The sequence below is a fragment of the Corvus cornix genome, chromosome 1 (assembly GCF_000738735.6).
Source record: "Corvus cornix cornix isolate S_Up_H32 chromosome 1, ASM73873v5, whole genome shotgun sequence".
Lineage (NCBI taxonomy): Eukaryota > Metazoa > Chordata > Aves > Passeriformes > Corvidae > Corvus > Corvus cornix.
Genome location: NC_046332.1, coordinates 48,831,611 through 49,408,326, shown reverse-complemented (window position 1 = coordinate 49,408,326; position 576,716 = coordinate 48,831,611). Strand labels below are relative to the sequence as shown.

The 576,716-nt window shown below is 38.7% G+C and overlaps 6 protein-coding genes and 1 long non-coding RNA gene across 29 annotated transcripts; 4 read left to right on the top strand and 3 right to left on the bottom strand.

Annotated features, from left to right (window-relative positions):
* Positions 1-84,746: 84,746 nt before the first annotated feature.
* Positions 84,747-186,572, bottom strand: PDS5B (PDS5 cohesin associated factor B). 4 transcript variants are annotated; one of them, XM_039566301.1, is made up of 35 exons: positions 186,409-186,572; positions 165,829-165,954; positions 162,215-162,418; positions 157,649-157,735; positions 157,450-157,547; positions 156,224-156,350; positions 149,421-149,501; positions 147,436-147,576; positions 139,704-139,819; positions 137,901-137,995; positions 135,458-135,603; positions 134,424-134,575; positions 132,608-132,721; positions 130,999-131,080; positions 127,248-127,296; positions 125,682-125,821; positions 125,491-125,606; positions 124,433-124,538; positions 122,620-122,780; positions 121,873-121,996; positions 120,947-121,105; positions 120,096-120,164; positions 115,649-115,785; positions 111,104-111,227; positions 105,353-105,557; positions 101,132-101,246; positions 100,644-100,776; positions 99,711-99,830; positions 99,296-99,358; positions 96,900-97,045; positions 94,857-94,956; positions 92,215-92,657; positions 92,022-92,123; positions 89,051-89,192; positions 84,747-88,218 (listed from the first exon to the last, which is right to left on the bottom strand). In XM_039566301.1, the coding sequence occupies exons 2-35, from the start codon at positions 165,934-165,936 to the stop codon at positions 88,183-88,185; spliced, it is 4,341 nt and encodes a 1,446-aa protein (XP_039422235.1). In that variant the 5' UTR covers positions 165,937-165,954; positions 186,409-186,572; the 3' UTR covers positions 84,747-88,182. The 4 variants fall into 4 exon arrangements, with proteins under 4 accessions (XP_039422235.1, XP_039422226.1, XP_039422240.1 ...); XM_039566292.1 differs by having other exon boundaries at positions 94,851-94,956; positions 186,409-186,503; XM_039566306.1 differs by lacking the exon at positions 92,022-92,123 and having other exon boundaries at positions 94,851-94,956; positions 186,409-186,503.
* Positions 186,573-197,400: 10,828 nt separating this feature from the next.
* On the top strand, positions 197,401-239,138 carry N4BP2L2 (NEDD4 binding protein 2 like 2). Of its 8 annotated transcripts, none has more exons than XM_010400310.4 (12): positions 197,401-197,482; positions 198,720-198,804; positions 199,980-201,418; positions 208,968-209,092; positions 209,489-209,577; positions 209,927-210,003; positions 213,162-213,305; positions 226,496-228,264; positions 230,682-230,767; positions 231,283-231,328; positions 232,829-233,021; positions 237,635-239,138. In XM_010400310.4, the coding sequence occupies exons 2-11, from the start codon at positions 198,802-198,804 to the stop codon at positions 232,987-232,989; spliced, it is 3,939 nt and encodes a 1,312-aa protein (XP_010398612.3). In that variant the 5' UTR covers positions 197,401-197,482; positions 198,720-198,801; the 3' UTR covers positions 232,990-233,021; positions 237,635-239,138. The 8 variants fall into 8 exon arrangements, with proteins under 8 accessions (XP_010398612.3, XP_019141917.3, XP_010398611.3 ...); XM_010400309.4 differs by lacking the exon at positions 197,401-197,482 and adding an exon at positions 197,489-197,655; XM_010400311.4 differs by lacking the exon at positions 197,401-197,482 and adding an exon at positions 197,489-197,655 and having other exon boundaries at positions 198,720-198,808.
* A 722-nt stretch (positions 239,139-239,860) lies between these two features.
* Positions 239,861-252,027, top strand: N4BP2L1 (NEDD4 binding protein 2 like 1). Its single transcript, XM_039566219.1, is given in 6 exon segments — positions 239,861-240,413; positions 247,314-247,438; positions 248,216-248,304; positions 248,792-248,868; positions 250,529-250,630; positions 250,632-252,027. Coding segments are annotated over 6 exon segments (801 nt in total). The 5' UTR covers positions 239,861-240,129; the 3' UTR covers positions 250,756-252,027.
* Positions 251,980-287,614, bottom strand: BRCA2 (BRCA2 DNA repair associated). Of its 4 annotated transcripts, none has more exons than XM_039566182.1 (27): positions 287,427-287,614; positions 286,440-286,543; positions 285,537-285,788; positions 283,462-283,564; positions 282,626-282,678; positions 282,480-282,520; positions 282,270-282,381; positions 280,640-280,695; positions 279,580-279,694; positions 275,663-276,826; positions 270,073-274,845; positions 268,773-268,865; positions 267,337-267,406; positions 266,520-266,938; positions 265,348-265,538; positions 264,587-264,774; positions 264,095-264,265; positions 263,432-263,783; positions 262,579-262,734; positions 260,332-260,476; positions 257,410-257,531; positions 256,136-256,337; positions 255,728-255,894; positions 255,505-255,640; positions 254,601-254,857; positions 254,003-254,146; positions 251,980-252,718 (listed from the first exon to the last, which is right to left on the bottom strand). In XM_039566182.1, exons 2-27 carry the CDS (start codon positions 286,516-286,518, stop codon positions 252,173-252,175), a joined length of 10,107 nt encoding a protein of 3,368 aa, XP_039422116.1. In that variant the 5' UTR covers positions 286,519-286,543; positions 287,427-287,614; the 3' UTR covers positions 251,980-252,172. The 4 variants fall into 4 exon arrangements, with proteins under 4 accessions (XP_039422116.1, XP_039422124.1, XP_039422142.1 ...); XM_039566190.1 differs by having other exon boundaries at positions 264,095-264,196; XM_039566208.1 differs by lacking the exon at positions 275,663-276,826 and having other exon boundaries at positions 287,427-287,609.
* Positions 255,820-262,230, top strand: LOC120411435. The gene is made up of 2 exons (XR_005603737.1): positions 255,820-255,913; positions 256,290-262,230. It is a non-coding gene; the product is annotated as an uncharacterized LOC120411435 (long non-coding RNA).
* Positions 287,615-289,548: 1,934 nt separating the features above from the next.
* Positions 289,549-291,616, top strand: ZAR1L (zygote arrest 1 like). The gene is made up of 4 exons (XM_039566172.1): positions 289,549-290,162; positions 290,585-290,677; positions 290,825-290,899; positions 291,295-291,616. The coding sequence occupies exons 1-4, from the start codon at positions 289,554-289,556 to the stop codon at positions 291,436-291,438; spliced, it is 921 nt and encodes a 306-aa protein (XP_039422106.1). The 5' UTR covers positions 289,549-289,553; the 3' UTR covers positions 291,439-291,616.
* A 652-nt stretch (positions 291,617-292,268) lies between these two features.
* Positions 292,269-491,152, bottom strand: FRY (FRY microtubule binding protein). Of its 10 annotated transcripts, none has more exons than XM_010400303.4 (63): positions 490,976-491,152; positions 424,266-424,465; positions 408,368-408,421; positions 400,008-400,147; positions 398,011-398,101; positions 397,550-397,629; positions 397,354-397,434; positions 395,640-395,808; positions 393,178-393,270; positions 392,986-393,084; positions 390,406-390,507; positions 386,419-386,522; positions 385,846-385,954; positions 384,833-384,919; positions 382,916-383,087; positions 381,751-381,883; positions 377,467-377,574; positions 373,042-373,297; positions 371,743-371,925; positions 370,781-370,867; positions 368,992-369,251; positions 368,471-368,660; positions 367,571-367,695; positions 367,319-367,376; positions 364,653-364,744; positions 364,279-364,451; positions 363,042-363,202; positions 362,120-362,230; positions 360,631-360,785; positions 358,655-358,754; positions 358,174-358,345; positions 356,165-356,421; positions 355,643-355,789; positions 352,110-352,278; positions 351,264-351,354; positions 348,702-348,784; positions 345,397-345,547; positions 344,735-344,838; positions 342,307-342,492; positions 340,221-340,419; positions 339,504-339,628; positions 338,484-338,671; positions 337,442-337,536; positions 335,139-335,740; positions 333,406-333,503; positions 333,143-333,313; positions 327,857-327,997; positions 326,925-327,104; positions 326,070-326,231; positions 325,146-325,220; positions 323,925-324,095; positions 321,811-321,819; positions 318,033-318,233; positions 317,370-317,531; positions 313,774-313,937; positions 312,709-312,898; positions 307,612-307,761; positions 306,016-306,114; positions 305,476-305,559; positions 299,582-299,599; positions 295,870-295,980; positions 294,265-294,458; positions 292,269-293,706 (listed from the first exon to the last, which is right to left on the bottom strand). In XM_010400303.4, the coding sequence occupies exons 2-63, from the start codon at positions 424,383-424,385 to the stop codon at positions 293,448-293,450; spliced, it is 8,901 nt and encodes a 2,966-aa protein (XP_010398605.3). In that variant the 5' UTR covers positions 424,386-424,465; positions 490,976-491,152; the 3' UTR covers positions 292,269-293,447. The 10 variants fall into 10 exon arrangements, with proteins under 10 accessions (XP_010398605.3, XP_039422093.1, XP_039422100.1 ...); XM_039566159.1 differs by lacking the exon at positions 490,976-491,152 and adding an exon at positions 471,292-471,381; XM_039566166.1 differs by lacking the exon at positions 490,976-491,152 and adding an exon at positions 471,292-471,380 and having other exon boundaries at positions 339,507-339,628.
* Positions 491,153-576,716: the final 85,564 nt, after the last annotated feature.

Sequence of the window (576,716 nt, the reverse complement as noted above, 5' to 3'; positions counted from 1 at the left end):
CACAAACACAAAAAAAACCCACCACCACCACCACCAAAACCCACTTTTTACCTTTTTGTCATAGTAGTGTTCAATGAACCCTAGACAGACACTAAAACAGATCTGAAAAATATTGAGCTTATAAGTGATTATCTCAGAGACTTGCAAATACGTGAGGCAGGATCCTTACTGCCCTGTGGAGCTCAGCTCCAGAAGGAGGGAACAGGTAAAGTACTTCATTCTCACAGCAGCCTGTCTTATTTATACACTAAAGTTTTGCTGTGGAGTTTTAAGACGTACCTTTGAGGCATCCACATGTTCCTAGGGATTTTAGGAAACTGGATGCAGTAATAAATTTTCTGTTCCTTTAACTCCTTCCAAGTCAACAGAATTAAACCAGCAGAAGTTGCTGCCTACAGTTTTTGAGGTCAGTGAGATCCCAGTGTGCTGGTCTCTTACATGACACAGAGCACAGAATACCTTGCCTGCAGAAGAAATTCTTTTTGTGCTGAACAAGCTACATCTGTCAGCCTGAGAATTCCTGTGCATTTCGGAAGGGCATGTACTCCTGATTACAATTCCCAGGCAGTTTTGAATTTGCCATTTTCCTACGTGAATTATTCTCCTGATTTATTAATCATTGTGATTGTTAACATGTTTCATTTTACTGCCAATCTTAATTTTAACAGTTTTAATAAATGCAGACTCAGCATCTCAGAAACAGGGTTGGAAGGGACCAGTAATGATTCAGAGTTAAAGTAACAAGCAGTTACAGCATAGGCTTACATACACAGACTTTGTAGTTGGAGAATGTAACAACTTATACTTACAGAAAGGAAATCATAGCATTCACCTGTTTATTATGTAGAGTTCTTATGAGGGCTCTGTGGAAAGTGAATTTACCTCACTAGGAAAAAGGAAGCCTGTGGTGGTTTAACTAAACCTGGTTTGTGGAGCAGGGAAAAAAAAAAAGAAAAGCTGCTCAAAACTTCTATGTCCGTCACAGAGCCAATTGCTGAAGGCTCTGACGATGGGCAGGTTACTAGCCCAATTAGACAAGTTGGTAATGCCTCTGTGATGGCATATTTAAGAAAGGAAAAAGTATGAGAAGCTCTCTTTCTTCTCCCGAGGGTGGGTTAGGCGGCCGCCGGGACCCATCCTGGCAGGGGCCATGGAGCCCATCCCGCCAGGGAGCCGCGTGGCCTGAACCCTCCCAAGGCCAGGGCTGCACAGCCAGGCCCCTCCTGAGGCCAGAGCCGCCTGTGCGGTGCCGGCAGGGACCACACAGCCAGCAGCGAGAGACATGGCAAGCAATTCCCCCATGCAGAGCCCAGACAAGGTCAACCTCTCAACTGCAACTTACAGACACCTGTAAGGAACTTTCTTCCAAGTCAGAGGAAAGGAAAACTGAGGACAGGTGAGGAGAACCAACATGGCGGCACCAAGGTCAGTGAGAAAAAGAAGAGGGAGGAGGTGCTCCAAGCGCTGGAGCTGAGATTCTCCTGCAAGCCGTGGTGAGGACTATAATACAACAGTTTCCCTATAATTAATGAGGTGCATGGAGGGGTGCAGAGATCCACATGCAGCCTGTGAAGAAGAGTACTCATGCTGGAGCATGTGGATGCTGAAAAGCTGTAAACTGGTGAGGAACTTGAACAGAGAGATGACTCTTGCTTTTAGAGATAGAGAGCCTTCGCTTCCAAACTAGAACAAACTAGAACAGCTCATGCTTAAAAGAATAAACCCCAGAACTAAAATGACCCACACTAGGCAGTTGTGGGAGGACTGCTTGACCCGTGAGGGGGGATTTCACATGGCAGCAGGTTTGGGCGAGCTGTTGCTTGTGAAAGTTAAAACCACGCTAGAAAAGTTCACAGAGAACTATCTTCCATGGGAAGGATCCCACAGCACAGCAGAAGAAACTCTTTTCCTTAAACATAGTGAGGAAAGACTTGGAAGAAGTGAAATACTGAGCAAAAACCCCCTGTTTTGTTTCCTTGCATGGTGGAAAGAGGGAGGGACTGGAGAAGAAAGATGTTCTGAAGGTTTGCTTTGGTTCTCATTACCCTTTTTACTTTTAATTCTGTTAATAATAAATCTCCTTTATACTGTTTAAGTTTTGAACCTGTTTTGCCTTAAAGTGGGGGTTTTTTGTAATCCTTATCTCAACTCATGAAGTTTTAATTTCCCCTCCTTTGCTTAGCTATAGCAGAGGAAAATGAGTGAAGTTTTTCGTGGATGCCTGGTGCTTAGCCAGCGTCAAACCATGACAAAGCCGTAAAAAGTATGTGATGAAAAAGTGGGTTTGCAGCAAATAATTCATAAAATAATGGCTGCTGTTGTAAAGTGGAGAAATTGCAGGTCTTGACACAGGATTGTTGCTTATTATATTAAAATGAACATATTTACTTGATAGAGAAATAATGTGCTATTATCATAAAAGATGGATGTTTTTATATCTAACCATCAGTATTATTTCAACACCTCAGTAAAAAATCTAACATTTTTGTATTTCTCAAATTTTGTGTAAGACATGTTCAATATCCTGGCAGCAACTTCTACAATTTCCTCCTGCTTCTGTAGAAGTGTCATTTTAAATGGGACTTCTAATTAGGTCAAACATGTTAAAAAAAATCTGGAAAGGCTGAAACCCTGCCTAAATGAGGACAACTCTTCTTTGATGTGGTAATTAAATTTTAGTAGAACTATAGCAATAATTCAGAAGCCTGAAGGGCAGAGACAGAAAATGTTTGAATGGCCAAATGTTTTACTAACATACTGAGTAGAAAGGAAAGAGAGGAGAGAATTTAGTGGTAGAAAAAAAAAAAGAAAGAAGGTGAAAGACAAGAAATGAAGAGAGAACAAAATACTGCGAAGGAAAAGGAAAACAATATAAAGGAGGGAGACACAAGGAGAAAAAACAGAGGCATGAGAAAAGAAAAAAAAAGAGAAGAGATGAGATCTGGATGGCAAAATGGAAAGTAAAATGAGGTGGAAGGATATGACAAGAAAAAAAATTAAAAATTAAGTTTATTTTTAAAAGTGTGTGTGTCAGCCATAGCAGCATCTGGAAGGTGAGGAAATTCAAAGCAACAATAGCAGAGTTGACAATTATCTGTTAGAGCAAGGCTCTCAGTACCTCCTGTAGGAAAACTAATAAAATGTCCAGATAACCATCTGCGTATGCTCACAGCTTGACTGCAGGAACTTTTGCCATCCCTTACAATAATACAGTCTAACAGCATCTGCTTGAGGTAGGCATCATTTCTTGTCATTTCTCCACTGAACAGCCAGTGATATGGGAACACAGTGGATTTTTGCCATTCCCATACCACCATGCAATATGTTTTGTTGTTGCCAAGATCAGAACTCTGATCCAATAACTCCCAGGCTTCCAGCTCATGTTCATACTCTGTAAAAAATCACTTGGAATCATCACAGGACAATAATAGCGGGCAATCTTATCAGCAAAACCATCTAACATAGACAATTTAAAGATTTCTCTCTATGGCACCAGCTACAGCAACCATCTAAGGATAGTGCTGTGTGAAAAATACGTAAAAAATTAGCAGTATCAAAAGCTTAAAAAGATTGCCAGGCAACCATGAACCGGTTTGCATCATTCAGAGATTGGTTCATGCAAAGGCATTTTATTCTGACTCCGTTGATTACAGCCTTTCTCCATCACCCATACACGTTAGGAACCGAAAGTGGGGTTACCACCTGCCTGCTCCATTAGTAGCAAGACAATTCCCGCTTTTCATTCTTTGTTTTGCATACTCTGTGCTGTGCCCGAGAGGTGGAAAAGAGAAGATTCAACAGTGAAGCCTAATTGACATTTCTTTGTGATTTAAGCTGGAAAAACTCTTGCCCAGAAAGCAAAGAAGTACTCAGTATCCCTGGAATGAGGATATTAGAGAACTAAACCTTTTAAACTAGGCTCTGTGTACATCCTTCTTCCATATCATGATTAGCTATTCTGAAAGAGGACTGACATGAGAAAAGTAGAACATCTCTCCATAACAGAATTACAACATTAGTTGAAATAGCTTCCTGTTATTATTTTTGTTGCCATTTTGTTACCATTTTTGTGATTCTTTTGGATTTCACTCAGTCTCATCATGGTAAATGCTTTTGAAAATTGGCCTGTAAGTTCTGATAAACTTTAATTTCCTACAGGAGCAACCATGTTGTTGGTATGGTGAGACTTTCAACTTGTGCCTTCAGAAGCTTAAGAGTACTGGGAAAAGCAACAGTGATCAGCATGGACAAGAAGACAAACCACATCTGGACAGTATCTAGATCCCTCTCTTGGGAGCATAAGATTCACAAGCAATTTGTTCTAAAAGAGCTGGTGAGCAACCATCAAGAACAGAAAAAATATTTCGAGGCTCCCAGGTAAATTTGACATCCAGGGCAAACAGTTATTAAATTTAAGACCTTAGTTCTAATCTGGTACTTTGATGTTTGAGAAGAAACAATAAAATTTATAATGTCTTAGTTTTCTCTTCTTCCACCTTGCCCAGCACGAGGTAGAAATTAGCCCATTGCACATCCATCACTATCTTACTGGAAACTAGGAAAATGTAGCATTGAAAAAATTCCCAAGGCTGAGAGGGTGTCTTATTTTTGCATACAAATGTTACATAACTGAAATTAAAATGATTACATATTGAAGGGAAAAGAAGCTTTCAGAATCACACTAGGGATATGACATCATTTGGACAGTCTCAAGCCTCAAAACACAGTTCCATCAAGACCCTTCACCTGTGCAGGCAGCTTCAAAGCTGGTGATCTCACAGGTTTTGCCTATAAACAGTGAGCTCTGGACATTTTCAGGGGTTAAGATGAGATGCACTGAGCTGCTGATGATTTTTTTTTTTTAATTTAGAGGGTCGTTGTGCAGAAATTTTTAAAAATTGGCAACATAAGGCGGGCCAAAGGGGCTGCCAACAGAAGTATTCCACATACATGCCTCTCTACGTGGACCAGGGAGATCATTTCACTAATATGCACTAAGGTAAGATAGTTGAAGTTGAAAGGTTTAAAAATTGGGCTTCTGTAGTATATTCATATTGTTCTTACATGGTTTTCTTCAAATACTTGAGAGTTTTAATATTTTTCAGTACCATATGTATATATATCTATCTATCTGTATACATATAGATATATCTTTCTTCACTGACTGAAGAATACTTTTTCATCTGTTGTACTTGAAAAGAAATACGCTTCCTAAGAGGAAGGAACAAGAATCACCATGGTAGTAAATTCACTGGAAGAAATTCAGTATACAATTAGTAAATCAATACTAATGATGTTAAAAATGTAGAAGAACATTGTTCACAGTCACATTTTACCTTCTAGTGGAACAATATTTGCTACATCAAAATAAAAGAAAGCAAAGGGAAAATTTATGTAACAAGTAACACATGATAATTATTAACTATTGCATTACTGATTACAAGAAAAAAAGACAGAACCTTAGGGAATACATTAATTTTCACTTTTAGTTCATGCAGAAAACAATCAAATGCACTTGCATATTTTGTAGAAGAAAAGAGCACCCACAAAACACTGATTCAAAAATATTTGTTCCTCAAAGTATTGTATGAACTCATTGAGGACCCCAGTCCTACATCCACCCAAATCAGTGCAATGCTGCAATGATGGCAGTGGGAATAGACTGTCCATATATGGCATCATGCATTCTACAACACAGATATTGCTCTCAGCAAGGGACTTTCTAAGTGGTCTTGAAGTGCACAGCCTCCAAAGCAAACCAGACAGTCCTTTAGTCGTGGCTTGGACTATCCTGAAGGATCCCGCTGTACATCCCTACACACCACATATGAATTTTAATATTTGGGGCATGTCCAAGAGGCCACTGCGAGCACTCTGGTTTTTTAGAAAAAATTTTGAGGTAGTCTGAAGTGTATTTACCCAAGTTAACAATTAATGGGATGACAGTGTTCAGAGTCCCAGTAATCACTGAAGCTAAACGCACTTTGTACACACTTTGTGTACAGGTCTTGGACTTGTTTTCTCAGTCTTGTCCTGGTTCACTGACTACAATGCAAAAGGAACTTTATAGATATCTGGCCTTCAAGTCACTTTTTGATAAGTCTGCTGGGTACTTTTTCAAGATATTACTTTGAAAAAATCACAGAAAATGATAAGTTATCTTCAAAATGTTGAACTTCAGTTGATCCTCAGGAAATTAAGCCATTACTCTATGGCACATTGCTGCAAAGAGTAATGTACCTCTATCGTTTTCATTTTGTGCTTTGCAGTATTTGTTATTATTTGGTATTTCTTATTCTTCTTAAGCACAGAAGCTTTTTAAAGCTCACAGACTTTAATAGCATTTTCTTATTAGATAAAACCTGTGAATTGTGATAGGAGTTTTATAAGAGCAGCTAAACAAAATGGTTCTAACAAATAGATTCAGGGTTTCCCAGATCATCACATCTAAAACTGGAAAAATGAAGTCTCAAAAACAGTAGAAAGAGAAATATTGTTCTTTAATATCATATAGTTTTAAATTAATAGAAAATGTCAGGCATACTTCATCCCCACAAATTAAACGACCATATTTATTTTAAAATAAATGCATCAACTGTTATTATATATGTGTTCTATTATTCTTATGGTCTTCAATAAATCTGAATCTCCCTTTTATGATTTTGTTCTAGATATTCATGAGCTACATATTTAAGAGAATTAACTGCTTTGTATTATCCTCTGCTTCTCTATGGATTGTTGTGGAAAAATACAACCAAACAACAAACACAATCACTGACCTCTGACGCCTCACAAGTGAAGGATTTCAAGGAGCTGCTAAAAACTTGAGAAAAGCTTTTCACATTTCTTCACTGTGAAAATACAGTTATAGGAAGGTTAAAATGCTGGTTCGCATTTACACTACAAGATAAAAACAGAACTGAAAAGAAAGCAAAGCATAGTCTTGTCCCCTAAGTGTAACCCTTCTCGTCTTCACTGCTCTTGATAACATCTGATACCTCTACGTAACTGGAATTATATTGGCATATTTACCATAATTATGAGCTACCAGCTTCTTTAGATCAGAGCTTTGACATTTATTCTGGGCACTGCCTTCTCACAAGATCTGTCCAGCTCATTTTCGGTTTCAGAGAAAACCATCCTTTTGACGCACTAGCAATTTTACCCATTTTGCAGTGGGATGTCATTTGTGATCTGCAGTGGGCAGTTGAGCTCCATTCATTTTTAAAAATGGAAATAATGAGTTGGTAATAACTGGGCTAAAAGCTGCTGCAATAGATACGGTATTAGTCAGAGAAGGCACGAGGCACAGAAGTCAGGCAAGCAGCCCAGGACAGAGGTGTTGAGGGAGTACAGGTTCTATTCCCACATCTGCCCCTAGAAAACTCTGTCCCTTGACTTCTCTGCATTTCAATTTCTATGAAAGAGAAACAGGAGATTACAAAAAGATAATTTGTAACATGCTCCAAGTTCTATTGATTAAAAGTGTCCTGTGAGAGCTGAGTATTACGAATACCCATACCTGCACGAAACAAAAAGGATTAAATCAGATTTGTCTCTGGGGTCACACAGCACCAGCCCCTGAACTTTATTGAAGATGTCTGTCATGCTTAAATCCTACCATTTTATAGAATACTGAGAGACATCCAATGCAAAAAGAAAGAGGGGAAAGGACTTCCTCCAAGTTTTTACCACTGTAAAAAAATACGTTTCCTTCAGCTTAGCCAAAAATGTCCCTTGCTGAAGCTGGTAAGTGGAGCCCTTTGTCCTTTCCTCATGCTTCTTTCTGGAGCTTTCCAGTTTTTCCGATCTGCTAAAAATACTGCCAAGAGGATTCAGCCTTCTCATATGAGCCTCAGTAATGCCACATGCAAAACAACAAACACCTCCTCTTTCTTCCATTCCCATCCACTGTTCATTAACAGCTTTAGCCTTCTACATTGCAGCGTTGCTCCTTATCAGATCTTTGATGATTCCCACAATGTTTTCACAGCTCCTATTTGTAGCTACAAAGCCTTGAATTCCCTAGAAGAAAACAGGTTTTAGAGTGATCCTTTCCTGCAGTCACCAAGTACCTCACATTTCTAAAAGTGGCTGACCTGCTTTCATTATAAATCATCTAAATTTTATTTGTGGTTTACTTCCAGAGTGCTTAAAAATTGTTGGCTTGATGCATGGCTGCTATTGACTCCCGGGGAACTTCATTAGAAAAAACAGCATTTGATGGCTGACAACTGCTCTTTCTGTTATCTTTTCAGGTATTATAAAATATTCCCCTACAGTACATGCACTAGACAGAAAAACATCATTGGGACATCTACAGCATGGCTTTAGCTTTACTTACATTTGGAGGTTCAGACCTCTGTGTGACATCAGAAGTCCCATTGTGAAAATATTTTCTCATCCGGATTTCATGGTGGAGATGATTTCAGTTATGTCTAGTAGGGAGCTGATGTCTACAGTTTGCTCTTCTCCTCAGAAATGGAGGAAGAAAATGGGAGAAATCTGCTTTAAAGCAGCCTTTGAAAAAATTCTTTGGGCTGCCAAGATGAGGACCTACATTCCAGATGAATGAGGACATCTGATCCTGGTGATGACTTTTCAGAGCAGATCAGTCTCTGTTTGGGTTTTCAACAGTGTTTGAACCCAGCAGGTCCTGCTGGGAACCCTGTTGAAACTTTCAGAGATCAGCCCTTAAAATTTTAGTCCATATAGGATCCAAACTTTTTATGAGCTTAGATAAAATAAAATAAGACCAAAGCCATAGAGAAGTGAGGTTTTATTTATTAAAAAAGAAGAGTTTTCGTATTTCCATGTCCAGATGTATTGTTGATTTCTCCTGAAAAACCCAGTCCAAACATGTATAGCTTTTCTGAGACTTGTTTTTATGGTAAATCTCCCAACAGCTACATGTTGTCTCTCTCTTCTTACTGCCTTTCTCTCCACAGGGGAGAAAAACTAGATCTCTAGTCTTCTCAGAATTTCTCAGTTCTGAAACTTTCAGAAACATGGGATCTTTGATATACTGCAGGCAGGCATACTGAAAGAAAGTTGCTACAATTTCATAAGCCTCACTTCTTCAATAAAATCCAAGAATTAAGAATAAAGCAAAACTGGAAAATATTTGAGAATGAAGACACTGTGAGGATTATCTTAAAAAATTTGTCCTCGTTGCTCTGCTTAGCTTTCTCTCCCCATATTTCGTGCTTATAAAAAGAAGGTTCTTTGGGGCAAGAATATATCTGCTTTCATGCTTTACCAAGCTCAGTGGGGAGGAAAATCTGACAGCTGAGTACTTTTTATAATAATTAATTACTTGTATCATCCACTGCTGAAGATTGTATGTCCCAGTGCACTAGCCCTCAGCAATACGTATGAAAATCTTGGAGGTCTTAGCCCACAGCTAAAGAATTGAAATTCTCAGGAGATATATTTTCAATTAAAGGTTTTTATGTTAATACTTCAGATACTTCAACAATAATTTGCTGAGGCATGCAGGGTATCTCAGTTATAAAGAAAAGAGAGAGAAATATTTAATGCGCCCATTTTGATCTTCTAGTTTCCCCAAATTTATTTTCTTTGTATTTTCTAGAAAATTTAACTGGAGAACAAATCAACAATAAGTCAGCAGCTGCTGTAAAGTTTCCTTAGTTACAAGAACAATCATGTAAAGCAAAATAATTCCACTCTGCACTGTTATGCAGGGCAGTACAAACAACTCAGCCAACTAACAGCAAGCTTTTCTTTCCCTAAATAGTCTGTGGCATGTTTCAGTGCATCTCCATGAAAGAACAATTATTGCCAATAATTGGTAAATATTTGCAGTGCAGCAATGTCTCTCTAACCCAGATGAGACTCTAAGCCCTTTATGAGAGTCCCTGTACACACAAATTGCAAAGATGGTCCCAGCTCGGAAGGCTTTCAAATTACATCAGTAAAACAGACAAACACCAGGAGAAGAGCAGTACCATTTTGTCCTATTTTGCACGTGGATTACTAAAGCCTATGAAATCCAAAGAAATGTGTAGAACCATAGAACAACTTGGGTTGGAAGGGACCTTAAAGATCGTCTAGTTCCAACCTCCTTGCCATGGGCAGGGACAGCTTCCAGGCTGCTTAAAGCCCTATCCAGCCTGGCCTTGAACATTTCCAGGAATGGGGCATCCATAATTTCTCTGGGCAACTTGTTCCTGTATCTTATCACCCTCTGAGAAAGAGATTTCTTCCTGATATTTAATCTAAACGTACTCTCTTTCGGTTTAAACCATTACCCCTTACCCTATCACTACATGCCCTCATGCAAAGTCCTTCTTCAGCTTTTCTGTAGGTTCCTTTTGGTTCTGGAAGGCTAAATTAACTACCAATGGTAAATTACACAGGCAGTTATCTGTGTTTTTACATGAAGACCCTGCTAAAAGAGAAGGAAACTCAACCATGCCACATGGAGTGCACTGCCATTGATGTGAGCATGTCCTTTCTCAGCAATTTTGGAAATTTACGTTTTGTTTGTGGAGCTGTAGAGAACAGTTTGAGGTTGACCACAGACTTTACCATGGTGTAGCATGAAGTGTTTAGAGGACTTTATAAAGAACACAGGAACCTCCTTACCTTCCCAGACCCACTTTAGACCAAAGAGGAGACTATTAGGCTGTGCATGCTGAAACTGAGCACCTTTTTACCCAGCAGAGAGGAAAAAAAGCCTTGCTAACTTTTTATATTTCCACAGTATTTCAGTTTTATTTTAAATTTAGGGCTGAAATCAGTAATGCCAAGGACATAAATGCCAAGGCTCTTCCCTGTGCATGCTGCTGAACTTTATCTGAAAGGAGATGGGCATGAAATCCTCCAGAGCACACAACTGCACTGAGATTTACGGCCACACTTGGAGCTAAATTCTGAGAAAACACTTACACATTTGAAGTGTTCTCTAACCTCAACCAAATCTTAAGAGAGTTGTCATAAATAAGCTGAATATGAAGGTAGGCACGGAAAATCACTGAGTATCTGCCCTTCCTGCACTGTTCAAAAACCTAACATAACACAATGTCCCTTTCTTTAAGAGAAATGTCTGAATGCTTGCTGTGGAGGGCATAGTCTGACAACCAATATTGCATTGCTTATAAAGCAAACAGCATGCAGAAATCTTGGGACTTTTTATTACTTTTTATCTGTTTTTTAATAGAAAATATATAATGACTTCTACTTGAGAAGAAATGCAAAAATATCATATTTTACATTAAGTACTTACTTTTAGATTACTAATGAAAGTATACTTTGGAGGTTTTCAGATTCATTTACATACTTCTAAAATCATACATGCATTTGCAATAAAAAATTGAATAAATGTTAAAAATCTGGAATACACAATAGGCTTTTTCTCTAGAAATGAAACAGCCTATGTGTGGAATGGCCATAGACATCAGCTAGGTCCAGAACAGATTGGCTCTATCTGAAATTGAGGCCATGGAAGAGAAGAACTGTGAACTCCCAATTCCTGCTTCCACTCTGCAGCAGTGGGAATTCACAGCTCTCAGTACAGCACAGCAAGTAGTTTCTGACCACGGGTGGGAGATGCAAACTGCTTAAGAGACTTCCTCAGCTACTTTCCCCTTCCCCTTTTCATACCAAGTTTGTATCCTTTCAGAACCAGAAGACTAAATATTCATATAATAAGCATTCAAATGTGACAGAGAGCAAATCATTCACAGTGACAAAGGCACACAGTTGGGAGAAGAATATACCTCGCTCCTTTAGTCAAACCTTTCAGACCTATCAAAGGAGGGCTCCTGTGTCCAATATTGGGGGAATCAATTACTGCGAGACCTTGACAGTTACCTTGAAACATGAGCTATTCTTGCATGACTAAACTGCCGTCTCCTGTTCTATGTTTGAATGATTCAGGTTTTCCACTGGTTCGCATAAAACATGATTTTAGCTCTAGTCCCCATTTATTTTCCTTGGGTTGAGGGTGCAGACACAGTGATGAGCCATTTGCTGTACCAATACTAGCAAGTACCAAGTGTGCATCAAAGAGGGTGTCCATGGAGGTTTTCCAGCGCTTTTAGCTTACAGATCTCCTATTACTCCAACTCTGGAGCTTAACTAGGCAGTATTTGTCAGCTATTTTGTGGCACAAATAAATAGTGCCTCTGGTGAAACCAAAGCAAGATTTAAATTCAGCCCTCCAGAGATACGTGCTTTTCCCAGTAACACTTCACCCACCATTCCTTGTCATGGACCCCTTTCAAATTTCTGTATTTTAACCTGATTCATGTTTCTTTCCTTTATGTATTTTCTTTTATTCCATTATAGTGGTCTATGGGATGCAGTCTGAGTTCCAAGCAAGTACAGCTGAGCTTGGAAAGGCTGTCAAATAATTGGCTTTGTTGTGATAGACTGAACTGTTTAGCAATAATGACTCAAAGGGCTCCCTTATTTGTGAAGAGCCAGGGTGCTTTGTTGAAACGGAGGCAGTGAGCTTCTGATCTGATAAAGCAGAGGGTGGATGATGGGCTAGGAGTGAGATAGGAGGCAGATCCTGTGGTGCCTCTTCTCGTGCTGATTTCCCCTCCCTTGCAAAAACCACTGGGTTGTGGAGTTCCCTCTCCTCTCCCTAGGGAAGTACCAGGACACTGGGGTGTGGCCTGAGGTGATTCATCTCTGCTGATGAACCACAATGGGTCATAACGAGCTGGTGTGATGGGCAGCTGTGTTGCATTAAAAGATATCAAGGACATGATCCACAACATTATATCATCCAGTGTGAAGCTCCCTGCTCTGGGTGAGGTACCTGGGCATTCCCACCTGAATCTGAGTGAATATAAACTCAGTGGATGTTGTGTTCCTTGGATTTTCCCAGGGATTTTTCTCTACCACCTTTCCAGTCTTCCCTGCCTGGCAGATCTGGTCTGTGACTACCACTTTGACCAAGACTGCGCAGCAACCAAGTCTTGTCGTGGTGATTACCACACATGTGGCTGTGGAATGTTGTCTATGTGCACACAAGACATGGTAAGTCATCCCTCCTGAGTGGTTGTATTAAAAAGTCTTTTTACAGTTGTGCGTGGATTAAAAAAACTACCTGCTGCTCTAAGAAGAATATATTTTTGAATTTGTATAATTTTATCTAGCCCTAATTGTAACTTTGCAAATTGTTATCCGCTACAACGAACATCCTTGCTCTAACAGACCTCTGAATTCTTGGATGGTTCAGTTAATTGCTTCTGTCTCATCCAACTTATCTCCATTACCTATTAGATCTTCTTAGAAATTAAATGAAAATGTATTTCCTAGCAATTGTAACAGTAAGGTGATACATATGAGAGGCAATTTATCCTTCCACAAAGATCCGAGCACAGGACAGAAAGCTTAGGGACTCTTTTGATTGGCTTGCTCCTCCAGGATAAAGAATAACATCCACAAGCAAAAGCTGTGACTTTAAAGGTGTGAAAAGGGGTTTGAACTCACAAAAATACACGAAGAAAGTTGGATTAAAATAGATACCCTTTCCTCAAAATTCCTATGTGCCATTCACAGTGATATATTTCACAGAAACCCTTTTGCAATTCAGCAATCCCAGCGGGAGCTTCTTTCACACATGGACAAGAAGTGTCCATTGGCAGCTTGGTGGTTGACCAACACCTCTAGTTCATTAATAGGTGACAGCTAAAACAGCTTCAACATTTCAACCACTATTACTTATCAAGTAAAGGTCTCTACTGATCTGTCCAATTTCTTCCTCCTCCCTCCAAGTTTGAAATTGTTTGGACACAAGAAAATTTTTGCGCCAGGGTGAATTTAAGCACCAGTCTGTCCTGAAGCACAGGCAGAGGTATTCATGCAGTTCTTTCTGCTGCTGAAAAAAAACAGACAATCTTTCTTTTCTGCTGTTACTTCTTAAAAGTTTTTCAATGCTCTTCAGTACAAAGCCCAGGAGAAGTGATAAAACTCCACTGGCTGATTCTTTTTATATACGCTAGAAACTTGTGCCCCTAGCCAGAAAGCTGCTTGCAGGAGAAACATTTTTTTAAAACTTACAAAGACAGTCCAAAAAGAAGAAAAACCCCTTGTGTAAACCTATGCTGGAGAGTCTTCTAGAAACAACTTCTCCAGTCAAGTCCAAGAAGGAGCTTGGCAGAGTGCTTCTCCTTCATGACAGCTGTTGTGGCATCCAGCTGGCTCAGGTCATCAAAGTGTTGGTCCCTCTTGGAAGATGGATGGTGGTCAGCAATATTCAGTGTGTAAGACCCAGCAAATGTAAACGTGCTTGCAATCAATTTTAATTACACTGGTAATTACATATTACTACATATTACATCAAATATGCAAATGATTCCAAGAAATCAGGTGTGGTTCCAACACCATAACTACATCTGTTCCAGCAAATTAAACATTCATGGGACTTTTCCCTGGCCCTGGAGCAGGCTACAGCCACTTTACCACTCCCTTGGCCTCCACGATGACAGGGTGTCAGGCAGCCTGCTGAAAATCACCCCCCGCCCACACTAAATCTAGACCTGGCTAAAACAGTGCAAGTCAGGCCTGGTCAAAATGGTAATGACTGTGCCCAGCAGGATGGGTAATTACAGGTGCTGGAGCCTGTGGCCTGACACTGATTCAATATTATCAGTGTAGACAGCAAGCCTCAGGAACCAGAATAGCACCAAGAAGTTTCTTCTCACTTCCCAAGTGCGGTGTTGGTGAGTTGTGACCTGGCAGCATTCTCCGTCAGTCGGACATCTACAGAACTGTATTATAGCTGACATGGCTGCTTCTGCATTTCTGTTCCTTTTCTGGAGCAAACCCTACTTTTTTAAGATGGCTATGTACTCTCAATCTCATCCAATCCAATCACGTCCAGTCCAGTCTAGTCCAATGTCATCCAGTCCAATTCAACCCTTTCTGAGCTATTGTAAGTAAAAAAGAGCAAAGTTTGGATTCTCTGCCCTCTCTCCCTGAGATGTATATTCTGAACTCTGGAGATGGATGTAGAAACGAATGCATGATGGAATAACTTAGAGCTTCCTACCACATAAAAAAATTGCATCAGTTTAAACTACATAAATTACAGGAGTTTATACTTCCTTGAAGACTCTTGAAATCAGTAGGCTAAATTGAGAAGGACTTTGGCAAACAGAGCCCAATGAGCCTGTCTAAGGAGTCTAAACATGAGTGTTAAAACATGGGTCTTAAAATCAGTCAGGATTTCTCTTTTCATCATTTGACAAGCAGAGAAGGTGGATAAAGCAAGAAGGAGAGTGTAAGATAAGGTGAGCACTGTTGCACTAGATTTCCACTCTGATCCATGGGAAGAGACAGGTACCCTCAGATTTATACCACTTTGTATAGCATGGCTTCTGTACCCAATGCATTTATTTTGGTTTTTATTTTCAGAGGGGTACAGTGCAGTTAACATGAATTTGCAAGACAGGAGACACAACAAGTAATTGTGTATTGATAGTGTTTTTTCAGGGAGGGGATGCATAAAAAGGGGTGCCTCCCCACAAGCAGCTCTTCGCCCATGCTGCACTGAACAAGTCAAATCCTAATGAACAACAAAAAATGTTGTTCCGGGGTAGAGGGAGGAGCAGGAAGCAGTGACTGCCCTAGGACCATGTGGAAAGTACTGCCCCACTGTGCTGTTTGACGAATTCACAACACTGCTCCCTGCAAGATGACATCAGCCCTCTTGCAATTATTAACCTTTTCAGCCCAGGGTCAGTGAGGCTGCAGGACAGGTTTGCCATCCATCGGGGCTGATGGCGCTCCTTGCCTGGTTCTGCTGCGCTCTCCACTTCCACCCAAGTTATGCTCAGCGCAGCTGCCACCATCCCTCACCTTCACAGCTTGCAGCAGATACGGGAGGTGAGGGGGATGTGACAAAGGTATAGCAGGCTCACTTTACCTGGATCAGCTTCACGCAGTAGCAAACATGAGCATGCAAGATGAGCAGTGTAGACCACAGCATTGAAATCATATTGGCAGCACTAATTCAAATAGATTGCCTATCTCCCACACAGACGGCATCATTTGAGGGCAATGCCAATGCTTGCCCATTTGAAAGAAATGTGTAATTGCCCTAGTTTCAAGTGAATTCTTTTAGAACAGGGGATTCTACTTCTCAGCAGGCAGGGGCTGCCTGATTTGTTACTCATTTAGGTGACATTTATATTCCAATAATTCTCAAAAAGCCTGACCAGAACCAAGACTGAAACTGTGCAAGCAAAGGCTGGGAGGGTGCTGTCAGAGACTGAAATATTATAGTTTATGACTTAAACATTTTCTTGAAGGACTTCTAAAACTGTATTACAAAAGCTGCAGAGAAGACTACCACACCCTGAATGCGGCCCTGACTGAGGCCTTACACCTGAGTTGTTATCTTCACTGATGGAGGATGGGCAGTCACTGCACCTCTGACCAGAGGCATTTCCCAGATACCCAAAGCCTCTCCTCCCCCCACCCTCCACTGTGCAGAGGAGCCCAGCTGAGGGGTCCTCACCGGAGTGGGGGGAAGCTTATCCACAGCAGAAGGGGTGACATGGCCCATCACAGGGACCGCTCTCAAAGGGGTCCCCAGACCCTGCACCAGAGCACCAGAGATGATGCAACAGACCCTCAGTGTTGCAAGGGACAGTGTGTCAAGCTGACCCCTGCAAGGGGGGACACGTGGGCATTCCCACTTGGCCCACAGCGTATATTAATCCACGGGATTCTGCACTCTTTGGTATGTGGTATGGTGGCATGGCGTGGCGTGTGGCAGCGTGGCCATGGCAGCAATGGGGGACCCTCACCACCAGAAGACCAGATGGAGGGGAGCAACGAGACGTCATTGGGACCCTCAGACGGGCGATATGCTTCCAGCTAACCCGTCACCTCTCCCTGTATCCCCACCCTCCCCGTGCACCCTTCTTTCCTTCTTTCCTTCTTTCCTTCTTTCCTTCTTTCCTTCTTTCCTTCTTTCCTTCTTTCCTTCTTTCCTTCTTTCCTTCTTTCCTTCTTTCCTTCTTTCCTTCTTTCCTTCTTTCCTTCTTTCCTTCTTTCTTTTCTCTTTCTTTCTCTTTGCCTCTCTACTATTAAATAAAATACATAAATTTTTTGGCATCAACATCTAACCTCGTTTGGTTTTAACCTCGTTTCTGGGAATATTTTGAACCTTCTAAGTTCCTTCCAGTTTATGCATAGAGACTTAGCTTGCTTTGCTTTTCTGGGTTTAAACCAGATCGTAACAGGTGCCAGCTTAGTTAATGGTTACTCCTGCCCTTCAAAATTTTTTTTTTTTTTTTTTTTTTTTTTTTTAGCTGGATGGCAGCAATTCTATGCTTAGCAACATCCCTATTCTGTGCATAGTTCATCACCATGCCACCTGGAATTAATATTTACCTTATTCTTAGCCTCAGTTAAGATGAGCAAGTATCTTCTGGCCAAGTGACCCAAGAGGGTCCCAAACATGAAACATTCACTTTTGTTTCTCAACTTTTTCCTGAAACATAGGACATGAAGCCAAGGGGGGCTCTGTGAAATCCACAAGCTAGGAAAGGGGGGTGAGTGTGCCCGTGCTGGTCTCTGTCCACCACAGAAAACCAGCACTTCTGTTTTCCTGATGCTCAGGATGGCACAGAGGAAGGCAGAGGAAGATAGCTGGAGATTTCTGAGCAAGTTAGAGCTATATTAGCTTTCCTACCAAATAATCCACATTTTCAAAAGGCTTCAAGCCAATTGATAGCTCTACACTGAAGTCACTGTCAGAGACTGAAATGGTTAATGGCTTAATAGTTGTTAAGATCACCAAAAATCTTTTATCCACTGTAGCAAACTGCAAAGAAACTGCTGCTCATCTACTGAAGCCCACCCCTTCCTGAATATGCCTCCTAATTTGGATGGCAAAAGAATCTTGAGATAAGGTGGTACTATTGTCCAAATATTCCAGGTCAAAGGAGAGGAATGTATCCACAAGTGTAAGAGGCTGAACTGCTGACATTTGACCACCTGCAGTATCCCCCCAGGTGCTGTAAGAGATTGGTGTTAATGGACCAGTATGGGAGTTTCACGGACTCTTTCCTTCCACCATTCGATGGATACAGTCTGCGACCACTGAGACCAGAAGAGGAGCAACAGGATGTCATTGGAATCTAGAGAGTGGTGATACCTTTTTCCTACTTGATATGTTTCTTTGTCATTCTTTCTCTCCCATGCCACCCTTTCCTCTCTCTCTTTCTCTCCCCCTCATTTACTGTTAAATAAAATCTGTTCTATTCACTTGGGCATATGGTGTCATTTGCACCTTAATTCAGACAGAGGTACCTCTCTAATAATTTTAATAATTGGATCATAATGGTCACTCCTGTGAGTCACAAGACATTTCTGCAGGAGGACACCTGAAAGGCTGGGTGGCACCTGAGTCAGCCATGCACTCCAAAAAGTACATGGCCTGTTTCTTGTATGAAGAGGGCAAATGCTCACATGAGAAAAATGTCTTCCAAATTTTGAGAAGGGGTGGCTTGGAAGAAGGACTAAGTGGATCACAGGAGTAACATATAATGTGGATGTCACCATGGGAATCTTCTGTAGATCTTCTAGCCAGGACAATGATGCCAGTGAATTATTCTTTGAGGAACCAAGGGACACTTCCAAGTCAACTGCCCTTGTCCTAACGGGGGACTTCAACTTGGCAGAAATTAACTGGGAGCACCACACAGCTGGTACAGCACAGGCCAGAAGATTCCTAAAATACCTGGATGACAACTTTGTGGAACAGGTCCTAAGGGACCCAACTGAGAAAGATGCCCTCCTTTATCTGCTTGTCAACAGAGTAGATCTCATGAGTGGAGATGGGTGGCCATTTTGGCCACAGTGACCACAAAGTGATAGAGTTTAAAATCCCTGTTGACAGGAGGAAAAGTGCAAGCAAAACCTAAACTCTGGAACTGAAGAGAGTGGAATCCAGGCTGCTCAGGGAATTAGTAAGTAAAATCCCCATGGAAAATATTTTTGCAGGTGCTGAGGTCCCTCAGTGCTGGTCACTTTCAAAACATCATCTCCTAAGGACAGAGGAGCGGCAATTCCCAGATGTCAGAAGTCAAGCAGGCAAGGCAGTAGGCTGGCTTGGCTGAAGAGAATTCTTCCCTTGGAAATAAGGCAAAAAAGGAAGGTGTGTGCCCTGTGGAAGCAAGGTCAGGTTTCATGGGAAGAATACGGAGATACTGCTTGCCACTGTAGGGAGAAAATTCTTACAGCCAAAGCTCAACAGGAGTTGAAGCTGGCCAGAAACATGGGGGACAATAATTTTTTCATATGTATTAATGGCAGTAAGCAGTGTAAAAATAACATCATCCCACTACAGGATGAGGGTGGTCACCTCACAAACAGGGACAGGGACAAGGTCAGAGGTGTTTAACACTTTCTTTATGTCCATCTTCATCACGGCTGACAGACCAAGGGGATCTCAGTGCTCTGAACTGCAGGACCATGACTGCAACAATGTTCAAGTCCCAGTGGACCCCGAAAATATGCAGGATCTGCTGCTCCAGCTGGATCCCTACAAATCTATGCGGCCTGATGGGATTCATCCAAGAGCCCTCAAAGAGCTGGTTGATGTCATTGCAAAACCTCTGTCGATGATTTTTGAGTGGTCTTGGGATCCCGGATAGGTCGCAGCTGACTGGAAGCTGGCAAACGTCCTGATTTTCAAGAAGGGCAAGAAGTAGTACCCCAGAAACTACAGGCCTGTCAGTCTCACTTCAGTGCCTGGCAAAGTTATGGAGAAGATTATTCTGGGAGGTATTGAAAAACACCTGAAAGACAAAGCAGTCATCGGTCACAGCCAGCACGGCTTCATGGGAGGAAAGTCCTGCTTTCCTTTTATGCAAACCTGATTTCCTTTTATGACAAGATAACCCATCTAATTAGTCAAGGGAAGCCAGTTGATGTAATCTTTTTGGATTTCAGTAAAGCTTTCAATACTCTTTCTCTCATAGTAACCTTCTGGACAAAATGCCCAGCATTCATCTGGATAAACACATCATGGGATGAGTGAGCAACTGGCTCATGGGTCAGGCACAAAGGGTGACAGTGAATGGGGTGACAGCAGACTGGGAACCTGTCACTAACGGGGTTCTGCAGGGCTCCATCTGAGGCCCAGTACTCTTCTAGATCTTCATAAATTACTTCGACACAGGACTCGAAGAGATACTAAGCAAGTTCGTAGACGATACAAAACTGGGAGGAACTGTTGACTCCTTTGAAGACAGAAAGGCCCTGCAAAGAGACCTTGACAAATCAGAGAACTGGGCAATCACCAATCATATGAAGCTTGAAAAAGGGAAAGTGACGGATTCAGTACCTCAGTAACCCTGGAAGTATGGATAGACTGGGGAATGAGATGCTGGAGAGCAGTGCTGTGGAAAGGGACCTGGGGGTGCTGGTTGATGGCAAGCTGAACATGAGTCAGCAGTGCCCTGGCAGCCAGGAGGGTCAGGCATGTCCTGGGGGACATCAGGCACAGCATCGCCAGCCGGGCAAGGGAGGGGATTTTCCTGCTCTGCTCTGCACTGCAGCAGCCTCACCTCAAGTGCTGGGGGCAGTTTTGGGCACCAAGATATTATAAAGACATTAAACTATTGGAGAGCGTCCAAAGGAGGGCCACAATGATGGTGAAGGAACTTGAGGGGAAGCCGTATGAGTGGCTGAGGTCACTTGTCTGTTTGTCCTGGAGAAGAGGAGACTGAGAGGAGACCTCACTGCAGTTACAACTTCCTCATGAGGGGGAGAGGAGGGGCAGGCACTGATCTCGTCCCTGTGGTGACAGGACCCAAGGGAATGGCCTGAAGTTGTGTCAGGGGAGGTTTAGGTTGGATATTAGAAAAAGGTTCTTCACCCAGAGGGTGGCTGGGCACTGGAACAGTGCCCCAGGGAAGCGATCACAGCTTCCCAGCCTGACAGAGCTCAAAGAAGCATTTGAACAATGCTCTCAGGCACGTGGTGTGACTCTTGGGGATGGTCCTGTGCAGGGCCAGGAGTTGGACTTGATGATTCTTGTGGGTCACTCCCAACTCAGCTCATTCTGTGCTTCCGTGATTCTGTTTAGCTACTTGCATCTTCCGGTTCACTAGTTCCTTTTCAGTCTATACCATATGAAACCATAGTTATTTCTACCTAATAAACCATGACCCAAGCTAAAAATACCTTTGTAATTTGATAAGTGAATTGACACAGTGAATGACTGTAACTTCCTAGTACAAGTGATGAGACCTAGAAGGGCACAAAACCTAACATGGTAAAAAACACAGTATTTTTATTTTCACTTAGCTGTAATTCACATTTGGAGAAACTGAGCTCATTGCCTTCTGGGATATCTGAGATGAGAAAAATTATGACAAGCTGAAGAGACTAAATAATAACCATAAAACCAGTGAAAATAAAAGCATTAAATAGATTTTTACAGTTAATTATTAGTGGTCAGAGCAAAAAATACTTGCACTTCTAAGAAACCAGTAAACACATGAAAAAGAATTCATAATGTTGTCAGATCACATTTAGTTGCTTAGTGACAATGTGATATGACCTGATGGATCACTAAGCAACATACTGCCATTCGTCAAAATAAATGTCCCCCATTTTCATGAATGTGTATCTTCCTCATACACAACTGTAAATGTGCATACATAAATGTGACACAAACATTTTTGTATCTCAGGAAAAACAGGAGCTCTTTTTATTTTTTTTCCTGTTTTAAATGAGAAGGACAAATAATATTGACGTCAAGGTTGGTATCAAGGTCTACTGTGTAAAACCGTGCTCATGAATCAGTACAAAGGCGTTAATGGCTACAGGGACAGCAAAAATATAGCAAGCTGACATTTAAGAGAGAATTGTCTTTGTAATTAAACTGCTGATGTGCAAACCTACAACAGAAAAAGTGATCACAGTAATAAGCCCTAAACAAAGACTGAGACTCAGAACAAACACGTCAATACCTACAGGCAGGGAGTACATGAGAAGTGATTGTCACTGCCAGTAATCAGCGCCTGAAAATGCTGTAGTTGTCAAAGGGGCTCTGCTTTTGGTGGCTGGGATTGCTTATCTGTCTGTTCAGAGCTCTCCTGTGTAACAACTTTCCACACTCCAGATGTAGGCAGCAGTCCAGCTGAACAGACTTTAAGAAAGATAAATTAGTACAAATGTCAGCTAAAATAGCTGAATACCAAAGAAGGAGTCTCAACTGTGTTTGTAAGAGGGTTTGAGTTTGGCCCAAAGTCTCTCTGTGTCTGAGGAGATTGGACAGAATATCTGCATTGCTGGAAAGTACCTGCTGTGTAGAGCAATCTGTGCCCAAAGGGCATGGAGTTATTTATCCTACTTGCTTGAATCATGCCATTAATGATGATATATGAATTCAAGGTCAAAGTAGCCCACTGCTACCAGACCGTTTTTTTTACTCCTTTGTTAAAAACCCTCTTCTTTACCAGTGTGGAAGACGAGCTCTTTTAAAATATCATCTTCGTGATTTTATGCATTTTAACTTTCACTATGTCTAAACCTCTCCATAACTTTTAACATCAGTCCTCTAAAGACAGGCACAAAACACAACACAAAAAATAACACAAAAAACACACAAAAAATAACAGGGGCCTTAGACCCTGTATTTAAAAGCAGAAGCACAGTTACGAGACCTCCCTCCCCCATCCTGCAAATGTGAACAGTTGACTTCACAGCAGCATGGGTAAAACCAGCTGTACTCACTCTGATCAGCCCTTGCCAGAGCTGTCCCTTTTGCCATCTCCTTTGCTGTTTGGCAAGGTACATCTCTAAGACCTCTTTAGGATAAGCTGGAACCACAAACACAAAAATCTGCAGTTCTTGCCACGAAGGAGCTCTGCACAGAAGAGCCTAAAGCCCACATTTAACAAGCACAATGTTGTTATATACGGACCACACTTTGTGCTGCACCTTAGAATGCAGTCCAAAAAGCAATCAAGTATCCCCTCAGCCATCCCTAGAGCTGAATGTGCCATGTCATTCCTCATGGGAGGCAAAGAGGCTGAGCAGGAAATGCCACGTAGTTGACATGAAAATAAGAGTTTTAAACTGAAGTGTCCTTCACTGCAGTCTCTCCAGCTAATTTAGATCAGGTTGGTGTGAATGACAGAGGAAACCTACTATTATTTTTTCTCCTGACAGTACAAGGGTTCTAAAAATTACATGCCTCTAATCCCTCATTAGCTGGTGTTTTAAATTCCCAGGCTGTGTAGCTTGTGCTCAAGGAGAAAGTGACAAGAGAAGAGTTATAATCCCTGTGGCAAGAGCTGTCACCAAATACCTGCTGGGTGATAAATCCACTAGGTTTTTCAGCTAGCTTTTTCTTCGTGCTTAAACTCCAGGGATGCACTCAAAATACAGAAAAATAAATGAAAACGACACACAATCTAAAATTCATGGCATGTGGCATGACCTGTTTATACCAGATGATATGTGATGAGTTCAATCTTTTAAAGACCCTTCACATCATAGACTAGAAAAAGCACAGATTTACAAGTTATATATATTCCTAAATTGTTTTTCTATAATTTTCTCAGAAAATGTAGCTTGCAGCACTGTAGCTGGCTTGGAAACTGACCTTTCCCCATAATAGCCACTAAGACAAAGCTCTCTATGAAGATTTCCAACACGTTAAAATGAAACTAATAAACCAGGCATCATATTGAATAAGACTCTCAAATTATTTGACTTCAACATTCAACAGAACCAACCTGAGCTAACAATAGGCAGGCCAATTGCAAATGATTGCATTTTGCAAATGAACAAGCACAGATAAAAAGCAAAGATAACATCATTGAAAACATTTTAGCTGATAATCACTCTGTGGTTTGCTGTATTTTGTATTGTACTGCATTTGTCACACATTTAGTAAAAGCCATGGTGCCATAAGCAACATGACACTTGCCCAGTGTGCACATTGTCAGCGTGCAAACACAATGTGGTATAATCCCAGGATGACACTAGAAGAAACACTTGCTAGGCATCGAATCAAAATCCTCTCAAATCAGGGAAAAATTGGTAAGGAGCTTGTGTGGTTTTCAGGTGTAAGCACAGAAGAGCTGAGGTTGGAAGGAACCTCTGGAGGTCATCCAATCCACCCACCTTGCTCAAGCAGAGCCACCTAGAGCCAGTTGCCCAGGATCAAATGTGAACAGTAGGCATGCTTCAGTGGAGAATTCAAAACACTGCATTCCCAAACACACATTTATCTACCATACAGATGCAGGTCAGGTAGTGATGGGGTCAGCTTCTCAGGCTGTGATATCATCTGCCTTTGACCTTGTTTGAGCAACCAGCCCTTGGTGGAGCAGGGAAAGTTAATCCCCTGTGTGGGCTGATGTTCTCCCTCGTTGCTTTACATGACAAGAAAGATATCAGATATCAGTGATTTCTTTTTCTTGATGAAATGATTTTATCATCAGGCACTGAACAGTGCAAGTTTTGCATGGACTACTATCCCACCTGCATATCCCCCAACCTTGTTACTGCCAGCTTGGGTTGGAAACCCCAAACTCAGGGATTTTCAAGGTCGAAGAGGATTTTTCAGCCACTGTGCAAGATCTGGATAACAAATAGATTCAAGCCTTTACACTTCACATGCTACAATTTGAAATATCTTACAGTTATGATAGATGAAGCTTTGCTAACTGATGCATCATCCCTGTAGAAATCAATGGCAACACCTAATAGTTATAGAGTACCTTGTGTCACATAGTCTTTAAGCTCTCTAAAAGGCAAAACACAAAAACATAATAACATTAGAAGTGTTCAGGAGCCCTATTTTGGAGAGTTTTTCTGTCCTCAAATTAGTCAATTATCCCCCAGAAAAAATATTTTATTTTTATATAGCTTTATGGACTATTACAAATAAATATTTTCATTTCTGCTGTTTCACAGGGTCTCACACCTCCCAGTAGCATGAGGAAACAACATAGACAGAGCTTGAAATCTGTTGCTACTGACTGCTGTTGATGCCTTGAGGTGGCCACCTAAAAACAGAGGCTAGACAAAAATAAGAGAATAAAACTAGGTATTTATTTGAAGGGCCTTCAAAGGTACACCCTGGGCAGTCAAAAGGCTACAGCCAAGATGGACCCTGGGTCATGAGTTCTTCACCCTTTTATAAGTTTGGTCCATTTGCATATCAGGGTTAATTCTCTAATTATAACTTCAATTAATTATGTAATTACCCCAAGTTTGTCCCTCCTTTTCAAAGGCTTTTAGTTTACACATTTTGGGGCCTGAGACAATCTAGGTGTCCTTGGAGAGCAAACCTAGAGAGGGTTTGTTATGTCTAACCAGCATGAGACAACAGTAGTTAACAGGCCACACGAAACTTCAGAGTTACACATTAGGCAGTACAGGATTTGAAAAATATAAAAGTTAAAACCTAAGGCATCACTGTCAATAGGGCAGGTACAACCCTCTGACAAAAAGAAAACCAAGTTTCATGGCATCTCTCCTTGCAGCTTCTAGGTTCCTGAAGAATTCGTCACAAAAGGAAAAAAAGAGTCTTTAGTGAATTGTGTTGTGTGGAAGGCTTACTGTTGTTATGGTCAGTGAATAGCAAGTGCTTTAGCAAGGAGAAATGTATACTGTCAGTGAGACAGTGGCTGAGAATTTCCCAGCAGGATTACTCCAGCACAACAATACTACAGATGGTAGGAAAATTTCAATATAGGAAAGGCTCTGAGGGAGATACATACACATATATGTAAAATACATTCTATCCTTATGTTACTATTGCATTATTAGATTATTCTATATACATTAGCACAGTTCATGAGCAATTACATTGAAATCAGAATGTTCATGAAGTAGAGTGTTACTGAGTAATTTCCATTCCTAAGTACAGAATGCAAACCAGGGAAATGCACTGAATATATCAACAAGAGCAGTGAGCTACACTAACCAACTTGGTTTTACCAAATAAACATCAAAGAAGCAAATATAATGTTGTTCATGAAGCAGTTTCCTCTCCTTGTCTGAACATGTGTCTTTCCTTTGCTTGAATACTAGCCTCTGGAGTCCACAGAAATACTTTGGTGGTTGTTCCACTGAATAGATCACCTTTTTTAAGAGGAAAGAGAACTAACAGATACATTGATATCAAGTCTACAATCACAGATTTGAATGAAAGCTGCAGTTTCCCGCAGCTGATAGTTTATTGCATTAATTTTGATTACACAACCAGAAACAGAGCCTTCTTCACAGGTCACTGGAAAATGAGGTTCTTCACAAGCTTTTTTCACTCCACTAAGTAAAATGACCACCAGAAAGATGGCCTAGGATTCATCTGCACCACGACTATGTCTGAGACAGTCACCCCGTGCTCTGTTTGAAGTCAGTTCTGAGGGACAGGCACTTTTAGAGTATAATTCAGTGGATGTGATTTATGTGCCTGCCTTAGGATGATACTCATTTTCTCCTGCTGTCTGGAGGATGCACACTTCCATCTTTTGACTGTAAAGTAAGTGGCTAAGGTCTATTGCAAGACTGTTTGGTTAGTAAATACTGTGGTGACTAGCAATGGTTGACAGCATAGCTTGCAGTTTGTGAAGTTACCCTGTGGCATACTGCAGATTCCCAAAGGACCTTAGCACTATCCAAAATCCTCACAGCTGGGCAGGACCAAAGTAGTCAGCTCCTCTCCCAGTGGGAAAGGGAAGTGTCTCCCATACACCCAAAGCAGAAAGGTTAAACAGGACACTCTTCCTCAGTAACATCAGAGCAGAGGACAAAGGTCAGATCTTTTTGACAAAAAATGTGCCTCTCTAGAAGCAAATGCAAGTTGCTTTACCCAGTCAGGAATGATCATCAGCAAACAGAAACTGTGAAACCATTAATTCCCCCACAGTCACCGTGCTGGAGTGATCTTAGGCATAGTGCAGAGCAAGAGCTGGACTTGACTCAGCAATGTCTTTTCTGTAGTGAAAAAGACATCATCGTGCTCAATTATAAAAACAGAACTGTAGCTTGAAGATGCAGAAGGTCATGGGCACTGCAGTTCAGGAGGAGGTGAACAGACAGAGCACTAGGAATGATCAGAGATCTATAAATCATGTCATATGAAGAAAAACTGAATGCAGTGGGATTTCTTAGCCTAAAGAGAAATATAATAAAGCTTTCAAGTATGTAAAAGGGTGCTGCAAAGTGAAAAAGAACAATCTTTCATCCATATCTGCATTGGGCTGGACAAATTAAAATAAATGGATTTAATTTCCAGGATAGAAAATCCATGGAACAGCTGAGGGAAAACTATGTAGCAGTAAGAATGGTACAAGAGTAAAATATATGGAAGACTCTAACACCAGAGATTTTCATGAGTATGTCAGACCCAGACATGGCACCAGCATAGGAGAAGGTCGGAAGAAATAACCATCTCCCTCACAGATCCTTTACAGGCTTCCCCAGGGCTCGGATCCTGTGGTCCCTATCACAGACAATCAGCATTAAGTAACACTCTCCTCCTGGGCTTTTGTTAGATGGCAGCATAGAAAGGAACAACTTTTCTGAGGAACAGAGATTGCTGTGGGATGCTCACGATATAACAAAAAACTTAGTACATGCCCCTTGAGACAGCACTATCAGCATCACACTGTATCCCTCTTCCCAGGACTCTTCAGATTGTGCACTGAGCTGCTCCCCCTACAGAGGTTACCTCAGGTTGCTACTTATTTTGCTATTGGTGAGGCTTTCTTTTCAGCTTTTGACTATAGAAGGATTCAGACAAGTAATCTCCAAAGATACAAGGTATGTAGCAACAGATCCCACAGTTCTGAAAAAATCCGTTCAGCAATAGCTTGGATTACAAAAAAAAAAAAAAAAAGCCCCACAAAAAGTTGCATAAAAATAAACACAGTACAAACAGATGGAAAAACACCTCTCTACAGTGTTATTTGACACCTCTCCCTTAAAGCATGAAAGTGCCTTTGAAGTTCAACATTAACTGCATATATTATCACATAGTAAAGGAATGAATAAATAAATGTTTGGACTTAAAAAAAAACCATGCTGGGGATGCATCTCTAGCTGAAAATGTTGTTAGACAGCAACTTCATATCTTCAACCTCCCCACAGCCAGACCTGCAGCTCAAGGCAGAGAAAATCTTGAGAGTCATCTCCCTCACTAACCTGAGAACTTGTCCTCGGCCATTGCAAACAACCTCGTCAACTGTAAGGACTCCTGGTAGGGAAAAATGTGCTGGAAAAGCACATGGAAGTTTTTTGACTGTTTTGTTAACTCATACTATCACCTGGAACTAAACAGAAACTAGTTAAGTGCACCATGAATAACCATGTCTTTATGGGCCATAAATCACAGTCCAAAAGACAATTCTCTGTCTTGAACACAAGGCTGATGCTGTAGCCAGTCTTCCCCAGCTCCATTTCCTATTCCAGCATGTCTGGACCAATAGCTTTGCTAGATGGACGATTTCTCCTTCATTTGTTTGGCCCTTTCCTCACCATTAGAAATGTAAAAATGCAAGCTATCTGTTCTTGGTAAGAGAAAATAAACATGTAATTCCAAGTTGCTGTTGCTTTGCATAGAAAAGAGGATGAAGGCATCTTAGCTGAAGACAGTAGCATCTCTCTAGTTCAGGATGAAGGATTTTACCAATCTTCCATATTTTAAGGTATGTAAAATTTTGACAATCTCTCTCAAAAAAAAAATAAACCTAAACTCTGATTCTTCTGAGCTAGGTACCAGGAAGAGCGAGGAGGTAACTTTGGGTGTGATTTTCATTTGATTTGTCCTTAAAATCAAATCCTTCCTTGATGTAATCAGTTAAACCATGCACTACACTTTTATTCAATACTCTCTTGACATTGGTGTCAATGATTGTAGAAGGTGTAAAGGAGTAGGAGACCTGCTTTAAGCTGTAATGTTTGACGCTAGCCTGTTTCCCCAGACTGGGGTAAAATTAACTAATGTACTGTTCTTTGGCCAAAAAAAATTGCCAGAAACAGGCTTAGGAGGCCCCTACCCCTTCCCACCTCTGTGCTGCAACTCACTTTCCTCAACGGTGGCATGGTGTCTGTGGGACCACACGGTAAACTGGAACCATGAAAACACAGGGGTTAGGAAAAAGTCTGCCTGACAGAAAGGAAAAAGTCTGCCTGGCAGAAAGCTGTTCCTATTTTTAGTCCAGAGCATTTCCACTGTGGGTTTGATGCATGCCCACAGGCCCCTACAGCAGTACAATGGAGCACCTGGCCAGTCCTTCCTGCAGGTACCAACCACTCTGACCCAACCCCATCACAGCCCCAGGCACCTGTCCACTCTCCTATGTCATCTTGGCCAGATTCTGAAACAAAGGAGGAAAGCCAAAATTATGTGGAATTAACTAATCTGTAATTTCTAACAAAGCCTGAAGCCAACTCAGTGAATTATTCAGCATCTCCTACATCAGTAATTTACCATAAGAATAAAAAACTAGAAGCCTAAGCAGCAGAGCTGTGTTGGCTGCAGTGCAAGGGTCGTGGCCGTCCTGGGTCTCAGGAAGTGCTGAAGGGTATCCTCACAAGGGGTTTGAGCTGATGAAACCTGAGGAGCAATCACAGAGACAGGGATGGTTTGGGGCACTGTCCTGATCTTCCTCTCCTGATGCCAACATGAGAGCAGAAGCACAAGAGCACTTTCGAGGACAGCCTTAAGCAGCGCCAGGCTGCCAGTACAAGGCAGGCAAAGAGGCGATGTGCTGCAGCCAGGCAATGTTATACTCCTCATCTTGTCCCTCCTTCCCTTTGGTCTGGGTTGCAACCCTGTCTGTGAGGGCACAAAGGCACCCACTACAGCTGACTGCTTGTGGAACAGAGGAGGAGGAAAGCCCTTGCTCCAGTGCAAGCACCTTGCCCCTTCCCAATGCAACCATCTCACCAAGCTGCAGAGAGGAGCATGTGTTTTCTGACTTTCAGACTCCAAATGGCATCATCCACAAGCATTTCACACTTAGAAGGAATTTTCTCCTGGGTTCTAATTCACAATTTATTTAAAATAAATATATTTTCTCCCCAGAAATCGGGACCGTTTCTCAATCTGTACAATTTAAAGGCTTGCATCATAACAACTGAGGCCTTTCAGGATAATTGATGAAAAGACCTGAAAGCTCCCATCATTTCCCATCCCATACCATATCCATCCTGGAGCCTGCAGATCAGGCCCCACTTCCCTCAAGCACTGTCAGTCTCTTTTTTCACTGCATTATATTCAGTCAATCTCATCTTGCCAAACTTGTGTCCCCTGCAGTGTGGCAACATAGACCATGAAAGCACTTCTACATCCCTGAGAATTAAGATAACCTGAAGCAGTGATCTCCACACAAGAATCAAGAAAATAAAAAACCACACCAAAGACCAGACATCAGGCTGAATTAGAACTTTTTCACTCATCAGTATGACGGCTGTTCCTCTGCTGGCTCTGCAAGGCAGGGCTGTTCACCTCTGGGTTGCCTGACCACTGTAGCACAGCACACAGCAGGGGATGTATTTTTACTATTTCAAAACCAGAGCCACTGAGTTACGAAAGTGAGACAAGAAAATCATTTAATAGCCTGCCTGATTTTGATGGTGAATGCAAATGCTTAACCATTTGTGTCCTGGGGTGCATCAGGACATTGCCAGACCTCTGAGGGAGGTGATCGTCCCGCTCTGCTCTGCACTGGTTCAACACATCACCAGAAATATTCTAGACTTTCACATCACTTTGTGCAGAGCTACAGGGCCTCTTCTGGTTTTGTGGGTTTATGGCGTGGGATGCCAGTAGATGATGATTATGGCTAATTCTTGCAAGGTGCTTCAGGTCTTAAATTCCAAAGGAATTCAGGTGGTACTGAACGGCTTCTGCTGCTGGCAGGATGCAGCTTTTAATGTAAGGCTTGTCAGTAATCCTGAAGATAAATAAAGGCTAAATGAAATTTAAAAGTGCTGAAAAACATTGTTTAACTGGTGTCTGTAATACAGCCTAATAAAATATCCAGTACCCCTTCTCTTGGAAATATTACGCAAGTTATATATATGCATCATACAATGTATGTAATTCATATTGAATATTTCTATGTTTGTCTGTTTATGTACATACATCTGAAAAGCCCAAAAGATAGAAAAAATGGTCTGCTTCATAATCATAGGACATGTCAATGTCCTAAAAATTGCAACAACTGTACCTAAACAAAACACAAACCTCAGTAGAACAAGTTCCAGCAAACCCAGCATCTTTGTAAGAAAATTACTGCCTTCAAAACTGAATTAAATCCATGAGAAAAATAAACTGCATCCTCTAAACAACATCACAGCTATCTCTGACAAGATGCATAGTGCCACACAAGTCGTGGAAGACAAAATCTAAAAATCATTCCAAACTTAGTAAGAGAGATTAAGAATACCTAAATTTAAAAAAAAGACATCCAACAACTGCGGACTCTCCATCGGCCACCTACAAATTGGCTGCATCTACTGCCAAGAGAGAATACAATTTTTCCTTGAAAATCTTTTTTGACGCATGCTGTTTCCATCTTAGTTTTGTTATTAATGAAATATTATATTTTGTTCTTTGAAAAAAAAAAAAGCAGAGTGTCTTGAACTCTCCACAGGTGCTTCAGCAAGATTCTTCTTGTGCCACAACACAAAAGACTAGAATAGGTGGCCAAGAATTTACAATAATTTGAAGACTTGTAGGTTTTAGACAAAGAATTCCTGGTACTATCATGATCTAATGGCAAGATGATTTCGAAGTCCTCTCTGTTTCTGTGACTAAGGGGATTCCTAACTACACAGATTTGCAGTTTCCACTGCCAGTGGAAGAGACATTTCTGAGTGGAAAGAATACCATACTTGCAATGTGCTGTTTTCTGGTATTTTCCTCATGAGTCATCTGGTACTAGATCACGGCATGGATTTGCACTACGCTGACCTTGGTTCCTGTCCAGCCTCTCAGCTCTTGGGCTCTGGCAGCTCTTTGTTCCCCTCCTAGCCCTGTGTAACTGCTGCTTTCAGTTATATTGTGTGAGAAAGTGTGTTTCTGAAAAATTAGCCAGATCTGCATGCTCAATCTGTTGTAATGTCAGCAGCCCCTCCAGTAAGGTGAGGAAATTATCTGAATGTAACAGCTAGTGATGCCTCAAGATCAAGTGCTATAAAACATATCTTTCTAGAAATATATTACTTTCAAGTGCAGAACATTCAGGCACACCTTAATAGTTTTCTGTTATATGAAGTGCATGGTGCTGAGACTAGGATTCTTTTTCTCCCTGATTGATGCTTTCTCATATGTCTTGTAAGGTCTTGTGCTGCTGCCAGCCATGAAAGCAGTGACTGGCAAAACTGCACAGGCTGTTTAGCTTCATTTCCTTTTGTTGCTGAGGCACAGTTTGATGTGTATTTGTTTTGTGGGGTGCTTCGGGTTTGCTAGTAAAGCTGGTGGAGTCGGCATTCTCTGTCTCAGTTTGCTTCTTACCTTTTTGCCTTTCAGTTTTTAATACCATGCTAAGCTGATTTACTGTAAAGACATGAACAAACAGGCATGTACATGCTGATAAAGAACAGACATTTATCCTACGCTAATAGCTATTCCTCAGATGTTGTGTCCACGTGCATGCAAGACCAGAATGTTTTGAAGAAGAGCATCTCCTGATGCCCACACCTGAAACACTGGTTGCATACCTAGAGGTCAGGTTGATGGAAGGCTGATTAAACATGCATCCTTTTTTCTTGGCCAAAGCCACTTTTCAACTTAAACCTCCTCATGAGGGCATCTTCTACGACACTGTGATTTTCTGAACCATTTGGATGGAGTTTTTACCTGCCACTAAACTGCAAAAGTGTTGGCTGTATAGACATCTTCAATAGATTAATATATATTAATCAAACTTTGTGTCACAGATAGTAGTGTATTAGCTACTTAATGCACTGATAAGTAGTTTGTGTTTCATTCACTTTCAGAAAAGCATGAACTATGGTACACAACATCTCTCTTCATCTCTGGGATGTGCTTTCTCTATTGACCTAGGTTGAGTCTGCCTAGATATCTCAGTTAAGTCTTTTAAGTTAGAAAAAATGAAACTGGGGTTTTATCTGTCTAGACAGTATATAAGGTTACCCTGCCCTCAGATCTAGCTCCCTTCAGCTCTTTTTACCGAAGAGGTACTCACTAAAAAGATACTGTCTGTGGAGAAACAGTACAGAAATCACAAAGCAAAGGGTACTGTTGGGATGAAGGCTGTTTAAAACTGTGCTTAACATCTATTTTAGCATATTGTTTATTTCAGTATCTCTTCTTAAATCAGTTAATAAAAGCATTTATGCATACAGATGAAATTGTGTGATTGAAAGATTGGCCTTAGAAACAACATGTAGCAGATTTCTGCAATCTATGAACTTCTGTTTACACAAGAAAACGAATTATTCTGCTGTTGAATTTAGGGATGAAAGTCTGTAGAAGTGTCACAATCTTGGTAAGCTTATTGATACCGAGATAGCTATTCTTCAAAGATCTAACACTGCATCTTTTCCTACCACAAGTCTGGTGACACAGGCTCTTATATTCCCCTCAACCCCAACACAACGTATAAACCTCTTCCTCTGCCTTCCTACAGAATCAGCTTTTTTCTTTTTTTTTTTTCTTACTGTGGTTTTTTTTTGTTGGATTCCCCCCCCCCCAAAAAAAAAAAAAAAATCACTGAATCATCCCACAGGTGTTTGGCTTCCTAGTAATTCACCACAGTAAATTATTCTTCACTTAACAGATTAAGTCATAAATCTGGAGGTATATGGGAATTGTTGTTTCTCATTTTAAGGGTGTGTCTTCAACATTTGGAATATAGTGTGAAATAAATTCAAATGGTATTTAGCTACTTAATTCTCTTCATCCTTACCTCTGTATAATAACTTTACATTTTATATAACTTTAGGGTTTTTTTAAATGTCAACCAGGAAGTCTTTGCATAAATTATTATCTTTCACAATTTGAAAACCAATTTCAGATCCCTTCAATGACTGTGTAGAGGTGACATGCCTCAACATTTCTATGTATTCATGTTAACAAAATAAGATAGAACTCCTAGTAATTCTAAAACTCCTTTGGTACATAAGGAAAACAGCAATTAAAAATTTTGATGCTCATTGCAAAGGGTTGGACTAGATGACCATTAAAGGTCCCTTCCAACTCAGGACAGTCTGCTCTGTGATTCTATGATTCTATGATTCTATGATGCAAAGCTCTCAAGGTGAAATGATGAGTTGCTCACAAGATGTTTTCATGATGAGAGAAAAGCAATTGGGTGAAAGTATATATTAATTCTCTTTCTGCAGCTTCATTGTTGTCTTTAAAATAGACACACAATGGATGATTTCTCTTTCAACTATTTAATAACAAGCTATGAAAAGCATTTTGACGTTAAATTGTTGTAGGAATCATTGACCACAAAAGGAAGCACTCATTTTTCAGTGAACCCTTTAATTGCTTTCTGGGTTGAAAAAAAAACCTAATCTATTTTGCCAGTAACTCCAGTTCACACTGTATTATTTTAACAGTGGATGAATCTAAAACAGTACTTTTTAATTTTCTGTCATGACCGAGTGATAGCTATTTGAAGACCTACAGATATCCAGAGATATCTGCTGTTCTACAATGCAGTTCTCTTGCTTCTGCACCAGTCATGATGTTATCTCTAGCAGCAAAATATAAATACAAATCCAAATATATATTTCAAGAGTTCCTTTCTTAAAAGTAAAATTATTTTTGTAACCTGCATTTATAGAATCATAGAATGGTTTGGGTTGGAAGGGAGCTTCAGCATCATCTAGTTTCAATCTTGCTGCCATTGACAGGGAACCTCATTAAACCAGTTTAGTCAGAGCCCCATCCAACCTGGACTTGAACACCTCCAGGGATGAAGGGTCCACAACCTCTCTGGGCAACCTGTTCCAGTGCCCCACCATCCTCACAGTAAAGAATTTCTTCCTTATATCTAATCTACACCTACCCTCCTTTGGCTCAAGGCCATTTCCCCTTGTCCTATCACTATATGCCCTTGTGAAAAGTCCCACTCCAGCCTTTTGGAAGGCTTCTATAAGGTGTCCCTGAAGCCTTCTTTCTCCATTTTGAACAGCCGAGACACTCTCAGTCTATCTTCATAGGAGAGGCGCTTCAGTCATCTGAGCAATGCAGTGCCCCCTCCTCTGGACTCATTCCAATAGGTCAATGCCTTCTTTTGTTGGGGGACACAAACATGGATGCAGCACCCCAGGAGAGGTCTCACAAGAGCAGAGTAGAAGGGGAGAATCACTTCCCTCAATCTGCTGGCCACACTGCTTTTGATGGAGCCCAGCAAACGGCTGGCTTTCTGGGCTGCAAGCCCACACTGACAGCCCATGTCCAGGTTATCATTCACAAACACCTCCAAGTCTTTCTCCCCAGGGCTAACCTTGATCTGTTCTCCACCCAGCCTGTACTTGTACTTGGGATTGCCCTGACCCAGGTGCAGGACCTTGGGCATTTGGCTCTGTTGAAATTCATGAGGTTTGCACAAGCCCATCTCTGGTCTTCTCCTACAACGAGCAGTTCTTCATTCTCATGATCCCTGCTATCACCTTCTGCGACTTGGATGCTGTGTCTGGAACACTCACTGGAGAGGTAATAAAGTCATGAGTAACTCAACCTTTTCCATGTCCTGGGTAACTAGGTCTCCCATATCCTTTCTGAGAGGACCCACAGTTTCAATAGTCTTTCTTTTATTGCTGGTGTACATTACCCTTATCCTCATTCAGATTTACTTCTGCCAGTGCTCCAGCTTTGCTAACCAGATCCCTGGCTGTTTAGACAATTTCTCTGTATTCCTGCCAGGCTACCTTTCCTTGCTTTCACATTCTGTACACTACCTCTTTTTAGGGATGCATTGTGCTTAAGCCTGGAGAAAACAATCCTTGAAAGCCATCCAGCTGTCTTGGGCCCCTCTTTCCTCCATGGGCTCTATCCCATGGCACTGTACCAAGGAGATCCTTGAAGAGACCAAAGTCTTCTCTCATGAACTCCAGGGCAGTGTTTACAAGCTGTTTTTTATCTGACAGTCCCCCTCTTTAATGGTTAATGCAAAATCATATAATCTATATCATAAATTGCAAAGCACGTTTTTCGATGCAAGGGGGTATCTTTCCTTATTGATAGGATTTAATCACAGACCACAGTCACAGACCACGCAAGAATAAAATTCAAAGAATCAAACATACAAGAACAATATTTGGACACAAAGTTAGATGATGATCACTTTGACGGCTCTATCCTGCTGCATGTTGAGTGAACAAGCCCCAAGTGTTATGTCCCACACTGCTATTGTCTACTCCTTGGTGATATATGTGAAGGACCTTCTTCAGCTAACAAAAGTTAGACTACTCAGATAGTACTCTTTCTGTAATTGTATCTGTAATTCTTTCAAATAGGTTTTAGCTCTCCTGTAAATTCATCTCAATGTATTTTGTGTAGAACATATATCCATATACAGTCAGAGAAATTTCGGATGCATTCTTTGTGTATGTCTCACATAAATCACAGTGTTTGAGATCAAGTATGTACAACTTTATTTTAAACAGGATTGCTGGCAAGATAAACAGCCTTCAGCAACCATTACTCCGACTCCCTCCAGAGAAACTGCTTGCGCTACTTTTCTTGACCATTCCCAAATCTTCATCTTTTTCTGACCAGGCTATTCAATCTTCACACTGCAGACTTCCAGCAAAGTCACAGGGACTCCTTAAGTTCAGCTTATTTATGAGTTTCTTCCCCCCAGAAGTCCCCAGAACTGCAACTCAGTCCTGGCCAGTATGGTAAGCTCCAAGGGAAAACTGCTGTCAGTGCGTTTCTACCACAGGGCTCAGAAGATTTTCCCCTGCAATTACTTTAATGCTGAGAGTGCTTCTCCTGGCAGTACAAACCATCTCATGACAGTTCATTATTCTTCTTTTTCGAAGTTGCTAAATTTGCATGAATATCTCCACAGGGGACTGGTGAGGGGTCTACCTGGGAACAATCAGGCACATCCAGAAAAAGGTAATACATTATTTTACTTAAAAACACCTTTTCTGTACTTCTAATCCATCTTGCAATAAAATATATAATGCTCATGTGCAGCAAGTATTCACTGGCTACAAAAAAACCACTCCTATAAGTACTTTTGTTCTGAGTGCAATATCATTTTAGCTATTCATGATCTATATAACATGAATATATGTTTAACAGTCAAACCAGAAACACAAAACCATGTTTATGACTCTTCTTACTACTGTGAAATTTAATGAAGTCTAAGGACAGCTTATGGGGAAAAAAAATTTTGAGATTTTTCACTTGTGTTTCTTATGACCATGGGTCTCTCTAGCCTGAAAACAAGACTTAATCAGTGTATTATCAGGGCTGTGAAAAGGTTGAGTTGAGTCAACCTGCCTTTTACTTATGCAAAAGATGAAGTGATGACTCATAAAAAAAGAGAGAGGTAATCACCCTCAGGGACACTTGAAAAAATAAGGAACAGGTTTAAACTAAAGAATATGTAGTCATCCAACAACTCTGCACATGTTCTACACAGCTCTTACTAAACATCAGATGGGGGAAAGCAGCAGTCCAGCTGACGTTAAGAGAGTGATTCACAAAGAGTAGTTCTTCCTTGGGGAAGTTGGTCTCAGGATCACAGCCACATGCCAGTGAGGAGAGATGCTGTGTTATGGAACTGTTCACAGACCCAACATTAGTCTTCTGTTTCAGGACAGCAGTGTCTCTAAGGTAAATTTTTTCCTTGTCCACTTTGTCCACTTTGTCTGAGTGGAGCATATGTTTTGGGAAATGAGTACATGTGCCTCATATTTGAAACGGGAGCCATCCTTTCCTGGAGTACTTGGATTTTTAATTTATTTCCTTGCTATTAATTTTTACTGATGAGTTGAATAGCTCTAGTTTATATTTTACCATAGATACACAGCAGTCAAAACAGATAGAACAATGAAGACAAAGTGACCTTACTGTGTTTTCTGGAAAAGGAGAGTCCTCATGAGGTTTTGAAGGAATTTATTTTCTCTGCTTCTGTCATGATTTAGCCACAGTCTGGACCTTTACACAGGACCATACTGGATCTGTATCTTAAGCTACTTAGCAGTAAAGGCTCAGAGACTTGATTGCTAAGTGCTACTCTTGAAAGAAGTCCTCAATACCTGTGGACAAGAGGTGTCCCCATTCCAACTAAATAGCATAAAACATAGGCTCAGGGCTTCGGCTGGTACAAAAAACTATTATATTTTTTTTTATGGTTTTATCCAAGCTTAAAAAACACTGCAATGAGCACAGAAGATAAGATCTACCCAAGAGTACTGAGGGAGCTGCCAGAAGAGCTCAGTGAGACACTTTCCATCATTTACCAGCAGTCCTGGTTTACCAGGGAGGTCCCACTAGACTGGAGGTTAGCCTAGGTGACACCCCTCTACAAGTAGGATCAGAATGACAGTTTGGGGGACTACAGGCTTATCAACCTGACTGTGGTGCTGAGGAAAGTCATGGAGCAGATAACCTTGAGTGCCATCATGCAACATGTACAGGACAACCAGAGGGTCAGGTGCAGCCAGCCTGAGTTTGTGAAAGTCAGATCCTGCTTGACCAACTTAATCTCATTCTGTGACAGGTTGACCCACTTAGCGGATGAGGGAAAGGCTGTGGACGTTCCCTGCCTGGACTTTAGTAAAGCTTTTGACACCATTTCCCACAGTGTTCTCACGGAGCACAAGTCTGATGAAGAGCAACTGAGGGAGCTGGGGTTGTTTAGCTCAAGAGAGACCTTATCACTCTCTACAGCTTTCTGAAAGGAGGTTGTAATGAGGTGGGGGTCAGCCTCTTCTCCCTGGTAACAAGGGACTAGACAAGAGAAAATGGCCTGAGGTTGCACCGGGGCAGGTTTAGATTGGATAGTGGAAAAAATTTCTTCACCAAAAGGATGTTCATGCATTGGAGGCAGGCTGTCTAGGGAAGTGGCACAGTCAGCGTCCCTGGAGGTATTAAAAATATGTGTAGATGTGGCACTGAGGCACGTGGTTTAGTGGTGGACTTGGCAGTGCTGGGCTAATGCTTAGACTTGATAATCTTAAAGGTCTTTTCTATGATTCATAGAATTCTATGATTCTATGAAAACAGCCATAATAATTAGTTTCAAAGGGAATTGCAAATAGCAGTGACCTTTCCTGCATTCAGAGCGCTGTCTTCATGCACAGATCTAACAGGAGAAACAGAGCAAATTCAAGTGCCTAAGTCTGAACAAAATCCCAGCAGGATTTGGCACAGCCCTGCACAGCTGCCAGCTGGAGATGCCCCGCTGCTGGGAGTAGGGAGGCAGATACTGTGATGGGACCATGGGAAGTGTCTGCAGGACACAGCAACCACAGGAACATGTGGCAGCTTCAGGAGCTCATCCTGAGCCAAAGTTATCCCAACATTTATAATATCAAATACCTGTAACCTTAGCTGGGGAAAAGGATTTAAAAACTCCTCATTTAAGTACAGGGAAGAAATTATAGTAATGCAGATGGGCTGTAAAAATCTCAGAAGCATAGTAAATTGGTATTAACTATCATAATGAGTTAAGAAATGTACAAAAGTATCCAGATGTTGAGTGAGCACTGCACTTTGTCACAATTTATTACACTTGTTTAAAAATTCAAAGCCAAAATGAAATTACATGAATCAAATAGGAAAAACCCTCATCCCTTAAGCAGGACACGTATCGCAGTAAAAGTGCTGGTGTAATTGGGGGAGACTGGAAACTGCCTGAAAAATAAAACAGTGTAACTTTTACAGGAAGATTTGTGTAAACCACTGCACAGATTTTCTCATATCTAATAAGTGCTGAGAGGAACTCAAAGAGGCAAAAATCTACCTACATCTAAGTATCCACTTAATACATTTTTGTACTGTAAATGGGGGCTGCCTTTTTCCCTGGCAGCAATGTCATGGCAGAGATTTCACAACTGATTTTTCACACGCTGGTAGACTACACAATGCCTTGGCATGCATACAAGCTCTTCCAGGGAAAGTGTGGAGCTATCCCAACATCTGCTGTGATTGCAAGGATGAGCCTTTCTCATCTCTACACACCTGTTATAGTTAGGGGAGAGTGAGAAAGAAAATTTGCTGAAGAATTCTTTTCCTTTAACAAAGTCAATCTGCTTTTTTTCACATTAAAGTGATTTTTTTTTAATATACACACACCCACAAGCCAGCTGCTAGGAGACAAGCTAAGAGACAGGAAGGAATGTGCTTCACACAGGCATAGAGCAGCTGTGGTTCTGCTAGTTGTGAAAGGAGAAATGCACAACTGGGTCATTTTTACTGAAGTGCAAGCCTGCAAGTTTCCCACTTAAAACAGACAGCAATCAAAATGTGGCCCTTAAGGTTTCAGATGTCCTGAAGCCCACACAAGGTAAATGAAAAGGAAATCCTTCCATTTTGATTGTCAGATTTTACACCTCAAACCTCACCAACATGCCTTAATTAAAATAACTCTTTCTGAGTCACACAGAAAGAGCAATTCTGGTGAAACTGTGAATATACCAAATAGAGAGGGCCTGCACTGCCACTTACATGCACTGGCAGGCACTGAAAGCAAGTCAATTGGAGCATTTCTTTTTGCCCCTTCATTCTCTGTAGAATGCCATGGAGCTTCTAAACTGGGAAGACGTCACTTCCTCCAGCAGTGGTCCTGCCCTTAGAGCATGGTAGTAGCATGGCTTGTCCCAAAAATGTTTTGGATACTGGAGTTATCAGGGGTATTCAATCAGTTCTTAAATAAAAAAAAAAAAAGATGAAGAAGGGAGAGTGACTGTCAGTCTAACCAACAACAGGGATATTCATAGTGATATCACCCCATCTCTCATCCTGGGAGAGTCTGTGTGACCTTTACCACAGTGTCTGAGGACACTTCTTACAGGACATCTTCATCTCATGGAGACCTGTTCAACAATCATGCAAGCAAAAGGACAATAGAGTTTGATTTTAGGAGTAAATGGCCAGCATTACACAGAAAGCTTGATGCAACACCCACATTGAATTAAGATGGCATCTTCTCTTCTGCACCAGCTGCAAACACAGCGTGAGCAGGACTGACAGCTGAGAGGCAGGGACTCAAAGAATTGAAGAGCACTTTCAACCACCTAAATACCCTGCTGTGATAACTATCAGGATCATGTTTATCTACAGCTACCTTACAGAAAAAAATGGAAGCTTTTGACATGCTGCTTGAGACAACCTGGCAGGGAGGATGAGAGGGAGAGAAGGGATGGGGACCTGTGTGTGACAGACCTGAGGAACACAGGCCACCCACACTGCCTGATTCCAAGAACTTCTACCACTGTCAACCTCCAGTGCAGCTCAGTATTAGGTCTGTTTGAAAATCCAAACCAACCAGCCATGGCTGGCTCCTTGTCTATGCATGACTTATGTCATGTATGTTAGAGGTAGCCTCTCTCTTAGCTGGCAAAATAAAATTTACTTACCAGTAAGGGTTTGACTGTATTGTCCTTAAAGTACCATCAAAGCAGATGGGTTAGAAATGCAAAATACAAAGTCTGAAGCACTGTGAATTGGGCATGCAGAGCAAAGAGCACTGAAGGGGAGTTGAAGACTCTGGTTGAACCTGCAGTTGACCTGTGGCCATGGAAGAAATCTTCCTCTTTGAGACAACTGGATCTTGAGCACCACTGCCACAACCTAGTAGCTGGGTTCAAGGAAACTGAGTTTGACAGGGAGACATTTCCCCTCTCATGTGGCTCTAATCCTGGTGCTGGTGGTCCTTTTGGACAGGGGAAGTTTAGAGGCCAAAAGGAACTTTAGACTATGTCACCCAGCAGTCCATGTTGGCGACTCATACTATCTGTTGCACACCCTTGTCCATTTCTATTACCCACTGGGGTGATGTTATGAAGCCACTTTATTCCTCAACCATCCGCTCAATGCCCAAGGACGCTGTGCCTTTAGGATGGACCCGGGGGTGGGGCCGGAGCCACGGACCCGAGGGGGCATTGAACGGTTCAGCCCAAGGGCTCCAGGGTCTGGGCAGGGCTCGGGAGGGAGTGAGCCAGGAGCACTGTGCTGTTTTCTGGGTTTCTTCTGTGGTCCAGCTAGCTGGGAAAAGGTTCTGTTGGGTTTTTTTTCTTGCTCTTTTTTCCCTTTCCTTCCCCTTGCCTCACTGACTCCCTTCCCTCCTCGCCGGTCCGGGCAGCCTGCGGGGATGGCGCCGGTGGGCCCGCGGGGTGGCCCCAGCTGGTCCGAGCCCAGGTGTCTGTTCCCTCTCTGGGAATTTGTTGTATTTTGAGGGTTTTTTTAAATCCTGTTCTACCCTGTTTTGTTTGTGTGTTAATAAACAGTTTGGATTCTTTTTCCCACTTTCACTTCTTGTGACCCATTTGTCTCATTGACGGAGGAAAAGGGGAGGCCCTTTTCCCTTTGGAGGAGACACTCATTCCAGAGTGTTTTCTCCCAAAGTTTTGTCTCCAAAACCAAGACACTCACCTGGGGCAATCGGGTATATTCATCACCCCAAGACTGTACACAAACCTTTCAGGCTTCATCGAAACTGGTGTATCAGGGCACATATCCCTTAAAGCTCTCATTCCGTCCTGCCCGCTGAACCCTTGTCCTCTTTTCTGAAGAACTCCTCACCTTCTGAGCCACCCTCTGATGCCAAAGAAGACTGCACAAGCTCTTCTGTTTTGTTTTTAACAAATTAAGTAGTCATTGACATGGGTTGATATAAGTGGTGTCCTTGCAGAGCAGAGTAGAAGTAACTTCACTCAGTTGCCACAGCACCCCTCCTAGTCCGGATGTAGGATCTCCAGAGTTTCTTCCTATTTTTATGAAACCTGGAAACAGTAAGTTCTTCTCCACCTTTCCTCCCATTCTCACTCCTACACAACAGTGTTTAATCTCCCTCCTTCACATCACAATCAAGCTCACTGCATGCTGCCTGTCTGACATAAGTCTGATAAAGTGTTACCAAATCAGTCAGGGAGCTGGAGCTCAGCGCATGCAAGGAGAGGCTGAGAGCTGGGTTTGTTCAGCCTTAAGAGGCTCAACAGAGGACACAGCCTGAATCATCTCAGGGACAGATGGCATTGGGACAGGAAGCAATGAAAATCCCAATTAAACAGGAGAAAAATTCCTTCTCTGTAGAAATGCAAAACTTGATTGGAGAAGGCCCAGTATCACCTGATTCTGTTGGATTTACATTGAGTGAAGGCTGAACTAGATGACCCACTTCTGATTTAAACTATTCTGTGATTTTGTGATTTCATTTACCACTTCAAAAATTGTACATTGCCAGACTCCATTGGGAAAGTGCCTAATTAAGAGCAGCAGCAGAACAGGCAATGGGAGATGTAGATGCATTGTAATTGCACTTGCATTTCTGTCAGCACTGGAGCATATTCTATACTAAATAGGATAAAACAGCAATATAAACTCCAATTTTTGAGGTTGTGAGGAATCATGAGCCATATGAATGGATTTTATTCATCATTGTGCTTCTTGATGTTTTACACTGTGGGGAAAGAATGAGCCTTTATTAAAGACCAAAGAAAACTCGTCCCTGTCCTGTAACAGTTATGTCCATGTTAAGACATTTTCTGTCTATAATACTACAGTTTGCATTCTCTAGGGCTGTGCTTAAGGTTCGCCACAACATTACTGGTGGTTTTTAGAGTTTCAGGTTATTAAGACAGTAACAATTTTGTAAGTCATACTTTGAAATGCACTGCATTGCTTGTAATTTGGTTATTACTTTTCTATGGCTCATAATAAGTTTAGAAATGGGATTGGTAAAATTTTTTTTATGGTTAAAAAAGCCTTCAGGAGTTATATTGATAGTAAAAGAAACTCAATAATATGAATATTAATCTTAAAAAGCTTTCTATGATTTGTTGATATAAAAAGCCTCTCAAAGGTTTTACTGAAAAAAATCCACCACAGTGAGATTTTAATGAACATAGCATGAAAAGGCTCTGAACATAACAAACTGGCATTGATTTTCTGCATTAATAACCTCAGTTATCTGAATGCAGGATGTCCACTTTCAAGAAAGCTGTACAGTGCCAAATACACATGGAAGATATTTTTTAATATGACACAAGGCAGATCTCAGCAAGACTGGGATCCAGAAGAGAAGCAGGCAGTGGTAGAGCAGGTATTGTCAGCCTAATGGGGAACAAGGGCATGAAAAAGGCACCTGTACTGGGTCAGAAAGCAGAGAGGGTCTCCAGAGAGGCATTCACTCCTACCTTCTCAGGGTGACATCTGATTCTGGAAATAGGCAGCTGCCATTTGTGCATCTTTGGATGCAGTAATCATCATTTGCAACAGATACAAAAATATGCACAGTCACTTTGTGCTACAGAACACTGTTGGCAGAAGTCAGCTTGCGGAGACTGTGGCACAAGCCCTGGGTGCTTTGGTACAGCTGCCTGGGCTCCAGCCCTGCCTCCATGGGCAAAGCACCACGGCTGCTGCTGGAGACCTTCAGGAGGAGCTGCAAATTCTGCTGTTGTTGGTGACTTGTGTACAACCACATACATCTAAGACAAAATAAGAATATAGGTTGGCCACCAACACCTATTTATGTCCATCGTTGCATGGGGTGGTGGTAGGAAAACAGTCAGAGAGACGCACTTCCTATTTTTAACCCATCCATTGAATTTTTTGTGCATGGTGCACTGCTTATTTCATTTATGAATCACAGCCTGCCCTGGAGACTGTTTATTTACCTGTTTGATTTTTAGGAGAGGGAACCAAGTGAAAATGGCACTGAACAGGCTGTATACTGAAAGAGAGAGAGAGAACTTAAGGAGAAGATCTTAATCTTGCAGTGAACATTTTTAAAAAGGAGAAAATAATGTATATTAGCAGGAATAAATTCCACTTATTTCCTCATAATTTCATTAGGAACTGGTATTTATACAGGATAAATGCCTTGGGTAGAACCCTATAATGCTTCCTTTAATTTGCTTTCATTACATTTCTATTGCTCTGGGTTTGTCATCAACAAACACAGAGTGCTCAGAAAGCAAGACAACTCAAAATAATGATTTAGCAGCAACTAATTTGTATACATACAAATAGAATCATTCCATCAGCTTTAAGTTATGAAAAAGAGGTTAGTTAAAAGCTTAGTGAATAGCTAATGCTACATGAGTAAGAAAAGCAGAAAATTTTCTTACATCTAACTTTGTCCCAAACATTCCATCAAACAAAGGCATTTTCTTAATGATTAAAAAGCAAAATTAATGATCCATGTTATTGAGGCAATATAAGCTTCTCAACAGAGACTGTTAATAGCTTTCCTGAGTCGCTCGACCCATAGCCTCTCACAGCACTTGCCAAACACCAACTGCCACAGGTCCCCTGCCACAAATCCATCACACCCTCTTAGAAAAGAACCGCTGCCTCCCGCAGTCCTGAACACAATCCTGCTAATAATGTGGAATGCCGAGATGGCGGCTGGGTATGCAGGAAGCCTGAAGGGCAGTTTTGGGAGACCTGGGCTGCCCTGCTCCCCAGGCAGAGTCCAGCAGGACAAGGGACTGGCACAGGCACACAGCAGACAGCCCCTGGGAAAGCAGCTGCTGCCCCAGTCCTCGATGCAACAGGCTCCTTCCCACAGCTGCCGGTAAGACACGGCACGGCGTGTAGGGTGTTTGTGAGAGGCAGTGCTGCGCAGGGGAAAAAGCAAGAGCACTGGCTCTGCCGAGAGCTAATCCTTCACTTTTCTTTCACCAGCCTTTTATTGCCCCCTAAATATGGTTAATTTTGTGAAACCCTTTGAGGCCCTTTGGAAAAAGAGGCTCTATGAGAACGAGATATTCAGCAATTTCAATCCTATTTAGAATGGAACAAGTCAAGCCCCCCTTCCAGATTCCTCACGTCATGGTGTGCCTTGAATACTGATGTGCAGCCTCTCATGCTGGTTTGCTCAAAGGCTTGAATAAGTGAACAGCTACCGAACAAGGAGGTGCTTTACTCATGAGAGCGAATATGGGGACAAAGTATCATCCTCATGACAGCAGGAATGTGGCGGCCTTTTAATCTCACTGGCTTTCCCTGAGGTGCTGTTGCCTTCTTTTACCTGCAGGCACTTGGCACAGTGAGGAAAAAGCATCACACGGAAGAAAAACACTTGGAATGATATTGCATCTATTCTTCTTACTGAGCTACGACGACTATATGATCTAGTTGTCCCTGCTAATTTCAGGGGGTTTGGACTAGATGACCTTTAAAGGTCCCTTCCAACCCCAACTATTCCATGGTTCTATTTATACAGATTATGACCTTTTCCTAGCACTGTTGACTATAGTAAAACAGATGGTGCACAGTTTCATTCTGATGCAGCACTTTGACCCATCTTTTTGGCATGCCAGAAAATGGGACCAAAGTGTGATTCAGAATTCACTAAAAGTTTGAGCTGTTGCCACCCTCAGAAAACAAAAGAAAGAGTATTTGCATAAGGATGCATCTTCCAGTTCCCTGTAAGTACAGTCAACAAGAGACACTTTTGAAACCACATTTTTTGAAAATATTTTTTTCTCTCCTTTAACAAATTCTTATGCACAAGTTGATAATTGGACTGTAAGTGACTTCCAGGATAAGCAAAAAATATAATGTGAGAAGCAGCTGAGAAGATGATCCTCTCATTGTATACCACTGTGTTTCTGCTGAAATCCTATGACTTCTTATGCACTTTAACATTTATTACATATTTTATTTCTGAGTTCCCCATTACACGTGGCATTCCAAGATCTCCTTGTACAATATAAATAGATTAAATGGCAAAAGATTTCTGAGAAAAAGAAATATAATTCAATAATTGTTAAAAAAATGCTGTAATTTTAAGCTATAAAGATAGACATGGATAAATATTCACAAGTGTTAGGAGAGAGAGCTAAAAGCGGAAACAAAATGTTTGCTTAAATTTTCCAGCACTAGCACTTCCATTCTCTCCACAATACTCAAAAGACAGAGGAGGTTCCTAGTAAGACAGTATTGAAGCAACACACCCCTAGCCTGCCATGGTCAAAATAAAATCAGATAAAACCGTATCTCATTGTCCTAATTACTGGAATGGAATTACTAAGTTCTGAGTGCAGTCCAGAGACTGGTGAAGTGTCCTGCCTACAAATTGTAATTTTGTTAAAAACACTATGTTCTTTGGATACATCTGCTGGATAAACTCTCCGTTTTGGGTGACGCAGGAAAACCTGCTTCTGTTTTGCTTTCCCAGCTGAATAAAATGTGAAGACAGGCATAAACAGCCTTTGAAGCACACATCGCCTTAAACTCAAAAAAGTGGTGTTACCACTACTTAAGAAATTAATTTTACATTTTCAAACAGAGATGTATTGCTGCCTCTGTATGGAAGCATTAAATGAAAAATTTATTTTAGAATCAGCTCTATAACACCACTAACACTTTCAAGGCGTGTTGCAAATGTAATTATCTGCAATAGCAAGACTATTTAAGTAATGTAACTGCATAATTAGGGTCTCTTCTGGCTCATCATTACAAGAGGCTAAATAAGATTAAAACATGACTTGATTTTTATCTACTTTTTCTACTTTGTCACCTGAAATTTCTTGGTAACTATTAATAGGACAGATAATAAAAAGGTTTTGTTCCCCTCTTCAGTAAGAGCCATTGCTAATTTCCATTACAAGTTGTTTTCCTCAGGCTTTGGAAAAAAGAATTGCAATGATAATAAGAAATTTATTTCTGTGAACAGCAAAACCTTGACTTTATGGCTGACAATAAACAAGTAAATATTTTCCTTTAGAAAGGAAAAATTGAAACATGTCAAAATAACATTTTAGAGTGGAACCTGACCATTACCACTGATGAAGAGTGGAGACTTATTACATAACAGAACAGTAGCAAATTCTCCAGACCTGGGAAAAACACTGAAGTTGTTCACAGGCACTTGTGTACATAGTGAATGAATAAAAGATGTCTTGGCATTAAATAGGAATCCAAAACCAGAAAATTAAGGCAAGCACCTTGAAAGCAAGTCATTAATGGCTGATGTCTGAGATAATGCACCTGAGATCAGGCACCTGAGATCACAGGGAAGAAAAGTAGATCTTCTGTTAAAGCATTGTTCAGCACGAAGACTATGACATAGTTGCCATCACAAAAATGGGGTGGCATGACTCGTACAACTGGAGAGCTGCAATGGATGGGTAGATCTATAATCAGACCTGTCTTTTCCTCCACACATCCAAGGCACAGGGAACCCTCTCTGTTCTGTGTTTCTCATCATTTGAGTTTAATGACACAGACATGTCCACTGCCAATGCTCCCATGCCCAGCCTCTCCTGGCCACACAGGCCAGAGCATGCATGGAGATTACAAGCAATAATGGAAGATGAGACAGCCAAAAGTACAGCTGGGAGCAATTACATCCTACATGATTTAAAGGTAGTTCACTGGTTTGGCCTTTCTTAATATTTTAAGAAAGAGGTGGCACCATTTCTCATGTCACTTTCTGATGGGTATGACCTATTCTCTGGTGGGTGGTGTGTGGCAAAATAAAGAGGAAAAGCCCAGGTGATGTGCAGCCAGCACAGGAACACTGAGATACAATGCCACACAAGAGGATATGCAATATTCAGAGCAGTAATCAAGGCTGTGGATGAGCTGTATCGAGGTCCCCTGGAGAACCATTGTTTGCTCTATAGACCTCAGAACCCATTATGCCAGGCAACAGGAGACAGATATCTTTATTGCTAGAATTGCAGTGTAGAAAAATATCATTAATAAGAGTAGGAGTTTTACCTGCTCGTCTCTCCCTACCGCCTTTCTGTGACTCCTCCATGTCTATTGAAGTTGCACCTTGAAAGGCTACACACAAAAAACTGGAGACATGACCTTACTTTTGCTGGTGGCTTCACCACTAACTTTTTTCTTACTCTCAGCCTATATACTGCTTGTATGTGAGGATCTATAGTGACATCTGGTCTTAATACAGGGCTTTCCACCTCTAAAATTCCTGCTGGTGTTGCTAACTCTGTTTTCAAACAGGGAGACTGAAACCTATCTGTGTCCCAGTTATCTGCTTCATTCCTTTCTTGGAGGTTCCCATCCTGCTGCATAGTTCAGCTGCTGCAGGGTGAACAGCATATATTCCAGATCCACAGCTGCCTGGACACCACCGGAGTTTTTAAAACAGTTCCTGGTATATGTAATTTCATTTTACAGACTGGCAGTTTAAATCACTGCCAATTGTCTCACTACCTGTGAACTACAGCTGTTGAGCAGCTGCTAGACAAGTAGGAACAGGGAAAATCAGAAGGGACAGGATGGGCTGCCAGGGACAGAATCCGCTACAGACATCTCTGCTTAGGATCCCTGTGGGCTACCTGTCAAGCAGGAGTCATGAGGAGCATTGGTCAACAGAGAGCAGCAAATGCTTCACTCAGGTGGAGATTGCCAGGCACCCCACATCTAGTCACATCAGTGCCTGTGGTGGCCCAGACCTGGCCATCAGTCATCCCAGCAGGGCTGTAAGATTGAAAGACTTCCAGTGAGAGCAAAAACAGAGACACTGCCTCTTGTAACAAGCACTGGTTCAAAAGCAGGCCAACATGGTCAGCTCAGCTTTCAGTTTGAGAATTTGCAGTAGCAGTAAGGGGACAGTGACTGTGCTTTAATTATAAGAAAAGCCCAGTAAGCTGTTCTCTATTTAAATATATCCTCCTACACCATGAACAGCTTTGCTTTAACAGAAAGCACATTAGATCCTCAATGGAAACACAGCAGAGCTTGGACTGTGGGAATACAGCTGCTAAGCAACCTTACCAACATCCTGTCTATTCTTGCACTGTAGCTGTGAATAATTACTCCTCCATGTAACCCTCTCCCTTCTGTCACTGCTTTTCCACAGCTGTATACTCTTGTAACTGCAAATGGGTCCAAACCAAACTCCCAGAACTAAAATTATTCTCAGATTTAAGGAAATCTGGCAGGAAATCCTAACAGGTGTCTGCCCTCTCTTGCTACAATTGGATGAAATGGAGCCCCAAATATAAACAATCAAAACTTTCAAGGCTGTGTTTCTGTTTTAGATTCTGTGGTTCAAGCCAGTCTATACTCATTTTCTTACTCTGATCTCTACCGACATAAAAAGCAACCCATAAACTAAACAATTTTACCAGATTTTAAAAAACACTTTCAAATTATTGATGGAAATTACGACATTTACTGCATTCACTAACTACTCTGTCCACTCTTCCTGGATGTTGAGTAGGAGCAGCAGATTTTATTTCACAACTGAATGAAAAAAAAACCAGCCAACACAGTGTTTGGGGTAAAAGAATGAACCACTGCCTTCTTGGCACATCTCCATGTTAACAAAAGAAAGTGAGCATTGCCCAACTTTACCTCTGGGAGGCTGCCCAGAGATTTACTTCCAAAGGATCCTGGTCTATTTAAACTTCCCAGATTAGGGACTGCACAAATTTTAAAAAACAAGATTTAATAGAAAGACTAAAGAGGGCTGACTGTGCTTCAGAAATACTCAGAAAGCTCTTTGCTTTGGAGAGTAAATTTTCAGCACTACAATATTAGGACATAGTAAAGTTACATCCCTGAGAATGCAAAATTTAATCTGTCACTGGGATATTGCATCTCTAATTAATATATCACCATACTATTGGATTATATAACTAATAGTTATTAGTAATATATTAATAATATTAAATTTAAAAGATTGAAATAATCTAATGTTGGAGGAGTTAATATTTATAAAAATAAGTGTCTGAAACTGAATCTCATGTGGCATTACAAGGTAGTTGGGAGATACATTTACTCTGCAGAGTTTTACTCATGAGAAATATTATTCCAGATCTTAGAAATTACAATCTCAAGACAATGATTTTCCATCTTTTCTAAATATGTGGGACTGAAAATTTTCCATGGGGACTGAGGGTTCCAGTACCGTGCAGTTTAGCCTAGTGATAACAACTTTGATTTTCGTCCACACCTGTCACAGAGCCATTAGACAGCATTAGCAGAATCCAGCAGTCTAAGCACAGATTGAAAACCCCTTTTTCTGAGTTGTAAACATCAAAGTAGGCATATCTCTTGCCTAGGCAGCAAGGAAACTGACTTTGGGAAAGAAAACAGTCTTGAGGCTGAAGAGCAGGAACTTTTTGGGAATGAGACACTCTGCTTTCTGACTGCTGGCAGGCCATTTAACTCCTCTCTTATTATGTGTCTGTCCAAAGTCAGCAAGGGGCCTAACTGCCAAAGCCATCAGCCATCAGTGCAGGAGGAGATTTACAAAAGAAAGGAAAAACACTTGTACTTGGATAGGGCCATGATATTTTACCTTCACCAAAACTTCTTGTCTGTATTTCTTTCTCTTTCTCCCCCACTAGAAATGTGGAATATCTCATACATAAAAGAATCACAACCAGACTCCCATGGGCTCACACACCCAGAGTAAGGAGGAGTAAAAGCACTGCACACACCAGAAAGAAATCACTGCATTTTCTCCCTCACAACTTCCATACGTGTCCGTGATCCATCAGAGAATATGCACTTATTAAAGATCACTAGCACCAGCTATATTGAATTTATTTTAAACATTGAATGTTAATCTCAAGAATGCCTCAGTGTGTTCAAGAGCTGAGAACCAGCTTACATAGAATCACAGACATGTTTAGGATTGGAGAAGGCCTCTAAGATCAAGTCCAACCATTAACCCTATGAATAATTTTTATATTAAAACAATAAACCCATCCTTTTTCCCCCTAAGAAGCTAAAAAACTCTATAACTACTCTAGCTTTGGTCTTAGAGCAAATTTTTATGGTTTTAACTCTCGCAGCATAAGACACATGAATAATATGTTTGTATTACATGTTCTGCTTTCAATGCAGTTTACAAAAATCAATTCATACACGCACTACTGCTGCAAGACAGGAAACTACCTGTTTCATCCCATCACTGACATCCAAAAAATCAGTACTAGCCAGGTGTTACCTCATCTATGTGCATCCGGGAGCGTTGTGTTAGTCTAATGAAACTGATTTTAATAGTCTATTTAAGTGTCTCTAATTTCTCTATGTCAGAAAGGCATGTACCTCTCTCTGTCTATATGTACATGGCCATCTGGTAATGAGGGAATGAAAGGCATTTTCTTCCTGAACAATGCCCTCCACACGCAGTCCTGGGTGAAGTATGAAGTTTCAGAGAATTCACTAAGAGTTATTTGGTAACTATTAAAGCTGAGAAATACAAAGGGCTTGAAATGAATGAAAACACAACTGTTTACCCTGAACAGAACACTCAGCTTCTGGGGAGGCAAATGCTCCATCCTAACCACATCTGCTGGGAGCATGGCAGCTTTACGTTCTGTGGGGCTGAGTCACTCTTCTCTCCTCTCTCTCAAACTTCTTCCTAGCTACTTGCACACAGGCCGTGGGGAAGCCCCCAGACATTCTGGTTGCCTGTACATGCAATGTTGAGGTCCACTTGGTCAGATTGTGAGGGCATTGTTCCAGCAGTCTTGATAGATATTTTCCTTGGCATCTGTGCAGTAAGGTTTTGGCAGTAATTAACAGAGCTGCTTTGCAATTTCGTATTGTTTTGTTATGACCTTCATTTGCAATAATCTTAACATTCAATAAAAAAGAATGTTAATGAAAACATGCTTATGAGGGATTTACATAGCAAGAAATATAAAAATGCCATGTAGTTTTTAAAAAATTACTAAATACTTTTCTCATGACTACCCTAATTAGAATATTTATTCTAAATTATTCATACTGACCTGAGCAAATCTATCTCTTACATTTAAGCTGCACTACTAAATGTAATAGCAACATTACTAACACAGTGCTTGAAATTGCATACCTCATATAACACAGTGGCAATACTCTTCTCTGCTGTTCTGCTGTGTTCACGTAGCACATGAAATTTGGGGGCCTTTGTAGTAGAAGTGTTAGGGGTTTTGGTCCCTTCCTCTTTTTCCATTCCCTTTATAGGCAATTCCCTGGCCAGAAAGAAGGCACAAAGAAAATCAGCTGTAAGGACAAGAGTCAATGGCAGAGCAACCCTGTCCTTTCTAGGGACAAGGTTCATCCTGCAGGATATTGATTGAGCCACTTTGTTGTGTACTACAGAAATGTTCTGTAGCTTAATGTACCCTGGAGGGGATGGGTATTTAGGGAATGGTTTTAGGGTTCTTGTTAAATCTATTACCTGGCAATCCACAGTTGTGGAGGACAAAAGTTCTGAAGATTCATGGGAACATTCCAGCTGCATGCTGTGTAAATGTAAACTTCACTTCTCAGCCTTTACTAGCTATCACCCCATTAGCAAAACTGTCCATTTAGATCACATTTGTGTTGAGCCTTTTAAACATCTGCCTTCATGATGTTCAAGATTTGGTATGATCCATGTTCAAACACTGACTGTTATCTCTCATCTGTGTTAACTCACTTTGGGTTTTATGATCAAAGGTTAGACCACATGGTGAGGTGGTAGGGAGAACAACTGGAGGTGTAGACACTCTTATTTGAAAAGACTGAGTGGTGTAGGATGTTTATCTTAGGAAAGGATAAACCAGACATGATAAACAGATATGACCCAGTCAAGCATCTGCAGTGCTTCCTTTAGTGAAGTTCAGCAGTCCCAGCTGGTGTATTAGGGAAACTTATTAGAGCCTTTTCTAGTCTTTCTGGCTGGATGGCCAGATAATTTAGTTATAACGGTACTTGTAAAACTAAACTCAATGCAAGTAGTGGTTATTTAAACTCTTTTATTCCCTCCCAGGAGTGCCAAGCAAAGGGAAGAAAATTTAAGGACAGAAACTCAAAGCAGCTCTTCTCAAGGCAGGCACACTTTAGAAATACATACCTAAAAACATCTTTAACACAGTGCGAGAGAGTAAGAGGCATGGCAAGGCCGAACAGACTGAGAGGATGTTTGTTACCACTGTCTACTCTGCAAGCGTATTCAAAGTCCCTTGAGACATAAAAAGTTCATGCATTCTCCTAACCCTGCACTACAGAGCAACAAAAAGGTCACTGGTTCTGGCACCTTTCAGTGGAAATTCAAAACACTGCAATTTTCCTGTTTACATTACAAAGTTAATCATAAAATTGATACAGACTGAATGCTAACAGAATGGTTTGCTATGTTTTATACATACCATGCATTTCAATCAAATGATCACCTGCCTATACATTTTTTGCTACTTCCAGTGCCTTGATTTATATCCCTAGAAACTGTCTGCCTGCCCCAAAACAGAATAACACCAAAAACCTCCAAAAATTTCTGATTATTTGAATATTGCTTACAGTATTTTTGCTTTCATTAGGTTTGCTAATGTGAACAACTGAAGTAAACCAATTACTCCAAAAGGCTTTGTTGCCTTGTTGCACAGATTTTGAGAGTAGTAAAGACAGAGGATGGAAGCAAGAGTTCAGAGTGCTCCAAATCAGGGGATACAATGCTGAAATGCCTGACATCGCTCATGCCACAGGGTCTTTATCCAGTTGTGCATTTCAGCTTCGTACAGGCAGGTGCACCTTCAGCTGTCCCACTTACTTATAACACTTCAACAAAACTGTCTCATGCTATCACATTCTCCCAGGACAGATATCCACACTCACAGACTATGGAATATCTTCTGGAGGTCTATTTACAACAGGTAATGTAGCATGACTTAGGGATTTTGTCAGGGGAACATAGTGTCTCTGGACTCATGATGCTCAGGAGGGCTGGCATTAATCTTGTTGACAAATCTGAAATGAAGCGCAAACCTCTCAGAGGAGGTGTCAGGGGAAGTCATGGGCTATCAGTGAAACCGTGCAGGATATAGGCCTTGCTCCAAGATCACCACCCCAAAAGTGAAATGCCAGTTTTACAGCCAGTAAGCTGGTGAGCAGTATTTCATTACATGGCATTCTGCAGAGAAAGTTAGCAAGTAATACACAAATATAAAGAGGGTTTTTCTCTCAGACTTTGACTTAAATGTGTCTATGACAGTGAGTGAAACTCTGTTTTCTGACTGACCTGAAATTTAACATCAGACTTAACTCTGATCTGCTCTGCCAGATGTGTCAGGATAACATATGGCTCTGCACTGTGCAGGCTAACCCAAGTGAAAACAGGGGGAGGACTAAAACATCATAAAGCTGTGGTCCTATAGCAAATACTTCTTTAAGCCATTTACTGGGGTTTAGGCAGTATGTAACTCTGTCACAGAGTTAACTATTAAAAAGATGACAGTTTTAGGCACTGCCCTGAAATACAAGACTATAAAATGCAAAACAGGTGAACTTGCCATCTGGAATGGTGAGAGCTGAATACACAGGTACTTGCTACATTTAAAACGAGAGCCCAATCCACAGGAGGAATTACAATGAGAACAAAGCGGACAAATGCTCTTTTGATCGCTACCTTGAATTTCCTAGCTCCATGTGCCCATGTTTGCCTACTCTCAGGTAAGTGCTGGGTGTGCATTGTGACGGTTAAAAGGCCAGTGCTATTTTTAGCTGTGTACACATTGCAAGGCAGTAGAAATGTAGGGCAATTCACACCAGCACAGCACAGGCAATACTTGCCTGAGAGCATGCAGCCCTCTAAGTGCAGCTTGAACAGAGAGGGCCACAGTCCCAGTCAAGGGCTGGTTTATAATATCTCCATATCAAAATCTAGTGCCAATATATATGCCCTCCAACACGAGCAGCCAAGTGGAATGGATGTTTTTGTCTGGGGCTCTGTTTAAACAGGCAAAGGGGTGAAATAGGGCTGCTGCATGATCCTCACAAGCAGCTTCCCCGCCTTTCTGACCTGAAAAATTTAGTTCTGACCAATCTATTTTAAATTCTGTGTTGTCACTGGATCCAGGTTCATGAAGAATGCAGAGGGACACTCAGAAGGCAGATCAACATCCACTTCAGCCTCCTCACCTACAGATCAGCAGCCAGGGTTCAAGGACACAGGCTCACCAGGGCCAACTGAACTGGGCCCTGGGCCAGCTCTAGAACATTTATAGGCAACAGGCTAACTAGAGGCATTCAATTTTTTGATTGTCCATAACAGAGAGTCTTTGTACACCTTTCCATCCCATAAAGACATTATTGGGCACTGCTGTCATCTCCTGAGACCTGTGTCCTTACAATAAGTTCTTCCTGTATTTAGGCACAGAGGTTGTTCCGAGGTGCAGTGGAGATGTCATTCTACATGGAATGGCACGTAGGAGAGTCAGCAGTAATTTTTCTGGTGGTTTTGGGCAATGAAGCAGCTTTTGCTTCTGGGAGGAGAGAGGAAACACAGATGTGACCACAAGCTGGTCCTTGGAGGTGCCAGATAAGTTTGACGTCAGTGCAGAAGATGGCCTAGAAGGCAGGTAAGCATGATAGCACCAGGAGAGGGAGCTGAGCCCTGAAAAGACAAGACAACATTGAATAAACCATCCATGCACACTTCCTGCACCTCAACAGGCGAAGGAAGAATTGTTGTTTGGGGTAGAGCTAAAAACAGTAAGATGCAGCCAACAAAACAAAAACATCATTAAGGCTGAACGTTAGGAGACACCTGAAATGATGAGTAAGTGACACACTTAAAATGAAAACACAAAAACAAAAACAAAAAAATCTGTGCCTGACCTGCCATTTTACCATACTACAAATTCTGATTTAGCTGCAGAAATATATGTTTGAGTAAAGTGGAATGGAGTTCCCACAGAGTTATTAACAGAAAGACTCAGGGTGAGAGGTGATGGCTTAGCTACCTCTCAGTAACTGCAGATTATTTAATGTCTGTAAAGTGCTTTAAAGATGAAAATCACTGAGTGCTTAGAAAATTAGAACAAAAAAAAAAATTCCCCAACAGTGGCATCTATTAAATTATAAAATAACCTCTCCAGGGAAGCCTCGGAAGTATTGTCACTAAATAAATTTAAAACTGAACAGCTTGAAATGTGTTTACTATAGGAAAGAGACCTGCATTTGCCCCAAGGAAAAAAGATGAAATGTCCTAAGTCTTCAATAGTCTTTTATCTCCATTTTTTTATCGCTCTTCCCTGATGCACAGGGGAGAGAGATGATTATTTAAACTCTTTTTTCCCCCTCTGGAGCTGTCTGGTGAAATATGCTGACAGGTACTATCCATCGACTGTGTATTTCAGGTAATTCACAAGGCAGGCAAGCACAGGGGCCCATATTCCTTGACAAAAAGCAAGCGCATGCTGGAGGAGGAGGCAGCTTCTCTTTGAGATCAAGACAAGCCTACAGCCTTTGCCATTTTCAAGGCAGACCAGAAAAAATGTTACCCAGACACATATCTAGACAGATGCACACAGCAAGCAGCAACAGTTTAGTCAATCCTAGACTGTCATGGCATGCTCAGAACAAAAGGAAGAGGCAGCCTTCTCTTTTCCTTATGGTCCTATTGCATCTGATCTGTACAAAAAGAGAAGCTCTCTTCCTATCACTGACAAGAACCAAGACTGAGATTGTTTAAATTGCCAGTGGCAGAAGGAGGGGCAGGGGCAGGAGAAAAGGAAATGGGAATTTAAAGAGCAAAGTCAGCTGGTGGAAGAAGGGATTCGGACAATGCCACAGAAACAAGAAGCTCAGTTGTTTTGGCTCTGATTTCCCATTAGCTCAAAGCTACATCCCTGTCTAGGATGGTTATGTATTGCAGTCCCCATGCTGTGGGCACCTCACCTCACAATTATATCTGCCCTAAAATCTATGGAGTGGGCCAGAGGCTCCAATGAGGTTTATTACAGTCTCCAGGTAAGGGCTGCCTCGAGTGCCCTGTGAGCCCTGAGAGGCACTGCCAAGTCTGGAGCAGGATTCTGAGTCACAGAGCAGCTGCCATTATGGTGAGCACCGATTACACTGGAGTAAGTCCCTTCGATTGTGTGACAGAGGCTGAAGTGTGGGCAGCCCTTTGAGGAGATTCAACTCCAGTCCACCAACAGAACTGTTCTGCAGCTCAGCAAGAACGAGAGGTGACACGGTGGCAGGCACTGTCTGAGGGAGGGAGCTGTGATCCAACATAGAAGATGCCATCAAGGACAGCAGGGAAGATAAAATGCACATTTTTTCTTAACTGGTACACAGCTTCAACACTCCTATTAAATTACATTTTCTGTCATTATTTGACCATCTGTAGGTTTTTGTAGCAAATGGGAAATACAGCAAAAAAGACAGAAATAATTTAATGTTCTTGCAAAGATAAGTGGAGCATACAGAAGTTTTTTCAAGAGTACACACACGGATCCTCAGAATGATTATGTTACTAGTAAGTTGTCATCTCTGCTTAGCAGTAAAGGGCTCATATTTTTTCCTCTGCATTCAGCAAGACATCAGATGTTGTACAGGTATTCTTCAAACATGAAGATATTTGCGGCCCACATAAACCTTCAAGGCAGCAGGGAGAGAAAAAAATATAAATTGAAACTCTTCAAATGATGTCCTCATTTCCAGCTACATTCTGTAGGCCAGTTGGCAGCACATGGGAGTCAGGTAAGAGTTTATAAACTCCATTTCCAGAGACAATCAGACAAGTAGTTCAGAGGCAGGCCGGAATGAAAGACACTGGTCACTTCATGCAAGATACTTTGATACAATCTGCCACTACAGAGTCCTTAATGAAATTTTGCTATGCAGTACCAGCAGTAGCTAATGAGGATGGCTGGCCAGTGTCTCGCCATGTTTTTTAATCTTCACGGGCTTTTAAGGTAACTTACCCAATCCTGGAATTTGCAAACAAGTCATATGCTGTTGGTAAATCCAAATCTCCCATCACGGCTTGTCCTACTTTCTGGGCCAAAGTCCCAGTACTGCAGTACAAAGTTCCAAGCCAAGTATCATAACTCAGGGAAGAAATTTGAGCTGCAGCTCAAAACCCAAGATGCTTACAAGGGGAATATTTGATGTGGAAAAAAAATCTCACATTACAAGATCTTTACAAGTTTGACATCAGAAATCAATCCAGAACTCTACTTCTCAGGGTACTCAGGTACTCAAAATGCTTATTTCACAGTGTAACTGTGCAGGATACAGGTTTATCTTAATGAAAATTACTTGATAGCCAATAGCTGCACTATGAGAATTAGAACCAAAGTTTCATTTGGAGATCTCTTTATATTGAGTGAAATTTGTCATTAAAATTCATCAAGTGAAAATTTCACTATCAGCAAATTTGACTGATGTACTTGAAGATTTTTCAGGAAATATATTTAAACTGAACTAGAAAATTGGGATTTATTCCAATAAAACCACCAGATTGTTGTAAACTACATACAAAAATTTTTTTAATTAGAGGCTTGTTTTGTGATAAGGTATGTTAATATTCATACTTGCTCAGGGAAAATAAAGTCACAGTACGTGTGCCAAACCTCATTAAAAAGGCACATGATTCAAGTCATATTCTAAAAATAACAATAAATCTTGTTTTATTGCAAGTTTCGTGTAGCATACCCATGTTACAAGGCAAACCAAAATACAACATACTATATTTTGTATACAGCCTCATGAAATAACTGAATGAAATATTTACTGTATGCAATGGATAAAATCAATAACAAACAACTTCTCAGCTTTTTTCTTAATAACCAGTGATCCATTCACCTTCCTTTCCTTCAAAAACATAAGGTGTAAATAAATTTCCCCAAATCTTATTGATGCACTGATAGCAAACATGCTGAGTAAAAGATTCATGTTTGACTGAAACAGCTAAATCATAGGGATGCCTTTTCAGAATTTTATTACATTGTTTCACCTCCTAAAGATCAAATAAGCAATTCATCTTCTTGTAAATAAATGACTAAGGAAAACATGTAGGATTGACTTTAGGGAACTCCTGAGCTATTTCACCCCCACAGCTTTTTGCTTAGAATTCTCAATGTGTGATGACAATCTTTTTAGGAAGGCATTTGGATGCACTTCGTTCAAAAGTCCTGGTATGGCCAAAAAGACACAATTTATGAGCAAAGCTGTTACTGTCACTGAATCTTTAACTTGCAATCACTCAACTTCTTTAGCTTGCAATCACTCAATATTAATCTTGATCTAATTATCACAGAAAATAAAAAGGAGAATGCTATTAAGTCTCAAAAATTATAAAGGTGAAACTGGAACACACATCTCATAGTCCCTATGCCTTCTCCACTTTACACTCACCTTTCCACTGCCCACCTTGGTTCTAAGGTGGCTGGCATCACACCACATATAAGATTTTATATACACTGGATCCTTTCTCTTTGTTACTCCTAAGAGCAGTTTCACCCAGTTGTCAGGCCTGCCTTTATTTAGCCTTTAGTCATTGACCACTGATGTGTTGTTTATAGCTCTGGGGGCTCAAGTATCATCCCATGCCCTCTACTGACATCTCCAATCTATACTCCTCTGCAGTGCATCCAGTGGCTTTCTTTTTGAGACCTGTGCCATGATACCATGTTTATAGTCCTCTACGCCACATCATTTTGCTAGGGCCCTGTGTCCTTCATTCCACATAAAACAACCACTTGTTACTCTCAGCTAAATTAAAATTAAAATTATGGTTGAATCACACAAAGCTAAGCAAAAGCAGAACAAATTGTCTAACAGTCACCTGGTCATTAGGAAATTGCTGTTCCAGCTAAACAAGCTAAAGCAAAGCCCTGGACAGGCCAAGACAAGCCCAGATAAAGCCATTAGTCCTGAGGCCTTACAGAGATCCTGCAGACCCTCTGGGCTATTCCAAACAACAGCAATGTGTGTTACCATGAGTACAGTAAATACTGAGCTACAGGACTACACAAAGTTTGGGTGCATGGGGGCCTACAAATGTAGTCCATCCTTGAAAAGCTCTATCACATAGTCACGGTGCCTCACAGCCAGAGAAGGGAACTTGGGTCAACCAGCCTCCTCTTCTGTCTCACTGTGGTCACTTCTGTCTCACTTGGAAGTAATTGATTTCTCCTAACCAATAGCTGTATCTATCCTGACCCAGCTAACTGGAGACTCTACTGTTTCCTTCCTACCTTGATGAAAGTCAGCCTGCTTAAAAGAAGGAAAGGCTTATACGATTTCTTTTGCTGGTTACTGGCTTTTCCATGAAATTTAGCCCAGGTAAGAGCATACAGGGAAATGTTTCTTCCTCTGCCCAGAGGAGCAAGACCTGGCTTAATACTGAGCCATAAATGGGACCATAGACCTAGGGGCCGGTTTAATTGGGTTCTATTCCCAGTTCTTTAGCAGTTCCTTGCATGACCTACCAGGAAGTCACAGGTAATCTGTGACAAGAGCTGATCCTTCTCCTGCTGAATGGAGGCAGTATTGTCCCTTAAGCTGTTATGCCAAAGCAGTTCAACAGCTATAGATAAAATATGACATTTAAATGCATGCTACTATTTTGATATCCACAAAACTCACCTCCAAGCCAATTTTGTCATTTCTGACACAGACCCTTTTAACATGCACTGAAACACTGCATCAGGCCTGAATGCCAGATCCCAGTGAACAGTCACCTGAAGCAAGTACTGCATGTACGGCTGCAAGAAAGAAGATGCCCTACCTTCCTTGATCCCATTTTCAACTGCAACACAATCATACTCCGGAATGAGCATTGGGATGCTGTGCTTTTCATCAGCATTCTTCTGTGAGAAGCCTAGAAGAAAAAAAAAAAAGGAAGGAGGGAAAAAAATCATAATACTTCATGCTGTAGCTCCTTTATTTTTCTTCCCTCAGTCCTGACCTTGCCAGCTTCAAGTCAGCTTCAAAACAGCTCCTGCTGTGTAGCTCCCTGTGACACTCTTACAGCAACTCCTGTGCCTCAGAAACACGTGCTGTTTGTGCTCACTTCACTTATTCTTCATTTTAGACCCGACTGAATAGAATTTGGAAGCCAACAAAAATTCAGCTTTAACTGAAGGTTCAAGGTCACAAACATGTCCAATTTAATGAACTTCCAGGGAGGATTTCCTTAAATCCTTGGCTGCCCTTATCCTGACTGATCCCAGCTCCCAATCACACGATCATTTCTATTTTGCCCTAAAATAAAAACGCAGAGATGCCTATATTCACAATTACTCCTCACTGATCCCTGTGGTACAATTTGTCAAAAGATGGTTAGGTTATCTACCCACTGTTACTTGAAAAGGAACTTCTCATTAGGCCTGCAAGTGCAAGTGGAGTTTTGGAGTTACCACAGGGAACAAAATACAATTTAAAAAAAAATCACAAATTTTTGTTTAATATGGTTAGACTCCCTGCCAGGCTAGTGGAGAGTTATGAAAATTGCTATAAGCACTGAGATAATACCCCATCCTGTTTTCTGCAATGTACCCTGGTGTTTTATGCTACTTCTGATGTGTGTCCTCCTTTAGGTCTGCAGGCAATATTAAATGTTCATGAACTTTCATAAATTATAAAACTCACAGCAACTGCACATTAATTATTTTATATCTCAGATTTACACTGATCTTTGCAAAAGGTAGTACACCTTTAGCAATTTTTTACTATACCATTTAGGAGAGGTTATGTCAATAGGTGATTGTTTCTATTAGTGATTATTCTAGAAGTAGAAATTACTGAGGAGTGTAGTTGTTACATGAGTGGTTTGCACTATAGCTGTAGGCTAAGTCAGAGTTTTCTTAATGAAATTATTATCTAAATACCCTGATGCTATTAATCTTCTCTTACTTCAGAATAACTCTTCAACTTATCTTCTCTTTTTAGGTATTTGTCATCTCCAAATGCTCAAGTTAACCAGTTTAACCTATGTGCTCCCCAAAGGGTCTGTCATCTCAGCACAGAGACACTGAAAGCACAAAAAGCCCAAACTACGACTTTCATTCATGTTGCTCAAAACCAAACAAGTCCCGAGGGCTGCTCTCAAATGGAAACAGTGCCACATGATTCAGACACTCTCATGTGTTTTTCTTTACTAGAGTTTATATAGCATTTCTTTTTCCAGAGCACTTCTACTCCTTTGCTTATGACAGTTAATGAAACCAGGCCTGCACAGGGAGAGGGCATTTAATGTTATAGCACACAGATTACTCAGCCCACGTAACCATGTACTCTATTGCCTGTTCAGCACTGCACATTTCTAGCACTCTCTCCAGTTTATTTCTAAGTACTCCTATTCAAAGGTCTTCTATAATTAGGGCAAATACAATCAATTCATACAGCACCATTGTTTTCCCATGTTTCAAAGGAGTTGTTCAGGGCGGTTACATACTCTGAATTGATTGAGCATAGGGATTACTTTATCTCCAGGGGAGATGACGATCAGCATTTCCCACCCAGTTCCTGAGCTGTCTTTACTAATTTATCTTAATAACATCTTTGTGTTTTGACTCAGAAGGAAAGAGATCAAAGCAGAGAACACTGCAGGCATACTCTCAGGATTAAAATTGGCCAGAGGCAATCAGCAGAACAAGTAAACAGCTCTTCAGCAGTCTGAAGGAAAGCCTCATCTAACATGAACGTTTTTGTGCCCCTCCAAGCTCTTGCCAGTTAGCCCAGTTGGCTTGGAAGGTCACATCTGCTGCTCACGTTATTTCTTGTCATCATCCTATCCCTACTGCCCTTTTTCACCCTTGAACTACATTAATGAGTAACGTTACATCAGCTCTTGTGGTTCCTTAACAAGACAGCACAGAACTGTATTCCTTAAGGAAATGGGCTGATCTTACAATTATACCATGCTTCACTTTAAATCCCTGAGCCCTGGCATGCTGAGGAGGACTCACGTGTCTGAGGTGTAGGGCTCAGTCTCCTCAGGATACAATTTGGGGCTTTAAAGGGTCAGTGTATTTCAGTGTTTCAACACTATCCCATTTCACTTTGGCAGCAATAGCACACAGGAGGTGGAGGAGCCTACGTTCTATCTGATACTTGATACGTCTCACTTGGTACCTTGCCACTCTGACAGTCCTTCCTCTATGTTCTCACCTCTCAGAGAAATGAAATTGCTTTGCTGTAAGTTGGCTCCACATCACATCTTAAACAGAACAACCTAATCAGAAGGAAAATGAGAGAGATTGCACTCCTTGTCTTTCTGCATGGAAGCCTAAAACATAACTCCTACCTTATATTCTAGATTTTTATACTGAGAAGATAAAATTGATGCAAAGACACACTCCAGAGTGTTCATTTTAGTTTCCATAGGAGCTTGATTTTTAAAGTGGACTTTGTTCCTAGTGAGTTCGGGAGCCACTGCAATCTAGTTTAAAAGTGATTTTACTTTTTTTTTCTTTTTAATCAATGAGCATTAGACCTACCCTGTGCTCTCATCTTGCTCAAAGCCAGAGGTTGACAGAAGCAGCTCAAATTTAATTGAGAATCAATGCATACAAATACAAGGTCATGTGTCTGGGAACAACAGAGACACACTTGCTGTGGAACAAGGAGTCAGATCCTGCTAAGCAGCACCTCTGAAAAGGCCATAGGGAGTGACAGCAGAGCAGTGCCAGAGCAGCACCCTGGCATCATCAGCACCACTGCTATAACAAAAGGAACACTGCTGCTACCTCTCTAAGAGCACACTGAACACAAAGGGCTATGCCCTCGGTATTTGGTGGTGATGAGGCTGTTGCTGACACACTTGAGCCCAGACCTTGGCTTTGAAGTATTGGAGATGTCGAAAGGTATTTGTAGTTTGTGAGTGCTGTCAGGTTTGTAAGTCCTCTCATCTCTCCTCTCTTGCCCAAGCTCTGTGCATGCTGTGGGTGTCTTCCCGGCTAACAGTCAACCTGTGATGCAGCCCTGTACGGGGGAACAGAAGACTCCAGACATCTCTTAAAAGATGACATTGGGCAGGTGCAGGTGTTCTTCTGCTAAATGTTTGTCTGAAAGGCAGAGAGCAATTTGACCGGTCCCTTCACAGCTGCTGCTAAGAAAAGAAAAAGGAGGAAAGCCAGCCCTAGCCCAAAAGAAGTGGGCAATCCTGTCTCCACAGGACTCCCTGACGAGTCTGCACCCCAGAGCTCTGCTGTGACACATACCTGGACAGAGATAAGCTAAGCTTAACCTGGGAAGCTTTAATGATAAACTTATCTTCCTCCTGGGTCACAGCCTTACCAGAGACTAGAATTTGAGGAGTCCTTCATGAAAAGCCTGTCACAGCACTGGAAGGCAGCTCACAGAGCACAGGTGATGGGGTGAGGAATGCAGCCCCATGGCATGTACAGGCCTGGGGTCAGCTCCATTCCAACACTACCTGCCATCATGGGTGAGCCCAGCACTGCATCTAATGCTTCCTTCACAAAAAAAAAGGGGTGGGAAGATATTTTCATTTTTCTTTTACGTAGTGCTGCTCTGGAAAAGCTAACTTCTGATCCTACAGATTTTATTCCTCACTCACTTCCATCTTTCTTAAGTTCATTGATAAAAAGAAGCCAGAAAGGTAGAAAACTAATATAAAATATTGCCTTCTCAAGACTGCTTCTGACAGCTAAGGAAGTGACCAACGTCTGGCCATTGCTTTTTAACCAGCTAAACATCTAGCCATTGTTGAGGTTTATTTTTAACCAGTTAAAAGGCCTGTCAGATTCATCATGATACGCAGGGTTCTGCCATTCATGTCAAATCAAACAGCCACTGGGCTCTTTGGAGCTACCACCAGGCTGACTGGAGCTTCTACAGAACTAGATGATTTGCCCTAATTACAATTTTCCATAACAAAGTAGCTTTAATCTCCATGCAAAGCATTTGTCAGCCCTATTTAACCAGGGGGAAACTGGGCAGATGAAGTCAGGGTAATTAGCCCTACTTAACCAGGGGGGAAACCGGGCAGATGAAGTCAGGGTAATTAGCTCTTCTCTCTCCCCTTGATTATCTTGTTCATGGGAATATTTGCAGAATACAAAAACCATTAGCAAGCTTCTCAAGCCATGCTACTGGCACAAACAGAGAAATTGTGCCCTGCTCGTGGCCTTCACATGGGTGATTTCACTCCTTCACGTGTCTCACTTCTTGGCCACACTCAGGCTGTGGGAGGTACATTAACTTTCAGCTACATCACCAAAATTGAAAAAAAAACCCCAAACACATAAACTTTTAGTTGTACATCTTCCATCATTCCAAAGAGCTGCATAAGTTTTGCTCTGTAGGTATTGTACCGTAAGGTGTCTTTCCTAGATGTTGGACCATTTTTATGGCACTTCCTTGATATCTCAATAACTTGTGTCACTATACACAAACATCAACACTGAGGAAAATTGTCTCCACCAGTGCCTATACAATGGGAGGGTGACTTGCCTGCCGAAATCAGGTAGTGTGTTTCTGTGGTGTAAACGTGAAACTGATGTTTCGGTTCCAGTGGGTAGGATAATCTGAAGAAGAGACTCTTTCCAAGCCCTGTCTGGGCTGCTTATTTTCTGAAACATAGTTGCTCATAACATTTTCCTGAGAAATACTGTAATTAATAGGTTTTCTTTCTAGTGTGAAAAGCAACCCTTGGAAAATAATGTACCGTTTTGACTTTTTTCCCCTATGTTGTTAGAGGAAAGAGGAGAAAACAAGGAGAAAAATATAAAGTCAGTAAAGAGGAGAAAAAAAATTATGAAAAAGGTTTTTACTCCAATGAGCAAGTAGAAGCAATTTGCAGCAACATCTTTTGGGTTTTGGTTTATTTTTTTCATGAAAATCACGTAGTTGGATGTTATAATGACAAATAGAGATGTGATATGTTGTATAGCGGTACTGGGCAACACCTTTGTAGCAGAAACTAATTTATCTGCAATTTATTTGTGCGTGTGTGTGTGTATGTGTATAAATTCTCATTCAAAGTTATGTTTTTCCAATCAGTTTTGAGTATGCTGTTGCTTTTTGAGGAAATAAAATGGAAACAAACATCACTCAGTCTATAGTACCCTTCCCCTTAACGTCATTAAGGAACGCAGAACAGCTCTACAAGCCAGAGCCATTAACTTTAATGTAATGTGCCAGGCACTGGGTGGTCGGCAGCTTCAGAGGGGATTTTTAGATGGAAATACCCCGCTCCGAAAGGCGCTGCGCCCCGGGCGGCCCCGGCTCCCTCAGGGCAGGGCCGGCGCGGCCTCTCCCCCGCGCCCGCCGCGGGGCCGGTGGCGCCACCTGCCGGCCGCGCCCGCGCCCGCCGCCCCTCACGGCCCGCCGGGGCCGCCTCGGGGGCCGCGCCGCGCTCGGGGCCGCCGCCACCCCTCCCCTTTCCCTTTACTTTTCGCTTTCCCTTGGGAATAAGAACAGCACACCGGCCTGCAGCCACATGGGCCTGCCACCTCCCTGGCTAGCGTCGTCGTGGTCTCCTCGGGACCGGCGATGTCTGCAGCCCCCTGAAACCACCCCCAGCAAAGCGCTGTTAACAGCCCCAGAGCAATCCGAGCTGCTTTTATCCAGGGGTTTGCAGTTTTACCTCAAATGCACCTTTATCTCGTGAAGTTGCCCATCCATACCCTCAAACCAGAGCTCACACTTCTTTGTGAGGTTTTCCCCCCTTTCTCCTCCTGACGCTGGTGCCGTGCCCTTTGTCCACATTCCCCTCATGCAGTGTCTCTTCACCTTGCTTAAAACCCTGCTGCTCTTCAGGGATCCTCAGCAGCACCAAACCTGCTCTAGACTAACATTAAGCTCCTGAAAATTTACCTGAAAAAATTGCCAAAATGTCCATATCTGAGAGGTTTTTCATTAAAATTCTGCTTAATTTGCATCCCTGTACAGGTCCTTGAACACATTAAGCAGATCCCTTCATCATTTGTAAACACAGGAGAAACCCAGCTCCAACAAACATTTCTCTAACTAGAGGTCTAGCTAATGGCTGTCCCCACATCCTTTACTCTCCTGTCACCTCAGATTACACCAGAAACCCTTACAGCAGCACTCATCTGCTACCGTATATTTGCCAGCGCCCATCTTGGAGCACAGAAGTGTAAATAATAAATTCCCAGTGCAGGTCTCACCCAAGAGAGTAATGGAGCCCCAGTGACAAGTTACTTGGTACAGAACAAAATTGAGGGGTGTTGGGTGTTGAACAAAAACACAATGCACGCATGTGTTGGGAGATCTAGCACATTATGGCCCAGGAGATGTGTACCCAGGGCGTGATCCCTGCAGGGCTCACCCTTGCCAGGGAGCTCCGGCCCCTTCCAGAAAGCGGGAGAGGCTTTGGCTAGGCTGTGGGCTTGGATCTTTTCCCTTCATTTACCCCATGAGTCCTATGAGGTCTCTGCTTATTGATGAGAGGAATAAGCTGGCTGAAACACCAAAATATTTGGCTGGGAAAGTTGGGGCTGTTCAGCCTGCAGAAGAGAAGGTTGTGAGGAGACCTCATAGCAACCTTCCAATACCTGAAGGGTCCTACAGGGAAGCTGGAGAGGGACTCTTCATCAGGAACTGATAGGACAAGGAGTAACGGGTACAAACTGAAAGAGTGGGAATTTAGGTTAGATATTAGGAAGAAATTTTTTTACTGTAAGCGTGGTGAGACACTGGAAGAGGTTGCCCAGGGAGGCTGTGGATGCCCCAACCCTGGCAGTGTTCAAGGACAGATTGGATAAGGCCTTGAGCAACCTGGTCAGTGGGAAGTGTCCCTGCCCATGGCAGGGGAGTTGGGATGGCATGATCTTTAAGGTCCCTTCCAACCCTTAGAATTCTATGATTCTATGATTTAAATTTGTACATATTTGTTTTCATTCTCTCTCTGGATGAAATTACATTTTCACTGGATAATTTTCTTCTATATATGCGGGCACTAGAACCGTATTTGTGACCTGGAAACATGATTTTTCATTTGGAAATCCAGGCTAGTGTAACAGGGATATCACCAAAATGAGTACCATACATTTTGCATCATCTATGCCACCTGAAAGATTAGCTATATTGCTCATTCAGGGGGACAGAAAAATACACCAGGATATAACCTAAAGAAGATGGTTACAACCCAATATTTCCTTTTCCTCACAGCACTCCCAGGCCCCACTGTTTCCATGGGCAGGCAGTAATATGTCCAAACCTGCTTGCAGAGCCCAAATTCATAGATGCACACAAGTTTGTAAAAAATACACCATTTAAAAAAAAAAGGTGCTTACAAAGAGTGTACCCTCATCTTCTCATTGCGAACACTATACTAAAACTGAAAAAAATTTTGCCTACTAACTTTTCCAAACCACCATGATGTCAGCTATGCCCACTGCCATGGGTTTTACACAGAGCTAATAGCAAATTATAATTTAGGATGGGATAAATAATGTCCACATTAGACTGACCCTGGTTACCTGCTGTTACCCTGGTCTCATTAAACCTGACCACTCAAACTACCTTGGCTCTGGAGTATATGATTTCTGAGGCCTTTTCTAAAGAAGGAAGAGGGACAAACATGAGGCCCACCATTTTGACTGTTCTGCTGCTGCTAAAAGCAGCAAAGAAATTTCTATCTCAATACTATTTAATTCTACTTGTCAGTAGTATATGTATGAGAAAAGAACAAAGATTCCCATTCAGTCAGAAATTAAAATGTGGAGAGGAAGAAGAAGAAAAAAAATCTCTATACCAATAACAATCCCTTTTCTTGGAAAAAAGAAATAAAAGATGTGGAGAGGAAAGAAAGGGGAGGTTTCAGGTTCTGTGTAGTTACACACTTTTCTGACACTGCCTTTCCATGCCAGGCAAAGAAGATAAAGAGATTAATATTCTTGGCCGGTCTTTACATTGGTTTGAAGGACTATTTGGCTGTACTAACAATGATTTAGAGACAACAACTACGAAGAAGAGTTCAAAGGTGTCCAATTACAATCTAATACTGCTCTGCTTAAATTAAATATGGAAAGGAATTAATCCAGCACCTCGCCAAACTCTTTGCTGAGGTAGATCCAGGGGTAGATTCTTGTCCTTCACAAAGGCAACAGACATACATCATTAAAATGATGCCAGCAATGTGCACAGCAAACCGAGGCTGAATTTGAAGCCTTGTCCCAAGAAGGGGGCAGGGGGGAAAGAATGAAAGAAAGAAGTTTTTTTCCCCCCGCTGTTTTGTCATGCACAAATACAATTTCTAGAGCTCCTTCTTTATCAAGGCTTCCCTGAGCACATCAAAAGATCTTTGTTGACTGCATTCACTGCATAAGAGGCAGACCAGGGCTGCTTGCTCTGCCTGCTACCAAGAACTGAAACCAGCCAGTCTGAACAAACTCAAGCTAGTTCAGAAAGCAGTGTCAGCCTGTGACACACAGGACAAACAGTGACACGTTCAGCGCTCTGGAAGACATCCCACATGGCTATCATTTGGGGGCTTCAGTGGGTGCTTTGCCAGCAAGGAAAAAGAGACTTTAAACAATTGGAGGGATGCTAAAAGGAAATGTCTGCACTTCTGAATAGCTGCACGCTGGGAATATCACTTCTGGCACACTGGGAATATCACCTCTTTCATGCTGCCCTGCTTTTTCCCAGCTCCCTCTTGTCATGCAAGACAGGATCTATACTGGATCAGTCAGGGTGACTAACAGGAACAGAACAAGGAACAGAAAAGGACATGGACAATGTCCATGGACAATGGATAATGAAGGACCTCTTTTAGAAGCTACGATATGAGGCAGTGAAGTCATGGGCTCATTTTGGAGAGCAGAGAGAGAAGCAAAAGTCCTGGAATAGCAGGGAACCACAGTCATTTCTATTTACTGAAGATCAGGATTATCTTTTCAGAGAGAGAAGACAGGCACGTCTCAAGCAGCTATCTCATCTGGGAAATGACACTGTTCTAGACAGATCATTTTCAAGTTTATTTAATTTACGAAGAGACTGTGAAAAAACACAGAGTATCAGAACAAATTTAAACCATCTGTTTGATCATCTTGCAAACTGTAAACATTGAGAAAATAATCTTTCTTCAGCATAACAATGTGCATGGATGGATTTGACTAAAATCTGAATAGAAAGAAACTTCCACTAAGTAAGATGGAAATTACCCAGAGCACAAGTCAATATTTAAAGTATTTTAAGTAATCCTTCTTCTTTCATCAGCTTCTTACAGGAATTTTTGCTCCCTTCAGCTTACTTCCGCACCTCCCTGGGCACTTATTCTACCGAGCAGTATTCAAATTAATTGCCACACTGTTAATCTATTTAAAGCCATTATGCGCATACCCTAACTGGCCCTGCATTTCCTTTTTTTCATATAGATTCTGTAGCACCTACATCTATTCTTTCCTGAAAGTATACAAGTTTTAAATGACTGCACTGCAATCCAAATTATTATCAGATGATGGGATATTTTCTTCTTGTCTGCATATTCTGCTTTTAAACTGTTTATTATGATCCATAATGCATGGTTCAGAGAGAATGCCTCCCTATAAAGCAGAGGCACCGAACCTGCTTTCTTCTCCTAACTCAAAGCCCCTTATCAGCAATGCCACTGGATTAAAATAACAAAGAAAGCAGTTCCTGTTAACGCCCACTGGCCACACTTATAATTCAGCCTTAGCCTTTTCAAACAGCTATTTGTTGCTCACAACAATAACATTAATTCCCCAGATTAAAAAACCGATTCAATACATGTAAAGCATCAACATGAATATAAAACACCACTTTGGAAACAGCATCAAACCAAATACATGTTGACCGTCTTGGATTTATGGATACAGAGGTTAAAAACAGTAGCAGAAACTACTTCCAGAATGTGCTCATTTATACCCACACATCACACATCAAACCACGCTAATTAAAATATATAAATCTTGCAGAAGCAGATAATTTTCAGTGCAGTTATAGCGTGGATGAGTTAACTCGGCAGAGACCAACTGGGGTCTGCGGGCCAGACCCAGGCTGCAGGAGGAGGTTTTTGCCTAGCCCAGAGCTCCTTTCCTCCAGAGGAGATGGGGAACTCCCAGCTGCTCAGGCAGTGTGTGACACCTGGCACCTCTGCCTACACCTGTCCAGAGCCCAGCCCAAAGGGGTTCTTGTTCAGGTGAGGAAGGGGCAGACACATCCTCTTGCACCTCTCCCTTGCTTGGGAGCAACCTTCTGCTGCCATCTCAGGACTACAGCTGTGAGTGGGACACCCCAGGTTGGGGTGCAGCTCCCCAGATCAGGCCACCACAAGTTGGCTCCTGGGATCCTCTCACTGTAGCCACAGGGTATCCCAATGTAAGGGTATTATTCAACCTTAGAGAAACTACCAAAACATTTTGAGCCATTATGACTCTTTCTGCCACTGATTACAGCATGAACTTTTCAAGTCTCTCAAAGTCTGATGTGCACAAGCAAGAAAAAAGCCAGGATGACATCATCTTACCCAAGAGAATCATGGACATTCAGGACACATTCAGGCATTATTCACAGCAACATGAAATGTGTGGGGGGGAGCATTAGCACCTTTTTCATTGCTGATCACATTCAGCTGCCTCCTAAGTCATTCATACAATCAGGCCTGTCTCTGAAGAACCTTTAGAAATTAGAAATATATATATATATATATATATATATATATACTGAGTAAAATATAAAATCAAGGCTATGAAGCTCATTCACATTAAATGCCAACACAACATGGAACAGAGAGACAAAGAAGTGTAAACAGATGACAGCACCACAGGCTAAGTGAAACACAAGTTAAAGAATCAAATGTTGCAGGGCTGACCATAAATTTTGAAGACGTCAACCATGAAAAAATCTGTTTGCAACAAGCAATTTGTAAGCACTGGGAGCTCCTGCTAACAGAGTGGCACTACCAGTGAGATCTTTCCTCTTCAGGTGTTACAAGCCTACACAGTTGGAGTTTTTTTACTGTTTAGTAGCAGACTAACAGAGTATTATGGTCATTCTCTATGTGCTGCTAACTAATTACCAGCTACTAAGTTAATCAAATACAATACTGGTCATACAACTGAGAAATGTACACCCTTTCCTTAGGTATGAAAACCAAACCACTGTTCTAATTAATTACAGATTGATCTTGGACAGTTTTCTCATCCTGCTGAAAACAAAAAACTGTCTTACTGATTTTGGTATGTGCAAAGGGTTGGATTGCAAAACTGGTAACTTTTTAATAGCAGAAAAAAATAGAAAGAAGCAGTTACCTACAAAAATTCCAGGCTGATAGTCAAGTGGCAAATGCAGTTGTCATGGCAGACACTTCTCAAGGCCTAAGTAAACTTTGACATGCAACATTTTGTAAAAATTTGCATGCAAGCAAGGTAATAGAGCTACTGAGAAATTTGGGAGTATTTAATAGGCTGGAGGAAGTTAACAAGAATACATGGTAAGGGGAAACTGAACAGTTTCAGGTGAAGGAATTCTATCCTGGGTTTGGATAATGAAGTATTGGCTCACTTACTACTTCTGTCACACTGGGGCCAGTGCAGTGTTCATGATCCTAAGCAAGAGGGCTCAGCTGTCCGAGACAAAGAGCAAAAAGTATTTAAAGGAAATAAAAGTTTAAGGAAGTACTGTCTCTGCACCTCATGTTTTCTGCCATTTAAGCTTTATTTGGATAAGGCAAAGGATTGCAATCCCTGCTGGAGGAATTAAATTTCTCCCATAGCTAGGGAGTTTTCTAGATACACTCTCCACTGACTGTTATCCATCAGGGGCAAGGTTTTGACATTTTGGTAGATGCTTTCACTTTAAAACAGCAGTTTGGTGCCCAAAGAAGGAAACCTCACAGAAGGAATTTTAAGAAGAAATAAAGAATTATCACTATACTAAAATGGGGTAGTGCTGGTCTCATGTCAAAATGAAACAGCAGAACTGGAAAACTTTGATTACCCTTGCTGTCATTTTTGAAAGACATGGAATGGCTTCTTTATAGTCTTCAAAAAAAACCCCAAACCAGAGGTAACTGAAGCAGTATCATGAATGTCTGAGTATCATTAAGAGTGTGGTCAAGGGCTGACTATTCAGCACATCCTCTGCCACCAGAACTAGGGATGGTCAAATGAAAGCAGCAGGAACTGGATTCAGAAACACATCATCAGGGGCAGTTCATGCAGTAGCTGCTTGCCAGGGAGCACCTTGCATGCGTAGCTTTTGTGGGCTGAAAGGGAAGCTGGACTTGGAAGAGAGATCCATTGAAAGTTATTAAACAGTTAAACCACAACTAGCTCAGGAAATCCTCTGGACTGAAAATAGCTCACAGCAACAGTGATGTCTGGGGGAGTTACTGTATATTTTTATCCTGTTCTTATTCTCCCCTAGACACCCATTTCTGGCCACTCCTGGAGGCAGTCTGTCTCTCTTGTACTGCACAGCTCCCCAGTAGGGACACTTTTCCATTCCTTGATCTCAGCCTCTCTCCCCAGCAAATTCCAGTCCAGTCATGAACGCCTCTGCTTGACCTGGTTTTGGCTATTCACATCACACACACTGGCATCTCCCACATCCTAAAAGAAACCCTAAGCAGTCCAGTTTAGGGGGATAAAAGAGCCCATTGGAGAGAATGCAATGTAGTGTTTCTGTTCAAAATGTAGAGGCTAAAATTTTGTCTTTCTATGACAGAAAAGTCAAGGTCCAACCTGCTCTCTCTGCTATAAGCAGCCAGGCACATTGCAGTAGCGAAAACACTACCATCTCCATTAAAAGAGGAAGAATGTGGCAGATGAGGCATGGCCAAGCTACAGATATCCATAGTCTTTGTGCAATGAGATAAATCATCTAAAGTGTCTTCCTTCAACTGCAGCAATAACACTCAGCTCCTTACGTAATTCTTCAGGGCTTTGCTCCCATGGCTGGTATTTTCATTGCAGTTACCTAGAAGGCAGAGTGTAATACAAAACCAGTTTGAAGCAGAAAGGAACCTCTGGAGGCTAAAGTACCCCCAGGGACCAGGCTTCAAGTTGTCTGAAGTCGTCCACTTCTTGATAAGGCAGTCTGTATCAGACATTCACAACAATGTCACCCCTGTTGGCCTGCCTGCTAATCCTGACCCATAAGGCCTCAGCTGGCTCCTCCTCCATCCCACGGAGAGCTCGATGCACCCCCACTGCACTCACGTACAGGGAAGCTCCCCCTCCTCACCTTCCTGTTCCAACCTCCCTCTAATCCACCCATGGTGGCATTCCAGTCACATGCACTACCTCACCAAACCCCTGTGATCTAAACTGGATCACAGCCCTGCAACGGCACGCAGATCTTCAGTTTCTCCTGTTTGGTCTTCACGCCGTGTGTGTCAGTGTATCAGCACTTCAGAGAGGCATGCAGGTGTTTCAGTTTCCCAGAAGAGGCAGCCCCATAAAGCTCTTCTTTTCAGTTTCCCCCATAAAGCTCTGCTTTTCTCAAAATTGGCCCGTTTCAGCCCTTTTTATTCCGATTCCCTTTGTTTGACAACCTAATCAACCTGACAACTTGATGGTGGGTCACTGTTTCCTCCCATCACTCCTAGTCTCCCACAGCACATTGTTGGTGCCCACAAGGAAAAGCATGATCCAAGACCACAGCAGGCCTCCCTAGATACCAGACTGGGTGAGCAGATAGTCTCCCACTGCTGCCATTACCTGCTTTCTCCCAGGGCTACCAGCTGAGGCACGGACATGCACTGGAAGGAGTCTCCAGCTTCTGTTTTGCTGCTGGAGTGAATCCATTTCCAGGGAGCAGATCTGCAAGGGGAGCAGGAGCCATGCTTCTAGGCCCAGGAAGACACCAGCCTTTGTCATAGTGGGAGTCCTGCTTTCCCACCCAACAGATTCTGCCTGTACCTCAAGTGGAGCTTTTGGGGAAGATCTGGTGGATCTTTCTTGTCATCCCTGATGATGCACAGCCACTTTCATACTCCTACAGCTCTGCTAATTGGCAACATGGACCCTCCCAGGCACAGAAGCCCATGCCCTCAGCCCTGGTAAGAGGTCCCCAGCATTCCTCAGCCCCAGACCTGCAGAGCTGCACTCAGACTGAGGCTGCTGATGTCAAAGGGGCCACTGACCCAACACTGCTGGGGTCTGTGCTCTGTGGCACATCCTCACAATGGCAGGGCACGTATCTGCTGCTCACAGCGAGGTCCCTGCCTCTGTCCTGCACTGACTGCTGCTATGGGAAGCTGTGTTCTCAGGCAGGCAGTGCTTCTGAAGAGCTGCCCCATACCTGCTGAAAAGGCCCGTGTCTGCTTCAGCCATGAATCAGCTGAACAGTAGCTCAGAGCCCCCTGTCTTCAGGAACAGGCCAGACGCATTCAGGGTTGCAGTATCCTCACATGCAGCAGCACACTGATGCTCCTCAAATGTCTCTGAGACTCCTCTGTCAATCCTAGGAGAAACTTTCAGAACACCGACAAGATTTCAAAGCATAGTCCAGAAACTGCTGCACAAACTGCTGCACCTGTTGGCTGCCCCAGCAGATGTGCAATTCTGCAAATATGTCTCCAGCAACCCAAATCTGTCTTCAGTGCATACAATCGTTCACTGAGAAATATTCATCTTACCATACCAAAAAAATTAAAAATTTTTCAAACAACCCTGACTGTGAAGTAGTTCCTTACTTACCCAGATCAAAAGTCTACCACAGTATCTTAAGATTTTGATTTAGTACTCAGTGGATTAGGAGAACCATGAATTAAGCCCATGGCCATACAGGGCCATGAATATACTACCTGCCTTGTAATAATAATAATACTGTATTAGCAGAACAATGCATGTTCCTGGTAGTGGTAGCTAGAAATCAGCTAAAAGTGAAAATCTCATTTCCAGCTGCCTGCGTGTGCAGGCATGGCTATACATATATATATATATGTATGTATATATATATATGTATATATATATATGTATATATGTATTAATATATGCATATGTATGTCACAAATGTATAAGAAACTACCTTGAACCCACATCTAAAAAATTAAGAATAACCAATCTACTATTTTTGTATTTGTTATCTTCTAAACTCTGCTAACACTCACCAGCAGTGATGCTAAATGGCAGGTGGAGTAAAAATTGAATGCTATAATAGAGTGACCTAAATTTGTCAAGCCAGGGAAACTTGTCCTATTTCATGATTCCCACTTCAAAAGCTATGCTGTTACAGGAATGGGGTCATGCAATAATTCAAGCTGAAAGGGACCTCAGAAGGTCTGCAGGCGAAAATCTAGTTCAAAGTAGGGTCAGGCATGAGGTGAGGCCAAGTTGCTCAGGGCTTTACACAGCTGGTTCTTGAAAATCTACAAGAGAGACTATTTTCTCCTTGGGCAAGCTGATCCCATGCCTTACTGATCCCATTCTGGTCAGTTTGTCTTTATAAGCTTCTCCTTGCATCCAGCCTTATATCCAGGTTCAGTGTCTGACTCTGTCTCTCTTCCTCCCACCACACACTGCTGTGTGGTGAAAAGCCTGGGCCCATCATCTCAGTACCCTCCCTGCCAGTATCAGCAGACTGCTCTTTGCTCTTCTTCTGAAGCTATGCTGAAAGCCCAGCTCCGCCAGCCTTCCCACACAGAGCCTGTGCTCCAGGCCTGACTGTCGTGGTGGCTCTCCACTGAACCCACAGGAATTTTTCAGATTCTCAGTGTGCCAGACCTGAGCACAGAATCTAGATGTGGTCTAATAAATACTGGGTAGAGACGATAATCACCACCTACTAATCACTTGCTCATTTCGCTCCTATTAATACATCCCACTGTGATGTATTAAAACCAACTCCCCAAGCTGATTTTCAACAGATCTGCTGCCCAAACCAGTCAGTTCCTGGCGTCGTATCATAGCCAAGAGTTCTCCCTGTGCAGGGGCTGGATTTCCCATGAGTGTTTATTCAACTTCACAAGGTGGTCCCATTTCCCCAAGGATTCTAGGTGTCTCTGTATGACGACATGCTGACTGCCCCTTCCGTGTTCTGTCATCTGGAACTTCATAAGCGAGCACTCTGCCATCTCCTCCAGGTCACTGACAAAGACATTAAACACAGCACAACCCAGGACAGATCCCAGACAGTTGTTACCAGCCTTGAGGCAGAGTACCCTTGAACCACTGCTGAGTCCACTCATCCAACCACTGTTTCTACCCCTCTGGTTGACTGATACCTCCTAAGCCAAGAACTGGGCTATCTACAGGTGTAAGAGAAAAAAACTCCCATGTTTTGCTATGAGCAGCCAGAATACTCATTCCCTGTCTCATCTAATTCAAACATGGCCTGGATTGAGACACTTTATGGATTACCTCCTGGACCAGCCCAGGGTGGAGTGTAGCTTGCAGCTTCTTCCCATCCCAGGAATCACATCTTCATCTCCCAGCTCCATCCACTATTGCCTATTTAAATCTCTGACTGGCAAAATAATTTTGATCCATGCCTGTTCTGTATCTCTGTGTGTTCCTCCCTTGACCTCTTGCTCCACCTCAGCAGGAAATCATCTAACCCTGCATCCTGACTGGCCAAAGGGCTCTGTCGGACACAAGCTCACTAAGTTGAAAGAATTAAGTGATACCCCATTGCCAGAATCTAAACCCATTACCCGTCTTCTTTCAGTAACGTGAATTTATACTGATTCCCTTCAGCAGAGAAAGCGTTGAGTGACTTGGTCACCACATGACTGACCATGCAGTGTTCAATGAAGTTACTCCTCTTTGCAGAGGACTGAAATACTTTTGATTTTTTACTTATAGAGACACTTTTTCAATAAGCCACCCAAACACCACCAATATCAAATTCACTGCATTACTTAAAATGTCCATGTGAATATCCTTTTTTTTTTTTCTGTGATATTCTCATAGGGTTTGAAAAGTATATTTATTACCTTACTCCATTCCATCATTTTTCATTTATGAGTTTCCCTCTTGCAGAGCTCTGGCTCTCGGCCACAGCAGATCTGTGCAAGCAGATACATGGTTCCAGTGATGGTGGGAGATGAACCTTCATTCTCGGGGGCTGTTTTTAATCACCGCTGTTCATCAGAGCCTTGTGGGCCCGTGAACATACAGAAAAGAGCAGAATGCACCTGCCGATGACAAAGCAGGCAGACCTTTAGGAGTTTTTGTCAGTCTTTTTCTTAAGAGAAACTTGATTTTCCTTATTTGTATTTGTGTGTTAGACACAACTAACACAAAGGAAGAATATAAAAACAGACTGGAACACAGCAGAAACATCAAAGAAACTGAAAGGTATAGAAGATACACAAATCCCAAATAAATAACAGGGTATGTGCCAAATATTTTACTTTTTTAGCACATCACACTTTCCTTCTGGGGAATTTTCCATGGCTACTGTCAATGTTTTATTGAACTTAGATGCTGTCTGTTGTGTACAGCAACAGTGAACTCCATTCTCCCACAAGGACTTGAACTTCTCCCTAGTTTGGTAGCTCTTCCCTTCATGGTCACTATTTCCACAGCAGTCTACACCATATGAAGAAAAGTAAGAACCATGGTTCAAACAAGAAAAAACAATATACTATGCTTAAGTCTTGAAACCTTGTTTTCAAACTTTTTTCAGCACATTAAAAATGTAAATGTGTGAGAGGAAAAATTAAGAGGCACAACTCAACAGGCACTGGAGTTCTTATAAATAAACACTGCCACAGCTGTGCACAGAAGCCAAGACCATGGAACACCTGGATTTTTCAGCACATACTCCCAACCTGACCTCTCTTACAAATGTACACATGACAAAACTGTTTCATTTCAGTTTCTACTCTGTAGAAAATTAAAATATCAGATGTTTCAGAAGACTAACAGCAGCAATGGCAGAAAGGAAGCAAATACACACATCTGTTACTTTAATAACAATGGTTCCTACATGGTTGCATTTCTCTCTGGCATGTGAGACAGAAGATTTCCCCTTGCCATACACAAAATTGCCATGTTCTGGACTCTCACTCCTCTCATACTCAGCATTTCAGCACCTCTCAGCTGCAGGAACATATCAGCAGTAGATACCAAATGACAGAAAACCCAAACAGAATGCTCGTGTCTCTCAAAGTTCACCCACTGTGTGTACACTAACTTACACTTTCTTCAAGTGAGTTGGCCTGCACTCCATGAAAATGTTACACCACCTGTAGTGCAGCTGGTAGTTTAGCAGTAGTTGGCTACTGTCAGGCACAGAAGGTTCTCAGAAAAACCCACCACGCTGTGTCACATCAGTGGGCCAGATGACCCCCATTATCTCTCATGATGGAATTTGTGTGGTGAAATCCAGATTTGCAAGAGCATGGATGAGGCTGCACACAGGTGCACAGGGGATAACCAGAATACAGCAGATCTTCAAGCATTGCTCCAGAAGTCACCTGAGTCCTGGCAGAACCCACTCTGAGCACTGACCTCCTAAAAGTATTTCCCAGAAGGCCCGGACACAGACTACTATCCTGTTGCACAGTCACTGCCTAGAAATAGCAGTACACCTACACAGAATGCCTGCAGGGGAACTGAACAACTTAAGATGTCCAAAGGTCTGAATTTATGTGGTTAAAACCCAAAACAACAAAACACCGAAATGTCTTCTGATATCAAGACCATGACAGACAAATTACACATAAAAGCCAAAGGCTCACAAGATTTAAAGATCTGAAGTAATTTCCTGGCAGAGATTAAACTCCCACTCCTTTTGAAATTAACACAACAGAGGAATGGAAAAACGCGGCTGAAAGACTACAGAAAAGGATGTGAGGTATGACATCTCCCTATGTCTAGCAGAGGTAATGGCTATCAGGAACATCACACTTCATTAACAGGAACATGGAAAACAGAGGACCCACCCCGAGAAGCCCTCCCAGCTGTCTCAGTCATTCACCCCAGAAATTTTAACTGAGGAACACTTTGGCTATATTTTGCCTTTATAACAAAATGGGACAACCCAGCTACTTCAACAAACTATTTAGAAGTCCTCGTCAGTCTTGAATTTAAATAGGATGGTGGGTCCTAAGCAGGGATGGCTACAGTACTAAGGACTTCTTTTTCTTGCATAAAAAGAAAACACAAAATAAAACAATATTCCAAATTCAATATCAAACAGTAGCACAGAAACTAAGAGGACAAAGTCACAAGTGAACATATTAATGAATTAAGTATGGATTTAAAGTGTTCTCACGTTACATCAAATATTTTATAAAAAGTAAATATGAGAGCACTAAATGACAGCAATTCTGTGTCATGGCCATCTCTCACTTCCATATTTTGTTTAAATGCAGGAGTTGAAAACAGGCAATGGATGCTGACCAGATATTAAATAACAGTGATAAAAAGATAAACAATAAAAGTAGCAGAACATCTTAAGACGAAAACAAAATTAATTTTTAGATCCTTACAGAGATTAAACACTATCCCATGGAGAATTAGCACAATATCCCATTACATACGTTTTAGTGTGACACCCAAGTACATAGCAGCCAAGTACATAATCATCAAATGTCGCTGAAGTGATATATATTTCATGAGTAACTTTTCCTGTTCTTTCCATGACTACCAAAAATGGTTTGGCAAAACCTGATCTTCCCTACTGCAATAGTCTTCATTTTCTTTCACATTCCTACCAAAGACTTGTTTCTTCCCTAATACCAGGAGCAAGAAAGAGTGAATGGAAATTTCTGCCTAAATCTCTCCATATTATTCCTGCTTTTGACTTACAAAACAAAGTGTATTTGGGAACACAGAGTTGGCTACTTATGTTTCAGGGGAGTCCTTACTTGCCGTTTCACTGGATAATATAGACCAGATATTGGAAGACAACATAATTTTAGAGAAGTACTATAACCTATAACCTTGGAAGGAGCTTGGCTCACTAGATATTGGGAAAATGAGGTATCAAAACATAGCAGCAGTTCAACAATTATTTCTCTTGTGAACTACCAAACCTGTCTACACCTTTTTCAATATACCTACAGTCCAAGGACTGCTTTTGCTCTACACTCAACGGCTGTGAAACAAGCAGCATGACAGCGGCATTTAGAAATGCAGATTATCTCAAGTTGGAAAGAAACCATAAGGGTCATCAGGTCCAACTCCCTGCTCCTCACAGAACTACCTAAAAATAAACTTAATGACCAAGAGTGTCATCCAGACACTCCTGAACTGTCGGGCTTGTTGCTGTGAATGCCTCCCTGAGGAGGGCATTCAGTGACTAAGCACCCTCTCAACAAAGAGCCCATGTCACAAAGAGAAAGATTCAGAAACCTGGCTGGCTGGGGCCCACTGAAAGAGCTGAAAAGCAGCAATGACTGGGCATAGGACTCACACTGTCCCATAGAAGAGAATATCTGTATGTGAAGGAAGGGGAGAATCATCCCAGGCTGCTAAGAAAGTATACAGAAATTAGTAAAGAAGACCAGATAATCAGAGTTTCAGAAAATGCTCCTAAGAAAAGAGGTCACATTGAAAGATTTAATGAGAGGCACTGTAGGAAGCATCATTCCAATGGTTAAATGCTGCTAACTGCAATGTGGACCTGTGCAGGCTGCTGCTACTAGGCAGCTTTGAAAGCTCTTTTTTCCCCAATGGCTTATGCCTTGACCTCTTTTGCCCCAGTTTTAGTGTAGCACATAAATGAATGCTGCCCTACTTTCTATCTATGGAAGTTAGAATCCTCCTTTGCCAAACTATTCCAAATTCCTTACTAATGACATTTGCCCTCAGCAGTAGCCATCACCATCTTTCCACAAACACTCTGGGCATTATTCTCAATTCAATGCATGTTCTTACACATTTTCCTCCAAATCAAAGAAAGCAATATATCCCCAGTTCTCCTCTCTTAAATAAATAATAATGATAACATCATCATCACCAACTTAGTTTTCTCCATCTTGGCTTTCATCTTGAGTAGAACACTCCTATCACAGGGCATCTGGTATCAAGAAACTGCATTCCTACGTAATTTATCTGCTGATTCCCTACTCTACTCAATCTCTCCAGCACCTTTCAAATCAATATCTCATCTCTAATACCCCACTTTTCACCCAACCACATGCCTGAGCACACTGTTGTTTTTTCATCGCCTAAACCATACAGATTATAGCAGAAGATAAATAAAACCATAACTTTTTCTCTCCCTTCATCTTTTGAAATGGTTATTGACAGATAAGAGTAAATGCCTTTTGGGGAAAACACAAAGGGAGTTTCTACTGCCTTTCAGTGCATTGCAGACCAAAGACTCCAGAAAAATGGTGATGCACATCACAAGCATGTTACATGTTACTGAATCTATAGGTATGGCTATAAAAAAATACCCAACAAAAGCCAACCCCCAAAAACTTCTCTTCTTAAAATGAACACCTTATCATTTTATTAAATAAGGATTAGAAACTCTTCTCTTCTTGAAAATATCTTCAGTTTACAAGAATTTAACTTTGCTGAATAGAAATATCCTACAAGGAACACAGGAACCTGAAAGTTTAAGGTATATCTACCAAAAACCCAGCTGTTCCAAACCAGACTACTTCAAGGTGCTGTGATCAAGAAGAAAGCTGTTTTACATTATCAGCTTGTCTTCCAAACAAAGAAAAAGCTTTTCAGGGTAAGATTGTTTCATTCTAACACAATCTTTCATATTGTAACACCAACTGAAGTTACCACTATTAATATTGCTACTAAGTTTAAGTTTTCTTACACTGCATGCCATAACTTGTGCAATTGTCTTCTAACTATAGAAAATTAATGAAAAACAACAGGACTGAAACAGTATTACAGAACATTATCTGAAGCCATCAGCTCACTTAATCTGTTCAGAACCACTTTGTGACATGCATTTTTTTTTTAAAATAACAAAATTACTTCCAAGTAAGCAGGGACAGTGTTCAGTAATACTGCTTTGATTTACAAAATACTGCATTCCTTTGTGTCTACATACATGAGGGATAGAAGCACAGGAAACACAGCTAGCCAAATCCAATGCCTTGTAAGATGTTATCCATCCTTCAGAGCACCTGTATGTTAAAATAATTCCAACATACTACATGAGTACTGGAATACTTATTTGCAGGAGTAGAAATCTGTATTTAGAGGCTTTCTTCCTTCTTACATAGATATGGTACTGCTAGTTCAAAAGAACATACAGTATACATCTTCATTAGAGAAATGAAAGTGCTACTAAAAACCACACCATGACTTTAGTGAAGCACTGAAAAAAATGCAGGCATGAAACTTTTTCATTACTGTACACGACCATGTTTATCCTGCCCACACAAATACAATGGCACTTGGGGATCACTGTGAAGAGACTGGCTCTTTTAGACAGCAGAATTTGAAGAACTTTAAAGCAAATTGGGTGCAGGTTTTTTTCTGTATTTCTATGCCAGTTGCCAACATTCAGCTTCTTACTTTTGCATGATCACCAAAACAGCAGAAGCTGTACTGTACACAATGAAGAGGGCATCCTAAGGATTTTGGGCAAACCTACTGACACGTCAGGAAGCTTGCTGGTCTGTGGAATAGAAGTCACTTCAGTCAGCACTAGGATATTGCACCTAAATTAGTGAACAACTTTTGTAAAGGCAACATCCAACAAAGATGCAAGAACTGGAATGGCAATCTGTGAGCACAACAGGAAAAAAGAATGCATTCAGATTCTTCTGCTCCTCCTGATGGATGGCTGGTCTTGGTCAAGTGAATTCTATCATTTCGGTCATTATAGAACCATCAGAGTAGCAGGATGGCCATCCGGAACTCATCCTAGTCATGTCTGTTTGTAGACATGCAGCCTTGATCAAACAGTGGCATACCTGAATGTGTCCCTTTAAAAAAGTATTTGTAAAATGTGTCCTGCAACTACTTGGATGAAGTTAAGATGTATCAATCTCTACACTATATATATTTAAACACAGGTAAACTGGTAAAATTATTCCATCCACAAACTCAGAATTTTGTTTATTGCTGGTATCCTGTTTTAAGATCCTTGTATACTCTGTGTGCACAACTGTGAGAATATTCAAATAATGTTCTTGGGTTTGTACTTGTATTTTGCACAGGATGAACTGATTTAAGAATTAACCCCACAGAGTGATAGGGAGAAGTATGAATGACAAGTAAACTTGCAGGATTCAAAACCTGCCATGTGCATTCACAAAAGCAGACTTGGACAATCTGTCAAAACCTACACAGGCAAATAAAAGCAGCAAGAAAACTGCACACACACCTCTCAAGTTTGGTGGTGCCTTTTCTAAAGTATCAGATGACAAATGCTATACCAGAATAACGTATTTAGCATTCAAGTCTTAAGTTTTTTGCAAGTTACTCACAAACTGAGCAATTCATTTTTGGTGAAAATGTCTTTAATATTAGTATCTTTTTGTAAACTAATGTTTTTGTTCACAGAGATTGAAATGTCAAAACAGCAAATGTCAAAATATTTGAAAAAGGGTTCAATTTTGCTAGAAAATAAAGTCAATTGGCAGAGTCAAGTATAGTTAATACAGGATTCTAATTATCTGAGGTGGAACAGGTATAGTCACATTAGAACTTTCAAACACTTTCATGTTTCCTTTCTATTAGTAGGTTAGCTAGCTCTAAATATTCATTACCTCAGTTGGTGACAAGTAAAAAACCACCAGCTTCTGGAATCAGTGAATTATTTTTAAATAAGTAACAAGATTACAGTCCCTGTTTGGATTTTGCACATGAACTACAGATCACTGAAAGTTTCCTGTTGCACTGCAGCAAGAAAAGGAAATGTAACAAAAGCTTTATTTGCTGCAAAGTACAACAAGATACTTCGGTAATCTCACAAAAATGTCATGCTGCAACTTGTTACAGTGAGTTCAATTTGATCATTTAATGTAATACAGTACATTTTTATAAACTTAACATTATCATTGCAGAAGAGCATGCTAACTGAATGTTAGCAATTTATCTTTTATACATAATTATAATCTACTGTAGCTACTGTATGCAGATCTCAAAATGTTAGTACATAAAATATTCATTTTCTTTATATGAGATGAGGATGAACTCAGAAGAAGTTTGAATAGAAGAATGAAATATCTGCTGCGCCTATTTCTCAAGAAATAATGAATTACACATTATTACCCAAGAAATTAACATTTAAATTGCAAAACTATAGTTTAAATTTACAATGAACATCATGATCAGTAATGGTGCATCAATATTCCATGAAGTTTAACCTAACCATGTTTATGCACATAAAGCCTCAAGAGTCTGCAGCAGTTTCAGCATTAATTTTTCATATTTTTGTATAAAATTGACTTAAAGGTACATCTTCCATAAATGTTTTCAGTGCAATTCTGTCAAAGAGGAAAATATAAAGCTAGCTTTCAATCATTTTATACCATAAAAACCCTCAACAACTTGCATTTGCACTGCTGAAGCGTAAGTAAGCCAGTTCTGTTGTGCCAACTATTTCAAAGTCAATTCACATCAACCATAATTGACTTTCTAGGCAGCATTTCCCCCGTATCTATAGGTATAAATGTTGAAAAGCTGAATACTGGAAGAGGGGGAAAGTTAAGATGAGGCAGCATAATCTAACTGTTTATAATACTTTTTTCTAGTGGTACCAAAAAAAATGTATAATGAAAAAATTCTAAGGGTTGCTTGCTTTACTAGCGACCTTATTGTTTGGAAATTGGTGAATCTGTGTTTTAGTATTGTCCTTTCCTATTATCTTTACAGGCAACCTTGCAACAATAACTTATTTATTGACAGATTGTATGAAAATGCTCCATTATTCAATGAAATAAAATTTTCTTAGGTTAGAAATTGATTTCTCATGTGTTGTTAACTGTAGGGAACCAGAGGGAGAACAGCACCTGAAATTATGATGTGTGCTTGCTAAGCAGAGTATAGTAACTGATATATTTTGGTTCAAAGACAGTTTGTAAACTGTTAAACTGCATACAGGATACTGCTCTATGATTTTGTTTCTTTTGCAGATTATAACTAAAAAAAAACAACCAACAAAAAACCCAACACAAACCAACCTCTCTATTGTAGCACAATATAAAAATGGAGCTTCATTCAAATCTTGAATACCTTGACTGTAATAATTGACAGCTGGTTATTCAACAAAACTTAGCTCTTCATACCAAAAAAATTTGGCTCAACAAACAAAAACAAAACAGAAAGGGACAATAAACTCTCAATAAAAGGATCTCTCATGAGGCAACCTACCATATACTACTGCTAGATACGAGTTTCAAAAAAAACATTACATCCCATTTTCAGCACATTTTTCATAAACATGCAACTTCACTATAAAATACAAAACACTTGGCTCTCAAGAACAGCTTTATAAAGACACACTGCATCAATAAAATTTCTCTTTGTGATTAACTTTACATTGTAATAAGAACTGTATTTTCACTAATGTTTATATATCAGATTTCATATTATAATGTAGTAATAATTTGCTCTTTGTGAACATCATGTTCAGAAGGAAATATCTATACACATTAACATACTAGACTATTAAAAACTCAGTTACAGAATTTTATTGATACAGTAGATTAATAAAAACTGATAGGGGAAGATAAAATGGGTCGGGTATTCAGTACATTATTTAATAACACACTTTTAAAATTAAAATATTTTAAATCCTTTTTGAATTTTCAATGCCACTACAAGTCCAGAAAAGTCTGGCAACAATACTGAGGTGTAAAACAAAACTTCTTTCCCAATTTGCATCTCTTGTATTATTCTATCCAATATTGTTCAACTGTAAAAGAAATTTGGCACCTCTGATGGTAAGTAGGTGCCTGAAGGTAAACACCAGGTTATATTCATGAAGGAAACAAAGACATTTTTTTCTTCTTCTCCTCAACAAATAGCGGCAAAAGAAAGTGGCAGTATTTGTTCAACTGACTTGTTTTTCACAGTTAAATGTCAACAAGAGTACAAATACGAACACTGACAGATATTGCTTGAGATCAATTTTCAACAAACCCTGTTCTTTTTTTAAAACAATCGATCCAATAAACAGTGGGGTACTGTCAGTTTAAAGCCGCAGATAAAAGCTATACAAGCACTTTATAAGTCAGAAACATTAAAAAAAGAACTATTTACAGTTTTCTTCTTTAGTTCGTATGTCTACAAAGCCAGCGCACAGTACACTTCACAAAAATCCACAGTTAATGATATCAACATGTGTGGCTAAAGCTTGTGACCTAGGGACTGCAAATGCAGGGGCAGTAAAACAGGTTTTGTCTTTTCTTCAGCAACCCCATTTGTGCACTAACAGCTTCATTCAGTCTCAAGCTTTATATTAAAAGCATTCTTCAAAGCTTTCACCTGGAAGGCTGGTAACTACATGCTCACTCATCGTCTTTCCCTTTTGGAAGTTCTGCGACGGACCTATTTGGAGAAAAGATATTTTAAATGTTTCTACAGAAAAATTCAAGAACAAATACATTTTATAATGGAAAAAATGCTCAGGCTCACTCAATAATGTTGGAATAACCGTATACAGTGGCATTCATTATTCATTTTGTCACAAATACAAGTTTCATTCAATGACCAGGACCTAACCTCATTTGATGTTACTGAGCCTGCGTCCTTAATGAAATTCAAAAGAATCCAGTTTCCTTTCTCAGAGTTTTCATACACTCAGATGCTCCAACCATCAGATGTATCCAAAAGTGTGAAGGCATTCTCAGTTTTATTTTCAGTATGACTATTAACATGGCCAATGTACTTGTATGAAATAAATATAAAAGTGAACTCAATTCAACATATGCTGGTAAGAGGAAGAAATCGGTTTAAGATTCTGTTCCAAGACTCCATGCTTATTTTCCAGTACTATTCAGTTCGTGTGTCTGTTTTGTGTAAAGAAGCTTTATCCACTATTACAATCTAGATGAGAAGAATGGGCAGGAGTTACCTGGAAAATAGTTCCCATTAGATGCTACACAAGTCTGGCATACAGATAAGAAAGGCTACACAGGACAGAAACTTCAAGATACTTGACAAAAAGTGGTATTTTCTAAGAAATGCAGCTTCTCTGGGAAACTACAGTGCAGCTCCACTACACAAGAGTGGCAGCTGACAACCACCCCGTTCATTTTAAAGGAGGAAGGTTAAGTTCTAAAAACAGGAGAAGTCGTTCTAAGAACGGAGGCCATTCTCTGATCATCCATGCATAGAGGACACCACAAAGACTGACAAAAAGCTCAGGCACTTCTCTTACATTGATTGTGGAAACTTCCTCTTCTTCCATTACTTCTTCCTGGGGAATGTCATCACTGACTGGTGAACCACTCTGAAACACGTCCATCTCTTCACTGGATTCATTCTCTTTACTGGCTGCTTGTTTGGAACGTCCAGCACGGCTACAATGAGAAGAAAAATAAAGATCAGCTTCACAGCACGTGTACATCTGCAGTATGTATAAACAGTATGAGCAAACATTCTAGTTCATGTTTCATGTTATACAATGCTGCTGTCTTTTACACCTATCTAGTTCATCCATGCACAGAACTGAAGAGAAACTAGGAGGCTGGACGATACCATTTGAAAACAAAATTGTTCCATAATAGAGGGAGCACAAAAAGTTGAACAATTTTGCCTCTATAGACACGGCAGATTTTTCTCTTCAGTGCCACAATACAGGCCAAAAAAGGTTGACACAATGCTAAACAGTGAACAGGAAAAGCCAAACATCCAGAGACTGAATACTGTTGCTGGTTTTGTATCTATTCAATTCCATGAACAGATGTACTCTACTTCTCCAGGACTTTTTACACAACAAAATTTGAATAACTGTATCTATGTTTTTTCAGACAAGAAGAACCCACATCGCTACTCATGAAATTAAGACTATAAGGAACCTAAATGCAAATCTTCCAAGCAAGCTTAGGGATAACCAGGATAACAATACCTTAATCAGGATAAACAAGAACAATCAGTCAACAATATCTTAAACTGTCTGTGTTGGTTATGGGAGTTGTGCCACAAGCAAAAAGCACCCATTTGCTTAAAATGAGAATTAGCCAACATCCCTCACCTTCAAAAAAAGCCAACTACAGAAGTATCCAAAACTCCACAGCTGCACCCACATTGCAGTAGCACAATTCAGAATCAAATCACTGAATCATCCCGTTTACTGCAGGTGTAGTCTTGGTGCACCCAACCTTGGGGACGTTTTGGTTGAAATGAAACCGGAAACTCAGTTCCGGGCACACAACAGACTTCAATCTCCAGTGGAGACACAGATCCAAAACAACTGTACTCTAATACCATCACATCACAGAAATGGTAGGAATTTTCCGTCCTGAGAACCACTAAAATTTAGACAAAATAAAATCTCTCAACTGCATAGCAACTGTGCAACCAACATGCCATCCCTTAACACAAATTAGCCCAACTCAAGTCTTCCAAGACCGACAGAAGCAAAAGAATTGAAAAGGAAGCAGAAGAATTATTCACAAGCTAGGTTCCTCTTTTCACACATCACAAAAATAAGCCTGTTCACATGTGCTAATTGGTAACCCAGTTTGCTAACAGAAACAGGTTATACACTGTCACCCACAGACACATTATCACCTCATAGGCAAAATCCCAAATTCTTATGCCAAATCCATTCCCAAGGAGCCCAGAAAGCTTGAGGTTATATATATTTCTCTTGCAGTACGCAGTGCTGGCTCAGTCTATCAACTTTCTGCAGTTAAAACTGCTGTAGATATGGACATAGGAGAGGGAGAAAGGCTTGACTACAGTGCACTTTGAAGACTTGAGAAATTACTACTGTCTCACCTTTTTCTTGCAGATTTGGAAAAAGAACAGTCAAAATGTGGGTGGTCTGATAAAACAAACAAACAAAAACAACCCACAATTTTTTTTTTTAAATGAAGTCTAGAGTAGACCCAACAGCTATGAACCCTGAAACAACTTACTTGGGCTTCAACATAACATACACATGAATGAGAGCTATGCTTGTTACTGATTGTGGGCAGTGATACAGTTTACTGTCTGCTTAAAATGGAGTAAAGAAACACAGCAACTTCACTAAGAAAAGCTAATTAAATATTTAGTAAAGGGTATCTTTGACAAACACCACATAGCACCCAACAATAACTTGTTGGTGTGTCTTCCCTGCATGGCAGTAGCAGTTTCCAAGTCTTGTTCTACTGCATGTGTAGCAGTGACTTCTGGAGCAACCAAGACAGTGTTAGGTCCTGTGTTTCTGGTTACAGAGTAAAGGAGCAGCAGAGGTGGGACCTGAGGCAGGGAAACAGAACACTGGAAAGGTCGGGATGTTGTGCATGGAAGATGCCAGATCATGTGATCCAGAGTGAGACCAGAATTTGAAATGAGGGTAACAAGCTTGTTCAGGCAAGGTTCCCTGGTAGGAAAGATCCCTGGCATAAAGCAAGTCAGTACATTACACTGCCAGAGGAAGAGCAATGTGATGCTAACTAAGCCCAGAAGCCAAAAAAACAACAGAGATATACAGTAGTGTCAGACTGTGGGTGTCCCCCAAGTAGTGCCCCAAGCAATTTATATGAGGTTCTGGAAAAGCTCATTCTCCATGAGCTGCAGTTTGCTACAAGTGGGCAAATAACCACTTGTACACATCTGCTTAGATATATTATCTATACATGTACAGAAAAGGTAGAGATACCTGTATTTTCCTACAGCAGGCACAAGAAATGAAGCTAGCCAATGACAGAGTTTACCTTCATTTTGGAACTTAATGCATTTCAGAATTTTCAGAAGTTACTACCCTTCACTGATCACAAAACATTTTATTCCAATGAAAATGATTCAAGTGAATAGTAAGAAGGCCACAAATGAGAAAGTGAACATTAATTAAAGGAGAATCAGAGTAACCTTAATTCTCCACAATTCTGTTTCACCACAGTAATGGATTCTCACCCGCTATCCAAAACAAAGAGGACCACTTTCCACTCCTTTAAGTCCTAATAAAGGCCTGTCTTCAAAGTTATGTACATGCTACCTGAGCACACTAAAATTACTTGCAGCCTCTTGCTCTGCTGTGAGATGTCCTAGGAGAAGCAGCTAAGGAAAACATTTTAGAAATAACAATAGCAATTTATTAACTGTGAACTACAGTATTCTGAAATATTTTCAGTAAAGGTTTGCTTGGGGGCACAGAGGCATTATTTAATTTTCACTAAACACAGATTTAGAAGACTTACACTTTTTTTTGCTGTGCTGGTGGTGTTTGTGATGACCTTCCTCGTCTTTTCTGTGGCGTAGACTGTGCTGATTCAACTGTACTAGTTTCAGATGGTTCTGCTCTGTTTTGAGGAAGACCCAAATTGCAAAGCATCAAATTATAACTAATGTCCAAGGATAAAAAATACGCAGTTTACAAGAAGATGTACTTACCTCTGCTGTGTTCTTTTTGATGTCCTATTTTGCCTGCCTTTTGGTTTTTGTTCAATGTTTTCAGTTTGCCTTTCTTCCTCCTCCTCCTCCTCTTCCACTGAAGCTGCTGGCGGTTGTTTTTTTTTGCTCCTTTTTGATGACTTTGCCACTGGTTCTTCCTTTGGTGTTGCCCCATTATTTGTTCTGGTAGGGCGCCCTCTTCTCCCTTTCTTTGGTGGACTGTTCTGTTCATCCTCACTTTCTATCACATCTTCTTTTAGCCTTTTTTCCTCTTGCCATTGTGTTTCATCAGCTTCTGATACAACTGCAGGTCTCTTCCTTCCCCGTTGACTACCTCTAAGCTTCTGCTCTTGACCCAGTTTATTCAGGTCATCTATGCTTAGTTTCTCTTCTGAATCTGTGATACCTGCTTTCTTCCTTCCTCTAGGCTTCTCCATCTCTGACTGAAAAGGTAAGATTGCACCATTAAGTTAAAAAATTAAACTGCCATTATAAAGAGTCACATGTAGAAACTTCCTCCAACAAGACAGTCTTCAAATTACAGAAGTTGTCTCAGATTGTTTACCATATCCATTTCAAAAACATTTGCAAAAATACAAACACACACCTACGTATAAAATACTATACTAGAGGGAAATGTTCAACAAAGGTAGAACCCTATCTGAATCATAAGGTTTGAAAACAGAAACTATTCCTTTACCTCTCCATGATCTAGTTCTCTAAAGAGCACAGTGAAGAGCCATAAACAGTGCAAAGATTTCAATAAGCAGCTACTAGGGCCACATCGCTCCAACCAACCCTTACCCCTTGGAAAAATAAGAAGTAGAAAATATTACCCATCCACCATTTCATGGGTACCATGACTCTTTCATTTCATATCATGAAATTGTCCAAAAGTCCAAATATTTACAGTATTTCTGCTTCATACCAATCTTTGTTTCATACTAACACTACTGTATTTCAACACAGTTATTAGTATTTGCCACATTGAAACTTCATCTACATAATCAGTTACATCATTTAAAACCTGAATGAAGGTTTTCTTCTCTTTACATCTGCTTTGTGACATTAAGATAGAGGTCATCTTACATATTCATGTCTCTACTTTAAACAAAAACCTTTTTCAAGAAAAGCAGAAAGAGAATCTAGAAAGGATGTGAGGGGGAAAAGAAAGTGAAGGACAAAGGATTACACTAGAAGAGAGCAAGAAAAATGTTTGAACAACGATGACACCTCCTGTCAGTTCATGTCTTCAGTGACAACCTCATTATTGCCCACTTAATTTGCTTTTGCAGTCATCATGCACATCTGTCACCGCAGCTCCTCTTAGCCAGTAAGTAACTGCAGCCGATTTTCAAAGTAATGTTTCTCCCTGCGGCTAAAAAGTGTTCCACAACCTTACAACTAAGGTGTTACTTTATGATTTAATCTGGACAAATATCCTGAAGTGACACCTTTAAAACATGGACCTTCTGCTACCCAGTTAAAATCCTGCTTCTCAGTTAATGCTTGCTGTAATCCGCTCCCCATCTCCAAAAAACCAAAAATGAGTTCTGAATCCATGACCTTGAGTAACTCGCTTACAGATTCGAAGTGGAATGATGCTCTCAAAAGCACTCAAAACACCGACCTGTATTTGCTCCATCACTGAGCTTTCTCAGTTACCAGTTCAAGCTAATGCTTCTAAACATGAATTGCATGCCAGGAGCTGTCTGGACTCTCAGACTTACAGGTTTGGGGGTTTTTTTGACAAGAGATTCCCGATTTTTCTGATTTAATTATAAACTGGTTTGCTTTTCCCACAGTATAAGATAGTTATTTATACTTCAAGACAAGCAAAAATGCAGCAATTTTTACTAGTCAGTAGCTTATGTCCCAAGCAACCTAGAAAAATGCACCAGAATGACATAATGAGAGAAAAGAGAAATGTCAGAGACAGTAAAAAGAAGTAAAGCAGCAGTGACATCAGATACAGGACATCCTTAATGCAGCCTAGAAAATCCAATTCTAACAAATCTGATCTTAGTATTTTTTCATGCGTATCCCAAATACTACAAAATTAACAGACTGTCAACTGCTATTAAGGCACAAAGAAGTGACATTTACTAGTGGTATAGGAAATTATTATTATTTGACCTGCTTTTAGAATTACAATACAATTATAATTTTCTTGGGTAGTTTATTTTTCTCGACTCTGATACAGGTATAAATACTGCTTAAGATAATATTTAGCCTGCTTATAACTTCTTTTACATATTAAAGCACTACATCTGAGTGAGAGTCCAAATAATATTTTACAGCCTCATTAAGAACCTTTCTTATTACTGAACTACATATATAAATCCATTGGTAAGAAGGAGTAAGGATACTACTGCTCTCCAAAGCCTAAGTAACCCTGAGGACATGATTTCGTGGTGGACTTCACTGTGCTGAGTTAATGGCTGGACTTGATGACCATTAAAGGTCTTTTCCAACCTATATGATTCTATGAGAAACAGAACGTTTTTTTCCATTGTATTTTCATGTCCAACTCTGAACACATTTTCCAGTAGTTAAAAATATCAGCCTGGTTTCATGTTTCAGCATATTTTTTGGAATGATCTCAAATATCATCACATTAATTTTTAACAGCTCACCCTTACAAGATCAGAGTCGTCCCTTTTGTCAGTTTTCTTTCCTGGTAAGGGTGAAGTCAGTGTGAATTCTTCATTTTCACTGTGGTCCATTTCAGTACTGTCAAGCCTAGGATGAATAACCATGTATTTACCTCATTATTATAATATATGGGGCAATCATTGCAAAAAAATACTAAGAACAACAATCTTCATATAAAATCTATTATTAAACTACAAACAATTTGGCAAAAGGAACTTTCCACTGTAGGTACTATAGATACCACACACCACAAGCCACATCATCTAAGTCTCAAAGTCTCAAGACAAATGTTTTGATCATAAACCACGTTCAATTTTCTTTTCTCACTGGGAAAGATAAGCAGTTTTTTTAAGAAGAGTCTGAGTTGCAAGAGATCTGTGTTTGATGGCTATAGGAAAGTGTAGGCAAATGTATGCAAAGATCCCCACAGACAGACCAGCCAAAGCACACACACCTTCCTATGGTGAGTTTTAGGCAATAAAACAGCAATTCAAATTTCCCTCTGTTTTTTGTTGCTTTTTACAGCACCAATTTCATTTTTATTTCAGTTTGTACAAACTGTAAATGTGGACAATAATGCCTCCTGTATATATAAAACACTGAGACCCACAGAAAAAAGATACTGCACAAAAGCCAATCCACAAGTCATTTCAATTCATCTGCAGAAGCAACATTTTTAAATACTACTGCATGTTTTTAAATGAAAAGAAATTTGCTTTGTGTCGAAATGAAAAGTGATATTCAAACACACAAACTCAACTCCCTGGCCTGAGCACTGCACAGAGGGTGAAAGATGTTCTCACTCCTGCAGGTGTAAAATCTGTAATAACTGGGATGCAACTGGAAGCTTAGGTTTTATACATTCTCTCAAAAGCTGCAAATCTCCCTGTACATACTCAGATAGACTGAACTGGAAATATTGTGCATCCTGAATCATTCCCATCACTTCTCTTCATCTTTGGCTTCTCCACCCAAACCACTAATCCCTTTAAATTAAGAGAACTGGAGAGGTCATGAAGATGACTGAATATATTAGGCTGTGAGTGCAGCATTTTTTAAAATTTGATCTCAGACTCATTTTGCTGGATATAGAGAAGAATCTGGAGTCCATCTGTCGTTAGCCAATAATGTGAGCCTGCATGACTTGTAAGAAATGAGCCTTTTGCAGACTTTCTAGTGGAGAAATATTTCTTGTAAAACACTGCCCTACAATTAAAATTAATATTGTATATTAAATTGTCACAGAAGTACCAAATGAGAAATCTTATATTCAAACATAACATTTCCTAACAGTCTTGAAAGAACGTGAAAAAGTAGAATACGAATAGTGGAGGCTATACAATCTCTCACTGTCTGAAAAAAAACTTAATGAGACTTTCTGCTTTTAAAAAAATGAACATAAGATACAGACACTGATGAATAACCTACAAAACTGACACAAAATAAGCTATAAAGATAGATAACTAGAAGATGACTTATGTAGCATTACAGTACACTCACCTCTTCATCACAAAACTAATCTAAAATCCAAAAATATTTGTCTGCAAAGCCCAGCACAGTGCAGAACTGGAGGAGGAAGTCAAGCAGGACCACCACAATGGCCTACCAGCTCTCCCTGGCTGGGATGTGTGTGTAGCATCACAGCCAGGTTCCCAGGGACTGCAGCTGTGTGTATACACACACACGTACATATATACGTATGGGGGCGGTATATATCTATCTACCTAAAACACACCCCAAAAAACCCAAACCCTTCCCTCAAAAAACTAAAAACATATGAGGCTCTCCTTTCCTCCTTCAACCAATTCTGAATGTAATTTGGTTCTGGTTTGTTTTTTTTTTTTAAATAAAATTTATTTCTGGAGTTGGAAAGCCAAATTCATGGTTTCAGTTATACCAGTGTGGTACTGTAACTTTATTTCAATGTAAGATAGAAGAATTCTGTTTTTTACTTAGAAAACATAATAGAAGTATTCAAAGTTTCCATTACAAATATTTGAAATATCAAAGTTCCTTTGTTGTCTACCAACCTCCCTTTGATCCTTCCTGGAGAGCTTGGATTTGAGCTGCTGCTGGCATTGCTTACAGTTTCCATTCGTGAAGATTTGGATTGAGACTGCTTGCCTGCTGACGAAAGAGGCTTATTAACTGCTCCAAGAACATTGGCTGCTTTGGGCTGAAACCAAAAATATATTTCCTTTATTTTAAGCTACACGTTCAGATATTGTTAACATGTACTATGCTTAAAATATTCACAGATTTCACTTTCTGCAATCATTATCTTAATTTTAACACAAAGTGATAAACATTTTCATATGAAAGCTACAACAGACACCAGAAGGAAGCTGAGGGAGCTGCAATCAAATAACTAGCTGCCACCAAAGCTGGTATTCTTCTCTCTACCCTTAGATTCTGTCCTCTTCCCGTTGGTAGTACTGTGGTCTCACAGGACTGTGCAGTCAGTCACTGCATCACTTTGTGTGCCATTTGCTTTCTGCTGATTTATCTACCTGAACCAACTCCCCATCTGGATCAGATAAGCACCTGGCCTAGCGAAGCAGAAATAGCAGTAGGACGGCCCTTTCAGCAAAGGAGACATTAAACTGGCAACCACATTAGTTTCAACTGGGAATAAATGAGAACCTCAGAAGCCAAATACTGTGGAGAAGATCCTGATACTTCTTGCACGGATTTAAAGATGTTAGGCTTTTAATAAGTGCCACAACGTCTCCAGACACTGGTGAGCTTCAGGTTATTAATTTAACTGGATTATCTTTCAGTCCTGCCGAATGCCTCCAGCTCATGCTAACTTTTGAGAGAGTAGAAAGAGCTCAATTACTCCTAAAGAGAATGCCAAACACCCATGTACAAAATTGCTGAATTAAAGACCATTCCCTATGTTTCTCACTATCCATCTTTTCCTTCAATATTAGATTCTAGCTATGTCTGCAGTTAGTGACAGCTACACAAAGTTCAACATGCACATCATATCAGCCTGGAGTGTTTCTTTCTCAGAGCTGTGGACCATAGAAGTTCTAGTTATACTTTTAAAACCAGAGGGGAATTTTACACTTACAAAGATTCATTCTGCACTGAGCACAAAAAAAAAAAAAATAGCATATGCTTTCCAAAAATAAACCTTGGAGAACTAAATTCAGCTTAACAATTTGCATCTATTAGTTTAGAACTAAATGTTAATCAGTAAGTGTATGCTGAAAGAGCTTGAAAGCAAAGAGATTTTCAAATTCACACTGAACTGACTTCCTACTAAGGAGGGACTAACAGGGCCTGCACTACCAGCTGCTCCCTTGCCACAGAACCTACACTCAAAGCCTTCCTGCTCTCAGTGTTCCCTGCTTATATCCACTCCACTAACACCCACCCAAGCCAGTCTTCCACTTGGAAAAATAAGACTCCCCAGACCAACTTTCATTTCATGTTCGTCTTGTGATAGTGAAGAAACTGAAAATTCTGGTGGTCAAATACACCTCTCCTGTTTGTTACAAAGTTTCAAATCAACACAAGAAGAGCTAGAGTACCTGGCACTAGAAATTAAAAATAAAAGTTAACTTAGGATTCAAAAGAATTTCAATGATGATCTATTCTAATCCATAAATGTTGACTTTCAATTTCTCAAAGAGAAATCTGCTTCTTTTCCTAGCTTGCATTGCTCCTTTATTAGTAAGTTACTGACAGCTAAGGCTTCATTAGCAAAGTTAAGGGTAATGAAGATGCTGCAATTTCGTTCTTTCTCAAGGTAAGAAATTAATGTTCTTTGTCATCTAGAACAGGACGCATTAATCCAGATGAAAACCACAGTTTGTCACTTCCTTTACCAGATTTTAATTTTATTCTGAAGAGTACCTGGGTTTAGTTTTAGTGAAGAAAGAACACTGCCATTTAATACATGCGTATTCTGAAAGAACAAATTAACAAAACTATAGAACAGTCAGTTATCTTATAAGATACTGTAAAACGGTATTCAGCTTTGCCAAAGATTAAACATGTGATTTTTAAAATATTTTGTTAGTTTTCCATAGCTGTCACTTTGTATGCAACACTGTAGTCTTCTGCAGTCTAAAAAGGTTAACTATTTTGTAAACTTGACAAATATTATGGGTTGTATTGGGGGTTTCTTGGACTCTCTCCTTTTAAAGACAACAGGCTTTGCCTACTGTCGCCACAACCCAGTACAGACAGTAGCAGATTTCTCTTCTACCCATCTCTTTCTCTATACCCAGAAACAATCTGTTCTCTTAAACACAGAGTTTCATTAATTACATGCTAGTTTTCTTTAAAAAACAAAACAACCACAAAAAACCACAAAGAAAACAAACAAACAAAACTATCACTCCCCAAAAAAAAGACAAAGCAGAATGCAAACACAGCACCAAAAAAAATCCAACCCCCCCCACACCACACCTACCTTTCCAGGGGTGAAAAATGACTTCATTTCCGGAGGAAGATAATTTTTGGTGTTACTGAAATTCTGAAAGAAAAAGGGGGTGGGAGAAATTACAGCAATAATCAGTGAACGAGAGATAGATGTAGATACACACATTCTGGAGACTGCACTGCAAGATTTTATTTACATCATTTATGCTTTTGAGTTTTTAAACCAGAGCAGTAATATGGAGGAAGGAAGACTGGGGGGGAAGAGAAATTGGAGTGTGCACACATATATAATATATTTATAAAAACATATACACGCATTTTCAACTACAATATAAGAGGGAGAAGTCTGAAGTTACAAGAAATATTTAAGGAAAAACAACACTGAATTACAACTAACAAATATTTAAACAGACTTATCTCAAGAAAAATTAAATGCCAAGCTATACCTTGTCAGGTTGAGTAAAATATCTGGCTGGAAGTACAGGGTCTTTAGGGGATTCCAAACTGTATGTTGTACTCTTTGACATAATGATATTCATTGCTACATCACAGACTGTATATAGTTTCTGTAAATAAAAAAATTTAAAAATCAAATAACACTTTAGAAGTTCATCGCAAATCTTGACAAAAGATAGTGTATCTTTTGTGCACAGGAGCACAAGAAATCACTGTTTAAAAGCAATCATCTTCAACATTTAACATTAGCCTGCATCTTAAACAGTGTCTCTCAGGATACTGAAACACAGACAGTAAAGGCAAAAGCATTTTAAGTCTAACAGCTGAAGACAGCTTGTTTTCATGATCTTTCTATACTTAAGAATAGTGCTTGCCATAGTTTCTAAGACAAAGCTAATTGAATGAACACACATATCCCACCCACCCCCTACCCAAAAATCATCTCTGAGGGAAAAGCAGAAGAGTGATAAATCGCAACATTATGTGATGCTAAAACCACCAAAAAAAGGTTAGATACATGCTCTACACAATACACACCAGAGATTTCTAATGTATTTTTCTTCCTCTATTAAGTTTACTCTTGCACTTCAGAAATTAAATACTAAAAAGCACTTTAGCAGATGATTTAAACAGTCAATTTTATAGTTTATATCTATTTAGCGTTCAGTAGTCTTACTGAGACAGAAACAGAAGAACTGAAAACTATTATGACTCCCTTGCAAATGTGCAAGAATTACTGAAGCACAGGAAAATAACTGCCATCTAAACTAAAATAAATATAAACATTACAGTATATAAAATATCATTTCATACATACAATTCTATTGAAAGAAATTTTGAAGTTGGTGTATAAACAAAAAGCAACTCCTTTCCATTAGCAGGCCAGAATTAAATGCAATTTCCAATCAAAAAGTATCACCTACTTCATTCATTTTTTGATCATCTGGTCCTTGAGCATCCTTAGTCTGTTTGATATTTTCTACCATTTTTCTGATAAATGCATGACTATTATTTTCATTTTTAGCCATTAATATTTCCAGTATGAACCACAGGCACCTAAAGGAGAAACACAGTATCCCGCATCAATCAAAGTACAAGAGAAATTCCTTTAAAAAGCACATTTGAGAAAGTGATTTAGTCCAGCTTTTACTAGTATTATGAATTTGAACCAGTCTAACTCTGGGAAAACAATTCTTTTGGAAAAATGAAATAAAGATGAGCAAAAGGTGAAGGGTTCCTATATAAAATATCACAGAGCAAGCACTAAAAAAGCATCTATACTATTTCTCTTAATATTTTACAGAAGTAACTGGCATTATTATGCACACTGGACTGTGTAACAGGGCACCACAGTGAGTTAAAATTCCACTTAGAATAAAGTTGGAAATAACACTATTAAAAGTGGTCTTACTCTTTAATGTCCTTGAGTTGTTCAATGTCCTGGACTTTGACATAATCTGGGTCATGAGCTAGAAGATGGATAGTATAAGGAACAACATACTCTGGTAGAAGTGACAACAGTTTCTCTGAAAAGCAGAAGAAAGATGCATCAAAAAACTACATACCAAGAAGTATGCTTTTCTGCCAAAGAGGAGAGGGCAGATTTTGAGGTCAGCATGCATTAAAGTATAAACACATGCGGGCCTATCATTTCTCTATGATGTTCCATTTCATGGCTGATGTGCATATGTTTCATGCATGCAAGAATTAAGGTTTTAAGTATCTCTCACTCAGGGTTGCATGTCTTCTAGCTATTTTGAGATATAGCTACAGTCACCTCCTACTCCCAATCCTTTCCTCAGTTAAAAGCCTGTATTCTGAAGGACTTTGAAAAGCAGAAGTGAGGATGGATCACAAAATCCATGTTAACTGCAAGACGTGAGACCAGCACAACTGCAGGATAAGCTGCTACTCTTTCTTAAGACATTGCAGTGTCCAGCCCTGCTGTCCAGAGAACAAACAAAGGCTTTCTGCAGGGGCTTTGCAGTCAAATTGCCACAGTATCTGTTTCAAGTGGAGTGGGAGGTCACATGAAAGCTGTACCAAAGTACAGTCTGAAAGGCTCAATCCCACCTAAACAGAGCAGCACAACTGTACTGTGAGATTCAAAGCATTCAAATTTTTTTCTAGCATCCTCTGAGACTTTCAAGTAATCCTAAGTAAGGACTGCAAGAAAGTCTTTTCTCCATCATGACAGTCTGAAGGCCTATTCCCCTTGGGGATTCAAAAAGTAAGGGTTGTTGCCAATGACCCTCTCAGAGCTGCTATCACAGAATACACCTTCCATAAGGTAACAGATTCCCTGACCCAACCAACACCATGAGCGTGAACTCCAGCACCTCAAACATCATCGCCTAAGGGGCAAGGACAACAGAAGGACAAGTTGTACAACAACAGTGAAAAAACATTTTTCAGCAAACATCCACACTGCTTTCTTTAGTCTAATGCCTGAGAGAAATCAGCACACCTAAGTTATTAAACCTGTACCCTGTGCAACAGGCAAGACAATGGGAAAGGGAAGGCATCCTGGTATTCCATGTACATTGCTATGGCACAAGCATCTGACCTTCAGTGCTTGTGGCAAATGCAATACCATAGTATTGACATGACTTGAATGTACATGTGAAGGAAAGAGGGAAATTCCTAGCTCCGCTTTTGAAACCCCACATTTTGCAATAGTAAATGCATGACCAAGTCTGGAAAACCTCTCAGTAAACTTTTACCTATCCCATATTCGTTTATGAGTAACTCCAAACATTTGTAAATCATTATATACACTAATATATATTTGAAAACAATTTTAAAATACATTACAACACTAACATTTTTTCCTCCAATATATGTATTCATATGAGATGTGCTTGACAAATATTGTGCACATCAAACAAAATACACCATTACTGTAGATTTTACAAAGCTAACAGAATAATTGTCATGCATAAGTCAAGTCTTAATCTATCCCTTTCTCAGAGGTGTGCATAAATAGGGGTAATGCAGAGTCTACATAAAATATATATAGTATATAAAATCACCCAATGTCTTCCTATTTCAAGCTGTATTTATGTAATTGAAATCCAGTGTACTTTGCAAAGCAGTTTTTAGTGTTTCAACTGACACTGCACTATAAATTTTAAAAGCATCCTTTACTTCTTCAAGCACTGTCCTGCATTTTAGCCAGCAGCCGTTCACATTACTAAACAAAAAAATAAAGATGTGGCAGGGAAGGAAAAAAAACATAATTACGACTTCAGAGCACTAGCAAAATTGGCTTGCCTTAGACATGCCCCAGACAAACCAACCCACTATTATTTGTACTAATTAGCAACTTCAATAGAATGCTCATCAAGAGCTCATAAACTCCATCTTTCAGTAACTTCCTGCCTTGGACAATTTCTCATATAACAATAATTCCAACTGAGTCTGGAAAATAAAATGAACTAGTTCCAGACAAAACAGGAAAAGAATAAATATTGATACATATTATATTTAACCCCTGTCATGACAAAAAAGAGTAGAAAAAAAATAGAAAAAAAAATAGAACTTTTATCTCTGATGAAAGAAGACACTACCTGAAAGGTAGGGAGGCTTTCCTACCAGCACATAAAACTACAATGTGCCAAAACCCTTCACAAGAGCCCTTTATGAGCTTTTAGGAAGAAAACTTGCTAAAAAAAAAAAAAAAATATATATATATATATCCTTACTCCTGTAATTTTTCTGCTTATTGACTTTCAAGTAAAAGCCCATCATGAGAACACAAAAATTCAAATGCAAGGCACATCTCTACCCAGATGAAACTAGTAACAGATACACAATCAAAATAAATCTCTTCTTGAGTGGCTTCCACTCTGAATAGCATTTAGAGGATTTAAGAGGGCCGAGAATAATTCCTGCCAGTCTATAAAAGGCCAGTGTGGAAGAAAGAGTCACATGTCTAGTACTAGTCTTTAAAAAGTTTTCCTCAGGCAGGGTATATCTACCATATTTTCAACAAATACTGAAATCTCCCCCAAAATGTCCAACAGATATCCTCCTCACCTGTAGAAGTTTTCAAGACAAAACGTGTAACAAAATCACACATTTATAGATTCAGATAAATAGCTGCAATAATCAAGGATGCAGATTTTCAATGGAAGTACTACCATCATTGCTACCCTGAGTTACTGCATGGTCAGCAGGGAGAGTGGCAGAGGGAGACACACATTTAAATATCGTGTTATTTCCAGAACTGAGCTTTGGCTGACCTGCTCCAATATGGGTATTTTAGGATACAAACAGTTCAAGACATTTTATTTGCTGAAAGCTCAGACTGGTAAATCTGAATGGCACAAAGTTAACATTGGAATCCTCAAAAAATCCTGCAATCTATATTTAATCCAGACTCCCCATGCATTATAGCACATGTCAAATCAATGGCATCACTCATTTATTTCAGCAAGAAAAGAATTTATCAGGCACACTTTGAGGTCCTACTGGATAAAGAAAATCACACACACCTAGGTTCCTCTTAATTTCTTGCACAGATTTTTGATAGCAACTTTGCAACATCTATTTTAAACATATGAGAATTCTTGTATTTTCTGTCTACATAGCTAAAAAGAGTTTTCAACCTTCAGGGGTAATAGTCTTAAAATGACTTAGAGGTGTTCAATATTTTTTTCTTTTTTACATGTTATTGAGTGGGAGAAAAGTACCACTTTTTTCTTTAACTAATTAACAATACACAAAAGGATTTGTCTGCAGACTTATTCTCTGATCAAAGTCTAAGGGGACTAAGAAAGACTGACTGACATGGCTAATATAAAATGATTCATAAACAGAAGGAAATCAGTTATCTGACAGCATCTGAGATCAGATTCACGTAACAGGTCTGGTTTAGGCTAAAACCATGAAAAAATCCTCTTCATTTCACAAAGGTCAAACCATCAGTACTCTTTCAAAGAAATAAAACTTTCAAAACCCTTTATTCAAAAATGCTATAGCTCTTCATAAAGGCCTATTTTTTCCTATGACCATGTACCAGTGCTGTAATACTGTACATGTGTAGTTTTAAGTCAAAAGGGCTGATTTAAGAAAAGAAAAATAGCTGACGTGAGTCCATAATAACTTCCAAAGCATTCCCACAATCAGACTGCTGGCACTGAAAAGAAAGAATTGCATAAACTCATCCTGAAGTCCCTACAAATATAGCCCTTTGCCAGCATAACACAAGATGCTACTCAATACAGGAGTGCAAGGACAGTCTATTTACATATTAAAGTTATGTATTAGTAATTGCTGAAGTAAAATTAATCATTGTCACTTAGAACATTATTAACATTATTAAGTTCAAACAGTACACATAACTGCCTTGGAAAATTACTTCAGTTCCAATATATTTACGCATAAGCATTTGTACGTTTTTAACAAAACTCAGAAGTTTTGAGCAGTGCCTGACAAAGAAAAATCAAAAGAAAATCTGGACAAAAGGAAATCAGAAAACCTGGAAGTTTTCAGTTTTCATTAGATACCTCCAAATCAAATTTACAGTGGTTCTGTGTATAAAAACAGACAACCATCAATGTTTTCAGACTACTCACATTCATATTTGAACTATAGCACTTGTACCAAAGAGTGACTTCTATTCTCTTACCACTAACTGCTGCATGTTGCTTCAGATATTCCCTTCTGACATTTATGTTCTTCACAAGGCACTGCCTAGCATGAGCTCTTCTCTCTTTCACGGGATCTTTTGCACACAGTGCACAAATAGCCATATATTCTAGTGGCAGCCGTAGTCTAGAAAGGCCTTTGTGAAGTTTCTGAGCAAATATTTGTCTCACTTGGTAACATTCATCCTATTAAAAAAAAAAAAAAAAAGGCAAAACCAAAAAAGATAACAGTAAACTTTTCTGAAAGCAATATAGACTGTAAAATAAAGCATGGAAGCTCAGGTAAATACGCCAAAATCAATTAGACCTTGAAGCCACTGAAACATAGGAATTGCAAGGGGTTTTTTTAATCCCGATTCAGAGCAATTTAACTGAACTCATCAGTTGAAGCTTCCTGTAAGTTCAGAAGAAGAGCTAAGAAATTGTGCAAGAAGATGTTGCACTCAGGACCCAAGGCATAATTTAGCACAGTACTAAGGCATGGAGCTACTGAAATTGTTTACAGTTGGGTCACTTGCTTTGTAAAACCAAAGTCAAAAATCTGCATGAAAATATTTTAGCCACCAGTAACCACCACATGTTAATTTTACTGCTATGATTTCACACATTTTCATCAAGACATTAATAATAAAAACTGAATAAAATTCAACAGAATTACCAAATAAGGTGAAACACTGAATAGAGTACCAAGCCTTACCATTATACTGTGGAAACCTATGCACTACAACTGACCACAGAAGATAATTACCTGTGTCTAACAGCTGCCAAACAACACAAAGTAAAATAATATGAATTGTAGTTTTACAGTTGATTAAGCAACATATTTCCAGAAAAGGCACAAACTTTAGTTTTGTTTCTTATGTACATACCACAAACCATTTACTAACACAGGACAAGGGAGCTTAACAAAAACACACGTAGAAAAGAGTTTGAAGAAAACATACAGAAAAGCTTAAGGTAAACAAGGTCACCAAAACAGCTTGGCATATTTAACCTGCCAAAAAGAGGTCAAGAGGAAAGATTTACCTCTAAATGTAAAGAAAAAAAGCTTTAACAGGAGTTAGCAGTTATTTTAGTCAAATGACAGTTTTGAAGTCAGAAAGAATCGAAGAAGGTTTCCAGTTATCAGTCAACTGGAAGTGCAGAGCCAAAACCTAACCATGGGCTCTGCTAAATTTGCAAATGGCATCAAAAGAGATCATGTAATAGATAAAATAAGCCTCCCTCTTCCCCCACCAAAAATGAAATCCAGAAAACACTTTTTTAAATCAAGCCCCATTTTCTCCTTTCTGCACTTCAAGCAATATTCCCTCTCTATGGACTAAAACCCTGAAACATCCACTGTAGCCAGAGTTGAAGCAACCCAAGCCCACAAACCCAAACCATGAGATCTGCTCAACATCTTTTGCCGCCTCCTAGCAAACCCACTGCCCACAGGAGGCTAAGATAGAGCCCTCTTTTCTTCCTCAGTATCACCTAAGTCTAATGCCTTTAGGAAGCTTAGAAGAGACTGATGCCTAGTTGGTGTTTTCAGCAGGGAAACATCTCCTCTTTGCCTCAGAGGACAAGGGAGGTAGTTTGTTGTTACTGATGGCATTGCGTGGCCAATTGGAATGATTATAATTTATCTCTCAATATTGGGAATAACCTTAAATCTGACTGAGCTACACTAGTTCACTAAGAAGAAGGGGGACAAAACTTAACTAAGGTATGCTATTTTTAACAGCATACACAAACTCCATAAATTAATCCCATTTTATATATCTATGTCTCTGCCAATTCATCAGAAGTTCACCATTTAAAAGTATTAAAAAACACATACTTGTAAAGCATCAGGTATCACACAGACATAGCTCTGATTCATCAATTACACCAACTTGAGTTAACAAAGAAAACTGAGAAAGCTCTGGGATTTTTTTAAACAAATGAAACTTAAGCAAGCTACAAGATTTATTCTAAATCCAATTAAATTGCATTTTCAACAGCAAAGCTTATCAGATCTTAAATCTGATCTTAAAGGCTGTTAAACACTGAAGTACTATCCTCAATTATTTTTCACTCTCTTTCAATATGAAGCTCTGCTGACATCAAAATTTCTTCTGGAGATCAAAGAAGTCAACTGCTGGTAACGTTATAAGACTGGCCAAATACATATGCAACTTATTTTAAAATAACTAAAATTACATGCATTTCATCATCATAAAGCCCCTGCTTACTACTGCCACTTTCATACAGTAATTAGTGACAAAATTTAGTTATCTGTTCTGCACTCCAAACATTATACAATACAAAATGGCAGCACCAGAGGGAAAAAAAACCACCAGCACAGAACCACAGCAGAAGCCGTGCAACCATTGCAGGACTTAAAAAGTAAGCTTTTTCCTTTTGTTTAATCTATTTTCTGATCTGCCCACTTAAAGAACCTTTGCTGTGAATTAAATAACACAAAACCAGATTTGGCCTAATTTGTGTCACCTAATTTGTGGCTAGACTTGAAATTGTTAAGAATAAATAAACTTTTAGAGTAATCAGTATCTACCATCAAGAAACAGATTCTCATACTAGCCACTCTAAGCATAAAAATATATGTATGCATATGTGCACATGTGAAATCTCAGAAAAAAAAAAAAAGCTCAATACAGTACCACTTTTAAGTGAAAAAGTCATTAAAGCTATTACAGCTACTCTGCATCTGAGCACCTCCACTGACAGTGAGAAAGGAAACTGGAGAAGACCTCAAAAACATCTAGAAAAGTTATTTGTAAGTATTCAAAATCCATTAGGAGCTGCTGTGAAAATGAAAGGTAAAATTCCTGACGTGACAGAGCTTACAATCTAAATTCTAGAAAACAACTTAGAAAGTCACAAAAGGCAAAGAAATATCAATAAATGAAGAGGGAAAAGTGACAGAAATGATACTACAGCGGAACAGATTCTCCTGGAAGTGATGACAGAGCATATGAATATCCACAGGGAGGGGATTAAAGACACCCAACATGGCTTTACAAAGGACAAATCATGTCTGACTGGTCTAACCTTTTACAGTGAAGTGAATGTGCAAATGGATAAGGGATGAGCAATTTATGTCACCTGCCTGGATTTCCATAAGGGGTTTGACACAGTCATACACAACATTGTATATGGGTTTCAGAGATGAACTACTCAACTGATAAGAAAATGGCCGGATGGCCATGTCCAAAGGATTACAGTCCAAAAAATCAATGTCCAAATGAAGATCAGTAACAAGTGGCATGCTCGGGGGGAATACGGGAACTGGCATTGTTCATCTTCGTTAATTACACAGATAGGAGGGTTCAGAACATCCCTCAAAAAGACTGTGGATGACACTGAACCAAGTGGTGCAGTTGATACACTGGAGGGAAGGGATGCCACCCAGAGGAACCTTGACAGGCTTGAGCACTGGGCCCAGGGGAACATCAGGAGGTTCAAGAGCTCCAAGTGCAAGGTCCTGCACCTGGCTCCAGGCAATCCTCAGTATCCATACAGGCTGAGGGATGAAGGGATTGAGAGCAGCCCTGCAGAGAAGGACTGGGGTCACTCGTGGATGAAAAACTGGACATGAGCTTGCAGCCCAGAAAGCCAACCGTGTCCTGGGCTGCACCAGAAGGAGAGTGGCCAATGCGGCCAAGGAGAGGATTCTCAACATCTACTCTCTTCTCATGGGACCCCCATCTGGAGTGCTATGTCCAGCTCTGGAGTAATGGCTTTAAACTGAAAGAGATGAGGTTTAGATTGGACATAAGGAAGAGATTTATTTACAGTGTGGGTGGTGGGACACTGGAACATGTTGCCCAGAGAACTTGTGGATGCCCCATCACTGGAGATGTTCAGGGCCAGGTCGGATGGGGCTTTAAGCAATCTGGCCTAGTGGGACGGTGTCCCTGACCACAGCAGGGGAGTTTAATGAGATGATATTTATGGGTTGCTTCCGATTCAAAGCATGCTATAATGCTATAGTAAAATGTGATACTAACTGGTTTATAAGTGTTGATAACCCTATTGCGTTCTAATTTCAGTCTCTCAAAATTCCCTTTTGAAAATTCAGGGAAAGTAAGCATTAGACACAAAAAAGGTGACAACACATCTGTTAGAATATCCACAAACAGTTAAGACTGTTACAGTTGGAAAATAGGTGATAAAAGTGAGAGATAGTGATGAAATGGAGGGCAAAGAGCCTGCACTTAACATACTGAAAAGAGTATCAAAACAATGAAGCAAAATTCTGATAGGAACTACAAGGTTAACATCTGCAATAAAGAAAGATTTGCGGCAGGAGGGAAATGACTGAAGAAATGAACAGATTTTGATCACTGGGTTCACAAGAAAACAGAACATGCAAATACTACATTGACAAGGCCAGTTTGGCATGACATTATCCAGCTCAAATATCCTTTCCAGAGCAGAGACAGAACTTATTTGTCATTACATTAAGTGCCTATTTTTCTCTCGACTAGTTTTGTTCTGAACTATAAAAATCTTTAAAACTCATTTTGAAACAAGATTAACATTTATATTCAGTTTTGGAATATGAAAACTGAAAAGTATCAGGCTTTGCTTTGGGTGTAAAGACCTTCAGTTACTACCACTGAATTCCTGCTGCATTTTTGCTAGATTTCATCTGCTTAAGTAGTTTAAAGCTTTGTTCCATTTCTCTTGTTTTTCTTAGCATTTGGGAACTGAATAAGGGCTCCTTTCCATAGGAATACAGAAGCTTAAAATCCACATAAACATAGTTAAAACAATATACAAGCCTAATACAGATTGTCCTACTCTGGTACAGGAATGATTTTTCTAGCCTAACTGTAACCAACTCCAAGCAACTTAAGAAACTAAAAAAGATACTCCCTATGAAAATAAACAATATCCACACAGGAGCCATACCCTGTATTTTTTAATATTAAATGCCAATTTAAAGTCTTCTGACATTTAAAATGGGTTGCAGCTTTTAAAGCTTTAGCCAGACACAGGAATTAGGGTCTAGAATGGAATATCATTACTACTGCTGGTATTTTCTGGACAGGATTCCTTCCAGAGGATTTCTTGACTTCTGGAAAGCCAGGAGAACACCAGCAGTTACACGAATAACACCAACAGAAGTCCCTTCATGACCACCTTACTCTTGGGGTGTGAACCAATTTCTGTACAATTTGCTAAGTCTACAAGCCAGAAATAGACAGGATCCCTGTATCTCTACTTACAATTTGAGAGTTACTTTCTTACTATAGGCTAACAGGCAGAAGTCAAGGATGAAAATTCCAGCATCTACTAAGGAATCTCTCCCTATTTCTTCTAATATTTGAAGGATGCTAATTATCTTTGCAGACCTCTGCATTCCAAATATATTCTACCCAAGAAATTTTACTGAGAAACCAAGGTCACTGTTGTCACCACAGTTCAACATACTTTACATCATCTCATTTCAGCTTCTAGTAACGTCATAATGCAGCTGGGGTATTACTTAAATACATACTGCATTTCTCAGCTTATCAATATTCTAACATTTGACTGCTCTAAGTTAGTACTCCCCCAATGGACAGCCCAGTACTATAGATCTAATTCTCATCCAAAATGAGTTTTCAGGATTACGTAGTGGAAAAATAATTTCATGCCAAGGCTGAATGTTTTACATAAAACCAGATTCACAGAAATATACATAACATACAACAATATACATCTGCTGATAACCCACAACTCCCAACAAATTTCCTTACATTTATGGCTAGTGCACACAGCTGGTATTGTTCTAAGGTGATGATTTCATGGTAACAAGGTTCTTGTGCCAACTTCACAATAGCATTCCCTGCAGCCAGCCTTAAGCGAGACATATCAGGTTTACTGAAAAACAAGCACATGGATTGTGAAGGTTAATTAGTAAAAAAAATTATGTAATTATTTGACTGAATGAAGTCAGTAAGTTTGCATCACTGAAAAACAAGTACTTAGAAAGAAGTTTCTGTGAACTTAGCCACCCCCATGCCAGCAGAAGCAATTTCAAACTCAAAGTAATTTTCATGGCACCACATTTTACAGCCTATTACCACATTACCATTACCTGGTCCCAGCTTGGCGATAAAAATCTTCCTTCAAACCTCCTAAAAGTTTCACATGGGTGTGAAACAGTTCTAGCTGTGTATTGAGCCAGGACAGTCCATACTGCCCCTCAGAGACCATGTTTAGCAGTAAGATACTTCTGTTCAGCTTGCTGGTCCTCCTTCAGCAGGGCAGTCCTGCCAAAGAAGTGCCAGCCCATTTCTAGTCCCCTAAGTGCCAAACTTTTCTAGCTCAAAATTATGTTTCAGGCCAACATAAATTAAGATTAACTAGACACTGTAATACATGACTGAGTGAATTTTATTTTAAGACAATAGTAAAGTGTCTTTTGGATGCAACCACTAAAAATGTTGTATATCAGATGTGTGGCAAATTTTCTACAGCACAAAACTATGACATTCTAAACTCCTAAAGCTTTTTAGTAATTTTACTCTTGGTGAGCTTTAGTTTAAGAAAAAATGCAGATCATATCTAATATCAATACTTTCTAGTAATACTGCTAGTGTCCACTGATACTGAAACACTCTTATTTTTTGCTTAGTATAGACTAAAATCAAAATCCTACTACAAAGACATGCAAGATTCAGCCTAGCTCTTCTACCTAACTACAAATAGAAAATAAGTATAATCTTGAATTTTGTAGGACTGTTTGTGAGTTATAAAATTAAAAAGAAAGACCTGGAAAGGGTAGTTTAGATACTGCTTATTGATAAAATTCAATATTAAAAAAAATACAAGGCTGGTGAATTTAACCTACACATGCTAACATTTCAAAGAAATCAGTTGTTGATTTAAAAGCAATTCAACAAAGTCATCAATCCTACTACTTCAAAGTGTGAAGGCTGAACAAGAGAAGGGATTTGTTTTCCAAGTGGGACCTTGCCTTCACCTTAGACTCCAGGCTGAACCGTGCTTTGAAATAAAAAAAGTAAGAAATTCCTTACACAGTCACAGAAAGGCAGAGTTGTGTAGATTTCAAAAGCATTTATGGCTGATGAGGGCAATAACATCACAATGATCACAACATGACTAATGGCCTCAATGGCATCAAATGGCTCCTGAGCCCTGCCATTTTCATTTAATTCAATAATCTTCAGCAAATTATTAAACATTGTTTAAAAGACAAATGCAAGCCATGAACACTAAAATTGACTCACACAGAATGACCTCATATCAAGTACAATCCAGAAGATTATGTTCTATACTGAATGGACAATTTTTCTCTTTTCAAAGTCTACTCTAAGTTGGAAGGAGCAGTATCAGGTTTGCACAGAAGGGACACAGTAAGCATTTCCAGAAAGAAGATACCCTTATTGGACTCAATGGGTGAAGAACTAAGGTCAGGAAGTGTCAGCAAGTTCCACGCAGAACTAACAGGCCTGAAACATCATCTCCTATGCTTCAGGTTTTAGAGTAATTGTTAGTGTAAGCAGTATATCTCACAGAGACAATGGAATGGCCACTCTACCAGTTTGGAGATTTCCTGAAAAGCAATAGTGGGAATCACAAAATAATTAATACATGTCCTGTCATCAGGGCTCTTGCTTCATTCAGCAGTGGGTGCACATTTTCCCTAGTCTTCCTTTCGTCACTCATTTACTTAAAGAAGCTCTTCTGGTTGCATTTGTCACTTCTCACTAGATTTTATCCCATTTGGGATTTGGCTTTCCTAACTGTATCTCAGATGGTATTCTCTGTATTCCTGCCAGGTTATCTCTACTTCCTCCTTCTGTATACCTCATACAACCATAGAATAGTTGGGGCTGGAATGGACTGTTAAAGATCATCTAGTCCAACCCCCTGCAATGAGCAGGTACTTGGAGGCCTGTCCAACCTGACCTTGGATGTTTCCAGGGATGGAGCAGCTATCACCTCCCTGGGCATCCTGTTTCAGTGTTTCATCACCCTCACCATAAAAAGTTTCTTCTATCTACAGGCTCCCTTTAAGTACTGACAGGTTACAATAAGGTCTCCCCAGACCCTTCTCTTCTCCAGGCTGAAGAACTCCATCTCACTCAGCCTTTCCTCATAGCACCAGCCCTCTGATCATTTTTGTGACCCTTCTCTGAACATGCTCCACCAGGTCCATATGTTTCCTGTGCTGAGAAACATCCCAGGGCTGGATGCAGTACTTTGGGTTAGGGTCTCACCAGGGTGGGCTAAAGAGGCAGAATCAAATCCCTCAAACTGCTGGCCACACTTCTTTTGATGTGGTCCAGGACACAGCTGGCTTTCTGAGATGTAAGCACACATTGTTGGTTCACATCTACCATTTCATCCACCAGTGCCCCCAAGTACTACTCCATAGGGCTGCTCTCAATCCCTCCTTGTGTGTTTGAATTTTGCCTGGAGCATCTTGCTCATTCAGGTAAGGTTTGCTGAAATATCTGCCTGACTTTCTGCTGTGACCATGCTTGAGCATTGAGGGGTGATTTTTGAATACTAGGTAACTGGCTTTCTCGGGACCCTCTTCCCTCCAGGCCTTATCCAACGGGATCCAACAAGCACGTTCTTATAGAGACCCAAGACTGTTCTCCTGAAGTCCAGCACTGATCTTGCTTTCTGACCTCCTTCTTGCCCTCAGGATTTTGATACTCCACCATCTTAGGGTCATTATATCCAAGGCTGCCTTCAACCTTCACATCCCCAGTAAGCCCCTCCTTGTTGGGATGTATGAGGCCCAGCAGAGAGCCTCTCCTCATTAGGTCCTCTACCAGTTGTGTCAAAAAGTTGTCATTGATGCTGCCCTGGATTGTTATGCCCTACTGTGTTGATCTTCCAGCAGATATCAGAGTGGCTGAATTTCCCCATGAGGGCCAAAGACTGCAATACATGAAGTTGTTTCCAGCATTTAAAGGCCTCATCCACTTCCTGGTCAGGGGTCCCACAGCAGACACTCACCACAATGTCACCCAGAGCAGTTTGCTCTTCAGTCCTAACCCATAAGCTCTCTGTTGGCTTGTCATCCATCCCCAGACAGAGCTCCATGCTCTGGGCTTGAAGGTTCACCTCCACAGCAATATCACATCACTGCAGCTTTCTCCCTACCTTGAAAGGATCCCTCCATAGCCCTCCATCAACTTGATTTAAAAACGGAGAACTGACCACATCATTATATAAAGTTTCTACTATTACTTTTGAGTACAAAAGAAGTGGAAAAATTAAATTTCTAAACCACACACAGTAAGGAATCATCATTCCAAGCATGAAAACACACAGGGTCTACAGAACTGATCTATTCATAAGCAACTGCATAAGCCAACCATGAGCACCAAGTAGTCGTGCTGAAAAGCTAAATTACTGCCACTCAACTCCCTGGCAACTGCCACAGATGGTCATATTACAGAATATAAAACTATGAAACAATTATTTACAAAGAATTTTAGGACAGACTACACAGTAGCTACAAAGATAATATACTAGACAATTCTCAGGCTTGCAATTTTGCACATACAATATGGGTTCTATCTGCGTAACTACCGTGTAACATTAACTCTACCCGAAAATTAGCACCTTTTTACACATACTGACACAATCCACCCATGCCCTTAATGGCTTTTGTAGAAATAAATTTTCAATGTCTGGCAAACAACACTAGCTGACAACACGTCACTTTACCTACCACAGAGGATTAAGAAGACACCCAGAAAAACAAGTTGTCTAACAGTCACCTAAGAGGTAAATTATTTATTGAGACTTAATCCTGTTTACACATTTCCCTCTTGCTTTTACTTTTAGAGACCCCAAGGGATTAGCCTGCCTCCAAGCAGAAGAGTCTTGTGTACTAACTATTTCCACCTGGTTTATACAACACGCTATTATTTTTTATTAGAAAGCCCACCTATTGGCCTTTGGCATACACAGCAATTGGTAGATCAGGAACAGCAAGCTCCATAAAAAATTAAACCAATTTTCAGTAGGAAGGAGGAAGTTGCACAGTTTATTCCTGCAATATGAGTAATGGCCTATTGAAGAGATAAATGAAAGCAAGAATATAAAAACTAAAATTCAGCTGTGTGTACAGTGTTACAAAACCTGAGACTCAGCAAACTTACAAAGGAACCCAGCCAAGCTTACCATCACATCTTAAGAAATAGATGTATAAATTGTTAAGCAGTCTAACAGAATAGTTTACATACTACTTTGACGAAAACTCTCCCCACACCATCAACACAGACATGAAAACATTACCATCTGTTACATACCTTATTTTCCCCTGCTCTGTTAAATCTCCATCACTGTGTAATATAGTTGTTAGCAACCTCAGAGTAGAAGTTCCGGACTTGCTGTGGTTGTTCTTCATTCCTAGCAACCACCGAACCATCATCTTGATGGCCTGAATCTGAAAAAAAAAATTGGTATCAAAAAGTCAAATCATACCATAAGCCTCATTTTTAAAATAGTCTTTATCTTAATTTAATCACATAGTATTCTTTCCCAAGTGCTTTCTGCTGGGACAAACATAAGCCTGTCAGGACTGCAAAACATCATTTCAATACCAAAAGATAACTAGACATTCTTGCTAGACAGCAACTTTTCACTGAAAGTCTCATACATGTATTACAGCAAATAAAAATTATACATTTAGTTAAAGTTTGAGCTGTTTCTTCTACTAATCACATATTTTGTCCTTTGAAAACTTTTTCTTAATTGAGCTTACATCCATTAAATACTGTGAAATAGGTAAAACAGTTTATACTCACTAAGAAAATACTACTGGATCGAAAAGTAGAACACATTTTCATCTTTATATATTCATATAATTCACAGAACACTCTGAGTTCGAAGGGACCCACAAGGATCCACAAGTCCAACTCTTAAAGTGGATGGACGATACCGGGATTGAACCCATGACCTTGGCATTAAATTCCTGTGCTTAAACGATCTCCATATAGTCTCTATTTATCTATGTAATACCTGAATTTAAATTTAAGACAAGTAAATGACAAAAACACTTAGACATTTTGATTGTTAAGAGTAGCAGTCTGTACCACGATAACTTAGCCTGGTTATGAGTATTTTTTTCACAGCTATTTAAAGAAAAGCCTCAAAGCCGGTTACTTGGAATAATTTGTTTTTGTCAATGGAAACACCAAGTGTTTCGAGGCAAGCTTCTGCCAGTATGCAGAATCCAGCAACTATATGAAACACTGAATAATTTCACATTTCTTTAGTGAAAATAAAACATCAATGTGGAGATTAAGTTTGTTTTCATATTTGAATCCCTTTATCCTTTCACTTTCCTTTCATATGACAGCAGAGACAATAAAGAAAACAAAGAGGGGTATCTTCTGACAGCAAAATGAAAATGCTCATCTGAATCACATAGACATCCTTGGGTGGGGGGGGGGGGAAAAAAAAAAACAAAAACAAAACAAAATACCGAACTCTGAAGATCAAAACAAAACCCAAAAGCTTTAGAAAACTTACATGGTAACTTCAAATTTTCTCATTATTGGAAAAAGCAGTAACTTTTATATAAACATTCATAATATCACTAAATTCAATTTATCATACATTTGATCTATTTCTTGCAACTAACTGACCAAAGTGGTCCTGTCAGATCTCAGTTCTAGGCCTACCACTTACATGTGAGTATATTTTTTAGCACTGTAGTCCATTTATTCCACCACACTGGGTAACACCAGCAAGCTGTAGGATGTCCCCAGAACCCAAAATGCAAATAGAGTCTGAGGAATAGAAATTAAATTGTCTTGCCCTCACTTTCAAAGGGCCTTCCACTGGAACAGTTCTAACTATCCACCAGAAGATTTTACTAGCAATAAACCAAATAAATAATTGCAATACAACAATAACAGCATCAGATCTTTTCACAGCTCACAAAATCACTTTTTTCATGTCATAACCAGTACCTGTAACCATAAGTGCCTCCCATTTGTTGGGAGGACAGAAATATGCCAGCTCTCCTTGGTCTTCAAATAAATGATGTATTCACCCAGGGAACAGTCACATGCTACCTCGTCCCCTGACTAATTTCAATTTCAATCTCTGCTTCTAATAATTCCCTCCATAATTCCTTTTCCCTGGTTTTATTATCCAAACCTATTCTAGCCTTCCTTTCATGTAGTCAAGTCTTAATCCCATCTCCTTCAGAATTTTTTGTCTGACCCCACTAGTTTCCCTATTTCTTTGCTGGTGTTAATGATGACATGATGACATTCCAGCAACCATTCAGAATTAAGCATTCCCATGAAATTAGTACAGGGCATAAGAATTCCCCCAGTCACTACTACTGATTACCTGAAGACTTAGTTAAACACAACATGAGTTTGGACTAATGTAATGTTTTAAATTCTCCCTTTGCAACCAAATAGTGTAGCTATTAGAAGATAATTGCAGTTGGAAGGAGTGTTAGGAGGTCTCCAGGAAGGTCAGATATGAAATCAAAGGAAGGTCAGATATGAAATCACACCACACTGGTCTCAGTTTTACGCATTGTGGTGTCGAAAGCCCTCCAAGAATGAAGACTGCACAGGCTCTCTTGGCAATCTGCAACCTCTTGCTACCTGTTGCATTGTATGACTGTTCTCAGGTTTTTTCCTTATATCCAGTCTGAACCTCATTTCAATTGGTGTTCTATGAGCCTAGAATTCTTCTACAAGATGAAAAATTATTATACACAACATGAAAAGATCAAGAAAGCAAAAATGAGACCGAACCATATCAAAAGATAACACTGTCTTCCTACTGTAACATCACCATTTTGACAGCAGCTGGCTCAGGTTTCTACTGCTTGAGGTTTCAGAGCCACAAAGGCTGCATGTTTGTGCAGGAGTGAAAAATCAAACGAAGTCCACTTAGAACATAGTTAGAGAAACAGTATGAGAACTCTTATATTCTGGTGATATGGAAGGAAACAAGAAATATCACTGCTACTACACGAGTCTCAATCCACTGCATGGAGCACAGTACTCATCACAGGTCACTGCCAAGAGAGATTACTGCTTTAGAACTCAAGTTCCAGGCGCAGGAATTCCAGTCTAACTCACACAGTCATTAATCCAAGTCATAGTTAATACTGTACTGAAACATTTCTCTGCAGACATCCTTTCATTTAAAGCTTAGCATCCAAAACTAAGGCTCTCCTGTATCAGTCTACATCTGCTAGGCTGGACAATACTACAATTTAGTCTTCAGCAGTCCTTCCCACTTTCATACTCCAACTTGCTAGTTTTAAAATCCCCACTAGATATATAATAATGTTACAGAGGGAAAAAGAGGCTTTTAAAACCAGAGTGAAGAAAAATACACTATCAAAGAGAAATAATTTACAAACTAATGGCATGGCCTGCAGCATACATTAAGTTTATGCTCCTCAGTAGTAATAAATGCTAATTAAATTTGCAAATCAATTTTCACAATAACCTGCTTTCACCTGCAAATAAATGCTTCTTACAGTTTTCAGGCTTGGCTTCAACCTCAAATAAATCAAAAGGTTAATTCCCTTCCAAACAGCCAAATGTATGAGAAGTTTTATCAACATAAAAGCACATTTTAAAGAGTTATTACAGCTTCACAAATCGTTTAAAATAATTAAGAAAAACAATATTTACTGCTTCAAGTTACATGTACAATCCCTGAAGTGAAATCATGTGTCTATTTAAAACTAGCACTTCATTAAATTAAAACAAAGGTTCATTCTTTTAACAATTTTCTGAGTGTACTGTCTAACTATGGAATTGTACAAATATGAAAAATATCCTTTGTGTAGTCAAACAACTAAAAATAACAAATCAACTCCAAACAAAATCAAGCCTTTCCAGTAATGAGTTCTGTACCAAGCTGGAAACCAAAGTACTTACTAAACTAGCACAGAAGGAGGTCTGCTAGGAAGAGTTTAACAACCTTGAGAGAAGGCAAAGAACTTAGTAAAACCAGAGCAACTTTACTCAAAAGACATTAGAAACTAAACAACTGATATAACAGAGCATGCTACAAAAGACAAGCATCTCATTCTGAAAGAAGTGAAAAACCTATCCCTGTTCTGAAGGGCATTTAAAAACCAAATACAGATACAGAATATATTTTCCACATCGTAAGTCTATTTCTAATTCAGTGAAAAATTGAGTGACAGTATCTATTACAGAGTACAGAAAACGTAATACACTTACTCCAAAAAAAAAAGCTTGAAATGACATTTTTAAATAAAGAACCAAAACAAAGCCCCCACCATTTTAAAGTGATTTTTTCTTAAATCCAGGTTTTTCCCTAATACACATTGCACACAGAGAAAAGCAAACAATTTTTAGTATTTTAGTAACACATTTATTCATTTGAGGAAACTGACAAATCCAAACTCCATTTTTCTTATTCCAAAACAACACTGAAAGTTTCTTGGAATGTCATAAAAATTCAAGAGAAAAACTAAAGACTTTTAAAAAAAATTTCTATAGTGTTTAACTCCTACATTGAAGAGGAGAGGAAAAATAATTTTATTTTGAGTACTCCAGATATCATCACAGTTAAGTGTCAGAAAACAAAACTAAACATATAAAGAGCTTAACGAAAAATTTAATGACGTGTGCAGTAAATTTATGCATAAAACAATAATTAAAAAATACGTTCCCAAGAGCAAAACTTATTAAGTATTATAAACATAATATAGAGGAAAACATAGTACATGCTACTTACTTTAACAAGGGTTTCAGGAGACACTTCTTCATCTGGGACCCAAAGTTTTGTGGTCTTTTTCCCTGGAAGCTAAACCAAATGTTACATTTGTTACACCACTGTTACTCTCCAGTAAAACTTGTAACCTCCTCTTTCCTGTTTGCTTCTGAAAACAATACTGCAGCACTCCCTGGTCAGCTTTATGCCTTCTGTATCTTATAGAAGTAACCACTACTGAAGTGAGATACCTCACTATCCAAGTATTAGCAAATTTAAGATTAGTAAAGGGATTTTTTGTTGTTGTTGTTACCTGAAAAGTATTCCTTTAGAGTGTAATAGCCATTGCTTTGAACGTAACTTACAGATTTTCCATATCCAGTAGATTGGAACTTCATGCACATTTTACTGTTTTAGACAGTGTATCTTTCCCCAAGCAATTTCTAATGATGCACGAGTTCATTAATCACTTTATAATCAATACAAAAGTGTTCAAAAAGTTAAAAATCAGTCTTCCATTCCAATCGCGTATTTTAATCTCAAATATATTACACTTCCTAAAAACCACAACTAACTCACTCAAGATAAGAGACAGAGTGAAGTCATAACAATTTTCCCCTTTTTAACCAAAGCCAAGTCACAAGTGATCAAATGCTGTGCTATGCAGCTCATCACTTTTGTAAGATTCCCAAATAAGTAGAACTCTCTCCTTTCTGGTACCATGGGTTTTCAATGGAGCCGAACTACATGAGGAAATCAAAAGACAACCATATACAAAAAGTAGAACCAGCATGCCAAATATCTTCCCAAGTACTTGCTGAGTATGATACTACAGGAAAAGCATACTCATAACACAAGGTTTTAAAAATACTCACCCTATCGTTCATTAGCAAATCTTTAACAATAAAAGTAGCAACCAAAGATTTCAAAGGGGCAGCAAACTGGTCAGGTGCAAGCATGGCTATATGGCCAATAGTAACCAACGGCGTAATGAGGTGCTCAAAATTGCTTGGATCCAGACTTTTATGCAGTGGCTAAAAAAAGGCAACAAATTCAGGTATTACTGATATAATCTGTGTCTTACTGAGAGGATGGGAATGACAGCTTTGTACCAAGTTGCCCATGCCTATTTCTATTTCAGAAATACAATTTTAAAAGAACTACTGGCTATTTAAAGATACATTCACCAACCCAACAAGTCTCCCTCAAGTCAGAGGAAACACCAAGATGACAGACAAAATACTTATCACCTCTGTAGAGTTCAAAAAGTGACAGCTCAAGCATGACCATTTGGGAAACAATGGATTAAAAAGCCTATTTTCTTGTGGGAGAACTAGATCTCAAGATACCAATTCCAGTAATGGACTATGATTCAGCCTTCAAGATAAGAGGTTGATGGGAACTAATTAAAAAGTATGTTTGCAGTTATAGCTATAGTATTTATTTACTCTTTACCACAATTCAGTTTTCCATAATTTCTGCAACCATTTAAACACTTTTGACCATTTTCAACAGGGGTAAGGAGTATGGTTCCTCTTTCCATAAGTAGTGCATGGTTCTGGTACATAGCCCAACACTTGGTTTTACTCCATCACCTCTTAAAATATATAACCCTAAACATGATGTATCATGAGATACAAGAACAACCTCTACTACCATTCTTCAGCCCAAAACCATACAAGAACAAAAGGAAAGGGGAAAAATATATTTTCTAAATCTGCTACAACTCGCAACTACATCCCTTAGTTTACATGCGCAGTATAAAAGAGCAGTAAAACGTAACTTAAATATTTACTGTTACCTCAAATATCTGTGCAAACTGAGTTTCTTTGCTGGAAAATATTGCATGGATGCAGTGAATAGCATACTTGGCTTGACGAGGGGGTCCCTTTTTAGCTTTATGATGCAACACCGGAAGCAGAGCACTGAAAAGTTGTGTAACAAAACAAATAGACCGAGATAAGTACCTTTGCACAAATTGAAAATCTTCCAAAACATCGAACTAGCAAAAAAGTACAGATATACATATAAAAAACACAACACTTCTGCAAAAGTGCTAATTGTTTTTGTTTGGGTAACTTCTTCAAAAAAAGAAGAAAAAATTTTATTTACATAACTTCCAAGCAAAAAACCCCTAGTTTTTGTTGATAAAATATCATGTGGTAAAACAGGCATTTATACCTGCACAGGCTACTAAATGTTCTTTTGGAAGTATTTTTGCCTATATATCACCATTAAATTGCAAAGAATGTTTTTACACAGCGCATATATATAATTTAGGAAAGAACAAGTAATTCTGAAGGACAACAATATAAATTATAGTGGTATCAGTGACATACTAGCTGTCACTATTTTGGGTATATTCATTTCACTTTCATTCTTTAAAAAGCACTACATTTTAAAGTCTTCCAAAATCTCTTTTTGGAAGTAAGTTATACTTTCTTCCAAAAGAATGCAGGATAATGCTACAGCAGATGAAAGTAAGAGTGAGAACTTCCAAAATCCTATACAGTAAAGATCACTGCTCAGAGTAAGATGCACCACTTACGATCGTATGTGAGGAAAGTCTTCTTCAATTTTACTTCCTGTATTTTTGAAAATTTGTAATGCAGCTTCTGCGACTTTTTCATCATCCATTTTCAGGCAAGCGAGGAGAGATTCAAAAGTTTCAGCTGAATGAAATGAGATAGGGTGCGTAAACGAAAGTACCTGCCAAAATATGATGAAAGCCATGTTAACATTTTTTAAATGTCTACTTATACTAGGACATTTCATCAAGAGTCATTTTCCACTGCCATACTGGAATATTTACAATACTCTCACTGGTTTTGACCCATGATACACATTTCTCTCCTTTTTCTTAGTACCTCCTAAGTTCTCTGTCCTTACACATGATCTTGTTAGATTTATCTCCCCAGTCTCAGTTTCTACTCCTATTATTCTGAACATGTACTTCTCAGTGGCTACATCTACATTAGCAAGTACTGGGTTACAGCAGGAGCGGGTCTTAAGAGAAACACAACTGAGCTAAGGAAGCAATATTCATGTTTCAGGAGTTTTACTTCAGAGTATTTTTAGACTGACTAAATCCACTTTAGCCACTGCAACAGAACATGTGCTTCTGAAGCCCATCTCAATTTTGTTCCTCTGAAAGGAACCCAGCTTGTGTGCCTCCAAGACTTCATGTTTGTTTCCTCAGGGGAAGAATTGATTCTGCTCTGAAGTGAAATTCCTATCTCTAAAATAGCAACACGGACATACCCAATAGGGTCTCTAGTCCCTCAAGCTTTCCACAGCAGCTTAGCAGATTCTGTACCTCTCCTTCAGACTCTTGGACTTGGTTGTTTTCAAGTATGACAGTCCTCCCATGTTAAAAAAAATGAAATAAAGAAACCCTCAATTGATCCTCCCTGAAATTTGGTCTTCATTTTTAAGTGGCTTGATTATTAGCCTCATTCCACATAATATTCTGACCCATGTCAGAGAAACAATCCTCAAAATATAGAAACTTCTTCATATGCAGTTCTCTATTTTAACCAAGTTACCTTCCTCCCCACTTCACTGCATGGCATTCTCAATGCTGGACTTCCATATTTCTCCTTTCTGTATTATTCTCGTGATGTACATATAGACTGCTTTCTTCAGGGCAGTCTTATTCCTCTTCTTAAATATGTCATGCCAGTTCATACAAATATGTAAGAACTGACTTGGAAGCCTTCATTCAAGTATAGTCCTTCACAACATGATTCTTTCTTTCTGACTTAGATTTCTTGTGCTACTAGGTATCTGAACTTTTACTTAAATGTGCACATCTGGATAAAGAGCCACACCCTTTCAGGAGCATCTACTCAGTCCTTAGCTGATCTAAAATACCCTGAAAACTTCAGTATGGGTGTCCTTTAGATTTTTAGGCCTCTGAAGTCAACCCCTAGCTGGACTACTTGATGGTGTTTGCTATGTTAGCTGAGTCTCAAAGATTACTCATAGCTGAAATAGGTAAGACCCCATTTACATGGAACACAGAGGAACCACAGTGTTGTATTGATATACAAGTACAGTTCCAAAAGTATCACAACTATATTTACAAATAGCTGAATTCATGCTCTAATAATCAAAACTCAGCTGCTACTGTCTCACACGCAACTACATGTGGCTTCCAGAAAAGCTTCTAAATAATTTGAAAAATAACTTTATTTATGTGCCACATAAGATGAGCATAAAGAACAAGAAACCAAACCAGGTTCTTCCAGGTAGGCACCACATGCTTATGATTAAAAGTAGTAAGTGCTAATTAAAAATTTATTTTAACAAAGTTGTTTGCAAAGTTTCCCACGCTCACTGACCACCAGGACTATACTTGCCTTCAGCAATTCAAGACCTGCTCTGATTGCCTGGTCAGTAGGTACACCCTCATCTTCATCATCAGCTGTTCCATCTATGGACTTGTTCACTTGCTTGATAAGGGCACTGAAGAGGAAAACAAAACATGGCCTTGTAGTTACTCCAATTCCACCATGTATGATTGTTTTCACAAGTTTAAGACAAAATCTTATTAAAGCAACTTTTTAAAAACATAAGCTTATCATAAAACAAGTATGTCAACTACATACATAATCTGGTTGCCCTCATCTCCTACCCAAATCAAAGCTTATGAAGCATTACATTTGAAAATATTTATCCATCACGAATTAAGAACTATATACAAATTACTCTGGAAGAATGACCAAAATAAGAGAACAATCTGAGCATTACAAGCAACAAATTCAATAAGAATTAAGGTGAGGTTACAACCCACTGGAAAATTAACTGTTTACAATCCTTAGTCTCTAACCAAGACAAAAAAAAATAACCATTTAACAGTTCTGCTGAGAGCTGATGACAAATTTACAAGACCTATCTCCTGCATATTCCTTCTTGACAGGCTTATTTCAACTACTGCTGTTAAATAATCATTTCAACAATTATTTTTTTCTCCCCCCTCCCACAACTTCATTTGCTTACTCCTCCTTTAAGTCATGCTGCCTCTCCACCACAGTCTTTACTTCCTCAGTGACATTGCTGTTTATGTCACTATGAGCTAATATTCTGGGTGGGAAGTTTCAGCTGAACAGTCTGGACAGAAATTTATTTTAAAATAAGTTGGCTGGCTGCAAACCACACTTTGTCCATCAGCAACACATCCTTTTACTGATCAGTCATTGCAGCTATGCTGAATGACAATGCAATTCTTTCTATGACTACATTTTGGGCAAGAACACACAAATCCCTATACAACCTGAAACAGAAGAAAACATTGCAGGTCACCAAGCCTTAAGCCACACCCACCCAGCCCATTACTGCTTGGGCTTAAAAGCAAAATAAGAAACCCCAGTTTCAAACCCTGTGATCTATGGCCGACAATACACACACACAAAAATACCTGATGGATTCAGTATCAATGTGCACAGGAGCAATTCTCTCAAGAAGAAATTTTATCATTTCCAGGAAAGGATTTGTTGGTTGCTTTGGATTGCCCAACTTCTTTGTTATTTCCCTCTGAAATATAAGTTGTAATTAAACTTCTAATCAATTCTGTTCCAAAAATTTTCACGCTTTCAGAGCAATTCTTACCACACATCCTTCAGCCTGTTTGCAAGAACATGTTGGGCTAACAAGCATTTCTAACTGACTTCTTATTTTTTCATCGTCTTCTAGAACTTGTGTGAACTTTTTCATGAAATCTTGAGCTTTCCCTGGATCCGGAAGGTTTCCTTTAAATAACCAAAATAAATCACTATTTATGTGTTGTAAATTACACAAGTTTGGAACATCATACAAGCCACAAAAAACCCAAACAAAACAAACAAAAAGAAAAAGCACAAAAAATCAAACCACAAAACACCTCAAAATGTGCAGACTTATTTCTGAGGACACAAATTTCTACAAATCTCCCCAGGCTATTTGCTTTCCTCACCCTTCACACTCGTTTTTCAGCAAGTCTAGTTGTTCTTGCTAATAATACTACTAACAGCTGAAGCTGACCTCAGACTGCAAAGCTGAAATTCCACGGCAAAATATACTCCGTACACAGATCACCCAATGCAACAAGTGTGAAAAACATCAAATGGGTATTTTTGCTAAATTATCCCTTAAGTCAACATAAGCTTTACAACAGCTTAAAACATTTAAAATGCATTTCTTAAATTACTTCCCCATTTTATATTTACATTTTATATTATAGCAAGGCAATTTATTGGCAAAGGGTTAGTCTACTATTTAAGATGCTCCATATTTTTGGAACAGCCAGTGTTAAGCAAAGCTGGTACAGAATGTGGTGTAGGACTACAGGATAGTTATTTCAAAACAAGTTCTATTATCAATTTGTTTTGCTGTATTGACTTTTTTTTTAAATGCAACCCAGAATTAAAAGTATCAGAAAAAATACAAACTGATCAAAAAAGGATTGGGATCATGGCCAACAAAGCAGCAAGGTTCATTTTTTTTCCTCCACTTTTTTTTTTTTCTTCAAAAATGTGCATAGTCTTATGTAGTATATTCTTTTGCCAGCACAGATGGCATTTTTTTAAAAAGGTGGGTTTGAAAACAAATTTTCAGAATTGTAAAGCAAGTTTTTCTTCATACTGGTTTTAATGCTACTGGCATGGTGGGCCCAGGGAACAGAAAGTGTTGCTTTCGGGTTGGCGGGTATTTCTTTGTCAGGAGTTCAGCTTACACAGACATTCATCAGTTTTCAAAGTGCTTTCCTTGCTACTGAAATCCAAACTCTTTTGCACTCACCCAAAGACATTTACAATACCAAAACCTCAAAAGACAGGTAGGTTAGTACATAGCTTAGTAGTTTAGTTAATATCTATGAATATATATATTCTATAGTAATTGCTAAAATAGACATTAACACCCTAGATCATCCAGACCTTGAATTAGCCCATAATGCAGCCAAAATGCTGATAACGTGATAAGCTTCATGACTGACAACTTCATACAGTAAGGGTAATTCTGCTTAGAGTTGCCTTCATTCTTAAAAGCATATTGCAGCATCACTTTTATAATGATTTGCTTTAAATTTTATCTGCTGCAAAATGTCTTTTTATAAACTTACCCCAAATGATTTTTAAAGCAAGAAAGCAATATAGTTCAACTGTAATTTTTACACTGTAAATACTTTTACTGACTTACTTGTTATAACCATCACTTTTGAGAATATAGCTTTACTGCTGGCATCTGTCTGCAAGTCACAAAAGAAAAATGGATTAAGTAAAAATTTTACATTATTTATTTCCATTTGAATATTCAACGAGGAAGATTCCAGACTGCATTAACAACAAGTCAGCATCCATTCTCCTAACACATCAGTGTGTTAGAAATCAAAAACCACCACTGCAAATTCAATGTAGACACTTACAGGAAGTAACAAGTAGATCATCCCTACAGCATCGATTATGTAAAATATTTTTATTACTTTTCAATCTACCATATAACTTATGAACAGCATGAACGGGCTATTTCTGTAGTGTGTAGTCTCAGAAGAATGCCATCATTTTTAGGGCTCTTAGCTGTCACAGCTGAACTCACACGTTCAGACAAAAAAAAATGATAAAAGACAGAAATCAGGTATCATTTACAGGATTCAAGTAATGATGTCAACAGATACAGACTTTCCATATTCAAACCTCTTGTGACTCAGGAGAAAAACAAAAACTGTACTGTGGAGTTTCTTCCATCCTGACTGTTCTGGTCTCTTAATACTCGCTGAGTCTTCAAGTACTGGCTAAAGCTCCCATTAAAACAGATTGAGCAAACAACTACTAATTCAGCCAAACACCAAATAACCTGAGGCAGAAGTATTAACTTGCAGCATTATAACTCTATTGAATTATGACAGATTGAAGAAGTTTAAGAAACATTTCTTTTTAGAAAATCTACTGTGGCACTTGATCTACATTATCATGCATCCATCTGCAGCAAATGAAGATTATACTCTGCTAGACATGAAACAGCATTCACCCACTTTTCCACATATGAACAGGCAAGGTTATGTATTTTATTTAGCTGTATATGCTGCTGAAGGAGAAAACAAGAGCAGCTGTGATTTATGCTTTCACTCTTCAGAAAAGTAACTTGACTTAAAGGCAAGTTTGATGTCCCTTCTGTCTTAAGAGAAATTATGAACAAATAAAAAGTTGGAGCAATAAAAAGCAATAAAAAGTTTCTTAACATGTTTCCACCCTCCTCAATAGTGCTTTGTCTGAGGAGACCCTGAAGAGGAAAAAAGGAAGATGACTGTAGAGTTTCAGTAAATGGCAGAAAGGTAGACTGGGAAGTTCAAAAGATTTGTAGTTACCGAATAATGTAGGTTGGCAGTGACAACTTAAGGTCACCCGGGTGAACTGCCTACTCAAAGCAGGATCAGGTTTTGCTTCAGGCAAACTCCTAGTTGCATTTTAAATATTTACAAGGATGAAGATTTCACAGCATCTCTGGGTTACCTGTTCCCATATCTGATCACCCTTACGGCAATTTTTTTTCTTACTACCTAATCAAAGTTCCTTTGTGGCAACTTTTGTACGTTATTTCTTGTCCTATTCCTCTTTATCTCTGAAAGCTCTCAGAATGCCTACATTTGGCACAGGGACAACAACTACAGGAGAACAAAACAACTAAGCTATAATGACTAAATGAATAAACTAGACCAAAGTGAAAAAAGCACACGAAGTGTATTCTAAAAGATTACTAGGTAATTTCAGTTTTGTTTCCTGAAAGAAAACTATGTTTACATAGCTCTGAATGGCTAATGGATATTTGTCTCAAGATCACCACTTGGACTGTATGCCCCTCCAGTCTATGGTTATGAAAATGCAGTCTTATCACAACCACAATGATTTAATTGTATTAACTATCAACTGAAGACACCCCCAAAAAAACCATACAAGATCACCACAAAACCAAAAAGTTATAGTAAAAATAGCAAAGCATCTGCACGAGGAATAATGAACAAGTTTTGGGGTAACGAAGGCCACTGGGTGACCTCTGTATGAAGAGGTCAGGACTGCCCCGTGCCGGTCAAAGTCACTTCCAGCCAGGTCCGCAACAAACAAACCAACCCACCACACATCAGAACTTCAACCAGAGGAGCCTACAGTATTTCTGAGAAAGCAGGAGATAGAGATAAGAGGGGAGAGACTGGAGAAAATATGACTCTAAAGGGGCTGTGACCAGTGGAGAAACTCCTGCTGAAGCACTGGGTAAGAAACAAGAAGCAGCAGAAGGAAGAGAACCACTACGCCCTGACCCACATCCCCTGTGCTGCCATCGCCTCATCGAAGGGACAGAGCATGGGGAACAGCCTGGAGACTGCAGAGCAGGGAAGAGAAGAGTCTGACAGGAAAGCTGAACACTGTTTTTTAAAGTGTTCATTTGTTTGCTTTTATTTCTCAATACCAGAATAAATAAGTAAAACTTTGTGTAAATTGACATACTAAATTAAATTCAATTCCCCAACTCAAAACTGTTTTGCTGCCTGCAATGGCACCTCAGACTATCACAAGCCCTCTAAATTCTCCCATGTAGTCTTGTTATTCAAGAGAACATTCAAATGTTTAAGAGCAAAAAACAGGATAAAATCCAGATGGACAAATGCAAACATGTCAAAAGCATGCACTCTCTTGAATGCAATGCTTATGTTGGCATCAAAGCCTTCATGTTAAATTCCATATCATATTTGGTATTTTACAACTGAGAAAGAACTTTTAACGACTCTCTGAAAACAAAAGGAAAAGTTGAAATTTCACTTTCAATTTGAAAGCAGAAAATACCAAGGAACTAACTCAGGTATTAAATGCATAAATGTATTTAGCCTACACCAAAGAACATTAAACAGTACATGAAAAGCATTTCAGTACAGTCACCAAAATACAGTGAAGTACTGCTGTACTAGCATTTACTGCACTTGGAATTTAATACATTACACCATGTTTCAAGTGCACTAAGTGAAAATTATTAATTTCAGTGCAGTCTCTCTCTGTTGGCAAGACTAGCATTTCTAAGCAGATCCATTAGATAATCCAACCACACAGCTACCCACTCTTCCTGGTTCAGGTAATTCCAGCAAATGGATAATCATTAAATTTACCTTGGTACCACTATATACACAGATCAAAAATAAAATTCACACCCACAGACACATTGGAATTTGAGTGTGGCAACACTTTCTACTCTATATTATTTCTGTTAAAAAAGCACCAGATCAAACTTCTAGCATTAAAGCCGAGTTCTAATTATATTCCAAACCACATCAAGAATTGAGTCTTATAACTTCCCTACCCCAAACATGAGTATGAACGTAGATGTAACTAAAACAAATTGAAATTCACTTCATGAGAATATCCTAAATTGTCAATAAATTTTCATTTTTCCCTTCTGAGCAAAAACAAGAAAATTAAATCGTGTCTAGTATCTCCAATACAATCTTTAAGAAATTTCTGAGAGGGAAGAGAAACAAGTAACCTGTTGGGACAAAAGTATTCCAATTTCTTCAAAATTACTAATCACACAAAATAACAAGTTAGGAGTATATAGGTACTTTTTCTAAATTACTTGATTTGGCAGTCAAAAATAATATGCTGGTTTTACCATTTCAAGAGCCAGAACAGTCCTGGCAAGACTTAACACAAACTTGCACAGAAAATATTTTAGTATTAAATGACTGGCAAAACATTTAAGAAATTTCTGTAATACCCCTTTTCCTCTTCGATTTCACAAACAAAATGTATACACATTTCCTACAGCAAATATGGTCTAATGGAGTATCAGTTAACTTTCACAACATTTTCAGTCTGCTATTAAAAATAAGCTTGAGATAGCCAAACAAATGGAATTAAAAAGGAGTACATTAACAAAAACTTGAGGAATAAAGATAAGTTGAACTCACTTTGGGTTGTTTTATTAGGTCAACCAAATCCTTTACTTGATGTCGTAGCAGATTTTGACATTTCCACATTTCATTCAATGCTCTAAAAATAGAAGACAATTAAAAGAACTGTCAAAATTATCTACTCAATGAACACAACTGTCCAAAATGAGTCTTTACAGTCTTTTCAATTTCAGACTCAGAAATGTACTTATCATCTGAACTTTCACTGCTGTGTGAGCAAAGGCTAAATGTTTCCTAGTAGGATAATATGGAAAATTTACTTGGTCATATTAGACTGGAATAAAGTGAGATTTTGAAGCAAGTTTCATTTCAGATGCTCATGTATACTGCCTTTCAAAGAAGGAGGAAGTAACTAATCTCTGCTCCATTAAGAACTCATTTGTACAAGCCTGAAATCACTCTTCCAAAAACATTCCAAGAAGTAGGTTAAAGCAGATGTTTAAGATTTTTATCACCAAAACAATGTTTTTCTTGCAGACAGGAAGCAGCTACTAAATGAATAAATTGCGAGAAGCGGACATGATTAAGTTTATAAGACATGCATGAAAGATGCTCAACAAAATAGAAAATTAGCACACTTTCCAGGAACAGTAAGTCATATAAATAAAGGTCACAGCTGCATTTAAAAAACTTACAGAATCCACAAGTTAAAAAATCAATCTATATAAATAACTGAACAAGTCTACGTCTTTAAAATGAGTACCGCTGCATACAAAAACTAGAGAATTCAGAAGTTACTTGTTGCCTGAAATAACAAGTACTGAAAAGCATCCATTCTGCACTTTCATTTAGTCTACACTAAAGATCACTAGAACAGTAACGTTTTATTTTTAATATACTATTCATAATTTTAGTTTATTAAAGTTTTTATATCTTTGGACAGGCAATACAAGAAATTCAGGGGATTTAAATATCAGTTTTTGCAGTACTGGAAGGCTTTGGGATCTTTTAAGGCATTCTTTCTCATATAAAGCCTTTTCTAGTCTCTTTCAAGGGAAAGAAAACCCCTATATTTGATTTTCAAGTGACTCAGTACTACTACATGAAAAACAAAGTAAAACTATCTAAAATGAATCCATTTGTGAACATCACAGCAGTTTAACTGTTATTAGTCAAATTCACATGCACGTACCTATTTTAAGGTGGAGAAGGCACCTAATCTAATAATAATTAAAATGCATACTGAAGGAGGAAAGACAAACAAGTAATTTCTTCTCATTCTTAAGTCATCTTGGCTGCTGCAACAAGTAGTATATTAATTGAGAAGTTGTCAGATAATATTTACGGCTGATCTAGCATATCTATGTTATCTCTTCGTAGACATAAAAAGACTGACGTGCACTCAAGCTTCTTTCCAGATCTTTGACACTACATTTTTTAGCTGTGTATGGTTGAAATGTACTGCATTTTGTTAGAAAACACCCTACGAGTTAATGGTTTTTTCAAAATCTCACTTGAAAAATAGATGCTATTTCTAGTTCTGTTTTCTAATAGTTTATAAACTATTTCTGTCCACTGACTTAGGCTACTCATAACAATTCAGTACTAATTTACAATAATATTTGTATTAAAAATTATTTTGCAAGTAGTAAAAAGCAGTACATACTTCACAGCATTTGAATCCAGTGTTGCATAAAGATAATACAAACACTTCATTCGTTCATTTGTTTCCAGGTTATGAGGGACCATGTACTGAGCAAAAATGCGTTCAACAAGCAACCTGAAAGACAGGATTAAGAAACTTAAACTGTGCAGGAGGAATATGGCCTGGAATTGTTGAAACATCAATTCAAAAATTCTCAGACCTATCTAGACATCAGTTGTTGTATAAAAAGATGGGGATATTCAGAAACCTAAAGGTCAAGTTAATTGACATAACTCAACATAAATTAAACAGAAATTGGTCATTATAGAAAATGCAATGCTAATGCTGGCAGTAGGAGATTTAACAGATAACATTATCAAAATCAGATGTATTAATCTAGAAGAAACCAAACAATTTTGGAGAAAGATATTAATTATCAACCCAATAAAATGTTATCATTTAATTTCACTACGAGTCAGTATTGGGGTAAATTCATGAACTGACCCAAACTAATTGGCTTAAAATAATACTACTAATAATAATACTTATAAAAAAAGAGGTATCATGTTGATTATATCACACAATGTCATGAAGCCCAGAAGGAGAATTCAGATACTAATTAGAAGGAGCTGACTTCCTTCCACCCTTCCCTGGCCCCTTCCCCACGGGCGGAGTCTAACCCATGTTTTTGCTTCCTCAATAAAAATGCAGGTATATTCCCAAGGGAATTATTAAAAGCTTCTGTGTAACATGAAGCTCCTTATTTGGAAACAGGAGAAGAGAGAGGTTTGGGCCTGACAGTTACTTAGAAAAGATTGAGGGGAAAAAAAACCAAAACCAAACCAAACCAAAAAAAAAAAAAAAAAAGGGAAATCAAGGATATGTTGTACTGTGATCAGTATTAAAGAATGGAGCAAATAGGTAAAAAAAAATCATGTATGTTTATGCTGGAAGACAAAAAAAAAATTCTTTGTGCACAGTTGGAGCAGGTGATCAAAACCCAAACCCAGCTAGTTTAAAAAGTTTAAGAAAAACATCAGTGGGTAACACTGGATCTAAAGACCCAGACAGTCCACTTCCAGGGTACCATGAAATAACTACTTGTTTTGACGAAAACTTTTTGAGGTTTTGAATTTTTGAAAAGACTTGTACAGGTTTGCAACGCCATTTATATCTCAACATGCTGTGAAGGCTCATTTCCAAAGCCAACATGATGACCTTGATTAGTCAAGGCAGACTTGTCCCCAAACTAGTTCCCCATGTGCAACCATCTATTTTTCAATACCAACAACCATATACAAGGCTACAAAGTATGACAGAGGCACTGCTTTCACCACAAATCCAGGACACAGTTCTAATTCACAACTACTGTACTACAGAAATCTAATTCTCTGCAGAGTAAGATGGCTTGCCCATTATCACTACACGTCCTATCTTTAAAACATACAGAAACAACACACAAATCTAAATCAACATCATTTAAGCAAATTCACTTACTAAATTTTAACATAAAAATCAACAAGTTACTGAAATTTAAACAAAAATCCCCTTTACAGAAGCAGTGGCAAAGTACAGCCAAAACTTTTGAAATATTCCAATGTATCTCACCCTTTGGAACCACTCTGGGCCTTAAAATAAGAAATAAATAAAGTAGAAGAAAACAACACAGGACAACATTTGGCTACAGCTATATTTAAGATTATGCACTGAATCAAAATGTACAGGATTATCAAGATTCCTCCTTCTCATCAGCACTGAAGCACAAAGGAAAAACAAATCTTTCTAACAAGTTACAACACTTAGCCTCTGAATCACCCAGCTTTTACAACTAGCTTACCGGTCATCAATACTGTTTTGATAATATATGTGCAGAAGCTTATCTTTGATCCATGATATCTGTTTTGCAGCTTCTTTTCCTGCTTCTGATTGCAGTGAATATTTCTTGTATATCTGTGCAAGTCCCATCATAGCTTCCTTCCTCACTCTCCACTTGAGAAAAAGAAATAGCAGCCAGTTTAGCAGTTCAAAACTCAAAGTTTGAAAACACTGCAGAATTTGGTAAGTATTTCATATTCAACATCAAAATAACATAATTTAATTGGCAAAAAAGTTAAATTGAGTCCTAAGTGCAACAGTTTCTCATTAGGACATATGTTGCATCATATCTGTTACACTAAACCTTTCAACACCAGTAACTACCATTTAAGTATACCTCTTGCATTTAGAATTATTACAGATTTAGCCAACATCCTTTCTCACACTCTGTATCTGCGATTGTGTTATGGCTGCAACAAGGAAAAGCATGTCACCAAATAAAAAAAAACACAGTAGGCGTTAATTTTAGAAGTTTGCCATCAACAAACTGGTTTACTATGCTTTAAAAGAGACAGGAAACCTAATAAATTTTACCAAATAATGCAATAGAGCTAAACTAACATTCAAGACTATTCAAATTTGAAAGCTATTACACTGATTTGCAGTCTTTCAATGATCTAATTAAAAGCAGGTAATCTACAATTAAATATAGTACATTCTGAAACCTGCTTGAAAAATTTTTTAAGAAAAATGCTAGAATTTTTTACAAGGGTCCTCTTTGACTTAGAAGTTTAACTAGAACTGGACAACTGGAACAACATTGTTGTGCTGCAGCCAATTTAATTATTTAAATCATATCACCTTAAATAAAACACAGCACAATGAAAAATGTAGCATTATAGTCATGGGAAGAAACTACCTCACTAAATAGATTGGTTTTCATTTGTAATTTTAAAATCAGTATAGCATTTTTTAGAAGTGCTGATTTTAAGAAAGCTGACTAGTACAGTTTAGAAGTGTAACACACAGCCCTTATTAATGCTAATTATGTCTTACCCGCTTGTCCAGTGTCCTTTCTCTGACGAAATTAAGCAGGTGATCATTGACAAGCAAAAGATCTTTTTTAGCAGCAGTAACTATGGATACTATAACATCATGCCGTATGGCCTCTTCAGGATCATGTGACCTTACTTTCAGATATTCTGAGGGAAAAATGAGTAAGTGTAAGTACACAACTTTAGCTACTTTCCTCACTAGACAGAAACGGAAAAATTATTTTCTTCTGTTTGAAACATCAGCATCAAGAAACAAACAGTATGCTCCAAGACTAACGGGAATGTCAGTAAAACTTTGTATTTGCTTGGAATACCAAATACTTATATTACTGGCATCATTGAAATAAGAATTATGTGGTTACTTTTTTTTTTTTAATTCTTTCTTATAGTAGTTACACTATGTATACATTTGCAACTATTATAGCCAAGCAGGACTGGATCTGTAGAGCAGAATAAGACACTGCTTGAGAACTTGCTAACTACATTATATATATTTTAAGCTCTTACGTCAGGCTAGAGGCTACTCTCTTCCTGCAGATTCTATCCCTTTTGGCTCCTAGAGCACATTAGTTGCACTGCCACTCACAATTTCCTTATTATCCACAAGGAATCTAGTTCACCTGCTCTAGGAATACTTGACAGTATAAGCCACATAAGCATTGTGAGCAGGGACAAATCAAGAGATACTTCCAACTATAAAGCTTACTTAGACACATCCTAGTTTATCCAACTTAAAACAATTTTTCTAGATTATTTTGGCACACTGCTACTTATTTGCTAATACCACTAATCTTACACTATCAACACTAAAACTTCTGCTTTTAGGCGTCAAATTTGTTAGCTACCTATTGTCATTTTAGAAAGCTGGCAAATAAAATGGCAAAGCTCATTTATCTTTTTAGCTGCATTTGAGGTTATTTTAAAAGCACAAAAGGGTAGGAACAGGCACACAGAAGTTAAGATTGCAGTACACTGCATATATCAGTGCAACACTGAGGACTTCAGGAAACTTTGTAAATTCACACTTTACTCTGGACGAAATAACCAGAGGTTACTGTTCTCTTATCACTGTTCAATGACCAGTGAGAATTTTCAAGTCTCATCTGAAACACTGGCATTAATGGTAATCAGCCCAAGTGTCAAAAGAACACACTCCAAAATAATACTTTGCAGTTATGGAGGTTATGAAATTTTAAATCCAAATAAGCCTTTTTAAAAAAACCTATTGTTTCACAGGAATATAAACTAAAAAAAAATCAAAAATACTGCCATTGCACAAAACAATTCTGATGTCCAATACCAGTGAGCCAGAGAAATTTTTCAACAATTTGACTTTGATAAGCACTGTGGGGAGAGAGAGGAGGGGCAAGCAAAATTACATTTCCCAGAGGATACCATTAGAGGGGGCACAAAGTCTTTCTGCAGTGTGAAAAAAAGAAAAAGAAATATTGAAAATATAATTCTGATAATCAAAAGGGAAAATATTTTTACCATTCCATTAAGGAAGGACCCAGAACCTTTTGGGTTTTTTAGGCTGACTTAACAATACAGAATCACAGAATATTCTGAGTTGGAAGGGACCCACAAGGATCATCAAGTCCAACCCTTAAGTGAATGGCCCATATGGGGATCAAACCTACAACCACGGTGTTCCATGCGCCAGCCAACTGAGCTAATCTCTGGATAACACTGCAACTACAGGATGACTCCAGCTTGTCTCTATTTGTGGCCAATTTGACAAATGCTCAGCAAGCAGGAGAGCAATCCCATGCACTTTACAGTCCTTTAAACTCCCTCCTTAGACCAACTAGACAAGGATATTGCCTCAAAAAAACTACAAGTAGTTGATTGACCAGGGGAAGATACAGTCTCCAGAGCAAATCAACCAATTCTCATTAATTACACTTTTTTTTTTATTATGACACGAGGAGCAGCAAATACTAAATGCTTCCATTGATGCCAGTTGCCTACTTCCTACAGAGGTCTTGAATTACAGGCTGTGTTTGATCTGAAGGAGGTGGAATTGTGAAGCTGTGGTCACAGCTATGAAGACTGTTTTCATGTTTTAGACAGTGGCTGTATAAGACTTAAACATTCCAGCTTTGTGGAACTTAAGTCTCCCCTCTGCACCCTAATTAATAAATGCCAGGACCATCAGGTTAGCCAGACTGCTTTACCTGATCCCATGGTGCTTAATTTCAGCAGGAGTTGGGAATGTAACTACGGTATGAGAGGGAGAGAGAGAGATCTCTGGTTAAGGCATTCTTAGTGTACAATCCCCTCAGCCTGAGAAGCAACACTGAAGGCAGGGACTTTGGCTTAGAACTCCAACATCAGTTAGGTCCTCCACAACATCCGACAGCATTACTTAGGATTACAACTGGCCTTCTTGACTTCTCCAGGAGACTTTAAGTGGTATTTTAATGTTATAATAAAACTGATACCTGTTAAGTCCTTTGCCAGGTCAGGATGGTTCATAAGGCAGTGACTCGCAAATTTGACACACTCAAGGCGAATAGGTACGTGGATATCATTAAACCTAGTTACAAACAAGAAAATACATTACAACAACAAAAATTCCACTTCCATCAAAGCAATATGTTCACTTCTACACAATATCAAATACTTCTGAAAGTATTTTTTATGCTTCCCATGTATGGTTACGTGCATACAGCATCTCTAATTTCACAGTATTAAGTAGACTGTCTTTAGCTCAAGAAAAAATTCTCATACTCATTTATTAATTCATGTTCTGAACATGAAAAGAAATACCTTCTCCAGGTACACCTTAAAAACTCCCAGACAGACAAAAAAAACTATTTATTAGAAAGATGTGTGATACATTTTAATTCCTTTTCTGTAATGTTACCCATAATTAACCATGAACCATGTATCAGAAACTCAAAATTTTATTACTGTGACATTCATTCCCTCATTATACTGTATGACAGATAACAAACATGCACATCTAGTCTACTACACATTTCTTTTGAGATGGATCACAGAATAAGATTTCCTTTTGAAAGACTGAATTAAATTAGATGTTTGAAAACTAGTATTTTCTCATTGTTAATTTTCATGTAAGTAATTTTATAACAAAACTGTTGATTTAATTATTTACAGACAACACTTTCAAAATTAAATGCATTTTCAAGCTATCCTCAAAACACTTGGTTTGAAATAAATTAAAAATGTAATTTTAGAAGACCGTTGCTGTCAAAATGCTTATTTATCAAAAAAAATAGATTTTAAGGAATAACTGTTTTAGTAAAAGCCAGGTCAAGAGATTTTTAAGAATGCCTCCTTCGATAATACAGCTATTATAACTTAGTGAAAATCTTCAGAAGTAGTAAATGCATAAATGTGATTCATAACCAGTTGAAAACAGTTATTGTAAATAAACTGCACATAATCACATTGTAAGACAATGAAGCCTTCTCCTCTGTGCCCAATTAGATGTGGTATTTTTTGATGACATTCCGTGTTTTAAATAGTTATATACTTTCAAGCAAAATACCTTGCTTCAACTAAGTTTCTTGCACTCTTAAAAGTAGCATTTCCTTGAGGACTCTGATTTTGATATGATATTGCTGATTTTGATATGATATTTGATATGATAATGCTACATTATAAACTATGGCATTTGTAATAAATTCAAGAATTTATCCTCTTTTACTCAAATCAAAAATATTTTCTTCATAGTAGCCTAATTTAAGTTTCTCCTGACTACAAGCTTCAGCTATATTTTCTATCTCAAACTGGCAGAATATTTCAAAAACAAAAGTATGTTTGCAGTATTGTGAATACTATATACTTTTAAGGTACTCCTACCATAAAAAAAATTGAAACTCATACACAAAGACTGTACATAAAAGCCTCAAAAGCAGTTCTAATATCACCTGATACTGAAAATGTCATTTGATGCCATTTTAGAATTATCCATCATCAAACAGTTTGACTTGTGAAGAAATTACAATAAAGTATTCGTTTTTCTTGACAATGGCAATAAAGCTAGTTGAAAAAAATGAACTTTAAGGAGATGATTCGTAAATGTTCATTCTGCAGAATGACAGATGTGGAAGATACATTTTAAATTGCTTTCACATGATCTGTCAGATTTCAGATAAAGCAGCAGGAAGGAATTCACGCTTAGCTGTGTCACTTTAAAAAAAAAAAAACCAAACCAGCTGAATTTGACTTCACTAAACGTTTTTCCTCCCTAGACAGGGAACTAAACCAGAATATACCTCCCCAGGTAGCACTGCCAAAGTGGTTTGTTTTGAGATGCCAACTCCGAATCCTTCGCCCCAAACATTTTTGCTAGAAGTTTTACAACCTGCAGACGTTCTTCATTGTCATTGCTCTGGAAAATGAACAGATTATTTTAAAATTTAAAAGGAAAACTACCCCAAAAAACAGAGTTCTGTTTTGTGCAGTTTTTCCACTGATACACTTACATATTTCTAGAAATATCACAATACAGATCAGTAGACTTCTCGTGTATACAAATGTCTATCTCAAGACAAAAACCCTTCACTATTTTTTTGAGAAAACAAAATAAAGACAGAGAAAACAAAAAACAAGGTAGAGACAAAAAATGTTGTGACCAAAGCCTGGTGAAAAATATCTATTTTTAACACTTACTTAAAGGTTACTGATTGTTAGGAAATCTGATATGTGTCTGTACAAATTCAGACACAACACAAAACTTACAAAAGTCAGTCTATGCTTTTCTGCACATAAAGGTTTACAGTTCTATAGAACAGGGCTTAATTGCTTAATTAAAAATATTTAGTTAAAAATAACAGTTTCCAGGATACAAGTTTCTAGAGAACATCAGATTAAGTACCCAAGATCTGAGTTCCACAGGATGTGGTCCTGTATTCAAAACTGCTGAGATACAACAGATAGTCTTCCATTTATATTTAATATTAGCCCTAACAATGATAGTGAAAATGTACTGGAGAAGGCCTTGTTTTATCACTGTTTTGCATTACATTCTTTAATACAACACACAGTATGTGAACCTTCATACATACTTCGGAAATGTATGCTACCATATTAGCATGTACTTATGTTCACCAATTTTTTTCCTTTGCTTATTAAAGAAAAGGGAGAAAACCCAATCGGTTGCAAGAATTCCTTGACAAGGGAGTAGCTAAAATTAATTTATATTAATTAGATATTATTAATCCCTTATTATTACCAGGTTGCTTTCTGGTAAAAGATAAGAACTGCGCAAAGTACTGCTTTTTTCTAGCATCTTTGAATTCTTATAAGTTCAGCATCACCTTTTGAACGTGAACAAGAAATAAGAGCACAATAGCTGTCAGAGTTCTTTTATACAACACCACAGTTTGAGACAAACTATTTCTCCTGACTCAATACCATAAAAGGGCTGAAATGTTTGCCAGCAAGTCTTTTTAATTCAGAATCCTAAGAACAGTAAAAGCATTTGTAAAATCATTAAAGTAACAGAGCAAGAAAAATAAGGCTGAATTAATTTCTAACAGTGATATATAACATTACAAAAGACTCATTCTCTTGAATACACTTAAGTATTTGAAGCATTAACAGCAAATCATTAATTTTTTTTGCATTTGACTATTTTTTCCAATTAACATTCAAATTGACATTACTGAAAGCATTCTACAACCACCTCCTCTTAATCTGCAATAAATGATATTGTTTTTTCTTAATGAGTTTCAGCCCATTATACTACAAATTCTTATTCTGTGGGCCATGGTTAAGAACTTCTAATTTTTTTTTTTTTGCCTACATTAGTCCAACCTCCATGATTCATGTCCTATCCACTCCTGCTTAAACAAACAAAACATTAAAAATATTAAGCATCTCTGAATTGTTTTAGATAACCAACACAAACTCAGAGCAAGACACTCCAGAAGGTAGAAGGAAGGAGCTGGGTGGAAGAGCTGGGAGCACACTAAACATTCAACTACTTAATTATAAGCCAGAAATATAGAGGGGAAAAAGACAACCAAACAAAAGAAAACAAACCCACAAAACAACAAAACCCTAAAATATCCTTAATGAATTAGTTGCAGAAGAAGCTTTTGCTGTATCAGCCACTAATCCAAATATAAGAGAACCTACTAGTCCTGTCGTAAAAACAACAAATATTTGTGATTATGGGCCTTGGCGTATAATCATTTGGTCCTTTCTAAATTTTGTGCCCTGATGTTGCCTTCCTTGAAACATGGTTATATACACTCCTAAGGGTAACAAAAATAAACCTGTACTTCTTATTGAATGAATGCACTGCTGCTACAGTCTCTCTCCTTTATTCTACTTTAGTCTCCACTCTTTTTTCCGAGGGTGAAAAAAAAGGGGTCTCAAACTCTGAAAAAATCTTTATCTTTCTCCATTCTATGAGACATTGTGTACTTGAAGAGTCACACCCTTCACCTCTCAGGGAAATTCAGCACTCTTAATAGTGCTCTATCATGACTTGTTAATACAAATTGACACTGAACATGGATATTTTCAGTTCCCCATACATGCCCCCAGCACACAGCCAAAGCTGCTCCTTGGCCTAGACATTTGAGTCTGGCAGTTACAGCAGCTGAAGCCAGTCAGGTTGTTACCACTGCTGAGTCCAAAAGAATAGGCAGCACTCAGGATCTGTGGACATTTGGGAATAAGAAGTGGACACATAACCCAAAACTTTTGAAAATTTTAATTCCCATATCCAGGAAGAAAGGCAGCTCCAAAACAAGAAGTCAACCTTTTATTGATTTTATTCATTACATCCTCTTGGTTTAGTAAGACAGTAAGATAAAAGCCCAAATCCCATGACAATTATTTCCAAAACAGTCTATTGATGAGCCTTCCATTCTCCTGAACATTAAAATGTTATTTGCTGTCTGTAACAGAAATTTCTAAAATTCAAATATGAAATTTGAAAAAATTTCCTTTTCTGCAGTTTCTTCTACAAGCTGACCTATACAATAATAGTTAGTTCCTTCCTGAACCCATAATGCTTCAGTACTGGATCTCTAAACTCGGCACCTTAAAATGCCAAGATCAGGCACAAATTACTGACCCTCACAGAACAGGTTAAGTTAAATGAATATCAGTGCTCATTCTCCTGTTAATTCCCCAGGCTCCTTTGCAAAATCAGGCAAAAAACCAAATTACTAGTAAGAAGCAACCATGATTTCACATAGCTCTCACAGAGCTTAACAACAGAGTTCTGCCACCTGAGAACACAGGAGCTTTTTCTTTACATAAATCTACAGAGGTGTGGCAGGTTGACCCCAGCCAAAAGCCAAACACTCACCCAGGCCCTCTCTCACTCTCCTCTCCAACACAGAGAGCAAGGGAAGGGAAGAGAAGAGAAGGAAAGTTAAAAGGCCCACAGATCAAGATAACAAGAGTTTAATAGGTAAAGAAAAAGCTGTGTAGGCAAGCAGAGCAAAAAAGAGGATTTCATTCACTACCTGCCATCGGCAGGGAGATGTCCCGGCACCTGCTGGAAAGCAGGGTCTCCACTCGCAAAGTGCACACTTGGGAAGACAAACAGCATGAACACAAACATAATCCTTTCCTCCTCCTTTCCCTGACCTTTTGTTGCTGAGCCTGTGTCACCTTTCAAACTTCTGCCTTACTTGGGGGGAGAAGGGGGAGTGGCACAGGGAGAAAGCCTTTACCTGTGTCTTCACTGTTGTACCAAAATGGCAAGGTGCTTGAACACTAGGTGGCCACATCGTTTACATCCCAAATAGTAAGTAGGTTCAACAGTATTACTGAGGCACCTAAACTCTCTCACAAGTTTCATACTAAGAGTCTTTTAACCCCTCTACACATGGTCAAAAACTTATTTGGTCTCTGATGGGAAAGCCTGTGGATTTTACCCCCACTCAGAGAGACAGTCTACAACCCTAAACCCATGAAGATAAACCAGGAGGCTTCCTGACAGAAAGAGTGCAAAAAATGTCATGCAGATGGAGAGCAAGAGATTTGGATCCCCTCAGGTAACGAGTCACAAACTCAAAGATGTTTGTTTACATCCTCAAACACCCATCAGCCACAGAGACTGGGAACAAGGCAGCCCAGTCAACTGGAAGGCAGTGGAGATGGCTCAGTGAAGCTTACTTGGTGGTTAGGGGAAAATCATCATCACTTCATTTTCAAAACATGCCACAAAACCATAGGATCACAGAGTCGTAAAGGTTGGAAAAATAAAATCTTTAAGATTCTTGAGCCCAACCATTAATCAAGCACCACCATGTTTACAAAGAAACTATTACATCCACTTGCCTTCTCCAAACTTCCAGAGATGGTGATTCCACCACTTCCTAAGAAGCCTGTTCCAATTCCTGACAACTCTTTAAGTGAAGAATTTTTGACTAATATCAAATCTAAGCTTCCCCAGGTGCAACTCGAGGTCATTTTCTCTGGTCTAGTCACTTATTACCTGGGAGAAGAGACTGACCCCCCCCATTTCCTACATCCTCCTTTCAGGTTGTTGTACAGTGATAGGGTCTCCCTCGAGCCTCTTTCTCGAGGCTAAATGTTTAGAAGCAAAGAAATAAGGCATTACACAGAAATTCTGTTTCATGTACAGAATATGCAACTAGAGTTAACACTGCTGATACCAGGAGGAATCCATTCAATTTCATGCAGAACTTGCCAATTTTACACCTGAAACCAAGCCTGCACCTCAGCTTTCAAGTGAGCCAGAACACTTGATGTCTTGCTCAGGTAAGTCTACCACAAGTGTACTTCACCTGGCCAAAATTTGTTATCACTTACTGCTTTTGAAGCCAACTAAACAGAAATGTACATTTTCAAGAACACAGAGAAAATTATTCAATTTGTCTTTGTAAAGCACAGATAAAATGACCCATTCCGTGTGTTCAATGCATGCAAAATGAGATCATTCTGGCACATCTCCACAACTCAGTTGTTCAGACAATCACAGCTTTTCTTCAACACTGGACACAAGAGGAAAGTTTTTCACCATGAGGTCAATCAGCCATTGGAATAATCTCCCCAGGGAAACAGTAGATTCCCCGATATAGGACATTTTAAGATCCAGCTAGACAGAGTGCTGGGCCATTTTGTCTAGACTTTGCTTTTGCCAAGAAAATTTTATCTAAATCATCCTTGAGGTCCCTTTCAACGTGGTATTCTATGATCATCTGCTAAGGAATAATACAAATCTTAGCAGTAAAGCAGCAATATGACATCTTAGAATACACTAACTGTCCCACTACCTCATAAGCATTACTTGAGTGTTTGCCTCTAGTATTTGCCTTCTATTATCACAACTGTGGATTCAAGAGCCATATCAGATAATTTCATAGCATAAAAGCTGGATGTTCCTGTGAAGCTATGTATTTGATCTAAATACACTTTACAAACTTTTATTTAAATACCTAGTAGTCCATGGTAAGTGAGCTCAGAAGGACAAGGCTCCTTAACTGGGCATACAGAGAGACACAGGACCATGTGCCAAATCCAGAAAAGACAAAATCACTGAGTCAAGCCCTGAATGATATGCAGGGTTCACCAAAGTTGTTAGCTATTGTATCGTTAATTTTAATTAACCTTTATTGAAAAAGACAACTCCTCTCTCCCAATTTTCAGTATGGACTGTCACGCATGATTTTCCTTTACCAGCCACCTGACCCAAGGCCTCATCAAGCTTAACAGGGTTACTGCAGTCCAGTTTCTTTTCACTCAAAGCAACAGAAAAATTGGCTGTCTTCAACCATAAACACTCTGAGTTTCATTGAAATCACACTCTCTTCTCAACACACTAATGAGCTATTTACCTGGAACTAAATGAAAAGATGTTTGACACTAGCTGCTGCTGTTTACAATAAAGCTAAAGCTATTGTTGGAGTGGAAAGTATTTAATCATCACTGGCAAGTCTGCATACAGAATAAACTTGTGTTGATCTCAGAAAAAAACACAGGGTGACTACATTTCATTAATATTTTAGAACACTTATCTTCAAAATACTCTTCTCACCACAGAAAGATCTTAAAGACCCCTCAACTCATTTAGAGCCATAAAATGATTTGGGTTGGAAGGGACTTCTAAGGACATCCTTCAACTCGCCTGCTGTGGGCAGGAACATCTCCCACTAGACCAGGTTGCTCAAAGCCCCATCCAATATGGCCTTAAACACTTCCAGAGATGAAGCACCAACTTCTCTGGGAAACCAGTTCTAGCATCTCAAAATTTAACCCAGGTGTATCCTATTCCAAATAGAGGTACTTTTTTGCTTCCTTAAAAGATGGATCATTTGACAGCCAATGGGACAAAACAGGCATATATTACATTTTCTTATAAGTAAAATATCAAAACACACACCAGGAGTAAGAAGATGATTACAATGCTTTTGAATAGCTACAAACTATATTGAGTTCAAGAAGACATCAAGGAATAACAGTAGTAAGAATGTAACTCTAGAAACCTACATATCTCCTGGAAACATTGTTAAACTGGATCTTGCAGACGTCAAGCACTTACCCTTGAGGGTTCAGACCACAGTGAGAACTACACTAAGGATGAAGGAGACAAAGCAACAAAATACATGTACATCATCTGAAAAGAGCACACTAAACAAAGAACAGAAATGCAAACATGAAAAAAATGTGTTGTAAATTAAGAAGTACAAAGAAAACATGGAAATGCTTAGGGCTGAAATCAGCCAGCTGAATAAAGAGACCAGAAATTCTCCTAGGGTGGGGAAAGAGGGAACAAAACAAAACAAAAAAGACATCAGTATTGAAATCATGAAATATGAGTCAATGAACAAGTAGGATGACAATTGAAGAACCTGCAGATTTCAGGGGACTTAAAGTTGGGAAAGGTACTACAATTATACAGTATGAAAAAGGATATAGCAGCAGGTAAGATCAAATATCCTGAATAACACCTCCAGCAGTACTGTTTTTATTGGGGTGAGAATGATTAATTGTTTGCCATATGTAGGAATAGGAATTAAAGGCTGAAAAAGGTCTACTTTGAAGACACAGACAGCAAGCAGTAAATTGAACCCTACTTCTCTCAGAAATGTGAATGGAATGATAAAAGCATTTTTAAAACCCCTCATCCAACAAGTATAGTATGCCTGCCTAGCAACATTAGGAAAAAGTAATAGGCAGGAACAAGCCACTATGATAATAAATATTACAATACAAAGAGGCCAAAGGTGCTATAAACCTAAAATCTGTCCTCTGTAATAAAAATACATGCTAACTTACAAGTGGCCCATTCCACATTAGCTCTCCAGTTTAGTAACAGATCACATACAAACGTGGTAATACTAATCTAATCACACTCCTCACAGAAACCCTGTGGAATCACAGATAGAATAAAAGCAGTGCAGAATAAAGGGAGAACCAACTGCTATATTGCATTTGTCCAAGTGATGGAGACACTTTGAAAAGGAAGTCAAAAAGAAAAATACCCATTAAAATAAATAGCTAGCATCAGCTGTCATCCAGACATATGAAGTAAGCCTGAAAAATTGTAAGTCATTGCAGCAATTACTACAAGACATATTGATGCATTCCAGTTCTTTGATTACACCTGCCACAGACCTACTATTTGGACAGAATTGTCAGTATATATATATTCAAAATATTAGGTCTTTCACTATAAATAATACAGTAAACCCAGAAATAAAACAGGGCAAATTCTCAAGTCATCCAAAAAATGGAGTTATTGCTTAAAAGACACAAGCCAAAACCATCTACCAACCAAATCCCAAATATATACACACATGCACTGTAGGTTAACACATGTGAAGTTAAATTACATTTTTGAGGGTTTTTATGGGTTTTCCTTTAAACAATTCAGAGGAGCTAAATTTTACATATAATTATTTGTTTTATTTGCCAAATAATTTGAAGAACTTGTCATTATAAAAAAAAAAAACAACAAAATTATGGTCAAAGCATACATGTTTCAAATATATAGAAAGGATAGAAAGTGTTTACCTTAAGTTTGAATTCGAGCTGTGGTAGAACAGAAAGCAAGAGGTGACTGTCAATATTGTATAACTCCAGAATCAAATCAAACACATGCTCTGACAGGTCACTAATTGATGTTTTACCAAGCATGAGGACTTGATTGAAGAACTGGAAAATAAAACAGATTACACATCAACAACAAGAGTATACATGCTCTCTTCTAAATCCTGTGCTAAATCCTAAAACATTTAATCACTTTTCATCCTACAACATTAATTTCACTACCAAAAAAAAAGGAATGGAGGGTAGCACACACAGATCAGAATTCCATAGCAGAAGTCTTAAGATATCGTCTCATATGAAGTATTATACATAAAGGAAAACACATTAAATGTGATGTTTACCCCCGCACGCCTACAAATAATTTAAGAAACATAACTTTAAAGGAGCTTCAGTGCATCACATCTTATTATAAAAAGACTATATTCGGAGTTATTTCACTATTGAGAACCATCATTTCAAAAGTATTCTAACATTTAAAGCAAGGCTGAAACAACTGGCTAATTACTACACTACACATCTGACAGGTTAAGGAGTTGAAAGTAAAAGCATAGGAATTAATAACTGATTGTTCCAGAATTTGTATTTACAAGCAGCATAATGCAACTGTAAAGCAATTATTTCCTTCTTGGTAAACTTGACATATTTGAGGGAAACTTCACACTTCTCATTAAAGAAAATATTTCCGCACTATTTTCAACTTCGTCCTCTCAGATGGGTAAGAAGCAACTGAAGAGTAAGATAGATAGATATATATATATATATATATATATATATATATAAATATACAAAATATAGTTCATCTTATTGTAAGTTAAAGATTGTCTTGAAGAAATGTTTTGCTTTTCTAGATTCAGCGTTGCCTGAATGTTAGAAATCCTGGTTAGAAAGCTAACTGATACTGTGTTTTTAATGTATTTCAAGAAAGAAAATTTTCAAAACCGCATAATAATTCTCCCTTGTGGGAAACAAATAAAAGAAGACTCCATGTGCATCCTTCCCATTAAAGGAAGATTCTTATTGTACAGACTTCCTCAAAACTCAGAAAATGTCACCCAGTTTGTAATCTAACCTTACAGATGAACAGCATTAAAAACACATTCCTATGTAGCAACACCTTCCCAAATGGCAGGTCTGAAGTAAGAGTTTTTATTGAGGATTTTTTAAAATTTTAGGAGGTACCCACTTTCTAAGTGTTACAAGTCTGAAAGTAACAGAAAGCATTGAAGGTTTTCTATTGTTTTCAAGCTCCTGAGGTTTTGGATAGATGCCATAAGACCAGCTAAATCCTCAACCGCTTAAAAAAGAAAAAGTGTTATATTTTTTTCTGTCATACAATTCAAGTTAGAGCATACTTCTCTCTGATCTTTACTTCCCCTCATCCCTCTTCTATTACAGTGTCTATGATGTCTACATTCAACTCTGCTATAATTCTCAATCCACTTGTTTTCTTCTTTACTATCCTTAGATTGTTTCCTCTTCGACTTCTGTGATAACAGCATTAAAATTCTGTTCTATCTTCAATTCTCTTAGCTCTGAATAGCCTTACCTCCTCCCTAAAAGATGAATTTTGCTACAGAAACAATGCATTTATATATTTTTATCAGAACAATATATATAAATACACTTTTATTATTCGCTTTTAGAGTGACTTCCCATGACTCTAAGGATTCAATCTCAAGGTCTTTCAAGACAGTAGAAAGGAAATTATCCACTGCATTTCACAAATCACAAGTATTAAGTACTTAGTAGTTTCTATATGGCAACGAATTAGACTCAAAAGGACAGGTTATGCAGCGCTTCATTAATACAATCATTCTCTCAAAGAAAATTCACAACCCATAAAAAGTTATTTTTCAGCCCTGTTTGACAGTGTGCAATTCATTCTTTTTATAACACACTTCAGTTACAGAAAGTATTGATTTCCATATTTGTTTGCAGGCTTCACTTACATTAGTAATGTATGGTTCAATTGCTTGTGCTGTCCTCTTCAGTAAAGCCTTTGCCAAATCATAGGCTTGCTTGTTTAAATTCTGGGGGAAAAACAAACAAATGAAAAACCAGAAGAATTATAAGCATATGCATTAATCTAAAAACAAATCCAAGAATTAAAAGCCATCATGTACTGGTAAATGCATTAAGGAAATAGCCTGTTCTTTTCGTATTTTCAGTAATAAAGATAATATAGTAAAAACAAAGCTACTCCAAACAAAGCTTTGTAGTCTCCACTGGTACTACTGCGAAAAAGAAAAAAAACCTCTTTCCTGGCAAATGAAGGCTTACTTTTCAGTTGTACATCTAAAACTGATGCTCAGTGAACTCAGTGTCTGCATTTTACTGCTCCTCTTTATCAGTTTCCCCAAAAATCAGGAAAGTGATACAAAGCAACACTGAGGCATTTATAGTCACCACAGAAATAAGACTCTGAACAGGAATACAGAAAGTGCAATTCTGTCCTTGCATCAAGCACCCACCTGTGCACCACCACCAAAGGCTCTCCATCATACCATGCAAAGATACTCAGTCTGTTGTCTGAGACGTCAGAGAAAAAAACTCTAGAACTTCAGTTTACAGGAGAAAAAACCCCTAAACTAATACAAAAAATTTTAAAAATGTACCCCCCTCTTCAACATTCCTATCCTTCCATTTGTCTAATGGGGTTATTGCTCTATCATTGTTTTCTCCCTTTCCCTGCACATATTCTCCACGCTCTAGTTGTTACACCCTTTCTCCAATTTCTACATCACAGTCATTTTTCAAAAATTTTCAGAAGAAAATGCAACTCAGCCCTTGTGACACCCACCACAGAGTTAACACACAGAAGAATGAAGAAAAAAGTCTTCAATACACAAGAATATGTAGTATTTTAACAGCTAAGAAAACTCTATAAAAATACAGCTCCCATAATTTTTATTAGTCTTTGCAATTTAAAAAACCCCCAGTATATTCAATTTATAATTCAACAGTAAAAAGGGGCAGTTTATGGTTGCCTTTTTAAAATATTTTTCACCATAAAAGGAAGAGAACTTCTTTTAGCACAATAAAAAGCAAACACAAGATGTATTGCCACATCCAGGGTACTTCTTTACCTGGATACACTTGGCTCTTTAGAGTTGTCTTAACGAAAGCAAGGATTTGCGAGGATATGGAGAGTACTGTCTGAAATTTAAAAAGTCTCTCTAGAACTATAGGCTTCTAAACAGCAGTGGGAACAGATTAACATTTTCTGATAATATCAAACTGAAAAAGCCTTTGACTTGCCTAGTGATAGAACTAAGTCAGGTGACTGAACTCGAAACACTACAAAGACTCATGCCTGAAGTATCTGTTTTACTCAAAGCCAATACAGAAGGTGACTAAAAATTCCAATTCTGGAAAGATACTTTAATATTTTAAATACTTTTGTCTTTTTACAAAACTGTACAGTTGTTCCATGTCCCAGAAAAGAGAAGACACTGCATGCTGGATTGTTCTCTATGGTCACAAGACAAAAAAGGTATTTCCACCAGTAGCATTTGTTTTCTGTTAATCAGAGTTGTAATAATTCAGGAAATAAAAGGCACAAATAACTATAATAAGGAATGTATGCCACTTGCAATTCTTGTTCTGATCCTTCTTGACTTCACCATTCACCTTCACCAAAATAAAGAAAACCACTTTCACCTGGGTAAGAGGGAACTCTGGATCATGAGCAATATCTGATTTAGTATAAAACAAGTCTATACAGCAGACCTAGCACAGGAGAGTTCCAAAAGTCAGATCTGTTCTGATTCACATTAATTAGAGTTTCAGCTTGTATCTTTTGCACAGCAGTTCACTTCAAAACTTAATGTTTCCCAAGATAAATGCTAGAAGTAGCTATTTGCAACCCTAAGTAAGAAGGAAGTGTAATGCAAATATCTATCAAAAAAAAGCTCTAAAGAGGAAAAATTAGTCTAGAGCACAATGGGCTAAGGAAAGTTAGCTATTTTTTTCATGCCTCAGGTACTTGATTTAATAGTGCCAATAGTCATGACCCTCAAATGTCCAGAGGCCCTACTTTCTGGAAATAACGATATTAAGGTAGTCTTGAAAGCACACGAGAGTTTTCTCCTCATTTTCCAGCTTCAGGATAAAAGCAGAAACAAGCAAAAGTGGCACTGCCTTAGTTAAAATGAAAACAAAAGCAGCCCCGCCATTACCAAGTAGGTTCAAAGATCTTTTACAGAACCTAACCTATCCTTCTGACTAATTCAACAGTCACAAAGATATCTTAAACTTCTTCTCTTGAACGAGAAATTTTAAAAGGATAACACCTAATTTAACAAATTTCTTCTCTGTTTTTAGAGAAGCTCTTCAGCCATTATCCTCTCTGCAATCTTTCCATGTGTTCGGAAAGAAAATTGACATGTATTTCAAGATCTTTTAAAGATTTAAGAAAGACCTCATGACAGGGACAATTATCTTAGTCAGGATGCCTTTAGGAGCGTGTAAGCATCCAGTAGGCATAAGGTTTTTAGAGTCCTGAATGGGGTAGAAACAAAGTCATCAGCTGGCAACACTGTTTAAAGTAATCATTAGCAATTACTACATCTTGAAGGGAAAAAACAAAATAAATACTGATTTATAAGGGCGAACTAAAGAACACCCCTGAAAAGGCAGAACACAAATATTCTGCAAGATAACTGAGGTTACATTTAACATCTGAACCAGACTTTTGCCCTGAAAACTCCAGTTTTCTTTCATAAAAGAGTGTTCATAAACATTCACATTTTTTAAAACCTTGGGAGACCTCCAGCAATAACATCTGAATAGAGACTATCTTGGTCTAAGTTCTCTCCTTTGTCTCAACTTCTACCATGATTTTTAGGCATTTGTTGCTGGTATTTCAGGCTTTTTATACTTTGGGAAGACATTAACAGTATTGCCAACTCATTTTTCATACCTGCTTTTCTCTAGAATGTTTGACAAACCTCTACTTTTTAACAGAAGCAGCAGCGGCGGCAATCTCTCTGACAGCATGGCACAGACGTTTTTGTATTTATATAGACCATATTCTCCAGCGGAGTAGCCACAGAGCTGAAATCATTTGTTCTTGTACAATGGGGTCAGAAGTGATGGAAATTCAGACCCATTTGACTTTTTCTCTATTATTTTTTTCCAGTTACCTCTCAATAACCAATTTAATACAGATTAAAAAAAGAGAGTGAAATAACTTGTACCCATCCCCTGAAAAAAATAAAAAAGGGCAACAGAAAACAAATGCATGTCCCTTAATTTTTCTTTATAGAAGATGACTAAGCTAGCACCAATCCAGCCTTTCTTTTCTAACTTTAGGAGGAAAACCAAATGTTAAGTCTGTATCTAGTGCAAATATTCCTGAAAAGCATACATTTTAAAATATTCTTTTCTTGGAATTTGAAAAGGGTCTTCAGTTTTATTCTTATTACCAAAGGCACAGCAGTTGAATTAGTATCCAACAGCCCCAGACAGAACAGTTCCAAGAGAGTCTCTTATTCTGCTAGGGAAGGTAAACAGATTCTTAAGGACGGCTGACAAAGAAAAAGCTCAGCTGAAGTGTTGCCAAGATAGGTAACACTAAATATTAAGCAAATTCCTAGTAGAGACAGCTAAGAATTTAATTGTCAATATAATTTTTTTCTAAAACATAGGCACATAAAGCATGTGGGATGTGCAATGTGGGATTCCCTGTAGCAGTCCAGAGGCTAAAAACTGAACGCTGGCAAACACCCAAGGAAATCAAGTACAATTTGCCTTCCAACACATTGCACAAACAGTAAATTGTTTGCAGGTCTGCCATAAAAGTTTTATAGTATAAAAAGACCATTAAAGGGAAAGGAAAACTATTAATTTTTCTTGCCTTTTCATACTGACTACCTCTTCCCATGCTTCTAGGTCTTATCTGGGTTTAGGTCAGTTAATTTCATTCCCTCTTAATATAATCCTATGAAAATAATTTCAGTAGAGGTGATAGAAGAGAAACTACAAAAGGAAAAAAACAATTCAGCATCAAAATTAGGAGTTAAGCACATGGTCAGACAAGTTAAGCTTGCCGTTTTATTGGCTTATCTGACAGCTGTACTAGTCAAGCAAGCCTGTGCACACTCCAGCATGCCTCTTTTGTGACATTGGTGTCAGCTGCTTTCATTCCGCTTTACATTAGTATGGCTTTTATCCTGACCAAGTCAGATGGATGACAAACTCAAGGGAGATAGAGTAGTTTAGAGTTGTCACTACTTCAGCAACTACTTATTATGGTATACAGACATTTGATAATACATCATGAGCCCAGTGTATGCTCCTTATGTCCAAGTTTTTGCAGTCATCCTGCAAACACCATTGCTTTTTACACTTACTACTCAGGACTATGGACCATATCTATTTTTCATCTTTGGAAAAGTATTGTCTTGGTTTAAGGGGCAGTAGTATAAAATTAACCTTTTGTAAACTGCTCAACTAATTACTACATCTCTTAAAAATATTCACGTAATTTTTGCATCAAGCTGTCTAATGTTGAATTTCAGCCACTGGAGCTTAGCATCCAGGATCCAAAACTAAAGGAGCTGTTTGAACCTTCTGTTCCTAACACATACTTACAGACCACAGGTTAGATAAATTAAACAGACTGAAATTTGAGGAGCTCAGTCTTTTTTTACCCAATACAACTCTTTTCTATAATACAGCCACTCAGTTCACAAGGCCACTACACATTCCCTCTTATACACAACCTTCCTTCTGGGCATACTAAAAACACACCACTTGCCTGTGTCACTTTCTACAGATATAATTATTTTATCTTCAACAATCTCTCAATCTGATCAGCTTCAAACCTGAGCTAGAAGCAGATCTATGTTCCTTCCACTCCATCAAAAATATTGTTTGGTCCCTAGGAAATCTGGGGATTCCCTACTGACCATTACACCAATGTCTGCCGTTATGCCATTTTTGGTGACCACTCTGATTATTCAATTTCCCTTTTCCACAGCCCACACAGCTGAACAGTGAGGTCACCCAAGACACAGGGCTTTTTTTATGGTGGACCTAATCCTTACTCTCCTTCTAGTTTTGTGCTTAATGGAAGAGTGGAAAAATTCTCAACTCTGAATTCATTACACTTTTCCAACTTGACATCAGTAGCCACAGAAAGTAGTCAGAGGACCAAAATTTTAAATAAACACTATGTGGAGATTCTGAGATGAAACGGAAAAATATTAGAAGCTCCTTTCCATTAGTATGGAAAAAAAATAAAACAAAGGTAAATGTACTCAGAATACAGTCTGACATTATGTAACTATTTCAGTTAGAAAGCAGGCTATAAATGAGCATCCTATCTAAAAAGAGACTTCAATTAAAAGCAGCAGAAAATGCAAACCCCCAAATACATTATCCTTATTAAAATATTCAGTCAGTAATTTTAAATCCACCATGAAACAGAATTATTTTAATGCTACAGACATCCTTACAGGATGCAAATTCTTCAACTCAAAGTCAATTTATTAAACATGAAACATAAAAATAGTACAGTCAAATCAAGATGAACACAGATGACACAATGAAACAATAGATTCTTAATAACTGAGAAAACACAAACTGAAGTATTTTGCATAGTCTTGGCTTTTGTTTTTTGTATTCCAAACCTTTCCTTCGTAAATTTGGACTTTAGCCACACAAATTTCAGTCCAGTCCTGGCACAGAAGTATTAGACTCCTTGAAGGACACAGCTAAAACATTTCCAGTGGTGAAAAAACATTACTGATCTATACTAAGCATTTAGTCTTTCACTGTCAATATAAAAATAATTTATGTGCTATTTATTTACTGAAATTGATGGCTTGTAGAAAAGGCACACTAGTAGGCATTCCAAAGCACCTCTCAGTTAGCAACTACTTAACCTTACACTTTTCAGAAACTACAATAGTTAGCACTTTCCTGAATTTAGTTTAAGGAAAAAAAAAAACAAAAAAAGGTAATAGAAGTGTCCAAAATACAGCTAAAGATATATTCCCCAGAATCTTTTTTTGTCATACACAACTTACAATTGAGTAGCCCACGAGATTTCAGTAGGACACAGTTTCCTGAACTAAAAAGTCAGACTTCCGTGCTTTTTAAACATTTAAGTTTCACAACATATGCACAGTTCTGAAGTTTTTCCTTTAGTTCATCTACAGTAGACTTTTTTTTTTAACATGACATTACTCATTAAGGTTAGACAGCCATTCCTTGGGCTCTTTAGAAACCACTATTTCTGCACACAGTTTTAATTCTATGGCTGCATCAGAAACATACCAATAACACCAAGCCAACATTCCTGAAACACAACAGAGCCAATAACAAATCAGCAGTCATAACAACTTTTTCCCTCCCACTTAGGGCAGCACCTTAGTTTGAACTGCTGATACAGCACTACATGAATTAAAAACTTTCCAAAGGATATACGTAACTTCTCTATTCCATTCTACTGACACTGATGGCATATAAAAAAAAACCTGTGTTTAAATTTGTATGACATTTAACCTTTTAGATTACTGTGATCACTGATCCTTGGCTTATGGCAGGTATATCAGAGCAATGAAACTTGACTGAATTTTCTGGCTATTAAAATTACTTGTTTGCTAAAAGAAATCCAGATAATACAAAGACATTTGCCACAGCCATCCTCCTAATGAGATCTACATGTCTGAACACATACATCCAAGAAATCACAATTACAAAAAAACCAATAGAACAAAACAAAACGTAAGCCACTAAGTCTTACCTTATGTGCTGGCACTAGGTTAACTAACACTGTATCCAAAAGTTCCTGTGACACAGTATCTCCCTCACAAATGATAGAGCTCATTAGATCAACCATGTGCATGTGTACTTTTTGGTTATGACCGTTGCTGAAATTAAAAAGAAGAATTCTTAGTGTAATATCTATATAAAGTACAACTTCTGTTCAGAGTACTCCCTTGTGGTGATGCCAAAAAACAAGGAATAAAATAAGCAAATCACAAGTTCTCTTATAAATCAATTCCCTGATTGCATATACCATCCTTGAATTTCATGCTCTCCTCATTCACCTACTGTAGTAAGAGGACTGTATCTCTCCGTATCATGAGAAGACAGTGCATTAGAACATCTCTCTGCTCTACCCAGCACTGGGGAGATTTCCCCTGGAGTGCTGTGTCCAGTTCTGGGCTTCCCAGCACAAAAGAGACACACATACCCTGGACTCAGTCCAGCAAAGGTTCATAAAGATGATTAAGGGCATGGAGCTGCTCTCATGGAAGGAGGGGCTGAGAGAACTGACATCTTTTTTTAGCCTTGAGAAGAGATAGCTTAGGAAATAACTTATCATTAAGTCTAAATACCTGATATTGGGAGTAGAGAAGACAGGGCAAGACTGTGTTAACACCACACACTCAGTGGTGTCCAGTCAGAGAACAAGAGGTAATGGGCACAGGGTGAAATACAAGACATACCATTTAAGCATAAGAAACTTTTCAAGTAAAAGCGTGATTGAGTACTAGAAGGTTGCCCAAAGAGTCTCTTCATTCTTGGAGATGCCCAAAACCCAACTGGCTACAGTTCAGGGCAATCTGCTCAAGCTGACCTGGTTTGAGCAAACGGGAAAGACTAGACTACCTCTAGCAACGCCTTCCAGTGTCTACTACTTTCTGACTCATGTCTTTACAGCAATAATCCTCCAAATTCCTTAGAATTGCATACTAGACCATTCAATTTCAAGAACAAAATAAAATTAATGCAGTAAATGACAACCAAAGTTTCTTAGGAAAAAAAGATGATGTGTAGTGTGTCTTGCTTCATTAGAACAGAAAAAACTGACAGAACATTGTATTTATACTGCTACCTTTAGTTAAACTGAATTACGAAATTACTAAGCTCATTAATGCTAAAAGTCACACTGAACAGCTTTACTAGAAGCAACTGACTTTAATCATGCAATAACATATTGTAATTGGGGGTGACAATACTTACTTTATTACTGAAAACAGCGTTCTATACAGTTGTGTAAAAATCTCATTGCTGTCCTCTAATTCAAAGCATATGTTATAGGACTTGACCCAAGCAATGTTCTGATTTGGAACAGGAAAAAAAAATAAAAGGAGTAGTTAATACAAGATTAAATTGAAAGATTACATTTAATAGTTACTATGAAATAAGTTACAAAGCTTACCTCAAGCAAATAAAAATATCGATTAAACTGGGGGCTTTTTGTATCTTCTAAACCTTTAAGTTGCCTTGTTATGAACATAAATATATCCTGAAAAGAAAGAAGTGCTAGTTATTCAATCAACTGCAATTAAACCTTCAAAATAAAATAATTACCTTTTTAAGTTACTAGTATTATTCAGTCACTACAAAATATGCAGCAATGACAGACATTATTTCACTATCCAAAAGAAGATCATCTACAAAAGCATCATGGAAAATGTCAAGGAGTAATTTTAAAATACTTCATGTTTCTTTAAAGGGTTGAAAAAGTAACCTTTTCCTAAGGGAACAAATGTTTTCCATTTCCAAAGAAAAGCACTCAACTTGACAAACACAGCTGCAACTGGCTGGCATGCTGCAGAAGTCAAGAGATTATTATTCAGCAGGACAATGAATTGAATATTTTTATTTCATATTACAATGAGTTTCAAAAGAAGGGGAAAATAGCAGTAGGCAACTACACCTTTCCTAAGAGTGTTATTATATGTTCACTCTGTATTCTTTGTGCATTTCTCAAGTCATCATGATATTGACACAGATCACATCTCTTGCAAAAACTAATAAACCAAGTTCCTCCTGCTTCCTCTATAAACTTTCACCACCAGAAGACTCCTTCAGAAAAAAGTCTCACACAGAGTAAATTGAAGCAGGTTAGAAGGAACATATAGTCAATTATGAACAGAATGTAAACATGCAAGAAGGTATCTTTTAAATGTTTTTTACATTCAGGTAATTAACAGCTGGAAATTCACAACTGCTATATTAAATCAAAATATTTAGAAATAAGTATCACCAGAAACACGGTTCACAGCCTCAACTGTATCTATGTTTCATCTAATAATCTAGGTGTAAATCAAATAAATTCCAAAAGGTATAAAGTTGCCATAATAAATACAAGAAAGCCTTACTGTTAATCCTGAAAAAAGTACCCTAGAAATAGTCCATAAAGTTTTTCTGTAACATTTTCAAAATTACCGTTTTCCCCTAAGTCCCCCAATAATAATGCACAGACAAAAGATAAGAATGGGGCTCCTTTTTTTTCCTAAGACTATAACCACAAAATCCAGCCTTAACCATTAAGCTGAACACTTACTATGGTTCTAGGTAAAACCAAGAACTAGATTACATGTGACATCACCACCTCTTGGCAAAGAAGCACAGCAAATACACTCTTCAGAGATACAGCTACATTGATGTTTTAAATCAGATCGAGACTGTGATTTTGTAGTGTTAATGATGATCAGAAGGATCACTGGTTCACACTTCAGATCCCTTACAGAGCACACAATCTAGACTCATTAGCTGAAGTTAAACCTACAGACAAAGGACGTATCTCATGGTCTCCAACCACTCAGGGGCATACAGTCCCCAGGCAAAAGCCCATCTGAAGAATCCCTCCTTTAAAAACTAGTGCTGAACACTAGCAGGTCATCACTCCCCACCCAAAATGAGTGCTGTCTTATGGAAAACCAGTACACTGGAAGGTTCTGTAAAGTTTAGAAGACATACAAACTGAGTTTCAGGGAAGAGTAAGAATCAATTAAGAGGGCATGTGACAGACTGAACAATGCCAAACATAACAACTACTTAATCTCAGAACCCATGTTCTATGTTAATTATTTCTGTTAAGCTTTACTTGTAGAGGTAAATCTCAATCAGTTCCTTTAACCAAGTATCTTACTTTTTATCCTATAGCTCAGTATGTAATACTTACCGACAGAATGGGATTCAAAGACCCTACTAATTTTCCATAGAAAGTTCTCATCACTGTGCTGTATACAGCTGTAGACATTAATGAATAGCATACATGTACAGTAAGTCCAACACCTGAATGCTTCAAATAACAGCATGGTTTGACAAAATAAACATTTACTCCTAAACTATTTTTTCCTACTCCCATTTTAAAGAAAGCAAGATAGACTAGACTCAGAATTACACACTAATTTTTAATATATCATGTCTTATGACCAAACATTTTTCTCTTTAAGCACAATTTCCCTTTTTTAAGCACACATAACATACTATTTGGACATGCATTTATAAATTCAAAACACAGGCTGCAGCCTGTGTTAAAATAAACTTTGGCTGCAGCTAAAAAATTGCAATACTTTCACAACCGGACAATATGTTTTCACATCAGACTGCATAAAGCAAGTCTACATTAGAATCCAGACTCTAAAAACCGAAGTGCTTACACTTCAACTTCAGAGAAAATATTTCTTTATTTTTGTGGATTGCTGTCTTGATGCCAATGAACTATACAAAGGCTTCAGTAATCATCACAGCCATGGCTCTCACCAGAGAACACCTTCAGATAATTAAAGTTCTGCCACCATACACACTTTTTAACATCTCCATTTCAGCAAAGACAGACAGACAGTCCTTCTGTTCCAGTCATTTTCAATTGACACATATAAGCAATTAGATTATCTTCCCACCAAAAAACTGTATTTGGGTTCTAAGTTTTACACGGACTGAGGAGGGCTCCAAGTTAGAAGTTTATAGATCCCAGAAGAGCAGACCTACTCTAGCTCTGTCTTTATTCTACTCATGGCATTTTCCACCCCTGTTATCAAAGCTCTTTCAACGATCAACAAGGAATGTAAGATTTATACTCATGATACACATAAAAGAGGGAAACCTGAGATACTGATCCCTTCCCTCAGCATCTCACTTGCACAATATGTAAGTTAGAAAGAGATCTGCTGAGTCTGAAGCAAGGGCAAAACCTTAAATCTTAAATCTTTTCCTGCCAAGAAATTAGTATTTTTCAGCACTCCCCTTTGCCATTTTTAGCTTTGGTGCTAAACATACAAGAAGAGACAAGAAGGCAGTATGGATTTGATATTAAATACTGGGTAAAAATAGTGCCAAAATATAACCCAAGAGGAAGCATTCTTCCTCTTACCTCTGTCATAAAGTGGAGGGAACTCTTCGACATTTCTATCAGAGCTTGTCCTGCAACCACAAAAGCTGTGTTCAGAGGAAACGGGTTTGCAAAAAACCTACCCCAGTAGCCCTAGGCAAAGGTTGCTATTGTTTGGCTTTTCTTTATTTTTCCAAATGTGTTTAGAAAACTGCATCAAGAAACTGAATTCTGAAATCCACACAGATTACAGAACTCAATGCTGGCAGTGGAAGTCCCTCATCCGTTTAGAGCTCTGTCCAAGCAGTGGCTGTAGTATTCTTATACTTCAGGTATGAGATGAGTACTGCAAACCTTCCAATACTGTACACTGTGAAATCCAAAGCTTAGTAGCATTTGGTAGCTCAAATACTGTAAGGAGGAAGTTAGTTTGCCCAACTCAGAAAGAGAGAAATTAAAACTCTAAGCCTAACAAGCAAATGAAAACATATACTCAAAACTGAAGTAGAAATCAGGACACCTAAAAACCAGATTTAAATATAGCACAGTTGAGAAAGCTAGTATTTATCTCCAGTTGAAGATGGTGCAATCAGTAAGTAAGGTAAATAGATGTTGTATCTCTGATTACACACTAATTCAGAATTAAGAAAACAGAGCTAAGAAAAATCCCTAGACATCTCTCCAGTATGTCTGCTAACAAAAGATGTACTACTGCAGTTGAAACTGTACTGTTTCCCTAATTAGGAAGCACTGGTGGTGCAACCACTAGATGAGAAATTGAGTGATTTCCTCTTAAGTGATAATAGATAGACTGTCCACCACAACCATCTTTTTATCCTAGTGTGGAATAAACAAAGACCAAACCAAACTAAACAAAAAAGACCACACACGCTTCTAAATCAGGGAGCCAAAAAAACACGCATTTTTCAGTGTTACTTTCATCTGGTTTTTTGTAGATTTTCCCTAAAACTCAGTTCATCACTCTAGATTCTGACCACGCAAGGGAAACAGTTTGATTTTGCGAGTTGGAAACAAAGTTATATTTCTACTAAAAAAAGTTTAAAAACCCAGAAAAAAAATATTTTTTTTCTGAAACAAATGGAGCAGATCTGTACTTCCTTTTCAAACCTGACATTTCTCTATCAACCATCTCCATCTAGTGGGATCAGCGATGTTTGTAATTGCAGAATTTTCCAAGTCACATCAAAAATCATTAAACTCTGTACAAAAGTACTTTATCTTTGTTTCAATAGAACCTTTATCTATAAATATACAAGTACCTGCCTCTTGGTAGCTTAATTGGAGACACAGGGGTATTTTCCCAAGTGAAGGTATTAGCTATCTTGCAAGAGATTGTGATAAAAGTTATACATATAATCAGTATTTCTAAAGTAACAGTTCACTACCTGCAAATCCCAATAACAGTTCAATAAAATGATTATTTTCAACACAAATCCAAAACTCTCAAAGTTTCTGGAAGATGTATAGCCCTTTATCTCATGGACAATTGACCTGACCAATCATATCCCAAAATCAAGTGAAAGCTTTGAACTGCTTAGGCTGAACCAGAGATAAAGGGAGGGAAAAAAACCAGTCATAACCAATTACACTAATCACTGAGTATAAAAACCTGGTGTGGAAAAAGAGATTAATTTCATTTACCTTCAGTTTATCTGGTGACGTGTATGGAGCTTCAGGGGCATAAATTCTGAAAATATCAGCAAGACAGCATGCTACCAACAGACGTACATCCTTATCAGGATGTTTGAGGAAAAAATCTGAAGCAAGATGTAAAGCAAGATTTAGGTAGAGCTCCTTTTCTTCTTCAGAATCCTGGTCCATGTCCATGAAAGTTTTCACAACCATCTAAATAGACAGACACACATTAGTACATAAAATGAAATATTCTATGTAACAGGATCCTTACTAAAAGTGACTTTTCTGGTTTTGTGCAACTTCTGTCAGAAGCATTATTAGCAATGCAGTAGTACTTACTTGAGCAACCAGTGTTTCATTTTTCAGGGTACTGGAAAGACCTGGTCAAGTCCTCTATCAAGTGTCCCAACTGTGTCCCAACACACAGTCTCAGCAGAACTACAGAAAGCCTAGTTGTAGACTTCCCAGATCTTTTTGAGAAACCATATAATCAAGTTGGACAATTGAAGAAGTGCAACAGCATTCACTGTTACAGCCATTCACTTAAAATTTCAGAAAACACCAAAACATTATTAAAAATATTTGTTTCTCCCTCAACAGTTCAGTGATGATTTTTTTCCTTCTATTCTCTTTCAGTTTCAGCTTTTGCCCTATTACTCCTCTGAGGAAAATTCTATTCCCTGTGCTGTCCAGAAGCAGAGCACACACTTTCAGCAAATGCATATACAAATCCAGGCAGCCCAGTGGCATGGATGTTGTCCAGCAAGACTAAAATGACCACTAGGATTATTAGGATCCAGTTATGGAAGTTATGGAAGAAAAAAAGAGTCTTGGACACCAGATATTTAACATGCTAAATAAAACAAAAGCGGGAAAAGCTATATTTAGTAACTGCTAGTTGGTGAAAATTCTTACATTTAAAAAACTTTCTGAAGGAGAGAAATTTACTGACAAAACAAAGTAATTATGCTCTTCTCCAATTCCTTATCTGACTCACAGAGGCAGAGTTATTTTAAGGAGTTTAACTCCTGCAAAATTAACAAAATTATACTAAAGACTTAATTACGCTATCCTGAGAATTAAAGCCAAAATTCTCATCTATTTCTTCAGCACAGGAAGAGATATTTTTCAAAGAATAATAACGTCAAGCCCTAGAATCCTATAACACTGCAAAATACTTTACTTTGCTATCGTTTGTTGTTTAGTTGGGTTTTTTGCCCCCTCCAAAAAATCTACTATAACTGGTTAGGGAGCAACAAACCCAACTTAAAAAAAACCCAAACTTCTGCATGATTAGGATCACAGAAGCTGTAAAGTTTTCAAGCACATGAGAATCCTTTACTAAAAGGCACAGAAGACCAACAGCTCATGCACACACAACTTCCACTGCAAGAAAAATAAAGTCCTCCTGTGTCAGGCACAAGATGAACCACTTGAAGTGCACTGGTGCCCTTATACACTAATTAAAGTAATTTATAAATCAGAATTGTTTTCATTTCTATGAAAAGTAGTCTTTTCATACTTCTTGCAACAAGTATGGGGTTTTTCTACTCTGGAAATGAACCTTTAGTGTTTCTTCCCTGATAACATGAACATCTGTACAAGTCAAGACAACAAAGATCGGTCATCCTGTCTGCAGACCAATCCATCACAGCGTTTAAGGAAAAACAAAGGAAAACAAGCTGGTTGTCCAAGCATAGTTTTCCAGCTTCCTGCAAAGCAATAGGTTAGAGGACTCCTGAGCCTGAAATCACACCCAGACCACCACGATTTATTCTCCTGGAGCTTCATCTTCCAGATGTGGCACATATTTCTTAACCCACTCAAATTTTACTATGTCGTTCTACAGAAACAAGCTTTGGAATTCACTTGTATAAAACTTACAGAAAAGTGTATTATTAGACTGCTGGCCTAAAATTAATGTTTCATTAGATGATGACTTGGTTCTTGTGTATTAAAAGAAACTGTGGAAAAAATGCTTTTCTCACACTATTCATCATTTCCAAGTGTTTATCACCTTATTTCTGTCTTCAGTGCTAGTTCATGACCATAATCATTTAGTTTCCATCTCCTTTCCAAATCTATTATAAACTTCAAGAGGGCATCAATACAAAATGCATAAAATTTCCAAAGTAAGTTATGCTAACACAGAAATTCACTGCACATATTTTCCATTTTATTCTCTAATTACCAGTACTTTGCATTTATATTAATATATTGTCATTAACAAACAGTAGAATGTCTCCTTCTGCACAGAAAAGTGCTTTTTCCCGAATAATTATGTGAATTTGGCAGTCAGAGAAATCAAGAGGCTAATAGCTCCCTTATTTATCAACTACTGTTCTTTAGAACCTGCAACTGTGTTTATACTGAAGTTTCTGTACACTTGTGGTGCACCCTGGATCATCCAATCTGTTATAAAAGAAGCACTGTGCACTTTTTCCCCTGCCTGACCACCAATGATTTCAGAGCCAGAATAAACAGCTAACAAGAAACACAAGACGTCCTACAAAGTCCTCCTCTTCTGCAAGACAGATCAAGATGACAGAAGGGACTAAACATTCAAGGTCAAAAATGAAATTAAGCTATAGAAGAAAAACGATCAGTAAGAACTGTGGTGCTGCATTTCCACAAGCTGAAAAAAATACGCAAGTGCTAATAAAGAACTCCTTCTCTTAGGAATCACTAATACACAAAGTTACAAATGTTGTCTTTCATTCAACATCACAGAATGCAATATACTCACTAAAGTCTATCAACCAAAACCCCAAAGCCTAGACAGGTTACTGGGGGGAAGAAGAGAAGCAATCTTGTGGTTTGGGATTTTATTGGTTTTTGTTCATTTACCCATAATTCCAACTGACTTAAAACTACTTCTTCAGAAAAACTCCAAATTAAGCTCTTGCATCTGTTAGAATACTTAAGGTTCCTCTCCCACATCTGCTCCCTCCTGTTTCACAGGGCAAGCCCAAGTTGCAGGCATTCCTTCTGCACAATACAGGTCTGCCTTTTTGTGAGAGTACACAGGTAGATACAGATCTGTAGTAACAAAATTAGCCTTTACATCTGTCCCAACCTTCCTGTACACTTAGGCCAAACAAAGTGGTCAAGAACTGAAATACATCAAAGACTGTATGTATAGTCAAAGTATATAGACTAAAATATAACAAAGACTACCTTCATCATGACACAGGCTAAAATAATGAGAATAAGGGGGTTTATAAACAAACCAAAGAGCACGAATGCGTAAAAGGAATATATTGAGGGGTATCTAAATTATTTCCAAAATTATGACTTTCTTTTAGAGAGGAAAATACTGGAAAACAATATAAGCACTGACTTAGCATCATAGCTGAAATAAAATTTAACTAGTATTTGAAATTAATGCAACTCATTTCTATTTGTGATTTTTTAAATTCATTTAAACTTTTTTTGAACAAGCCACTTCAAGAAAGTGGTAGAAGAAAAGGCATGAGAGCAAACAAGTTTCTCCTTCTACGCATAGAAAAGGTAAATCCCAAAGAAAAATAAAACCCTTCCAGATATAAAATATAGTAATAGGATCATTGAACATCTTTTACAAGAAACTTTAATCTGCAAGCAATTACTTGGTTACTAACCTTTAGCCTTCTCACCATCTCTTCTTTAGATATTTTATCAGAGATTTCTTTGACCCCTGGAGGATAAGTGATTTTTCCATCATTGGCTCTCGTCTTTGAATGAGCCATGATTTCACGGTTTTAAAACTGTGGAAAGAAATTAAGAAGATGATGTTGTTTAACTAGTTCATGTTTAACCTTATCTGTCCCACTTTGACAAACAAAATCCAACTAGAAATATACCAACAAACCCATACAAACACAAGAATGACAAAATATTTTGATCGGTTTCAGTAATCTATACTGTGGGAGACAGCAATGGTTTTGATATCCAGGCAAATTGTCCTACGGCACAATACAGCTTTCAAGAAGTACACAACAGAAAAAAGCTAAAACTCCTCATTCTGGAATGTATTTGATCTTCACACTAAAGAGACACAACCAAGAATCTTACTGTATTGTATGATATGTTTCCACCACTTGGTAATAATAGATTCTAGTAGCTTGGGCATTCAGACATCTGAAGTGGACTTTGTGTTCTATTTACAGAATGCAATTTCCCAAAAAGCCTAAACACCAGTGCTGTTAAGTGTTACACATCACCAGTTGTAACTTGCCAATACTGCCAGAAAAGCATCAGATAGAGAATGAAATTAGAGACAGAAACAGAGCCGACCAAATACAAGTCTTTCCTCTGTGCCATTAAAGCCAAGTTTTCAAGTGAAAGACTGCAGATAAGCAACACTATCTTCTTCCTAAATTCCAACTAGGAAAACAACTCAGTTACTTAGTTTCTCAGTCCCTTTACACTAATGCAAATACAGACTACCATGTAATCCACTCTAAATTATGCAGAGTTTCATTGCTGTAGAGAAGGAAGCTGAACTGAAAGCTTTACTTACATAAAAGTAATCAATACAAAAGATGGTGAAAAAATCTAGATGGCATGTGTGGGGACAATTAGGATCTTAGAAAAAAACTGTACCAGGGCAGCTACAAATGAACAAAGAAACAAAAGAAACAAATTTCTTTGTCATTGCCTTGATATTTTTATTTATTTAGCTAAAAGCATGATTCACTTCTGACAGCCATGACTGTACTGAACTGTGAATTCCAAGTCAGGAATTTTCTTCCTACAGACCTCCCATACAAGAATCTATGTATACTTTGAATTTCTTGGAACTACAACATCAGAAATAAAAATCAGCCAGAAGCCACAAGAAGACATGGGCTAGCAGCATGTTCCATAACAGCCATAATTAAAACTTACTGGCCCCCAAACCAAGGTCATTCTACACTGAAGGAAAACTAATACTTGAAATACATTTGTCTACCCAACCCCTCCAAAACATGTCAACATGTTTTGTATGCTTCAGTCTGTATTTCATGAAAACAACCAAAGTTACAGACTTGCTTCATCTTCACTAATCTTTTACCAAACAAAAAGCTAACATTGGCTTTTAATTTTTTTTTTCCAAACAACATATACAGAACAACACATTTTATTTTTGTAAATAGGGAAAATACGAGTAGAACAAACACAATCAGATTTCATTCAACAGGCATGACGTGCAATGTACTTCAACAGATACAAAAAAGTCAACTCAGTTTCTGTCATCTTCTCTTCACCTACATATACCCAGCAGTGGAACAGCACTATGTACCTGAAGTTGTAGTTAAAACTGATAATGACAAAGCTGGGAGGAAACAAAAGTCATTGGAGTAACTTTTTCTAATACTAAAATACGATGTCACTTTTATCTCCATTATATTTCTTTAATGCACTGTCATGACAGTAAGTTTAGGGCTCCTCAAAAGCAGACAGAAATTCTAATCAAGTTTACTCTTCTTGCTGTTTGACATAGATACTCCAGTCTACCTTTCAGATGGGATGATCTTATATATTATAGCTAAATTCATTTTAACAGCTCATCACAGCAGAAGGGAGCCTTGCTCCCCTGAATCTGAGAACATAAAAAAGCATCAGATGCTTTGTTGAACCCATCAAACTCACCAACTCAAAAAACAAGCCTAATTGTTTTGGAAAAGCATGTGACAGGCATCAAAGCCAACTCAAGGGAAAGAACAAGAACTAAGGTAACTGGGGAACAAAACTCCATTTTCCAGTGGTGCATAGCTGTCAGATCAGATCAAATGCAGTGGAAACTTGATTAGAACATGGTGATGTGGTCCTGTTTGGAGCAGATTTTGAAATAATTCAAAGACTGAAACTCATATGTTACAGTCAAGTTGAACTGTCTAGCTCATACATCCAACTGCCACACAACCAAGCTTTTAAGCTTCAGTGGCATCCAAGGTCTGGATGAAACTGAACATCTGTATTGTGTTTATGTGGCAAGGTCTTGGTAGTGGGGGAGGCTGAAGGATGTCCCTGTGGAAAGAGACCAGAGGCTGCTCCCACAGCAAACAGAGCTAGTTCCAGACAGCTCCAAAATGGACTCATCCCTTGACAAAGTCGAGCCATCAGTGACACTGGTAGTGCCTCTGTGATAACATATTTAAGAACTGACAAAAAATGCTGCACAGCAGTTATGAGGAAGAAAAGTGAGAAAAACATGAAACAACCCTGCAGACGCCAAGGTTAGTGAAGAATGAAAGCAATCTCCCTGCATTTATCTTGACCCATGAGCTTTTCCATCTTATTTCCTTCCCTGTTCGATTAAGCAAGAAAATTGAGAGAGCAGCAGTGTTAGCACCTAGCAGCCAGCCAAGGTTACAGACAGGGATGTACACAGCTTATCCTCTCAGAAGTATAGAAAAAACTAAATAGGACTTAATTTCCTGTAGAATTAATACATCTAGTCTTACAGGGTCAAAAATAATTTTAAAATGGCTCTATGAAATGGCCTATTACTTAGAACATAAGGGATAAATAATTATAAACCTTCTAAACTTCCTATAAAATACAAATTTGCAGATCACTACCTAAAGTTTTTTAGGATTAATGGTAAGCTTTACTGAGAGAAACAAAAACCTTTCCAAGGAACAGCAGAAAACAAAACCTATCACTCAAAAAAGAGAAAATTCAATGCTATGCAATCCCCTTGTACAGCAGTTATAACTTCAACTGTTACCTAAATAAAACTTAGTTTGTTACATTCCACCGCTAGAAGTTCCTGTTCTTCTAGACTGCCAGTATAACTGCACATACCTAGCTTTATCAAAATAATCTGTGTTGAACATTAGTAGAATCTAGGATTTTATTGGGAGGCGGTGGGGGGGAAGAGGGAAGGGTGTTTTGGTGATTCTAGCCAAATCCAAGTCTCTGTGATTTCACGTTACAAATACATGAGCTGTTTCAGTGAACTTCTCTCATGGAAAAAGAAGATAGTAACAGCTAAGAACAACAGCCTCAAGGCCAACTGTATCTATAACATGTTGAAAATTAAAATCCATAGGCCAATGATGTGACATCCAACAACTGAATTTCAAAAAGCTTTTAAAACACATTTTTAAAGATCCACAGTATTTTAAAAGAAGACTTTGTAAGATGACAAGCATTTTGAAAAAAGGAAATTCTTTGAAAGCTTCTTTGAGATTCAACAGAGACTCAGCTGACAGGTTTTTTTGTTTGTTTTTTTGTTAATCAAATGAAAGTTTAGAAGTTCTCCACTATATTTTCAGAAATCCAGTCTTACTCCATATATACAGTCAGAAGGGAAAGAAAAGGGAAAGAGCACAAGTCTTACAAGAAGAGGCTGAGGGAGCTGGGGTTGTTTAGCTTGGAGAAGAGGAGGCTCAGGGGGGACCTTACTGTGCTCTACCATTACCTGAAAAAAGGTGTGGTGAGGTGGGGATCGGCCTCTTCTCCCAGGTAATGGAGTGAGAACGCAAGAGTATATGGCCTCAAGTTGCATTAGGGGAGGTTTAGATTTCATGTTAGGAAAAACTTCCTCACCAGAAGGATGGTCAGGCATTGAAACAGGCTACCCAGGGAAGTGGTAGAATCACCATCCCTTGAAGTGTTCAAAAGGTACGTGGATGTAGCACTTGGGGACTTGGTTGAGTGGACAACACAGTGGTTCTGGGTTAACAGTTGGACTCAATGATCTTAGAGGTCTTTTCCAACCTTAATGATTCTATGAAAAAGGAAAATGTTCAGATGGATGCCTTTTTTAAGGCAAGAAAACACTTCAGACAATGAAATGCTTTGTACCATGCAGAATGCAAGCACAAACTAAACATTAAGTTGTGCACTGTTTCTGCTGTTGTATGAGGACAAAGAAGGGAGACAGATGTCACAAGAAACTTAAACAAGTATATAACGAACAAATTCCAGTCCTAATACATAGGAATAAAAAGCATGATTCAATCAGGCTTTGGTTGCTGCAGTTATGTTAAACAGTACTGTAAGTTTTCAAAAACTACGAAGAAAATAAACCTATTTTAAGCTAATAGAGCATTTAAAACACAAACTCTACTCTTTGTACACAAGGAGATGATAAAGTAAGACTGAAGATGTCTAGGTACTGCTTCTTTCAACACAGAAGCACCACTGCAATTATAACTTCAAAGACCTGAAGTCAGGAACCAAGAGCAAGTCTCTAGCAGTATATAACATGACAAATTAAAAACTAAGTTATAAGGGAGGTGGGGTGGAAGAAAGTAGTACAGAGAACAGAAAGAAAGGTGACAAAACACATACCCTTTGTACAGTGACAACAGGAGCATGGGGGGAAAAAAGTGGAACTTGCATTTATTGGGCATCAGAATAGGATGGATTAAAAAGTCATTCACCTCTTGTGACAAAAATCGGAAGATCATGTTTAATGTAAAATTATGATTATCAGCCAGACCACAAATGGGAACAATCAATTAATCTAAACATAGTTAATTAGTAGTAAGTACCACTGCCAAAATGTGGTCAAACTCAATTAAATAAACTACACACGAGTTCTGTCCATAATCAGTAGCATCCAATAGCTACTCAGTTCCAGCTAAGTCTACTGGCCATTGTATTATTAAAACATTCAGATGTTTTCTATATAGTAGATAACTTCATGAATAGCTTAACTTCACATACACTACTTGCTCAATACCGTAAAATACGGATTGTGATTATGCAAATTAAACATGGATTGATATCTTGCATATTAAGTACCTGTGCAAATATACTTCAAAGGTCAATAAATATCATTACAGGATGTTAAGTCAATGATCTAAAAGGAGGACTTAAACCACACTCCATTTAATTGTATTTTGTTTGGCTGACAGTTCACATTGCCTATGGTGGTTTAATTAACTGTGCTAATCATTAAGCAAACTGTGCCTTAACATACATGAAGTCATCATGTGTCAACAGTGATTTTCCAGAGATCTATACATGTGTTTAAATCCTCATCCTTCAAGATACTTTTGTAGAAAACTTACCCAAGGGATGAAGCAAACTTGAGCAAATCAACCCCATATTCCTTTCAAGTCTGTCTTCTGCCTTACTACTGTCTTCTCTTTAAAATTCAGAATCCAAACATGAGGACTTAGAAGATCACCAGAAACAGTGATCAACTTAGAATCCTAACTCCATCGTCATTATTATTTTTCAGAACTTTCACTGAATATATATTTATATAGCTATTCTTGAGATCATTTAAAAACTATGTTTATAAAATCTAGGAAAGTATACATCAAATTTATGTAGGCTAATATATATACTTCTAAATCTATGTTTGCAAGACATTTTTCAATGTGCCACTGAGAACAACACTTTCTTCAGGTTCACAAAGGTATTAGAAGCTCAAGTGAATTTAATAAGTGGTTGGCATGGAAAAATATTTCAATGTGTAAAGAACTAAATTTATGTGTTTCCACAGTTCATCTCATTCCAACAAAGAAGTGTAGCCAAGAAAAGGATTGGCAAATATTCATCAACACTTTCTCCACAACCAAGCAGGATGACCAGTGACCTCTCGCTGTCATAGGCCATTCCATCAACAATACAAAAACAGTTTAGGAGATACAAAAACATTTTCCTAAATTGTCTTGTGAGATATTGCAAGAAAGTAAAATCTTCTCCATCTCATAAATCACAATATAGATTTCATGCTGAAGCCCTATTCCTTTTTCAACACACAGTTTATAATTTATTTTTGCACCCTCAGTAGGTAACATCCTCATATGAATTAATATAAACCATGACAAATACTTGGAGATCACTAACTTTGTTTCAACAACAAAGGACGTATGAAAAAATTTGTCTAGATGTAATTTCCTCAAAAGATGCAACAAGATATCATTAAGAGATTACTCAGCAACTCACAAGTGGAAGAGGCAGGCATCTTTCTACTTCATCAGTATTATTAATAAAACACAAATAATATAACAATTTAAGTCATTTACAGAAATTCTTTACATCCTGGTAAATTCCTACTGGCGTATAGCTGATTGACAACAATTGATCAAGGTGAGAAGTGACTTAGGTATTAAAGACTTGCATTATCCAACTGCCACTAAACTAAATCTATTTCCGTAACATATCTACCGCTAGGGAGTTTTAACTTGGCTATAAAAAGCCACTCCAAGCTGAAATTTGACAGTTTTCTGCTGCTGAATAAAATAGAAAACTTTAGAGTGTTGGACCAAGGGTGCTTGTGTAAATCCAGGTCATTTTTCATAGCGATTCAGGTATAATGCCTAGATTAATACTTTCCATTCTCTTTTAGAAATGTATCATATTATACTGTTTACTTAACTATCATTAAATCAAGATATTAGCATTATCCATAATATCAATAAAATGCCAGTTTCCCATTTCTATAAGGCAGCATAGTAAGGACTGATACAGGAAGAATTTACAGAAACCACTAATTAAATGTCTTCTGAAATGAAGACCCAGATTATAAAGTAAAAGTAACACTCTCAGTCCAACAAATGACATAAAAAGTACTGGGTTTCACTACAGAATGCCATTAATGGCAGATCTTTGACAGTCAATACAGAAGTAATAATATCTGTTTAAATTAGGAAATACTTTTTCAAACTTACACTAGAAAATACAGCAAAGTGCATTAGCTTTCTTTATCAATGTATTAAGTAAGCACTTTGTGGAAAATGAAAGATGTGCAGGTGGTAACTGTGCAAGAAGAGACATCATCACAATGTCCAGAGAACTTGGAGGATTCAGGAAATGAACAAAGAAGAAAACATTAAGACATGATACCAAAATCAGCACATGCGCACTAAAGGGCCTCCAGCAACTTAAACAGAGTTGTAATCAGCTAGCAAATGACCCCAGGCAAGTCCCCATTTCCACTGGTTAAGATTTTTTTCAAACTTCATTAAAGAAAGCCTCCCAAAGATTTAGCAAGTATAAAGTATTCAGTACCAACTTATCTCAGCACACAGCTCTCTCCAGTGGTGTTGCAGACACTTGCAGCTTCCACAAAAACATAAGTGACCCAACCTTAAGTTTCAGCATGTTTCCAGATGTTATTGTTGTCTTCTTTCTTTTAATAAAACTGCCTCTTTTTTGTGCCCTTTATGAAATGGCATTTTTACTGAAACACACTCAGTTTTAAAAAAATTATTAGAAACTATATAAAAGAATTCACCATTAAACCATTCAACAACCTAAGCAAAAATAAAACTGACTTATTATTGTGGGATCTCTGCTTTCACACTTCTACTCAAGAGTAAGTAAAAGGGACTGTAGGAATTAAAATGTCTTATTTCTGTGCATGGCTGCTGGAGAAGAAATTACAAAGAGATAAAAACTGGAAAGTAATAGTAAAAGAATCTGACAGAGAAAGAAGACTGTAGGCTGACTAAATATGATTTTAATAAAATAGACATCTGCAATATATTTGTCAGTTACCCAAGTACTAGGGAAAACATTCCTTAGGTGGTAACATTATGCAACCATACTATACAAAATCTGAAGAAAAGACAAACTATGACCAGCCCTCAGAGTGTTCAAACAGAAGTAATTTGGTGATGTACACAACTCCAGCAGGGGGGGGTCACAGTAAACGTCACTGCCAAAGGAGCAAAATTAAGACTTAAGCTTTTGTACCCTTGACTGATGTGCAAGAGAAGTTTTTATACTACTAAGGGAATTCAAATAACTACTTAGTGAAGTTGTAAGTAGGAATAGAGCCCTCAAAACAGGACAGTTCTACCACAAAGACCAGGAAATACAGAAATAAAGATAAAATTTAAGCCAAACTGAGATACCCACTGTAAATATACTTTAAAAAAAAAAAAAAAAAAAAGGAAAGAAATTGTACTTCAGTAACTAGAATCAAAAAGGAAAAAGTACTGCGGTATAGTAATGACTGCAAAGAAAGAAGTTACTGAAGTATCCTATAATGTCAGCTGAATACCCATTTCCAAAGAAATGACAGGCAAAACTTTCCTGTGGCAACTGGTAACAGGTATCTTTAATCAGAAGTTACTGTGTCTACGCTTAGGAACTTCACATTTTCAAATCAAAGCAACTACATGGGCACCATCCAAGAATTCATGAACCACTGTGGAATGCAAAGCTTTTTAAAGGTATTTAAAAATTAAGGTGTAGTATCCTTCAATTTAAAAATTTAAATTAATTTTAAAAATTAAGGTATACTGCACAAAAATAAAGGCAGCACTCTCATTAATAATGTAGAGCAAAAAAATTAATAATACCACCACTAGAGCTGCACTAGTTTGATATTAATAATAGTTTAAGAGTTTAAGAAAAAATCTGCATGCTGAAGTCAGAATTTCAAAAACAGGGATAAATGGAACGTCTAGGCTTATCAGATTACCCTGGGAAAATTTATGTTTGATTCATCTGTGATAAAACAATTAGCACTTTCCTTGCACCAAATATCATTTATTATGGAAGCATTAAATTGGAAATCATAGACAGATGGATGCAGAGATGGATGAGACTGTCATTCAGTAAAACACTGAAAGAAAAGTTTAGAGAAACAGAAATGTTTGCAAATAAAAAGACTGCATATTAACATCTAAACAAGAATACACACTCTAACTCAGAAAAAATATCAGCTGTAAGGGGAAGACAACAGGGGTCTAAAGAGGGGTCCAATGCCTAGGTCAAAGTATAGTCTCACGGTGATTTTTCTATTCAGCATTAGTTATAAGACAAGGTACTTCAAGAACCTCCTCTCCCCACTGAAGATACTCAAGCACTATTTGGACACAATACTGTGCAATGTCATCTAGGGCGACCCTGCTTGAGCGGAGAGGTTGGACCAGATCTCACTGTGGTCCCTTCTAACCTGACCCATTCTGTGATTCTGTGGAACCAACAAACAAACCAACCCTCACAAAACCAAAACCTCAACAGCTACCACCCATTTTAAGGTACTGGCAAGAACTTGCTTGGAATACTATGTGCAGCTACCAGCACCTATCATCCAGATAATTTAAACTGGAAGAAGCGCACGTGAAGTCTATTACATGAGGACAGCACATACACAGAGGCGACAAGAAGAGACTGTCAGGAGGGTAAGTAGAAGAGAGGCAGAAATCACCATAAATCCCAGAAATACTAGGAGATCCCACCCAAAGAAAATTAACCACCATAAGACAAGAGTTCGAAGATAAATAGCTCAGTGAAGAAAAACTGATCATGAGAGGCAGACTTCTAGTTTTTAAATCAAAATTTAAGAATTACTTTCTTGTCAGTAACTGAAGCAAAATATCCAACCAGAATACAGTACAACTTGATCAATACACAGATTAATACCTTGCTTTCATATGGTATATGAATAGTTATGTGAAAAGCAGACCCAGAAGTCCACAAAACATTCTTTTTCCAGAATCACCAGAAACACTGGAAGTTCTTAGGCTGGTACTTTAAAAGAAGAGAAGAACTGACAACCAGCCTAGGTATCAAAAATCACTAACAATATTACTGGTTTATGATCACAATACTGACACAGCCCTCTTTTAGCAGGGAAGCTACTTTAAGGTTTAGTGAGGCAGGAATTATTTGTCTCCTTTCTACAACTGCTAGAAAAGAATGGGGGAAAAGAGGCAGGAATTATTCTTTCCCTTTACATTAACTAGTTTCAAAACAGACTAACAAAACGCAGTCACAGAAACTCAGATATCTTGCATTACATAATTTCAAATGATTAGCAGCTGTAGTAGTCACACAAGGGGAGAAAAAAAACCATGCAAGAATGGCATAAAAGCCATGAGGAAAATAAGGGGAACATAACAGGAAGCAGAAGACAACTACAACACGCAGACATCAGGCACAAATCAAGTTTAATCTCTGTGTTGCCCCTTGGGAGGAAACAACACTTGGTATTATTTTAGCGTACCATTTATTTGGCTAAAAATGCCTTATTGAATCTAACCATGAAACTTTGTTGGTTTTTTTGTTTGGAGGGTTCTTGGTAAGAATTAAAATTAAACCAACATCCCCCCCAAGAAAAAAACCCCAACACTAAGAATACTAAAAAAACAAAATAAAATACTAACAATAAATAAAATAAGCAACTAAAATACAAAAAACCCAAAAATATAAGAATACTAGTACGCTACCATAGAAGCAAAATGACATTTTGTAAAGTTTCACACTGGTCAATCAATATAAAGGTATTTTTGTAACAAGTCAGAATTTATATCATAAATGAAATGCCCTTCCATGCTTAACTTTGCATATAATTTTCAAAAATACAAAATTTTATGTTTTACATCCTACTGCAAATTATTTGATACAGAATTATTAAAGATCAAACAAAGAATGCTAGTGGGATGGATTGAACTATAAGACCTAAAAGAAAGCATGGGTATTGAACTGCAAAGTCGGATGATGTTCTAAACAACAGTCCATCCAAGTCAATATGAATTATAAATACAAGTTTATAATATAACTGCCTATAGCAATCTTAGTACCAAAACCACATTCAGCTGGGTGTTTTAGAAATAGAGGTTGCCTACCCAGATGGCTTCTATCAGTTCAGCTTTTCTTCCCAGCTAAAACATTTTATTTTGCTTTTTGCAAAACTGTGACAGGAAAGCAGACTGAAAAAATAACTGTGTCCCCAAAGACAGAGAAAGAACCCGTAACTGATCACAAAGCACAAATCAGATGAAGACATACTGCAACCAGTTGAACTAAGTGCATTGTAAGACCACAAGGACCAACAGCAGTTTCAGGATCTACTCACCTATCATCATATATGAATCTACCAGTAAGATCACTTCAATAAAAAAGCTGAAGATTCTTTTAATATTTAAGTCTTAACTTACCTTTGACACCTACCTCAACACTTGACCAACATGTAAGTTCTCTGCCAATAATATATTGACTCCTGTAACTTTTTCTAATACCCTTACAATTATTTAGCCCTATGGGGTTGAATTTTCACCGAATGGTTGAGGTTGGAAGGGACCTCTGGAGGACATCTGGTCAAATTTCCCTGCTGAAGAAGGGTCGCCTGAAGCTGGTTTGCCAAGGAGTGCATCCAGATAGCTTTTGAGGATCTCCCAGGATAGTGACTGCAAAATCCCAGAGCAACCCGTGCTGGTTCTTGATTACTGTCACAGTGAAAACATTCAGAAGGACCCTCTTGTTTGTGCACATTACCTCTGGATCTATTACTGGGCATCACTGAGTGGAGTCTGTCTCTATCTTCTTTGTAAGCCACTTTCAGAAATTTACCTACATTGGTACATTTTAATCCTGATTTTGGTGTAAACAGGCGCATATGTACAGCTATGTCAACTTTCTTGATAGTAAATTTCCAAACTCTGGTTTGTTTTGTTTTGAAGTTCATGTTTAATATTTAGTTATCCTATCCTTCAGCTGCAGCTCATCACTCACATTAGGACACAAGGAGATGGAATGAAGCTGCATCAGAGGAAGCTCAGATTGTGACTTTAGAAAAAGGTTCTTCACTGACAGGTGGTCGGTCACTGGTACAGGCTTCCCCAGCGAAGTGGCCATGGCACCAAACCTGTTCAAGGAAGGTCTACACAACATTCTCAATTATACGATTTAGTTTTAGGTAGTCCTGTGTGAAGCAGGGAGTTGGACTTCATGACCCTTTTGAGTTCCTTCCAGCTTGAGAATTTCTATGGTTCTATGCCATATTTGCTGCACAATGACAGACAAACTCGTGGTGTGCAGTGTGTGGGCTGTGCTTCCATCAGGCTCAGATCTGTGCTGATGTGCAGTAAGGACACAGACCTCATTTTACTAGACTGGATCATTGCCTTACAATACCTTGTAACTCACTCCCAAGGAAGAACTCTCCTCCTACCCAGGAGAGCATTAACAAAAAATCAAATCAAAAACAATGACAAAAAACTGTATACACTCCCCACTGGATTGTGTTCCATAAATAGAAACCACTGGGACACAAGTAACACCTATAAGAAATTAATCCTTATTTATTTTAAAAGGACAAGTTTTGCAACTGAAAGGAGCAAGTTTTAAATTATTAATAAACAAATATAGCTGCTTCCACTATGACTGTAAGCATACAATCATGATACAAGAGTTCGGAGAGTTTCCACCTATTACTTAAAGTACAAGAACTATTCAGGCACACACTATAGGTTGCTCTCTCCTTATTCCCCTGAAGTTAGAAGGTTAACATAGCCAAACCAGACTAACAAACACATCTGGTAAATCCCGCTGACAGCTGAATCCATCACTAATCCACCTGTCTGCTTACAGCCAGATGTTGCTGCTTCTTTAGCACAAAAAGCTGGATTTGTTCACACCTCAGCCAGATTCTCAGCTCAAGAGCAGTCTGTCTTAATTAAGACAAAAAGCTCAGTTTACCATAGAAACAACTGAGGTTTGGACACACTGCTACTAACTCCGCTCCAGGGACCAACAAGCTCTATTAGACAAATGGACTAGAAAGTTTAGGGGTTACAGGACAGGCATTCAACCAAGAAGCATAAGCTAATGAGAGAGGGGAGAAAAAGAAAAAAAAAAGGAAAAAGTAGAAACAAAATGCACAAAAAATTCCAAACAAACAAACAAAACCCCACCACCATACACCACAGCTGACATACCCTATCAGCCTTGAGGTTCCTAAAATGCACAATGTATGTAAGTATCTGAAGGGAGGGCATCAAGAGGATGGAACCAGGCTCTTCATTGTGGTGCCAAGCAATAGGACAGAGGCAATGGGCAGAAACTGATGCACAAAGTTCCATCTGAACACAAGGAAGAACTCCTTTTCCATAGGGATGACTGAGCACTGAAGTAGGCTGCCTAGAGAGAATGTAAAGTCTCCTTCCCCAGAGACATCCAAAAGCCATCAGAACATAGTCTCAAATAATACGCTCTAGGGGACACTGTTTGAGCCAGGGGGCTGGACTAGATGACCTCCAGTGATCCCTTCCAACCTCATCCATTCTATGATTCTGTAAAGCCTAAGACATGTTGAAGAAGGTGACAGAGGAAGTATAAGGTACAATGAAGGACGTGAATCAGAAGCCCAAGAGGTATGAAGACAAACTAGATGGAGAAGTCACTAATGAGAGACCAGAGTAGAAAGATCAGCTGCAGCTGGCAGGAGGGGAATGCAGCCCCAGCAGATCTCAGTCCTTTCCAGAGCATACAGCGTGCAAACGCCACGTTACACTGCCCTTCTACCAATAACAAATACTCGCAAGAATCCGCTGTAAAGCTCTCATCCCTCGCCCCACATAAAGCTGCTAAAAGAGAAAACTTATTACTACTAACAGCATTCCATCAATTAGTCATAGATACACAAAGCTAAAGGTTACAACCTAAAGACTGAGAGGAGCACCACCATACAGTGAATTTGTTTACTAAGTTTGCTTCAAAAGGAACAGCAAAAATACAGAAATAGTTGTAAAAGCAGTTATTAAGAGTTAAGAAACAGAATTAAAGTTTCTTATACAATATTAAAGAGAACACACACAAAGGAGCTGATGTACCTGATCCTTCACTACTTTTTTTCCACACCACAGGATTTCTTTCTCACTCAAAGCAAAGAAGCTATTCAACTTTTCTCCTTATAATTTTACGTGTGTCCTTTATTATACTCTAAGCCACACTCTGAAGAGACTTAATTTCTTACTCGACTTTTGTAAGGCTTCACGGCTGTATTATGTTAGTGTGCCATAAAAAAAACTTGTTTTTGCAACACTTTCACAAATTTTTCTTAAAAATAAGTATTCGTCTCATTTCGTAGATGACGAACCCAAGTTACAGATTGAAATTTAAGAACTAGCCACCAATTTTGCCTGTACGGCTAGAGGAATTTAGGGCACAACTTTTAAAGTATGCCAATTTATCCAGTGCTGCATCTTAAACTAAAGCATCTGTTGAGCCAAGCAGAAGTAGTCTGGGTCTAAAGCCTGTCTCCCAGGAAATCAATGCACTATTAATAAGCTCTTGTGGGAAGTTTGGTTTAAACAGACTTGCCTGGGATCACAAGAAACTGACAGAAAGAATGAATTCCAGTATCCCAAAGTGACATTCAATCATTCAAATTACTAGATGTGCTTTTCCCTTCCCACAGTCCTCTGCCAATTCATTTTACATTTTCCAGCTTTTGGAAAAGAAGTCTGCTGACTTTGATATGCAGCTCTAATTCCTAAATACACCTGCTTGAAAAAAAACCCAACATTACAACTAAAGACTATCATAACATATACTTAGAAGGACAGAAATTAATTTGAACTGTTTACTATTTTTAGAAAGAATTTGTAATTTTAATGTTGTTTTAAAGCTTTTTTTATGTAATACAGAAGATTCAAGGGGCAATGGCCCATCAAGAAATAAAAAGTTACTCTAAATGTGCTTTTATATTTATACACACACAAAATGCAGTATGGACAACCTAATGCAGAACTTACTACAGCCAGCATTTGTAACTTTGGGGAAAACTTTAGAAATGTTCCGTGTTCTCAAAGTACAGATTGGCCAGTCTTTAAAAAAAGAGTGCAGAATATTTCTTTCTAGAAACTGTACACGTATCGAAATCTCTTTTCTCAGTTCTTGGAAGCATTTCTGTAACTGAAGGAATTACAAACTGCATGATCTAAGTTGGGCAAATGGAAGAGGAAATGCATCTCCTGTTTGTTGCCTCTCTGAAAAACTTCCTCACAACTCTTCTGAAGAGTTTACCATTGGCTTATCTATTCTTTCCTCCATTTTGAAAACCCAGGAAAGCAAAAGTTATAACCTTATTCTGACCAGTTCATACTCAGAGGAAGAAAAGCAAATGTAAACTTTACTTTATACCATGAATTAGGTGAATTCATCTCCCTTAGACTTTTGAAAAGCACTGGGTAGCACTTGGACTGTCCAGAGACATTGTACCTCACAAAAGCTTTCACAAACTGATGACACAAAAAGTTACAGTTACTTCCATAGCCTTTGTTTCTGTGTTCAGGAACTACACATAATGCTTCATACCGAACTGCCAAGTAACAAAACCAACAAAATTATCATAGAAAATATCACACCTAATGGCAAGCTGCCTAGCATCTCTGCACATTTTCCCCAAGAAAAGTCTTTGAAATTTTACATAGGTAGATGCAGAGAAAAAAAAAAATCCCTAAATGTAATTACAAGTTTCCATGAAGCTTCTTCTGCTCATTTCTCATAACTGACAACAATTCAATTCTTTTTTGTTAAGAACAAAACCTAACATACGTGGTGACAAAGATTTCCTAGAGATCTGATTGCCTTCATTGGAATGTACATCTAAGTAACAAAGCAGTACTAACAGAAGTGAACAGTCAAACTCAACGTGGCCCAAAGACTACATACAGAAAGTTTTGATGTAAATTTTTTTCAGGACTTCCTCACAAGCAGTATGTTTGTACTTATTGTGAGTAAGTGTTAGGTTTTTGGTTGGTTGGTTTTTTCCTTGTAGTAGTTTTTTATCTGTTCCCTTTCTTCCTAAGACTTTCAGAATGAAGGTTTTTGACATTGAATTGAGCTACAATGTGGATATACTGGGATGTCTCAGAGAGAACCAAAGGCTGCTTTGGCAGAAGTTGTGGACAACCAACTTCTCAAGAGTGACTTAACAAGTGATCACATTTTAGCTGAATCTAATACTCTTTAAAAGAGCTACAGACATCTGTCCCCAGCACAGGAAGGACATCAGCCAGCAAGTCCAGAGGAGTGCCACAAAGTTGATTAGAGGTATGGAACACCTCTCCTACGAGGAAAGGCTGAGAAAATTAGGATTGTTCAGCCTGAAGGAGAGAAGGCTTTGGGGTGACCTAATTGTGACCTTCCAGTACCTGAAGGGAGCCTACAAGGAAGATGAAGGGACTTTTCACAAGAGCATACAGTGACAGGACAAGAGGGATTGGCTTCAAACTGAGAATAGGTTTAGATTAGATATTGGGGGAAAGTTCTTTACTCTGAGGGTAGTGAGACACTGGAAAAGGCTGCCCACAGAGTTTGTGGATGCCCCATCCCTCGAAGTGTTTAAGGACAGGTTGAGTGCGGTTCTGAGAAACCTGGTCTAGTGGAAAGTTCCCTGTCCATGGCAGGGCAGTTGGAACTATACAATCGTTAAGGTCCTTCCCAACTCAGGCCATTCTGTTGCATGAAAATGTAGTTTAGGTGACTACAATGGAAGCAATTAAGACAATAACATTTTTGACTGCTAACTTCATGTCTTTATTTGTCCATTGTGCCAGTTTATATATAGGTCTTTATTTCTTGCATAAAAAGCATGCAAGTGAAGCATCTCATTTCAGCAGCAGAAACATCCACCAGGATTCCTAATTAAGTCAGAGAAAAAGTACACACAGGTAGTGTGTGTTGTCTGAAATCGATCTTTAAAGAACAGGGTCTAAATTAGGAAACCCCAGATGGGGTCCTGATCCCTGGTTACGGTACTCCCATATAAATGGTGACAGACACAGGATGATTAGTACAAACATCCCCATCTGTTCCCAATGATGTATGGCACTTTTTTATTATTATTTCTTGAAGCATATTAATACCAAAGTTGTTGTGAGCTGAAAAAATAGAACTGAAGATCAGGCAGTATTAAACAAGCTGAATGCTGCAGAATGTTTCTCCAGTGCTTGGAGTGGGATGCAAAAGAGTAAATTCCACAGATAGGGACAAAGTAATAGAGATTTTAATCCTCAGAAGCTACTTCAAGGACTTCTTCATATTTTAGAAAAGACCGAACAGCAGTATACACTGAGACAGACAGTAATAACCTTTAAAAAGAATGGAAGTGTTAACATTTTGATTCTTAGAAGTGAAACTAAAATACTACTTGTATTTCACTGAATTCTTTCAAGTTGGGTTTGTTACAGCAAATATTCGCATAATCAGCTTTTTTTATTGTGGAATTCTAAATGTTCCAAAGAGGTTTTGAAACAAACCACTAACTTCCTAAAATAACAAGGTTAATTTTCATTCATACAGTTCACTTTTGATATATTTTATTTTTACTTTACAGAACTATACTAAGTTCTGTTCTTAGTAACAGAACTAAGCAGATAAAAAACCCCTCAGCTTTTCTACAAGACTACATTCAACTGAAGAGGCTACCAATGGAAAAGCAATAGGTATGTAATTTATATGTATGGACAGCCTTGACTTTTAGATGTTCAATCTCTGAGGGCAAGAAAAGATTCTTTTTTTTAAAGCATATATTTTACAATTCTTTAAAAGCCTTGATTCCTACCAGGATCTATTAGTGCTGTTCAGACAGTCCAGAGGGTCTACAAATCTGGAAAATTAACGCAACACTTCACCACTAAGGACTGACGCACTAACACATCTTTTAAAAGTTTCCTCAGTTTTCCCTTACCACCTAGCTTCAGAATTGACTGAAAGCCTCCAATATTCTCTCAGTCTATCCAAAGATTATTTCAGGTTGCAGTATTGACATTTTGTGCTAAGAGTAAAAACACCATTACTTTAGATACCTGATAAAAGGAGAATGATACTGACAAGCAGTAAGATAATGTTCCACATATGAGAACTACTTTTTGATTCTAAAAAGGAACTTCTCTGAAGGCAGCAGGAAAGACATACCTTCCTTTTACTTGGCATAATATTTGGGGCAAGCAATATAAAGGGATAGGGATATTAGAGTGAAATTGATAGGGAAAAATAATGAGTTGCAGTATCACATTTTCCTTCCATCTCCAGTTTTGCATGCTTTTACTGTTCAGCTTCATATTTTCTTATTTGTTGCACCATGAAAATTCTCCTTGTGCAACAAGTAATCTTTATCACCTCTCCCAACTCAGGTTTAAAGAAAAAAAAACCACATTACCTCCAAACACCTTTAAATGAAAATCCTTTACTAAACCAGAAGACTCATACCCATACATACACATACCCATAGAGCCCCTTACTCCTCTGTATGACTGTAAATTGAGTGACTGAAAAAAGAAAGAGAGGATAAAGGCTTAACCTGAAAGCCTGGTAGAAAGCAACATATCCTAAAAGAAAATGCATCTCTCTCAATCTACAGAAGGTAACAGAACCTCCTGTTCTACAGATTAAAAAGGAAAATGCCTGAGGTTATGCCCATATTTCATTACTGTGCTTTTCCAAATGCTAGCAGTGACTGTTGGCTTTTATATGTTTAATTACAGCTTAATAACAACTTAGGTGACTTGCTCAATTTCAGTCCGTAAGTAAGCATGATAGATAAAGTCTAAATTCAATATTTATAAGAGGAAAAAGAAGTTGCATACAAGTGCTAAACATGTGATTTTCCATTTTAATTTATTTAGTTGTTTCATCAAAAACTGAACTATAGCTTACCCAGTCTGCATACTAACTAGTAAAGAGGATGCAAAAAACGCATAGGCACATACTACAGTACAGGATCTCTAAAAAAACCCCTAACAAAACACCACACCACACCCAGACACATCATACTCCCCACCTTACAGTAATTAAGTTCAACCTTGCTTCAGACATAGACACAAGATGTCATGCAAGTGCTGAAGTACTAAACTACTTTATCCAGCAGCGCATGCTTTCAAACACTGTGATGAACATGATACACACACCTCTGCTAAACTACCTTACCTGATGGCCTGCCACTGTCAGTCTCCTTTCAGGTGTTCTGAGCATGGCATACATTCAGTTGTTTCACTTCTTTTTGAGGTATTACTTTACACAGTATAATATTTAGCATATCTGTAGTACATACAAGACATTTCGAGCAAAATTTCTACCACCTGAAAACGGAACAACTCCACTAGTTTGGAGGGAGAAAACCTGAAAGAACGCACGTCGTCTTACCCCCTTCCCAAAACGTGATTTGACATTCGTTTTCAACTATAAAGCCACTCAAATTTTCAATGCTCCTTCTATTCCATCCCCAGTGAAGAGAAATCAATTCCAGCCAAAGCACCTACCCAGCAAGCACAAAACAAAGACCAACACGAGAACGCTTCAGCAGTTGTGGTAAACGGGAAAACATAACGCCTAACTAAATAATCACAGCTCTCAGAAAGCAACCGCGCAGCAAGCAAGCATAAAAGTCAGAATAAGGCTGGCAAGACAAAATCCACCTCTGTAGGAGCTGGTCTGCTACAGTTTAGTTTTCCAGGACTGCTCACCGTCATTAATTGTTGATTTGTTTTGAAGAACAGATAGTGATTTATTTGCAGCGGGATGAAGTTACGGACCTAAATTCCTGACCGGAGGCTCTCAACGTAAACAATACATAACCTATAAATTAACCATTCTCCATCTGGGAATTCAGATGTAAAATTAATAGTTTTTCATCTACCAGGCGGCAGCAACCGCCGCCCCCCCCCCCCCCCCGTCCTCCCTTCTCGAGCGCTTTCTAACAGAGCCTGATGCAAAGTGGGAGGGAAAAAGAGGAGGAAAGGAAAGGGGGGACAAAAAAAAAAAAGCTAAGGCAGCATGAAAGAACTGGGCTCGCACACAAGTAGGGACCCACCACACCGCGGTCCTCAGCAGCTCTTCCCGCTCAGGAGCACTGCGAAGTGCGGCGCGGAGAAACCGAACCGGGCGGGGAGGGGACCGGGATGTCCCCGCGCTCAGCCCGGGCAGCAGCCGCGCGGGGCGGCGGGAGCCCCGTGCTGCCCCACGGAGAGGGGACCAGGCCGGCTGCCTGGGGCAAGCAGGGAGGGAGGGGACGCCCAGGGCAGGGAGGAAAGGGACACCCGGGGCAGGGAGGAAAGGGACACCCGGGGAACCGCGATCACTCACTCACTCACTCACCGCCACGGGCGAGCAGCCTCCCCGCCCCCCCCCCCTCCACTTCGCGCCGCGAGGAGAGCCACCAGCGCTGGGCGCGACACCGCCCGCCGGGCCACCAGGGCGAGGGAGTGACCCCCGGGCCCCCGCGCACCCCAGCCAAGGTCACCCCATCGCCCAGGCTGCCAGGCGGGAGAGGGGAAAAATTCCGTATTTGACGGCGGCCACGGGAAAGGGGGGAGGGGAGCAGCCCCGCCGAGGGGCGAGGGGGATGGGAAGGGGGAGCTCCACCACGGGCCAAGGGGAGCTCTGCCCTCCCGCTCCCTCCTCCACTCCCCTCCTCCTCCAGCGCTGGCCGCGGAGCTCGGTCCGGGCGGGCCCCCCCCACGCCCCCGGGAAGGGAAAATGGAGTGGGGACGGGGTGGGGGTACCCGCGGCCGAGGTGCCGCGCTCCTTACCCCGCCGCAGCTGCCTGCCCTCGCTGGTCGCAGGCGGGTCCGCTCCGCGCTGCCGCCGCTCCGGGCTCGGAGAGGCGCTGCCGCCGCCGCCGCCGCAGCCAATCGCCGCCAGCCCCCTCCCCTTCCGCAGCTCGCCCCGGTCCCCCCGCCGGCTTCAAAATGGCGCCAACTCGTCTCCGGCTGCTCCAATGGAACCGCCGAGGGGAGCGAGCGCAGCCAGCGCGGGGGCAGCAGCGCCCCCTGCCGGCCCGCGCGGGCAGCACCCACAGCCCGCGGCCCGGCCCGAGAGGGGATGAGGGTGGGCCCCGGCCGGCTCTCGCTGGTGTGCGCTGTGGGCGACTGAGGCAAGCACTGCCCCAAAACAACGAATTATTAAAGGATTGTTGTAAAAAAATAAGGAATAAAGTCGCTTAACTGCGGAGAAAGAGCAGAAAAAGTAGCATAAGTCACAAATTGAGCCCTTTGCTCTTGCTTCAGCGAGTGCAAGAGTTTGAGGGGCGCCCTTACAGGAAAACGCAAACAGAAAAGCGATGTGGTTTCTTCTCGCTGCTACAGATAAATGCTGCATTTATTATAGAATCATAGAATAAGCTGAGTTGGAAGGGACCCATGAGGATCATCGAGTCCAACTCCTGGCCCTGTACGGGACACCCCAAGAATCACACCATGTGATTGGAGCAGTGTCCAAACTCTTCTTGAACTCTGTCAGGCTGGTGCTGTGACCACTTCCCTGGGGAGCCTGTTCCAGTGCCCAATCACCCTCTGGGAGAAGAACTTTCTCCTGACACATCAGGACAGCATGTAAGTGTTTAGAGGATTATGGTTTAAAAAACACAAATCACATTCAACAACTTTGTCTAGTGTGAGAAACACACTTCAACAGACTGTGAGCAAAGTCATTGTAACTAGTAGTTTAAATCTTTGAGAAAGTCTCCTCAAGCTTTCTGAACTTGCTAATACATTGTAACCAGCAGTGTTAAACTACCTCATTGTCTTATACAGACTACACTAGCGCTACTAGAACACAGTAACATAAAAATCACTTTTCAGGCCCCAAAACTCCCCTTGTTTGCAATTTTTTAGTGACTTTTATTTGCTCCACTCCTTCTGCGGGGGAAAGAAAAAAAAAAAGTAGAGACATAAAAGAGCGGAAGATTTGTCTGACGATCATATGTTGGGAAGGATCCTGGACTTGGAGTCAAGATAAAATTTTCTGATGCAGGTTGAACAATTTCCCCTCAATTCCCTCACTGCTGTCTGTCTGGGCTCACCGAGTATAAAGCCTTGGGTTAGGGAACACATCCTTTTCTAGTGGAGCACTTGCACATGTGTGCAGGGATACTTACAAACCAGCAGAAAACTGAGAAACACTATTTGAACTCTCTTAACACAGCTATTGAAATTGCAAAACCCAGCGTATTACCGTGAAAGTAACCAGTGCGCTGATACACTCCGTATGCAAACACTTTGCTCCGTTTTTCTGATGGAGCAGGTCACAGCAGCACCACTTCCAGCGCCTGCTCAGGACGCCAGGAGCGGCAGCCGCCCCTCGGAGCAGGACAGGGCGCTGAATAACGGGATCGCCGGGCACGCTCCACCCTCGCTTCCCGCCTGCACCGAGACCCTCCACGAGTTTGGGAATCAGGGTTTTAGAGGTGACTTCACTCGTCCTTCTCCCAGCCCGTCTCGGTTTCGCAGTAGCGTGCGCGGCCCTCCGGAGGGAGCCCGTCCGCTACCGCTGCTCGCTCACCGCCTTGGACAGTGTCAGGAATCAACGCTCTGCCTATGGGAGAGGGTAACACGCACCCACTCCCTTTTCCATGCTGTCCCGCCAGGAAAGAACTGCACAGTGCAAGCTGTGCCAGCCGTGGCTGTGACCCGAGGGCAGGCTCAGCCTTCCCCACGAGAAATGTTGTATCTCACATGGAACTGGTGACTGCAAGCAGCCTTGCAAAATTTAGGGAATTTGCCATCCCCTGGAAGCGCAGGCAAGTTGAGTTACTTACAGAAACTGTATACTTGAGAAAGATTAAAAATATTTGTTCAGATTAAATATTTTGCTTGCAATAGGAAATACAGGGAATGTCAGTGCCACAGAACGTCAAAGACCAGAACTTTTACAGAGAATCATAGAATCATTTAGGGTTGAAGAAGACCGTTAAGCTCCCTGAGTCCAACCATTAACTCAGCACTGCTAAGTCCACCATTAAACCATGCCCCCAAGTGCCACAATACATGTCTTCTAAATACCTCTAGGGATGGTGATTCCACCACTTCCCTGGACAGCCTGTTCCGGTGCTTGACCACCCTTTCAGTGAAGAAATTTTTCCTAACATCCTAAACTTCCACAGGCACAACTTGAGGCCATTTCTTCTTGTCCTGCCACTTGCTACTTGGAAGAAGACAGTGATGCCCTCCTTACTAAAACTTCCTTTCAGGTAGTTCTAGAGAGCAATAAGACGCCCCCAGCCTCCTTTTCCCCAGACTAAACAACCCCAGCTCCCCCAGCCACTCCTCGTAAGACTTGTGCTCCAAACTGGGTGTGCTGAAGACACTTTTCACATCTCAGTGTTTGAGTGACAATGACGAACACAGTCAAAGAACACCCTACACAGCAGCATTCTTCTCAGAGCTTTCTGTCTGTAAAAACATTGTGTGAAAACAGAAGACTGCAGTGACACGGGCCTTTTAGTCCCTACTTTATCAGATTGACAATCTCTCCCCGGGATTATCTTTCTCAATTCATTCTTTAAATTTGTTGTGTCCTTGCAGACCAGAACTGTGCATTGTACTCAAGATAGGAGTACACTGAGATTTCCCTCAGAGCAGCGAACTGCCTTCTGTCGCCTTACATCTCTCTTGTTTGGGGGGGGGGGGGGTGGTTTTGGTTGCTCTTGCAGTTTCAGTCAAAGATCTCAGAGAGCTGACAACAGTAACTTCAAGATTTCAGGAATTTAGACTTCTGGGTTTGACAGGTAATTCTATCCTTTACCTTAACACTGATCTACTTCTCAAAGCCTGTCTTTTTACCCATCCATTTTTTGTGAGGCCTTCTGGAGTTCTTTACACTAGCACAGCATTTGATTACCTGAAAGAGATTAACATCATGTAAGTATCATTCCATGTGCACTCCCTCTTCTGTGTCATTGATGAAAATCAAAGATTGTTGCATAAAACAACATAAGCAAGCCCGAACATTTCTGGGAGAGAGATGTGATAACCTTTCTCCACCCTAGAAAGTAGCCAAAAGTACTCTGCTTCCATTCTTCAACCACATTTCCAACTCAGCATAGGACATTTACTTCAATTCCATGGCTTTTTTTTTTTTTTTTTTTAACTTTTAGTAGGAAAGCTGCACAAATGCTCTCTGAATATACAACTATGTCCCTGGTTTGTCCTTGTCCATGCACTTCCTGACTCACAAATCTGCTTGAAGTCTGTGGTTGTGTCACTGCCTCCCTTCACAGAAACTACGCTGGCCCTTTCCCAACACATTGTGTTTATCCATTAGCCCTGTGATCATACTCTTTTATGGTATTGGCCTTTCAGTGTAAGTAGGAACAATTGTCAAGGTAATATTATCACCAGAAGATTCACTAAACTTTTTTACTGTGTCTCTTTCCTCCTTACAGCAATCCTGAGGCATTTACATGTATGACTCTGTATGTTTTGTCTTCAAAGTCCCTCCATTTTTTTCACGCATGGACTTGAAGCAAGGAAGTATGTGAAGACATAAAAACTTCTAGGATACTGCAAAACTGAGTAGACAAACATCCTAAATTTAGCAGTGATATCTTTATCTAAATAAGAGCTCTAAGATATACCCCACAGGACTGAGCAGGCAGGGAACTCAGAAAGAAAGCTGACAGGTGAGAAGGGATATATAGACTTTCAAACTACCCCAGCATCCCACTGTGGGATGAAAAAAGGCTGGAAAAAAGCTGGGTCCTAGAATGACTTAATGCAGTAACCCTGAGCAATTCCTGTTGATTCACTACAGTGAAATATTAAAATTGCCCAACAAAATCTTATCATTCCAGGCAGAACAAGGGAAGTAATAGAATGGAGGGAGCAAAATCGTTTTTGTTTCAGTTTGTTTGGAGTTTTTTCCACCAAGGAGAAGAAAATTTTTTGGCTTAGCCATATTATAAAACTCTGTCTTGGATAGCAAGCTCAGTCAGGCTCATAGGAAGGTGAACTAACACAAGGAAGAGGGGAGGGACTACACAGCAGAGACCAAGAACACCTGCTTTTGATAGCAGTAAGTTGAGAATTTTTTATCAGCTTCTCTACCTATACACATTATATGGCTGAAGAGCACATTTCTGAGTAAATCCCCCCATACAGTCATCGACAGTCGGATGAAGGGGCAACACAAGCAACAAAGAGTTTGAATAGAAGCCAGTTGATGGGGGTTTATATGAATGAGAACTACAAGTTAGATTTCTAAATTACATGAGTTACCCAAAATCACTTAAATTAATTATAGAGTAGCTTTTGTTTCCTTCTATAAATGGCTTGGACAAAATCAAGACAGAAGAGTGAAAATTGAAAAAGTTTGAGAAATAGAGGGTGCATTTTCACCCCTTTTTCATGACACTTACCTAAATTACCTTTTTTAATATAGCATGTTTGTGAAAATGATATTTGTGTTTCCAGCAAAGATAAAAAGACCTTTCACTCCTGTTTGTTTCTCTTTTAATTGTGACTCTAAAACAATTGCATCAAAAGTATTTTCCTAGCAAAACAAATCATATTAAATATATGTTGTTTATATACTGAGTCCTTCACATTGGAAGGGGCTTTTGCCATGTAGAAGGGAGACTTTCTACTTGCAGGTGTAATGATTTGTCTCAGAGAAAGAAAAATGAGTTCATTTATTGGTGTTCCTCTTTAAATAGATGATACTATTATGAACATGAGTTAACTTTGAAACTAATTTTAGTATCTCATATGTCTCTTAAGTAATTTGCAAGGAAGCCACATGGAAACAGTGACTTTAGATGACTGGAATTTTTAGACTCTTACTGCCTGTATGTGTGCTGTTTCCAACACTGCCTTCTTGCAAACAAAAATCAAACAGCTGAATAAGACAGTGATGCTCAGACTCTACTAGCTTTAGTGTATGTGCAATATAAATTCTGAAATTTAAAAGCACCACTTTGATCTTGGAGCTAACAAGTCTGATTCTACCAGAAATACCTATTTGTGCCTGTCTTGTGGCTGCTTTCTAATAAGAAGACAAGAGTCACTAAGTACTATATGGTATTTCACAAAAACAAGCAAACCAAACCAAACAAAAAACAAGAACAAAACTAGAGAGAATATGAGGATATGATGTTATTCTTCAGGGTGAGGACTCCAGAAAGCCTTTCACTCCACCTACTCATCTGCTTTCTTCATTAAATAGTTAATAGCTACAGTGGGACACCATTAAGATTAAATGACCTACTAAAGTAAGTCAGTCTATTAAAACAAGAAGCATTACCCCCTCCCAAAACGTCGTCATGAGTCAGCTGTAGATTATCTTTAACTTCTTCCTAAACAGGTCATTGCCTTTTTGGAGACATGCATTGGAAGAGAACAATAAAATGTTTCATGTTACAGTAGCCAGAGAAGCAAAAACATCATTTCGTATTTTAATGTCCAAAAACAGAATCTGTCTCTTCACTGCAGTCAGGAAGTGATGGTGCGTATTTTGCTACCAACCAGTGAATCCTTTATGCCTTAATCAAACCATCTTGCCATCTGATAGCAAAAGGTTAGAGAGCATTTATACACAAACATTTACAGCTTCTAATACAAGTTTGTCGTTGCAGGTTTTTTGTTGTTTTTTTTATAGGTTTTTCCATTCTAGTATGACTTAACAGCTGCTTTGCTGCTGAATGTCATGGAATCTTCTTGCTGACCATATTTGCAGAATGTATTCCTACAACTTAGTGCTGATACAACCTATGGCAGCCAGCATCTAAAAAATCACAGTAGTAAGGGGAAAAATTTATTCTTCCCTTGGTGCCTTGCAGACAGGTATGACAGTAGTGAATACAGTAGTGAATTAGTATTTGGGGAGTCTGTACCAGCAGTCTTTCTTTCCCTGGTGATCAGCTCAGTTTGTCAGTGAATTAAATTAGTTTCTCCTCTGAGTTACCTTAAATCAGTTACCTGATTTAAGTGCTCTCCATCCTTAATTGAGAGGTAGGTTAGGAGGTGGGAGAGGACAGTACATAACTTGAATACTCTTAAGCAATGCCATTAGCATCACAAAATGGTAAAAAATTAAGAAATTTCTACTGTAAGTTGTAGTTGTAAAGTGAGCATCTCATTTGTTCAGCTTCAAGAAATCAAACAAAAGTAATTTCAGGTAAAAGCTGAGTGGCTAAAATGAACAAGAATTTGACAAAACAGAGGGGATGTCAATTTGCAATAATTAAGTATGTTGCACTAAACTTTTGTAGTATTTTGTCATCTTCTTTCCTCTTGCTTAAACATTAGTATATTAAGAATTAAATACTTGAACATATTGTGCTCCATAAAATGCTGGGTATTTTTTAGTTGCTCTATCTGGTGCTTTCTTTCTTCTACTCACACTCTTTGCTTTTACCATTCCACTGTCTTTAACATCCCATTGAATTTCAGTCTACTGAAGGCATTACACTCGGTCTCCTTCATTTTAATGGAAATGGGAGAAGCTATTTAGAGAGTCCTGCAGACTAAGCAGTGACTGGACCTTCACCTTGAGTGTCAGCTTCCTAGAAACTCCCCACTCTCTCCTTTGAAAGACATGAATTGTTCAGAATCCTGTTTCCTTGGCTGGCTTTCACAACCCATAAGCTCAGCTTTGTTGTGGGCCCGCAGTTGTTATACTTTATAAAGCGCTCTGTATTAGAAGTTAATTCTCACCATTTTTTTAGTTCTGTTTTGCTGTAGTACTTGAGACCTAAATCACAGAAGAGGTGCCTTACTTTCAAGAAAAATCTATGTATCATGCAGATTTCAGAGAAAACATTAAATGAAAGGTTTCAAGAACCTCCAAAATAAACTAACTAGGTGTTACTTTTATTTTTTCCCCACTATTTTTATCTCCAAAAGGATTCATCCAGTACCAGGGAATGAAATAACAATATTTAAATTACAAACTAATTATATCGTAGTCAAAAGAAATATTAATCTAGCCATTGCTTAAATGTCACTTGCTACAATCTGTTGACTATATAAAAAATATTCCCATCTCACATAACCCACAGGCTACCTGGAATTATTTTTTTTATTTGTAAAAATATATAACTTTACCAAAACTCTAATTCTTAAGTTAATTTTCAAGTTGAAGTATGCAAATAAAAACCTCCATATTATCTGTGGAAATTAAAAAGTAAAAAACTCTTACTGGATTTTTACCACTGAAACTTTCATGTGACACTTACATACCAGAATTCCTCTTTGCCATATAAAACCTTCAGAAAAACAATTTGGCAAGCAACATTCCCGGTTTGTTGAGTAAACCAGTCCTCTTAAAGTTCACCAGAATTTCTCCCTAGAGATAGTTCGATTTAAATTCAAAGAATTATGCAACAGTATTTCTTAAATCATCTTGAAGCCTCACTTTTCCAAACAAGATCTAGTAGAGTGACAAGACAAACTATGACCCAAGGCCCTTTAGAAAGAGGCACAATTAAATCTAAGCCTGTAACTAATTCTCTTGAACTCAAATATACACTATATTTAAGTGTTATTAGAAGAACAATGTTATGAGAAGAAGAGCACTCTGCTATGTCAAGTCTGATAATGAGAACACAAGATCTAAATGATTGAGCTATCATTCCACACTAACCCTTAAATGTAAAAGCCAATCTCAAGTAGTGCCCATTGGATAATTTCACTCCCCCCACTCCCCTTTTAATAACAGATGGAGTCTCATCATTCTGTCTATCTTAAATTGCCTGATCTTTTCTATTAAAAGCCATATCACAGGAATTTATTGTTGCACTAACAATATTTAAATTTTTGTGTAAATATTTTTCATGCCAGCTACCTTCTTTATGCTGAATTATTTTGGAAAGTTTTATCTAAAATGTTTCTGGAAGCAAATTTAATGGAAACCTTTCCATACACAAAAGAATAGTATGATGTTTTTATTAAAAATACCCAGTTCACAAACAAGAAGAAAAGCCACCAGCTGAGAGGAGGCAGGACAGCAATTAGTCATCACCATGGACAGGAAAGAGTAGCAGAAGCACTTTCTCTGGCAGTAATTTCATTTTGGTGTGGTTTAGTTATAATTTGAAATTGCACCTTAAAGTTTTTTTTTTCCTACAGAACCTGAAATTGGGCCCATGCAGAAGAAAGCAGTGTGTTAGTGCAACTACTTAGTTTGGTACAAGTATCAGAGGTCTCTGCGTTCCATCTAAAGCATCAACTATACCAGTGAACCGTAAAGGAATCAGGATGATCCTCCAAAGTGGTCAGTTGCCATCTTCCCTTTTTAACTTAGGAAATCAAATGCAAAAACTACTCTGAGAAAATGCTCCATTTGCAAGTTCAAACACTCAAGTTACATAACATCCGAACTAATTTTTTTTCAAAGAACATTACTCACTTCCTGTATGCGTATAAATTGATGTGATCTGTAAGGTTCAAATCAACTTAAACTTACAGGACTCTTGGAAAACTGAATGAAAATCTGATACATAAGGTGGAAAATTTCCCTTTCACTCTTCTCTTAGATCAGTTAAAGCCACCATTTCATCAACTAATATGAAGGTGAAGGTGATATAATAAATGGCTAGTAACACAGGAATAGATAATATTTCGTAACTTGTTACCTGTGCAAAAACATTACCTCACTCTTAGATTTTTACCTCTGTGAGACACTTCCACCATAATCACTGATGCATGTTACAGGAAGAGAGGTCTGGGTGACACATAGTAGCAGTACACGGTAGCATTCTGAGTAACTTTATAAACATATGTAAAAATGAAATTATAAAATTCAGAGTCCCCTGAAAACAAAGCAAAAACCATGATCTGTTAATGCTTCTTTGTAAATTTTTTCACTGTAGCAGTGTTCCATCTCTTGGACACTGCTTTTTCCTACCCTATCAGCTTTTCCTGACAATGTTTCTAATGGAACTTCTTTTATCATCTAGTGCAAGACAAGGAATATGGGGGAATTATTTGTAGGTCTGGCTCAAGCAAGAGACTTCCCATGTGATACCTAATCCCCACATAGGAGCTGTAGCAGCTGTAACAAGATCATCAGGGAAAGTGTAATTTATTATACTCAATGAGGTTGAAAAAATGACATTAGGGTACTGCCAGTCATAACATGTGGCTTATTTAATTAGATACAAGTAATGGGAGAACTCCCCAAATTAAATACATCTGAGACAATTACTACATACACAACATGAAGCGCTTGAGAGCTCTGATCTCCAGACATTACCTTCAAAATGTCCACGTGCAGCACATTTACTCTCTCTAAATGGTTAACTTGGGTGTTTGATGACTTAGCTTGTGTAGGGGAGCACATAATTACTATTTCAGATGGAAAATAGTTTGTTTCCTTAGGATTAAATATTACTATTAGAAAAGAATTGTCCAATAAGTTGAGAGTCTCAGTTGTAAAATATTTTCTAAGATTAAAATTAAGCACTAGCCTCATTATCTTTAGAAAATCTCATGGAAAAGGCTACAAGAATAAAGCAATATAGCCCCTTTTATTTGCAAAATACTCGTGTTAGAAGTATTCCAACAACTTTCAATTATGTTCTCCTTTCTATATCCTGTGTCACTACATTTTTCTTGGTATCAAAGGTCAGTTCCTTATCTTTTCTATTTCCCTCCCTGAAAGAACTCCTTACAACAGCAATGACCAGTTCCTTCTGAATTTTTATTTACTTCAAAACAGCTTTAGAATTTGTCTCTTTGACAGTGGATTCCACAAAATGGTACAAAATGCATGTCCCAAAGCTATAGCCAGGCCATGTCTAAATACAGGACTTTTCCCATCTACCAGGAGAATTCACCCAATTTTTTCCACTCTGAAATGCAGTGACACAGTTGTGCTACCTTTATTCCTTGGAAGCTGCCCACACGTTTCCCAGCTCTGGCTGCAATGCTGGCAATGTCTTCTTAACTAGCGCAGCACCATTATAAAAAGAAATCAATATGGGAAAATATTTGTTGCTACAATTGCGGCATTCCCACAACACACATCTCAGTGGCTTTTAAATTGGAAGAGCACTAATCTTAACAAAGCATGGCAAACTGGGATTCACTTTAACAGCTCACTTCTGATCTAGATTAAAAAAGACACATCCATACCTTTCAACAACACAAGGCCATCACCTGGCACAGGAAAGGAGATTATGCTTTGGTTGCAGAGGTAGCAGGAAGGAATGCCCGGCCAGTGGATTTGACCAGTTTTCTTTTTACCATTTATAGCAAATAAACTAATTTCAGTGACTTTATAAACCACATACTTAAAAACCTTCATAATACATTTGGGTGATGTGAAAGAATAAACGTTGCAGGTATTTAGAATGGGCACATCGCTTACTGGAGCTCTTGTGTGCAGTAATGAAATTTGGGGAATTACTGTTAGAAGACGGGGGGCTCTTTTAGGAAAAATGTGGTTTGCCTTGCACAGCATTACAAGATTCGAAAAAAAAAAAAGTAGCCACGTCATATTAAATTTTTACTTTATCCATGCAGGACGGAAGGTTGCAAATCCATGTGAAGTGCAACACACGTCTAAGAAACTTGGGCAGCTTTTATCCTAGGGACAAACCTCACCGGAACTTCGTTGTTGTTCCCCCACAAAAACCAGAACGCCACCTAACGCAAACCTCCCGACACGGTGAGAAGACAACCGCCGAAGGAGAGTAAAACAGCCCAAACCCCACTGCCGGCTCCGGCCCCGGGCACTTCCCATCGGGCAGGGCGCGCGGCGCGTGCGGGAAGCTCCGCCCCTCCCGGTGCCACGCGCGAGGTGATAGGGCACAGGGAGGCGGCGCCATTTTGGGAGCGAGGGGTTGGCTGTGCTGCCCCTCCCGCGGCCGGGAGCCGCTGTCTTGAGGTTCGTGTCCTTCCCCCCGTGTGGCTGCGGCGGCTGCTGCTCGGTCGGGCCGCGAAGGGAAGCCGCTTCTCCTCCGCCATCACCGCTGCTGCCACGGACCTGTGCCACCACGGGCGGGGAAGAGGCAGCGTGGGGATGGCGGTGTCAGCGTGCAGGAGCCGGCGGCTGCTGAGGTTCTGTGGCGTGGGCGGCGGGCTGAGGAAAATGTTTATGTGTGTGGGAGAGGACTGGGCTTTGCACCGTGGGGAAGGGAGGGAGGGGGCGGCTGACACACCTCCCCGAGGCATGGGGTCGGCGGCTGTGCCTTCACCTCGGACACGCTGCTGCGGGCCCGGGGTGGGAGCAGAGCCTTCTTCCCGCGGCTCCAGGTGGGTCCTGGCGCCGTGTGGGGAGCGCTGGGCTATGCGCCTTGTGACCGCCCTACCCACAGTGCAAGGGAAGCCAGTCAGTTCCCCTGTCTGTAGGTTCTGCCATATAGGCCTTATTTTTCCATTTGGGAAAGGTATTGTACAGGCCGAGTTCAAGGCCTTAAGTTAGTTAGTTGATTGAACCTTCTGGATGTTTCACAGGTCAGGTAAAGTGGTAAATAAGTTTGGCATCCCATGTGCTGGCTCAGGTTCAATGCTTACAACCAGTTATTTACAGAAATTATATAGACCCGAGCTTGTCCCATTCAAGAGGTGCGAATGTCAGAAAGACTGCAGTTTCCTTGAGCATACTTGCTCTCTCCTCCCCAAGGATGCAGGTGGATATGGTTTTGCATGTAGCTTTACCCTCTCCAAGGTTAGCGAGGGAAAGTCTGTTAGAGATTAGCAAGAAAGGATGTTCGTATGTGAGACAGTTATGGAGCAGCATCCTTGTCATGGGATCTTGTCATGCAGCAAGTGTTCACATGTTTGCTCTTTTAATTCCACATCAGGAAATGGGGTCTGCTTAAACACCATCCCAGAAGAAGATGAGGATATAAAAGCTAATAAAGTAATTTTTTTCCCCCAATACTGTTTTTGAGTGGAGGCAGAGTAGCATTTTTTTTTGTAGGTGGGGATAGACTCAATAATTGGTAGTAATGTCATACTTGCTTTCTAATGTCCAAAAATGAAGAACTAAGAAGATGGAGGTATGCACAAACCACATATATCTTGGGGGGAGGAGGAGAGAACATTGTACCAATTCTGAGGAAGAGAGAGAGTTGCATGGCCATGTTTCTTTGCCTTCTGACAATAGTGCTTTCTTCCAGGTACTAAAGTCAAGTGCGGACAGTAAAATCTCCTTCGTTTAGACATTTTGAGGTTGAGAATGGCAGGTTTCTCTTCCTTTGGATGGTAGGTGAGAAAGTGCCTTTTCTTGTCAGTTTTGCAAGTAAACATGACGGGATAATGGTTACTTACAAATCTTCCCATAACACTACCTACAGGTCCTTTTCAGATAAAGAAAAAAATTATTTTCTCATCCAGGATGAAGAGCATGTGATGTTTTGTTAATTACTCCTAGAAAGTTGAAATGTTTCAGAAAACAGTAGAATAAACCTTCCAGTAAGAGAAACATGTTCTTTCTTGTTTGAAACTGCATTTTCTTGGAGGGGAAGAATTTGCTCTTTATTGTGTACTGTGTAGACTTCAAAATCCAAGAAATCCAGACTAATAGATGGATAATGGCATGTCACAGTGGTTAGTGCCATCTTGCTTTGTCTTTGCTCACGTCTGAACCTTTCTGGAACTTACTGGTTTAATTCTTAGAATGCAATCTATTTGGGACAGGGATTTTTTTTCTTTTCTTTTTTTTTTTTTTTATGTGTTTAATTTTAGAAGACATGTAAGCAAGTGATCTTGGTCCCTAACACAAAAGTCCAGAAGTCTTTAGTAGTTCCAAAACCAGAACCATAATAACAGATTGCAGCTTTGATTTTAAGTCTTACTTGACTAGTCCTAAATTACGAATGTCACCCAGCACCTGTTTGACTGGTGTTAAATGAGTTAGCTGAGTTTGGTTCATGTCACAGAAAACAATCTTCAGGGTTGAAGTATTTGCATTTTTGTTGCTCATATTAGTAGTGTGTTGCTCATGATTTCAGGCATCAGTTTGGTGCATTGGAAATTAGCACATGCTTATCTTTAAAAGTGGTTTCAAACACTTGGCAGAATAACACAGGTAGCAGAGAACAGTCGTAACATAGGTCAGAGATCGTTGATGTAATTAAATTTTCAAATAGTCACTTTTTAAAAGCATGATTTGTAAATTTTTTAATGCATATCATAAAATGTGGCTGCTGGACTGATACAGCACTAATTTAGTTCTTTACTGAAGATGAGCAATAAATAATGTAGCAGTCTTGTTTGAACCATACTTGTGGTAGGTGATGCCTGTTTTTCTTCTGGGTGAGTACATTCTAGTTGTGGCCATGGAGGGTGTGATGTCATAGGCCTGAATAACTTCAGCTTTTTTTATACTTTATTTAAAAAATGTGCATGCTGATAACGTATTCTTTTTTGTTTCTAAGATGCTTCTTGCTGAAAATACAGTAAGGCTCTTGGATCATCAGGATGAAATCAGAATTGAGCCATCTTCTAAAAGAATGAAGTCAACAGAAGGGGCTTGTGAGAAACTCCCTGATGTTGATAACAAAGGTACTCAGGAGAAGGTGGATGTTGAGAAAAAGTCAAATGGTTGTATACCTTTGTGTGCCTTAGATAAACAAGGGCAGCATGAAATGCAGAACCAAGAGGAAATACTTACTGGTGTCTTGGGATCCTTGAATGAAGTTCTCCCTGAAAATAATCCAGTACTTTGTAAGCCAGTTGATTTAGAAACTGTGCAGAATGTAAATCCTCCGTTTGCGTCAATAAATGACTCTAAAGCTGAAGAAGAAAAAGGCCCTTTTATTACAAATAATGCTGGTGAAGATAATATTGAGAAAAGCAGTACATTATTCTCAGTAAATAGAAATGAATCAGATGAAGACTTTTTTACAAGCAAAGATTTCATAGGACCGATTTACAAGCCTGCTAAAAGTAACAAAAAGGACAAATCTGGCAATTGTTGTGGATGTAGGAACAATGAAGGAGATGAGAATGAATTATATGAAAACAGATCTAAAAGAAAGGAGGCAAAGAAGATGCAGGCTGTTTCTGCTGCTGTACCAGAAATAGATGATGAACTGGACCAGTTCTATAAAGAAATTCACCAGCTGGAAAATGAAAATTCAGATGCTAATCTTCAGGAAAAAGAAACTGAAATTTCTCAGGAACAGCACTCTCCATTTAGCTGTAGTCAAAGCTCAGAAGAGAATTCTCAACCTGTATTGTTGGGCAGTCCGCAGCCATTTTACGAGAATGGACAGTGTTTTTCGGGGGAACAGAACAGTCAGAAAACAAGCAAAGAGCAGCAGTCAGTTGTGGAGACAGGTGGCTGGAAAACTGAAAATACTTTTAATGGCCAAGTTGATGCTTGGAACTGCTCAGTGCCTGAATTCAGACCTGCTTGGCAGACTAGTGCATCTTTCAGAAAACCTCAGGGATCTCTTCCTCCTAGATTCAACCATCAATCCCATTTTCAGATACTTAATTCCCTACCACAAATCCAAAATACTCTCTCTTCTCAGAATGGGGGGCTTTCTTATGAAAATTTTCATTGTTACCATGAAAATACTGATATCAACAGTCGTGGTCCATTGCTTGATCAAAATACCGACTATTCTGGTCATATGGACATCCATTCTACTCAGGTCTTCAGGAATGGAAGTAATGATCAGAATGGACTCCAAAGTAATGGTTTCTGTGAAACCAGAGAAGAATGTTGGAAGGGTTCAAAAGCTGACAGTAGAGAAGGAATGCACAGCTTTTCTTCATTGCAGTTATCGGAAGAAAGATTCAGTTGTTCACGGAAATTGCTTTTAATCTTAAGAGGCCTACCAGGTTCAGGAAAATCAACACTTTCTCGGTGAGTAAAGACTTAAAGCTTGAGAAGTTTATTCAAATAAAAACTTTTTAAGAATTTGAATATATCTGTAAGCACTTAGGAAACTTTTTAGTTCGTGAATTAGGTTATTAAAATGCAGTAGTTTAATATTTGCTGTCACTTGTACTTAGTGAGTGCAAGTGACAGTAAATACTAAAAATATTTACTTGGGGGTTTTGTCTCCTTCAGAGTTTTGATGAACAGGAGCTCCTCTGTGTTAAATTTAATATGTTGAGCATCCATTAAATTGCGTCATCTTTTATTCTGAAATTTTCAAGTGTACTAGTATGTGATGGTCTGCTGCTTTTTTTTTTTTTAATTCTTAAATTCCCTAATTTAAAAAAAATCCCATCAAATCTATCAATGTCAATTTGACTGAACCATAAGTACATTTTCATGCCCATGCAAAAATTTTCAAAGGCCATTAGAAGAACGCTGCTACTCTGAAAATACTTGTTTTCAGTGTGTATTGATGAAACTGAGCATTGTCTCATTCCCTTTTTTCATAGTATGGTCTGTCAACTGCTTTTCTTTATTTGTGAAAAGCACACAAGGAAAGTATTATTTTTTCTTCAAAATACACTTGCTGAAGTCTGACAGGGTTAAAAGAAGATACCATCTCCAACTTGGATTTTCACTTGGTGTTTTTGGCCTAGTTCAAAAAGCACAAAATGTTGACAGAGCACAGACACTACCTGTATTAAGTGAAAATAAGTTTCTCTTGTGTATATAAAAAAAAGAAGTTACTCAGTCAGTACTTAACTGATTGAGTTTCATCCAGAAACTACATCACAGGTGGGATGTCTTCTGTAGTTGTCATCTGTTGGGTGCAAGGAGTCTGTGAAATAGATACAGTCACCATGTTCTTGTTTTTTATATAAAGGAGTAACATCCCATTTGTGGAGTTTTCCCTGATATTTAGGAGACAGTGATCTCCTTATCATAGCTAGAAATTTCTAATAGGTATTTTTCTTACATGTTTGAGTGATTTTTGCTATAGTATTTTATTGTTACTGATTGCTGTATTTTGCAAGCCTGCATTTTTGAAGCTTCATGTCCCCATGTGGTATTACTGCAGTAATTCCTTTAATATGTGAAAGCAACATAAAAAATTGGAAAAATAAGCCTGTGGAAAAAATGCTGCCTCATTCAGTTCAGGGACTGGATAATACTTAATGTGAAGATACCAAATATATTTGTTTTTCATGTTTGATGTGCTAAATTGTTTTTGAGTCTTTCTCCAAATATATGACTAATATTGTCTGAAAAAGTCTAAATATCTTCAGGTTTTTAAGAACACCCATTTGTGCTTTTTTTCCTCTCATTTATGAGATCAGTTACTAATCTTAGTTAGCAGATGGGAAACTGGGCACTATGAGATCAAGGTCAAGAATAGTTACCAAAAGTGGGTGCAGAATTTGAACTGCATGGTACTTGTTTTTCAGCATATTCAATTACGTGCAGTTTCATATATTTAATGCTTGGTTGCAGTTGTGTAGCCCCATGAAATCGTCTCAGGGTCTTGGATATCTTTGGGAAAAAGCATCCCAGAATTAATGGGTGTCTATGAGGAAAATACTTGTATTATTAGTTAAATCTTAATAAACATGTTTGAAACATGTTTTTCTATGTAGCATCATAGAATTCTGCAGTGTAGATTAGACAGCAATGATGTTACATCTGAGGTCATATTAATACCTACAGGTGTCTTTGCAGGTGTGGCATCTTTGGCACCTGCAGACAAACCTCTACTGTTTGTGTCAGTAAAATAACTGTGAAGGAAAAGCAGAGAACTGACATCATCTGTGTGGATCAGCACTAGAGGGGAATGAGGTGTATCTTGCAAGTGGGTTTCCCAGTAGGAAATGACAACAGAGCCAGTAGTGAGACCTTGGAATTCCAAATTTCTATTTGTGGTTTGCACCGAGTAAGGGTTTGTAAGTACAGATGCTTTTCTTCCCACTCGCAAACTTGACTTGTGTCTGTCTTGAATCTTCCACTGAAGTTTGTTTACTAAGCAGTTGGAATTACGGGCACGTTTTTTGGAAGAGACTAGTGGATGTGAACTAGTCCATTGTTCTGCATGGAGGTATGGAGGAGGTTAGTCACTGTCACTGGATCAGGTCAGGTATGTCTTTGTCAGGCCTGATCTTAAAAACCCCACAGATTCTGTGGTGTCACCAAACTTTTCTAGTGCAGTACAGCCCACCTACGCAAGGAAGTTCTTCCTAATCTCCAAACTGAAGTTCCCAAGCCCCAATTTGCATGTCCCCTGTAATAATGTGTGCTGTTGCATGGTAGAATCTGGCTCATCTTCCTTGCAGCTTCCCTTCCGGTAAGGGATGGGCGTATTCACTGTAATAGGCTGACATCAGATCTTTTACTGTCTCCACTGCCAGACTAAGCAAGCCCAGCTGCTGTTAACCTCTCCTTGGAGGTTGTATGCCCATAGCCATCTTGGTAGCCATCTGTTCAGCCCTTCCATGTTTTTCAGCATGTCTTTTGAACTGGGAAGTCCCACACTGCACACAATATTTCAGTATTGACCACACAAGAGTCAGGCAGACCTTCTCTGATGATCTGCTGGCCACACTAAACTAAAAATATACTAAATACGCACTAAAGTAAACCTATACTAAAGCCCAGGTTGTGGTGTGCCCTGCCTTTGATGAGAGTACACCGTTCACTCATCTCATTTGATGTCCACTGTAATCCTCCGACTCTTTTCAACAGAGCTGCTCAACCACTCACTTTCCCACCTGTGCTGATGCTTAGGTTTCATCAGTTGCAGAACTTAGTCTTTCCTTGTTGAGCTTCGTGGTGTTTTGCTTAGCCCAGTTCTCGGGTTTCTCTGTGGCCTTTTGGATAGAAGCCTCACTGTTCAGCTCAGTGTTGAGCCTCACTGCTGATTTGGTGTCACCTGCAAGCTCTCTGCCTCATCATCCAAGTTGATGATGAAGATACTGAAAAATATTGGTCCCACTATATCCTTTGCTGTTCTCTGCTTGCTACTGGCTGGGAGATGATGTTGGAAGTTTTGATAGTTTCTGAGTATGCTGCAGTCATCACTCAGTCCTCATTGACAAAGGCGCTTGTTACACCAGACAGTGCATTCTGGTTAGTAAAGAATGATTTGTCTTTTGCAAAACCCACATTGACTCTTCCTGGGTACCTTCATTTCTTTAACATGTTTGGAAATAGATTCCAAGAGGATGCACTCCATTGTTTCCAGAACAGAGCTTAGGTGAGGTTGAGCAGCCATTAGTTCTTTGGGTCTTTGTCTTTACTTGCCTTAAATATGAGCATAACACCAGCCATTTCTGGGTTTAAGGAGCTCCCCTCATCTCATGGATTTATTTCCTGTGTCCGCCTGACTTAGACAATCCTAGCCCCTGAGGCCATACAAAATCCTGTTTCTTAACCATCCATTTCCAGTTTGGTTTTCCTGTTCATATCCATTCATGGCTTTTGGTTTGTGCTTACTAGCTCCTTATCTGCTTCTAAATTCTAAGCTGATTCCTTCAGTTCCTTCTGCGTCTCGTTTCTTCCCAGATTCATTTTCTCCTTGTTTCTGTCAGTGGTACTAGCTCACTCCCAACTTCATCATAACAGTGTCTTCCCTCTGCTTCCCTCTTTGCCTTGGCCCTATTTCCTAGCTCTTCTGCCAGTACCAAGTTGCTTGTTCTGGTGTTTATACCACAATGCTTCCCATGTCCTCCTATTTCAAGGCAATTTTGTTCCTTCTGTTGCCATTCTTGTGCTGGGAGAAATGTGTTCTTAAAATGCAGTATTGGTCCTGAATCAGCTTCCTGACACTACCAGATTGCTCTGTTCAAGATTGGGTTTACTGCAGCGAGAATCCTTGCATTTTCTGCTCTACTTTATACAAAAAATGAGTTCTTTTCACTCCTATTTTCTGTGCGTGTGACATTTTAAAGTTGTATGCCTTGGGCAGATTTACAAAAAGTTTTTGCAGGGCAAACGAACACATGTACTTTGTCAGATTTCACTTCCTCAGTCCAAAGCTTCTCAGAGAAAAGCTTAGAGTAACAAAATATTGTACAAATGCTTTCTTTTTATCTTGGTTTTGGAAGAGATTGACCATTTAGTTAAAAATATTTGTAAACAGTTTGGTCAGACAGATACCCAGTAGTGATAGCTTTAGCCCAAGTAACCAAAGTCTGCTACAATTCGATGGTAATGTGATCTTACAGTCCTGGGAAAAGTTACAGGAAAAGAAACTTGCATTTTTAGAATATTTTGCTACTAAAATTGGCAGCAGTAGCAATTTGGCTTTTCTCCATAAATACCTAAGCATTAATTTGAAAAAAATGTAGCTTAGTGAAATGGAAAGACCGAATATTGGTGTCATTTAAGAAGTCCCTTTTTATTTAAATCCAGTAATACATAAAGACACTTGTATTTCTCTGGGGCCATTCTTCCTCAGAGCAAGATGTTGTGAAGGGAGGAGTTAAAGCATTGGTGTTTATAGCTGAATGTAGAAACAGTGGTGTGCTGTTGTTTCTAATTATGTATTTATTTAAATAGTGTTACAAGGAGTGCTTTCAAAGGAGCGTTTACGCACCTCAGTAATGCTGCATATTTTGACACTATATTTAGTTACTGCCTATTTTTTTCCTCATCCATGATATGCTAGCTGTTTTAAATAGGTGAATTATTAGATTCTGAGATACCTTCTTTATTATAAAATCATTTATCAGAGTAGGCTAACTAGGATACAGGTTTGGGGACCATTTTAGTTTTGAAGAAGAGGGATTTGTTTGTGTGCATGCATGCACGTATGCATTGGAAAAAATGTGTATTGGTTTGCTGAGTAGTTAATGTTTTGGTTTCAACATGAGTTTTTTGTATGTCAGGATAATAGCTTCTATTAGATCAGAGAGCATGTCTGGAAAAAGTAGGTGAGCTGCTTTAATTTCAGTGTCCTACTGTGTTCAAAGGTGGGTGTTTGCTTGGAGGGAAGGTTTAGAGTGAAAAAGATGGATTACAGCAGTTGGATAATATGCTACTCATTTCAAGCATGTGCACATACTGATGCTGACTAATCCGTAATTTGACTCTCATTAGAAATACATTTATATTTTTTTCTTTCTTCATCTCTCAAAAGTGGAATATCATCTCTGTCGGTTTAGATAGTAATGATGCTTTCTTTGTATAGATATGCTTTTTGTTCTTTCTGGTTTCTAGTTATGAGCCTGGGATAAATTTTACTTCCAAACACATGTTGGAGGTGTATGAATTATTCCATATGATGTCAGCAAACAGGTTTCTGCTTTGAATTTTAAAAGTTTAAGTACTGTGAATTCTGAAAGAGGTAATTGTCAGGCTTTTAAAGTGCAATGTTCTATGATTCAATTTCACAATTTAGAAAGAGGTTCCAATCACTACTGTAATATTTGAAGTTTCAGATCATAAACTCATGACTTTGTGATAGCTTGTGTGTTGTGTATGGGGTAAGGGCTCTGTTACTCTGGCCTCTTTGGTAACCACTTTGCCTTCTCAAATTCTATGGGTTTAGGATTATTGCAAATACAGTTTACTATATTAAATCTGTTATTTCAGTTATATTGATTCATTAATAATTGTGGTGTATTCTGAACTTCAAGGAATACTAACAAAGTATTTCAAGAATACACTTTGTTGATGGGTTTGCAAGATTTCTGAACCCTTGCTACTGTGTTTCTTTATTGCTACTAATGTTGTTTGGAAGATACAACAAAAGAATTGGAGTGAGTGAGTTATTCTCCAGAACATGAGCAGATGGAGTCAGTTCTTAGCAATAAAAATGAAGATGAATGTCCCATTAGTGTTGATTCTTCAGTTCATATATTCCTATAGAAACCTGATGCTCAGGACCCTAGGAACTGTAGGGGTGTGTCCATCTACTCAGCCAATAGAAGAATCCCAGATATTATTTGCTGTCTTTTTTTAAGGCAGATGATTTTTTAAGATATGTGTATATACATTCAGCACACAAGGAGCGAGTGTGGAAGATGGATCCAGTTTTTCTAGCATTATTAATTGGCAAATGTAGCATACTGTAAATAAGAGAATTGGGCCATGTATGAAATCACAGCCAAGTAACTTAATATAAATTTGTTAAATATTTTATACAAGGGAGGAAGAAGGATAAAAAAATTGTTGCTGTGTGTGGTGTATGATTTACTGGTGCCATTTGATCTACTTAGAACAAAAATAGGTGATGAATCCTTCTGCACTCTTCTAAACCAGTGTATTACACATCCTTTTGAAAGATCAAGGCTCTAACAAAACCAATTATTTATCACCGTTTAAATAAAGTGGCTGCACTTTCAATGTATCATGCTCTGCTTTCTCAAATAGCATGGCTATTTGTCCTGAAGCAACCTAAAGCTCTGGAAAAGGAAGAGCAAGGAGGAGGTAACAGTTTGTATGAAGCTTTGATCATGTTACTTGACATTGCACCATTAGTAGTTTCTTCTGGTCTTTAGTAACCTGAATTTGGTTGTACATATGTCGGTATCTTAAAAGCAGAAATAACCAACAACGGAGTTGTGGGACAATAAACCTACAGGAATATAAACTAACATGAAATACAGTGTCACAGTCATTAAACTATGATCCATAACAAGTCTGTTGTTGGTGACAGGTGGCAAAATATAGCAAAGTCCTCATGTAAGAATTACAGTTAAGTAGCTCTTTGTACAGATATATATAGGAAAGCTTAGTAACTTAGAACTAGCATATCTTTGTTCCCCTTAGTTATTTGGGATCTGGCCAATTTTTTTTTGTTCCTGCCACCTCAGCAGTAGTGCAATCCCACATACCGCTAGTATAGTTTGGCTTCTGTAGCCTGTGGGTATGTTGCCTATTTCTGAGCTGGAATAGTTGCCTAAATTTCCATAGAACAGTGATATCTGAGTGTTGCAGTGGGCGCTACATGCTCTGTGGCATTAACTGGCTGTTTGCTGTTTTCAAATCTAAATGTGCTATAGAACTAAAAATAGATAGGGAGGCCTAAAGTCCAATCTGCACCTATTCTGTAGGGTGGACTTTAGACAGAAATGTGCTGTGGTCTCAGTTATATAAGGATTTCCTTTAAACACCAATTTCCAAGTACTTTCTGAAATTAGATTTATGTTTGGGAGAATGGGGAGTTCTCATGATCAGATTGCTTTCTAGACATATTTCCAAGTGAGGATTGAGATGGAAAATGTTAGCAAATACATTCAATTATTATGAGGTACTTGGAACTTACTCTAATATAGCCATAAAATTAGATGGATACAAACATCTCTTGGGAGTGGAGAAGAAACAACAAGTACAAAAATAGTAGAGAGGGAAAATATATTGCTTTAATTGCATTAGAATTATTGGTAATACACATGGGTGTGCTTTTTATAAATCTGTTTGAAGTTTGCATGAAGTTCAGAAATAGGTCACAGTTCAATTTATTTTAGCTATATTATTTTGATGTGTTTATCTCTCTGAAAATTGAAAGTTAATGCATTTTTGTGTTTTTCTTTAACAGGGCTCTGCTTGGTCAGAGTTGTGATGGCATTGTGCTCAGCACCGATGATTATTTTCGTCAGCAGTATGGATACACGTATAATGCTGCTCAGCTCGGTGATGCCCACGAGTGGAACCAGAAGAGAGGTTGGAATGAATAAAAGGAATCCTATTGAGCTGTGTTACATAGGGGAAATAGAAGGGTGGCATAACATGTATGAGTGTTAGGAGTCTATATGAAAAGGAGTATATATATTTTAGCAAAGCATATATAGAAGTATTTAAAGTATTTTTTATACTTTAGTTCACGTATATATATACATTAAATTTTGAACTTCTGCAAGATTCAGAATTAAAAATAGATAACCTTGTTTCTTTGGGCATCAGGTTCTTGTTTCTGCTTGTTTTCATTCCTGCCTGTACCTTTTATTCTTTCTCTTAGTGTGTTTCAGTCAAAGTAGATTAGTGAAAGAAAATCTGGAGTAGTTTATTTTTATTTTGAGTTCCATGTGGTTTATTAACTTGCACAATATTTCATTGCAGCAAAGCAAGCAATGGAGCAGGGAAAATCTCCAGTTATAATAGACAACACTAACACTCAAGCCTGGGAAATGAAGCCATATGTGGAAGTGGTGGGTTTTGTTGCATGATTGTCAACTGTAACAATTTTTCAAACTTACCCTTGCATGTGATAAGTTGATATGTTTTGTCCAGAAACATTTTTTTTGCTCAAGTTTTTGGAGACAGAGACAGCTTATTGATAATGATTAGTAATTGGTATGGCAATAATTTAGATCAGTTTAAGGATTGACTTGATTTGCTTAGCCTGGAACAAAAGCTAAGACAAGCTGGGGTAGGTGAAATTCAGCATACTACCACAGCAGAGTATGCTGCATCTGTTTATTATACTTGTCTTTTATTTTTTTCTTACATTTTATGTGATCATGATACACATCACACATATTTCTTTGCTTGCTGCAGGCTCTAGAAAAAGGATACAGAGTGGAATTCCGTGAGCCAGATACTTGGTGGAAGTTTGATCCTGAAGAATTAGAAAAGTAAGGTTTCTCTTACAGATGTCATGGTACTTTATATATAGAGATAGATAGGCAGATAAATATGCATGCATAAATATATATGCTGTAAGTTATATTTTATTCAAAATATTTTCTCAAGTACTTTACTAGTAGTATGAAATGTATTCTATTTAAATGGGCATTTTGAGGTATGCCTTTACATGGAAGTTTTATGGATAAACAAGCAGACAAATAAGTACAAGCTCCATCTTGTTGGCCCAAAAGTCAATATTAAAGTTTTATTGGACATGTGTAGATCTGACTTAAAATACTGTAGAACATGGGTCATTGAACTTCTGGGTTCTGAGAATGCTTGGGAAGCTGCTTTTTCTTCCTGGTTAATGTCCTTTTTGTCTCAGATATATCTGCATTAGGAATCTTATGAGGTATCAGACCAGCTCAGAGATATTTCTTTCTTTGAAATGTAGTGTAATACTTTCACAGTTGATGACAGAGTTCTCTCACTGATTGTTGTTTTACATGCATCCAACTGACATTGCTTCTAATTGTTTCAGCTTTGTAAAGTAGCCCTTACAGTGCACAAAGTATTTGTGTATAATGCTTGCTTTACTGACTTGGACTTTATTGTGTTTATAAATACTCTAAAGTTTTCACCTTTTGCTCCTAAGCTACCACTAACTTGTTTCTAGAGATGGAGTCTTCTCTCTGTAGAAGTTTTTCTAGTTTGGGGTGCAGCACAGCCAGGTTAGGAATCTTAGTAATCAGGCACTTCTAAGATACTCAGCATGAAATTTCCATTACATAAGACAGTCACTTTCCAGGAAAATTCATGTTTCCACATGATCTTAACAAGCAACGGGATAAACTGATGTTTGTTACTGTTGAATTTTACTGTTCAATCATTAATTGTAGGAGTAAAGCTTTTATCTGTCCCAGAGGAAAACCCTTGAACTGTGAAGTGCTGTTACCAGTTTTTAGAAGGTTCCTAGAAATATTTTAGCAGTTCTGGTTTCTTTAAATATTTGAATAGAGGCCCATTGCCTGGAAACTTTATTTTTTGGGAGTTTAAGAAAGGTGATGATGGTAAGTTTTCATTTTGTTCAAGAGAGGGCTCTTGTTCCATCAGCAAGCTTGCTGGGGATGCAGTTGTGGAGGGTAATATGGAAGCATTTAATAGTGACAGAACTTTGCTTTTATCAATAGATTCTGTGTTCCTCCAAGGAAAACAGTCTTCCTCCTCCTATCTGTTAGGAGCTTTTGGTGGTATGTCTGTGTTAGTTCAGATAGATGGCTTTATGCTCTCTCAGCGTAGCCAAGCTGCCAAAGAATGAGCGAAGACATGCCTGAAGAGGAGAGCACAGGATTAAATGACACTATACAGCAAATTGATTTCCTTTTTTAAATCAGTTTCTATGCTTGATGCAATTTTGCTGTTAGTGATTTTATTATCCTGCCTTACTCTGCAAGGAAAAATACTTCCTCTTTCATGAAGTGATTATGCACAAGTCCATTCAATTGTGGATGAGTGTGCACTTTATGTCCAGAGTACTTGAGCTATAATCTTTTTCTCGGAGTACTAAGATAGGCGAAATATTGAATAACTTTCTGCTTCCACCATTTGGTGTTAAAAGACTTAGACTTGCTCTTCTCATTTTTTGTCTGTCATGAGCGTCAAGTGCTTTATAAAGTCTACATATTTCAAGAGGGTTGACTTTTTTCTCTACGATTAACCTTGTTCATATTTGTGAATAAAATCAAAACTGTTAAGACGCACTAAGTGATTAGTTCAACATGCAGCTGCTCCTGGGCCACTTTAGCACAGTGTAAAAATTAGAAGCATTTAAACAATGAGCCACATGCGATGTTCACTCCAGCTTCTGGTGTTGCCTCAGGGAAGAGTGTCTGTGAGAGAAATGCACTGCTTAAGCATTTTCTTCACAGAAGGAAACCTGATAAAATACACCTTAAGGAGCCAGTGTAATTTTGAATAGTTCTGAGATCTGAATTCTGCTTCCATTCTGAATGTGAAACTAGTGTGCTACCTGCAGTGTGCTTTGAACCCTTGTCAACTTGATTCTTACTTCTTTGTTGTAATAATACTCACAAAGTCATTAGGGGGCTGGGTGGTGAGGAAATCAGTCTTTTAAAATACTTGTGTGGAGTATCCTCTTTCCAGTATAGCATGTTTGTTCCCAGTGTTGATTTCTCCTTTATAGAACTGAGCAAGTTGGTAAGGCCCATATCTCTTCTGTCGCTGGCAGAAAGCACAAAGGTGCAGAAACACATTCCCTCTTTGTTTGTTGTGGAAATAATTCAGCTTGGACAAGGTTTCTTGGCAATAAGAATGTATTGGGTTATGATAAATGCTTGTTGATGCTACCAAAACATTTTGTTTCTGTTTTATGTCTCTTCTTTTAGATTCAGTTCTGTTACAGTTCTGGCAATTCTCTGACATTCAGTTTGTGCATGAGGCTTGTGGTTTTCTTTTGGCAGAGACTGAAATTCTCTGCTAACATGGATTTTAAAGTCTTATTACATAGATACCAAGGAGGTAAATACATTCTAATGTAATGTGTAAAGCCTCAGGTTCTTAATAGACCAAGTTCTTCTGAAAGTGGCTGGTCACTGAGCACTGCAAGAATAGGACAGCACGTTTGATACCTTTTCCCTTACATGTGTTTCAGTACATTTCTAAATTTGCAGCAAGTGTCAGTTACAACTGGTAGATAAAAGTGTTGTGAGCATGTTGTTCTGGTTCAGAAGTTAAATTGCTTCTTACTCTGTAGAGATATTTCTTGATGAGAAAATATTCTGTCATTAAGTCTTGAAACTGTGCAGTTGTTCGGGTTTTTTTATGCTAGTTTGAACATTGCTTTCATAAGGAGTAGTCTATGCTATTATTCATATCTCTACTCATTAGCTAGTATACCATGTAAAATCTGATGAATAATTAACAAAATCCTTCTAGGATAGTTCAGCTGCATAGCTGTAGTGAATAACATCACATTTCTGTATGAAGGATGTATGAGGATACAGTGTAATAAAAGCAAGAAGAAAAAATTGAGAATTCAGAGGGCTTTTTCTTGAAGACTGTAACATGCAATTATATATATACTTATATATAACTATATATAATTATAAACATACCAGACAATTTATTTAAATTTTTGTTTTTGTAGGAGGAATAAACATGGGGTCACTCGTGAGAAGATTGCTCAGATGTTGGAACGATACGAATATCAAATATCCATCCCTATTGTCATGAATTCAGTGGTACCTCCCCACAAAAACACTCAAAGACCACCTCTGCAGAGAAGACATAGGTGGGGAGACAATACAGACTCATGGAGTTCTTTCAGTATTTCCAGTAGCCAGTAACACAGTTGCAGTCAGTTAATAAGAATCTGTTATTTGCCTCTTCAAAACACATCATCGCCTCCGATAAAGTAGTGATCTTCTGTGTTTTAAATAGGCCTATTTCAAGACCCATTTTCTTCTGGAGGTTGTTCTTTTTAATGGACTTACATGTAAATAAAATTGTACATTTAATGGTTTTTAAAACTACATTTATTAAAGTTGTAAGACCTTGGGTTTTAGTAAAATATTTAATATAGTATGGCATATAGCAGAGTCTTTCTTCATAAATCTGAGACAATGACGTTGTCATAGATGAGGTAACTGTTGAGCAGGGGTTTTTATGGGTCATAATAAGGATCTTTAAAAAGAGAATTAAAGCCCCAAAAGAAGAGTTTATCTACACAGTAATCAATTTTAATGATTGTTATTTAGTCTTCTTACCTTTTTGGAGATTTTTTTGAAAGCAGTTATGTTCTGGATTGTGCTTTAGTTCTATTTGGTATGTATTGCCAGTTGGCAAAATTTTGGCATGTGCTTTCTGATTTCAGTCAAGAGGTTTGATTTTTGTGGTTGTTTTGTTGGTTTTTTCCTTTCTTTTTTGGTCTCAGAAGTTCATGTGGTAGCTGAAGCAACATTCTGCCCGTACAGTATTCACCAGCTGTAAACTGTGCAACCTGAATCATTTTTTTATTTATTCTCATTGGTAGTATATAAACTATGATGGTGGTGGCACACCACCGACTTGTTTTGTGCTGACTAAAAAAAAAAAATTAAATTTTATCACTAAACCCCCAAAATTTCACAGCTGTGTCTTTCTAAATCAGTTTCTTTCCTTTGTGATAAAAATGAGGTTTTAAAGAATTAGGCTGTCAATTCCCAGTCCACAGTTGGGATGCATCAATTCAATATAAATAGTGGATGTAATTCTGTAAAACCATCTTGCATTCCTAATTTTAGCGTAGCCAATGTAATCTGTTGAGCACATAACAAAGAATGAGCCAGCATGGAGACTGACTAACTGCTCTTTTTCTCTTAAAAAAATGATGAGTTTGTAAGTGTTCACTTTGCATTTTTTCTAACAGCTTGCTGTATTAATAAAATGTATTTGTGTTCAGTATTGTTGAAGTAGTTCAATGCAGCAGTTTTTATTATTTTGAAGCTCGTAGGATTTTATACAGATGAGCATTTTTACTAACTTGCGAGCTGAAATAACCTAACTACACTTGACTTCCTTATACACTGAATGATCAAACGTAGAACAGGAAATTTTGTAAAGAACATGAGTATGTAACTAGAAGAATTTGGATGGTTATCTATTACTCATTTGGTGTCATAGTATCAGAATTTTGAAAATTCCGAAGCCAGCATAGTTTTTTTTAATTGTAGACGATTTTTGAATAGGCCCTAAAAGTTACTTTGTCAATAAAGTCTGAATACTATGAAACCTGAAAATCCAGGTATATAATGAAGTATCTTTCTGTGGTTTTTTACATCTATTGTGCAAAGTTAAATTTATAGTGTTTTTTTATAATTTAAAGTGTTTCAGTAGCGCATGCATTGTTAATATATTGAATTATGTGTATGTGTAGAAAAGAGGCTCCCCAACTATATTATTCATTGTCTGTTATTCATATCAAATATCTTACTGTATTTTAGTTTTCATGGTTATCTTTTTCTGTGTCTCAAGGGAATCATGGATATCATTGTAAATGCTCAGTAATACTTCAATTATGCCAAAGTTTTTATATTTAAACATGAAAGCACATTTCAAGTGTGGGGGAGATAAAAAGATTTTAGACTCATTTACTCTGTTACTGTAAGCTATAACATGATAAAATTTATTGAGGCTTATGAGCTATGCACACAGTGTGCTGAAGCATGTCAAGAAAGAGCTGATTGTTGAAGACTGAAATGGGATTTTTTAGCAGTATTTAATTTGAATAGGTACTAATTTGTACTGTTTTAAGATGGTGTGGCTTTTTTGTGTCACCTTTTTAATTATGGGTGGATGGGAGTGTTTTTGCTGTGCAAAGCATGCTGATCAATAGGCCTGCAGTTTGCAAAGAACACTTAGGAAAGGGAACCTTTGCAATTTGTTTCTGTATCAAACATTTGTAAATTGCTTCATCTGTACAGCTGTATTCCAAGGTAAGTACAGTGACATGGTAGGTGAAAACACTGGAATTACTGTCAGTGTAACACTTCTATTTCATGGTATAATCATATTTTTTGAGGATATGACAGTCACAGACATATATATCAGAAGTTGATTTTACACTATACACTATTTATATGTAAAAATAAAAAATTATGTGAAATACATGTTGAAGGTATTGAATTTTTCATGCCCTCAAAACCAAGGAAAATTAGTTATTTGCTCAAAATGTATGTGCAAGAAATGTAAGAACTTGCTGCTCAGCTAGACAGGGGATCTAAGAATTTTTACTGTCTGTACTTTCTATACAATACTTGTGTTGATGATGATAATGTACCTAGAACAAAGGTTTCCTATTGTTCACTTTTTAAATAAATTGCTAGTTCATCATATTTAATGAAATAATAGTGTCAGGTTGGGGTTTTTTCAAATTTAACTAATGCTTAGAACCATAATGTTATAAATTCTGAGTTTCTCCTGCATACTTGAAACTAGTGGGATGTTTGGTAAGTAAATTTAACACTCAGCTTTTCTAAGTATGAAATGTAAATGAAAATTAATACATAGAACATACATCAGTTGGTTCATATAGCAGACCACTTAGCATCAGCTGTATAGGGAAAAATGATTCTAGTTTTACTGCTTCATCTAAGCTGCTGTTTCGTGATTTATTGGTTTACTTCCCGAATTATCAAAGGTTTTCATCAGCATTCTTTGGGTGATTTAGTTTTCTCATTTTAATTTTGTATGGACAAGAAAAAAATCACCACCCCAAGACCAAACCCTAAGAAACCTGTGTGCTGGTTTTGGGTGGGATAAAGTTAGTTGTCTTCAGAATAGCTGGTCTGGGACTTTGTTTTAGATTTGCCCTGGAAACAATATTGATAACACAGGGGTGTTTTTGTTACTGCCGAGCAGTGTTTACACAGCATCAAGGACTTTTTGCTCCTCACAGGGAGTTGGGAGGGGACAGAGCTGGGACAGCTGACCCCAGCTGACCAAAGGGAGATGCCAGACCTTAAGGCGTCAGGCCTGATATATAAAGCTGGAGGAAGAAGGAATGAGGGGGTTTGGAATGGTGGAGTTTGTCTTCTGAAGTAACAGTTACATGTGATGGAGCCTGGCTTTCTTGGGGATGGCTGAACACCTGCCTGCCTGTGGGAAGTGGTGAATGAATTCCTTGTTTTGTTTAGCTTGCATGTGCAGGTCTTGCTTTACCTGTTAAACTGTCTTTATTGCTAACCACGAGTACAACCTAGATGTAACACTCATAATTTTTTAACATTTAAGTGATGTTAAATGATCTCCTGTGAGGAATTCTGTTGTGTTCTTGTAGCCATGTCCTCTGGAGGTTAATCTAGTTTGCCATGATACATAATTTTTTAAAACTTTTTGTGTTTAAGAAGAAGGCCACGATTTTGTCTCTTGTCATCTGTCTCTTGGAACCTTTTGCAGAAATGGTTGTTTCTTTGCTAATAGATAGCTAGAAACAAGGCTTTCTCTACCTGAGATAGGACCCATAATATTTATACTTAATTGTTTTGTGTCTGTCTTCCCTGTTGTAATTTAGACTTTTGGTATTTTCTTTGAGCTGAGCAGTAAGTTTCATTCTCAGTGAATTAGAAGAATTCTCACATTCGTGTGTGACATGTAGTTTTAACTTCTGCTTTCTCCTAGCAATCAAATTTTCTGGAAGAAATGTTTTTGCTCAGTACTGGTACATCATGGAAATGAGGTGATTAGGTGTATGTTGAGACTTCAAAAGAATAGACACATGTATTAAAATTCCCTGTAAAAAGCATTAAAAAGACTGTTGAAACTGAAAGTAAGTCCTCCTTTTGAGTGATCAGATGTTTCATGTGGATCAGATGTGGAATACTTCACTTTAGTGTTTCTAGAGTGATGCTTGTCTCATTTAAATGTTTATATTCTCATCCTTTTGAAATAAAAGCAGTAGCAGAGATCAAAGCTCTCTATTAATATTGTAGGTGAAAATCTTGTACATCAATAAATTTGTTGGGTTTTTCTTCTCTTTTTATAGGCTAATTGGTTGAAATTATCTGTAAATCTGCTTATTTTGAGTTCACAGAAAAATGTGTGAAAACGTAATTGGTCTTTTTTTGAAAAAAGTAGTAAGTAACAGAGCTTGTCAAGGTCTGATCATCTCAAATTTGTCTTTATTTCTGTAGTAATGGAGAAGCAGCAAATGGTGGGTTTTGCTTGAGGTAGACTGTCAGTGTAATTCTAGATCAAGGGTAATAGAAGCATTGAAGTATTGTGTCTGGAATTGCAGTTTCCTTTTAGCTGATAATGCTCCCACTTCATTTCTCTGGTAGGCAGGCAGTCCTTGACCATGTCATGTGTATCTTACTGATTTATAATGCTCTTGTAACGATATCATGTTGTGCCAAGCCAGAATATATATATCCATGAAACCCCCCCCCCCCCCCAAAAAATACCCACCCCAGTTGTACTTGCAGTCTTTTTAGTGATGTTAAATATTTTTCTCTTTTTTTTTTTTTTTTTTTTTTTTTCTCTGTTAATCCAATTAACTTTTCTTTTGGAACATGTAGTTGCATGTTTTCTAATTACTGATTTTAAAAAGGTTGAATTCTGTAGTGGACGTTGTTTAGCCTCTTTTAAAATTGCTAACAGACTAAGAAGTGCTGCTTTAGCTGATGGAGTAGTCATTTGTTTATTTCTGAGGGATGTATTGTCTCATGTACAAATCAGCCTTAGTCATAGGCCCATAGTGCTGTTTGGCTGTTATTTTATTCATGATACTTTTAATTTTTTTTTCTTTATTCATTAGCCCTAGGTTTGGGTAACCTGTATTATAGGTTATGATAGTGTATGAGGAGTTATCAAACAACTTATCCCACATCTTGCTCTTAACCAATAATAGTTTCTGAAGGCTTATTAACCTGGCTTAGGAGTGGATTGATTGTATTACTTCCCCCCATTTAGCATTTTTCCTGATTGCTTGTAAGATGGATACAGTGCTTTACAGGGACCTTGATAACAAAAGTGTAGACATGGAATCATCTACCTTAAGCAGGTCAGGTCTATATGTTTGAGCTGCATTTGTGGCTCTTTGCACCCGTTTGGTACACATGCTAAATACTTAGTGAATATTTAGCATTATTCTTCACTTTACAGAGCCTGTGCTTATGTCAGTGCAGCAAAAATTCATGATATGTGGGATTATAGGTGGAATTCTTTGTATGCAATATGTGGATGGCGGAGCATTGTGTTTCGTTCTGTTCTTGCTTTGTTCCTGCAGTCTAAACTTGAGTTTAGAGAGTTCTTGGTTCTAATAATTAATACTTAGGTGCCTTTCTTGGTCCTAAGTCTGGGTCCTCTTAGATGAGAAGCAGTGGGTGGAGGTTGCAACATGGGAAGTGTGCCCTGGATAGTGGCTTGTGTAATCTCATCCTTAGAATATTCAAAACTTACATGGAGATGGCACTGAGCAGCGAGACCACGGTATTGCTTTGAGCAGAGGTTGGACCACGTGATCTCCAGAGGTCCTTTCTGACAGAAGTTACTCTGTTACAAGTGATAAGAGTGAGAGCAGTGTCCAGAATATCAGAAGAGTTAACTCTTACCTATCAGAGAAGAGTTTTAAATCACTAATAATGGAAGTGCTGCCTGGTCTCAGGGTGTTGGATGCTGTCTGTGATGCTGTTCTTATTCTCAGATGGACACTAAATTTCTGGCTTTGACTGTAGCAGCAAAACTGGCTGTACCCTTTATTCTGGTTATGTTGTTTCATAACTAGGCTCACAGGTTCCTGACACCACCTATAGCGGATCCTCTTTTCCCTCCCTCAGTGTCCATTTATCTCTTGTTACCTGTATTGTCTTTCCAGAACTATTTATAGAAATAATAGCATATATTAGTGCTTATCTAAAGTAATTTTTTATTTTCTCTCCAAAGACAAATTTCTGTTGATCCTTACTAAATTGCAGAATTCCAGGACAGTTTTCTGCATCGATTCATCCCCAACACTCTAGGAATAATACAGGGCTGTTTTTTTAAAAGTAATCGTCTTTAAGGGGGTAATTCATCCTGTCTCTTGTGTATCTCTAGTCCTTTGGGTGAAAGATGCTCGAAAAGGGAAACGAGTTAATACCAAAGTGTAGTATGCAGAAATAGTAAGTAAAATTTTGATGCTAGTATGATGAAGTGTGGAGATTTGTTGAAAAAGGTATAATAACATCCAGAGAATGTGCATTTTAACTGAATGCTCTGTAGTTCTCAGTATTTCATTGAGTATTTGAGATTCACAGAATGAGTGCAACAAGTAGAGCAGATGTTGTGAATAGCAACATGTCTGCAGTTACCAGTATTTTAATGTTGCTATAATCTAGGTTACAGGCTGGTTACTTAATATTTGCTGATACTGTTCTCCTGTTGTAACTTTCCCCACCTTTTTTGTTTATTCTTGAACTGCTTTTTTCTCATCTGAGTCCTGTGTGTTTTATTACAGTTGTCTTCATAACTCTGGATCCATCTTCTCTGCTTTTGTTCCCTTCATTATAAACTTGTGTGGAGAGCTACACCTTGTTCTCTAATTTTAATGCCTCAGTCCAAACTCTTGCTGATTTAAAAGCTGAGCATATAGTACCCCACCCCCTAAGCTGTCCTTTTGAATTTTTTTCTTGTTCTGTTAAAAGTAGTATTTTGTGTCGTACAGTATATTTGTCTTCATACTTTTTTCGTCCTTAAGTTTGCCATATCTTCTTGTGTTTCTAAAACTTGTGCTTTTGTTCCAGAATTACGGTCTGTACTTTGGTGGATAGTTAGTTCTTTGCTATAATTTTGCTAATTGAAGTTATTTTTAATACAGCTAAAATCTGTCATCTTTCACTGAAAGTTCCTAACAGGGAATAGTTTATTACATATCTCCAGATATTTCATTTTGCTCTCATTATACCCATTGCTTCCTTCATCTCACACCCCTATTTTTCTTCAACTTGATTTTGCTTGTGTCTCATCTCAAATTTCACTTTACGTTTGTTTTTGGTGTGAATGTGCGTTGGTAAGAAAGGTCAACACTTCGCCCTGTAAATCTCATTTTTACTTTGAAAACCCTTTTGTTGTACTTATCTTTACATTCTGATATGATGTCTGTCATCTGTGTTCAAGTGCTAGGATGATGTATTGCAGTATGTGGGTCTTTTTATTTTCTGGTTAAAATATTTATTTATTTATTTATTTATTTGAAGAGTAACTCTAGAGTGCATGACAAGATGATTGGTACTGTACTTGCAGTGCATAACATTGGAATCTGTGCCCATCATGTTCTCTTCAAAGGACTAAATGTTGCCAGAACTTAAAATGATCCTCTGAGCCTTCATGGGGGAAAGGCTGATGATGAAACTGGAGGGTTTTTTCTCTTTCTTTTAAGTACATCCCTTTAAGATGTAGTCAGATCACTTGGAGTGTTCCACATTGTCCTTTTTTTTCTCCTTCTTAACCTGCATTTTAACACTGAGCTGTACTTAATGGTGCAGAAAAATTCAATCAAAGAAAAAATGGCACCTCCTCTCCATCTGTTGGCATCCATCCGTCCATCTCTTGCTGGGGGAGTTGTTTTGTTTCTTTCCTCAGAGTTGTGAATTGTGTCAGGTGAGATATTTATGGCATCTAGAGGAGGTTTAAGTAGCTTTTGAGTTGTTTCACGTGTTCAGAAAGTAGATATTTGATACTGGGCACAAGTATATTCATTACACATTAACATATGTATCAAACAGTATATTCAGGATTGATTTCTTTAATCTTAATCAGCATGTTCTATGACTAAGGAGCCAAGAAAAGGACATTCAAATCATAAGATATTTATGACTTTCATGAACCAGGCAGGACAAAGATCAGTAAAGTCATTCCACCTGAAATTTCTATGGAATGAATAGACTCTCATTTGAAACTGAATTGCAGTTACCTCAGGAATGTGGGAGTTTTAGTGGGTGGGTTGCTTGGGTTTTTTACTTTGAAAAATAAAGTGCTTGCACTTTGCCATGTATTTGATTAAATGAACAGCTTCTAAAGGCATGCTTTAATCAAACCAATTATGTGCTTATTCTCTGTGTACTCTCTAGATCAATGTCTTTTGTGTGTGGACTATAACTGGGCAGCCATCTGATGACTGATTATACATTGTGCTGAACTGTATATACATCACACCTGTAGAAAATACAAAGATTGGAGCAGTTCTTTGCACATTGTGATAGATTAGCATATTTTATAAAGGTGGCAATGCTGTTGAGAGACAAAATAAATACTGCGTTACTTTGGATTGAATTCAGTTAGTAGGATCTTTACTGTTTTGGGGCAGAGAGAATTAATTTGCCATGCTGTAATGTGTAAACAGTTATTACAAATAATTTGTGCTGAGTTTCCTTTCTGTGAGGCAATCTGATGTGTTGCTGCTGTAAGTACTCACTTGTTCCACCAACCACTTCTTTGTCTTAGCTAGACACTTATTTTACTTCTTGCTTTGGAGAGTTAAATGAGCATAACAACGAAGTATCTACTTCTTTTGTTTTGATGCAGGGTCAGGCAGGTGAATCCATCCACAAGGAGAGTGGTAGAGCCAGCAAAAGACCGTAGTGGAAGGGCAAGGGCAACATCTGGAGGATGGAGTAGGAAAGGGTGACAAAGACACTTTCTTCAGCAGCAAAGTGCTAAGTTGAATGCTCAGCTGTCTAATGGAATTGCAACTTTCAGGAAGCCCAGTAATGCTGGCAAGTTTTGTGGTTTTTTTCTAGTTGCTTGATCACCTGATACCAATATTCCATTTGGTTTTGAGGAACTAGATCTTTATCATTCATTCATTAAAGGCAAGATATGTAACAGGCTGGTACCTGGGCTTTTTTTGTTATTCCAAAATTATAACTTCAATTTTTCGTTGTTGCTGAAGCAAAATTAGGTCACAAGGACTTCAACAATGTACTTGGACTTACCAGATGGGGAAGGTGAAGTGTATCCCAGTAAATGCCATTTTATGCATGCTGCTCTACTGTAATTTTTATGTTGAAAACACAGTCCAGAGACTTTGGAGATTAATGATGGCATACATTTCTGAAAGACCATGTACCTCATTGCTAAATGTCATATAGAATTGGATTTTAAATTTTATCTGTTCTTCCATCTTGCCTGATGATTAGGAAACATTTATTTAGCAGTGATCAGGCATTGGAACAGGCTGCCCAGGGAAGTGGTGGAGTCACCATCCCTGGAGGTATTTAATAGATGTGTAAATGTGGCACTTGGGGACATGGTTTAGTGATGGGCTTAGCAGTGCTGAGTTAATGGTTAGACTCAATGATCTCAGAGATCTTTTCTGACCTAAATGATTCTATCCTGTATTTCATTACAGCAGTGACTGCAGGCATTTTTTTATATCAAGCAGACATCAGCTTACATGCATGCTGGAGTTATGTCTGTACAACTGCAAATAAGTAACGCTTCTGGTTTTGCCATTTTTTAGCAAAATGTGACTGCTTTAGATTAATTAGTTAGCATGTTCTGCCTCAATGGTTGTGAAAGTGCATTTGTTTCTCCAGTTAAAAGTGTTATCTGAGCACTGACTCTAATCAGTCAAGCTGCTACAGCAGGAGGGTACAACCTTAAAGTCACATGTAACAGAGTTATGGCAAAAAGCTTGTAGTATTGTCTAAAAAATACACTGAGAAATTTAAAAGTGTTACAGAAGGGGAATTCCTATTTCAACAAAGATACCATTACACTTTTTCAGGTCTTTTTATGACTAACCAGGTTTCTAAATGCATAATATGTAGCAAAATTTAAGTATCAGCTGAAATAGCACCTTTTGTCTTTTCCCTTTTGCATGTGTTGTATGGGTTTAAAAACAGCTCACTAGCAAATGTCCCTGTAAAGAAGACAAGTCTGTCTCCATGCTGGTTCTTGCATTTTCTCAGTGTTTGTGTGCCATATGGTTTTACAGTAAGAGAAACTCTCAGAAGGCATGTAGGTGGACTAAAAGAGGAGGAATGAAGATAAATCTTAAGAAAACTAGTAGACAATTTGCTTCATTGAATGCAGAAACCTTAACATGATACTGGGTTATACCCCAAGCAGGAAATTTTAGGTATGTCATCATGGTGCATTAGAGTATTTCTTTGGAGTAGTATTTTCGTAGAATCAATTGAAAAACAAAAGTTACCTGGAACCATGAAGAGTAATATATTTTATTATTCTACACTTAATAGTTCATCACTTTCCTTTTATCTTTAGTCCTTTCTTTAGGAAATTCAAATCTTTCAAAGACTAATTTTCTTGAACTGTTATAAAACCTCCATATTTCCAAAGCACAGAAATTACGTAGTTGTATTTATGATGAACTGTTGAATGTCACTATTCATGGTCATATCCACGTATGTTAAATCATCATCCTGGCTCAACATTTGCATTTATTATTATTTTGACATGCAACAATTTCAATGCAGTAATAGCTGTTAGTTTTTCTGGATTATCCAGGGGATTCTTTTCCCATTATTTGATGAATATGTTTTTTCTGTTCTTGCGTTTTAAAGTGAATCCCATCCAGTGTGGTTTTCCTTCCTGATTCAGAATTAATAGTAAGGAGACTAAGTAAGTGTGCAGACCTTTAAGACTTTCTCCCTCATTTCTTTGGGAGGATATCAATATCCTTTGATGCAACATCCCAGCATAAGGAAGTTTCTGTCAGCATTGTCGTGAAAGTGTTGTCCGATGTGTCAGGGGTTAGACACAAGAAACATGCTTGCACCAGTATTAGAGAAGTTAATTTCCAGCAGCAGCAGTGCAAATTCACATCTGGGAGAAGTGAGTGATAGGCAAAGTATAGCTACAATAATATCAAGGCTGGAGAAGTTCATTCCTTTCCTGTGCCAGTGCTGACATGGATAATTTGGTTGTCATTTCTGCAGTTGTTCTGGCAGCACAAGGAGTTTAGGTACAACAATAAATTCTTCTTAAAACTGGTGCTCAGGTCTGATGTTTTATTCCCCAGTCCATTGAAAACAGTTAAAATTGGGACATTATTTTCTACTTCACTGGTAGGGGGTTTTATGAATCTGAAAAACCCAGAGAATTTCCTTGTCTAAAACCACTTTCAAGTTATGAATTTTCTTCACTAAATAAGAAAGTTAATGTCAAGATTTAAGATATAATCTTGAATTAGTATATGATTTCTGCACATTTGGGGTATATGTAAGAAAGTAATCTCTCCAGCTACTATCGCAGGTACTACACTTAGATATAATTTATTTCAACAGACAAATTAGATCTGTTCAATCATAAAACTTTGGCATTCTATGTCTCCTTTTCTGGAGAGGTAGGAGGCATGTTGCTGACTAGGGAGTGCGTTGTGAACAGAATTCAACATGGAATTTATCTTGGCTGTCTTCAGTAATCTGTGGTGTGGACAGTCACACTTAAACTATAGGGCACTGTATCAAAAATACACAGATCTGGAAAAGGAGAAGTCAGTTTTCATTACTTGGAGAGAAGCACCATTTGGACTTAAATGCCAACATTTGAAGGAAATACCATTTCTTAGTAGGATTTCTTATCTGGATACTATTATAGGCCAGTAAATAATAGCTTTCCAACAGGATCACTATGGAAACCGTAGTGTTTTTTTGCAGCAATATCAAGGCATCAAGACTTTTGAATCCTGTTGCAGTCAAGCAACTTTGTTGTTCAGTTGAGAAAGCTCCTGATGTCCTTTGCCTTCTGAGAATTAGAAGGGTTTGCTTTGTAGAGTTCAAATTAGAAAGAACTTTTAAGAGACTAGCAATGAGTAAATTTAGGAACGAATAAAGGGTAAGGATAGATTCCCATCGGTGACCCTTAGTTCCCAGGCTGCCTCCTGGTGATCAGCTTTCCCTCTACAATGGCAGTCACCCTTTTATGGTTTGTTTTGTATTGCTTCTCTCAAGAATTTCAGAATACAGCACTTAAAGCAGGTAATTCTACGTATGCATTCCCAAAAATTAACTAATTTTACCCTATGATTCTAGCTGCTGCTTTGCCTTAGTGTGTTGTGTGAAGTACCATTCCAAACAAAGGGTTTCAGAAAAGTGAAGAACTACAGAAAAGGAGCAGGTGTTTGGTACAACAATTTATCAATCAAATTTAGCTCTGAAAAATCTTCTCTCTGAAGAATTTTAAGGGGAGATGTTAGATTCCTGGGTGGAATCCTGGACTGGGTTTTTCTTACAAGTGTTCATTTCAGGGTTAGCTGGCTGATGGGCCAGCATCAAGATTTCAGAGAAGTCAGGGCTGCTTTCTGCTAAATTTGATGAGAAATGTAGACAAAATAAATAAGAAGTTCTGAAAAGAGCTACAAAATTAACTGTAAATAAACATTTTTCCTACAACCATCTTATTTTTTTACAGTGTATTATTTTGTTGGTAATAAAATATGAAATATTTCTTTCAAATATGTATGAGTCAACACTTAGTATACTGAACAGTAAATATCAGAGTTGCTGTAGTCACTGTAACTTTACATTATTTGGATTTTGGTTAGTATGTTTTGAATGTGAGTATTTGTTCTTAATGGATGACATTGTCTTTCACTTAGTTCTGCTCAGCATGACATTCAATGAAATTTCAGAATAGCACCAGTTCTTCAGGATCTGTTATTCAAATATCATGCTAGAAAGACTTCCAGAAACATGATGTTTGGTCTTGCAATGATTTGTGATACCTTTTGTAAAGCTAAGCTATTGAGATGACAGCTGGATTTATTGAAACAGATTTAAATGTTCAGGATTGTCCTGAACATTTGTTTAATCAATAGAAGGTTTGATCTGAGATCTTATCTATTGAAAAAAAGCAGATAGTCTGTGTTTGATCATCATATTAACATAAAGTACCTATTCTTCAAATTGATCACCATGAATACATTATTACTCTAATTTAGTGGGGGTTTGATTTTTTTACCTGTTTGTGGTTTTACATTTAATCTTCTTTGTTTTCACTTAGGGAGGCAATTTTAAGCAAGAACCCTGGATACCTGTTAACAAAAGCAAAACAGAAGAAAAAGAGAAAAAGAAACAAAACAATGAAAAGTAATCGTACAGAAATTACGAAGAAAATGTTATGTGGAGTAGCTCATCATCCAATTCCAGGTGACCATGATGGATCAGAAAGCGAGGAGGATGATTTGGAAGAAGAAAACAAAAAATCTTTGTGTACATTCAGCAAAGACCCAGAGGATCCAGTAGCAGTTTGTGAAGAGCAGTCTAAGAGTGGTGATGAAAGCCTAAAAGAAGCTTCAGGGGTTTCAAGGGAGAGTTTTCTGGTCACTGTGCCTGAGGTCTCGGTGATGTCAAATAGTGCATGGAAAAATGAATTGCCTGTAGAAAGTGACAGTTTGCTTTTAAGAGATGTAAAACCTTTTTGTACTGAAAACCTGACCAAAAATGCACTAGATGATGAGGAAGCAAATCAAAGGCACAAAGACAGTCTTTGCAGTTTCCTAAAAATAAGCAGTGATAAGAATTCCATCCAGGAAACAGAAGGCATTTCTGAAGACTATGGTATGTCACTGTTAAGCACAGAAAACAAACTGAGATCATGTCAAATTACATGTGAACCTGACTTGGAAGCCAAGCTGGTAAGTTTAAACAGTGAAGAAGAAATCTCTCAGTGTTACAATTCCAGTGTACTTGATAACGTGCCTGATAACACAGAGGGCAAAGGTGCATTAAAAGCAGAAGAGACTAGCTCCAGTGCCTGGGCTTTTTTTTCAATTAGTTTGTCTACTGAGGAGTTGCAGATGGGCTTCAATACTCAAATGTCTCTCTCTCCTTACTCTGAGGATAAATTCGTAGGTGAACAAAGACCTCAGAAAGTGATGAAACCTGAACAGACTCACACGAACAGTTCAGCAAAGCTAAACTGCTATCAGTCAAGTGAAGGATTGGTAAAGGAAAACCATCATGAAACAGAAACGGAGGAGACTGGCAACGTAATAAGCAATGGTCTGTCTGCATCTCCAACTGGTAAAGTGCACTTCGATTCCCGAGGGGAAGCCAGGGCTACCTTCACGCAGGGTTCAAGTGAGGTAAATGTGCCAATAAATGATGCTACACCAATTACATTGAAGAGGAAGAGATACAGGAGAATTGTCAACTTAGCACCAAAGTTTAACCTTCCAAGACAGATTGCTGGTCATACAGAGGGAGGGAAGGAAGTCCCGATAAGAGAAGATATTCCCCAGGAAAGTGTTTTCGAAGTGAGGCAGAAGAACTTTCTAAGCAAGAACTGTGGAGAAGCACATGAACAGGACCATTCATTGCAGGAATATTCCTTACCCACTCCAGATGCAGATGCTCTGTTACATAATATTTCTTATGTTCATTCAGGACAGTGTTCTCCTATATTAAAATGTGCCTTCAAGGTTTGTGTGGATTCCAAAACTAAGGAGGAGCAAGCTACAACATTTCAGCCACAACAGGTAGTTGATAAAAGAGAGGATGAGTGTGAACATGTTTCTTCAGAGGTTACAAATGGCCAGCCGGATACTTTGCCTTCTCTTGAAGTTGTTTCTGAATATCTAGAAGATTCTAATACATTGGCAAGCTGCAGTGCAAATGCAAATGAAGCAGATGACTCTGAGCCGGCAAAGGCCTCACAACTTGAAGATTGTCAAGATGCAGATATGAAATGTAGTTTTCTGGGACTCCCCTTATCATTAGGATTTGCTTTTCAACTTGTGCAGCTCTTTGGTTCTCCAGGTCTTCCACTGGGTATAGTGCTTTTATTACTACTCCTATGTAAAGTAAAAAAACCCAAAACAACCCAACCCCCAAAAAACCCACAACCCCCTAAAAACCACAAACAAAAAACAAAGCACTCCCTCCAAACAAAAAAACAAACAAAAAGACTATGGTTAAAAACTAATTTTTATTGCAGTTCTTAGTTAAATATTAATCCTGTTGAAACAAATCACTGCTGCTTTGGTGATAGTTTTTAGTTTTTACCTAAAATCCTCAATCTCTGCAAAAGGGGCTTTTGGTCTGGTCCTGTATTTGCAGTCTTTTTAGCAACAAAAATTGACTAACTTCAAATCCAAAGCATGAAACACTTGCCGACATTTTAATATATCCTAGGAAGACTTTGCTGTGTTGATTACAGAACTAAATGATGTTTTAATACATCCTACTGAGTAAGACTTTACTGCGATGATTATGGAACTAAATGAAAATGTGGTACAAAATGTGTGCCCTTATATAAAGGTTGCTTGTTTGGTTTTATATTCCAAATAGTAACTTTATTTTTTTTTAGTAAAGTTTTCATACACTCTTACATGGCTTAGATGCTGTTGAAAATCCCAAAATCTAATTTAGTTTGAAACTAAATATCAAACTTAAAAGGTGTATTTTCTGATAGTGAATGCCTTCTTTTTAATTATGCCTGATTAATGAGTGTCCCAGTGTTGTACACTTGCCTTTCAGAGCTCCAGATGTCTTATTTTTGTGCTATATTTTGTATATAGTTTTAAGTTTGCAGGTAAAAGACAATCAGTCCTCGAATTGTGTGTGGCAACCATCGTTTCCCAATATACTGCAGGCTAATGCAATCCCACAGGGCTGTAACGAGCAACAACAATGGAGTTTTGCTTGGAACTCACCCTAGAACACCTGCTGAAGGAGCCATGGTCCCTGTGCATAATGTTTTTCAGATTCATGGGTCCAAATTTAGTGGAGAAACTGTAACTTTCATTTAGACAACAAACAGGATTTAAAAACAGACCAGCTTTTCAGTATACAGACCTTTACATCTGTTTGTTTCAGTAGAATTTAAACTTAAACATGAATTTTCATATGAAAATTATAATCTGACAACTGAGGAGCATCTTATGTCTGTTTATCTGGCCCAACTGACCTCGAGATTCTTCGTTATTTTTTAAAAGTTAATGGAAATGCCACCTGCCAGAACAGTGATGCAAATCATAGGAAGCATTACGTGGCTTGGTCCCTAAAGGACCTGCAATGCTGCCTTACTTAAATCTGGCACCACACACAAAGGAACTTTCCATACAGAGCTGAAATTAAGCAAGGAAGTACTGTTGATGTCCTCAACTCTTACATTTAAAACATTTTTCTTCTCCAAACTTGGTGAATCTTCGTATCTCTGATATTAAATTTCATAATCTTAGAGGGAGTTGGCCATCACTTGAAAACAGGGATCTTCCAAGAAAAAAGTGGAAAAGCCAGGCATTCAGAAACATTCAGTAGGTTAATAAACCAAATGTCCTTCTTCTCTGAGTCAGTAACAGGTGACATTCTCTGGAGTTTGGATGACTTTCTTTTGGAAATAACCTTTAAGAAATACAAACCCACCCTGATATCTCTCTGAAGCTCTGCCAGCTTGTGATTGCTGACTGCTGGGGTTTTCCCATCAGAACTGTGCCTGGCTGGCCACATTCTCCTTTATTATTATTATCCTACCATTTCAAAAATTATCCTCCTTTTTTTTTTTTTGTGGCATATGTATACTGACAGGCTACTATTCATTCATGGACACATTTGAGGGGTATTATTTTACAACATCGGAAATTGCAGTCAATTCTTACTGAAATTATTTTGGAGGAGAAGTTTTTGGTAAATAAATGTCTTTAGTTATTTATAAATGAAAGATTTAGTTGTCTGTCTTGCTTGTATGATTGTCATGTAAGTGTAGAATATATTTCAGACGGTTTTCCTATAAAGAATATCTTTTCAGCTTCTTAAACACTGTTAGAGTTAAAACATTTTAGGTAGTAACTTCTCTCGTGATACTGCACAAATTCTTATAATTAAGCATTTTAAAATGTAAAGGTTGTTATTTAAGTTCCATTTCTTTTAATTTATTGTCTGAAAGGTTTGTTTTACTTGTGTGTGCCTATTTTTAGGGGAGTTTGTGGGGGAAATGAAAGTATGAGAGGAAGACCTTTGTCTAAATAAAGAAACCAAACCCAAATCTCCTTCCCCCTCTTTCTCCTCTTGTGCACTGGCCTTAGATTTTAGAAATTCTAAATTCTGATTTTGCTGCTGGTTCATTTAATAATCTACTTTTTTAAAAAAAGTCCATAAATAATGTGTGCAAAAATTCTAATTCAATGATATATTTTGGCTGTGGAGAGATCTGAACACTCAACTGCAAAAAATATTTTCTTCTGCAGAATCCTTGTTGCCAGATGATTATATAGTTCCCCTTGACTGGAAAGTTTCAAAGATGATCTATTTACTGTGGAAGACCTCTGTAGAGGTATGAATTTTAGGGGATTTTGGAAGGCTTTCCAATATTTCAAATGCAAAGGGGAATTCTTCAGTACTTTGTTAGTAATTTGCTTTAATATCCACAGTGAGGAGATGGATGTTTTCTGCCCTCCTCTGAATATTTCTAGAACCAGCTCATTGCCACGGTAGGATTCAGGTTTTGAAAGATCAACTTCAAAAAATTTTGATACCTGTGTCTTGACCTGGCCTATGTTCATTAAGTACAAGCTACCATCATTCAGATGTTTTCCTTCTTATAGTTTTCTCTCATCATCTGACCAAAGCTCATCCTCCATCACCTCTGCTAGAGCTGCAGCAGAGAAGTTATTCTGCATGACTGTAGGCAAATTAATTCTCTTTGTCTAGTTGGAAAAGGTTAACTTACAAATCCTGTAAATACAATTAATTAGTAATTATAAAATAGAGCATGGACTTTCTTGCCCAAAATAACAAAATCTCTTGTCACATACTTTATTTTTGCTGGACTATTGTTCTCTCTTTTAGGAAAAACAGAAAACAAACGGATTGCAGAATGGAGATGGTTTGACTGGTAAGTCTATTCTGGGATACAAAAAGTGTATAAAATTCTTCTTATCAAATGGTTTGTCATCACCAATGACTGATAACATTCCTCTTTGTGCAAAAGCACTAGGATAAATGAATTTGTGCTGCCATTGATTGTGTACATGGTATGACAGAGCTATGGTTGCTGTGAATCATTACTTCACATTTCCTGATCCAAGTGCTAAAACTGCCTTATAAAGTTTCCCTTATGGAATAATTCCAGTAATTAGAGCAAGTTTATCCGTTCCAGATCAAAATGATGCTTAGCATGACGTAGTCTTTCTTGAGACTTTACTTCCCTGAAAGGTTGAGTGTCTTCAAGTTAATTAAACTTCATTATCACTAAAAATTGGCAGCATAATAATAGAATCATGGAATTACTTAGGTTAAAAAAGACCTGTAAGATCATTGAGTCCAACCATTAACCCAGTGCTGCCTGAGTCCACCAAGTGCCACACCTACCTCCTTTTTGAAAACTTTCAGAGATGATGATTTCACGGCTTCCCTGGGCAGCCTGTTCCAATGCCCAGCCACCCTTTCAGTGAAGAAATTTTTCCTAATAGCCAATTTAAACCTCCCCAGTGCAACTTGAGGCCATTTCCTCTTGTCCTGTCATGGCTACGCCTTCTTTTCTGGCTGTTGTAGAGGGAGATAAGATCCCCCCTGAGTCTTCTTTTCTCCAGGCTAAACCACCCCAGCTCCCTCAGCTGCTCCTCATCAGACTTGTGCTCCAGACCCTTCCCCAGCTCCATTGCCCTTCCTTGGACATGCTCCAGCCCCTCAGTGTCCTTGTAGTGAGGGGCCCAGAACTGGACACAGAATTTGAGGTGTGGCCTCACCAGTGCTGAGTACAGGGGGACTGTCACTGCCCTGGTCCTGCTGGCCACACCATTGCTGGTACAGGCCAGGATGCCACTGGCCTTCTTGGCCACCTGAGCATGGCTGGCTCATGTTCAGCCGCTGTCAAACAGCAGGTCACACACCTGAGCAGTAAGAGATATCCGGGTTCGTGCGAGGCTCTGGACTTCTGCATGCATTAATTCCTGCAGTGTGGAGTTTATGGGATAAGGTTGCTCATTGTCTTTTTCCATGGTTTCCATATTAATGCAGTACAATTTCACAGGTTCCGTAACGAGTTTAAAAATACACAACAGTAGTTCCCTGAAAGCTGGTAGAATTTTCTGTCTAAAATAGGATAGAAATTTGCCTATTTTAAAAGAAAGGCTGCTTTTGGAGAGGCAGCATAAGAGTGGGAATAGACACATGCATGCATGGGTGTTGTCTCTCACTGCCCAACATCTATGAGACAAAAAACTGAAAGATTTCATTTATTTTATAGGCTATTTAGGAGGCAAAAATCAAGAGGATTCTGATAAAATAAAAGCTTGTTCTAGATATATTCTATCCTGACACAACAGAAATTCCACACTATGTAAAGTAATTTCAGGTGTCTTTGGCTGCAGTTTGTAATTTCTTTATTTTTTAGACGATATTCTTAGTCTTGAAGATCTAAATAAAAATCACCAAGGGAATCAAGACTCTCCTGAAACACTATCAGACATGGAGCTGTGTCAAGATGTGATAGAGGAGAACATCATAACCTGCACTGGCACTGGCTGTCTGGATGCTGCATTTCATCAGTCATGACTGACTGTCTTAAATTCTGCATGAACAAACAGGTAATCAGTCACCTTGTGAATGTTTCATTCTCTTATTATATTTGACCAAATATCTAAAGAACATTGTTATAATTTTTAAAGTGCATTTCGTATCCCCCAGCTTGATTGGGTTTTAATTGAGTTAAGGTTGAGGGTTTGTTCAGATTTTGTTTTTTTCAAGCCTGAATGGGGAAAACAGAAGGCAGTATTTTGTTATTAAAGCCATATGATTTTATTTTTTCCTCTGAAATCTAAAACATGTGTGGTGAAGTGAAAGCAGCAGGGTAGGATGCCTAAGAGCTGGACTTTAGTCCCAGTTTGGTTGCTGTGGCAATCTGCTGTGAGTCATGACAGTCCTACTTTCCTTGTCTTTTCAGCATGGAGAGTAATCCTGGCTCCATTAAGGGTCTAATTACGAAGAGAACTCTATGAGTAATAAAACAGTATTTCAGCAAGTTATGAAAAAGTGACAGTTCTCCTTTTCAGTGGAGAAACAGTAGCAGGAAGTCACAGTAAGACTCCATATATTGAAGCGTTAAGTTTTCATTAATGTTTTCATTTGGTGTGACAAAGTGTGCTGCTGAGTATTAGACAGTATGTTACTGTGTTCTTGCTTGTCTTGTGAATTTTTGAATGCTTTGGTAACTTGGCAAAGTTTCTTTGGTTTGTTTATGAGAGGAATTCTGGGAAAATTGTGATAAGAAGGGAGGATTATCAGTTCCAGCAGGAAAATGCTAACTTAATTTCTCTATCATTTGCCATCAGTTGTTCTTTCCAAAATGGAAAACGGATTAATCTGTAGTTCTTAAACAAATAAACTGAGGTACGTGGAAATAGAATAACTTGCACCATGAGCAAACTGAGCCAGAAAAAGATTCCATATCCTGAGGCTTAAATTATTCGCATCCAGATGTCACAGGACTGCTGGAATACAATCCACATGGGGTCTGGTCAGGGGGTCTTTGTGACCTGGTACCCTGTGCCTGACCTGAGCATGAGTCAATGTCTGGAGCAGGAGTCAAGGAGGTGGATGTGCGCTGTGTTGGGACTGTTATGAACGCGGAAGTTTTCACAGTGAAGGTTCATGTCAGAGGGGAAGTAGTTGAATAGTTTGGGTTGGAATTGAAACCTCTTGAATGGGATTTGATTTGATTTTATGTCATTGACGACAAAAATGACATTGCAGGCCATTTGCTGATTAGCTGGTACCAGCTACTAATATAGGAGGATGAGGGAGATCTCTGTGAACCACTAGCCCAGAGAGCACTGGTCTTGCAGGGTTGCTCTCAGCCCAGATCATTGATAACATCAAGAGCATCGGGTAGAAGTATTTTCCTCTTATATAATCAAATACTCCAATATTTGGTAAGCAAATAAAAAATATTTTCATGAAATACTTAGGCTTATGCCTGCTACCAATTTTTAGATGCCACTTGTTTATAATATTGCAAATATGAACAATCTAGAGGCAGGATTTTGGCTTATGGTCCTGACTGGGTGTCTGTGTGGGTTTGTATCCTAAGGTATTATCCAGAAATGTCCAGGTTATTGACTAAATGTTTATATGCTAAAGAAACAGATGTGAAGACCTTTGTTATCTTCCCAGGAGAAAATTGTGGAACATGAAACATTTTTTTTCCCTTTTGTGCTTCAAGAAAAGAAAGACACATGGTAGCAGATTATCCTGCCTTATTGTCTGTACCTTTATCTGCTTGCTGAACCCAACAAGCTGTTTTTTCCCATCAGATTTAATCCCTTTGTCTGTCTGCACTGCTACTCCCAAAATTGTTTCAGTCTTCACCTCCTGCTTGTTGCAAGTGCAACAGAAGCGACCCAGAGCCCTGTGTGTTGTGATCCAGCCACTGTCTGCTGCCAGGAAACCCCAGTTTGTTATGTTGTGTTGCAGTCTAACGCTTTGTGTCAGCTTGTGTAATTTCATGGAATATAGAATGAGAGCAATGCAGACTTTGCTATGAAAGAAGACTCCCCGTCAGTGTTAGGTTTATAAAAAGGCCTTGCATTGTCTCTGCAGGGCTTGGTCATCGAGATCTATGCTGGAATGGGGTAATACAGCTGGAGTTTTATGTTGGTAGGAGGAGGGAAGTAAATCAGGGGTTAGCTGGGGTTTTTGTTTAGCTTTGTTTTACTTCAGCATCTGAAATGAGTCAGGGAAAGTCCTGAGGGCTGTTGGAGGGAGAGGATGAGGCATCAGAGGTCAGATGGGTTTAGGCTGCTCTGGAGCTGTGATCTGCCACCTCAGACCAGGCTGATGCAATGGATCGCTGCTGCCCAAAGTGTGAAGTGCCCTTCCTCCCAGCCCTGCTCCAGATAGCAGCTCCAGCACTTGCTGGCTGACATGAAGGCTATCATTTAACTCACTAACCCCACAGCAAACAAATTGCTACTTTTCTGCTGGACTGAGGAATTTAGATAAGCTGCTGTAAGGTCCGGCTCAGTGCCAAGGCTGGGGCAAGGGTGCAGATGAGGTTGTGCTGCTGCAGATATGAGGAGAGGATGTGTGCAGGTTGTCCTGTCTGGGCAGCAGTCAGCTCTGATATCAGGGGCCATGTATTCTGCAACCAAACCTTCAGGTGGAGGACTATCTTAAGCTTTTAGAAATGTAGGATGGTAAAAGAATTAAACCAAGAAAAGTATGTGGAAAGGAAAAAGCATGTCTTAGGGTTTTCAGTCGGCTCATGCTCACTGTCAGGCACAGGATGCTGGGTAATGCAGACCCCACGTGGGTATTCCAGTGCTCCTCTGAAGTCTGCATGTAGGCATTGTAAAAGACAGGTGAGTTTTTCTGATGGATAGTGCCCCTGGCTTTGAGGGATAAGGTTGTCTTGCCTCACCACAAAATAATTCTCCTCTGGTTGCTGATTAAAGCAGACTTGCCAAGAATGATGTCCCAGAGTGGTTGCAAAACTGCTCAAGTGAACAACTTGAATGTTGAAATGGATTTGATTCCTTCAAATGTCAGGGGGGAAATAAAAAACTAGGAAAATCGAGACATTCCAACTGAAAGTTTTTAAAATCGTAGGAAATCAAGGGAGAGCTAATACAATCACTTTGGTCCCTTCAGGTTGGAAAGCAAACTGAGCATTACTGGCTAAATGCAACTTAATTTGTTAGCCAGATAATCATGCTTCTGTATTCATGTTGTGTAAGGGTGTTTTTATTCCAGTGGGAAGGTGAACAGTCATGCTGTTCCTCTGAGAAAACACAGGGTTAATCTCAAGTTTTTGTGAGAGCTCCTTATTGCAGCATTGGCAGCACATCAGTATTTGTTCTGGAGATTAAGGAAGAGTTCCCGGTTTGAGAAATGTCAGCATCAGTGAAAACAGCATTATTTTGGTGCCTAGAAGTTCTCCTTAGACCAGGACTCACAACTACCAGGTGCAATACAAATGTGTCAGTTTAAGCATTTATCCACGGGACTACTTCAAAGCAGAAGCTGGCATGTTTCTTTTTGAAGCACAGCAGTCAGTAATGCCCTGCAGGAACATTTCTTCCACAACAGCCTGGAAGGGTGTGGTTTCGATGGGACAAATCTCTTGATGCCCTGTGAAAGCTCCTCCTTTCCCTGGCTGTGCTATTCCCAGCACTTCCCTTTTCTGGCTGTGATGCTTCTGAGTGAGTCAGTTCAGCTCTAGCATCTAATGCATGAAGATATCCAAAACGTTTTTGGCCTGGACTATGGAACTGCAACAAACTGTCATAGAGCCCATGAAATCAGCAGGACATGGGCAAAAAAGCAGAAATGTATAACTGGGACAGGCAGGACTGTTTTTTGGCTAACATGAAAAAAGTAATCTGAAAGATACAAAGCAGACTAAAGCAGTCTTCCAGTATTGCCACAGAAAATATCATCTCATGGTCAAGCCTCTTCCACTTGCTACTTTGATACACAGATAATAGGGAAAAAACTTATCTGTCCTTTGACATTTAACCACTAATATTAAATAAAATGAAGCATGAAAAAGTGTACAGAACTGTGATCAGAAAATCTCACCTGCCTTTTACAGTGCTTAGCAGGAAAACCTGGCCCAAAAAATCACTCAAGCAGAGAGTCTAATTACCTGGGGGAATAAGAGCTGCCCACAGCAGTATTTCTGGAGGTCTCAGGAAAGAGCAACAACTGGGTTGTGAGGGTGCCTCACACAAACTGCATAACATGAAAGCCTGTGAGGTCCTGAGTGCATGTAAGAGGGGAAACAATTCACATTGTAACAAAAAAAAAAAAGAGCAGTACTATGGTGGTATTGGTTGAACAGCTGTTCATTATATAGGGTTTGTGATGTGCAAAAAAAATCCACTGTGTTACTCTTCTCCTTATTTTTCAGCTTTGAGATGGTAAGGTCCTTACTGCCTTTAGTTTTGACATCCGAGTTCTTATCTTCCTTTTCCACTCTCCTTGCATTTCTTTATGTTTCCTTTGCTTTCCATTGTCTGCCTCATCCCCATTCCTTTTAAATTTTTAAAGGAATAACCAACAGCTGAGTATTAGAGGCTTTAAAAAACATTGGACAGGTGAACCCTTCTCAGTCTGAGGGTTGAATTTACAGCTGTTAAGTCTTCTTTGCCGCCTGTGCTGTTGTAGAACTTCAGCAGAACCTCTTCTTTTTTTATTTCAGAAACTTCTTGCTTTGATTCCACCCTGGAAGGACTTCAGCTGGCCACCAAGGATTTTAAATGTGAGGGATAACCTGGAAGAAAGAAACTACTGTAGATTTTTTGATGTACATCTTTGGCCACCTCTCCCCAACACTGCCCTCCCCGATATCAACCTCTCTGTCCATGTAATAATGATAAAAATTGAGATAACTTTGTGTATGACAACAGGTCATTTTCTGAAGCCATTTGGATTTACACTTTCTCAGCACATCCTCAAGTGTGGTATAAAGAGATTGAGAGTGGAGACCAGAGGCATCTGTCACCATGGGGTGTGAGCTTCAGGCTCTGGTATTTCATTCACTTGTATCAGGATCCAGGATGTTGCCAGAGGAGCAGGCAGTGATGCTCACCTGCAGGGAAAGGTGCTTGGTACGTGTCTCAGCCTACTTCTGCCTTCACCCTCAGTCATAATTGCACCTAGTCCCTTTACAACCTCACGTGGTAAAATTCTTCACCTGTTATCCCTACTCACTCATCCAGGGGTACACAACTTCCCTTCTTTTCTCCTGAAACCAGGCTTTATGCATCCCTTCAGCTGGACTCATTCGGGACTACAAAAACTAGAACATTTCACTATAGAACTGATTCAAACACACTGGAGGAAGGATGTGTATGGTTTGTAGTAGATTGAGAAGATGCTTAACTAGCACTGGTAACCAGTGATTGGATGTTTCTGTTAGTGGTGTTGGAAATATTTATGTATGTAGAGAGAGCTAAATTTTAATTAATTATAGAAAGCAACCTTTGTCAATTATAAGGCATGCATAAGGCTGGACACTTCTTTGTAGGGAGAGGGAATGGCAGAAAAGACAACTGTCATCTCACTTAACAATGACAAGTGTGAGAAAAGATTGAGGAGAAGCAGGAAACTTAGGTTGTGTCTACTTGTCAGAAATAATATTTCCCACTTGTGCAGCTTGCAGATCCAGAATATTTCTCTATTTATTCTTTCATCTCCTCTTCCTCACCTTTCCCTGCACGTGTTTATACATCAGCTGAAGAGCCAGGACCTGACCCAACTCGTGCTGAAGCTCCACCATACTTGAATTTGCCATGTCTCCACTCTCTACTTAAATACTGCATCTACATGTAAGCAGTTAACAACGTATGTATTTCTAAATTAATGTTGTACCACTGGCAAAATTTTCCGGCTGCACTGTTTGAATGGAAGTCCCATGTACATGTGTGTGTTTTCCTTGGCTGGAAATGTCCTGCTCTCCTACCAGCAGAACATTATACAAAATGTAAAAAGGAGGAGGAAGGGATTTCATACCAGCCATGACCACCGCTTCAGACTTCTGTGGCAGCAGACAGGTTAGTTTGATTTCAGGAAAATGTCACTCAAGGATTAATACTGTCTTCCTACTTCTGTTTATTGAGTGAGAGATCTGAATGCCTATATTTTCTCTTACTGAATCCTGGCCTTCCAGAAAGCTTGAAATAAAAATAGTTTTTGAAATCTTACAGTACTCTCGTATGGGCAAATCATGTTTCATCTCTTAGTAGAGTGTTGCCAATTTAAGTTTACTTTAACCCCCTCTCCCCAATATCTATGAATTTCAAATTTTATGTCTCTTCTTTCCTATCCCATTTTTCCCACTTGCTTCAGCTAGTGTTGGTGTGCCATGTCCCTGGGGAGCTAAGCTTTCTCCCTGGCCGTGAACACTCTCTTCAGCACTATTTGCAACCTCAGAACCTAAAACTCCAGCATTGAGGTTTGGTGGTGCTGTGTCCCTGAGGCATACCTAGGTCTGGCTCCTGACCAAGCTGGGCATGATGCTGTGTGTAGCTCTGAGAGGGAGGGTGTGATACTACTCCAACTATTTTTGGTTTTTTTTGAAAAACTATAATTTTTTTTGCTTCTTTGATGATCAAGTTAATGGAAATCACGTTTTCTTTAGAAGAGATAAATATTGTTAAACTTCCTTTACTTTCTCTTATGATAATATGTTTGAAAAAAAAAAAATTGGGTTGATGTAGTGAGTGTAATGCAGGGGGTCATTTGTTCCTTGCTGGGCGGTTGATCCCCTTGGCATCCCTGTTGCTTCTGTGCTTGAACAGGACTCCGCTAGCTTGTTTGGTTGCTAGGGAGGGGCCGGGCGGAGAAGAAGAGAACGTCTCCGTGCGTACCTGGTGTCCTGTAGCCAGTCCCACTTCTCTTTCGGGCTTTGATGATTCATTCCCTTTCGGGCCTGCCCCGTAGTTCGCAATACAGGGGGGCAGCACATGGGACTGAACGCTGCCAGCGCTGCCTTGTGTTCTCCTGCCTTTGAGAATTTGGGGAATAATCCTGATTTTAAAAAATTGGAGATGGTATCTTGGGCCAAAGTGCCGGGTCTGCAGCGAGCGCTGTAGCTGAGCGCTTGGGCTGTGCAGCCGCAGATGCCCGTCCTTGCCCGTGTCTGTGCTCCGGCAGCTTTCGATTTCGCGGGGCAAAGTCTCGGCCGCTGGGGCCATGGAGGGACGCGCGCTCCCGCCCGGCCCCGCCCGCGGGGGCCGAGGGACGCGGGGCCGGGGTCGGGGCGGGGGCCGGGGCCGGGGCCGGGCTGCGGAGCGGCTGCCCCGGGCCCCCCATCCCGGGCCGGCCCCGACCCCGCGCCCCGCCGGGGCCGCGGCCGCGGACGAGCGGCTGCTCCAGGCCCTGGGGGGGCTGAGCCTGGGGCCCCCGCGGGGCGGCGGCGGCGGGAGGCTGGTGCTGCTGCGGGGGCTGCCGGGCGCCGGCAAGAGCACCCTGGCCAGGTAAGCGTGTCCCGGCCCCCGGCCCCGGGACAGGAGCGGCGGCCGGGCAGTGCTTCGGGCGCCGTGTGCCCGCCCGGCACTCGCTGCAGACCCGCCAAGGCGGCGGGGGCGCCGGGCCGGGGCTGCGCTGGGGGTCGGGGGGAAGCGGGAGCCTTGGCTGATCGCAGCCGCCTGGAACCCCCCGGCTCCAGGCCCGGTGCAGGCTGCGCTGTCCCGGGCACCTGTGGCCGTGTCTGGGTGTCCTGCCCGTGGGACTGTGCGAGCTCCTATTGCAAACGAGCGGTACATACAGGGATGCTTCTGGTTAGATGGACTGATCGCCCCGACCAAGGCAGTACTTGTTCCTTTTCTTAAAGGCGCCAAATTGGTGGGGTTTTTTTATTATTTTTAAAAATTATTTATTTGGCTGGTTTGGTTTTGTTTGGTTGGGGTTTTTTTGTGTTTTGTTTTGATTGTTGGTGGTTTTTTTTTTTTTTTGTGGTTAATCATGAATACGGTAAAGTACTTCCTCTCTCTGACTGAAAACTGACAACTCTGACTTCTGTTTCCATAATGTCCTGCACTCCTGCTCAGAGCCTTAGGGGTGTATAAAATGGGCAGAGGAGACCACTCCACTTGCCAACAGCTCAAAGACTAATTGTAAGTAGGTGGAAAAACACAATGGGGAGTGCTGGGAAGCGGCACTGCAGTCGGTGTGACCATGCAGCCGTAGTTTGGTATCACAAAATTTCTCAGTCTGGTGTCACGCAGCTCCCAGTGCCACCCACTCTCCATCAAAAGAGGAACGTTCCTTGTCTTCTTACTCTGCTGGGCTGCGGAGCCCGTGCTGAGATCACGGGCTGCCACAGGAAGGGCTCTGCTGTGAGAGGCGGCAGCAAGAAGCTCTGTGATACACTAGGTTCATCTACAGTTGCCTCTTCTCAGTACAATACTTCCCTGTCCCACCGGGCCTTCTGCCTCACTGCCCTTTGGCAAACAAAGTTCGTTTTTGAATTGCCAAATGCTGTGTTTTGCTCACACCCAAAATACACATCTCTGTCTTAAGAAGCCATGCAAGTGTGGGCCTGCGCCTTCAGGGGGATTTGGGTCTTCCTGTAGCACAGTAAGAACATAAAGGTGTGGGGGCATATTCTCAGGCAGTGCAAGTTACTGACTCACCTGTCCTTTTTAGGTCAAAACACAAGGGTAATTTCAAAACACAAGGTTAATTATTAATGACATATTTACAAAATCAGTTGTAAGTATTGTTGTAGTAGTCCCCTGTGAGATGAATGTTTGAGTATCTTACTCTGTTTCCAGCCCCTGTTAATCGAATCATTGTGTTTAGCTGTTCAGCAACACACAGATCAAAAGGCAGCATTTCATACCTTTCCTTAACCCTGTCCAGATTGTGGCAGAACTGTACCAAGAGAATTCTTTTGCTGTTCTCACACTGCTTACCTTTTGGTGTTGGTAAATGCAGTGTGCTGTGCCGGGCAAAGTTTGCAAAAAATGACTGTAAGAAATCTCAGTGCAAGATCCTATTGGAGGAGGAAGATGATTGTTTATTTGCAAAAACACTCTGTAAACTCATTTTGTAATTTATTGTCTCAGATTCTATTCACTCACAATATCACAGCTAAATACTTGCAAGCATCAAGATGCATGTGTGCAGGTGATCTGCCTGAAATCAGAGCAGACAAGGACTGTCACCTGTCCCACCCTTGCTTTCTCAGCTGGGTTGCTCTCAGTTGGTGGTGACAGGGTGGGTTTTGGTCAGGTCTGCTGTGCCATCTCCAGCCAGCAGCTTCTATGCTGCCATCTTTTTGCCTGTGAATTCTGCTTACTTGGTGCTCTATGAATCTTAGGTGGGTTTTTTTCCTCCCATTATATTCATTTTCCCATTTTGGGTGTCTTTTCATCCTCTGCCCCTCTCGGAACCAGGGAAAGGAGGCAGGTGTGGAGAGGCTGGTGTGACCTGCTGGTTTACCAGTGGGAAGTCACCAGTGCTGGGCCTCAGCTGAGTGCTGGCCTTGTGGGGGTATAAACAGCACCTCTCAGTTTTATTGCTGTTAATGATCTTGGCTGTCAGTAGGTACCATTGCTTTAGCCTTTGCTCTGTTCTTCTGGTGCTTTCACACACACCTGTATTCATTCATTCTGCATTATCAGCCAATATTTCTGTATTTCTGTCACAACCTCTACACCTTTACAGGGCTCATAAGTCACAAACCATGAATGTTATCACTGGTGATACTGCAACCCAGTGATAACTCCAGCCAAAAGGCCCCTTTTCCATTTGTCACACAACCCTAGGAACAACCTTGGATCCATGGCTTGTTTCCCTGACCTTTCAGTGTCACCCAGCAGAGTTTGGATACAGCTTTGTAAGCCTTAGTTATGGCATTTTCATTAAGATTATTTCCTCATCCTGGTTGTTCCCAGCAGTCTGACATTGGCATGGATCAGTTCAGGTCTGGTTTTTGGTTTCTGGTAAAGACAGTGAAGGAGCCACCTGTGATATATTGAGCAGTCAAGCCAGGATGAGGAGTTGGTCTGCTCACCACCAAGCTGCGAACCTTGCCAATGGCTTCACTGTTAAGGATGTGCTTCCCTGAACCACGTATTTTAGGTGGCCCCAGCCACCTCCCTCGAACCAAAGATACCGAATGTCACTGAAGTGTGAAGGAGGGGGGGAGCTGGGAGTTACATCTCCAATAGCCTCCGTATGGCATGTTGGACATGCTCCTCCTGAACACATTGTTCTTGACTTCACAGTGCAGGTTTTGTGATCACGCTGAGGAAACTGCTAAGAAAAAGGTTATCTGAGGTGTAGTAGCAGATATACTTCCAAAAATGCCTGCAAAATTAAAAGTGAGCCATGTACAAGCTCATACCTGCTTCCCCAGCAAACTCTGCATTGCACAGTAGCTGCATTTCCAGCTCTTCTACAACATGTTGTTGTGCTGCACAGCTCAACTTACACCTAACCCTTTATATAACAGTTTAACTCAAGTAATATAGGCTGGGCATGGTCAAACTTGTAACTTTTCAGCCACAGCTGTTGATTTATTGCTCGAAATGAGCTCCTTCTTGTACTCCCTTGTAAAGCACAGAGCGAATAATCTTTCGGAGCAGGAGGGGAAAATTGCACTGGCACTGAGGCATCACTGCTTGGCACAATCTGTGTCTTCTCCAGTTCTCTCTGCTGCTGTTGCCCGGTTCATCCCAGCACCTCCAGTCCTCAGCCAGCTGTTACCCGCCTTACCAGCACCAGGTCCCACTGCAGAACTGCAGCTCTGACGGGTTCATGGACTTCAGCTCTGCAGCTGTTGCCTCCCGGCAGCGTTGCACTGTAAACATTTACCTTTGCATGAAACCACTTCAGGTGAGTCTCCTGAGTGTGCTGATCAAACACGACACGGGTCTGGTGCTTTACAAAACAGAGCCGTGGCTGGACCCCCTGCGGCTGAGACACAAAGGCACGGCTGTGCTCTGCCCGGCCAGGCAAAGTCCTCGGGGCACCAGGAGTTGTTCAAGCACAATAGACAGTGGATCGTGCTGGGCATGTGCTCCAGATCTCACAGTCCTGCTTTCCTACTGAAACAAAAGGCTTTTGGACACCTTTTAAATGCCACAGAACACTTAATGTTCTCCGGGAAGAGTGGCCGGAGCAAGTGGTTGCACATGATGCCAGTATATACCTGTTCTGGTCTCTGATATACCATTCTGTGGCCTTCTGAGCACTGGAAATGTTTCTTCCAATCTGCTATCAAAAGTTAATTTATTTTCGAGTTTTCTGATGGAAAAGCATGACAACCTATGGATACAAAATGTGTTAGGATCTATCCTTTGCTTAAGAAAGGTTTGCTGCTGTTTCAGAAACTACAAAGAATAAGAAAGTAAGAAGAGAATGGAGAGTGTTCCCTCTGCCTACAATAAATCTCCTCAAACCCTTTTCTCTTCACCTCTACAAGGTGAAGGAGGTACTGTATCCACTGCAAGATGGAGAGGTGTAGCACTGTGCAATTACATGTCCAAAGCAAATTAACACTGAACCTTTGACAGATGCTGCCTGTCACAATGCAGTGCTTCCAGTTCAATGACTCTTTAGAAAATGCAAACATAGCTCCTATGTGTCCCTTGATCTTGCAAAGAGATGGCATTTTTCTTTTCCTCCTTAGCAAGCTTTACACTTACTGATCTAACAGCAGTGGGTAATTTTTTTTTTTACGGGGCTGTTCAAGATTTATTCATAAATAACAGTGATTAAGAGCCTGATGTGATTATGCAGGACCTTTCTTCTAAACCCACCTGAGGTCCTGTGAAGATTGCGGAAGGCTCATTTTGTAAAGTACACACTAAAGGGTTCTTGGTGCCCTTTGGAATGATAAGGGACAGAAAAAACCAGGAAATTTTGTCAGCTTTGTGGACAATAGGGAAGAAATTACAGAAAACAGCTGTAAACTTCGGTGACAGTTTGATTGTTTGGAAAGGTAAAAGTCAAAACCAGGAAAATAAGCAGGAGGTAAAACATCTTTTTCCCACTTCATGTTTTCTTATGTTGCTGTCAGCAGGAGCTCATTTGGTATGAATATAGCAAATGTGACAGTAATTCATAGCTCTCAGCACATTTTGTCCCATATTTTTCCTCCTTTGAAACACAAGTCTTATCTACTTTAAGTATTGATATGAGGACAGTAGACTGAGACTTAAGGGTTATGCTTAAGGGTTATACCACAGCTCTCAAGCGAGTGTACATACATGTGTTGAAAATTCAGTAAGGTATGTGCTAAGAAAATGGATTTTAAAATTTGCACTGGGTGAGAAAATTTTTAAAAGAAATACTGAGAAAAAAATAGTCTTGAGATCTTTCAGTAATGTGTACAATTTTATGTGCCTATTAGTAGCTAAAGGGGCAACAGATATTTTAGCAGTCAATTTTTTAGAGAAGAAATTGCAATGGGTAAAGTCATGGGAAAGGTGAGGTGCTGAATCATAGTGAGACTGAATATATCAGGTTAGCAGCACAGCAGTAACCAGATAAGCATTAGGTGTTGCCATGCTTTTCATGATAAGAATTTTTTGCCTGAGACCAAAATTAAAGCAACAAAATTTTACTGTTTGCTAACAGCTTGAAACATGACTTTTCTTAAATTCATTTGCCCAGTAGTAATTTTGTGAACAAAACATCCCTTTGGGGCTAGAAGACAAGGACAGGTAGGTGCTGAATGATGCACGACAGGGGTACAGCCCAGTCCTGACTCAACCAGCAGCGAGTCACTGCTCGCTGGGGGGGGTCCTACCACAAAATAATATTAATTAATCAGCAGATGGTCGAAGTTACAGTGGAGACAGAGCAAAGTCCGCAGCTGACCTTTATTCAGCTAAATGCATCTGCAGTCCTAGTGAAGAGCTGCTGCTTGCAGGCAGATTAGGGTACAACTGGTAAGTAAATGGTTGGGACAGAGCTGGATGACAGCATCAAGGTTTTTCTGTCTGTGTGCTTGTTGTTCTGCTGATAACCTGGAGGCACCTTTTCCCTTGCTGTTGCCCACGTAGATAAGACACTGAGAAGTGGTTGTTTTGCAGCTTGTGGGGATGGAAGAGAAACGATTTTTTAGGGAAGCTGAAATGAGTCACAGGGGCTGGAGATCATGTGTGGTGTGAGCTCGCAGGGCAGCAGCATTCATGTCTGAGAGACACAGGGTTTCTTGATTGACCTTTCTTTCTTTTCCCAAGACATTTTGGGCCTTAGGGAGACAGAAAGAATTGAGATGATGCCATGGGCTCTCCCTGACTTCTTGCAGAGACTTCCTCCTCCCCCAACTCTTCTCTGAGAAAAAAATGGATAATTCTGTCTATGGACACAAAAAATTCTGGATTATACACAAATGGGAACACAATCGTACATTAAGATTTTTTTTTTTTTTGGTGGTGTCTAAGGACTGGCAGAGAAATGCTTCATATTTAAACCTCCACACAAGTCAGCACTTCCTTCTACCTCCAAGATCCAGTGGCTGCCTGGGAGGCAGCTGGTCAGTGTCCAGCAGGACACGCATCTGCTCTCCATGGCATCCCCAGCCTGCAGGAGCACTGCTGGGGACACACATCCCCCAGTGTGAAGGGAAGTGGGATTGCCCAGTGCCACTCACCACAGCAGTCTGTTTTATGGATCTGCAAATTTGTTTATAAAATATTTTTTATAAACTCAGATTTGTTTATAAAATTTGTTTAAAAGCTGAAGATATAAAAATTACTCAAGTCTACAAGATGAGGATTAAGTGAAACAGGGACAAGTGATAAGAACCATAAAATTGCATAAAATAACAAAAGGTATTGACTTATCACTCAGATACTTGTTTGCAAATTAAAATTTTAAAAAAGTGCTATCTGATTTATAGCCAAAAAAGCCCCTCAAACCAAACCAGTGGTTCTCTGGACCATCTTTACTAAATGACAAGTCCTTCCTCCTGGCTATCTTCAGAATTCTCTATAGCAAAATTCCCATCATCAAATTGTCTTCTGACACCAACTTCCATGCCTGGATAAGCAGGGTTGGGTTGCTGGTGGCTTTTTTTTTTTTTTTTTTTTTTGTCTTTACAATCCTACTTTCTCAGATAACTCAGAAGGAAAGGTGAATATATTAATAAGATTAAAGACTCAGATGTTGGTAGTCATGAGTAGTGTAGATGTCTCTGCTGACTTAAAGAAATCAGGGCCATGCCTTCAATCTCCATTCCTTTCCTCCTGCGTGTCCATCTACTGATTGCAGTACTTTCAGATCCTTTAAACTGGGATTTTTCAAATGAAGCACTGTGTGTATTTGCAGAGCACTCACATGACTCATGATTTAATGGTCTCTATTAAAGGGTGTTACCATGTCCTAATCCTTCTTTCACCTTTTTATTTTTTCTGCAGACAGCTGAAACGTGACCACCCCAGTGCTGTAGTCCTTAGTACTGATGACTTCTTTGTGGAAAATGGTGTCTACATCTTTGAGCCTGACTTCCTAGAGGATGCACACAAGTGGAACCAGAAAAGAGGTAACTGAACTCGATCCAGGGACTGTGCAGAATAGTTTTGCATTTCAGGCTGTCTTTAAACTTAGCCTGCAGAACAAAATATCTCAAGGTGGTGTCATATGCTGCAGTTCATGGGGTGTTGGCTAAAAAAAATACATTTACCACTTCTGATTTGATTTATTCTGACTTATAAAAGGGAAATTTGTAAATGAAAAAAATTTGGAGGTTGGTTGATGTTGTTTTAGAGAGGAAGCACTGCTGAATCTTGATACCCTACAGACACCAACCCAGCAGCTGCTCCCTGCAGTGTAGGCACCACAGTCTTTGCCTGTAACATCTGAGGTGTCTGTCCTGACCTGGAAGGGGGTGGCAAGGTAATGATAGACAGGAGGAAAACTTGCAAGCTGAGTTTTAAGTTTGAGAATTAAACAACCCAGGTCTCTACTCAATGTACCACGCTTTTGCGGCTGTGCTCTGAAGGAATTTGTAGCGATGGTGAGCATACTTTAAGATCATGTAACAGGGATCTCCTGGAAATAACAGTAATTTTTCACTGTTGTATGTTTTATAAGAGCTTCAGATCAGCCAGAGGCTGCACCATCTTTTCCAGGAAAGCTGCTGGGCACTGATCCTGGTTCCCATTTGGGTGGTAGCTGGAAACCCAAGTCTGGGGGGGAACGAAGCATGCGAGCAGTGGGCAAAGGACACTTTGGGGCTAGTAAGGCATGGCTCAGACTGTTATTTAATGTATTTAATTATTTAATATATTTTAGCTTTATTTAATGTGTTACATTGCAGCACGCAAAGCAATGAAGAATGGGAAAAGCCCGGTTATTATTGATAATACCAACATCCATGCTTGGGAAATGAAGCCGTATGTGATGATGGTAGGGAAAGCTCCGGTTAATTGCTTCTATACGCTCAGCTCTGACATTTACAAGGTGATCTGACTGAAAAGCTTCTTTACATGGCTAAAAATATTTACTTCCATTTTTCCATAGTTCTCTAATTATAGTTAAGGATGTTTATTGCAATGAAGTAGAGGCAGAAGTGCCAGTGTAGTTGTATAGCTGGTCAGCTTTGTAACTCAGTGAAGGCAAAACAACTTGAAAAGATTAACAGCCTTTGAACCTGCCCTGCTAGTTCTTGGTGATGAGGACATCATCCCCTTCCCCAGTAGTGACATGAATTGGACAGTTCCCAGACTATTTGTTGACAAATATATCAAGATATGACTTATAATTGTGTTTCATGACTTGTGAAAAATAGACCATACAGAGTCTTTGAAGACGCATTGGTGTCTCTGTCAGGAATTCTGGCAGAGAGGGCAACCATTGTAGTGCAGTTTCATAATGTTACTTTTGTATCCTTCAGGCACGTGAAAATAGATATGAAGTTACATTCCAAGAACCAGATACACCCTGGAAGTTCAATGTTCAAGAACTGACAAGGTATATCGTTTTCTCTTTACTACAGCAGATAGCTTCTCATTTTGTTGATGTGCTCTGAGAAGGTCAGCCTTCTTCCTCTTCACGTACCCTAAAATGTAGCCTGGTAAATGACAACAGAAGGATTGTTGTGGAAAACTTCCATTACTGAGTACCTGGTCTGTAGTGAAGTCAGCCCCGAAAGAACCTGAAGTGAGACAGACAGTAGAAAAAGCAACAAGCCCTGAAGCATGTTTTTGTGCTGCGAGCTTGATGGGGCAGGAGCCCGGATTTTCATTCTGTATTTTGAGCAGCAGTCTCTTTTGTTTGGGCACAAACTGAATCTAAGCACTACAGACAATATTCAGACTTCTGTTCTTAAGAATCTAACCATAACAAACACTGTCCTACTGCAGGGATGGTATATCAAGTGTGGTTAAGAAATGAGGTTCTAAAGGATCTTGGTAAAGATCTTAATGCTTGCATACAAAAGGGGTACAAAGAATGGATCAACTCTGCATGGTGTGGTACAATACAGAGGCAGCCAAATGTGGCTCTAAGAATGTTAGGTTGACCAGTGACTGCGGAGTGAAAAAATTCATCGCAGGCTGACCTCCTCAGTAGCACCAGCCACTGGTAGGGCAGCACTGCAGGGGCACAATCTGATCATTCATTGTAGGCAGAGTTATTCAGTAACTTGCAATTTGTTTTATTGTATGTTTGAAACAAATAGACTTTTCACAGCAGCATTGTAAAGCTGTTTCACATAGACTGGAGCAGGTCTGTGGCCAATGGTTCAGGGAGAGCTGCAGGTTTGTGTCCAGAATGCTTTCACACGGTGTGGGCTGCTGCAGGACCTTGTGCCCACCTCACAAGTTGGATGTTGCAGCTGGCAGCCTGCAGTGTAACCCTCACTCCAATTCCACCATGGAAAAAACACTTTGAGCAGTGCACAATTGGCACAACAGGTTTTGAAGATATGGATGCAGGACAAACTTAAGAGTCTAGGGCAAAAGCTGCGCCTTAATAGCAGTAAATGGCAAACCCAAAGATACTCAAGGTTTGCAAACTCACAAACAGAAACTCCTGGTGGTCTTTGGAAAGGCAATTGCCACTATGTTGTGAAGGGATCGTGGCTGTTGCTATTCTGTCCAGAAAGCGCCACATGTTTGAGCATTGTGTTCCCCTCCCTCTCAAACTTGTCATCCCTGGAGCCTGAGCCACATCACGTGTGATGTTTCCCTACTTGCACTCAAAGCCACAGCGGTTTTTGACCTCTGTCCTTGCTGTTCTGTGTCTGGGCTGGCTGCAGCCCTTGGCTGCATTTCTCCAGCTGTACGAAAGCTCACCCTGAGGCCAACAAACTGTTAATGCTAAAACACAGCAATATTCATATAAAATACCACACAGGTCTTCTACACAACTCTTTCATTTTGGACATTTGTCTACTTCCTATGTCCTGGCTGCCTCCCAAAAATAATGGTGTTACATTTTTCAGCAGTCACAATAATATTCCTAAGAAGTAGGTGGAAGTGAACAATAACTTGAAAAAAAAGGCCAGAAAGAGATCAGTGGAGACCTGAACCATTATGCTGAACCTATCAGGAACCTTAGCAAACTGAAGATAACCTCTCACAGACAGGCAGCTAAATACTTTTATTTTCTGTTACTGTTGACTCTACAGAAGAAATATTCATCATGTCCCTCGGGAAAAGATACAACGGATGAAAGAACAATACGAGCACAATGTTACCTTCCACAGTGTTCTGCGGTCTGAAAAACCAAGCAGATGAGGGAAGCTACAGTGGAACAAGTGCAGCTTATGGCACAGGCCCCCATTCCACCCAGCTTTCCACCTTCCCAAGGAGGAGGCCTGGCATGGCACGTACGAACAACGTGACATTTAACTAAAGATGTGCATTCCTTGGTGTTTTAATTATCAGGGTCTAAGAGTCTCTAGTTTTACATTTTTTCCTAAACTGTTTTCTATTCTTGTGTTTTTCTACTACATTTCTAAATTACTTTTATTTCTTACAAATCCTTAAATGGCATTGGACTCTGATCTCACAGCTTTACGTGACCAATGTAAGAGCACTGTTCCCAGTTCAAACTATACTCCCTCTCATCCCTCTTCCTCCACGAAAATCCATCCAGGAATATGCTGAAGTGCACTGGCTCTACCACATGCCACGTTTTGGGTATTTTTTCTGCATCAGAGCCTGACACTAACAATAAACAATCCTAACTTATTTCTTTCTTAAAGGCCATTGTGGCAAAGTCTTTATCCACACAATTGGCATTTCTTGCCACTTTAATGCTTTATATCCGGCTGTATAAACTTTTTATATCTACTATCTTGCCTACAGCATTATTGTAACTTTCAGAGGCAAAGTAAATGACGGCAAAAGTAGCTCAACGGATTTAGCAAGATTTGATGCTGTTCCCTATCTCCACTCTCCACTGACTGGATTCATGCTGCTCTTACCTCACAGAGAAACAGCTTCTCCAGCCTGGAAGCAAACCACTTCAACACAGCAAACGGAGCTCTTCATCTTGCCAAGACATATGAGTTCACTGATCCTGAGATTGAGAGGCTCCTAAAATGAAACATTAGTGTTAGGCTTGTGCGCGTTAACTCCTAAAGTGGGAACAGGGCTACAGGAGCAGCTCTGAACAGCTGAAGCAGACTCACAGACCAAAGAGCTACTTAATAATGACTCTGTGGGGCATTTCACTGTGAATCAAACAATTGTAGCTGTTCTCTAAACCTCTTTTAGTGCTATATGGAAAATCTGAGGAGGAAAGTACAAGAACCATGCCAGATTCGCAGAGCAACATTTCAGAATTAATGTGTTCTGTTTGGTGAAAAGAAGAGAACTCTTTATTTTGCCCTGTGCCACTTTGGGCAGCCAAACAACTATGCTAATGTTGCAGAGGGTAACAAAACTGATGGCTTTAGACTGAAACAAAGATCCTGCTGTAATATAAGAACGTACCAGAATCAAAGCAATGGCTTACAAAATGTCGTCATCAAACCCTCAGCCACACTGATGCTGTTGTACAAATACATCTTTGTGAGAAGTGCCTACATACTAAACTTCAAACTATTTTGCAAATGAAATGTTATTTCATGAATCTGTTTTTGTAATAGAACTTTATTAAATACAATCAAGTTTTAATGTACAAAGTGTAAAAATAATTTGAATTTGAAATATATACAATAGTGTACATGTGCATTAGCAGCATTTTTGGGATTTTGGTCTTTGTAGCCTTCTGTGAGCTGGTAACGAGTCCTCAGGTTCCTTTGGGTTCTTCTGAAGAGCCTCAGCTACTTCAGAACTGCTTTTGATGAGTTATTTGCTTCTCCAGTAGACCTGGAACGATTTCTGGATGAAAGATCATCAGATAAAGTAGTAGCTGTTGCATTGCTGTTTTCATTTACATAATCCATCTTCTTTTCTTCTGGTAAATTATTCATGAGTGCTTGTGTATTAATCATTGCCAGTTCTTCATCAGCAACCAAGTCATTCTCAGGAAGATGGACAGTTTCTCTCAATTTTCTGCAGGGGGTGACATGGCCAATATTCTGATCTGTCTCTTTTGATGACTTGCTGTGCTGTAAACCCAAACTTCGTGGAGGCTGAAATGCTCTTTTAACAGATGGAGAAATTACTGAACATATTGGTGTCAGTGGTGGAGGGGCAGGTATGCAACTGAGGAAGTCCATAGCTTTTCTCTTTTTGCTGGTTTTGAGATGGTCTTCATTAACTGTAGCAGATGAAGGTGTTTTTGCTGACCCTGGTGTGACAAGTTTCATATTTGGTGTGCTAGTTGACAAAGGGCTTGGATGCTTCATTTCAATTCTAGAAGAGATCTGGGTAGAAAGAGAAGTTTTATGTTGAATACAATGTTCTGTTTCATGAACTTCCTCAACTTTCCCTCCAAAAAATGGGGGAAACCCCCCCCCCCCCGATATAGAAACACGACATCATTATTCATGTCCCATTTAAGTTTAGTTTGGTATCTCCTGATGGTGATTAGTATTATTCCTTCAAGTGCTGATTATTGATAAATCAGTTTACCTGTACATTAAGACAGAACTTTCACATTTTGTTTCTAAGAGCTAAGCAAAATGTATGGGAATTTTTCTGTGCCAGATGGTAAGAAATCAAAGCACTCCTAAGTCTTCTACTGCCTTGGCTATGTCCTCCATGTGTGGTTGGTTAAACAAGTAAAAAGGAGAAAAAAAATTTGAAGAAAAGCCAGGATAGAACATAGACCAAAAAATTCAAAGGTAACACTACACACAAGAGAGATGCTGCATAGCAAATCTTTCAAACACAGGCTTGAGAATACATTTAATGTCTCATTTAAGATGATTAATAAACCATAAAAATATAAACTAGTTAGTTTATAAAACACATAAACTAAACCTCCAGAATGAAATATTAGCCCTCCCTCTGAAATGGAAAAGGAGGCCTTATACGCTCAAACATAGTCCCCAGGAACTGATATTACACCAGGGTGTTTCCACCTCCCCTGCAACTCATGGCAGGAAAAATTTTTGTTCTGGCTGTGCTCCGTATTCCACATCAGAAGCAACTCACCACCAGCAGCTTTCATGGAAAACTTGAGTACTATTTAAATCAATTTTTGTCAAGACTGCTAAAATATATTTACTGGGTGATACCTCTTCCCTTTTAAATCCTGGAAATAGTAAACAATATCTAGGAAAAGACCAGGAAGTAAATCCTCTCAACAAAGGTGGGAACTGCAGAATGCCTTGAAATAAAAATGTACAGATCAAGGTTTTTCCTTCTGTGACATTCACATTAGATAATCTTCACAGTGGGACCAAGGACGCAGTAAATCATCTATAGGATGATTCATTTAACTCACACCAAATTCAAAATACTTAAAGTACGTTGGTGGAAACACAGCCCACAAGGGGAAAGTTTCATGTACTGTTTGGAGGAAGGATAATCCTAAACCCACACACAGAGAGAAAGCTTCTAATCAGCTTGCATTGCCCCGAATAGAATGGATGGAGTGGACTGAGAAGTGAGACCATTCACCACAGCTATCAGTACAAAACTTGTGTATGTCCTTGCTGCATGGACTGCCAGTACAAACACAGCATTAATCACCAGAAGCTTACCAGACTTTTATCCTCTGCATAGCTGCAGGAAGGAGAAGGGCTTTCCAAGACACATCTTTTAGTTAAACTGGGTGTAAGCAGGAGATTCCTTCGTAGCAAATTCATCAATTTACCTTCTGCATCAGAGCAAAAGGAGGCCACGTTCTGTAAAGGAGAACAAAGTTTGCAATGCAGAGTAGTTGGCTTTCAAACTGTAAGGACTATACGCACTACATTTAAGACTTTCTTTTCCCATCATTATCCCACTGGAATTTTATTTTATATCAGAATATAAAATACAACAACACAGAAGATTGCTGCATTTCCCATCCACGGCAGATTCCCTACTGACAGGTAGCAGATCTTTTGCTAGCCAGAGATCCTGTGGCACATCCTAAAGATGGTGCTGGACGAGTGGAAGAAAAAAAAAATCAAGACACTTGATCTTCCAGGAAAATTGCATTAACATCTTACTCCACCTTCCAGAAAATCCCCTCAAATTCAGCATTATGTGCATTACTTCTTTTCAAGATTTTTCAATGCTAAGAGACTTTCTGGTGAAGGATGTAACACAGCAGTAACTAGAACTAATCATCGAACTGCACTTCTACAGGTTTACCTCTATCATACTTCTTAGTTCATTAATTTTCTCTTGAAGATAGCATTCCTTTGGACTGGCTGAGAATACAGAAAGATCTCCAGCCAACAGCACGGGAATTTCTGATCTGAATTCAGACTGCCACTGAAGGTTGCTTGCAGAAATGAGTGAGCAGCGGACAACTATATCTTCAATAGCCAAGTGTCTGAGATCTGTCCAGATCTTTACTGCCACTAAATTACAGTTTTCATCAGATAAATACACCACAGTAGGGAAACCTAAAGGCAGAAAAAAAGTCTGAATTAAACCTTTACATCTCTTTAAGTAAATGTACTGTGATTTGGATCTGTAAAAAAAAAAAAGTCACACACATCTTCAAAGCGCTACATGGCGGCCCATCTGCATGGTAACACGTGTCTCATGCTTCTTCCATATTCTACACCAGCTCCCTACTGATTACAGAAAACAACTCCACGTCTGTGTCCTTAAAAACAATACTCCTATGGAGCTTTTCCTTTTCATCCAGAAGATTATCCACCTCTCCCTGTCCATGAGCTCCAGTGCCTGCATTCTACTCATTTCATGACACTGTACACGAAAGAGGGAGCTCATGTACATGCAGATGCTGAACAGAGATGTGAGAACATATGCCCACCATTTATGGAAAAAATATAAATATAAAAATATTTAAATATAAGCTGCTTTTAAGCTTAGATTCTGCCTTACTGACCTTCTGAGCTAGTAACCAGGGACAGTTTTTCTTCAGAAAAACAGATTTATCTGCCAGTATGTCACTGTGATAGGCTGTATTAGAAGGATTTCACAGGGCTGAGATGCAGGTACAACACCAAGGTAACTTTGACTTCTGAAATAAAGAATTCAGTGTTTTTTCCATGGGAGGACATGAATGTGGTCCCCAACATACCTGTTCTGCTAACAGAAACTACAACTCCGACTAAATCCACTTCAGCACATGGTGGCTGAAAAGAAGGATCCAACAAACTGGTGAATTCTAGAGCCTTTCTTGGAAAGAAAATCTGTACCAGCATCTCCTGTGATACCTGAAGAAACAAAAAACTTCAGTATTTAGCACACATATAGGTGTGATGCATTTTAAAGATGCACCTTTATGCACTTAAAGCACTTACTGATAGCTGCAGATACTGAGTTTTCTTCGTGGCTGTTAACTGGATGTTGGTGGAATCTGCCCTTCCCCTGGACTGTGACGCTGCCAGCTGGAAGATCCTGTAGCGACCGCCTTCCTTCAGCAAGGAACACACATCAGGCAGTGGGCGCCAGATACTCAGTACTGCTCCTGACAACAGCACAGTAAGGTAACTTACCTGCTCCGTAATGATTTGAAGGCTTTTAAACAAAATAAATCTACAACACTCCACACCCCCCCCACCCCCCCAAAAGCCCTAAACCAAAAATCAATTAAAACTGGAAATACTAACATGCAAGCTAAAATACTTCTGGGGAACTCTTCAAATCTACCTATGCTGGCCAGCTACCACATTTAGTTGAAAGTTATTTTTAATTTTTCAAGGACTAACCTTTATATTTTTCTTGCTTTCTGTAGTCTACCACATATAATTTCCATACTGCAGACACATCCCTTTTGTAACAACCATTTTCTTCCTGTTCTGCTGACTCTAAAGCCTTCTTGAATTGTTCCTGCATCTGAGTTTGTTTTTTGTCTTTCATCAGCTGCCTGTAAGCCTGCAAGGCTTTTAATTGGTCATCACTGAGATATCCCTGCAACCAAGAGAAAATGAACTCAGTATCTTTTTATTTAATCAAAAAAACATGGTCGAGATTTTCAGACAGCCTCTTTCTTGAATGGTCATCTGTTACAGGCAATTTATTTCCAGCTGATACACTACTAGGACTTGAAATGAGGTATGATAAAACAACAGGAGGCATCAGTCTTACCTGGTACTCACCTGGTGCTCTCTGGTCTGTGCAGAGCATTACATTACACACTGTTCTTAAGTGACAATTAGTGAGGAGCCTGCTTGAGAGTGCATAACTAAGGTGACTATTTAATACAACATGCAGGCTTGCCTGTTTCATATGAACACATATTAGGAAAAAATTCTGTAAGAATAAAGGAAGAGTTGCAGTTCTCCTCAGGCTGCTGTCTCTGAGCTGACACAATGATTTACACTAAAATGCATCAAAACCATCACTTTTCTGACCAAGCCTTCAAGACCCAGATGCCTGTGCATGCAGCACCAGAGACACGGATACCATTTTATCAAATAAAGGCACAGATTACATGGCTTTATGACAGTCAAGGATCCTCACTTACAAAAGGCAAGGCGTGTATTTAATTTTTAGCAACTGGCAGGGACTAATCACCTGGACATTTATTAATAAAGACATAAACATTTAAAAGTTGTGATTTAACTGGAACAGGAAACGAAGAGAATAATTACAATATAATTATTTGAACACTTCAGTGAACAGCATGGAAGAGTAGGTGTATGAAACTCTAGACTTACGAGATGCATTAAGTTTTCATATACCCAAGACAAAGCAAAGTAATAAAATTACAAGTAACATTAACTTTTAATTGTGCTATAAACTGTATTTTTATGACAAGAGAAAATTGCCATCCAAGATCATATTAATCAATTTCAACAAGCCTTCATTACATTTTTTTCAAAATTTTTAATGTTAATTTATTTAGCAATAAGCATGCTGTAGAAAATATCAAAAACCAGCAAAAACAAGGAGTAATTTAATGGTCGCTTTAGCAGGAGGTACTAAATTTTAAATTATTCCACAAGCTTTTCAAAATTAGCCCAGTAGGATCTACAGTTACCTCCATATAACCAGGATCAGATGCATTCTGAATTGCTTCATAAAGTTCTGCACCATCTTGCAAATTACGGATTTGCTGTCTTGTGACTGTCCGTGATCTTGGTGTTCTTCTACTGGTTCTCTCTGTTGAGAAAAAGCCATTATGTGGAGTACAACCAACACACTTTAAAGTGAAGGAAGAAATAATTATATAAGCAGCACAGTAGTACTTAGGCCTTGCCAGAATAAAAATACAAAACTGATGTATATGTGTATGTGTGTATATATATCTCAGGAAAATACAAGCAGAAAAAAAATCTTATTCATTTAAATACAACATAGATTAGAGGATTATATGACCTTTGGGGAAGCCAGTATCAGTGTCTGCACTTAGGAGAGTGTAGGGAGATTTGATGGGCTGCCAAGAACCTTCATAGATACTTGACTACATTTTCTTTATGTCCATCACTTCCTCTTCCTCTCATAGCAGCAGCAAAGTGTCAAAGACACCAAGATCTGGGACAGCAGCTGACCACAGAGGCCTGTACATGAAGCCTCCTCAGGACATCAGCTAAAAGCCAAGTTAACTTCATTACATTAAACTACTAACATCTCCTTAGGTAAGTCACTTTGCTGCCAGCATTTTGATGAATTCCTTCAGCATAGCAGACTCCCATGTGGACAACTTTATCAAACATAAAACAACACACAAAGTGACTGACATGCAGAAGGTCACAGCAGTGAAGGTAAGAATTACAAGGCCATCTCTGATTTCAACTAAGAATTCCATGCTCGAACTACTGCTAGAAATCACTGGCAGAGTTGGACAGTGTCACCCATTACAGAATTATAATATAGTTGAAGTGGAATGGACCTCTGGAGGTCATCTGGTCCAACCCTCCTGCTTAAGCAGGGTTACCCTAGAGAAGGCTGACCAAGACCACATCCAGTGTGCTTTTGATTATCTCCAAGGATGGAGATTTCACAGCCTCTCTAGGCAACACTGTCAGTCAACCACCATAGTGAAGAACTGTTTACCAATGTCCAGAGGGAACTTCCTGTGTTCCAGTTTGCGCCCATTTGGCTCTAGACCTGTCACTGGACACCACTGACAGAAGCCTGGCTCCATCTTCTCTGCACTGTCCCTTCAGGTGTTTATGTACACTGATCAGATGCCCCTGAGCCTTCTCTTCTCCAAGCTCAACAGTCCCAACTCTCTCAGCCTTTCCTATGTCGGATGCTCCAATTCCTTAAACACACTAATGTCCCTTTGTTGTAATCTCTCCAGTGTGTCCATGTCTCTCTTGTACTGAGGAGCCCAGAACTGGACACAGCATTCTATGTGTGGCCTAAACAGAAGGGAAGGATCACCTCCTTAGACCTTCTGGCAACAACCGTTAGCTTGTTCACCAGGACCCCCAGGGCCTTTTCTGCCAAGCTATATTCCAGATGGGTGGCCCCCAGCATGTACTGGTGCGTGGGACTGTTCCTCCCCAGGTGCAAGATTTGCGATTTGCTTTGTTGAACTTCATGAGGTTCTTGTCAGCCCATTTCTCCAGCTGCCAAGATCCCTCTGGATGGCAGCATGATCCTCTTGTCCTAATTTTTAACATCAAACCTGCTGAAAGTACACTGCCGCATTCTCCAGATCATTAACGAAGATGTTAAAACAGGACTAGACCCAGTACTCATCCCTGGCATACACCAGCAGCCACTGGCCTCCAAACAGACTTTGTGCCACTCATCACCACCCCCTGGGCCCTGCTGTTCAGCCAGTTTTCAATCCTCCTGCCTGCCTGCTCATCCAGCCCATCAGCTTCTCTCTGCAGATCTTAAGGGACACAGTGTCAAAAGCCTTTCTGAAGTCCAGGTAGACAACAGCTCTGCTCTTGCCTCATCTACCCAAGCCAGTGACTTCATCACAGAAGGTTGGCAGGTTGGTCAAACATGACTTCCCCAGGGTGAATCCTTGCCGAATACTCCAAATCACATTTCTGTCCTTCATGTGACTGTTAACAGTTTCCAGGATTATTTGTTCCATCACCTTCTCAGGGATCAGGGTAAGGCTGACTGGCTTGTAGTTTTCCAGGTGCTCCTTCCTGTCATTTCTGAATATAGGAGACATATTTGCTTTCTTCCAGTCTCCAGGCACCTCTCCCAATCACCTAATGATAATTCAAAGAGGATCAAAAGCAGCCTCACAGACATCAGTCAGCTCCTTCAGCACTTTTGATTTCATCCCATCATCAGCCATGGACTTACATATGTCCAGTTTGCTTGGGTGTTCTCTAACTTGATCCTCTTCCACCAAGCTATGTCTTCCTTGCTTCAGAATTTCCCCTGGTCTCCAGGGCCTGGGATTGCCAATCAAGGGTGAGGTGAAACAGTCATTCAGTAACTCAGCCTTCTTCATGGTCTGTGTCACCAGAGTCTCTGTCCCACTAAGCAGCTCCACTGACCTCAGTATCTGCAGTGTCATGCAATTATTCATGAGGAAAGATGCTCAGTGCTCAGTCTTGGTGTTCAGGTCCACTGAGACACATCCCCGCAGTGCCCACCTCTTGGTGAAATCCTACAGTGTCACGCCCTTGAGGAAAAGGATTAAGAATTCTACAATTCTGGAACACTTCCCTGAGCATCATCTTAAGGATAATTTTTTAGTGGCCTGGCTACCAATATGTTCAAGAAGCATTTCCTAGGTAGCTGCAAAGCCACACAAATAACCATGTAACCGTTTTGTACTGAAAGGTCTTGCTACACAGTGTACCAAGCAAAAACCTGAAACAATACAAAACAAAAACAACAACAAAGAAAATAACCCCAAATCCTGTCTCTGCTTCTTTATCACCAGAGATGATTTTTGAATATTTCTTTACACTTTTCTGTAAACATCAAAAATGTTTTTGTGTTCTTAATACAAGTTTTGAAAGAATGAAAGCTTTACCTTCATGCTTTTCATATTCTGCTTGGATTTTTGCAAACAGAGTTTCCAGTTTCTTTTGCTGATCCTCTGCGTGCTTGGCAGCTTCCCTTTCTTCAGCTCGGCTGTTACGGAAAACATAAGAACCAGCTGACGTCTTTTCCATCCACTGAAATAAAAACATTAAAATTAAACCCAGACTTTTTAAAAAATATTTTTAACATTATCTAGCTTCCCTTAAATACTCACAGTTAAGCAAAAACACTTTAAAAATTAACAGGCAGCAGATCTTAAGTTCTTTCAGTATAAAAGTTAAAAGGCAAAACCCCACAGCATTGGTTGGTAAATTTTCACTTTAGAGACACACAGACAGAATGGAACAGTATCCAGACCCAGAAGATTGAAGAGCTGAAGAAAACAGAGCTTCAAGTAGTGGGTATCAGTGTTGTAGTTTAGAAGATGAATGGATCCCACAGATAGATACATTAAAATACAAGCCATCAAACTCAATGCTTGAGAATACACCCGACTGCATTCTACCCAACTTGTATTTCCACATCAGCTGTGCTGTCTGTTTTCACACCCAAGATTAGATGCTGTAAAAGAACTATTATGTAGTTCTGCAGATGTTCTTAAACATTTTCTGACTGAAATGGTTCTGCAGGACTAGAGCCTTGTCAAAAACCCTGCCAGAACTGGCTTGCCTGATTTGAAGAGATCAGTGACTCAAACAAGGAGATCCACTGCTGCTGAAAGTGGTCCCTTCCCTTCCCCTTTTCTGCACAATTCTGTCTTCTCCCTTGCACTGGCTCCAGCACGCATCTGACCTCAGCAGGTCATATCAGTTTGGTAATTCAACAGACAGCAGTTCATTGTGTGTTTTTAAAATTATTATTAGCTACTTTTTCCTGGTTTAATGGATTAAATTAGCTAAGTAACAGGACCGGGTGAGCTCCAGGTTTTGAACAGAGAAGCAGCAGGAGAGTACAGTGAAAGCAGGATAAGAAAAGGTTGCAGGACTAATCCTTATGAGGCAGTGAATTGTTGAAATAGGCTCTGTATACCTTAATAATTGCACACCATGTATTTCCTGCATTACTTACAGTATGACACCTTTAATTAAGGGTACTGTGATTCCTACGCTCCTTGACTCTTGAGGTAAAAGGAGACAGACAGCCCAAATCTTCCTATAATTTTGGTATGTTTGAGCAAGAGTCTCAGTGTTTAAAAAAGAAAAAAGTACAGCAATCTCTTGACATAGCCAGATATAAAGCACCACTTTCCTCCCCAGCCTGGAAACCATTTACTGTGATGCAGTTACAGATTACAGTTCCCTTTCTGAGACCTAAATAAATGGTTGTTCTACCAGGCAGCTCACGTAATAAGTGCTGCAATTTCCTCTATTAAAGTAATGATCTAAATAGCAAAGTAATGATCCAAACCAAATGTTGCTAGTACCTTTGCAGAACTCATTCTACATCCACCAATAACTATACAATACCTTAGAAAGAAGGCAATGAAAAAAGAATCCTAGATGTACATGCCACATATAACATATTCTGAGAAAAGTTAATAAAATATGGGTTGGGGTTTTAAGTTATGTCCTGGTTAAACTGCTAACATTAAAATGATTGATTACTAACAAAAATATTGTTTCTTTTTGTGTCCGGTATAGTTATAAAACCAAGTAGTTGCAGCGAAGTCTGACCGTATTTAAAATGTCTCGATATCAAGTGGTATTTAAAAGATTTTAACCCTATTTTATACCATAATCACACCCTGTATTTTCAGCCATATTTTTAAATAATAGAACTTACACGCTACGGTCAGCTACACATAAGAAAAATTAATCCTACTAATGCTAGAAATATGTAACTTCTATGTTAATATGTTAATAATAAAAGAAACTGGATTTCACTTCTACTTGGAATTGAAACTCTTTTTTCTCCTTTAAAACAAGTGCTGTACTTTTTAGAGTCCAGAATTGAAATTCAATTATTTCTGGCTTTTTGAAGCTGAAAGCAAAGTCAACCAAAAGATACTGAGCCCAAACTCAAATTCTTCTTATAGCAGAATACTCCTGTCCTGAAACACTAAATACATGCACAGTGCAAGAACCACTCCTATTCATTTTACACATAATGGTATATTTAAAAAAAATGTTTAGCTCTCTATATTGTGTTTGATTTGAGGAATGATATAGCAATTAATTAATATAATTTAGATCTCATCTCTAAAATCTGTTAGATTCATAAGATACTTACACCATACCTGAATAGGATAAGTTCTTTGAATAACTACATCAATACACCCCACTGCACCACCCTCACTGTAAAGCGATGACAAAGGCAAAGGGAAAGGTCTGGGATCCCGATGAAATCCTAGTTTTGCGTGCCATCGTGCACGTCGAGTGCTGTTCGCTGAGATCTGAATAAGGTAAATCGTGAATGAGAAACTGTCACTGATAGGTCAAAGTTATGTCCAGCTTATTACATCTACAGGAATATCTGCATATCTATTTTCACACTGACCTCACGATGAATTAATCACTTTTGTACCTGAGCAGATCACATTTTAATTTAAAGGTTTCCTTTCACACTGAAAAATGTATTTTAAACAGAACCTAAAAGTCTGATGAGTTAGAATTCCTTGGGAAATGAGAATCTATGAGACAAACCATTGCTTTGTACCAGAGGAACAATTTCAATGTTACTCTGAAACTTCACCCAGCTCTTTAACCATCCTCAAATGAGCCAAGGTCCTCCCTCACCAGTCCACACTCCTATGACTTATTTTTTCCCCCGCATTCTTCCTCCAACTTCCATATTGTCTGTGATGGATAAATACCTTTTTGTTACTTGGTGTTTAACTAGATTAAGGAGCTGGAACGGCCAAAACACATAGCAAAACTTGGCAGAATTTTATACTATTTTATACTTATCTTCCAAACCTATTGAGTAACACCCTTGTGTCATGTCATGCAAATCTGGTTATTAAACTTCAGCAAAGCTCTATCTGTTTGTAAAGCCAAATAACTTTTTCTGTTTACAATATGTGCCTCAACTAATTAGCATTTATCACATCTCTCACTCACATCCAATCAAGCTGAACTAATTTTATTTACCTTTAACATAAGGGAATCTGGGGCTTCCAGTGGTGTACATCCATTTTGAGGGCCAACAAGTTCTGCTCCGTGCACTATGATCTTCTGACCAACAGTCAGCCTTCTTCTATCTAATAAAGCTTTGAGAGGTGGATCCAGAAGAGCTCTGATCCCATACCAGCCATCAGTAACTTCAATTAGAGCTGCTGCTTTTTTACTTTCCATGTTCTTACTGCTACTGCTAGGAGATACAACTGTGTTCAGCGATATGATTTTGGAAATACACAGTACAAGTGTTTTACCTGCTGCATCATCTCTTTCCATTATTTTTTTGATTGCTGATCGTTTACTTTTATCAACTTCCAAATCATACCTACAAAAAAGAATTCATGGTTTGTAACAGCAAACAAAATCCATCACACTGTTTTTCTTTAAACAAAATTGTAGCAAACTGTTGCGTACTCAATCTACATGATTAAGCACCACTGTAGCATAGCAAATGTTATCTACATTTTTGCAAGTAACATGCACTATGCTTTTAATACTGCTGTGGGTAAGTTTAACAATACAAGTATTCTGCTAAGTAGTAAATGCAAGGCAGAGGTGCTTATTTTGTAGTACTGACGAACCAGAAAGCACACAGTAACACAAATTACAGCTCCCAATATATTGCTATACACATACCTATATTTCAACTGCAACAGGACCATTTCTGGTGTCAAACATCTGTTAGCAAATTCACTTGGGAAGGACACTTCCATGGCTGCCAATTTCCATACAATCCATCTGTAGTGATTGTAAACCCAGGCCTCTGTTATTAGATTGGGATCCACACCAGGAGTGTCACAGAGGGCTCTGCAGATAAATTATTAAGAAACTAACCTGCAAATTTTAACTTGCCTATTTTTTAGACTATTTACGCTGTTGCCAGAAATCTTCCAAATTGACTTTGCTTTAATGGTTAGTGAAGATCAATCACTAGCAACATTAATCTACATAGTAAATTTACAATCCTATAATATCTTTACTTACACTAACAGAGGTGTACTAAAAATGCACAGTAAAAAAAAGTAGTCAGATGCTTTAAAATATCACTGAGTTGGATTAATTCTAGGAGACAAGAGAATTGCTAACTAATAAATAGCATAGTTGTCTCAAGTTTGTAAGTAACAGAACCTGTAAAACTCCTTTTTCCCAGCTTTTCCCTCATCTGTAGGTATGAGCCATCCTCCATCAGCAAGTTGCATTCCATTTCCAGCTAACAAATACTCCTTACTGAAAAAGTCTTCAATGAGAAACTGGAAAGATTCTGCATTTGTGCTGTTAACTTGTATGCATTGTTTTGAAACACCATATTTGTAGAGCTGAAAAAAATCAGATGAAAAAGACAAATTAATGACAATACAGTAGGAATTCAGCTGAGAGTTTAAATATCCAATCTTATAAATTCAGATTAAATATTTCCTTAAGGTTGAGACAGCTTTTGTCTGATCTTGCCATTTCATATGTAAACCATGGAGAATGGAGGAATTCCCAACCACTGTTTTAGCAGAACAGCATCACGGTGTTCTTTGGAAGTGCTCAAAAAAATTCAGTAGGTTTTGTACCTTCACTATACCAAAAGCAAGAGTATTTTCATATAGATTTACCCAAGCTTAAAATTTAACTGTTCTTTTAAACCAGTTCTTAATATGCATTATAATTGATGGATTTTTTTCCCATTTGATTGTAACACTAGAGACATTTTTGACCTTTAATATTTGGAACAGTCTTAAAGCTGTACATATGTTACTTAAGTACTGTGGCAACTGGTCTAACAGCTACTGTAAATACTTACCTAAAAACTGAAGAACATATCTATTCAAAAGCTACTGCATTTTTATTTGCTAGTCTTGAGAAACAGATGCAAGACAGAAAATAAAAATATATCAATATACCTCTTCTGTAGAATAAAAGCTAGGAGATGTCTCTTCTACTGCAGTTTTCAGAGAGATTCTATTGCTTGCAGATGTTTTAATGACATAAAGAGTGCCTGGCTGTGAGCGAATATTTTGTCTACATTTCTTTTTAATTCTCATTTCCTGCAGATCTCTGGCACAGCGGAGATTTGTCACCATCCTGGCCATAGCTGCAAATTAAAAAACCCAGAACATCAAAACCTTTTACAAGTATTATCAAATAAAGATACACAGTCATACTACAAAAGCAGATTCAGATGAGCATTTTTTCCATGCCACTCTGTAGATTTTTAGAAACTGCAAGTCTAAGTATTCAAAATTTAATGCATTTAGAAACCAGTGTTTACTGAAGGTGCTTGAATATTTATATGAAACAAATTATATATTTATATTAATTTTATACAACTCCCTAAACTAAACTTCCATCTACATATTCTTCTCATCAGACTGAACTCAGTCTCATTGAAAACTACAAATGAAGAGAAATTAGTTGATGGCTACAGAGTCCGTAATCCTGAGACTTTGGTCTGTAAATGCATAATCTAATTCTGCAAATGTTCATACCTGTTCAATTATACACGAGTCCTTCTGAAAAAAAATCCAGATTACTTGACTGTAAATTGTAGAAATAACACACACCAGAACATTCAAGAGACCTTAGAATGCATAAGCCCACATTCTTAAGTTGAACAGTTGAGCATTTAAACTCTGCCTCTTTGAAAATGACACAACCAACCATTTATATGGCTAAGTCTACATTTTAATTAGCAAATGGAATGAAAACAAGCTTCTGTAAAAGTGAATGAAGTATAGCAAGGCTAACCTAAGGTTCCTAGATTATTTTACCTATGAGGTATATAAGAAAAATCAAGTATCAAATGAAACATAAGCTATCTTGTTTCTAAGCACTGTGTGAAATACGTTTCATCTTCTCAATTAACTTTGGAGATAAGCAGCATATGCTTTTTTAGGAGTGTAATATAAAATATTAGGGAAGTAGTAATTTCCTCAATTTTCTGCCAATAAAAAGCTTTAAAAAGAACCTTCTTATTGAAGAAAACAAAGTTTGACAAAAAATGCAAAAACCCCTCAAAGGTTTAACTCTGACAGTATTCACAATAGTTAAGTGAGTAAAATCTGAAAATAGGTACCTAAATTGCCATTTTCTAGGTCAGTGTCTGCTGCATGCTGCATGCAAGACTGGTGATCTTGAGGGTCAGCATTATTTTGTTCAGTTGTGATCTGATTTAATTCCATCTCTTTGGTCATATTTTTGCTGATGGGTGAGTCACATCTTTTGCTGCTGCCTTGTTCGCATGTAGAAAATGTCAGCTTGGTTTTGAAGGGTGGAATAAAAGTTTTTGCAGCTTTGCCAGATTTGTACAAACTTCTTGTTTCTTCACTCTCTTTTGCCAAGGCCTTACACGGAGTGGAAACCCCTGCAGTACCATCTGAAGAGTGCCTCAGAGCACAGTGCTGAAAAATGGCAGGTTTAGATTGGAATCCTTTGAAGTCTTGATCTGGCAGAGTAAGGGTAGGATTCTTGACTTCTTGTCGTTCTTTAGTTGAGCTACAGACATGAAAACATTTAATCATACAGGTTTCATCTTCCTGACAGAAATCCTTGTCAGGAGTTTTGTATTCTTCATTTAGTAATACAAATTTCAATACTGTATCAGTAAAAATGAGAAAATACCAGTCTTTGGTATTTTAAAAACAGAATGCTTGACTTCTATCTATTGAGGAAAGACACAGTGTAACACCATATAGTTTGTTCAGCATCTCACTGGTCTACTGCAACAGCATGTGATATATGGTATTTTAATGTTTACTTTGAAGTAAAATTATGAGTCTTCTATAAAGTTGGGTAGCAAATTATTACTGCATATTTTTAGAAAGTTACAAAGGCTTGTGAGATTTTAAGAAATTGCATTAGAAGAACTCGAAAATATGTAATAAATGTCTCACCCAAAAGGCTGACAAGTTATGGGTTTTAAAGGCACATGGTACATAAATTTTCTTCTGTCTTTAAAAATGCCTGTAAGATAATTAGAAAAAAAATGTTTGAAATGGCACATTACATAGACAGAAATTTACAGCACATGTTTTATCTATATTAATGATATATACAAAAGTTTTCAGAGCGGATTTAAACAGCTTTATTCTTTCCTGCACCCAAAAAAATTTGTTTAAACATCTTTACAGAGAGATCTAAGGGATAAGTGATTGCAATGCTGAGCTCTCAAGAGTTTGTGTTCCTGAGCCAGCAAGATATTTTTAAACTCCTAGAAGGGAAATGTATATCATATATTTAACTCCAGGTAGGCTCACCATTCCATTTAGAACTCTTTCAGCAACTTTTATTCTTTTATCTGAAGTTACAACAGAAAAGAGCACATTTGCACAAACTCCTCCTTCCGTTATTGAAGCACATCCTTATCTTTGAATTATCAATGTAACTAAATCATATTTGCCTGGAATGTAAACTCATTTGTGCTATGCCCTTATGCCGCAAAGAGGAAGTTTCATATGAGAAGTTGTATATACAAGATGCCACATGTTCTAGAAGTCAGAGGCAAGACTGTACTGGAGATTAGAACTGTTTTCAGTTGTCTGCCAACAAATAACACTGCTTAGGTCCTGCTGCAGGGTAGGAGAATACTGACACATGAAAGGAATAAAATTATTCTCTGGCAGCAATCTACAAATTCCATTTAGTACTTCAAATCATGGCTTCTATGCCTAGAACAATATATTTGATGAATCCTGCTACTGAATTCTAAGTGAGAGCATGCAGTGCTTAAAAAGAACAAGTTCCTTAAGGAATACAGTTTATCCTATTATTGAAAACTGTAGCCAAAATCATATTATCCTCATATCTCAATCAGTAACTAGCTTCACATAAAACATCAACTCAAATTTTGAAACCTTGATTGCACTTTCATGAGCTTCCACATTACTTGCTCAAAATATGGTAAGCACCTGTAATATAGATGGCTATCAGTAAGTATATTACCAGTAACTATCTACCAGAAAATACAAAGGTAATCAGTAAAATATATTCTCTAGATTAATCAATAAAATGCATTCTTCCTATTGAGGCTAGAATTTGTGAGTTTTAGGATTGTGAGAAACCAGGTAAATTCCTCCTGAACTGGAAATTAAACCAGAGTTATTGCAGAAGTAATGTATTTAGATTCTATGCAATAAGGCATATCATTAATCATGTGATTTCAAGTCTGCAGAAACATCACCACAGCAGCTTCCCCAAATTTCCATGACTACATTGATAAATGCAGTAGTCAAGCAAGCTTATTATATGTTTGTTTATTAGAAATTGAAGAACTCTGACGATAACAACTGACACTGGATTACTGCTTAGAACACAAGATGACTGAAATTACCATCGGGGGTGCTTTTTGAAGCTTTCAAAGATCTGGGGGAATTCTTTGTTCTGTTAAATTCAAGCAGAAGCTGTCTTTTAATTGGAGGTTCTCCTAGAATAAAAACACAGAATTTTAAAAGTGATGTGCCTTTCAAGTTCAGTATCCTATCAATCTGCACAACATAACTGTAATTTCTAAATAAAATACTGAAGTCAGAGCAAGCAGACTTAGCAAGTTTTCAGACCACACGTCTTTAATGGCCTTTTCAAACCCAGAGCCACCTCACCACAAATTGCAAAAGTTTCTGCTGTATGGAGTGACTGTAGATTGTGTTACCAAGAGTGACAACAACACTCCATACAATGAAGTCTGTTATTAAACTTTTGTGATCGGTAATTCTTTTCCACCCAAAAGGAAGTTTGTAAGTCTGAAGTTACCAAACACACTCAGTTTGCCTCAGAAAGTGCATCACAGTGCACTCCAGCAGCACAGCTCTCACAGTGCACTTCACCTGCATCTCTCTTTGTACTTTCAGTAACCGAAGAGTCCCCCCCAAATATTAAGAGTAACACATCTTTTACAGAAGCTGTAACTAAGACCAGGGTTCACCTGTGACACAGCTGTTTCAAACTGGATTGATGAGTCCCTCCCTGGCTTTTGCCACCTACCCAAACTTTCCAGCACTAGCCTGCCTGACCTTTGTACCTGAACCTGTGCAGCCAGGCAGGGACCGGGCTGCAATCTCCCCTTCCACAAGTAGTTTTCAGCTATCCCAGGTCCCTGAACTGGTCTGGGTGTCTGTGCAAGCATCAAGTACCAACACCTCAGCCCTAGACAGATCAGTCTCAGAAGGCAAGAAACTGCTTTTAGACCAACAACTATTTTTCGTATCAGACTAGCAATCCTGATACAAGCAAAACATCGTCCTCACCTACAACAAACAAAACCACGAAAATTAAAATACTGCTACTTGTTTTTCAATGAAAAAACAATAGATTTGTACAGAGAGGAAAAGAAAGAAGGAAGTCTGCTCAGGGAGAAAAGGAGCAGCAGCTTTCTTCTGTAAGTTTATGATAAAACAGCAAACCTGTACACCTTCGAAATTACTAATCACAAATTTCGCTTCTACTGTGCACATTTAAGCCTGGAAAGTGTGGATGAACTACCCTGTAGCAAGAAGAGTTTTTGCAATTGACATCTAGAGAAAGAACTTGCACGTCTCTGTGACTTAAAAATCAATATGACATGCAAAAAAACCCCCAAAACCTCAAACATATGCAGAAATATGGAGTTGAACGTATGTAAGATAAACACTTACCAAGTGAGTTGTTTCCTTCAAAGTGCCTCTTCCCAAAGGTCTTATTTTGGAAATTTTTATCCAGTCTGCCACTGAAGGTCTGTGCAGCATTAATTTGAACTCCAGAAATGGAAGAACTGTCTTCCATAAAAGCTCTTGCGCTTTCTACAGCCTCTACTTCCAAGTAAGTTTTTGGATTTTGAAGATTAGTATTAATTTCTGCTTTAGCAGTATCACTGCACAAAATTGCTTCAGACTCTGCTTTTGACCCCAGATTCAACTCCCATTTTCCAAAAGACTCAGTCTCCTCTTGCTGAAAGTTCGTTTTAAATGATGTTAACTGCTTGTTTTTCTGATTGTATGGTGTGTGTTCATGCATTTTGATGTGGGAAGTGCTAGGAAAAGACTTCATTTCCTGAGGGCAGATGCTTTTAAAGTCAGAGTCTTGATTGCAGCTTTTTTCAGTTTTGAATTCTGAGATCACCTTATCTGTTAAAGATTTTACATGCTGACCACCCTCTTTAATTGAACTAAGCTGATCTGTAGTGCAAAGCCCACTACTCAAAAAATAATCAGATTCTTCTAAAATTGCCTTTGCTTTTTGATAGGCATCTTTAGAGACTTTTACCTGCTTTCCACTTGCAGTGCTGAAGCCAAAAGCAGGATCTGAAATAATTTCTCTGCTTGTACTTTCTTCCCCTTTTGATGACACTACCTGCATTTTCCTAGGAAGTACTTCCGTGTGCATTTTAGACTTTTCTACATCTTCCTCAACTAAAAATGCTTCTTCAACATGTGATGAATGATTACCTTCCATTTCAAAAAAGAGTTGTCTAGCTTTCTTGAGTGACTCTTCTGAAAGCTGTACAGGCTTTCCACTTGCTGTACTAAAAAGTCCAAAACTGCTTGTAGAAGCACCTGCTGGCTCTATCTGCTTATCTGGAACAGACAAGTGCCCTAAAAGCTTAATACTCTGCTCAAAGGGTTGCTTCTGAGAATTTGAAACAGACTTTGCATCTGCGGATGTGCTTCTTTCTTGGTGACAATTTTCATTAGAACTTGGACTTACTTTAATAAATTGGGAAGTGGCTGAATTAACTTCTTTGCTTGTTGTAGCATTAAAAAATTTAGCAGAATTAGGACACTCAGTGTGAAGGACTATAGATGAATTTCTAGAAATTTCTGTTTGATTGGTTCTTGACTTAGGCTCAATTTCATATTTTACAGCTTCACTGCAGTCTTCTTGAAACATTTGTCTGACTCTTGCTAATGAACTTTCTGAAACAGACACGGCTTTCCCTTTTGCTGTGCTAAACATGGTTTGTTTCAGATCACCCCTTTGCTTTTCAACATTAAGTGTTGTTTCTTTTAACCTGTTAAACTTAATTTCCTTTTCAGGAAGACTGACCAGTGACCGGTTTTGGCAAGCACTAACCATAGTGTCTGTGAAGCAATTTTTATCAGCAGCAGGTTCATTTAAATGTTCTAAGTTGAATTCCTTACTGTCACCATTCATGTAAGAGCAGCTACTTTTTGAATCTAAGAGGAGTGATTGATCAGCTTTACTGTTGCTCTCCTCAACAAATAAAGTATTTTTTGTATCTCCAGGCACACAGTTGTCTTCAAAGTCACTTGGTACCTTCATTAAATGCAGAGATGCAGAAGAGTGCACAGGAAAATCATCTGTGTTTTCTGAATCATCCCTCTTTCTTGGTGAGTAGTCCACCTTTTTCTCTGCAAGCAATTTTCCATCTTCAGACAAACAAGTTCTACTTAAAGTGTCACTCTTCTGTCCTCTAAGGGATTCCAATTCTGACTTTCCAGGTCTGACATCAGCTTTTTTATGCACACGTGAGGTTACCAAACTTTTTTCACAAGTTTCACCTGGATCAACAAATGTATCTACTTTAGCAGGATCAAGAATGGCAGCATGTTTAATAGGACTGCTCTCTATCACCTGATTAAACTGAGCTTCAGGTCCTTCAGGAACAAACTTTTCATTGAAGTTAAGTTTTTCTGAGTCAATACATAAATCACAGTCTTTAACACAGCTTTTACCACATTTCCTTTTCTTGATGAGATTCTCAAAATTGTCATTATGTTCCTTTCCTACATTAACATCTGCAAAAAACTTTTCCGCTTTGGCCAAAAATCCATCAGCAATTGCTATTTTCTTGCCACTAGCAGTATGAAAACTGGTCAGATAACTCCCTTGCACTTCACTTTCCCCCACGTTTACCTCTTGTTCAAGAGGTGTTTGATAATGACGGTAAGAACCTATAATTATTCTGCTTTCATTCACTAGCAGGTTCTTATCATGGGTGGTGTCTTCTTCCACATTTTTACAATTTTTTTTTTCTTCATTAGAGTTCTCCAAAACATTTACATCTCTTTCTCCACACTGTACACTGAACAAGGGCAGAGAATGATCCAAAGCTGCATCAGGAATGGATATATCACCATCAGCTGGAGTTTGAAGTTTTGGTGACAAACATTCATCTTCCTTTCTGTCTTCTCCTTTGTGGTTAGGAGACTGGATTTCCATTTCATATGACATATTTAAACTGTGTTCTGCAGTCATAACTGCATCTTCTAGACATGCTACATCTAATGAGCTGTCTAGCAAATTGCCTTCCTCATCTCCTCGATTTAAAAATTGCTTGGAAGTTTTATAATTCTGCTTATGATTTTTAGTGGATAATAGGCCATTGATAACGCTAATACTACTCAAACTAACATTTTCAGTATTATTTACTGATATTTTTGTCTTAATTTCTGTATTTTCCTTAAAAGCTGTACTAGTATTCTCCTCATTTTTATTCTGTGCATGGTAGGAAACAGAACCTGTGTGGGAAACTGCATTTGTGCTTTTGAAATCTGGAACACGAACAGCTTTTTCTTTGCTTCCTTTTGTCAGGCATCTGAAAAAATTACTGTCAGAAGACATAGATGCATTTGAATTGTGCCATCTAGTACCAGTTTCAGATTTAAACAAATAGTTATCATCATCCAAGTCTCTGAAGAGCTCTGCAGATCTACTCAAAGCTGCCTTTGAAATAGTTATTTTTTTACCTCCAGCTGAAGTAAAGCCTATGAAATTAGAAAAGCTGTCCTGCTTATTAGCTATGGGAAAGCTCTCATCAGATCGTCTACTTTCATTTATGTCTAAATTAGTAAAAGTAACCTTTTTGTCATTTTCATGGAAAACCACTGCATTTTCTTTTTCCTTTTTCACCACTTCAGAGCCTTCATTTGTGTCTTCCTCCTGACAATACTTGCCTTTTTTTACTTGATTTTCAGATTTAAAAGTGCTACAGAACTCCACATCTTTCCTTGTTTCAGAAAAATTTTCTACATTCTTTGTTCCATGTGTTTCTTCAGTTCCTAATTCTTGCAAGCCATGACTTTGTACTGTGTTACTTTTCTTTCTAAACTGTGTAAATTCAAACTGACTACCTGTTTCTTCCAAGATACTAGAAAGTTCAGCAATTTCAGCTTCTTGGCTTGCTGTCAAGGTTTGATTTGCTTCTTGCAAGGCTTGTGGAGTTCTAGGAAAGCTTTTACACAAGCCAACTTTATGTGGAATAAACTGTGTGTGCCTGGGTTCAAGAAAACTTGCCTGTGAATCACCTAAAGAATCAGATAAATTACTGCCCAACTTGCTTTTTGAGTCTGAGAATAATGTATTTTCCTTTTTAACTTGATTTGAAAAGTTTCTGACTGTTTCCATGGAAGAGGCTTCAAAGCATTCATTTTCAATATCTTTGAACAGCATTCTGCCTTTTGCTATACTGGCTTCAGAGAATTTAATCTGCTTATTGGAAGCAGTCTGAAAGCCACTGAAGCCCAGATTCAAACTGCATGCATTAAGATTCACTGATGATTCTGCTTTACACTTTAGGTTCTTGTCTGGCTTTTTGCTGGAATACATAGGTGCTACTTGTTTATCTTCCGCAGAAATTACTTCATTTAAAGAACTATTATCTACACCATCTAATAATTCTTTAGAAATGTCTACAGCTACATTACTGAATGCATCTGCATGAGCACTTTTGTTGTTTTCAGCTGGCTTTGGGTCTTCATTGTTGGCTACATCCTCTGAAAAGGCAGCTGCATCTGTTTCCTCTGCTTGTTTTAATCCAGTATTGTCATTTTCTGAGCAATTTATTCCCAAGAGTCTGTGTACTTCTCTACAGTCAGCTCCTGACCTCTGGTCTGTAGCATGCCTTTTACCAGGTGATAATTTATTGCAACAGTCACTACTGACTCCAGTTACACCAAAGTTGATATGACACGAAGTATTATGGGAAATGCTGTTTGTCATGGATATAGAGTCACTGTGCATATCAACCAAGAGTTCCTTGTCCCTGTGAGAAGACCCAAGCTCTTTCAGGCTCTGAGGTACAGCAGCTCCATCATTCACATTAGCACTCATGTCCTTATCTTCACTTTTCCCTAAAGAACAGCTTTTAGGGAGAAATCTGGAACGCTTTCTTGCCATTAGGCATGCTGAAGTCAGAACTTTACGTTTTATATTTGAAATAATCTCACTATTTAAAGAATTTGTTGTGTCTTCTTTCAGTGTATTAGATACTTCTAAGCATTCTATTGATGTAGCAGGTTGATCCTGTCTTGCATTTTCCCCCAAGTCTCTCAGGTCTTGTTGTTTCAGCCTATCACTGAAGGAATTATCGGCTGAGTTATCCATTATATCCATTTTTAAAGTAGAAGTGCTGAAGTTCTTTGTCCTGGTATTTGATTCCAAATGCTTTCTGTCAGAAGGAAGAAAATGGTCTGCAAGAGAAGACATTACAGACAAAAATGTGAATAAATGTATACAAACAAATGTAGATTCAGATTTTCATAAAATTTCGACTGATTAGATCATTTCTACACAAGCTTAACAACAGAACCCAAAGGATCACTTTTGTTTTCAAATGCAAACGCCTTGACAAGGCTGGAGGTCTGTTTAACCTAATTATGTTCTAACAGTCAGAAACAAGAGTTGGCTGCAGTTAATGCTACAAGGTGAAAAACAAAAAAATGAGGTTTTAGTTGTAAAGAAATTTGAAAAGATGGGCTTCAACTCCTCATGTCTCAACATAAGGATTTGTTTCAAATTTAATGTACTTCAACTCCTAATATAAAGTAATTCTAGCAAGAACAACAGCTTCTAAAAGTAGGAGCATGTGCTTGCTTTCATTACATTGTTTTTTAAAGTATTTTGTGCTTTTGGGAAGAAACAGATGTAGAGTCTTAAAGCACCTAATTCTAGAAAACTAACTATACACCTTTAACATTCTTTACGATCACTTAAAAGTTATCAACTCAGACAGAATGGCCCTTGACACTACAGATGTATAACCAGCATTGACAAAGATAACTAAGCTTGTCAATTAGAATAATGGCTCTGGGTGGAAGTTTCTATTCCAGAAAAGGAATAATAATCCTTATCACTATATAACAGACCAATCCCATATGTTGATTCCCAATTGCACAGCTACTTTTCCACAAACAGAAAGTTTTACATGATTTTATCTGAAACATTTACATGAAAGGTTCGTAACAAATAATGAATCCTCCACAAATGATGAAAAGCTTAATTATATACCTTGCTCAACATCACTGGCCACCTGACAGCCTTTAAACTTGTATGAATCAGATTCCGAATGTGGTAATACAGTATGAAGAGGTGATTCAGAGGTTACTTCTTTTTGTATTTTTTCTTCTTGATACAGTAAAGTATTATTTATTCTATAAATAAATCTCTTGGATCTCTTTCTCAAGCTGGGTAACATCTTCAGGTTTTTAAAACCAGACTTTGTTAGAGTATTTTCACTATTTATTAAATGTAGGTCATAGTTATCTGGAGATGTGGCATTACACACAAGTGGGTGAGACAGAACATCAGTTATGACCGATTTAGAAGTTGCTTTTAAATGCTTGGAAAAGTTGCCACTGTAGACTACAGAATACTCAGTGACATTTGTATGTTCAATTAAAAAAGAATTACAGTTTAAGAAGCTCATTTTGGAAACCTCAGCTGCATATCCTTTTACTAACTGTGGATCTTGAACACTCAACGACACAGATTTTACTGGAGTTATTTCTGATGTTGGGTTGTTCTCAGTGTTTTTCATTTCATAGCATTTTTCTGCCAAATTGACACTCAACAGCTTTTGTGCTTTTATCAAGCCTGAAGTGTTCAGTAAAGATGTTTCCACAGCATCATCCTTGGCCGTTAGTACTGACTTTTCTTGTAAGTCACAGGGTGGAGAGCTACATACAGACATCTCCAGGTGAGTTACATCAAGATCAGATAAGTTCAGCTGAGACCACTGGCTTGATGGAGACTGCACACGTTCTTTCACAGGCCTCTCAATCTCAAAGGACTTGTGTGTTCTATAATCACGCACATCTCCTGTGCTCCTAAGTGACTCCAACTCCTTTTCGTGTCCTATTAAACAGCCACCTTTACCATCTCCCATATCTTCACTGGTGTTTTGGAGTAAAGAACCATTCATTCCAGTAGAGTGGCTGTTTTCAGTCCAGCTATTTGTTTTGATTTCATGTGAAATGCCAGTCTTTCTTCTATTAGGCTGCTCAGAGGGAACATCCCCCTTTTCTTGTGTTTTATCTGGATTTATCTCATATTTCTCTACTGCATCCAGAGCATGTGGCATCAGCAGAAGAGTTCCACTGGACTTAGCTGGCATGCTGAATGTGTCCTCAAAGCTATCCATCTCACCAAGTAAGCCATCTAACACCTCCGATTCTAAAGAGTTTAGAGAAGATGAAGAGAGGAAAAGAAGTAAGAAATTAAGCTTTAGAAAACAACTTGGGAACAGTATTGATAAGTAGAGCTTTCAATTTGATAGTCATTACCTTTACTCAGGAGTGAGCTGGTAAAGATAAAACTAAGCAGCTGTTAGAGGAGACAGGAGGCCAAGGAAATACATGTAAATGCCCTGGCCTCCTGAGCTCTGTGGTGGTTAAAGTTGCCAAGATGAAACCTAGCTGTCTCAAAAGAGCATTTTTTCCCCTACAGACAGAGAATGAGTAGTAAATTTGACAAGGTAAATGTTTCAATTTTTTTCTTCCAAAATTTATACCTGATTGTAGGTACCAGACATGTTAAGAGCTGCCTATGGTTATCTGTAACTGGCAGCTAAAGCTATATATAGACATATATAATCTTATATAAAGATTAATTTATTGTCTTCTACTATGAATAAAATAGTATAGTATCTAGAAAGATCTAGAAATATTCTCAATCTTTTAATTGATAAGGAAGCTTTTATGCAGTTCCATGATTGGAACAAATATTAGAAAAATAATGAGAATTTTTTGATTGTGTTTAGAAACAACATGTAATGGGGAAAAAATAACCCAAACCCTCCTTTGTAGAGCTTATACATGCCAAATAAAAATATTACCTTCTCAAATGTATGAAATGAGACCCACTTATCAGAACAGTCCACATTCAAAAATATAGCTAGATTTCATTTACAGAATACTTTTTAAGCCTTTTTCATATCAAAGAAATCATAATGAAGTACCTAGAAAACATCATGCTCCTCTTGTCTTCCCATGGCACATAACCAATAGCTCAACTTTTTCCATAAGCTTTTTTTAGGCACAATTTCTTTAATTTACAACTCTATAACTTTCCCTACTAGAACTTTTAAATAGCCTAATATCCAATATTTTCCATTTGGAAGCCCACTGAAGATTTCCCAGTACTTGGTCACACACATCCAATTATTTGTAATACATCCATTATGGGTTCATGCTAACATTGTAGACATAGAAAGTTACTCATTCTCTTTACTTTCTATTTTTGGCCTGCATGGTAAATGGCATCTCAAAAAGATGAAACTGTAACACTACAGATTGAGTGTACAGGTAGGTAATTTTCCTTTACTGAAATAGGTTCCTCTGAAGCAACTTCTGTGTCCATATTCTTTCATCCTGTGATAACTTGTCAGTAGAGCTTTCTAAAAAGACACAGCTTATTTCTTCTTACTTAAAACAAGAGACATTACCTTTTAGGATTAAAGAAAACAAGGATTATCTGAAGGACTGTACAGATACTGTCTGTACACTGAATAGTCTCACTCCAGGGAGAAACAAAAATCAAGGAAATTCATTTTGACTTCTAAACTCACTGGAGGGCAATATTTGATGATTTGATATATTAGGATCTCTCTTATTTTCTTTAACTGAAATAAAATGTATACCTAATAAAACTTATGGTACTTTATGATCGTACAACACTATTCCAGAGAAAACCAATACCTGAAAGCTACAAATGTGGAGGTTTGAGGTGTCCTTTTTTCACATGGCATCTTCAAATGCCAAATTAATTATTATCAAAAAGGGAATACATAGGAAAAAGGAAACATTTGCAAGTTATTTGGAACTCTAAGACAAATGGTTTTCTTCTCGCTCTTATTTTTCTCAGACATTGTTTTAACTGGTCTTCTCTACTGTAGTATGCAATGTAATACGACCTACTGGAACACAGACCAAGACATTCATTTGTCCTTAATTTCTAAAAGTATTTTACTAATTACTTCAATACATTTACTACCAAACACATTCTTCTCAGCACATATGAACCTACAATATGAAAACAGCAAGCGTAACACTGCAAGCAACAATGCTTCCTGACCCCAGCATTCTCAGCCCTCCTTATCGAATTCTAAACTGATTCTTTCACAGTTCTTACACGTACCACCAAACATTATTTTTAAGGCAGTCCATTCAATTCAGATAAGGAGGTACACAATCCTAAGGATATAATGTCCTGTCTAGCCCACGTGAATCCCTACGGCACCCTTTTACACCCATGCATGCCAAACAAATTTCTGGTAATAATCTCCCCTTCTACCATCATTTCTCAACTCAAAAAAATATAAAAAAACTTCCCACTGGAATTTACACTTCCACTTGTTCACTAACATGGTCTAAAAACACAGAATGAAAACATGTTTTTCCTTGTCTTGTATATTTTCTGCATTCATTTAAGAAAAGCCAAAACATTCTTTTTTCCTAAAGATTTTTTCACATTTTGAACTACCTATTTTGAATGGGTGAAGTAAATGAAGAAAGAATACAGCAAGATCAAAAAACAAGCTTACTCTGCTGAGGTGAAACTTCATGATAAAGTTAGGCCTATTCAATAGCTAGAAGCAGTAGTCTTGCTCCCCCTTGAGCCTGTACCATTCTTCTCTCTCAGCTCTCCCACAGTCTCACCTCTCCAGCTGCAGTGAACACACTTCACAGTACTAATTTGGTTGTTGTCCAGTGGCACCGTAATCTGACTTTCATGGTTTAACCAGGACACTGATTTAATTCACTGACTCAACAGACACTCCCTTTTTTTAAGGCTAGAATAAATTCAGGGACTGAGAGTATACAGCTGGCAGAACAAACAAGCCCTAACAACAGCCCAAAACACAGAATGTAGTTTTATCCTCAGAGTTGCTTCACAGAATACTCATTAGGTAAAGCATTAATGCATACCCAAATCTTTCATGTCATCTTCAGCATTTAGCTTTACTGGCTCTGGTACAGACAGCATACTTGCATCACTTATCCCAGGACATTCATCATGCTTGGAAAAATAGTTGTGCAAAATCTGCAAACCAAAGACAAAAGCTGTTATATTATGTACCAATAAGTGTCCCTTTAACAGTCAAGGACAGAACTCTAAACATTTAGTGCAGTACCTGACTAATGCTCCATCTCTTAAAATGAAAGATAGCATTTTCACAGGTACATGTGAAAAACAAATAGGCAGATAATCCCCACTTTTGATGCAAATCAGGTTCCATTCTACAGTCACCTTAAGGGCAGTGAATGGGTTCAGCAGTTTACTGTAAGCCTCTCAAAAAGGGAACAAAGGAGATATGAGAAAGGACAAAGACGTTCTGCTTTTTTTCACTTGTAACGGTTTGTTAACTGTGAAGTTTCAGGTCGTTAAGGATCAAACTTAAATTTGTAATTGAATCCTTTTAGTGCCATCCTTGGTTTTCAGTCTCAATAATCATTCAGCTTTCACATACACAGAGTAAAATTACAATTATGCAAGAACTCTCCCGACCACTATCAAAGGACTGAAATGAAAACTCAATTTCAACTCTTGATTGTAGTGGTTGAGAAAGAAGTTATTCCCGGAGAGTAACTTCCAAAAGTTTGACAGAAGTAGGAAAAAACCAGACAAACCAATCCTCAGATAAGTAGCATAATTCAGTTCCTAGGTTTGATTTCGCTCTCAGTAATATTGAGTGCTGCTGAAGCCAAGTTGTTTGTGGAGGGGGAGAGGGGGGAAGGGTTGGTTTGTTTTTTCTTTTAATAAACACAGCAAAAAATATTTCTCAGAGAGGGTTATTTGTGAAAACAAATTCTATACCCATATACTGCAAATTTAGTTTTGTGAGAAATAACTTTTTTAAAAACAGCGAGATAGGAGAGCTTTAACTGAAAACGACAGAATTTTTTCTTCTTGGCTCAAGGCATGTAAACATGTAACCAAATAGCTTAACTGAAATTAAAGAACAACATAGCTCTTAGAACTACTTACTGTATCAACCCTTCCATCCTGTTGCTTTGCTCCAGAAATAGAATCATTCTCTCTAGCTTTAGAAGAAAGACAGACAAGTCAATTTATTTTCTCCCAAGTGATCTGCTGACTGTGTTCAAATACAGCTGTGTTTTGGGATGGTTTCATTGGATTATTTTAAATGCCACTCAATTCTGTAAATAAAAAAACTACTAAAAACTGAAAGTTCTAGCTAGAAAGTCATACAGATGAGGCTGAAGGACAGTGTACAAAAGCAGTTTTGTAACAGCACAAACCACCGCAAATCACAGGTTATGGTTTCTGCTATGTTTCCTTAAAACAGCACTGCCACTCCCCTTTCAAACAGTTATTTATGGCACTACTCCCCCTTTTCTTCTGTCCAAAGATCTGGATGAGATCTTCAAGCCTGTCAGGAATTTGGGTTTTTTCCCCACTTCCTCCCAAAATAGCAGTACTATCTTTGCTTTTGTTACAAAATGAGAAAGTGAATCCTATTTTGAAAATGCCTGAAGAGCAGTATATTAAAATGTTTCATAGACATAGCATCTAGGTTCTGTGTAGCAGCTCTTTCTTTTCACAGGTGGCAGTAGGCAGAGAGTATAATATCACTAGTATAAAATACTAGGCTTATCCAAGACATGGGAGAATGAGAGCTCAAACCACAGCTCATCTCCCAGAATATCATCATTAAGGTATGGATACTTCCGCCAGCCTTTCTTTTCAGCTCACAGCTTTCTGGACCAAAGAACACCCAAAATGGCCCAACTCAATAGCCTTGTGAATGGTACCACCCCCTTCCTCCCAAAAGAGATTCCCAGTTCCAGCATTCATTCTTAATATGCTTTACATGCTCTATAGAGTGATAGTTTAACAACATGACAAAGAGCGATGTCAGGAGCTAAGGAGACACATCCAGGTTTTCCCATTTTCTCAAGAATTTTCATCAACAAATCATACAGTCAAATTTCATTTTGCTTATCATATGCTAATGAAATCTCACTTTCTCCAACACCTTAGGTTGAGGCTTGATGTTTATCATCACTGTTGGTTACCACTGAAGCAATTATCACCCACTCATTCTCATTCACAGCTCTGCTGACACAGCTGTTTGTGCAGCTGTGCAGTAAATGAGCTCCAGGAATTGCCCTGTCCAAACAACCCAGGAAATACGAACCCAGGAGCTCGGGTCTTAAATTGGATGAGTATCCCAGTCTCTCTTGCTGGATTGAAATGATGGCAGGCACAGTGAGAGTGGTTAAAAATGCTGAAGGCAACACTGCTGGTGGGAGGTTTACTCAGCAGGCCACCTCCTCACACTTCATAAACAAACCCATGTAACTCAGCCCAATAGTTTCTAGTTCTGTGATAGGACGAAGCAAACATTATCTAATCCTCTTCCTATGCTTTGCTACGTTATTTCTAAATTTATAGTCCCTAACCCCTCAGACAAAGAAAGAAAACTTCTGAAAAGTTTTCTGTTTAGGGCTGCATTATCTAAAGTCACCCACTAAGTATCTCTGTAAGAATTTTGTCTTTTTTTTAGTTAAAAAACCAAACAGTTCATACTGAGTGAACTTCCAGGGTCAAACCCAGTTTTTAACTCTTAGCAATTGGTCATTTTTAGAAATACCTATTATCACTGTTTCACCAAGGGTAGGAGGTGTGGCTAAAGAACTCGACCAGGACATATCTGGATCCACTTCTGCTCCCAGACTTTCAGAAATACATTTTGGAGTTCTAACCTAGAAATACATTTAACAATCATATATGTAATTTCTATGCCAAATTCTAATGTACAATTCAGGAAAAGGACACAAAAATGCATGAATAAAATCTCTACCTCTGAAAGTTTTGGTGTGCAAAACAAGCTTCCATGTGGTCCTAAAAAACATTATGTAAAAAGGACATTAAGCAGTAACTAAAAAATGAGGATTTTTATCTAGAGATATAAAATATTTTGTAGAACCAAAAGGCAAAAATACAAACCAGGGATATTATTTCTCTGAGGTGTTCTGTAAGTATTCCTTAAAATAGCTGGACTGCAAAACAAAATTAAAACCAAAATATTAATTGTACTTCTCAATTTCTGAAAATAATTGAATATTTCAAACATGACATCTATTACTATTTCCATTATTTTTTTTTCTTTGCACAGGGTTATTTCCCTGACTAGATAAACCACGGATTTCTCCTAACCATCACTCAATATTTTGAACATTACTATAAGTCTACTATAAACTGTAAAATGTTTCTTTTGAGAAACATTTTAATTTTCAGTGATTATTTGTCTGACAAGTAATAAATTTCAATGTTATAATATGCTGTATGAAACTAGGGAAATTGGCTTAACTGATTTTAATCACGTAACTAGTTCAACTCTTCTTATAATCAGCATGAGTACTTTGATAAAATTTATCTGAAATACAAACATTTAAGTGCCAAAATCAAGGCTATTATTAAAAAAACCTCAGTAAATATTATAAAGAGCTTTACTACTTGAGAAGCACACGATACATCGCTACTACTCTTTCTTTTGATGTTGAGGATTTGGAAAGCTGAAATAATGTTAAAAAATTATATATTCCAGCTGTGAAAGAGTAGAAAAACAGGAAGAAAAATCACCTGAAAGCAAGGACATTTTCAAAATTAGCTAGTGTTTCATTTTCAACTCACTTAGCAACCTACAAGTATCATAAACGTATCAGACATACAAGATTATTCACTGCTCTTAAGAAGTTCAACAGTCAAATATGGTGGGTTAAATATTGCTTTTTGCTTAAGGTCCAGCTTATTTTCTATTTGTGTTGAATGACTTAGCATACCTAGCAGTGAGGCAGTTGTGGCAGGTACCAGGAGAAGAAAGTATTTCATTTTCTTGGTCTATTTTTCTTCTTGTATTATTTGGGCTTATCAAATTCTCTCTATCTACAACATAGAATATAATAATCAACACAACTTTGCAAAACTCCAGGTAACAGTTTCAACTTTGACGTTTAAAACCAAGCTTTCAAAAAAAAAAAAAAAACCCAACCCAAAAAACCACTCAAAGAACCCCCAAAAAAACCCCGAAACCCAATGCTAATTTCTGTTCTAGTATCTTAAATATGTTCAGATTTTATATCCAAGCAATGCTTCAAATGTTGTACTATAAAATGTTTTTATCAAACATGTTTCAAATGCACAGCCAAAAAGACCCCTCATTATGTCACTTTATTCTCTTGGTATTAATCAAGTCACATATTTCATTTCAGTTTTAACGTACTGCATTGTGCCTTTCTTGTCATTGCAGAAGTTATTCTTATATACAATACAGAGGTTTTATATACAAACAGAGGTCTTATACACAAACAGAGCTCTGTTTCCCCTCAAATTTACTAAGTCATACACTTACTGATTCAAATAAGCAGCAAAAAGCAAAAATTATTTCCAGAACTGTTGTTGGAGTCACTGTCACTGTCAGCAACATCTATTTATTTGCAAAGCATCTCCAAGCAAAAAGGAGAAAGATTGCTCCCACCAAAGCAGCAGAATCCTCTGAACAGTGAGACCCTTACATGGACAAGCATCTACTCAAAGAAATTTCTACTTTTACGTTTCCAAACAACCTTAGTATCAGAAATTACACTTTAGTTTGTGCATTTCTCTCTGCTTCTGAGTTCCTGAGTTCATATGCACAGCACAGCTGCATCCCAGTACCATATCAAAGTATGAAATCCATCATGTCTTGTTTTCACAGGAGCCATTTGGCTCTAACCAAGAAAATATAATATCTTGGGCAGTCACATGTGAACTTGGCACATATGCAGAGCAAAACTGACCATTTTGAAATAAACAATCATAAGGTTCCTTTCTTTGCCATCTACGAAACTGCCAAATGAAATTCCTGAAACCAAGAATTCCCTAGGGACTTAACACTGTAAAATACAAATAGCTACATTTAGAAGAAACATGTTCTCAGCAGAAGTTCAGCAGCAAACTTTGGCAAAACAAAGAGAGTAGCAATATTCCATGGAAGTAGGGTTACAAAGTATACTTGAACTGGAGCACAGCTCTAACCCTTCAAAGAATTTGCTTTACAATCTAAGAACAATTCTGGTAATAAAGTGAGTCTTCTGTGTTTCTCTGTAACCTGGTTAGAAAAGCTTATCAGAAGGACACAGACACAGCAGATGTACCAATCAGATACTTCAGGAATGGGGTTAAATACTCTTCTATAGAAGAGATTCTTACATACAATCTTGCTTACATTCTCCATAGAAAAGATTCTTCTCTCCATCCAAGGAGGGCGGGTACATCAGGAAGGAGCAGAGCGACATGTACTCTCCCATGACGTACTTGGGATTTGGAAATAATGTATGAGAAGTACCTCATAAAATTCCTTTCTTTTCCAAATGGAAAAATGTAATTTCTTTCCATAACATACAATTTTAGAAACTTAAAAGAGCTTAGTGCATCTAAATCTTTCCAAGAAAGGTTAAGGAGGGCCCTACAGATTGCCTCACACTTTGTCATGATAAGGATGATTCTCTCCCTTGACAAGATTTTCAGAAATATTGCATAAAACAAAAATGAGATGGCTAAAAAAAATCCACTCTGATTCACATTCAACAGGTTATACAAATAAGTTCATATCTCCTTATATTAACAGTATTTAGAGTATGTGGACTACAACAGTATCTTTTACACAGAGAACTCTGCATAATCAGCTTATCACAAGGTTGAATTCACTATTAATTCTGCATTTTTATAGATGATCTTCAGAAGACTACTAAATTAAGTTGTCACACAGTTCCTGCAGTAGCATTATCTATTACATTAATAATCATAACAAAAAAGTATCTTGCTTCTGAAGGCACAAGGAGCCTTTAAGTACAACTTAAAAAAAAAAGTTACTCACTTGCTCCTGTTTTTTTCTGATCTGGCTCTTTTTCAGGAGAAGAACAAGGTGGCAATATTGCATTTTGTTCTTTAAAAAGCAGCAGGGTTGATGCCAGCTGACTGTACGTAGAGGGTTTTGTCTTTGGAGTTTTAAAAGCTGTTTGATCAAGCCAGCCAGAAGGCCCATCAACCTCTCTGAACAATTTGGGCTCATATGGGGGTGCTTCTGCGCTGAGTTCTTCAAACCAGTTGAGACTGATAGGCCCTAAATCTATGAAGGGAAAGATACAGAAAACCGCATGAAAAAGAAAAAGGATCCTCCATGGATGATGTGAAAATACACCAGGCATTTAAATGCTAACAGCAAAATACATTGCTTCTTCCATTGCCATACTCCTGGTTCGTTTGTTTCTAGATGACTTTGAACTCTGATAACCATAAAAGACGGTTATGGTTTAAAAAAGGAATGTCAATGTCTGCCCAAATTCTCAGACCATTAACAAAACTAACTGAAGGACCAGAAAAATATCCAGTTTGTTTAAAATTACAATACTCGGGCGTTTAGAGTCTCTCTTGTTTTGCTCAGACAGGCAAGTTAAACGAGTTCCTTTTAAAATTAATAACTACCACAGGAGCACTTAGCAGAAGACTAAGCTTGGTCTGCATGTGGGTACATATAAAGGTGACAACTCTAAATAAGCACATACAAAAAGTAACTAAGCATACATCATGAGAAAAAACTACAAATAAAAATTTGAAGCAGTCTACAAAAAGTAGGTATGAGCAAATACAGATTTGGGGCAAGAACAGCAGCTAATAACCTGCATAATGTTTTCCTGTGGAACTTACAGCAAAAGTGTATAAAATATTGGTGGCCAGAAAGCAATGCTAATAAAAATTATTTACTTTAGATAAGCTGTACCTGATTCACTGCAGTGTGCCTTAAATATTTCAAAGAAAGTTGGTCTTTCCACAGGTTTGCAAGCCATTTTCTTATCCATTACATTACTGGAACCGTTGAAAAGCCTGAGAAGAAATAAGAAAACACTTTCATACAGTGCTGTTTGAATGTGTTAGGCCTGCTTTCCTGCATTTCTTGGTGTGCCACAGCCCAGCTTGTTCAGCTTTGACTGTGATGTGAGCATTCAAACACCACAGTGATGAACATGGTGGGAAAACTACAGACAAGAGCATAGGGAATTATATCAGAGACAATACTCAGCAACCACAAGAGAAAACCAAGATAGAATGGGCAGAACACTTCTGAGGTATTTTAAACACAAATCAAAACCCCACACTCACTACAACCTGTTAGGATGAAATATGTACTATCACATATATACTCCTACAACCATTACAGCTTGCATGTTAAGAATTTGATTCAAAGTTATTTTCAAGTGGAGCAGACACTGCCAGTTTCACAGTTCTTAAAAAAAAAAAACATGTATAAATAAGCCCATAGTGAGACTTCACCGTTTAACACGTTTACGGCTTCCACAGCAAAAGCTGCTTCCCACACGATGCCCGCGTTACACGCGCTGCCTTACCAAAACTATGGGAAAGACGGGCACTTTAAATTAGGGCAAGCGCTGCATTAAAACAGAATAGCAAAGAACTTAACGTTACCTAAGAAGTATATTTTCAAAAGAGCGATTTGACCTGTCAGCGCTGCTTTCCGTGAGGGGAAGCTCCTTCCGGGCAATTCCCACGCACGGAGCGCGGCCTGTGCAGCCCCCCCGGGTCACCGCGGGGTCTCCGGGGACGGACCCAAACCCCCCCTTCCCCACACCCGGTGACTGCAGGCCCCCGGCGGGCTGTGACGAGAGAGAGACCTCCGAGGGGCGGCAGTGACACTCCCAGGGCACAGCGCGGCCCCGGGGCAGGGCCGAGCCACCCGTGGGGCCGTTACCTGCCGGCGGCGCCTCGGGCGGGGCGGCGGCCGCAGCATCGCCTCACGCAGGGGAAGGGGCAGGCGGGGCGGGCAGGGAAGGCGGCGGAGAAGGAGGGGGCAGCGCCGACCCCCAGCCCGGCCGCCCCGTTCGAAGCTTGGCGCCAACGCGGCCCCACGCCTGCGCAGCGGGAGCATCCGCCGGTCCCGCCCTCCGCCGCAGTCACCTCCCGGCAAGGAGGCGGCGAACCGGCCCCGCCTCGGCCGCGCCAGCCTGCCGTGCACGGGGTCGGGCATTGCGGCGGTGGGACGCGTGGTGCCCGCCGCAAAGACTGTCCTCCCGTAGCTGACTCCGCACAGTACAGAAAGGGAGCGTGCCCTGAGCCAGGATGGCCGCCAGCAGCTTCACTCACGCCTTCCAGGGACGAGGGAACGAAGTACCACATCCACGGCCGACATGACCCACGTTGCTGGGCAACAGCAGCTAACACCAACCTCCCAGGGAAAGGCTGCGGAAGGCTCACAGCAGCAGTGCCGTGGGGAAGTGTCACGGCCTGTGCAAGCCTCAGCCTCTGCTTCTCGGGTGGTTTTGTAGGCCTTGACACATGAAATGGTTGTTGATGTTCCAATAAAGAGAATGTTACTATCCTCCACATACATGTCCATTCCCACTTTGTCTCTTGATTAAATTCTTGGCTTTGGTAATGGAACAACTTCAAGATGGGTGGAACACTCTTTCCACCAACAACTTTGTGTTTACCATCTTCATTTTAGTGGGATGTTCATCTATTCTTGTGCCATAAAAGGGTTTCTTTCTACCTCTCCACACCAGTCCTTATTTGGCACAGTTTTATCACATCACCTGCTTAGTCATCTGTCAATTTCTTCAGTTTCTTGTCATACAATAATCTTCCATATCCCTCATCCTTTCAAGAAACTTTAAATTCTGATCCTGCAGTGTTCTGGGGAGCTACACTGTTTATTCCCAAAGCATTTCAGAGGAAGTCAAACCGCTGTTTTAAAGGATGACATGTATTTTCCAGCTTAATTTCCATCCCCATTCCCAACACACCCTAACAACTTACTCTTTTTGCAGCCACACTGCAGCCAGTCATTCAGTGTTAACATGGCCATCTCAATACCCTATTTTTGCTTTGAGTTGATGCCAACAGTGCTTTGAAAACCCAAGCACAATGTGGAGCCTTGAGACATGTTTCTTTTAATTATGAGGAATGTGTTTCCTGAATCTTGGCCTCTTTTTGCCCTGTAAAAATGCTGTTTCTTACTGATTTATCTCAGACCCTTGAAAGTGTCAAATACACTACGAACGTTTAAAGACATCATCCCTATCAGGTCTTCTCAAGCCCCTCTCTTGCTGGCCAACTGAATTTTATAAAGCAATGCATTTATAGAGATGGTGAAGAGTCATACAAAGACAGTGTTTCACATCACAGCAGTTCCAGGGATCTATGGGTTCCCCAGTCTCTAAAGGCTTACATACACAGTTTGGATGATTTAATTACATTAACTACATTACCTTAAAATTGAACTAAAGTGATGCAGTTATGGAAGAAGGACTGATATGCACGTGCTTGTATTACTAACACTTATTTCATTATACAGGTATTAAGCCGCTGCTTTCCCTTACTTCAGTTTGTATGCACAAGTATATTCCGTCTCTTCCTAAAGCAGTTGAGTAGAAAAGCTCCAGGTAGATAATCCCCAAGTAATGGAACAATAAGGATGCTCAGACCTTTTAATATCGGTAAAGACTTCTTTTCAGAGATGTAATTGTCTGAATTCTTTGCTCAGCTCTCCGGGGAACACCGAGTTTATCTGGACTTTGTTAGCTTCCCAAACCCCCTTTTCCTCCTTTTAAAACCATAAGCAGAAGGAACTGTGACCATGCAGGCTTCGCCTCACTACGCAGGCCGTGGTTGTCCCAGCTGTGGCTGAATGACATCTCTTCATCATTACAAAGTCTTGCCGAGAAGGAAGGCAGGCAGGCAGGCCAGCCTTCCGTCGCCATCAGCCCTCCCTCCCCCAGCTGGCCCCACTTTCCCCATCAATTAGCAACCATTAGCTCCCCAGGTAAGATAAAAGCAGGGCAGGGGGACAGGTAGGGCTAACCCTTCAGCGGCGATAATCATGGACAGCTTTGTCTGTTCCCCCTTCAGCACGTACCAGAGCTTCAGGAGCAGCCCCGCGCTTGGCCGTGGCTGGGACCCTGCGGCCAAGCAGCCCAGCTGGAAGCAGAGCAAGAGCGGCGGCATCAGTCCCTTCCTCGGGGGACCCTTCACGCCGCTGCCCTCCGAGTACCTGGACAGCTACCGGCGGGCGCAGCTCCAGGCGCTGCTGTCGCAGATGGGCCCCGCGCTGGCGCCGCGGCCGCGCCGGGCCAGCACGAAGGAGGCGGCGGTGCAGGTGAGCCTGCGGGCCGACGCGGCCGTGCAGTGCTCGCTGGGGCCGCGCACGCTGCCGCCCACCCGCGCCTTCGGCCCCGCCGCGCTGCGCGCCCCGGGACGCCTCGCCCTCTACTCACCCGCGCCCGACCGCCGCTTCTTCGCGCTGCCCGAGGCCGCGCCGCCGCTGGAGAAGGCAGCGCCGTCGGAAGCGGCGGCTGATGAGACCCCGACGGCGGACGGCGGCGAGGAGCAGCAGGAGGGCCCGGCGGGGGCCGCGCTGCCGCCGCGCCAGGAGCCGGTGGGGACGCGGCGGGAGGAGACCGGGGCTCCCAGGCAGCGAGCTGCCTTCCAGGTGCGCTGGGATGGCGCGGGAGGCGAGCCCTCAAGCAGGGCTGCCAGGAATCACCCCATGAGCAGCATGGTGGTCCCCGTCCTGCCCCGGGTTGACTCTGGCTCACCTGGAGCAGAAGAGCCTCTAGCCTGCAAAAACCCACACGTACGGATCAAAGCATCTTGCAGAATGGTTTGGGCTGGAAGGGATCTTAAAGATCATCCAGTTGCAACCCTCCTTCCATGGGCAGGGATGCCACCCACTAGACCACGTTGCTCAGAGCCCCATTTAATATGGCTTTGAACATTTCCATGAATGGGGTGTCCATGACTTTCCCGGGCAACCTTTTTCAGTGTCTCACCATCCTCGGAGTGGTAGTGAAGGGAGCTGGGGTGGGTGTTCTCAGGGTGATGGATGATGCTCAGTGAACTCTGTCTCTGCAGTTCTTGGAGCAGAAGTATGGCTACTTCCACTGCAAAGACTGCAAGACCAGATGGGAGAGTGCTTACGTGTGGTGCATTTCTGGAAGCAACAAGGTAGTTAACAAGTAATTTCTTTTCTCCTGAAACTTCTAAGAATTGCATAAAATCTCTGACAAATCGGATGTTTTGGCACAAATTTAGGTACCTGTATAGAACACCTTGAATAAGTCTCTGTAGTAACAGAACTTGCCTTTTTTTCAGGTGTACTTCAAGCAGCTCTGTCGCAAATGCCAAAAGGGCTTCAATCCCTATCGTGTGGAAGCAATCCAGTGCCAAGTAAGTTAACTGTACTCCATTAAGACTGTCAGATGTTATCATATACACTAATACTGTTGTTGAGTTTGATATTGACTTTATCTGGAAGAAGACTTGATTTCATCAAAATACTAGGAAATGCTATTTGGGAAAGGTGTAATGGGGTAGGCCTTCTTCCTCCTGTAGATTGCTTACATGAACAGTTTTCGTACAGCATTATGGCTTGCTACACATAAGGTAAGGTTTTGTGCTTCTAGGTGAGAAGGCTATGACACCTTAAATTTTACCACAAGAGCTCTTAAGTGTATCAGCCCCAATGTGTTCCTGTGATTAAGGAAAACCAAATGTCAGTCTAACATGAAGTGCATCCTGTTTGATCTACTACTACTACTACTAACATGTCTTCATTTCTTAAGATCTGTTCCAAGACTCGTTGTTCTTGCCCTCAGAAGAAGAGACATATTGATCTCAAGAGGCCTCATCGCCAAGAACTCTGTGGCCGCTGCAGAGGCAAAAGGCTGTCCTGTGACAGCACTTACAGCTTCAAATACATTGTCTGATCCATGTGTCCTTTTCTGTTTTGTGCTTTGCACAGTCTGTCTATTGCAATGTTTTGACTTAAGGCTTTTGACCTGGCATTGGATAATGGATGAAGACTTTGGTATTATTGTAAAGTATATAACTTCACTCTATATATGCTGTAAATAAAGTTCAATAAAAGTTTGCACTAGTTTGATAGCCCTTCGTTTCATCTTCCTTGGATGAAAGAGGAAAGTATATCTGTAAGGAAGCAACCATATTTGATTTCCTGAAGATAGTAGGCTTTGTTTTGAAGTCTTCAGGGAATGCTAAGATTCAAGCTACAATTGCGAGTTTTTCCTTCAGTCACTCAAACTGAACTAGGGTGGAAGATGCAAATATTCTGGAGCATAAAGTCTGGTGTACATGCAAATGTCCTTCCCCCTGTCTCTGTCAAATGTGTATGTAAAAACTCACAGCTGCTAGGTAATCAAAGACTATCTGCCAGAAGAAGACCATGGCTGTAAAATAGGAGGGAAAAGGGTTAAGCTGCCCATGTTTGAAATGAGGAGGGGGAAAAAACCTTTTGAATGGCAGTATCTGTGATAGTGTAAAAAAACACTTCTTAGGGTAGAAGAAGGAATGTGGGAGGTTTTCACAGTCAGTGGAAGACCAATGAAGCTTTTTTTGCTGCTGTATTCTTCCAAGCTGAGTTGTAAGGATTTTTTTTGTCAGGCTGTAGTTAGATTTCTCACTGAGAAGGGTTTCAGCATAAACCAGGAGACAAGTGTCTTTTGGGGGGCTGCTGATCATGGATACCATCTGCAACAGTACTGATTCAGACACGAACACAATTTTCACAACAGGCATGTACTGTGTTGTGACTATACTTTAGTTCAATGGATGGTACTAATCCAAATTTCAAAGTTACTTCACAAAAATGGTTAAGTGTATTTACAGTGTGAATAAGTTACATAGTTGTCAGAATAAAAGTGTCTCAGATGTGCAACAGATTTACATGCATACATTTAACACTGGACAGCAGTTAAATGTAAGAAAAAACCATATAGTTATGACTTTTATATATACATTACAAATAAAATAAGACATCTCTGAAGAAACTTAACATGAGAACTTGCATTTCACGTTAATATTTTTACTTTTTATACTCAAAATTCATATTAAATAAAAATATGCATGCTTAACAGTTCAAAAGATTTGACTCTGTGATGGGACTTTCTCCTACAAAATGGCAAGTTAAATTAGGTCAACCATCCTTTAATAGTATAAATATATTCATAAAAGCAAACCTCTAGTAAAAAGCAGCCAAGGTCCTTAATAAAAAAAAAAAAAGAAAATCTACCATGACCTTTCATAATCCTTGGGGGGGCCTAAGAACAGACCTCTGCAATATGATCCAGTACCTTCAGAGACAGTAGCCTAGTAACATTAGGAAATGTACTTCTTAGCAGCTCATTGTTTTAAGATACAGTAATCATATTCAAATTACAGTGTACATTAAATTATAGTCTGTTTACAGTTTGTTTCATATACACAGGCTCTCAGCTTTTGACCAAGTTTGTGAGATTCCGTGGCCAGCTTCATTCCGCCCATCTTTTACTCAACTAAAGAAAAAAAAAAAATGTACAAGGTTTGTTCTTTTAACAAAAAATACTATTTTGTGAAGGAAACATTGCACTTTTGCCAACCTAAAATTAATTTGCTATAAAGGAAGTATTGTTCAGTGTAGTAGGCTTTGGTATGCAATGGAAGTCACTTCTTCAGTAGTGAGTTGCAGTTGCTCAGTGAAATGCTAACTGGTTTTTGTGCAACACAGAACAAAGGATGTTGTCCCAGGTGCTCTATGCTACCTCTGTCCTTACAGTATTGCTACACATTTGAAGTTCAGCCCATTGCTTTTTAGAGGAAATCCTAAATGTAACAAGAGTGAGTACAGTTTGACCAAACCTTTGTAAGGCTGAGAAGACATCGAGCCACCTCACTCCCACAGGGCAGCACTCCCAGCTTGAAAGGGGGCCCAAGGGTCCTGTCAGAGACTTGTGCCGGAAACGCTGGAGTCTGGAAGAAAAGTATTGATGACCCGGTAGCTCTGAGCTCTGCGAATCATGTCGCGGATCTCTATGTTCAGTTCCATTAATTTGGTGCAGATTTCAGTCAGGCTCTGGTTGGAGCCCACCAGTGCATAGGTGCCTGTCTGACCCAGGGTTTGGTGGCGGAAGTAAATGTTCAGTAGTGTCTGGACTTCGTCATCAGAGCTGCTTCCAAAGATATCATTGGGCCACAAAATCCTGCAATGAAACACGAAAAGAACAGGCATATCATTACAGGTTTATTAGCAGAGATGGAAGCTATGTGACAGTGCTCTAAAAGGAGAATGGATTTGCACCCACTTATAAGCCTGAAGAAACTCACTGTTTTACATTACTCATTTGTTAGTCATAGTCTGGTATCAGGCACTGAAATCACATAGAAGTGCAATTTCCATTATCTCAAAAAAAATGCTTAAGAAAACTCATTCAAATAGGTGTAAGTGAAACTGGGCTGAATGTTAGCTCATGCCAATGACATGCACCTGTAAGGAATTACCTCAATAAAAAGATTTTTAAGAGCCTCACAGGACTTTTGATCTACAGAATGTAATTAAACATCTTAATTGTTGCAACCATATGTTTGATAGTTACTTGTGGCACACCCCTCCAAAAGTCCATGTCAATGCCCCCATGTACCTTGTTGAAACAATTAATTAATTATGCTGATCCTGTGCATTACCTTTCGTTAGGAAGGTAATAAATGCATACTTTTCTAGTAACAAGAAAGTCTAATATGAACCATGTAGCAAAACTTGCCTGCATTCTCTTATTTGTCTGACGGCTTTCACAAGTTCATTGTTTTTCAAACACTCCAGCATGGACTGAATAGCTGCTTCCGTGGAGTTGAATGTGGGCTCAGATTCTGTTGTCAGAGGCTCAGCTGCGATTGCAGCAGTAGCATCCTTCAGATTTTTCTTCAGCTCACTCAGTTCTCTTGACATATTTAACAGCTGTTCCAAGGAGAAAAATGAGAGATAGGTATTTTTGTTCTCCATAAGCCCCACACAGAGTGGTACTTCACGTTTGTTCTTACTACTGCATTGGAAAAACACATTATGGAAAAGACCCCGATTTAACACAAGGACATTTCTTGATCTCTGTGCAATATAGAGAAAAAGCCTTTTTTACCTTCGTGCATCCTTTAACCTTATGCTGTAGTTTTGGCTTGCTAAAATGCAGGAGCATATCTAAACGAGATTTTATTTTTCACCCTTGCTACTTTTTTCACATCATAGTGGAAAAGCTGAAGAAAACATGTACCTCTCCTAGCAAGATGTTGATATTTATTTACAAAACCCATGCAGGATCTGACATTATTAACAGATGGACAGGAATTGTATAACCTTTTCTCAGGCTGAAAAGTTAATATGGCATAAGACTCATAAATAATTAGTAAGTTAATAATTTCCAAGGATCTACTTTTTCATGCTCCTACATGCTAAAAATAACCACTGTCACATGAACTAACAGTGGAATTTCCTTTAAATAAGAGCTTGTGTCTCCAGCAAAGTATGCAAATTTCATGATGAAACAGCTATTCTTCATACAATTTCTCCCCACTTCCACAGGCTGCATTATTTATAACAACCTAACGAAGTTGTAACTCTGAAATACACTTACAGAAATCAATTAGAAGGAATACAAAATATTTCTAAAACTTAGCCTGGTCTAGTAGCAGTAGATGCCTATTGTACTGTCATCTCTTAAAAGTGAACAGCCCAGTCACGTTCACAGCAGTTCCTTAAGATACAATAGATATTCACACTCTTTTTACTCTGACAGCACATCTGATATAACAAACTATTTCTGTTTATAGACCGTCTCTAAACTACTAGAATGTCATAAAATACTTGTAACAGCTTCAAATTTTATTTTACAAAGCAGAGTGCACCAATTTTTTCTGCTCAATAGTTTAGAATATATAAACCTTACCAGGAGAAAAATACACATGGAATGGTAAGTTAACTCTTTCCTTAAATGATAATCATTCAGCTTAAAGTGATCATCTCAAAGATGTTTCAGAGTATTACATATTTTAAGCAACTGCTGAAAATAAACTTGAATAAGAGTATTGTTCTTGTGATTTTTAAAAAATAAGATACATGTATTTATCTAAAAACAAGAGCCTATTTGGTCAAAAGAGAGTGTAGGCCATTCATAAATATTTAAAGAAAAAGGCTTGTGTACACTACAGAATTAAAAATACATGACACTAAGGTATTTAGTTGATTATGTATGCCTGCAGACTTACTATCAGGGCGAAATAGTGTGATCCTTGGTGTTAAGTCCACAGGCAGAAAAAATAAGAACATGAAAATAAAGTGGAATTTTCAGTATAAGACTTTGTAGTTCATTACATACCTCTGGCATGGAACTCACTTCGTGCACTTGTCCAATAAGTTTACAGTAGGACTGAAAAAGCAACAGCAGCTGAAAGTGCAGTTTATATAATCTCTGACAGAGTTCCAATTGCTAAGGAAAGATTTGTAGGAGAACAAATAATAAATATTAGTGACGTTAGATAATTTTTGGTAACTAACAAAACACATTGAGATAGTTCTGTTCTTGAAACCATTATTTTACTGTAGTATGACCATATACCATTTCAGAAAATTAGTAATGATTTTTCTTCTGCAGGTAAGTCATATATGACATTAAAAATAAAATTATGATGGGTAGCTGTCACATAGCACATGTCAGCATCAGGCTCAAAACATTCTGTTTTGGTTAGCTTCACTGTCTCCAGTTTGAGCTGGAAAGCAGAGACAGGATATGGGGGAAGTGACTTTCCTGCACAGAACATGAAACTCTGAAATTTTAGATATAGTCAAAGACCTCTTCTAAGGAATAGAACTCTAAGAAAGAAGCTGTGAAATAGTTGTCCAAGATGGTCAAAGCTCCTGCCTGCTTCTCTGAGGAGAGAGAAACAGAGGTGATAAATTTATCTAGGAGCAAGAAGGAGGAAATGCCAGCTCTGGAACTTAAAACTGCTCATGGATTTTCCACCATCTTAAAGAAACTATACAACAGATGGATGGAGTTTAACATGTAAAAGGATATTTGGCTTCTATTAAGTATTGTCCCAGATTAAGTAGATACCACTCTATGAATATTCACTTGTTTCTTCCAGTGTGAAGTGCACCATGACATAAAAGATGTCAGACACATTGAAATAATGGGCGATAGGCATGGCTGCCAGAGAGGTCAAATTAACATGCTTATGGTTCCTGGTATTCTTGTGTCTAACAGGAAGGGAATCTCATAGTTCCACAGCTGGATCATGGTGAAGAAGGGAAGAACATTTAATCTTTGGCTAATTATATAAAAAGTGAAAATCCTGCAAGTACAAGTTCTGACCTTGCGCTGACCCTTTGGCAGGAAAGCCTTACAAACTTCCAACCGTATTTGATTTACCTACTGTGACAGACACCCTGACCAAGAGTGGGCTCAGTGATATTTCCATCTGTTTGGAGGAACTAAAGCAGAGTTTCATGCCAAAATTGGCAGAAAAGAAGAAGCTATTCATGTCTTTGCATCTTTAAAGCACTTCATACATTCTTAGTTACTATCACGTGCTGCAGCTCTTTGCTGAATTTGGGACTGTGCAAATGTCAGCACAAATACTAATGAAACGTACTTTAAGTACATAATAAATGTTAATTTGACTGAAGTGTTTTATTTACATAAGGTTCAATATTTAAGTGGCCACATTTTTTATTAACAAGCCAAAATTAGAACCACAGCTTTAGCATTCCAGTTCCCCAAATTTCTGTACCAGCCTCACAAGGCTGAGGGGCTAAGGTCAAAAGGAAATTTCATCTTTGTTCATCAGAGTGAGGTGGACACCAACTACTCATCTATGAACAGACAGCCAAGGGCACTGCCAAAAAGAGCCAGAGCTAGTCTCTGTCTAAAGGGGGGTTTATGGAGGAAAGTGGGAGCAGGAGGATAGTGCCAAGCCAGCAGGTGTCAGCCTCGCAGGGTTTGTCCTGCTGAAGGCCAGGCAGACAGGGCTGCTCACACCTCAGCACTGCCACAGCAGCAGAGATCAGCACTGTGAATTTGCCTGGTCTGAGCTCTGTGCCATTCTGCATCTGCTACCTGAGTTGTTATGTTCAATGTCTGTTACCAGTGGGCAGCATTGGAGTGCTCCTGCCCCAAATGGAAAGGAGTAATTTCAGCAAGGAGGAGTCCTTCAGCAAGTTTGCAGATGACACAGAAGGATGGGATGCCATCCAGAGGGACATGGACAAACTTGAGAAGTGGGCCCCTGAGAACCTAATGATGTTCAACAAGTCCAAGTGGAAGGGGCTGAACCTGTGTTGGGGCAATCCCAGACATGAGCACAGACTGGGAGAGGAACTCATTGAGAGCAGCCCTGTGGAGGACTCAGTGGAGAAAAAGCTGGATATGAGCCAGCAGTGGGTGCTCACAGCCCAGAAGGCAAACTGCAACCTGGGCTGCATCAGGAGCACCTCTCCTATGAAGACGGGCTGAGAGTGTTGTTTAGCCTGGAGAAGAGACGGCTCCAGGAAGCCCTTATAACAACCTTCCAGTACTTCCAGTACTTAAAGGGGCTAATAAAAAACATGGAGAGCAACTTTTCACACAAGCAGATCATAGTAGGACAAGGGGCAATAGCTTTAAACAAAAAGAGGAGAGATTTAGATTAGATGTTAGGAAGAAGTTCTTTACTCAGAGGGTAGTGAGGAACAGGTTGCCCAGAGAAAGTTGTGGATGCCCCACACCTGTAAGTGTTAAAGACCAGGCTGGATGAGGTTTTCAGCAACCCAATCTAGCGGAAGGTGTCCCTGCCTATGGCAGGGGGATTGGAACTATATGATCTTTAAGGTGCCTTCCAACTCAAACCATTCTATGATCCCACCAGACTGGATATGACAGCAAAGATGCGAAGAAGCTGAAAGAAGACCCAGCAGATGTGTGGTGGGGAGCAGATGTGCTAGGACAGAACTGACTTGTCGACAGGGACAAAGCCTATCAGAACAAAGAGGTAGGGCATGAGGAACACTGCCAGTGAAATAAACATGCCCAGAGGCCATTCTCTGTAACCAAGGGCACAGAGTACTGCCAAGTTTGTGTTTGTGTGGCTAACCATTCTCCTCCCAAAATAAAGGCTGACTGTTTAGATGCAGCCTCCAGGAAATGGCTCTGGCTTCTGTCTTCTCTTAAACCATGCTTGGGCACGTCAGGGGCTGGCTGGTGGCCCAGCCAGGGAAGGTGCCGACTGCTCACCCAAGCGAGCGCCAGCCCAGGGACACTCACTTCCTCCCTGGTTCTGTTCAGCTCACAAGTAGGGACACAGCCTGAGGTTCCCCAGCAAGGATCAAATTCACTCTATTCAAATTTTGGAGACTAGCAACAGTACATAGAAGTTACATGCACATAAAGTTGGAGCTGTCAGGGAGTTAATAATTAATTGAAAACAAGCATAACATCATTAAAAAAAAAATTGCATGATAGCTTGGCATGTAACACTCGATTTTTTTAGTCCCTGGAGAACAATAATTCAGTTTCACCCTTCTGGCTGCTAACCTGAATGAAAACAAACTAAGGTCAAACTAATGGTTCTAGTTTGATTCACTTAGTATTTAGTTACTGTATCAAGCAGCTCAATTTTTGTTCTTCCTGAGTAAGTATTAGAAACCAACAGTGGTGAAACTGTTCATCAACATATACACAAAAACCCATTTGAAATGTAACTGCCAACTATAAATTGTAGTTTTTCACTAGGACAAATGGAAAATTACTAATTTTAAAATAACAAAAAATGTTTCCTGCCCCAGCATATTACACCCATTCAAAAGCTTGATTTGTAAAAACGTATGTAAATGACCATTTGAAACAGCATATGAAAGTGTCAAAATTTTGGCACAGTATTTTTTGATTTCACAAAACATGTTAGTAAGTTATTTCAGTCACCGCATTTAGAACCACACATTGTATAGGAAAATTATAACAAAAAAAGAAAACATGCTTAGAAGTAAAACAGTAAAATTGGGGTGTATTAGCCCATCCACAGATGGACAAAATATATGAAAGAACTTCAACTTACTGCAAGAGATTCCATTTGCTACACAGCAAGCATGGCACAGGAGAAAAGGAAAGGAAAGAAAGTATAGTGTCAGTGTAACGCATGCAGTAGGAAGCACAGCCCATCTGTAATAGCATAACTTGTCAGCAGTATTAGCAATGCTTGCCTCAACCTGATAATTGGTTGGAATATCACATTCAACATGCACAGCATTCTTAATAAAATCAAGCTTTAATTCTAATGGTAAATTCAAGTCTAAATATCCTCAGTTAGATCTCCAGATTTATTAGTTTAGATTTATCCCACACAGCAGCTCAAGAACTTACAGTGAAATTGTGTTAGAAAACTCCTGAAATAATACTTTTATTTAAATTTGCTTTCTTCCTCATTAAAAGGAGCTCATATTGCAAAGTACTAAAAAACTGGGAAGGATTTTCAAGTGATGGACAAAACTGAACTTTGCTATTTCTAAATATTTTCTTGTTTAAAAATACTTTTATGTTTTGAACTAATAGAGTGAATGAAATTGCCAAGGTAAGTTTTGTGGTTGCTAGGCTTATTACTTGGTACATTACAATGGAAACGCTTTGCATGTAACTTTCAAGTTATGACTATCATAAAGAAAAAAAAGAACATGGAAAATGCCAGTTTTGTTTAAGTACATGGCAATGCCACAAGTTGAGACAGCTTTGTATCCCTTCCTCTCACCAGTAATGATTCACTGGTTTGTAATTCTGAAGCTATTAAAACGTCAGTTTAAATCCTGTTGCAATAGTAATAAAAATTCTAATTGACTTACATTAGCATTTCAAAGATTAGGGGACTAACTGCTCTCTTCAAAACGTAAGTGTTCCTCTTTTCTTTGCCAAGAACTAACATTTGCACTCTGTGTTCGCTTCATGCAGCTTTTCTTATTTTATAAATATTACAATCTCATTACATTTTACATGAAGGGAGTCATCATGTAAATGCTGTAAGTAACAAACACAACCACATCTGCCCAGTTACAGCCTGATGTCAGTGTATATGCACACAGTGTTAATAAGCATATGGAATTCTTATTAGAATTATTTACCTTACCATCAATACAAAGTCAGAAAACACAGAAATGTGAATTAATGTTAACTTTGATGAGCCTAATAAAGTATTTCAGTCTGGTTTTTTTACATTTGCCTTACTATTAAAAATATATATGAAAAGGATTGCCCCAAACCCTGCACTACTTTTCTATAAAACCATGACAAACTATTTAGTACTCTTCAAAAAACCCTTTCTATCTTGGCTTCCATGCAGTTCACATAAATGAAGCTTTATAAAGCTAAATTCAAGATAAGAATAGAGGACAAGAGCAGACAGATTGCTATGTTCCAGTAAATTCACAGGTGTGCTGGCTTGTTTTTCAAATCTTGTTGTTTCTCTTAAGCCTCTCTGAAGTTTAGCATGCCACCAAGTTTCACTTAGACTTTCAAAAGTACTGGAATCCATATATAATTTCTAATTTGCCATGGAATTTACTTTAAAGGAGGGGGAAAAGGGAGGCGGAAGCAGCAAATAAGTGAATTCCATGGTCTTTTTTGCCAGAGAACACTGTCTCCTCTGTACTGCTTCCAAAACCAGGGCAAGCCAAAAAAAAGGGGTGAGGAAGGGGTTTCACATTACATGAAAAACCCTTCTTCACTGGAAGAAAATATACTGGATACAAAATTTCCCTGGGCTACTGATGCTCAGCTCCATATCGCTCTCCAATATCATGATTGCAACTTGTATTCATCTTTCAGCATAAAATGAAAGATTCCTTGGAAGTTGAAAAGACATTAATTACTGGCTTAAGTGATACTTCTTTTATTCTGCAGCAGCACGGGCCCAGGTGGAATGATCATAACCTTCACACTTTTCAGTTTCTAGTTTAATTCTTATAGTAAGGGAAGTGTTTTAGATTAGTTGATAGACACTACACAATCAGGGGTTTTGGCAGCTGAAAATACCAAATGTTTAGAGTATTTGGATCATTTGCACAATTCTTTAAGCAGTTAGTAAGTGCAGCATCTAAGAAGGACATGCTCCCTAGCAGCAACACTTTGATTTAGTTTTTCATTCCTAGAATTACTGTTTTGTACTGTTGGCAGACCAGGCAGACAGCAAGGCACTAATTTTTAGATCTCAGATCTTCTTGCTTTTTTAAGGAATAATTTTTACATACTGAAAAGAGATGACAGTTACATAATTACTTAAGACATTAACACTTTGATGGCAACACAATCTTTTACAGTCACTTACTGGCACAGAAGAGTCCCAGCATAACAAAATAACCACTGCATGCAAGGGTTTATTAAATGCAAGTGCATTTTATCAAAGTATTCTATTTGCCTTAACACATCAGCAGACAGAACCTTTTCCCATGATCTAGGAAGTTGAGTATACACACAGACTTGTATATATATCAGAGATAGACAGAACAGCACATGCTGTGCATTCTTAAATAGCCACTGGACTTGAAGGACAGTAGAAACTATTCTGTGTGGGGAAATCTACACACAGCTGTGATCCTCCTTTAGAAAAGCTGCCTACCTCGGCCAATTTTACCTCATTGTCAATCCATGGATCTGTCAAACAACAGTCAGATAACTGACTATTGATTATTAAGAATTTCTAGCTTAACAATGGTCTCACTGTGCCTTGAGTTTTACTGTGTCTCAACTCAGCTCCAGATGACTATGGTCCCGATGGGTACACCTCCAGCCTTATTGGTGGTAAGTGATTGTACCTTTAGCCACAGGGAAACTCACAGCAGGAGGTACATTCTGATTTTTGGGGGCAAATTTTTATGGGGTACAGTATGTTTTAAATATCTATTAACAGTTTGAGTTTGCAAAGCCCACATCCATTAGCTTGTGGTGAGGAAGGTTTGAGAAAGGCATATACTGACTTTGGACTTATAAAGTAAACTGAATGTCTCATTGGGAAATGAATACTTATTTGAATTAGCAGTGTTAATTGACAAAAACAAGAGGATCTTCCAAATACCTCTTTTCCAGAAAAGCAAACAAAGAAACAAACCAACCCAGCCTTTGACTAGATTTAAAAAAACTCTTTTCTTAATAAGGTTGAAGAATGTACTGATAGCTGTACTCATCTAAGACTTACACCTGGACAGACAGCACAATGGCATGTGCATTAATCTTTTGTCTATAAATTGACTCCTATGTCATTGAGACTCTGTTGCTCAAAGTACCATCAAAGCTTACAAATCACATCCAAATCATGTAATCTGTTGCAATAATAAGGCAGGGGAAAGACAGTCTGGGACATGAAGCTTTTACACGATTTCAGGAAAGTTGCTAGCTCTAGCAGCTGACCTAGACAACTTCTATTTCAAGCTTCTTTAATGTCAGAATAAGCAATTTTTGCCTTTGCCCATTTTCAGTAACAGTAACCATAGTCAACAAATCATGTGCAATTATTTTGAAATAAGATCTGATTAGAGAAACTGTGCCAAATTAGTTACCAGCATCATGAGGCATTTGTGATGCAGCCACTTGTTACAACACTGAATTTGGTCTCACAGCTGTCTCATCTGTAAAGGGGTCTGTTTTCCCCTCAAGCTTTTTACCAGGTGGGGAGTTCTAAGACTCTAAGATTTCTGCATTCTGTAGAGAAAGCTGTTGCTTTTTCTTCCTTACAATTAATTCTTAACCTTTTCCAGGAGTAGCCTGGTTTTGTACTGGAACAAACAATTTTTTTTAGGACAGAAGTTTTCAGCAGGATTTTGGGCCCTAGACTAAACCTCAATGAGTTTAAGAGTTTAGGCAGGTTCCCTTGTGACTATCACTGTAAGACAGATTTTTTTCCCCCCTACAAATATTAGATTCTTTAGCCTTTCATGTTGAGGGAGAAGTGGAGAGGAAAGATAAGAGAACAAACACTTGCCAGTCTAGGAGTAATTTTTCCTTGTCCCTTCCTAATCCCATTTCCTCAGTTTCCCTGGCCTCTTCCTCCCATTACACTTTCATTGAATAAACAGATTGTTCCTTTGGGAAAAGCTGCTTCAGTTGAGGTGCATGACTAGGGGAAGAAAAGGAATACGCCTCTTCATCCTGTCAACTTCCAAGGAATAGTGCATTTTGGCCTGAATGAATAGTGCTGGGGAGAAACCAGGGACTCCTGAAGGAATGAGAACCCCCAATAAGCAGTATAAATACTAACCCTGGCTTCACAAAACACACATTTAATTACGAAACAGAGAACACCTAGTTATAAAAGCCCACACAAGTGGAACATGACATTTACTGATTTTAGATGTGTTTAGGCCAGCTATGTGAGTTCAGCTCACAGGTTATTCCTTCTCCTTAGCATTATTTCTTTACTTTTTCAAAAAAGAAACAATGCAGGTGATCAACAAGATGTGTCATTCTGCATCCCATTCTATGCACTTCCAAAAGAGAGGTGAAAAGGATAAATTAAGCTGTCTACAGCAAAGTATGTAACACTACAGTCTGAAGTCACTGTTCAGGGTGTTGTACACCAGAGGGAAGAGAACCCATGCATGTCCCAGTAGTGCCAAGTACTCCATGCCCCTCTTGCAGGAGAGGTAGTGGTATGTATTCCAGGTCTCTTTTTTCAGATTTGAGAATAGCTCACTTGTAACTTCCTTGCACAACACCACAATTACAGAAGAGACAGTATCTTACCTAAATGCACTGGAAAGTGCCTAACTTCTGCTGGTGCCAGTGCTAGGTGGGGGAAGATTGAACATTTTTCCCACCGCCTATGATTGCAGCCAGACGATTTATTAGCAAATCAGACTGGATTTGCTAATAATGTCAAGGAAGCCAAAATGCAGGGGTGGAAAGGATTGGGAGTCTTGGAAAATGGCATAAAAAAATAAAAATCAAGGGAGTTCAAAGACAAGAAGACAAATACATAGAGATGGGAAAGAGAGGTTAAGATAAAGATAGAAGAAAATAAAGTGACTTGGAGAAGAAGACAGACAAACTGAAACCAACACAAGAATAAAGCAAGGTATTTGAACAAAATGGTTACAACAGGCAACTCTGTGTTCTGAAAACGTCACAATTATCTTTTATAAGTAAAAATACATAAAAGGAGGAAACATCACTTTTTTCTACATGCTGTTTGCTGCTTCCTAATTTTGGCTAATTCTGTCTAGCCCCCTCTTTTCCCCATCCCTCCACATTCTCTTTCTTCCAAAAGGAAGCAGCCCAACAAAATAACATTCCTTAACTCATTATGCAACCAAGATATCATCTGTTTCCTATGCTTAGTATATCAAATAACAGTATTAACTGCTGATGGTAATGATATCTGAAAATACGATTCCTTAACTGGAATCAAGAAATATAAACAAACAAATAAATGTACATGTGTGTATGAAGTTTTTGTTAAAAATTGATAAAGAGATATTTTGCCTTAGCTCTAAATACTGATCCACAGCATAAATAATTTCACTGGCCAGTTTACAGTCATTGTTTTGTAACTACTAATCGAAGTGTTTTTCAACCAGGCAATTTTTGCTGTTGGGCCGACGGAGACTGTAACAGCCGAAGATAAAACGGGAGTAACATGGAAGGACAGTACAGCAGGAATGATTTTCAGAGACATTGTGGAAAACTGCTCCTGCAACATCTTTCTAAAAGGGAGAGCACAGGGTTAGGATCAGCTCTGATTCTTCATCTAGACTAGGAAGGCAGAAGTACCTCCTCTGAATACTTCCCATTTCCTGTGGCCAGGACTGAGGCAACAACAATAGCTTCGAGCCTAAAGTGTGAAAACTGGATTATGCCCAAGCCCAGCAGAGAATCAAGCAGGAAGTACAGCTGGCTCTTGTGGGTTCAAGAACAAGATATAGTACACATACGTCACTTTATGGGAGAGAAAAAACACTGGCCATTCATTACCTTCTCTTCCGAGTCCCCTGGCTGGCAGGTAATAACTCCATCTCGTGAACCCCCAGCAAATGTTGCTTTGCAGTTTGCAAGCCACTGTTTCCAGAAAGAAAATAAAGAAGATATGAATAAAATCTATGGTTTAATTCAAAGAAAGATAAGCAGTATTTTAGTTTCACAGCACAGGATGTAAACAAAAATTTGCAGTTGCATTTTTTATTACCATAGACTATGAAAATTTGCTTTGACTGTAATTTAAAAAGTGTAGTCTTGATTTCTATTAGTATTTCAATTGCATGAACTAAGAAAATTAATCAATGAATAAATAGGAGAGAGACCAGGGATATTAAAGATACCATTGTTTCTAATACTAAGGGATACAAAAGCTACATTTTAGTTCTAGTTCATATGTCCAGGAAGAAACATCCAACAAATCCAGTATCTGAAACACGTTTTTCTACTGAATGTTAGTTTAAACAGATCTGAGTGGATGTGCAGTTTCCTGACATAGCCTAAGTATACAGACAAGACCAAGAGCATAATTCAGCATACCGAGAGTGTTGCCTCTTTCCTGTTGTTGTATGTGTCCAGGTACTCCTGCAGCTCTAAAACACTGAACTTCAGCTTTTCAAGAAGGCCACAAGAGAGCAGCTGGAGAAATGAAATCAAAGGGTCTATAAATGTCACTATAAAAGAATGCAAATACTGGTAACAGTATAGGAAAGATATTGCAAAATAATATTTAGATTTACATATACTAACACTGAAAAATATTTACATTTATGCAAAAATCTACATAACTAGAATATTATACTGAAAAGTCAATAGCAAAAGCTGCATGCATGAGAATGTGGAATTGAAACTGTGTTCTGTGTTTAATGACTTAGCAGAGGACTTCTCTAAAATGAAACAGTGCACAAAGCTTAACCAGTTTCTCTCCACAGCTCTCTGATGACATAAGGCACAGCTCTTCCATGGTCACAGCAATGGGACCAAGATTACACTCGGCCAGTTTCTGCCTCTAGACTTCAGTGTGGGAGGTCACACTGTCCTGATGCTGCTGGATAAACATGAGCCAGAATAAAGACAATGGGAAGGACCATCTAATTCATTCCCTAATACATATTTTTATAGAATTACAGAATAATTAAGGTTGAAAAAGACCTCCAAGGTCAAGTTCAACCTTTGACAAATACCACCATGCCCACTAAACCATATCACAAAGTGCCACATCATCTTGTTTTTTAAACACTCCCAAGGACAGTGACTCTACTGCTTCCCTGGGCATCCTGTTCCAATACTCTTTCAGTGAAGAAACTTTTCCTGATATCTAACCTGAACCTCCTCTGGCACAACTTGATGCCCTTGTTCCTTCTTGTCCTGTCGCTGGTTGCCTGGGACAAAAGGCTGCCCTGCCCCTGGCTGCCATGGGCAGTTGTAGAGAGCAGTAAGGCCCCCCCTGAGCCTCCTTTTCTCCAGGCTAAACAATCCCAGCTCCCTCAGCTGCTCCTCACAGGACTTGTGCTCCAGACCCTTCCCCAGCTCTATTGCCCTTCTCTGGACATGTTCCAGCACCTCAATGTTCTCCTTGTAGTGAGGGGCCCAGACGAGACACAGGATTTAAGGTGCTCTCTCATCAGTGCTGAGTACAGGGGGACAGTCACCGCCCTGGTCCTGCTGGCCACACTATTGCTGATACAGGCCAGGATGCCAATGGCCTTCTTGGCCACCTAGGCACACACTGGCTCATGTTCAGCCAGCATCATCCAGCTCACATCACAGTTGACTCAAATGAAACCACTAAACATATTACAATCTTCCATGCTGAACTAGCTTCTTCTTTTTCATTTGTGAAGCCAACTGGGTCCAGTAGGCATCTGTTTTATATTGGGGTTTGGCACACAGGCTCAACACATCATAACTATTCTATGAGATTCTATGATTTTATACTGCCCATCTGTCACTACTTACCTAATAAAATAACATAGAAAATGAATGGAAATACAGTTTCTGAACAGGAGATGAAAAACAGAGATAGGAGGGGAGTCCCTTTTTGACATATCTGTTCAGGAGTTGCTCAAAAGTGAAACAGCCAGGAAAATAACACACTTCAATGAAGTACCTGCCTTTTGAAAGGAATATACTCACTGTTTCTGCATCTACAAAGAGGGTGGGACATTCTGAACACGATGTTAACATCTGAGAAGACCTCACAAACTTGGAGCCTATTCCTCGCAAGTTGTCTCCCAAGTAACTAGCTGCATCACAGGTTAGAAAGCAGAATCTTTTCTGAATATTCTGGAAAGCAAAATACAGTTTTTTACATTATTTACTCGAGTACGAGCTTCTTTCCTTTGTAAGCAAATGGCATGGTTGTTTTTCTTTGCATAATAAAGTACAAAAGAGACCATCTCCCTGCAGAGAACTGAATGACTGCTCTAGGATACTGAATAAGAGTTATTATGCTGGAGACAGTGTACAGCTGGGCAGCTGTGAAACTAATCACAGAGTTCATCATAACCTACTACTGAAATACATTCTTTCTTGTAAAGATGAATCAATCTTTATAAGCCTTTTAGCCACAGGTAGCTTTTTTTTCTTGTCCCTACAGAGTTAACAGAGTTGATCAGCGTGTTACTTTTTCTGCCCATTCCGGGCATTGTTTTGTTAATATTCCATGTCAAGTGGCTAATCACATAATATAATGGACATCCTAATGCCAAACAGCAGTACAGAAAAATCAGAAAAAACCTTTTGTTTTCCCCTGTGGGAAGAAGCTTCGTACTGAAACTTTACTGCTGCTTGGGAGGATTCCAGAAATACTGCACTGCATCCAGGAATTATTCTTCTCAGCAGATTTTTTTAATGTTTTGAGTCCTAAACCAGTCTAGTCTTCCAAAAACATTTCAGTGCTTTTCAGTGACTAATATATAAAATGAATAATGAATAAAAATAATATATTAATCTTGAAGTAACTGAAACAATGATTTTGATAAACACCCATCGGTTTTCACTGCCCAACTATATCCCACTAAGGCCTAGTGCTCAGCAGGTAGGAGCAACATGAGAATATTTTTAAAAATAAAAGTATGCAACATTTTTATATATTTCATTCCAAGTTACCAAAGGTGTTTCTCTGAGGAATGTAGGTTAGGACTTGTACCATAAGTATGCCCCACTGGAGGGAAGCACTTCCCAAATATCAGTCTGGATGATAGACATAGAAATAGCCTGTTACTGCTGCTGCACTGGTACGTGGAAGTTAAGTACCTAAAATCAAATGAGTTGAATTTGGACTTTATTGATAATGGAAGCTGTTGGAGTGAGTGATTTTCTTTAAATGCTAAATAAGCCCTCACACTATACATAGGCTATACACTATAAATGATTAATAAAATGGTCAGAGTTCCCGTACCAATCAATTTTATAACTACTTATTTGTGAACCTCTCTTGAAAGCATCTCAACTGCCCATCTGAGCACAGTTAGGATCAGACAGACTATACTGGTTTTACTGTTTCCACCATCTTACTTCAACACAAAGTGCTACACACGTCACTCAGCACATGGTACAGATTCTCTGCTGCACTGAGTGTAGTAGAGGCAAGGGGCTATCACTAATTACCACCAACCAGATAAGTGATTATTTTTATGAGCAACTAGCAGAATCATCTGAATGATAGGGCTTGGTGACAACTGGAGATTTACTGCTGTGATGCCCTCTGGAAAGAAAGATTCAGTCTAAGTCTTTGTGAAACTGTTGCTGATAACTCTCCTGGCAAAGGAAAGAGACCTAGACTTGATCTTAGCCAACAGAAAAGACCTAGCTGAGAACAAAGAAGTGGAAGGAAATTTAAAAGGACAGATTATGAAAGAGAATCCAAGCGACATTGGTTGAAAAGGACCTGCAGAGAACATCTGATGCAACCTTCAGCTCCAAGTGGGACTATTGCTGAGCCCAGATCAGGTCAGACATGCTTTTAACTACCTGAGTCTTAAAATCTCCAAGGTCAGAGCTTCCTCAAGGCTCTGGGTAACCTGTTTAGTTGCTGCAACGCCCTGCTGGGGAAAACCACTTGAGTTACAAACAACTGAGCTTGTAAATCTGAGGCAGTGAAGGAGACAGATTACAGAAATAATACAACTGACTTCAATGCATTCAGAATTTGCAGTAAGGAGCCCATTAGAAATAACTTAATGAAGAAAAGAGATAATGAGAGGAAGCCATTCCTTTAGGGGAAGAAAAAAAAAAGAGGGCATAAGCACTTTCTATACTACTGAAAGATAGAAAATATATTACACTATACAACTGGCTAAATCCCAAATATCTCACTTGGGCAAATACTTGTGGAAAAAAAAGAACAGAAAGTGAAACTGCTTTGAGTTGCTAACCTGGGTACCAAAACTTGTATGGCAATGTAGGCACAATAAGCAGAGAGGGAGGTGCCACGTAAACTAGCAAGAGAAAGAGAGAATGTCAAGGAGTAATCCAGAAATAATTAAGAGGAAGGCCAAGGAATCACAATGGAGAGAAATAGCTACCAACATGTTCCTGACAAGACTGATGTGTTCCATGCCTTCTTTTGCCTTACTGCTTCCAGAAAAGGCATCTGGGTACAAGTAACAAGGAGGCATTATGAAAAAGCAGGAGAGAACAGATCTTGCTAGCTGGCATATTTTTACATCTTTGCGGATAAGCAAAATTCACGCTATGGTAGTTACAATACTGGGTAACGAGATCCAGGAACCATTACAAATATCACTGAAAACTCCCAGAACAGAGCATTATTTATGAAAATAACTTCCTCAGAGCATTTCAGTCATGGCTTCATCAAAACCTGACCAATCTACTACTTAGATTCAAGAACAGATATTTTTCCTCTACTCCTTTCCTTTTCAAATATTCATAAAAGCAACAATCAATCTACAGCTAAGATGATAATGGTCTTGAAGAGTGTTTTAAATTATTAAGCGTGAAACAGTGAGAGACTGTACTTTGCTATCCATGTATAATACTTCACTAAATATATTTATTTTATATGGACTAACAGTTCTATAATAAATTATCACCTCAGCTATGTCCTTCTGGGTACAGACTACAGGGGCTCAAATCTATCAAGCAAAGTCTGAATGCAGTATATATTTTATGAAATGGGATTACTGTGAATAGTAATGCCAGACATCAGCATATTATGAATAAATATATACCTGCATATAGTCACTGTGCTTTGTGTCCATGTAAGTAATAAAAAAATAGAAAAGTTTCTAAGAAAGTTTTCTCAGAAAGTTTTCTTCTTAATCTCAGGTTTCCTCTCCTGGGAAGAGGACTTTACATAACAAAAGGGCTCGATTGTGCAAGGTATTTGCTAGATCTGAAATCTACTTGTCTTGCAACTGTCTGGTCTGCTAAAAGACATTTAATTTGAGGGAATTAAAAGAGGCAGCAGTAAAGATAATCCAGAGATCTCTGACCTCTGACTCATTTACAGGAAAAGCACTTCAATAATTTCAGGAATTTTAAACAAGTTTAGCATGTTGTGGGCAAACATCCAAGACACCATTAACTTGATACGGACTGAAATGTAGATGCCCTGGAAAATGCACTTCTTTCACTTCACCAAGTATTTAGTTGACAAGCTCCTCCAAACAAGGATTTTGTTTCACAGTCAAGTATTTTGGCAGTACTTTGCATTGCAAGCTTAGCACACACAGGACTTGTTTCTGAAATTTCCTGTTAATGAGGGTCAAAAGTCAAAGTTGGCGGATGAGTAGTAAAGTTTGATAGTGCAACCAAAATACAATTGCAGACAAGCTGGGATCCTATGAAAAAAATAAGGGAAAATAATACTCCCATATTTTAACCCTGAAAAGAAGAACTAAAAATATGGCAGTGACTCCAGCTAAAAATTGTGGCTTGTTGATATTATTAATACCTTTTTCTTCCTCCTCCAATATCAACTGAAGAAAATGAGTAGGGAATCTTCTGAATATAGGGCAAGCACAACAGCAAATGAAGTGTGTGCATACTAGGATTTCGAGTTAAACAGGTACTTTACAAGTAATGTTTAGGTTTTTAATTACATAGTATTATTTATTTAGTCTTCAGAAGTGTGGCACCAGTTCCTTTTCACCTCTTCAAACAGAAGAATCAAGGACAAGGAAGTCTGAACACTCAGTCAGGGCTAGTAACCTCTAGGACTGAGGTTAAGATAGAAAAGCTGACATCATGAATAAACACAGAACTAACAAGCAAGTCAGCACTGGGTTTTTTTCTTCCAAATGGTTATTTATCAGTGTTTAAAAGAATGCCTACAAGACACCCATATTTACAGTGGTATAATGTTTAAAGGAGGACAACATGCAGGTAGAAAAGACATTCAACTCCAGTGGAGCATGGAGGAAACACGAAGAGATTCTTACTACAGGATGCTTCTTTCGTATCAGGTTAATCTTAGATGAATGAAAAGATCTTGAAACGGTGTGTTTATTAGCAGACTACCCCTTGTTAATAAAAAGGTGTGTACTCTGAGATCATAGGTACTTAAACTTTGCAGAAAGTTACCTGGCTACTGCTTTCACTGCTGGAGCATGCTAAACATCCTGCAGCTGCAGGAGAAACAATTAAAAAAGGCTTTAAAACTAATTACAGGTAAAACCAGACAGTCATTCCTTAGAACAGCTTGTACATTTGACTCTTTCTTTTTTTATCTTTTTGTAAGATTCTTATCTTTGCAAGCATACAGTTTTAGAATGGAGAACTGTATTTCTAGTCTTCAGACTCAATCTCCGGAATTTATGTTACGTGATGGCAGCTGGGTATTTCTATTCAGATGACACAGTACAAACCATTTAATAATGCTGACATTTACATGGACACACTCAGATTCAAGAGTTTGAGATAAAAGAACAGATTAACAATAGTTTGAGATCAAAAGGGTCATTTCCTTGTCTCTTGCAGCTACTGTTTCTGCAGTCTGATTGTAAAGTACTGAAGAAAAGACTCTTTAAAGTGGATCTATATTTTGCAACATGACTGCAAACCTGCAAGTATGAGATACATAGTATTTTCATGACAAAACTGGTCACAGAAGACAGTACTGTATGAAAATGTAGTACAGCAATTCTGCAGTACACAAAATTACAATGGCTATATATATCTAGTAGTTCATTACTGGGGCTGCTATCAAGAACTACTAATTGCCACACACAAACATTATGATTTTGCACCTTAAACTTATTTTCTCACCTTAAACAGGGAAGAGAACACATGAAATGTATAAACTGCACAGGAACCATCAGAGTCACACATGAGCTGGTTGATGTGACTACGCCAGGCTTCTTCTGCATCATCACATGCTGCTGGCTGAAATGCAGCAAGGATGGCGGAAAAAAATGGTGAGGGAGGAGGGGAGGCATTTCGATCAACATCTCCAAAACTGAAGGAGAAAAAAAAAAAAAAAGAGGTGGTGAAAGGAAAATACCAAGAAAGTGGCAGAAAAAATATGCTGTAACAGAGAGATAAAATCACAGGACCAAGTACAGCACCTCCCTAAAAATAATCATGAATTTTCAAATTACTTTTGAAAGTTGACGAGATGTTGGCTACAATGAGAAAAACCTCCAAATCAGAATCCCTATCTTCAGGCCACTATCATCTATCTCCTCCATCCCAGAACACTTGAATTGTTTTCTTGTACCATCATTTGGAGGAAGAAGGCTAAAATTTCACAGGAGAATAAGGCTCTCTCTCTCTCTCTCTCCCTCTCCAGGCTAACTGCAGTCTCACTCAGCATTCAAAATCTGAAAGAGCTCCAGATGGCATGTAAAAAAATCTTAAATCCTTTTTATAACATATACTGGGGTCCAGCCACACTCACCAGCAGCCTTAAGAGCACATAGTTGGGATTTTTAACAAGATTGAGATTTTCTTTCCTGAGAAATCAGAAGGATGAATACACATCTGACTTGTTGAACAGGTACCTAAGTAATATCTCCATTACTGCAAATCTTTCAAAATCCTCCTTTTTATTTTAATTCAGCCTATTAGATGCATAATGCCTAGCTGCATAGATGCATATAAACAGCATATCTTGTTTTTCCTAGAGGGAAAACCTTGGTTTTGTTTTGCCTTTTTTTTTCCAGTTATGTGATAATTATGCGTGTAATTAGAGCATTGTCTTCTTATTGCTCCACACTCAAGAGAATTTTATAACTCCTTTGGCCAAAACATCCATTTCATTAACTATCACCCTGTTATCACGTTGCTGTACATTGTAAAAGAATTTGTGTGAACAACAGCGCATCAGAGTACCTAGCAAGAGCAAATTGTTCCAGCCTGTCAGCTTTCTCTTCAGTTTCTGTCATATCCAGACTAAGGCTATCACTGCATTCAAATGCTCCAGGGAGCTCATTTGTAGACCCTGAAAGGTCATCCTCATGGACTGCTATATCTTGTTCTTCAGGTACAGCTTCAGCCTAGGGGAGTGAATTAGAATTAGAATTAGAAAACTGCAAATTAGTAAGTTAATTCCTCTAATAAATAGAAAGCATTTAATGAAAAAACCTACCAGACAACATGTTAAACTGCACAGATATAAAGCCACAGGTTATAAATGACACAAATCAACTTACCCTTCTTCAAAAATACTGTATTTGTTCAACTTTCTGTCTTGGATAAATATTAAGGCATTTTTTCAACTTGTCTGCAAAGAATTTCAGATTCCAATGCATATGGTAACATAGCAAGGAAGTAATTTTCAGGAAAAACAATAGGATTCTTTTTACTGTCAGGCTGTCCTTGTCACCTAACATTTTATAGTGTCCAAGAGTGTACTATAGCCTCTCAGAATATATTGAAAACAATCACTGTCTGGAAGACTATATGCATGTTTAGAACTGGGAATTAATTTTAGCATGTCATTTACATTCAAGAGGAATCCAAAGCATTCTAACAGGCCATTAAAAGGATTATGCTTAATTTCCTTCCTTTTTCATCTATCAGCACCTAAAGCTCTTGATTTCTTTTTGAAACATTCCAGTTCCTCTTGCATTTTTAGTCTGAACAAGTTTTTCTTCAGTTTTAATCTTTTGGCTTTTGTCTGCCTCATCCACAGCACCCAAAGCAGTTCCTGTAGGGATGACTGCAGTGGGCTGCTCACACCTTCATGTACATATGCCCATGTGCATGTACATACATGTGTTGGGAATTAATAGGGAGGGAAATCTGTGTCAAGTGGAATTAAATGAGAAAATGGACCTCTGCAGTTTATCAAGTCTGCTTGGATCCTACACATTAATTAAGGGGATTCGTATTTGTAAAAATTAAACAAGACTTGTAAAAGAAAGGACAGGATCAGAAATCAAGTAGAATAATCTTTTGGTTTGCTTTGTTTTCTAAGCAAAAGAGATAGGAATATTCCTGAGTTCAAGGTGAATGAAATGAATCAGAGCCCAAACCATCTTGGAAAGAAAAATGCAAGCTATATGGCTGAATTATCAGAATAGGAACCAAAGCACCTGGTAAAAAGTGGAAATGTTTCATGCTTATTCAAGAAGTAATTAGTAGTAACCACTTTCAAATATTAAATATTAGCTTGAAAGAACCACTGCAGTTTCTTCACTGCAATGACAGAGTTGGTAGGAGGAAAACGCATTTTGATGGGATAGAGCAAGGGAGGAAGGAAGAGGAAGCAAACACCTCCCACCCACTGGAGTCTAATATGATGCCCCAAAAGCAAAATAGAAAAGTGAACTTTGAATATTCATGCAGGATTGTAGTACACTTCCAGAAATATGTGAGCTTAGATAACTTGAAAAATACATAACATAGCATCATCTGAACTTTTGTAACCCTCATAGAATTATCCCGCTATCTTTAATAGAAAATAAGTTTAACTAATTTAATGCTGTTAACAATAATGCCTGGATGTTGGAATTGAAACATCTAGGAAGAGGCTACATAATCAGTCTGTTTCTCTCAACTGCTGTATCTATTTAAAGGTTGAGATGATATTTTTGTTTCTGCTTATGATGCAACAACTAAACATTTTGTAAACCAATAAAGAAGTAAAAAAAATTTCCTTTGCATCGATGACACCTCATCAGCTCTCTAAAAAGAAGAATTCAGAGGAAAAGAGAAACAGGAAAGAGCTCAGATTTTATGTTACGAAATTAAGTAAAAATTATTTAGGTGTAAGTTTCAAGTTTTCTGACTAGAAACTGGATAACTTCTTCCTTACATTGACTCCAAATTATTTTGAGTAAAAATACAGAAGTACACACACTTGAAGAACATATCTTTGAGGCAAAAACCCCACCAATAAGGCATTCTGTGCTTATCAATTCAATCATCTTTGTAACAGTGGTAACCTGGGCCATATTTTACACCAATATCAAACCTGTACCAGGACTAGCTGAATTTGCCTGTCAATTCCACAAGAAACTGCTCTGATTTTAGATTCTTCACTTACTGACTTATTCCAAAGCTTTTAATTTTTGATGAATATTGGCACATGGGACATTAAAGAGATTTTGACAATAAAGATTCCAAACCCCCAGACATACATTGAACTCCTAAGCTGTGATTTGCAGTTCTTAATGTACACACCAACAGCTACTGCAGCTGGATGCATGAGATCAGCTGCAGTCACCACCTGCAAATGTGTCTGTTCTGACTCCTGCTTCCTGAACTGAAATTCTGCCAACTTCTGCTGTTTATGGTTGTTTTGTAGTTACTTGTCTACCAACAGTTGTTTTGACAAATGATAATGAGTTTACCTTCTCCACAACCACTGTTTGGAGAGGTTCCCCTCCTTTCCTATCCTTACACACACTTCCCTCCTCCTGTCCTTTCTTCCTACTGCAGAGGTTTCTGACACAAACAATTTGTTCAATATTTGGCACAATTCCAACTTCTTTTTCTATGACCTCTTCAGTAGACGTTTCCATTACTTCTGAAACATGCAGTGCTAGCAGTATCAATTTTTTGTGTGGCTGCATTTGGAGGGGGCAAGGGCAAGAAGGAAAGCCAATGATTACAGAAGATATATTCTTCCCCTGCCCCAGTCTCATACACTGCTCTTTCTACAAAGGTCACACAATACAGACATGACAGAGAAGCTTTACTGACATAAGCCAACAGTATCATCAAGCCACTAATTCGCATACACCCCCCCACAACCAGATTATATTTCTGAAGAGACAGTGAAAGGAGGAGATCCACCTCATCTCTCATGAACAACTATTGTCAAGCAGAAAATTGAAGAACCCATCCCCATATTGATAATGATTTACCAACCTTGTTCTGTCTTCATCTTCTGATACCGTTCTCTGAAATACACTGTGCTGAACATGGTTGTTGTATCCTTGCAAATCCTGCCTCCCCACCCCCAGGATGGTTTAATATTGCGGTCATGAATTTAAAATTTCTGTGTGTCTGCCAAAAGGCAACTACTGAATCCAGGGCACACAACTGTACAATAGGTCCCCACATACAAAAGTATTTCAGAGAATACATGCATACACCCACCACATGAGCTGTCATATTGTTCTTTTAAATCAGCATGAAGAACAAAAATTGCCTTGGAGTTGTAACTTGTGGCCAGTTCATGAATTTGTCTTCCAATGAGCTTGTAGTATTTTGGTGCATATGTAGTGCAACATACTTAAGAAACAATAATTAAAATATCTTAATGAAGAAAGTAGGGTTTACCTAATGAGTGAAGTAGAAAGGAAATGGTATGAAAGTGCAGTAGTGCATGAAGGTATCGTACTATGCCATTACACAGAGAAAGCCAGAATGTACTTGACTTCACAGATCAAACCCTTTATAAAAGTGCAAGCAAAAAAATTTTAACAATGTTATATAAAATACAGTCCAGTTGGGACAGAAAGAAAAATTGTATTCACCTTGGCTCCTTCAGACACCTGGAGATTATTCATATCAGGCAAAGACACATCAAAGCTGGATGTTCCCATGTTAAAATGATGAGGGTCTGCTGAGGTTGTGTCACATGATGTAGAAAGTGAGTCAATATGATTTGCATCCTCAGATGGGGAAAGATTTATAATCTGTTTAAAAGACAGCAAAAGCACAGAAAAACTGAGCATACAGACACCCTACCACATGCTGCTTTCATGAACATGCAAAGCAGAACAGTGTCTTAAAGGGCAGTGACAGTAGCTCTCTTAGTTTGTATATAGACACAACCTTTTCAATATTTCTGTCATAAAAATTTTATTAAAAGCATCCCAGAAGTGAACAATAAAAATCTGACACTGCTTACCAGCCTGGAGTCCTGTTCTATTTCTTTAAGTATTTAGTACATCTGAAAGATTTACTACTGGCCAATTGTCAAAAATTGTCCCAGAGTAAAAAAAGGCAAATAATAAGATCTGATGTTTCCTGTGTTTCAAACTTTGCATTAAAATTCCTGTTTACCTTTGCAAATAAGGGAAAATGTACCCACCAATTTCAGCTCATTAGATTGCACCTGGGCAGAGGAAACTAAAAGCCCAGCTTACTTAACACCACCACCCAATCTTTTCCTGAATTTCAAGTTTGCAACTTACTAGGTCTGAGTTCTCCAAGATTTGGCTGGTGGTCAGGTCCTCCTCCTCTGATGACTCATCAGAGTCCTCATGGTTCATTTTGTTCAGGCTGGGTGTGCTCCCTGAGAGCTGGTTCTCTTCCATCAGCTGCATGTCACACTTGTCCAGGCTGTCCAGGGACCGTCTGCGCACTCCCCAGTTGAAGTTGTCCATGCTCTCACCCTGAAATAGACAGAGGGTGAGCTTTCTTGATGTGAAACTAATCATATGATAACCCCTGATCAAAGTTAGCTCCAGAAATAGGTTTACATAAAAATATAGTAAAAACTTTAAATAAGCATTATCTTGTTTGTTCACCTGGAGATAAGAGCAGAAGCATGGAAATGGCAGTTAAATGAACATTCAGTCTTTTCAGTAGTAGATGTTTTTCATGCATTGGCTAATTTAAGAATTTGTTTTTGTAAGTCCACATATACACACTCCTCAATACCAATAGAGCAGTGACACGCAAAAGAAAAGTTTGAAAGCAATTTTAAAGGATTTTTTCATGATGTTTAAAAGTATTAGAAGCACAGTTCATACCAATGGTTCAATTGCAAAACTTAGGTTAAAGATTTTAGATTCTTTGCTTTATATACATAACCATAATGATGAGTAGATTTGAACAAACCCTTGCTTTACACAAAAACTGTAACAAGCAGCACACCTTTTAAACTTTTATTCTAGGCCCATATTGCTTATTTTTGAATCCACTTTAATTATTTGAATCTGTGTTTTGAGAATAGCCTTATAAGCATTGCCTGAGATCTCACATTTTAAAAAGGACACAGTCAAATGGACCAAACATTTTATATTTATCAGAATTTCAGTTCCGATCCCACACGCAGTTACATAGAGCTGAGTGCGCTAAGCAAATTGCGTAACCATTTGTTAGGCTGGGGAACTGATAAAAAGATCACTTCATTTCTTTCATGTATAAAAATTAGTTTTCCACCCTTTTCCCATTTATTTACTTTATATATTTTCCAGTGGACTGTATGCCTTTTCCCTGATTGCAATAATCTCTTGCTCCCTTCCTAAGTCTAGCCAGGCTCCTCTCTGGCAAATGCAGGACCACAACCACAACTGCTCCTGGCATGGACCTGCAGAGACAGCAAGAAAGGACTCCCCAGAAGTATTCAGATGCACTTTTGGGCACTTTATCTAGGTGAAAGCCCTCAATCCTGCATCAACATGGGAAGGAAATTTATAGAGGAAAATGTTTACGTTTAAGGTTCAGGGCTGCCTATTTTAAACAAGACTCTGTAAGTTGCAACACTCTTAAACAAGCAAGTCAATTGATGAAAATTCAAGCTGACTGTGATATTTTAAATATTAATTTGAAAAAAATATAGTTCTGCCTAAAAAATAATATTATTAACAAATAACTGATTATGATTTTTTCCTGGATTTATGTAGATCGAAATAATGTGCAATCATTGAGAAATAGGTCTCAGTTCAGGAAGGTCCTTTAAGCAGAGTTGTGATTTTAAACACTTGAGTAATTGGGGACTACTCAGATGTTTACTGAATGGGGACCAAACTGCATAAAGTGCAATGGATTAAATTGCAATCTTACCTCCTTAACAGTCAACAAACTTGCACAAATTGATCTTATTTTGCATCATTACTATTTAATGCAATGGATTGTGGAATTTGAATAGAAAGAGGGGAAGTTAAGTTTTGTGACATTAAGCTCACCGTCTCATGAAAAAATATGATGAAAATAGAAAAAATATTTTTTAGGAAAAAGACAACCCTTGCAATTCACAAGAACATTTAAAACTAAGGCATGCACTAAAATCAAGGGAAAATGAACATGAAATTGTTGTGAAGCCTGACACACTGTTGGAAGAACCCTGTGTTCTCATCCTGGGACTGGTATGATAACAGTAGTTTTGTGTGGAAAGAGAACAGAACACATAGATTTAAGAAGTCAGGCCTCTTTAAATTATAAAAATGACATTTCTGTTCCAAGCTATTTATTTTAACAAATTCTTGTCCATTGTCCCCCCACAAAGGCTGAAGGACACGTGCAGCAATGAGACATCCTCTACAAACACATCAGTTACTGAAGTAATAAATGACAAAACGGCATAAATAAGCAAGCGTGCAAAGATGAGAGTCATCACACCCTGATCCTCATGATGCCTAGCAAAGCTATCAGTAAACTCAGCAGCCCATCTCTATGGGAATATCTCCTGTTGCAGTTTTATTCTGCAAAGCCTTAAATAAGGAAGCCAGCAAAAAGAAGAAAAATAAAAGGGACATTTCCAGGGCATGCAGTTGGAAGGGGTAGTGAATTAAAAGTGAGGGCAAAGGGTTAAAGGAGATGAAACAGTATAACTCAAACACCCATAACATTTGGATTAGCATGAGTTTGCTACAGGGGCACCCAGAACCATACTGAATTAAACAGGAGGTCAGCACACGTCTATGAAGATGGAGTTGTGGTTTTTGTAGTCTGTTAAGCAATCTTTCTTTCACAGTTAACAAGAAAGAGCAAAGATGTATTTGAGAGGTTGTTAATTTTTATCTACAGCAGGAGCAAAGCCATCTTCCATCTGAAAAGTCACCAGTGATAAACATCAACTCAGAGGAAAACAGTCACATGTTATAAATGTGTCTGGCCAGCAGCGAGCAGGTACCACACAGAACTTCCCACAGTCACCACCCTCTGGTAGAGGAGCAGATGTGCCCTTGCAGCTACTTTAAACTTTACAACAGCCCAGGGGAAGGGAGAGACAAAAGGGGAAGTAATCCTATGTGGGGGAGAGCAGTAAAGTTCCTCCACAGAGGCAGTAAGAATCATGCAATACCTCTTTCACACAAGTTTTCATCCTTACTGTGTTGACAAAGTATGCAGAGTTAATGGAATCACTCAAATATTGTAGGGTATAGGCAGAAGTATTGTGGAACTACGTAGCAAGGCACTATTTCCATATGGATGTATCTCACAGCACAGGCATTTTGAGACAAAGATTTTTTGGGGGGTTGCATAAAAACTGATGTACAAACTCAGAAACAAATATGCAGAATTCTGTGGTTGCTGATTTCTGTATCATTTGTACAACTCATTAAAATTCTCTATCATTTCACTTCTCTCTATACATTGATAAACTTAAAATTTAGGCCCCAAACTGGCAATGACTGATGTGTTTTTTCTGTCTTCCTCACAGGGTAAATGAGTCCAGAAAAGTTGGTAGGACCACACAGCTGTATTAAATTAAGCTGTAGGAATTAGTTTAATTTTTCAATTAAATTCAGTCTGATAGCAATAACATAAACTGTCTTAAGAGGTCTCAGACATCAGCTTTAGCAAGATGCTAACAGGAGACAATATGCCACAACAGAAAAGGTAGAGATTACACATAATTTCCCCCTACAAAAGAATGGCCCAAACTCTATAAATAATGAAGTTTCTACACATTAATCATGCACAAAGATATCAAAAGGAAAAAGGACTCAGTTTGAAAAACACTGATACTAGAATTAAGATATTACAAAATTCGTGAAGACTGTTGAGCATGTCAAAAACAAACTTAAAATGAAGCAGAATTTTTGAAAAAGACCTCAAAAATATTTCTAATACAAGACAAAAAATGAAGCACCTGACAGAAATTCAAGCTCACACACACACTCACCTACGCACACACTGAAGGGGGGAGGCAACAGCAAAACTATGATGTTATTCTACAATATAAATTTGCAAGAAGGCATAACATATGCTGGCACATCTGAGTTCAAGTAGCATTCTTACCTGAAGTTCCTGAGTAGCAGATATAACAGATAGAAAAACAAATAGAAAGAATCTATGTAAAATTACTGCATGAAAGACATCATAGACAAACATTTGCCTACAATTTTAACAAATATTATCACAGAAACTTCAACTCTTCAGGATACCTTTCAAGTTTGAAAATAACTATTGCTTGCTTTTACATCTTTAGGAAATTTCAAACAAGTACACCTTGTGGTCTGCAGATGATCCAAGCATCACTGGCCTGTTTAAATCATAGGGGTTTTTTTGAAAGACAGATGTTGCTCTTGCTAGCTTAAGTTTTCTAACACTGGTTTTTTCATGTTTATGAATATACCAAATTCAGATAAGATGTAAATGATAACACTCTCAACTCAGTCATTAGAGAAGTAGCCTTCTACACCGGGCCTGAATTTATTTTTAAAACAGTAAGTTAAGTCTGAAGTAAACTTTGGAATGCAACCCATGGCAACTTGAAAACCACTAAGTAAAAATTAACATTTTTAATTTTACTTCACATAAAACTAGAGAAGCTTAGTATCTGTTTCATTACCAACTTAAGATGATTAGCATATCAATTAATTTAGGCCTTGGTCTTGAAGTTGGCCACATGTATAAAAAAAATCTTTGCAGAGTCACAGTCCATGAAAGTAAATTCATTTTGAAAAGAATTGTTGTGCACAATTATATATACTCTCTATATGGTTTTAACTTGTGAAGAGAAAGAAGAAATTCCTGAATTTCAGTGGGCAAAAAATTATCAAGTGATGTTCACTCAAAATTGCAGTCCTAGATCCTTGTAATATCTTGAAAGCATTTAAGACACAGAAATTACTGCAGCCAGTATGTTTTTGCCAAACAACCTGGCATTATTGTTCTATCATTTATGCTTGTTTGGAACACTGAAGCTCCTTCAATATTTGTCTAATGTATTTTCAACCATTGCTGCCAACTACCCTTTTGGTTTGGTTTTTTTTTCCTTCCTTAGCAAGGTCATGGGCATCTGTGAGCCAAGATTACTAATTTTGATACAGAAATTCCTGACTTGGAAAAATAAGGACTTTGGGACATTTTTTTTTTTCCCATTCTTTCATCCTTTCTCTCAATTGGAAAAAAAAATTCAGATGTATATGAGTTCACACCTGAATGTTCTGTTTACCTTAAAATTATTTTACTACTGTAATACAAACAGGTAGAAAAATTAATATTTCTTCCTGTGCACATGTTCTTCTCAGAGCTAAGAGTGATAATGGAGAGAATTAATACTAAAATCAAGTCCAGATTATGACAAGCTATTAAACTCTTAGGTTTGCTGAACACCTGAGCCTTAAGTCTTTCAAAAGTACTAACAGTTTCTGAACTTTTAAACAGCAACAAAATTGTTAGACTTGTTTGGTAACAGATATTAATTTTTGGCCTTTCCCAACCAAATAGAAAGAAATACCCCACGTTTGATATTAGCAAGGCTAAAGGGTGTAGCCCCCAAAAATTTATCAGTTTTTCAACTTTTTTTTTCCCTTCAGCAGTTTCAGCTCAAGGTGAGCTGACAGGCTTCACCTGTCAAGACTTGATCTGGGTGCTCAGGATTTTGTTTGGCTCCTGCATGAGACGATGAAATCACAGACACCTCAGCAGAGTGGAAGGTACATCTCTAAGTGATTTCATCGGCAGTTGCAGGAATAACAGCAGCCTGAAGGCCTGAATTAATGTTTCGGAGGGTTCCTTATGAACCAACAGCTTTGGAACAATTTCATTTTATACGTTTTTAATCAGCAAATATCTATATTTTGTTGACAATTTAGACTGTTATAAATTGTATTTAAAATAAGTTCACTTAAAAGTAAATTCATCAACAAGGTACTAGAACAGACACTTTATTTTCCAGTAACAGTTTTGCAGTGTTTCCTAAAGTAGATTCAGAAAGGAAGGGTGTGGTAGTCTTTTTACTGTTATGCTACTGAAATAAACACTGTGTGAACATCATAAATAGTCTGAATTTAAAACTACGTTTATAGTTAAACAGTTAAAGTTTTATGTTACAAGAAGAGAAGTGTTTAGCAGAAGGAGTATAAAAGTTTTAATAAAGAAGCTGTTTCAGAGAAAATATACCATACCTCCCCATCTTCCAGCTCAACATCTAGGAAATCAAAGTCCCTAAAGACTCTGAATTGTTGTTCACTGTTTGAATCATCCATGTTCTCCTGCTCCCTTGTTCCGTCTTCTGAAGAGACCAAGCTCGTCTGGTGCTCAATCAGATCCAAATCACCACAGGAAGAAAAAATCACCTACAATTCAAAGGATTTCTTTTGTTACAAACTGTTCCCTCTGGTTGTTTCTTCCTAAAAGCTGTAATTGGTTATTCAGAAGACTGTATTTCCAGTACACACCTAATTCCTTCACTGAGTATTTTTAGAACACCCTTTATTATTTATGTTGGACAGGTGCCTTCAGATAAAACTTGTACAAAGAAACAACTTCATACTGTGGGAACACATCCAAGAATATTACAGCTACCTCCTAATGGCTGCAGATTGATGTTGCCTGGATGTTTATATACACATATAGGAACAAAATTCAGAGAACTTAGCAGAGAAAATACTGTCAAGGGGATGACATAGTGAGTTCATTAAAAAAAACCCTCCAGTAAACAAGCTGTTAAAAAATATGTCAAGATTAGAAAATACAACAAGCTATAATTTTTTCTTTCCTACTGAGTATACTTGTATCTGCAATTCAGTTGCAAAAATTAAACAGCTCCTGTCTTGCAGAAACAAAGGACCTGTTCTCCATAATACAAGTGACAAACACCATGTTCAAAAACATTGAGAAATTTTCCTTTTTCTGTAGAAAATATTTAATGACTATTGTAAGTGTTTCCCACCCTGGGTAATCAATCACCCTTTTCCTGGCACCAGATAATATTAATTTTTAAAGAGTAACATCAGAACTACTGTCTAACGGAAAAATCAGACACACACAACCCTTTCCCCTCCCATTTTATTTTGGTAATTTAATTTTTTACTTTATAAAGATTCTGGTAATACAAAGGTCATTACTCTCTACCCACTGAGATGGCATAAGTAAAACCTACAGCATCACAGATTCCCACAGGAAAACCACACGTAGCTCTGAAAGTGAATCTTCTTTAAGTGAAAGGGCCATTCACTCCCTGGTCCATATGCTGAGAAACACAGCCTGGGCCAGTACAAAGGATAATGACAGCAATGACTTCAAAACTATGCAAATCTAGTCAGCAACTCTGGGAAACACTGTTCTGTGCTTTCCACGCTAAGGACACAATGAAATAAAAAACTGGTCAATACAAGGCTACTTACTGAAGGGTTTTTACTCAGCCCAACTTCCTGACCACACAGGGAAAGGACATGCACCAGCTTTTCCTTTGTCCTTTTCTAGAAAACAAGATGTTTCTCAAGTGAGCATTTTTTTAACCATCCATTCTCCCTGTGGCTAGAAACATACATTAGCGATTTTTAATTAGGAGAAACCAACCAAAGAATTAGTCATTAAGTGCTCAAAGGATTGCTTTCAGAGCAACTATGCATGAAGTAAACATAAAAATAGCTGTTAATGATTTTGCTGTTTATTATATTTAAATTAGTCTATAAATTCCATTGAGTACAATAAGGAAACATTGGATCATATGCATCACTTTAAAAAGACAGTTCAGAAGCCTGAAATTAAGCACATGCATAATTTTTGTTTTGTAGAATTGGGCCTGAGCCACTGCTATATAACCTGCAATATCAAAAAAGTGAAAAGAGCAATAAATGTGTTTATTCCGCATGGCTTTATTTTAATTTGCAGATAAGCCAAAAATTAAGTTAACCAAAATCACTAAGGTAATCAAATATCACTTCTAGGAAAACTGTTCTTTTTATTCAGTATCCCAAGAAAACAACTTTTAAAGTTGCACAAGTTATCTACCAGCTCCCCTTGCTAATATCTGAACTCATCTGTCATTTTTACTTAAATCTGACCTAGACTTAAGCGGTCTTAAAGAGATGCATTTCCTGCAAGCTGAAAGAAAACCAGCTTTGGGATAGAAGATGGACATAACTCAGTCCATTTTTGAGTCCAAGAAAGACACACAGCACACACAGTCAGATGTTGTGCTGCCTCTGCCCCAGCCAGCCAGGAGCACTGCACAGGACACAGAGGGCACAAGCATTTAAGGACCCAAGTATATGTTGATTCAGCTGCTCTGACTGCAACTTACTAATGAATAGTGGGCTACCTACCTGAGAGTACTGGGGTCTCTTCCAGCTCACAGGAACGAGGACATTGGAGTTAGATCCTGATGAGGTTGAAGAAGTACTTCGGGTGACAGCCATTGCCCTGGGTTTACCATCTCGCCCAGAAGAACTCTGCAGCTCATCATACCGTCTCCCAATAATTGGAGTCTTAAATAAAGAGTAATTATTCAGCAGCACCCTGCTTCAGGATGAACTTTTAAGAACCATATTGCTTCAATTGAAGGAAAAGATTATTTTGAAGATCATATGCAGGGATAAAACAAGGAGTGCAGCAAATTTCACATCACTTGGTATGTTTCCTATTTTCCAGTGTGAATGTCTGAGTAACAACTGCCATACTTAGTAGCCAGAGGTTATGTTCATGGATAGATAATACCCAAAGCAACTGTCACTAGTTCCTGACACAAGAACGAGCAAAAACCCCAGAAAGTTTATGAAGTTAATTTCAAATCTGCACTTCTTGCATGTATTTTTTTTTCCCCAAAGCATGTTGAACACTTTGGCCCTTTTCCAAAAAGTATTGAAATGCTATCTTGGATTGACAAGAGGATGTCTCAGCATTTTCTAGAACTATACTGACAGGAAAGCAAATAGTACCATATGCCTTTCTATGCTTGTATTTCCTTTTAACCTCAACAGCTCACTATTATCTATATGAAATAATCTATAATGCTGCAAACAATTCTGTAGCTTCATACAATATAGTGAGTTGCCCATTAATGGGACCATTCAGTTCTATAAAGTTACAAGGTGCAAGGATTTGCAGGATAAAGACTGCTGTAAGAGAGTCCAGTCAGAAGTCAGAATTAAGGTGTTAAGTAGGAAAACTACAAAAAGTACCTCTGAGATATCAAAATGAAACTCTAAAGTCTTCCCTGGTAGCTCCTTGGAGGCACTGTTCCACACTCGATGTATTTCCATTTTTGAAAGATCACTATGTTGATAGGAAGGTAGCACTAAACTGGCGGAACGAGAAACTACCAATTTCAGGATATTCAAGGCTTCTCTCCAGTGAATGCTCTAGAAATAATATATTTACTCAGCAATCAGAAAGCAAGATTCACACACATTCAAGATTATTTACATTTTACAGTCATATTTTTTACCACATAATTAAAGTGTAGAATCGGAATATCCCTATTCTTTATCTCTCTTGGTCAGTGACAAGGTGCGTAATTGCAGAATAATTTCAACAACAGAGACCAAGACTTGCCTAAGGTGTCACTGTTAGGGAACTGGCCTGCAAGCTGGGAGACCTGTGGACAAAGCCAACTTGGCAGAGGATTTAAAATCTCCTACCTGAATGCCTTAATCAGTATGAATAAATATGAAGGCCATAGCAGAATCCCCATTTAATAAAAAAGGTGACTTGACACAAGTTTTTACCTCTGTGAATTCCTAATACTCCCATATATTTTTCACTTGTCAGGAATTAGGTACAGAAGTCTCTGAAGAAAAGCGCTTATGCTACATCTTCCTTGTGCTAATAATTAAAGAATGGTCACTCAGGCTCTGGGTGGTATTAAGGTTTCTCCGAGGTACTCCAAGGCTGAAGCCTAACCCTTCCCTCACAGTGAACATACAGCCAGGCATCTTCTCCAGGGATGCACAGGCTATGAGCCATCAGGGTGTTTATGAACTTTGTACCACACTAGACACTTGAAGCCCTCCCTGCTAATCTAGTAGTAAATTCTTATGCAGAAAATCAACTTACGATAGTAAATGCTGCTCCTAAGTTCCTACAGGAATGTAAAAAAAGACATGGTATTTACCTGTACATATTTTTCAATGGTTTTTAGCACTTCCATGTTAAACTGCTTCACAGGAATAGCTGACAGGTCCATATAACTAAGAAGACTGTAGATCATCTGTAAGAGGGACTGTTGCATACTAGGAAGGCCCTTTTCTAGTAGCTGTTAAAAGAAAAGTGAATATAACAAAATTTTGAGACATTTCTTCTTAAGCAAAAAGCTCCTAGTTTCACAAACACCAATTGTACCCTTCATCTCTCTTCACTCACTGATTTTGCAGTGCCATTTTACAATAATTTCACAATTGATGATGATACAGGCATGAAGCAAAAAAGAGCTTAAGTTAGGAGCCAAATGCCAGCCTGTTTTATTTTATATATGCCTGCCCTAACTTATCCAGAAAACACATTCAGCAGTTGAGTAAACTGGTAAGTAAAATTTACACTGTAATTGGGTAAGCACATCCAATAAAAACAGGGGAGGATCTTTTTACGTCTACATTTGCTGGAAGTCAGTGAGAAAAAAGAAACATGATGAAGAAACAAAACTACTACTATTCACACATCAGTAAATATTTATCAAATACACTTCACTGCCAGTGCTCACTGACTGTAAGTGCCAAAGAAACATTTTCTGTTTAGGAGGATGTGGAGCCCCTGGGCTCTCTTACTGTTCAGATTAATACAAAGAAGGGCTTGATCCTGGAGTTTTCAGACACCTGAGTGTAGATCCTGGAATATCACAATGAACCTTGGAAATGTAACTGTGCTCATACATATACATGACAGTAATTCCAGAGGCATACGGACAGCCATGATTTGTTTGTATATGTGTGAAATATCTCAGTTGAAAACATCCTGGAAGGCAGGATGTTCTTACACTGGTGACAGGCACTGTCCCACCCCACAAATTTCAGAGGCAATCAAATGTTATTGCTGGAGGTTACCAGAGCCTCAATCCTAAACACCATCCTCCCAATTCAGGCTGACAAAAAAGTTCTAACACGGGCTACTAGAGTTATTGGGATCTAGAAAACAATTGCTTATAAAAACTCTAAGATGCCTCACACCTTCCACCACAGGAAAATTTCAATTCTTATCCAAGTGGACTTTAGTAATTTTTTAGATATCCTTCTAAGGATATAGAAGGATAAGGCCTCTCCTTTTCTTAAATTAGAATGCGTCACGCCAGTGAAAATGGAACCTATCTTATCCCACTAAATATCTTCTGATTTCTTTCATCAGCAAAAGTGAGTAGCAATTAGTGATTCATAAAACAAAGTGAGCAAATTCCATTAACAGCACAATAAAGGGAACTCATTATAGTTATCTATTCCTCTACAAATAGACAGGAAGAACTCTTAAATTAAAGGTACTACACAGCAATGTGCTTCAGCCCTTAGATACCTTCAGCCCCTCAGATACCTTTACTGAGAGAGAAAATATGCTTAGAAATTCTTCTTCAAAACAGGGTTACCGAGTCTTTTTCTGCCTTCTATTAAGATCTTGCAATGGAAAGTTTGATTCCTTGTTTGCAAATAGTTTATGTGATCCAGCACATCAGCCAGTACACCATTTCAGTGTAGGATTAGAAAAAACTATCTGGATGACAGAAAGAAATTGTTTTGTTCTCTGACAGACACTACTGCATCAGACAACACCTTTTGGGATAGGAAAAGGAATTCTTGGGAAATAATGGGAATTTTGTCTCAACTGCTGTTTAGAAAGCTGTTATAGGAACCTTATGTCTGAAAGTTTCTAATTTCCACTACAGTTTGTATAAATTTGTTGTCAAAAGAATTGAATATATGTGGCGGTCGGTAGTCCAAGTATGTACTTAAATACATAATGAATTCATAATAAGAAAGAATATTTTGCTTTAAAGAAAGAATAGCAACCTTAACATGCATTTAGTACAATATGAATTCTGTTGCTGCCAGAAGTAACAAAAATAGCAGCAAGATGGAGTTGTGATAACACATCATTTGGATAAGAGGATTCCAGGACAAGAAGTTTCCACTGTATTTGTAAGAAGAAATACAACTGTTCTCAGAATTTATTTATATTTTTGACTCTTGTACATATGACCTTTTTTTAAGAATTGTGGATTCCTCTCTTATGTGCGGCTACTATTGGGGTCTCATCTGGGTTCAGGATCCCACATTGCGTTAGCAACATTTGCCCCCTTCCTGAAGCAGCAACTAACCCAGAACTAAGTGGAGAAGAAAGCCTTCTCTTTCAAGGGCTGCCTGGACTTCTACTGCTGGAGACAGTTCCTTTTGCCCCTCCCACTGTGGCAGGGGGTGTGAAGAAATACTCAGCTCTGAGGCAATGCCATGCAGTCAAACAAATGTTTTGAGGAAATAAAGAGGGCATTTCAAAAGCCATGTGATAGACGAGCCATTACTGGGATAATGCCTGATCTAGGGCATGCTTCCCCTTGCAATACAGATGGTTTAGTTTCTAGTGATTCTTTGGTTTTGAGCAGGTTATAAATGCTTATATTTTTATCACAAGCAATCCTCCATCTAACAAGGAGGAGGTGGAAAAATCTACCATAAGCCTATTACTATGCACTACGGATTCTTGTCCCTTCTCTATTAGTAGCATTAGCTATTTAAGTTCGAGCATGACCCTGGTCACTAGTTTAACATGACCCATGTCAATTCAGATATACTCCTAGAACGAGTGTGCTGTCATGATAAAAGTTTAAATTTTAAAAATTAATCTGCAAAAATCTAGCATAAAACCAAAGTAAGTGTTCAGTAATATGTTTGTATGCTGATCTGATTTTGGTTCTGGAGGTTGAGAGTTCTACTGCACTACTGAAGAGTGATTTTCCCTCATCTGTAGATTGAGATCTCCCAGTAGTTTTCTAGAAGAAATTAAAATTTTTCATTAATGGAGCATATGTAAAACTGAGCAAGGAGCACTACTTGTCATTGTAAGATCTGGATAATAACAGAGCTGGATTTTATGCTAGAATCATACCCCTTGATGACAAGCAATGACCTGCCATCAAACAGGTTAAATACAAAGTTTTGTCTGAACAGCAATAATTGAAACTTCTACCTTCTGCTGAGAGCATTTGTTTTCATAGTGTTAACTTGTGGTACACATCTCCTTCTGAAGCAACACCTGTGTTTGGAAGGGTCACTGTTGCAATACAATTTTCTTTGTTGTTCTTAAGAACTGCCTGTCTCACAATTTCCTTCTGTCCCAAGTGTTGGCGACTGAACCAGGATTGTTAAAACTCAAGGCCGTGTATGGCTATAACATTCAAGGGAAGGTTGCCCAGTGGGGCTGTTAGCCTACTTGGCTTTACCTATTGACAGGATATCCCACAGCTGGTTTATAGGAGACAGGGGCACATTGTTTATCCTGACCTGGGGACTAACTAAGAAGAAAAGAGGAAACATTCTGAAAGCTGGAAAAAAATATATTTCAAGGCCACAGCAGGCTGAATAAGATGGTTTCTTGTCTCTTGCTACTCCACCAGACTGGCAGCTACTCTATGCCCATATAAATATTCTCCAGACATGACTCAACAGAGCTGCAGTCAATGTAAATACAGTGAAAGGAAGTCAGTGCTTACAACTCTGTCATCCTGCTGCTGATAGTGCTATGTGAGGAATGTGTCTTAATTACAGTAGAAAACCTGCCTGACTTGCTGTTGACACAGTAAGTGGTGCCAATCTTCAGCAAGGGGGAACTGCACAGAAAAGAGGCTCCACATGCATGTCTCAACCCATTGCAAGGGGAGCAAGATCATGAGCAATGGCCTTTGTGGAGGTGCTGCAGCACTAGTGACCATACAGAGAGCACTGAAGGGAAAAAAAAGGGGCAAATGCTTTCCTAAGGCTGGGAAAGCAAAGGAGAAAGAAATTGAACACCAACATTTTTATAGCATTTCTTTATTACAAATATAGTTCTTATAGTATTTTTTTATTAGAAATACAAGCTTCTGATGTGAAGAAGACACTTTACTCTGGAGGGTTCAATGTCAGAAAGAGCTCTTGATTTGAAGAGCTAATAGTTCTCCAGAGTCTTTCGACTTGAAAAGAGACTGAAAAACCTCAAGGCCATGTTTTTGGTTCCTACAGGGGAGTCATGGCTTTCACCATCAGTTAAGATCATATGTGATTGTTTACTTAGAGCCTCCATGCGCAAACAAGGTGAAGAATTGCAGCTTGAGGCAGCAGGGCCTCGTTGCTCTGAAGCCTTAAGTGAGTGCGGGAGCAGCACCTGGCCTTTCAGGCTCTTAAAAATTTGTGAGTGGCCAGTATCAGAGACGCCTGAGGAGTTTTTATAGATCCTGTGGCAGAAGCTAGTTAAATTATGTAGAGAGGTGGGTGTCAACCTCTTCTCCAGAGCACCAATTGATAATATAAGAGGAAATGGTCTCAAGTTAGGCCAGAGAAGGTTTAGATTGACTGTTAGGAAAAATTCCTTCATGCAAACATTTGCCAAGCATTGGAACAGGCTACCCAGGAAAGGGGTGGACTCACCATCCCTGGAGGTATTTAAAAGATGTATAGATGTGGCAGTGAGGGAAATGGTTTAGTGGTGGACTTGGCAGTGTTAGATTTGGGGTTGGACTTGATGATCTTAAAAGTCTTTTACAGCCTAAAAATGATTCTGTGATTCTGTGAATACAGAACTGTCTTGTCCCTGGATGAGAGGGGAGACTGAAGGCAACTCAGCAGGGAAGGGATAAATCTGAGAACCCGGTAAGAAAATGTTGTCCTGAAAGTGATCTGACAATGGGGTCAGAATATCAAGCAGCCTTATGCTAAAGAGCAGAACTGAACCTTGGATCCCCAGTAACAGCACTGCATCAGCACTGTACTCCACACGTGAAAAATGTTAGGAGTAAGCAATGAACACAGGAAAACATTTGTAGCAAGATAATACCATTCAGTATTAGAGGAATGCATACAAATTTGCATCAAGAACCAGATCCTTATGTAGCAGATGATACCTTATTATGTTGCTAAACCCTTGTGGAGATAGTCTTCTGATTTTCCTCAATGGGATCTAAATAAATGTCCAGTTTCCTCTCACTTTCACAGTGGAAAATCCAACTGGCTGATGAAGGAATCTGCTTTCAGATGTATCAGCTTTTGTTTTAGCGTTCAATATTGATTTTTTAAAGTAATTCTGTGGGTTTTTTCTGCCAGTTTCTGCTTTCATTTTTTAATTATAAATAGCAGGTGCAGAGCTCCCAGTAATTTGCTGGCAGACTTTATCTCTTTGGGCTGTAGGGCAACAGAAGAGTTAGAACAGTAAAAAGTTTTTGAAAGCTTACCTCAGCCAAATATGTAACCATACTCAAAGTAATATCAGCAAATGCTTCATGAAGGTAACGGCAAACCACGTTTACCCAGGTAGCACAGTCCCTTGTATAGCTGTGTGTTTTATAAAGGGTCATGACATGTGCAAGATTTGATAGCTTGGGATTCTTCTCCTCCAAACAAACCTAATTAAATATAAACATCAAAACATATCAAAAACAAGGCAACAGCATTTACAGGGTTTGAGGATGTACAAAATGGTAAATGATTTTGATACCTGAGCAATCCTTTCGGCTATATCTTTACAAAACTGGTTTGGGTTGTCAAAATGCTGAATTAAATGGGGCAGGAGACACAAAACATTCAGTGGAAATCCTAGAACAGGAAAATATAGAACAAAATGGATATTTTGGCCAGCAAGAGCCACAGTCATCTTTAAGTTGGTGTTTCATGGGAGGTCACGGTTTCAATATTACATTAGCCATAAACTCACACAGACGCTGTCAAGTTGTTCACACCCCTGGCCACACCACTTTTGTCTTAAAGGGGCCTTAATTTGAAAATCCAGTATGTCACTTAGGCAACAATACTCTTACAAAGCTTGAGCCTATTTCTGCACACTACTGCACATTCCTGTTACAGATCATATTTATCTTTTCCACTTAACTGGCTTATTGACAGTCTTCACCAGTGGCATTTTCACTACAGCTGCTAAAACACGAAAGGAAATTCAGTAAGTATTGATTAATAAACAATTATTCTGGTCAGCTGCCAGGTACCGCTTCCATTGTTTTATACTGTTCAAGGTAATAATAATGAATCACAATTCTGATACAACAGGTCAATGGGTACTTTTGAAGCTAGGACAGAGCTCCTGCACCAAGTTCCAGGTGCTGTAATTAATTAAGTGCTGCCTGAAACTGGGATTCAGCTCTTCTGCACCAACTCACAGCTCAAGGTAGTTGATGAACTACCTGCAGCAGGTGTAACAGAGAACTATAACAAAAGCTGCTCTAGTTCAGGTGGGAGCTCAGAAGTCAACAAACTGTATCTGGACACAATCTGTTTTTTGAAAAGAAAGAATTTGTTCTATGAAAATAATTTTCTAACTGTTCATTCCCTCTCATTCTATACAATTAAACAAGTTGCTGAAATTAGGATCATGGTTTCCCTACTCCTCCTCTGTATTCAGGGAAAAGGAAAGATGCCTCCAGATGGTACTGTCACAGCTATTCAATGTGTAAATTATCCAGCCAAAGTCTGGAGCACAGGCACCACACAAGTGCTTAGATATGGGCAGACTGTTCATGGCATTCAGCCCTTTACTCTGTGTCTAGGCTTGTTATGACTTAGTTGTGAAGCCTGGACAGCTGTCTTAGTATCTGTGCTTCTGACCAAAAAGAGGAGTAAAAATCTGGAACAATGCAGAAACTCTCTTCAAGACATGTAATTAAGAAGTGGTCACAACCTCAGCTAAATAATTTCAAAATGTCATCTTATTTCCTTATAACGCAGGCCTCTCTCCTCACTCACTATTGTGCTATTGTAGTTTATCTAGAGTGTACGAGAGTTTTTGATATTTATATTTTTAGAGAAAATTCCATGAAACACTAATTTAAAATCAAGCAGTTTGACATAGTCTGAAAACAACTGAACAGAAAAACTGACCAAAGTAGGTAATAGAAGTTTTGACAGCATCTCCTTACATGTTTACTTTGTGAGCGCTTAGAAACTTCATATGCTGCTAAACCGTAGAATTGAAATGCTAAATAATACATGATTTCTCTCCTCCAAAACATTATTGTGCAATAGATTCACTTTCTAGAAACAGGTCATTATTTCAATGAAGTTTCAAAAAAAGCTCACTCAGCTCAAGCAAAAGTACATTATGTTCTATTCAAAGAGAAAGAAAAATTGCTATTTTCGGCTTTGTTCAGATAGCTGAATGAGGTTTGTCACCAAATGTCAATGCAACAGATACTGAAAGAGAGGAAAGCAAAACGGTTTTACCTATAGCTTGAGAGGAATCCACCATGGATATTCGAGACACTGGTGTCAGCAAACTAAAGAGCTGGAGTGTGAGATCAGTGGTAGTAAGGGAGGTGAATCCTTTCAGGAGTAGCTGCTGAAGTCCTGAGAAATCTGCCCATTTCAGCTGCCCTTGCAGTTTCTCTAACTTCTCCCTGTTTTCAGCTTTATCTAGTGGCAAATGAGCCAGAAGTTTATTCAGCAACCGCAGTGCCATGAGGTACTCAAACTCAAAATCTGATTCCATCAAAGCCACCGCAACCCAGAAGATGGTGGCCAGTAGGTTGGTTGGATTGTTAATATGGGATGGATCAGTGAGACTGTCCTTTAGAGAGGATGAACTTCTTGTTTTAGAGGACAGGCCTTGCTGCGTGCATGCTTGAATTCTGTCTAGTGTGGCACTGCGTGGTGGGTCCGAGCACTTGTCCACATCTCCAAACTTTTTGGGTACAGAGAAGCTCCTCTGGTGCCTACTTCGCTCAGCAGTGGCTGTGTTGCCACTTGCAGGATTCACATTCAGCTGCCCTGTGCTCTTCCGGTTTGCAGTCAGTTTGGTGTTTGATGTTAAATCTGGTGAAGATGAACTGAAACCAAGATATATAACATCCATCACATTGTGTGAATGCACAGCTTGAAAGGGTACACAGTGGATGCAAGCTGAGTATTTATCAAACTGTAAATAAATATTTAAATGGGAAAAGTAGAACACCAAACCATCTATTGCATCCTGCCTTTTTTTTCTAGAAGACAGACCCAGGCCCACAGACATGACAGAAATGAGATTCACATGGCACTGCACCAAACCAGAGCAGGATAGCCTACAGTCTAGACAGGCAAGAACAACAAGGGGATAAGAAATACAGAGCTGTGAAGTGACTTATGGCAATTCCCAATGGGACAGTGGCAGAACTGAAAACAGCTCTGGTCTTTAAAATGCCCTCATCAATGGAGCAAGCCCTGAACTTGGCACAGCTGCAGGCAAATGCACAATTGCTTACTGGGTAATGTGAGAACCTTGGACAGAAAAAACAGCGTATCTTAAGCAGAACCACAAATATAACACATTATCCTCAAGAAACCTGTCATGTGGTTGCCCAGGCTCTGGCCAGTACAAGTCCTTCAGAAAATTTTTTGTCATTGCATCGTCCCCTGCCTGTATCCTAAGATCTCTTCAAGATGGTTTAGGGAAAGTGTAGGTATTTCAATTTCAGTGACTAATGCCTCCTCATGGACTACCACATGATGATATTAACAATACCTATCAATTATCTGTACAGATGAACATGCTGTGTTGATACTGAAAAGTGAAGTTTGTTATGGAGAACAGCTAATTCCTGACTCTCTGATCCCATTCCTACCTCATATACTAGGAGTCTCTACTGTCTATAGTACTTGAAGAGAATCTTATCCTAGAATCAAGTGTCAGGGTAAAATATATTGCATCCCACTGCTTTCTGGAATGTTTCTTGTTCTTTGTTCCATCTTGGTCTTTGCTGAAATGTGCACTAAAGAAAGATAAACAGCTCTTAGTTTAGAAAGTAGAAGTGTATTTACCCTGCTCTACTCTGTCCCAAAGCACTCCTTGGGTTCTGCCATGGCACAGCACTGTGCCTACTAGCTTCAGAAATAACTGCCCTGGTATTTTTGTGCTGCACGTAAAGCATGGTAACTTATGGATGTTTTAAAAAATCTATTACCTATTCTGTTGTTACTATTAGGAGTCAGATACACATCCATCTCCCTCAGTACTATCAACAGCCATGTTACAGAAGGAGCCTGAGACTTCCCTCCATGTACAAAGGTCTACTTTCAGGCCAAGGTTTCATAAAGATGGCTGATACATCAAGCAAAATCCATGTCTACATGGGACAAAATTCCCCCTAGTTTTATTGAGGAGAACAAACCATGATCGTTTACTTCTTGGGGAATACTTCACCTGAGAATGACATGTTGTATGAAACCAGTATTACAAAACCTGTGTTCCTTCCCAGATATGTTTTCAGGTATATGATACAAAGGTGCAAAAATACAATATTTTTAAAGGATGTTAAAGTAGGTTATATCCAAGTGGCAGCAAGGTAGAATTTACAACACGTTGTGAAGTTTTATTAGTTCCATCAACATTATTTCAACTATGGCAAAATTTGGCTGAAATGTGCTCATAGTCTGGTTCTTGGAAAGTTACAAATGAGCTCAGTCTTATGAAAATTGTTTTTTCAATGCAGAACTGCACACTTAATGTCATGAAACATTAAAAAAATTCAGTTAGGAGAACAGATTCTTACCGTGATAACACCGTCAAAAGATCACTGTTCTTCAAACAGTCAGACAGGTTGTCCACTGCAGCTTCCAAAGTAAGTAGTGCCTCCATTACATACCCCTATCAATGCAGGAGGTTAAGCATTTTAACAAAGACATTAAAAAAAGTAACATTTAAAAATCTTCAGTTAATAAAAGGAACAGGCACCTACTGAAAACCTGTAATTTCTCCTGAAAAAACCCCAACATTCACATCAAAGCCACTGCCCTGAACATTAAAATGTCACTACAAGCGTGTTTTATTTTCTGCCTCTGAATGATCTATGAAGCTATGCAAGAAGGGCACACATCTCATCAAGGGATTGGTAATGGCACAGTGAACCTCTGACTTGCAGGTCACTGATTTAAGTTCTACACAAGCAGTTGTGACAGAGTATTACTGTCATCTTGTGGCAGTTTCATTACCTAAGTAAAATATGGATGTGATGTCAGTCTATTCCTTACTGAGAGCCAGTATTTCCCTTTATTAAGTCTTGAATCTTGCAATAAATAGTCTCTGATTGTAAAATTTCAGACTGTTTAGCTAAACAGAGTGAACATCATAGTGCAGTGAAAGGTCTGTATTGAGTTAAGCCAGTGTAAGCTTTGTACTATTATGGATGGTGCGGATTTCCTTATTCCTAAACATGTTAGCATTTGAGGAATGAGATGGTGTCTACTTCATGTTGTAAGATTACATCACCAGATGGATGATGGATTCCTTAAGCACAAATTAATGAAGCTGAAAAGGAAAAAATAGTCATCACAAAGATTTCATTTTGAGTGACAATTTTTCTATTTTCAACTAATATTTTCTAGTTTTTCTCTTTAGAGCTATATAAGATTGTAACAGCCTGAAGAAAGCTTAGATAAGGTACATATGAACTCAGCAAACTCAGAAGTAACATTTCCTAAGGCCACATTCTACTCCTCATCGCATGACTCCACAACACCTTGTTAAAATGGTAATTTTAAATTAAGTATGCATTGAATCAACAGTTCTAAGAAGCATTATTTACACATGCATACCTGAATCTCATCTCCATGCTCTCCAATAACTTCCACCAATCTTGACAGGAGGTCAGACAATGCGTGTGCAGAAAGCGGCTGCTTTAGGGCCCTGAATATCTGGAAAGAGCGACCAGCGTAATGTCTGGAAGAGCTTGAAAGTGCTGTTTGTAAAGCAACTTCACTCAGATGCTGCTCCAAATGAAAACCTAAGCAAAAGAAAAGGATGTCATTTTTTTTTCCTTTTTACTACAGACTTTACTGTGGGTCATAAACAGGCTGAACCTACTCTGTGAGGAGGATATGCTTGTTAGCGTACGCTGCAATCACTGTGAGAAATGGAGATGCAGAAATGTCTGTGCTTTGGAGAATCTTACATTTATTTTGCACAGAATGCAAGAAAATTAACTCCAAAACAAATTTCTGAGTCTGAAATTAATAACCTGATTTATTTTTTTACAGTTCCTGGACAAACTTTCAAGCCATCCACTGTTCTTGCTGGCAGCAATAGTAACTTCTGAAAATTCCCAAACCTAAAGCCAAGTTGAATTAGGAGTCTTTCTATTAGCTTCAGAAGGCTTTGGATAAGATCTTTAATATAAATACTGATGCTGCATTCTGCTTTGATCTTGGAAGATATTTAATTAGTGACCGTGTTGGTTTTCAAAATACAATCAGCACATTTCCTAAGTTCTAAAAACATAATAAATGAAAATTAAATTTTTATTGCCAGAAGAAATTTAACAAAGTACATTTACTTAGTAGCTGTGATGTATTTTACCAACAGGACACAGAAGAGATTTTATCTGGCAGAACCAATCAAAAGGCTTTCTACCAACAGCTTTGAAGAAATATTCAGTTCAACATTTAGCCACCATTTAATCTAGCATGACTGTTCTAAAGCAATTCTTTCATATGTCATACGTTCTTGTTAAGACATATTTATTGTGCTTCTGCATAAGCAGATCTACCAAGTCATAGGATAAACATTAAGTGTGACCACAAGGGAATATTTTTTTAGTTATGAAAGGAAATATTTACCACCTGACTTGGAATCTTTAAATACAGATACAACATGGCGGAGAAAATTAGTGAGCTGTTCAGCACTCTTGGTGTTCTGATTTTTGGGAGTGATATCTTCATGGCACCAAAGTGGACCAAATGCCCTTAAAGAGATACATAACAAAGTGCAAAAATTGAGTTATCTGAAATAAATGTAATCAGTTAAAATATATAATCTGTACAGCCACTTAGATATTTACAGGGTGATGACCTGGAAAACATGCAACTGAACAGAATTTTAAATACAAATAAAGAAATATTCCCATGCTGTAAATTTTAAAATATAAGCTATGCTGTGTAAAGAGCAGCATAAACAAATCCCTGTTTTTCAATTTAAGATTGTGCCTACAATCTGCTGGCTGCGGTTGGTAGTTAATATTAGTTTCACTATGGCCTTTCACTATGCCCTGTACAATTTATGTCTTATTTTATAATAATAAAACTGTCTTCTTCCATTAGTTCATTGCTGAACATAAAACTATAAGTCAATTAAACATTTTGTTTCTGTCAGACAAGATTTTTTTCTGTTTTTTTCTGACACTGTAGTGCTTTTAAGTACCTACCTACTAAGGTACATATCAATAAAAGAGGAATGGGAGTCTGCAATTACTATTAAAGCTCAGTCATTTTCCTTTAAGTTGCTTCATGAAAGTATGCATTTCGAGCACAAACATATCTTCTGCTTATCTGCATTACCTGGTTGTCAGGAACTCAATTAATTTGTTTGCTTTCTCATCTGATTCAGCTGCAGTGTCCATGTCCTCAACTTCTTGTGTAATCTGTGGGAGATTTCCACTGCTGCCTCCCAGACTGATACTGGAGGAGGTGGAGCTGGAGCTCAAGCCAGAGTCTGGCACTGGAGAGGACTGGTATTCCCGCAGAAAGTCAAAGCCACCTGCCAGCCAAAAGGGAGGAGATAAAGACGGAATACACTGTTGGGCCAGCTTTGCAGATGGAAGTGTCTGCCAAGCAGCTCTTTTCAGAGTCAGCAGCAAAAACCTTCCACTGGGAAATGTGGGGAAAACCTGCAGAACACAACAACCCTCAAATGCTGATGGGAGTGAAGATGGTACTTTGTTTCTAAATGTGTAGAATCCAGTCTAAAATGAAAAATATCAAGGCCAGATTTCTTTTTTTACTGCACAAGGACAACAGTACTTGGAAAACAAATATTCTAGGGCGTTTTACATTCAGAAGTAGGACTTTTCATAAAGTGAATTTAGAAGCTGGCAAAGTGCATGCGAAGTTCACTTCTCTAGACTAGTCTGATGTGGAAAAAAACTGCAGGGTGGAATTTTTAGGACAATTATGCTGTCTAATTTTACAAATGTAATGGAAATCAAGACACAAATATTTAAGGCTTCTGTTCAACACCTTTAGTAACTGTAACCACTGGACTAGTCATGCAAAATATTTTCAGCATTAGGATGAAATACCTGAGTAAGAGCTCTGCTACATCAAAAGCTTGCCACAGTTTCAGAGCTAAAATTAGAAACTAAGACCTGTTTTCTTAAGGTTAGACTTTTAATCATGTTAGGCTGTATCTACAACAGAAAAAAATGGCCTTGTGGGAAAAATGGGAGCAGGACAAAATCCATTGCAAATCAGAAGACTCTTAATTTAGTTGCCTGACATTATGTGGAACAAACCTGAGCTCAAGTGTTTTCAGTTAGGATTCTTTGCTATAGCTACTCACCCACACTCTCACTCTTTATATTAGCTTCTCAAAAACCAGTCCAAAATACCAAGTCTTGATAACTTCTTGAACTTCAGAGGGTCAGACTCAGGGTACCAATTACATTTTTCAGATGCAATAATGAAAACACTTTTTCATTTTGGCAGAAAAGCAGTAATATAATTTTAATGTAAGAATTTTATTCTGCATTTAATAATTCATAGGTATGCCCTGGAAAAGAAATCTTTGGCCAAAATAATTAATCAACCTAAAATACCTATCCCGTCTGCTCATTAGTTTAAAATAATTTTGTTGTGTCTCAGAAAAAATAATAAGTTATCAAGTAATATTCTTTATAAAGCCAAATTACTTATTACTTCCTAAGGAACCATGGAAACACCACTAATTTGAGAATCTTTACTTTTCATTTTTCACTGTATGGTAAAGTTCTTCACCCTCTTGCAACAAATAAACCTACATCCATAACTTTATATTGATTCTCTGATTCCTTCAAAACTCAATGGTACACTTGCTTTCAGTAATATTATATGACAACAGAAAATCTAACTAGCAGCTTTCTGCAAACTGTTCCCAACCAGCTCCTTAAAAACAGGTAGATTGCTAAAAGTAATAGAACACTGACCTCAGCAGAGGTCTGAAGTAAGCCTCCTAATGTAGAAACAGATTTCAGGACAGAAATGAAATGTCTCAGTGATATAAAGGAGGGTGTGTATCATGTGAAATTTAACTTAATAATGGAAAATCTGAACTGCACATTCTTGCTGCTCTTTCTGTGTTAGAATTATTATACTCATTTCTTTTAAGGTTGAGGAATGACTGTTCTCATTTCAAGTAGCCCTGGCTCCCTGAGGGGGGAATCAAGAAGTTTTAGCCCTATTAATTTTAAAATATTACATTACATATTTTGCCTTACATTAGGTAACTTTCTCACTATTATGAAAAGTTATCTAATCATAAATGGCATGCACCTCTAGGGTAGTTCACATGGAATTAATATTAATGGGAACTGTTCATATTTGCCACTTTATTACTTTGATTTATCAAAACCTGACAGTATGATACAGTGTTCTTCTTTTGCTTCATTACCTGTGTAAAGATATTCAGGTAAGTATGCTGGTTGTACTGTCAGAGTCTTGGTCTCATTCATCTCTCTGGTCTGAAGAAGCACAGACGCAATGGCTTGATAGTTGTTATTGCAAGATAATGCAATCAAAAGGTGAAGCAGTAACTTTTTACTGTGTTCAAAGACCTCTGGGCGGTAATGGTCAAGACCTAAAAGAAAAGGTTACAGCAATCTCTGAATATGAAGTAATAGTAAACAAGGTCACATTCCAGAAATAGCAAAAATTCCAAGCCAGTTCATGACAACAGAGCAAATAAACAAAAGATGGAGTATTTCCAGACACAGTCACCAGTTCTGTTACTAAAATGTATGTGTATGCTTAGTTTCCAGTCTGGGGTCTCACACAGGAGGTACAAAGACTGAGTGGCAGTACAGCTTTCTGCATTCTGTCTCACTGCAGTGTTAATTTGACAGGTCTGTAAAACCTTTAAAGATGAGGTGTTCTTGATGGTGGTTGTAATTACATTGCTTACCACAGTATCTGGCTTTCTGGGACAGATATCAGCTTTAGAATGAGTGCAAACTGTAAGAGGCAGATACTGATTTATTAAAAAAGGACCTTAGAGACAAATAACTTGAAAAAGAACTTCAACTACCAGTGAGTAGCATGAGAAATTAGCCCCTAAATCAGGATGCAGAACTCAGACTGAAGATATAGCACTGAAAGACTCTGATTTGGTTTACACTGCTGATATCTGTAAGATTTTAAAACAGCCTGAATAGTTCACCAATCACAAATATGAAGGAAACAGCTATTTCTGCACTCTGTTTTAGTAATCTCTTTTTGATTCTCTTTCAGTACCTTGCAGTATATTTAAACATACTTTCTTCTGTTTAGGAGTAGTTTCAGTGCTGAAAAAATTAATTTTTTTCTCCTTCAACTCCTCTCTTCTCAGGATATATTCCTCTTTAAAAAAGCAGCTACTTCATTACTCTGTGTGGCAGCAGCCGGCAGATCTTTCAAGTCAGGTATTTTCTAATATACTCTATTCATGCTGGTTCTTGTTTGGCCTGCAATAATAAAGCTGCTCATACTGTCATAGTCTGAACACTGTGCCTTTGGCTCCTAAGGGCAATTCTTTGGAGGCCCTGTGACCCTTGGTCTCACTCATCTCCCAGAACCCTCCTCCAAAGAACTGCAGCCATCCTGTCCACCTCTTTTTCAGCTTCTTAAGGTTTCTGTTCCTATTCCCCTTTCTCCATTTACTTCCACCTACCAGGAGATAACGAACGCATCCTACCTTGTTTTAACACACATCTGAAAGATCGTAAAAAATTATTTTAGTTGAAAATAAATTCTATATTGGCAACACTTGTAGCTGAAATCCTATTAAACCCCAAGGATGTATGAAAGTATTGGCACAGCTCTGCTAACTAGGAAGTGAGAAGGACAGTTCAGTCTTTGTGCTTGTCCAGTGCTGGTGCCTTCTTGAACCTGGAAGAGTTCCAAGGAGGGTAAGCTTCTGTGACATGGACACATTTCCATGGGAAAGGAGTCTAGCTGCTCAACTCATTTCACACTGGTTGCAAAAGACATTTTAAACAGCAGTGATTTTCATGCACTAGAGCTAGGAAGTTCAAACCAGCAGTCTGCCTGCCTGCTTCACCAACAGTACTACAAACCATTCAATAGCCTATTAAACACACATACATTGCAAAATTCTTTCATTTTAATATTTTCTCACTCCTTCCAATAAATGTAAGGATACCAGCTCTTCAGCTAGCCGCCATACTGGTTTCTACTTTGCCTTTCAGTCAGATGCATCTGCCTGCTTACATTGCAACAGGACAGCAATACTTTATTTTTAACTACATTCACACCCTTGGCTAATGTGTAGCATAACTTCCTTACAACCTCACAAGAGCTCTACTGCAGAACAGAAAAATTTTCCACAGGAGGTATAACCCTAGAGAAACTGAACTTGAAGCCTGAAAGCTGTGATCTCACTTTAGTTACCACCAAACCAGTTACATTTTGCTACCAGTTAAATTTAGTTTTAATTCATATAACCGAGGGATTGTCTCAAACGGTATTAATAAATAAATATTTATTCCTTATAAAAAATCTGTGATTTTGAAACCTTATTGCACAAACAAATAACTAAAGACATTTTTCTAATGGATTACTAGTATCATAACTCTGTTTCTGCATATGTTTATTTGCATGGCTTTCTACATACCTCTCAGATTTAGGTGAAATTGGCCAAAATATTAAAAAGCTTCAAAGTTTTGAGACTAATTTACAGACTGTAACTGCCTTGGGCTGTTTCTTTTAGGGTGGGGGGAGGAAATCATAAAACATGTGAGAAACACAGTTCTACAGCTTCAGCAAAACTAAAGTAAAAGGACAACAGTACATTTACACTTTGTTTCTTGTTCTGTTGGTCTTACCTAAAAAGAGAGCATGTAGCAATAAAGGGAGGTGAAGAGCCCAATCTTCTCTCACACTGTGATCCACTACCATCTCGGTCATGAAGATAACAGCAATATTGCACCTGGAAGTTAAACCACAGCATCAGTTTCAAACCTCTTGGAAATAGGAAAGCAGAAACAGGATGCCTATTTCTGAAGAAATACACAACCTATAAATTTACACATTTGTAGCATTTCTTCTCAATATGGTTAATGATGAAGCACTTTAGTTATAGTATCAAGTAAATAAGCACCCATTACAGGAAAAAACCTATTATTGTCAATACAAATTATGTAAAAGAGGAATTTCAGAATATTCACAGCCTAGTTAGAATAAAAGAACAAAGTGCTAGGAATAACAGGCACAAAGGCCTGGGAAAAAGAAATTTCCCTTTTCTGTTTCAGTTGTTTCAACAGTCTTATTTTTATCAGTGATGTCCTACATTGTAAATAGGCTTTCTGGCAGAAATCTGGTAGAATTGTGAGCTTTAATTGCATGTTGATTTTTGCACTGGAAATCAACAGAAATTGAATGTATGATTTTCAGATGTTCTGAGTGGTGGGACAGTTGGGTTGGTGTTGGTCAACGACTAAGAGGAAACATCTCACTGTCTGAAATGTTAGAATGAGAAACTGCTCACCTATGAAGGGGTCCCCGAGGTGTGATGGTTTCTGGGAGATAGTCCACAAGTGGTGCCCAGCATCCTCCATTGTAAGGCATGGGCAGGGGATGTGGCTGTTTGGTTTCAACAATATTCAATAACCAGCTTGTATATGGAGAAACAGGATCATCTGCATTGAAAAGCATTCAAAAAAACTGCATAAAACTCAAGTCTGGTTACCTATTTTTGAGAAATACTAAAATAGATTTTATGCTAACATGTGAGTTCAGCTGTTTGGAATAATGTGATAAGATGCCATGAGGTTTGCAAATTCCTGCATTCAATAACAAGTGATGCATTTTTAATCCCTCTTTCATGCTGCTGGAAATTAAAGAGATTCCAGGCAGACAGCACTGAATGGTAGGAGCAGCAGCTGAATCCCTGCTGTCACTTAGTAGCTTTGGATCCAGATCACAAAGCACCAAGCAACAGACTTTCACTTCAAAAATGAGGGAAAAGTTCAGCCAACAAAGCTGCTGTCAGAAGCCATCTGCTGCAAGGAGCTGAGTACCAGTGACACATTCTTGCAACTCCTCACCAGTGCCCTGCTGAGCGATGCTACAAAGGCAGAAGTTAAATGTCCTGAATTAGCAAGGAGGCATAAGGAATGCAAAAAACATCTTCAGGGTAATTTTCTTTCAACGGGGATGAATTATATCTTGAATTTCTCAAAGATGTATTTAACTTTGCTTTAGTATGACAGCTGCTGTTTGTTAATGAGCATTAGGGTTTTTTTCTTCCACCTGTTTATCTGCAGTGATGTGGGTCAAGTAAGTTATTTCCACCACTTTCTGTCTTGTCTCAGCTGCACAGTTTCGTTCATCTCTCCTGTATTTTGTTCCCTCTCATTCCACTTGATTTTCCCACTGGTCAGTTTTTATTTCTGAGGTTTGGCAGTCTGTGATACACTGCCATGGAAAGTATCCTTTCCAGGTCTGTTTTTGACGTACATTCAAACATTGCCCTTTTTGAATTTTTAATGAGTGTTATTTTTTGTTCTGTTCCTTCTTTTTGTCTTTTTGTTTGTTTGTTTGTTTGTTTTGTTTTGTTATGCTTTTGTATTTTAGGTAAGCTTGAAACTCTCAGCACTTTCCTTTTTTTTTTTTTAACGGCATGTATCTGATGCTTTATCAAAACTGTTTTGATGCCTACAAAAGTATCAGAGCCAGATTTTTCTAGTGAACATCACCACTTTGTTCAGATTTCCAGATCTTCAGGAGACCTGCAATGCAGTAGCTGTTCCTCCAATTATTTCTAGATTGCCAACTTTATAACTTCCATTCTTAAGTGCTGGTCTTTTGAGGAACACTTTATATCTTTATGATTTAGACCTCTACTTAGATTCTCTGGAGGATGGTTAATTAGTTACAGATAAAGAAGAATAAACTGACTTAATAATGTAGCGAAGTATGGCATTTTCACATATTCTTCTTCTAAGAATTAACCAGATAATGTTTGCCAGATGCTTTTCACAGACAAAGCACTGCACAGGAACTACTTATTTCTACCAGTTCAAGTGTTTCACAGAAAAGTGCTTCATGAAGTTAACACCAAGACCTAAATCCTCACTTCTGTTTTCACAGGTTTATGTGCAGACTGAGAAAAAAAAGAAAAGAAGCACCTTGAAGATGCATACAATCCTTGCCTGAACAAAAGAGTTTCTGTGCTGCAGAGCTGTGTTCCCTATCTATATCCTCAGCAATACATGAATGTTCAAGTAGACTGGAGAGAGAGGAGAAGCCATACCCCCAAATCCTTCACAGCCTGGGCTGGCTGGCTGAGGGACAAAGTTGCACTTTCTTAATGGAAGTTGCATTGTGTTTCTTGTAGAATGACGAGAGGTAGAAGAATTACTTTTTCTTATTAGAATTCTACATAAATGTCAGTAGCTAAGCAAAATACATTTTATTTTCCTTCTAGGTATTCACATACTTGCTAAAGGAACCCCTGTGAGGAGCACACTTCACATAAATATTCACAGTACTACAAACCTTGCAGGTACAGGCAGGAAAAAACATTTGGGCACTAGCTGGAGGAGACATTCCAAAAGAGCAAAGAAAATTTCAGTATTTTTTAACCTTTTATCACTCTAAGATCTCGTCAAAACCAGATATTTGTGAAGGCTGTTCTGATAATATAAACATTTTTCTGTCTTGAAAGATTGTTCATGCAGATCAGATTAGCACCAGTGCTTCAATTAACTTCTGGTGAAGCATTTGAAGTAGATGCAGCACTAGAAAGCCAAAAAAAATCCGAGACAAATGTACTGAACCCCACTGAGTTCAAGATGTTGAACACTTTTTAATGTATTTCAACACTGGAGTTTGTACATACACAATATTTTATCAGTACTGTGCTTCATAATTATGAATAGTAGTTGTTGGTGTACATTAAATTATCCTATTGTAACATATTTTACAGTCTGTGTATTTTGCCTAAGAGTATTGCCAAAAATTACTTGGATTAAGAAAAACATAAAATCTTTACTTTTAATGTCAAAATACTGTTCCAAAATGGTGTCTGTAATACCAAACCAAGACATTATGGGCTATATTGTACTTGACGTGGCTTTAATAAACCAGAGATGAAAGTCAATAACAAGATCTTGCCTCTTTTACATTTGGTTAGGGCCTAGCCAAAATATGTAAATTGTCTTCCAGAAATGAAGTCAAGCCATCCAACTCCTCAGTTTTGCACTATTGTTCAATAGTTAACATTGGTTTTCTTTGGAATCTCTGGAGAGAGCACCAGGTGTCCATTTACAGCCCATTTAGCAGAAATACAGAAAGACCAAGAAGCATGCTCAGGAGGCCCCATCTCCCCTCTAACACACGTTTGCACAGTGCAGCCAGAAACTGGTTGCAGAGAGCAGATAAAAGCTAAAGATGAGATAAGATCTCATATTTGGAAACTCCTCAACCTCTTTTCATGCTCATACAACAGTACTTGATCTGGAGGGATATACTGCCAAATGGCACAAGCTCTAATGCTCTTAGAAGTCTTTTGCCTTGCCATGTATGGAAGGCCCAATATGTTACTCTCTGGAGGATTCTCTGCTGCTGCTTTCTGTGAAGTTCTCTGGCCTTCAAATGCATTTGACTGAACCCAGATTAAACAAAGTAAATTAATTAAATGAGGTATGAAGGTAAAATAAGGACACTCGCTGAATGGTGATGCTACATTACTGTTTATACAGAACTTAAACAGAGAGGCTCTGATGGTCATTAGAATGTTTTCCTCTCCAACCAAAACACCAGATATTTCACTAATTGAAGAGAACTTACTTTTGTCATCATCGTAAGACCCTCCAGAGCTATTACTGTAGCGCGATTCGAGTCGGGTATGTGCTCTGACGACATTACTGAACCTTCAAATACAAGAAAAAAATCTTTGTTAAAAACACAGACTGACATTTAAACATCTGGACTTAAATGTTTACCCTAAAAAAAACCCCCCAGCATTTCCTTAAGCATGCACTTTCACAGGAGAGCAATTGAATGTAATGCTGATCCTTGCCACAAAACGTTTTTGCAGCCAGTTTATGAGAAGTTCTAACAGTGTGCTCCTGTGTCACAAGCTTTTAAAATTCAGCAAAGGGAAACTCTTATGCTGCAAATGTGTGATTTTTTTGAACCACGAAACTGCTAAGCATGAACTGAGATATAAACTGTTCATAGCTAGTATTTGTCACAGATCATGTTCATGGGTAAAATCCTGCCAACTTGATACAGCAGTTAAAGCATGGTGCTAATAATGCCAAGGCTGTGGGTTCAATCCCCATTTGGGCCATTCACTTCAGAGTTGGACTCCATGATCTTTGTGGGTCTCTCCCAGCTCAGAATATTCTGTGATTCTGTGACTGACTGGATAGCCCAAAGCCAAGCCTGCACAGGAACCAAGCAGGATGAACTACAGCAGATCACCCTTCAAGAGGAGAGTCCAGCAAATGCCAGAGCAGACCTAATAGAGAAGTTAAGGGATATGAGAGCCAGAGAAAACTGCACACAGCTGTCCTCAAATCTGCCGAAGATTCATGCTAAGCTAACTTTTCCTGGTGATCTCCTTTGACTTCCTTCAGCTTGTATTCTCAGAGTAATCAGGCCTGAACTGGAATGAGAGGAGCCACACTGACAGCTCACGCACTAGTGATGATCTAAAACCATTGCCATTCCTGCAAAACTAGGAAACTAATTACAAATAACAATGTATCAAACAAGACAAGACTGAAAATTTTATAGAAAAAATTCAATTCAATTTCTTACTAATGTTCATACACCTTAGTGCAGGATATTTCACTATACAACAACATATTACACTGTCTCCAAAGCATGTGTGTCCCATAAGGGTGCAATAAATCCCTTGTACAGTTGACATAAAGGCATCGTGAGCCATCCAATACATGGTATTGTATCAATGACCTTCATTATTTCGTATGCCTTGACACATGAAGTCAATATTAATGGACATTCTAAGGTTGACACACTGGTTTTGAAGTACAGATGCACTTACAGCCGGCTTTGGTAACATAAATGCCAGCACTGAATTCAGGCAAATTATTTTCCATTCTTTTCTGAGGTGTCTTTCAGCAGGAACCTGAATACCAATATCAGAACTTTGTCATTTTCCTTTCATTTTTATCATAAAGTCTCTGGCAGATCTGAATGCTAAAAACCTTTCTGGAGTCACATTTAAAACTTACAAAAGGCAAGAAATCCCAACTGAAAGTACTACAGGAGATGTTTGCTCAACTTGGCTGTGAATCAACTGAATAAAAATCTATCTTAAAACGATACAGTCATAAACATTTATGTAAAGAATGAAAAAATAATTCAGAGAAAAAAGAACTTTATTATCTTTTTAAGTACATTTCTAGTGCATATACTGAAAAACATCACTTAGAGTCAAATCCGTTTTACTACCAATTTGAAACCTTACTTAGCACTGAGTGACTTTTTTTACTTGCATTTAAATTAGCAGACACATATAAATAACCTGACAAAATGCTACTAATGTTTATAACATGTAGCAGGCAAGTAATTCAAAAGGTTCTGAAGTACAGAAAGGTTTGCTCACATAATTTTCTCTGTACCTCTAAGCTCTGAAACTTAGGGAAGGTGGGTCGGACTACTGAAGTGATACTAGTGACTATAAGCAACTAATGTAATACTAATACACTTACTGACAAATGCTATTATAAATTGTCCAAAGTTCTCCTGCAAAACTAAGAGTGTTTCTGTGAGAGAAACAATCTGTATGTCTGTGCTCTAGGATCTGATGGCCTTTAGGCTTTGCATTTATTCATTTGTCATTTGTCAGTATGCACCATAAGTAGCAAAAGTCTAAACTGAATATATGATTTATAAGCAAGGTATTTTCCATAGCTGTCCTCTATAAGACATTTCACCCAAAGGAGGTGTCTTTGCAATCACTGACATAATCACCAGCACAGTCTGCAAACCAAATTTTACACACTGTCCATGAAATCAAATGGTGTGATCAAATTTGATTTTCCGTAAAGATTTTAGTAGTTATTATTTGGTGCACTTTCCTGTTTTTTTCTTTCACCTTTGTGGATAGTTCCTACAAAACCATGACCTACTGAGCACAATTCATTCAATGTAAGTTTAACAGTTGTTCCTTTACAATGTAGTTTTAAACAAGAGTTGGGAACTAGAATCAAGAGAATAGCTTTTTTTAAAAAAAATTATACATACTGGGATAACCCCACTTAGGAACAGTCTGAACACCAGAGTTCCTCGCAATACAATGCAGAACTTTGTCCAACATCTCACCCTTAGCCTAGGAAAACATGTACACTTTGGAGGAAAAAACCCCAAGCCACAAACCTTTCATCAGTCTCTTTCACCACTCTGTTCTCCTCTGCATCAGGAAAACTATCTTGGCCAGCTACAACAGTGTTACTGCTGGAGGTGGTTCCTGTATATGAGAAGTGAATAAGAACACCTGTTACATGCAGCAGACACCATCTGCAAAGCAATAAAAGCCCATAACTTAAAGGGTTTTTTAGCAGCTATAGTCAAAGTGACCATCCTGCAAGTACTTGCACATATGAATGAATGAACAGTCACTTCTACAGACCAGGACCTGCTTCCATGGCTGGATGGTGTAAAGTTCACATGCTTTGACAAGTAGATTAACAGAATGATAGTCTTCTACTCCTTAATCTAAGCTCATGCTCGTGACATAGCCTATTGTTTTTCAAGGATTTGGCAAAACATGTACAAGGTTAAATGTGGGGTTGGTTCTTAAGCATATTTGACTACTGCAGCTCGGAAATAGCATTAGGCCTTTCAAAACAGAACTGCCACACCACTGAGGCTCTCAGTTTTCAGGAAACTCTGCTTAAGATCACCACATAGATGATAATTTCTTGTTCTGAGTAAAAGAACCACTAGAGAGTGGAGTTTTCTGAAGAGTGGAAGAATTCTGAACAGCATCAAATATTGGTAATATGCTATTAAAATAGTTAAGATAATTAAGCGTATGTTAACAAAGCATATACACCATTAGGAATTAAAAAGAACTGTAATTTAGACATGCAACAAGGCCCTGAAACTTGTACTTTATGTACACAGGTCCAAATGGATGGAAAAGTAAGAGATTGTTTTTTTACAAAGAGATGAAGACTCAAAAGAGCAGGAGAGCACAATGAAAACACATTCAGGCCATACCAGAAGCTGCAGCTGAGGCTTTGTTACTGGCAGCAAAGCGGTAAAATGGAGGATTATCGCAGTGTTGGACTATGGGGTTCACTGGGTCGGTTTGCTGCAGCTCAAAAAGAAGTTCTTCCATTGTCTGAATAGTGTTATTGCGACATAGATATATTGCAACCTTCTTTATCTGTGGAAGAAAACAACAGTTGTTAAACTCTGAACAATATGAATTTCCAGAGAAATCAATGAATGTTACACTGCAGTACTGAAACGATCGAGGATGCAAGTGTTGCTCTTGGGCAGACACCACAACCACGTACAGTTCATATGGAAATAAAACTTCTCACTTTGACATCAAGATCATTTCCCCAGCAGAGTGAATCTATGATTTAATTACTTCAAAGTTTTTGCTTACTATTCAAAATGAACTGTTTAGGTATATAACTATATATATAACATGCACATCTACAAAACTGTAGCTGTGGCCACAAAGATTAAGCCAGGCTCTGAGTTGCTACTTATATCTGTAGGCAAAGTAATAGCAAACTGAAGAAAGGCAGAGCAATTATGTATACAGACTTCATGTATACTGATTTGAAAAATCTGAGAGTATAGTTTATAGAAACTTTGGAAATTTCTATCAATCTTTTAACAAGACCTCAAACCTGCACTGCAGCAATGAGGACTGTTGAGATACTGAGACTGAATTAGGCTGAATTCTTGAGGAAAAAAACCCTGATCACTATTAAAAGAGACTCTCTCCAGCTCAGAAACACTTGATTCATAAACTGCTGGAGCTGGGAGACCATATGGGGATGTATCTCTTCGTTCTTGCCTGCTTGTTTTTAAAGATGTCCCTAAACAGATGCTTATAGGGAAGCTAATATATTACACTGAACTGTCTGTTGGCCTCACCAAGTATTGCTGTTCTTATACTCTTAAATACTCCCATTAAAATAACTTCCTTACTGCTTCTCTTTCCCCTCTTTTTTTCTTTTTGCTTAGAGAAAACGCACATATGCAAAGCCTCTTTTACTCTACTGTGCTAAAAATTTCCCAGGGACTTTCCAGATACAAATCCATCTCCTTCCTGAGGCTCATTTCTGGTTGGGTTCACAGTGCCACTTTCAGCATCTCTCACCCCTGAAGGGGTCACGTCCCCAACACTAAGTCTTTGCTGAAGAGGTTTCTGAACTGTAAATATTCTAAGAAATCTTTCAGTACATAATGTGGAAGAACGGACAGCTCAGCAATTTGTACTGGGGCACTGGGAAAAAATGCTTAAAGGAAACATAAGAGACAAAGCAATTAATCTAGATGATGAAAAAACATTTAGAAAATGAGTCAGGCATGCTTTTGGCTTGGACCCACACAGGGAGAACAGATGGCTGAAGGTACAAAGCAGCCGGTGACTGCCTCGGGGGCACAGGGGCTCCTAAAGGAGATGGGCAAACTGGCAATCTTGCAACTCTGTGGTCTTTTAAGCCCAGGTGACCTGGAACAGTGCTGATAAACTGTCCAAACGATCTTTGTTTGCTAAAGTGTATCTGTTATCTACATGATAATGGAAGACACATGTTTATGGTATCAGCAGTCTTGTGTAGTTAACAGCTAGGTAGGATTTCTTAAGGGCACTAGCAAAACACTGAGCAGATGCATGTGATAAGACCAGTTCGTTTTCCTACTCCAGACAAAGCTATTAGTGAAGGGGTGACTCATAAGCACAGTCAGGTTTCCTACGGAAGCTAAAAACTTTTTCAGATTTTGCAAAATCCGAAAATCAGACTTTTAACTCAACATTACAAAACACAGATTAACTGGGTGGTAGAAAACGCGGGAACCTTGTCAGCTGCTGCCACCACCAGCCCCTGGAAGCCTGGGAGGGAGACCAAAAAAGGCAAACACGCAAAATAGGAGATGCTGAGCAGATGAAGCTGTAGATGTCAGAACAGATTGCTCTCTTCGTGGAGTAAGAGGACTGTACTGTCCTAGAAGAGGACAGGGCTGTGAAATCCAAGGCTTTGGGGCAAAGAAAGAATTTGAAGAAAGCAGTGCTCTGGGTAGGAGGGAGTTTGAGGAAAGGCTTCTCAGAGCTGTGGAATGGTAACAGATTTGGAGAAAGGAGGTGCTGAAAGCTTTGGGTTGGCAAGTATCTGGATGGAGGATAAGGTACGTGAGGAGCTCCTGGGCAAGACGTGACAGGGTTATTTTCCAGTCAGGCTGGATTTAGGAGTCAGACATGTCCTCAGCACAGGACTACTACTTCCTCTCAGAAAACTGCCCCTGCTCCTTTTGTAAGCTGTCAGAAATGAGGGCAACAGCCCTCATTTTGTGTCTTGTCTCTAACAAGTGATTTCCACTTGTTCTCTGCCAACATAGCTTCTCCTGATGGAGACCCCTTTTGGGCATAACCCCAAGTCTGTCATAGATTGTAGGATGAGTCAGGTTGGAAAGAACTGGGGAAGTCTCTCATCTAACCTCCTGCTCAAAGCATGGTCAGCACTGAATAGAAAGCCTCTGTCACACTTGAGGGAAAGGTCTTACTTCAGATCAACCCCTTTGTCTTCCTCTCATAAAACCCTTAAGCTTATTCTTACATCAACTCCACTTCCAAATTTTTCCTCTTTTGACTAGTTAGACACATATATACACTGATTTGAGAATATAGAACAGTAAACCTACAATAAAAGGAAACAAACAGGATGACTATGGTATGATAACATTTTGAAGATTTTTATAGGCTTCTTTATTTTTCTTTATTCTAATATGCATAGCAGTTATCATAAACATTTTGGGCAAACTATTACTTCAGCAACTGTAAATGAAGAATGTTTATGAGGCTTTTAAGATAAATTTCATCACATTAATAGTAATTTCAAATGTATTTCAGGGAAATCAGTGGAAAGAGGTTAACTAATAAAACAACATATTGTAATTGTGCTGGAAAATTCTCTAAATTTAGATTCTGTTTCACGCACCAACTGAGCAATAAGGAACATGGGAATAGAACTAGCCTGCTTTTCTCAGACAGCCCTGATTTTATTTTAGCTTGAATAATAACAATATCCAGCACATTGCAGCAACCGTTAGATAATTTATGACAGTCGTGTAGAGGCAGAAGTTGATATGGTAAGGAGCTTATAAAGGTTAACTATCTTCTGTCTCTTGAGATGTCCCACAGAAAGCTCTAGTCTGCTAAAAGAGAAGAGAATATAGCATTTTCTGGCAATTAATGCCCAGTCTCTATTGCTGTCCCTGTACACAGACATGCAAAGTTTCTCTTTGCTTGAGAGAAGCCCATCTCCTACTTGCAATGGGGTGTGCTCCGCTGGTGGAAACTGAGATTTGAACTACTCAATTCCTTTCTTTTAATTTCAGTTTCCTGGCACTTTTATTCCTGCCATTTAATTTTGTACAGTGTGTTAGGGAATATGTTGGTATTTCTTAGGGTATATGTTGGTTTTGATACAGAAATTAATTTTCTGCAGGTGATAGCTGTTTTCCTCACTAAAACCTATGTTATCAGCAGTAAATAAAGTGCAAAGACTTACATAGGGTAAAAGGATGGTATCACTGCTAACACCACACAAACTAATGAGGAACTGCAGTGTTATCCTAAGGTTGTTGCTCCATTTTTCATTGTTGGCCAAAGCATTCCAGACATTTTCCATCTCTGGTCCAGGAATTTCATCTCCATACTGCAAAGAATCATAGGCATACATTCCTTGAAATATACAGACTTCCAAACTAAAGCATGTTCTTTTAGAGCATTTTCTCATGCAAAAAACCCCAGTGAAATGCTGTAAAAAGTAATAAAACAGTATTTTTAAAAGCTGCCTGACAGACTTCAGAGCATAAACTATATCTAAAACTATTTAGGTTCTGATCCACAGAAGGACTTAAATCATATGAGAAAACAAATACTCTTGAGGACTGTGAATTCAAAAAGTAATCCTAAAATCAAGCGGGTTTTGTCTGATTGGTAGAGAGTGTTCCAGTGCAACATTTCTGGTACTGGAGGGAAGAAACAAAAGTTTTACAGGTTAGTTTCTTTGTTTGATTTGCTTTTATACCTTGGCTGTCATATACATGAGATTGTTAAGAACCAGGGAGGTGGCCTCAGGTGAGCCCCAGCCATTGCCTTTTAGTCCACTTGTGACTGCTATTTCCCCATCCTTGTCCTTCAGTTCATCTTCTGGCGTGGTAGGGCTTGACCCAGGGAGGAGCAGTCTGTTATCTACCAGTTCAATATTATGAAGCCATGGTAGCAGATAGGTAAGCATAATCTGTCTTCCATTTGGATGTGTTGTTGGAAATCGCTGGCTTACCTCTAAAATAGTAAGAGTTGAAAAGGACAACATATTAATTTATGATGGAAACCCTAAATACACTGTTTAAGTCACATTTCTGATGTTTGTTAGGCTATCTGATGGTTTTTACCTTGCACACTACAAGCATACAAAAACATGTTCTTGAGCTTCCTGAAGAGAAACACTCAATTAATGTTCAATAATAGCAAGCAATGGGTCATGCCTTCTGTCTAAAATAACTAACAGTCTGGGCTTAGAAAGAGAAAGTCACCCCTTGTTACTGTGCCATGTTATATATTAAGTGGAAGCCAATAAAGACGAAAAAGGATAATTCAGTTACAAGTAGTTACCCTAGAATTCCAAGAGCTTCTGGAGAACATACAAAAGTGATCTGCAGAATTACAAATGCCCCATTGGCCTCCAGGTTTCTAAGCTATAGTTTAAATAATAAAGCACTTATATTGAGTTTACAGAAAAAATCTTGCATATATTGGGATCCTATTTCCTGTGGGGAGGCCTATAAAGTTCATAGCTGGCTGTCAGTTCAGGAGTGCTTGTATACAGCACTTTATATAATTTATAAAAAAAGAACTGGCACTGTAAGGCAAAGGGATTTGGAAAATCTGGGATAAGAAATACAGCTTCCTGCCAAAGTGAACCACATTATCTCACATTACTAGAAATCATCTGTAAAATCAGTAGAGCAAACAATTCCTTTCTTTACTTGCTGCCTGGTTTTTAAAAATCGTGAAGACACACACTGTTCTCTCCTCCTTATGATTCTACATGTACAGAAAGGATCCCTCACTTGGACTGTAATATCCTGTATATCGGAGGTATTTTTAATGACACAGTCATTACAGTAACATGAGTAGATGATACCAGTAATAACGAACAGCATTTGCTTAATGATAAACGAGCCATCAGAAGTTCCCTACACCCGTTATTTATAACTCATGGTATCTTGGGCACTGAGAAATGTAAGGATGATGTATTGTTCCTTTACTCTCCCTCCAGCCACTACAGACTGAGTAAAAACAACAGAAAGGGATTTTAAGAGCCAGTAAAAATTCCCACGATTACAGACATTTGAATTCTGTTATTTAAAAACTAGAGAAACACATAAGATTAATTAAAACAGACAGATATGTCTGAAAACACCATTGTTCCCAGGAAAGGTCTCAGAGTGGGCGTATTCTGAATTGTGCTCCTGCAGGTCTCATTCCTTAAAATTTTTCTCAGTAATCCTGAAAATATGCATTTCTGATAAAATTTAAAAATGCTGCAACATGCAGATGTGGCAAATAACAGAAGGCAGAGATCACTCAGAGTGATTTGAATCACTGGTAGAACTGGACACAGGCAATCAATCTGCCCAAAGTTTATAAATGCCCAATCTGCCCAAATTTTTATAAAAAAATTAAGAAATATATCCTCACAAGTATGATTTATATAAATGTATGTGTAAGAAGGATCACATGAGAACCCATCATAGCAGAGTTTGCCAATGTCATTTTAACTCATTCAGGGCACTTGTAATTTCAAATTTACCATAAGATCACCTAAGTGGCACAGAGTCCCCAAAGAAGGTTTGTTTCTGTACTTTGTGTGAGTACCTCTAGGAAACACATACTGGATTCCTAAATCTGATTTGATCTGAACCGGAGTAAAAACAGGTCAAGCTAAATTTATAAACAGAACTGTGGTTCAAAATGGTAGCAGTCTAGCATTTGTACAAAAATGTAAAGGAGATAATAAATAAATATAGGTACCTGAAAAAAGTGGGAGGGTAAGTTCAGGATACATCCTTGCTAGCTCATATGAAAGAAGGGCAAGTGAGACACTGTAAAGAGGTGGCAATGGACCATGCGTCCCATACAAGATACTGCCTGGTCTTTGCTCAGCTACCTTTTTTGAATAAACAAAAAGCTTTGATTCAAGGATCTATAAAAGACAAAAAAAAAAAAAAAAAAAAAAGGAATGAGACAATAAAAATTCATTAATTCAGGAAATAACAGAATTTCAAGTTTATCTATCAGAGAATGCTCTACATGTTTCAGAGTATATGCTCCAAATACAAAAGACACTATAACATTCATTTTAATATAAATATTCCTGCAAGTATTTATAGCCACAACATAACTGGTTGCTTGTTTTCAAAACAAAACTAATGCACAAATAACAGTGCTCTATAAGAAGTTCATCAAAAAAGTCTCCAAGGACAGGAGGAAGAAATAAGTAGCTGATACATGCCTGCATAAGTTGCATGGAAATTTCATAAATCTCTCTGTTGGTGTCAGATGCCTTGAACAGCACCAGATTTAAAAGCGTCACAATATCAAAAGGATAGTTCCTAGAAGAATAAACAGAACATTTTTGTGAATGCTGGTAAGGAAAGCAGATTATATTCACTCTGGTTTACTCTGTAATATGGTCTAAAGAGAATGTCATCTTTCTTTTCTCTGTTCTACCATCAGAATATGGGAAAGGGAGCTCTTACGAATACACACTGCTTGATCAAAGGACCATCTGGTGAATGGGAAGAAAGAAAGGATTATTTATAATTACCTTAGACTGATGCTTAGGAATGCACCGAGTTACCCACAGTGATAAACGCAATACCTGTATCTGTAACTGTCAATTCATTTTAATTTATAGCATAAACTGTGTACAGGACAGACTGACACCCGTGAAAGAAAATGGGGAGCATGAAAATTTCCAGGGATAAAGAATTTCTTAAGCCAAGCTGCAATTAAAACAGTCCCTTTGGACAAAAGACACTATCTCTGACACGAACATTCTGAGGTACTAGACAATTTTATAAAAATTGTTTTCAAAGAGTAAACATGAATAACTGCTTCAAAAAGTCTGCTATCTATAAAGTCAGCATCAACTGTAAGGTTAAACATATCAAAGTATTAACTTACTGAGAATATTGTTACAGCAGTAATTCCCACATCACAATACTTGGATTTGCACTAAATAGATTTCTGTTTACTCGTGATGATTTGTAAATGCACCGATTGAATTCTGAACCATCAATTTAACAACCTAGATGTCAGCTACAGTGCTCCTGGATAGCTGCAGGATGCCTATTTGGACTTTTTAATATGGCAGATACATGTGTGGCACGGGACATTTTGGTAATTCCAAATACTAGCTGCAAGCCAATCTCTGTAACTGGCTCTTTGTCCTTCCACTGTGTAAAAAATAAATGCAAAAGAAAAGAAATGAAGTGGCTTCTTTGTAGAAAGCTGGATGGACACATCATCAATGAGATACACTGCTGGTCATTTTACAGGTAGTTTAAAGCAGTGGTCTCCTGATACATTTTGACAGATGAGAGAGGAAAAACTATTAACAGTTTTCAAATATTAATAAAAATTCCCAGCTTGCTAGAAAGAGGACTTTCCCTTCAAAATAAATCATGAAGATCATACTCTCAATTTTTTACTGGAAGAATGGAAAAGATTAATTTTTAGGACACAGTGGCACAGGTAACACCATCTGAGGAAAAAAGACTGGCTGAAATGGCTATGTTTTTGTGCTTCTTTATTGAGTATTTCTCTATGCTTCTCAGACATCTTGCCAAATTACTTTTGTGAAGAGTAAATTTTCACATTTATTTTAATAAGATGCAAATTTATGCATTATTTAATTTCTCTATAAATTTTGTCTTTGAAAATAAAAAATAGGGATAGGGTTTTATGAAGGCCTGACACAAAAGCAATATTTGTATTTATATCTTCACGTAGCTTGTGCTTGCTCAGCATTAGCAGTAATGATGATACCAGCTGACCAAAAAGGAACTAATCAAATCAAATGAAAGCCAGGTAGAAAAAGAACATGACTTTCAAGATAATGACAAGTCAAAATAATTACTTTCAAGCTATTGACATTTAAAACATTTTTTCTTTTATAAATTAAATTAAAAACCATGCCAAATCTTTTGAAACCAGATTTACGACTTACATTCAAATAAAACTTGTAGCTTTTTGTATCTTTCTGAGCAAAACAGCATCAAAACACCCCACATTTCAAATATACATATAATAAGAACATCTTCTACCAAGCACATCCCTTTTTCAGAATCATGAAAATCAAGCAATACAGTCCCCAAGCACTGTTTGAGAAGATATGAGTGTGACCAACAACTCCTTACAACACAGTGAGCTGAATCTTCAGTTTTCTTTACATTTGGAAGTGTAGATTAATAGATTAATTAATACCTGCTTCCACACACAGTTGCAATGGCTTTGAAACACCCAGAGGCAAGCTGGTATGATCCTGTGTAACATCGATCTATAGCCCAGTTGAAGAGATTGATTTGATCAGGATTCAGTTCTAGCAACAGGACTACAACTTCACAGCCAAGCTGATGAACCTGAGCAAACATCAAAACATGATAATGGGGTCAGATATGCTCATTCTCTAAAATTCTTAGAGTGACATAGGCAAAATGGGGAAAATGGAAAATTCAAATATGTAAAAAGAAATTAGATCATTTGTAATACATTTATTCTAGGGATAGCGAGTTGGAACGTGACTCAGGTTTCAATACTCACCACTTGAAAAAATGGTAGGTACAAAGACTACATAAATGAAATAAATTGTCCAAAATTAAGCACAACAACAACAAAAAAGCACAGAACCTTTGGAAAATCTAAGATCCTTGATAGGTGTTCTTGGGCAACTTCCATTTATATCAGTAACTGACTTGTTAGCTGATTGCCTAGTTCATGTGAATTTCACAGTGACTGACTTTTAGGTTTATCCTTCTCTTGACTAACACAAAAGCAAGGCAGACAAAGAAAAATACCTTTTACAAGACTGAAAACCTGTATGTTTAATCCAACTACATCAAGCAATCTAACGACTCTCCCCCCAGACCATGAATTACTTAATTGTGGTACCACCACTGCTACAAACACATCACAACTAAGGCTTGGACTTCATGTTCCTTCAGTACAGGACAGTGCTGGTACACCAAACACTAATGCCTATTAATATTCTGTCACCAAGCGTAGGTAACTACTTGTACAGACTGCTTATCACTTGCACGTCTTTATAGCTCTGTCCCTACCAACATTCTGAAATCCCATGTAATTTCTGAAGGATTTTCTCTGTAGCTATTAATTCTTTCTTTAAATTGTTCAACTTTTTTTCCCCCTAATCAATTACCATTTCCACAGCCTGTATCCTCTAGCTGCTCCACATGCATTTATTTAGGTTCTGTTATTTACTTTTTCTTAGCAGATATATGCGCTGGTATGAGAGTTTTAGGGAGAAGAGCAGGACAAAGTACAAGATACCAAAAGGGAAAGATTGCTGTCTCTCTCCCTCCACTTGATAAAAATCACCAATCTACTCCTCCTTAATCAAAGAGGTAGTCCAATCAGTTACAAACACAGAACTATGACTGTGTAGTTACAAAGTCGAAGCCCACCTTCACAAAAATGGAAAATGGCAAGAATAGTCTATTACATGTTTGTTAAGAAGAAAAAAAACACTTTTTTTCCTTTCCTGAATAATTTATTTCATATTTGCAAGATCTACCCACACAACTTTCACTCAGATTTTTTTCATCAGCATCTACATTACCAAGCAGGAAGGGATTTTTAGAATGTATGCAGTCATAGTTCTTACAGTCACAAACTTTTTACTCACCCAGTACAGTGAGTAATTGTCCATCAGTGTTGCATTTTGGTCAGTACTTACACGTAAATCTTGACAAGCCAGAATATTATCAAGCCATTTGTAAAGATATCCATCAGGGGAAAGACCAACATTGTCAAACACAGGTCCACAGCAGAGCACAGCCGACATGGCCTAGAAATACACCAAACTTCAATTACACAAAAACGAACACAACGAACCTTGCAGAATGATTTGCGTTCTGGCTAACAGGACTGCCACTTGTTTCCTCTTTTGAGGGAACTGTGATGGAAATGGGAACAGCTGACTTTGCTAGAATTCAATAATTATGTTGCTATAGATTTTACTGGATTCCAGATCATGCCCAAAGCATTTTGGAGGGAGTTCTATCTTCAAGATACATTTTGTCATTTTACTCAGTCTTCACATATCAAGCTACAAAACAATCGTAATATACTCAGATGTTTTGATAGTATGTTACTGCAAAAATTAAAACTGTCTTACAGCAAGTGATGCAGCTTATGTAAGTACATAAGCTATCACTTTCCCAGATTACTCATGCAGGGGAATTGCAACTAGTTTTGCCACAAAAGTACATTACTACTGAGCATGTCTCCAGGCAAGTGTGGGAGGCATTCCTGAGATGTATATTGGTACAGATTCAGTATCCCGAGATTCTGAATTGGGGCTATAGCTCATTTCAGAGCCCACAATCTCCTTGCTGAATCTGCTAACCCATTAATAAACAGCTAAGTAAAATTTCAAAATGCATTCTGGTTTTTAAAATAATTAGCCTTGAAAAGTGTCTACAAAGAAAAAAACATGTAATTTCAGTGCTATACTGTACATATACCTATGAGCATACAAGTTTGCTTCAAGTATGCCAATTCAAATTTCTTTGAAATAAAAGGAAATAGACCCTACAATTAGGTGTATTTTGACTGGAAAATTACTGTTACTGGTTTGTACACTGAAACTTTAATACCTTTAATGCACAATACTGGTATCTTGTAATCTGATGATTTCTATCACTGTAACGGTCCAGTGGTGTGAACATAATACTGAAAGGTCCTGCCCACTGGCTGAATAAGATGAACAGGTGATGCCTCAAGCTCTGCTGAGGGAAGAGAAATCTCCTGTGGTGAACTAAGTGAACAGAAATAGAAATAGTTGTGATTTGTTTAATATTAAATACACATTCACGTGGCACAATGATGACATAATTTTCAAACTTCTACAAAAAGGGAGGGGTTTTTATATGTTCAATATACAGTTACTCCAAAATATCTAAGCTCCTTTAAAAAATCTAACCAAGCAAATAAGATGCATCTTATTTCTAAGAACCTTCAGTTTTGAATTAATGTGTAGTTATACAAACATGTACATCTGACTATAGAAAAGCATGCAAGAACCTAATTACAAAATCAGAGTTTTCACTGCCTCCTGCATTCCTTTAGTGGCAAATATTTACTTGGTTTTTCCAATCCTTTAAATTCGAGCCTAAACAATACTTAAGTCCTACTCTAATACAGTAATAGGTAGGGACAATAAATAAAAGAAACTTGGCACCTCCTTGTTTATGACAAGTATGTGATGAACAGCTGAATTACCTGAGCAAATGAAAAAAAAGCTCCAGACCTCATCTTCCACTAATTATATGAAGCCTTCTAAAGCAAAGGCCTTTTTTTGCTTTTTTGCTAATGTAATTACATTATATTTCTGAAGGGATATTGCAATATATAAAAAACATGAAATCAATTGGACAAATCTCTGTGATACAACTGGACTCAGGTAACATGGGGTACTGTCTCAACACCTTGGGCAAGTTTTTCACTGCATTTAATATTGCATGTTGTCTGCACCTACTTGTATTTTTCAAGGCCTGTCTGAGTTTATGAAGTCTGGCAATCAAGTCAGAGGGAAGAAAATAAGGCCTTATGTCAAAGAAGTACCTAGAGGTCACAGACAATTTCTTTGCTAGGCTTTTAAAGAGGTGATTCTTATACACGACTATTACAAGCTTCATCAAGCTTTATTGGTATTTTTATTTCAATCTTAATGGACTTCTGAAGACATTTTTTTCTACATTCCACTTTACATTCATTATATGATAATTCACAAGCAGTGAAAAAACACAGACAAAACAAGACACAAAAAATTACTTTTCCAATACCTATGTTAAATGCAATTTCTTAGTATGTTGAGATAATTCAGCACCATACCTGGAACACACTGAATCAAGTTGGCAATCATTGCACTGAAATGTGCTCTCATATCCTTAAGGATCTCGACTTCTTTATCATTTTCAGCCTCCAAAAGCATGCGAGTCAGATCAACATACTCTAAGAACAAGGCTCCAAGGGCTAGTGTATCTCTTTCTAAGGCTCCACTTGTACTAGCATAAAGGAAAGTTGCACATTAATATAGAATAACAGAGTAGTTATACTACAGTTTTCTGAAGAAATGCATGCAAAGCTCTCCATATCTGATAGACCACACATTTCTTCAAATAACGTACTGACATAATCTCAGTGTGGCAGACACTGAAAATTATTTCACTTAAAAGACCAATATTTATGATGAGTGATAGTCCTACCTGTCACTTATAACACCAGCATCAGCAAGGAGTTCAAAAATTCGCAGTAGCTGCAGCCTTAGTAGGTCTCGTCGTTCTCGACGTTTCTTGTTCTTGGAATTTAAAGTAACAGCCATGTTTATATGCATAGGTGCATAAATTAAAAACTAGTAGCTTCAGAAATGCCAGTATTGCAGTGAGATTTAAGAATTGCAGTTTAAGAATTTTCTTCATGAAGGAACCTGAGTGCTTTTGGGTATTTCACCACAACACTGTGCTTACACATCAACAAAGAACTGAATATGATCAATTTTTTGTCTTTGTAACTACTCTTGAAAAAATTGTTAACAACTGCTTTAGTACTTATTGAAAATGTCGAAATTAAATAATGAAATACTGGATAAAAATAACTAATATTCAAGGTTCCTGTACCAAAAAGCCATGCTATCTTCAGGTAATAGGGATATTCACGTTAGTTTAATATCATCTAGTTTGGGTGCTGGAGGCACTTAAAGAGCAGAACATATACCCAGACCTGGGGAAGATATCTTAGTGATTAGCCATTCCTGAACTTGGCAATGCTGCAGCACACCATCACCCACGAGCTCCTAGCAGACACCACTCCAGTTCACTGTGGGGTGTGTTGACTGCAGGGGTTTTGCCCACAGTAATGTACTCCTCCCACAGAACAGGACTGCATGGTTGTTAACTGGCTCATTGTATCCCACTGTCTTCTAGAAAGCTGTCCTTTCTGTCTTCTATCTTGCCTGGAAAGATGTGAATGCAACAAGGCCTGTTCTTTACCGAAAGGCTAAATTGACTTTGTATTCTGTATCTCCCCTAAGCAAGAAAAACACAAGAAGGTAAAAAAGCTGCTATTGCACTCAAAGAAACAAGAAAAGCTCAGAGAAAATGCAGATTTTGCTCTTCAAAACTGAGCGATACTGAGATCAAAGGCTTGTCTCTTCTAGGACTCTGGCTCTGTCCACAGCCAGCAGTAGATGTGTGGGAGAACAAAATGATGCTCTGCCTGGTATTCCGACCCAGAATTGGCAGAATTGCAGCATCGTAGCCAAAGGTTTTATTCAAATAATTATGCCATTTGATTTGTTCTCTTCAGAGCCCTGTTCTTCTCTTGTTACACCTTTAAGGTTCCAGGAAGTACATGTAGAGAAAAAAGCAGTTTTATTGTAATACTGTATTTTACCAGACACAGCTGCCTCCTGCTGTGCAACAGTGTCAGAGGTGACCTGGCAAGCTCCGTGCCAGCTCCCACAGGGGCGGATCTTGTGTAATGTCCATTTTGGTTTACCCCTGCAGCTCTTGGCCATGCCTGCAATTCTCTTCCTAGTCATAGCATATGTTCAAGGACATTGTTTCTGGTGTGTTGGATACCTGCCTGCTGACATGGAGGCCTGCCATGTTCTCTACAGCTACACAACCCATACAGTCACTCCTGGATTCCCAGGTGGCACTGTTTGCAGGAAGGTGGCCCATTAATTCATATCAGGAAAAACACAAGAATAAACATTGCAGTCTCTCGTTCTCGTATTCTTCTACTAACAATTTCATGTGCTAAATTTGCTCTCACAGTATACAGTAAACCTCTGAATTCTAGCAATTCCTTTCCTGAGGGTAGACTGGATTTGTATGTCTCCAGGAAAGGCTTTTCAAGTCCAAGTTGTCTTAAAAGGTGCACAGACAAAATGCACAGGCAAGTGGCTGCACTAAGGTGTATTAATCCTCTTCTGCCCAGTATCAAAACAAGTGACCTTCAAATCAGTGACTTCATAGGGACACATAACTGAATTGAGGTGTGAAGTCATGCAGAATGGAAATGGCTGTGGACATTTACCAGACACGGAATTATTAAGAATTGTCCATAAGCCATCTCAGATTTCTATCCTGGAGTCAGATGGAATGGTCCAAAACTGAGTCAAGGATGGAAAACTGAGCAGAACAGCAACTTGAGTCTAGTACAGAAGCTCTCCCCATGGCTTTCCTCTTTAGCTGCATAGACACATCCTTAGACTAAACTGCTTACTGAGGCTACAGATTTTATTACCAGAGGTTTTTAAGAACCTTGTGTGGATTGGAAGATCTGTTGGAAACCCTTCCAGCATCATCTTCTCTTGTAACAAAAGAGAGTACTATAATGAAGGTGAAAACTCTGATTAATTTGTCAGTTAACTGATCATATTTAGAATGAATCCTGTGCCATGTGATCCAGGATGATCCTGCTTGAGCAGGGAGGTTGGACCACTTTGGTCCCTTGCAGCCATTCTGTGATTCTGTGAAGCTGAAATAGGTGACCCTGCCTGCCCTGAAAATAAAAGCACATCTAAACACTGCTACAAAATGTGCTTGTAGCCCAGCTGCATTAAAGCACATTTTTTTTCCGATACTGAAAGTGAATTTCCAATATATTGAAGGTCTGTATCAGGAGGTTCCATATTGGATGGGAAATTTTTCCTCAGAATGGAGTTCTAGATTGTACATTTTGGATCACCGACAGAATTTAAATTAAACTAGATTTTAATGGAATTATTTTAAATTATACAATTCATAAAATTCTTGTTGCACACAGAGCTTAATTTGCTAGTTAGTACAAAAGAATGTATTTGTATTTCAAACAGACAGAATTTTTCAGTTTTAAAAAACTAGTGCATTTGATTTTTGCAACTAACCTCTGGTCTTCTTTCTAGGGCTTCTTTCATTAGTGGGTGAAGTTCTTCTACTAATTCCCTAAATTAAAAAAACATAAATATTTGTAAACAAAATCTAATGTCCTTTGATATGCATTAATTATTATTCAAACAAATATATATAAAAACAAAGTTCTTAAGTGCAAATAAAAATTTAAATATATATTTAAGTTACAACATAAATAAAGCACTTGTATTAGAGGCAAATAACTGAAAATATAAGTGGAGAAGTACCTGAAAACAAGGGAATTTGTTCTTCCAAATCCTAACACAAGTGATTCTGTTATTTCTATGCTTTCAAGTCTCATCAAAGGAACTAGCTGCTTTAGTAAGACACCAACAGATGGAGTTCCAATAGCCTAAAATATATTAAAATATTGTTGAATTTTATTGTCAGAATATCAATATTAAGTAAACAATTATTTTTTTTTTACAAACAAACATTGTCCAAGAATCAATATATATTTTAAAAACATACTGGAATGATTTTACTGTTATAGCTATCAATCCACCAGTCTAATTGGATGTCTGCTACTTCCCAATCATCTTAATAATGCCTAACAAGCAAATACATCTGGGAAATCTCTTTACTTTAGTTCAGATTATTGTAATTTACTTAATTTGTTGCTTCATCAAAATATTCCAGTAATTGCATTTGTGGAACTACTGCTCCTCTTAGGTTTCTACTACTTGAAAGTGTATTTTATATATTATTGCTTCTGACAGGCATATATCCAACGGGAACACAATTTTCATTCAGAAATCTGCTTTATTGCTTAATGTTTTAAATTTACAAATTGGAGTGCTCTACAAGGAAAGAAAGGGGATGAAAAACTAAAGTTAACTTCAAAACACATGTCCAGACCTATATTTTGAATGCACATCACCCAGAATGCTAAAAAAAAAAAAGAGCAATATATTGAAAACACCATGGCTTTTGCCAAATATTTATCAACACATCATATCATACAGATGTTTTAATTGTTAATTATGTGTGTTAAGTAGGTCGCATATATCAAAATATACATCAAAATATTCCTTAACTGAAATACTTTCATCAGAATATGATTTTGCATGAAGATGCAGCTTAAAATTCTCCTAAACAAATAGTCTACTTGAAACAGGATGCATCACCTTATTATCGTAGTTCACTGTTCCATCAGGAGTGGTAGCCATGATCTCTGGTGTTGAAGCACGCAGGTGTCCTGGGCTCATAATACTGGGCTTTGCTACTCCAAAGCACAGAATAAGGTAGTTTCTCCACAAAGTAACATAGTTGTCTCCACTGCTTGCTGTACTTGTTTTCTTTGCATTAACAGGAATACTGGAATTTAAAAATAAATTATAATTATTAAAATGATTTCCCACTCTTAATTACACTGTAGTTTAAAATATTTTAAAAGGGAATAAAACATGCTATGTATCTACCAGCAATTCAACATGACATGATACACAGGAAAAATCACAGAAGGTAGAAAACTGGAGTTTTCCACCTTAAAAATTACAATTACGTAACTCAAACCTGTGTGGCACCAATTTCTGTGTGGTACCTTGCAGGACTTGTGGACTGATAATGAAACATGAGACTAAAGAAAAGTTTATATTAAAATCACACAGCCCATACAAAAGAAAGTGAAATGCAGGTTCCCACTTACTTTGGATCCACAAGAGGCATTATCAGCTGCAGCCTCGTGAAGGCATATGGCCAAGCATAGCTGAGAGCTGTAGGACAGTGTTTTGGTAGATTCTCCTGCCTAAGAAAACTGAAGAGGCAGAGAACCCATGGGTCTTTAACGGACTGTGCAAATATCCAAACATGGGAAGGACTTTTCACATCGTAATGGCTGTTTACTAGGACAGCATTCCACTCCACCAGCCACTGCAAATCCACGCTGTGTGTTAATGGGATCGTTGTCTACAGAGAGAAAAGATAAATTAACACTCCTTGCTGCACTAGTCAGAGACCAGGCACAGAGGCAAAGACATTTGCTTTGCTTTATTATTAATGAGCAGAATGAAAGCACAAAATTCAAACCTTGGCCTCTAAAACTGCAACACCCAAACCCAGGTGCTGCTATTTCAGATGAATTTCCTAATTCCTGTATTGTGAAGTCAGAATGTCTCTTTCCTGCTCAGTTTCTGTTTTCAGCTGTAGAAGGGCCCAACCTCCCCACCAGTTCAATGTCCCCTTCTGTGCTGGTTTTGGCTGGGGTAGAGTTTATTTTCTTCGCAGTGGCTGGTATGAGGCTGTGTTTTGGATTTATGCTGAACACAGGGTTGATAATACAGAGATGTTTTTGTTATTGCTGAGCAGGGCTTGCACAGAGCCAAGGCCTTTTCTGCTTTTTGTCCTGACATGCTGGTGAGGATGATGGGGGTGCTTGGGAGTCTGCGAGGAGACACAGCCAGGACAGGTGACCCAAACTGATCAAAGGGATATTCCAGACCATGTAACATCATGCTTAGTACATAAAGTGGGAGAAGAAGGAGGAAAAAGGACATGTTTGGAGTGAAGACATTTGTCTTCCCAAGTCACCACTATGTGCTGGAACCCTGCTCTCCTGGGGATGGCTGAACACCTGCCTGCCCATGGAAAGCGGTGAATTAATTCCTTGTTTTGCTTTGCTTGTGTGCACGGCTTTTGCTTTCCCTATTAAATTGTCTTTACCTCGACCCACGAGTTGTCTGGCTTTTACCCTTCCGATTCTCTCCCCGACCCCACTGGTGGGGAAGTGAGTGAGCAGCTGTGTGAGGCTTGACTGCTGGCTGGGGTTACTTTTTTAAGCACCCAACATGTGGATCAAAGCCACAACCCTGGAAAGGGCACTCAATGTGGACCATTTGTTGCTTTAAATTTCATCAGGCTGAAAAGCACCCCAAACTGATTGTTCCTGCCCTCCAGAAATGGGCCCACACTAATCTCTAAGACAGCAAGCAAAAAAAGTTGTCTTATATATCAGTTCTTCTACTGACACTTTTTTATTCGAAATGCTCAATCTCTGCTTTCACTGGTGCGTGTCAGACACATCAGGGGCTTGAGAAAGCGAAAGGAGAGATTCACCCCAGCTGTGAATTACTCTAGAGCTTAGGCTCAGGTTTGCAGGCAGGGCCACTTTCTGAGGACACAAGGGAGCTAAAACTTAGTCCCTTCTCAAACAGATGATAGCAGCGAGTGACTTCCAAGTGCCTCCAGCATCAGGTGGTTTCAGCAATAAGACTTTCTCAACTGGTCTTTTTTCTGTATGTAGTATCTTTCATATCCATAGTATGATTATTTTCATGGAACAGATTGTCTGGGACATTGTGGAGCCTTGGAGCTCTTGGGTAGATGGCTGAAGCCTTAAAGCTGTATGATTTCTTTGATTTTCAGCAGTTTTATTTTTAGTCTTTCACGTCTGATATTTGTTATGTAAACATGAGCAGTAACAGTAAAGTAGTACTTACTGAATCTGAAACAGCCACATGAATAAAGCTTTCAAGAATAGAGGAACTCAACTGATCCATGACATCAATCATAGGTCTGTCATCATCCTGCATAATACAGAGAATACAAGTTTACTGCTCTCCTGACCAGATTATTTCCCTTCTTATTTTTCCAGGACATGAAACAGAACCATCTAAAAATTATGACATGAATCTGAAGTAGCCAGAAATATTCATTGTTAATGATGGGTACATTTTGTCTTTTTCAAATTAATCTCAGAACTAAGTCCAGGCTGTGGTATGAAATGAAGTTAATTTGTGGCTATAGCTCACTGCTTAGAGAACAAAAGCACATATCAGAAAATCCCAAATGACTTTGGATAGCTGGTATCAGAAGACTGAAAAATTAGCTTACTGTTTATTGAAGCATTCCTTTGCCATGAACACACATATTTGTGTTCTTAGGCATTTAGATGGCTCACTGAGCTGTGACCGCCATACACAACATGACTCTCCATATTTCTGTATCCATAAAAAAGACTTAGAGGTCTTTACTACAGAAGGAAAATGTATGTGAATGATCTTAAAGGTGTCTTGTGCTGTGGGTTTTTTCACAAAATAGTATGCTACAGGAATGGGTTTCATTTCCAATATAAATTTATAATCTTGACAATACAAAAATGACCCATGCAGTAAAAAAAGGTTTTACAGTGTATTTTACAGTCACATCTTTCCAAGAGAAAATATGAAGTTGCTATACACTTCCCTTCAAATTCTTATAGAGGGCATTTTTCATTAATGTTACATTGTTGAGTGCACAGAAAGGTTTGCAGTGTTAAGGCAAACAGAATCAAATGCTTTTTTATAAACTAAGTGCATACCTGCTACACTGCAGCAATTACAGTAAAAGCAATTGTAATAGCAGTTTTGAGCTTTATCTTCGGGAAATTTTAACTGCAAGTTCCAGAAGAGAAAGATCCTACCTCTGCCTGGCCAAGGGCCAAGAATAAAGAACGGATTTCTCGGAGGATTAAAACAGCCAGTTTCCGCGTAGCAACCTGGAAACTACACAGCAGAACCAGTGCGAATCCTTCGACTGCGTGCAGGACGTTAGAATAGGGGCTTCTTTCTGACTGTATTCTGTGGCTGGATCCATTTGGTATCAACTGTAGAACAGGGCAAGAGGGGGAAAATGGAGTGGTGGTGTTTGCAAACCAGGTCTCTAAGAAATATTCTATTTAACTAGGACACATAAAGAAACAAAATGCAGAGGCCATGCAGATGCGGTACTGGGAAACTTGACATATTCCCTCAAACAACCAAGTTTTGTTGCTTTAGGTTATCTTGTTCCACAACAGCAGTGTATGAGTAGAGTCCTTTGAACAAATCCTTCCCTCTAATTTTCAATTAATCTACCCACTTTTTTCCATCCTCCGCTAAAAATGAATGAGTAAGTCAGACTGTGAACATCACACTTTTTCTACTCCAGATAGCATGTCCTCAGGTGCTTCTTTGGTCCTGTAGCAGCCAACACCTTACGTAGGTGGTCTCTAGAAGCCAACCCCACCAGTAAAGTGTAACAATACTTAATGAAAAGTATGTGAGGATTTACCTTTTTATGCTAATTTTATTTATTTTATGCTAGATTTTATTTTTATTTACTCCTGTTATTGCCTATTAATTAAAGGTCCTCTGTGATACAAAACACACATCATGTTTGCCCAAAGGAAAACATAGCCAGTGTGATTAGTTTAGGAGATAAACCTAAAAATCATTTCTCATAATGAAAATATCTGTGGGACAGTGCAGATGGGAGAAGTAGGAGAAAAGCTGTTCAGTTCCCAGAAATGTTTGTAACACATGGAGACAGCAGGCTATGGTAACAAGCAGGTTCTTTGATGTTTCTGAATCAACCAAGGGAAAAGAAGGTCTACTTCACTCTTCACAGCATTCCCACTAGCATTATCAATCTGTTTCAGCCCTGGGAAAATGTCCTTCTGCTACATCTACATACACATATTTTACTTTATGTGCTTTTGTTGATGTGCATATTTTAGTTTGACATGCATTCTCTTATGTTGCTCAACAACAACATCTGCTGTATTACACAAGGACATGGCTGTCCTCAAAAGACATGTGAACTAATTACCTAAAAATTCTTGCATAGTGAATTCTTCTCAGGTGAGTAAATACGAAACACACAAACCACAGCAGTATCAAGGAATATAATTTCTGCCTTCAATTAGTAAAAATGTTAGGACACAGATCTCTTGATTCCATACCTCTGCAGATCTGGTTTTGGCCTGCTCAGAAGCTTTTCCTGGAGTGTGTATTACAAGCTTCCACTGCGTAAGCAATTGTAGCAGCAACTTCAGCGAAGTATCGAGAAGGGTATGATGCATATCATTCACTTCACGTAGCAGAAAATTAGTGAAACCAAAGAGTACATCCTCCCGCCAGTCAACAAAGTCAACAAGTAGGCCCTGAAGAGAATTCTGTGCAATGTGTCGAAGTTCATCATCCATATGGATAGACAGCCTGTAAGTAAATGTCAGATAATAAAAGATATGAGGAGTGTTTATCGTGGTAAGAAGCATCCGTAACGCAACAGCGAGGGAAAATTCCCAATGAAAATGGTGGACGATGCTATCATGGTTTCATTATTGCTGACCACAATTAACATCCTTGACCTGTTTTCTGTATGGTAATTCTTGCTACAGCGGAAGATATTCATGGATCCAAAAGAAGCATATTCCCCTCCTAAAACAGAGTATCTTTAAAGTACATAATTTGGCAACTTTTCTCAGACCAAGTATATTTTTTATTTACTCATAAGTCAATAACTTCCATGTAGGCATGATAACAAAAGGCTTACATAATTTAAATACATAATTTATGTATTTATTTGTTAACATTAAATATAAAAAGAAAATAATCACAACAGCTCAGCTAACAGTTAAAACAAATCTTTAGCAAAGATGCAAATCACAATTTATGAAATCAGATCTTCAAAATAATTGAAGTTAGGCATTTGAATTAAAAAAACGCTTTATGTTTTTAATGACTTAGGATGAGGAAATGTGAAAAACAGCCTCAGGACTTTCTATACTTTTAGAAACACACTGAACACCCTCAAAGTCCTTCTGAAAGATGGTGACATTTCAGATCCCATTTTCAAATTTTATTTTCTTTATTTGCATCATGTTGAAATTCTTCTCAACACAGAAATTTTTTATACTTTCTTTGGACACAGAAATCATCAAACCACTTCTTTGTTAGAAGTTGGCAGAATAAAGTAAATTCAGATTAGTGTGTCCTGCAATTTTTGGTTCATTGCCTTTATGATGTATTTTGTTTTAATTACCCATGAGACTGCAATTTTCTGTAGTGTGTTAGAACTCATTTTCAAAGTATTTTATCTACATTTAATCTACACAGTTGAAAAGGAGGACTCATTATAATGAAATGGACACAAAGCTAGGAGAAAAAAAACCAAAATAGCAAATGGAGTGGAACCAAATTCCATTCAGTTGGAAGTGTATGATGAGATGTGGTTCATAAAAAATCTTGTTCATTATAGCTACCTAATTTGGAGGCAGGGGACACGTTATTTAACCAAAAAGAAAACAACTGCCATGAAAATTCACTCCCGGCAAATATAACTCCAAAAATAACTGTTATGCTTTAATAACCACATGACTTTCTACATATATATTTAGAAACACGGTATTTTGTTGTGCTAAGAAAGGATCATTTTTGTCTCCCTTTTGGAATGCCAAAACCAGATAAACAAGCAAAACCTTTTGAGACCACAGTTAAGTCATCCATGAAATGACTTCCACAGTGACACAAAGCAATAACAGAAAAGAGGATACAAAAGACATCTCCTAAGCCCAAGTTACTGCCCAGTGGCTTTATCTAACGAGATGAAACTCAAATGGAGCATAAGAATCCACCTATGTATTACCACTGTATGACAGGCAGTGCAGGAAGCAAGTACAAGTTTGTTTGTTTGCACTTGAGTCAGTTAAATTCAAGACCTACTCGGGAATTTGTAATGAATGGTTGGAGTGGGCAGTGAAAGGGCAAAAGGTACAGAATATACTTGACATCTGCTTCATGGTTTATAATTTGAATACAGCTGTCCTGGAAAAAAGTCTAGCTGCTGACTTACAGACTCCTTCTGAAAACCTCCAAAAGACACATCTGTTGTCAGGATGAAAAAATCAAACCAAACTGTGAATAGAAGAACCAGTTAACTCAAAGATGTAACTTTATCTCTTGTGAAAAGAAAATATTTAACAGCTTTCCATCCCAACAGCACAGGCCCACAGAAATCCCTGGCAGAACTGCTTCTAGGGTTCTTTGGAAAAACAGGGAGAATCTGAAACCTTACCTCTTTGAAGTTTCTTATCCCTGTACTGAGTTTAGTTTCTGACCCAGAACACACAATATTGTAATGCAGTGTTCTCTTGAACTGCAGATGCCTACCTTCTGCGCCTACACTTTCATAACTGGGAGAAGTAGTCAGTCTGGTCTCAAATAAACATGGGACAGTATACAGAATGTAGAAGCAGCTCTGGTGATGGGGCATTCTGGTGATTTACATTAAGTCTAGGCCAGGTATTCATTCTGTAAACAGTTTATTACTTTCCTCTCTGAAGGAATGTTTTTGAAGACAGTTTTCAGTTCATGCTCTCCCAGGCTAAATAGACCTAATTTTTACAATTCACCGATCTTTTCTCCCCTTGTTCTCTGGTCAGTCTGTTCTTCAACCACAACACCCCAGCTCGGATGTTGTTCTCTAGATCAGGCATCCTTGATACTGACTAGACCAGAAGAACTTCTTTGAAAACCTTGTAGACCTAGACATGTGATGGTTTGTCTTTTCATAGGATCATTGCTTCTTTGTATCTGCTCAGTTTGTGATCCTGCTCTGCAATACTGAGACCCTACCCAGTTACTTCAACACTATATGTCTCCTGAACCATAAACTGTTAATTGCTTTCCAACCTATTATGTACCTACCTATTTTACCTAAATTGTGTTTCCCTTGCTTATACTTAGGAAGAGGACTTAAAACACTACCAATGTCTCAAAGATGCTGTAGCATGAATACACGTAGGAGAGGAGAACAGATTCCCAGAGTTCCCCGTCTTGGGGAAAGGCCGAGCATGTAATTTACTTCTGAAGTTGCTCTAGAGGTGCTTTCCTCAGCTCCTCTTGATGCCTCACTTCTTTTCACAGTCAAAGTCAGATAACTGGGCAAACTTACTGCTTGCATTTTCCCAGCAGGGCAATTACCCAAGAAATACTCAGAATCACAGCTGACCTTTTCTAAATTAAGTTTGATGACAGAATAAAGATAGACCAGTGGTTATACTGGTGTCAGTAGACAGTTGTGAGACCTAAGAAGAGTAGCATTAATTTATAAAGAAACCCACACCGGTCTCCAAATTTTCTTAAGAGTCTGACCTGGACTATCCTGTGATTGAAGAGCTGTCACCTGAATAGATATGTGCTTTTTACCAGCTCAGTTAAGGCCATTAATAAGGACAGACCTCTACTTAAAATACTGGATTAAAGGAAAACATGTCCTTTTAAATTTCCCTTAAGCGGAACTGATGCAACTGTTTAATATGGTATCTAAATAATTTGATAATGTAATGATTTAAAACAACCTACAAGTGATTTATAGCAGACAATGTGCACACAAGGAAATCAAGCTGGCCATGCACTGCAGCACACCTACTGTTGGCTGATGATTTGGCTTGTTTGGCTGGCTGCACTCCACTACTACCAGAATCAATTGTTTCACTCTTTTAGCACATCACTGGGAGTTAGTTGTTCGTAGAGCAAAAAAACTGTTTTTATATGTAGCCTTCTGGCTCCCACATCTGCCATTCCTTGTGGTGTTTGAAAAGCAAGAGCAGGGTGCCAAGTTTGCTTTGCCACAGTTACCTGAGAGTAATACTCTGCAAAGCCCTCTTGGAACAATTTAATACCATAATCCACTTACATAAAGAACGTAAGCTGGAAGCTTGGTCTTGGATACTTGAACTGAAATGTAACAGAGTTTTCTGCACTGACCAGCACCTTTTATCATAATTATTTTCCACAAGTCATTGATTTGGCATCCTGAAACTTAAGTGGTGTAGCAGTCATGTTGTAGACTACCTTGTTCAGCGAAGTCTATTCAGACAAATTAAATGGAGGGATATCATATTTCTTAAACTCATCATTTTATGTCTTACAATAATAATAATAATAATTTAATGAAGTTTTTTGTAACATAACACAACTAGCACATTCTGTTTTACCAGAGACATGTGGGAATCACAAATAAAAACTAAACAGGTATCTCCACGTTTTTCCACTACACAAGTAAGATGTTTTCTCTTGTTAATCAGAATGCTGTGATGGTTAGAAAACAGTAATAAGCTGTGACTTTTATGAAGAATAGTGAATATCACGTAACCTACACACTGATGGGAAAGAGTTCTGGAGGACATACCAACTTTTTCATAAAATTATGAGTCCATAATAAAAACACAAAAACTGTAAAAAGATGCTAGGACATCTTGTCTAATTCATTAAGAACAATTTACCTTTTTAAAGCATATATAGAAAGAAACAGTTACATACTCTGTGACTCAGCTTTTCACATTGTTCCCCTGGAGCAGTCATTCAATGCTTGAACAGCTTACCTTGCCAGCAAGTCGATCAACTCAAGTTTTGACATTCCATCAGGAAGCAATCGAGGAATAGCAGCGACACATGTCCTGAACAGATCAATTTTTGGTTTTCTTTCCCCACTGAAAAATTAAAACAGAATTTTGACTAAGCTTAAGAAGGAATTGTGTGTTAAATGATCCACCTCTAGCTTTTCAGAAAAGGCCTGGACGTAATCAAGTGCCAGAGGCCTACTAAGATCATCAGGATGGACAGCTAGACACTATACTGAAATAAGAAGGAAACATGAATACATTTTTTTCCATTGAATGGCTTTGATTTTGACATTTTTCATGCATCTTATCTGTACATTACTTGAAAAATCAATTGTAAATGACTCTTTTGTTTCTTTCTGAGAGGAACTGGCAGATATATATAAAAAATAGAAGTATAATGTAGGAAGATTCCTCCATCAAGATTGGCATTTATATGATGCAAGCTTTGGATAAGGCAATGAGGAAAGACGGGGTGTTCTCCATTATAGTGCAGCTATATTTCACCAGTTGTATCAAGCAAGTAGCAGATGTGTAACAAGTTCAAAAAACACGACTGAAGATCTAGAGAGTTGCCCCCCCATCATGACACATTTTTACACTGAAAAAAGTGTATCATTTAGAGGGAGGTATGGCCAGATCACTGCCAGAGATAGCAGCATTTTGGCAACTCTTACCAGCTAGAACATGTTTTAGCAGCCCTAAGGGTGTTCTAATCTGTGGAATGGCACAACTGTTCCCTAACAGCCTGGGAAAGTCATTAAGTACAAAGTTCAGCATGAACCAAACACTAGGTTGGAAGTCCATCAGTAGCTCAAGTAGATTAAAGTTTCAGATGTTGATTATTTTCAAAACAGATGCAGTTGTTTTCTGTCTTGTTTTCAACATTTTTGGTAAATCTGCAGATTAAATAAGTCCTTCAGATAGACCCCAAAGTGTGGATTTTTTTTTATTTGCTCATTTTTATCTCAATGATCTATTATCTGATGATGGAGTGTAGAGGAAATTACCAAAGCATAACAGCATTTTAAACTGTGCAGTCTTTCCCACAATATTATTAATTATTAGCCTGTAATATGCTTTGGAGGGATCAAAAAAATAAGGTCCTATTCAGGAGCCATATTATAAACATGCAGAAAAAGATTGTCCCTCTTTTAATATGCTTCCGATAGAACTAGAAAAAAATGAGGGGGGAAAAAGAGACACCAAGAAGCATTGGAAGCTACTTAACACCACACTGAAATGGAGTGACAAAACAAAAAATGAACTGTTTCCCTGCACCCCGGTCCATTGCCCTCGTTACTACACTGTTCTGTCCCTCCACCCAACAGAGGACACTGCATTTGGGTATCTTACTTCTGTGTTCAGTCACAGAGAAAGCCTGGATGCAATGCAGCCTGAAAGAAGATTTATGGAGTAACACTGATCATTCACTGAAATAAAGGCTACAGAAGAGGCATAAACTGATATTAGACTTACTTAATTCAAAGATTAAACACAGTTTTGTAGCAAATACCATACTGTCTCTTAACACCCTACTTATCAGCTTGGATATATATTACATGAATAAAATGTTGACATTATTTTAATTAACTGTCTTAATGGTACAGTTAGGGGAAACTATTTTCATCATTAATTACCTCTGTCTCACTGTATCTGTATTCTAACACACAGAACTTGAAAGGTGTCAGTAACTGACTGGAAAAGGAGTAAAATAAAACATCTCACTGAGAATTTGGTTATAAACAAATCCCTTTCAACTATTATCACAAAAGCAAATACTAGCTGGGTTAATAACTAGTGCAAATCCTGTATTTTTATAGTTGTAAACATTAAAGTGCAATTAGGAATTTTACGTGCAGGCAAACCAAGCCTTCCTTGCTGACTTGAAATGAAAAAACTTTGCAGTTTCCTTACTCTCAGTCCCCAGCAAGGGCAAAGTTTGTGCATTTCAAATGGAGACTTGTAAAATAATAGTCTGAGAGGAAGCTCTTCTGAAGGCAAATGAGTAATTATTTATAAATATAAAATCTGTGGGTGTTCTGTGGCTTATCAGCTGCTCAGAAGAGTAGCAGGAGAAGATCCAAACCTTGGGCTCAAGTTCCCAACTTACCATCTGAGCTCCCAGGCACAGCACTTGAGGGAGGCAAGGGGAGCCTTTGAAGCACTTGCAAGGCCAGATTTGTATGTGAGAAAAATGGATGCCCTATTCTAACTAAATGTTGGAAAGTAATTATAACCAGTACCGAAATTCATATCCCAGTGCACGATGCAAAGGATGCTTCTTACTCAGGATTTTAGTAGGACCCTCCATACTGGCATTTATTACTTCAACAATAAATGCTTAAAGGATCAGTAATTAAATATTGTCTAGAAGCAAGTCTAACACTGCCAAAGAAAATTCCAGAATCTGCATACTTTAAAGTGTTATGTCTGCTCCCTGCCTAGATACTTCCCTCTGATTCTTATTTTATTAGTTAATAAAAATACCACATTTTATACAGTTTACACATAAACTTCATGCAACTATGACAAAAGCAATAACTTTAAAATGTAAATAAATGTAGTGTGATATCTATCAATTAAAGCCCATAAGAATTCAAACTAAATATGTAACTCTAGTGAAGCATAGAGTTCTGTGAATAAAATGGGAAGCAATTACATAAAAACAATAGGTTGGCTTTTCCACATATCCACAATTCAGTTTTTGAAAGGATCATTCTCAATCCTGATAGCTACTGATGTTTTTTGTGAGTTCACATGATTTAAATCAACTGATAATTAAGCATCCCAGATATTTTTTTCCCTTGAATGAACAAGTAAAAATGTGTTAAAATGTGGCTTGCCTTTCAAGTGTATATATTAAATTAGAGCTCATCCAGATATAAAGTGCAATACAAAATGTAGTAACTTACATGTCTAAATATCCCAATCTTCGTGTTTCTGACAAAAGTTACTACCAAATAATAAGACTTCCTGAAATTTAAAACTCTTTTGAGTCTATTTGTTCACTGACTCTAAAAATAAACAACATTTTGGTGATGCTGAGAAACCATCCAAAGGATATTTATAGCTAAGATTATGTACACTTCTTATCTAAGTGCTCAAGGTTTCACTGTGCAATTGTCTTTCGGGAATAAAATGTGAGTTTGAAAACTCACTTTCCCTACCACAACAGCCTGAATACCCAAAATGGTTATGAAAACTGGGTGTGAGGACTGAACAGGGTAGAACTACAAGAAAAATATGAAGTATTATGGGATAGTAATATTAGCTATGAATATAAATAAAGTAAGACAATGCTGGCGACACAGCTTACAGTCTCACCTTGAGGCACTGCAACAAATAAGGGCAGAGGAATAAAAACATAAAGATTGCATCAGTTGTACAAGGCAGTTGAATTTGGCCAGCCATTGCAGTTAGTCTACCACAGTATTCTTAGCAAGTTGACTTTTTTTGGGCAGTAAATAACAAAAAACAATCTCAAAGAGACGGGTGTCCTTTTCATGACATCTCGAACTTTTTTCCAGGGGTTGTTTCCTGTCTAGAATAACTACCATGTCCACTGCTCTAACAGGAAAGATATGCAAGGTCTCCTTACAGTTCAGATCTCTACAATCTGTGCTCTGCATGTGTCAAATGATCTCTCTGTGTCTCTAACCTCTGCTAGATGTCCACGTCACTAGAACTCTCTCCAGGAAACTTGCCTCACTAATAATTTTGGATTAAAGTGAAAAATGCTGCTGTTCAACACAGCTTGAAGCACACTGGTTTGATTCTGTTCCAGTGGGATACAGCTTAAATCCAAGCCTTATCACAAGATTACTTGGGTTTTTAATTAAGATTTGATTTTGATTACAGGCATGAAAAGCAAAGGGCATTTTGGAATATTACTATTTACATATAATATTTACAGAATTTGCAGCATTAATTTTGAGGTTCAGTGATGCAAATATACCCTGAGACAGTGTTCTGAGCACAGGCTGCCAGGTTTTCTACTTTAGCACTCTACTTCACCCGTCTAAACATCCATAGGATTCACACATGATTTTACCTACATCAAGAACATCTTCAGTTCCAAACACTGCAACATTCAAAGAAGCACAATTGACTTGTCATAAACAGTTTTCCAAAGTATACACTAATTAAGCTAAATGTTCCTGTTTCTTGCTGTTTCTCTGATGACTCATGATAGACAGAAATAGGGAAAAAGCCCCAAAATTATGTCTCCATGTTTCATAGGAACTACTGCTCTTTAGCACTCACGTAATCATGTCTTCAGGTTCTTTGTTAAGCATCTGTATGTTGGTTAACATCATGCACCGACCCACTTCCTTGTCAAGGTGTCTGAGTATGTTGTCCACGGCCTTCCTTACTTGAGAATAATATAATGACATACCTGCAAGAAAATGCATTTTTGTATAATTGGGGATATTTATAGATAGATATATATTCTGAAAAAGAAAGTTGCTTACTCATGCTGTGCTGCATAAAGTAAGAAAAATGTTTTCCTCATGAGATGGCATATTTCACTAGCAATAATATCCTGATCCAAAATCAGAGTATCTTGCCTGCTCCAAAAGGAATGCTTACATATCATACATAGAAACTGGAATACTGGCTCATCAAATAGCAATGAAATAGCTAATACAAGAATTTAATAGTGCAAGCATTCGGTATCAAATACTATCTTCAAATACTTCAAATACTTTAAATACTTCAACAGCAGTGGGCCTTACACTGTTTATTTTCTTCATATTACTACAGTGATCTAGCACAGTACAACACAGGTCTTTGCCACTGACATAGACCTCGTTTCATTCACATAACTTTGGGGACTTAATGAAGTGTGAAGGTGAGCAGCCAAATTTTTTTCTTTTTGCCAACAAAACCAGGCACCCTCAGGGCATGATGGAGAGGCTCTTCTACAGCACGGGATTCTTGCTCCGCATTGAAGCCCCAGACAGCAGTGCTATTAACTTAGGCACTTCAGTGCAACATTTTTTTACAGTCAGAAGTTTTGCCATTTTGAAAGTTTGAGATATTGCAATTAAAATGAGGCTATCAACAGAATCTTTGATAGTTATCAAAGCTGGCATGTCTTTTGAGCACAGGCACTGTTTTTAATAGGATGAATATCCATGAATAAATACAGCTATCAGCACTGAAAGACTAAAGGCTAGCTGTGTCTTTAACCCCTCCCAGAATACAGGGTTGCTACCACTTGTGGAGCACAACTAAGAACTTTTCAGAATAACCTAAGAAAAGCAGCATTTGTCAAACTAAACCACACATTTCATTAGAATGCACGATAAATGAAATGCTTACAATACAATCAAATTCCTAACAATAGTAAACTATTCTCAGGTGCTGAAGACATTTTCACCTCCATTCTCACCCAAGTTTCTATATTGTCCATTTTCTTACTTACCTATCATTTTAGCTTCCTCCTCTGTAAGAGTTTTGCTCAAATACGTTTTCTTCACTCTCAGAGTGTTTCCAGAGGGAAGGACAGCTCCAGTCACTGGCATTGGAGGTTCACCATCTTTTTGCTGCAAGCTATCAGCAATTACCAAGAAAGCTCTCAGGCCAATATTCATTCTCTGTAAAGTTTAGAAGATGTATGAGTATCATAATCAAATAATCATATTCTACTCATATTCTTCATTCACTTTGAAATTTTGAGAATGCACTTGGCAGCATTTTTTTCTGTATCTTCTCTACATTAACTAGTCTATTTCACAAAAACTGCCCATGAAATAAATAATGAATTCACATCTCCACTGTGAGCAGTGTTCTCAGAATTTTATTTTTAAGAATTTGCATTAGCATATTACCTTTTTATCTTCAGGATGAAACACCTGGATATGGCCTGTAGTTTAGTAATGCATCTTAAATGGACCTTCAGTTAAACATAAATGACCTACATCCATCATGAAAAAAAGATGAATAACTGTCTTGAAAGGCCCCAAGGTTGATCATACTGAGAGAAAAGTCTGGAATGATGTTCAATGCCAAAACTACTATGTGAAAATATTAGGAAGTAGAATTTAAGTGACCTGAATGCCTTCTGGGAATGCACCAGAGGAAAACTTGCAAGCTTTGCACTGCAGTGATTGAAAGACTAGAATGTTTTCAATTTCTCTGGAATGTGTGCCAAAAACTAAGAGGCTGTTCTACTGACAGTCTCCCCATTTACCTAGATAATGGGGATTTTTTTTAGAATGCTAACGTCTACGTACATAAAAAAGTGGCGCTATAATGTCTATTTTCAGACTTACAACGTTGTTGAGAAACAGTAAAACTTCAGATGCTGATTGAACAAGAAGCTAAGGACTATGTCCACCCCATCTCAGCTGGGCTAATACACAATGCTCTCTGTAGGACCTTTCTCAGTCAATGCTGCAGGTGGCTGACCTAGAGCATGGTGTGGACTACCTGCTCAAAAATTCTGTTTCATTCTTTTTTACTCTGCTACAGAAAGATGAAAGCTGTGTTCAAAGTAAAGCTTGCCTTTCATTTCTCCTGCCTTTGAAAGTAGAAAGTTTAATCTACTTTTCCACATTTTTTGTATCAAATGTAATTTTTGCAAGGCAATTCACTCTGTTTTAACATCTTAGTGAATAGATACAACAGTTTAATTCTGCAAGATTAATACAGACATGTTGTATGAGATGATCACAAATTATTTATAGGTTTTTTTGTGTTTATTCTTAATTTTCAAATGAAAATTTTTCCAAAATTTTAAGGAAATGCATCTTTCAAACAGATTTTTAAATTCTTTTAGTACTTATTTATATTTTGATTTTTAAAAAAAGTTTTTCAAATTTCTGATTCTGATTTTCTCTAGGAAAAGCACTAGAAAGCTGACTCATGACAGCGACACCAGTGGAGCTTTGCGGGTCAGAGTAGTAAAACTTCATTACAGTGTTTTCTTTTTCAAGCCTTCATGCATCACGTACTCTCAGCAAGACTGTTTTGAAAAACATTGAAATTGTTACAGAAAAATTGTTGTTACATTAAAATAGTTTAAGGCATTGCATTTAACAACAGCAGAGTGATAAGGACATACTGTGATCAGCAGTTTTATTTATACTTTTCTTTTTGTTTTATACATTTGCACTAGTTCACATTTGATATTCTTCACTGAGAAAACATGAGAAAGACATAAACAATGTGACATTTTACAGATAGAAGTTCACAGATGTATTTTACCAATAAATCAGATTCAAGCTTTGGCCTGAAAACTGGACAAAGGTGAAAGCATGCTTAGAATGTAACCAGGAAGTAAATGTAGCACAATACAATACATACTAACTGAAAAAAAAAAAGCAGATGTACATCATACCTCAGGGTTGAGACTGAAAGCTTTTGCTGGTTTTCCAACACAAAGGAAGTCAAAGATAATTTCTTTCATTGCAAAATCTAAGCGTTCCTAAAATAGCAAAAATACTGCAAATCATTAAGCTGCTCACTTCTGCTACTTATTTTCATTAAGGCTACAGAATGTTGAAAACCAGTTTAATCAGGGTTTATTTAAATATATGGAAAAACGGATTTTCAGAAGTACGCAGAACATATTACCAGATCTAAGCTTTTAACATTGCTTTATGTTGACAAAATCAAAAATGTATAGCATTTAAATAGAAAATGATCCATTTTGGAAATACAGCTTTTAATTATTTCATTTAAACTGTGGTAATTATGGTACTAACACAGTATTTTACATAAAGAGAGCTTGTTCACAGATGGCACAGTTAAGGGAAGATTTTAAGCATCTGTTTGATTCATTCCTATTCAGAGACTTTAAGTATGTGCTTAAGTGCTTTGCTCAATGGGAAAATTTTCTGAATTTAAGTCACAAAAGAAATGAAACTTCCAGCACTGCAGGTTAGTTTATTTTAGCAGTTCCCAATGGAACTGATGAAAACTACGTGTCATTTCCACGCTGAACTTGGCTGACATCTGACTTACTGATTTGAAAGCAGTGCAACTTATTGTCCTATACAGCAGGGATGATTCAGTATCAGGATGAAACATGGCTTACTATTCTGAACTTTTTTGACAGTCAGAGTGTGTCAACAAATTCATCTTCTGTCTTGTTGGAAATTAAAAAAACTACATTTCAGTTGAACTAAACCTATTTTTATCAATTTTCAATGGAATGAGGTTACTCAAAACCTGTTGCTAAAAAGAAGTTTGCCCCAGTTCGGTCTATAATTTCATCATTCCCTAGATGAAAGATAACGTCAACAGGGCTGCAAAAAATTCAGTCATTAGAAGTTCACTTATTTGTTCATTTGTTATTGGGAAAACAAGTTGTTCGTTACATGGAAAGACATATGCATGGCTCTCCCATACCTGTGCAATAAACTGTATTATCTTCACGAAGATGTTTAGAGGCATATCTCTTGGCACAACACCCCGGGACCCTTTTGGGAAAAGGGTTGTGACAATAGTAATAAGTCGGCTGCAAAAGAAAAAGAAACATTAGACACTTCTGGACCTTGCAGACCTTCACTTACCATCACACTCCATCTAGAAAGACCAGAAAATATTTCCTTTGAAATGAAAATGTAATGGGGTATCTTGTTCTGACCCTTTGCTATGGATTCAACGTAATTATTTTATTTCATTACTATATTACAAGTAAAAATAAACCAATCAATGGCCACTACAAAAGTATTTTTAACTTACACTGAACAAAGAGTGACTTCTAATTTTTCCAAAAGCAGGAACACTTTATACAGTAACTTTTATAGGTGACAGAATAACTGATACTGCCACAAAATGGAATATTTTGTTGTGCACAGTTGAGTTTCTTATTTCACAACAGAAACAGGTTCAATTTGAAAGAATTCAGGAGAACTATAAAACCCTTCATTGGCAACATCCACTCTACGAAGGATTTTCATTACAAATAAAGCATTTTACCTTTGGGTAGCTGTGTTGCTTTCACATTTAATTCTGATCATGTAAACCCACAGTAGTCTGTACAGAGATTCCAGTGCAACTCGAGCCATTTTTGGGTCCTTGTTCTAGACAAACATATAAGAAAAAACTTCAGGCACAAATTAGCAAGGAAATTCAGCACTTAATGGATGCCAAGGTTCAGCATTTTGATAATGAAATGACAGCCTCACAGCTGCTCAGTGCTCCACTCCTGCAGCTGTAGGATGCTTATGCATCTGACCTGCCTCTGTTATTATTTAAGTTGTTGAAAAACCCAAGTATCAAGTTAGTTAAATTAGATACATTACAATTTAAAATCTCTGTTTGAAAGCCCCTCAGTTTGACTATGAAAAGAAAACCTAATACTCAGTAGATTCCATCAATTCAAAAGTTGCTGGCCTGGGATGGAGGCATAGTATGAAGAACAGATAAAGGAACGTACCACACATACTCAAAAGTGAAAGGACAAAAATCTGTGGATGCTCAGGCTGGCCTAGTTAACATGGCATCTGTGACCAGCTGGACTGAATTGGTTTATCTGTCTGGATTGCTGTTTATTTTTGGAAACTAGTACAAGATTGTCTTTGGGTCTCTTCAGTCATATGCAGTTTTCTGCTTCTGTGGCAGTTGTAAGGGCTGTCTGAGTGCAGACAGGGACAAGTAAGTGCAGTCCAATCAGATGGTCTCCCTCATGATGAGCCATCCGCTGGGTTAAATTTTGAAGGAGTCCAGTACACTTCGACCTGAGATAAGGTTTGTCTGGCTCACAGAACAAATCTCCATGGCAAAAATCTGAGATATTTTCGGCAGACAAATGTTGAGTCATGGATCAAAGACAGCGGTTTGATCAAAGAAACTGCAACTGATGCCATCAGTAATTCCTGAATGTGTATTGGTCTGGGTCCTGCAAAATGATGGGAAGACAATTCGCCAGTGATATAGGAGATGACTTCAACTTTCAATGTGTCATTTGTCACAAGCTTAGGAACAGAAATACTGTCCTTGGGCTGCAATTTCCATTTAACTCCTTGACACACATTTTATGCAATAAAGCTTTATATGGACAGAAAACTGAATATAATTTTTTGTTTACTATTGCAGCATACAACCATTGTCACACATGTTTAGAATAAGTAGTAAAAGGAAAGCCAGACTTTACCCGGCCCATTAATATCTGCAAGATTTTAAAATAAAAAAAATTTTTACAATCAATTTGTTTATTAACCTGTTTACTTTCAATCCATTTTTGATCAGGTATAATCATGTCGGTCCTTGTACACTTCAGACCTAAGAATTTGATTTCTTGAGCAGGTGATGAAGTATATTTATCAAAGTTTATTCTTATTCCAAAGCTTTCAAGAAAACAGCAGGCTGTGGCTAACCAAGTTATGGTAACAAGAGACTGTGTAGCAGAGGAGGAAGCTATCTGTTAGCAAATGTCCAAATATCCCAGTGATGAGATAGTTAGCTGTGAGGGCCATTGAGAAAGAAGGAGGAGAAAAGGGCTGAGACCAATATTATTGGAGTTTTCAAAAAATAGTAGACCAGTTTCCTGTCAGAACAGCAAGCTGTGTGGCAGAAACAGGATTAAGAGGAAGATGATAAAAACCCTAAGATACGTCATGGGTGTGTCCATGAACAGGATCTGTCCAAGTTCATGGTGGTACTTGGAAATTCCCAGTACTTTAGAAAGCACACAGTGCTTCACCCTTTGGAAAACTAAGAGAAGTCCACCACCAATTCAGTCTCCTTAATATTTCAAGATTTTTGTCAACAAGAAAAACCCAGCCAATAATCCTGTCAGAACAAGGAGTATTTGCCCTAATACACCTGACATCATTTTCACTTTCCAACAGGATGTACTGGCAGTGGATGTGGTTTCTTTACTATTGCTGGTAGTGCCAAACTCAGTGCTGGTGTTGAAGAATGTGTCAAAGGCCTTTTGAACATGGTAGCAATTGGTGGCAGAGCTCTACCCAGATCCACTCTGGTTCTTGATTGGTAAATGCTGCTGGCTTTTATCTGTTGCTGTTGCTCTTCTAGAAATTTCTTTTTCAATGCCTCTGCCTCTTTTCCTCTGACTGGAGGAAGAGCAACTGGACTGCCAGGAGTGAGGCCCATTTTCTTTAATTGCTGCATTTCTTTTTTCCAGTAATATGGCATTAAGTCTAGCCCATCCAGACCGAAGGGATATTGTTTTGGTACCCATGGATTCATTCCTGGGACAGGTGTTGTTTGACCCATTTTTTGTAAAGTAAGTTCTGCACTCTTGGCTCAAATTGTACTGAGGCTTTTTTTTCCATTGTCCCAGGTTGTTTGGAAACAAGGAACAGTTGCTCCCACTGAAAAAATTTTCCTTCTAAATGAAACATAGAGCTTTGACTCTCTCCTATGTAGAATTCCTGCCTTGAACAGTTTTTTGCCAATGAAGTTCAGTTAACAATAAATGTTCCCTTTCAAAACCAGGATACTCATTAACTTTCACACCACTGTCTTGGGGTGACTTTATGATACTGTATCCCCTATTGCCTGCTCTATGCCAGACATGAATCCTGTGCCTTTCTGCGTCTTTAAGCCGGGTCCGAAAGAAAAAGGGGGGGGGGGAAAGCCGAGTGAATTCTTCAGAGCAGTTTGTGTTCAAGGACTCATAGACCTCGCTGTGTTCTCACCGCTGCAGAGCTGAGGAAGCACCTTCCTGCTTTTTCCCCAGCTCTCAGCTCCTTTTCTCAGGAGAGAGACGGAGAGTTAAACTTCTCTGCGTTTTAGCTAGCCTGCTAACTGAGGCAAGAACTTTTTCCTGGAACTGTAGCTTCTTCTTCTTCTCCTGGAACTGTTCAGGAACACCAGAACATCACCAGGAGGCCCGACACTACGGCCTGGAGGAGCCCAGGCCACACCCCAGCTCCGGAGAGAGCAGAGCCACACCTACAGAGGGGACTCCAAATCTACCAGGTCTTCTCTGCAGCAAGAGGTTTTACTATTTAACATTATTCGTTCTATTTCGTGCCTGTGTATACCCTGCTTGTTAAATAAACAGCTTTTTTTCACTTTCCTCCAAGAAATTTCTTTCTGAACATGGTGGGGGAGGGGCTGCTGAAACCTGCCTTCTATTAGAGGACCTGTTCATTTTGGACGTTTCCTCCTAATTTGCCCCAAACCGAGACAACCACATTCAACAGGATGGTAGGAAATGTCCTTTGGCCAGAATGTGGCTATGGTCAAATATTTCCATGCTCTGGCAGAAATTTCCTTTATTAATTCAAGAGAAAAGTTTGTTTCCATAAAATCAGAGATTTGCTAGTTTATATTAAAATCAGAAATATGATTAGAATATAAACCTTTTAGCTTTTTTAGTGTATGCTTGACCTTATTTTGGGAAGGAGACTGTGCTCTATGGAGTGTGGAGGCTCTTGAGAAACCAAATAGATTATGTGGTTTGAGGGAGGCCACACATGGTGATGGTCCCATATACCATGTTGATGTGCACAACTCTCCTGCTAACAGACGGATTTCCAGCTCTTCTTCCAGCTGTGAGTTTGGCTTGGGTTTTAAGGTGCCCATCTGTCTGGTGAAGAGATTGTTTCAATGGTTGGGGCATCACTTTCTCTGTACTGAGAAGGTAGTGGCCAAACACTTTCTTAATTTAGTCACATTTTCAGCTATGTTGGATCAGTTTTGGTATGTCACTCAACCTAATAACTTTCATCAGCAATTCTGTCTGTTTCACAGGTGTTTGACTCAGGCTTGGTTTAAGCTAGAGGAACAGTAGAAATTCACACTAGGCCCAAGATATCCTTTTTTTGCTACTGAAAAAATCTGCACAGATAAGAACTTGTACTGTCAGGAATAAAATTATGTATGGGAACAGATAATAGCAGTAACTCAGCACATTTACCTAAGAAGGCTATGCAACAGATCAGTAGTGCATACCGAAGTTTCAATATAACATTAAAACCAGGATATACTAACCTTGAGATTGGACAGGCAGTTGTTGAGGAAAATATGCCATCTGTTTAAAAAGAACTGCTTCTGACTGACACAAAGCAGGCAGGTTACCAAAGGGTACAAAGCCTAATAAGGAAATGGATGTCGATACAGTGTTATTTGCATGTCTACACAACACAAAAGTAACTTACTAGAGCTACTGTAAACTTGAAGTTCTAACTCCTCCATTTTGGGCAATACAAGTTAGCCAACATAAATACATTAATCAGTGGTACAACTTATAAGGAGCCTTCTCAAAAGCTGTTACAGACATGTTTCATGGATGAACTAAAACCAACCAAATGTGTACTCATAGCAGTATAAGAAATCCCAAAGATAGGGCACAATTTTATAGACTCTCAGGGCTAAGTTATGTCAGTTTACTGAGAAATAATAGCATGGAAATAACTAAACTTTATTATTATAAAAACAGGACCCACAGAGATCATTGGAACTTGTGAATCAGAGGACTACTACTCCTCCAAATCTGCAGTCACAATACTTACCGAGAGACACAACAAGCCCCCTAAAGAACTGTGTTAAAATATAGGGAATGCCCGGATCTGCTGGGAGTTACCCCTTGTGAAGTGAAAACCAAAAAGAAGCAAAGTAGAAAACAGAATCTGAAATACTGGAACACAGTCCCTTTGTCAACACTTACTTTAACATTTATCTTGTAAATGTTACACTAAAAAAATAAGCTAAAATGCACCTATTAATTTTGAAACTGACTCCAGTATTTCAGTAAGACTAAGGTTTTAGTTGTATTGCTAATATATCCTGTCAGGATGTAAAAGGTGTTAATCAAAAATAAGGTAACGTTCACTTTAAAATTAATTATTCTAAAAGTTATCTCTAACTTCTAACTTCAGTCACAGCTCAAAGAATAAACGCATCACAAATCTCAGCTTCTGTTCCCTCAACATGCAACATAAACTGTCTATAGCTAGGTTAAATGTAATTTCTTGAGCAAATGGCAAATGCACATTAGATTTTATCATGTCCAAAATACATATGGGAGAGGATAACTGAAGTCTTCTCACAGAAGACTTTCTTACTATACAGTTGAGTATTTGATGGGATCACAGAGTTTAGTAACATTCCAAGAGTGTCACAACCCATCCTAAGGAAGATCCCTAGAAGGGAAGATAAAGCTTCTCCTGGAATTTCCTAATTCTCTCCATTCACTACCAGAAGAACCTTAATGACTAGCTCATACGAGGTACTTTTAGATACAAAATGGAGCAAGATTAATTCCCCCATCCCATCTGTACAGTTAGTGCATGGATTCACCAAACACTGATCTTGGTCCTGTTCAGACTTTAAGGAGTGTGCTTTCTTCCTGGAAGCCTGGAAATATGCACTGCAGCTATTTCTGTCAACTGTTTGCCTTTCCCCTCCTCCTCCTCCTTGCAATGTTTGTATTTCTAATCACACCCTCACAAGAATCTATTCTATTTTGTCACTTTTAACTATGTAGCCTCCAGTGTGGTATGTGTAGACAAGCAATCAAATGCAAAGGCCCAGCTGCACAATCCTTTCTCAAGAACGTGGTATTGACTTTGGCAAGTCTGGCCACAGTTTGGGAAGTTCTATTTCATGTAAAAACTGTACAGAAAAGCTCTACCCTCCTGCAGCTACAACAATGTTTTATTAACTCAGTAGAGTGGAACAGAGCCACACAAACACAAGCAGAGTGAAATTAGAAATCCATCTCAAGCCTCCTGCTAATTCAAACTGGATCGGGACTGCACCCCAGGGGATGCTCTGACTGTCCCCTGGGAATGTTTTAACAGGCAGAGAGCTCAAGCACACTCCTGCAGTCCTCCCAGCAGTTTCACTAGCTCCAGTCACCAGCATTTGCCGAAAGAACTGGAAACAGGGAAGTCTTTTTGACTTTCCCCTAGAATGAGGGAGGACAAATGACAAACTTTCTTTACTTAAAAGGTTCAAGACTTCAAAATAAATTAGCTAATGCCACACTGCTGGCGAGCGCTGACCCAGTTGGAGAGACAGACTGCTTAAGGTAGCCAGCATCAAACTGACTCAGATCCTCATTTAATTCAGATCATCTCATGATTCCAAAAATACACTGCAGTGCCACTGTTCATCTCACACACAAAAAAATGAAATAGGGATCTACACAGTAGCCAAGTTATGGATTTAAAAGGGCATGTGTTATACATTTTTTTCTTCCTACAATGTATTATTTAAGCCCTGTGAAAGAGTTGTTCCCACATGCCTCATTTGTTCTTGCTTGACAAGAAGTGAACTCTATTCTTTCTCCTCTTCTCCTAATGTTTACACATAATAACTATGAGAAAACCTAACCATTTAATAATCACAGAACCAGAAGGTGAAAACATGTTTGACTTAGATTAATTTAGATCATATTATGAGTAAAGTAAGCACAGTTATTTTCTGTGAACACAATAATCTTCCCTGCAAATAGAAATGTATTGGTTATAGGCAAATGCAGATAAAACATTTTGCAATTTCCCAAGAGTCTTGCTCAGAAACATTTGTGACAAAGAATTTTAACCTCTGCTTCTTAGGGTTACTAACCAATGAGTGTTTCTTTCGTGATGAAAGTTCAAGCGTTGTATCATACAGGCTTTCAACAAAGTTCCTCAGACAGGGGACATTCACCTCATTTTTAACAGCCTGAAAGAAAATTTCATGTTAGTAAAACACTATATCACAAGCTTTTTATCTAATTTTAAAAAATTATGCAAACAACATCAAAAATAAACTCACAGCAGCTACGGGGACAAGAATTTCAACAAACAGTCCTGCCAGGGCATGCTTGATATCTTTGTCTTTAACTTCAAGGAAATAATGTGCACATTCCTAAATAAAAAAAACCACAAAAACAAACAAGAAACATAAATTGCATATCAGCTGGAATAAAGACCTCTGAATGTTTGCTGAATGCGTATCATGTGGCAGTGACTATTTTTATCCTGCAAATCCCACTGAAAACATTTGCCTCTTAACTTCTAAATCTGCATTTTGCAGCAAGCATAAAGCAGGACATAAGTCAAGATCAAGAAGCTGTTACTCTAATCCAGAAACTCTCCACTGATTCCAGCTGTGCCTGGTGATGTTTTGGACTGAAAATGGAGCTGGACTCAGGGGCTGACCTCATGCCTTCCTTATGTGTATCTTCAGGAGTAACACTGATAGTCAACAGAGACTGCTTTACACAATGCTTTGAGAGGCCAGAAAAGGAATGCAATTCTCTGGTAAGATACACAAGGCAATGAACAAACTTATTGTAAATATTTTTGAATAAATTTCATTGCTGGGATTCGTTGCATATTAAGGGTCAATATGGAATTGTGCTATGTGAGGACAATTTCCAGCCTGCAACTGGGGATTCAGAGAGAAAGTAAAAACAGACTTTGTCCTAAACATGCAGCAAACTACTCTCCAGACAGCTGTGTTGCTCAGGAAGTGAGGGAGGGGAGATAAGCATCCACCCACTTGTGTCTACAACTTCTCTGAGGATGACAAATCCTCCAAAGTTACTTCTTCTCCAGGTTCAAGGCCCAAACAACCGCTGACTTTATAAGGAAGGTCCCCACTGACCATTTTTTCTGCACATTTATGCAGAGCAGTTTACACCTCAGATAATGCATAACTTTTCCTTTGTGCAAACAGGATTATACAATACATGGCTTCAGTCACTCCAACCAGCCTTCCTGAGGTGCTTCTGCACTCCTTGGGGGAAGGCAGGCTCTTATGGAGTTCACTCCTGAAATTAGCTCACCTGTTGAAAGTGTCTCTCTCTACTACAGCAGCACTGGTGTGACAGAGCCTTTAAATGAAACATTGCATGGAGATACTCAAACAGACAAACTGCCCAAAGAGTTGAAATGTACTTCACCAAACTGAGCAACCCAGGTTTTCCGACATGTACAGTGCATCTTATGATGCAGAGTAGTAAATGTAAGAATTAATTTAGTGCTGAGATATTGTAGCAGAGGAAGGTAGAGATCCAAATTTTCAGTTCTACTATATAAGAGTTTTACCACAGATTTCAGTAGTAGTAAACACTGGATAAAGCTGTGCCACAAACTCATTCACTCATCAAGTCATGGGCACTGAACACACATTACTTTGATATTTTGCCAGTTCTGGATAACTTAGTTTAAGTCGACACTTACTGGTATGAGTCTACATAATTAGGAGTAAGGTAAGAAGAAAAATTACCTGCTTCTATGTTGTTAAGTATGTCTTAAATGTGCTATTAAATATGGTTTAGAATATATTGCAAAGCCGATACAGAGCGTTCTTCCTGTTCAGGACTTAAGAGAAATAGCTCAGTGTGTTTGTATGCCTGTATATCTATATTCCAATGCCAAATCCTTACTTGAGGGCATCTAACATTGATTTGTTTTCTCCATTCACACCATCAATATGCTAATCTTTACATAGAGGTTTACATAAAACATTTATTTTACTGGATGAGTTGCTACAAACCATGTAACCACGCGGGTGATCCCAACAGAAAACAGGGGAATAGAAACATTAAGCTAAAGAAACCTGCTGGTGGGAACAGAACCAATTGTACATTACCAGCAAGAATGTTGAAACATGAAATAGTTTCTTGCCTTTTGCAAAATCATGCAATCTATTAATTTAAAGCATTCATTATAGTAAAACTATGCTCTGTACTAGTGACTTTTAAACGAGCAGGGTACAGAATGCACCCTACAGGAAGCAGAGTGAAGGTGTCGTGAAAGGACACAACACATCCAAAGGAAATTCCATCCAGCTTTTGCCCCATTCTTTGTCTCTTCCTCAGTGTTTTCCTCCATCAGAAGTTTCTTTCTTTCCTGGCAACTGTGTCAGCGTTGGAAGATTCACTTTGCAGGCAGTGAGCAGCTAGGGAGACACATCTAGGCAGTGACACAGGGCAAGGGACAGCTGTGGGACAGTGGGGTGCAAGGTCTGGGGTCTACAAAACAAAACTCTTCTAGCTGGAGGGTGAGATGTAGGGACTAGAGGTATATATATGACTGATGAAAAGTTGGTATGGAACAACACTCTCCAGAGACTGGAGCACTGAGGGGTTCAGAACAAGCAGAAAGTAGCTGCACATAGGTTTATGTGGAAATGACACATTGAAAATCTCCTAGAGTATTACACGAAAGATAAAGGCTAGCCAATTCAAAAAGCTCTGGAAATCACAGTTATACACTTAAGAATTTTACCTGCATAAACTGAAGAGAAGCTTCAAAGTCTTCCACAGGATACATCTTAATGCGAAAGAATTTCATTCCCATTATAAGACTGATAATGCTTTGAACTACATATGGGCTTTGTTCTTTATGCCGCAACTCTTTTAGCTCTGCCATAAATTTCTTCTTTACAGCAGGAAATCTATGAATTCAGATGGGTTAGTTCCAAAAAGTTCAAAATCAATATCTGAAATGTATTGTAAAGTATATAAATTGGGATAAACCTAAAGAAGATAAAACTTAGGTTGTATAAAAATACCATTTCACTCACTATTTGAAAGATTTTTTTTGTTTAGCTTTCTTTCACTTCTAACAAACTGAGAAAATGAAGCATACAGCCTGATCTTAGTCCCTCTAGATAACCACATATTTCAAATTATTTTATTACCATGCACCTCTTCTACATAAGACCTAACAATATCATTTAAATAACCCCTTCACACGTTTTTCAAAAATCCATGATGAAAGATAGTTATCTTGCAAGTACATGCATATTTTCAAAAGAAAATGTTTATATTATAACCCTGAAAATATTCAGACAGGCAGTTTGTCCCTTCAGTTTTTTTTTCCTAAAAGCCATTACAGTAACACTTAAGCATTAATAACTACAACAACATGGGGTAGAGGGCTCTGTTTTGGTCTCCCCCATGAATATATTGAAGGTGTCTTTGGAGACCATTGTCCAATGATATATAGAAAGACCATCCAACAGGACCTCCTGCCCTTTTTAAGACAAATTGAAAATAATGTAATTTTCATGGCTAGGTGTAAAATGTAACACACTTTTGTTACCACCCTTGATAGACAACACAAGTGAATTGAAAGAAACACGTTAGCAGGAAGAGTCCTTCAGTGATAGAAACATCTTAGCAAAGCCCTTCAGAACTCTGACAGTCAACTTGAAGCTTTGGATACAGATTCAACTTTTCCTTCTGCATTTGACCCAGACAGTTTAGCAGACCGGGTAAGGCCTTAGCTGAATTTACATGATTGCCAGAAACTCAAACTGTTTTAGCCACATCAAGCCAAACTGACTGGTTTTGTAGAGCTGAGACTCACCCTCAGCAACACCAAAATGTCAGGAGACAGATAGCATTACATCAGGACAGTAAAATTCATCCTCTGCTTAGTTATGGTTTAAGTGTATGATGAGATGTTATATTGGGTACTTGAGAGTCTGAGCTTCACAGTTTTCAGACTCAAAATTTAAGATCTGACCCACAAAGTATTTTATGTCATCTGTCCGAAGAAGGACGAAGGGTTCAGAAGGAGATGCATTAAGTTCTGAGCTGAAATAACTGCAGAGAACCTTAATATTGTTGCTATGTAGGAGGATAGCCATTTATAGGTTTGCCCAGCCAAAGAAAAATAGCATCTACAAAAAAACTAGTTAAAATAGCTTTATTCAGCCCTTTGGGCTTTCTACAGACGTCATTGCTGAGATAGAAAAAATAATGTTGCTGTAGTTGAGTTGAATTTATTTGGTATCACTGGACTAGATGCAGAAAGCCTGTGATTCTCTAGAGGCCTATGTTCTAGAACATCTGGATAAATAGAAGGCCAATGAACTGAAATGACTTATTCCTACAGAATATTTAAAGAAAGTGAGAAAATCAGAATATTCACATACTAAGCAAGTAGACTTTGTCATATTTACGGGGGAAATAATATATTGAATTTTGCTTACTTTGCTTGAGCTAGAACACCTATTACTTCTGCATACAAATCTGCAACAATGTGCATATTTCCAGTGTTAGGACCAAGGTACCTAGCAAGAGAGAAAAACAATTCTCAGCTGAGAAAGCATACTGTTTAAACCACAACTACTAAAAAAATAAGGAAGTATCTTTCACATAGAATTTTTGCATGAAAAAGAGCCTTACCCTTCTTTGTACTTAAAGTGCTTGAAAGCCAAGTTAATGACATCATTTACCAAACTGTCTATTACAGGATGAAGTGGAATCTGTAAACACAAAATAAAATATAACAAGTACACATATATTACGCTAGTGCTAGTATTACTCATGAATATCAACCATTCAGAAAGGTATCAGTTAAAATAGCATGTACCTAATAAAATAGCTAAAATGAGCCAGTCACTTAAGCTTTATTTAGTTTTGGAGAGAAATACTTTAGCTCCAAAGACTTGGCAAAGTCAAGTCTTTATGAGCACAGAATACTACTTATACTACAGGTGCAAGAAAGACAGCAATGAACTAGCATGCAGACTGTACGTAAAGTTTTTATTATAATCTTAAAGATGCAAATAGAAAGAACCCCAAAATTCACTTGCATTGGTAATTTCCATCATTTATTAGTTAATAGATAATGTAAGAACTCATACCTGTTTCAAAACTTCTATTAATACTAAAGAAAAAATAAAATCAATAGCCAGATCTCTTCTCTCCATTAAATAGTCCCTCTGCTGTTCATCACTGCAAAATCAAACCAAGAAACACAATATTTTGGAGATGTGTCATAATTCATATTATATGCCTTCTTCAGTTACACAAATACAGATAACAGGGAATTGTGTTCTACCTTTCAAACTGCAGTCCAGCATTCCAGAAAGTAATGTACTGTTATATTCTTAAAATCTGAGATAAACAGACCAAATCTAACTTGTTACTGTGACATTGTTTCAAATGCTTAAATATCACTGTCCATTTCCTCCCTCTTTTTTCCCAGTTAAAGACAACAATAAAAAACCAAAACAAAACCAAGGAAACTTGTTGGTTCTGTATTCTAACAAACGGATTTCATTTCAAATTCCTCACTGATGACACCCTTTAGACCATCCTTAATTATTCCAAAGTGTTTTGGAGGCAAATGTACTTTGTGCTATCAAATTAATATTCAGACTTGTCATGAATTTTGAAAAATGCCTTAAAAGCACCAATGGAGAATTCACAACCACACTACAACACACATCTTCTAAAAACTGTTCCAGTGTTAAATTTTTAACTTTGGCAACATTTGTCAAATGATTCAAAAACATCTTTCGTACAGAACAAACACAGAGGAATAAAAGTGTGAGGTGAATATCTTGCAATAAAAATACCAAAAAATACCTATTTGGATCACCTGATCAAAGTTTCAAAGTGTGCTGAAAAGGTAACATGAAATATACAGTACTTTTTGTAAAATTGAACATTAAAGGAACAGTTCTGCAGTCCATTTGAAGCACTTAGCATGATTTCAGTGGGATTTTTGTGTAAATTCAGCACAATTCTCATAAACATTTAGAGTTTTAGTGATTTCAATTGTACTTATGTGTTTGTAATAAAACAGGCATTTAAGAGTACAGCTTGATCAGTGATGAAGTAAGTTAATTGCATTTTGGTTTCCTTGGTTTTACATTAACTGGAGAAAGGACTGGTTATACATTCTTTCTGTAACACCACCAATTGAAAGAGTGGCCTTGTTTCACTGCTAAACTGACTTTCAGCTACATTTTGGGCAGAGTTCCTGAAGACAGCTATTTATGAGCAGGTAGTTGTGTGAGAGAAAGCAGCAATTCAAGGAGAGGATTCATCTCACCCAAAAGCAGACATCTAATTAATGAACTATGTCCTCATACTGCCTACTGACATAAAGAGTCTAATTCAGGTCCATTTCTACCTTGGCATCTAAACCTAGCTCCCACCCCTTTGTTCTAGCTACTGCCTTTTATAGTTATGGGGTTTTAATATAATCCTAACGTGAAGAATTGCCTATGCACTTCCAAACACCAGGTCTGACAATGTTGATTCTCCTGCTGTTTCATTGAAGTGTGTAAATGTAGTACTGAAATAGCCAGAAAACCTCTAGGTTTGAAGAATATACCTGAACCACACTGCCAGACCTCAAAATAACAAAGATCAGCCTGCTGCCTTATTACTGACAAACTACTGATATCATTATTTTTGTGTGCTTGTAACTTTTAAGAGGTGTGTTGCTGAAACTCTCTTGACTGTTTTTGGATTGAGGATAGGTATATGTGAAATTTTCACGTGTAAGCAGAATGCTATATAAGAAAAATTCTTCCAAGTGGCACAGAATTATTGCCTGATCACTTGAGTAAATACAGTTTATACAAACCAGTATTTAAATGACATGAAAGCATCCAAAACATCAGTAAGACAAACACTAGAGCACTGTTGTGTTTGAACTATGAGGAGCATAACGTGAAAAACACAATTATTCCATCTGTCAGGAAGCCAAGAGAAGAGTTCCAGGAACAAGCAGAAAACAGATATAACTTTCAAGCAATGGTTACCTCACAAAAGCTGATGGGTGAAACGTAACACACTTTACCATAGAATTTATCAATTACCCATATATGCATATTCAAAATCATACCTTTTGGATTTAGTGCTTGTTCTTGGTCTGTACTCATGAGATTCATCTTCTATGCCATTCTGCCTTTTATACCAATCAAACAAAGTGCGCAGGATAGAGGGTAGACAATATTCTGAAAGTGAGCTCATTGAGCTTATAACCTATTGGGAAAATTCAACAAATCAGCAAATTAAATGCCTTTCAAGTTTTCCTTCCTCCTGAAAAATGTACTAATTCAATGGTTCTTTCTCATTTTCATCCAATTTTTGAGAACTATGGTACAAGCAGTGACTTCATATTCTGCATTTCCTGTCTTTAAAAGATGTGCAGACATGGCACACAGGAACATGGTTTAGTGTTTAGACTTGGCAGTGTTGGGTTTGTGGTTGAACTTGATGATCTCAAAAGTCTTTTTCAACCTAAATGAATCTATTCTATCTATCTATTCTATAAAATGTAAGCAGAAATGCAACACTGGAGTGTATGTTGATAGAGTCTTTATATTGATGATATCAAAATGCATTAAAATTGTGTATCACATCTTACAACATACCAGAAAACCATCTAGTTCTTCAAGCAAGTTATTTTGATTTGTTACACAATGTTGATTTGAGTTCAAGCACATTGTAAGGAAAGAAAAAGCAACGGATCAGAGGTACTGTCTTCAGGGATTATATCTGACTGCTGGATGCCCCTCCTGACACTCAGAATATCTTGACAAACACCACAAGTTCTGCAATAATTTTAATCAACTGACCATGCAGATGAATGCATCTTAGGCTTGCATATCTGAAACCTTAGACTTTGCTTTTATATATAGGAAAATATTTAGAGTTTCTTGTGTCTTTGTGGGCACAAATAAACAAAACATAGTTTAGAATTATTCCCTAGAAGCTGCCGATTAAGCAGCTGTAGTGGCATACTGGATAGGAAGATTACCTCTCACTCAGCGTTAACTGTGTCACCAATTACAGAAATGTTACTGAGCATGCTGTTACTGAATTATGACTTAAACTTCCTATTACAGGAAACCATAAAGCTACAAAACATCAAAAGATCAACAAGTAGGGTGAAAAAACCTCCCATTATTATACAAGAGGATAATAAATATATTGCAACTGAATGTTCACAGCTACAGCATTTGTGGACATTCTAAGAAAATAAAAAACTACTATTTAAAATAGGGATGAAATTAGTGATCTGGAGATTTTTGACCACCTCAAGATCATGAAGGGCTTGATCCTGTGAAGTGCTGAGTATCAGGAGTGAAAAGCTCCTGATGCGTGTGTGTACTGCATGCCAAGCACACTGATTATGTAATTAACTATGTCAGGTTTATCCACCTGCTTAAACTTAAACCTGCACATTTTTCCAGCTTGAGGAAAAACAATAGAGTTTAATGTCTAGTATAACACCAAACTCGTGTGAATGCTGTGACTAAGACAAGAGGAAAATTGGCAGACCAAGCATTCCCAAATATTACTACAGCCTTAAATGAGAACTCTTGTGGATGACACTTAGTCTGGATGAGTAACTCTGAACCTCTTTTGTAGTTTTTCAGTCTCAGGATTTAACTACTTCACAGTGATGTTGTGGTCTAAAGTTAATGAGACACTTTGAGGATGAAGTATTATTATTATGGTATTATGACCTAAAATTAAACATGGTGCATTAGAAAGATATAACAACTGCCCCTGTAAAGTTAGAAGTTTGCATGAAAGTAGTATTTTTGGAAAACTTTCAATCTAGTGTTTGCAATAGATTTTAACACCTGAAATATGAAACAAGTTGCTGTGGAAGTAATCATGAAGGCACTGCTTGCAGCAGTGACAGGAGGCCTTCCATGAAGAATTACTACAGTACTTCAGGCTCAATTATACCAAAGCCTTCAGATAAATACTCAGAAAAAATCAGTCATCTGCTGTCAGGGCAAACTATTCACTACCAACTCACTTCTCTACTGTTTTCCAAAACTTTTTATGAAGTTAGCACAACACTGCTTGTTAGTGATGAAATACAATTACAATGGGTTTCCTAGGGAAGACAAGAATAGAATCAAAAAATCATAGAATCACAGAATAGTTTGGGTTGGAAGGGACCTTAAAGGTCATCTAGTTCCAACCTCCCTAACACTGGCAGGGACACGTTCCACTAGACCAGGCTGATCAAAGCCTCAACCAAAGTGGCTTTGAACACTGCCACGGATGGGGCATCCACAGCTTCTCTGGGCAACCTGTTCCAGCCTCACAGTAAAAAATATCATCCTTCTAGTCAGTAAAAATTGACCCTCTTTTAGTTTAAAACCCTTAACCTTTGTCCTATGTCCACGGGCCTTACTAAAAAGTCTGTCCTCAAATAGACCTAAATATCTTTTCAGAAATCACAGTATCTAACTATAAATGAAAAGTTGTTTCAATCAGGTCTTCCTGCATTTTCACTGACATATTTATCACTGTTGTTCTCTATATCCCACCTATACAATTTCATCAGAAAAAGTCAAAGTGATTCCTGTTAAATCTTCTCATGCCATACCTTCTCTGCTGAATTTACAGTGTCTGTCTTCATTTGGGATAAAAGGTCAATATAGCTTTTTTTTCCCCTTTTTTTTTATCTTTCTGTCATTGCACTTTTAAGACAGGAAGGAAGGGTGGACTGGGAAAAGACCTGGCTCTCAGGGAACAGGAAGGGAGGGAAGTCTAGCCAGCGTGCCGGTTACTCAACCCTTTCATTTACTGGAAGTAAGTCCAGGAGTGAGATGAATTCTAGCTCTGTGCTGCTCCTGAAAGGGAGTGCACAGATGTACAAGTATGTCCTTGTTGGACAAATGATCATATTCTTCCATCATAAATGAACTACCTACTGTATAGCTTAAGGATAAGAAAGCTGTACAAGTAGGGAGCTGTTTAAAATCTGTGTTCACAGAGCATTAAATATACTTTATGTAAATGCATAATATTTATTTTGGACTAAAATGCAAGAGTAAATGTAATGAAATTCTGCTCAGATAGCTTACTACAATTTATATACTTCCATAAAAGTCTTGCCATATTGTCAAAATACAAATACAAGAAATGTTTCCACTAACAGCAAATAGATGCTGATTCCCTTTTTTATTTCACTTATGAATTTATATGAGCTTTTACAGCAAATATATTCAAAACTGCACCAAATTTCCTACAGTATCATTAATTTTTTTGCCTTGCATTTTTTTTGTATACCACATATGTCAGTATGTACGTTGAATGGGCATTTTATTGCCACTTTAATAAAGCAGAATTGCAGTGCTTCATTTTTGCATAGTGTTGGTTTGTTTCTTGTAACTCTATTTTTCACACAGTGTCTGCATATTTTATCTTCAAATTGTTGTTGTGCAGATTCTAAATAATGGACAAGCACAAGTAAAGTTTTACACTTTTTACCAAAGCTGCTGAATGCATTTGTGATTGTGGAGATCTCCTTTCATTCACATCTTTGTTCTAAGCATTTTTTTGGACGGTGCTGTGAAGTCAAATTGCCCTGGAAATGGTTAAAACTGATAACTATTCAAGTTGAACTCACTAGTTTTCATTAAGAGCCTTGGCTTTGTGAGACAAAAAAAGAAAGCAGGACTTTTTAGTACCATAATTTTGTGGATGGGTAATTTCAGCTAGCTTGCTTATACTCTACCAATGTTTATAGCTATTTTACTGCCAGCATAACAGTTTGCATGAAAACCCATTTATTTTTAGTGGACAGCAAGTTCAGTGCTGAAGGTGTTACCTTTAATTTTGCCTTCAGATGTACTTCTTTATACACTGAACCCAAACCTCTGACAGGAGCCAAAGGTTGTTTTATGACCCCATGACCACCATTTCTTCTACTTTCTTTGCCATGTGCCTTTTTCTGGTGATGAAAGACAATGTGTAAAACTCAGGGAAAGGGAAAACACAAAAGGGGCCAACTGCAGTGCTGCTGCAATGGCAATGATATCAGTATTCACTAACTACATCTAAAAAATAATACTGGATCAGAAGAATTATCAGCATATCATTAATCATGTCTAGGCTGTTATGAAAAAGGACACTTGATCACCAGTATGCTGCTTAGTGCCTTATTTATTTATTGCATTTTCCACTTTTTTATTATTGTTATTATTCATTTTAGTTTCCTTTTTTTCCCTTGGTTGATTTTTTGTTTGTTTTCATCTCCTAAAAGTATATAAAAGATTAAATGTTTTTGCTTTCCAATCTGCAGTCTCCAACCTAGAGCATTTCTAAGAAGAGAGCAGTAAAACTGAAACAAGAATAAGCTTTTGTTCAGTTTATGCTGAAACTTCTGCAACAGGCACCTCGGATAGATAGCTTCATATGAAAACTAAGCCTTCCTGTTAAATTTTCACTTCCATGGCCAAAACACTACATTCATTTTGTGTTTTTATATGGAACACAGTCTGTAGCTCAGTCCAAGATTACACAGTGCCCTTCTTCTGCCTCTGGTGTTGTCAGTTCATGGAACATTTATACACCATGGTAAGAACAAATGATACATTAGTAGAGGCTGAGAAAAGAGTAATAAAAACATTTCCTTAGGTGAGGATAACCCTCTTGGAAAATTATGGGCTTTTGCTAGCTTTTGATCTTTTCATGTACTGCAACTTTATGGTTTCCTGTAATAGGAAGTTTAAGTCATAGTTCACTAGTACAATGTTTAATAACTTTTCTGTAACTGGGGACACAGAGCATGCTAATGCTGAAGCTCTAATGCTCTTTGCCAATAGGCAACTAGAGTTGTCTAATCAAGGACTTCCAAAACATGATTTTAAATATACTATAAAAATATTTAAAACCATATGAAAAAACCTACATAATTTCCTGTATGTATTTTCTTTATATACATGCACACCTAGAAAGGAAAACACAGTCAGTGTGAGGAATGCAGCTTGTTAGGCCAATGGTGAGACATTCAGCAAGTCAGGATAAGCATCATCACTATTAACATTGCTCAAGTTCCTATTAATTGTTCAAGGAGGGTGATGCAATTGGCAGCCAGACATCCTGGCTGCCTAACAGGAGACACTGACTTACACCTGTGTGGAGAGAAACAGCTCTGGCTGGGCCCAGCCAGGTTTCCAGACATTGGATCCATCACCACCATCACAAACACTGTTCCTAAAATGGTGCTTCAGAATGGGCAGGAAAAAATGCTGGTCCTCAGGGAGCCAGAGATAGAACTATTTTGGGGTAGTAAGCAATGTTTTCATAGCCATCTCAAATGGTTTGGGGGTTTCAGCGTCAAACTTGACGCTGATTACTTTGGGTAGCCAAAGTTCCATTCTGCTCATTGTTAAGTTACTTTTTGGGCTGTTTTTTCCACCCCTGAAACTGACTTGCAAAAAGCAAATTTAAAATCAGGTCATGCCTTATTTTTGTTGCTTTTTAATTTACCATTAGAAGATTGAGCTCAGATATTTTAAAGTGACTAGTGACCTACTCACTTCAGTATTACCTATCAATTTCACTCAAATTGAATAGAGATAATTTTGATAATGTCAAAAAAAGAAAATTAGGTTCCTCTGACAGTCTGTCACTTTATATGCCCTAAAACTGAAAATAAAAATTATTAGACACTCCTTGAAGAAGTTTGTTCATGGAGATTGTCCCTCTTTTCCCCTTTCATTTCTGTAGTAAAAATGTCAGGAATGTCATGGCTGGCCTTTTTTGTTTTTGCTAGATGATTTTATGGGTTTCAGAAATAAACACCAAAGCTTTCTGCACCTTAACTGGAAAGGGGAAGTAAGGGATTACCAACCTGGTCTTCCTGCATCCCATAGACTCTTTAAATACTCGAGTTAACTTCAAAAATAAAACTTGAACTGTTTTACTTAAAAGCACATGCCTTCTTACTTGGGTTTTGGTATCATGCCATATCATGATCTTCAGAGTTTTCCAGGCAGGCCACACCTTCATTTTATTATCCATACTTTCATGACAACTTTATAATTCTCACATGTTATCATTTGAAAAACAGCTATAAAATGCAATGTACTCACATAATCCACTGACTAAAACATGCCTAGTAAAGAAAGACTTTTTGCTCTTTCTGGCTCTACTCTAGCTCAGTTCTATCAAATCTCTATTGTGCACTACAAAATTTTGAATGCAAACTATTTGAATACAATTAAAACCATTCTATGATTGTATGGATTTAGCCAAACTAAACTAATTTGGGTAAGTATGAACCATATTCTTGAAATGGGCCTGTAAGCCAGGTTCAGGTCCCATCTGCTTTTCACAGGCCTACATCAATACCAGGAGCACCAGAACATCTCAAAATGACAGTGCTATTTAAGCAAAAAACAATGTGAAATCTGGAAAGGGAAATATCGCCAGCAACCTGGCCTGAGGCTGACATATAATTCTGAAAATTTCAGCTTAAATAGTTTGTTTTGAAAATTTCAAGCAACTGAAAGCAAGGTTTTCGGGTAAGATGTCTAAGACAATCTCACCGCTGTACTTTCCTATCAACTCTGCACATAGGTAGGACTTCAGACATGTGGATAGAAAGATATATGAATGCTATCTATAACAAAATCTACCTTGGTGTTTGGTCTGCATCTTGCTACAGCAGTAAACACACAGTTGTTTCACTCTAGCAAGCATTTGCTGTTCTCATTAAATGATCTTGACTTAATTACTCAATTTTCTGTCTACTTACCAATAACTAGGAGAAGCATCAGTCTTCCAATTCCTCCTTTTAAAGGGCCACAATTTGCTTAACCATAAATATTTAATCAAATCACAGCCACCCACTATGTGTTTGTTTAATACACTGCAGGAACAGTATCACAAGGTTTGCATCTGCGTGGCTTAATTTGTTTTACTTTCCTGTTTGAGTGTAACACTCTTCCCACAGGAAGGAAAAAAAAAATGTATATAAAATTAAGGCCAGAATACCACAAGGAATTTCATGAGGCAGGTGGGGAGTACTGAGAAAGCAACCTCCTTTAGCCTACAGTGGCTGGTTTGCCCGCAGGGTCTCTGCGGTCAGTGAGGTGGACAGGGAGCTCCCAAGTATGAAGCAGAAGTCTCATCTCCTCTGTTCACCTGCTGCTCTGAGCAGCCCTCCAAGCAGGCTATCTCTCCCCAAAAAGCAGATACAGAACAATCTAGAGTGTGTCACTTTGTCAAGCTAAAATTATAAAGTGAGTCGTAGTGAATGCCAGTGGAGTCTCACAAGGCATCTTTACTTCTGGTGAAATGTCCCAGAAAACTCAATAAATATTCATCTGAGGTTCTAAAATTGTACTTTATATCTGTCTCCTCTCCCAAAGTCAATCAATATGGTACCTGCAGCTTATGGCATTAGCGACAGCTGCTTTTGGAATTGTTACCTTTTCTGCTACTTCTGCTCTGTCTTTCTGTCCTGTTTCTGGCCCTGCTGGCAGCACAGTGGTGTGGGCAGATAAGGAGTCAGTAGCAACGGTGACAGCAATGGCACACCTAGAGTTCATCATTCCTCTTTGTGGGGAGTGAGATTTGCCAGTTTTGGCATCCTTTATGTAACTTAAACTCTTTAGAACCCATCTTCCTTTATTTCAAAATAGGTAATTCTAGATGTTGCTGACAAAAAGAAAGACTGCTAACAAAAATAAATTGCTTTATATAATCAATTGGAAGTGTGTGTATTGCTGTTGGTTTTATTTTTATACTTGTTCTATTTCCCACACATAATAAATGTCTTAATTTAATGCCAGATATAAATTTCATTTTATTAATTACAATTTCATTCTACTAAATGAAATCTAACCAATTATATAAATTCTACTTAATTTTTAATACTTCTTCCCTGCCCACCATTTTTCTAATAATTACCTACCTTGTCATATACAGGCATTTATACTGACAATTGAACTTATACTTAATTTTAAACACAACAGGCTGGCTCAGCCTATTTGAAGCGCAGCACACATGTAAGTCATGCTGAGTCACAGCTACAGAGACAAACTAGACTGATGGCAATGAACATGATTCTATAGGCCCTCATATTAATGATAAAAGAAAGACTGGGGGCCACACACCTGTTTCAAAACCCACATATTTTGAAAAGATACAAATTTTGTTTCAAAATCTTCATAAGGGGAAACAGACAAGAAATAATACATGTGCCTAATAGTATACAAAAAGTAACAAGTTCTATGGTAGAAAAATACTGAGTTTGAAAACAGGAAAAATTCTTCCCACTTAAACCCAAGAACGGTTTGGCAAGCACTTATCATTCTATCCAAGTACACTGAGAAATTCAATTTTTGCAGTATGCAACTAGTACAAGGACACTAGAATGCCTTCTAATGCACTCCTCTTTTAGCCTGAGGAATGGAAATAATGTCATTTCAAGTGTCTTACTTGATCAAACTGGGGATCTTCTCCTCGTTGCAGAGATTTGGTCAGTGGCTTCTCCTAAAAGAAAACATATTAAATATGTATTACTTAAGATCAATACCATTGTACTCTACTATCATTTTTCTGTTAGATTATTTACTCACATAATGTGCCTTCTGATCTGATGCTGGAGATAGCAGGATATTTGTTTCATATGCAAAGGAGGCCTCCCCATATGTATCAGCCAATACTGACAGAGTGTCTTTAGTGACATTGGTGTCTTTTCACAAAAGAAAAGGATTGACCATTCATTACATTTGAGCTGGTGCTCACACTGATGATAAATTCTTTCAACATCCTAAAAAGCACCCAGTATTTCCTCTAATAGATAATCAAGGGGTTCTATTTAGTTACATGATGTACCTTCTTGTTATAAAACTACAGGCAATGCAAACGTCCATAGATACAATGCATCATGCAGGGCATACTGAAAGAAAGGTGATCTTAGAAGAATCAAAGACCATAGAGTTCATTTTTAAGGAAGACAGTTGTGGGGAAAATTATTACTAAAAAATTAAAAAATGTGTTTTTGGAATGGAAGCAAATTTTCAGGCCATATTCTCAGAGTAACTGCTAAAGCCAAGGAGAACTGCCCAAGCCAGAAAGAATAACCATGTGTGAACATCCATTCACCTGCATGGCTTCTTTGTCAAGCAGGCTGGACTACTGAGACATGGAGAAGTACACAGGCTAATATTCTAGATGCATGCAATAGCATACTAAACATGAATCTCCTAAACCACAATGAAAATAAACAATACATGAGGGCAGATGACAGTCTGAAAAACACGTCACTTGTCACCATCACAATTCTGCTGTGAATTACACTACTGTTTCTGGTGTTTGCAATGTGCCAGTGCCTTATTCTTCTATAAATCATGAATCTTTCTTCTCCTACAGCTGCAAGACTGGGGCTCTCCCACCAGCTCAGAAAGAGATTTTGTGTTCAGGTTTCAACAAACTATTACACTCATCAGCATCTGTTAATGTAGCAGGCAAAATACCATCACTGCCAGGGGATATTAGATACAAAATAAAGAAATCTGTAAAGCTGATGAGATAAGGAAATGGAGAGACTTGAGTTGGACCAAAGATTTTTATTATTCAATGTTTTTTTTCAGAAGCAAATGTTGCCCAGTATAATCTGCTGACTGATTTTGAAATTAATTATGCTGATACACTTGTAATGCCAGCTGGCAAGGAGGCCAACTGTGGGGTGACTGCAGTATCCCCTGACTACCTACCAAATACAAAAATCAACAAAATGTTTTCTACTGAGTCACTGATTTACCCAGAACAGCCATCAATATTTTTCATTGTTTTCTCAAATATCTAAAGTGACTCCTCCAGGTTACATTACGGGCACAACAGCTATTAATTACAACTTTATGACAGATTGTTGGTGATGAACATCTGCAGTAAAACCTTGTAACCCTGAGAAAAACACAGGACGCTACCCCACCCACAGTCCTCCTCCTCCTCAATCAGTAACTCGGTGCTACCCTGCCTAGTTGTGTCTCACAGGAGGACAATACTTCTTGTGTCTATTGCTGCTCACTGAAAAGGACAGCAGATAAACTTTCAAAAGCAGTGTTCAACTTATTTAAAAGGAAAAGGACTCTTAAGTTTTCATGGGTCCTGGACAAATCAGCATATTAAGAATTACTGCAGTTTAGGAAAAAAAAATCAACGCCTCCCACGTATTTTTTAATTATGAAATTTCTGATTCTGTTACAGAAGACTTGTGTTACCACAGAGAAACTTCTTAAGGTCTGTTTCAACAAAAACGGCTTCAGCAAGCAGAAGCTTTGTGTTTCCATGACCAACACTGCAATACTTGGCTTTCAGAGAGTAGAGTTTCAGGCTGAAATAAGGTGTGGGATTCCTCATCACATGCTTTCTCTGAGGGGGACACAATTAAACAACACAAACCATGCTCTGGGAACCCAAGCCAGGAACTGCAATCCTGAAAATGTCCTCATCACCTGTAACCTATCTGTGGAAGCACACACACCCCCCAGATACTTCCGTTTCTGATGATGACATTCCCCAGGGGATGCACCCCTGAGTTAATGAAGATGCCTCCATTTTAACAAGGCAATACAAGCCATTGCTTGCCCATGTATGGGCTCTACACCAGGGCTTCCCCAGCCATGGTGCATTGACCTAAAGAAACCATTCACAGGCCACGCAGCAGCCCTGGTCACAGCAGAAGGCAGCCTGGATGGAGAACTGGCAAGAGCCAGGAAGGCTTCTGCTGCCATAACTTCTCAGTGTCTCCGGTTTAGGGCTCCAGCTGAGGCCTTTTTCCTCCCTTCATCCCATCCTGCACCTACTGCTGTTCCCGCTGTTCCTTTCCCCTCCTACTCTTGCCAGGCAACAGCTGCTGCTGCAGCTGTCTCTGCCTCTTCGTCATGCCCCTGTTTGAGTTGCTGCTGCTGCTTCTTCCTTGACTCTTTCCAAGGACGGTGCTGCCACTTGTGCTGCTTGCAGCCACGGTGTCAGGAGCCAACCAGACCCCATGGAGACAAAAATCTTTGCACACACCCTTCCAGTTCTGGCAGTGGGGTGCCCACACCAGAGGCACTCACTGAACCCCTGAAGTGAGTGGCAACAGCCATACAAGATTGTACGTGGGGCTTGGAGGTTTGAGAGAACCCAGTGTTGAAGTTATTACTACTAATTACTAATGCTAGAGTGCTGAATAGATAAAGAACTGAATAAAGATGAGGGGCCAGATAAAAATGTGGGGTTTTGTTGCCTAAGCACTCCTTAAATAGAAAAGGATGACTACTTGCATGATAAGAGTAACAACAGACCATGTCAGGGAGACATTACTGAGTAAATTCAAAGGCAGCTCAGTTACATGCAGGTACTTCAACTGTCCTTTGAAAACAGCATTTTTTCTTTATGCAATAAATAATTTCATCTACTATAAACAACTTGCCTATTCTATTCACTTAGTTCTAACAGCCTTACAAATCTTACCATGTCATTTTATGCTACATTGTTGCTATGGCAGATACTATATAAAATATATTTATACTCATGGTAGGTGTCTTCACTGCATACCACACGTTCAGGACTTGCAAAGAAAGGTTAAAATGCATAATAATATGAAACTGTCTCTGGACAATAGATTCTGTAGTAGTCTACTTACCCTGGAGGTACACTTAATTAGTTTTCAAAAAATCCTAAAACTGCTTTCTAGCCTCACAGTACCAGTTCACTTTATTTTCTTGCCCACTCAACTCAGGAATGGCAAAGAGGCCTTTTTATATTACAAGCTGACTTATTTGAGTCTCTGTTGATATACTACATTCTACAGAAATGTCTTCCAAATCTTAGATGAATAGGTAGGCTGAATTTGGAGCCAAAACCAAAATATGAATAAAGAAAATTTTGATTAATATGGAAGGGTCCACAGCTTACTGAACTATCAAAAATCATTAGAAAATTTCAGAAGAATAGATTCTCAGTAGTAACATTTCCATTTTTAATCACTAAGCTAAACATCCTTATTTCTTGTTTGAAGTGCTGCCTTCAGTTGCGTACTCCGTATTTGTTCACACTGGAAACTCCTGTGATATAAACACGTTAGAGATAAGCAGTAAAGACAATTTAATATTTGAAACTATTGTTTTTCAATAAAACCAGCTAAATGTTTTGTGTCGCCAATGCCTACAAAACAAAATGCTCAACTAAAACTTAACTTCCTTCCTCTCTCTCATTGCTCTGGGGAAAACATAAATAGAATATAATAAAACAGAATATGTTAACTATGCAATGGCAAATGCATATTTTATCTTATTTGCATGCATCAACTAAATATAATATTTATAAATTACCTAAAAAACAACATATCATTCAAACCCCCTATTCACACAGGCACACTAGAACATTTCTTCAAAGACTGACAGTGACTTTTAATGGTTAATATATTAAGACTTTTTCAGGGCTGCTACACAAATATAATTGGGTAAATTTACACAGGAATAGCCACCTGTCACAGAACTGAGTGTTCAGGGAAACATAAAAACAAAAGGATGTTGTAGTGCCTATTAAGCTTCACTATGTCACCATGTTATAATGATATATAATGCCCCTTAAAGCTATTTCTAATGCCAGTAACCATTAGGCCTGTTTTTCCTACTGAACAGTGACAGGCTACTGTATTACTGACTGAGATAACCCCCCTTTTTTTTCTTTTTCCCTTAAAAGTGTGGTGAAAGGATATTTTTACACAAATTTTAAATTTTGCACTGCACACCAAAAAGCAGCCAGAAATACTCTACTGAGTGCTCTGCTGGAGTGGAAGACTCACCAAACAGAAAGAAGAATGGACCTTTTCATGTAAAATGGAGTAGATGTAGACCACATTCAGCTACTGCAGCTACAATATATGTAAAATGCATGTAAGCACAATCTTTAGAGCCCAAAAATCCCCAAGTGTAGTTCTTTCATCTTATGATGGATCACCCTATCAGCCCCCTCTCCCTCTAATGAACATCTCTGTCCTACATACTTTTCAGCAGGAGAGAGAATTGGTGTTTGTAGGAAAAGGTCTGCTCCAAAACAGGCTCCAAAACAAATTTTTTTTTTTAGCCACTGATTATTTTGTACATACAAAACCAGGAAAACCATCGCTGTCAATCCTGCGCTCATGTGATACGTAACCCATGTTCTCCACTCCAGCTGTGTGCTCCTGCCTCCTCCCTCCCAGAATGGATCTGTGCTGATCCTGCACTGAGCAGGTCCATGAACCTGAACTTGGAGTATTTACTTCCATTTGGCCCTTTCAAAAACAGACATGGAACAGTCTGTGATCCCACAAAAAAAAAAAAAAGCTCTTCTACTGAAAACAGCTCTGAACTTCTCAGGAAGTAATTTTTGTCTCTTTTTTGACTCTTATATACCTTTTTACTATTTGGAAATTCCCACCACCACCCCAAGGAGTCTAGTTAATTTATACCCAAGCAATTAAGACAGCCAAGCTTTTTGACTGAAAAGGATAATCTGTTTACTCTGATAGTCTCCCAAATGTCTCCCACCTGCAAGTTCTATGAAACAAGCAAATTAGTGTCCTGTTTTCATTAACCATTCTTTGCAAGTCAGCAGGTCCTCATGCATAAACACATAAACTGCCTCTTCAGTGGATGACAGCAGAATCTTTGACTTCTCTTAGGATCAATTAGCTGCTAGACACTTCTTGTAAGAAACTGTGTCAGTGACCACGGTACACAGAGAGTAAAATAAGCAGAAAAGGAGATTTCCCTTATTAACCTTTGAAATTCTAAGCATAAAGCAACTGAAAATTCCAAAGGCAAACATAATAAAAAAGATACGATGATACAGCTTCAAGGAAACACCACAACTTAGCGTAAGACAAAGTTACAGATACACAAAACGTTAACAAAAACTGTGATGGACTTCATTTAACTGTTGAAAATTGAGTAAAAAAGCAATGCTAATTGTACATGGTACTTCATATGGTAGAAATAAGCGTATTTCAAGGGGCCATGAAATACATGTAAAAATATGCTACATCTCTGAAAAAGAATTTATTTAACAAGCTCAGGTCAAAAACCTACTTGTCATTACAGTTAATGCACAAAAATAATGAAAGGTGCATGTTTAAAAGGCAAGCTCAGTATTACTGAGTCTATTTCCTTCATGTAATTGCTTCAGGTTTTTTTGTAACAGCTCTTCTGCGTTATTCATGTGGAAAAGGATGTGCCCAGTACTGCTGAACACAAAAATGCAGGAAAACATCAGTTCAGCTTCAAATACAGGTTTTCACTCCCTGGCTCTGGCTCTTCGGCATCCTTGTCATGCACTACTCTGATTCGATGGTAGACTATGTCATCATATCAGTACTGCAGACTAATTTTTGTCTGATTACCACATTCTCTGCAAAAGGCATCTTTTAGCTAGGTTGTCTACCAAGAAAACTAAAACGTGGACACAGAAATTTTAGTCATATGAGTGTTTAGTCTGAAGTAACTGATATGTCAGAAAAAAATGGCCAAATAGGCCAAAAAAATACCAAATTGATTTTCAGAAGTAATACTCTACAGAAATAAATTTCAAGCATCTTGAAGAGAGAAGCAAACCCACTGAACTAGAGATTGCTATTGGATGCGCAGCACAAAAATTAGCACTGCTAGCTTCCCAAGATAATATAGAACGTAAAAAAACCCAAAACAACTCCCAACAAACAAAACCAATTTTCTTTCACTAGCCTTTAGCAAATGACTCAAGAATTTTAACATTCTTACCTGAACAGTACAAAAATTCCCAGATATTCCCTCAACTCAGTGTTGACAATAAACAGTTGCAAACTTTAAACAAAGGTTAAATGCTGTTACAGATATACAGGTAACAGAAAAAAAAAACCAAAAACCAAACCAAAGCAAACAAAAAAACCAACAAACAAACAAACCAAACCAACCCCACAAAACAACAACCCCAACAAAAAAACCCCAACAAATCCTAACAACAAACCTACTGCTCTCAGCATTTCTGTTTTCCATTGCAAAGTAAGATGCTTTATTGTAGGCAGGAAGTAAAACGGTTTTTTTACTACCATATTTTAGGCCCAAAAAAGCTGATAGCTGCTACTGGACCAGTTCTGAAAGAAATATTTTAAAGACATGCTTTTGTGAAAGCTGTAAGTTGAAAAGAGTACTAAGGATAACTTTACTGAGATTTGAGGTACAATCTAGCCCAAGTGAGAAAGCAAATTTTGTTGGCTGTTTGTTTTCAGAGCTTTGTTTTAACAGGAATGCCTTTTCAAAATTGTAACTTAATGAACACATCAAAATCCTCTGTCTGGTAGGGTCCTCCTGGATAGTATTATAACTCTATCCCTTGGTTTTCCCTGATTTTATTTATTCCAATACTACAGTGTAAAGAAAAAGAGGTAGATTTTGCAACCTGTAAGTACGATAAATTTAAAAAGAACACCTGGAGACAAAGTGTGGGCACTTAATGTTGATACCATAATTCCATCACAGACTTGTGTTACTAGATTGTGTGATTCTAACCTAAAAAATCCCATATAAGAAGATAAAATTTTGTTGATTGGAGCTAGGGCAGGGAAGGTATAAGGCCTCAGTCCAGAGTGGTGTCATAGGATGCAGTATGAGAATCCAAGATCTTTCACTTATGAGCCTGCTGGAATAAGCATGATGCTCTAAAAAAATATTTGATAGAGTGATTTCCATGTAACAATAAGAACAACACATGATGGAGATCTAGACTTCCAAGTCTATGTTAAGACCTTTGCATGAAACTGCTATTCAGGGTCTTGTTTCAACCGTTTATTAAGATTTTCAGCTATGTGATGCTCATCAGCCCATATATATTTTTAAAATGAGTAATACAAAGGTATGCATACAGAAATTATTTATATGAAGAGGCTTTTGTGACAGCAGACTGCTGTGAAATAGAAACACTGAAAGATACTGGTGAATTAAACAGATTTAGGAGAAAAAGTCACTGCAGTCAAAAGTGAGTAACCTGAATAGGGCTGTTCCCTCTCTTTCATCTCTAACACTAATTTGAGAGCTGGTGAAGAGGCTGAGAGAATGCACTTCCCTGTCCTTGATGTATCCTGATCATTGGGTACATCTTTATTTCCCAAATGGAAATTTAACTGACACCTCAGTCCTATATGCAAAGAGTTTTACACCAACTGATTTATGATGAGCAAAGCTATTTCTTCTGAGCAAGAAGGAGATACATGGTAGAAAAATGCAGGAAGCTATTCTTTCCTGCTGAGAATCGGGAAAGCACAGCTTTCCTCCTGAGCTCAACAGGTTGCCTGAGTTATTTGAGAGCACTGTCCTCAGTCAAACTTCCTGCTCATGGTAAGAGCAGTGCTACGAGGATGTAGAGGACCTCTGTGCTCCAAGCAGTGGATGAGGTTCCTTCTTTTAATGTATTTTATATGGGTGGACCTGGCTCGGCAAGGCCCATGGAGAGGGGGCAGGGCTGTTGGGAGCAGAAGACTAGCCCTGTTGTGGCAGGGACTAATGGCTCCAAAACCTGGGAATGAGTCTTGGCCTATGGACAGGTGTGGATGAGACTCAGAGGAGGCCATTAAGGCTTATTAGTGCCCTTAGGGCCCTGACCACTGGCTACCCACTCAGAATAACGTGACCTAATTTAATAAAGCCTATAGGAAGCTCTTACTGGTCATTTGAATAAATCTAGAGTTGTAATTGCAGGGCTGCTCCAGGCACAGCAGAGATCTCTGTAAACTGGAACCACACCTCTCTAGATGCAGAGAGCTGGGGGTAATAAAGGACAGTGAATGACTCTGGCCATGGTCTGCTGTCTGATGTCCACTGCTGCTGCAACATCAGGCAGATACTTACTGTCACCAGCTGTGCACCTGTTTTCACAGAACAGAACAAGAGATGAGGAAAGTGCATTTTTAAAGTGAACTTGAGAACTACTGCCAGTAGTTTCCTTTAAAATTCCTTTACTTGAGACTTTCTTGGTTATGTGTTTATTTCAAAGGCTGTAACTGTACCATATGAAATGTGTCCCCAGTTGATTTGATGTGAAGCCTTTTTTCCTGGTTACTGGTACTGATTTGACAGACTTTCAAGGAGGATGCCAGGTGCACTTGCAGAGCTAACATCAGCCTTTACTGTTCTCTTGCTACAAGTATGTTGGCCCTAAAAGCCATAGCTTCCACATGTACTGCATGCCCAGCTAGTGAAACAAGACCGTATTGGGTGGATTTCCAATTTGGGAAGGTAGTTACGTGAAGTATTTCAAGTTTTCTCGTATTTGTCATGCCACCAGAAATAAAAGGCCAAATATGGTATAATTCAAGCTGTCTGATGTATAAACTGTGCCATGCCAGCTTCAGGCCCAGAAAAGAGCACATAAATTAAGCAGGACCTCATTGACTTCAAATGTGACTCTGAAAGCATGCAAAGGATGAAGCTGTTGTGAAGCTATGGGAAGATACCTCTTTATTGAATTGCTACTTATCTGGCAAGAATGCTACTGAAGTGTATACTTGATTTTCTTCTGGCCTTCATGGTGACAGACCAGTGATAAGACTGGCCTGAAATGACTATAGTAGGACTTTCATTTTCTGGAGAGTGGTAATAACCAATATCCCTAAATGACACAAAAATGATTAAGGGCATGTGGTAGGTTCTCTGCTACATTTGCAAGCATTGGCCAACATGAGATGTAGTGTGACAGCCAAGTGGTGTTGGACTGAATCTGTCTTGCAATGTTAAATTCTCTCAGTGATTGGAACCATTGTATGCACCATTGACTATCCTCCAACTGTATCCATGCAGTAATGGGGCCGAGGGACAGCGAGCATCCTGGAGAGTCTTGCCACTGGAATGAGCTCTGCTCATGTCTCAAACAGCATTCTGCCCACACACTCAGCCATGGAAACCCTTAGAGCACTGAGAAAGTGCCTGTTGACACTGCCAGACTCCGAAATGTGTGAGTGTTTTTATGGACCTGTTTCTAAGTGCAAATGACAATGCCAGTGTCCAGGCAAAGATGTGTCCGTTTCCTTCTTGACTTGCTAAAATGGCATGAAGTTTTTCCCTCAGTCTCATATGGATGTTGGAATCAGACCATGCTATATCCTTTTTCTGCTCTCCTGCACTCCCTATGATTACTTCTGAAACCCTACATTTGTATCTTCCTCTAATTCTTTTTTTCCCAGCTGCATATTTCATACTCTTTTCCCTCAACTTCTGTGTTTCAGTTCTACGATGTCCCCGTGAACTACACAGAAGGTATCTGGTCTATGGCCACTGCTTCAATCACACAAACCTTTCTAGGTCTTTCTGGAAGATAATTGTCCCAAGGTTCAAGATTACCCACCCTAGCTCTATATTGTTCAGTGCCTGGCTTCTGCTACATGTCTCAGCCTGAGATACATAACTGAGATAACTGGAGAAGGATATTCTTATATCTGAGGTGGTAAGTGGAAGTGAAGGATCGTTATGCCATTGGACTTGTCTTTGTTATATTTCATTGCTCTCCATCTTTAGTACAAAAGGCCAATCTTTCCTGTCATTTTCTGCCTTTACATCCTTTGAGCTCTTGAGTAGAGCTTGCTTATTTCATAGAAGAGATCTCCCAGGCTTAGCTGCCCTTCCTTTCTGCTGGGGAAAAGAACACACTGATCTGGTGCAGCCTGGGCTTCATTATCACTGGTGGACTGGACTATACTTGGAAAGCCAGTGAACTCCCAAGGAAAGTTTATTAGTGAAGGAAGAAAGAGTAATGATTGAGACCATTGTTCTTCTTAATCGATATCTTGAAATGGAGAAGTTACCTGCTGGGAAGTCTGAGTAAAAGGAAACAGAACCAAGGGAACAATCCATATAGAAATTAAACTTAGAATCATAGAATCACAGAATGGTTTGGGTTGGAAGGACCTTAAAGATCATGGAACTCAAACCCCCCTGCCATGGGCAGGGGGACCTTCCACTAGATCAGATTGCTCTATTTTGGTCTTGAATACTTCCAGGGATTGGGCACTTACAACTTCTCTGGGCAACAAGAAGTCCTCAGATGTGGCTAGAAGTTGAATAAAATACTAGACTAACTACTAGTCTAAAAAGTTGGCCCAGGACCCAGTCAGCAACTTGCAGGAAAAGAACTCTGCTGAGCTGATACTTTCTGGGAGCACTAGGAGACAGATCCTCTCCTGAGGTGAATGACTGTTCTTGGTCCTCCAGACTGTCCCATGACTGACTGACATAGATTTGCACATTCAACAACCCACTTAACACATCCACTGTAACAGATTCGTGGGGTTCCATACACTGAAAGGATCATCATAAATGTTCAGGTTACATATTGAGTAGTTAAAGTAAGATGTTGTGGAGATGCTTTCACTTTCTTATGAGGAGGTGAGAGAACAGTCCTCAGCACAGTAAAATAAAGTGGAGCAGAATTTCTTAAAGAAGCATCTTAAGTACTTCAGAGACAACTACTGAAAGAATAATTAAGAATAATTATTTTAATGACTTACATTATTTGTCACAACTAGGCCTAAAAAAACTACTATGATAATATTTATTTCTACCATTTCAATGCTAAATAAATAATACAGTAGAAATAAAGAATTATGAGACATTAGATACAGAGTTATGGTATTAAGAACTATGAGGTCCTGAGAGCTGGGATGGACTGCCACATGATTTACAAAATTTTGACTAGCACAAACACTTGTGGAATAGAAGAATTAGATTAATGATCAGTGGAATACTCCTTCAGTGACACAGAGGTGGATAGGGACAGATGACAATGGGAAGCTGGTATGTTTGTAGCATTTAAAGAGAAAGGTTCTATGGAGACAGTTTTTGTATGAGAAAAGAGAACAAAATTTTCAATATAAAGGTATTCAAATAAAGTTGTGTTATTTTCCATTTTTCTGGGCATACATATACTGAGTGAACAGCTAGAACAGAGCAGGGCAGCTTGCCTTTCCTCTTTTCCAGGAAATTACTTGTTCTTTACAGTGACTACTATCTGTGAACAAACATGGGTCCAAAGTCCCTGTGCATGCCAAACTATTAATGAGGACTTCAAATGTAAAATATGTGTAACAGTAATGTGTCCAGTTAGAGGTGACAACTAAGGAGTTGTCACCTTGTGTGATGCAGCTGGAGTTTTAGTCCATGTAAACCAGAAAATTCTACATTACAGCTGTGGGATAGGACTGCTTGGTATTACCACAGCCTACATAAATCTTACCAGTTATCACAGCCCAATCCTCAAAAAACAAAAAACCAACTTCCTTTTATACCCAAGTCTTTTCTCAGCATATTCTTGACTTGCCTAGAGAAAGTGAAGCCTAGACTGAAGCTAATCAGAAACCAGTGCCATTATATGTGTTGGTTGGTCAGTCTCTGCAATTTGCATTATTCTTTCCTTTTTTTTCCAAGTCTTCCTAACCATCTGCTTGGCTGTTATCACTAGCCCAGTTTTGAAATAGACCTCTATTTTAATATCTTCAAGCTTCTAATGAAATGGAAGTAATAAATACACTAGTATCAACCACATCACTCCTTTCAGGGTTTTTTTCTAATGGTGAGATGAAACCTGCCTAATAAAAGGGAAAAGTTGCATGCAGAATACATGAATGTGCTTATAGTCCCAATCCTATAATGAGTAAATTCTCTTCTTGAGTTCAGTATTCAGAGAGATACTGAATTTAGACAAGCTCAGTAAAAGAAGATGCTTGCAGGAGAAAAGCATAATGAAAGTTTACCAACAGCTAAATTAACCATTAACAACTGTCAATGCCTGTAGCTCCCTATGTTTTATCAATGTCTACAGCTGTGTGTAAGTACTGCTGAAAGCCGTATTTAAAGATTAGCCTGCTCTGTATGCACAGGATGAATTATTACCCAAAGTGATAATCAACAGTCCTAAAAAGGAAACTGTTTTCTGGGATTTCTCCTTCCAGAGCTATGAGACATATTCTTTCATTTGAACTCGCAAAAATAGTTCCTTGGCTTCTTCTTTCTAGCTTTATTTCAAGGACATCACTGCTTGAAAAAAATCAGCAGTAATAACATATCAGATTGTGTTTGTAAGTGAAGCAAAGCAGAGAATATTTAGAATATAAAATGATAAAAATTAAATATTAATTAAATCAGCTGTGAAAAAAGGTCTGTGGAATAAAATCTTAATATTTGTTACAAATAAGAACAATTATCTACAGAAAAGAAGCAGGAAATAATTAGAGATTATCTAGAAGAAATTACTTACATTTAATTTATGGGAATTTAATTTTATAAACTGGACAATCTAAGTCTGCTGTCAAATACTTTCAATTTGGATCAATATAATTTGACAATCTGGGTACAGTAGTTAATCATTAAAAATTAGCCACATGATTGTGAACTTAATATAATTATTGAACTGGTTTTTTATATATCTGAGATTCTAAAAGGGGGAAAAATTGACCTGAAATTCTGAATAAAATACTCTGCAGACAAAGCTTAAAAATATCAAATCCGGAAACAAAAGTTTTCCATTTTAACTTGTTAAAGACTTAGCAGTGGATAGTTGACATTATACTCATGGCTAGAAAATATATTAACTGGGGAGTGCGTTTTTTGTCATGATCACTGCCAGATCCAGTAACCAAAATGTCAAATGATACTTGGTAGCCAGCCAAGGCAGCAGGAGGAGTAGGTGGCGATGCCCTCTGCTTTCCCTGCCATTGGAATATCACTATCCCAGATGAGACTTCATGGGACTGCAGGAGGGGATGGGTGCTGTGCCCTTCACTGATGCCCTAGAAAATAGCAAAAATATCTACTGCCTTTCTAGCATCTGCAACTCATGGTGTGACTCAAACATGGTTTTCCAACATAGTTGCCAGAACACTGTAATTTACACTTAGGCTCTGTGTACATCACAAAAGAAAGAGATGGATATATCACACAGGCATATGGAACCCAAGGAAACGGAAAGAAAAATTCATAAAAACATCAGTAATGATAATTGGAAAGCATAAACTGGCAAAATATCTGCATGAAAAGAATTATCGAGGTAAAAAAGGTATCAGTAAGTATTTAATTTAACCACAGTAACTTCAGAGCTTCAATGGAAGCTAGACTTCGTGATAAAAGAGATGAAAAGGCAACACTATAAACAGATCATTTTAGCTTCTCTAAAAGATACCTTAAGTATTCGACACTCATTATAAAATTAAATTGTCATATCTTGAAATGACTCGGAGAATTCAAAGCAGAAATATCTCAGTATTGAGCACTTCACAAGTTTGACTTTCTTTGAAGTACATTTGAGTTTAATTAGAACAGACTCTTCAAAGAGCTCACCATCTGACTACCTATTGTGAAAAAAAGGCCAAAAGGTAGCTTTTCACCATCAATTTATAAACTTTGTCTCCCAAATCCCTGGGACTTCCTGGTCACAATTCTAATCAGTAGAGTAAAATGTGGGAACAAAGCTGCTAAACATCCAGCAGCTACCTCACAAAAAGGGTAGACTTAAATTCTTAGCTGTTACTTGAGAGTAATTTTTGTCATTTTCCCTTGTTACTTCTTTCATTACAACCCAATTATTTCAAGATCATTTTGACTGAATGTCTACAGAATCCTCCTTACTCATTGGTCACAGCCAACCTCAAATAGCAGCATGCCATGATTTGTAAGTTTTATTAGTACTAATGAGATGTGAGTATGTAATTGAATTATTGTCAGTGTCTCATGGTCAGACCCCTGTGAAAAATACGTTTTGGAAATGATAACAAGAAAAACGTGGCATTCCAGTCTCCTGTCATATATTTACGTTCTACATTGAATTTACCAACTAAAACTCCATTGAACAATCTCTAGAATAAGATCAACATTCAGATAATAATAGTTTCTCAAAGTGACAAAACCAACATATTACCACACAGCAACTCAAAATCATCTTAACACGAGGTGAAATGGGAATAAATCCACGCCTGAAGTCTTATATGAAAATGCAGAGGTTCATGTTTAAGAGAAACGAAGGTGCTGCAAGGAAATTATATCCTCGGTCCTGGTCTTCTTGTTGTTTTCCTGATCTTTGCAAGTAATGTTATACATATTTTGTTTTAAAATTTTAAAGATGTTCACTGTGCATTGCATGAAGACTGGATGGTAATAAACAGCTGCTGGTATTTTAGTTTTTAAAAGGACCTACACTATGACTGTCAATTTATTCTACTTTTTGTGATCTGGAGGGGACTCATGAAAGAAGAAAAAAAACTGGATTTTTGTCAAAATGTTCTTTACTGTTAGCTTTTTTTGGTGTTATTTCCAAATTATGTAAGATAGTTACGTCATCTTGCATCTACCTAATGTTTCAGAAGAAAGCCTGGTAAGACTTTCCAAGCATCAAATGCTTCTGAATACAAATCAAAGCTAAACAGATGCCATCAGAATAAAGAAAACTTTAATTTTGCCCTTCAAAATATCCAGACCTGAAAATGGGGAACTGAAGTAAATATTCTACATTGTACTTCATAACAAAAACATTTTAAGATTTTATAAAAATTCCCTTATAGTACAGAAGTAGAGATTTCTAGTTATTTTTAGGTCTTGGGGTTTTTTTAACTCATCAGAACTAAAATAAAGGTTATAGAAATATTCTTCCTTAATCAAAATAGCAAAAATGTATATAAAATGCAGTCTCAAGTTAAATGAGCAGGGTCCTGGAAGTTCAGTTACATAACACAAATTGTAACAGACATACTTGCATGTTAAATTTCCCTAAAATACAAATAACAATGGCTCTCCCTCTGTGCAAGACCTTGTAATGTACCTCCTTTTTCAAATCCTGCATGCTTTTTCATATCTGGAAAATAGGTGCTATAGCCCTTTTTAAAATTATGAAATCTACAACTGTCAGAACTGAAAGAGGAGCCAGCAGTGGTAGCCATTTTCATGTTTTAGGTGAAAACCCGTAATGTTCAGAAATATTGCTTTTATGATATTTCAGCATTTTCTAATCTATTTTGACTCCAGTGACTGCTCTCCCAGATGTGAAATATATGCTGGCTGACACCCCTTCTGTCTCTCAATCCCATTAACATGTGCCCATATTGCAAACAGAAATTAAATATTAATTCCCTTTCATGTAACCCCTTTGGCATATCTCGCATACCTCTGCGCTCTCCCACAACGTTCTGACTGCCATAGCAGCATAGCTTACAGTTTGGGAAACACTATCAAACTCCAACGCAGATTACAAGCAAAATAGTCTTCATTGCACAGCAAGCAAGCCAGATTTTAAAATAAAATTCAAAGCACAGTATATATATATATATATATACACAGAGTTTTTTTTTACTCACAAGAGGTTCTGCCATGATGATGCGAATCTTGCGTTCAGCCAGAGTAGTAAAGTTAACAAACAAGCTCTTCAGGACATATTCGCCTGGTTTACTGTCTGGGTCGATGCTGATGGGCAACATGGCTGGAGGTCCTTTTTCCCTCTGTGTACCAGAAACAGGTGGGACAGGTGGCTTGATATATCCGTTACCAACTGGAGAAGCTGAAATGTAGAAAAGACACATTTATTTTTGGGTAATTCAACATGCTTTAACTTTCACAGAGCACCTCAACAGCCCACTACACTGTCAAAGCAAAACTGGAGACTAGCTGCTAATCAAAGAAATACACAACACATAAATAAAACTTCCACGGTACCATAGGTAAAATACACATTATCTAACTGGAAGAAGAAATCAAAGATGAAATCTTTTATATTAAAATTGAGTGGTGTTTACTATGCAGTGCATATTCAATCTTCTTTTTTTTTACATGGTAAGACTTGCTGACACCTCACTGTTTGAATAACATCCTCATTTCTTATCTTTTGCATGCAGGTCAGACCTGTAACTCAGTTGCCAAGTAACAAAAATTTATCCTTTATACCTATTCAAACTGGCTTAGGCTAGCAAAAGTCAGGAGTTTGGTCTTTTGACTGTGGTGAATTGTAAAGGGTCTTATTCTCCTGTACTTCATTTTCAGGTCAGTCAAGAATGACTCAAAAAACAATATACATGTTACCAGTATAAATCTTACATGAAGAGTCAGACATGGAATGTTTTCCGTGGCCAAAAAATATTAATTATGTGCTAGCTTTCCTGAAAGTACCAAACCTTACAGTTCCATCTGGCACTTTTGAGATTACACCTGGTGCATTGTGCTCAGTTTTGTGCTCTCCCATACAAGAATGACATTGCTATTCTGAAGCAAGGCCAAGAGAGGACCATGAAGATGGTCAGGGGCTTGCTAGATTAGTAAAGGCTGAGAGTGCTGGACTGATTCAACCTTGAGAAGAGAATCTTATTGCACTTTTTAGCCACCTAACAGAGTATAGCAAAGATGCCATGGAACTAGACTCTTCTTTGAGCACAGGATGACAGGACAAGAGGCAACAGATGCTACTTTGAATGTGGGAAATTTCAATTAGATAAATGGAAAATCCACTGTGAAGGGGTGATCAAACACTGATACATGTTGTCCAGAGATATAGGAGAAACTCCATTGCTGGAGACACTTGAAACTTGACCAGACAAGGTCCTGAGAAACCTTCCCTAGCTGGTGAGCAAGCTGAGGTTGGATTAATCATCCACCAGGGATACCTTCCAATGTAAATTACTCTGTGATTGAATTCTGCATAATGAGTATCAAGATATTGTATGCTAGACTGAGCTCTACTTACTGCTTTTTTGTGAAGGAAGGAAAAATAAGTTGAAGCACTTCAAATGTTACCATATTACACATGAAATTTCCAAACTAAAATCCCCAGGGCTCAGCTCTTACTGGCAATAAAAGTAATGTTTGGTTTTCAGGCAGGTACTAGTAGCACCGTCTCTCTGTTAGTTTTGCCAGAGACTTTAAAAGTAGCAAATTAAGTAACACTGGCAAGCCCAGCCATTATCCACTCTGAATGTAACACAAGTGTTGCAATGCCCACGAGCAGTACTGGTGATTGGGACAGAGATGCTTTAATGCAATACAAACCATGGAAATATTGTGAACTAAAACCATTGCAGCACTTCCCCATAGCATTGCACTCCAGAGCGTTACATTATATGTCGCATCCAAGTTGCAAAGAAAGAAAGAGAGAAAGAAGAATGAACTACAATGATAATTGCCTCACTTCTAATACCTATAGCCTTTTTGCTTTGAGGAACAGAATTACAACTCTTACTGAAATTAATTGTCAATTATTAGTGGCATATGAGCGTTTTAAGAAGAAATGAGATTTTTGACCTTTCCTATCAACACTTCATTGTTGAACAAAAAAAAAAAAATTAAAAGAAAAAGAAAAAACTTTATGGTTTCAGAGCATTTAAAATATGGCAGAATCAGAACCCAAAATCACATGCTGAAAAATAAAAAAGGATCCACTGGAGAAAAGAGAACATGTTTTCCATTAGAAAAATCCGTTTAGAAGTTCCTATATGACTATAATAGAAGATAGAAATGCTTCCCTTCACGTAGCTATTATTCTGCAAGTGTAACACATCTATACTTTTCTTTGAAAATAACCCCCGACTGAAAAGGTACAGCATCACTCTTCAGCACAGCAGCAGCACTTCTCCCACTGTGACAGATGTTTCCTGCTAGATTTGTTTCCTGCAAAGTTTCACTTGATATTTGAGGGCAAAAGCATTATCATGGAATCTTCCTGGCATTATGACTCTTTGCAAAAAAACAAAGTGTATAAAACAGTCCTACATTTATATTACACAAAACTTGTTCTAAAAATATGCTGTTGTTCTCAATAATAATCTACTTCAAAGTACTGAAAAAAGAGCCACCAGTCTAAGTGCTACTGCTCTTCTGTCACCACCTAGGCTCTCTTAAAATTTTAACATGAAGACAGTGGGATGCAAAGGATCAGATGCAAATTTTTATGGACTATCAAATACACTAGGCAATGGAAATCTCTCCACAAATAGCTTTAGGACGGAGTCAGACAATATTTTTACAATGAGGAATATATTTGCCAAATGTGTGGTTTTGACTGGCTTACATCTACCCATGAAATCAGCTTGATCTCCAAATGCTCAGTCAGGAAAATTTTTTGGTGAGCAGTGAAACCAATTTTCTTAAGGATTTGTGTCCTTTGTGCAGCGAAAGCCCCGTCCTTCGCACTGCCACCGCGCCGAGCTCCCCGCGCCGTTCCCAGGCTCCGCGCCGAGCGCCGTGCCCGGGCTGGGCGGGCGGGCTGCTCGCCAGCCGGGCTGCTCGCCAGCCGGGCCCTGCCAAGCACAACACTGCCGGCCCGGGCCGCCCGCCGCTGGGGCCGGGAAGGAATCTGCGGCAATCTAATCAAACACAAACTTGCCTTCTGTTCCTTCGGCAATTTTACTTTAAACCTGGCTACTAAGCTCGAAACCTAGGGGGGATTCAAGGGAGCCAGGCAGGCACGCAGGCGGTGTGTGAGATCAGGTACGCATCACATCCTGGCGAAATTAAGTTTAAAAAAACCTTAGCGATGCTACCTGGGAGCTGCCACCCTAATCTTCAATCATTGTGGCATTCAGCCAAGATTCCGAGACTGGAATTTAAATCCACATAGTCATTGTTAGTAGGAAGCCTTTTAACAATGATTCTGTTAGGTTTGTGATGCAGGCGGATTTAGGTTTTTTCCCCAGACATCCAACTGAAAAATCACTTATTTGCACACTGTAACAGAGAAATGCAATTATCTGTGAGATTTTCCAGTGCATCAAAAATTTTTATTCTAGCTCTTCTCAGAAATATAGAACTGTACAGCCTTTCCCCAAATACAGAAAAAGCATATCCTGGGGGTTAACATCTATCATTACTACAGCAATTACAGCAGTTAAAGAAATGACTGACATATGACATTGATTTAGTTCAATTTTTTAAAAGACCATTTTGTAGCTGTTAACTCCACTTAAGCATCTTTAGCATGAGAGCTAACATTGCCAACACTCTGAGGGTCTGGAGTTGATCATGAGTTGGTCATGAACTATTATATACAGGTTTGGCTTTCTAAGGCATCTTTTCAGCTCCATTAGCTCCAGCATTTGCATATGCTTGATATTTGCATTGCAAAAATCTGGCCCAGTGACAAGACTATCACTGACATCTATACTAATAATGTATGAGCTTTAACAGAATATAGCTCTTATGCCTTGACCAAGAGCCCTATAAAATTCACTAAAAAAAGTTGCCTCTGAGACATAAAACTGGAAATCAAGGACTCAAAAATTAGGAAATAGCTGCATTAAAGTCATCCCTGCTTGGTCCATTTATGCTGACACATTATAATGTGAGTCTTAGAAGTAGCAATAAAAAAGATGTGCTCAGTTTTTCCATCTACACCAGTGAAACGCTGCCCAAATTAAATAAAAGGCATAATTTTAACATGAGAAGTCACCATGTATAGTTTGTATGGGTTCATGCAGAAGAGATCTGGAGGGAGGTGGGTGGAAGGAAGGCGTTATACTCAATTTGAGATACTGATCTCCTTAACAAATTTAGTTTTTAGTGCCTGCTTTTGAAATAATAAATGTTATACAAAGAGAAATACCAGAACAGACCACAGAAGCATTTATCTACATATTGTAGAGTACTGGTCACCACACAAATACTGCATTAAGTTAAAACCTTTACCTAGAGAAAAACAGCTCATTCCCCAGGAGAATGAATGGTGATGCACAGGGAGGAGAGCATGGTAACCCTGATGCCCAAGGACTCTGCAAGAGCAGAGAATCTACAGATCAAGTTTAGAAAATTGTATACATATTTAAAGCTCCTATCCTATGAAAATCTGTAACAAAGTTTAACCATGCTTGATCAACTATAAAATGTCTGTACCATTTGGGGATTTAACTCTGTCTGAAGCACATGTTCTTGTTTCCAACACGGACCCTTATTTTTCTACTAAATGTGCAATAAGCTGTATTTCAAATTATACTCTTATCCTACAGAGTATTTTCATTGAGCACAGGCTATAACCATACTATTTTCTCAATGTTATGTATTTTTTAAAAATTAAAGACAAGGAATAAATATGGAAGTATCACTGAAATATCAACCATGGTTGTCCTCACAAGCATATACTATTGCCACAGAAAGGCCTCCTGACATAAAATCACTGCTAGAATTTTCTATGTATTGATCATTTCCCTGATCAGAAAAACAGTTGCAAAAAAGCACAGCAGTTTTAGTGCAACACACGGTCAAAAGCTGATACTGGGGATGAGTACCAAATTAAATTATCATAAGAGAGCCCCTGCTATGGTCTGCACTACAGGTATTTTTCCTAAAGCTGTGAGGAGTCAAAACAACTGAATGATCATAATGCACAAACCAAGAATCTCTGCTACACTGGATATAACTCCAGCCATAAAGAGTTACTGACTTTTCAGTATCTTTAAGCAGAAAAAACAGAGGTTGCATTTTTTTTTTAGTAAACTGTGTCAAATTTACACTTTAGCAACAACGAGCGAACTAATAAGACAAACACAAACATCTATCTGCAGTATTTTCATACCTACCGAGACCCTTTATAAAGCTGATCACGCTGGATTTTCTCCAACATGCTACTGTAATATCCATGAGCCTGTGAATACCTGAAATGTTCCCCTCCTTCAGTCAGAAAAGTTAGAATTCTTTTCTAACTAAAATTGAACAATAAATTAGTTGTTTCATAATCCTGTTTCACACTTCCCCACTGCTTGTGAGGAAGACATTTCCTTCAGTTTCTTGGCATTGCTTTTCAATAGACAAATGCTGAAGAACTGCAATGTGTGAGCTAGAGCAGGCCTGCGGATCAGCTCAGCCTTTCCATAACCAAAGGGGTAATTTTTAGCTTCAGCATATGATGATGACCACTCACAGAGTGGCTGCATGTCTATATTTATCCAGAAGTACATACTATGCTGACAGATTAGTGAAACTACTTCAGGCACTCCAAGAACATGAGACAGGATAATGGAGTTCGACACAAACAAACCACACATATCAAACACATGTATTATCATACAATCCAAGCTGAAAGCAATTAGTATAGAAATGCAAAGCACAGAGACAACACAGGATGGGTTTTGTTTTGTAACTAAAGTCTTTTGGCCAAAAGTACATAGAGTCTAAATTCCTTTCGATTAAACCAACCCAGTATCTCTTCTTTTCCCGTGCCAAGAATCAGTGAGAAACCACATATCCTTAAGAATAACCGTACATCTGCTGCAATAACTCTTGAGAAAATTTGCTTTGTTTTAAAATAGCAATTATAACATTAAAAAGAAAGTGAAAAAGACATTATTAAATAAAGCATGAAGAATTTAATTTACAAGGATATGGTTAATGCACCACAAAAGGTTGCTTTTTCACCTTTTGAAGGAGAACATTCCCAATTAATTCAAGCTTGATAGAGAATAAAAAAAGGGAGCTTTTGCTGAAAGAAACATACTAAGGTCTAGCAGATCCATTCTTATCTTGGTAAAATGAACTGTATGATTCCCAAGAAAAATGTTAGTCCAGCATATTAGTAAGATGCAGTAATAGGACTATTTAATGTAAACATTATTTTCATAATTAATTTGCATGTTTCAAGAAAAAATAACCATAAAGGTATAGAGTTAACCAATAAAACATAGTACTAATGACTTGAAATATCTATGATAGAAAATAAACTTATTTGAAGTACAGGACTTTACAACAAGCAATCAATGCTACTAATGTCTGCTCTTTTTTGTGTTTCTGACTCTTTCTTAGGAGGACTTACAGTAAAAAATGAAAGACCAGGAAGAATTCAGTGGACACCAAGTCCCACATCCAGACTATCTGGAAAGTAAAAGTGTAAATTATGGTGGTACTGGTCTTGGCCTTACTCTTCATAGGGGTTACAATGCAATGTAATGACACTGTTCTCAACTGCATGCTTACATAAATATAGTAAACTAATTATTAAAATGAATGTAAGAAACCGCAAATTTATGGCCTGTAGTGATTTCTAAGGTCCATAAAAGCTGCTGTACAAATCTACCATAAGCAACAGCTCTGCAGATCCAGTTTCCTTCTCTAGTAGTGGAAATAAATTACACTTCCAGCTGCAGTAAGGCTGGCCTGCACTGGTCCAGGGATGGAGAGATGTGTAATAACCCTTTGCATACACATGTCCCAGGCAGAGAGTATCGACTGCAGAGCTTTGAAACTACACTTACTGGAACATACTGCTTCAAAGCTTCCTCTATTTTAATAAACGATGTAAAATAAGCAGTAAAAAACACATAGACAAATATTCATATTACATGAAATTGAGTCCCTGTGAAGGATCATTTCCCTCAAGGTAAGGGAATTTTTTTCAGTGAAAAATTCCCTCACTGACAGCTGTACGTAGACACAGACATTAGGTACAGGCACATACAGATAATAAGAATATATAAGAAAGTCTATATGAAAAAAATCTCAAACATATTTTCCCTCTTAGTAGAACAAGGTTGTCTCCAAAATTGGAAATCTCAGTAAACGTGTATTCTAAAACTCCAGACTCTGAAGACTATCTAAAACTGTTCAGGCAACTATTGGAGAAGACAATCAGTCATTTTGTGCAGCTGTCTTGACAAGAACATGACATAAAACTATCCCAACTCATGCTGACTTTCAAAAGCCTATTTAATGCAAATACAGAAATCTTCAGGAAGAGTTTCTTTGGTTGACCAACTAGACAGATGGTCTGCAATGAAACAAAGATAAAACCCAAACAGTTGCATGCAAAATAAAAGTCTGGAAATTCCTGTGCCAGAGGAAATACTATCTAGTCTAGAAGATAAAATAGAGAAGAGACAGTGAGATCAGTGGGGAAAAGTAGAAAAGAAGTTCAAGATTCTGGAGCAAAACAGCTCATTCAGAAAATAAGTCTAAAGGGAATAGACTTGGGAGAATATCCAAAAATCATCTTGAGATGACCTAAGCTCTCCAAAATGGATATCCTCAAATACTTGATTATGCTGAAACTATAAGAGAGAAAAGGCTAATTTATACATTTCAGGTTCCTTAATTTCTTTAAAGAGACATGCCTCAGGAGAGTAATTTGTGTAAACTGGCACGGGAAGAGAAAGGAAGAAGATACCTTCCATGATAAAGGCACTCCAGGACTTGGTTACCGATTTACCCAAGATAAGACCAACATTTTAAATTATTTCTGTCTGAGTATATAGTGAAAAAATGCTGTTGCCAGGTTTAGATATACGTATTCCACTCTTTTCACAGTATTTGTGGAACTACAAAAGACACTTCCAAATCCTGCAGACTTGTAAACTTCCTATTCCTTTTAGCATAATAGGAGAATACAAATTTCATGTGAACTCAAGGAACAGCAAAGACAGAAAACAGGAGACAAATTAATTAGTGCATCCACTAAGAAGTGGCAAAATGGCCAATAAAGTGTAAGCTTTGGCCAACCCAACTACTCTACCCAAGGAAAAGGAGGCATGAGCGTTGTGTGTGTATGCACGTGCACACGTTAGCCATTCAATTTATTTTCAGTATCTTATACAAACACATGCCTAAAACAGACCATATGATATCCTCAGTGAGACTGAACATTTTGGGACATAAGGCTAACTCTTCATAGCAAACTCATTCAGCCCTCCCCTGAATCCAAGGGTGGACAATGATTTGCAGAATGGAGCCTAAGAACATGTCCCAGATGAGGTAAATTTTTAACAATCAGATCCAATCCTCTGCAGGATAGAAACAAAATGCAGCATCCATGAAAATAAATATATGGCCAATCAGTAGGCCTTATGGGTGCTAAAATATCACTTGTGGGGAATGCTCTTCTCTGCACGTCTACAAAGAGTTCATATGTTCATTCCACTCAGAGATGCTTATGAAGCTGCCATCTTCTGCGACGGATCCCACCAGAAAATAATCAGTTTAATAGAGACACCTTTGCCCAAACTCCGGGAAACATTAGTCCCTACATGACTGTAACATACAGATAGGTCTTACTGGAGATGGATGTGGTGAAGTGCCTGTTCGCTTTGAAGCCAAGGATCTTGTTCAACCTAGAACCTTGGAAAAGCTAAAACTGTTGTTTTGGCCTTATTAGCCACTAGCAACCTTCTGGCCCTCACATCCCAGCTGTTGGTAGGTAAATGTTAAGCTTTGTAATCCTCAGAGGAGCACTGCAATTCTCTGCAAGAGAGCGGTAATTGATGTGAGAGCCTGTAGAGGAAAGCAGTGAGTGGAACACATTTTCTCCCCTTGCATATGCAGAGGATTCAAGAACGATGATTGCCAAAACAAATAAACAAACAGGAAACCCTGTCATATGTGTCCCTTGATTTCTTTTAAAGGCCTTTTCACTGACTTGGCTAAGCTCCTAGTAACTATGATCCTGTAAGATGTAGCCTTTCCCTCCCTCCTTCTCCTAAGTGGCAGGTCAGGGGTTGAGCAGCTGTTCTAGGTTCTTATCTCAGATCCTTGCAAGATGTGAGTGAGGCAGGAAAGCAATTCTTCTTCCCTCCCATTCTTTTTGCTCACCATTTACTTTCCTGCTTCTTTTTCTCTAAATCATTATTTTCTTGTTTACATATACCATGTGCTGAAGATATGTGCTGAAGATATGTGGGAATACAGGCATGCAACATAAAGATTTTTAACTGTACCAGTTATAGAATTTGCTTGGTAATTATGAGATTAAAGACTGAAAAAGCTAGATGGCATGGAAAATCTTGTGGAAAATCTAAAACAGTTTTCACATTTGAGTGTTTTATTTAGGGGTAACTTCTCACTAAAGGAAGCATCTTTGTTGCTTCTGATGGGATCCAAATCAAACAAAAATACTTCTCAGTTCCTGTGTTTTATATGGTAATGACACGATGCCTCTTTGAAGGCTGACTTGAGATTAACAATATACTTTCAAAAGATTTCAAAGATCTTGGTATCTTTTCTACATAACTTTTTACCTTTTCCAGTTATTCCAAAAGAAAAAACTCCAAAGAAGGGTGAAAAGATATTTTCAGATGAATAATTGTTGGGGTTTTTTTAAACAAAAATTAAAACAGAGACAAGGTTTATTTCTGAAACTACACCAGAATTTCTTTGGGCTCCAATAGAGCTTAAAAGCCATTTTATTTTAAATAAAGACATTCATAATCTTCTTCTACATTTTTTTTCAGGTACTAGGGCAAAAAGGCTAAGCTCCACTTTGGTTTTATTGGATCAGAAAATAGCTTCCTATAAGAATTTTAGACAGACATTTTGTTGCATTTGCTTTCCTTTTCAGAGACAGGGAGATGAAGACACTCCTGTAATTTTGTGGTTGATGGGTGTTAGCAGAAGAATTATTTTTAGGGAACTTGGAAAAGGGCCTAGGAAGTACAAGGCTTAAAGAGCCCAAAAGAGAAGGAATAGTTACTTCCAGAAGAGGGACCGCTAACAAGCAGGGAGGATGTGACCTATATCTTCGTTTACTGCTGTGCTGATTTTGGTCGGGGTAGAGTTAATTTTCTCCACGGCAGCTGGTATGGGGCTGTGTTTTGGATTTGTGCTGTAAACAGCATTGATAATACAGGGATTTTTCAGTTACTGCTGAACAGGGCTTACACAGAGCCAAAGGCCTTCGCTGCTTCTCACCCTGCCAGCAATGGGCTGGAGGTGCACATGGAGTTGGGAGGGAACACAGCTGGCACGGCTGACCCCAGCTGACCAAAGGGAGATCCCAGACCATGTGGTGTCATGCTCAGCTTATAAAGCTGGGGGAAGGAGAAAGAGGGGTCATTCAGAGTTACAGTGTCTGTCTGCCCCAGTTACTGCAAGGCGTAATGGAGAGCTAGCTTTCCTGGGGATGGCTGAACACCTGCCTGCCCATGGGAGTGAGCCAGTGGCCTTGTGGTGCTTAGTTGCCAGCTGGCTTTAAACCATGACATCCATACATTTTCTCTTTGTGACAATATACTTTTCCTTTTCTACTTAAATGTTTTGCAATACAACTGTAAGTCTGTGTAAGATGGAATTTTGAAAAGATATTTAAATTGTTTATTTTTTACTAGAGAGAGACATTTTAAATGCTTGCAGCTGAGTCCTATTCCAATTTCAACAGCTACCTCAGATGTTTGAACTGGAACCATCCCTGAATTTTTGTTGTCTGTTTGTTCACACTTGCTCTTCCAAACTCCTGACATGTTGGATCATGCTGTTAAAAACTCTTGTCTTTCACTGGAATGGAAACAGCATATTGCATGTGGATGACGTGTCTTCTGTGCAATGTACACATATGTATGAAAACCTGAGTGTGTTGTGATGCACTCATGCAAACAAGCAGTACTTTATTACCAATATACAAAAAGAAACAGCTTGTAGTTCTAGTGACATAACACTGTTCAACATCTAAGAGTGGGTTTCCTAGAGCTTTGCTCATTTCATGCCAGAATAAAGATGCCTAGTTATGTTTCAAAGTCTAGTTATGTTTCAAAGCGTAGTACTACTAAGGAAAATCTTAAAATTGTACTTGCCTTCTTGACCTCATCTTCTGGTGCACCTGATCTACTCTATGGGTGTCTGTCAGGGAAAGTTACAAATTTAGCCACCTACAGACCAAATATCAAACTTAATCTAGCCATCCAGGCTCTGGGTAAATTGTGACCGACATTTCTAGGTGATCCATCAAACCCTTCTTAGATTCTTACCTTAAAACAGAATAAATCACTTTCTAGAGGTGCCTATCACTCATTCAGTGATTTCTGAAAGAGAACTGACAACAAAGATATACATCCCAAAGTTATTAGTGATGACTCTCACTCTTAAACCTGTAGACTCTTCAAGAACACCTTGTATGGATTAAAATGCACTGTTGTGCATTTTAGCTGCTGCTGGCTAGAATTCCTGCCCTTGCTTGTGTGGGTGGAAAATGGCACAACACCAGCAGTAAACCAAGCCACAGCCTGGATCTGTGGACTGGCAAGTTAAACCTTCACACACCAAGAAGGCTTTCATAAAATTTTGTGAAGCCTTCTGTGATGACACCACAGGAGGGATTTCTGTGAATAAAGACTAACACAAGAGATACATCAATCATGTTTCCCTCTACAGTGGAGCACACAAAGTAACACCTATACAAAGAAAAATGAAAGAAAAAATTCTGCAGCCAAAGTCTGGATTAATATTTATCAATCCCCTACTCTACATCTGATCGAACCACTGTCATTACTTAATACTGGCTGCAGCAGCACACTCATAACACTGTCTATCTTCCATATTAAATGCTATTCGGCCTCTTTGCTTACAGCTGTCTTTTATCAGCCACAGACCATTACGATGCCATAGTATCTAAAAATGCTTTATTACATTACATTAACAATTCTTTGAAAGTGGGTTCATTTGCTTCTTAGCCACAAACCTAAATGCAAATGCAAATGTTTGCTGCTTTGGTAGACTGCAACTCCAGGACAAAAATACTTTCTGTGGTGACTGAAATACAAGATAATTCCTTTTATCATCCACATGAGCTCAGTGAAGGTTTGTGAAAATTTAGTTTGAGTGCAGCTGCCCACTGAAAAACTTTCACTTGAACACTGAGTGGAGTGCATGAAATTTAGTTGCTGTCCAAGGGACCTTCTGCATGAGCAGTCAGTAGCAAATACCAAATACAACATGGACAGGACATTGCTCTCATGCTGGTGGGCCATGACAGAAAACTTCTGCCATGTATTGAAATGTCTAAATGTTTTGGAATGCCAGAAATATGTTATTAAATTTGGAGAGGAATGGGCACCTATTGAGATGAACTTGGTGTAATTTAATTACCAAAATAAAGAAAGAATCCTAGGGTTCACACTGAATTTTTCAAATAAACAGCTTAAACCCTGCAAAAACAGAGTAATTCATTAGAAAAACCAAAGAGCCTAAACAAATCTTAGAATAATAAAAAGATACTTTTTATAGTATATTCGAAGGGAAATTCACTATTCCTGAGGGCTGGGACAAAACTAAGGTTGTATCAGATTTTCTCAAGTGTCAGCAAGGGCAATCCAGGCAATCACAGCACAGCTGGCCTGATACTCATCCTGGAGTGGCTGCATTTGACTAATAATGAACCAAAGTATGATAATACAATGCAAAAATCATAGGTTTATGGAAAATAAATTTTATTAAATTAACTATATCTTTCTATGAGATTATAAATTTGGTTAACAAGGCTGAAAGTGTAGTCTTACATTTTTGCTTGGCAATTGGATTGGTATTTTACCAAACTCTAAAATCAATGTTCACAACAAATACAGATTAAAAGATAGGTAACATCTGTGGATTAAGGAAGAATCATACTGCAATGAATGTACTTCTAGTGGAGGTACAGAGACCAGTTCTTGGTTCTATACTATTTATCCTTACTGTTAACGACATAAAAAAAAAACTTTTTTTGAAAGTTTACAGGCAAAACTGAAATTAAGAGTGATAGATAGAAAAAATAGCAAAAAAAAGTCCTTCTACTCTGTTTGAATAGCATTTGAAACTTAAATACAAGCGAATAATACACGAGATATTAATTCTAACCTATGGAGGATTGCATAGCCAGAAACAAGGCTGCACAGACAGAATAAGGCTTTCTCTTCCTGGGAAACACTGATGATGAAAAAAGGCCCGAGACCAGGATGACTAATGTGTTGAAAACAGGCTGCTATTCTTGTGACCTGAAGAGCTATGAAGAGCCTTTTCAAGCAGTACGAAAAAAAGCAAAAGCAGGAAAGCTCTACTGCTTCACTGTCAATGGCTCTGCAACCACTGCTGGATGCTCAGTCCTGTTCTGGTGTCAGCAGCTTGAAAAAAGATGCTGGTGAACTAGAGGACATTCGGAAAAGGCAACTGTAACTCATGAGTGCAAAAGTTGCCTTAAATTTAATTTAATTTGACCATGAGAAAGTTACACAGAAAGTTATCCTCTAACGGCAGGAATTTGCACTTATTGTTCCTATGATGGCACCTATCTGCAAAATACATTTCATGGAGCCTCTTGCCCCCAAATGCCTTTTTTAGACAACACAAGCACTCAGGCACGTCCAAGCTGTGATTCATTACAATAAACATGTCTAAAGCAGCCCATCTGAACTGTACCCCTGCACCTCTTCACTGGCTATCAGGAAAACCAGTCTTGATTGTGTAAGATGTAAAATATAAACACTAATGATGCCTGAAAGTTAGGTGAGATGATTTCCACGCCCATTAAACATGAATATCGGGAACAGAAATTTGCTAAGAGACAGCTTTTTGTTCAGTAACATCCAATGTCCAGAATTTTAGACTAGACAAATGCATTAAATAAGTTAAACACAAAGGGAGCAAAATTAACTGCCAGAATGCTATTAAGTCTGGTGCTGATTCTTCCATTACTGGAAATTTTAAATTAAGGTTTTTTTTTTTTAAGATGTGCTTTGTCTCAAAGAGAAATTAATTCAGAGAAGCCATAAAGCCTGTTCTATGAAGAGCACAGATTGGATGACACAATGTTTTTTCTGGTTGTATAATTTATGACTTGTTGAATATATTAGTAGAAAACATAGTTCTGAGAACAATCTCTCATTGGTAAAACTAAGATACAGATGTTGCAAGAAGGATTCTCCTTTCTCTAATCTTGATAATATCAAGAGGTAGAAGTCTGAATTCCTATCAGTACTTGATTTCTCTTTGTACATCCAGGTACAAATATATATTGTATGATCAGAGTATCTTTGTGATATATGTAATGTTCTCCTGCTCTGATGGTTTGATTGCTGAACATGCTTTGCCAAAACAGAGACTGATTTTAAGGGGGTTTTTTTGTAGAAAATACTTCAAGAGAACATAAAAGTGAAGGCAACTTATTGGGATGAGTTGGTTTTAATGTTTTAAAGGAAGAGTACACTGCCTGAATAATTTATAAATATGCTTCATAAGTAAAAGTGATAACCACACACACCAGTGGTTTGCCTTAAGAGAATGCTTATACAGAAAAGTGAAGCGCTCTGAAAGTGCAGTGATGTGCTCCAGGAAAGTCACCTTTCACTGTCTGAGTGCTTGAGGAGCAGAGAAGAACCACAGCTGAAATGCTTATTGAAAGTTATGTTGACTTGCACATGAAGGCAGACTGTCCTGAGAATCTGGAAAAGGCTATAGTGCATGTTACAGATCACCAACAAATGCCTGGTCATCTGCTACAGAATTAAGCCCCATAAATACAAAGATCCAAGGCTTTCTTGTACAGTAGCACAGTCTGAAATAAAATGGCTTAAGAAATTAGTATATTAAGAAAGGATATGGTAATGCCATATGTATTACAGAATCTTGTATTCTAATTATTGGACATAATTATTTTCATTCTTTCCTTGTGGCACCTAAGAACTTCACCAAACCCAGTCAATTGTCCGGCCTCCACCCCAAAGGGAACTTTGTAACAAAGTTGTGGCTCCAAAAGGGTCAGGAGAGCTCAGAAGAAAAACACGTAATTCTAGCATTAAGCAAACAGGCCAGAATTGTTCTGTTAGAAATCCCCGATTCTCACTGCAGAAAGACATTAAAACCAGGAGAATACTGACCTAAAAAATGCACAAATGGTTTTGGTAATAGGTATGTAATCAGAGAATTCAAAGCGAAGAGTGCAGGCAATTTTGCCAACAGTGTTCCATGAACTGTGATCTTACAATAAATTCCATTAGTTACAAGCATCAGATGTTGTTATGGGACATCACTTCGCATCAAAAACAATGACAAGCTATATTAGCATAATGGGTTATTATTCCCAGATCCACGTGATCAGTACTCCATGGCAACCCAATGATAATGAACGCCTTTGTAAGTAAGAAAGTATGTACAAAACTATAAGAAATATGAACCTCATGCACCTGAAATGGTACATAAGGCTGCTAACATATTAAGAATTTAAACACCAGCATTGACACTTCTCTCTGTAGACACACAGATATTTTCCCCATCCTCTCAGCCAACCATCGCCTTTGTGGGGACGTGGCATTTCCAGGACACTTTCGCTCAGGGCTCATCAACTGGGAAGTTGAGTGCTTAAAATCAGCCTGTGGAACAGAAACCAAAAAAAAAATGACTGAAATGATAAATCACTTGGGTAAATCTGGGGAAATTTTGCTGGTAAATTTACTGGGTAAAGCAGCATCTCAGAACTGGACCCACAACAGCCAACACTGCCTTTGATACATCCACACAGCGACCTCTCATTGTTGGGCCACTTCAAATGTTCAAAGCAGAAGAGAGAAGCAGCTCCTCTGCTTTTCAATTTGGCTGTAACTGCTTTTTATGGAACAGCTTAATGGCTAAAAAACTCATCTAGAATGTGGTAGCTTGGGGTTGAATGCTTAATTTAACTTCAAGGTTTTGAAATCCCATCTCCAACCTTTAAAAAACCTTCATCTGGAATAACTAATACAGTAAATTTAAAATAAACTTTATGTTTTGTTTTGTTTTTTTAATTAAATCAATCTAATTCCAATTCCATTGATGTAAACAGTTAAATACTCTCTAGTTTTCCATGAAAAAGCCTTAGGACAATATTCAGCTTTCCGAAAATGCTGCTCAGTATATATTACTTAAATTATCAATGCAGATACTTATTAGATTTTCAGGACACTGTGCCAATTCTTCTAAAGTTTATGGAAAATCATAGCTATCATTTCAATCCAAAATGCATATGATTGCATGATTCAAAACAGAAAAAAGAGATTGAAAAAGACTGTAATTAATCACACTGATCACTTGTGTTTAATGAAGTTTAACGTTCACTGGTCACTTGTGTTTAAGAAGTTTAATGACTTCATTTTCTGTATTAAATAGAAAGACATAATTTGTTATTTTTATTTACACACACATACATACTTATAACAATAATGTAGAGATTTGAACCTTCCAGTCAAATGTTTCAAACTCTGCTCCTTATAAAGCAGGTAAACATATCCAACCTAATAAATGTAAACAATACGAACTTGAAATGCCTTTTCTGGATTTAATATTACAAAACTGAGAATTCTGTATCAAAGTCATGCCCCACGGATATCATCACAATACAAATGTAATCTTTAAAATGCATGACATCTCAGTCAGACAGGTTTTAGGAAAGTTTACCAATAAGGTTAAAATTTGGTAAGTAAGTGTGCTAGCTACGCAAGAGGTTCTAAAAGCATTTTACAACTCTTTGTACTTAATTGAGAAAAATGCTTGATTAAAATCAGTGGTAGCAAGTTTGAAAAAACCATCTCATTACCTTGCAGGGATAGATTCCCTAATGTAACAAGAAAATTACCACAGAAATTAGTAACAGACTTTATGGTGATCGAGAAACAGTGGTATTAATACTGGGCAGATAGTCCTTCTAAGTATCTATTAATATCAAAGCACATGATAAATTTAAATAAATATCTAACTTGCCAGCAGTGTGATGCTTCCATTTCACTCCTTGAAGGACTACTGCTTGTCCTCAAATAAATGAAAAACTCTTACTTGTAAATGCCATTCTCAGAGCTCCATTGTAACAGTCAGTCACCTGGAATTCCCACTTTGGGCAAAACAGAGCTGGGAATTGGCCCAGGAGCAGCTACTTATATACATGGACCTTCTGTCACTGCAGCTGCAGTGAGAAATCCTGTTTCTCCCCTTCCAGTGAAGAGCTGGCCCTTACACTGCAGTTGAAGCATGTAGCCAGTCTTGTTTTTTTCATGTTTTAAAAATAAATTCTATCTTGAAAGACATTTACAGATACACATGGTAAATAAATTTTCAGAATTGTACTCTAAATAATTCCTTATTTCATTTGATTATTTCTCTCTTTTTTCATTGCTTATACTTGTACATTTCAACGTGTATAAGTATACTTAGACGTCACAACATGCTATTTACCTTCTTTCAAATCCCTGATGAGGAGATAAAGTAAAGCCTAGAGTCCATCCCTGCAGTACACAACTGCTTAGCTCAATCTAATGCGGTAACAAACCATCCACAAGGATACTTTAATATTTACAGTGCCTCATGCCAGTTTTTAATGCATTGCTCATAAAACTATTATATTTAAATGTATGCTGAGTGACACTCAAATACACCCTAATACTCAAATACCTGGTTTGTTTCTTCATTCAGCTGAGAACTCTGTAAAAAGTGCCAAGATCTGTCTGACACCCTCTCCTGGGAGATGCTACCACAGACTAGTTTTTGTTCTTAGCTTAGACACTACCTCCTGTATTGGAGGAGAAGTCCATTAGGACGTTACCTGCTACTGCATTACAAGTAATAATAAATAGAATAATAATCTGAAAGGGCATTTCTTTGTACATCTGTGTGCTTTCCACTGTGCTGCATTACCTCATTGGACTCAGGCTTTCAGAAGTGAGGTAATATAGAGGATGTATGATTAATCTGATGCCAAATGAACCAACTGTTGACCCAGTTACCTTAACAGCATGCACAACTCACTTGCTGTTCTCCTCATCTGATAAAATTTCACACTTTTTGTCCCCCCAAGCACTGAGGCAAAGGAAGGCATACCCTGCACTGGAAGGATGTGCTATAAAGAAAGGATGTAGGATGGAAATCAGGTCTCCTGCACTGCATTCTGCTCTTGGGAGGGGATTTCTCTGTCTCTCACCTCCCCCATCTCCCCAGCTGCTCTCTTCTTACTCCATCTCTACAATCTGGTGTCTCCTCATGGCTGTGTTTTCCCCATTTCAGGCTCTCTGTTCCAGTTCTGGACTCCAATGCACTGTTTGCCCATCTAAACATTGCTCATCTCACCCTGCCAGTCCTCTTAACCCCATCCCATCCCTTCTCCCATCCCTATTCCTTCACTCATCCCCCTCCAGGGTGTCCTTGGTTCCATCTCATACCAGCCACTCTCAATTTCCACTCCCATTGCCTGGGAAGTATCAGTTCCCCTGCTTCTGCATCCTTCCCTATAATGATTCCCCTGCCTCTTGTCCCTTCATTCCCACAGGCTCTTTCCTGGGCTTTTATTGCAGATTCATTCCCCTCTGCCCTCACTTTCTTTGTGCAATCACTGTACAGAGGCAGTTGGCTCATAAGGTCTCTGTCCCTCACCCATTCCCAACATGAGAATTTTTAACACGAACAAACAATAGGGTTGTTTTCTCATTATTAGAGAGGGTAGAACCATTTCTGCAGAAAATTCTAAAATCCACCTTCAGGGACATTAAGATTAGAAGTGTTTTAGCCCAAACTGTAGAGCTCAGGAAAAGAGAGGGTTTACATTAAAAAGTAGGTGCAGCAATATACACACATAATCATTAATTTTTTTTCTATTTTTTTAAATAAAATTCCAACCTGTCTATATTAACAACTTTTAAAAGTTCATTAAAACAATAATTCCAATTATTTCAGTAATTTCAGTTGCTATGGAAGTCTGCAGGGCCCTAAACAGCCACTTCTACCTGTCCTATCCCTTACTGCTTAAATACATGACAAAAAAATGATTAAAAACAATCAACATTTTTAATTTCACATTCCCCTTGAAAATATTTTCCTCTTCTATGACATATTTGTTAAAGATTCACCACAGACACACTGAGACTTTGCCTAATTTGCTACAAACCTTGATGACTTCTGTATTTCAAAAAGTGATACATTCTAACTTCTGATTCCCAGAGAATCAGAAATGCTCCTGATCAAACACTCATCCCAGTACATAATACATACATTGTATTATGGGGAATGAATCTGTCACATTTTCCTGCTATGAACAATAGAACAAAAATCAAAATATCCACCTAGCTTTGGTTCAGACAGCGCAGAGATAAAGGGCGGGGTGAGGTTATTTGTTTCAAACATCTGCCTTCATAGAAAAAGAAATGCAGCTAAGTAATTTTCTCCTCATTTAAGACATCAGTAGCAACAAATATGCACGCTGTGGAATTTAAAGCAATCCAATGACATTTCCATATGAAAACTACTACTTACTGTCAATTAAAAATCTCATTATATATATTAACTGGCTGAGTCACAATTTACAATGTGTCACTTGGCTACCAAGAATGTGAAGGAAAAAAAGGTTCTTCCAGTACAAAAACAGAAGACAGGGCTTCATTTCTAGATCTAACACAGGATATGTGTTTCTCAGTTAATTTCTCTGTTTTGATTTGCCCAGCAATAGCAATAAAGCAATCTCACATGTTCAGGTAATAATGCTGAAAGAATTTAAGTCTGTAAAGCTTCCAGATGGGAAGCACTGTATGAATATTATTATAATGGAGACCATTACAACCAAGTTATTTGCAGCGGTTTCCCTGCACCTGAACTAATGAATGTCAATTTGCATCTTGTGAATGTACTTTAAAATAGGCAACACTATGAGTTCTGTGTGCAATCCTCTCAAAGGTGTGACTGAAGCTTGGTTCACAGCTGGTGTATTTACAAAGGCTGTCACAACAAGGATTTCCTCCAGTCTAAGAAGGCGGGAGGCTCATGCAGCCATTCTTCAACAGCTGAGATTCCCTCTTCACTACCTAACAGCCTCAATTTACAAAGTCGTAGAAACTTAGATATCTTTAAGAATTCTACCCGTCTCTGAATTGTTCTGATTTTTGTTAACATGTCCAAAAAAAGGGAGGCAGGCAGACTGAGTAAGTTCTGCTTCCACAGGAAAGCTATCTAAAACAATTCCAGTTACAAGGGAATGACTACTTTCAGCACTTGATATCTCAGTAATGTGCAAAGAATAAACCTCATTATGAAAACATACAACAATGCATTGCTGTGAGTATATGCAGAAACCTACTCTGCAAACTTCTCAAGGAAGACCTTCAGCGAGAACTCTATCCAGGTAACCTTCTGACTAAAAAACAAAATTAATCCACACATTTGAAGGCATTCATAAATAATAATCAGAAATGCAGTAAGAAAGATAATTCTGTACATTGTGTTCAACAAAACTTGTTCAAGGAAAACAGTATCAGAACAAACAAATTTATAAATTGACATCTTCTGAAGTTTAATTTACTCCACATACGAGTTGAGACTCTTCAAAGTTACAGAGAGAGAGGAGATAGATAGCTTGAGATTAGGAAAAAATATCAGCATAATGATCACCCAGTAGTTATAGGAGTCTTTCAAAATATCTTTGGCAGACTACTGTGCTGAGCCATGTACTACTTAAGAATTCCAGGGAATATAAATTAGTCTTTCAAGCTTTTCAAAACAAAACTAAAACCATCTGCAACTTCACGATTATAAATAAAATCAAGATCTAATGCATTCTGTTGATCAGTCCTTGTCTGATATAATCCATCTAACATCTTCACATTCTGGCCATACACAAACTGTGATTTCTCACCCCCTCACTCACTAGTGAAAAACCACAGCAGTCTCTTAACTTGAATTCATTAGCACTACATGTGATGACAGCAACTTTCTGAAAGAATAGAAAGTATCCAGAATAAAGATTGTATAGCATGTCTCTCAAAAGGGCCTCCTCCTTTTTTTTTAATGTGTGAAACTTCTCTGCTAAGGCTCCAATCACCTAATTAAGCTCTTTATCAGTAACGTATTTCCCTAGAGAAACGTGATACTGTCACTATAGCAATCCCACAGTATTTACAAAACAACACTCAGATTCAAACCAGTGCCCTGAAAAGAGCCCCAGAATCTCTTTCCTGAGACATGACAAAGACAGATCTCTCAGGCACCTCTAATACCAGTTGTATCAGTGATCTTACACTATGCACAAAAACCAATATTTCGGGGGGTGTCTCTGTATTTGTGATCTCTCTTTCACACACATGAGGATGCAAGTGGCCGTCAGTAGCTCAGTGAAACTACTGCTACTTGGCTGAGAGCAAACTAGGAAGTCAGTGTTTCTCAGATGTGTTTCATTCAGTAGCTTGTTTTAGCAGGCTCTGCTGTCTGCTGTGAAAAGAAAAACTCTGCCATCCCTCGGTTTTGAATTTGACTATAATTGGCAATATACAGAAGATCATAAGTGTGTAAGGAATTGCCAGGCTTCTCAGTAGTTCCTGCGAAGAAGAGTCTGAGCTTCTGAACTCTGAACTTGAACAAGTCCTGTTTTCCCCCTTTGAGACGCGCTATATCAAGGGGATCTGGCAGACAGAGGCCAGAGAGACTGTCTGGCTGAAGACAGAGGCAGAAGTGTCGCTCAGTACTTCAGTGCACTGTCACTAAATTCCCTGCCCCATTCAGTGATGGGTCCACATTGCCCTTGTTCAGCCTTTTACCACTACGGAAGCAAGAGTAACTCTCCTTCTTGGCTTTGATATTCCTTGCAAATCCCACCTCCAGTTGCATTTTGAATTTCCAAGCACCGTCCCTGCATGCCCAAGCAATGTCTATAAATTCCTCCTTTGTAGCCAAATCACACTTCTGCCTCAGATATGTTGCCTTTTTCACAGTGGAGCTCAGCCAGGAGGTCCCTGGTAAGCCAAACCAGTCTCCTCATATTTCTGCTTGTTTCCTTAAGCATGGGGAGTCCATTATTGTTATTGGAAGATGCTGACCTCAAATACCTGTCAGCTTTCCTGAGTTCCTTTGCCTTTTAGAGCTGCCCCTCATGAGATCCCCACTAATAGTTTCTGAAATGTCAAAAACTGAAATCTACTCTCCTGAAGTCCAGGGTCTGTACTCGGCCACTCTTTCCCCACTCTTCTCAGGATTTTGAGCTCCAGTCAGGTCTTTCATGTTAATGGGTAACAGACCCAGTTGCACTTCACCCATTTGGTCCATTGTAATTCAAGAAGTTACTTCCAATACGCTCAAGAAATCTTGGCTGCTTGCATCCTACTATTTTGCACTTGCAGCAGACATCAGGAAGTTCAAGCCTCTCATGTGAACCAACATCAACAATTCATGAACTTCCTCAAGTTGTTCAAAGAAGACTTTCTACACTTCCTCACCCTGATTAATGGCCTGTAACATATTCCCACCATCACCCTGTAACACTTCAAGTCATCTGTTCCAATCCTGGCACACAAACTCTCCAGCACAGTCACCCATCCATCCCAGAGAAGAGCTCCATAACTGTAAGGAGTTTCTTCACAAAGACAGCAACTTCCACTCCTTATTTCCCTGCAGGTCCTCCCTCTAGAGCTTGTATCTATCCATCCATCATATCATTCCAACTCTGTGAGCTGTTAAGACGCAACTTGCTACTGCTATGACACTTGTGACTGAATGTAGCACTTGACTTCTTCCTGGGTGTTTTCCAGAATGCATGTATTTGTATACATGCATTTAAGGTATGCATACAATATATAAAAGGGTGTCTCTTCATCCTGTTTTACAGTTCCCGACGTTTCTCTTATTCCCTTTTCCCTGTATCCTTTGCTTTCCACCCCTGTTCACTGCCACCTAACTGAACTATGGGTCATAATCCGTCTCCACTGTCACCCCTAGTTTCCTGCTCTCAGTAGGATGATGAGCCAGTCAGCAGATGTTTTGTCATACTATTGAACATCTTTCTATTTACATTCTTAAAAATACAAACCATACATGAATTTAAAATATCTCACTGATACAGCTATTGCGAAGTTTGAACATTATGTTTAGTATTCCTTTTAGCTAATGCACTACACAAAGGACTGGATGATTCAGAAGAAAGAGTATTTGAGGAGAAGGGATTTTCTTTCCATGAACAATTGATTCTAATCTAGTTTAGGTAACTGCAGTGACTGAAAAATTACCAACTCACAAATAACTCAGCTACTTATCTCTATGAAATTATTCTGCAGGCCAAATTTATCATGGAAACATACAAAAATAAACATATAAAAATAAAAGATACTACAGCTTACTCAGGAGTATTTTATAGGAGTAGAGGAAACATAAGAACTGCTAGTTCTTTCCCTGATCCTGTTGAATAATGATTATCAATAGTGGAAAAAACCAAACTGCTGGTATTTTGATAAAATCAAGGATATCACAAATTAATCACTCAAAGTGAATACAAATAGTGTAACAGAACAGCTTTTTTTTTACTGCAACTAAAATAATTGGAACCTTTATGGAATATCTACCAGTAATTATCTAAGCCTAGTTTCCAGATCATCTTATATTTAGTGTACAAAAATTTATGTACTATATTGCAGTCAAAGCATTTGTAGATTTTTACTGCAGTAATTCAAACTTTTTAATGACAAGGAAGCTCATTCTATAAATCAACTGAATTTTGAAATAAAGCATTTATGATTTTCTCATCCTTTTTTTCCTCCCACTATGGTAGAAACACTTCCGGAATGTCCTCAACAGAGTAGCAAACATCAAAATAAACAAAAAATCTTTTTTTGAAGAGTTCATAGGTTTCCAAAGTCATAAAACTTCCATTTTCCCTTACTTCTGAGAAGAACCATGTCAAAATGCAAGTTCTAAAATGGGTACCAACAGAACACAAACAGCCTAAACATCGTGGTTTACTACCTTTCCCTACAGATCAGATCTGCAGACAAATACAAAGAAAGTTCCTGGGAGATAACAGTCACCATTATCAAGCAAGACACTTTACTGCTGACAATCACAGACTACTTAAAGCTGAAGAACACACTAAGCACCCTCCCTTCAGGCTCAATGGACAGAGCAATCAATCCCCTTCATGTAGCACAATAGCTTGAATTAATGGCATCCCTTGTCCCAGGCAGACTCAGATGCCAAGACACGAGCAGATGCTAAACCTTTGTGCCCAGGGCTCCCCAAAGGCAGGGCTGTGGAAGGACCAGCTCTCCCCAGGTGTATCAGGATGAGACCTCAGTAGCCAGCAGGACACACGGGTCCCAGTTTCTCGGTCTGCCTACCGCAGCCGCTGGCCCCGTCCCTTCCCCAGCTGCTTCAGGCAAGGACTGATCTCCCTGCGTGGTGAGTTTGAAGCACATCAGCTTCTGGAATCAGGTTACTTGGGCCTGCAAGAGTACGGATGCCAGCGCAAGAGAGACGGAAGGAAGGATAGGTTCCCCTTGTTCAGTGAATGTGTTTGTCTAAGTGGGCACTGAGAAACACGAAGGAGCCTCTTTCCTTGATTGGTATCTTGCTATAAATCACGAAGTCTGACAGCATGGTGTGCTCAGCTATTCAGCCTTAAACAGGTCTGTGTTTGACTGCAGATAAGGGAACCCTGCAAAACAGCTGTTATCACCCTTGTGCACAATAAAATCTTACTAGAAGATCAAACTAGTGCATCACAGACTTGGACATAATAGAGACTTTCAGCTACGAAAATGTCTGCGGCCTTCCCTTTTCTCTTGCTCATCGACACAGGACTTCATGAATATTTTCTGTAAAAAGGCTGAATTTTATTGCCTTGTGTATTACATTCGTTTAATGAATGACTAAATGCTCTTCATTAATTTCTTTTCCTGACATGGTAGAAACATTATCTTCAAGAGAAGAACAGAACATGGCAGCTAGCAATCCTTCAGGCTTCATGCTGGCCACTGGAAAGTCTCTGATGCCTGATGCTCTTTTGACCACAGAACTTGTTTTGATGCTAGCCCAGTGTTCAGCTCAGTACGTGACCAGCAAGAGGTGGAGGAGCCAGAGATCCTACTCATAGTGCTGTGGGACATGAGCTGATGTCAGTGTCTGTGTGCTCCCAGGCCTGGGCTGTCTCTGATGTTACCACCACTTGTAAACAAGAAGTAGCTTTTGACAACCATTGCTACAGGGATTGGGCACACAGGGGCACAGAGATGGAGAACACTGTGTGGCAGGAGGACTGAGCAATGGGCTTTGTACAGCACAAAGGTGAAGAAGATGATGACATGAGGATTTTGATGTGGATGTCGGCTACTGTGGAAGAAGGCAAGGAAGTACGGGCCATGGGAAAGAGACCTGAAGTCCTGATACTAGAAAAGTCCTTATTCTGAGTCTGCATTAAATACAAGTCTGCAGAAAATCCCCTTGCTATCCAAAGGTAGATAAACTACCACTGCAATCCACCAAATCAGGCCCTGCAGATAACTCTGTTCTATAAGAAGTGCCAAATATAATATTCTCTATGCAAAATATGCAATTTCATTTCACTACACAGAAAGAAACCTTAAAACCTATCTCTCGTAACTGCAAGACAATGAAATGCAGCTTCTACAAGACCACACAGGAGCTGACTTGTGAGAGCACGAGTCAGCCATCTACCTGTGCCATTTAGATTCTTCTACAGAATCCTTTCCTCCAATAAACTTAATTGCTTATCAGATCTAGGAACTACAAAAGGCAGAATTTATTATAGACATTTCTGCAGTTTATAATGATGGTACTCTAGCTTCCTGTAGCTTGATTTCAAAACTTCTGTTCAGATTTTTTAAACTATGAATTTGAAAAAGACATTTGGAAATTAAATTCAGAATAAGTCTATCTGATTCATTCAAAAAAGTAAAAAAAAAAATCTAAGGAAAGATCAGACTTCAAGTTCTTAACATTTGAATTCATGTATTATGCCTTGAATCAATTACAAATGTTTATTTACAAAAATGCATTTTGCAATATTTCCATAACAAATCTGAGGAAAAGACTCTCAATTGTCCTACTTTTGGTAAGCCCTATTTTATTCTTGTCATCTTATTGACCTCAGTGGGCCAAGTGAGCACCACTCACCTTGCGCAGGCATAGACATTTCAGCAGTACTTTCAAAAAGAAGTAATGCAAATGATTAATGCAGTTATTGACTAATGCAGCACTGATCAAAAACACTTGAATATTTAGGAAAACATAACATAGATGAGATGGGTAAAAAAAGCCCCTTAGATTATTCTTATTTTCCAACCAGAGAATCCCAGTTCTGATTCCATCTCCAACATAATACAGGAATATCTTCCAGACAGCACGATGTGCACAGTATCTTATGGACACGTGCACAGCAAAAGTCTGTCTTGGGAACTGCACAAAGGAGTATTTTGAGATCTCAGTTTGATGGGATAATACGAAGGCCAGACTGTGACTTGGCTTTTTTATCCTCCAGGAAGAAGAGCGCAGGCTCACTGGGAACACACCAGGGACTGTATCTGACTGGATCACCCTGACTGCACCAGTTAAAATGAACTGACCCCATCACCCACCAATTACCTGCCTCCTTAGCCGGCTGATGAACATGCAAATGCAACAGCATGCTAGGTGAACACCTCAGTGAGTGCTGTGTGACACTGAACTGAAATCCTGCCTGGCATGTCAAGAATGCTAGTTTGTTAAACACCTTAGACAGCAAAGTCAGAGAAAACTGTCATCCCAGGCAGTATATCTCATGGTTTGGGCAACAGATATGGATGGCAATCTGCCAGAAAATGCTAATGTTCTAATGTGTAAGCCAAAACACAAATAAATGGAAAGACCTGGTTTTGGTGGGACTAAAAAGCCTGGGAAGGATAAATGCAGTTTAAACTGATGTTTTAATGTGCCAGTTTGCAGAAACATAGATGGACAGCACCTCTACACTGTTGACATTGCAGCAAAATACATATTGTAGGAACCAAAGTTATTTTTCTTTTAAAATTGTATGTTAGACCTCTTGCTGCTATGTAAATGCCCCAGCATAACTCACGGCTTACTTCTGGTCTTGGGTGTGCAGACACAGCACCTATTCTCTGAAAAACATGCTCCCATGCATGCATGTGCAGGCTTCCCAGCAGTTTCTCAAGCAAGGGAAGTGTTTTCCTCTGCTCCACCCATCACATAGCAGAGCTGAAGAAAGCCCTAGCTTTTTTGAACTCCCTACTGTCTTATTATCAAATCGTTTGTTTTTCAGCTAGAGAGGATATGTTCAGATTGATGAACATACCCTTCCAGTACAAAAGCAAAAAAAAACCCCATTTGGCAACAAGTTTAAGGCAATCTGGGTTCATTTACTCTATCTCCTCTTACTGTTTCTTCAGATATGGTAGAAGGGGTGTTTATCCACTAAAAGAATGTCAGAAATATCAATTATTCATATACTGTTTCCATTTCCCTAAACTAGAACTTAAGGACTTATAATTTCAGACTAGAAATACCTTTCCTACATTGAAATACTTTCAATATTCCTCAAGATAAAGGAAAAAGAAAAAAAGCCAACACTTTATATTTAATTCCACAATATAGGTGGTTTTATATTCTTAAGTACTAGTTTTACTTCAAGTTACAGTAGACTACTACAAAAATAGAACTGATTTGATTTCTGCACCATAAACTGACTTGTTTTTCTCCTGTCATAAGCAGTGCCTAGCTTGTTATAAAGTATGTGTTGTCACAATACACACTTATGTTCTCAGTATTTGATTAATATTAGTCCAAGAAGGTAACTGAATCATAAAATTCTCTCCTAGTCCTTGTGGGATCACTTATTTAAATGAATATGCATTAAATATTTTGGTAGGAGGGCAGATAAGCAATGCTGTTTAGGTAATACTATTATTCCCTGGTGGCTTCACACTTGTGGTAGAAAAACAGATCCAAACAAGCACTACAGTGTTACTGAGGTTACAAATGACCTGGAAAAATACAGTTTCTATGGATATCATTTAATGAAGACAAGCCTTGCATATCACACATCTAATATAGTGTTTTGTTTATTTCTTCGCAGGTATAAGATATTCACCTTGTATTAAGTAGATTTTGCAATTCTTTTATACCACAGGATTTTAAAACACTAGTCTTTTATGCAGAAATTATTAAATTATAGATAGTAGGATGATCAGAACCTTATTGCACATGTAGCCAAGTTGGATTTTTCCAGAGATACTGTGTTCTATCTTTTAAAAACAGTTAATATGGAGACTTAGCACTGTTAATTAAAGCTCCTACAGAGAAGGAATACACTCTTCATGTATTTTAACTTAAAAAGCAAATTTCTGCCAGTGTTATCTCATTGCCTTACCTAATCTGAATATGTTTGCAAGCACTAAATTTTATTCAGACATCTTCATTATATAATATAGCTAAAACATCTATAGAGCAATTGATTTAAACAGCAGTGGAAATCAGGAACAGCAGTACTGAAAAGACTATGGAAGACTAAAATGCTATTTGTTTACATTCTGCAAAACCCAGCCTGGATCAGATAAACAGATGGATTCTTTCTGGATAGAAATATTGCACAAGATTCTGAAATTAAGCATAGAGGGTGGGAAGAGCAGCTATAAGCAACTGATGTTTTGCTTCCCATCACATTAAAATGACTTTCAGACCTTAAATAGAATAATTATATTTTTGTCCTTGGTGCACAATTAATAAAAACCAACTTCTGAGCAATGCCACACCCTTGTGATTAAACAGCATTTAAAAAAATATTTAGATAAAGTCTGAACAAATCAAACAAATATGTAGGCAGGAAATGCTGCTTGGAATGCACTCCCTTGCAATGTACTGTTAGACCCAGAAAGCAGCCTAACTTCAGAATTCAATCAAGCAAAATCTAGTATAATCTCATTACAGCCCTTGCAGTTAATGAAACCTTTTAAATCTCTGACATTTTGATTTTTAGAGCTGACAAAAGCAAAAATTACTTGGTTTATATAACACAAACATACAGAAAGATAAGACTCTAGCCTTCAGGTTATCCTAGCTATTTATCAAGCAATGCATAATATGAAAAGATTACTCTTCTGCTACTCACTATTGCTCCAGGATTTCAGTAAATATTTGATACTGATTTCAAAGAAGCCTGAATCCTGCTGGCTAGCCATGTCTGCTGCATACAAAGAGGCTTCTATAATTCTGAGCAGCTGAAGTGGCAGGTACTATGTATGTAGATGTGACTGTCACCAGTCAGTGATGTAAACGAGGGGTCAGAGGAGGAAATGAAGTCTCCGCAGATCCACTTCTTCCGTTCATGGTAGGTAAGCTCATTTAAAAAAAAATTGAAAAAGCTCAACAACAACAACAACAAAAACACACCATAAGATTTCTGTCCTTTGCTCTTCCTTCGGGGCTTGTACTTAATTCTATCTGAAGAGTATTTTATTCCCTCGCCCCCTCAGTACGTATTTTCATTTATTCCATTCTGCAACCGGGCAAATTTCTTCTGGTTGGTTAAGGCATATGCAGCACCACAGCACTTGTTCCACAAGCACAGTTAGAGTATCTTCCCGAAGGGCGTCTGAGCCGTGCTTTTAATAACGCGCAGTCTGCCTGTCTGAAGCTTTTTTCCCATCACAAGCTGTCAGCCCGAGCGTATGCACCTCCTCTCGAGAACCGAGTATCAACTTCAAGCCCCACTGAAACCGTCTCTTCTGCAGCTGCAGGAATCTCACACGTACTGCTTAGCTTTAGGGGGGAAAAAGCACCCTCTAATGAACATCCTCTGCTTGCTCTGGTCAGCTGCTCTCCTTCCGCCTGTTCCCAAGAAGAGCACGCTGAACTATACAGAACTGCATCATGCTGCGGTAAAGCTGAGCTGCACCCATATATCTGATTGCAGTGACGTTGGGAAGGAAAAGGCTCTCCCTCAGCCCAGTTGCACAAGAGAAGCACTTCCAGAGCACTAAACCCACGGCATTCAGACTGGCTGCTTCTGCTTTTCTTTCACTGCTACAGAAAAACGTGCTGTCATTTTTTCTTGACACTTTTTCTGCCCCCTCCCCTAACAAAGATGAGAGACAGCAAGCTGAATTCATAACGGCAAATAAGCCAGAGAGCGCACTGCTTTGTATTCACCTCTGAAAGAGCCCCAGAAAACTCAGTTTGATATCATTTTTATCTTGAATAATGGTTTCTAAAAAGGAACTGAACTCACATAAGAAAAATGAGGCAGAAGCAATTCACTGCTTGTTAATCTCTCTTTATTTTCTACAAAATACTTAATTGCTAGGTACAATTTCCATATTCCTAAGGTTTTATTTCACATAATCACACTACATCAGTATGCATATTTTAATGGTAATGAAGAAAAATAAGAATCAGTTTCCAAAATACTTTTTGTTTCATATATTCTTGGTATCACCCTTCCAGATATTATTTCCTGGGAATAACAGTACTTTTTTTTCTCACTTAGTGGAATAAATTTCCTGCAGCATTTCATAATTACAGTATCTGAGACAAAACAGAGCTTGTCTGCTGCTGATTCTTCTAAAAACTTTGTCAGCAATTGTATTCACACATTATTTTTAGTTTCAGTATGCAGAATATTTGATGTTTGGATTGGAAACTGAGGAATACAAGGGTCATTGAGACCAATCTCCTGTGGTTCTCACTGAAAATATGCTAAATGTCTTCTGTAAACATACCTCATCTAGAGATAAGGTTTTGTGTCCTCACTAATGAAAGGCTGTTGCAGAAACTCACTTTGTAAACCTCTTTCAGTTCCTAAATGAACTTCACTCAAAACCTGTTTACACCCTTTTACGGACATGAACAACCAGAAACGTTCAGAGTATCTCGGGTTTGATCTCACCAGCTATGTCAATGAAAGCTGATCAGCTCTTCCTCCCTGTGCTGTTAATTATCATCCCATTGCTGTCGCTGTGCATCCCCAATTTATACTGAGACCCTGCTGTCCCATTTGTACCTCTTCCCCTACCCCTACACTGACAAAGCCTCCTCATTGTGCCATCCTGTTTAGCCAGCACACTCCAGCTTTTTACAATTAAAGGTAAATTCAACACCAAAATAAGGGACGTTCCAAGATCTAGGACTGATGACTTCCCACCATCCCACTAACTGATTTTTCAGCAGAGACAATGCCAAGTAGGTTTTGAAGTCCTTATTCACCATCACAAATACTGCATTAACTCCTATGTTCAAGGATTTAAGTAACATTTTCCTCTGTGGTGTTATATCAAATGCTTTTCTGGGGATGACTGATATATTAATTTTATTGCAACTCTCTTATTGAGGTTAATTTGCAAGTAGTTGTATTTCCTAAATCCATATTCTATTTTACCCAATTTTGAATTAAATTCACACCTTTAAATATAATCTCCCACCAAATTTTGCTTCAGTCTTGAGTATCAAGCAGCCTCTCTGCTGATACAGATCATTCTCCCCCCATAAAACCTGTGGTTTATATTTACAGGGCAGAATCCCTCTTTTGATGCGCTCAACAAAAATTTCATTACCCAAGCTGCAACTTCATATGTCTGCTCTTCCTCGGAAATGAGTGAATGAATGGGAAGTTAGCAGGTTTTTGTAATGTGAATTTGAAGACATTTGAGGGTTTTTTCCACCTCACAATTGATTTTTTGTTCTGTTAGTATTACTCCTCCTACCTCTGTTCTTCTACAAGGCAAAATGAAAACTAAAGGCAAAAGCATTCACACAGTAGTGGTCAAATCTTATTCTTACTCCATCTCTCATCCTCACTGGATACTGGACTCTTCAAAATCAATGTTCTTGTTTCAAAGATGTAAAGGAGCAAGAATGCTTAACCACTTGGTTTTAATTCCTTCACATAGTCTTACTCAGCTCATCTTTTGTACTGCTGCTATCGGGAGAGTACCAGGTGACTTGGGTGACCCATTGGCCCCATGGAATGCTCCTGAGGGTCCCGTGTTTCCCTCACAGGCAGAATGAAAAGTTAAGGGTTTTGTTGGTTGGTTGGTCTTGGTGCTTTCAAGTTAAAGAAATCTCAGACATCCTGCACAGGCAGTTTTCTTAATTGTCACTGTCCAGTCCATTTTTATTTCTCAAGTTTGTATTTTCAAATCTGCAGATCTATCCTTGCTTATTCTGAATCAGCTTGTATGAACAGGATCCAGTAATGTTCCTGCCACCTGGTCTTCACCAGTTATCAGGTCTAAGCAGTCTAACAATAATTTCCTGACTTTGTGATCATTTGGTGAAGAAATAAATGGGCTATCTCATCCAAGGATACCTGGATTTGACTATCGTAGGTAGAGTTTGTGTCTGGGATGTTCAAGTATCACCTCATGCCTACTTGCACTTCCCTGTGGACTAACATTAAAAAGACTACAGCTACAGTCAGCTATCTGTCTAGGAGTGGCAGATCCCCAGCACCTTTTTACTGACTTTCTCCAAAGTGATATGGAGCCAAAGTAATTCTATTTCACATATAGTAGGTCTTTTTAAAGCATTCCACCACAACATTAACTGCTCTCACCACTTAGTATTCTTTCTGAAGAACGTGCCTACCTATTGTGTGCTTCCACTGACAGTATGATGTTGCACTAAAACACTGAAAAGCTTAAAGGATATATTAAGACAAAGCATATTAAAGAAAAATGCCACCACTCTTAGAGTCTGTCTTTTTGGCATCATATGAATGAGTTAATACAGAATGGTAGTTGTTAAGATTTATTTCAGATTTGATACTCCTCCATTATTGGTTCTGCTTTCAAAAGTATCACCCATAACATAAATGCCTCAGAATTTAACTATTGTTCTAACAGCTTCTTTAAAAGTATAATCAATTAAAATCTTACTAATTTCTAGCATTAGTCATAATTTTTTTTAAAAAAATTTAAATGCTAAATTAAATTTAAATATTTGCCAGCCTAAATTTGCAAGTAAGACATCCTCCATACATAATGATTTTACTCACATTTTGGAAACAGTCCTAAAACAGGAATAACACACTGAAATGGCAGAAACATAAGCACTCTATTTTAGTGTTCTGAACTTATTTTTGGGAGGCTCACAAGACTAAGAAATTTTGAAATTATATAGCTTCCTCTTTCATTCATGTTGACTTTGCAATATTCACAATTTAATTACATATTCCAGGCTGTGAAAGATAGACAGGCATGAGCATATGAAATCTGTCCGTGAAAGTAAATTGTCTGATGAGGGGTATTACAGACTTAGATATTTACAAGTACACTAGGCTTCTTTTTCATGTTATTACTACATGGGAATTGACTAACAATGTCGGAGGTTTTTTCCACCAAAAGAAACCATAGATTCAAAATGTAAGGCTTTTCATGTGCCTGCCATGATGAAGTACCTGCTGCTTACAATAAGCATTGTTTAAACTATGCACGTTTGTGTGTAACTCACACTCCACATTTGTGACACACAGAGCACCTTCTGTTCTCTCATTGTTTTCTGAGATCAGAGGAAACACATATCCAGGAACCTTGGTTACCTGGCTAATACCCTTCTCTGTCTGAACAAAGTCTGGAGCTGTGGAGTTTCCATGCCCCAGCTTTGGGAAAAAGAAGCTGGGAGATGCTGTTCATCAGCACGGTCAGAAGTGTTCTTGTGAGCAGAATTCTGCATGAACAGCTATTGTCACTGCAAAACATATGAAAAATAGATTTCCAAAGTTTTCACTCAGCAAAGGAACAAGAATAACAAAACCACATACTGCTGGAGGTATTCACAATATCTATCTTGAGGCATCCAGCTCAGATGCCTACACTGGGAGGTGAGTGCCTTCAGCATGACACAACAGTTCCAAAGAGTATCCGCAAAGAACACAATTATTTGTTCAAAGCAGCCTGTTTCTCCTCACTGTATACACATGATACTTAGGGTAACTACTTTTGTAAACTGGATTTTTAGATTCTTAATATTTAGTAGCATAGGTACCAATTTTGTTTACAGTTTTAGTGACTACTGTTTATTACAGTCATTCAGGCAGTTTAGTCCTCTATGTTTTCAAGCAATGCTTGCAGGAATCCTTAAAAAAGCACACGGAGATTTGAATATAGCACAGTCTTGCACAATCTTCTAGGGCTCATTTTAGCTTGGTATGAAAGGGCCTATGTGGATTTTGCAATCTTAACTCTTCAGAATCTGAGGCAAAATGCGAAGAGTAGCTGAAAGCCTCTAAGGGATGACAGCAGTAACAAAGCAAATATAGATTCAAATTTTGTCTTCCAAGAAGTGATGTGGACACAGATCTCAAAGCCAAAAGGAGCTGTGCTGAACTACTGAGATTTTAACATGCATTATTATTACTATTATTATTATTATTATTATTTTATATGGCTTCATATAGCTTTTACTCCTTATTTTGGGTCAAATACTATGTCCTTTTAGCCCAATAATACTATATGTTGACTTATACCCGTGTCTCTGATTTCCAGGGAATCAGATTGGATTCACACCGATACAGTTTGTATAAAAGTTTGGCTGTCTGGAGGTTTGCACCTCAGGAATAAGCAAGGGCTGCTTATTAGGGTCTTTGTGGTTTTGATACAGTCAAGTCCTCTTGGGTAAAATAAAGCAACCCTACAAAGAGTGATTCCCAGATTTATTTGACTTCAGTGCAGAACACACCTAACAGAGGAAAACAAAGAAGGATATTGTCATTGCCTGGGATAAGGCTGCATTGCATTCACAATTTAACATTCCCTTCTCTGGGAACCTCTTTCTGCTCTGCTCCTGAAAGACTGTGCTAGCTTTCAGATGGATACTGGTCATAGTTCAATGGTATTCCAGTGCCTAAATATAGGTGTCTAGCATGATTATAGATACCCTAAGCTATGGGAGCTATTCACAGAGACTGGCAGATATGACATAACACGTACATTAGATCCACAGCTTTACTAATGTCCTCTGCCGAAACAAAGATCAAAATTGTAGTATCTAAATCAATCAAATTTTTTGTACTACAATGTCTTGTATTTTAACAAGGTAAAACAAACATCTTGCTATGATCCAAATTAAAAGAACAGAGTGACAGAAAGTACTGCACAAAATAAGATTTCAGTAAGGAAATCTCATTTAATATTATAATCTTTAAATAAAGCAATAGAAATCCTTCTTAGTTTATGTCTCATTAGTTTTGCTGCACCATTTTGTTTTGCCTCCTGTTTGTAAGTGACTGTTCAGCTATTGCCACCTAGTGATAGGAAGCAAAACAGGCAGAAACAAGAGAACGGTAAATAATGCATAGGGAATGCGTGTTTACATCATAAACTGTGTCAAAATGGAAGACGGCAGCTCTGAAATGAAGCACGTTTGTATTTCTGCAGCAAGGACATCAGGCAATTTGGGTACAATTATATAAAATATTTAAATAGAAACCTATTAAATGGTATTGAATAGAATAAAATAACGTATTTTCACAGATATATTATAGATTCACACATTACCCAGCTCTCATCCTCAGCTTGTTTAGTGAATTCATTAGAAGGTTGTAAGGAGTTTGTGCCTTATCTATAAATAACAAATGATAACTAGGCATTTTGCAGAGGATTAATTGGTTAGTGTTGGAATTACGCCTTCAAGATTCATAGTACTATTATCCTTCCCTTGATTTTTCTTTGGAGCTGTCAAACTGACATGTCCTCTTAGGACTCTGTCATTCATCTCTGAGTTTCTCCCTAGCTGAACAGTGTCTGGAAGCATCAGCCAGCCAGGAACAAATTTTCTTTGCCCAGACTTACCATACGCATGCTAAAAACACACCATCCTATAACCCATTAGGAAATCTGCACCAATACCACTGGGGCACAGACTCAGGCAACACTGATGCAAGAAATATTGCTGTGCATGTCCAAATAGAGCCTGTGTCCCACAAACACAGCCCACAGGCATTATCAGGCATAAGGAATAACTTTTGAGCAGTATTTTCTTCCTGATTTTCACCGGAAGGTCCCAGGAACCATCCCTAAACAAGCTGTTTTCCATTACTGGAATCCTATAAATTTCTTCCCTTCTCAGTTTTGTTAACAAACTCTTATCTGTATTTTGGAGACAAGTTTATATATCATACTCTCCAAACATCCTAGCATGATGTGTCAGAACTTCCTCATAGCAGGAAATTTCCAAACTGCCACTGAAGGTGACTCTGATTTTGGGTGCTTGTTTCAGAGATGAGATGGTGTAGCTGAACCCCATCCACACACTCAAAGTATAATTTGTATTTGCTAATTTACTTGTAAGAGATTGGTACCAGTCTAGAACAGAGGGAACCCAGATTTTGTGGCTGTCCCTCTTTTTCTCAAGTTATTACACATATTTCCTCATGACACAACGCATAGACTGAACCCCCAAATACTGCAAAATTTAGGGCCGTATTAAGTCATAAACTCCCTTTCCTTCTGTCATGCAGATGTATGTCTTCTACCCTCCAGGAAACTCTGTGGGAGGGCAGAGAGGTGGAAGCCAGGAAGGGAAGGGCTGGAGCATGCCCATTGCTAGATATTCAGAGTCACAGAATGGTTGGGGTTGGATGGGACCTTTGAAGATTGACTATTCCAAACCCCTGCCACGGGCAGGGACACCTTCCATTACATGCTGTTGTTCAAAGCAACCTATTTGCTCCTACAGGGTCTCTAGGGATGGCTCACAATTACTGTATGTTACTGTAGCTGAGATCATAAGAGTTCTCGGCTTTGTTTCTCCTCATTCTTGTGCTCACAGACACACCCCGAGATTCCAAGCACAGCTCTCCCCCTGTTCTGCCACAGCCGTGGAGCTGGGCAAAACTCCCCTTTCCCTTTCCTCCTCAGGCATGTGAGAGGCAGCTGGCTGGGAACCTGCCGTGGGAAAGGAAAAGCTCCCACCTTTTCAGAGAGGTGCCCGAGATGTGACTGAAAGCACAGCAAGAGAGACAAAGAGGGGGGTGTACCCACTTGGAGTGGTGAGCTGATACCAAAACCAAGGCACCCCTGACCCAAATACAAACCGTATCACACACCCTACTTTTGTCTCCCCTGTAGAATAACAAGTTCAAAACATTCATTTTCCACAAGACACCTCCGTGTAACATGTTGCATGTGTATGATGTTTTCATTGATTATCTAATTAGGAGGTGGAATTTTCAGTGCAGTAGCTCTAATTTGTTCTCTAATACTAATCCATCCCCCAGACAGATCTTATCTCAATGTATGCACTTCCTGAGTGTGATTTTTAACAGAAATGTTTTCTTGAACTTCAAATACATTTACAGACATATTTTCTTTCTCTTAATTCTGCCAGACCAGTTCTTAAAGCTTTCCCTGACTTTAAATAAGATGGTCCAGTGACAGGCTACTTTCTTACTTGTTCTTTTTTTAAACTTTCCTTTCCATTCTCTCATTCTGTCTTTAATTATTAACACTTCTTCCTTTCTGACTGACCTATTTGGATACTCACACCTCAATGTTCACATTATTTGGTGGAAAGGTATCCTTCTGGTTATGTCCCTTTGCTCCACTAGAAACATCAACCTTAGAAAATAAGTCAATTTTTTACTTCTTTCATAAAATGAGAACAAAAGATGTTGGAAGGATTTCAACCAGCTTCCATCTACTATAGATCAAGATGAGATGGACATGGGATCAGATTGTACTACATTTGCTGCCTCTTACACCTTCCTATCAGGTATCAGGCTCTGCCTGCTGTCAGAGAGAGGGTCAGACCAGCCAGGCATCAGGTCAGAGCTGGCACACGTGGCCCTGTAATGCAAACACCTCCAGTCTCCTCAGGTGGGTCTTATGGGTACAGTGTCCACTCTGAATGATTCCAAAAAACCTCTTGCAACAGCTGCGTAAGAATTACGTGGCTGAAACAGGGAAACTGAGCACCATCAGATTTAGCTGGCCATAGCTTATCCTTCAAATGATGAAGTATCAAATTTGTATCGCTGCCACCAATCTTCCTTCCTTGACATGTACTTCCCAGACATGTACTGCCACAAACAAGACTGCACATCATTCAGAGCAGGACTCAGGCCCCCGCTGTGAGTGAAGTGCTTGGAATAGCTAGAGCCTGGCTCATTGCAGTATAACAGGTTTTTTCTCATTTTACTCAGAGCTGCTAATAGAAAGTTCAAGTTCAGGGAGCTCAGATCAGTGCTACCTCCAGTTAGACCAGGGACCTAATGACTAAGCTAGATAACATCTACAATTTTTAAAACTTTTTTGTTTCAAGGTGGGAAGAACAAATACTTCAAAAATCAGGACTGCCCAAGAAGTCATGCCAGGTGGTAGACCAAAAAATAAATTTTTCTTTCCCTGACTGTAGGTTATAAACAGGACATGCACATACACTTCTTAGCTCACTTGATACCTTTAATAATTAGGCTGTCACCATGCCCTTCACCCCTTTGAAAATATTTCTGAATATCCAAAGTAAACATAAATAGCTATCAGCAAAAATCTTCATGACTCAAGCCACTGGCTACTTTACAGCAACTTTACATAAGGGACTGCTGTGAAGTAGTCAGGAAAAATCAGGCCATATGATTTTACCATGAAATTTCTGTTTCTCACGGTTGCTTTTCCCTCACATTTCTCATTACATGCATACCCTTCAGTTACAACTTCTGCCTTAGAGCTCTCCTGTTATTATTCAAAATTATTTTCTCCATTCTTTCAAGAATTGCTGTCAGCAAACCATTTCAATCCTAATCAGTTGTCGAAGGGAATATGTCTTGTTTTATGTAGTTTTGAATTCACTTTCCACATAACCCTCCTAGGCAAACACTGGTGAGACACAACATCTGGAGTTTACCATGTAACACCCTTAACTTGCACAACAGTGTGTTTAGATGCTGGCTAGATAGGAGACAACAATTTGGTTAAAAAAAAAATCTCACTGATCTTACATAAGAACACTTGTTCTGACTTGCAAAAAATTTTTTTTTTTTTCCCATTGGAACATTATCTGTAAGTATGTATTGTTTCATCTTTTGGAGTAATCTGTGCCAGGAGAGATCTCAATTTCAGAGAGAGAGCCTTTCTTTGCTGCTTTTTTTTCCCCCTGAACATAGTACTTTTTAACTGATGAGCACTTGTTCGAGGGCTCTCCCCTGCTGTGGTGAAGGTTTTGCAACAGCAACACTTCGATCTGGGCACAGGCAATAGAAGAGCTCCAGCATCCTCCAACTTGCTGCTGTTCTACAGAAGCACAAGTGTCCTCACAGTGGCCAAGTTAAATATACATGCAGTCTTTGTCACTGGGTCTTTTATATCCTTCAGAGTCCATCCCTTCCTGCCAAACGAAAAATGTCTTGGTTCTCCCAGAGATATGAGGTCTAACAGAGCTGCCTGCTTATGTTGGAAAAAGGTAAATTTTTTCTTCCTGTTTAAGAGGGTTATGTTACTCAAGGTTTCTTGCATGCTACATTTGAATGGAAACTGCAATTTAGTGATAGAATGTAATGTACAAAACAAAATATACAATCTGCTTTTTATTAACTAAAAGAAAAAAGAAAGTACTTTAGGCTTAGTACGCACGGAAGAAAGCACAAAAAGATGTCACATTTTAAACTGAACAGTTTCCTAGAAAAGGCAGTAGTAATTATAGTTGCTTTAACTACACTTAAAATGATTAATGATTTTGAGTCACCAGAGCCTAGATTTTCAAAGGCATTTAGCTTCTGAAACATCTAACAGTTGCTTTGTATATTATTGTCTAATCTGGTTAAGTATCAAACTCCCAAATACTTGTTTGTCTACTGCATCATTAAAGGCTTTGAAAATCTAAACTCAAATTTTTAAAACTTATTAAAATTAGCAGATCTTATTGTCTCCCCTTTTTTTTTTTTTTTTGCCAGATCAGAAGAGGAAAATAGTTCTTTCTTTTTCATCTCTGGTTTGGCTTCTCAGCTGTGAAGTGAGATCTAAAATATAGGATATATAATTGAAAACAATCCACTGAGACAGAATACTTTTATTTGAATATGATGCTTAGATCTGGAAAAAATCCAGTTAACTTTTATAGCAACCTTATTCAAAAGGGAATGGTGATCATAAAAAAATAACTGGGATTCACCTGCTTTGAAATCTTCCAGTGTAGCTGCAGGCAGTGCTGGGTGTGGAACTGGAGCTCATGCTCAGTCGGGTACCGGTGCTCAGTGACACCAAATCCTCCGGACTCACACTGAGCTGCAATGCACAAACCTTGCCTGAACTCTTCCACAGATCAAGGGAGGTCATTGCTAGCTACTGACTAATTCAGTTAACTAAAAACATAGCATCAGCACAGGCAGAACCCTTTATAAAATGGAAACTTCTCCAAGAACAGGATACTTCTCCCCCATCTGATAATAAGACAGATTTCACCCAAAGTGTGTTTTCTTGTTTGATTAAGCTAACCTGAGATTGTGCTACTGTTGAAAAAGCTGTGAAATTCTTCCATCCTCTCCCTGTCCCTCATAATTTCCATCAGGTCTCCTTGTGCTAGCACTAGTTAGGAACAGAAGTTTGATTTGAGGAGTGGGTGTGTCTTGGGGGCTACAGTATTACCTTCATTACCTTCAGTTATGAATGTGGCCATGAGTATCCCCACAGGTCAATGCAATGGAGCCTGATAGGTGTTCAGGTGGGGGAAAGAAGCAAAGGAAAATAATGCTTCTATATTTAAAAAAAACCCCAACCTGTTAAAAAAATCAGAGCTTTTCACAGGGATTATGTGGTTAAACAGCTTTCCCAACTGCTCATATGCATTTACAGACACCCGTAAGAGGCAATGCATTTTATGGTAAGAAAATTCTTCCAAGCCACTTTTCTGGCTGAGCTCTTATTAAACTTTGGCTGTTGCAGGAATAGATACATTTTAGCTCTAATTGCAAGAAGCATGGTCAGAAAATGAGCTTGAAGATTTAAAAAGCTGGAATGTACAGTGATGATCAGTCCTTATAGGATGATAAATCTGTTAAAGTTACTGCATCTGTTCCTTCTAGACCTCTACTGTGAGAAGGGAGCAATGCTAATGCTCATGGAAGTTCCTACCACTATTCCTTATGCAAGTATCAGGAGTGGAGGAAAGCCAGGGAGCTTAGAAAAGAAAGGTGTCTGCAACTCCTGCAACAATGGGCCTTGCTTATAGGCAACACACAATGAAGTAGGCCTATAGGATTGCTTGACAGTTTCACCATTTCTCTTCCACAAAAAGAATAAAAAAAGCAGAGTCTATTTTCTGGAACTATTTCATGAGAAAGGTTGTCAATGAACAGAATAATCAGGAAATGCCTAAACAATTATAATAATCTTGGAAAGTAGAGTAGGAGAATTGGTAAGATTTTCAGTAATACAGAGTGAACGAAAGTACTTGTGGAAGTAGTAGGGGAAATACTGAAGAAAACTGTGTTAAAATTTTATTAACTTGACTTTTCCTTTCATTGAGCTTCATGAGATTCCTGTTAAACAGTACTGGCTCCAGTATCAACCCCTGGGCTATGCTGTTAGTGACTGACCTCCTGTGAGCCTTCATGCTGTTAATCAGAACCCAGTCAGCCTGGCAGCTCAGCCTTCAGCTCACCTCACTGTTCATTCATCAAGTTTGTATTTCATCATTTTGTCTATGATGATGTTCAAGGAGATACTGTCGAAAGCCTTTCTAAAGTTGAAACAAACAGTATCCTTTGATCTTCCACCATCCACCAAGCTGGCTATCCATTGTTTTAGAAGGCTATTGAGTTCGTAAAGCATGATTTCCCCTTCATACAAACATGCTGACTGCTCCCGAACACCTACTTTTCTTATGTTTGGAAATGGATTATAGGATTATTTGCCCCATCACTTTCCCAGGGATTATGGTGAGGATTACCAGCCAGCAGCTCCCAGATCCTTCTTCTTGCCCCTCCTGGAGAGAGGAGTCACTTTTGGTCTCTTCCAGTCCTCAGGAACCTCCCCCAGCAGCCATGAGCTTTCAAAGACTGTCAGGACTGGCTGGACCATGATGCCAGCCAGCTTCCTCAGCACTTGTGCTTGCATCCTGTCAGGTCCCATGGATGCCCAGCTTGTTTCAAATGTTCCCTAACCTGTTATCCCTGTACCAAGGGTAAAGCCTTAGTTCAGGCCTTCCCACTCGTCTCTGGGTCCTGGGATTCCTGAAGATGTCCTGAAGGTAAAGACTGAGGCAAAGGCAGCACTGGCTACTTGGGCCTTCTCCATCTCTATCACCATCATTCTCCTTGCTGATGAGTGAAGTTTACAAAGTCACTGAGACCTCTTTTAGGATGGGCTTTCAAGTGGGAAGAATAAAAATATTACAATAGATTATGCAGAAGTATTCTTAACCCTGAAACCAGATAAAGGACGAACTGTGACACTACTCTTGCTTACGAGTCCAACAACATTTAGTATGACAAATCTAAACTTGAATTACATTATTACTAGCTTCTAAAGAGAGAACTGCTGATTTTCTAGTTCCAGAACAGATTTAAAATTGGACTTGTACACATATGTTTTGTTTATCCTCAATTCACTGGGCAGAAAATTACATTTCAGACCCTGAAATTCCATCTTGTGAGCTTAATTTAGTCTCTGGTATTCTGCTTTTCTTGTCATCCTTCTTTCACCCTGGCATCTTTCTGTAATAGCAAAACCTCTGCTGCAGATTAGACTTTTTACTTTGGAACAGAGCCTCAGCAACTAGTGGAAATTTAATACTTGAGTGATTCTCTATAGACGAGTCAGTAACTGTCCATGATAAATCTAAACAAGTCTTATCAGAAGTACTTTATTGTGACTCACTGAGCAAACTGGTGCTGAGTTTTAATGACCTCTGTGGTAATTAAAGTTACGTTCTGCTGGACAGACTGGTGATTCAACTGTGTAGGACTGTGAATGCCATGCCTTCATTAGCACCTGGGGCTGTTCTCTTGCCACGAGGCCAAGTGCCATGAAGCAGCCTACAAGGGTACAGCAAAACATTATCTAAATGCTGGTGGCAACATCCAGTTCTCTCTCGATTCCTCAGCTCTTGCCAACTTCTGAACTGGGTCTGAGAATTGCCAGGAGAGTTATCCAGGCAAAATACAGAAGAAATGGAGCAACTTTGCTGGAGAGAGATTTCTCTGACTTGCATAAGAACAACAGGAGAGGATGGGCCAGCAAGAGACTGACTACTTCAAAGATCCTAAACAAAGTAGGAAATACAGGACAAATGAGATTACAGTTAGAAAGATGGCACTTGTGAACTGTCCCTCTCCTTACCAAAACACAGACTTAAGATTGTGCTTAATAATTAGTGGGCCAGCCTTATATTGTTTGCAGCATAAATTACCCCAGAAAAGGCTTACTCTGATAGCAGATAATTCACAACAAATTGATCTTACAGATACCGTATAGACACTCAATCTCTAACATGTCCTGCAACTAAAGCATGTTGCCATTACAGCCAACATGAAACAGTAACTCCAAAGCCACAGAGCAAAATCCCACAGAAAGTCACATCAATACCCTCCGGGAGTTCTAAAACAACTAAATAAGTAAAAGCCCACTACACAACAGGTCCTTATAAGAGGAGCCATGGGATTGTGTCACACACAACATACATTGCATAACTACAGACATTTTTTTCCTTGAAACAGAAATATATTCCAGTAATAGATGGAAAAGATTTCTTATTTTAATAAATTTTAAGTACAACTTAAAATATGATTAAAAAACATGAACAGACATTTGTTGGGTCTTTGAGATTGCATCTAAATATAATACTGCATTTTAGCTTTGCCTAGCAGCTACACATTAGTATACCCAGTGCAAAGGAATTTAAATTGATATCATATTGTGAAATACTCTGCAAATTCAATTTCCCAAAAACCCCAAATATAACAAAGAATGTCCTGAGCTATTCATGTCAGGTTCCTAATCTGAGATTCAGCCCCCAAAATTCATAAAAAAACACATTCCAAAATAACTGCTCTTAATTAAAAACACTTAAGAAAATTAATATGAGAGCTACGTTCCGTACAAAACCCTAAGTATATGAACTCAGCATCGATCTGCTTACAGCTGGTTTACCAGAAGTACCATAAGGATTTCATCCATAAGGGTATCTTTTCTCATGAGACGCAGTAAAAAAAAAAAATCTTCCAACTCACTTTAGTTGTGTTCTAAGATTTTTCATTAGGTAGTCTTTTGTAACTATGATGAATTCTACTTTCTACACCAATCTTCAGGCACAACAGTCTAGAACTTAGATTAATAAAATACTGACTTTTTAAAATACTTCTTGAAATTAAGCAAGTATTTTCAGAAAATCCTAAACTTTTTGTTGTTGTAGTTCAACTTCAGTAAGACACTAAGACAGCAAAAAAAAAAAAAAATTAAGAAAGCAATGCAATTTTTTATTTCAGAGATGCCAAGATTATCAGGTGACTTAACTTGGATACAGTATGCTCCAATTAAATGTGTAAATGTGTAAAGTATAAATAGCTGAAAATTAGTTACCTGCCAAATGCACCCAATAAGTGTACAAAAGTCTCCAAAATTAAACAAACACTAGAGAAGAAATATATTTTGAGTGATTTGTATGAAATCCACAGACCCATCAGAGTCCCAAGAGAATTTCAATGTCATTATCTACACTCGCTTATGTGAAGATTGCTCCTCAGGAGAGGAACAAAATATCAGCCAGAAGGCAAATCAAAGCCATTATGACAACCTTTAAGTCTAATTCTTTTAAAACACTTTACTTGGTTGATAAGCTTTTCATTACTGCAGATGCACTACTGTAAGACTTTAAAAATATTGTCTGTCTTCCATGCATTAAAATATGTATTTTACAACTTCATGAAAAAAATGATTGTCAATCTGTCCAATCCATTAGCACAAAAATGTATCTCTATGGGCCAAAGATGGGCATATTTTTACAGTGATTGCACCATTCACAGTGCATCTCAAATAGGATAAAAAGAATAAAAAGTTCTATTGCCTCTTGATGGCCAAAGAAAGATTTACTTGGAAATAATGTCAACAAACCCTCATGGATTTACTGCACATGAAATGCAGTTAAGGCTACTACCATTTGATAGAAAGAGTGACTGACTTGTTCTTAAATATTTTTAAATATTTTTGTCTCTTTCCTATTTTGCTAACATTTCTTAGGACTGACTTCCATTTAAAAATATTTTAAAATATGTTTTATAATGGTATACTTTTTTTGAGATACAACCAGTGTTGAATATTAGTTCAATGGTTCATGAAAACCATGTAAACATACAAAAATCCCAAAACTGTTATATTTCCCAGAATATGAACATTCGGCACAAGTTTAAAGATTTTCCTCTACACTTTAATCATTTTCCCCTAGAAAGGACATAGGAGAGAGCCAAAGGGTGAAACTGGCAAACTAAACCAGATTCTTCTTTCCCATGCTGTTTCTAAGGCAGCAGACACAGATATCTGTGCTGAAATCAGGATGCAAGGGCTGTAATTGCTTCACAAGGTCTTTCAGCACATTGAAGTCTACAAATCCTCAGACATTTAAGATTTGAGGTATATTACTGTGTAATACAATTGGGTTCATTCACTTGAACACTGGAATCTTTGCTTTCAAGAGGAAACATCTATAACTGATGGTGGCAATTTAAATCTAGGAGACAACTAAACAGTTTTTAAAACAAACGAACAATAAATCAAACCACAAAATTCCAAGCCATAATAGCAAAAGAAGCCTTCCTTATCTTAACTTCACCTTCCTCCCTACCTTGTCTCTCATTTCCATGTTCAAGTTACTCTCCAATGGACATAGAGAACCTGATTTAAGTCCCAAATATAACTTAAAAATGAGGCAGCATTTTCATCACATGCTTACAAGAACATTTGGAAATCATTCGCTCCACTCCATAAAATGCCAATGAACCCAAGAAGAAAACGAGTCTGACAACATGCTTCTATTACATCAGACTTCATGCAGAATCCAGAGCTTTTCTCTGAATCATCAAACCATCCTTCCAGAAGAAAATGTTACTTTCATAGAAATATGCAAGAACTAAAATGCTGAAGAGTGTATTAAGTTATATATACATATATATATATATATATATATATGTATGAGGCCACAAAAATACAGGTCAGATCAAAGCAAGATGTTATCAATAACATAATTTCTGTTAATAAAGCAGTGGCCACTCACCCAAATCAATGGGTAGACACACAATCAGCAATGCACCAAAGGCCTATCATAAGGCTCAATAAACACAGTCACACAGAACTAATGCCAGTTTACAATATGAACAGCAAATAACAAAAAATGCTACCCCTCCCTCCTCCCCCATTTTCAGACAGAAGGCCTTGGTAATAGTATTAATGGGAAACCAAGCCAATTTTTTCAAGTCAGGAAGGGAAGAGAAAAACTTTGGGACAAGTCAGACTTGCCTTCCTTTCTACTGGATGGTACTTGTAAAATGCAGCACCAACACAGGCCAATCTCCCAAATGTCAGTAGGGGTACCATAAGTGAACAGCAATTATCATATGCAGATCACAAGCATACATTATTGCCATGCAGAGAGGAGATAGGATATCCAAATCTTCACTAAATTAAAATACTGAACACAGATCATTATTACTCATTTGAATCAAGACACATACTGTACCCATGACTTTAAGCATCCTTATTAAAAGTAATTAGATTTTGGCAAGTCTTTCCCAATTAACAGAGCCAGTCAAAAGTAAAAAGTAAGTCATACATACTGGCTGTCTTAGCTGCACGACTCATATAGTTTATTCATGTCACTGTTAAACAACTTTTAAGAATTTTAAGAATTCTTCTTATATATAGAACCCTTTCTTTCTTGCATTATTTTTCATTATTATAATTTACATGCAAATATGGCATCAAATCAACTTACTTATTTTAGAAAGTGATTTTGCTAGACTGTATGCTGGTCTGCACTCCAGAAATGTTTTGAGAGAGTACCTCAAGACTTCTAACTGCGACAATATTTTCACTGGAAAAAAAAAAAAAGCAGTGAATTTGTTACAAAATACTAGCTATTCTGCTGTAAAATCACAGACTAGCAACCTGCATTCTTACTTTGAGTAGCTCTGTAAAGTGCTTTTAAGCAGTGGCCCTCTCGTTACATTAACTCACAGCAACACCACACTGCTTTTACCAAAGTAGAGATCACGTCTTGTTCCACGGAATTCACAGAGCTTATTTTGGCTGGGAAGACAACACCTGAGGCACAGGCATACAGCCATGAAATGGAGGTGTGCCTGGTCCTGGGAGAGGCAGAAAACCCCAAGTATTTTTCTCACCTTCCATTCTTCAAAACTGACACATCAGTGAACAAGCATCATTCAACAATAATACAGACTACCAACATATGCAAGTGAAGAAGGAGAAGGGAAAAAAGCTTACAAGATACTAATAACAGTACTAGAAGTGGATTTTCAATGGTACTTAGTTAAACAAACATCCCTAGCTCACAATACGAATGGCTTCCATTATATTTTTTAGCACTTTGACCTTTGCGATTTCTGTCTCATTCTATTTTCTACAGACAATTTACATTCCCAGCCAAAATCTCATGTCTTTGCCATGCATAAAGAGAAAAACAATATCAGCAACCTTCTTTCAAAAAGACATAGGAGTAAAAATTCACCCTTCACTTCCCTAGATTAAAAAAATACAGACTCATTTTCTTCAGGCTGCTGTGCTTTTGAACATAAGTCAGCACACACATTTAATGATGTTTAGCTAATCCATTTTAATTTTATGCTGCTTCAGTTAGTTTAATTTACTTTTCCTTGGTAGCTCTGTCAAGAAGACATGGTCTCCTAAGGTCCCTTCGTTGCCCACTCTGTCTTTATACAATTCTTTCTTCTCTCTTTAACAAGTGAGGGGCTTATCTCCAGGTTAAGACAAGACACCGTTCATTCTTGCATGGTCCTACCAGAGTGAGGTTCAGTCACAGCCATGAGTGTGCTGAACTGAGAGCATATCAGCAGATCTGTACAAACTCCACTAATTAAGGTGATGAACCTCTCTATGGAAAATAAATGGCCCTATAATGTTGATTATGCTCCCTTGTGCCTGAGTAATTTTTTTTTTTTAAAGCATAACCATGAAACAGTTAAAAACTAAAATTTATATATCAGCAGTTGATATTAACCACATCCTAAAGTATATAGCAGCTCTAAACATTTCTGATTTAAAGAACAAGAGGAAATCAAGTGCTTTGTAAAAGCAGGAAAAAGTATCTCTGTGCAGTGCATCCCTTGGGCAATGCCCTGGTTTCTCAGCACACAGTTTCTGTCTTCCCCGTGCCATATGAGGATGAACACGATAACCCAATGATACTACTAGTGGATAGTCCTGCCTAGGCATACATGAATGACTAACTTCATGATGGCAGGGCAGACAACTCACTTTTCTCAGGTTTCAGCTTTCATTTTTAAGGAGTGAGCTTCTAGCTATCACGGTTAAGAAAAAATTGTTACATGCAAGACCCCTCCCTGAGTTTGCACCAAGACAGCAACAAGAGTCCCTGTGGATGGACTGACATATTTCCTTGCAGCTAGATCCCTTGGTGTGTCACTATTCACTACTGTATTACCAAAGCTCTGTAAGATAGAATAAAAGAAAACAACAAGTCCATGACTTCAGACTAAATTGCAACAGCGTCCTAAACGCAAGACAGCGTAATGGTGTTATAAAAGACTTAGAAGACATACAGCAATTAGAAGAATGTGGATGAGTCAAAATTATACAGATTTAAAATACTTATATTAATAGATGACTAGGCTGAAACAAGTAGGAATTGCCACATTCTTAAAATTCTTCATTCATCCAGAAGACTGCAGAGCACGTATGTCTATTTATTTGTATTTAATATCAAGTGCTCAAGGTCAGCTTGGACCTGACCTGACATAGTGGAACATGTCCTTGCCCACAGTAAGGTGGCTGTACTACATGGATTTTAGAAGCCCCTTCCAACCCAGACCATTCCCTGATTCTATGATACAGCTCTGTTTCCATTCTAACCTACATTTACGTGAAATACAATGGTCTAGAGGATTTCAAGTGTACTTCGGTAACCTGTTTTCAAAAGCAAATCAAGTAAAGCTTCTCCCATGTATACTGCTGACCTACCAAATGAAAGGCTACACCCATCTTTCCATCATGCTCCATCAATTGCTTATAGGAATCAATTTGCATTACCTTTGAGTTAAGTACCCTTGAGTGTACAGTAACACATCTGCAGTGGATTTCATAAGCATAATGGCAGTGTTCCAGACACACAGACTGCATTAAAGTGCTCATGTCTGACACAGCGCAAAGAATGGAGTACTACTGCTAATGTGGTCATTTGGGAGGGTGAAAAAAGAACAGAGAGAAAGAACTGCACTAAAAAAAATCACAGAATAAAGGTAAAATCTGGGTAAGCACAACTGAGTATGGGTTTTGAAGACCAAACACAAGGCTAGTATTTAACATGTTTTTTCCTAACAAAAATGTTGATGTACAGGAAAAAAACTGAAAAGTTACAGGAGAAAAAACCCCACAGACACAGAGTAATTAAGGAGCAGAAAAGTTAAGTAAAACATAAAAAGTGGCAACGGAGATACAGATAAGATACAAGTCAGGTAAGATACAGAGGGTCTATCCTGTCCAAAATAATGCGATTTGAGAGTCACCAACAGACCATATCACCTTAGGAAGAGCCAGTTCAGGCACTGGGAAGCCCAGGAGCCTTGGGCATGTCTGAGTCACCTGACTTGAGATCTGGAAAGGCCTTTTTGCATTTTTTTAAGCTAGAGAAGTAGAATAGGAAGGAGGAAAAAAGCTTTATTTCCTGAGGCGCTGAAATATTTCAACTACTTTAACCAAAGTACAATAGAGGATCTCAATCCCACACAAACAATGCAGCCCTGTGTTAGCTTTTAACATTGTACACCAATTCCTTCACCAGTGTTTCAGCTCTTGAGAAGGTACCTGTGTAAGCATAGCTATCACTAAGGAATATAAAGTTAATATTTAAATAATTTTACATACTTCACAACTCTTCAAAGATCTGTATGATTGTACTAATTCCCCTAGAAATGTGAAAATTCTAATTTTCATTTGGAAAGGGAGATACGTTAATTTAAAGACGTTTTGTTTCTACAAAGGATTTAACTTCTTCTGATTGCCTCACAGAAACACATTTTCAGTTTCAGCAGGGATGAGCTGGTATTGATTTTTCTCCCCTAGAACCTTTTAAGTCCTCCTCATAAAGATGACCTGATTGTTTTCCAACAAATCCTCTGTCCTCATAATAATCTGTTGCCTATTTTTAGGCACATTTAAAATAATTTAAAAGCATAACACAACAAAATATTCCAGACTTGCCATTAGCTTGACTGAAATCCACTCACACCTTGTTCTTACTTCTTAACAACTAGAGAGTTAAATTAAATTATTAACTCCTGACATTACAGGCTCCAGTTCAAACCAGGAATTTAAAACATGCATTTGATTATTTAGTGATGTTAAATTTCTGGCTACACACACAAAAAAATCTGCTAGACTGAAGAACTCCCCAAACCGCTCTCCTCCAGAAAAGCAATGAGATACAGCACTAGAGCAGCAAGAGAGATTCTTACACTGCAGCTGTTGACTGTATTACTTATAAGTGGGGTTAAGCAAAATGCAGTTTAAAGCTCTGGAGAAACAACTGGCTTTCCTTAAATGCTAAGTGTTAAAAAAATCCCCTCAAGCAAGCAACATGAAATCAAAAACATGAAGACTCTCTTTTTGGTTCCATCATTTTAACTCTAATGGCTGACATAATTTAACAAAAATAGTACTTGATTAAATCTATCTATGAAAACTGTCTTACGTTTTAAAACAGAATAAGTTCTGACTGTAATCAGCTGCTGAATCCTTCAATTACCAAAAAGGTTAAAAGATACTGCACTAACATACTATTGAAATAGCATTTCTTACCTGAAAATACTGAAGGTCTTTTCTTAGTGTGCCTTGGGTGTATAGGGTCTATATTCCTAATATTTTTTTGAAATTTTCCTTTAAAATCATTTTCTAGCAGGATGTCTGGCGGCAGGCTTCTCCGTCTTGTTGATTTGTAACGAGTCTGATGGGGATTAAGTTTACTCTTAGTCCTGGAGTAAAAGCTGCTGTCATCCAGTGCCATCATGGAGCACCAGGTGTTAAAGCCACCCCAGCACAAAGCCAGCCCCAACACCCAGAAGTATCAGGACTAGTGGTTACAGACCGAGCAATCTCGGATGTTCTCATGCTCAAGCCACTCGTTGGGGAAGTTGAGCAGGTTGATAGGCGTGTGCTGGGACAGGTGTAGAGTTACTGCATCGCCCCTCCTTGCATCAGTGAAACAGCACAAGGAGGAGGCAGCCTGAAATAACTCATTTGAAAGTTTTGAGGTAATTAGGAAGTTCAGCAAACCTGAGCTCAGCAGCACAACTTCTGCAAAGCGGAAAATACAATTTAATATGAGGCACTGTCTAGGGCTAGTACGGTTTATATTATACCCACAGCATTTCTCAGATCAGTTCATTAATAGTTCATTAACTTGGCAAGTTAAACAGGTGCTATTTAACCTTACAAAAAGTAAATAGTGTGAGAGAAAACCAAGCAAACCAAAACACAAAAAACCCAACCCAGAAACAAACAAAAATAACACACACAAACCAAACAAACAGTGACAAAACAACAACCAACCAACCAACCGAACTCCACATGCCTGGGATCTGTCTGGGGAAAGGCACAACCTTTTGGCCTGTTTGGGTTTTTAGTCCTGTCGTTTCACAAAATTACATTTTGAAGATTGATAAACAGTCCAAATCACAAAGGGTTTTATGGCCACAGCTATCAGTTTGGGGTTTCTTTTCTCAAGTAGTTATGATGTTATTTCCTACTGAAGAAATCAAAGATGTGATGGTGTGACTAATTTCTCTCTCTATGTAACTGCTGACTAGTAAAAGTAAGACATTTAAATACACGTATGACAAAGATGGTCTGTAAATTCTCCATTTCATTAAAACTCCAGGTACTTTTCTTGTTTTGTTCCAGTTATCCCAATGAAATCTTTTGAGCCCCCCAAGAATGTGATCTTCCTTTCTCAAATGTTCAGAAAGAAGGAAAGACAAATTGAAATATTTTCTATGAACCTGCCGATTTTCTTATTGAATTCTATCATAAATGAGGCAAAATGAATTATTAAATTAAAACTAACAAATCTTCTGATTACATGCATTTTGCTGTTAAAAACCAGCACTTTACATGGTAAAGTGAATAAGCAGAGTGGTGATTCAAAGGGAGAGTATATAATGTTTCAATTACGGATACCTAAGGAAACCTGAAGACAGAAATTGATTTCTCCAATTTTTTTAAAAACACTTAAACCACATATGCCTTAATTATTTCCCTAAAGATAGGGCACACTGTACGATTGGTGCAATGATCACAAAGTTGGCTGTACCTAATATAGTTTTTGTGTGAAATTCACTACAGCCTTTATTATTGCTGACAAAAAGTAAATGGTTCATCTATATGCTTTTGGAAGGGAAGAGGGGAAATTATATATATATATGTATATATATATATATAAATATAAAGTGTGTGGATTTTTAAGTATTATATTGTGTTAGAAATGCAGAAGGATGCAAATAGTCTGCTAGATTCTGTCTTGCTCCTCTGGGAATTATACTACATTGGGCTGAAAGTTGAAATTATGAATGGAAAGATCCAATCTTAAATACACTGGACTCAGAAATCGTACCCTGCATTCAGAACAAACTGATCATTTAAACCAAATGAACATTAAATGCAGATAGCAAACAGACTATTTCTGATCTTGCTGAGTATTCTAGGCATCATGAGCTCTTTTTACATGTGGAAATAAGCTTTTCAAAATTCCACTGGATTCCAGAAGAGGTTAGGTGGTGAGAATTAGGTTATAACCAAAGGGGATAAATTGTGTGTCCAATTGTTCAGTTACATTTAAAAAATTTCTCTACACACTGGTCATAATCATCAGAGACCAAAATACTTAATTCATGTCCTTCAAACATGTAGCATCTGTGGATCTCATCCTGTTTTTCCCAATTAATTAAAAAATCCACAAAAAATAGGTCCAAGAAGTTTTCCTTGCTTCCCCTTCTCTTCCAACTCCATTTGTTTTTGCAGCTTTGACTGAAACAGCATAAAAATACTCAGTCCATTCCTAATAGCCCAACTAAACCAAAGTAAATTCATCAAATGCTTTTCAAAACAACAGAAAATGCTTAAATCTGAGCAAATAAATATATTTGAACTAGGTGTGACTGAGAAATAAAAAATGCAGGAATTAACTTTTGAGGAGCAGTAAACTGAAATTTGATAGAAGCTTTAATAAAATTTCAGTATCTCCAGTAAGTGATCTAAGTGTCAGGGTACAGGATATTCTGAAAACAGCTCTTAACTTTTCCCGCTTAAAAAATTCCAACACGTATAAATAATTAAATATTCATTAGAAGAGTGACTTGAAAGTGAGTGTCCCATTTTCTCACTGAGTGATATAATTGCTGCACCATACAATCTTACCTCTCCAGCCCAATGAATATTCATGCCAAGTGCAACATTTCCAACAGGAGAAATTGCTGCTGGGACACTCAAATGTGCATAGTGGTGATACTCTTTCAGATGGGGATATCTGCCAAGCACACAAACCCCTGATCCACCAAGAGTACACAGGAATCTAAGAGTAGTTTAATCCTGAGGGGCTTTCAAACTGCCTTTCACAGGATCTGCTTTAGAACACTTTCTTGAAAATTCATTCAGAACTGAAAATCAAGACAGGCAAATAGAATTCTGGTGGTGTCTGAAAGTTGTTTAGAATGAGATGCCTAAGTGTCATTGTAGTAGCTGAGCTCCATTATCTATCCTGTCAAAGGTTTACACAAGATCCTTCAGAAGAGCTTACTACAAGAAAGTAATCACTGTTACATTCAGAACTGAACCATGACAGTGCCCAAATTATGAAAAACAAACACCAGGAATCATAATCTGGCTACATTTTCACGCTGGCAAAGGTTTACAAGGCTTAAGTTTTCTCTGGTAGGTTCAGTGTAGTTGAGTACTTTCTTATGATTTTAAAAGGTCAGTATAATAATCATTTGGTTTATCCATTACAGTCAAAGGCTAAATCAGAACATCCCACCCTTTGCCTCCAGCAAATTACCCAGTTGTAGTGTCTGCAGTTTCTACTACTAATTACTTTGACTGAAGTTTGGTAAATAAGTGCTAAAGGTAACTGATGTTTGATTTCTGTTTGGATGGTACTCTGTACTGCAGAAATACTGATTTGAGGTTACAAAGTTAGCTTGGTCCAAAAAGTAATAAAAAAAATTCTCACAGGGGAAATAATTGTTAGCTTTTTAAAAATAATAGAGCAGCAAATCATGTTACATTTCATGTGCAGTAAGCCAGTTGTTATTATGACTGCATTAGAGCTGCCATTCTCATTTTCAGCTGAGGAAATATTTGTGCTTATCAACAGCAGAAGCAATAAAAGGTTTTTCTAAAATATCTTCCCAGTGTGTCATCTGGTGCAGGCTGGCTCAGAAAATCTGTATTATGGAAAAGGAAAACCAGCTCTGCAACAAGTTCCTGTCTGGTTTGGTAGAGTAACTTCTGTATCAGTGTACATGGATTCAAGGCCCTTCCCACCATGCTACACACACCAGAACAGAATGGTACCTCAAGGGAGGATGAGGCCTCTAAGCCATGTATGTTGGAAGAACTGCAGAGGCAGGAAGGGAAAGTTTGAGCTTTACTAACATTTTAAACCAGCACAGTTTAATCAACCAAACTTCATCCTTTTGCCTCTGGCCCACGGAGCTTCCCGCCATGTGGGATTAGCACCCATTTTGTGACGCTGCATACCAAACTGTGGCACAAACCTAGGTTACCTTTTGTTTATTTATTTATCTGTAGTCATGCTGCCGCAAAAGACAAAAAAGACAAGAGTAAGCATCCAAGCAAGGATATATGAATTGGTTTTTTTAGTGACTGTGCCAGGTTACCCCAAGAAAATTTTAAGCATTACCCCTTAAAATATTTGTAAAAATAAGGTTAAAAAGGCAATTCTCAGGCTACATAATTAATTAGAGTGCATTTTACAGGTGCCAGATATTTAAAGAAATGAAGTTGTTACCAATCAAGTTGAATATTCCTGGGTACCTGCTTGCCCAGTGCACACCAACTTAGCAAATCAATCTTGTTCTTTTGTTCCCTTATTATCCAGGCTCACCCCCTGAACGTAGCAGAACAATCACAGATCTGCAAAGTTATCTATGCTACGAAGTCTCTAACTTCTTTTGCTTTCCATTTCAAACAGAAAAGCTAAACAAAGGAAGAGAAAACAGAGTATCAAAAAATAAGGAATGAGGGAAATATACAGCTGTTCAAATCCTCCAACTGTTGCTCAAAAATTATTTGTTTAATTTTCTGGAATATCCCAGTTGTCTTAATCCATAGGATGTGAACATCTGACACGTTCTCTGCTTGAATTAACCTATTTCTTCCAGTTTAATGCTGCTATAAGCAGAGCCTGGACTAGGTACAGCCTTAGCATCCAAAAAAATCTCTCTTCAGTCAAGCATCATTCTTCAGAAGTGAGTATAAGAGGAAAAGGTCAGCAAATAATTAGTCATGGTCATAGTCTTAAAGACAGCAAAGAGATCATTTTAGGTTCACAATAATTTCTACCCTGTAGCAAACACTGACTCATAGAATTGTGCAAAGAGGACTTAGTTGCCAGGCTACACCTGACCTTTGAGGAGCTAAATATTAGATATCATATCATGCACTACATTTATGGTTTTAATTTGTGATAGATAACATCGAATTACAGTCACAGAAAAGAGGAGTAGGCTTTCAGCCCAGACAGTTCTTCAAATTATCAAATACTAACAGATAAAACATGAAGAAAGGAACAGAGCTTTTACAGAGTTGCTTTCCATTGTGGAATGTTGGTTTTAATAGATGAATATTGATAAGAGATTTGGCTGAGTGTTTCAAGTGCATTGTCCTTCAGTTGAAAGAAGAAAAGCACCTTTAATATGAAGTCATATTCTTGCCTGCTAACAACAAACAAAATATATAGTTAAAGCTGTAATTTGATTCTAAGATACTATTAGTCCTTTACTGTTTGATCTATAATGTGCACTTCCCCTATTAAAACAGAAAGCTGATTTATATTACAGCATTTCATAGGCAGAACAATTCATATGCTAATGTCCATTTGCAATAGTTTCACTTCATGCAATGCTCCCATTACATGGTAGCTGTCGCAGCCTTATTTTCCTGAGGACTTCAAGACGAACATTCTCCAACAGGAAAGCAGTGCAAACCCAGGAAACAGGCATTTTCTGGCAGGGTAGAGTGTAGAGGCACAGTACAGAAGCTGACAGGGCTCCTCGCAGATGGCCTCAGAGCTGTTGGCACACGTGGCTTTGCCCAAGCGGCAGTGGCTGGACATCTTCCAAAGCTCAAAGGCTGAGGGTGGAACTTGCAGAATCTGCACAACGGTAACACTTGCAATCACAAAATCATGCTTGATACTATTCCACTGCAATCTGGGACATTAGGCCTATGCTCTGGGTACAGTGGTAAGAGAAAGACCTGAGGCTCTGTGGGAATTTTACTCAGTAAGAGGTAGTATTAGTCCTGAATAAACATGGTAGATGGTTTTCCTCTTGCCTTCTATGTTGAAAGTGAATTCTGTGAGCAAACTATGAAAGTTACAGATTTCAGAGACAATTTTCTATTTAAAACCACTTCTGAATGTTCACTATTCTACAGAAACAAAATTTGTTAGTGCATATGTGTGAGATTATAACAGCATTTCAGCTTCTGTAAAAAAAAAAGTGTTACAGATATAGAGGAAAAAAAATCACCATGTTTGGAACTTGAAAGTACTTCTTGGAGAGGATCACCATCCCAAGTGCAAGAGCAACCAATATGAAAATGAAGGTACTCTACCTAAGGCCAGAGCTCTAGAAACACCAGAACACACCCTGAACAACTCTAAATGTCTGACTAACACACAACCCCAACATGAGTTTCACCTTTTGCTACAGGAGTCAGCAGTATACAAGAATCTCCATGACACTGCTATTTATGATAGCATCATAAAGCAGGATGTGTAAACGATCTTTAAAACCTCCAGTTACAGAAACAAAAATCCCACAGCTGAACATTTGTCCACGTTTAATTGTACAATATTAAACTTCAGTACTTTTATTATAAGTACTTATTTTGCATTTGAACAGTATTAATAAGGAACCCTTATTGCACCTAACATTGCAACACAGTAAAGATACGTCAGTTATAATATAAGCATTTTTTGTGCACCAGCTTACTCCCTCTCTCTGCATGCCGCTCTTCTCCCTTTATCCTTCTCCCATCTGCAGTAAGTAAAGCATTGCCTGGGCAAAATGAGAATGGCTGAGGGAAAGTTTCTCTACACAAGTTCATAAATTTGTATTTAGAAGCAGACTGGAGCGTCTCTTATGGTGTCATGGAAGGAAAGAGAAAAAGCAAGGAAAGGAACAGCAACCTGAATAGTACACATAAATTTTCCCCCCCACGCCCACTATACTCAGAGATAAAAAATGAAAACCAGTACACGTGAAAAAAATCGAGAAATGGAAAGGATGTGAGGAAACCCAGGGTCTCCAAACCACAGGAAGCAGTGGCCACTGGCAAGTAACTGACACACGGTGTTGCCACAAAGCAACAGCGAGCACTGCACAGCAAGCACAAGCAGGGGCTGACCCCTAAAGCAAGCTTTATGGTAAGTGAAAAATTCCAAGTGCTTAAAGACTGAAAAGGAGAGAAAAATTCACAAAACATTAAAAGAAGAATAAGAGCTCCTGTACAGACTTACTTGAAGTCAGAGATACTTGAAGGTATCTTTAAGATACTCTTTCATCCACCTTGTTTCCTAGAGATGTTTGAGAATCTAACTAGTTAAAGAGCTTTTAAACAATGACATTAAACCTCCCAATTTTACTGATTATTTTCCTCCAACTTCTTAAAGAATCAGCTGCATGACAAGATGGCTTCCAAATCATGCCTGAAACATTGTTCCTAGACAGGACTGGAAAAACATCATGTTCTATTACCCTGCTATAAATATGACACAATTTATATAACCTGTATGACAATGTTAGATTTAAGGCAGTGTGCCTGTGCATTTTATATATAAATATAAAGATATTTAACATGTCTAATGAAACCTTCCATATGTCTACTGATTATTGAATTTCTTCATTAACATTCATATTAAGACCCTTAGTGGACACGGCTGCAATTAATACAAGCAGAACAAGAACAAATTAGAAAAACATTTTAAAACTTGGATGGGATTATTTGTGACTCTGTACAGACCTGAGACAACTACAATTTAGACTAATTTGACAATTAATTTGACAATTAATTTGCATTCAAAACAGTATTAGCAGAAGGGGGTATTTGTGTCCCCTTTGCAAGTCCCCTAATACAGTCAAAATGATAAGAGAGATCATGTGCTTAACAGCTGTTCCCTGAGGGGCTGTGCTGCTTGAAGTGCTGCAGTGGCCCAAGGCTTTCCAGATAAACACCAAATACACACACACAGAAATCAGATACAACGATCACTCTTGCAACAACAGAATAAAAAAAGAGAGTTACTTTTCTAAAAGTCAGCTGTGCAACTGGTAAATTTTAAACTAAGACAACACAGCCTTATTTTCAGTAGTAACACGAATGAAAACAACTGAGAAAAACACAGTGTTTGTGTAAAATGAAACCATGCAGTAACCTAGTTCAAGTCAGACACTCACTGTAGCAAGTACACATCTTGAGACAACTGTTTGCCCACTGACTGTGAACATTTAATCTATACAAGTATCAGCACTGTCAAGAAAAGGAAACACCCTTCACTCCTTAATGTCTTCTACTGTTATCTTTACACAGCACTTCAGAAACAGAGAATTTATTTCACCCAAAGTTAATTATGAGAGGAAAAAACCTTGCCAAGAGAGATAAACCCTGAAACGCTCCCAAAACTTAGTGAGATTCCCACTGAACTTTTCCAGTAATTCATTCCACAGTCCAGGGAGGTGCACGAAACACCATCATCTTCATGCATCTTCCAAGTTCAGCTCCAGGCTTTAAAACCCTGAAATTAAGATGGGTGGCCAAATATCGAGGAGCAATAAATTTTTCAGCTAGACTGTTGGCTAATTAATTAAGGGCTTTTAGACTCAGGATGACAATCCTGAAATTAATCCAGATTCCAAGATACTCAAACATATAGTTTGGATAAACAATAATTTCCTGACATTTCAGATTAGTTTCAAGAGGAATTTGAAGAACTAATGCCTGTGATAGCATAGAACACCACGATGTGGCTTATCTCTGGGAAGTCAAGTTGTTACCAGTCTCTAGAACAGGCAAATACATTCTTGAAGACTTCTGCAATTATGCAAACATCCAATAAAAAGTCGTAATACTGTAGAAACGAATTCTTTTCAGGGAGACACATATCAGTAAGATAAGTCCTTCAATCAGTTTGTGTTAGGAATCACTACCCTTACATTTCTGTAGTTAAGCACTACTGTCATGTTAGCACTATAAATTTAGCTAAGTGTCTCTGCATTGAGAACATGTTACAGGTATGGGAGTGAAAAAGTACCAGAGCAAGGGTCAGACCTACCCATGGCACTTTGCACTGCTGGTCATATAATTTCCATCTTTCTTACGTGGAGAGAATTATTTGGGGGCTATTTTTCCAAGTCTTGACTCCAAACAGTAAGTATTAAGGAAACAGCTCTTTCAGCACAGTGTACAAATGTAACAAATAATTTTGGGGAGGGTGAAAAATAATAAGGGGTCCAAGGGGACCTAAATAACCTGAGATTCCCTTGGCTCCTACACAGATTGGAAGCACGTGGAGAAATGGGTGAAGTTCAGATCACACTTCAGCAGAAATGAAATTTCCAGGTTTGTTTCTCTAGTCTAACAAGCCAGACACATCTTGCATGGGGAAGAATACAGCACAGGAACACAAAAACCAAGAGATCAGTGTAAATGAGGGTCTGACCAACTGCATACGGAAGGCTGCAGAGTTTTTCCTGCTAGCTAAGGACAGGCTTTTGGAAAGTACTGGGGACTCACAGGAATTAAATCACAAAGTCTAATTTCAGCCCGAGAGCCTATTCTCCCATACCTGTTTTACAGCCCATGGACAGAGTCACTGATTTAGGCCTGGGAATAACCTTTGCCTCTCCACTAACTATCCTGAATAGCAGCAAGGGTAAAGTTAGCTTTTGGGAGTGCCTGTCCCACAATGATAGGATTATCCCTCCTTCTTTGGTAGAAGATGTTACGACTCATCTATTTCAATGTTAATATTTCCTTCTTGTGAGAAAAATTGCGTTTGGATGAAGCTAGTTCAGCTTCAACACTCAGGTGCCTTTATTTATAAAGATGAGAAATTCCTTGCTTTGAGATGGCTTTTTAAAATACAAGAATTTGTAGATGATGATCAACTCATCCTGCAAAATTCTGTTCTACAAATTTTCACAACTGAACTCTTGAGGCCTCACAATATAGAAGTTTTGTTCTTTTTTGTTTTCCTCTCCAGACCTCCAAAAATCCCACAGGCCTCTTTTTTGAACTCTCTCCCTTATTTATACCTCTTTGTTAAATGTAAATATTAAGGCACCTTAGTATTTACATTTGTAAATTAAGTAACTAAAATTTAAATAACAAATTAAAATAATAATTAAATTGAAAAATGAAATATTAAGGCATCTTAATGCACAATATAGTAGCATCCCACTGACAGCTAAGCTGAAGAAGCTTCTAAAGTTGCCCCTTGGCTTTCCTTCAAGTTACTACCCTGAACAGTTTTGTATTTGCAACCTGTCCATCTATGACGAGTTGCTTTCCATGTAACAGCATTAAGAACATGTTTTGTTCTACCATGAGCACTTAACTAGGCAATTCACATATGATTATCAGGCTGTAATACTGATTCAACTTGATTATTAACTACTATCTCATCAATTTTAGACACTCTGCAAAATAGTAGAACTGATGAGGATACTTACCAAGTGAAAATTTTACATCATCCAAATGTTTAAAAAAATACTAAAAAGCTTTGAAACTGAAGAATTCTTAACTCTCCCATAGAGCTAAAACTCATCTCAATTATCAACTATAGATGAAGATTTGAGAGACAGGTTTTTTAGACGTATATAGTCTTTAAGGTATAGAATGTAAATTTTAAAAAAGAGAAGTAGCAATTCAAATTTCTCAGAAAAGTACAACATATCCACAGCTAGCTTAAGCAGACCGTAATACTTTCCAGAGAAGTAAGATGCCTGTCAGTCATAGGATGATTCAGACCGACCACTCATGATATTTTGAGGCCTCACTTACACTGTCTTGCCTTTCCCTGCAGAACATCAGGATACTGTGGTATATACAAAGAAAAGAGACTGCATTTCCCTCACCCAGCTGCACACATTCAAAGATTAAGTTGCCAAAGTCTAAACTCCATCTGTAGTTAACAGAGAGATAGAGATGTACTTCTGCAAGGCAGAATTCACCTCCTCTGTCTGAGGAGAGGGGAAATTGTATTTTCTCCTTAACTGCAGCTTTTTACTGAGACATACAGATGTTTACCCTTTGAATTCTCACACAAGTTAGATGAGAGGAATGCCACACCAAGACCTTCTGCACTACAGTAATTGTGAGTGAAGTACAATACACTAAAAAGGATTTTCTTCCACCAGCAGAGCTATTCTGCTGGGGAGAGCTAAGATGTGAGAACAGAGTTGCCAAGACTGATAAATTTTTTCTGCCCTAAGCAGAGGGCAGGAGCAGGGCTTCATCTCTCATTACTTGTTTTCTCCTAATTTGTTCATACAATTCCAAAGCTTTATGTGTCATTATTTTAATTGGGAATGGCAAACTAATGGGCTGAACTTTCTTTGATGGTCAGAGTGCTGTATAAAGAGATGCATGGAGTCAAAGCAAACGATTCAAAGGGGTTTTATCTTCCACTGTCTAAGACAATGGTGAAGAAACTGTAAAAAATATAATAACGAGATTCTTACAGCAATTTTCACTGCAATCTTGGATGATTCTATTTAGGTATCAAATTTATTCAAAGTTGGGAACTGAAAACTTTCTGTCTTATGATGTAACTCTAAATAATGGCACCACTAGATTGGAAATAGCCTCCTGTCAAATCCCTTTAAGGAGGGTGTCTAGCAGTAGATTTCTGCTGCTATTAGCTTGAAACTGTACCAAAACTGGCAATCTTGATTTGCTATTGTATATCAACCCCCACATTAGCCTGTGTGTGTGTGTGTGCATATCTGTGTTAAAGTATGAACAAAAATAAACTGAAAAATAAATCCAAGTCTGCAGCCTAAGCTAAAATTTTTCAGCTCACTTTCTGGAAACACAGAAAGTAGGTCAGTACATATTCCAAAATAGCACATCAGCACTGAAAGAAAAAGTGGTATATCTGTACCTTTGGACTTTCTGGCTCATCTCTCTGTAGGGGGAAATGGGAGGATGAAAGCCTCTTTCTTATTCTACTATATGTATGAGAAAAAATTGCTTATACTTAAAAAAGCCCCCAAATAAGCCACCTACATGGGTAAAATGTTGTCTGGTTTAATCAAAGCAAAACAACATTGAGTGGAACCATTTAAGCTTTATCTAAATATAACCAAGGGAAAAGCCAGGATGTTTAAAATGTGTTTAAAATGTTGTACTGGATATGTATCACATCCTGTTCCTTGCACATCTTGTTCCTTGTATCAAAAACCTATTTGGTAAAATATTTACTTCGGAAATAACAGCATACGGTCTGTGATTTTGTTGCTCATCTTGTGGGGTTTTTTTTGTTTTTGGGTTTTTTTGAGTATTTGCTGTTGTAATAAGAATTACTGCCTATTTTGTGATACCTTTTGTGCTAGGCACACTCTTAATGAAAAATATTTTCTTTTATTTATTTCCCTCCCCCACCCACCCCCATTTTTAAGAAACCAAAAAGGTAAAGCAAAAACTGAATTACTTAAGCACCCACACATCTAACAGCTATGGAGATTCTTAAGAATTCTTCTGGAAATATTATTGACAAACTCCTTTCCTGAACTATTACAATTCCGTAACATGAAAGGAAAACCAAAATCCACTCTTAGGCAGTATTAAGTAATGCTTATCAGCTCTAAAATAGAACCTGATTAAATTCAGTATCAATACTGTTGGCTTCAACATGATGCATGATGCTGATCTGTTTCCCAGAACAGATTTCAAGCTAGAACACTGATATATTTAATTAGGAAAAAATTATATTGCCTCCCTCAAATTCCAAGTGTCAGTCTTCATTTGGATCTCTGCACTAGATTAAAATGAATGCTTGAAAGGTACTGAGCGTTGGTAGCATGACCTTTTAAGTTCAGTGATTTCTATGCAACCAGCAGGAATTCCTAAAAATAACAAAACAAATCTATTTTTAGTTCTTCATTCTCTGGGGTTTTTTTTCTTGCTCTGTGTTCCATCTCAATTCTTGGACACTTAGCTCTCATTTCTTTTTCCTGTATCAGTCAGATTTGTTTAAATACCTCATTCTCCAGTTTGTGAAGTACTATAATCCATGTATAGATGTACATAGTTTAGGCAGTTACAGAACTGGACCTTCCACAGAGCCAGGCCTTCCAAGAAAGGAAATCAAAATGGAGAAAAACTTCCAGAACCTACAGCTGCTGGGACCTGCACTTTTCTTGGACACTCAGTAAACCAACGCTTGCTATCAGAACTTAAGTAAAAACCAGGACCTTCCTAGGTAACACAGGCTTCACAATTAACTGAGTGAAGAAATGATGGAGTTTTTCAAACTCTGATAAATGAAGTCAAGGTAGTAAAACAAAATAAAATGGTTGAATTTTTATGTCCTGTGGGGTCTTCACCTTGCAAAATTCTAAAACTCTAGCCTAGCAAATAAAGTGCATAATTAAACACGATTAATTGCATTCCTAGATTACTGCCAGATAGCTTGTCACATGCCTTGCTGGGTCTAAATACACAGTTTTCATTTGTTACTTCTAAAAGCCAAAGGCACAGAATTAATTGAGTTCAATATACAGCTGGACAAATATACTATTAAAATATCATCAGATCAAATAAAACAAATAGCATAAATTTACAGTGACGTATTAAAATAAATAAGGGAAAACAAGGCAGTTGTATTTATGAGTAGCAACAGATATAATCTCCCCTCTCTCTAGCACTCTCTAGTTGCGGCCAGCACTGTCATCATCAAAAACCTGTGATATCTATGTAAAGATGATAGATCACACATTCATCAGACTTCAGTACTGCTAATTTTTCTGACATGCAACCAGTGTAATTAAAAAACAACAGTGCTCTAGTTAAATGGAACTAAATCAGCCCCTCTGTTCCCTGGGATTTTTTCTAAACTGTAAAAGAGATTTCACAATAGCTCATTATGTCATTTGGTCTCATCTCCCTTTAGAAAATAAAAGCCCATAAATAGGTTTGCATATTCACATAGTTCCATCTCTGACTTCAAGGACACTTACAAAACACCTGCTAATATGCCAAATTTGTATTCATTGGAGTGGGAAGCCTGCTGCCATGAGATACCATTTCCACTCAGAAGTCATTAGCTTAACGGCTGAGAGGTTGTATCTTCTCAAACTGCTTCATGAAGGAGAAACATTAATATAATCAGGTCTTTGAAGGCACAGTAAAACAGGCAAGCTAATCCAGAAGCGGTCAGATCTCGTATTTGCAGAGCTTGCTTAAACCTGGACATAGTACGTCCTACAATTACTGTTGCAAGGTAGTCTAGGAAACAGCTCCCGCATTTCCCTGCTTACAGCCTGTTATTCCCATAGTTGTACTTTTCCAGAGCAGAGTGATCAGGCATTCCCTCCTGGCTCACATGGTGCAATGAGACGTGCTCAGTCTCATGTCTGTAGCACTGGAGAACGTGCTCTGGACTCCTGGGGCTGCACTGCTCTATAAGGGGCACACGTCTCCCTTACACCCTTCAGTGCCTGTCACGGGAATTTCTGCATATTCCAGCGCTGCACCAGGCTGGAACTGGATATGCTGCTGTGGAGATATGTCCTAGAGCCCTACCTCAAGCCAAAGTGAACTTACGGACTAGGCCAAATGGAGCCCTTTTCACGTCAGCTGTAAGATACACATCTCTGGTGTACAGAACAGCTTATCCCTAGGCAATGAAAATCACCATCTTCACAGTGATCGTAAAGGTCCAGAACACATATCACACATTCACAGATCTCTGTGCTCCACAGCATAAATGCATCCTTTTACTTGTTTTGATCTGCACTGTCTTGGATAAAAACCACACTACATTGAAATTAAAAAAGCACCAAATAATAAATGTCTGTATAATAATTGGCCCAGTGTACTGAAAACCATCATCCAAAAATCTAGAAAAGCTGAAACAGAAATAGCTGTATTTAACAATCAGCAAAGAAAATAACATAACTATTCGGATTGAAAAGGCTGTGACTCTGTCAAGAATCTTTATAGTACTGCTCTTTAAAAGCAAAAGAAAATGTTTCACTCCCCACTGGAGAAAAATTGGAAGCTCTATAGATGCCAGCACTTCAGGAGAAATTCTGCAAACAATATAATCTGATGTGGTTTATAGCCGATTACACAGCAAAAGTAATTGTCTCCAAGAAATCTTATATTTATGACAGAAGGACTAAATACAGCGTAACAGTAGTTTAAAACCAATACAACCTTCTTTCTAGTCAGAAAAGAAAGGCTTGTTTTGTTCAAGAGGACACTGATGTACTCATGTTGCTGTATATTTTCCCCTGGCTCCTTATATATCTCCCCTTGATATATAAATGGTAGCAATTGCAGCTGTTTTATATCCTTTCATTAGTACACATGCAAAATGCTTGTTCATCTGTTTTCAAGCAACATATCAGCATTTAAAAAGCCAAATATAGCCAACTCGTTTCTATAAGGAATTTCAGCCCCAGGAAGGCTTTAACTAAACACTTGCACTGGATCAGCTTAGTAAAAGCCCACAAGTTCTTCAGCTCCTGGTAATGGCTTGCCAGCTTTCCATAACATTAAGACAAAGAATCCACAAACATCTACAGTTAAGTATGCACAGTCTCATGTCACATGTGATAGTCTTAATTTAGCGTTGTAATTCATATTTAAAGTCAGGCCATAAGAACCCAAAACTTGTCATTGCCAAATATTCAAATTTATGCTCACAATCTTTTTCAGTAAGAACCACATATACATGACTTTCCAAATACCAATCTGCATGTTTTATATTATTCACCTATGCAAAAGACTTTTAACTATTTACTAAAAATATTATAACAGTTGCCAAATCTATTCAATAAAGAAATGCATTAATACATAGAATTTATTATCAGTCTTACCAGAAAAATCTCATGTAAATCCATAATGACTGGATAGTTAATGCAAAGTCTTACCTTTCCCTGAAGCAACAGTTTCCAGCAGTGATCTTTCTTAATGCTTTAATTCTGCAATGTAATTTTCATAAATAGTTTTCTAGTTCAGGCAGAGATGGGTTAACTGCAAGCAGTCTGGATGCTATCTTGCTTGCTTCCTGGAGATCACTGTTTTGCTTTGTGAGCCATCACAACTACCTAGGAAAAATAACAGCCAACCCTCAGTCACCTGGACATTGTGATATATTACTGCTCCCAGATTAAACAAAAGATTTAAAAGAAACACAAGTCTTAAAACATGATGTTAAAATTGGTATTAATCTACCAAACATTTCATAACAGATGCCATTAAAAGAATTATTGCACGCTTTCTTACCAGGAGTTCATGTTCTGGGATAGAGACATAAAACAAGTGAGAAAAATTTATATATAAATGTCATAAATTTTTTAAATTACAACATGTCTTTACACTGAAAATATGAACTATAAACTAGACTCTTTTTTTACAGATTTTTGGTCAGAAGCTATAAGCAACAGCAAAGACTGAGTTATGCTGTAATTTCTTAAGCGGAAGTAAACAGAATGGTGCCTATGGGAAAAAAAAAGTGATGAAAGTAGGAATCTGCTTTCGTATCTATTTGGGTATAACTGCAAGTCCCTATTAGAACAGGAAATATTATATCCCTATTTGGTGCAAATACAGGCATCTGGCTGCCAAAAGGTTCTGAAGCTGAGACTACCACCTGCAAAGCCACCAGCAGCAGATGCAGATACTGCACTTTGGAGGGAGAGCACCAACCCATGATGGGTATGCCCAGAGGCCCATAATGTTGAATTATCAAATCCAAGTTGCATCTTGTTACTGTGAGGGCAGTTTGAATATCCCCTGTGAGCTCAAGGAGCGATGATGCTACATAGACCTGTGACATGAGTAAGACACCTTGTTTGCTAACGTGAACATGAAGTGCAGTTAACTCAGGGCCTTGTCCAACCAAAGCATTGAATACCTCCAAGGACAGAGACATGCCTGTCTGGACAACCACAGTGCTGTTGGAGCAGCCTCTTGAACAGTGTATCTCCACCTGAATACTCCACATCCATGGCAGAAAATAGGACAGTCCATCTCCACCTCGACTTGTTCAGCTCCACGAGATGTTTGACAGGGCATGTAATTAAAAGATCTACTGAGCTGATATTAACAAATGATACTGAGTAGTTGCCTATCTCGTAAGAGGGTGTTTTACAACCTGTCTCCTCTCCCCAGCCTTCCTGTGACAATGGGAACCACCCTTGCCACTTCAGCATGCATTATTTAAGGACTTACACATCTTGATTTCGGTGCCTTTATCCTTCTGGATAGCCCTTTGCAGCTGATGTCTATAAAAATACAATAGTACTTCTGTCCACACTTAAAGTAGCACTACTCTAAGTCTGGATAATCCTCTTCTAGCATGTTTATTCAAGAATTCAGGTTTCCTGAATGTTAAGAGAGTATCAAACTGTGGCATTTGAGTAAAGTCACTGAGACAGACAGGGCAGTAACAGATCAGATCTGCTCCTTCAAAATTTCTGCAAATTTGGGTATTTTTTCTTATGTTATACTCCAGATGCATTTTAAAGATAAGGCTCCACTGTTTAGATGCTTATTGGTTTTATAATACAAGAAACGACAGATGGTAGATCTGATAGGTTACTGAAACCACCCTATTTTCATCTCCCTGCTGAGAAGTCTGCTAATGTCTGTGAGAGGCTGCTAGAGACATACAAGATTTTTGGACAAAAATTGGTTATCAAGTTTTAAACTCATGAAAGGAAATCCCAATTACATGGAATACTTCAGGTTATCATCACCAGTACAAGACAGCATATTTAGGCATCATACATCACTTCTGTGCAGCAAGGGGAGACTGCATGTTAGAAGTAATCACCTACTTTTGCATATCCCTGTGACCAATTGCACTTCTCAGTCTCTAGTAACCTGAAGCCATTATCCTTTGCTCTAGGGGGAGGAGGATAGTCAGGAGGAGAGGGAGGGAGTGCTTTCCATACCAGACTCTGTGTAATACAGTGTAAATACTGACTTTCATGGACATTACTTCAAAGAGCAGGGACAACCTGAAGCAAGCAGTCTCAAGCCAAACATTACAACCCTTTGCAGACACACCACCTTTTCAGTCCCATATACAAAGGGCATAGTCCCCTCTACAAAGTGAGGAAAACCAGACCCTGGACAAGAATAAAAATGAGGAACCTGAAAAAAAGTACAGTATGGAAATAATTAGTTTAACTGTGAAGTGTTGCCCAATGATTTGTCATATGCTATCTAACTTTTTATTCACCCCCCTTGAACAATTCCATTGTAAGTATGCTATTTCTACCTAGGTATTATTTACACCAAACCATGACTTTCATAGATGTGGTTTGCTACATCAGCCCCATTATATAATAGATATACAATAACATGTATACATAAGTCACAGAAATTATACTTCCACTGCGCCCAACTTTTTCTTCTGAAAAAGGAGAATTTTTGTTTGTATCTTTTTTAGAAGTAAATAAAGTTTTAAAGAGCCCTAAGTAGGTGCACATTTTTCTTGTAAATATTATTGCTAGTATTTCTAATATGCACTTCTGAAATAATCTTCATAACTTACAATAATCTTTAGAAGTATCAAAATTATGACATTAAATGTACAAAAAATGCAGTAACTTCATAGCTGTACAGTAAGACATCCCAAATAAGAGGTTTGTCAAAATGCACATTGTTCTCCAGAAACCAACAAAAACGAGTGTAGGTAAGAGCTGCATCACTCCAGCACCCTCTGTTGGCCTTCAGGCAGCATGGTACTTTGTGCACTCACCTAATAAAGTCATTTGCTGGGTCCCAAAGCTATGACAAAGATTCCTTTACAGAAAAACATACCTGAAAAGCAAACAGAAACCTACTGTGCAACCCAGCCCTATGCATAAAATCTTCAGCTATATACAACGACATAGTTTAATATCAGATTACTCAGTACTGCTGGATCTGTCATGCGCTAGCCCATCTCTGCAGATATTTATAATTGATCTAATTTCAAGGGAAACATGTTTTTTACCAGTCCTGTCTGTGTCTGATATTTCTGACAAACACCAATAATAAATGGCACCTTGCATGCAGTTCTCACAGCTCTACAGAAAGAGCAACTCTTTTTATGGAACATTATTCACTGTGGCTACTGAGAACTAACAATGCACACATTATGCAGAATATTATCCACAACAGAAAGTGCTCCAACCAGGTCTCATCAAGCACACAGAAATAAAGTCCAGATGCCAGATACAAGGTGATCTAAATATAAACTCCATACACTGTGCACAGCCAGATGGTGCAATTTCAAGAAGCAAAGGCCCTTAGCCCAGCAAGCCCAGCAGCTGCTTCGCAAAGCCGGCTCAGAGCTTTGCAAAGGCAGATGTGAAGTTGCAGTGGGGAGTAGAGAGGAAGAGGGAGGAGGAAGCAGGAGGGCTGAGATGGAGAAGCGGGTGTGCTCTCATGGTGCGGGGGGAGGTAAGGGTGGTAGGGGCTGCTTCTGAGAAAAACCACCCAGGGTGGTTATCGGGGCTGCCTTGTCCTTTCTGGCCCCTCAGCATGTGAGAACAGGGGACAGCAGCCTATGCCTGCCTGTGCAGCATGAGGCAAAGACCTGCTGCCCGGCCATCTCAGAGTCCGTGAACCACCACTCACGAAAAGCAACAAGCAAAGGAGAGGCAGGACACAAGGAGATGTCACAGAGCTGTCTGTCTGCTTCCGCCAGTTGAGCAGTTGAGTAACTGCCTACATTATCTCCCTATGGCTAAGCCAACACTGGCCAGAACCCAAAAAAACAACAAAAGAGCTTTTCTTGGCTGATCTTAATGCCAGGGAAAAATTTAGTCTCAAAAATGTCATCAGCGATTGCAAACCTGCTCCTTTCACTGCCTCTTAACTTCGCACCTTTAACCTCTCTACAGTTTTGTATCTCCTTAGTTTTGTTTTCAGAGCATCCTGTCTGCTCACCTGAAATTCATACCTACTGTCTCACTACCCTCCCAGGCTCTGCTTTCTGCTTCTCTTCTTTCCCACGTGCAGTTTCACATGATTATCTCCTAATATTTTGATGTTTATCAACTTTAAGATGGTGCTAATAAACAATGATCCATTTGATAACAATCTCCAGAACATGCAGAAACTCATACAAACTTTTAACCAAACAAATCTGTAGTACTATTTGTCAGAAAGTATTACTACCCTATTTCAAATATTTACATGCATGCTTCTACTTTGGGTAATTTACATTATACCACTTAACTGGGATGGAGAAATCAGTTTGATTTGGAATGTCAAGATCTGAATTACTAGAGTCAGATATTTATTGCAGAGAACAAACTATAAACTACCTCATGAAATCGATGCAGTTCATTTGAGGTCACTGACTAACGAGTCCAAGAAGCCAGAGGTGGACCCAAACTGAATCCACATCCCCAAACATCAAAACTGAAAAAAACCAATAGAGCACTTTCATTTTCCATTTTCAGGAGTTACTATTCTGCCAGTTATTTTCAGGAATTTATATTCTCGCTTTATACTAGTTTCTGTCAGTAGGTTTCCTTCTCTTTATCTGTTAAGACAAATTCAACGCTTCATTTTTTCCATATTTAAAAGGTCTGGATCCAAACAGTAAATGGTAGGAGTTATTTCCTTTAGGACTTGGCTGTCATTAGGTGGCTGACTAGGGCTGCAGTAGCCTGTTCAGCAACAGGTTACTTACGCAACACCGTCATTCCTCTGCGTAGCAACCCCAAGGGTGGGGTCCAAAACAGCAACTGCACCAGTCACACTTTACAACTAAATGTGGAGGAGAAAAAAAGAAAAAGAGAGGCAGGAATGGGAAGCGCAAAGGGAAATTTCACTTTTCTTCATGAGAAATATAACTTTCTAGAAAAGAAGGCAACAAACAACATGGAAGAATGAATCAAAAGCAGCTAGACTATTTCTTACTCAGAGTGGTAATTAGTGCTGAGATCACAATATGATAATAATTCTTTAGAGAAATAGTTCATGCAAAGAACATGTTAATCCCTGCAAAAGATCATGTAAATACCTTGCCATTCTTGCACTAATCTTCCCTTTCCACTGAACGTTGAAACAATCTTCACTTGCACTAAAATTCTGTTAAAAATGTTCCTGGTTAAATAGCTGAGTATGTTGAATACTTACAGAGAAAGGTTCAGTATTAGTACCTTTGTGTCAAGATGTTAAATTGAAAAAAAAAAAAGTTAAGGCAAACATTAAAGATACTGTGACAATTTTAGGAAGAAATTTAACTATTAATTTAATTTACTAAGTTTGTGCTGGTTAACAATAGGCATAATTACAAGATAAAATACATTATTTTGAAGATTTATATGTAAACATTCTGTGAAAGAATCAATGAAACCAGTACTTCAAACATTAGTGTATGAAAAACCCCCAGATAAAAAACCCCCCAAAACTACCCAAAACTATTTGGCCATGTATCGCTCCACTGTTCAACAAAAAATTGTTCCAGTTAATGATTTTCCCACCCTCTACAATTTCAAAGTCTTTCTCTACCTCGCCAGAAACTGATTATATATCACAGAAAGAATAAGCTTAGCTGGGGATGTTGACCACTTATATTCATATAGAACTTAACATTTTTAATTTTTTGAAGTATTTAATGCAGAGGGGAGAAGCACACCTCCTGAGCGGTGGGGATGCACTCAGCCAGCCCATAGAGTGCAATGCCACACCAGGAACATCCGTGCTTCCTTCAGAGAAGCTGCTGCTGTGCTGCACAACGTAAAGCCTTTGGTCTAGGGCCTGGAAGCAGCAGAGCTCTATCAGCTGTCCTCATCCATCCAGCAACTGCTCTTCTAAGTGTTTGGTTTGGCCTGGCCAGGCCCAAGCAGCTTGCAGCTCTGAATTGGTGCAAAAAGCTCAGAAAGGCAGTGTGAGCATTTCTGCTGGTCCAGCTCACACTGTACAGGCAGCTCCAGTGTGCGAGCTTTCTCCTCATGCTTTCACAGACAACTGGTACTGCTCTTCATTTATCCTTCACCTCTCACCCCAACACACCAGTCTCTCACACAGGAGTAAATGCTTATTTATTCACACTGTAAGTAAATGCTTATTTAGTATTAACTACTCATTTAGTAAATACACTAAATGAAGAGTTGAGATACATCATTCATGCTGTGAAACAGATTGATAACCACACCAGCAGGAATGCACTATTCTCTGATGTGTTATTACAGTCTCTAGAGCTCAACTTGGCAGACTGTTCCTTACCACTCATACGTAAGGTCATGTGTTTCTTTAACATTCACCTAATTTGAGACAAAATGTTCACCTTACTGATAGACTGTATACTGATTACTATTAGCAAAGGCAGTTTGCTAAACATTCTGTGGTCTTAAAGACATTTAATTAATTCACTGGTAGAAAAAAAGAGTGATAAAAAATAAACACCTCAACTATGAAAAACTGCTAAGAGAAGTCTAGGATCAACCTTGATTGCCAGCAGGGTGGCAGAACACGGATTATTGTCCCCCACTGTGGTCACTGCCAGCTCCAAGCCAGCTCTTGGAAGAGCTCAACATTGATAAATACTTTGAGAGTTAGCATCAATAAATGCCATCCCATTCTAGTTTTAAACTCTCATGACTATAAGAGAACATTTCATAACCCAACACTTCCAGATACATTTCACCTCAAAACTGCCTGTCAGTCCTGAATAACTTGCATTTGTCAAGGATTTCAGAAGTGAAAAGCACCGAATGAGACAGTATTCTAAAAGGGTCCTAACGTCTAAGAGGGTTAAACAAACGACAAACAAAAAACCCCAACTCTCCCTCTACTTCACATTAACTTTCACTGGGAAAACTTGAGCACAGCAAACAGAAGAGAGCTAGAGGCACAGAGAAGAATGCAGGATGAAGGGATCTGGTTTTCCAGCATCAGGCCTGATTTCCTCCTGGTGAAAGTGATCACATAACCCTGGCCTCATTGGGACTCAAAGTAATAAAAAGAAAACACTTAATTGCTCAAAAGGTAAGGAATTTTCTACATGTGACCAAAAGGCTTCCTACTGCAAGCATCTCTAATGGTGCATCAGGCGTTGGTTTGGTGACTACAGCAAGAGTGAAGGTCCATTTGAACAAAAATATGAAAAATAATCCTCTTATAAAAACCTCAGATTTTTAATTGGAGACAAAAATCTGATATTTATTTTACTTCTGTGATGTGGCTGGGAGCAATAGTATTCAGATAGGAATGGCTACTTTTGTTTTGCTAGTTTTAATTAAATTCAATCTCTAAAATGGCATTTCATTAAATAACTGTCCTTTTTCTGATCTTCCTCCCCACTCTGTTTTGATTAATCAGATATGGAAACAACTTCAGTGACCCAGACAATGGGTCACGCAGTTTTCAGTAAGTAAACTCTGGATGAAACTCTTACGCAGTCTGTACAACATCCTGAACAAGATTAAGACCCGAACTTTTCCAGCTTTACTTGGAGGCACAAGCATGAAGAACAATTTGAAAGATGGGTACCAAAAAGGGTAGAACAGAAACCTATTTTACAGAGACCCTTTCATGATCTGCAAATATTTTGTCAGCAGCTAAGTAGCTTAAGAAAAGAAACAAAACACCCACTTCAGCCAGTACTTTCTCTTCATGTCATAAAATTAGCCATCTCTTTAATTTAGTTTAAATTTCCTTTATCTAACTAATATGCAAATTCTTTAGTACAGCATTACTTTTTCCTTTTTCCATCTCAAGTAACTCTTCAGCAATTTAGATATAAAAAGGTAGAAATTGAATAATAAATCTAAATAACAACCAAGCAAGGACTTCCCTTGATTTAGAATTGACTTATCCATCTGTTATGTCTTTACACATAAGGTACACTCCTTCAGAGTGAATAATTAAGAAGAAAGCCTAACAAAAATAGTGTGTAAATCCCTTTGTAATACCGATCAGTTTATAGCCCGCTTACTTATCAAAATCCTTAAAGTGAAAAAAAAAGGACAAAAAAGAAAAATGAAAACCAAACCAACACACAAAAAAACCAAAATTAAAAAAACCAACCAACCAAAAAACTCCACCAAAACTCCAGGTGCCCAGACTTGATAATATCAGTGTTCTGAATAACACCTTTAGTGAGAGTGAGTGCACTTTCTAGTTGTCATGCAGATGGCAATCTCAAAAATGAAATCAGAATCATAAAGATTTCCAAAATAATAGATAAATTAAAAAGAGATATTCAGTTCTAGAATTCTTTTTAAAATTGCTTCATTTAGGAAAATTAAACAATTCAGAAAGTATCTGTAAGGACGCCTTTATATTTGCCATCAATATTGCTTTTTTTGGTTGTACAATAAACCGCTATTAATCACGCTGCCAGAACACTGCTTCAGAATAAAGCAGAGAACATTTTATTCAAAACTTTCACTAACAAAATGAGATTAATGTATCTTGACTAAGCATCCTTTTCTCAAAAGTATTAATAGTGATCAGAGTCCTTAATGTGTTTTTCTTCTCCACCATGCTCGGAAGATCCAGATCTGTTAAGTCTCTGACAGAGAAGCCTCTGATAAATGTCTACTATTCTATCATAAAAAAGGTGGGAAAACTACACAGTTTCAAGCTTTGAGAGAGAAACTTGAGAATACCCGTGATTTGCAATACTCAGTACTATCTGCTTTTCTGAAAAATAACCCAAAGCAAACCGAAGCACCACTTATAAAGAAATAATGTAAACGAATACTAACAATGCATGCAACTTCTGTGATAATATATTCAAATCACAGATAGTAACATCTACAGAATTCATTTATTGATGCTTAGCAACCTATATGGGAAATAAGGTATAGGGAAAAATATCTAAATTCTGTGGAAATATCCAATAGAAAAACAGTACCTAGCAGGTAGCAGAAATACAGGCCTAACCCTTCACTCATCTATTAAAAGGAAGACACCCCCTTTGCTTTGTTGGAAGTTTGTGCACAAAACCAGACAGATTTCGATGCTACCATTTTTTTCAAAATGTTATTTAGAAACTTCTAAGAAGCTAACTAAGGAAAATAATGGTGTCTGTAGTTTTTATGGAATCACACAGCTTTCCTTCATTGTGTGTAATTTTGCAACATAATTTTAACTGACCAGTAGACCTCAAAACCCAGCCCACATCAGCTCCACTCAGCAGTGCCTCACAAGACAGGGTGGGACTGGTCACAGAAAGTGACCTCTGCCACCAACACTGTGACCCCGGCTCGGTGTAGCACATGTGGAACTGCCGACTGCAACATCCGGAGGGGAACCTTTGCAGCCCTCAGACTTTCATTTCAAAGGGACAAACAGGAAGGCAGGGACCAGACAACAGCTGCCATTCACTGAAGAGTCTCCCATTAATGATGGGGCCATGCTAAAAGAGAAGTGCTTTTTAATTTTGAGGATAATTACAGTTATTAGCTTTTGATCTGTATAATTTTCACTTCATTTTCACTCTCCCTTTTCTCAAAAAGTAACCTTTGCAGGTCTGTTCTCAAAGGTATATTTATCAAGTTCACATTCCCCAATGACATGTATATCCGAGACCTTCAAGGTACTGGAAAATCCTACCCTTTTTTTGCTATTAATAAGGCTGTTTCCAAATATCAAATATAAAACTGATGGAAGAATGCAGGAGGAAACACAACCATTCTACATCAAGATCTTTTTGAAGAGGACACCACAAAGTATTATTATTACATCTGCATGAGTCGTTGCTTCAGACACGAAGCTTCTTTCCTTTTCAGCATAAATCCATTTTTAAAGCATTGTGCAGGTAAGTACGCACACAAGTATGAAAAGCATACAAGTTTGGAATAGTTTCTTCTTCACAGACCATGGCTGGTTTGTATAAACCCTTCAATATATAAAACACCAATGTACTTGATTCAGTTCTGGAACAGGCAACAAAAATCTAGTCTGAAACCCCAATCTTTAAATACACTGTTCTGTGGAAAATAAGACTATTTAGGCATACTACAAACCAGCTGAGAAAAAAACGCTGATCACTTTTATATGTATCAAGTACCTTGATGATCTTCTATCCATACTATGTTTAAGAAATTCAAACCCTCTCCTTTTCCTTTCAGCTTTTATGTCTTGATTCATTTATACTCATTAGTGCCAGTTTGTCTATTTTTCAGCAGAAAACTCCCCCCTAAGTAATTTCATTCAGCTTGCAAGCAGAAAAAACAACACCCTCAGCCTCGGGATTGTTCTATACAAGCCAACTTCAAGTATATTATTTATTTTAAGGGGCTAATTAATAAGGAAAAATAGCTCTTGCTACTGAGATTTCTAAAAGGGAATTTATGAGACGTAAAGTTTGTTACAGAGCAGCTGGACTGCATTTAGAACTATTGTGTATGTTCACTGATTTCCATCATACATTTATAAAACTGACACATTTATTAAGCAAAACTGTTTATAAAGGCATGATGCCTGCAGTTCTTTGCTCTAGCAGATCTACATTTACCCCAGAAAAACGTTTTTCATTACTTTACTCAGATACCTCTGCAACAGCAGTCAAATTTCTACCTGTTTTGAAAACCTTTGTTTTTAAGCTTTATCAAGACTTGCAACTACTGTTCCTTAATTCAGGATGGCCTAGGATATCTTACTAAATTACTTCCAAACTAAACCTTTAAAAATTATATGACTAAACCCAGAAGAGGCAAAGGACACAGGCACAAAGTTACAACTTATCTTACTGAATTTTATTATAAACATTCTTACTTATTTCTGTTCTGTGTTAATGAAATATAGTAATACATGCAGCCTGGCCAAATATATCCCACGCTAACAGCTTTCCATTTTGGAACTTTTTGGCTTATGCCCGAATTTTCAATCTTAGCACTGCAGTAACTGTGTATTTGTGTGTTCTTCCACACATAAGCCCCTGGTACTTTACCTAGTTCATGCAAAAATCTGTCACGGTCTGTGCTAATGTGTTTCTCTGAGGTTTTTAAAGCAAAAAGCATGCATGAATATCAAAGCACACGCTGCAAATGATTGTTTCTAATCTTAGACATGTATCAATTATTCACTAGCTTGTTCTTCTTGCGCTTTATCGTATAGACTTCACCATGGCAACACTATTCTTCCCTTCCTAGCCTTAATCAGTGAATCTGTAAACTAGTATTAGACCTAGCTGTTGCATTACTTAATATTGTACTTATTACACCATGAACATAGACATGTCTCTCTTATTACATCATGCTACACAGCTTCCAAGATATCAATAAATTTTCATTGGCTTAGCAATATTGGAAGAGTAACTTTCCAAGAACCAGCTAGTTCCTCTCTTACTGCCAAATATAAATATGTAGCTTTGAATTGCCACTAGCAAAATTTAGAATGGATTTTAAAGTCTGGATGCAATACCTCTTCTATGGTCCTTTTACAAACTGGGAAATGGTCTGGAAATGGTTCCAAAACCCATGCATTTTAAGATCACTCTTCAGTTTTAGACCTATTTTACTTGTTTACAGCAAGTACTTTAATTTAAAACTGCTGTTATATCTAACAGTCTTCTTGGTACGATACAATTTCAAAGTTTTCTTTCCCATTCTTCATGTTTTCCAGCATTATTAAACGTGTATATATATATATACACATATAAATACACCTTTTTCTAGCTCATTTGGGCCCAGCTATTTTGTCCCTTTCAGTAGTCTTTTTCTTTCTCATTTCTCTTTCTTTGTGTCTAATTAGCTTTTTCTTCGCCCCTTTTCAACACTCTTGATCCTGTTAATTCTCGCCTTCTTTTAGCTGTTCCATCACACAATCATGCTTCCTTTCCCCTCCAGACCATGAAAATTTTTTATGTAGCTCATTAATCCAGAAGAAACGTCTTTAAGGCTTTAATGCTGCAAAGTTTCTCCCCTCACCTTCTGTAAAGCAGAACAGCCAACATTTCTTGTTTCCCCACTCTTGGCTTTTCACAAAGGTGCTCAACTTGTGATACTTCTGCTGGGGTCTCTAGGGAGCACTGATTAAAATTATGCTTTTGAGCATCTCATTATCATCCTGGCAGCAATTTCTAAAGTTTTTATAATATTTAAAAATCTTAAGGTGTCTCTAATATGTAACAATCTAACTACAGTATCACCAGCACAGAAACTGTGGTACACACACAAAGAGCTCATATCCCTTCCCAGTAAGTCCTTAATATTGTTCCCATACTATCCATGGTTAAAATTATGAACTGTGTGATATTTCCCTTAAACATTCATTATCTTCACCACAGTTAAAAGGAAGTTGCTTCATGACTTCAGACTTCAGACTGTCTGGCAAAGGTAGCTGTTCGTTGGCTGATGCTGGATACTGTCAAGACTGCTCCACTCTTCTTGTTTGGGAAGTGTGGGCTTACACTCTTCTTGTTACCTTTGACTTGCTGGCACCCTCCCTTTAGTTTCAGCTGAGATGGAGTTAATTATCTTCTTAGTAGCTGGTACAGCGCTGTGATTTGGATTCAGTACAGCAATGTTGATAGTGCTGTGATGTTTTGGTTGTTGCTAAGTAGTGCTTGCCCTAAGTCAAGGACTTCTCAGTTTCCCATACTCTGCCAGTGAGCAGGTGCACGAAAAGCTGGGAGGGAGCATGACTGGGACAGCTGACCCAAACTGACTAATGAGATATTCCATACCACAGTGTCATGACAAGTATATAAACTGGGGGAGTTGGATGTGGGGGGAAGACTCAAAATACCACTGAAAAATGCATGTAGTTAGGTTTTTTAAAATACTTTTTCCTATGCATCAGAGACAAGGGTTACCACACCGCCATATTTTGAGCCAGCCCCAGTGATGCACACATTCACAATACATAATGCTCCATGTATGAATATAAACCACTACATTGCACATCTTTCAGACAGCAGAAGCTGCTCCACCAGCAACAGAGGGCCCTGGGATTACGCTTACAGTTCAGCTCAGCTTATGCACACTGTAAACTTCTCTTCAGCTTCCTTACTCCTGCTCAAACACGGTGTCACTAATTTTTAGTGATCTCCTCAGAGTTTGCCAAGGAACTGCACAATCCTGACCACACACAAGGCAAAACTTTCGCTCTTGACTCAATCTCCTCATTCATACACTAGATAGCATGTGCACCAAGTGACATTATGAGCCATTTCTTACCATGCAATTTGCACTATTTAGAAATGTGGATTACAAGCCTAGCAATGAAGCGCAGCACTCTCAGATCACAACACAATTTGCTGTGACTACAAGACTTTGAAGAGCTGGTCTCACAGACAGCCATGCTCACTCGGCAAACAGGTTGCACAAACCTAAGACAATACGGCTTCAGAACCTGAACATGGAATCGTTTAGACTCCTGTTCTAACTTTGATCCAAAAGGAGAAATGCACAAGCCTACCTACACAAATTAAACTTCCTAATTCAATTATAATGGTAAAGTAACTGTAAATAAGCAGGATTTTTTAATAAAAGCCTAACCACAGGAAATGATAATACTAAAGAATTTCTACTGGAAGTACTGAAAACTATCAGCATCCTCAAATGAGACCTTATTGTTAAGCTTAGCATGAAACTTAAGAGTTTGTTAAAAAAATACGGAATATACTTCTTTAGAGAAGGAAACGTTTATTTCAAGTAACAGCAACTAAACTAAACTGCTGTTTGAAAACCTTGCCTTGAACGAACTTGGCTATTTTGACATTGTTATCTAAAAAATGCTATGTTTGTTATCTTTCACTCTGACCACCAACTAAGTCTCAATAATGTCTAAGTAGTAAAACTTCTGTGATGAATATCAAACAAGACTATGCTGGAAAGGGTTACTTTCCTATTTAATCTAGTTTTCCATCTGACCAGCAGCAAAATCCGCAGGGCTTTCTGAATCATATGTAGCCTGATGATGAAGACTTACTATTGGGATTTTTTGGTTTAAATTGTAGACCAATATTCCACAGCTGATATTCAGAAATGTAAGGTCATATAAGGCAAGCTAGAGTGGACTTATCTTCAATCTTAAAAAAAAAAAAAGATTAAAAACACACCCACCACAATCTGCACTATACACACTAATTAAAACTTAATTGAGTTTTCAGATCTTTTAGAAAAGAAAAGGCCAGACAGTTACTGGATGCAGTACATTCTGGTTATGACTGATAGGATTAAGTGGAAATTAAATCAAAATAAAATAGTTCAAACTTAATTTAAAATAGCAACACTGTATATTCAAAGATAGATATGACTACACTCCAAATCTTAAGATGATTTTGATCTAAAAGATTACTTGTCATGATAACTGGACCCAGCCCAAATTGCTATTGAAGTTTAATGCACTCAGTGATGTTTAGCAGGATTGCTCCTTCCAGCAGCAGCAAGGATACAGACAAATTTAAGAGAGTTACAGTACAGCAGCCCACACCTTAAAAGTTCATTAAATGATGCTCCTTGCCTCATTAAGAGCATCAAATGCCATAAAATTCCTGACCTTAGTACTTTTCCTCAAAGGAAAGTCCTCTGAGGACGTATGTCAGAAACTATTAGGATATTGTAGCTCTGGGATACTGTAACTGTTTTATGCCTCTTATATGGCATTAGGGTCTTGATTTAGTTTCACACAGAAAAGTGTCCAGTGCTGCTTGAGATGCTGCAGGTGTCAGCTGAGGAGGATACAGATCTCACATGGGTGAAGTTAGTTACCCTTTCATGGGACAAACAAAACCAAGAGACAGACCCTTAAATCTCTTCCCTGCCCCCCAAATACTGAAGAAATTTGAATATTCTTTGGGAAACAACAATGGCTTTAAAGCATTTAAGCTGGTAAATAAACAGGCAGAGAGACAGAGAAAAAAAAAGGAATTTTAACACCTCAGTCTTAGCGCATTTAGCTCTATCTTGGGTAAAAACTAAGAAGACTTCCTACAGAATTGCATTACACAGTATTATGCCCTAGCTGGTCACCAGAATGCCTAGCTTCTGAGTTTAACTGACATCCCTACATATAAAAGAATAAAAATAAGTATTTACACAGAGATGTCAGAGCATTTTCAGGGATGAAATGGAGATCACAACCCAGTAACATTAACTACAGAAAGTCCCCAAATCTACTTTTAACTTCCATGGATTTATGCACAGCTAGGGGAGATGAGGAATGACAAATGAACTGCAATGACTTTTGCCCTCTTTGACAGTTATGTAAACTAAGCTGGTCAGTTTATTGAAAGTAGGCAAACTGGAAACATGAAATGACTCAAGTTATGCCAGGACGGAAAACACGGACTGAAATAGATTGATTTATCAGTCATGCCCACAGTGCTTTTTTCGGTTTGTGCACTATCTACATACAACTTACTGTATGAGAAGAGTTCATTAAATACATCAGAGATAACGGGTTAAATATCAGATTGGGCAAAAAAATCAATTAGTTCCAATGACTGGTTATTAACACAATGCACGCGGGCACAATGCACAGACTGTTACAATACGATCACGACGGTTTTTCACTTTGTGGATCTTCTTGCAGTGGCATCACTGACAAGTCATAGTTGATTTAGCAAAAATTTTAAGCCATCAGAATTTCTGCTAGCAAAGAAGCACCTGTGGTGCTGAGGAATGCCAGGGCATGCTCACTCTCCAATCCTTCATGAAAAACAACAATCGAACAAAAGAAAAAAAATGCATTATTGATCTACATGAAAAATCCCAGTAATGATGAGGCAAATATTATTGTATAGAGAGCAAATGTATTTTGGCAAAAGATTCCAGCAAGAACTCTTGACAGGCCAACACAGATTCAGTCCAGCTGCTTGTTTTAGCACGCAAAAAGGATGTTCCTCCTGCAGCTACCACACTGTTGGAAGAACATCCTTTGGTTCGCTGCTCCTTTGTCCTTAGGGCAGCCCACCTGTGTTCAGTGATGTGCTTCTGCTTTGATCAAGAGCAGGTCTAGAGACTGGAAACCCACCAGGAGTGCCGACAACTTTGATGGTATTGCCAGTCACTTCCACCTACTGTTGTCATACTGGATCTTTGATGTTTATGAGCAGCTCCTACTTCAACAGTCATCACAGGAGTCACTAAGGAGTGACCAAACAGCATCATTAACCTTTTTTTAATCCTGACAAATGCAAGAGCACTTGACTTACAAAGTAAAACTGGATCCCTCACAAATGCATCTGTGAAGCATATCTAAGAATACTTCAAAAGGGCATATGCTGGAATTAATTAAATAAATGAATACTTTCTCTGCTAGGCTGTATAGAGCGAGCTTCAAACACAAGATCTTTGTCTGCTACTGGAAAAAAATATGTATGTGTGCAGGAAAGAATGTGTAAAAAAGTCACAGACTGGTGAGGAGGACTGTAAATCGCTCAAATGACCTTGAAGCTGGAATAGCCCTTGATAAACCTGTGTGAACTGCAGGCCAGTGATTCTCTAGCATTGGACCAAAACTTAACAGTGCCTGCATCTTGGCTTGTGTGCCTTTGCTTGGGTATTGCTGGGGGATCCCCCAGTTAGTGATGTAATGGAAATAAACTTACTCTTTGTGTTCTAGCTGCAAATTTGTGGTTATTGCACTGCCTGCCAGTGTCAGCTCACACAGTGTGGTACCTTGCCCAGAGACACAGCAGGAAGAAACTTTAAGAGGTCATGGTGGTGATTCCTCAGAGACAGAGGTCTAAAATGAAGCTGATATTTGTTCTAGCTGGGCTGTAGCTCCAGCTCTAGTATCTGCTTTGTACTATGGACTGATGTTTGGTGTCTGGAATTATGAAGATGGAGCACAACTCTGCACTCCTCTTAATTCAGTCATTACTTCCCATGGGCATGTGACACAGGTTACTGAGACTTTTTTTGCTAAATGAAGGCTTATAAGAAAACATTGAAATATGCTTCAAAAACAGCAATGTGGGTTTGTAACTCCTCTCTGTCAATAGCATCCTGCAGTGCGGAAGCTCATAGAAAGAACACTTTGCCCACCCCTGCCTTCAAAAATTTAACTCTAAGCTTCATTAATCACAGAGTTCCCACTGAAAGGAACACAGGAGCTATCAAAATAGCTCATACAAGTGCTACTTCTAATCCAGCACACTGTCTGTTCATTAGCCTGTAGCAGATGGTTTGACAGAAGGTGCAAGAAATTCGTCAGCAGACAATTCTGGATTGGGAAAGTGTCTCTTTAGTTGCTCCACCTCGTTTACTTACATTTTGAAGTGCAAGGATTTACAGAAGAAAGGACTTCAAGAACACTGAAGTAATTTATATATTGTATGCATATATTGCATTTAAGCATGTAATCTTTTGTTGTAGAAATAATGGCATCTTCTCACTGCTCGGATATTTTTATCAGTTAATTACATAAACTAATGATACACCATCTAAAAAGAAGTTCTTGAATACTTGAAATTTTTTTACTTTATTACACAGACTTAAGTCTTTCATCAGAAAGGGTAGACAGAACGCACAATTCCCATTCCTCATAAAGGCTAGTATTCCGCATATAGTTCTAAGTGCAAAAAGTTGAAAAGTGCCAATATTCTCAATCTTGCTTTATATGGAAGATTTTCCAAAGCCTATTTATCATTGCTGCCAATCTCCAACTTCAATTTCTACTCTCTTTCTTGACTAAACAGAGATCTCCATGTCTTTGCTCACAACTGGTTGGGTGAGGGAAAAAATAGCAGGGCCTGACTTATCTATCAAGCCATCAACACAGAGGAATATTTACTCTGATGTCCAAATGATGTATATGTATTTTATTTTATTCCCTTTGTCAACAAAGTAGAGCCTAATATATGTCAACACTGAATTTCACACAACACAAACTTATTCAGAATCTTCTGTAATTTCCACTAAGCAAAGTAACCTGCCATCCTCAAGCATACTGATATTAACTTTCACCCAGCACAGTATCACAGCACTCTACTGACAGGTAGCAGTTTAACTATTGCCTTTTGCACTCTTTTTCAAACACTTTTTATTATGAGAACAAAATGCTAATCTACAGTTTTAACCTACTCTACTATACTACTGTAATAATAACACAAACTGTATACAAAGAACTACGTGCCACAGCAACACTCAAATATGGCTTACATGGCATACTAAGGATGTATTTATTCTTCCCCACCTCCCAAGGGGGAAAAGAAACAATGAACCACCTATGTGATTTCTGCAAATACTTGAAAACAACAGACAACCAGCTCGGCCATTTCCTCTTTTCCCTCACTTTTTAATAGTAGCAGAAATTACAAGAGTAGTAATAAGATTACAGAATGCTTCAGACATCATTTGAATACTGCTCCTTCTCAGGTGGATTCACTGGCCTAAGGACCACCAGACTTTTATCAGTCACAAATTGTTCTTGAGTCCTGGAGGCAGCACCATGGATCCTCCCAAGGGATGGGGAACATAATCAGATTGTTCAAAGAATGGAAACTCATTTGTGAATAGTGGGACTGTAGATCCTGTTACTATATACCTCAAAGCTAGGTATTAGCATGTGAATTAATAGACCATAATTATTAAGGGAAGAAGGACTCCATAGCAATACTTACAAGGCAGAAGAAAGAAAGTAGTGATAGGAAAAGGATAGCATAGAAATCACTCTAAAGACAATGAAAAATAGCCAGCTACAGCAACCTTCGCTTTCCACAGTGTTTCTCTCTACTGATAACTATGCACAAACTAAGGAAATTTTAGTCTCATCCATTTTTTATAATAAATGCATTAAACCCCCCCTCCCACTCTTTAAATATGCTTATAAATTTAAATTGTAAATTCACTCAAAAAGTTCAGTGGAAAGCTGGCAAAAGTCAATCATGTCATCATATTAAATACCTGTATTTACAAAGAACTTTGTGCACTGTGCAATCTGTCAGAGACAAGAGTATGTTCTTCACTGTTCCTTTTGGCATCTTATTTGTGTAAAATGCATTAGCATTTGCAGCTGAAACCCAATGCAGAATTCAGATGAAAACATTCTTGCTTCCCCATCCCCCCTAAAACAGAGAGAAAGTAAGAAGAAAAGAAGCCCCCAGACCACAGCTTTTGGGCTCTGAAGTTGTATTTAATTAAAATACAAAAATAGGAAACTTAAGCAATGTAAGGCTGCGCACAACAAGAATTAACGCTGGTTTGTTGCTAGTTGACACTATTAAAAAAAGCTCAAAACCAAATCTAACCCATAGCTATGCCCCTGTGGGAAATATGCCTTCCTCTGCACCTTATTTCCAGCCCAGCAATCTTCAGCCACTTCCTTGGGTGAAGAATAACCACAAAGTCTTCTCCAATGACTAATAAACAATTTAGAACAACTTGTTCTAAACAACATCACTAAGAATTTGGTATTTCCATAAGCCTATATACAGCTCTAGCTCCCTAAAAATCTTTAATCAGAGAACAAAAGGCAGGACAAGAAGCCATCCTGAGCACCAAATCCCAACTCTTTATACTGTTCACCAATCCACTTGGCCTTGGATCTGGATTCATGCCCTATACAACAGAGCTGCTCCAGGCTGAGCACAGCTTAGCAACACGTCCAGGTCCAGACCTGCAGACATAGCAGTGCAGAGGACTGACTTCTGCTGGAGGCAGACCCATTCCTTTCCATTTCCCAAACCTTACCAGCACTGCACCTTCTGACTCACTCGCTCCTTCCTCCTCCTTGTTACACCTCAGAAGCTGCTCCAGTTGGATCATACCTTCCCTGGTGGTAACTGACCTTCTCTCCACCTTTCAGAAACATTCATTCTGACCCAAGACAACACTCAGGGCTAAATATACAGGCAGCTGTTCTCTCATCCTTTTTTGATAGCACAATAGCAGCATTTTCCAACAAGATACAGTATGTGCACAAAGAATGAAAACAAATTGTGTATTTTTACCTTCTGAGATGACATTAGCAAGCATTTTAGGAACTGCAAGAGCAATAAAATAATCATTTCTGTTCTGAAGGGCACCTGCCTGAATTCCAACGAGACTACTGTAAATGGCCATAGAAGTTTTGCTTGCCATGTCTAGACTGGGGAAGAAATACCACTGCAGCATTAGTAAGCCTACTTATGGTGACAGAAAGTCCTCGTTGCTTAAGCCTTCCAGTATTGTTCCTAAACAGGGAAAATCAGCCATACAAAATTCTCACATGGTTCTGACACTGCCTGCCCAGACTTACAAAGTATTTTACTTTATCTTTTTATGAGACAAACTTTGAGAAGTGAAGATTCAGGCCTAGATGATTTACAGCTAGCAAATTAGTTACAACTAACAAATCATGCAATGAAATCTAAGAAGCTATTCAAAAAGTCAGCTTGACATGAATGTAAGAATAATGCAGATCCTTTTGAAGAATGTATTCAAATGAGTATATTCAGAGGGGTATTCTGTACTTTGACTGGGACACCAATGATTTTCAAAAGGCTTTACCTGCCCTCATTTCTTTTCCCATAAATGGTAATTTCTTCCTCGTCATTCTTTATTATGCTCCGCATTCATCCCATCTCTATCCAATCTCACCCTTCCAATGCCTTACTATCAATCTATCAAGTTTCCTTAAATTAAAAACAACATTCATTTTTGCAACCTTTGCTTTTCTTTTTATCTCCCTCTTTGGGATTTGACTTCTCATCTCCTGTTTTTACAGTAAGACAACTCCTGAGAATGTACAGCATGTCAATACCAATAGCACACTTCAGGGTCCTGCAAGGTTTAACTGTGATTGATCATTATTGACAGAAAACAGTTTTCTATTCTTCTTCCTGCACTTAAAGAAGCAAAATATTGATTTTAACTTGTTATGGGACAACTTCCTATTTGCATGGTATGGATTAATTTCAAGATGACTTCTGTAATATGACTTCCAGAACAAGATTGCTAAATGACACTGCAACAGACCAGAACTGAAATAACACATCATAAAAACCACCCCTGCTCAAACTGAGTCAAACATGGGGTTGGAGTATGTGACTCCACAAGTATTTCTAGTAGGGGAAGCAGGAGCCTTATATTTACAGTATATGTTAAAGCTACTCTTCTTTACAGGTGACCCAATCCTACATGTGACTTGTACAAACTCTTACAGACATTCAGGATAGTAAGGATATCAAGTAAAGGACATTAAGTAAAACAAATACTCATCAAAATGTCTTGCCTGAATGAATTGTAGCTATTACTGCTTACAAAATATCCATGAAATCTTAGAATTTACAGGGGAAAAAAATGCAGGTCTGACATTTATTAAAAATAAGCCAGTATTTTTAGAAGTGTCCTATTGACACTAGGCATTACAAGAAATATTATCTGGTTTCAGCACGTTTTAAACTTTTCATGCACAAATAATTTCTTTTTGGGGATATATCTCTTTAAGGAGAGCATCAGAATCCCAAGTGCTGCAGAATAATTAAAATACAGATTTCAGGTCTGCTTTGCTAAAGCTAAGAAGCTTATGCGATCACAAGGTCTTTGAACATCTCTCTCTTCCCCTTCCAATAGTTTTGAACCACTTGACAGATATTACTGTTTTTTGACAGGATAGCAACCCCTAAGGTAGTTAAATTGCTACATGCTTTACAGAAACAGATGGCCAAGTAAAGAACAAGCTTCTGACAAACAGCTCCAATAGACGCCCTGAATGAGATGAAGGCTGGAGTATGGATTCACATCATATTACACATTAGCAGAGTCCACACAGAGAGAAACCTTACCATGCCTTCAACATAATAAAAACATTGATCATAACCACCAGAAGAACCGTAAGACACAAATTCATAAGAAAATGAGCTTTACTAACTCCAGACTTCACAGGAGGGAATGCTTGCTGTTAACGGTGATCACGTTTAATCAGGAGACAGAAGAAATAGGCAAATATAATTTGAAAGTTGCAAATCATTTTATTTTTAATTTTCAATCTTCTAATAGAGGTCATCTAATGAAACTACTACTAGCCAAAATAACCCCTCTCTCAGAACAACTATTGCTACAAATATCCCTAACAAGCAATGCATACAACTTTGTATGTATATAAGATGAAGAACTTTAAGATACTGAAAATATTAATTTAATAATAGACAAGTTGAAAGTGCATCTATAGACTAACCAGATCCATTCAGTAATTCCTGGACAAATTTTAAGTGTACAGCTTTCCTTCCAACTAATTTCAAAGCTCATCATGCTGTGGGGAAAAAGAAAAAAAAAGTGAGACTGATGAATTCAGTAAAGTCTGTTAAAACTGCCTTTTAAACAGCAATGTATGGAATCACCAACTCTGGAGAAGTCTATGCAGCTATAGTACAATTAAAAACAATTATGTTACTTGTTGTCTGTCATTTCCCCCTCAGTGCCAACACTAACTACAGCATCATTTGTGGTATTTCATCACACACACAGAGGTTAAAGTCATGCTCTTGCCTAGCAACACTAAGCTTGTCAGTCACAACAAGTAAGCCTGTTTCTACCATAGAAGAAATTTAGCTTGTTTTCTGAAAGCACCAGTTTGTATCTTCCTTATGATAAGCACACGAGTATGCAGTACTTTTTCCAAAGAACAATAGCATCTATTCAAAATATTTTTGCTTTTGCATGGAATTAGATTTTTAGTAAAGACATCTGAAAGAGAATGTTAAGGATGTGGTAGCTGTTTTCATCAAGTTAAAAAAAACAAACCCAAACGTCACTGCATTGTTTTTATACAGCTTGTCAGGTACACATAAAATGATCACAGTGAAAATCCTGCAGGGAACGAATAAAGGTGTTCTGTTTCCAAATAAAGCCTTCCACATATCCAGATAAAGATTCTTTTCCAGTGATCTATTGTGCAAAGAGCCTATCTTTGAAAACTTATTTCTCTCTAAATAAGAACACACCTATTATTTAACTTAGAAGACAGCAATATCCTATAGCACTGCTGAATGTCTTCCACTCCCTTACATATGGGGCATCCTGAGAAGTTCCAATCCTACTCCAGCGAGGTGCTCCAGTTTGGAATCCCATGCCAAATTTATATGCTCTGTCACGGCCTGGTATGAAAGTTTTGCAATTGCTGCTCCAAGACAAACCACACATTATGATGAAAAGAATAAAATAAATCCACATCCTAACAATCACTCATTTACAATGATGACTGACACTTGTATTTGAACTCCTTTCAAAGCACTCTAATTACCTGTGCTCTTACGTAACTGAAAGAAAACAAAAAGCTCTACCATGAAGCATGGGCTAATATTTTATAGACATTAGTAATACTATCTGTAATATCACATTTTGTTACAGCTCATTTAAAAATATGGTAAGAGGTTTATGAGAATCTTTTTTTCTGAAGTACAAATTTCCAAGAATTAAGTCCTAAATATGACAGTAAACACCTACTACATTTTTAACCCCCCTTTTAGACATTTGCCTAAAGCATTTAAGGACATTTCTTGGTTGACATGGATAATACAACAAAAAGTCAATGAACGCTATGATTTTTACCAATGCTATTTTGGGAAATAAACTTCAATTACAAGGTACAGGAATCTAGGTTTTAAATTTAGTTCTCACCTCCTGTGACTGTAGTCACCAGAAATTCTCCCATCGTTTATTCAGCCTGACACTGCCACCTATAGCAGTCTCGTGCTTGCAGCAGTGATGCCAGCACTGATGAGAACAATGTGTGGTCGTGTTGCAAACACAAAGCATTTTGTGAAAAACAGGTTTGGATCATGCATTAATACAGACATTAGTGACCGACCACTTAACCTGGTGGAGTTGTCATGGGATTAACACAGCAGCCTCCTGACTTCTAGTCTGGGAAAGATAACCCTCGAGCAGGAGCAACAGCACTCCTTTCAGGGCCAGTTTGGTGTATACATGCAAATAATGGATTTCTTCATGGAAGAGAGAGATGTAAAGCCATCCACCACACACAGAAGCTGAGGCAACACCGATTTGGAACAGCACTATCTGCAATTTAAATCAAAGTTCCAACATGTAAGTCCTCAAACATAGTATGGAGCCTGTCAGGAGCTCGCGGTAGGAACTGCGGAATTTCACCGTTTCAAAACCCTCCATGGGGCTGCATGTGAAATCTATAAGTTCAGAAAAGTCAGAAAAAATTCCTAATCAATAAATGAAATTTGTACTTAGACTCACAGGTATTCACTGACTAATACTGACTGGTGCCATTACACCGCACAATAGTAATTTCATAAATGAACTTACATACAGAGCATAACTTATTCTTACCAGAAGCCATCAACATCAAGAATCTAACAGTATTCAGAAGCAATTGCTTAGAATAAATGAGAGATGATAAGCATCCTACATTCAAGATGATATCATACGGGAATTAAGCATTATTCAGGAACAGACTGCACTATAACAATGGTTTTTTACCCCCACTTTTAAGTCAAGCCCATAGCTCAGGAGACTCAAGTAAGTATGTATCAGGGTAATTTCAGGCTTTTTTGTAGATGCTGTTTATATGTAAAATACTTGAACACTCACTAGGACAGCTGTTGGAACACAAGTTCCAACAAGTTTTCCAAGTCCAAAATAAAAGACCTAATTAGCAAGTACAGGCACAGTCTCTATGCCAATTCCACAAGAGAAGCTGAGAGATACGCACCCCAGACCTTCCTACAAACTGGTGATAATGTGATTCTCTGAGAAACAGTTTCTGTTCCAGACCTTGTCCCAACACAAACAGAAAAAGCAATATGCAACTGGGCAGGTTTCACACCAAGATGAGTGTTGTCACTACTACAGTTCAAACAATAAACTTTGTGGGCAGAAGAACCTCTTTTTCCCAAATGTCACATTAGCCCCAATCATTGAATCTGGTGGAAAATACTAAGTGAATTTGGCCTGAGTCTGGAAACAGTTTGGCAACAAGCAAGTGAATAAAACACCAGCATAAACTATCTGCCCTTCAAATTAGCCACAGTTCTAGACTGCTTACTTATATCAGCAACAAGTATGTCCAAAATTATCACAATTATGCATAATAACATCTGAAGAGGCTATTAAACATTATTCAGGTTTTAAGCCAATTCAAACTACAAAGCATCAGATTCACCTTGAGCACGGGATGCAAATTACCTCACATTTGTTCTCACAATTCCCTCTGAAGCATGTTTTATTAGTCATTGTCACAGACCCCAGGTTTAATTTAGCACAGCCGTTCCAACATTCAGTCCTCCGGGCCATAAAACTGAAAGCATATGAGCTGCATTATGAAATTCTGTCCTGTAACAATAAAGTTAAAGCTACTGATGGCCTTTCTGTACGCACTACAATAAGCAAACCCTTTGTGAGTCTAGCAAGAGCATTCACAATTTTATGCTGTTGACCAAATTCAAACCGAAATTTATTATATGAATCACTGCTATCCCGATGATCACCTCTTCCAAGACTTTAATCTTAACAGTCCAAGATAAACTGTTTTTCCAACTATGCAAATCACCCTCAAATACTGTCAAAGAAAATACGACCTTTATACCACCAAAAAAAGTTTTATTTTGTGGAAGTATAACATGTCATTTATTTATTTATTTAACCATAATTACATGCTAGCAGGAGATTAATACAGGCTGGGAAAAACAGACTAAGCAGTCCACTTTTGAAATGGAAAATACCGTTTTAAAAGACCAAAAATATTAGTGGTGATAAAATTTAAAATCTTGAATACATAATCTAGAATTTAGTAAGCTTGCAGAAGAGATTTATAAATGTACAGAGTATCTAAGACTCACACAGTCATTACAGGACTAAATAAAATAATATAAAACAACACCACAGAAAAACCAACCCGCAGATTTGATTTCTTCCTGAGTGGAAGCTCACTACAATTAATACAAGCAATTGAGTGGACCTGTCAGGTGTTCCCGTCATTATAGAAAGGCAGCTGCTATCTGGAAATGTGAGTTAAATTATTTATCAAATGATTCTAAATATCATCAAATTCAGTGCAGACAGTCATTCAAACGGCTTCTAATAAATTATTTGATATGGCTCTAATGGAAAGCATAAGTTATTCAGAAGTATTTACTTAAGCAGCATCATACTCATGTTTTGAAATTCTATCCAGACACGTCCAGAAGTGACATGCTATAAGTCACATTACAAATATACTCCCCTGCTTTTGAGGTATTATCAGCAACACCCAAGAATTTACACAAATTAAGAAACAAATAATTTTGACAGCCTTATGCCATGGTGGAGAACAAGCATATTTTTATTCTGCACAGCCCAGAAGCTCTTTTTAGTTTTTCTGCTGGACAAAAAAAAAAGGTGCCCACATCATTTACCACATCAAGAGCATCATAAATATCAACCAACTCCAGAGCATTAAACAACGCCTATATAGTACAAAGGCAACTTCTCAGTAATGACAGGTTGTACTGTATTGTTCAAGGCACATCCCTTCCTGAGGAAAATTATTTCAAGACTGAAGCCAAAAAGCTTTCCTTCTATTAAAATGAGTAGACTCTCTGTCATTCTAAGAGACTATATATGACACTGTTGATGCTGAGAGGACTCTAGAAAAATTGGGAGCAAACTGTCTCAAATTCGGGTTAAGGAACACAAGACCAATGGACAGAGATGGGTAAATTATTTGAGACATTTATTTAAGGGAAACACCAACAGTTTTCCTCAGGTGCTTATGCATTTCAGATTAATATGCTAATCTGCTATTAACCACATTTAAATGAATAGGAAATGTTAAGTAAATGTTTGGGATTAATACATTTCCAATTTAAAATAATAAAATCTAGCTATTATACTTAAAATGACATCATGAAATGATCAGTTCTTTGGTTCAAAACACTAGCATGGTTTCTGCTAGTTTCTAGAACTACAGATGTACATGACTATGGTCACCCATGCATGCACAGTAACAGGATAAGAAAAACATAAACAAATCGCAACACAGGAAATTAACAATAGATTAACAAACAAAAAATTCACCCCAAAGGTGGTCAGACACTGGCACCACCACAATCACAGAGACTGCGCAACCTCCATTCCTGGAAATACTCAAAACTCACGTGGACAAAGTCTGAGCAACATTACCCAACTGGACTTGCTTTGAGTGTGGAGGCAGAACTAGGTAACATCCAGAGGTCCTTTGCAATTTAAAATACTCTACAGTTCAGTCCTTTTTTTTCCCCAAAGTTCCTTTCCTTATTGGAGGTATACTTTTCCATTTTCATTTACACTTCATTTTACATAAGTATCCAAATTATTTGCAGTGGCTTCAAAATAAAAATCAGAACTCTGTTTTGCAAGCAATCATGACAAGATCATTGATACAAATGATGTAATATTACACATTTGGCACAATAAGACCCATTTATTTTATGGTCGTTCCGTCACCGGAGGCTGCTAAGATACAGTAGCTAAAACAAAAGCAAAAGATTCATTTACAAAGTAATAAACAGCTCTGATCCTCGCAGGCTGTTATCACTCCTTCAGCCTGCATCACCCACATGTTGCAGGCGTTTGGAGAGGAGTGAAAGGACAGAAAACGAAGGAAAAGACAGATCAAAGAGCTCGAGTGACCCTATAGGAAGTACTGCATGAATCAGGTGTACACATACATCAGACCTCGCGTCTCACACCGAAGACACACTGCAGAGGACAACGCCATGAGTACCTTTGTTCACATGCTTCAGGGGTGACCTTAATGAAGACGTAGTAAAAGCATCCTGTGTGCACCTGTGGATATTAACCGGCCCACAGTTGCCTATATCCCTGAAACATTTTTTTCCTCTCTAAAAAAAAAGGCTTAAAAAAAAAACCACCACGAGGCCTCCAGAACCAGTTTCTTTCCCACTCCTTAAATAAGAACCGTGCTATTTTTAAGACGCATTGTGATGGGAAGCACATCTAAAAATAAGTTTGCTGGCGCTCGGCGGCCCAGTGTCGCTCCCCATGCCCGTCCCCGGCAGGGCAGCCGGCCCGGTCCTCGGTCCCCGGGGCCGCCTCGGGCGGGGAGGGGGCCGGGGCTGCAGGTGGGGAGGCGGCTTTGTCTGAGATCGGGCGCTAAGCGACAGCGGCGTCAAGGCGGGCGGCCGCCGGCTGGCGACCGGGCTCCGAGGAGGAGGCGGAGGGGAAGGGGGAGGCCCCCCCCGTCACCGGCATCCCCGAAACTTTTCTCCGAGCCAGCGCGAGGGAAGAGACGCCGCCGCCGCGAGCCCCCGGAGCGGAGCCGGGGACCGCCCGGTGTCCCCGCCTCTCTCTCTCCTCGTCCGCCGGGCGCGGCCGAGCGCCGCCTCCCCGCTCCGGCCGCCCCGCCATCCGCCGGGACGCGCCGGGACGCGCTCCGCCGCCCGCTGCCCTCCCCGCGCCGCCGCCCGCCCGCTCACTCACCCGCGCCCGGCGAGCGCAGTCACCGGCGCCTCCTGCCCTCGCTCCCTCCCTCCTGTCAAGTTGAGCCCAGCCTCCCTCCGCCCGACCTCCCTCCGCCCGGCCCCTCCTTCGCCACCGGGAGCCGCCGCCACCGGCCAGGCCCTCCCCCAGCGGAGCCGGGCACCGCCCCGCTCTCACCTGGTCCTGCCGCCGCCGCCGCCGCGGGGGGAGCGGGGCAAGATGGGGACAGCGGAGGCGGCTCCGGGCAGTCCCAGCCAGCGGCGAGATCGCCGCCGCCCCGCCCGGCGCTCCCTGGGCTCCTCCCCGCCGGGACGCCCCGAGAGGCGAGGGGGGCGGTGGGCCGTGCCGGGCTGTGCCGTGCCGGGAGCGGGCAGGCATGGCGGGCGGGGTCGCCTTCTGCCCCTCGTGGAGACACGGAGCGACCTGGGCGTCGCGGCAGGAAAGCGAGGCAGCATTCCCGGGAGAGCCGGCCGGGATCACGCCGCTCTCTCGGGAGGAGGTGGCAGGAGCCCGGCGGTGGGGCTGTGGAGCCCGGCTGGCAGCGCCGGTAGTGGCTGCAGGCCGGGCGGGTTCCCTCTGTGTCACACGATCCCAGCGCCGCTCTCCGCAGCAAGTGTGCCGGGTCAGATAATCCCGCTCGTAAGGAGAGATCCTCGGTGTGCGAAATAGAAAAAAGGGTGTAAAATGGGGGACTTTCAGGAAAGCGGCAGTGCCGGTAGTGCCTGACAGCAGGGAGGTCTTAAACTGAAGTCCTGGTCGGGGAGCGGGTCTAAAATAAGGCGGAAAGGGTTAAGTGAAGTCCAAAAAAAATGAGAAGGTGCAGTGAGTGCTCTGCGCTGTGATCGGGAGGAGCAGGAACGCGGTGCCGGTGCTGAGAGGTATCCCGGGGGGAACAGCGCTCCATTATCTGCTCGGTGAGGGGATGGTGAAGGATGGGGTTTTAAGTCTGCGGTGTCAGGTAACTTAAAAGGTGGCAGTATGTGTGAAAGGAGTCAACAAGGAAAGACTTAAACCTGTTCATGTTGCTTTAGGTCATTTGTAAGCGGTAGGAATACAGACAGGTATGAGAAGGTTGTTCTTATAAAGGTGAATTTGTTTGCTTGGGAAGTAAAAAGTTTGTCAGCTGTAAATACTAAGATAGATACCAACGTCTACTCAGCTTTAGGCGGATAGGCTTGTAAGAGCAGGTTGGTGTCTTTTTCCTGCGAGGAACACGCTGTTCGTCAAGCAGCATAGCTGATGAGGCCTGGTTGCCTAGGGAGGGAGGGATGTTCGTTCTCCCTGTTTATTTCCGCTGAGTCCTCTGGATCTCTCCCTCCTGCCAAAGTCACCTGTAGTTTTTTCCTCCTGCCTGTGTGCTGGGCTGACATTCATGTGCAGAACCACCAGTCAGGAGATGTGTCATTACTCCTTCCAAATTAGTAAGAGACTCAAGTAAAACTATGAAATTAGTGGCAACATTAGTCAAGAGACTAATTGAGGTGTCTCTTCTACTCTTTGAATTCTCGTGAAATTTCAGAAAATACAGTGTCTTTGAGATTTGTATCTCAGTTCTCCACTTGACTTGTCAAACTGGCAAAGGCTTCAAAATCTGTGAAGGGCATGGTCTGACAGGCAAAAGGACAGAATAACAAAATAGTCAGATAAGCCCCACTTAGGGTTGATTCCAGGCTAAGCCTGGACCACATATGACTCATGTTAGTTTGTCGTCTATTATAAAGCGTATTTATAATGTTAGACACCTCTGTGGGACCTAAATTTTTGTGAATCTCAATAATCATGGATGGTAATTCTTTATCCAACAAGGATGTATCTAACAGAGTGTCACAGGCTGGTGAAAAATTAGGTATCGTCTCTATATCATCCATACACCATCTGTGCTGTGCATTACTGCCAGGCAGCACAGAGCCATTAAGGGAGAGTGGGGTAATAGACCTCCGCCTGCCTTTTAGTGCTCTCAGCATTCTGCAGTGCAAGCTCTTAAATGTTCTGGGTCAATGTCAGAGCGTTCAGAGCGAGGAGGTAACAGACAGTGTTTTCTACACCATCAGCTACCTCACTGCTTCAGCCTTCCCTAAAAGCTCATCTTTGATGTCCTCTAGGAAAAGTGCATATAAATACTTACACCTGAGAACTGTATTCCCTTTCTGTGGGTTCACATTTTCAGTTCCCTTTTCCCGATTAACCAGCTTTACTGTATTCCTCAATGCATCCCTTTACTCTGCACATGATGTCACTTGTTTGTCTTGGTCTGGAGGCATCTCATCTACCCAGACCTGTATGTTGGGGATTATTTTATAAAAAAAAATCAGAATCTTCATTATAGATATTGGCTTTTATAACAATTCATTAGAAAAGGAAGGGCATTCTGAGGAGATACAGGGAAAACATTGTCATTACCTTGAGCACCTACAATGTCTTTGCAAGCTGTGCCATCTTATAGGTTGAGACTAAGCTCTTGGAAAACATCTTGGAATTTTGTAGGGATGTAAAGTTGCATGAGAACCCCAATTAAATCTCTATACATGACTTGCAAAAGCCACCGGGAACCACGAATTTAGAGGTTATACAGTAACCTAATTTAAAGGTTACACAATATTCATCTCCTAGAAGGCAATAAATTAAATCTTGGCTGACTCCCTAGAGTACACTTACCAATGCAGCTGAGCCATTATAGGATTGATGGTGATTGTGAGTGCTGGGACAAAGTTTCTGCCATTCAAGGGAAAAAGAGGAACAGAGGGAAAATTGTGATTTAGAAAGGACTGAGTGAGCCCCTGTGTCTTCAGGGCAGCAAGATTTTGTAACTGCATTTAGTTAGGATATCTCTTAAAGCCACAGGTTAGAGACAATCTGATTTTTCTAATGCTCATAGATGACAGTTTTGAGAACCAGTGACATCCTGTAGAAGGCTATTCTGTCCCATCTGTACTTTTGGATGTAGAAGGAGGGAGCTGCGACAACATAATGCTTTATTTATCTATTACTCTTTGAAATACTTGACTTTATTAAAAAGTGAAACACATTATATCCTGTGTCTCTGTGTCCCATACTTGACAAACACTAGAAGCAGACAAAAATAGGAAATAGTCAGGTTGTGATGTGTTTGACAGTGACTGGAAAGGGCCAGCATTAATTGTGTGTCACTCAAGTGCCCCCCACCCCCATGAAAACCAGGAAGGGAGATGATGATGAAGATATTATGGGGGCTATAATGGGAAAAAGAATTGGTTTGCTGAATGTGGGGACCAGGGTATGAAGTGGAAAATCGAAGGACATTGTAAAGGAGACAAACTGATGTGGAGGAAATATTGAACTGAATTAGTGCAAAAAAAGGTCACTGCATGGAAGAGGAAGGAAATGGAGTATATCTGAACTCTTTTGGCCTTATTTTCTATGATTTATCTAATAACAGTGGCAGCTCTTCATAATAGTAAATAACAATACTTAAGTCCCTTGCAAGCAAATTAGAGTGCCTGTGTTCCTACAAGAATGCTGAAGGCTGAATTTCCAGCCTGAAATGATTGCTCACAAGGTGTGCATTCTTGCTGGCTGCAGGACTGAGACATGGGCTGTCATTTAATGAGCTGGCCTGCACACTCGTAAAGATCACGTGATTTGTGTGGAAGCTCTCTAAAGCTCAGTGTATTTTAGAGTAGGAAGCTTTTAACATTTGACCTCTGCATCATTTGGTCTTAAAGATGCCTATTTTGATAACTTAACATATTTGGAAGCTACATGTAACAGAAATTTTATAGCACAACTTTTAATGAGAAGGAATTTTGTACACTGACAGAGTGATATGCAAGAGCAGTTTGGATTTATTTAGTTTCTTCATTTCTCAGTTTCCAGGGTAACAAGGAAACATGCTTGAAATGAATGTCTGGAAAAATAATTTGGAGTTGCAAATGATAATTTATTAGTTTGATTATATTAATAACAAGTAGTTTTCCTAGTTTGGACATTTTAACACATCTGAGAGCAGAATAGTGTCACACTGTATTTTGGAAGAGAGTGCAACTCAACTAACACAACTTTATTTACCCAACTTTTCTGCTTCTTCTCAGTTCTTCAATTAATGGCCTATCAACAATGAAGGACAAGGGAAACTTTCAGAAAATTTCAAAATTAACATATTCAAATGATTTGGTATGATGATAGGGACAGGGCATTATGCACCTTTCTGCTTGACTCTTGCCTGGTTTTTTGAAGTGTACTGAGAACAAGTGTTCTTCAGCTGTTGCATTACATTTACTTACACTTTGGTAACACTCAAAGATCAGCTTTTTGCTCAGTTGTGACAAGTTCTGTTAAATATATGATTTTTCAAATTCCTCTTCCTAAGGTAATGAAAGCTACATTAGCAGAGATAAAAGAGGAAGTTTTTAGTGCTAAGAACTGAAACTTCCTTTGTCTCCTGATATTGAGAACTATTTGTAAGCAAAGTGTAAATATCTACAATTACATCATTTTGTACTAAGCAGAGCTCATCTATTTCTTTTAATTTAGATCCAAGAAAATCCTGTTTCCGTTCACTGAAGGCCAGGATCACAGGAAGGCATAGAAATTACATTCTTAAATACAGTCTCAGTTGTTTCCAGTGTCTGGAATGGATCCTACCTTTAAAAAGTTTGCATTTCTTAGCAGTGTCTTTTGTCCAAGAGTGTCTTATTCTAACAATGAGATATCAGGCAGGACTCTGGCAGCTACTGCCTGGTGAGATGTGTGGACTGACCTCTGCCAGTTTCTGTTGGTTGGGCTGGGGGTGGACAGACTGAATGGGAGGTGATGGTAGAACTACTTTGGCATCTGTCAGAAGTGAGGAGAGGAGTAAGTTAGATAACTGCAAAACACCAGTTGCAAAACATGCCACATGGAGATTCATCCTTGGGGAATAATGGAGGAAATGCATTTTGAAAATGGCTTTTATCAGTTCTTGGAGTGAGGCACCATCTCGATGTACTCACATTTACTGTCCTTCAGATGCCTACACACCCTTCAGATGCCTTCCTCAAACTGTTTGCTGTGCACTTGCATCTAATTATACTGATTTTTCTGGCAGGAGAACCAAAAGGTAGAAATTGGTTGCCAAGGTCTGAAGAAGTAAGACTGTAATTGCTTGTCCCTTCTAAAGGACTCAAGCATTCAGTGCAGTTCTCAGTGGATGCTAACCTCTCTTTGTTGTTTTTACCTGTGCAAAGGGGCTGCAAAAAGGCGATGACTTATCACACTTTGCACAAATGATTTCTCTAATAGCGTGGTTTGATTTGGAGCAATTTTGAATAGGGTCACAGATGATTGGGAAATAAGCCCTAATGAAGCATTTATAGTTGTTTAATAGGACTTACAATACTAGACCAAGCACAGAAATTATTTTCCCCACTTTAGAACATTTGACAAAGCATACAGAAGAAGATGTTGCTCACTAAATATGCACTACGCCAGCTTTATCTGTATGCTGCTTCCCTGATCTGCACTGGTGAATGACATAGCTGTGCCTTGGACAAGACGTACGGGAATCTAATTTAGTCAGCTTGACTGGATTTGTGTGTACCAGCATGACCGAAGTAATGTCACACAAATCCAGCGTGTTTCACTTGTTAAGATTTTGGAGACACTGGAGACCCTAATTTTAGGAGGACTTCTCATGCTCACCTGGAGACTGTCAAGAGAGGTAATAAGCCTAGTATGTGTTAACACATGGACTCTTTGAAATTCTAGAAACACGTGCTGTCTCTGACTCTTATTATGTCTCAAATCAAATGTTCTGCTGTCTCAGTAGTGCGAGGGCTGGCTGGAGATTATTGCATAATGAGTCAAATAGCCAGAAAGAGGCCTTTCTCACTTACACTTCACAGCATATACTGCTTGTTCTTCATAGGTGTTACATTAGTGGAAACAAAGCTTCTCCAAAGTGGGAGGTGAGACCTTCTTAATGAATTAAAGATCTTAATAGAAAATACAGGACTGAGGTGACATGATGAGGCTACTTGAGGAACAGTGGTTGAAACGTATGTATGTGTGTGCTGCTCATGTAAAACTAGTTCCCTTTGCTGCCCAAAACATCATCACGTTTCCCGAAACTCTAGAAAGAAAGTAGGATATAATTACACCTTGCTTTCATGTCTATGCTTAGAATCCAGGTGACTTAAGCAGCTGTCCCTTGGCTTACTTTTTTTTCAAATTTATTATGAATGATGAAACTGTTTTGCCCATATACTAAATTTTGAAGCAACAAGCAGGAGAGGCTTTTCACCTGTACCAATAAATCAGCTGGACAAACAGGTGGAAGTTGGAAAGGTAGCATAAAGTGGACAGGCTTCAGCCTTAGCCCCTGATGCCTTTGAAATGTGTTGGTTGCATATATCAAGGGCATGTGTGCCCTTGAACTGGAGTTTGTGCAAGAAAAGTCACGGCATGGAAGAGGAAGGAAATGGAGTATATCTGAACTCTTTTGGCCTTATTTTCTATGATTTGTCTAATAAGATGGCAACTCTTCTTAATAATAAACAGCAATACTTAAGTGCCTTGCAAGACACAGCCCTGTGTGTTTTCAGACTTTTTCTCTCACCACACTCATGGTGAGCTGTAACACAGAGCACCAGATCACCACATTTTGCTTTGCGCCTGGGAGTCCTCTGGGCTGGAAGGGTGGTGATATGGTCTGATACGGTCTGCTTCTGCACCTGTTGTAGCTTTTGTTTCTCATTTATCTGGGTGAAAATCAATTCTACAACCTGCTGTGTCCTCCTGCCTCCTGTTCCTCTACATCCCTCTGGTGTAAAGGATTTACCTCCTTATGCAGTACTTTTCACTATAAAACAGAAAGTGGTGAATCTCACCTTTGCTAAGTGTGAAGTAGTGATTGTAAGCGCAAGGACAAAGCAATACAAATCAAGAAGAATGGTTTTAACTTTTATGAACAGGTAAAAATGGGCAGGAGTGCATATGCTTCCTTAGAAATTGTCAGAAATTCCCCTTTATTCCTCAGACCCAGATGTGCAGCAGAAGTTTCTAGGCTGTCTTTCTGATATCATTAGTTCTGTACCTGAAGTTACCATATGAGGCACAGGGCTATAATAATCTCATGCTCTCTGTTGCTTGTGCTCATTTCACATAAATGTGTAGTGTGTCACCATCCTAAATTAACACTGGCGATTACCAAAGGCTCTGTCTTCTTATGCAATGCAATCTTCATTGTAGGAGTCATAGTTTTCAGGGCTATTGACAGAAAATACAAACCTAAAAAGTCATGAATGTGCTTAGATAGATAAAAATTGTGGAGTTTTTTAAGCACAAATTTAGGGCAGCATCCTTTCTAGAGCTTTTTTATGGGATAAAATTAATACTTAACAATAGCTACCTTTTTTATTACAGACCCTACTTAAAGGAAGTTGTTCTTAATTGCATACACGCTCTGGGTGGGATTAATCTGCTTCAGCACATATGTCTGGTGCCCTTTGAGAAACCCTGGGTCAGCCAAGACATTTGTGTGGAGTTGGCAGGTATGGATGGGGACATGTGGGGATACCTGCCCTTCCAGAGACCATACTTAGGCTCCTCAAATGGCGCGAGACACCTATGTTTAGACAGCTGAATTTCCGCCTTCCTGGCAAGGACTTGCTTGGCAGAATTCTTCATGTGCACATTTTCAGGTTTTAGAAGTCCTAATGCTCATTTGGAATTTAATTTTAGTAGGAGTTTTCCAGAGCTAATATAAAAGAAGTGGTGTCGCATAGCGGGGCACTGAAGAGGGGCAAAGAAAGAAGAGCAGGGAAGCAATAAGAGCAAGACATTCCACTTTGGTAAATCATGATAAAGTCAGCTGCTTGTATAACCAGAATCCACAACTGGAATTCACAAAGAGAAAATGGGGGTATCACTGCTACCCTTTGCTCATGGCCAAAATAGGTGTTGAGCTGCGGATTTAATGAGAATTGAATATGGGTCTGTGCAGAACCACATTGCCTGAAGGAACCAGTGAAGGTATATAATTAGATTTCATATGGTCACTGCTGGATTAATAAAGTCATAAAGTACTGATTCCTGTGCCAGCCTGAGTATTTCTCCGCTTTCTGCCCAAATTTCTTTGTGTTTCTTTGTGTGTCGGCTTCCATATATACTGCCGGGTGTGAGCCTTGCTGCATAATGTGGCTTTTTGGTGAGATTGGTTAGGCTTATTGCTACCAAAAAGCCAAGACTAGTGCTTTGAACAACTGAAGGGATATTTCACAGCTCAGAACAAAAATAATAATATAGGTTTTCTGTACAGAAAATAGTTGCTTTTCAAAACTGAAGATAGCACACAAACCTGCAATAAAATAGTTCTGGGCACTGAAAACCTGTGGAATAGGGATGATGCTTTGAGTGAACCATTAATTTAGAGATTTACTACCCTGTATTATTCATAATTCTTCCTAATGTCAGGGTAAACTTAGGCAAATACATTTCATATGTGGTTTAATGGTGTTGGCACTTTTAAACTCCTACTTTTTATGTATTCTGAGAGCAAGGGCTGTGTCTAAAAGGTCCAAACATAAATATGGTCAATTTAGTGCTTTCAGGAAAGTCAAGGATGTGTCCATTTGAAAACACACTGATTTCAATCAGTGGTGTCAGAAAGTCTAGATAGTTTGAAGCTGAACCCTAAATAGCTAAATTTAATTGTGTGGGGTTTTTATATACACTAGAATAATAAGACTAAAAGTCATATTATGTTAGATTATAGGCTGTTTATTAGGAACACTATAGCTTTAAGTAATATTAATAGTTTCAGTACTGATGACACAAGTTTTATATCCGTTTTATTTCTTCTCAGCTTCTGCTTTCTGAAACCAGAAACAATATTTCTTTGAGATACCAAGATGTATCTCAAAATGTGCTGACCCAGTTCAGAGTACACTTTTCTAAAGAACTTGGTCTGCCTACCTACTGTGACTGAGGACACGGATTTTTAAACAAGATTTTAAAAATTGCCTAGATTAATTGTTTACAAAATTAGGAGGGGATAAACAGCTTGCTCATGATAGCTTCACAAATAATTCCATGATTTATTAAAAGCTGAATGTAATGTAAGTAAAACCAGAAACTTCCATACTCTTGCAAAATTGACATGTAGAAATAATGTCATAAGATGCTCTTTTGAAAGGAAGACAATCTGTGTGCTAGTTTTGCTTGGGGTTGCGGTAACTTTATTCACAGTAGCAGGTATGGAGCTGTGTTGTGGGTTTGTGCTGGAAATGGTGTTGATGACACAGGGATGTTTTTGTTGTTGCTAAGTGGGGCTTGCACACATTTGAGGTCTTTTCTGCCTCTCACTCCATGCTGCCAACGATGGACTGGGGGTGCACATGGAGTTGGGAGGGGACAGAGCTGGGACAGCTGACCCCAGCTGACCAAAGGGATATCCCAAACCATGTGGTGTCATGCTCAGCATGTAGAGCTGGGGGAAGAAGGAGGGAAGTAGGAGTGATGGCGTTTGTCTTCCCAAGCCACTGCTACACGTGAGGGAGACAGCTTTCCTGGAGATGATGCAACATCTCCCTGCCCATGGGAAGCAGAGAATTAATTCCTCGTTTTGCTTTGCCTGTGTGTGTGGCTGTTGCTTTACCTGTTAAATTGTCTTTATTTCAGCCCCTGAGTTTTCTCACTTTTACTTTTCTGATTCTCTTCCCCTTGCCATTGTTGGGGAAGTCTTTGAAACTTGCCTTAAACATTTTCATAACTTTTATTTTAAAGCTTTTGAGCTGAACTATATATTCAATGATTTGTGCTTCATTAGAACACCGGAAGCATATATCTGCCTCTTAGAGGGTTCTGGTAGCTGTGTCTTCATTAGAAAATGTAATTATGAATACTGATAAACAATATATACTGTAATACATATTTGCTTTCAAACAGATCCTGTTTCCAAGGATCTTGTTTGAATAGTCATTTTTAATTTTGATATAAGAGATGAATACTTGAATTGAGAAAAAGAAGTTTTTTGTTTAAAAAGTCATTAGTAATGGCTTTTAAATCTACAGATAAAGAGTAATGTGAAGGAAGGATGAAATTCTTTTTTAGTATTTTCATATTAAATGTATCTCTTATATTCTTCATGCTTTTTAAGCTATTTGTTAGCACCATGCTGTTTACCATCTTGTCTACATGCCCAAAGCTGATGTAAACAAGTGGTACTAAAAGATCCCAGGAAATCAGAGCAGAGGAGTTTTATACCCCCAAAGAAGACCACAGACTTCTTTGTAGGTATGAAGCAGTGGAGATTCATTCAGTGTATGATCTCAGCTCTGTTTGGATATTTCTGTGCTGGGATAATATTTCTCTCATGCTGAGTGGAGCTGATTTTAGATAACTGAGGGCCAGTTTTACAGTAGTCAGCAATAGGAGGACATTCTTTATTTGTCTGCTTTCTTACCCAAGGTGCAGAAATGATTCATAGAGGGGAAATGGTAGCAGAAATGTGAGAGATATTTCAGTTAAAACATTTCTGCCATCAGGAGCCACACTTTTGCGTCTGTATCCCTTTTGGATTTCATAGTCTCACAGTTTCTACTTCATCCTATACATCTGGGAAACTGTATCCCATCAAGGATCACCCAGCATCAAAAAGTGAAGCTGAGGGACTCCTTCCCTTTTAGTAAGTATTTTGTAACAGAAGTGTCAGAGAACATTTTTCTGATGTTGCAAAGGGCCCTTTACTCTGACAATCCTCTCAGTGGCTATTAGGGTGAGAAAATAATTGGATTCTGAGTGGCTATATATGGGTGATTTTTAAGATTTATGGCATTAATGCTTTTTCCCTTCACAATAAATACTGATAAGGGCAGCAATTCAATAACTCCTTTGCATTCAAATTGTGTATAGTTTCATCTATATATGCTATTTTAAAAAATTTTAAGTTTAGTTTCATCTTGTCTCTTGATTTTTTTGTAACTCAAATGCCTGCAATGATTTAATATTGTTTGTGTTGAAAAGTAAGACAGCAAGCAGTTCCTGGGTAGCTGGATCTTTTCTGGCCAGCACAGTAATGTGCGGAGGGATCAGATGTAGCAAAGCTGCCTTGAACTCTGGAGGTCCACAGGGATGTCGCGCTGCAGTCACAGCTCTGCTTCCCTTTGAATAGGTACAGTGCAAACTCCCCTTGTTGTTCAGCCAACTGCTGCTGATTGATGTAAAAACATTAAAGCTTTACATGCTCTGTCTGAAGTCTTGTTATATTGCTTATGCCACTTCCTTAGCGAGTAAATTCCCTGCCTAGTAGCACCTGGATAGCCCTCAGCCGTGCTCCCAAACATGAGGAAATGCTGCATCCCAAAATTGTGGCTGGTGTCAGTTTTGGTGGCATGATTCCTTGGTTGTTCTATGCATCTGTCGTTGCAGGATGACAGATGGTGCTTTGTCCAATGTCCAATGCACCCAGCTCTCCTCTCTTCCTTTTCCCAGTTTCATGGGTATGTCACACATGGACCACCGGGGTCAGTGTGGATGCTGAGAGACTGCAGCAGGAGCAGCTCGTTACCTGGAACGATGAGGGCATCACAGGACATGGTGGGGGAAATATGAGTTAGGACCAAGGTCAGCAGTGACTTGTAATTGATGCCACAAACCCTGAGGGCATGTTTTTATTGCCAAAGGGTCTCTGAAGGAGTATATGGTAGATCTGCTCAGGGCAGTCAATGTGAAGGCACTTGAAACAGAGATGTGGGCTCTGGGAGTGCATAAGAGACATTAACTGTTATGTAGAAATAAAATCCAAGGACTGCTGTTACCTTTAATAGTGCTATCAATAAGAACAAAAATACCTCTAGTAAAAGTGAACTCCTGTCTTGAGATGCCTTTTCCCTTGCAATGAAAATCTCCCACATGTTAGAGAAGTCATTAAAGAGCTAAAGAGCTGCCATGAACATTTTGTTAATTCCTTTGTGCTGTGCTGCTTGGTGAACCTTTACAAACGAGATTATTTACTCTCCAATTCCTCCATTGTCATTCCCTTGCCCCTTTCTCTGTGTGGTGGCAGAAACAAAGCAAAAGTAAGTAAAATGTCAGCTTCTGAAAAGCCTAATTTCATTCAGTTACACGATGTTATTATCAGTGCACACAAAACAGCTGAAAAATAATAGAGGAATAAAACACAGATGGAGAGAAGACAGCAAATGGCAGGGAGCATTGAAAAAAATGTTTAACCTTGAAAGAGTAGAGCATCTTCCTTTTTCACATTGAACTCTTTAGTTTTCTGGCTTGACTTGCAGTGAGGTTATGAAATAGTACCATTACCAAGCATTACAATTACACTGTGCTTCAGGAAGTGCGGGGCTAGTTGCAATCCCTAAGACTCTGGGTTTAGGTGCAGGGAAAATTCCCAGAATGTTTTTGGGGGTTCCTAGCTTTTTCAAGGAAGGAGGAGTGTCTTGTAGGAAATACTTGCACTACTTGCACCTTTGCTTTTATTAATAAGTTTCAAATTATAAACAAAGGCATTAAATGAAAAATTTATTTTCAACTAGTGTGCACAACCAGCATTGCAGCATTTTATCTTATGTGTGATGGGTATTTCAGTGCTAATTTTTGGTTCATTTTTAGGCTGCAGAACAGATAACACTGAAATACTAATCATACCAATGAAGAAATCATCTTGTTTGACCTTTCAGAAAGTGTTGATATTACTGATTTTTAATGAGTAGAATAATAAGAGATAGCAGCCCAAGCCATTAATATGTTTTGGGGCAGCCTTTTTTTAGAATTAAGAGAATCTCTTTTGATATATAATGTAAGGCATTTATGTGCTTGAATGCAGAGACAGTTCTACATTCAGTCCACCATCACCACCATCTATCATACTGCAGTACTTTTTATAGATTTATGCAGATAGGAAGGTGTCTAACTTTACTTTGTGTTCCATTATTCATGTGCAGTCCTGAGATTACCTTTGTTGATATTACAGTGTGCCTCCTGAACAACCTTTGTTCAGAGTAGGAAAACCGAGTGGTTTTATCCTGGACAAACAATGAATAATGCACAGTATTATACAACTATCCTAAGGGCACATACTTATTGTAAAACACTAATCATTGAAAATGCTGAATAATATGGGTTGCTGCAAAAGTTTGAAAATCCCTGTTTTAAAATACATCATCCTCTGAATCATTGCAGCCAGTCCTGTCTGATCCATTTTATCTTTTATTTCAAGTAGGAAGATAACATAAAAAAAGATTACCTTTTGAAAGATCTGTCTCTGAGTTAGATTATCTCCTGTTAGGATTTCTAAGGCTGAAGTGTTTGTTGCTCAGTTGTTCACTGATAAAAGGTACAGGGGAACGTTCTCTGCTGCTAGCAGGCTGATAATGACCTTTAAAACTTCTCTGCATTGCAGACAATTGAACTGCACTTGGGATTTTCAGTGTTCACCTTCAGTTCCTGCCCCTGTGTCTCATTTGTCATTGATTACATACTAGCTCTGAGGGACAAGGAAGTATTTTATTCATCGTGTTCTGTCATAAAATTATGTTGTTGCTATTCTAACTTTACGGTTTTTTATATTAGCTTGTTAAACAGACCCTAGTAACAACAGAGTAAAAATGTTTAGCACACTACAAAAGCAACTTTTCTTTTAGCTCTTCACGGTGGGAAATTATCTGAACAATACTTGTCCAGGCACAGCTGTTTGTTCTGATCTTATTTTCTTTTATTTTAATTAAAAATTAGGCAAACAGCCTAATTTTTAATTAATGGAAATTATTATAAAGAATTACAGACATTAGAGGCAAAAAAAGCCTGACAAATATTTTTAACTCTCCAAATATTTTATATGCTAAGAAATTTTGCAACATCAAATGAGGGGACATTCCTGAGACTAAAAAAAAGAAAATGTCACTTTCTATATTCAGGAAGGTCAAGAAAGAGGATCCAGGGAACCACAGATCAGTCAGCTTCGGCTTGGTACTTGGAAAGTGACAGAGCAAATAATCCTGTAAACGATTTCCAAACATATATATAAAGGACAAATAGGTGACTGGGAGCAGTCAGCATGTTTTTAACTTGATAGCCTTCTTGAATGACGTGGCTGCCTTTGTGGATGAAGGGAGAGCAGTGGATGCTGTTTATCTCAACTTAAGAAAGTCTTTTGACGCTGTCTCCCATAAGGTCCCATAGACAATCTGATGAAATACGAACTACATAAATGGACAGTAAGGTGGACTGAAAAATGAGCTGCCCAGAGGCTGTGAGCAAACAGTTCAGCTTGGAGGCCAGTCACTAGTGAAGTAATCCAGGGGTTGATACTGGGTCCAGCACAGTTTAGTGTCTTCAGCTATGACCTGGACAATGGGATGGAGTTTGCAGAAGATACAAAACAGTGAGGAGGGGTTGATGCAGCAGCTGGTTGTGTTGCCATTCAGGGGGACTTTAACAGGCTGGAGAGATGGGCTAACAAGGACTTCACGAGGTTCAACAAAGGAAAAAGCAAGGCCCTTCCTCTGTGGAGGAGTCCACCATGCACCAGTACACACTGAGGACCCACCAGCTTGAAGGCAGCTCTGAAGGACTTTGGGAGTCCTTATGGAGAACAAGTAGGTTCATAGCCAGCAATGTGCCTTTGCAGTAAAAAAGAGCAAAGGTTCCCAGGCTGAGATAGGAAGAGTGTTTTCACAAGGTCAAGGGAAGTGATCATTCATCTGCTCAGCCCTGGTGAGGCACATCTGGAGTGCTGGGTCCACATCAGGGCTCCCCAGCAGAGGAGAGATGTACATACTGAAGTGTGACTAAGGAAGGTGTCCGTGAAGATTGTTCAGGGCCAGAAGCACCAGACACACAAGAGGAGGATGAGAGAGCTGGGACAGTTCGTCCTGGAGAGAGAAGGCTCAGTGAGAGTCTTACCAATGTGTTTAAATACCTGTTGGGGAGGAGCAAAGAAGACAGAGACAGACTTTTCTCTGTCATTCCAGATGCCGGAACAGGAGACCATGGGCACAAATTTAAATACAGGAAATTCTGTTTAGGTGTAAGCAAAATAAAAATTCTTTACTGTACGGTTGTCAAACACTGGAAGAGGCAACCCAGAGACGTTGTGACATCTTCATTCTTGAAAGACACTCAAAACCAAGACGGACATGATCCCGGAAAACCTGCTAGTTGATCCAGCTTGAATTCAGATTTTTGATTAGATCTCTAGTGGTGCCTTCCAACCTCAATTTCTCTCTGGTTCTGTGATTCTGTAATTTCTGTTCTTTGCATAACTCCTCCTTTATTGCTTTTTAACAATCAGTCCTTCATTTTTTGCAACTTACCAGAGGAGGACAGGGCCATCAATGTGTACAACTTAAAGAAAAAAATAGAGTTGAAAAAATCAAATATCTTCTAAGAATTCACCATGAGTCTTAGATATTTGAGATATTTTAGTCAGAAAAAGGATAGCTTTTTTCTTCTTTCATAGTCATAGGCAGTTCAGTTACTGCAAGTGGAAACCAAAAAAGAAAAATTTGAGTGAATTTGTTTATTTTGATAAATTACATACTTCAAATATTAATCTCTTGGAACCAGGTTGGAAATTAATGTAGAAAAGTGTTCTTCTGTCTTTATAAATCAAATCTGGGTGGGCAGAGAAGGCTGGATAAAGATCAATTTCTACTTTATCCCTAAGTTCAAGAGAAAGTGAATTTTAAGTGAAGATTTTGTCAAGGAGAGGAAAAGATGACAGACTATGTCTACATTATTCTAGGGGAGTTCCCAGACTGGAGTAGTCAAGACCAGTTTTCTATCCCATTCCCACTATTTAGCCAGAGCAATGCACATGGTTTGCTACTGAGGTGCAGCAGTTTGTGTGTCAGGAGAGGCTGCAGGGGAGGAAATTGCCTCTTCAAGGCAGGCACATGAAGTCTCGATGATGGGTAGCTGCCTGCACATCTGTTTGCTGAGGCAACACATGTTTTAGGTGGCAGAGCAGCCCTGCTGGTGTGCTGCCCTTCAACTTATGCCCCAGTATGTGTTCACCCCTTCTGCAGTACCAATGGTGGGACTACTTTTCATCTCCCCTGGCATTCCCATCCATTGTGGTAGCGTGGTTGTATCCAAAGTCCTGGTGTGTCTGAGGAAGGAGCACCTACGACAGCCAGAACCAACTTCACCTCCACAGGTACAGACAGAGAAACCACTGATACAAACCATCAAGCTGCCATAGCTCCTCTGCCCCTGGACTCCTGCTCTGCTGACATCAGGCCCATGCTGAACCCAGGAGGCTCCAGTGACTGTGCAGGACAAGTAGGACAGTGTCTACCAAATTAAGGCACCCGGCGAGTTGGTCAGTACTGGAAAATAGATCGACCGTGTCGTTATCTGAGAGCATCTTCTGGTACCTAAATGCAAATATAGATACCTTGAGGCAGAATCCAATGCTGAAGTGTGTGCTGTGTGAACACTTGGGTCAAAACTTCACGGCTAGGCTCATTGCCACAGTAAAATTACCTTATTATTGACTTTCTGCCTTCATGGTTGTTCAAATACATCCATCATATTTTGGAGTCTGGGTGGGCCTGAAGCACACACTCAGTCCCACCATCTCAGCTGCAAAATGTTAACTCTTCAGGCTCCTCATTTTCGGTAATTTACCCACACACTTGCTTTTTCTCTATCTGGATCTTCCTCAATGTTCCAAACCCCTTTGATGACACTTCAGAATGATTTATGAAATAGAGCTTCTGAAACATTTTCTGGATCTTTGTGAAATATTAAAACAAAGTAAAAGTTTGCTGAAAGTTTTGCTTTATTTTTTGCTCTATGAGCTTGATTCTTCTAGTTATAACGGGTCAGCAACTCATATGCAATAAAGTCAATGTATTGCTAAGGTGGTTATGAAAACATAGGTAATAACGGGGCCTTGTTCTTCCTTACTAGTGCCTCAGTGCCATAAATACTCCCCATAAGCATGTGCTTGCCCATGCTGCCTGGATGCCTATGCTTCATAAAACCTGGTGCAATGAAAACTGAATTGACTGCTTTCAAGGGTTGTTCTGAGAGCTTCATTATTTAATTCTTATTTCAGTCTGGGCTCTGTTGCTTACACAGGAAGTTTCACTTGACTTTTAGTGCCTTAAAAATAAAGTACTAACACTGCTTGGGTCTTGCAGTCCTGAGTAGTGACTTTATATCCACAAAGAAACATTCACCTCTCTGCAGAACTCACATATTACTTAAATCCTACAAGATTAATATAGATTTACACATTGCATAGACTGTTCTGGCCTTCTCCCACCAAAGACTTCCAACCCTGCGAGAAACACTTCACCACAAAGATGTATCCTGAAATACGTGGCACAGACCAAATGAGACAAAGATCCTTTCCCTTAATCTATATATATTATATGAAGATTATGATAAACTGACTCTCTGGGGCAGGGGGATGAATAGTAGACAAGTATTTGCTGTTTTTCTCAATTTCTGAGTGTAGAAACGGTCAAATGTCCTGAGCAATACTTACTCCTCACCAATGGTTAACTAGAATTCCTCTGGCAGAATTGATTTGTTTTAAATTGAATCTTCAACAAAAGTCACACAGAGCATTACTTGGAATTTTCACCTGGAATGAGGAAAGAATTTCAATGACAAATGCATGATTCCAGCAGATGGCATCAGTGAATACTATTGAAAAAATATTGATTGTCAACAGCAACATTCCTGTGTATGTGATTCCTTAACTCTGATGCCTGAAGGGCTTTTTTTTTTGAATGGAACAAAATGAAACATGCTAACATATGAAAACACAATGATAATGGAGGCTAGCCAGGTCACACCTGTGGGGAAGTAAGATTCAGAACAAAGAGCATTGAAATGGTCTTTCCTCTCTTCCCTTTCTCCCGACCACCTATCTTTTTCATTCTTTTCCATTATTTTGTTGTAATTTTAATGTATCTGTATATAGATACCAATTTTATGTTAGAAACAGCTCCTCAATATTATCTGCTGTCACACAGCCTGCTTATATATCATACATCACGTGTTCCCATCTGTTACACAGCAAGATGTGAATAAGTTGTAGGAAGTTACTATAGAAACACAATTAATGCACAGCATGGGTGGGCTCATGATTCCACAGAGATCTGGTCTCCCGACTAGAAATACTGCAGTAAACCTGAAGCAGAGACCACCTGCAGAACTCTCCCATAGTATGGAAAAACCAACATATTCGCCAGCACCGTGACAAACGGATTGAGGTGTATGTTCACTTCAGACTGGTTTCCTTGATTCTGTATAAATATCTGTCCCAAAGTACTGATGTAAGAATATGTGTAGCACAAACTGTGCAACTTGAATTTTAATCACAGTGTGCTGTGCTGCAGAGCAAGGCTTTTAACTGTTCACCAAATGGCAATGCCATGGGGTCGAGAACTCTGATAAGTAGCTGAGAGCCATTGAAAGAGCCATTTATGTCAAGATCCCAGCACCAGTGTATTTGCTTTGTGTGGCAAGGATTTAGCAGTGGGGGGGCTACTGGGGTGCCTTCTGTGAGAAGCTGCCAGAAGCTTCCTCCATACCTGACAGAGCCAATTCCAGCCAGCTCCAAGATGGATGTGCTGCTTATCGAAGCCGAGCCCATCAGCAACAGTGGTAGCACCTCTGGGATAACAGTATTTAAGGAGTGAGGAAAAAATAATGGAAGAACAACAGCAGAGAGAAGAATTAAATATAACAGCCCTACAGACACCACGGTCAGTGAAGAAGGAGGGGGAGGAGGTGCTCCAGGTGCCAGAACAGAGATTCCCTTGCAGCTCGTGGGGAACACCATGTTGAAGCAGTTGTGCCCCTGTAGCCCTTGAAGGTCCATTGTGGAGCAGATATCCATTGCAACCCCTGGAAGACTTCATGCCACAGCAGGTGGATGCTCAAAGGAGACTGTGACCCTGTGGAAAGCCCATGCTGGAGCAGGTTCCTGGCAGGACCTGTGGCCCTGTGGAGAGAGGAGCCCATGCTGGAGCAGGTTTGCTGGCAGGACTTGTGGCCCTGTGGGGACCCACACTGGAGCAGCCTGTTCCTGAGGGATTGTACCCTGTGGAAGGGACCCATGCTGGAGCAATTTGTAAAGAACTGCAGCCTATGGGAAGGACTCATGGAGACCTGTCTCTTGTGGGAGGGACCACATGCTGGAGCAGGGGAGGAGTGTGAGGAGATTCACCCTGAGGAAGAAGCAGCAGCAGAGACAACGTGTGATGAACTGAGCACAGCCCCATTCCCCTGAGGGGAGGAGGGGAGGAGGAGGGAGAGAAAATTGGGGTTAAAGTTGATCCTGGAAAGGAGGAGTCAGGGGAAGGTGTTTTTATGATTTGGGTTTATTTCTTATCATCCTACTTTGGTTTGACTTGCAATAAATTCAAGTAATTTCTCCAAATCAAACCTGTTTTGCCTGTGATGGTAATTGCTGGCTGGTATCACCCTGCCCACATGAGAAGGGGAGTGATATAGCAACATTGATATAGCCAGGGTCAGCCCACCACAACCTGAAAACAGGCTCTTACTCAGAAATATGGATTGGAACAAGCAAGCCATCAATCCCTACAGATACAAGAATCACTACTGTCTGCTGCTTTCCAGGATGGATTTCACTGAAGGGAAAGACAATCACGAAATACATATCCTAGGTCAGATATGTCAACAATGGGACTAACACCTCTGTAGATAGCATGTAATGAACCCCATGATATGGCATGGTAAACTTTTATTCCATAATTTTATTTTTATACTGTCCACGGTATTTAATATCAAAAACTGACAAACAAATATACCTCAATTAGACAATCAGCACATATTTAAGAAACAGATTTTACAGGTTACTGAAAAATAGCAATGAAATACTCTATTAATAATATACTTACATGTTTAGCCAAACCTGGGGTGGCACTCAAAAATAATTTAACCCTATGTTTGTGGCATCGGAATTCATTTTCTATAGGGCTACAAACCTCCTGATCACAAGTGAGACAGTGGAAACTGGTGTAAGAAAATGAGTGGAAATATTGCCAAACAGGTCTTCTGTGAGCATGCAATGATCTGGGATCAAGCTCCCTGGCTCTGGCTGCAAAATTCTTTTGCAGCAGAATTTTGAATCACTGCAATATTTGGCACACAGGCAGCCAGACCCGGAGAGGGCTGCAACAGTGACAGGGCACTCCTCAGGTTAGAGATATTGCAGTGGCAGCATTCCAGTCAGGAACAAGCTGAAAGGATCTCAGGCAGAGTGTGTGAGACCTGGCAGGTCTATGGCACTATACAATATCTACATGGCACTATATAATAAATACACAGGAGACCTCTGATGTCTTGCCTTGGATTCACATCTTCATGCCTATAAGCAAGGTGAATTCATTTTTCCTGTCTTTGGTCATTTACAAAGCTGAAGACCCGAGCCAGTCATGCCTTTTCTGTCTTTATAGTCAATGAAGTCAGCAGAAGCTTTTGGGACCTGACTCACTAGGCCTACTTTGGATGTCTTTTTCAGAATTAGGTAAATTGCAGAACTCATTGACTATAAAGAGAGAGCAAAGTGACTTTCATAGACATCTGCACTGTAAACCCCTGAAGTCATGCAAGACAAAATCTTTCCTGTGTGAAGTTAACAAGCAGTCAGAGAGCAGAATTTACAGGTTTGACTAATTTGAACAGAGAGAGAGGAATTAATAATAAGTCTCATATGCTTTTAAAGGGTTAATTGCCCAGCAGCAGTGTCACACTATTGCGCCATATTTAGCCACAGAAAGTATTAATTTGGACCCCCATTTCTATTGGCTCTATTATTCTTTATTTGGGAACAGCCGCTGGACAGGATATGGTGCAATCATTGGGAAATATCACATTTTGAAATTCACCATTCAAAATAACAGAAGCACTTATTAGTTCCTGTGACCAAAAAAAAGGAGATGGACTAGACTAGACTAGAAGAGAACTGATTACTTCAGTTGGAACGAACGTACAGCAACCAGAGACAAAATTTTAACAAAATAATTCCTAGAGCATATAAGGGACATGTTGTGGGAGATATTAAATCAAAGGAGGCTTTACTTAGGCATTTGGTGGCAGCTCATGTCCTTTCAGTCCCTGGTAACAATGCTGCTGGTAGTAGCCACAATCACCAGTGACTTCCTTCAGGTCACTCTAATATGCAATAATCAGAGCTCATGTATGTTTTTGTTTCCACAAACCTTGTAAGGATGTTTATGTGGTGTTAAGGATTGTATCCACCATCTGCTGGTAAGTAAGTGGACAGTAGCTGATTTGAGTTTTATTTTTCAAGAGGTAGGAAAGAGTGAATTAAAGAGTATAATATGAGCTCTTTAGCAATAAAGTAAGAAAGAAGATGCTTGAAAAAGCCAGTTGAAAAAGATGCTTACATTCATGGAATAGAATAAGCAAATACAAGTATTTGAGAATTAATCTAGACTAAAAGACCAAAATCAGAAGGAAAATTTAAGCCTAAAGATTTTTCTCATCAAATTTAAGCCTAAAGATTACCTAAAGGACAATTTAACCATTTGGTGAGGCAAGAAGTATTTGAGTATATGTCCTGGCTGGCATGAAATGTGAAAGTGTGACACTCCCAAAGCCCTTTGCCACAGCTCAGGGGTTGTAGTTCAGAGTCACCTGATGTTACTGACCTGTAGCTTTTCCTTTTGAAGGAAAAGAACATGCTTTATGGCAGCTAATTAAGATGTCTATTCAGCACACATTCTATCTTCTCTCTGAACATAGATAGCTTTTATTCATGTCCAGAAATATAATTACTTTTCTGTTTCTTAACTCACTTCCCAGTTTTGGGTACATGTGAATGAAGTATTCTACTTCTGCCTGCTAAGCTTAAGGATACAGTCACTCCCAAGCAAGCAAGCAGTTTTATTTATTCCACTTCAGCCAGAAAAAAAAGTAATGTGATATGATGAAGAAATGAGGGAACAAAATGAGGATCTCTGTAAAACAGTGAAATATTTCATCTATTTTTTCAGAAATTAATATGGAAAAGCAACACCCTGGGATGGTTTTGGACATTTATGTATAAACCTCCCATTCCCTTAATTAACCCTTCTTTTATTTTGCATTTATACATGTACAAGAGGTTCCTCCTGTGTTGAAAATTCTTCTATTTACATCCACCGTCTCAATTTCCAGGTATCTGTAAAACATGCAAATGTCATGATTTGTAAATAAATTATATGAAACAGGGGGTTTTGTAGTTATCAAATTTTGAATAACACAAACAAGCCTTTTCTTAGATGATAGGTCTTAAAGAAATTATCTTCTGGAAAAATTCCTGACTGTATTCAGTAGGAATGATCCTACGATTGTTTATGACATTGAGCTTTTTACTGGAAGATTGTGTTGCAGGGAGGTGCATTTAGCCTGAACTCCCTTTGTGGTTATGCCTTTCTGAAACTATGCAATATCCATTAAAGGCAGCACAAGAAGTGATTGCACAGGATTTCGTCTCTTTCCCTGGGTGTTAAGCTCAGCTGCTCACAGCAGTGTGATTTAAAATCTTATTGTTATAAACCCTGGCCAGAGGGCCTTCCGAGTAACAAAGGAGTCACAGAACTGAGAGCACGAATAAGCCCAGAACAGGCAGAGATAAAAGGCAGCTTCTGCTATGAGAATCAGAAGAGAGGAAGACATAGGACAAGAAAGCAAGGTTTGTATAACATTACAAACATGCAAGCAAAACCAGCACTGGCACTGAGAGCCTTAAAAGTGTTCAACTTTATAAAAAACCTAATGGCAATACTGCTGTGAAAGAACACTTTGTGTACTGAGTATATTCAGCAAGCATTTCCTGAAGAGTCTGAAAGCAGAGCTTCATTCTGCAGCATCCCACTAGACCTTCAGTCTGCAAATTCAATTGCAGGATGGCATGTGCTGGAGGATTAGCAAACCCAGCAAGGCCAGAAGCAGTGTCAGAACTTCATTCTTTTTCAGAATTTGGCTATAATGGAGAAAAAAAAAAGAAGCCATGGAAATAGTTAATTTGATTAGCTGTGATCCAAACAGGAGGAGAAACCACTGGCATACTCAAAGCCAAGGGCAGCCACCTGACAGAGGCAAAAATGGTGACAGAAACCTGTGAGTGAGTCTGTTGCAGGAGACACTCAGTGCAGATACTGGCATACCTCTGTGTGAAATTTATTTCTGCTGTACAATAGCATTTCGAGGGATTTGGTACAATATCTGCACAGATGGTATTTCAGGGAAAGGTGCATGAATTATTGGAAGAGTGACGGGAAGAGAATTCCTGTTGATGATGCTCTAGTAACATGAAAAACAAACCCCGTGATATTCATATAATTCAGTTGGTATAACTTGAAATTGGTTCACAGCAATGGCAAGAGAGTGTGTAAAAAATATCCTTTGATCATGTTTTAGAAAAGGGAAACATCACAACTGAACCAAAAAGAAAAATAACCAGGACAGGTGATCTGCTTAGATAAAAGGCACTTGGGTTGTGTCACTTTGCAATTACTTTGATGAAAGGAGAAAAACAATGATTTCTGCATTTCTGAAGAATATCAGAAACAGAACTGCAGGGATCCTCTTGACAGATGTGACAATGCATGTGGAGCATCTATCCAGGACTTATGATGAATACAATGTTATTGCTATGGCTGTATCAAGGCTGCCCAGAGATGTGGTTAATGCCCCATCCCTGGAAACATTCAAGTTTGGGTTGGACAGGACTCTGAACAACTTGATCTAGTGGAAGATGTCCATGCTCATTGCAGGGATTGGACTAGATGAGCTTGAACGTTTCTTTCCATCCCAAACCATTCTACAATTCTATGAATAAGACAGAAGAATGCTCATGTCTGTTATAGGAAAAGATTAAATCCCAATTTGTAAACTCCAGGGCCTTGGTGCTAGGGCAGACATCCATTTGATACCTAGTCTGGGATCAGGATTCCTGTATTTCCATAGAACCTAGTAGATGTTCCTGCCTCATCTATTCCCTGCTCTATTGTCTGTTTCACTTCTAGGAAGACAGAGGGGAGATTCTTTTGGACATGGAATTCAAATTTTATTTGAGGATTTGGTTTGGTTTTTTGTCCTGACCTGAGCCAACAGACATTTCCTCCCCCAAGATTTTTAACTTTAAGCTCTTTTTTTTTTGATTATATACTGTCTATCCCATGAAATAAAATGCCTGTCATCCTGTCAGCAGTGCTTCTGGAAAAATGAATGATTACTGAATCACTTTGTTCTGGCTAATTCTAGCCCAGTTAGATTTCGGGGGTGACATTATGTCTGTCTTACATTCTTTGTTTCTGCGCTGCATATTCTCGCCTGGAAATGTAGATCAGGCAATCGTTTTGACAGGCAGGCAGGTGGTACTATTACATTGGCAGTACCAAATCTGTCACGTTAATGTGCTCTCAGACTGAGATAGCTACACTTTCCCTCGCTGGCTGAAGTTTGTATGGCAGCAGAGCACGTCTCCCTCCGTGGTTTAAAACAATGTCCTGTCTTGTGATTACTGCCTTGTTCCTGTGGTGGCTTATGGACCAGAATACTGTTACTTGATGCATTTAATTCTGTGACTAATAATGAAACCAAGAGCTGTAAGGTAACTTCACAAAGAATCTAAAAGGAAATTGTTCTGGCCCAGCTGCTGCATAATTGACTCAGTTATCCATCAAAAACCAGTTGAGGTGTCCTGGAGACACCCAGTTAAGATGCCCATGTAGAGCTGCCTGATAAGGCACAAGACCTACAAGGGCCCTGTGGCCTTATGGATTAGCAGGGGACAGTCCAGGGGGATAGATACCTACAGGCATCTCCGATGGCACCAGACTCCTGTACATGGGCTACTGGAGCAGGCAGAGGGGAACACAGCCACAGGGATCTGTAGAAAGGCTTTTTCAACCTAGGCTACCTTTTGGGTTGCTGTGTGGCTCTCCAGACTAACACTCCATCTGGTATTTTTTGGCATGTCCTGTGGTAACCGAGACATCCATGTGGGCAGGCAGACGTGACAAAGGAACCATGAGAGACCAAAGATTTTCTGAAAAGGGGATGGTGTAGGGATGTCAAATAGCACTAGACACCTGACCTGTTCTGCCCTTACTGTAATGACACATGGACCACCTGGCCACCCTTGGGCACACAGAGGGGTCTACAGTAAGGAACTGAGTGTGTTGACTTCCCCACAGTGGTTTTACTGGGTAGCAGAAGAGAAAAACACCAAACAATGAGTTGCAGAAAAGCTGTTCAGATTAATAATTCAGATTAATTCAGGATGTCTTCCTTTTCCTTAACAAAAAACAGTGTGAATTTAAAAAAGACATTTGATTCTTCTTTTGGACAGCTTTTTAAGAAAAAGCCATACGGCACAGAGTGACATTTTAAAAAAAGATGTTTTAGGCTTGTTTTTCAGCCTTGAATCCAATGAAATGATGAGATGGACTTTTAAATGAGGGTGATTCTTCGCAAATTAAAGAGGAAATAAGAAATCTTTCGAATTCAAGCTTTGTTTAAAATGCTTAGTTAAAAACCAAAATGTGGCTGAATCCTCAGCCCTGAGAAGTGAGTATTTTATAAACTAACCCGAAAAAGATTTTCTGGATGTCCCAAAGTATTTTTCATCATTTATTTATATCCTTATATGCCCCAGTACCCTGGCTGTACTTGTGCAATTTGTTCTTAATTTATGTGTTTTGCTTGCTCCTAGGCTTATAATTTGTGAATAGCCGTAAAACTGAGCAAACTGTATGGCTGTAATTTGTATTCTGGCCTGCCACTCTAGTGTGTTGAAGGAAGAGAAATTGGAAGTACGTTCAGCATCTTACAGAACGCCAATCAATACTTCACACACCTTTTGTAATTAATTAGTATTTCTCATGGAAAGAAAGGATTTCATTTAATGCGCTATGTTAGTAAAATGTTTCAGGTTTTACTTACAAAAAATAGTTATTTTATTTCAGGAAAATGACAAGGTAAATTAATACATTTTCACATTCAGTTGGGATTCTCATTTATAACTCACAGTTTTGTAAATACTTCATATCTTTATACAAATAACACGGTGATTCTGTAATCATGTTGCTGGAGAGATCCCTTTGAGAGAACAAAAGCAGTCAGATTCACCCTTAGTATTCCACCCATCCCTTTCAATATGCCAACTTTAAGTACTCTAAGTACTGAGATTTTCTCCTTCTTATAGGCAAGGAAGCAAGCTGTCTTACTTAAAATTTTAATAGCAGCAAAATTAGCTTTTATTATCACTCCAGTTCATCCAATATTTCCCTTCTCTGATTTTATCCATAAGTCACTTTGAAGCCAGTTGGTGCAGGCACTGATGTTTGGCAATTGCTAAACATGGGTCATTTCAGCTCTGATTCATCACAACTAATTCAACTGAGGTATCTAATTTGGGAACCTGGCTGCCTGAGGGTCTCTCTATAATTTATGAACCTAATAATTGCTGAGAGGTGAGATGAATCAAAGTCTAATTACATAGATGTGAACCTTTCACATTTAATATAGGTAGAACAAGGAAAAACAAAGCAAAAAAAAATTTTTAAATCCCACAGTAAATTCACCTCTGAAGACCAGTATTAGTGAACGAGTTTTCATTATGCCAGCAAATCAGTGTCTTCAACAAATAACATCAGCTCCTTCCACTCTCCTCCCACAGCCAGTAGCAGCCTGTTTCAATCACTCATGGCAGTGCAGTCCCTGGCAGCTCCCCTTCTCCTTCAAGCTTTCCCTTCTCTTTTTGGCTTCTACATTTTCTTCAGTTGTTTTACGTTCCTGCCTTAACATGTCATGCCAGCTAATGGGGTAACCAAAACCCAGATGCAGCATGACTACTTTGTATGCAGATGAGCCTAATGCATACCCGCTTATCCTCAGGGTTAGTAAAGGTCTCAAATCTTACAGTAGGTGTCTAAGTTCCCCAGATAGTTCTTGGGAGAGGCTGGTTCACCTCCAAAGCACAGAGATGCTGCCCTAGCAATCCTTCTATAGACTTCACGGGGAACATGGGTACCCTCGGTGTGTGTGAGCCAAAGCAACTGAAAAATGTCCTATTGGCTCCAAGGGACTCAGGTGAAGCTGGGCTCTCATATGCCCAGAAGGGAGGGAGCCTGACAGTCACTGGGACAGGGGGAGGCCTTGTTTTTCTGCTCATACAACTATGCCTGTTGTAAACCCCACAAAATCTTTGAATAAGTTTCCCCTCTCCCCTGAGCACTGCCCGCAGCTCCCTCTTGCCTTCTCCCTTTCTGTCCTTCTGCCTTTGATTCTGCACAGCCTCCTGCCTCACCTTTGGCAGCAAAGGTGCAGTACACTCACAGATTACAGGTACATAAGAGCTAACACTCCATAATTTAAAAAGAGATTTTAGAAAGCTCATAATTCCCCCAAATCTTTTAATGACAAAAAGTTATTTGCAGGTAGCAAGTGAATTTGCTTTCCAAGGAGAAACCTGTAAAATAAAATATATATTGCAGTAAGTACCTAATGATTCAACTTATTATTGAGTGCTAATTTCATGTTTCAGCGTTACTGCTTGGAGCTTTTTTTCCTAGTTTTCTTAGAAATTACACAGGACGCAGTTAATTTTTTCAAGCTGCAGCAAGGTGTGTTACTGTAGTCAGTGCAAAAGAAAACTACACAAGACTAAGTAGTTGTTTAAGTAAAACTTTCCTTAAAAACAAGCAAATTGAGAAGTAAAAGAGAAAAATGAAGTTATTTTTGATTAAAGGCTCTAGGATTTCTTATTCACAGAGAAATGCTACGTGTACCAATATAGCTTCTTTTGCTTTTTGTCTCACTGTGAGTGATACAGCCCCAATTCCTGTTTCTTACTGGTAAGATACCAGGTTAATAACACCAAGGAGCATTTTGCATTTCTTAAGCTGTAGAATTTCTATTCATGTTCGTAATTTCTATTAATGTTCATGATCCTCCTTTTCTTGTCCTGTGTGTTATATGAGAGGTAGCTGAATAAACATATATAAAAATTGTTACCCTATACAAGATACTTAATTATTTATATTTTAATTAATATAACCAATGTGTTTTATTTTAATTTTAATGTTTTGCTTGGGTTTCCAGCAAAGGGAAAACCCATTCTGAAAGAGGAATGGATTCAACAAGAGAAAATATCTGTATGCTGAGATACTATATTGTTTCTTCTTCGTGATCAGATTGCAAGTCCCAGGATTTAGTGGAGTTTAAAAAGCACCCTGGTGCTCATGATCTGATCACAAGGCAAAAATAATACAGTAGGCCTGTTTCTTATTCAATTTGTTGAAACAAGTGATTGTGACAATTGCCAAAATGTGCCATGTGACTGTGCATACAATAATGCAATTAATCGTAAAGAATACCTCCTTGACAATAGCACAGCTGTCCTGATGAGGCTTTATACATCGAGACAAATCCTATGTTGAGGACTGGGAGCCACACATATTCAAAAGGGTTTTGTTGCCTTATTTGAATACGTCTTATTTCTTACAGTACAGTGAGCACATCGCATTCCAGGAAGGTGAGATTAGTTAAGGCATTAATGTGATTGCCTCCAACATCCCTGAAAAACAATGAGGAAAGTGGTTTTATTCATGTGTTGTGTAATAGTTTTGCAGGAGGGAGCTTAAGCTCTGGGCTAGTCTTCTATTATTCTGGCTTTCCTTTATCTACTTATTCAAAAAATAGCCTAAATTTATTAGCTAGTTTTGAATATGAATGTAGATAACAAATAAAGCAAATAATACCATTTTCTTTGGTGTTATTTTGTCTCTATTTATGGCTTGACTCACCAATCATTTCAGTAATAGTAGGCTGATGTATTGACATTTCTGATGTGCAATCTGTGTACCACAATAAATAGAGACCACTAGGTGGAGATTTTACATTGCAATGTATATTTGTATATTCTAGATTATACTTAGGATAAACACACATTCACAATAACTGATTTAATTTTCCTTGGGAAACTAAAGTGAAGGCAGAGTTTTGCTAAACTCATGACAGTCATGAGAACAAGCAGCTCTAAAGGTTTATGCTGGCAAAGGACTGGTATTTTTTAGAGAGCCAGTTGAAACACTGTGAGGTTCAACTTTGATGAGATTATACTTTTTTTTAAATGTCACACCTTTAAAAGTGGCTTGGTCTAATGGAATAAACAGATTAGGGATTTTTATCTTCACAGAAAAAATATATTCATTTGTCAAATGAAACTTTTGCACCATTTACTTATATCCAGTCAATAAGAGGCATTTGACTACAGATCTTCTTGGGAAGCATCTCAAGTGTATTGCTTATCATCGATCTTCATAAATTAAATCATGGTTAGAAAACAAGATGTTTTATCATACTTGATAACACAATATGTAAGAGTAAGAAGTATGCAAATGTAAACTTTTGAGAGAATCCAAGATTAGGTTTAGTTACATTGCTTTGAAATTTAAAGTAGGTTTTATGGAAACTGCACAAGAAGTAGATTTTTTTAAATTGCCAGTGGCAAGACATAGCACAAATAGTGATATTTGATACTAGTTCATTAATGTATTTGATTTACAGGCAATAGATTCATTGATTGACTGAGAAAGATGCTAAATTGAACAGCTCAGAAGACCCTCTGCATTTGTTAAATAATTTACATTCTCAGTATGATTACTGTAGGTTTTCCATATATGCTATGACCTTCTTTTCCCCGCTATGGTTTCCTATGGGAGTTAGTGAGGCTGGAAAGGTATTTCAGCCCCGGCTCCCTCCATTGCTTCAGTGCTCATTCTGTGGAGCCTGGACCAAAGGCTGCTGGTGCCCGCTCTGTTGCCAGTAGCTGCCTGTCGTGAGCTTGACTGAGTCAATGTATCATTAAAGACACAAAGTTGTTAATTTTCTTTGCCCTGAGCCAAGGACTAGCAGGCAAAACCTTAATTTTCTGCTAGAAAATCAAATGATGTATTTCCCTGGATACTGTTAAAAACAGCTCTAATGAGAAACCAAGACTGTACTTTTCAGGTGCTGGTTTCCTTGATGGGAGCGATGGATAATGCTTACATCTCCCTCCCACACGCTGTAAGCTCTGCCATATATGTAATTTTCTGTTACAGACATAACAGTGATATCTGCACAGGAAATTGTCCAAGTACTAAATGCTATTTCAGTTTTCTTAAAGGAGTCTAGGTGTCTGCTGGTTGCATCCAAGGATTTCCAGTTTAGATTGTGAGATCCCAGTAGGCATTTTGAGCAAAAAGATTTAATTCTAACCAATTTTGCAACTTCAGGAATGTGCTTTAGAAACATAAGAAGGATACTCCTAGCATGGAAGACACCCTTGAGAAACCTACTACAGAAACCCAGATCCCAGTTTCGATCCTGGTGGCATGGTTAACATGGGGGATTGACAAGTGTGATTCTTTCATGAAGATGTTTGAAGGTCTTAAAGAAAGAAAAGATCATGGAGGAAAACCAAAAAGATGGTTTAATGGCAAACGTGGTGGCCGTGCTGAGTTGATGGTTGGACTTAATGATCTTAAAGGTCTTATCCAACTCTAATGCTTCTGTGGTTCTATGAAAAGCTACTTGGATATTGAACAACATCAATATGGAAATATACAAGAGCAATACTTGCCCTCTTCTGCCAAAAAAAAAAAAAAATTAGCTGGTAAATAGTGTAGTGAGGGGCCCAAAACTGAACACAGGATTCAAAGTGCAGCCTCACCAGTGCCAAGTACAGGGGAAATGCCATTTGCAGACGTAACTTCACTGCCTGTTCCTTTCTTTGTAGATCAATGACATAAGCACATGCACTGCTGGTGGTGCAGAAACAAACACATCACAGGTGATGAATGGTGCTTTCACAGGCAGGGAGAAAATGGGCACTCACAGCCATTTCAGTTTGTGTAGATCTCCGAGTAACCCAGGTTTCAAACTAGTGAGACATTTATGCCTGAGATACCTGTTGACAAAATCATACAACATGGAAAACTGGAAGACACCACACAGATTGGGAAAAAAAGGATTAGTGCTCTGTGACATGATCGACTACACAGGATGATGAAAAGCACTACAAGAAAACATCAGTGACATCAAAATAGTGCCCTTGAAATGAGCGTTAGAAATGTGAGAAAAAATCCTCAGCCATTTTCAGGTCTGATCTGGGGGATCTGGGAAATGTCACTGGGAAATGACAGCACGTTTATTTGGGGGATTGCTTGAGCAATTGCCTTTCTTACTGCAAAATCCAGTTCATTTGGGTCACGTCTGGAGGTGGTGTTTGAACACATGGTGTCTGAGGTCTCTGTCACTGACAGAAGTTGGTAGTCCTGGCTCTCATTTTCCTCAAAGGTTGCATCATCTTCCACATGACAGTCCTGGAAAGGGAATGGTGTTGAAAACAATAGAAAGAAGAGAAGAGCTTCTTACACTCCAAAAAGTCAAGTACCAGTGGTGGGACTTGAGTACTTATTAAAGCAAAGTTTCATGACAGTTTCAGAGCTTAGTTCCATGACAAAATGAGGTGTTTCTTATTAGACAGACTTATTTTGTGTTATTTTTCTGTGGCAGGGAGCAAGACTCATGTTCGTCAGATGTGCAGGTCTGGCACATCTGACCAACATGATCAAAACATGAATTTAAAAGGCAAATGCTGCAAATGTTGTTAAAAGAGTGAACACAAAAGTGACTGTATATTGGTTTTTTTCATTGTATGTATTCCTGGACTCACGTAATAATTTAAGAAACTCATGTAATAATGCAAGAAACTTCCAAGATACTCAACGTTTTCTTTATCTTTGCACACTTGTTGAAAACTTCATCTGGGAAAAAATGGATCTGGTTGTGTGTGAGTGACCTAAAAGTAGTTAGTACCTCATGTTTAAATTAGGTCTTAACTGGTCAGTGTTGCAACAGTCAAAAATCAGACCCTACAGCTGACTGAGCTGACACAGGGTCAGAGACAGGAAAGGACACATTTGGTTTACATTATGCCAGGTGCAGTACATTGGGAGAGTTACCTTGCCTGTAAGGTTACCTTTGTCATCTGTCCTTATTGTTTAAATTCTGAGATGATGTTTGAGTGGCCTCCTGGGACTGGGAGATGCTGGGAAATGACAGGCATCTGTTTGGTCTGTTTGGGAAGTAAATGTACTTGACTACTTGAACAAGCTAGCTGCAGGCCAGAGAACTTCATTGATGAGTTTTGAGACTGGTGTCTTTTAACTATTTTCTTTTTGTGAGCCAGACAGGTCTTCAAGAATTTGTCATATTAACAAGTATTCAGCCATACATAAATCTGGACAACTTTTAGGAATGAACTGACAAAATTAAATGGGACCTGTCAGTCATCATTAGGAATCAGTAATCCTGAAGTTCCTGATTTGGTAACTTCAGCAATATTTGGTGGGTGCTCATTACCCCACTGCTGGCTGCACAACCGGTGATCTTCCGTGAGTGGCCTGGGGCTGTCAGGCTTTAAGCAGGAGTAATGACAAACCCCAGGAGCATCCAGCTCACCTAATTGCAGACATCTACACTTCAAAATGCACTCCAAGCTCTCTTAAGAGGAGAGACATAAACATATTCTGTGTGCAATCCTTACGATCTGTGCTAGTTGACTGGTTTGCTCTGCTGACACATATATTTTGTCAGATGAATTTGACACTGAAGTGGGCCTTGCAACAAAATGCTCACAGCATTCCTTACATACTAGTAAATCAACTAATAAATATCTATAGTATCAACCTTTTCTGCAGTCACATAATGCAGAGCGTGTGTAGGCATCTCTTGGCTTGTAAAAAAAACAGCTTTAGGCTGGAGACCAAAGGGAACTCTACTCTCAGCAGGGTTACAGTACTTTAAACAAGTGAAACTGAACAAAACTGTTCTGTTTCCATGCAGCTGTAACCTTCTGGGTATTGGTGGAGGCATGGGAAAAGGAATTCTTGAGGGAATGTCTTACACATGACTCCCCAAATTTGTCTATCACATGGAGAGTCATTTTGGGACCTCTTTTTAGAAAGGGATTGGACATCTTGATGCAACACCCCCAAATTACCTTGGTAAGGTTCTTTCATGAGGAAGGCTATAAAACACTGATGCTGTGCTTCCTAGGGCTGCAGTGATTTACAGTCACGGAAAGCAAATGCAAATATCTTAAATAAAATTTAGTGTCTTACTGTCCATAAGCTACAATAAGGGTAACTGAAACAAAACATGTATTTGACATACATATAAATTTATGTATGTGTACAAATCACAGAATCACAGAGTATTCTGAGTTGGAAGGGGCTTGCAGAGAGGGATAAGGTCCAATTCGTCATCAAGTCCAGCTCTTAAACAAACAGCCCATGCCAGTGTTGAACCTGCAGCCTTGGCATTATTAGCCCCGTGCTCTGACCAACTGAGCTCATAATGGGAACATCTGAGAAACTGCCCATGAACAATTTCCAGTAGAGAATGCAGATGTGTTCAAGTCACTACACTTCTCTGAGAAACTGGATGCTTTGATTTTAGTGCAGACCAGAGGGAACACAGCATCCAAACTCGCCTCTTGCTTGCCAAGACACTTTCCTTGCTTTCTCAGATCTAAGGGAAGGGCTTTTGCAGGGCCCCAGCTTGGCAGCCCATCTGAAGAGCTGTCCCAGTGCTGTAACACTTTGACTGAGCTGAGGGTTTTGGGTTTATGAATCCTAATAAATGGGCGGGAAGAAATATTTTAGAAGGGATCAACATGAAACATTTAAAGACTTTTTTTTAACATTTCACAGAGAATTCTTTCTTTTTTCTTTTGCTCTTTTCCCACATTCCAAATGTTTCCAGAAATGTAATTACCATGTTCCTGCAACTTCATAAATCTGCAATCTGGTACTAACAGCTGAGTTCTCCACTGGATTACCCTGCTACACTCTGATATGCATGCAAAAAGCTGTGGGAAAGTAAAGAAGTTTCCTGAGTGCATCTAAAAGTCCAGATATCTCTATAATTATAGTAAATATATGTATCCAGTAAAGAGTCTTAGAAGTGTAAAATAGTTTAAGGGTGTTAATAAGGACATTAAGATTAAGTTGGAATTCTGATAAATCAAGATAATTAGGCTTTTCATGAACCATATCAATGATACATGCCCATCCACTTTATTTCCCATAAAAAGTAGTAATGCTTTTCAGTGGTAAATCGTCTATTGGATTTTAATGAAAACCAGAATATGAATGCTGATTGTCTGTGTTTTCTTATATGGGATGGAAATTTTTTATTGCCTTTTCTGCTGATGGTGAGTAGCAAGTATAAAACCAAATTAAGAAATCTCACCTAAATTGACTATCAGAAGCCTTCTAGACTATAAGCAGGGCAGTGAGATAGAGAAATAGAGAAATCTAATGATCTAATGTTGATGCAAAACATTATTAGAAGAGGAGTTTCTAAAAAGAACCGAATGCTAAAATAGAATGATTCATGTAGTCAAGAATCTCTACTGTGATACATGGTATATCACGGAGAGTTACAAATCGTTTATGGTGAAAATCTCTGCATGACAATGGTAATGTTCTAAGACAAGACTGAAGATCAAAAAATGACAGTAAAAACCTGAAAGTTTGCATCAATTTCTGTAAATGAATATGTTTGGTGATCTCAAATTTCAGGCAAAACCATAGAAGACAATGAGAACAGATCATGACTGGACCATGTAAATGAAGAGCCAATTGTACAAGTTATATGAGATTTGATAGAAAATAAGATGATTTTTTTTAATGGATTGGTAGAAAGTAGGAATCTTTCTTACGTATGGACACTGTCAGTCTTTGAGGAATCACTGCTAGGACACCAGACTGCAGTGTGGCACTTTGTCTGTGGGTGAACTATGGACAGGAAACATGCAATGTGGAAAGTCATAAACACAAATGAGCGAGTCCAAAGATGGAAGCTGAGGGGTGATGGTAAAGAAAGAAGAAAGAGGCACAGAAGGATGATTTGAAATACCCAGGACAAGAAAAGGAAGTGAAAGAGATGTAAGAACTTCACTAGAAGACAGACAGGGAGAGAAGATACAAAGCAGGAGTGGTTGACACATTATGTTCTGACCCAACATGCTTCAGAGTCACAGATGTCACAAATGTGATGTAGAGGGCATCATACTCCAAAATAGGGATCATTTATTAGCCAGCACTGGTCTAATTGATCTGACTTCCTCATTGCTGTTTGGATTGAGAGTTGGCATGGAGATCAGTAAGACACCAAGCACCTATGTGCATATGCACATCTACCAACATATAACACACTTAAAACTATTGAAATCATCATAGAATAAGAATTCTTCTTCTCTACTGGTGGGAAGCCCTACTCCCTACTGAGCATAAGTACCCCTACTTGTGTGTGGGAGTTCATGCATCCACTCTGAAGGATTCAGCACACTGGTATGCAGTGATTACCCACTGTCCACAGCAGAGGATAATATGACAGGGATTCTACAGGGATCTCACAGCTGGAGTTTTTCTGGGACATGCTTTTAGAGACCCTGTCAGTCTTCTTTGCATGGTGTAATTTCCTCATCCATTAAAGTAAAGAAAATCTTCAGTTATGTTCAAACCCCCAGACTTGTCAGGCTTGTGCTTCATCTGCTGACTGTTAGCGATAGGAGTGTGTATTAGTTGGAGGAGCACACCTCACAACCACATTTTGTTTCTTGTACTTGGCAGATGTTGGAATGCTCACCACAATTCACAATTCTCTTCATCTGCCCCATTCCCACAGTCATTTATGCTGTCACGATGAAGTGCCCACGTTTCTGCATGGAAAATAGCCCTTTTGGCAGACACTTCCAAAAGAAATGTTTTCCATCAGCCAGGATTCTGAGAAAACATGGGAAGACATTTCCTCTATAGCTGATTAAGTTTCAAATTAGAAAGGCCTGATAAAGCTGCAAGCACCACATTTGAATACATCATTTTTACTTTAAAATGCATTGTATGTCATTATAATTCAGGCTTTTGCATTACAGTGTCAGCTGCAAATGGCTTACCGCCCCTGAAATTTAAGAAGATAGAGCTTAAAATTTCTGTTTGTGTTTTTTTCTCTCTTTCCCATCATCTGCAAAACACAGTGCTGGCCAGAATATCCATGCACTTTCCTGGTAGATTGAGTCCTTGGAGGTGTAAGCATTAGAAAGCAGAACCCTGTGGCATGGCTGGGGATAGACAGGGAAGTAGTACATGGATGCCCATGACTGAGGGAAATGGAAATCTCATGTGAAGAGAGAAATTCTAGCTGAAGCATGTGGAAAGCCACTACCCATGCTGAAGGCAGCTGTGCAACAAGAAAGTGTTCACTTATGCATCAGAGATGTACAACTACCTAGAACACTTACTGCACACAATTATAGTAAAATCTTTGAGCAATTGGCAAGCCAAATCATAGTACAGATCTGCAGAGTTGGACTCAGTTTCATGGTTTTCCTTTTTTGCAAGAGTGAAATTACATTTATAGTCTTGTAAATCTCTAATTTAAACAAGATGTTCAAAGCAAGAAAATAGCTTTTATTTCCTCTGTTGGTGGGCATCAAAAATTACTGGCTTTCTGTAGAACATTTGCAGGAAATCTGCTCTGTTGTTTCATTACATGTATGGAGCATATGTCCACTTGCAGAAATACTTCTTCCCTTTCAAAAAGATTACAGGAACCAAGAAAAACTAATGAAAGAATGCTAAAACTGATAAAAAAAGCAAACCAAACAAACCAGGAAAGTTCTTTGTATCATACAGAGCTGATTCTATTTTTACTCATTAGCCATGTCTTTCAAAAGAGAAATCCAAATTTGAAAAAGTAGATTTGATTATAATCTTAGTTGAAGAGGTAAAAATGTCTATGAACTCAGCTTGCAAAGACAGACATTCTGACTGTAGACACATGAGATTCCTCTGGGATATAGACAAGCTTAAAATGAAACATACAGGATAAAATTATGAAGAGGAATGACAGAAACAAAGTGAAGTCATCCACTTCACATGAGATCAGTGGACAGAATCAACAAGGATGGAAAGAACAAAAATTCAGCTAAATGCTGATCTTTGAAAAGTAAGTATGTTTTAGTCTTATCTAACTATGTCCTCATAATACTGCTTGATGCAAAGAATTGTATTTGAGATACATAGTTGATTCCTAGCCCAGGCTTGAGTTCCACATTCAATAATTTTTGGATGCTTCAAGATATTCTTTGCATTGTGAGATTTTTCCAACAATCTCTTACTACAAAACGTAAAGATGGATGACAAGATTTAGACTAGCTTTTCTGAAGGCTTTTGTAGGGATCCACTGTGTGGACAGAAATAGGTAGTTTAGACTGGTTAAACTATAGATCTTTGTATATCAGTGTTTTAACAGTTAGACTCTGATAGTTTGCTGTTCTCATTGGAGTCCTTATCGTAGTGCTGCTATTTTTAGTTCTAATGCATTTTTTATGAATTGAATTTTGCACAAAGGTTGGACTGGAAAAAGCATTGTCTCTGTATTCGTTCAAGGACAGAAAAAGCCTTTTTTTGAAGTACACATTTATGTTCAGTATAGCCTGACTGTCCCTTTTAAAGAACTGAGTGTATCCATGACCTCTTGAGAGAAGCAAAGCTGCAACAGGGTGCATGTGGTGTAGCAGAGCTGAAAATGAACCCTGAGTCTGTCTTCTCTCTCAGCATTCAGTTAATTTCCCTGGCAGACAAGAAACCAGCTATTATTCAAACAGAAAGGGCTTGCTCTTTTAGTTTTTCTCTTTACGTCTCTAAATTAATTTTAACTTGTCTTAATTTGCTTTTTTATCAAGGATAGTGCATTTACTGCTCTGAAGGCTGCACCTGTTCCTGACACACTTTCCACTAACCCCTAACACACTTTCCAGTAATGCTGACACACAAACAACAGTGTCATCTGCTGGGTATTCACATCCATTCTCATCAATGCCGCAGTATTATGTGGAGCAGATCCACAAGACTCATGATTTACTACCCCATGTACAGCACTTTCGCTGATGAATAGATACAGATAAAGCAAAAGCTTCCCTTTCAAAGCAATAATGCCCTAAAGGCAGTTCTTTCTTCACCATGTGATAAAATTCAGTCTTCAGATTTCTGCCTGTGATGAAGTTGCACCTTCTCTACTTACTACTACATTTCCTCTATTTCTCACAATAAATTTCTGAAGGGCAAAAATCAACCCAGCCATTGCATGCATTAAATTCATGCAACATGTGCACAGCTCTCAAACATTTCATTGTTATTCAGTGCTTTAATGAAATAAGTCTATACATTGATTGCAAACGGGGTAGTGCAAGCAAGGCACATCGGCTCCTTTGGTGACTGTGGTTGTAAGAACAGCTTTGTTTAAAGCAGAAAAACCAAAAGATTGTCTGCAAATGTCCAAGTTGTGCAAAAGCTCTCCATTGCCATAAGACAGATCCAGGGATCTCAGTGCTGGTTAAAGTTGGTTTATTGAAAGTGCCTAGTTGAATCAATACTGCTTGAAGCCACTGTAACACGTAATTGTGGCACATTTCAGATGACAACAGAATGTATCTTTTGATCCTATTAGTACTGCTCCCAGGTCACTGTGGGACAGTTTGCTTTACTTATCTTCAAAATCACTGAAATATTACTGACTGAGAGCTCAGTGGGAGCACAGCTGTTGTTCACTTATTACATAAGAAGGAAGAGATGTAAAGAAAGAAAACAACCAAATCAAATGAATCATAAGCACTTAGTGAAAAAATTTGGAAAATGGAAAAAGAAATCTTTACATTTCTGGATCCTGTTTCAATAAAGACACACACTAAAGCATACACAAAATTATTTACTTGTGGACATACCTAATTTTTCATAACCACTCTTTTCCCCCGGTGTGTCTTTTCTAGCTGTGAAAAGAAAGACTTGGTCTTATAGCAGATTTTCCATGGAAAAACCCCAACTGGATAGATTAAAAATACAGGATGAAGAGATATTTGATGAACTGCAAGAATTGTTGTCATAAAATTTTGAAAATTCTGTGGATTGTCAACATGAAACATCCATGCCTGAATGGTGGAGCAGGATTAAAGCAACAGTGCAATTTAGATACCATACATTTTTAAAATTTATAAAATCTATGAAAAATGATGCTGTCATAGGGTTTTCACATAAATATAAAATGTACTTGCTTTAGGGTTCCTGCATTTACTATGATGTCAGACTCTTCATCCACCATGTTCTACAGGAAAGCAGCATCCCTGACTGCTCTTTTGAAATGAATGGATGCTTTACCAGCTTATTCTTTTCTCTAGTTAAAAAATGACTCACACTATAATTCATGCTCAGTAGTTGTATGATGCTTAAATAGGATTGATTGTGTCATTTTTAATAGCTGGGGGATTTTTATTGTCATTGGTACTCTTATTAAGGACTGGACTGTAAATCCCTTCCTGACACTGAGAAGCAGCTACTCTGAAGAGGTCCTGTGGTTCCTGTGAACAGTAGTTCATCATAAAAACAAAAGGCTTAAAATCTTGGTTTTAAATATTTTATCCATAAATTTGTTACCAAGAGAATTTCTAGGCAGTGACACAAAAAGTCTGAAACTGCCGTTAAAGATACCTTTTCTCTCAGCTACATCAGAAGATCCTTCAGGGTTTATCAAGTCAGACTGATAAGGCTTGTTCAGATGTTGAAATTTCAGTCACTGATGTTTTAGACACAGTTTGTTCAACTACCATCAACTACAAAGTAACAGCTCTGGTTTGAAGAATCCTCTTTCCACTCAGGAGAGTGCCAGTTTTGTTTCTCCAACACGCCCAGGGTGCTATATAGTTACTTTTCACAGGTCTTGGCATGTGAGGATATGTGAGGTTCACGCTGGCTAGAAGTCTTTGTGCCTCAGTGGCCTGCTGGGGAGAGTTTTTTGGGGAGTAAATGCAAAAAAGGGCGCTGGCTCTGGCCAGCCGTTAGAGGGCAGTAAAACACCATATTTTTATTCAGTCCCTGCTCATTCACACGAAGGGCATTTTTTGAAGGTTAACCAGCCCTTCAGATGCCAACAGCATTTACAACCAAGTGATGTTTTCCACTCTTTTGGGGTGGATTCACATGTTTGTTCTAGGAATTGTAGAGTACACACCTAGTGAAGCCTAAACAGCCTGTAATCAATACCCATTTTATGCTACAGATGTTTTCCACAGAAACAGGCTGCAGATGTGGGTTTCCCAGACGTAACTGCATCCTGTGACATTCCCAAAGCTGCTATACTGAACATGTTCATTTGTAGACACATTTAGGAGTAGGAAACAAGTCAGGAGCTGATCAGGCATTCCCTTTCTCTTCATATTTCTGTACCACTTGGAATGCAGTTATGTGAGGGCTGTGGGGATTAATCCATCCAGGAAAATTCTCTCTGATTCATATCTCCTTCACCACAGTTTTCCCTTCTACCTGTGGTTATTCAGGGCTTTTGAGCAGGAGCTTGTTCTGCACTGCCTTGGAGTGCTCAAATGTCATCTTGAATTCCAGATGTCTCTGGAGCAGTCTGAACTGGTCTGGTTTGGCTAAAGGGAGTGGAGATTTTACTGTTGGACCAAGATAATTCATGGCAAAATTGGTTCAAGCCTTATTGTCAATTATTGATAGGGAGCATAGAAAAAGAAATTTGGAAGAATGGTAAAGTGAATATTCATATTTTTTCTAACAATTCAAACTAAATATACATTTAATGGTATATAAATAGGAGACAAGGTAAGATTTGCTTTGGAAATAGATTATTTTCAATTTTTGTTTCTTCTAATCAAAACTGTAGTAATGAAAGCAATACGTTAATTTTTATAATGGAAAAGTGAGTCATTATATTCTTTTTATTAACCACATTGCCTTAATCCGAATGTTGAAAACATAATAAAATAAAGTTTACATCAAAATGAAAAACTTTACATGAGTAGAGTTTCAATAACAAAACACAGTGAGTTTAAAATAGCTATTTTTAAGTGAAGTTCAGTGTATTAAACCACTGCCTATTTCACTCCTTTGTAACAGGGTGTCTATAGAACAAATGAATACATTCTTTATTGCTTATTTTCTCTCTCTAACAGGCTGGCAATTTTGAAAATTTCCTGATAGCAATATATTTTCTGTTTCAGTATCTTATTTTGATTATATTATAACCTGTCCTTTGTGCATTGTTAGAAAAAAAAAAAGGGAACTTTTCATGAGATGAGAAATTACCATTCATGAGCTGATTACAGAGACAACCGTTTATTCATGTCTTTGTAAGTTATATAAGTACTTATTATAAGTACTTTTACTAAAAGCATCATTTTATTCTGTATATGTACATTAGATGAATTTAATATGAAAATTTACAGTACACTTGTTGGACAATTTTATGAAATCAAATTTCCTCAAGTGCTGGGAACAGTTTTTTCCCTAAAATTATGTGCTTCGAAATCATGTAAATGAAAATTCCTTACTGATTCCTTACTTTAGATGAAATACCTTGATAATTCCTTAATGCAAGAAAAGTTGCTTACTGTGTCCCAAAAGGCAGTCATGTTTATGAAGAATTAAGAAAGAAGCAATCTTACATTGGATTTCTAACAGAGGAACAAAATGAAGCAGAAATAACATTGCTGACAGTCTGAAATCAGTAGGATTAAGAGAAGGGCAATAGTTTGTGGCCATTGAGCAGTGCTTAGGCTCTGGTCACCTTTGGAGCTGCTCTCACAAAGAAATCTCCTGCTCAGGTTGGTGTGGCATTGAGCATGCCCAGAGCCTGCTGCTTCCCTCTTCTAAAGGAGAAATCTTTGTCACGCATTAGGTTGTTGACAAGTGTTTAAAGCATTTGAGCAGTTCTGTCTGGCTTTGGGATTACTACAGCTCTCATCTGAGAAAGAGTGTAAGAGATTTAATTTTACTGGATCCGCGAGTGATTTCTGGCAAGGTAATTCTGTGTTATGGGAGAGATTTCTTTTATGAAAATACTAAGGCATTTTGTAAGGGAGATGAAAATTTTGAGTTTGCTGCTATCATGCTGCATTTGGGATTACAAAGACGTCAGTTTTGTTTTTCAAATACAATGCCATCTAAGTATGAACATCCAACTACTTAAACATGTAAGCAAACATTGCATGAAGTTGGCCTGCTGAAGTCAGGTTGCTCAATTGTCTCCCAGAGTGATTTCTGAAATGACAGTTTCTCAAAAAAATCATTATGCTTTTGTCCTAGTTATTATTCTGGAAAGTTAGTATTTTTCTGCTCCATGCTATGGCAGCCTTACATATGTCCCTCCCTTAATAAACCCTTTTTTCCCCAAAAAAAGAGGATAACAAAGACATGCAGAAGATCTTTAGCTACACCAAGGTCTTTAGCTGCAATGTACTGGACTGATGAAGGCAGAAGTAAAAACTGAGTGAACTAAAGGCTCAGTTCAGCCCATGAAGAACGGGAATCCAGTCTGTCACTTAAGGTGTCAACAAAGATAGTGCTTTGGCCAGGGGTCCAGGCACAGAGAGTGGGACAGAAGTGAGCTCACCTGCAAGAGAGAATGAGCAAAAGTAAGGTGTAAGGAGGACACTCATGTAAAGGCAGTGTGTTGCTCAGGCAGGAGTTGGTTGAAGAGCACCAGGCAGCAAACTCTTTGAAGACAATGAGCTGTGATGTGCCCCCTAAAAGGGGAGGAGAGTGCTCAGGAGAGTGCTCAGGATGATATGACCAGATGTTGAGGAAGACCCTTGGTCAAAAGGAAGGTAGGATGTCTGCTGTGGATGTCAAACCTTTCATAATGAATTCATGAAGCAAACATGAGATACCTTTTGAGGAAATGAACCTCCAATATGAGACTTTTAAAAAATGAAAATGGAAACTTATGACTTTTAGCCAGTTCCCCTAACATTTTGCCTACCCTCCATCTAGTGATTTTTAAATGTTGCTGGATTGGGGTCACTGCTGTTTCTCATCAGGCTATGAAGAACAGCTATAAGTTTCTAATTCTGTTTGTTGCCTAATTAAAACTGGCATCAGGAAAGTGACTGAACTGTCACAGGGGGAAATTGTTTCTATTCCTGTTTCAATCTTTTAAAACCAGAAAACAGGTGTTCCTTTCATTGTCTACTGTCAAGGAGCTCCAAACAAGAAAAGTATCTGTGATACAAGCAGGGTTGTAGAGACTACAATAGTGTAGATGGGGACAGGATATTTTCTTGTGCAGGGTTTCAAGGTTACTAGAGACAGTTAATTTTGGTCTCATTTTTTCTCCTTTATTCTCTTTTCTCATTGCGTTTTCTCACATAATGTTGTTTGTTGTGTTCTTTAGATATAACTGGAACTGGTTCAAAGTTTTAAAGAGAAAGTATCAAAAGGTGTTGCTTTGCAACTGGTCACTTTTTTTTCTCAAATTTCTATCAGCTACACGTTAACTCAACTCCCTCCAACACTTTCAACAAGCTAGCAGACTTGCAGGCAGTGCCTCATGATTTTTTCCCCAGACAACTCTAACCTCCCAGAAGAAAACATGTTTTACCTGTAGTTAAAATCCTATCTCTTAACATTCAGACAATGGAGTTTTTTGAGTTAATGAGTGCGCTATCAGGTCATCACTCCTTGCAAAAGACATTCCAGAGTGCTGTCATCAGGTACTTTTCTTGCTCAGATAGTACAAGACTGGTCTGAGGCATTCTGTGACATTATGTTGTCTTCAGTGTCTTGGTTTACCGTTTTAATAACTCTTTCCATGTGCAGGGAAGAGTGGCTTGTTTTCATGCTTCACTATAGCCTGAGTAATATCCCCTTAAAACAATGTTTGTTTGCTCTGTTCAGTTGTAGCTGCATTTATATAGTATAAATTGTTTGAAACACAAAATATAGCACTGTTTTAAGTAAATGGGAAAGTAGAATAAAACTGTGCTGAAAATGATGGATATATGAGTGCTTTCTGCGGAAGAAAAGTTTAATTTTCATTCATTGTTTTCAGGAGGTTTTGTGGGAAATATTTTTTTTTCTGAGATATCAGGAATACACTCCAAGAACTTCTCACCAGCCACAGAAGGACAGATTACCAAGTCACCATTTCCATGAAAGCCAGTACAAAATTCTAAAGGAAGCCTTTGCGACACCAGGCAAGGGAACAAATGAACCCCATGATTTCCTGAATACTGAAGTAACTAACTTCATTGATTGTCCTGTCAAATGATTTTGAAACCTCCATTAATGGAAATAAGAAGAAAAAAATCAAACTGTTTTTGCCTTCAGATAAAAATGAAAGCAACAGGTTATAAAAGTGAGTTTTTTGCATGCTCCAGGTGCATATTCATTTTTGGTATATCCAAGGAAGTTGTAAGAGACATGATGCCATTGGGACTTCTGTTGTATTCCTTTGTAACTGTGACAGCAGGTGTTGTCACAGAAAACTGAAGTCTCTGATGAGATTGTTGCTGGTTTACATTGCTGCATTTTATCTTAATACAAACATGGCATTGCTTCACAGTGCTTGACCCCTTAACTAGAATTCCCATTTGCAATGTACCCTGTGACTACAACTTCTGCAATTCCAAAGATCAGCATCAGTGTTAGAAGCTGCATTTTAATGTATCCCTGTTTCAGGAATAATGCTGGAGGCATGTTCCTCTTGTCTTCTGATTCCTTCCTTCCTTTCTTCCTTCCTTCCTTCCTTCCTTCCTTCCTTCCTCTGCATCAGTTGCCTGGAGGCTGCACTGCCCCAGTGACACCCTCAGCACCTCTGTGCTGTGCCATGCTGGCCTCTGTCAGTGATGCAATGGGGCGCCCCACAGCTTCACACTGCACAGTTAAACCTGCTGGGTGATGTGCAGAGTGACCTGCACTCAGTACAAAGGGAATTCTCTAGAATTTGTGTACATGGTTGTACTGCTTATAATGGACCACTGCTTGTAGTGGCATAGCAAATTGTACAGAACTACACATCAGTAAGTTGTTATTTCAGCCTCTTTAGAGTATAGAATGCCCTGAGTTGGAAGGAATGCACAAGGATCATCGAGTTCAACCTCAAGCCTTTCTTATAGGTGACTGAAAAAATAGCATGTGGGTATGAGGAGTAGCTTGCACAAGAAACTGGAAGGAAGCAACAATCTGAGAAGGTTGTTACTGTAAAGGATGTGCTTTGTTGCTGGGGCACAAAGTGCTGGGAGGGCATGGTTGCCCACTGCCCCATGTACGTTGATCTGGGCTCCCTCAAGCCCTGCTGGGCTCCCTCAGCCCCACCTGCTGCCTCTCTGACTGAAAAAGGCAACTATTTAAACCCAACATATCACACAAGAAAATACTCAGTCCTGCCTCTGCCTGCCCTCCCGCAGCCTCCCTCAGACAGACAGACTTGCTGCTGGGCTTCCCCACATTGATGCCTCACAGCTGCCAGGAGCTGCCTGTCTGGGCTGAGGCTTTCAGGGCAGCCAGGGCTGTGGGATGGAGGCAGGCAGAGCTCTTTGGCTGCTACTGGCTGCCTGAGCTTTCCCACCACTCCTTCAGGGCAAGGCATCTCCTTGGATGGGCTCCTGGGTGTCAAGTAGGGGGTCTGACAGCTGCCTCCTCAATGAGTTGCAGGGCATCAGCTGGAGGAGACAGCCTGTCGTTGGGAGTGAAACACGAATCTCAGGCAAGCTCATTTTAAGCTTCTAAATTAATCCAATCAAACTAAATTTGAACACTGGCCTTTTAATTTTCTGGCTTTAATGCATCTGTGTGTCTGAAAATGCACAAAATGCCATCCCTATCAAAAATGAGAGGCAGGCGTACAAAGGCTTTAGTGATGCTTCCACCCTGAATTTTCAATATTAAATATAGACCTTTGCAGCAATGTTTGTGACAGGCATATCCATAAAAACTCACCAGAACTGCAGGAAAATATAGCTTGAGGAATTAGCCTGAAAGGAGGAATGAAAGCTTTTTGTGATGAGTGATTCACATGTCTGTTGTCAGCCTCTCCTCACCCTCCCTAGTAAGGTTGCAGAGCTGCTGCCTTGCACAAGTCCTGCTGAAGCTGTTTTCCTGTGCCTGGTCATGCAGCACATGAGAGCTCTGGGCTGATGTAGCAGGCAAAAGAGGCCTTTATGTTCAAAATCATGCTGTTAGCCTGTTTTGCCCAGAGACCTTAAGGTAGGCAGCAAAACTGTTAATTAGTTAGAAATATTCACAGGCACCCAGTAAGTGTTTTAAGTTTTATTTGGGTGCTGTGTTACCAGGCTGCTCAGTGAAGGTGAGGTTTCCCTTAAGGCCAATTGATCTCGTGGTGAACTGCTGCCAGATCTGGCCCATCTTCTGCAGTTCCACAGTCACATCCCCTTTGCCATCCAGCTCTGGCACAGGATGGGCACTCTCTGCAAGAGTAGCTTTCTGCTGGTTTAGTTTCTTTCATGAGCTCAGTGCTCATCTGCCAGGCACCAGAGAAGCATGGTGGGAACGTGAAGCCAGGAGCAGGTAGGGGTAGACAGGACCACTCCCATCAGAAGTCACTGTAAGGTCTCTCTCTGCTCTGGAGATCAAGGTTTGTGCCTTTTTTGGTGCATTATTCTGTGCAAAAGGCATGCAAAAAGTCAGAAGAAATCTGCAAAGAATCAGAGAATAGGATGAACCCAGTGCTGCAATACTTACAGAAAATTAAAAACTACTGGGCTAAGGTTAGGTACTGTGAATTCCAGCACAAATAGAAGGTAAATGGTGTTCACTGCACAGGGAAAAATGAACTTGTATCTTTTGAGTGAATTGCTTTGACAAAAGTTGCTCTTTTTTTCCTTACATTTGGTTAGGTTTCCTTACATTTGTTCAGGTTAAAAAAATGCAATATGAACCACAGTAATGCTTTTCCAAATATTGTGTAAGCTATTTGGTTTACTGCCAAGAGGGCATGTAATGAAAATTAAAAATCTAATGATTACCAAAAAACCCCACTCTCTGCATGCAGTACTACTGGAATTTATTGAAATAAGAAGATACATGAAAAATTATTTATAGATTTTGTGAGGAAATGAAATACAATCAGAAAGACACATGGGGAAATATTTTTATGGAATATGGTAATAATTGAAAACATTTGTGACATTAGCTGAAAGATAAGAAATATTCAAAGAATTATTGAAGGATTTAATACAAGAAAAACATAGACTTAGATTTAAAATGTAATAGTCCACAAATTTAACACATTTAAATATTTTTAAAATATATTCATCTGGAAACAGCCAAAATTGCTGAGAAACTGTGTAGCTCACAAAGACACCAGCCACTTCAAAATTAAAATAAGGTAATGACATAAAATATTTTACACTGTCTCTGTGGTAATGAGAGTAGTTTATTTTTCAGAATTAGAAAGAAACTCTTTGGAACATGATGTTCCTTTGGTAGCAACACCTGGTGGGCAGGATTTTTTTAATAAGTGGTTACCCCTATCTTCGGAGTTTATGATTTATTTTGGGGTTTAACAGCAGAATATGCTGGGTCCACTTGGTTTTTCCTGTATTTTAATGACAAGCATGAGAAAATTAGTAGATTCCTGAAAAAGATAAATTAGAGGTAAAACACTGCAAGAAGAAAACTGAGTTTACAATTAAAATTTATTAAATAGGCTAAATTAATTACCAAATCAACATAGCAGGTAATCAAGACAAACTTTGTGGTTGACTCAGGTGAGGATTGTATTGTTTTGCTTTTAGATTTCAACTTCTTCCGCCTACAAACCTACCCAGAATCCTGGCTGATATATTGCATTTGCATCCCAGAAGAAGGATGTTGGTATGTCTTGGCTATACAAACTTTACTGAATATAAGAATTGGTACTGGTCTTAAGTATCTGTCAAGAATATTTTTCTAGTTCTTTTCAAGGAAGCACAGATTTATGAGGGCCTTGTATGATAATGCTTTAACACTTATGCCAGAAATTATATCGTACAGGGCTTAATATGTAAGTCGTGTCTTTCCAGAGTGAGATGCTCATATAATTAATGCTTTATATGAGTTTTATGGAAATTTAGACTCCCTCAAATGACAATTCCCAGCTTCTAATACATTGAGCTCACTGATTAGAACTCAAAATCAATGTGATTAGCACAAAGTTTCCAAAAAGATATGCAGAGAAGAGAAGATTTCAACTCCTGGGCCTCCTAGTGTGTGGGTACCTCATTTCAGATGCATGCTAGTAAGTTTTGCTTCTCTGCATGTAGAAATTCAAAGTCTACTTGGCAGTGAAAGGAAAGGAAGGAGAGACACGTATCAGGGACATGCGTGGGACTATCAGTGGTGTTGTCATCATGGTCCTCATAATTTTGTGCTACAAGAGGCATTGGATAAAGTATATGAACAATCCTGAAAGAAAAAAATGGTTCATTTATTTTCCAGTGAGTACTCATATTATCTGTGCTTCAAGCTTTGTGTTCCTTCTACCCAAAAATTTGCAAAAATTCACCACTCTAACCCAAAAGGACAGTGCTCCACCCAGCAAAGTCTACTCCTCAAGCATTAAAATGAGAAAGAGAAGGCTCAAGAGATGTGAATGAAAGTAAAGTCCCTGCAAAGAAGGAATGAAGTAATGTGTGAGATACAAAGGAGACTGGGAAATGGGAAGGTAGACACTGCACTTGCAGGGTGGGCAGTTGCTTACTGGGTAAGTGGGTTCATTGCACATTAAATTCTTGCAATATTATTTTTATTTTTATGTTCCCTTTCCTCAGTATCAACTGACTTACACTGAATGTAAGGAATAGTTACTTATTTTGACATTAGGTACCTTGAGACTTTGGGTCTGACTTGAAATAAATAAATTCACATATGCGGTGTCTCAGTTCTTTGGAGGACCTAAGAGATGAGTCTGTCAAGTTGGGCAGTTCATCAAGAATATCCTGTGTAGGACCTTTGGTCTGACTTTTAGAAACATAGCTAATAAAGCTCAACCCTGAACCCTCACATGTAAATTGTCCTCTGGTCCTTCTGTTAATTTTTTCTTTACAGCCTAAGAAATGAGTCCAGAAAGTAATTTGTAGCTGTTCTGTTTTGACAGAAACAAGATGTGTATGTTCCAGTGAAAAGGTTATCAGCAGGGGGCTGTTAGGTGGTTTTGCAGGAAAAGCTGTCACAATTCCCTGGCTCCCAGCAAGTCTTTTGCTGTTTTCAAAGTTGTTGAACTTCAGAAAAGTGGTAATTAAAATCACTATCTAAAATCTTCTGCTTGTCATTCCTTCCAGGAAAATACTTTCTCTGTTCATGTATCATTTTGTTTTCCTAACTGCACAAGCTTTTGACAAATATTTACCTAGCAAGCAAATAGTTAAACATAACTTTTCTTGTAAAACTGGATTTGATGGCAGTTAAAAACTGACCATTGATGGACACTCAATTCCTTTGGATGGGTCAGTTTGTCAGCCTAAATTCTCTTTGTATCTTCATGTGTGCTCGTGTAAAGCAAATACTGCATTTTCTGCTTACATTAAAATATCCAAAGTGTAATGATTTCTTTCTCCCCTGTTCTGAGCTAGTGTAGTAATTCTATTAACTGCTAAAAGTCTGGTGGCACTTTGTAGTGCTGTCCTTGCTGGCTTAAGAATACCACATCATACTCATTAACATTAGCAAGGCTACTCACTTCCTTTTTATATCTAAAATCAGTCAGCTTCTACAAAGAAACCCCTCATTGCACATCTCAAAATATATTGAACTGGCTAAAAGATGGTCTCAAAAACTTCAAAGTAACAATCCAAGTAGGTAAAGAAAGGCTGCTGAAGTGATGCAACACTAACAGTTTTCTCCTTCAGGATTTACTCAAAGGTAATTCCCAGTACAATGACATGCAGCACTTTTATGGGAGCTTTCTCATGGTGCAGTAGGACAAGAGACACATGCAACCCTTTTCTGTATAGACACTGTAGGTCATATTTCTTGTAGTAAAAAGGATGATAAAAATAATGACAGAAAAGGAAGAAGATTACCTTTGGCAAATAAAAGGGAAACCCTGAAGTGTGTTTATTTGACAGCAAATTCTGGAGGTAAATGAGCTCTCTGCTTTTCCTGTCAATTTCTCTATTTTACTTCTCGCCCCAACCCTTGCTGCTTGGATGCAAATGCTTTCTTCTGTTAGACAAAAAGAGAGCACAATTGGTTTAAAAAAAAATTCTAGGCCATTGTGGGTTTTTTGTGTTTAAACACTTACTTGACTTGGTCTATGGTGGCACAGCTGTCAGTTGTACTTCCTTCTCACCTCCTGCAATTTTGTTTGATGAAGAGATTCAGGCTCACTCTGTTCAAAAGCTAGCTGGCCTATAGAAAAAAGGACTCAGAACTTTAATAACTGAGTTACTTACATAAATATTGAAAACACACTGAGCTTCTAGAAGGAAAATATACTACCTTTCCAAAAGAAGTCCAGGATCAAATCCAGTTTCCTGTGCAGGATTGGGGGCCATGCAGCAGAAACAGGGAGCCATCTACTTTAAAATTTCTGTTTCAATTAATAGATGCCCACCAAGTTCCTGCAATCAGTATCTATTTCCTGCCAGCCTATCTGTGTGTCACATCTCATGGAGCTTGTGTGGGAGCAGACTGTGGAGGCCTCCAGTGCTCCTGGATGCTTAGTTCAAGCCGCCATCCTTGGTTTTTCTCACAGTGCCTCAGATTGAATTCCTGGCTGTATTTCCAGAGATTTCTGGAAAATCCTGTTCCTTGAATGTGTCAATTGCACTAGAAATATCTATACATATGTTTTGTGTTCTTTAATGATTACAGACATGTGGGTGACTGTGTGGTTCTGCGACTCCATAGCCAAACTTAAGAGACTGAAAAACACGAATAGATGTAATTGCCATCTTAGTTAAGTTTTATTTAGTCTTTGTCCCCTAACACATGGTAAAAATTACTGGAAAGAAGATTTTGAAACCTGTTAGGAGAAATTATGAAAAGCATGTTAGAGGAATCTAAGTGGCTTAGTGTAAAACAGGAGATACTTAAAGACAATATAGCATTTTTAGAGCCAGTGTGAATGTATGTGGTCAAGGAGTTTTCATACTATTTCCATAAAAATACATTCTAAACTGTTATTTTCTTCCTCAGTTGGCTCATATACTTAGGAAGACTCTCAATTCAGTTCATTGCGGTTCACCTTCAAATCCCAAAGCTGCATTGTTCAACGAGTATTCTCATAAAAGAGAGAGAAAAAAAGAATAAACTGTGATTTATCAGGGACATCAAAATATAGCACATTTTGTGGATATAATGTCAGACTAGACATTGTATCAAGCTGTCCACAGTGGCTTTAGAATGACCTCTACATTTCAAGAATCCTGAAAAAAAAGTTGACTCATTTCCCAGCATAAAGTTAACTTACATCCAAAGTGGTGTTGTGCTGGAGGAATATGACATGCTCATAAAACAAGTGACAAGCAATAAAATTGTTTTCTGAAAGGTACCTAAGTTCAAATGCAAAAGAGAAAGCCACCACAGAGCTCGCTACACCAGTTGTTACTTTGCACGTGACTCAGAGCACTATGTGTATGCACCTTGTGTATAAATCCCCATCCAGTGAAATGTGAAGGTAAACCTTAATCCATAATTATAAAGTTTTAACAAGTAAAATATGGTTATAAAGCACCCAGCAGTCGGGGAGGCATGAATCTCTCATGGCATGGCAGAGATGAGTGACTGGGGATGGCAAGAAGAAAGAGAGAGGGAGGAGAGAAACTACAGCAATCACTGTAAACAGTAACATGTACTTGTAATCTTTAGGATCAACCAGGACCTCATTCTACAACTGCCAGAGGTATTGTGAAAATGCTTTGGAAATTAAGGGCAGAGATATTAAAAATGCTAATTAAACTATTCTCCTTGTTTAAATGGAGCCATTGGAATTATGTTGGCAGAATTAAATAGCGAGTTATTAGAAATAGGTTCACCTTTTAAATAGGCAAAAGCTTTTTCATGCTGAATATATAAACTAGGTCAGCTCTCATTTAAATTCTGTAATGCTTAGAAAAGGATGCCAAAGGGAATGTGATTTATAACTGGATCCATCTGGCAGATCATAGAAAAAAGTTAGTGTTTTAATTACCATTGCTTTGTCAAATCATAAAAATCACAGAAATGTGTAGTGAAAGGGACCTAAAATGAATCTTTTATATGCTCCAGTAATCAAGTAAGATTATACCTCTTCTGAGAGATACTTGGCTGAATCACAATCATCCAGGGCTGGGGATTTTACTATCTTTCTTAAAGCCTGTTAAAGCCTTTTAGGACTTTCTTCTGTGTTAGCCTTAAAAAAGGAAGGTTCTCTCTCATTTCTGCCTGATACGTCAATTTCTGAAAATTAAGCTAATTATTTTTTCTTCTAGCTTTCGTAGACACAGAGAACAGCCACAATACTCCTTTATTACTGCAACCTATACAAAAACATCCTTTCCTCAATTATTTTCTAGGCTAGCTGAACCCAGTTATTCGAATTTTTTTTATAGACCATAGTGCCAACAACCTCTCCAGCTGACTAACCTCCTGTACCTGTCTGACACACCTTTGACAGATTTCCCCACAGTTGATGAAAACCCCTTATAAAAGCCACAATGGTGTATTTCCAGAGCTGTTCTGCCTTTGAATATCAGTATGTTCCAGTGGCAGGATCAGGGAGGCTGGAGGTGGACAGAAGCATGATACTCCGTTGCTGCCTTTCCTGTCCTCAGTCTGCCCCTCCACATCCAGCACTGAGAGGTGGTTTCAGCTGAGGGCCACAAGGATGAAGGGCAAGGACTTCTTCCCCTCTTCTCAGTCCTGAGGCTACAGAGTCCCGAGAGAATGGGACAGAAGAACTAGGGAAAATTAGGTGGCCTTGAGAATTGACAGTGATTTCAAAGGCTGGCTGAACTGAACAGGGCAAGATTCTTCTATCACAGCTCTTACAGTTAGGGTCAGGATGGAAATTTGTGTCACATATACGAGAGGTCAAATGATTGCCTGGGCGTCATCCACAGGTGACAACTAAAAAGTTTAAGTTCTGTGTCCTAGATTCTTATTTTCACAAAGATTATTAAGAAACTGGTACTTAAGGCTTCTCAAACATTTTCCATCTGATGGCATCCTACTAGGTACCTTCAACATTTCTGGTATTCATTGTTCAGGCTGAAATGTCTTATCTTTTATTTTGTGAAGGTACTGCTTTAGCTAAGCCAGAATTACTCTGTTTCTAGTGATCATACTATATATGCAAAAAGAAAATACCTTTTCCATCATGAAAAACAAATGTGTGATTGCTCTTACAGAACTCTAATATCACTGGCTAAACAGAAGGAATGAGGTTCACCATACTTGTTATTTTGGGTTAATATTATTCCATTTGACAAAACTGTGAAGATTGAAAGACATTTTTTTCATTTGCACACACTTCTTAAGAATTGATTCTCTTCCTGTTGTGACACCTTCTAATCCTTTGTCAGTGTTTTATCTTCCAAAAGAAAAAAAAAAAAAAGAGAATTTTGGATGGACAAAGATATAGAAGGAAGGAGACTGAGTGACTGGATAGCCACAAGCAGATTTCCTAAGGTTTTCCTAGGGGCTGGAGCATGGAGCTTCTCCACAACATCCCCTTTTCCTCTGCAGCTGGAAGAGGGCACAAGTGGGAGAAGGTAGCATGGCCAGACCTGTCTGAATGCTTGTGTGGTGCCTCCTGAGGTGAACTGAGCTTTTCAGACTGACAAACCACCCTCTGGATGAAAAACTTCCAACCTAAACTGCCTCTGACACAACTTCATGCCGTTCCCTTGAGTCCTGTCACTGTCACCACAGAGAAGAGCTCAGTGCCTGACCGTCCTCTTGCCCTCACGAGGAAGGTGTAACTGCAATGAGGTCTCTCCTCAGTCTCCTCCAGGCTCAACAGACCAAGTGACCCCAGCTGTTCTTCACGTGGCTTCCCCACAAGACCCTTCACCATCCTTGTGGCCATCCTTGTGGCTTAATGTCCTTTTTATATTGTGGTGCTGGAAACTTGGGCACCCAGTTCTCAAGGTGAGGCTGCAGCACTGCAGAGCAGAACAGGACAACTATGTCCCCTGACCTGCTGGTGATGCTGTGCCTGATACACCCCAGGACATTTTACTCAGTTCATTGTCATTTCTCTTAAGACACTTTACTGCCTCTGTTATAAATAGTTTTTAGTTTATCTTATTAGTGTTTTTAATTCTTCCCAGCCAAAGAAATAAACCTCACCCCTCTGCATCCTCTCATGAGAAAACAAAACACACCCCAAAACCCCTGTAGCTAGGGACTTTTGTCATTGTAGCTTACTTTATTTTACCTTATTATTTTTTTGAAGAATTTTCTTTAGCGTGTTTTGTGAAATGCTTTGAGATTGCAGAGGGAAAAGTCTTATGTAAGAACTCAGCCTTAAAAGATGCTGAAAATGCTCTGGCCAGTAAAGCACTTAAACAGGTATTTACCTCAAAGTGCATGGGAATACCCCAGGGCATAAATATCTTAAAGCTAAATCCATACTTCTGTGCTTTGTTGGATCAAAACCACAGCTCTCAAATCCTTGCAGGACTGAGCCCTCATGCTTTTTGTTTTTATAGAGTATTTGTTTACTGAGTTTCATAAATCTGACTATTTCACTCAGCACAAATAAAGTGCTAGAGAAAGTTTCCAAGACTGTACTGCCTCACTCTATATCATTTCAGGTCAGTAGAAAGCTTTATTTTTATAAGAATAAGACCAAAACTTCATGGTTTGAGAGATTCCTGTGGAAATCCTGTTCATCTATCAGACAGATAATAGATGTACTGAAACTGAACAGTAAATGGTCAGAGTCTGTGTCCTAAAGTTATTCACAAATAATAATTCTTGTTGCTTAGCAAAAGCATCCAGAGATGTCCTGTGCATTTCATAAAGAAAGACAGAGGGAAACCCTTCCCTCAAGGCATTTCCCACCTGTATGTATGGCAATGCACCAGGGGAGCATCATGTGTAAGCAAGGCTGTGAGAAGGGAAGGGGAAGATGAGCTGGGAATATACCCACACCTTAGGGCACAGCACAAGCCCTGCAGAAGCACTTATAGCAAACAGCCTCTCTCATGGCAGAAAGAATGAATTAACAGCCTGCCACGTTGGACAAAAGAGGTAAGCCTTCCTTTCTCACTACTTCTCAAAGATGAGAAGGTAGACAATATCATAAAAGGCAATAGATACAAGTGGCAATTAAAAAATAAAGAGGAAGGCAAACTTAGGAGGCACAACAGAATCAGGCTGTGGATTTCTTCCTCATCTTAGAAAAGCAGAAATAAGAAAACCAAGAAAGTACTCTCTAGTAGGCTTTCCTGCTAGGCTGTGACTGGAGTTCAAGAATATGCCTGCACTTACCCCATACAGAATGCCAAAGCTGTGTGCGATGTCTTGATAAATCATATCAGCGTTGCTGAGGGTTTATTTTTAGCGCAGTGTTAACTATTGCAACTACCTGGATGTACTGTGAGAACTTGCCAATTAACTTCTTAGTAATTATCATTGGTACTTAGCCAATAATTACACTCATGAACTCCTAATCCACCTTTTACAAGCATTCAGGGTTTTTTTGGTTGAGGGTTGATTGGTTGTTTTTTGGGGTTTCTTAAATCCTTTTCCTTTGTAACCTCTATGTGTGGAAAACTACTGGTCTTTTCTCCTAGTAAGGGTTGTTTCTGCCCTACAAAATAAAAGCTGCAGAACCACAGGCAAGATCAGAAATCAAAAAACTCGAATAACTGAGAAGAAGCTGAATCAAAAGAGTAGAAAAAAATACAGTACATGAGACATGTAATTTTAGATAAAGGAAAAAGTAGCAAGAAAGTAAGTGTATATTAAATATTAGGAAAAAGTTTTTATCAGTCTGTTAAAGAAGTAACCATCAAGTGTGCAGAAGAAAATAGTACTCATGAGTTCTAGTTGTTGTAGCCACTCCTTAGACACAAACCCTCTTCTAAATGAAAAAAAATAAATTATTTTTGGCATAGATCTTCAGTTTATCATAATATTGAACATCCAGACAAATCACTCTGCAAGAGATAGATGGCAAGATCTTTCATCTGCATCTTTGCACTCTTAAGTCCTGCTATTCGCAACATAATTCGCACTCAAAGGAAATGGAGGTAAACCATGACAAGATTTCTTTTTTCCTGAAGTGCATAGATCTACAACAAGTTTATGGCTACAAGTAGTTTAGGTAGTAGTTATTTCCAGCATTCAAAATGATGACAATTTACTATTCTGCTGAAAAATGAACAGGAACATGCTTCTTGAATTGACACTGTCAAAGATCCTTTGTTGTGTCATAGGGACAATGGCACAGTGACTGTTGCAGCCACTGTATTCTATGTTGATGACAACCCCGTATTTTCACTGTATTAGGTCCTAAAATTCTGGAAGACAGAATTATTTTATTACAAAATACACAAGGTAATTGTAAAATTTCTTAAATTTTTTCAGCTACTAACTTCCCCTTTAAAAGCTAGGCCATGGTTTACTGGTTTATGTTTTTTATATATTCCAGGTCTTGCTTTACTCTTTATGAATTCATACAGTACCCCCTTGTACACATAACCTCTTTGAAGTCCAAAGAAAACTATTAGCACTTAAAAGAGTTTTGGATCTATCAAACCTGAAATTTAAGTCCTATGAAGTGAAAAGTCCTATGAAGGTAACTGTCACGAGATAGAAAAGAGAAGAAATATGGACATTTTAAAATAAATTCACAGTAAGCATTAGCTCTGCCTTTTTTATATAAAAGAAGTTGCATTTTTTTCTCTCTTCTAAGTTACTTTGCAGTTTGTTTAAGTGGTTAGTAATTAATTTTTTTAAATGACTGTGAGTAATCTACAGGGATACTTCCTCTCCTGGATATCCATGAAGCAAATTACTTTATTCTATTTGTGATCTTTCTGTTTTCCATGGCTTTGAACACAATAAAATGCTGCATTTAATAACAATTAGATTTTCTGCAAATTTCCATGATAACAAGTGATCAATATTTTTTTTTTTTGCCAGCAGAGTACATCGATGAGCAAATGCCAGAAGCCAGGCAAGTATGACAAATTACTGCAAAGATCAATTCATTATGATTCATTATGACCATTATGATTCATTGCACAAAAAGTCCTATATTGCCACTGTTGTTTCATTGTTTTGTGAAGCATTTGCTGTGTGCTGTGGACCAGATCCCGATGAAAATTACATCATTAACAAATCTTTTGCTAATTTAGGGAATTTTATGCCCTCTCTTTAATGAGACAAATATGAATGATTGCAGATTAATTTAACAAGCAACCCCAGATCTTCTTCCAAACTTCCACTGGTTTGTCTCTTGTCTGGGAGCACAGGCTGCAGCAATGGCTGAGAGATGTGAACCACCTACCCCAGTGGTGGCCGATGCC

Coding starts and splice junctions, on each gene's coding strand:
- PDS5B (XM_039566292.1), bottom strand. CDS start 165,936: ATGGCTCATTCAAAGACGAGAGCCAATGATGGAAAAATCACTTATCCT. Junction 125,607..125,681: donor AACAGGCTGAAGGATGTGTG/GTAAGAATTGCT, acceptor CTTATATTTCAG/AGGGAAATAACAAAGAAGTT. Junction 124,539..125,490: donor ATTGATACTGAATCCATCAG/GTATTTTTGTGT, acceptor TTTCCTCTTCAG/TGCCCTTATCAAGCAAGTGA.
- N4BP2L2 (XM_010400310.4), top strand. Junction 228,265..230,681: donor TTCTCCAGGTCTTCCACTGG/GTATAGTGCTTT, acceptor TTTCTTCTGCAG/AATCCTTGTTGCCAGATGAT. Junction 230,768..231,282: donor TGTGGAAGACCTCTGTAGAG/GTATGAATTTTA, acceptor TCTCTCTTTTAG/GAAAAACAGAAAACAAACGG.
- BRCA2 (XM_039566182.1), bottom strand. CDS start 286,518: ATGGATAAGAAAATGGCTTGCAAACCTGTGGAAAGACCAACTTTCTTT. Junction 276,827..279,579: donor AGATGACATGAAAGATTTGG/GTATGCATTAAT, acceptor TAAACTCTTTAG/AATCGGAGGTGTTAGATGGC. Junction 263,784..264,094: donor CTGTTGCAGTTGAAATATAG/GTATGTGTATAG, acceptor TCTTTTTTGTAG/GTATGATTTGGAAGTTGATA.
- ZAR1L (XM_039566172.1), top strand. CDS start 289,554: ATGGACAGCTTTGTCTGTTCCCCCTTCAGCACGTACCAGAGCTTCAGG. Junction 290,163..290,584: donor GGCAGCGAGCTGCCTTCCAG/GTGCGCTGGGAT, acceptor CTGTCTCTGCAG/TTCTTGGAGCAGAAGTATGG. Junction 290,900..291,294: donor TGGAAGCAATCCAGTGCCAA/GTAAGTTAACTG, acceptor TCATTTCTTAAG/ATCTGTTCCAAGACTCGTTG.
- FRY (XM_010400296.4), bottom strand. CDS start 453,560: ATGGCTAGCCAGCAGGATTCAGGCTTCTTTGAAATCAGTATCAAATAT. Junction 393,085..393,177: donor TTCTTGTCCCCGTAGCTGCT/GTGAGTTTATTT, acceptor ATTTTCTTTCAG/GCTGTTAAAAATGAGGTGAA. Junction 324,096..325,145: donor GGCTGAGTAAAAACCCTTCA/GTAAGTAGCCTT, acceptor TTTGAATTGTAG/GTGATTTTTTCTTCCTGTGG.